Source organism: Falco punctatus (genome assembly GCF_963210335.1).
Source record: "Falco punctatus genome assembly, chromosome: 4".
Lineage (NCBI taxonomy): Eukaryota > Metazoa > Chordata > Aves > Falconiformes > Falconidae > Falco > Falco punctatus.
In genome coordinates this window covers 11,170,671-11,618,833 of record NC_137583.1, presented here as the reverse complement: position 1 = coordinate 11,618,833, position 448,163 = coordinate 11,170,671, and the positions used below count along the sequence as shown (strand labels likewise).

Below are 448,163 nucleotides of genomic sequence, written 5' to 3'. Positions count from 1 at the left end.
ATTTGTTCCATGAATCACAATGCTTTGAATCACCAGGTCAGATTTTCAGTTACTCTTTCGCAGATTTCTGTGGCTCTCCCTACAGCTTTTCAAGTGGACTCTAGCTTCAGCTTCAAAGAAAAGCTATTTCACCCCCAGTTGTGCTCAGCTGGAACTAGTACATTTGCAATTTACTATCATTTGACATGTAGAGGTTGAAAGCAAAGGAAATATTGGAAAATGGCTAAAATACACATCGAATGTATGTGGAAATACACATTCTTTTCTTGGTGAATGTCTCCTCTGTGTTTACTGCCCTGCCTGGGTGTCTGATGGAATGATTTACTAATAACCTATGATTGCAGCTACAGTGAAGGCCACGCTGGGGCTACGTGTTTGGGCTGCCAGAGCAGAGAGAACCAGCATGGTGCAGAGCTGTGGCTCCTGACAGGCTGGCCTGCCTCGCCATAAGAAATTGCCTTCAAACAAAAAGTGTTCCAAACACTTAAGTATTCCAGGATGTATGTTCCAGGATGTATGTGGTTTATATACATATGTATAACATTATTTTAGAGGTTCTTTACTGACAGCAGTAAGATCCCTTTTTTTAACACATACCTGGCAACTCTGTCTTCTGCATAGCTCATCAAAGCACTTCAAAAAAGTGCTGGTCTTTAAATATACAAAACTATTCCAGGCTTCAAGTCAAAAAGAACCTTAAAATCCTTGCTGAGCTAAGGAACAACTGGGAAATCTTTTAGTCCTCGTCTAGGTCTCCTTTCTTCTCAAATTTTTGGCTGGCTGTAGCACTCCCCTCAGAAGCACTCCCCTCTTGAAAGCTTTCTGCAAGTCTCTCTCTCCTACCCTAACCCCATATCTGCCTCAGCCCCCTTGTCTGACCAGCCCTTACGCTCCTCCTTTTCCCCTTCAGTTCCCCAGAAGATGGGAACAGCCACTCAGGGTGTTCAACCAGGCTCCAGACTTCTGAGAAGCCTATCGCTCCAGCAACACATCAGCTTTGAAGGACAGAAGTAAGACCATACCAGCTCCCTGGACTTGAGGACACTCATCTTTGAGTAAGTTCTAGCAGCCTCAACCCAAGTTCTGTGGTTCACTTTCATTGCAAATAAGAGCTGCCTGCTCTGCGATGTCGCCAACAGCCAGGGTTGGAGAGCAGGTGACCTGCATTCTACTTTGTCTCGCTGCTGTCTCACTGTGTAATGCTGACAAGTTTTACATTAAATACCTTGCATACCGTGCGTGCCGTAGCTGTAATGACTGCAGGCACAAGCCATTACCATTATCGCTGATTCCTGAACACCAGTTGCTACAAAAACTGTCTGAAGCACAGAGGGAGGCATCTTCATTACTGTATCATAGCTCACATCTTAAAGCCAGATTTTCTGCTGTGGTTTCAGTCAGGCCAGGTTTCACTAAAGAACCTGGTCTCTAATTTACCAGGGTTTAGTATCGGTATATTTTCTTCACTTTGACCTTCTCTAGTCATTCTTTATAAGAATGCAAGTGACTTCACCAGCTTTTCCATGAAATGCATTATCCAAACCGGCCTCCCGAGGCCGTTGGCTTTTCATTATCAGGGTTGAAGTACAGCCACTAAAGTGCCAGTCAGCTGCACTACTTTATTTTCTCATTCAGCAACTTCATAGTAGAGGAAATGTATTTCATCCATACATACAGTAATGTGTGTATGTGGGAAGTGGTTTCCTCTCACATTCCTGACTCATTCCTTTCAAATGTGGCTAAAACAACTGCTGAATCCTAGCATAAAAAGCGATGATACCCATTCAATAGGCTTTTCCAGGCTTTCCAGTATGAGGAGGAGGACGATCACAGGGAGAAGTCTTGTAACTAGAACACAGATTGGAAATTTGAACCTCTGGGGTTTGTTTCCAGTTCAATTACTCTGTTTACTAGTCTTGGGCATCTGGTCTGTGTGCCTAGTTTCACCCACGTAAAATAGTTATAATAATATACCTTTACTCATTTTGTGGGTCTGCCTTGCTGTGTTTTTCAAAGGGGTGGCTTACAAATATCTGTGATGTTATGTTGAGAGACAGAAATCAGGAAGTCCTATGCAATGGTAGAACAGTACCATTATTGCGCTACTCTCCCTCATTTTTGTAATACGGTTGTCCAAAGCATTCAGAAACTGAGCTTTCCTGGGAAAGGAGAGACTGGGTGTTTGCAGCTAACAAGGGTATTTTATTTACTCCTTCATAGGAAAGCAACAAGTGATATCTAATTGTGTAATACATTAAGTAGAAGAAATGTAAGGCTCACTGCAGATGCCTTCATAGCTAGTCACATTTCTACACAGGCAGAACTAACCTCAGCAAATTGAGAGGTCACTAATTGAGGCTAAATTTGAACAGTAGTAATGAGAAGAACGAGTGAACTGTATTTTTCTCAAAACAGAGTTGATTTAATAAATTATGCTGCTTAGATTGCCACAGTTGCTATGGAGCAAAAAAGAGAAGGCGCTTTACAGAAGTGTAGCAGATTTACTGGGTAACTGAAACCTGAATTTGGATGGTCTACCACAGCTTTGGTAGGAAAGCTTCAACTCTCCAGGGATTTCCATAACAAATCAGTGACACATTTAGCTAGACACTAAAAGGCACTGTTGCATCCAGGTTATCACCTACAGAACATGCGTAAGAGAATTTCAGGATGTTGCTGCAGTTCAGTGGAATCTCCTTCCTGAGTTACTGGATTGGTACCAGGGATTATGTTGCCTTCCTCGCCAGTGTGCATAAGTAAATAATCTTAGTTGAACTGACAAGTAATTTATAATACTTACAGACTGGTAATAATACGTAAGACCCTGAGGTTCCAAAACTCTTTTAGGTTAAGACCAGTTTTGCAGGGTAGAGAACATTTTTTACTAAGCAGACAATGAGATATACTGGAATTTCCCTGCAGTTAAGAAGTCCCAACAAAACAACAAATTAAATAAGTGTGGTTATTTTGCAGGACAGCACTGATCAGAAAGCTGCCTAATTGCTTTGTTTCCTTTGAATATGTTAGACTGGACGCCTGTGTAACAGCTAGTTGGTACCTTTTAAAAAATCAGTTCAGAGAGAGTTACACAATAAAAATAAAAAAATAGGATGGATCCTTCTCCCATACACACTAGTCTAAGTTGGATATAACTATTTTTTTAAGTCAGTGATGAAACAAACATGCAAGAGATGCTCAGACCTAAGACCTACCTAAAAATCCCTCTCTGCTCAGAGGGAGGCTCACAGGGTTAGGATTTCAACCTTCTGGTGAGGATGAAAAGGCAACAAAGTGAAAGCTGAGATGTGAGAGACTGGTAATGGAGCCCTAGACCTTTCTATCTAGCCATAAGGTCAGACATAGCGCCAATCAAGAGCTGCATAAAGTTACTCCCTGTAGATGGCCGTCTACTGACCACTAAGGCTAAAAATATTACTATATGGCAACCCCGTACCTAGTGGACGAGAATCAAACTGTTTCAAAAATCCCCACTAAACACAAAAAAAAACATTATCATGGCTGGCATCCCTGCTGGGGCCCTGAATAGCAAGGCAAAGGTATAAATAACCTGTAATATCCACCTTCCAGTCTCCAGATGATTCCTATTAGCAGTGTTAAAGATACCAGGCAAAAGAATTTTGCATTGGTTTTGTCTATACCCATAAAAAGGAGAGATACCATAAAGATGTAAGGGAAGTCAAACTCCCAAACCAGCCATGTCTTTAAAAACATTTCAGATGTGTCTGTTCCATTGATTCTTCATTCTGGCCCTACTCTCAGTTAATTCCCTGCAGCAATGCCTCATTAAAAACAAAGGAAGCAGTTCTTTATTTAAGGTCAGTGCAAATCCTACAGGAAGAAAGCCCATATTCAATCTAGGTCCCAAATGTCATATCAGACATTTCAGTGTCTATCATTTGTGTTTATTTTTCTACATGCCATCAGAATGATAGGCTAGATGCTCAAAATGTTATCTCTGCAAGCTCTCTCCAAGAAAAAGTGTTTGAATTCTACTCTTTATTACAGTCAAACGATTGTCACCCAGAATAGGACGGCATCTACCTAACCATGTTCCCAAAAAAGATGCCCTTTGCATTTTTTAGAAGGTAAACCAATGGAAGGACTGCTCTTGCTAAGTATTATGTGCAGAGATGGCTATGGCTACTCTAATGCGTACAGAAATAACAATATGTCTAAATCCATAGTCTACTTAAATAGCCAAGATTAAACTTGCAGTAGTGAATGTTGAACTCTGTGACAGTTAGTGGCATGGGCTTTCTTCCTTTTTGCCTTTAAGAAGGATCAAAGCAAAGGGCTTTACACGGATGTTGTCCCACAGAGTTGTACTCAGCCACGTTCTATTGATAGGACAGCTCTTTCCAGATTGCAGTGAAGTCTTAAATTCTCACTTATATTCAGAGGACAGAAAGGCTGAAGGGTTCTTAATGTGCTTCTTCTTACGTGCCACATCCCTCAGTGATGATGCCTTTTAAGGTTGTGTTGTCCACTTGACTACTTAAACAGTCTACAACCCCACAAGGTGCACAGGGAAAGGTAAGAAAATAAAGTAAGAAGAAAAGTGGCCTTTAAAGGTACCTGATAGGTTCCAGTTCCTCTCTTCTGTCAGCTGGGACACATCTGCAGTTAGGTGTATGTTGATAGCAAAGCTATAGCCATATTGCAGTTGGGAGGTGTGATTTTAAGCTGAATAGATGTACCCAAGCCAGATCTAATGATTAGCAATGAAGATTCAATAGCCCAGGTGTCAGCTGCCCTAGTAATTCAGTGTGATCTCTCGCTGGCTTGGACAGCCCATGCTGAAGCCCAAGCTGTTACATGCTCACTGCTCTCATTAATAATTAGTCTCAACTAAAGATAACTAAGGTATTCACTCATGTTGCAGTCGGAATTCCTAAACAATAACGAACAAGGCTAAATCTGTAGTTCAGCTGCAGAACTTGAAAAAGTCTTTTGCAGCCAGATCATTTTGTACTCCGTGTTGCCATGAAGCTCCAGCATTGCCTATAGTGGCACAGCACAGAGAGGCACAGAGACAGAACAAGTGCCCGCTGATGGGTGTGCGGCAGGGCAGCTGCATGCGCCAGCACTGCCACGTGGAAATTCACCCATCAAACTGTGCCTTAACGCACCAGCATCCAACTCAGCTCTGAAGCTAGCCCGCTGTAACGCTTGCTCTTTGGAGTGCTTTAAGGGGACAAATTGTCAAAGACTGTGCAAAGATTGATAATTGCTGCAGAGCCTTGTCATGACTCATGCGTTAATAGCTCACTGCTTGATGGCTTCTCATGCTCTTACACAAAGATGCCAAATAGCATATGAACAACACCATGGGATAGGAAGTTCACCCTCTTTCCAGTATTCATAGCTGATAAAACCTTCCTAAAGGTTTTCATTAAGTACTTTTCAAAATGGATTAAGAATCCACCCCTGCTCAGCACTGCAACATGGAGCAGTCACCTGATGCACAAAATAAGTTATCTTGCCAGGAAATCTGCTGGACTAATGCTGCCGTCCTAAGCAGCTCAATCTTTAATCTGATTTATTTGTTTCTTGTTTCAGGCAAGCCACTGTAACAGAAATGTTCAGTAAAGGCTGCTAAGCCGCTTGGCGTGTCTATAAAACTCAGGCATGTTAACTGTTCTCTTGTTCTTCCCAATTTGCCAGGGTCCTGCTCACCTGCATTTAAGAGGGACTTCAATGTGTTTGTACTATTATGGTATTGCACAGATCAGCTTGTAGCTACTGTTTTATTTTCCTAGTTGAGCTAGGTAAACAAAGACTTTATATGGATTACTTTTATAAGGAAAGTAAATCTTTATAAGCAAAAATTCAAAGAGAAGCTGTAACTCCCTTTCTTCGGAACCACCTGCGCACTGTGTATTTAATCCTATTTCTGTTGTTATTGGATTTGCTGGATATATTTTATAAAGTGCGTTAGGAGATCCATAGGGATGCAATCCACACAGAGAACGTGACCCAGCAGGATTTTTGGCCAACTATTGTAATAGGAGCAGGATCAAACCAAGCCTGTCATCCTGTAGCATTTACAAACACCTTCTCTGAGACCAAGAGGTAATAATAATCAAAAATCGATTAAAAGTAAGTGACATGTTGTGAGGAATTTATACCTAGTTTGGATTTAAACTGCAATTTTTAGAAGGAAAGAAAGTTATTGAGAAAACACTTCGTATGCCCAATCTGAACACAAACTTGAAATTATCCAGCTGCTGAAAGTCATTGCTGTTTCTCTGAAAAATATGGGTGGATCAATTCCAGAGAAGGAAGCAACTACTGAGAATAACAGTATAGAAATAACATAACACCCACGGTTGAACCATCCACAAAGATCATCTACTGTATTTAAATTACAATAGGTTTTTGAGGGGCATTTGTTAAAAAATCTGCACCAAATTTCATGTCAAAAAAACCCAGTTGAAACTGAACTGGAGTCAAAGAACAGTGGAAACATAGCTGCCTGGGGACTGCCCACAGTCAGACTGCAGAAGTGCTGGTCACTGGGTTAATGACACAGTGAAACCCTTTTGTAGTACGGGAAAAGAAAATCCATTAGAAAAACCTACAGAGACATCTAGCTCTATTACCTAACATCTGCAGTTGTCTGCTTTACGGTGCTATATTATGAAGATAAGCAAGCATGATAAAAATGTTATAATAACCTTTAAAAATGGGAGACTGGAAATACAATGCTGTTTTTACTTGCAAAGTGGTTCTCATGCAAGTGTCCCTGGGAGATGTTTTATAATAAAGTTTGAATGAAATACAATAAAAATCAAATCAAAGCTCATTCACTGTATATCAAACAGAACAGCTCAGGTTTCAGTTGGTTTTCAAGCCAGGAAGAGAATTTGCTTGATGAATTTCTACTGCTGCTCAGAATTAAAAAAAAAAAAAATAAAAAGACAATAGCTCAAAAGGTAATTTTCTAACAGTTTGGACTTAAAAGCTGATGTTGTCAAGAGATGAAAAATGAAAGATGCAAAAAATTATTATTCAGCAAGCTGCAGATATCCATAAAATAAGCAGATTTCAGTTCTATTCCAGGATCAAAAGCATAATTTTGCATGTACAGAAGTTTCTTTTCAAGTATGCATATGATACTGCATGCAAAAACATTAATGTATTACATGTTTTATCGTCATGAAAACGCTATGCAATTACAAGCCAAGCTCAGCCCCCACTTAGTGTGCACCACAACAGTACACGTTCGTGAACAAATGAAGAGTGCCACTATGTCATGGTGTGCATGCAGGAGGTTATTCAAACCCAATACCAAACATTGATTCATAAAACAACGGCCCATGCAGATGCAGAAGTCCAATATCCATGCTGTTATTTCTTTGACTGCTATCAGAACATTCCAGCTGGATTAATGGTAGCCAGCATCATTTAAGATTTGATGACTTGAAAACCTGAGAGCCTCCTCTTATTGGTACTTTTCCATTCCCAAACATAGGTCCAATGTGTTTTTAGCATGAAAGGTATATTTGCTAATGCCTCATAAACTTCTAAATGAAATTAATGCTCTGTGCCAAAAGCTGTCTCTGCAAAGGTGTACAGGCTCTCTCAGAAGGTTAATAGCAATGATTTCTAGTCCTGGCCAACTTCCACATGGTCATTGTTACCATCAAGCTGGCAGTGATTTTTATGTAAATAAGTCCATTATCAAAACTATATGTATCTGGTTACTAGACTATAGGCACTTAGGGGAAATTGGCACCAATGTTTCCAAGACAAGAACTTTTTTCCTTAATGTTCCAAACACAGTTGTTAGGGTTATTTTCCTCTAAACAATGGCTCCAGGTCAATAGTTTGATGATTAAAGAACAGATCATATAAGCAAAAACTAGTTCTTAACCCCTAGAAATACGAACATGTTTGGATTTGTAAGTTCTATTATAATTTTTTTACAGAATCCAGTTAGATAAGCCACAGTAAAACAAGTCGGGCACGAAAAAACCATTCTGTGGGGACTTTTTTGCATTAAAAAAAAAGGCAGAAAGAGAACACGTGTGAAGCATTTAGAAGTTAAAGAGAGACTTTAACCTTCTATTAGCTGTGGGCCTTTCAGTCTTGCTGAAACATTCACCTGTTCATTCACCATGAGCTGGTATAATTTGCAGGCTGTCAGCTGAGAAGCAGCCATTATCAATCTAGCCTGGAGTTCTGTGGCCAGCAGTAGCCAACACTGCATCCCTCGGGGAAGGATGCAAAACCTCTTCATTCTTCTTGCATATGTTTCAACCGCTCATATTGCATGTACTGACAGTGGCAAGTATCTGCCTGACCTTGTTGGCTGATCCGCATAAGTTTTACCCTAATTTGTCCCCCCTCACGGCACATTTTAGCAAACAGAAGGGAGCTTTATTACAGAGCTTTTTCTGAATCAATAGCACTGCTATCGTTGCACAACTACATGTTACATTTTGTTTCTGCTTGAAATATTGAGGCTTAACTTGAAGATACAGGATGAAATGCTGGCCCTGTTGAAGTGTTGTTGTTCTTTGACAGGATCAGGCTTTAGCCACTGCCCTTTTACATTACACAAGTATGTGTTATATAGAAGGTGTATCTTATCAGGGCCAGAAATCAGGATCCCAGTTATTGAGAAAGCCCTGCTGTAATACTGCCAGCTAAGAGCATGGCTGATTAAAGTTACAGTATTATAAAGTATTTTAGATACCTTATTAAGTATTGCCATAAATGCACGTAATAAAGTGATGTTCCAGGAGTGCCTGGGTGAACAAATTGGAGAAATAGGGATGTGAGTCATAACAGGAGTTCAGGATTCAAAACATTTCATGCAAAGCAGTACAAAGACATTCAGTTAACCTCTCATGTCCTGATACTGATGTTAGAAATTCTTTTATGCATTGCAATATTGGACTTATGCCTGGTGGAGAAGCTAAGCATACTTCTTTTGATGTAACTAGGGCAACTCTATTTAATCAGTGGTATAGGTATCTCGTTTTAGATATCTAAATTGGAAATTTTTTGCAAATACCCACAGTTATGAAACAGCCCATGACCTTCAGGACAGGATAAAATTTTGCATTTCTTACCCATCTGGACTTAGGAGAGATTAATTTCATGCCTTATATAAATTGCAGGTTTCATCTTTTAGAATGCATCTCTTCAACTGGAAATCAGCTGGGCTATAAAGAATGTACATTATTTTAAAGCCCCTTCTATTAAGGAATCGCAGGGTTTGATTGGCTAGAAAAAAATTAATTCACTCATTTCTTTGTTTCTATTAGACAGAAAGAACTTTTCACGCAGCATCTCCCATTGGCCTGTACCTCTCATTGCCCTGTAACAAAGTTCAAATCTGTGTATGAAAATTTTATCCCATGGTCCTTCAACCAGAAATGTGGCTCTCAACATCTCCCCATTACAGAAGATTCCTGTCTGCCTTTTCACAGAACCGTTTAGATTGGAAAAGACCCTTAAGATCATTGACTCCAACCAATAACCTCGCACTGCCAAGCCCACCACTAACCATGTCCCCAGGTGCCACATCTACACGTCTTTTAAATACCTGCAGGGGTGGTGACTCCACCACCTCCCTGGGCAGCCTGTTCCAGTGCTTGACAACCCTTTTGGTGAAGGAATCTTTCCGAATAGCCGGTCTAAACCTTCCCTGGCACAACTTGAGGCCATTTCCTCTCATCCTATCACTCGTTACCTGGGAGAAGAGATGGACCCCACCCCACCCCAGCCTCCTTTCAGGCAGTTGCAGAGAGCGATAAGGTCCCCCCTGAGCCTCCTTCTTCTCCCAGCTGAACAACCCCAGTTCCCCCAGCAGCTCCTCATACAACTGGTGCTCCAGCCCCTTCCCCAGCTCCGTTGCCCATCTCTGGGCCTCTGGTGCTCCAGCACCTCAGTGTCTGCCTTGTTGTGTGGGGCCCAGAACTGAATGCAGCATTCGAGGTGCAGCCTCCCCAGCGCTGAGTGCAGGGGGACGGTCGCTGCCCTAGTTCTGTTGGCCACACCATTTCTGATACAAGCCAAGACGCTGTTGGCCTTCTTGGCCACCTGGGCACACTGCTGGCTCATATCCAGTCTACCACTGACCAACATCCCCAGGTCCTTTTCTGCCAGACACTCTCTCCCAAGCCTGTAGCACTGTGTGGGGTTGTTGTGCCTCCAGTGCAGGACCTGGCACTCAGCCTTGCTCAACCTCTTACCATTGGCCTCAGCCCATCGGCCCAGCCTGCCCAGACCCCTCTGCAGAGCCTCCTGTCCTCCAGCAGATCAATACTCCCCCCCAGCTTGGTGTTGTCTGCAAACTTACTGAGGGTGCACTCGATCCCCTCGTCCAGGTCATTGACAAAGATATTAAACAGGACTGGCCCCAGCACCGAGCCCTGGTGAACACCACTTGTGACAGGCATGCTGGCACACTGCTTGAGGTTCCTCAGGCAAGCTGGGAGGTTATCTCCCGAGTACAGACTGAAAGGGAAACTTCAGCTCTGTTGAAATCAATGAAGTTTGGTGGTTGGCCTTAGCAGAGCAGTTAAGTCTTTTTTAGGTTAACAGCATAGTAAACAATTTATTTTAGAAATGTTGTCTGCTCAGGGTTCCCTGAAGGTCATCCTTATGTCCATGCTTACCTGCCATTGACCATGAGCATTCTCTTGTGACCTCAAATGTTTCATGCATGCTACCACCTCCAGAGCCCATCTCTCTGGGTAGATACATTGGTAAGGACATCTGACAAACAACTGTCAAACTGCCTGACAGACAGCATGGGGGTGGCAGGCAAAGGGGAGGTAAAGCATGACAGAGTTGTGGTTGTTCCCTGGAACACAGGTACGGATGCTACAGCTGAGCATGACTGCAGGGAGCTCCCCACAGGCTGATCTTTTTGGGGAGCTATGCTGAAGCGAAAGAATACCTAAGAGTATACCTATACTATGCAGAGAAAGAGATTATAGTGATTTCCTGAAGTATCGCAGACCTGAGCACTGTGGGGCACCGCACTGGGATCTATTTGCAGGAAGCTCCTTGCAGGGCTGTGGACTGTATCTATATTATATTTGGCACAAGGACTTCTGGTCCTGAATGGGATCCTTGGGCAGTGATGCACTATAACAATTAAATAATGATAGTAATAAAACTTGCCTACCCAGTAGTGTACATTTCACGCAAGGTGAGATGGCATCATAAGTAAAGCAGTTCTTCCACCTTGTGGTGAGCCAAACTGCTGCTGGAGGAGTTTGTACATCAAAAATCAGACTGCATGCAAACACTATGAAACAGAGCCAGCACACAAAGGGCTATTGTTAGCGCAGGACCTCTCTTGCAGACCGATGCTACAAATATTCACTAGCCCTGTTTTGTAAGGTCTTGTGTCAATGTTTGTGTGCATGTGTACACTTATACACGTGTATATAAACGAATAGTTTTGTAATGCCCTCTAGCGATCCCAGCCCACAGATGCTAGGAGACGTGGTGTAACAACAGCTGGTGTGTCTCTTTTATCTTCCTTGGTTAAAAAAGGCCTTTATTCAATGCAACGTGCAAGCTTTGACACCCTGATAAAATGTACCGGTGTGGGAACAGAGTGTGAGCGCATCACAGACATGGAAAATGTGATCTCTTTAAAAAGTGATTGTAGCCAGTTTCTGCAAGCAATGCCATAGAACTAGAACCATTTGGCGGCAGTGAAAAATTAATCTGTGCTTCTCTCCTCATTTCTACTCTCTGTCTCTATTTTCTGCTTTTTACCTCCGGCTATTGAGGCAATCATATAGTCTTTGTTGTGTGCATCAGGGCACAATTCAACACAACTGGGTCCAGCATCTACAGTCAGTTGCCACAGAGTAAAGCCCGATTTCAAAAGCAGTAATTAAATGTCAACTTTGTATTAATGCAATAGAGGTATATTGAGATATATAATTTTGTAGTACATGTTTTACATTTAGACACCTTTAGTCTTTATGGGTGGAATTCATCTCTTCTAACATCAGATGTGTAAAATACAGGTATCTGGTCTGAAGTGGTCACCTTAGTTCCCTCTATAATCAATACAGATAGGTACTTCTGGAGGATAATTCATGTAATCTGAAAAAAGATGTGTAAAATACAGGTATCTGGTCTGAAGTGGTCACCTTAGTTCCCTCTATAATCAATACAGATAGGTACTTCTGGAGGATAATTCATGTAATCTGAAAACAGATGTGTAAGATAGGTAGAGTGAGTATTTCTCCAGGTGTCTCCTTCTGCCTTCATTGACTAGAGTCTAGACAACTACCTAGACTAAAAGCAGATGAACCATTTAGAGATAGATAAATCCATACTAATCTTTTAACATACCAGTGATCTGGCATAGTGATGTTATCAGCACCTCTCACAATAGTTTGCCTTGTTTTAATAAATCCAGCAGATTCTGGCATTTCATCAGAGGCTTCTGCCACCCCTCCCCTGGATCACTGCTGGCGGTCCCTTGCCCAGACTTCCACAAAACCACGGCGAGGCCTTCACTCTTTTCCACCTGTTGGCACAGGTAAGCCAGGCACAGCACCTACATTAGTTAAGTCCAAAAGATCTTATCAACAAACCTCTGCAAGATAGCTTGGCAGCTGGGAAGCAGTTGCTTTATCTCTAATTAGAAATGGGTGGGTTAAAATCACTTTTGATAAACCAGATGTTTTGAAATAAGCTGCTCTGGACAAGAGCTATGCACAAGAATAACTAAAACATTCTCAGACCCATTGGCAGATGTCTTCAGTAATTCCTAGAGATTTCTCTAATTACATCTTATTGCTATTTATATTATTAGAATATTATTATATTATATAATTATACTATATTATAATAATATATAATAATATTTTAAATTATTTAATTATTTAATTGTTATAAATAATAATTCTCTAATACAGTAATTCCATAAGATCTCTACTAGCTAAAACCCCCTGAAATAACTCCCAACCTCACCGCCGCGGCCCTGCCCCGGGGCCAGGCCTATCCCTCATTAAGATGGCTGCCAGGGCGAGCACGACTACAACTCCCAGAAATCCGTGCGCCACTCCGCCATCTGATTGGTTTCCTAGACCCGCGGGGAGCCAATAAGCGTCGGGTCCCCCCGCCCTCCTTGGGGGTGTGGTCGCTCTGGCAGTAATGCATGACGGGAGTTGTAGGCTCCTTGCCCTGGGGGCAGCGGAGGGCGGCGGTAGCCGGGGCGGCCTACAGCGCCTGCGCGGCGGCGGCGGGGCCCGGCGGGCCCGGCGCGTGGCAGGAAGCGGAAGGGGGCGGCCGGGCTCTATCCCTGACGTGTCTCTCCGAGGCAGCTGCCGCCGCCGCTCGCTCTTGCCTCCCGTCCGGCGGCCGCCATGGGCAGTGAGTACCGGGGCGCCTCGGCCGGGCGGTCGGCGGGCGGGAGGGGACGAGAGCGGGGTCTTCGCGGAGTGCGCGACGGCCAAGGTGCCGCGGCTCGGCCACCGGCTCCCTTTTCGCAGGCGCCTGGGGATGGGCCCTCCTCAGGGGCGGCGCGGCGGCCCGTTCCCCGCGCTCCCCTCCTGGGCGGCGGGGAGCCCCTCTGAGGCGCCGGGGCCCCATGGCCCTGGGGGCTGCCCGCCGGCGGCGGCACTCCCGCCGTGGTCAGTCCTGCGCCCATTTCCCTTCTCTTGTACAGCAGCTCCCTCTGGGTTATCCCACCCCCATCTCGCGGTGAAGGACCCGTGTCCTGGTGATGGCAGATGTCCCTAGGGAAAGGGACCTGGCGCTGCTATGCCCGGCGGCCGGGCCGCTCGCTTGGCGGGCACAGCCAGCCCCAGGCCCGGGTGTGCTTGTGCCGTGAGGAGACAGGGAGCGACGGGCAGTCAGGCTGGCGATTGCTCATAACGCTTCCAATTACCAGAGTAAACTATAAACAGTGATCTGAAGTCTGGAGGTAACCTGGGTGAATGGCAGTCTTCAGTCTGCTACTTCGAGAAAGAGCTGCTTGAAAAATCATCTTAGTCAATTGGAATAGTATTGTAGATGTAGGGGAGAATCACGATTTGCGTGAAGTTTAAAACCACAATCCAGTGTAACTTCAGGCAATTAATCGTTTGACATGAAGTAAATAATTTTTATGGGCTGGTTTTAAAGTGTTACAAAACTGCCGCTGAAGTTGCTGCCTTCTACAGAAAAGTGGAAAGCCACCAGTAGTTTCAGGTCTTCTGCATTATCATACACTTTTTAGTTCAGATCAGCCCAAAATATAGGTGCAGTCTGAGATTCATCTGAAGAAGTTAAGCATTAACTCTGTTCAAAATCAGATCTTTGCTCATAGGAGAACTTGTGACTTTGCAGATACCCTCTTCTTTTGTATGCTTATTCTAAGACTCAGACTTTTCAGATCAAAGGCTATGTCCTTTTGACTAGGAGGAGATCATTGCATGAGGTGTTCTGTAAAGTAACTTGAATTGTTGCTTATGACAGCATGAAGGAATTCTTAAGCTGTATGGCCTAAAAGTATTGTATTTCAGGTGGTGTATTTCTCAAATACCAGGTTAGGGGTGAAGCTATTATTAAATAAAAGTTCAAAGGTATTGGTAAACTCATGCAAAACAATGGCAAGGCATTTTTTGCACTGTCAGTGTACTTAGTAAAATGGGAAAACTCTTGACATTTTTCTTTTTGTTTCCAGTCCATGCTGTACTTATACAGAGATTCAGCTAGTATGGTATATTTAGAACCGATAAGAACTTTTTAAAAAATCAAAACAATGATATACATTTGTCCTTAACTGAGACTTTTAATATGTAAAGTACATGTCCAAATTCAGTTTTACTTGAGCTTTTCCCAGTGTTTGTTGTATTTGTGTGTTCACTTTGTCTTTTAACTAATTTCCATACAGTAAAATTTCTTGAAGTAATCAAGCCCTTCTGTGTTATCTTGCCTGAAATCCAAAAGCCAGAACGGAAGGTAAGTTAATACAATTTTCTTCACAGGTTTGTATTTGTGTAATATAAAATGTTTACAGCTTAGTTTGCATTTGTGGGATTAGGATTTTATTTTTTTTCCTCTTCGGAGAATGGCAGCTTTAGACAAAATTGTTTTTAGTGCAGGGCTTGTCTAGCACACCCTGTATTGTGGGTATTGTGGATACGGTTGTACAAGAATATATTTGCTGGTAAATGCAGTTGTGCAGTTGTGGTTATGCCACAGCAGTGAAATGTTGAAAGCAGTACATACCGGAGTGTAAACTATAATAGTTTAAAATAGCAACTTGAAAATCTTTGCTTCTTCAGTTCTAATCTGAGGTTATTTGCTAAGATAAGCTTCTCTATTTTTTTTTTTCTCACCACAGGCTCTTTCTTAGAAAGATACAAGACTCATTTCTGTGAAAATACTAGAATTACCTTCCATTGACATAAGCTTGTCTATTTGGGTTAAAGTTTCAATAAAGCTTTGACGTTTTCCTTGGCCTTACATAGTATAAAAGGGATGAACAGTGAGTTATTTTCTTTAGGATGTCCTGTACTTTGTCCCTCACGAGAAAATCAAGTGTGCTTTAGCTACTATGAAAGTTTGCCTGATTGACTAGATCTGGTTATCTTGACAGCTTTATCATCTTTGGTTGCTGGTTTTTGGTTTTGTTTTTTTCCTTTAGATTCAGTTTAAGGAAAAGGTACTATGGACAGCTATCACACTCTTCATCTTCTTAGTATGCTGCCAGGTATGTTTCTTTCCCTTTTTTTTAAGGAAGAGCTAAAATGTTTAAAGGATATTATGAAGTCTCTAATTTAATCCATTTTTCCTCTGTTGGTTGGAAATGCAGATTCCCTTGTTCGGTATCATGTCATCAGACTCTGCAGATCCTTTCTACTGGATGAGAGTGATTTTGGCATCAAATAGAGGTATGGCCAGTCTTTCAGGAGGGTGGGGTTTTTATAGCTTGAATCAAAACATCTTTGGACATGTTCTTACGTTGCACTCCAACAACGAAAATATCTGAAGTAGAGGGGCATAAGTCATTTTATGTATTATGTAAAATCATAATCCAGGGTGGCATTGGGAAAGGCATAACTTAGTGGACAAAATGAGTTTATGGTTGGCTGTGTGCAATGTTATATGTACAAAAATCAAGGAGCATTTTGGAGTGAAAAGGATTAGGGAAGAATTACCTGTATTGCTGCTGTTGCTGTCTTTTGTATATATTTCAGGTGGTTTATGTTTCAAACCATATTACATGAGTGTTGTTTTCTGGGTGACATCTTTGAGTCTGTCTCACAGAAGACTAAAATTCATGATAACTATTTTATGAACTTTATAAATAAATTTATGGTTTTATATATATGTAGGGTTTATATAGTATATATAGTTTAGATTATAAAAATAGTTTATAAAAAAAGCCTCTACATTTTCTTGTAGAGGGAATGGTGACAGTTTCTTGAATTCACTTTGTCATTATATATCATTTGAGCTATTTATTAGTTTATATCATAATGAGATGTGCCCATATGCATGCATGCAGCTTGGTGTACTCCTGAAAAAAGTTTGGGTTTTCCTGTTTAAAATTACAGATAATTAAGTGACTCATTGTCAAAGGCAGAAAGCAAATTCCTATCTTGTCCTGGTTTCAGCTGGGATAGAGCTAAGTTTCTTCTTAGTAGCTGATACTAAATCCAAAACACAGCATTGTATTAGAATAATGTTGATAACATACTGATGTTCTAGTTGTTGCTAAGTAGCGCTTATCCTAAATAACAGACTTTTCAAGTTTCCCATGCTCTGCCAATGAGCGGCTGCCTAAAAAACCAAGAGGGAGCATAGCCAGGACAGCTGACCCGAACTAGCCAAAGGGATATTCCAAACCATAGAACGTCATGCTCAGTATATAAACTGGGGGGAGTTGGCTGGGGGCCACCAATGGCTGCTTGGGAACTGGCTGGACATTGGTCAGCAAGTGGTGAGCAATTGTGTTGTGCATCACTTGGTTGGTTTTTTATTCCTTTCTCTCCCTCTCTCTTCTTTTCATTACAGTTATTGTTATTGTTGCTATTGTAATATTGTATTTCAATTATTAATTTGTTCTTACCTCAACACACAAATTTTACTTTTTTCCCCAATTCTCCTCCTCATCCCACTGGGGGTGGGGGGAGTGAGCAAGTGGCTGCGAGGTACTTAGTTGCCAGCTGTGGTTAAACCACAACTGTTCTGGATAACAACAGTCTTTTTCAGTGAAGGTGTTTTTTAAAAGGTACTAAGGAATATCACATTACTCATCAGACTGACTTTTAACTTTCTGCTATTTAAATCTTTTACATTTGTGGAGGTTTGGAGTTTTATATTTTCTCCATCATGGCATAAAGGGTGGAAAAAAGCAGTTTTGAACTTCAGAGGTGCCTGGGTATGGTACACCCCATTATTTTCTTTTGTTGCTCTTCCTGTGTCCGTCAGGTACACTGATGGAGCTGGGGATTTCACCTATTGTCACTTCTGGGCTCATCATGCAGCTCTTGGCAGGTGCTAAGATAATTGAAGTTGGTGACACCCCAAAGGACAGAGCTCTCTTCAATGGAGCACAGAAATGTGAGTAACAGCTGATATTCAAGGCTGATGTTCTAGAGTATCTAAACTTAACAAACAGAAAGTGTAAACTTACTGTGTGATGAATGTTCGAGTCGGGTACATGGGTTTCTCTCATGCTGTGTGTTCATGTTATGCCACAGGTTTCTGTCTTTAATCAGCCTTTTACTGTCTGCTTTCTGGCTTGTTAGCTGTTTAGCTTCAGAAAGGTTTGAAAAGGAAAAATATCTGCGATTGGCACTGCTGCTGTAATCTCACCAGTTAAATTAAGTAATACGTAGACTGTGGGGACTGAACTTTTCAACTGTGTTGGACAGTGTTAACCTAGAAAAGTTACTATTAGGATGTTTGTTCTAGTTTCTACCTTGCAGTATCAAGCATGGCTTGTTCTCAGCAATAAGAGATCTCTGTGCTCAGTTGATAAATGGCTTTTAGAAAAATTTGAGTGTTCTTTAGCTATTTGATGCTGTATCGCACTATTTACTGATCTGTTCACCGGGAAAACAATTCATAAATTGCTACAGTAATATCATAACACCCTCAGTTTTCAATATCTAAAGCAATCTTCAGTGAAGTGTCTGTGTGTATTTGTATTTTTAGTGCCAGATTTCAAACACCTTACCTTTGAATTTAAACATCCTGTGACAATGTATTCCTTCCCAGTTTTCTCTACAAAGGGAAAGTGATTTGTATTTCTCTAATTGCCCACTGACCTAGATGTCCAGAACAAATATGTACTTTTTTCTTCTTATTCCACAGTGTTTGGAATGATCATTACCATTGGACAGTCTATTGTCTATGTAATGACTGGGATGTATGGAGACCCATCTGAGATGGGTGCTGGTATCTGCTTGCTTATCACGATTCAGGTGATTTCTAGTCCTCTCTTGCTTTCCCTCTGAAAGGGTCAAAAAGTCCACCTTACGGACTGCCTGCCCAACATGCAGAGATTGAAGTGTGCCTGCTTCCTCATCCATGTGTATATATATATATATATATACACACCTTCCTTCTCTTTTAATACAAGTTACTTTTTTAACAAAATTTAAGAAAGGATGGGACTAATGCTGTATTTCTTTCTTTACTGTAGCTATTTGTTGCTGGATTGATAGTTCTGCTCTTGGATGAACTCCTGCAGAAAGGATATGGTCTCGGTTCTGGCATCTCTCTCTTCATTGCTACCAATATCTGTGAGACTATTGTGTGGAAAGCATTCAGCCCCACTACAGTGAACACAGGACGAGGTAATATGGCATAGTCTGTTTTCTTTACAAAATTTTTGTACAAAAAAGGCAAAATCTATTTTTTGCAGTATGTCAACTTAAATGGCAAACGCTGCTGCTAGCATCTTGGCTGTGTAATTGCCATGTAGTGAATCTTGTTAAATACAGCAAGTGCTCCTACGCAAGGTGCAACTACAAAGACATTTCTCTTTAATTTTGTAGTGTCTTTCAAGATATTTCCTGAACTTGAATTTCTTACGGTGCCTCCATTAAAACTCACTAGTGGTAGACTGCCATTGTATTATGGTTGCTTCCCAGCTTACTGACAAATATCATCTGTTTCTTTCTGCACCTTGCATTTTTTTCAATCTTTGCCCCAAAGACCTTATTCTCCGAATGTTACAGAAGGTGATTTTGTTTGGTGCTGTATAATAGAAAACATAACTGAGGTTATCGTATTTGCTGTAATGCAAACAATAACTTGTGTGTCACTGTGAATGATACTAGAAAGCATGCTGCCTCTCTCATCCATTTCTTTTGTTTATTTGGTGGGGAGGAGGAAAGGGGTAAAGACCCTAGTGAATGTCAGTATTTCTGGAGACCAATAAAATTATCTCATTTGATCATTGGGTTATGATTTAGTTTCTAGGCCACTACAGGGAGATTTAAAAAACAAATCTTGGACATAACGTAGCTGATACGAAGGATGGCAGTAGGAAAAGTCTGACAGCATGCTCTAGATGCAAGAGACTTGGAGATATATCCCATTCTGAATCCTCTAGTTCAGAAATATACCTAATGGGACAAAGCGCTGAAGTTTGGAGATAATCACAGCACACCTAACTTGGTTTTTCTTTTCCTTTCCAAGGCATGGAATTTGAGGGAGCCATCATTGCTCTGTTCCATCTTCTGGCTACTCGTACAGACAAAGTCAGAGCTCTTCGTGAGGCTTTTTACCGTCAGAATCTCCCCAACCTTATGAACCTGATTGCCACCATCTTTGTCTTCGCTATTGTAATTTATTTCCAGGTCAGTTGGAATAACGAGGCCTGTGAAACTGTTGATATGGAAGTAGATCTGTAATCTGCTTCCTTTTATGAGAAATTGTATTTTCACTTTCTAGTGCCTTCAGAAGACTCATTTTTGTACCTGCAACGTTTGAATGTTCATTTAACGCTAGCTTCTCTTAATCTTACTGTAGCCACATAATAGACTTCAGACCTACTTTGGTCACTGAAAAAAAACCCACATATGAACATGTATGTGCAGTATTGTCTAACCCAAATGCTCTTGCTTTTTACTGGAAAATACTCTGAAGTCTTCAAGCCTGTATGTCTCTTGCTGTTTGTTGCAGCAAACTGCTGAGGAATATAGAAGGTTTTAATGTTTCTTTTCCGGGACACTATGTTCAGTCTTCTTGAAACTTTAGATTTCTTCTGATGTCTGTGTCTTTCCATGCCTTCTTATATGTGTGTGTTTAGACAGCCCTGCAGGCTTCCAGGCCATTTGCAGAAGTGTTCACATGGATAGCCTTATGGGTAGAGTATGTGTAGTTGCACAAAATGATTGCAGGGGTTTTTTTCTGTTGCTGTCAAGGAATTGCAGTTGCATTTATGACCTGTGGTATGGGTTCATGCCCAGTTGTAATGGGGGACTTTCTTTTGAAAACTTTTCAGGGCTTCAGAGTGGATCTTCCTATCAAATCTGCTCGCTACCGTGGCCAGTACAACACCTACCCTATCAAGCTGTTCTATACTTCCAACATTCCCATTATTCTTCAGTCTGCCCTGGTGTCAAACTTGTATGTCATCTCCCAGATGCTTTCTGCTCGCTTCAGTGGCAACTTACTGGTTAGCCTGCTGGGCACTTGGTCTGTGAGTATTCCTTCTAATCTTGCGTAAGCTTTATAAGACCACCATTAAAATGCATGGCTAAAGAGATGGTCTCTAAATATTAAGGCACACTTCTACAGGTGGTCATGTACACTGAAATTAGTCATTTGTTTAATGGTAGAGTATGAGACCAGCTGTCTTGAGTGTAGATGTTAGGTCTCCATTTAACTTTTACCTTGGACTGTTCTTTGCTGTCCTAGGTATTTTTGCTGTTCATTATTGTATTCGATTTCCGCTTTAGAAACTGCTTGTCATAGTAAAGTTGAATCTCTGTGTGCTGCTGTACTGGTAATGATACACAGTGATATGAAGGTGATAGAAATCCAGACATAGCCTAATGGCTAAGAAATAGTGAGGTCACCTAAGTTACTAAAGAAAAGGTGACTTCTTTCTTCTAGGACACGTCATCTGGAGGCCCTGCTCGTGCTTACCCAGTTGGTGGACTTTGTTATTATCTGTCACCTCCAGAGTCCTTTTCTTCAGTGTTAGAAGACCCTGTACATGCAGTTGTTTATATTGTATTTATGCTGGGCTCCTGTGCTTTCTTCTCCAAGACATGGATTGAAGTCTCTGGCTCCTCTGCCAAAGATGTAAGTTTTAAATGACAAATTGTGTAAGCTTACGTGATGAGAACAAATGGGCTGTTGTAGGAATAAGACTGACTGTCTTCTGAAATAGCTATTTTGCTGGTAATCTTGGTAATATTTATTGTTTGTATTGACAGTGACTGTGTCTTTTTTTGTAAGTGGGGAAGATGGGGGCAGAATGGGGGTAACTTTTTCCCTGTTTTCTTTACTGCTTTTTCAAGAACAGCGGCAACAAAATTGCTTTCATTGGCATTAGGAAACTTTCAGCATTCCTGTGTAACATCTCATCAGTGCGAGGGCAGGCAAGGTAACAGGAAAGGTAGAAACTTTCTGTGCCAAATAACAGATGCACTGTGTACAAGGCAGCTGCCACTTAACTTCCAGGTAAAGCTTGAATACCCATGCCTGGCATAGAGAATTCTTAACTTCTTTTGGGGGAAGATTAACTAGAGGTTGTTATTTTTAATTTGAGAGCACTGATAACAGAGAATATAGTGCAGTGCATTAATGTACCTGAGCCTAGCTTCTCAAAATTTCCATTTGCTACAGGATATTTGATATTCAGCAACTGTATCATTCTGAAATTGGAATTGGAAAACAAGATGGAAAATAGTTGTCATCGTGGTATGTTAGTATTGTTTGGTTTTGGGTAGGAAATCAAGCTTGGCAGCCATATGGAATAGCTTAATCCATTCTTTAACAAATATGTAATAGTTGCACAGTTACTGTAACAGCGTGAGCACTCTCTCGTTTTGGACTTGAATTTAGCTGCTTGTCAGGCATGCAGGGAGACACTCACAGCCATGTATAGCCAGATTTTTATTTCAGTATAAACCAATGTACAGCTTTTAACACTTTAATATACTTTCCTCATACTGAATAAAATTATTTTAATTTCGCGTAAACAAGGCCATATAAAAATTGGTGAATCATTACTTAAATGTTCACTATATGGTGGAGGACTGGTAGCTTAATCATCTGAAAGTGTGTTTTCTCAGCACATTAGATTCAGTGACAAGCACTTTTAGAAGGTCCCTTGCTAGAGTTTGTTACCCTTTGTTTTTAGTGAAATGTTTGCAGGGCTATATATTGTAACCCTGTGCAATTGCAGAAACCCAGTTTAAGAGTAATGTCCCAAGAAGGCGTTCTTTTAAATTTACGGTTTTTAATATGGCCCCACAAACTGTTTCCCACATTCATTTGGACTAACTGAAATGGTGTGGATGCTTTATAGGATTGTTTTGCTAACATCTACTAAACACTAATCAGGAGAAGGGTAGGTGGCAGAACAGGAACTGAATGGTGTATATGAAAGCCTACCAATTTCCAGAGTTTCCTTGTCTAGGTAGGACTAGAATTATCCAAAAAGCTTGGTGTAATTGAGAGTGTGGAAAAGTGCCTGTGACTGCAACCTATCTGAAGTTAAAATACTGGATATTTTAAACTCAGATGAATAATATAAAAACCAAAACCATGCCAGAAAACACCTGAACACACCACCATTTACTGAAATGTCTTGCTTCTGTTTTCCTTCCCGTAGTACTGAGTTCCATGGCCTTGGCAAATAATGCTAAACTTACTTGCTCCATTCCTTGATTGAATACAGGTTGCCAAACAATTGAAAGAACAACAAATGGTAATGCGAGGCCACAGAGAAACTTCCATGGTACATGAACTAAACAGGTGAGCTACACATTTCACAGGCTGTTTATGCAAGGTGTTATGGGGGAAAACACATGGCAAACTTTGCTTTGACTTCCATTTTCTAGATTCTAGAACAACATTCTTTCAGCTTCATAACGTGTGTGAGACGCAGAATATTGTCTTGTTAATGGAAGGGTGGTACAGTACAGCATATTCTCGCCTTACAGCTAAGAGAATATGCCTTAAGTTCTGGGGGTTGTATTTTCCTGTTCTTACTTCTTTTATAGGATAGCTAATAATGAGCATTTGAATTTACTTCACTACTTCAACCTGATGCACAAGTTGGGTTTTTTTACTGTAATTTTTAATGTGTTATGTCTTGAGTACTGTTTTCATGCAGACCTTGCTTCTAGAACAAGTAGTTACTTAAATCTACAAGGTGCAGAGGTAGGCAGGGGTCAGCCTCTAGGTTTTCTAACTGCAGAGTAGGACCTATTCATCCTTCATGTTACAGAAAAGTTATCTTAACTTTAGATTTCAGTCGTCTGCAAATGAGTTGAAGAGCTAGTAACCATAAGCTTAATCTGTGTGCTTGATTGCATGGTAGACTGCAATACCTTCTCTTCTTAGCTTAGCATTTTTTTTCCCCTCAAATTGGGTTCAGCTTTTTATTTCCTTACCTGGTATACTGGCACTATTGCACACTTCTTACCTTGTATTGTGGACCCAGGAGAGAAGGGAGTATTCTGCTATTGACTCTTTTCCTTTCATCTAGTTTCATTCTTGGTTTTTTACCTACCTGGTTAGATTATCTCTGTAGTGTTCTTTCTGTTCTCAGTGGGACTGGTTTTCTACAAAAAAATCTGCCTCTAATTTAGACACTTCCCTTAGATCCCATATGCCACTAACCCTAGAATATTTGTTAGTATCCTGAGCAAACCTGGCACCTTTTCTATTCTCATTTTGTGTTTTACAGGTACATCCCGACAGCTGCTGCGTTTGGTGGTCTCTGTATTGGCGCCCTCTCTGTGTTGGCAGACTTCCTTGGGGCAATTGGGTCTGGAACTGGAATTTTGCTTGCTGTCACTATCATTTATCAGTACTTTGAAATTTTTGTAAAGGAACAGAGTGAAGTTGGCAGTATGGGAGCTCTTCTTTTCTAAACCTAGCTTCTCATGGACCCAGGAAAGAGGGGAGGAACATTCTCAAAATATAGCCAGTCAGGTGAAAAGAAGTAAAATAAACTTGATAATGCCATTCTATAGGAACACATATTTTAATAATGTTTCCAAAGCGCATTCCCTTATGTTCAAACTTTTCTAGCATACTGTTTGCATTTTATAAATTGATGAGGAAATATGTACAAAATATTTTTTTTTAAGAAAGTTGTTTGTTAATTATGTATTAGGAGAATCAGCTTTCTGAATTGGATTTAGTTCAATGACTCTTGAAATTTTTTTGGAGCCCCTTTCAAATTTAGTATACCTGAAGCTTTTACAGGTTTTAATAAATGTTTGTTAAATGAATGTTTGGAAGGGATTTTTTTCCATTTAACTTGTTTTTGCAGCTCCTTTGCAATGGTGGTCAGAAAAATCTCTCCCTCTGATGCTCAAGTTCCATAATTACAGTTATAAGCACAAACAGTGTTTAATATGTTCAGGTTTGTGTTTGGGGTTGTTTTTTCAGTATGGCAGATTTGGAAGGCAGTTGTTTCTTTTTACTAAATGATATCTCTAACTCCAAATGTTTTGTCTTGTAATCACTGCGCTAGACCTTGTCAGATGTTGAATATTGGCTTGAGACTGTTGTCAAGTTTTTGTATAAGGTGGGAATGTGTTCTTTCCCACCACCCCTCCTCTATAAGCAGAAAACTCAGGTCAATCTAGATTCTGCCAGAGTCTGTGCCTAAGAGTTGCAACTTCAAAACTTGGTCATACTGGCAGCTTTGTAAAACATTCTAATTAGTTTTCATTGCCATTAGTGGTAGTTCTGATGCTAGCTGAAAGAAATGGATGTTATGGCTGCTTAGATGCAAATCTGCTTGTGCTCTTTGCTAAAGCTAAGTTTCATTGATATAATTAATTCTGGTCTTGTAGCAATCAGGATGTTATCTGACTACTCATACCTAGTGAATTCTGAGTCTCATTGCCACAAAGGAGTGTGAAAAGAATGTGTGCTACTTGTCTATTTCTATAGGCCTAGATATGAGACCCTTGTCAGATAACTCTTGTAAGTTGCTTATGTGGAAGCCTTTTCCATCCTATAATGTCATTGATTCGAATGGTGCATAGAAAAGTACCTTTTCAGAAGGTATTGGGACTCCTGTTTTTGAAGATCATGCCTTCAAATTGGAGAAGTTACATTATTGGCTTTAATGGACCAGAATAATACTTAATTTTCCATTTTAATTTAGATTGTCAGTACTAATCAGGTGCCTAGGACCAAATGCAAATATCTGTGTACGAGTCTTGTAAATACACTTTTCCTCAATCAGTATTGGACGACATGGAAACCAGAATGAGGAGTTATAATATTGGAATGTTTCTCTACACTGCATCAACATGCCTTCTGTGCATTTTGGCATGTTCGGCTAACAGTATATGAATTACTGTTTCTGCTTGGCGTGTCGGGACTCTTACATACCCAAGGAGCACGGATGACATCCAGAAGCCCTTGTTAATGCACTGAGCTCAAATACCAAATGTGTGAGAAGTCTGCAAGTTCTGGATGAGATACACCTATCAATCAAAGTGAAACTCCTGGGGTGAGGATCACGATTGGGAAAGGGACAAAAAGTATTAGGATAAAGTACCCGTGAAATGCTCGCTACCAATCATTCACTATTACTTCACACTATGTTCAATAATTTTCCTGTCTTTTGTAGAAAGTACTAGCATGCCACAGCACCATTTTGATGTGAAATAAGGGACGGTTAATAAGTGACTTTCAAAAGAGAGGGAAGGAGCGTGGTATGGTTCTTCTGCTTTGGGGATTTTGTTGTTGCTGTTTTTTTTTCCAGGAAGCCCAACACAAATTTTGTTTTGAAATAAAAAGGACTCCACTTTTGGGCCCACAGCTCTGGCTGGGCTGGAGCTGTACGTGTATTTTTGGTCATATCTGTTTGGACCGGTTGCAGTTTAGACCATTAGCTCTTCAGTGTCTAAGCAGCACTTGTTCTATGCATCTGTACTTCTGTTGTCTAGTGGTGAAGTCTTTGTTATCAAGCAGCTATGTCCTCAAAGCAGGACCTGCTGGTCATACAGCGGACGTTCACAAAAAAGAAATAATACCTAAACAATCTGCTTTATAAGGAAATAAAGTACATCTTTGGAGCTAATGTTTGGCTTTTGGTGCTTTGAATACTGTTACGATTCTAACACTTGTTAAGTAATGTTGCCTGCCTACAAGACTCTGAGTGATCCCTCTCAGAACAGCTTGTTTAAGAGTGTCAGTGTAAAATAAAGACTAATTGTGTGTACTCCAAGGTCTTCTCTCAACAATAGGTTGCCAAAATAACAGAACCTTACCCATTCCTCTGGGCTTTCCTGTTCCAGAAGAATTGTAATTCAGAAGGCATTTCACAGGCAAATAGTGGGAGAGTGAGGTAATGATGCATCAGTTTTAACAAAAACTGTATTTCCATATGAAATGCGTGCCAGTCTTTTTGTAGCATGACTTTAGTAACAGGAATTAATTGAAACAACACAACTCAAAGCTCATGATACTCCCAGTATTGTTTTGCCCTCTGAGTTTTTAAACTTAACTTGGAGTAAGGAAAAAAAAAATTTCCTCCTGACTAGAAATACTCTAAAAGCAGTAGTACTTAAAAGCAAATTTATGTAAAATACTGGTACTGGGTGCAAGAACTTTGTCCAAGATGCTGGTTGTGTATGAACAGCATTAGTCGTTCTAAACAGCCGCGTGATTTCTCCCTTGCTCTTTTACGTTCCCTCGGGAAACTTGCATTAATAACTGTGGTTGCTGTAGGAATATTATGTTGTTGCACGTATGATCAGAGAAGTAATTGAAGTCACTGTAGATGAGTTATCAGCAAGACAGCTAGGTGAAATACCAACACCGAGGCAAAGTCTGAGATCCTCTTTCTGCTGGTAGTATTTCAGTGCAAAATTATTCACACAGCCTCTTACGCGCTGTCGATTTCATGTGAAAGCTTGTGCCACAGCACTGAAGTGCCGAGTATTTGATTTTGTCCCCATCACCATTATTCATGAGGCCTTAAAAATCATCTGGTTTATTTCTAGTTCACTAATTCCTAGGGCCTATCTCCATATAATTTTGAGATGGTAAACAGAGAGACTTTTTTTTTTTTTCTTAATTCCTTGAACGTTTTGTTTGTTGTTGGATATCTTTTGTTGTTGTTTAAAAACAAATTCCCTTTGGCTGCAACTGTAAAGGTTGTTGCCTTACTCCAAAACATTTCATGGCTCTGCTCTGTCGATTTCTTCTGGGGATAGCCCTGTCCCTGTACCGTAAACATCTGTGATTTGTGAAATAGATTTCTCAGCCAGCTTTCAGTAAAGGAGGAAGCCGAGTGGCCTAGTAACCGCTTTTCCTAATTATTCTCTCTTACAGCGAGCAATAACAAGCTTTAGGCAGCCTTCAATTTGATCACCGCTTTGGGGAGTTGTGTGCAGGCTTTTGTAAGCTGCTGTTTGCTTACCGACGTGGTGTGACACACTGACAGGTCCTCAATCAGCCCTCGCTGCCTGGAATACTGAAGCTGCCTCCTGATGCCCAGCCGGGTGCTGAGCGGCCGTTCGAGTCCTGGTGCGCGGCTTCCCAGCGACAGGACGGTGCGGGGCGTTATCACGAGCAGAGTGCTTTCAGGGAAGGTGTGCAGGAGAGGGACACCGATGACATCTCTGAAACTCTGTTTTGCTCGGTACGCAGCCTCCGGCAGCTCTCCCGCACGGACCCCCAGCCTCCGCCCGGCGAGGTCAGGGTTTGCACTGCGGCCAGGGCCGGCGGCGCTGCTGGCTCCCTCCCAGCGGCACCGGGAGATGTGCAGGTGTTCAAACAATGCCTGCTTGTTGTGGGGGGCCTGGCTCTGGGAAACGCAGCCCCCCCCCCAGCTTCGCCAGCCCTTCCCGAGGATGGCTGCTGGCACACGGAGGGGAGCGCTCGCCCGCCGGGTGGCAATGTTACGCTGCGATTCGAGGCACCGGGTTCAAGGCAACTTGGGTCGGTGAAGTGCTGTTAAACCTGCTCCCGGTGCACGTTCTTCCCTTTGCTGCGGTGCTGGTGGCTGTCATACAACGTCAAAACTCGGGAACAGAGTTAGCCAGTACTTACTGCACGGTATTGTATTGTATTCTTAGAACTGGCACCAGCACTGAGGCTGTTTGAAGCCGAAATGCTGAAAATGATTGCCTTCTGTTGGAGAGTTTATAATAATTAGAGTATTTTCTAGTATTTTTCAAGCACGCTAGGTGTCAAGGGGCAGTTGCTGTTACAGCCACTTAGTCGTCTGCGTATGGCTACAGGATTTAAGCCTAGACTGAGACAGTTTATGGGATTGGAAGGAAGACCCATAAAAGAAGCATTTAAAAACAAAATCAACATCCTAAGCTGGGGACCTAATTAGTCAGCTAGACTTTAAGCTGCCGTTTTATAATATGTGACTGGATGGATCGGCTAAAATGGGAGCTCTTCTGTGGGCCAGGTTCTAGCAATCCTCTGGCTATTGCTAAGGTGATGCTAGCCAAGCTGGCAGCGCTTGGCAGAAAGGAAATACCCTGACAATTGGCACCTCCTTTGGCAGTTGTATCAGAGGGGCCAGAGACTGAATGAGCACAGACATGATACACTTTGTCATCGCAGAGTGGGCTGTCAAGGTCAGAGATGGGATGTCTGCTCTGAGACATTTTTTTTGTTGGAGAACTGGAAGACTGGGCCAGTCAATTTTCCAGCAATACGAATACCTGAGAGCTTGAAACAGAGGGAACAAATAGAACAGTTAGGATATAAATTTTTAAAAAGCTGTTTCAGACATTTTTTCATATTGCTTTGGAGAAAATCCGGATACATGGCACATATAAAATCCCAGATTCCCCTTCTTATATGTTAAGTCTAAAGAGGATGATTCTAAAAATGGTGTGAGCAGTGTTGGGGGAATATTAGCTATCTGAAATCTGAGATGAGTATTATCCACTTTAATCTTCAGCACGTCTTTAGCCATTTGATGTTCTTACAGCTCTGATGTGTCTCTTCCGCCTGCCTGTGGTGTGACGCTTTAAAAAAGAAGGCAGCTGCAGACATAAGGGAGAAGGAAACAGTAAGCAGAATGTTTTGCGTGATTAACTTCACTATGGAAGTGTGAATTTTCTATTTGTTTAAATAGCTTTATCTTTTGGCAATGCAAGAACCAGGAATTGTTGCTGCTGCTGGATTCCCAAGGGCTGCAGAACTATGCCTAATGCATCTAGAGCAAGGGCTTGCCTGCCGTGACCACAACTGTAGTCATTTACACAATGGTGTGGGATTGCAGCGCTCAGCTGCAGCCAGTAACTGGTGGGTGTGTGGTGAGAGGCCAGAGCTCCATGAAGGAATTCTGGGAAGAAGTAACCAAGGCGGTGAGGACATGTATCCTTTTGAAGCCAGGATGTACTCGACGTGAGTGTATCTAAGAATGCTCTTGAGCTCCAGGATTTTGATGACTGCTAACAACAAATTGTGAGTGTGCTGTGCTGATGGGGGTGGTGATTAAATATTGCAAAGGGGTAGCTGCCTACTACATCTCCCCAGTAAAGGGAAAGCCCAGAATACCTGGGTACTATAGAAACTGATGTTTTGTTTAACCTTGGTATCCCAGCCTGACCTGGTGTTCCCTTTTCACTATACAAAGTTTTCTTAATATTGTACAGATGCAGAAGCTTGTAAGATAGGGAAGCGTGTTTGCTAAAAGTGCTTAGAAAAGGAACTAATTGATCTCAGGCGTTTGAGGATGGAGCTTGAACTGGTGGTCTTTGTCATAAGAAGAGCTTTTATTTTAACCTGGCCCATCTTGCTTTGAGTAACTCTTGAAAGCAGGAGAGATTTACAAGTGGGGTGGGGGCTTTAACCTTTTTAGGTAGGTAGAAAAGAACTGCCTCTTATTTCAGCACCTCCTATTTCTTAAGCAGTACAGGCTAGTGGAAGCCAGCCAACATTTGGGATAAGGCTTATCTAATTTAATGATGGGACACAGTAACAGAAGCTGGGGGTCTAACACAACTTTCTGCAACTGAGGAACATTGCTGCCATTTTTATTTAGCTTTCAACACTTGTATCTCCCTTTTTGCAGTGGATAGCTGGAAGCTTCCATGGGGTCTCTCATGTGTGAAAAGAAAAGAGCTCTAGCTCTAGGGCAAATAAACTTGAAGGGTTTCCATTTTTCTGAAGTCTATTCTTTGCTATTACTTGTATTGCCGAAGTTGCTTGTTTTGCATGAGAGTGCCCATTTTGGTGGGTACTGGCTGTAACTATGAGAGAGATATTTGGCTCCAAAGGTTGTACAGTCTGAATAAAAAACATTTAAGAAAAAAAAAAAAAACCACTCAAAACCCAAAGGAAATGCTGTAGAGAAGGACAGGACTTGTCCTTGGTCATACAGCTGATCACTGCAAGAGTCCTGACTTAAATACAATGTCTCTCCCACACCATCTCTGTACATACCTCTTCTGTTGATGTTGCCTGTTCTTGAAGCACCAGAAAGAAACGCTAACTCTGTAGAGTTTGAAATACAGCTTCAAATTGCACTTGTGTATGTATATAAAGTAGGTGTCTTTAGAACATAACCGTGAGCAGCTAATTACTGAAGTGGTACACTTCATTCTGTCCTTAATCACCAAATCAGTGTGTCAGCAGTGAGCTCATGCCTGTAGGAAAAAGAGGATCAGAGAATCAAGTGGTCCATGTGCCAGCATGGTCGTGTTTTTCTTTGTTCTTTCAGAACTGTTGAGACATCACAGCCTTGATGTTATTTCATCCTTGTAGAATATCTCTACTTGTCCAGAGTGTTTCCTTTATGCATAGTCCATTAAGCGATGATCAGAGCTTTGAGCGCCTGCAATTCATCGAGTTTAACGCTTCACGTTTACTATAAGACAAGGCAAAACCATTTCTCTATGTTTTTGGTTGTTAAAAGTAATTGCTATAAAGTCTGGATCATGTACCTAAGCAGTGCAACAGACTGATGCTACCAGGGTTCTAGAAGGCTTTGCTGGAGAAATAATGAAATTGCCTGAAAGCCGTTACATTGCTACGGCCCAGAGAGCTTTGTTATGAGCATAATGAAGTAGAAGCACCCTCTAGATATCAGGAGAAAGGATCATTATTTATCCTGGGCTCAAGCCCACAACTCGGAAGACCTGAATAAAAGCCTCTGTCCTGCTTTCTTGCGTTCCATGGGTGTGTCTGTGGTGGGAGGTTCTTCCATGAAACAGGTATTGCTCGTGTAGGAGCTTCAGTCCTTCTGTGGAAGTGACCCTTCCACCATCCACACCTCACATTTCCCACTGATAATGTGCTGCAGCAGAGGTAAACACGTTGAAGGGCACTCTGTGTCCATGAGAATGGGGCAGTAGAGGAGGAAGGGAGGGACTAAACAGGACAGAATCGAATTTCTTCCTGTGGTTGTAGTTTACCAGGGCATCCCTGATGTGAGCTGAGGTGCTGCTATCATCCTCCAACATTTAAATGGGAGACTGGGGTGGAGGGGAGGTAAGAAGGGAAACCCTGTCATCTGCATGTGGCCCGCTGATGGGTTTATCTCTTGGCTCCTGAGGAGCTCTGCTGTGCTCTGGTTCCTGCTCAGGTCGGGGGAGCAGGGGGCTGATGGACTTTCAGCACCTGGCTGGATATCTAGGAAATTTCCATCTGTGTCCGATGTTCCCTGACAGCTGGAGAGGGAACTTGTTTGCTGTTTCTACAGTAACAGGAAGATTCTGTTATGAGGGGATTTGGCATGAGGAAAGTGTGAACAAGGACAGGTTCTGTCCCTGCTGCAGAGTCACTGTGTTACCTTATGGCTGGGTACCAGTGAACCTTTCTCAGATTGGGATTTGTTAAATGCCTTAAAGTATTTGTATGGGGAAAGCCATTCACGGAAGAGCAGTGCAGTCTGTAACGATTCACTGCTATGTGTTTTGCACCTTTTTCCATTGAGTGTTTCTGTTACTAGTAACAGTCCTTATGTTACTTGCTACCTTGAACGGTGGATAGCGTCCCGCTGGCCCGGTGGGTTTCCTGTGTAAGCTGTCTCACAAACACACCCTGAAGAACCAACCAGATCAAAACCGCCTGTCTAAGCGCAGCCCTGAAGCACGTACAGCAGCCTACTGCCCTGTTTTCAGAAAGTATGTGGGCATTGTACAGCCTGTAAGAGCCAAGCACAAGCATTGTTAGTTAGAGACCTCAAAAAGTCTCCTCTTCTCCCTGCCCACTGGCATTCACACATGAGACTGGTGCTTTCCTGCACGTGCAGGTGCTCCAAGTCAGCATCCCCCAGCCTGGAACCTTCCCAGCAGGTACCTCTGTCATCTGGAAGGTTGCTGCTTTGTTCCATTACCCAGCAGAGCTATTACTGCAGCAACAGAGTGCAGATCTGACCAGGCGGCAGCTTTGCCTTTCTCTTGTAAATCCTCTGGCAGGAGCCTGATGTAATTCTTGCCAAACACCTCTCTAAATGGTAGGAAGACCCAAGAGGTTTCATAAGCAGCATGAATGCCCGGAGATGTGGGCAGCAGAGGTCAGAAATGGCCTTTCTTCACCCTGTGTCAGAGCTTTGTGCTCACACAGATGTCTGCTGGAAGGCACGAGAGGCTGATGCCCATGGCTCCCAAGTCAGGTGGGGCACAGGAGTTTTGCAAGCTTGTCGAACGTGACCTTTTAAAGGGCATGAGATGAGCTTCACGCAATTTGTTTTCATCTTACAACAGCAAGAGCGCTTGATTTTCTGTAACACTGTTTTGCTTTATTTCTATCTAAAAGGCTTAGCGATTCCTGGATGTACATTTTTAATTTTCTCACTTTCCCCTATGTACATGTTCCATGGGTCTTTAATTGCCACTTGATGACTGCTTACCTCCTGTCCCAGCCTGAGTGGGATGGGGTTACCCTGCTCTGATTCTGAATGAGGGAGGGTGGCTGGTGTTTCTGAAGACAAGTGATGACATGTGTGGATCCTCCTGGCAAGATCCTGCTTTCTGGATGGGATAAAGCAAATTCATCCTCTGAAGAAATCTATCTGGAAGGACAGGACCCTTTAGGAATATATAGTTATCAGTCTCTCTAATCTTAGGTGCCCATCACCTGTATCCAAGTTGTACAATATAGATGTCCAGAGGGGCCAGAGCCATTCAATAAAGCTGCTGCTATAGTTCTCTACATTAATACTGAGCTTGAGTGCATCACTCCTGCGGTCAGTGGTCTGGAAAACTACGTGCAGCTCTCAGACCAGAGAGAGCAGTCGGGATAATAAAGGAAGGCACAGGCTGAAGCAGCACTGGGATCCTGACAGTCACAACTTGGAACCCAGGAAAGATGTTTTTCTGGTGCTGGGGGATTGTCTTTGGCCTCTGTGGCAGCACTTGGCTTGCTAGTTCCCAGTATTTCCCTAAATATATTTTGGATTTCTGCAGCTCCTATTGTTTGTGATAAAGGGTTGGACAAAAGGTCCATTGATCAGGCAGTTCTTGTGATCCATCTCTGTCTGCCTCTCAAGGCAGCAAGTTTGTGATTGCAGTGACGCTGCAAAGCCACTGCACTACATCAGGCGGGCATAACTGCTGGGAGGAAAAGAGGTGCAAGAGCAGCGGGTCCAGACCTGGGGGTCCTTTTTCCTTTCTCCCCCCACGAATATGCGAATCGCTGTGTGAATATGGTGCAATGTGCAACAGACTCGGCCAACTCGCTCCACAACGAATTCAAATCCAATGGTAAACTTTGTTCCCTGATAAACTAGAGGATGGAAGCGTCTGCCAGGTTCGAATGTGTGTGGCATTTGAGCCCTGTGTGGAAGGTTATTACTGATAAAGATGCTGAATTTTATAAATTATTTCTTTTTTTATAAAAGAGGGCAACTAAAGAGTGGAGAGGATCTTGTTTCTGGAAGAAAGCCCCTGAGTTTCTTAGGAAAAGTGAAATATCTCCCATAGTTGTTGTTTGAGCTAAACGTCTGCTTTTCTAACAATGAAAAATGATGTTTGGTACAATTAGATAACATATGGAAAACAGTCATATTGATTCAATTCTTCCTGTTTCTTTTTACTGTGTCGTATTCAAAATACAGCCCACGTTGGAAATGAAATCGCATTGCATGCAAAGATTCTTGCAGTGACAGAGTAATTAAGTACTTTTATCCCTAAAATAGTAGGCAATAGGATACTGAAAATAAAAAGCATCAACATTGCTAATGTGCGTACAGAAAAGGAGGTGTTATCTTGTGGCTCTGAAGTAGAACTTAGATTCAGGCATAATAATGCAGATACACAAGAAACTTCTGTTTCAAAGAACTAGGTGGCAAAAAAAAGTGTGAGATTTCAATACAGATTCATTAGAATGTGGTTAAGAGTGCGATATTAAGGACTGACAGTGAAATTGGTCAGAATTAGTTGCCTACTGTTCTAACTTATTTTAAGTTGAGTTATTTTACTTATGTATTTTATAGAAGGCTTTTTTTTTCCAAGTAATGGAACACAGAAGTAACATCATGACTTTAAAACTTAACATGTAAAAGGATGTTGTTGTATTTTCCTAATTATTTTTTTTTTCCATTGGGCCCTGCCTGTTTCTGACACCTCCCGTTCCCAGTCCTGCTGCTGGGGAAGACGGGCATGGAGGTCACTCGGCCAGATCCAGGGACTCAGCCCTGCACTTGCTGGTGCAGAAGCTCCTGTTGTGCTGGGTCCAGGAAGCTTTGGAAACTGGGGTGCGAGGGGTGCGCACGGGCAGGCAGGAGCCGCTGGAGCTGGGGGCGATGCCAGGGAAGAGCTGCTGCGGGGTGCAGCCCCCAGTCTGGTCACAGATGGGACTGGAGTGGGAATGGGAGCCCGTGCCTCCCTGTGATCTCTGTAGGCTTTGGATGTGTCCACTTAAGCTTGTCTCGTCAGCTCATCCGTTAAGTGTGGAAGTCATTAATTTCACCCAGATGGAAAAACTGTCTTATGCTCCTGCTCCAAAGGGAGCCTGCGCTGGCTTCCTCCGCGTGATGAACGCACGCGGTGGTGGCCCTACCTGCTGCCGCTCGCCGACCTTCTGGCTCCTTCATCTCGCCTCTGCGCTGCCCCGCTCCGCTGGACTCTGCTGTCATCTCTCATTTGCAAACCCTCACATCAGCGCAGCGCGGGGCCCGCTGACGGCTCTTGCCGAGGCGCTCTCCTCGTTGATGTGCGCGGCGGGAAGATGAAGGAGCGCTCTGACAATGGGGACATTGTAGCCGGGTTTCTGCACCCTGGCTGGGGAAATGAGCCGGGCTCCCCGGAGCCCCGCATCCCCGCTACCTGGCCGTCTGTCAGCCAGATGACGCGGGTCCGATGCCGCAGGCGTGCGGATGGGGTGTGGGAGAGAGGCTTTGGTGGGAGTGAATTGTGACGGCTTTTGGCTAGGAAGGTAATTGAGGGGAACAAAGCTGTTTGAGCAAACAATGCAATAAAAGGGGGTGCAGGATTTGAGGTCCCCCGTGCACGCTGATTTGGAAAGCGTGCGGCCGTGGAGGTCTCTCTAATACAAATTGAATACATCGTTTAGTTCATAACTTGAAGTAAAACCTCTGCCTGGGGTTTTGGTGGATTTGCTTCTATACTCAAGCTCTTTTTTAATTCTTTCTTTTCTTTTACTGGCATCGGCTTCCTGGGAAGAGTGTTGCCAGGGAGCCCGCTGCGTCCTCTGGGGGTTCGTTCTTTCTTTTGCCTTTCTTCTCTTCCTCTGTCTCTTTCCCTTCTCTGTTCTCTTGTAATGCACAGCCTTTTTCAAACACTCCATCTCTCTTCTGCTTTTCCTCTTGCTTTCTCTGGGGTTGCATCTGCTATACAGAGGGTTTATTCCTCCTCTACAGTTGTACTTTCTCTTGCCTTTAGTTAGCAGATTTCTGCCTTTCCCTTTTTCTTCCCCATTCCCTACATTTTCTTTCTTATTGCTCACGCTTTCTTCTCCTGTTTTGGGGAATTTTATTTTTCATTCTTTCCTTCCTCTTACCTCGCTGGCTTGCCATCCTCCCTTGCAATGTCTGCTCCTTGCTTATCAACCCCTTTCCTTCACTTCTGCCACCTCCTTATCCCCCCTGGTGCTGTACCTCTGAAGTGAGATGGTCCAGCTCGGGGGACAGCAAGCCGCCAACAGATTTGTTGCGTGGCTCCATTGCAGACCTCCTCTGCTTGGGCTCCTCCTCAGCAGCAGCAGAGCACCAGGCTCTGCTCAGTGGCTCAGCGACTCACCAGCACCACAGGTGGGCAGTGGTCCCTCGTGGAGGCGTCACCAGAGGCTGGAGAAGTTGGGTGTTGATTTCTCTGGGGGGCAGATCTCCTAGAAGCCAGTGCAAGAGTGAAGAACAGAGCTGGGGTACATGAGGTATCCCTCCTTCATTCACTTAAATAGCATCATCCTGCTGAGCTCGCCCAGCCGAAGCGTAAGGGTTCGCCTGCTGTTACCCTGTGCGATACTGGGTGGTTGGATTGCAGTATTCGGATGATGCTCAGACAAGTTCATGTGGGTGGCCTCTCGACAGGCAACAGAGGTAAACTGGAGTACGGTGGGCAGGCCAGAGGTGCTGCCCAGCATGATGGGCAAATTGTGTGGGTTTGGCACTGGGCTCTGGGAGCTGGGCTGGCAACTTCATATGCTCTAAACGACCAAATTTGACGTGTTGGTCTTTGCACCACCCCTACAAACGGACAGAAGAGTTACCTGCTTGAGGCCATTGGAAGTTACGGGTACCTTGCCAGTTTTCTCCTCGTGCTGGCAGAGCTGAGATGGTCTCTGCCAATCAGCCTGACGGTCCATTTTGGAAGAAGCAATGCTGAGCCTTGCCCACACTGGCGTGGTGAAAGCAGGGATGTGGATTTATTTTGCTAGGCTGTCTGCACCTTCTCCCATGACCCGGTCAGACCTCATCACCCAAGAAACATTGGGATTAATCAACTCGGATGGGAAACTTGTGGCGGATGCAGAGATGTTGCAGTGAGTGATTTAGCTGAGGGCAGCCTCCATTCCTTCATTCGTGTTGGACGTGGCCAATGCTCTCACACAGCAGTAAGGGTCCTACGCTGCCCCGGGTGCCGTGGGGCAGCCGGGATCCAGCACCACGGTGCTCACAGCCCCACGTGTCCTGCTGTCACTTGTCGTAGGTTTGAGCCTGACGAAACCCCATTCCTGACTGTTCAAGCTCAGTCCCAGTGGTTCGGGAACTTTCTTCCCTACTTTCTATTTTGGGCTGTATATTTTTCCAGACTTTTCCAGGGTGTGTGGCGTTTCTCTACTCCGTTGGCCAGTCGTGTTTCCCCCCCCCGAGATGGCTGCCTCTCAGCAGCAGAAGGAGCAGTTGAAGCACCACTAGGCTGGGCCACTGTAAAAATATTCTTTATCAAAAATGAGCATTGCAAAGAGCACTGTAATTCTTTTGACCCCCACCCCCCCCTTCCCCCTTTTTTTTTTTCCTGTAGGAATATTTCTGCTATTTAATTAATTATTTTTTGTTGTTTTAATATCTCTCTTTCCAGACTTTTTATTCTAGCCCCACTGCCTGCGATCCCTGCAGGGTGGGGGAGGAGGGCTGAGTGACAGGCTAATAACCTGCTCCGGCTCTCGCTCCAAGCCCAGTGGCAGGTGTCCCAGCGCCCCTATTGAATGCCACCATCCAAAAAAAAAGAAAAAAAAAATTATCAACAATCTTCCTTCAACAATGATTTATTATTGCCATAATTTGCCTTGGTACAATGAGCTGCGGAGCGTATTTCTGCACCCAGCTGACAGGTATTTGATGGCTCCAGGTTCCTATTTTATTTAGTCCTGAGCCTAATATGATTTGGTTACCCTCGCCCCCTCCTCCCCATCCCTATCCTCCCTCCCCACCCAACCTTTTCTCATTTTGTTTTGTTTTCTACGAGTGTGTGTTTCGCATAACCCTGGGCCGGCTGACAGCGCTTGTAAAAACCAGAAGTCGATCTTGCGGTGGCTTTTCACCATTAATCAAGCTGCCTGGAATTGGAAAGTAACACTGACAGGCTTTTATCTTGGAGAGAAGGAGGATGGCAGATGTATTTTATGGTGGATGAGCCTTCACGGCTTCTATTAGACTGGGACTTCAGCGGTACAAGGTGGTGGTTTGGGGGAGGAGGGGAGCGAGGGGGAGGAGAAGCTGGGGAGCAGCCTATAGATAAATAGATCCGTCAGTCAGGCGATGTGGAGGTCTCCAGGCGGCCAGCCATTGTAGGTGACAGAAAAGGCAATCAAAGACAAAACAAATCAAAAGGTACATCTTATCAGCAGCAGGCCAGCTGGACTTCCACCGCACTCGGAGGCCCCGCTGAGGGCAGGAGAAATTAATCGTGCTGTCGAGGCCAGAGAAATTGTCGCCGCTGAAGGTCCAAGTTCAGGCGAGCGGAGGTGGCCAACATTAAAGGAGAGGGAGAGCGGGGGGTGGGAGGAGAGGAGCGAGGAAGCGAGTGCTGCCGTCCCGCCACCTCGCTCCCTCCCTCCCCCCGGCCGCCGCGGGCTCCTGACAAGTGCATTCATCGTGCGATGATAGCTCGGCACCTATGATTGGTACCTTTAATAATATAGCCCTCGCTCAGCTGTCACCCTGAAAGAACAATTTTTCCTCCCGCTTGCCTCGATGCAAAGATACATCTGTAATGAGAAGGGTGACAGAAAGTAGGAGTGCGGGGAGCCAAGGAAAGTTTGGAGGAACATTAATCAAAAAGTGAAGCTGGAGGTGATGCCGGCGACTCGACGCGCCCGTGCCTCCGGCAGGGAGCCAGTGTCGGGTTTGAAGCTCCTGTCGTGTTCCCTGGCCTGCGGCACCTCGGAGCACCCCCAGCGGGGGGAGAGGGATCCTTTGCCCACCCTTGGAGAGGAGCAGCTTTGAAAGCCACCGTCCTCCTGCCCACCGGAGCTGGTTGTGATAAGAGGGGCTGGGGAGTAGCCCTGTGCGCAGGGAGTCCTTGGTGTAAACCAACACGACTCTGGTGTGCAATGGATTTACGCTGGACAGGGATCTCTTTTTGCCTCTGCCGCCTGGAGAAAGAAATATGTGATTGCAAGTCCTGTGAGTTTCCCTGCAGCGGGGACCTACTTGAGTCCTGCTCTGGGTAACTGGGACTCCATCCTTTGGATCCCAGCCAGACCCAACCCCATCCTTAGCATGGCTGTGCAGAAGCTGCTGTTTCCCCAAAGGAGTTTTGCCTTCCAGGGCATGATGCCCTTGTCTCCAGGCTGGCCCCTGTCCCACCACACTCTTATGGCTCCTCCTGCATGCAAGATGCTTGTGTGGCCCAAAGCCTCCCCAAAGCCCTGAGCTATGGACCGAGTTGCAGCGCTGTGCTGCCCGGAGCTGCACCGGCACCTTGCCCTGCATCATGGTGATGGATGTCAAGGGGCTCCTGTCACAGTCACCCAGCACTGCACGCACCCGTACACCCCTCGAGCGATGGTGCCTGTGTGGGATCCACTGGGGAAGGCTGTGGGGGGTGAGTTCCACCCCTGGCGTAAAAGAGAGATCAGCAGCCCCGTGCCGGCAGGCTGGGGAGAGCAGCAGGCATGTACATCTGCGGGAGGCATGGAGGGGGCTCGTGTTTGTTGTATTTAGGGAACATGCCTATTTTAATTTAAGGGATAAGAGCGATGTCTTCAGACGCAGTTATCTCCTGTGGGTTTTAGTAGCTTTCCAGGCTGCTGGCTCTACTCTGTGGTTGTCAGTCCCTCCCTGGGACGAAGCCCTTGGGCTTGAATTCTTTAGCATTAGCATTTGGCAGTCAGTTCTTTCATTCTGGGTATTCACTCTCTTGTACCTACAACCGATTTGCTAATCTGCATCTGTTTTTGTTTTTATCCTAATAAAAGTGGGGATTATACGCAGATCTGGATCAAACAGGTTTGTCTGTAAAAGCTGGGGGTTGCTGCCTCTGCGATCCATCCTCTCAAATCGCAGAGGATCAGTATGAAAGCAGGGAGGGTTAGGCAGCATCTCCGAAAGAAGTACTTTGTTCTATATGGTTTCCAAAAATTGGGTGGTGATAACTCTCTGCCTTCTCCATGAACGCAGGTAATGCCTGCAGACAGTAGTTGGTGGGTGCGTGAACCATATGGCTGGCGTAAACGTTGGTAATAGGTGTTGGTGAAAACAGTCCTTGAGGAGCATTTCCCTCATCCATACAGAAAAGTTGAATCCAGAGTGGATAAGCACAGCTCGTGCAGGGAGGCAGAGCTCTGGTCTCCATGCAGACCTCCTTAGCAAGAACACACAGAAGAGGAAACGGGTCCTGGACGCTTGGCTTGGTCTGTCCATCAGGGAGCTTTGGAGAACGCTTAAAGGATCAACTCTTTACCTATCCTCTGTAAAGATGACACAGATTCAGTTTGCTGGTGCTAAAATGAGGAAATAGTGCCTTTGCCTGGTAACGTTTTCTGTAGGCTGGTGTCTGCATGGTCTGGAGCTGTAAGAACAGGGACCTCTAACTCAAATGCCTGAGGTGATTTTGAAAACCGAACAACCAAAGCCTGAGCTTCACTGAGACTTGGGCTCCTTCTAGATACTGAGGTGGTTTGGGAGAACGTGATCCCAACACCTACATTCCTGAATTTCCACTAATGCTATCAACCTTAGCATGAGACCGTCTGTTCATCTGAAGCTTGGGTTTTGCAGAGGTACCGTGCGTTTTTAATTCTCATGTGCCTGTGATCTCCGAAACTTAAGTGCCCAAAGTAATGGATGCTGGAAAAGTGTTACCTAAGAGGATGACTCATAGAAAATTGCAGTGCAAATCAGGGATAGAGTTGGGCCTTGAGATACCAGGACATGACTTCCGAATTCATTTCAGCCGTTACTTCTCTAGTGGAAGGATGTACGGTATGTGCAACACAGACTTGGCTTCACGCTTTCAGAGCTTATCATGACTAGTCAGCTGTATCTCCAGAGTTACTGCATCTACAGGGGCTCGCGAGGTGGGAGATGCAGAACCGGCAGCAAACCTCTGCCAGGTGATTGCATCCAAATCGATGGGAACCTTGGAAGCGGGTTCTTTTCCAGTGCAGACAGTTATCGCGCTGACGTTACTCCCTGGGCTTGGCCGGAACAAAAAGCTTTCGGAGCTAAAACCCCAGGTCTGTTAGGGAATCCTGCATCAGCATCCTAAGTGCTGTTGGGGAAACGGTGCCCCATCCCCTTTATGAATGAGTCTCAAAACTACAGTCCTAGGGTACGTGATGATACCGATATGCAAAACACACAGTGCAACCTGCACGCTGAGAAGCTGTTGTTTAATGTTGTATTGCAATACTTGGGCAGGTACGGAGTGTAGGAGGCAGAGCCACAACCAATGGCCTCAGCTAAAAATGGGCAAAATGACATTACACAAAATCCATCCTCCTAGTCTAGATCCCCAGTAGCCTCACTGCAGTCAGTGCAGGTTTGCAGGAATGTAAGTGGAGCCAGAGCTCCATTCGTAATGGAAACCTGGTGAATTATAAAACAAAGCAGGTTTCAAAGTGCTTTCTTAGCAAGAGATTAACGCATGTCAACTCTAAAGTGTTGCACCAAAGAACTAGACACTGCATGAAATCTAACCAGAGAGGTTGTTACCTTGGGCAAGATGCATTTAAATGAGAGCTGAGGTCATATTTGCATCATATTTATAGTTATGGCAGAGCACAGATATGTTGCAGTATTTTCATTGCTTTTGCAGATGGGATCAAATTGTCCCTGAATCACATTAAAGAAATCAGGTTACGATCTGGCTGCTGTAGCACCATTCCACTAAGATGATTATCAATAACTTGGTCCTGTCTGCAAACACCTTAATGAAATGGGGAAACTACTCAACATAGTTGAATTTGCAGTGTAGAAATGACTCAGTCTTTGGTCTCCTGCTCTTACCACTAGACAATACTCATCTTCTGGCTCATAACTTCTTAAAGCACGCACTGAAGGTCACAGGATAGCAAGCCAACCCCCGCCCTTGCCATGCCATGGTGAGTGTTCTTCCTCTGCTCCTCGGCAGCAAGCAGAGTCCTTGAGCCCTGCCATATCTCCTGGACATTGGTAGGGCTGAGAGACCCTGGAGTGATCGCCTCTGCTCCTCTCTGGCTCTTGACGTGGCAGGAGCTGAACTGTGCACAGCATGTTACTATGACTGCTGCGTTCACAGTTACCCCGTGGGGTGTTCTTGATCCCACCCGTGCTCCCTCTGTGCTGGAGAGGAGCAGTAATTCCCTCTGAGACAATGGGAAATAATTTCACTATGGTTGATTTTTTTTTTTCCTGGCCCAATCTGAAACACGTCAGCTGGCCAGAGCTCTCGCCTACTTTCCCTCCCCAGCAAAGGTCAGCACAGACCCTTCCAAGCTTTCACTGGAAGTAGCTCAGCAGCACCTCCCACACCTCCTTGCAGTCTGCATGCCATGGTCAGTGGAGGTCAGAACCAGGAGCCTATTGCAAAAGTCAGCATGACACCAGATCATGGAAACCACAGGTTTGTTTTAAAAAGGTACTTCAACCTACAAAGTATTGGTTTTTTCCTTCCCCCAAAGAGTGCAGTGTATTTTCTGATCTCAGAAGGAGGTGGGATAGCCAGTCCCCAGGAATGTCCCCCGCTAAGAGCTGCATTTGACACCAATATACTGCCCATCTTCACTGTAAAGATTGGAAGCTTTCCAGGACAGAAATCACCCCTTGCTGTGGGGGCACACAGCATCCCGGGCAACAGAGCCATGGCCCCAGCTGGGACCTCCAGCCATAACCAGGAAACAAACCAAGGAAATAGCATGTGCTTGGCAGACATCCGTTCTGGACCAGGAACAAAGTTCCTAGGCAGTTCTAAAAATCTCTTCTCATATGCATCATCTTTGTTACAATGCTCTGGGACTCAATTCAGTTGCCTGAATGTAGGTCGTGAGGTGAGGCACGTGCCACCCAGCCTCCCCAGCATCTGCAGGGGGTTGGCAGCTACGAGATGTGGAGAGCACCTGCCGTGGCACCGTACGCCAGCCTGGGGGCCCGTAATTACATGTTGTGGTTTCATGTGTGGTTGCTGTCGCCCTTGGGCGATGTCTTCACTTTTGTGAGCAAGTCTGGAGTGCTTTGTGATCTGGTGACGCTGGTCTCGCTGTTCTTGAGGGCAGCGGTGGGTTCAATCGGGCTCCCTGGGAAGCCACAGATTTCCTTGGAAGTAAGATGAGGTTTTGTTATCTGCACCACTGCTGTGCTTGGTACCTGCTAGGTACCACCACTGCCTGTGAGGAGGTACAATAGCTCAGGTCAGAAAGCAGCGAGCCAGGCGCCAAGGGGATGAATAACCGACCCAGAAAAAGACTGTTACAGCCACAGGCGTGCTGAGCGCCCTGTCAAGCAGAGCTTGGTGGGGCTGGAGTCGAGTGTCGTGGGGAACTGGCAGCTGCAAGGACAGTGCCCGGGTCTAGGGAACCAGGGAATGGTGGGGATGCTCCTTTCGTCCTTGCTGAGGGTTGCTTGGCAAAGGTCCTTAACCAGTAAGTGGCCTTTGCTGTGATGGGCACGGGGCTGCCCCCTCCCCCTGCTGGCCCCAGCAGCCGCCCCGGGCTGGCCATGAGCAGCTCTGCCTCGCTCTGCGCCCCCGTTACCCCGTTATCCCGGGGCGAGGGGCGCAGCCTCGCCGGCTCTCTGCGGTGCTGCCCGCGCTTGGCCTGGGAACGGAGGCGCGGACGTGTTACCCCACCTGCCTCCAACGGCCCCTGCAGCTCCCGCTCTCCCACGGGAGACAGGATCCGTGCGGGGCGGTGGGATCGAGGCCGTGGTGAGCGGGCATCAAAATCTCAGGTTGTGCCTTTTCCTGCTTTTCGTTGTAGACTCAGGAATGTGAGTTTTCTTTCTTTGGGAAAGAAAGAAAAAGCATCAGCTGCAGGTGTTGAGGCAGGTGCGAGCTGCTCTTCGCTTCCTTGCCATCCCTGTGCTCCTTCCTCTCCCTGGCTTCTGATCTGAAATGTATTCAAGTCTCTTCTCTTTCTCCTTGTTTGCCTGGTTTTACATCGGAAAACTGTCACGGTGCTGTCAGCCAGTGGAGAGGGGCAGCAGCAGAGCCAGGGGCTGGTGCCTGGTTTGGGATGGGGGCTGGGAATGGGGGCTGGGACCCAACAGCGTCATCCAGGCTGCACGTCTACAAGGTCAAGTGAGCAGTGTTAGGTCCTCTCCTCTTTGGAAATCTTTAATTGGCACCCCCAAAAAAAAAAACAAGTGAAGGTTGTTTAAATTGTTGTTTGTAATAAAAATAAATTGGTTCTTAATTTTTATTGTTTAAAGGAAAATAAGTCTGCTCTTTCCCTGGCCTGCTCACTTTATCACCATCTTGCCATTAAATAAATTCTGCGGTTGCAACCTTGCCCACTTCCAGGGTATCAGTGCTGTCTCTGCCTGCTGTTAATGACTTGCTTGGACGTGCACAATTAAAATATGTACACTGATGCACAGGCTCCAAGGCTATAAATCAGCATAGGAGATACTGATGGTGAACTAGGAGTCCAAAGCATATCTATACCCAGCTCCCACAACTGACACGGAGCTGGGCACTTGCATTTGTTCCTTTTAAAGGTACTGAAATGTTAGGCAGGAAAAGCTCCTGTTTGCTTCTGGGTGCTCTGAGGCTGGACAAGAATAGTGGAGTTTAAAATAAATTCCTGCTGGTAATGACTCTTGATTACCAGGGTATCTGCTGCCAAAACGAGCAAAAGGCATCATCATCTTCACTCCTCTGGAGTGTTTCCCACCCTGAGGAATGCTGAGGGATCTCATGCTCCAAGTGTGTGTGCAGGCATCAGCACAGAGGAAGGGTCTCCTGAACAAGCATTTTGTTGGCTTGGCTACGGCGCTGAGGATGCAGGGTGTAAAACAGCTCACTGGTGTAACACCCACACGTCCTCTGGCTGCCCTGCATCCCTAATCCCAAGGTTCTAAGCTTGCCTCGTGCCTGCTGTCCCCCAGCAAAGCCCTTACCCTGCTGGAAGCTGCTCTTCATTGGTACCTCAGTTTCAAACAGTAAAGGCCAATGCAAGAAGGGAATCACAACTTTTTTCCGTTGAGAGCATCTGGACCAATTTTTGAGATGGAATGTTTTCAGGATGTGAGTAGCCTTGAGTTTTCCTGACATCGGTGGTCAGTTTTCAGAATGTCTCCCGTTTTTCTCATAAAGGTTAATGGCGTTTCAGATGCTTTTGGCCACACGACAACTAAGATGCAGCAATTTCTGCCCTCAGGATGTATAAAGGGGGAGAAGTCACCTCTCAGGTACTACCACACCGCGGCATGGGCTGAGGAGGCACAGACACTGGATTTATCTGTATCCACTGTCTCAGAGCAGGATCCAAGTGTGGCACCGCTCCATGTCGAAAGAAAATCACAGCTTATAATATTCAACTGGTCACTATAACCCCCACCCAACCCAGGTTTAATATTAGAACTATTTTTCACGTTGAAACCGAAATAGTACAAAATATGGGCTTGCTGTAATTGTTGTTAGATTATGTGTCACCCTGATAAGATGTAACAAATATTTTCCTACACAGCAGGGCCCGTTTCCCTGCAAGTAATGGATGGAGAAACTTCTCATAGTGTGTAGGCAATCGGTCGTAAAAACTTCCCTTTATAAGATTAATGCATTAAGTGCAACCTTTGTGGAAAGTAGGAAGAAAAGAATTAAAATAACAGTTTGTTCTTTCACATTTAATATTAATAACCAAGCTTATTTGGTGGGAACGTTCCTTGCTGCATGTGCGTCCCCCTTTCGAGAGGCAGCTTTGTGCCAAATAGGTATTTCTATGTTTTTTTGAAGATCCTTCAGCAGCAGCTGTTGTGTGTGGTGCAGTGATTCTTTCAACAGAACTATTTTTATCGGTAATATGAAAGACTATTTTCATGGGCAAAGCTTTGACACCAATAAGTCTGCTGGACGTCACTTAATAGGCTAGATAAACATTTGCTCACCATTTAGCGTAGAAGGATTTTCCCTTTATATCACAGCTTTACGTCTTTCGTAGACACTTAATGGCCATTAGAGAGATGGCACCCTCGGGAGAGCTCTCTGGAACCAGCGCTCGGTCAGGGATGAGGCCGGGGCTTATTTGCTGCTGTACAAACATTAACGTGCAGGAGGGAAAAGGGAGGCCCTTGCCACAAGCTGGTTTGCACCGACTCAGGTCCTTCAGCAGCAGAATGGTGTTTAGGAGGCACGCGTCAGCAGGCAACAACCCCTCCCCAGCACGCCCTGCACCCAGTTCGGCTGCTGCCCGGAGAAAGAAGCAAGAGCCCTTCCGGGGGATGGTTTGGTACCAGCTGCCGCAGAGCAGCATCCGACTTGGCAGATGTAAGGATGGTCGTACATGATGAAGTAATGATTTATTTTCTTTTTAAATTGCTCAAGGTTTGGGAAGAATGCCGATTTAGATTGATGGCTGCTGCTCCCCCCCCACCCCTTCCCTGTGTATTTTGAGATCTTGTTTTCTTCCTGAAGTACACTTCTGTACCTGCAGTCAGTCTCAAGTGACAGGTCCCATCAGTCATGCAGTCAGCTATGAAACTGGGGTCGGACGGGACCGCTTATTGTCAGTGTGTGGCACGCAGTTCACTTCTTCCTAGGTCTCTGCTCGATAACTGAGGTCTGGTAGGCTATCCAGCTTGTTTTACAGAGGATTGCTAGTTTTACTCCTTGTCAGAACAGGTATTTCTTCCCAGTTTTACAGAGCTTGAGTTTTTATAAAGAACATTTTGTAAGCAAGGAATTGGTTTGCCAAAGGAGAAGCAAGAGTTTTCGCCCTCTCCTGACACAATGGTAGGCAGTGGGAACAGTGGTCTTAAATTTCATTTTTCCAGGACACACCACCCTTCGCTGCCCCAGTAGGTCTTTTGCTGCTGTGTAAACAGAACTGAATTTATCAGTAAAAAGCCGATGCCGTCAAACGTTGATTGGGACTTTGAACAGCTCTAGCATTAAGCATTATTTAGAGCTCATTGAAACTTCTTTATAAATTGATCAGTTAGGTATTTCAGAAAAACTCAAGGAAAAATGGTACTTATATTCTTGAATAACTACATTCATCATTGCCAAGAAGGACTTTCAAACTGCAATAGCAAAAAAAGGTACAATTTTGACCGTTCAGCAGCTTAATTCGCTGGGTCTCTTCCCATCATGCCATAGCACTACCACAGAACACGGCAACCCACCCCAGTAAAAAGATACTTTAGAAGCACTGGGAAAATTAGTCTGATGGTGTAATTGCAATCTGTATTCATTTGGAATCAGTGAGAGAGAGATTTTTAGGTTTGAAAGCAGGATTACTCCTTGGCCAGAAATATTTAGAGATAAACCAAAAATCATTCATTAAATATCTCTGTCGCTACTGTTTAGGTGCAGACACAGAAAAAGGAGTAGATAGATTATTTAAAGTATGAAAGCTAATTAGGGTTGGCTGACAGATTACTGAATTTTACTTTGAAGAATGGGGCAGGTTTTTACATGACTGAGATGGTAGAATGTGATCAAAACATCATTAAATCCGAACTATCCACCTTCTTTCCAGCTCTGCTTTTTTTTCCCCAGCAGTCTCTGCTGTCCAGTCCATGTTTTTTGGAGCCAAAAAATCATTAGCAATTTCCACTACCAGCACTTCAGTACAAGGAAGAGATGCCTCCGGAGCATATGGGAGTGAGGACAGTGGGTTTTAGCAGCTGGACTTCTTCCCCAACAACATGATGACTGAGCTTGCAGGTTAGTTTTAGGAGTCGGAATTCTACAGTTTTAACAAGGAAGCTCTGTTACATTTGATACACAGCAATTAAGCCATGTAAATGTATTTTATATAAACATGCATGCTATGGCTCTGTGATCATTTCAGCTTCTCTAACTACTAGGAACTCTTAAAAGAAAACCTCTTAGGAAAGCAAAATGAGTAAGAGGTGCTTTTTACTTAAAAAAAAAAAAAGCAATTGCCAGTGTCTGCCTAATGTAATAGCACTGAGATTCTCCCAGTGTGAGGAACCAATGACTTGCTATGAAGGATTTGTAGAAGCTTTAGTAGCTTTATGTTTGGTACTCGTCAGAAAGCTTCTCATTTAGGAACATGGATTAAAATTTTTTATGAGCTCAAAGTATTAATTGAAAAGTTAACTTCCCCACTTTGCAGCTGCTAAAAAGGGTACCTAAAACTATGACAAGTTATTATTTCTTCCCTTCCCACCCTACCTTAAGAGCTACATTTATTTAGGTAAGTGTATGTAAAGTGTTTTACATCACTAATGGTTGTAACAAAGAATGTGAGGTTAGACACTTTATAGAGCTTCTACATTTTTTCCCTACTTCATCCATTTACATGGTTACATAGATTTGTACTTCAGTGTCACAAGGATCTTAAATCTTTAAATCATTTATCCTTAGAGTGCTGTGAAGCAATGAAGTACCCATGCTTTACAAACCAAGGAAGCATGCTTTGTGAACAAGAGACCAAGGCCAAGTTCATACAAAGTCTTTGCAGAGCAGGATTTCAGGTTTTGCTTGTGAGTTTCTCCTGATCCTGGGTGATAAAGAAAGTAGGGACAGAACATGGTGAAAAAAAAAAAAATCGCCAACCATGATGGAAAGCAGTTTTTATTTAATCTGCTTAAAGAAAACCCAAAGAAAGGTAAAGTTACTCTGGTCTGGGAGAATGGCTTCAAGTAGGACCAAGGTAATTACTATTACTTATTTCTGCTTTCTCCAAAGAAGTCTTCAGAAAAAGGCCTACAAAAACGTAAACACTTTTAAAAGGTCCCATTACTATTACTTTCCTTTGCTGCAGGTCTATTTTTGGGTTTCAGATCCATTTTGCTGATATTGGGCTTTGTTAATTCCAACTTGTTTTGACTGTTTCTCTACGCAGGTCAACACCCATGGCAAACACATGCAAGCTTCCAATGTTCTAGAAATATTTTATTATAAAGCACTTCAGACAAACTGATTTAAAAAAAAAGTTCTCATCTGTAAAAGGAAACTATCTTTAGAACAACATTCATAAAGAAAATAGACTGTTCTTAAGCATCAACTTCAGTTAGAGCTCTTCTGTAATGAAATCTAAAGACAAAACTGACGGGTCAAGAGCTATTAGTTTTATGCATACTCATAAAAGGGAGCCTAAGATGTTACACAGACATCATGGAGCATCTTACTGTTGATAACGAAATAGGAACATTTGATAGTTAATTCTGGCCTGACAAAGCAGTCCAACATTTAAATATTTTTCAGTCCCAAAAGAGACATACCATTAACAATTCTCATTCAATAATTAAGCCAGCCCTGGGTAAGGGTTCAAGCCACTTCAAAGCATCTAACATGATAAGCTCTTTATTTCATGTACTTCTCCTGTTGATCAGCCAAGATTTTTGCTGAGGATTTGGCATCATAGAAAAGTTCATTTATTTCTTCAATATGCTCTTTCTCGATGCTGTCTTTCCCATTAATCTTGGCAAGCAGGTTAGCTGGGGTCAATAACTGCACAGCATACCTGTGATCAAACAGAGATGGATAAATCATTACAATTCCGTGTGAACTGAATATATGTAGGCGTGGGAGATTTGTTAGGAAACACACAGCTCTACCAGCACGTAAAAAGTCTGCAAGACTCTCCAGCACATACATTCTTTAAAGAATGTAAGAGGAGGATTACCACTCTTTTTAACGTCAGCACCGCTAATAGACTGCGTTATTGCAAGTGAGACAAACCTCTCCCATACAAGTGCGAGTTATCCTACAGAGTTCTTAGACCCAATCACACTTAAGAGAAAACCCAACTCTGCTCAACTTACCTTAAGGTTGTCTTGGTACCAATTTCCCCTAAATGGTTTAGAGCTTCTTCACTAATATTAATTCCTTCTGTCTGAGCACGAAGTTTTATGATCTGTTGGGACGAATGAGTAAGTGAGGTACCAGCCCAAACAATTAGCATGCTAAACTACTTAACTTAGTAGCTGGAAACTGTCAGCTCAGAGATGAGACATACTATAAAACAAGATGGTGTGGAGAGTTGTCCTACTGTAACTTACCACTGAACTAGAATCTGTAGAACATTTAAGTCTTAGAATAAGCAAATACGATGTTGAAAAACAATTATCACAAAAGGCAGGTGAAGTAACATCTGGACTACTAACCCTTCATGATAACTGCATGGTTAGCAAAGTATCTCCTAAAGAGCAGAATAAAAGAACTTATACACCAAAACAGAGAGAAATATGCAGGAAGTAAATGCCAGCTGGAGTCCTGTGGACAGCTACACCAGTTACTAAATTGTGCAGTGAATCACTGCTGCTATACAGCAGAGCCCTCCAAAAAGCCCTACAGAAAGCTACGCCCCTTCCTTAGCAGCTCACAACACACTTTTTATTCAATTGACAAGAAGATGATAGTAAAATAAATCAAAAAGTTACTTTCTATGATTCACCTATTCCTACAAGAAGAAAAAAAATCACTAAGAAGAATCTAATCTTTCAGGAACAGTCTCAGGCTCGTACCAGTTTGAAGATCTTTACAAAGTTGGAGAGCAAGATATCACCAATAAGCCTGAGCATATAAAGCTGTAACAAAAGTGGCACAAGTCTCTCGGTAGTCCGTATTACCAGCTGAGTGATAAGGGGCAGACTGGATAATGATGTTGTGTTGTAGTGCTGAGATAACTCGAACTGCAAGCCTCATATAATACAGGTATTTTTCACTTTGGCAGCTTTGTAAACAAGATATCAAGAAGCACTCGTTTAAATTAAGGCCATAAAAATGCGCTAGGGGAGTCAGGGAACAGAGTGGGGAAAAAAAAAAAAAAGAGGGGCTTGAAACGGCAGGAAGTTACGCTAAGATATTAATACAGAATATTGGCAATACTGCTGCAAATTGCAATTTCAGATTGAAATTCAGATTTTTGTCTATCTTTTAGATCACCTAAACATCACCTTCCTTTCATTCAAATACTGCTACTTAATTCTTCCCCTGCTAAAAACAAGCTATCTTGAATGCCACATCTTTAACAATGCTTTTTTTCAGTAATTTTTTATCGAGCAACTTAGCTACAACTTACTGAAGAATTGGGGCCCAAGCCATTAACCCAGCAAATACATACACAAGCAAGCTGCTATGAAATAGGAAAACAAGTGTTTATCAGGTAAAATACACTAGGAACCAGAAAATCCCAGTTACAGCCTCTAACATCTAACAGCAGACACACATGCAAAAGTTTGATTACAACAATACCTGACTAGCATATGCATAAAAGTGAATTTTCTCCCTATTCTGGTCGCACTAAGGTAACTTGTGGGTCTTGCTCTCACAGCAGCGCTACACAATGGGACTTCTACTTTACCAACACAAAGAAAAATATTTTGAACTCTTTTATGAACAAACTTTCAGTAGATACACAGACAATTATTTTGCTGATAAACAAATCAATTGTGAAAGGCCAAGGCAGTTTCACACAGAAACATGAGCAGTGAAAACTTCTTTCTAGCATGAAAGAAAAAAGGGAGCAAAAATAGAGAAATAAATTTATGAATGTCTTATTTTTACACACATACACACGCACCCCCAAACTATATGTAGTTAGAAACCAAAGTTAAATGTAGTAGTTCCTCCTCTTCTCCCAAGAGAAGTAATCCAAAAGTCTTAATTTAAAGAGAAGGTGAGATTATCTGATTATGGGAACATGATTTATGGGACATAAAGTTTGGACTCTATTTTTAGCTTTAGGAAATGCTACTGTAAACACTTGCTTTCCCTCACCCCTGTGGAGGGTGGAAATCACAGCACTTACCCAGCTCTTCTGAAAACCAACAGTTCAGAAACTAGCTCTTTAACAGTGTATTATCTGTGTGATAATACAGCACACTAAGCAGGTATTATATACAGTGACCTTAACAAAAAGCAACTCAGAGCTCATACCCCTACTACCCTAACTACACAAAATTCACATACAGTACAGGGAAGTGCAGATAGCAGTCTTTTAACATCTCCAGGCTAAGTAAAAGTCACACTTTAAAATTTGTTTTGTACACAGACATAAAATAATTGTATTATTAAATCATTGGGGTGCTTCTACTGTAATCTATGCCATAATGCTTTAAAGTGCCCTCCCAGGCACACAAAAAATCATCCTGAGAATGGCTCACAGCAGCCACATATGAAAAGCTCCTCAAACCAAGTGAAATGAAGCTTTGCCTCTACGTTTATATTCGATAAATGCCTCGGCTTCACCTTGGCACTTATCCAGCAGCAGGAGACTATTATCTTGTGACAACGCTCTCTTCCATTGACACTATCTCTTAAATAATACAAAGAATTGACATGATAAACCGTAATGTCTTTGCATTGTGTCACTTCACAGCATTGAGACGCTAATGAGGGAGGATCTTTGACACAATGCATCATAATGGCACCGAAGCATTATAATCGATACACACAATACATTGTGATGGCCCCACAGGAAAAGTTTCAGGCGTTCAGAAGCCTATCTCTGCAACACTTGCTGTGCTTACATTTCCAAACTTGACTAGGAGCATGAAAAACCTCTCCACTTCAGGCGACAGACCTAGGGGGTTACAGCTACAGTACAGGGCACAGAGGCAAACCCACAGTGGATGAAGCTGCGTTCCTCAGTCCCTCTCTTCCATGAAGGAACAGCCTGACGTCTGGGACCAAAGGTCCCAAGATGTGACACTTCATCTCATAGCAACTGGAAAAGCACTACCTGCTGGAACCTGCAAACTCTACGGGAAGCACATCTGTGCAAGAGATAAGCTCATCTAACAATTCATTGCTATTTCATGCAAGTGAGATGTCACTTTCAGCTCTAGATATGCTTACCAATACAACTCAGAGGGTGGGAATCAGGGAAATTGCATGCACATTTTAACCAGCTTACTGTAAATGGTTACCAAAGCAGCATGCATTTAGGAAGTGGTAAGCTTTCTGGCACAAACCCTGGTTACCACAAACAGCTCTATAGTAACAGAATATGCAGAAACACAGTAGTCAACCCGATAGACTAGAACTCTGGGGACTTTTTACAGGTTCTCTTAAAATGCTGTGCATACCTGCTTCATTTCTTGGGGTGTATACAACATGGTTCGGATAATCATTACTCTGTCCAGCAGGTCCAGCGGTATTCCATGAGGAGACACTACATCCTCTGTGCCTCTAAAGAGAAACCAAACAGAAAAGAGATCCGATACTATTCCGAGTTCTGTACATTAATTTGATTAAAATTAATAGTAAGTGACTACCCATCTACTACTCTACAATTCTTGTGTCTTCCTGCAGAGACACGCTCCCCAAACAGACAGGAAAAATTGTAGTCTGAAGTTCATACTGGACAGCTCAAAGGAAACAAATACTATTTCTGGAGCTTTTAATATGCCACTCAAAAACAGTTAAGAGGCGGTGCCTGTCTGCATTGTATCTTCCAATAGTCTTAACTAATGTTCCAAGGTAATTTCTACCAAGGAACAAATCATTCCTATTATGTCGTTTAGCAGTATCAGTAGATATTATATACACTACCATCCATTTGGAGAACATCCCCTCTTGCTGAGCAAGCCTTTACTCTGTTCAATCCTTCTCCCAGTCCCTCCAGCGAATACTGGAGTGGTTCACATTCCATGCTTGCAACTCAGCAAATTGAGAAGTGGAGGTCTGTGCATGAAGGACAGAGCAGGATCCCCCCAACCATTTTATTTGTTTGACATGTAACACCCAACAGCAAAGGCTGCAGACACATCTACTTTTGGCTTTCCAAGACGACCACGATTTGCTGTGAAATCAAGAGTGAAGATATCCAGATTTCATGAGATCTACAGAGACTGCAGGTAAAAGCAGTAAAGTGGTGGTAGAGCACTACATTTCTGAGTTTAGTGCTAGTATTTAAACACTACAGCTTTGGCCGTGGCTCTCCTTGGCAAAAGAATCAAAATGCCCTGCAATCATCTGCTGTACTCTTGAGCAGATGGCGTTCTCTCCTCTGAAATGATTCCTTCTCTATGGGGTTACAGAATCAACTATACTGTCTATACAATTAGTATTCCTGCCTCCCAACCCCTTTAAGGGCTGTCAGCAGGCAAATCAGAGCATCACTAACTACTTGAGAGAGCAGTATACAGTTAAGAGCTTGCTTTTAAGGACTTAATTTAGCAATATTAGATCCAACTGTTACATGGAAAACTTCCTTTCTTAAATCACAGTTTTCAGATAACAAGATCTGCAGTGAATCCATGCTGAAAGATCTCAGTTTGCTCTACTTTTACAAGAGAAGCCTTTTTATGCCTTTGCAAAGAGAGCACTGCAATATCCACCTTGAACATTTTTGAAAGGCTTATCACCTTCACTTCCAAGCAATGCAAACAGAGAAAGATTAATACCAGATGAGCCACTAAGAGGGAAAGAAATAGCTGGTTACACAGCTGAATTAAATCAATTTGAAGAGTAGCAATCATTGCTAATGACAGCTTGTTTAGACATAATTAGACCTAGACCACAAATTAGCAGTAGAACTTAAGAAAGAATGTGAAAGAGGAGAGCATTTTTACTGAACATGCGAAGAATGCATTGTGTGGGTGCAAAATACTGTAGTGGAGGCACGAACTTGATTGGAGATTAAAAACAAGTTAGTTGGCAAGACTGAAGAGTAACAGAAAGCCAGACCAACACATCAGGAAAGAATGAAGAGCAGGGAGAGGCTGAATTGTAACGTGGTTTAATAGTAAGAACAGTAAATTTAAGTCTGATGCAACAAGGAGAGCAAACAGCAAAATAATCCAGAAGCAGCAGGAAACTATGATTAGAGGTTTGTAGTTCTTGTGTTTTCAATGTCCCTAATGTGCAAGCATCAGATGTGTAGAGGCATCCAATGAAAAAGGTAATTGTTATAGATCACCCAGGAAGTAAGACAATGCAGAAGCTGTTAGGAGAGGGGTGTGTCAGTGGAGGTAAAAGGAGTAATTCCATCCTGCTTTAACTCAGTCAGCTCAGCATTAAGTGCTTGTCCCCTCCGGAAGCTCACATGTAGTTCTTGAGCTCTGATGCAGTTTGCAACCCATGTGTGGGATTATCACAGATGTCAAGAGACAAAAGTCTTCAAAATTGTCATTCTACTGCTTCAGCTAATTCCAAGATTTATGGACCAATGACAACCAGAAAATTCAAGTTTAGACATCATACCTGATAACACAGTTTCCTCGATTGGAAGCAAAGATGACAATGGGTGAAATGGAAGATTCCAGTGCTCGGTGCAGGTATGTGAAACATTCAATATCCAGCATGTGCACCTCATCTACGAAGAGTACACCTGGGACTAGCTCTGCGATGCCTTGATCAATGTATTTATTTACCACTTTATTTATCTCTCCTCGAAGTTTGTCTGAGAACAAAAGGAAACTGTTAGTTGTTGTACTGCTAGTGAACTATAGGTCTGTATGAAAGGCTTAAGGCAAGTAAAACGGTCCTTTCAATTTTTTCATGCTTTGGTACCTTACTGCCACAAGGAAAATCTGTGACACTAAAATTCTCTGGCATTCAGTCCTGTAACAGGGAGACATCTGTGCAACAAAATATTTCTAAACTGAACTTCTCACACTTCACTGGGGTAGTCTGTCCCCTCACATGGCTTATGAAAACCTATTATTTTTGTGGCTTTGGGGAGTTTGGTGGTGATGGCAGTCAGTCAAACTTCAGCTTAAAACATGAAACAAAGTTTCCAAGTATGGCTGAAAAGAACATAACTGAAAAAATAAAATATTGCTACTGTATTTCAGCAAAGATGTTGTTTAACAAAAAAAAAAAAACAGGGCTATATAAATTCCTGTGAACATATGGATCTCAAAGCTATTCAAGATGTTACATCAATAAATCTGACATTAGAATAAGCAACATGACCTCTGGAACAGATGAAATACTTCAAAAGACCGCCATTCAAGTTAGGTATTGAAACAGTCTTTGATCTAAATTTAGATAGTCACTTACTGAAACATTTCTTTCAAAGCAAAAAGGAGAACAGATCTTTCTGTAGATATTTTTTTCTCCAATGATCTGTAGGTAGGAAGAGCAGCACTGCACTTCTGAGCATCAAGTCAATAGACAGCTGCTACAGACGTGTCTAAACCAAACCAAAGTTAAGAGTCTTTGGAAGCCATTTTTCTGCCCCACAGATATTCAATATGTTTGCTTCACATAAGAATGCATGTTAATAACGTTTTTTAGATTTTGTTGTTGCTTTGCAGTTTTGCTCTTTGTCAAAACTGTGAGCCTTGCACTCTCTTGCAGGTATGTTTTGAGAAGGGGGATGGCACTAGCATTCTGACCTCTCCCTCTCCAGGAAGACGGGTATGTATTTTATCACTGTATGTGTGAACCAATACCATTGTATTCTTTCCAGCCGTTGCAATTCTAGCAGCTGTATCACTACTTTTCGAAATCTGAGTATTTATGAATAAATACCACACAGGCATTCACAGAGATGCTGTGTTAGTAACCCCATTTTTAATCATTTTCTAACTGGCAAATATATAGGTTATGTTGATCTAAAAACACTGTGCAGGATTCATACCAGTAATTTCGGTTTTCTTAGGCTTCATCAATTGTCCCATCATAGAAAGGATGTCTTGCCCACCCTAGGAAAATAAAGTTACGGATCAGCTATGAGGTCTCATAGTCAACACATACCTAGAGAATTTTATAGATCAGAAATTGGTTAAAGAAGTTGTTTCTTGCAGTTAACTTGATACTTTATATCAGCAGTGGTTGATAATCTGTCAAAGGTTAGGTCACTTCACCGCAGCAGTATTCTAAACATAACTATTTAGCTACCTCCTCACCCCTTCTTTAGCCTTGTCATTTGGAGAACATAAAAACCCCCAAGGAGATACCCTCTTTTAAAAACACTGGCACGGAGAAGGACTGAAATTGTCCGGGAACAGAGACTTGGATTGCCTGCATGCACGGTAGGTGTTCAACCTGTCAACACAGGAACAATTATTCTGACTTTTGAATAGCATGATTTTTATCAGATAAATGATTTTGTTGGAAAAAAGGATGTTTACTTTGAAATTGAGTAGTTAAGGGATCGTAGTATCATGCTGTAGGGATGCCAGCCTTTAAACAAAGATATTGTTAGTGGCTTTTGTCTATGACATACATGGAATCCCCTCAATACCGAGTTTATGTTAAGATACAGTGAGGAGCAATTTGCCTATTTTCCATTTTTTTGCTGCAGTATGTTCAGAGCTCTATGAAAGTCACAAGGAAGTTTAACAAGAGGTCATGAAACATTTCTGAAGCAAGCAGGGCCATCAACAGAATCCACAGCAGTCAAAACACTTTCACCTCTTATGATAGTGCTTGCAGGTTCCATTTCCTGGCCGCAAAACCATAAACACAGAACAATATATTAATCCGCATTCAGAACTTTCAATAAATAGAATGATGCAGATCTAGCTGCTGCTACTTCACAGCTGTAGACAACTTTCCTTCTGCAGAGAAAGTAATAATCTCTTTTCCTGGTCAAGAGGAGCAGCCCACACTGCTCTTTTTCTGCAAGGGATGGAGCACAGTGGTGGAGGGAAGAAGAGAGCTAGGTCTAGACCATGTATATACTGTGAAGGTAACAGATCCCAAATATCCTTGTGGAAGCTCTGGCTATAAGGCTGTTCTCTGAAGCGTTAGGAAATGTACTCTGCCAAATATTCCATGACCAGATGCACGAATCCTAATCTAGCAACTGCTTCTTTAAACTGTACAGCAGGGCCATGGAGGCAGCCAACTGCAGCATGACCTCCCTGAAGAGAGGAGAGGTAGACCGGCCTTCAAGATGTAACACCTACTCCTTTTCCTATAGTGGAATCTTTGAGGGTGATCTAGGACAGCCCAGCTTGCCACATCTCCTTGATTATTGCAGTAACCACCACATCTATGTCAAACGATTTTTCTGTAAAGACTTCATCTGTGGAGTCAGATACCTGAGGTCGAGCATTGGCCACATCCAAGTCATGCAGGGTGACATCCTGAATAATTTCCTTTTTCTTGTGCACATCACCCTTTGGCAAGGGAACATACTCTTCAGCTTCAAGGTCAAATTCCGTAGCATAGATATCACACCTGCCTTGCCTCTGAGGAAAAGCAGAGAAACCCAGGTATAGAATTAGTTTCAGTGCCAAAACCTTGAGTGACACCAACTTGATAAAGGGCTTAGTTCACAATTCCAGTCCTGACAAGCTTCAGCTGACAACTCAGACATCCCACTCCCTGCTTAGCAACAGGCATACCCTATCCACTGATCAAAGCTCAAAAACTCTGTTGAAAAACACCTGATATTTTCAGTAGTAAGAATATTCCACTCCTCTCTCCCCTTCTTTTAACCGTATGCAATTCTTGCTAAAGGACAAATCCAGCAGATTAACTAAAGATTGCGAGAACTGTTCAAGACTGCTTTGTAGGTGGGTGATTTATTATATGATAGAAAATATTATGCTCATCCATTAAACAGCAAGTATCGCTATACACTACTTTCTAAATCAGATATGAAAAGAATGCTAACTAATGCAGTATTCCCTTCTACATGTATATATCTTGTGGAGAAAATACCAGAGCGATAAAAGAAAGATTAAATACACTGCACGTGTCAGCCTGAAAATGACTAAAGTTGCTTGGTTTTTCCCCCCTTCCCTTAAAGATGTCTTGATCTTACAGAAAAGAAAACTCATCCAGACAGCATCAGTGATAGCTTCCTTGCCAGATGACCTTAATTGTGAGCCAGATCACCATGTTCTTTCAGTGCAAGAGAGAATTTTCTCTCAAGATAAGGAAAACACTGGGCTCTTTTTAAAACTTCCATGTAACCATTTCATGTCAGTTAAGGTTAATAAATCGGAGAGCCTTCTGACAAAGGCAGAGAAAGGTCTGCAAGAATACATGCACCTGCATAAAAGTGCAGAACTTTTACCTTGACGGCTCCACTGTTTGCTTCAATATAAATAACGTCGCCAGTTTCCACTCGCTCCTTCTGCAAGCTTTCAAATATGCTTGGGTCCAGCTGGAGGCAAGCAAACATTATAGTGGTCAAAACAGTTCCATTTTGTTATGGTAATCAAGGAAAAGAAGTTTCATCTAAAGCTCACTCCCACCAGACAAAATTAAACTCCAACTCCCTCCAACAGTACCTCTAGGATTTTATAAAGCTGTAACACCTGGAGTAGTGATAGAGAATAAATTTGGAAGAAGATGCACACAACTTTCTTACCAAAAATATCTGCTGTCTGAAATGACGCTAAGTGCCAGAAACGTTATGATACCAGTTACTAACGCAGGATATGCCTTTGTGTAATGTGACAACATATTTATACCTAGGAAGCAGCAATTCTCTTCCTTTCTAGCAAAAATTCTATAAAAAATCTGGCTATAGCATTGAATTATGCTACTTGATTTCTTGAGTCTTTATCCTCTGTGCAGCTATGTGAGGAAGAGTGGACGTGGAATATGCTAGATGCTTTTGTTTCTCTCAGTACATGTTTATCCACTTTTGCTCTGCGTTTTCTTATTTTCAGGGTGAACAAATGCAAGACGATACTTAACAACAGAGACAGTTTTTCTGCTCTCTCGTACTCTGATAGGGGAATTGAACAACATGGACAGAGACTTGTACAAGAAAACAAAGGGAAGGTGGGTCTGAGCTGGCAAACTACCAGCTCAATTTCCAGTTCTCTATCAAATATTCACTAGAGCATATCTCCCCATGTAGAAAGACAAGATGTGACACAAAGAACCATTTATACTAAGGTAAGCAAGATTCCCCAAAACCATCCTCAAAAATTCAGTTGAGAGTCAGGAAAACAAAAATAAACAAGACCTTTCTCATATGTTTGTTACCATCAACATGAATTTATAGCCAGGGTCAGAGTGAGCGTATCACGGATGACACAGATCATAGTTCAGATTCCCAACTCAGGCCATTTTTCTGTGGTATTAGTAATGCTGCAAAATTGCACCAGGATCTCTTCCTGCCTAAACTCGCCTTTAACTTGTTGAAGATACAAGTGTGTGCTGCCACAAAGAAAAGTAACAGGAGCCCCTGAGCAGCGGGGATATCTCTAATTTCAATTAGTAGGAAACAAGACTAAAAGCTCAATATTCTACATAAAGCAGAGAAACACCAGGAGTAGGATAAAGTTATACAGCAAAAGAAAACAGCCTCCTGGCGTCTCCATCTACAGAGATGGGGATCAAGAGCTTGAAATGGAAATAAGAAGTGCTAAATATAGAAGATGCAGACCCAAAATACTTAAGAAGACTTTTGAGACTACCATACATACCTTCAGCTGTTTGGTTCCCTTTGCAGTTTTGAGTCCTATAATTACATGGCTGATGGTTTTGCCATAGCCCCCCATAGGGTTTTCAGTCTCACATGGAGTTAGTTCTGTAACTTCTCCTTCATAAACCTCCTTGGTCTCTTTAATCCTCAACCCTGCAAGAAATTGTTTAGAATAGCTTCGGTACATGAATCAATGGCTGTATACACTCAGGAGCCTGCTGCATTACTGCCAACAGAATGTAACATAGTATGAGGCTACATTACATTTACTGGTAATTTTTTACCTTTAACAATGGAAAGATTAATTATTGTTCTTCAATATTAAATGAGAATATTCATCCTGTGTCATCAGGATGAAAGTTCAGCCCAAGTTTTGATCTGCAAAGCAGTTTAGTAAACTCTTAAGAAATTATTTTCTTCCAATCATTATTACTAGTTCTTGAAGCAAATATCAGTATCTTCTCTCTTTTCACCCCCCCCAAGAGTGGATTTGTTTGATCTGTTCCCCTACACTGAAGCCAGAGAAACAGATCATCTTCTGAAAGGAGTGGCACTAATATAACAGAGTTTTACATTATTTTTGGACCATCAGAAAAGTCCTGCAAAGCAAAGAAAAAGACAGGAGAAAAAAGTAGCTTCATAAAAAACTTTACGTTTTAGCAGCTGAACTAAAAATAACATAAATTGATTAACAGGTATTGTGTTAGAACCTCGTAAGATTGAGAAAAGGTTAATATATCATTTTAAATATTTTTCACGTTAATAGCAAAAGGAGAGCTAGATAAAATTCAGCAAAAACTGCTATAATGCAAATTTAAAACTATTTCAAAATAGCTGACAATGACATCCTTCATTTTCAGACAGCCGAGCAATCATCATAGTATCTGGGTATCTTCTATTCTAGTCAGAACCATTGTAATTAACTAAGTTACTTTAAATTGATGAATAATACAGGGCTGAAGTTTTACAGTTAAGACTGTTCCAAAGAAAAACCACTATCATCACCACCACCACCACTACAATTATGCATACATTCTAACTACATAAAAGTTCAAAGAACCCACATCTGAAGAGACTCTATAAAGTATTTTATGAGACACACATGCCATACCAAAAATAATGAATGGGCTGTAACAAGATATAAGGAAGTCATCCTGCCCAGTCTGAGGCTATTAGGACTTTATAAAACTTTCCTTGTTCCATAACTTTTCATTTAGCTTTGAAATAGATCAGACACTTCACCAGTAACCTTGAGCTGCTGATAGGGGAATATAGAACTGACACACACGAGTCTGTCTCCCCCTACTGGGCCCAAATTAAGACTAGGATCTGAAATGCGAGAAACAGGTTAACGGCGGATAGCATGGCAACTTCTTGGTAAAAAATGTTTCCTTTCTTTTATTTAGCACCAAATAAAAAGTTCTATGGAAAGTTAATTTCAGTAGTTTTTAAAAAAAATTTCAGGTATGTCAAAACATCAGACAAAAAATTAATGAACCTTTGAGTTACAAAACTGACCTCATCACATAGGCTACATGTGCAAGGAAGGTGAAGCAGTATGGGGATCTGTACAGTAAAACTGCTGGTGCCGAGAACTGGACATTCACAGGTTTCTTTTTCCTTTTTGTTCTGCTTTTAAACTTCCAGCACAATCTCTATTCTGCTCTGAAAAACTGGAAGCCCATGTGTGTTTGGGATATATTTTCTATGCTGCTAAAGCCTGTCTTCCTGTTTCATTTAATCTGAAAAGAATTCATTTCACATGCTCAGTCTGTTCCACAACACAAACCAAAAATGAGTCAGCAAGGACAACCTAGAGATCTGCTTCAAAAGCATCCCTCTAATGTGCTCACATAGATATGTCTATAGAAATATTTACAGGCAAGCATGACCTGAACAAAAGTAATTGATGCTTTGAGATTGCTGCTGATTATCCTTTGTTTTCAAATGAACTTGCATGTATCAACTACAAATTTCATTCTCAAAAGAGTTCTTAAACTGAGGTATCTCCTACTTACAAATCAGATGAGAGTCCAAGAAGGCAATAGTGGGCGATTTCATTTTTTGGTTCAATAGAGTTAAATATGGAGTTAAATAGCACTTGTTTGATTTACCGGCAGATACCATTTGGAGACTCAGGGAACAGATACGCTATTTAAGTGGCGATTCCAGCAGTTATTTTTTACTGCAACTGAGCTCTAACATTAGCTACTGTCATACTTGCCAGCTGCTAATAAGCTCTATACAGGAGTAATTTCTCTCAAGTGAATTTTTTTAACCTGTACAATTCCATTTTCTCATCTCCCACTCCATCCCCTTCTGTTTCTTTTTATAAACTCTCTACTACATCCCAAACAGCACTTGGACATGAGACTATGTCAAGTCTGTTATTAAAAGAATCTCAACAATAATACAAGTTCTGTAAACTCAGAATCACACGTTTCCTTATACAGTGATGGGTCCAAACCAGTCAGATTCTGCTGTTTCCAAGAAAGAAAAAAAAGTTAAACATTCACGTTAATATCTCTGATTATTTTTATAAATTGAGGTGGCTAAACCCCCTGAAAGTAAAATGCAAAATATGAGCAACAGATGATGTACACAGAACCTGCTAACAAGGAATCATATGAAAAACCAAAAAACCTAAATGAATACTTTAGGTATTGATTGAAATGTGAGCTGAAGCTTCTTTTGCACCCAGTCACAGCTGATACTGCGCTGTGCATACAAAATCATTTTTTAAGAAATGCACTCTTGTAAATTATTTGTTTACCAGGTAGGGAAGCTAAAACATACCTGAGATTTAAACACAATTAGAAAGTGTTCCATTAAGAGAAATTGTGGTTACCAGTCCTTTAAAATATTTCAGTTGGGTTTTTTTATGCTGATAAAAATATTCAATAAAGGCTGTGTTATGGAAATGTGACATGGAATTCAACAGAAAGGAATAAAACAAGTTCCATCTTTCATTAACATTAATATTTGTTTAGAAGTGTCTCTGTATTGACATTCAGGGAATGCAGGGAACTAACAATGTAGCTGGCTGTTAAACCTCAGAGAGTTAAAATACTGCTATCTCTAGAAATGACAACACGGATGGCATAAGTTTCATCCGTTGGTTCAGGTTTCCAAATCTCTGACAGGGAACTTCATCACATCAAGGAAATTTTGCAGACTATTGAGTCTCTGGCTTCCCTCCCCCAGGCCCTGCCAGTTTCATGGTAACTAGAAGACCAGGGACTACTTAGAGCTGCCCTATTACAAAAGTCAATGGAATACTTTTGTTTCATTGCAAAACTGAGAGACTTCTTCCTCACTGCCATGAAATACTTAAATGAAGTCCAAAGGAAAACATGGTACAGAAACCAGGAAAATTAACTGTTAATACATCAATACTAAAATCAGCTAGGCTATCTTTAGCCAATCCTCATACAAACAAGGGCCACTTCTAACTGCATTTATCAGTTGTCAGCAGCAATCACGTAAGAGATTTTAGATACTCATTGAGGTAATGCTGCAAACTTAACCAACTTCCATCAAGCTTGCAAAAGCACTCTAAAACTGAGGAAGACATTAAGTTAAGACATCATTTGTTTTGTTAGCAGGGAACTTTCTTTGTGCTCACTGTAATACTACGTCAGGCTAACACTGCACTTGGGAGTCCCTGACTATGATTGTTCACTTAGTAGGGTGAAATCACTAAAATAAAAACAGGCAAGAGCATTTTTCCATCTACAAGTATTTCTGCTAATGTAAGAAACTAAAAATATTTTTTCTCTTAGCTTTATTCAGTCAGAGGCAAAACCAGATGAACCTGGAGGATGAGAGGAGAATCTGGGGAAGTAGAATAAACTGTAATACAGCAATTAAACTGTGGTTTATAAACAGAAAACCTGACTCCACTAACTGTGGAAGAGATTCACTAAATTAACATCAGTACTGAAAGAAAGAACATACCATTATCTGAAAAACCACCATGGCCACTGAAAAGTTTTTCCTTTTTAGATGACTGAGAAAACCCAAAATAAGTATCATGCAAACACTTAATTCTTCTGTTTTTCTAGAGCTTACCAATTGCACGTCGGAAGTTTTCCATTAGAACTTCTGTTTTCTTGATCTCAGTAGAATAGACCTCACTTCCAACCATAGGACAAAAGGGAACTTTACTTCCCAGTTCCTGAGCAATAGCTAAAGCCAAAGCAGTCTTTAAAAAAAAAACAAACACAAAACCAACATGTTAATTTTTGTGAGAATTAACAAAGGATTCTTTCTGCACAGATGTAACTTTCCTCATCATATTACCTTCCACATTATCAACTATCAATTTAAGATTAAAAATATTCTACCTGACATGTATTTCTCCATACAGCCCTCCTCCTCCCAAACAAGTTAGGTGCACATAAAGTGACTTTTTTCAAAGACTAATAAAACATCTCTAAGGAACAATACTGGGATTTTGAATTTGACATCTAATACAAATGCAAAAAACCTTAAATAGCACTGGAAAAAATAAACAAAGCAAAAAATATTTGGGCTTTTAATATAAAATTAACTTCTAAGACTCTTCTTCAGAGACCATATTACATATTTGTTTGGTAACCTACAACAGGTGACTTCACATTAACGGTGCCTGAACACAACACCGGATTTTTGCCATGTTGATGACATGGCAAAAATCAAAATATAAAGCAGGAAGCCATCAATACACTGATTTAAAAAAAAATCCAGTAATTAAAACATTGCATAACTATTACCCTAAACCGTTTTTTATAACAAATTACAATAGATACAGGAATAATTTCTTTCGTATAAAAGAAAAATAATAATACCTTGCCAGTTCCAGGAGGTCCAGCCAACAGCACAGCTCTGCCAGCCATTTTCTTGCTTTTGATTAGTTCCACTATAACCCCACAAGCCTGTAAGTTAAGTAAATCTTTATACCAGTAACACAAGTATTTCTCTAATATCTTCTCTTCCAATATTACTAAAAGTGTTTAGAAATATTAGGTTTTGTGAGTTCGCTAAAAATAAAGAGGATTTCAGTTTCATGCACACAAAAAGGGAGGCAAGTTCAGAAAAACCTACTTCCTACAATCATTTTATCTCACACAGACACTAAAAAAAAGAAAAAAAAAAATCACAGATGACGAAACTCAACCTAAGAGCACAGACTCCTTTCCCCCTCCTGGAGTTGCATGCATATATAATGGTTTCAAAATACGGCAGGAGATGCACCTTTGGCTTTCTGAAGGGCAGAGCAGCTAAAGCACCTGCCCAGGCCAAACGCCGGACTGAAACAGAAGCTTCAACCCCTACTTGCACCAACTCTCTTGACTTTTGGTAGGTTTCATTGCTTTTTATACCTCGATTTCTACGTCTAAAACGCGGGAGGCAGCCACCAGCCCTTGCCGCCAGCTAATGAAGAAAAGTAGTGGCATAAGGAACAGCCTCGATCCCCATCGCTTCTCACGCAGCAGAGGAATACAAGGAGGATCCGAGACGAAGACTTTCACCCACTATCGGGCCTTCTAAGAACACCCAGCACAGACCAGGGCCCCTGAGACTGCCAGCTCGAGCCGGGTGGGGGCTGCTGGGCCCCACGGGGGCCCCGGCCGGGCCCCGCCGCCCCCCTCGCTCACCTCCCGCGCATTCTCCTGCCCCACGAGCCCGGCCCCCGCCGGCTTAGCGGTGCCGCTCTCATCCAGCCCCAGCCCCTTGACATGGCTGTGGGCAGCGATGCGCTGCGTCTTCGAGGTGCTCTTCACCTCCTCGATCTTCATAGCGGAGCAGCACCGTACCCGAACGCCCACACCCGCCACACGCGGCCCGCGCGTTACCAAGGCTCCCGGCGCGCGGCCGCCCCCGCCCGCCCCGCCGCGCCATTGGTCCTTGTGGCGGCGCTCTCGGTACTCATTGGGCGCGGTGCATGCCCGTCACTGGCAGGGGGTGCATTTCTTTAGGGTCCGTCCACCCGTTTCCGTGTGCGGCGTCTTCAGCGGGTCCGGCTGGGTGCGAGCGCTGCGGCGGCATTGGGCCGGGGGGGGGGGGGGAGGAAGAGGCTGCGGCCGTGCCCGGCCTGAGCGGGCTCCCTGTGGGGAAGCAAACGCAGGCCCTCGGTGGGGGCGCGGGGAGCAGCTAGTTTTTGCTCGGCAGTTTCTCGGCCTCACGTCTACGTGAACACCTTCTGCCTTCATTGGACCTGACTGGCGCTGGAGCCAGCGCCTCCCACCGCGGCGGGGCTGGGTGAGCCCCGAGTGTCCCCTGGCTCAGCTCGGTGCTGGGCGCTGCCCACGGACGGTGGGACAGGGCCTTTCTGGAAAACTCTGCTGGGTTTAGCTTACAAAAGTAAGCTGAGGCTTTTCAAGGGCACCTTCTGAATCCTTGTCAAAGACCAAGTAAGGGCAATCTCTTACCTGCTTGGTGTTGATCACTAACTTGCATCTTTCACTGTAACTGTAAAATAATTCTATCCCATGTGCCCAAAACCTTTATGTAAGCACCTGAGGCTTTGACATATGCTGTATGTATGTAGCGTGTATGTTTCTCCTGAGCTTTGACCTATGGAAATGAGGAAAAATCCTCCACCTCTTCAGCAGGTAGTTTCATGGCCTCACAGCCTTTACCCAACACTTCCTCAGGCCTGTGGCACTACAGCTTTCAGGGTGCTACAGCCTCTAACTGTGGGGCAGCTGTAGTTTTGCTGCACCTTCTATGTAGTGCTTAAAATGGAGGTCACTCACACTACAAGCTTAGGTGAGATCTGGGAACCTACAGTTCCACTGGCTTCTTGTTTGTAGATATTGGGATCCGTCCCCCCCTAAAAGAGGGCACTCTCTTCCTATGGATATATAGTGTTTTCTGTGTTTGGTCATGAAACTATAGCTGTGTGCAATGTTCAATGCCAATGGATTAACATGGTATGATGCAGGGATGGTGCCATCTCTGCTTTCCCGTGTGCTGCCAGGGAGAATTGCAACGGCAGTCCTGTGGTGGTGCAGGCGAGGAGAGCGGCTTTTAGGAAGGCTGGGAGTTACGGTTCAATTTTCAGAAGCCCGGTGAACAATATATATGCTATTCATTCCCTTTTTGTCTGAGAGCTTCCATTAGTTTTGTCATAAATGTCATTCAGCAAAGAAAAGGCTTTGCTATTTGTTGCTTCCTTTTTCCGTTCATTATTCTGTCAGTTTACATAATTAGTTTAAAATTGTAATTATAATTGCACACATATGTAGTTCAACACCTTTGTAAGGGTGTGCTATTATACAACTGTTTAAGAATTTTTTAATCTAACAAATATGAGCTCTCCTTTAAATAATTAAAGTGTGTATACTGTTGGACTCTATACATCCTCTCAGGGTCATATTAGTCACAGAATACAAATGTCTAATGCGTACTGAACTGCAGACTTTTTTCTTTGTAAAAGAGCAAATATACAACTCTGATTTCTCTAGTGCATTAAACTGCCGCAAGTGTTGTGGGTAAGTGGTCAGAGTTCAAGTTTCTGCCAGTTCTGGCAGAATAATTAGTAAAGTCTTCTAAGAGCTCTGAAAGCAGTGATATTGTTAACAAGAGGTCCAGGCTAGGTATGGCTCTCCTTTTAAGAAGAGCTGGCAATAGGTGAAATACATGGTAATTTGTTAACTTAGACTGAAATCTGTCCGTGTTATCTTGTTTGATGTCGCAGCTAGGCCTATTTTTGAGTTCATGGCATTTCAAAGACTATTTAATAATGTTTGCTTATTTCTTTTTGGTGAAATTCAATATATAGGAATGTAGATGGCAGGAACTGAGAATTGCTGTTAATCTTCATTATAACTAGGAGGAAGGATAGAAATATTCCATGTATGTGAAAATCAGATATGCTAATAAGTTTCTTTAACTTTAGAAATATTAATTCAATTATATAATTTTCCTGATGAAAGGTAGTAGAAGCGTTGTCTACAACAATACGATGCCTCAAGTATTGGAGCAGAGCCAAAAACTTTAGTCTGCTGGTGACCGTTGCTGTTCAGTAAATAAAATCTACTGCCATGATGAAAGTAAAATTCTAGTATTGACCTGCAGAAAATATTATGAAAATTATTTGGGTTTGTATTTGCAGTGGGAGAGGATATTTCAATATAAAAAAGAACCAGTAAATAATTTTTGCTTGATAGATGTGAAGCTGGCTTCTCCCTCTTATTTGCTCAAGTTAGTATTAATTAACAGGGCTTACAATCATCCATAAGCTATGCATGGTTTGGCATAGCTCATTGTATTGATTGCTTTACTCGTTCCATATGTTCTTTGAGCATCATACTGAAATTGCAGTTAAAGAGTGAGAGAAGAGTACATTTGGGTGAAGGAAAATAAACAATAATCCTTTAGACCACACAGGATTAATTGTTTATTCCCCAGAAAGAGGAGAGTACAAGTGGAACTACTGGAAAGTTTAGAGCTGAACTTAAATAGCTTAAATGCTCTTTTATAATTGATGTCTGATGTATTGTTGTGCATCAGTAGGAGGAAATACTGAACCTCAACTTTAACATGGTTTTTGTGATTTTGAATATTTATCACATTGGAGGGGGAGGGTAAAATAATTTCATTGCAAAGCATGAGTCATCTTTCTTTTTTGTCCATGCCACCAGATAGAAGGCAAGTAGGTTGTTTGACCATTCTGCCCATCTCATGTTATGGATGCTTGGAGTATAATTTAATATTTCACTAGCCAGTTAACCAGAAAAAATAATACCTGTCACTAACAGTCTGAACTGTTATTCCCCAGGTTTAATCAACTCATTTTACCAACATTTCTTTTGCCCCCCTGTTTGAGGTCTCCTATTTGGCACAGACGTCATGCGATACCCGATGTGGGAGCTGGAGACTTGAGAGCTGTTTTCCTAGACTAAATGTTTGAGGTTACAGGACGTGGCCTAGTTTCACATAAGCTTTCAAATTTCAATGGGACATGCTGAATCCTGAAACTGTCAAATAGTGTATTATTTTTGGAGTGAGAGAGAGTGTGTGTGTGTGTGTGTGTGAATGACCTTTACATTTTTACCCTATCCCAAAAGTCTGACTTCCTGCCCTTTCTCCCATGAGTCCATAAACTTTAGCAATTAAAGTGAACACTTTTTAAGGAAAAAAAAATCAGTATAGGAGAGAATGACTGGGAAGGAGAATGGTGTATTGTATTATATTAAGGGGGAAAAAAAGGAAAACTGCTAAATGCTATAAATGACTTGTTTCATGAGAGGTGTAGAAAAATCTGGAGAAGCTGGGATTCTTCCATTTTGCCATGTTCCCTTCTCCATCTTAGTAATATCAAGACCTCTGTGGGTGTGTGTGGGGGTCTTCAGGTATTTTTCCTGCAAAAGAAGCTGAAAGATTTTTCTTACTCTTCATCAAAGCAATAGGAGTGATGAGTCTTAACAAATGACATCTCTCAATTTCCAAATCTGTAATTAATTCTAAAACTTTGTGAGCTAACCGAGTGGACCTCTCTAAACACTGAATCAAAGTGCTTATGTCTATCAAATTTCTGCTTGATATTGATGATGTAAGTGTATTCATTTCACAGGCTTCAAGTGGTATGTTGCAAAATCATACCCACAGACTAAAATCCTGGAGACAGAAATATGTTCTGAGTGGTAACAATAAAACTGTAAACATTTTAGCACTTTTTTTTTTCCTTTTCCCTCTCCTTCCTTCCCGCTGCCTTCCCTGTCTAGAGGGTGGCAAGTCTTTTCTGTAGCTGAAGGAAGAAAACTAAGAACAAGACTACATTTCTACCTGACTCCCTTTCTTCTTGCAAGTCACTCATGAGTATAAGGTTATGAAAGAAGTGCCACCATTTTTATCTGAGCAGTGGAATTAAACCCATTTTCTTACAGATTTTTATCATCCTTCCTTAAATCCCTATAGCAAAAGGAATTATCTTTCTTTTTTTTTTTTTTTTTTTTTTTTTTTTGTCCCATGAGTTCTATCCAGTATCCCTCTCATTGTCTGAGCAAAATACAGCTCTTCATTTCATTAGTAATTTGGCAGCCAAGAAAAATGGGTCACACCTGAGCTCTTGCTGGAGCCTTACACTATGGGCCATTGAAATGGGCACCTCCTTTACCTCACTGCTGGTTTTCACAAGAGTTACAGAAACATTTAAATCTGTACTTTGTCAAAGCTTGTTGAAAGTGGCAGTTATTTTAGATGTTCTGGATAATGCCTCTTCTGGTAAGGAATCAGACCTTTTTCCATCTCTTCCTTCTGAACTCTTCTAATAATTAATGCCCCCCAAAAAAGAATCAAATGGTAGGTAATATGATACTGGGATACCTATGTGGATTGTAACTGTGTCGGGCCTTTTCCTATGGGAATAGATTTGCAACACTTTGTCAGTATGCATTGATGTAACAGATTGAGACGTTCAGGACAATGAAGTGTACGTGAGCCTTATGATTTGACAGGAAACTATTCCAAGTCTGGGAACTTGGTCTGAAAAGTGACATTATGCTTAATTTGGGTCCCATGACAGAGCTGCCATCAAGCTGAACTATTCTGCTCAAGAAGCCGATTAACTGGGCTAGCTCGGTGCATCGGCAGTACTCCTTGTGAGTTCATTTATTTCCTTTAGGGAGATAGTTGTCTCTCAAATAGCACTGAGTGCTAAGAGTGACTGATACTGGGATTTTCCCTGTCATGGAGTCATTGATTCTGTCACCTTGACTTCTGTGTGTTTGGGAAGGAGGGGTAATTTGTACCTAGCTGTAAAGCTCTGCAAACTCTTCTATATTGAAAGTGGTGTTATATGAAGTAACTTTCTTTGTAAGAAAAAGCCTGGAGTGTGGAGTTAAAGCCTACAAACTAAATCCATGATGCTGACAACAACCTTAGGCAAGTCATCTTGCGCTTCTGGCTCATTCATTAGTTACTCAGATGTGAATACTAAATACTGTTAGCGATATATATTACTGCATAGGGAGAGCAAAACAGCTCTTCTCTCAAAGAAAAAAATCTGTAGAATGCAGTGCAAGTCTAGTCTACTCTGACACCTGTGGGGGAGGTCCATCACACAGTATTGTTTTCTTGGCTTGTAAACAGCTATTATCATTTGAAGTGGTACTCAGGACTACTTAGTGGTTGCTATTGAAAATGCAGAGCGTGTGTGTTAAGCTTTATCGTGTAATACATTTGGCCCTGTGTGCCTCCTGGGTTATCAGTAAAGCTAAGTGACTTAAACCAGTGAAATGTGCTCCTGCCCTTACCCTCTCAAAGACTCTCAGGCCTCTCCAGTGGTCATCTACTTGTTTGTTGGTTGTTTTGTTTTTTTTTTTTTTATTGTTGTTTTGCAGGAGAGATGTTCATCCCTGTTGATAATCACGATTATTCTTAATCCCTTAAAGGTATGATTTTTAGGAAGCATCCTACACAGCATAAAAATGCTTTTACAGAAAAATAAATTATAGGAACCCAGAAATTGTCGATTTAAGTGTAAGGAGAACAAATGATTCAAATCTTGACCTGCTTTTTCATGTGAGTTTGCAACACCCAAGCAACTTCGAAGTCAAATCTGAGCACCACGCTTCCAGCAGCGGCAGGGTGGCGTTATCCTTGCAGGTGTGCAGTGACAGTGGGCTGAGTATGATGAGAGCAAAGCGCCGGTGCCCCGGGGCGGCTGCAATAACCCCTTCCCCAGGGGCCCTGCGCAGCCTCTCGGCTCCATCCTCCTGCAATTAGCCCTGGCCTTGATGAGCCCCAGACCCGCACCTGGGGAGGGGGAGCCCGCCAGGTGTGTGGCCGCCGCTGTGTGTTGCTTTAATTGCTTCCCCCTGATGAGGCGGCCTCGGAGCCGAGGCCCGGGAGGGAGCCGGGAGGTCTCGCCCCAGCAGGTGCGGCCGCTGAGCACGCGAGTAGCGGCGGGTTTGGCCAGGCTGTGAAACCGCCGGGTCACCGCTCGGCGTGTGCGTGCCGGCTGGGGCCCGGCCGGGCTCTCCCGCCGCCCGGGGCTGTGGCTGCGGAACGGCGGCGGCGGGCCCGCGTTGCCGCAGGGGCGCTGTTGGGACGGACCGGCCGGGTGCAGCGCCGTCATGGCCGCCGGGCCCGCGGCGCCCCGCGTCCTCAACGTGAACGTGGGCGTGCTGGGCCACATCGACAGCGGGAAGACGGCGCTGGCGCGGGCGCTGAGCACCACCGGCTCCACCGCCGCCTTCGACCGGGCGCCCCAGAGCCGGGCGCGGGGCATCACGCTGGACCTGGGCTTCTCCTGCCTGCGCACCGCCCTGCCGCCGCAGCTGGGCCCGGGGCCCGGCGAGCTCCAGTTCACGCTGGTCGACTGCCCGGGACACGCCTCCCTCATCCGCACCATCATCGGCGGTAAGGGGGGGAGCGGGGGTGGCCGCCCCTGCCCGCCCCGGGGCCCCGGTGGCGGAGAGGCCTCTGGGGGCGCCCCGACCCTCGGCGAGGTCCCCGCTTCCCCCGGTGAGGCGAGCGGGGCCGCCGCTCGCCGGAGCGTCGCGGTGCCGGGGGCTTGGCCTGAGTTAGCCAGGGCCCCGGGGGGGATGCGGCTGTCCGACGGGGGGGGGGGAAGGCCTGTGCGGGCCTCCGGTGGCTCACGGGCCTCATGACTTGGTTACACTTCGTGATTGCCCCACAAATGAAACGCCAGTGCTCTTAGAAAAGCAGCCTAAACGTGAAGCCTTTGAGTGCTCTTTGGACAGTCAGGCCTGCTTGGTTTTCTTATGTATGGGGAAAAAAATAATATTGTGTATGGAGGCCTTCTTTGTGGTATTTAAGGGCAATATTAATTTCTAGGTTCTCACTTGTTAAAGCTGTCAGAGCTTGATATTCCCTGTGGTTGAGAGCTGTAGCGTGCTTGCTGGACATGCTTGTGCCAAACTCGAGAGGGGAGTTCTAACGTGATAATCTTACGCCTAGAAATAATTTTGTGGATTTTAGTAACTTCCTGGTTCGGTTTTTGTAGGTGATATCGGAAGGTCAATCTGGTTTGCATTAGAGCGTGTGTTAAATTAGCTCACCTTGTTCTGTGAGAAATAACACCTCCCCCTTCCACCTCTTGTAAAAAGCCTGAAGAGCTGGTTGGTGCTTGGCTAAGGAGGTGAAGGGGCTGCAGCTGCAGGCTACTGAAAGTGGTCACAGATTGATAAACTGCCAACTACAGGGACCTCTGGAAGCTCAGTTAGTTCCTAGCATGTCCTCTGCTGGTGTCTCTAGTGTCAACTAGTTGGTGGCTTCGCAGGGCAGGCAGTGTATTTCTAGTCAGCTGGACCGAGGTTCAGACCTAGTTACTTTTTATGATGTGTGAATTAACCCTCATTTGAGCAGACGCGTTATTTGTAAATGTTGTTAGCAGTAACTGCATTGCATTTTTTTAATTTATTTTGTATTGGATAACAAAGGTTTACTTGTTTCTCGGTTCCACCAGCAGCGAAGTGCTCTGTACCACTAATGCGTGCTCTGCAGCTGCAGGGGAGGAGTGACTGTGCTGAATCCCAGAAACCTGTGGTCTTCCAGTCTTTTGTACTTTACAATTAGCTATCATTCTTAAGTAATCGGAAGCACCTGATTGTCTTCTGAGGAACAAAGATTACTTTGGCAAACTTGTCTTGGAGGTACTGAATAGTGACTTGTAGTTAGACATTCCTTTTAGCCAGAAACTACTTCTCTCTCATGAAGAGGACATGGGAAAACTTGGAAAAATAGCTTTTTTTATCATTTTAACATTTATCTGGGTTGATTATTTGATACATAGACTTATTGTGGCTTCCTGTTGGTTTTATGAAGAAGCATTTAGTCACAGCTGTTTTCAGTGGTTGAATAAGTTACTCAGATTTCCTTATTGATGGGCCATGCTGGGAGAAGATGACTGTGGACTAGGCTAGAAGGCACGATAAGAGTTTTCTTCCCAGCAAAAAAGATTCTTTACAGGTAGCAATTCAGACACATAAGTATATCAAACTTGCTTAGATCCAGTTATACCAGATTATGTGTCTTGGTGAAAACACTTGGTTAGTGTGACTTTTACTGCAATTGTATGTATTAAGAAAGAATGGTAGAGAAAATGCAGTGTGTTAATACTTAGCTTATACAGTTAGAAATCTCAGTTTTCTGCTTGATGGCATATGTGTATCTTGATAGTGGATGCTTTGTTTTCTTTTTACTATCAGGTTTAAAAGGTGAAACCTTGATGATAAAACCTGATCTGTGCCTGTGGGACTACTTAGGTGCTTATGGTTTTAGTATGGTTTGGTGAAACTCAAACTGAAGTATAGCATATCTTGTGTAACAGGATACATCCTTCAGTGTTTAAGTGTCAGTATTTCAATATTGCCAACTTTTCTTGCTCTTCAGAAATGGAAAGCCAGGCCTTCCAGATAATGATACTTCAAAAACGCAGATTGTTTTCATCTGCTTTCTAATCATGAGTATTCAAGGTTCACAATTTCAAGCATTTTCTTTGTAACCAGATATGCTACTACTTTTTTTCTTTTTGATGGAATCTGAGATTTCACTGTTAGTACACATTTTCTATATATAAGGTTTTAAAATAAAACATTAAGTGCAAAGTACTTTATCTTCCTGTGTTTATTCTGCACCTCGGATTTCTCATGCCTGTACAATACTGCTTTTCTGAAATTAAGTCCTGTGATAGCTATAGATCTGAGTTACCCTACAGAAAAGATAGAGGCAGGAGGGATGAGGGAAGGGGAGCTAGATGTGAGGAACCTAAGGGTGGAATGATAACAGAGGGCTCTGGAGAAGCAGCCTTCTCATATGTGTTAATCATGTGCATGCAGTGGAAGCTGTAGGTGTGAAAATATGTTATTGCATGTTCTTATTGTTTGAAGCTCACTTTTCATTGATAGTGGTGTAAACTAGTTGGCTCACCCCTGAGTTGACCCCCATCTTTCGGAAATGCTGTCTGCTGTTGGCTGGGTAGTGCCAGCATTATTCAGTCAGGTCTCCCATGAGGTGGCGAGCTCAAGGGGTTCCTTCTGAAGGGCTCCTTATTGGCTTCACAGGGGAAGCCAGTAGTGGTGTGTTGTTTTTTTTTAGTGGGTGTTTGTGTGTGTGTTTTATCTCAGTTCTTTTCTTCTAGGGTGCCATTTTCATCAGTGGTGTCCCAGGCTATCTTCCAGTCCAGTGCCTTCCTCTGTCATCTGTGTTCCCAGAGTGCTCTAAGGGTTAATTCCTTTGCTGTGCAAAGCTGATAAATCTGCTTACAGATGAAATTATACCATTTACCATTCTTTAACATATTTCTATATCTAGCTAATTCTTGAAGTGGTTTTTTTCATGGCTGAATCTAGTGTTGCATTTTTGTCATGCTGTGCCAGGTAGTGCTTGACCTTGCAAATACTTCTCACAGTCACAGATGTTTATTTAGAGACAATACCTTAGGATTAAATGAATGCAGAATATTTGAGCAGTAACCAAATGGAATGGAAAATGCAAGTCGTATTTCATTCTGTGTGGCTACATTTTTCTTGCAAAGCTTGTCCTTGAAAACAAAACATATCAAATGTTAAATCAAAAGATACTTTTTAACCTGCATGCAGGGAATTGGAAATGTTGCAGACAGTTCCACTGAAGGCTGTCTTAAAAAGTTTTAGCTGGAAGGTGATAGTGAAGGTTGAAATGGAATAAATGATAGGCACTTGACTTACTACTTCATGGCTTTCACTTGTATTTAAACCACACTGGTTTATTCTTCAACAGCAGACTCTTGTGTGTCGGATGTAGCAGGAAGGTATTAAGTTATTGGGGACAGCAGTGTGACTTGGACTGTGTCATGTATTTTTTTTTTTGAACAGCAAGAACAGAACTCTGTTTTACAGTAATTTGAAGACTTTTCCTGTGCTCTAGCAGGATTTTGTCTATCATGTATCAAGCAATGCAACAAGTACTTTGTTTACAGCTGTTCATAGTTGATTTACTAAACAGAGAGAACAAGCCTGAATAACTGAATTTTAAGAGTCAGGTCTTTAGCTTGTCCCTGTGTTTAGCAGTAAGAAGCACTCGCATCAGCCTTATGTTTGCATTCTGCATGGAGGGAATGACTGCAAAATGCATTACTGTTATTTTTATTGTTACCGCTTGATTCCATTGCTATAGAGATTTCGAATGGTATTTTGTTAAAATTTCACACAGAGGTGGGGCAGTTTCTGTCACAGTCCTATGGGTTTGTTTTTAAGCTTCTGTTCCTTTGTTAAATTTCAGCTCTCTGATCTTCTGCAAAGCTGATGCTAATGTCATCAAAGTAAAAGAAGAGTTGCTTTTACATTTGTTTGTTGCAGACCTGTGCATTCGGTAGGGTCTGGAATGGTTTCTCGAATGAGTTCAGCAGTAAGGGATGCCTGCAGAGAAGTTATATGAGTTAATCTTCCAGAAGAAATTCAATCTCCATATTTCATTTTAAGACCACTTTGCGTAGCAAAGTAGTTTAACCAGTAGCAGATTTTTTACTTGCTGATGGTTAATTTCATGCCCTACAAAGGGTCAGCACACTAATACAGAAGAACATGATTACCTCATCCTCGCTTCCCCCCCCCCCCCCCGCACACGCAGTGAAGGGATACCGCAGTGTTTGTTTTAGGTGAGCTCTTGTCAGATGCCCTTTATCTGTTTGATTTTGAGATGGGTCCTCAAAAGAACTTCTAAAAAAGAAAGTTGTCTTTTTTCGTTTGGTTTTTTTTTTTTCCCTTTGTGAAGTTCAAAGGACAGAGTAGCCTTATAGTGTTTTAATTGGAAAGCTACTGCTTGACCTTGGTTGTCTAAACCTGGAGGGGGGGGTGGGGGCGGGAAATTCTGACAAACTTGTAGTTTTGTAATCCTTATGCCTGCCTGAACCTTTGACCCTTTTACTTTATAACTAGAACTTCATTGTCACCATTTGTCCCTGCAGTTCCTTTCAAAGAAAACGGCCTTCCAAGTGTCTGTTTCCACTTTGCTGCTGTGTTCTGTTAAGGAAGGGTATTAATTCATACCTGATACATTGGAGGGGCCAAGACTTTTGAACTTGCACAAGAGCTTGGGGAGGGGGAAATGAGCATAGCAAAAGCATGTCTTGCTGATGCAAATGAGTACAATGAAAACAGTCTTGGGAGATCAAGGGAAATGTGGTCTTGCTACCAGCATTCAAATTCAGTCAGATGCAGATTATTTGTAAGATTAACATAGCACAAAAAACCTCCTCTTTTATCACAGATTAGTTGTTTTGCCAAGTTTGTTGTAAGCTTTTAAGAGGATTTGTAAACTCAGGGTTACCTTTGCATTACTGTCATGAAAATACACTTCCATTGGTGTGAACTTCTGCTGGTTGACACCTTTGTGAAGATAAGACAATTCTTGTTTTTTCTGTTCCAGGTGAGTGAACAAGTAGAGTTTTATAGTTGTAGAGTGTATATATAGATGATTTAAATTTTGTGGAGGCCTCTTGCTATTGAGTGCACATGTAGAAGGGAAACCTGTTCTCTGGAGCAAATTCCTGTGTTGTTCAATTGATACCATGCTGATCAGAGAGAAGTCGCTGGAGAGTCTTGAGGAGTTTGGCTGCCAACTTGAAGTGAGAATAACGTAATAATGAACCTTGTTCTGGCGGAAAAATATTAAAATACAACTCATGTTACATAATTTATATTCATGAGCCTTGATGTAGTGGTAGATCTTGTGGAAGTACTCATGGGCCAAGAGAGTTCAACTAACACTAATGTGAATGTTTTCCAAAGCCTATTAAACTTGGGTTCATGGTGCTTGTAAATTGCTGACATTGCTTTGTATTAAAAATGCAAATAAATAAACTTTATTTCTGTAAATGAAACCACTTTTCTCTTGAAACTGAAACTGTCTTTAATTCACTTTAAGTAATTTGGCTGGTGCCTGATACTTGTCTGACAAATTAAAGGAGTATTTTTATTGACATTTTAAAATGAAAGCCACTTTTTAAATTAAGGACCTATGCATAAAGATAAGGCAGCTGGTATAAAAATATTGCTGCTCTCTCCCCAACCCCCAAAGTGCAACTTTGTCTACTGGATATTAAGAGTGCACAAGAGGGCAGTGTTTGCCTGCGATGTGGGATCCTCATGATAAGTGCATAGGGTAACAGGTCAGCATGGATGGAGTGACCGTACTGTGAATCGAAAAAGAATTAAGTAGAAGATTTGGAATGCAACTGTGGCTTAATTTTCCCATTCCTAAAGAAAATATCCTCTGTGCTTTAAAGGAAGGTTAGTTGTATTTCATCTGCAGTTCAGATAGTGCTTTTTATTGCTTATGCGATAAAAAAAAAAGTGTAGCGTTGTCTTATGTGTTACATGAGATGCACATAACACAGGTGAGATGAAACAACTGGTTTTCACTGAGGCTGCATGTGAGCAGTATGACTCTTTATCCACATAAAGGGCTGGGGTTTTTTATTTTACAGTTACGGAAAGTTTATCTAGTTTACCCTGTAAAGCAATTAGTGATGTGGGAACTATGGAATTTAGTGTACCCAGTTCCCCTCCCTCCCCCCCATTTCCCTGAGTCATTTAATAACTAAGCAAAAGTAAGGTAGTTGTACTAAATCTGTTTTGAACCACTTCTGTGCAGTGTGGGGTTTGTTGTATGAGGTTGAGTAGAATGAAATTTGTGTGTGTGTACACCAGGGTACTTTCAAATAGTGGTCTTCCTGTGTAATTTCTATCTTATTTGTATCATAACTATAATGATTCTAACTTCCTATTTATTATGCGTCACTTCTCATTTCTGTCTGTGTTAATGTTTTTTTAGTGATGTGACAGTAGGACTAGTGTAATTGGCTGTTATGATTTCTATTCTATGTCCTCTTCTGCTTTTTTGACTTGAAGCTTATTTCTCTATTAAACTTACAAAGGTTCAACCAGCTCCTAAACTAAACATCAACTCTTAAGTAATATTAGAGAGCAAAGCAGGAAGTCCTCTCCTTTTATGGGTTGAAAAGTTTAAAAGGAGCGAGAGAGCCATCGTCTTGCGATCTCAGAAGTTATAGTGAATGATCACGTTCTCTTTTATTTCTTGTTAGAATCCTGTCAGAAGCGTACAGTTTCCTGTGTTCAGTTAAAAAAACCCACAACCTTAATTTTGCATATCTTGTTCTGAAGATGTGATTTGTAATTGAATTCTCAATCTTAAATGTAGACTGTGTGCAGGAGTGGCTTTATTGAACCTTGTTTGAATGATAGGTTGTCTCTTGCTAGTATAGGACAGTTTTTCTATAAAGCTTTTGAGTGGTTGTGTGCATACTTGCTTGTATACAACAAAATTGTGCTAATTGACACTTCATTATTTGACACAAAAAATTTGACAGCTTCTCAGGAAAACATAATAACCGAGCACTGTAATGGTGCTAAGTCTGTTTGATCATTCTTCCTATTGATTTAAAAACAGAATTTCTTTGTTCCATCATTCTGTGTGCAAGCATTCATCAAATAACCACGTGTCCTTTCATTTCAATTTGCTTCATGTTTCTCCTTCTTGAAACTTTGTAAGCTGTTTGGGAGAGTGGTCAAGCTTTATTAATCCATGTTAGATGTTTTTAAATATCAGCTAATGTAGTGAAGTCTTATAAATACCTGCATAAAACTAGAAGAACTCACTGTAAAATATGTAGCAAGTTTATAGTTAAAATTACCCTTGTCAAAATAAATTTAAAGCACATTTTTCTAAGTAGATTTGTAACTGATGATGGATATGTTTGGCTTGTTAAATAGTCCAATTCAGCAATTCAGTGGTCTGCTAATCAACAAACTGGCTTAGTAAGGTTCTACTGTATTTGTTCTACAGCTTGATTTAGCAGTTGTCTTCAATTAGTGGATGCTAGATAGAAGTTAAATGATACATTGCTTATATATAGAACACACTTTTAATAGCTAGCTTAGCTTGATGGAGCCATGAACTTAGCTTCCTTAATGTTCCCTGGTTGTTTGTTTTGTTTTTGGTTGTTTTTTTTTTGTTTGTTTCTACTAGAAGTAATAATATATGTTCTTGGATGACTGTTATAAAGTGCTGTGTATCAAAACTCCTAAAAAACCAAAGCACAGATGGGAAAAATCTAGGTTATAATAGTAAAGCAGACATATGACATCTAGCTAAGCGAACAAACCAACCCCCCACATTGTCATTGTTGAAGCCCGTTAAGTGGAGTAAAATTATTTCTCCATGTGACAGCTAGTTGTTTTCTGTCTGGGAGCCCTAAGGTTGGCCTGGCAAGCTGAAGAGCAAGGACAGATGTTCTGTGGTGGTAGTTTCCAGCTGGATTCTTGAATGCATTGTGTTCTGTGGGTCACAGCTCATAACAAAGTAAAATTGAGTGAGAGCTCCAGCAAAGAAAGACTTGAACAACTTGTTTGATAGCTGTGATTGCAAAGATACTGTGCATACTGTGAGAAAATATTCTCTGTGCTATCTGTAAAATTCAGATTAAATAGCCATTCTGAAGTGCTTCCTTTAAACTGTTTGCTTCCAAAAAGCATTGCAGGCTAAGTAAATACCAATAATTCTTATTTCCCATCTCCTTATCAGTTATTCTACCAAAATGTTCTTGCACAGCCTATCTAATCTCTTCAAGTGAACATGAAATGGTTAGTGTTGGCTTCCAATTTGAATGACGATCTCTGTTTCAAATTTAAGCTGATGAATTCTACATTAGATTGTAATTATCAGCATTACCAGCACTAGGGGTGGTTGTGACCAGACAAACAAATATATTTTTATATATATATATATATGTATCTCTGTGTTGAATGTAGCAGCAGAATGAGTTGGTGAATAGTGGAAGAAAAGGAAATGGAATTGAGAGGATAGCTTAAACAAAAAAAATAAATTGCATTCAGGAGCATTGTGGGGGTAAAAGATGATAAGGGGGACTAAAAATCAAGGTTTAACTTTTGAGATTTATGAAAGTTGACCTGGGTAAGAATTCAGGCCCCTCACCCCAAGTTCCATAGAAGAGATGATTCATTTGGCTTACAGGTTTTCTTTAAAAATGTATTATTTTCTTTTACTTATGCCATGGAAGGATCATGAACATTGTCGTGTCCATGGCAGATCTGCTTTTTCTGCAGTGCCAGGAAAGTGAATTTAATCCAATCCCCTGTAGCACTTTTTTGTCTCCTGTGCCAAAGTTTTGCTTTGTTTCGTGTCTTATTTGGGTTGCAGCGTAAGGGCTTGGGTGCTCTTTTTAATTGTGGAACTTTGCCTTGATTTGTTCGGCAAAGATTCACCTGTCTATTTCCATTAAATTTATTGTAGAGCAGGTAACCATATTTTAGAGACATTTGCTGTATATGTAAAACTTGAAATGGTCTTTAAGAACCTGTTGAGTAAGGAAAAGCTATAGAAGTGTTAGAGAATTGTTGATAGAACTATCCAATTATATTAACCACGATAGGCTATGGGAAATGTCTTTTTGTCATAGATATTTATTCATGCTTAAATTTACTTCTCTTATATTAAAGAATTCCCTTCCAGCAGTATGGCTTTGGAGAGGAAAGTTTCTGAAGCATGCAAAAACTGTGTTTTGGAGAAAGAAACAAAATTATTGTAGTTTTCTTTTTTTAGGATCAAGAAGAGGGGGAGGGAAAATGGTTTCCTTGTATTTGACTGTGCCGTTGGAGGGAAGACAAAGCTCAGTCTCTCTTGCTGACTAATGTCATCATCGAGGCATTTTTTTTCTCCCACAGAGCAATTTTGTCTCCACTGAGACCCCCACAGCCATTGGCAAGACCATGGCCTGAGATTAAATCTCATGCTTGGGTGAAATTCTAATGACTGTAATTGTTTCCTCTTTTTAAGTCTGTGGTCCCTTCATCAAAGAGTGGTGCGGAAATTATGCATTTATGTTGTAAAAGGGAGGTCGTGATTACCTGAACCTGTGGTTGACTTCAGGGGATTCTGTGTTGTGTTCTGGCAGTGGTTATCCACACTGACATTCTAGTATGTGAAATGATTTAAAGTGTGGCTTGGAGTATATATGTAAAGTAATAGTGGCACGCCTCAGTCCTCTCTGGGGTTTGTGCTGCTCTCGTTCGCCGTCACCCACTGTCGGGTGATTGCTGCCTCTCGGTCAGGGGAGTGCTAGCAGCTCGTGTGTTTTGGTTGTCTGTTGGCATAGGAGAGAAGGCAGAGTAGTAGATGTGGATCTAGGTAGGCTTCTGTGAATGATCTGTTCCGAAGGTAAGCGCCTAACCTGGTGCACACATGCAATAGTGCTGGAGTTGTCTCCCCCAAATTGCAAAGGGCTTAGGACCTCTCTGCAAGTGTTAGTGTTAACCCTCACTCTCCAGTGTTTATTGAAGGTGTTTGGCATCTTGAAGGGATCGCACCAGTATGGTAGTGCTGGTGTGGAAGAACCAAGCATGAGTATGTCTGTGAATGTGGATATGAAGAAAACTGCACACAATTTTATAGAGGTAGTTTGCCTGATCCTGCAAAATGGGAATATATGTGTGCATCAGTGTTGCTGTGTGATGGGAAAATTCACAGAAGAATTTTGTGTTATTTGACTTTATTGTGCAGTTCTGTATGTACACAACTTTGGAACTAACTTACTTGGAGGTTTGCTGCTTTGAAACAGCAGGACTGCTTTTGTGGGGTTTAATGTTTTCTTTGTCGTAATTTAAAGCCAAACAAATCAAATGTGAAGATAAATTTGTTTTTTAAACACAAGCCCCACTGTCCATTTCCTAACTTCTTTGGAGGTTTATGAAAAAATGATGTACCGTACACAGTTTTTGGAGTTTCTGCTCTAATTTATGAATTGTCCTTTAAAGATGTCAGAAGAACTGACCAAGAGGTGTTTAATCAGAGAATAAGGAAAATTATTCAAATAGTACTTAATTCTAAGTGCTTAGGCTGCATTTAGAGACTAAAGAAACCCTAAATATTGTCATTCTTAAAAGCACTCAGCATCAGAATCTTTCCCTGCTCTCAGTGAGGCAATGTTGTACTTTTCAATACTCCAAACTGAATACCGAACAAAAAAAAGAAACCCCAAGTGTCAACAGTGCTATTCACTTAAGGATGCAGCCTTGGGCATATAACATGGTTACTTTGGCCACTGTCTGGCAATATTATAACTTAATATGATGATGTGCCTCACCTTAAACATTCCTAAAAGCCTGAAAAGCAAGTTTTTACACCAAAGTTATATGCATGTCTTTCATATAAATAAAATCCATAATAAAAAAAACCTTGAAATAATTGTTGATAATATTTCTCCTTGTGTATGGTGTAATGACAATATTGCTGAACATCCAGAAGTCACAAGTCAGGTATTCCTAAGGAAGTTTAAGGAAATAGTTTTGTTCTTTCAGTTTGCTTGTGATAGATTTTGACTCTGTGGTGGGTACCAACGTGTACTTCTTTCCCTCAGTAGACTTTTCACCTAACAACTGAGATGATCCCATTATTTCAAGTGCTGTGATAAAGTTGTGGTGGCTGGTGATGTTTACCCATGTGTTTGTAATTGAGCTCTCAATTTACTCTCTCTGGTGTGTATTATGATATCCAGTAATGCTAGTTTTTTCTGTCCAAAATTGCTATTTAACTGGAATATCTTGTGGGGACAAGATTCGCTTGTCTGTGGTGCTGTGTAGTGCTTCTAGGGCACTATATATATTTAAAAAAAGTGTATTTAGTTAAATCAAACTGTATCAGCCTTTGCATGGAGAAAATACTCTTTTGAGGGAGGGAGGGAAGGAGTTTTGAACTGAAGTGAAATTCCTTAAAAAAACCACCCAAAACCTCAAAAACCCAGTAGCTGAAAGTCTAGTCCTTACAGAAAGTTCATCTCCATGTGTGTTTTCATTACTGAACTATATTCACTAACAAATTGTATGTGGGTGAGTGTTTGGGTGTTTTTTTCATTATGTGTCCCTAAATGTGTGTTCTTTTTTGTTTTGAAGCTTTATTTATGGTATGAAATAGTTGATTATTCTAGTAATAGCCAGGACTGCTTTTGTGGGGTTTAATGTTTTCTTTGTTGTAATTTAAAGCCAAACAAATCAAATGTGAAGATAAATTTGTTTTTTAAACACAAGCCCCACTGTCCATTTCTTTACCCACCCTGCACCAAGAAACCAGTGAGTCTTTAACTTATTTTGATAGTGTTCCGTTAGTAACATAGTCAAATTGATGTAGTGTTTGAAGGTTATTTTGGTTACTGTACTTGTTTCTTTTCCCTTTGAATTTTAAAGATGTTTATCTTTGTCCCATTAAGAAAATGGTAGACAGTAGCTAGGAAAACTGTAGACCACATATAAAGTGATGCCAGGTTTATGGATTTTTTTGTGTGTTCTTGCATATAATTGAGTCAATCCTAGGTAGAACCAGAATTGACTAATGTGAAATTTAAATTAGTGACAGTATCTTTTCAAAGCTTATGCATACTGTTTTAAACCTTTCTGTACTAACTTAGGGGCTCATATAAGAACAGTCGGAACAAAATAGTTACAAGAATGTTTGAGTTTAAGCTGTCTAATATTTATTTTAGCAGCCTATGATACTTCAGCAGCATTTTCACTTTGTATAAGAGAGCTAACAACTTCATAGCATCTCAAATGCAACGGTATTTACTGTTTTTATTGGACACTGAAAATTTTTAGAATAACAGCATGAAATCGTCAAAATGCATGCATTTTGGGGAGGCTGTTATTCTGTTTGGAAGCTGTTATGCTTTCTGTTTGTCCCAGCCTGTGTAGGTTCCCCTTTATGCAGTTTGTTCCGAAGTGAAATAAATAAGTTCTGTGAATGAGAAATGTGTTTCTGCTAAGGGGATGCTGAAGTGGGGTCTGAGGTTCCCTAATAAAAGACCAAAAAAAAATTAATGTAGGGATTGGAAGCATAGTACAGTATAGGTGCAATAAAGGCAGCCAAGATCAGCTCAGCAGAAACAGTACATTTATGAGAACTTGTCATAAGAAGCAGAGTTCTGTGGTTAACAGTCATGATTGAAATACAGGATGCTCAGGCAGTAGCTTACTGGTGGCAAACATGACTTCCTAGTAGGTCAGCAAAATAGCCCATCAAGCTAGTTTTCCAATATTAAATATATTCTGGGAAATATGGTTTGCTGCTAAGTGGTAGAAATCATTGGAAAATATTTTAAATGCCTGAATTGTAATCTCTCTTTCTACTTCTGTTAGCTCTGGGCAACCAAAAAAATTGAGCTTTAATCACCAAGGCTGTATTCTTTCTTGGCAATTTCAGCATTTCATTAAGCAGTGATTAGTACTCTTCAATTATGCATTCATTTATCTTGGTGATGCATTTACAGTTAGAGATAGTGTTGGTTTATTGAATTTGGCTGATGCCTAGCAATTTCAGCAGATTTTTTTTCTTGCCATTTAAGAGCATGCAAGAAAGCAGCAGAGAGGGGTTTTATAGCCTTGGCATTGTGTTTAATGATAATCTTACATGATTTTTTTATTTTTGTGAAGAAAAGTGGAAAATACAAGGTGGGTTTTTTTTCCCCGCTTAGAACTTGTACAAATTCTGTTCTAAAGTCCATCTCCAGGCTTTGTCTTTGGCTGCTGGACATGGGTGGTTGGTGTTATGCCTCTTTCAGGTGCAAGGGAAGAAGCAGTGTAGCAGGCTGATCTCGAAGCTCGTAGTTGGAATGGATTTTTCTCCATGTTCCTAAGCTGGCAGTTCCACAAATGAATTAAAACATCTTTTTCCCTTTTCTTAAGGGGGGTGGGGGGAGAAGGAAAAGAGGAGGGACAGTGCTGTGGGAAATATGGTTGAAGAGCAGTTTCTTGATACTTAAATGTTGTCCTTTAGGAGTAGGAGGAAGGAGGAGAGAAAAGGATTTCAATACTGTTAAAAGGTGTCCTTGTTTGTTTTCTGTCATAACTGGGTAAGGATTAAATAGCAGTGGACTGTGAGTTGGAACGCTTTGAGGGAGGAGTGGTAGGGTTGCTGATAACCCACTTTTGCTTCACTTCTGTTTGTTTCATGGGTTTTGTTTGTATGTCTTAAAATGATGCATTCCGTTTCCTTCTAGCTTTAACTGTATACAAGCTTGAGTTCTAGTTTATTAACAGAACTGAAATGAAACAGGCTTCTTTGCCTGCCCAGTGCTGCTGCAGAAGGAATAGACTATTGCTGCTATCTCTTGGTACTGAAAACTTCAAAGCTTTCATTTTGCTGGTGAAACCCTGCGTAAAACTTGTGTAATCTGAGATGTTGTGATTTAATTTTCCTTGGACAACAGAATCTAACTCTTTGAGAGAGACAAATCTCACTGTATGCTTAAATCTTATTTTTCTGAGTAAAAGAGAATGCTGTGTATGTTTAAAACATGGTGACTACAAATAAGAATTTTTTTTTTTAAAAAATTGTTTTCCCCTTGTGGTCTCAAGTCTACCCCCCTTTGTGCCTTGCTCAACAGGGCACTCGAGGTAAAAATCATGTAAATGGATGCTAGTATTACTTTATCAAGGGAAGAAAAAAAATTAAATACACATTTATGTGATTTTAATCTTTTTTTTTTACTTCCATGTAGACTAGTAATTAAAGACACTTTTGTATTCTCTACCTACATTACTTACCCTTTTCCTCTTCATACATTTTACTTCAATGTTGTTTTTTTACAAAATGGAAAGATAATTTTTTCCTCAAAAGCAGATTAGCTGTGACATTTCAAATACAATTAATAAAAATAATTTATTGGAAGTACTTTAAGGAAATCTTCTAACAAAATTTGATTTGGGTCTATAGTAAATTGTCAGTAAGAATATACTTAATAAAGTTCCTTTGTATTTCTCTTCCGTTACTATTATATGGTTCTTTCTTTGTATTTCTCTTCCATTTTTATATGGATCTTCAACAGCAATTGTGTCCATCATTATTATATGGATCTTCAACAGCAATTGTGTCCATCATTTGATGTGAAGACTAAAGTGGCTAGGTAACGAAGCATATTTACTTAAGTTTATTTTAAATGAAATTCTCATTCCGAGTTTTCTGTCCCTTGTTCTGTAATTCTAGTTCCTACTGTCAGAAAACTTAATTTAGTATCTTGTTCTCTCTGAGTCTAGAAGATGTGTATCAGAAAGAAGACCTAACAAAATGTGAAAACTAATAGTTAAGAATATAAACCCACTCATACAAGGCAAAAACATCTAAGAATGGGTTTCTGCGAAGAGGGAAGTGTGTAATGTTTAGATATTATTGATGTGCTTTTGATACTGTTTTGTATTCTTGCTTAGGAATTTCTTCTCTTAACTCACCTGAGAAATTGTATCACGGAGTTTAGATTAGCAAGCACAGATGATTTTGCTGGGCTTCTGAGCACTTCATTTCTAGAATCCCATCCAAGCTAGATGGTAATGGCTCAGTGCCTGTAGTTGCTGCTTTTTAAATTTTTGCTGCGACTAGTGGTCTCCAGAAATGTGCTGGTTATGTTGTTCCATTTTTAAACACTGAAATATAAATTTACAGCTATGGCATACTTTGATGTAGAATCATTACTGCTTTGCACTCCATGTTATTTGCTTATTTACCAAGGATTCTTAGTCTGTTTGTGTATTTCCATTGAATAACTTGAGCAGTGCCAGCATTCCGAAGAGCTGGTCACATGAGCTTGGCAGGGCAATGTGTATTCTGCACAGACTTTGTTTTCTGTAGGCTTTCTTCCCACTTCCTGGGGATGTTGTCAGCCTCCGTTTTAGCTTGAAAATTTAGATTTAGATTTGGGAGAGAAGTTGTTCTGAATTATCAAATGAAATATAGGAGGGTGAGTGTGGGATGTGGAGCTGGGAGACCTATTGTACTTTTTTCTTCTGATGACTCTTCTTGGTCACAGAAGCAGAGCTCTGGTCTCGATAAAAGTTTTGATCTTGAGTGTTTTATTTAACCAACAGATGGGACTGCTCACAAACTTACTTTACACAAACTGCCACTACTACTTGTAAAATGCCTGTACCTTTGAGTCTCAGAGCTTGTGTGGCTTTTTTCAGTTGTTTGTTCATCCTAGAGAAAAGGCTGGAGGACTTGTTCTGAATTATTCTGAGAGATCGATGATAATCTAAGCATGTTGTGTTTTATATAGTATTTCAGCTGTACTGTGAAATCACTGTGCAGGGTTGTGCAACACAACTTCACCTTTTGAAATTCTTCAAAATACTTATAGAAAACTTTTTTCTTTAATTATGAGGGGGTTTAGAGGTAAAGGACTGTTGTTATATGTTGATGGCTTCTGTATGTACACCTTGCAAGATCTATGGTTTTCTAAGTATAAAACTTGAAGCAATAAAATAACCTGGCTGTCTCCAAGATGGAAATGTTTTCGTTATTCTAGGGAGCAAGTGGTCTAAATTTAGCCTGGGAGCTTTCTAAAGCTGGCACCTTTGTTTTGCGTTTATCTGTGAAGTGCCATGCACGCTTGCAGCTTTGTAGAGGTAACGGTTCAGAGCCCAGTTGGTTCCATGTAGCTTCATAGGAATGAACTCTGTAAGGAAGCTTGCACGATCAAGGTCCAAACTAGTGCAAACTCAGACCAGGGCTGTATTTTGCTCCTTAGTTGGCTACAAAACCTCATCCACGTGAGTATCTCTTAAGTAATAAAGTAAATAATTTAGAGTGTTTTTAAATTTTTTTTTTTAACTAATTCCAAATTTCACTGGAAGAGTATATCTTTTTGTGACACTACTGTCAAATTTTTTCTTAAAAACCATCTGTTTATAAATCTTGATGCCTTAGCTTTCTCACTTTCCCTCCTATTAGTACTGTTGAAAACATTTATACAAGCATTGCTACTCTCTTATCTGTGCATGATTATAGATCATAAAATTTCAGCTCCTCTTAATACAGTATAAATTATAGTCTTGGCAAGAATTGTGTCTAGTTTTACTTAGTAATTAGACTCTGCACACCTTTCCTAGTTTATAGTGAGCATCACCTTTTATTATATTGAGAATGTATTAATGCGAAACACAAATATCATACAACCTGCAGTATCTGGAGTGCTTTGTGGCGTTGGCAATTTAGATAGTATATCCAGCATGATAGTTTGTTTTGTCCTGAAGTAGTGGGATGTGAGATTTACATGACTATTGACCTCTTGGGACCACTCTGAAATAAGGTGTGTATCTTGTGCAATCCTAGTCAGCAAAAATTTAAATAAAAATAAATACCCTGTCAAAAGCCCTTCTGTTGGGCTGGCAGGAAGGATGAAATAGTACCATATGCTTGATAATGGCTTCCTAGGAAGTGGTCCTCTGGCACAATCTGATGTGACTTCGTGGAATGACAAGCTATGCAGAATGCTTGTTATTGTCACGATTTGATATTGTATTATTAGTCGAGGCCTGATGTCTGCTGTGGACTGAAGGCTAGAGAACAGAGTACAAAATAAATCTTTCTGGAATTTGAGTGGTGAGTCAAATTTATCTTTTAAAACAAACAGAAGTTACAGCCTCTTTGAATGTTGAAGACTCTGTTAAAGCGAACTGAGAATAAACCAACAGACCACTGCTGTGAATTTGGTTTCAAGTGGTAAGGTTGCAGTGGTTTTTCCACATAAAGTCTTTCCTTGGTAGTGCAATATTAACTCTTAACACCTCAGCAAGAACAATTTATTGGCAATGTTAACTCTTCAGCTACTCACCTCTTAATCTGAAACTTGTAAATTAACAAAGCACCTAATATTCCATCATTGCAGCAAGGTAGGTTAAGTGCTGGCTAGACTGTCCAGAAAAATTTGTCTTCCGAAGTATTGCCGTTTACTTTGGCTCTGGTTATCTGTGACAATGCAGAGAATGAAAGTGTCCGATTTCCCAGAGTTGGCATCCTTAATTTAATTGTGTGTGACTGATTTGTTTTAGAGATTTCTTTCTTTCCATGTGCCATACTGCTATAGCTGTGTAGTCATGCAGGTGCTTCAAATAAAACTTGGCACAAAACCCGAGATTGCGTGCAGCATGTCTTGACAAGCTTTTTTTACGTGGATGTATTTTTTCATCCTTGATGCAACACTGCTGTTCTGTAAGGGTTCTAATTCTTGTTGGTATTTGGTAGATGGTAAAGGTTTGAAAGTTAGAGTGTTAGTGTTAGAATTCTTGTAGAACTGCATATCATGAAGTTGAATTAATTTCCCACTTTGCATATGGATGGAGTTGTATGCTGAAGTATATGATACAAGGAGCAATATAATTATTATTCTCTCTTTATTTTACCATTTGGTTACATGCTGCAGCAGGAATACCAGTGCAACAGTTTTCTGCATTACTGTCGCAGAAACCAAGAAACTCACATCAAAGTAGGGGTTCACCATGCTCCAAAGTACAGAAGACTCTGAAGGCTAAGTGCAGTATAGTCCTGGTAATCTGAGGTAGCCACCTTTCTTTTCTAACTTCCCACTAGATATTGGTAGCTCTTTCAGTCGTTCTGGATTGAACTGCTTGACAGAGAAGCAAAGCTGTGGTTGAATGTATGAGATACTAGTGTTGGAGATTTAAACTGAAATAGGCATGTTTATTGCTGTCGGTTCTAGCGGGTGTCTTCTTTGTTCCTTGTTTTCCCTCTTCCTTTGATTCTTAATTGTAGTGAGATTTGCTCTTCCTTGACTGACATTGCTATGGATAAGGTTTGAAAGTTTTCTGTCAATGCAGGTTACTTAGCTCTACAGCCTTGATGTCATTCCATGGCTGGGCACCATGTTCATCTTTTGGGCAAGATGTTATGGCTCCTGGTCAACTCCGGGGTTCCCTTCGAGAAGAACTTCTTGACCCTTTGTACTTTGTACAGTATCTGCCTCGTGGGCGGACTGTGGAGCCATTGTCTGGAATGCGTGTCTAATGTGTTCCACTCGGACCCTCAGTTCATTCCATAATGTTAGCTTTAATTGGCTGTTTTTAAACTTTCATGTACAATTTGGTTGTACATGGTAAATTACCACCCTCTTTGCCTTTTCCTAAGAGCAAGAAGCTAGAATCTAGGCTGTGCTTTCCCTTGTTGCCTTTTACTATTGCCCTTCAGCTCTTTTAGAGGTAGCACTGGTGGGTAGTGTTTCTGTCAGAGGGCAGACCTTTTTTTATTAGTGTTTTTTTTCCTGTAATCTCCCAAAGGCTATACTTTTTAAACATTGCGTTGTATTTTTTGACTGGCTTCTGCATTTGAAGATTTTTAAATAATTAATATTTGTTGTCCAAAGAAGTATCTTTAATAGCTGTTGCCTAGGTCTTAGTGTGCCCCAGTGTGTGTCCCTTTTATCTTTTTTAGATATTCATATATTTTAATTTCCTTGTTTGTTCATATGAGAGCTTCAGGACAGAATCGGTCATATAACCAAGGTTTGTCTTTACTGCATAAGAATGCTTTTGTATGTGCTTCTGAAGTGTCAAAATATATGGCATGAGCAGAATAATAGTCTCTGCTATTACACGGGTTTCATCCAGGCTTAAATACTTGATCGGAGCATCCGCAGAAGCTATTTTTGAGAAAGATGGGTAGTTTGGTTACATGAGGAAAAAAAAGTTGGCAGTACTGCATACAAAACAAATTTTGCAGTTCAAGCTCAAAACAGTGATGAGTCTCTTGTTCGTACTTGGTATGAATAAAGTAAAACAAAGCCTGCCTTTATCCTCCATAACAGGCTTATGAGCTCATGTTTCGGCTTTTCCTTTCCCCTCCCTTTCTGACATGGACCGTCTTTTTTTTTTTTTTTTTTTTTTTTTTTTTTCTTTCCTAAACAGTCAGTAACTCTCTGCAGTATTTTTAATCTCAACAAGACATCCAGTGGCTGATGATGCAAAAGTGTTGCATCAACAAAGAGGGGACGATAGTCAGAGCATTCCAGGTCTGACATTTTTGGCCAAGGAGCTGTGTATTGTGGCCACCGATTCCTCCCAGCACAGCATGCTTGCTTCAGGCAGGAGACTACATTTCATTGACTCCTGTTGTGTGCCTCCCTGCTCCTTATTTTAGGCTTCCCCAAGAAGTTATGACTGGGAGTCTCATAGTTTTAGATGAAAGAGCCTGTTGTCTTGTTGAATTATCTCCTTTCTGTCTATATTTAAAGCAAAGCTGGCAGGTAAAAAAAGATATGGTAAAACAAAAGCTCTGTTATAGTATCATCTTGGGCTGGATTAGAATAAAACTGAGAATGAGCGAATGTGTTTTTATTTTTATGTGTTTGTTTAGACTGCTTGTTTACCTCTAGTCCATTAGCACCTGGGAGTGGTACTGGACTCACTGCATTCAGCTTCAGAGGGGTTCCTGGGTGCTGGTGGGGTCTAACCCACAAAAATCTGTTCACTGAAATAAATAACAATAAGTATTTCCCCTTTTAGATTAAAATTTGTCCTTTCACAAATTGTATATTATGGAATTGCAAAATAATATACGTGTGTAATCATGGATATTGAGTAGTCATAAGCATATTGTACTCTTGGATTTTTTTTGAGATAAAATTGGGTTTAAAACCTAAAACACTTTAAATTTTTAATACTGTAATGCAACATTTTAAGCTAATGACTTTTTTTATGACCGAAGCGAATGCAACTTGTGAACCTTTTTGTTCACTAGAAGTATAGCCGATAGCTTTAAAAATGGGTTTAAGAAGTTCCTCATGACAGCTAAACTTCTTGAATCCATATGAAAAATCTGCCTAGATCACATAATTTAGCCTTGCGGCACTGGTTTTGTTCTGCAAATAAACTATCAGAAATTGATTTATAAGCTAGTTGTTTCATAGATGTGCCTGTTTGTTATGTATGATTGTTACTGTTGTAGTTTGTGTTCCTTCACAGCATAAAGCCTTCAGACATCTTTTCAGTTGTGTCTGTTAAGCTGTTACAATCAGGTACTTCTAGTCATGAATTTTTCCCCAGTTTAATAAAGGCAACGTGGGGTAAAATTTGTTGATTTCTACCTGAATGCATCATTAACCATTACAAGAGGGGAAATTAGGGCATGGGCTTGGTGTCTTTTTTTTTCTTTTGGTAAATCTTATTTTTGATGCAAAGGCAGTTCTGTCGCCAGCCAGTCCAGCATGCGTAGACTCTCCCCCCCATCATAAAACAATGAGCACATTCAGGCACAACTCGTGTTTTCAGTTATTAAAAAACGGAGCCGTCTGTCTCTGCCTGTGACTTTAATCTTTAAGCCTTTATTCCCTGTACCCCACCCCCTCTTTCTTTCCCCAACCTTTTGTTTGTGAAGTGCAGAGCTACAGGATATGTGGGCCTGGAGTTTCTGAATGTATTGTACATTCCCCTGGCAATTACAGATGTTTATAACCCTGACTGATGTTATTTCAGTATTGTGGAGGGTGAAGAGAAAATTAAAGAATGCTTTTTTTCTTTGCCCCTGGCAGTCTTTAATTTTATTTTTTTTTTTGAGGGGAGGGAAGAAGAAGAAAAATGTAAACTCTTAATTTCTTTTAAAAAATCTTGTTCAGCATCCTCAGATGGAACCCATCTGAGAGGTGTGCATGAATCTTCCCATAGCCTACTGTAACTCTTCTGTTGGGACAGTGCATTGCATGCGGTATTGTAAAAAAACTTAATGGTACTGGATTTTAGTACAAAATAAGATCCTTGGTGTGAGGTCCATGACCTTTGGGTACTTTATTTCAAAGACAGAGACAAGGTATCTTAGGACTTGAAATGCTTTAAGAGTAGAATCATGTTAATTTGTTTCCAGCTTTACATGGAAACTGGGTTTTCTTTTTTTGTGGAATAATGATTTAGAATTTGTTGGACTGGAGACTTGTGGACTGGAGACTTGCAGAACTGTTCAAGAAAATTTATATTTGTTAGTCTCATAGAAATATGCTCTTGATCTGTACAAGGTATAAAATCAATTTCTTATTGGTTTCTTGAGCTATCTAAAGCTGCAGGTGTGCTATAAGATTAATGTCCTTGAATTGACAGAGAGGGGAAGAGAAGGTAGTAGCAAATCTTTGTAATCAAAGTGTTAATTTGTGTGTTTCTTGGAGACCCCTGTGCATTTCATGATCTTCAGGCTAGTTGGCCTAAAGCATTGCATTTAAGTAGAGAAAACTTTAATTAGAGTTGTGAATTTCAGGGTGGTTCAGCAGTATCTTTAAGGTAAAACTTTCATACATACACAGTTTTCTGACTGCATGCAAACTGCTGTTTGTAGCTGTGCAAGTTCAGAGTTGCATGTCTAAATGTATATTCAGACCTGTATAGCTACACCTAGTGTGATGATAGTCCTTTTTTGTGACTTTTGCATGAAACTTTTTGTTGGCTGATCTTTCAAAGATATAGCAGAAGAATGAGCAAGAATTCACAGTGAGATATTCTTTGGCTAGGCAGGACTTTAAGAAGTTAACACAAAAGATAGCAAAAACATCTTACTGTCATCTAATATGAAGCTGACTGAAATATGCTTGAAGAAATTCTAACAGACAATCTAAGATGTTTCTAATTCAGTAATTCTCTTAAGCACCCAGAGGGAGGCAACAGATGCTCTGTAGTGACAATTCTCCAGCCCTTTGGGAGGAAAAAAACCTGGCTGGTCATTAAGCATAGCTCATTCTCTTTATCCTGAGATAATCAAGTACTCAGGTTGTGTGTTGCTTGTGTAAGGATTTCTGAAATGTGCTATCTTTTTTTGTGTTACAAGGCCGGGCATGGATGTGATTGAATCCTAGATATGCTAGCATAACGATACCATCTTGTAAGTATTTTAAAAGAACTTGGAAAGATGAAGAGCTGAGTGTGAAATAGCACTGATACAGAATAGAATTTGCAGAAACTCACCGACTGCTGTTCAGGTGTCTGGCCTTTCCCCTCTCCAAGTCCAGTACTGGGCCTGTATGTAATAGTATATTCAAATACATACAGAAATAAGAGCACATTGTTCAGGAAACATTTCGGTCAGCTGTGCTGTTCTTGGAAGATGTGTGGGTTAAATTTTCTGAAAAGTTAATACAGAAGTTCGCTGCCTGAAGCACTAACTGGTTTGAAGGAAAATGTGTGCATGTAGGCACTGTTTGCCTGTTTATGTACTGCTCTCCCTGAAACACTATCAAGTTATTCCAGTCATCTTTAATGTACCACTTTTCTCTTTCCACTACAAACCTGGTTTTGTATGACTGTTGTAACTCGTAACAATAGGCATACAGGAATATCCTACTGTAGGCTGAAGCCTTAGGATCCTGTAGTATCAGGGAGGTAGCAGGAATTTCTGTGGCTGTAGGTACTGCAGAGGCTTTCATTCACTATTTGTCTCCATGTGCCAGTGTTTATCATTAGAGAAATGTCAGGTGTAACTTTCCTGAAGCTGGGAATTGTCTGTTTCTGTCTGGTGTGAACTGAGTTTTTAGAGATGGAGCAAAAGACTTCAGATGTGTGGAAATCTGGCAGAACTGGGAATGGGCTTATGTCCTCATTCATGCAGGTTCAGTGCCTTCGTAATTCTTCCAGATGCTTGATTCTTTTTATACTGTTTAGCCACTGTTTTCTCCTTCTGATCTTGGAAATGGCTTCAAAGATGATGTCTGTACTCTTTGAGAGATGGAGTGGGCAGAATGGTCATACCTTGTAGTCATATTTTTTGCAACATATTTAACATTATCATATGCAAATACGTTTACCTTTTTTGGGGCTTTGAAACCTGGTGGGAGATCTTGTAGAGAGCAAATGTAAATCTGATATGAGTAAAGACTATAAAAAGGGTATATTTTTTTTTTTACATCTAGTTTCCTCTAACCTGTTTGCTTTTCAATGTTTACTGTAAAGACTTTATGGACCTTCAGGAGCCATTTATGGTCACTATGTGAGGCTCAAGTGAGATGTTACATTAATTCTTCAGAGCAGTGCAAAAACATACATGGCCTTGACACCAAAGCGCAATACCTGTGAATAAGAAGTCTGAAACTTGAACTAATCATTCATCAGGACATGGGAAAGTTTACTAGGACCTTGAGCGCACAATATCATCTGGGGAGGTCAAAGCGAGGTTCTACAAATACCCATCTTTTATTTTGCACCTTTATTTTTCCTGAAGCATGAACAACATATAGTGTTGATTTACTGTACAACTTAGTGCCACATTGTTTCAGAAACCGTGTTTTATGAACTCAACAGCTCTAGATGGAAGGAACAGGGCACTTCATTGTGAACCTTGAAGTTTTTGAGTCTGACATGAACTAGTGGAATTATAGGTGCCATTTTCGTATGTCATTTGGGAGCCCAGAAATTTGACATGACTTTTTCTTGCGTAGATGTTCTGTGGTCTGGGTGCCAAATTATGGAACCGAACCTCTTTGTGCTAGGGGTAATACAGGGATGTAGCACAAAAAGAAAGTTACAATGCAGATGGAAACCACTTGGTTTCTTCTGTGCATTGTTTTGCTTTCAAGTGTATGAAATAACAGTTTTTCCTACTGTATGCTGTGGATTGTATTCCAAGGATGATGAGCTTTATAATGATGTTCAGCCTAAAATTTTAGGTAACTTTCACTCTAGTTTTTTGTAGCATCCTAAATATTTAACTTTCCAGCTTTACTGGTATTTGTATTTGCATATACACATACATGAATGACACTTTAAAAAGTTAATGTTTGCTAACTAATTCACAATTTATGCACTTTAGACTTCAAGCCAAGAAAGAGAATAATGCAGCTGAAATACCATGGTGTTGTGTAATTCAGCAAACGCTGACTTTTTTTGTAGCAGTCATCTGTGTCTACTTAGAATGATTGTTGCTTCTTCAAGATATGTAGGTATTTTTTAAACCCTACCACAATTAATGTTTTCAGACTTTAAATATATGGAGGTCTCTTCTGGACTCTGTTCAGTTTGTGCCTTGTCAATAAAGAAATTCATATCTAGTAATAGGTGATATTGCAGAATAGGATTTTGCTACATATGTAAGAAGGATGATATCTTCTCTCATGTGGTGCTTGACTTCCATTTTTATACATGCTACGTATTACGTAGCATTTCTTGTTACAAGACAAGGATTATTTACTATAGATAATGAGGGAAGAGTGATTTATTTTTTTTTGGTGGTGATTTTCTGATTTTCTTCAGAAATATTTTGAAGAACAGGAATTGAAATGCCAGACCCTAGTAGTTACTCAGCTAATTTGGTACGTTTTCTTTGGCAACAGTCAAAGTGAATGTTTCAGAGGGTCAAAGCAAGAAAGTCAATGATGGAATGAAGTGTCCTTTGCTTTAAGCTTCATCCTAATGCCTTTTACACAGGGTGAAACCATAAATGTTTTATAAACAATGAAAATTCATCCAGCTGGATGTAGCTTTAAAAATCTTAATTGTGTAAATATCAAATCTGTATTTTCATTTGTCTGAAGCCAAATGGTGTCTGGCAGCACTGAGTTCAGGTTTGTTGGCATTTACCATTATATAATTGATTGTGCTCTTTTATTAGAGGTGTTCTATTTCTGTTCTCTTACTCAGCTTTGTGTGCTTTTGTCATTGCGTGCTGTTAACATGGATTTTTCTTGGTAAATGAAATTGTATGTGAAGAACTTAACTGCATTTGTCTTGTCTCCTTTTTTTGAAGGTGCTTATTCTTCCAGATTCCTTTTTCAGTTAGTGATTAGATCTAAATGTGGTATTTTATTTCAATATTACATCACATATATAGTCTAATAGTTTTATCTTTTTTGACTGCTGCTAAACATAAAACAACTTTGAATAGCATAGAATGACTGTGTCTTTTTGTAATTTTCTAAACTAATAGTGCTAGTTTTGTGTAAATATGCGTGTACTTAATAAGTTTCTTCCAACACTTCCAAACAATACAGTGACATTTATTCAGCTTTAGGTTTCTCTGAAATCCCTCAGGCTGCTGTTTTGTAAACAACTTGGCCTGCAGCAGCATCCCGTCCCTAGAAATGGGAGGCTGGCTTTGCTCTTTCCTTCTTTCCCCTTGCAGCTCCTGGCCGTTTGGTCCTGCTGCCTCCCTTGTGCCAACTCTGGCTCTGCCTGGAGCCCCCTGCATCAGCTGGGACACCTCCCTGGTCCAGAGGAGAGCTGTCTGGTGGTGCTGTGTCGGACTGACTGCTCTGAGCTTCAGCTTTGCTGTTCGTTGGACCCTCTGTGAGCTGCGGGAGACCTGAATAGGCATGGTGTGGGGGAAGCGTCGCTGGGAGCAGGAGCTTCCCAGCTGGCAGGGCTGCAGCCTCCATCACTGGGGTGTGCCAGAGCGAGTACCTTTTCAGTATGCTCCCCTTCACCGATGACTGCTTCTAGGTGGCTGACTATCTACAAATAGCTATGTAGATCAATGCAATAAAGTGTGGGATTGGCCTGGCTTGGAACTACATGGGTGGAAATGTCTTTTTGACTTGCATGTCTTATCTTTACAACAGAAGTAAAGGAAAAAAATCTATACTGTCATGCCTCTAAAAGTATGCTTACAGTGAAATGAAGCCTTTCCTTGTCTGTAGAAGCATGTATCCTTAGCTGTGGCTGTTACTCATGCTGCCCTTGCTTATGTGCAGGCTGAGGGAAGCTTACTTGGCTTCTGTTTGTGTTGGGGACGGGGGAAGAAAGGTGTAGAAATTATTCTTTTGCCTAAAAAACATTCATAGTAATCTCTTTTTGGTAGTGATTTCTATTCAGGTGTCTTTGGAGGAAGGATTCTGTTTTATTGTGTGTATTTTTTTACAAAACTACATGTAATTAACGTGTGATTTACTAGTGAATTAGTCAGATTGTAATGAGAGCTTCCCATACTTGCCTTGTTTTGGAATGGTCTCTCTTCTATAGTGATGGAAACTGCAGAGGTGTTCAGACATTTCTCAGGTTGGTGCTTTTGGTTTTCTTCATCAAAAGAAGAGTAAAGACCTCAGAACACATCTCTGTAACCTTCGCCGCTGACAGTGCAGCGCAAGCCTGTACTGTTCCCCAAACAAGCAAATCGGGGAGTCACTGGGATATAATATAGAGAGATATCAAGACAACAGGACAATGCTAAATTTCTCTGTCACAGGGTCAAGGGTATCCTTTTTTTCCCCATATTTTCAGAGTGCCCCATCTGAGCTCCCAGGGTGCCTGTGCTTGCCCGCTGTGGGCTGGAGCACCCTGCAGCTCCCCTCGCAGCGCTGCTCCTGGCACAGGGGTCCGACAGAGTTCACTGTGTTTCAGACTGTAACCAGAAGCATGCAGTGAGAAAACTTATTCAGACCGTTATTTGCTTCGTAGTTGGACAGGGGGGAAAAAGCGGACTTTAAAATAATTGGCCTATATGCGTAGCTGTTCTGTCCGAAGCTTGCCTTCCCATAACAATAACTCGGGCCTACAGTCTCCAGGTGTCTCTAGAAAATGTGTACGGGCAAGTCTTGTTCTACACTCTAATGGTTTGTGTTTTTTCTCTGAAATGTTTTCCCTCTATAGCATTGTCTCCTCATAAAATAGTTCAAGTTGGAAACTACCTCTGGAAATCATCTGGTTTTACCCCTTAAAGTGGGCCAGCCATTTCTGAAAGTGAACGCCTTTAAGCTAGATCAAGTGTCCCAAAAATCATTTAGGGCTTCGTGGATGACCCAGTGTACAACACTTCTCCGAAGAAGCTAAAAGCAACATGGGACTCCTTACATTCTGTAAAGTCTTACAAAGGATCTCTTGATGACCTTTTCTCTTAGTGTGTTGCAATGCTTTTTTTGCAAGAGTTTTCACTGTAAGGTTTGTTTGGGTGTTTTTTTCTCGGTAAGAAAAAAAAAAATTATTATAATCTAATTCCTGTGTGCAATATTGTAATAGCTAGATCAGCATGTAATAATAAATTATTGGAAGATATGCCTCAGTCTGTCTTAGCGTGACCTTCGTGGAGGCCTTAGCAGCTTTGTTCATGCTACGTCAGCATGGCCAATCAAGCTTATTTGACATAGTCGAATCATTATAGGCATTTCCTCCCTTTGAAGAGCACAGGCTTGTTTCTGATGCATAGTTAGAACGTATTCAAACAAGTAAGATCTTGGATGACTTGACAAAGGAGAGGGTAGAGGCCTTCATTGCCTTTATCCTCTTCAGGACAGTATTGCACACTTTCATCTGGGAGATGAATTATAAAGTATATGCCAAGTGGGTTCTTTTGTGAGGTCTTTATTCCTTATTAGCAATTATCTCTTTGCATCGCTTACCGTTTGTAGTTGAGTTGAACTCAGGATTACAAATAAATAACTGTAAAAGACAGGTTATTTGACATAAGAAATGGGCTTAGAATTATGCCCTTGTGGTCATCCTGCTTTCTCTTTGTAGCTCGCAGTTTAGGAAGGACCTTAGTGGCTGTTTTTCATTTAAAGGGAATTTGTGCAACCAGCGGTTTCTTTACTGTTCAGAAATCAAATATAATGCATATAATTCTAAGCTTTACTATGCCTTCAGAAAGAACTCTTCTGGGTTGCCAGTGTGACCCTCGCTGTCAGAGGTATTCCAGGTTATCCAGAGTTTGAAGCTGCACAGCTCCCTGTTTGGGCTTACAGCTGCTGAAATCTTTGGGAATTGGCATGCTTGGGAAATGGTGGTGGGATACTTGAACTCCATGAGTTCCTGTTCTTTTCAAAGTGTTTCCTAATGAAAGTTGTGGTATCAGTTTTGATCGATGATTTGCATTGCTTTACAGAGGGTTTCTTCATGTGTAATTCATGTGCTCCGGTTGTGTGTATGTCTCTTTCCCCCTTTGCACCTCCTATATCTGTTTAAATTTTGGAAGATTTCCTATCCTGTAAAACATCTTCTTTATTCATCACAATGCCTCCCCTAAAGTACCTAGCAAAATCCTGTGTGACTTGTAGCATCTCCCAAGGTGTTACTCTATATGAAAGCAGAGAATAATTTAGTTGTTTCTGAATAAAGATTCTTAACAAAACAAAAAAAAAATAGCAGAGGGGGCTGTGAAGGGGGAAGTTTCATACTCACTGCGTGATATAGACAATATTTCCTGAGACAGGAGATACTAACCTCAAAGAATTTAAAATAAAACATTGATTTTATTATTTTTTTTGAAAGGGGAATAGGAGAGGCAAAAATGGTAGAATAGTCAGTCTTTTTATCCTATGTGCAGATGAAATTGATTAAACCTTAAAAACTCGCCTCAGTCCACCCGGTTTATTAATTGAAGAATTTCCTCTTCCCCAGAATGGGAAGTGCACATTAAAACAGAGCTTTGCCCCTGAGTAGCAATGATACTTGAGAACGGTACATTTTCTACAATCCTATTTTCTCTTCTGCACTAGAGGAAATCCTAACATGGTAAAAAGCATATTTAAAAAAAAAAAAAGTATGTTTAAGGAAGTCCTCTTTCATTTCCTTGTAAAGCATGAAATCAAATTATAGCTCATGGCCCACAATTTATTTTACTTTTACATTTCAAATTCCATTTTCTGCTTCCTTTCGGTGCCTGTGAACAGAAGTTGTGCTGTTTGTGCAAAGTCAGCTAAAATGATTACTGCAAACAGGACAGGACACAGTAGGTTAAAGAAAACAGGAGTCAGAATCTGTGCCTGTATTCTGTGCTCGTGTGGCATGGAAAACCTCCCTCTCATTCACACAGGGACTTGACTGCTTCTTGTCTTCCCTCTACTAGTCCACGTTTTACTGTATGGAGCCAAGTCAGCCATATATTGAAGGATTATGGGGAATCTAATGCAATACTAAATTTATGCTTGTCAAAATAGTACCTGTAAATGCTCTAATATTCTTGACCTACATTTGTTGAAAACAATTGAGATTCTGGGCATTTATTGAAAATGCCTTTGGTGTTCTTTCTCCTTTTCAGTAAGGGTGAAATTGCTAGCTGGTTTAGTGCCTGGAGTTTATAACTGAATGGTTCTGAAAGTGGGCACAGTGCACGTAAAATAGTAATAAGCTTTTGGAACTGATAAAGTAATATGAGAGGCTGAAATGTTTTGGAGTTTTTTTCCCTAGACCTAATTATGCTCTCTTTAACTTCGTGTAAATGTGGTGCTTTGCTGTATGGCTCCATTTACACACAGCTCAGTCTGGGAGTTTGGGTGTACGATTTACAAGCATGCAACAGGTTGTACAAACGGAAGGTGTTTTGAGTTCATGTACATGCAGAACTGCAACAACTTCTGTGATTGAGGTTGAAGGAGATTTGTTATTTAAGATGTAATGTTCTGTTCCAAAATAAACATGGCAGTTGTAGTGCTTTACAGATTTTAAATTTAGCCTGTAGATAGGGTACTCACAGGGTGTTTCCTTGTGAATACTGGTATAACAGATCTGGTTTTATCAATTGCATGTTTTTGTGTAAGGATATGAGACAGTGGCTTGTGAACATTGCAGAGTGTTTACTTCAGCTTCGGTGAGCAAAATCAAGTCTGTTTTACGTACATAAACTGTGTGGAAATCAAAGATGGGTATGATGCTACTCAACACATTTACAAGGAATCACTTTAATGCAGGGGGTGAAGGTCTGCAACCTGGTTGTCTAGAACTCTGGATAGGCCTTCCTGTTTTGGTAAAGGTTTGAAGATATAATAAACAACATAAATGCAGAAAATGCAATAAACTTTTTCCTGAAGTTCAAAAGTTTGACAATACATACTTTTTTTTAATGCATACTATTCTTATGGGTAATCTTGTCTTTTTGGGTGTACTCAGCAGCTGGCGAGTTCTTTCAGGGTCAAGAGTGAGATCTAGTTCTGAATGATGTGATGCGGTGGTGTCATTTTGCTCTTGCCTTGGAGAAATGGAGCTGATGGCCAGTTTAGGGAAACTGAGTTGCTGCCTTCAGCGCTTTTGAAACTTGTCTTAATATATGATATCTCTGATTCAACTAGTCCCATGAGCAAAAAGTAAAAATTTCTTTCCTGACATCTGCTCATAATCAGATACTCCCCAAAATTCAGAAGCAAGAATGGGTTGGATGTGATTATTCAAAGCAGGGGCTAGACTTTTTCTTTTATTTTTCTTGATTTCTGTGAGTTCTGTGTTCCCTGTCACCTTTGTGGTACAAATGAGTGCTGCTGGTGCTGCTTGCAGTCTTTTCTCTGTGATGCAGTGCTGTTGGTCTAGTTGCATTTTTCCTGTATCTGGCTGTCATCCAGATTCTCTGCGTTCGTGTGTTATCTTTCTTGTTTGTTTTTCTTCACTCAGACCATATACTTTGTGTTTTAGCTGTGGTTTAGCTGCTTATCTTGCAATATAATTCCCATCTTTCCCCACCCCCTTGTGTTTTCTGATGACAACTAGTTTGTTTCATTTGCTTTTTACAGGGCTATGGCTGAGCTGTATGTCATCACACAAAGGATACTCCAGCAGTTGATCTTTCATTTTGCAGACAAGTGAGAAATCACACATCAGGAGGACTCTTTTATCTTCCTGAATGTTCTTGAACACCTCTTTCATAGATGAAACAGCAAATAAAAGGTTACACTACCTGTTTTTTCTATAGGGAAAACTGTTTGAATACTTTAGTTTAACTTTGTCATTGATTCTATATGACCTGCTTCAATGCAGATGAAGTATTTTTCTTGATTGTTGTGCTTCCTTATATGCAGATGGATCCTTTGCATATGTGCCTGCTTCATTCAGATTAATTTCAAACCGTGTGCCTGCGTTGAGGGATTGAGGAACACTCATCTCTTCCATATCACTCTTCTTAACTGTGTAGGACTGTATCCTGTCCCCTTTTCTGAGCAAAAGTGAACAATGTGTTTCAGTTCTTCTGTGTTCCATTTCGCATGAGAGCCCATGGCAGGTATTCTGTGGTTGGATAGTGCAGGTTTATTGAGTGATATTGTCACCTTGTTTTGTTCTTGTTGTTTTATTGACATCTCAGCTTGGTATGGCTGTAGTATTTTTATCCCTTAATTAAAAGGTCTTTGTAATGAGATTATATATATAAGAATACTCTTACAATCCATCCTCATTTCACCTTTCCTAGTTAAATCTTGCTCTGCTGTAGAAAATTCTTTAGGAATGTTTTTCCTTTTGTTGACTGAAATCCAGCATGGTAGCAAGTTGATTGCTCACAAGTGCCATTAAATAGCGAATATGAAATTAAACACATCGTGAGTCTGCTATTACTGTTTACATGCTATGAGGAAAAAGTGTACTGAATGAGATGTTCCATGTCTGGTGATGGGTAGCATTACCGTTTTGTCACCTCATTACAAGTGAGCTGCCAACTTTCCTGATCAGAAATGTAACATTTGTGAATCTCTGTGCACTTTGTTTTGACTTCACTAGATGATTTCATTTTAGTATTTAATGAACTGTTATGCATAGATGAAGGGTAGCTAAGGAAATGGGTTCTACAGTAAAAATGTAAAGCTGTCTAAGGAGAAGATTGAGGGATTGGGAAGAAGGTGAATTGTTAAAGATGGCTCATTGAACAGCTCAAAGAAGAGAGTTGAGGACCTAAATCTCAGCATTACATTTTTGCCTTGTTACCCAAGGGTCCTGTAAACTTGAGCAGTCATGTCTTGATAGGTGTGAGTGGACATGTATACAACGTCCTTATGCCCTGGGGAGAATGCAGTTAAAATATTTGTCAGTGCTGTCCTGATCTTTTCCTTGGTTGCCCCACAGTTGAAGGGCAGCAGCTTCCCACCATGCTTGGGTGCCAGCTCTCCCCCTGCCGTGCTTTCAGTTCAGTCTTGCAACATCTCTTACACTGTGGCCAGTTAGCATGTTAAGGCTTTAGAGGAGGCGCAGTAGTTGTACTGAGGCACATATTTGCAAACTCGGGTATGCTGCTGTTTCCTTGACTTGTAATATATTTTTGTTTGGAGTGTTGTGATATTTTTTTTTTTGGTGTTTCTGGAGTTTTTCCATGGACTGTTATTTTTCTTCTGTCCATCTTCCCTTTGTTATGAAATGCCCTGAGGTAGACATTTTTGACCTTCTAGCAACTAGGCGGCTGATTTCTATGGCTTTTTTAAAGTCTTGCTATTGGATTCATAAATACAGCAATTAAAAAGAAAATACTTGTAACAAATGTATTCAAAGCAGTTGATTTAGTGTTTCAAGATAAAGTGGCCCTTGTACTGAAACTGCGTATAACTGTTTCAGTGCAGGTTTTGGCTCCTCTTGGAGGGGAGAGATATATAATGCATATTATCCACCACCCTTTTCAAAGCCAGATTTGGATCTGGTTGTTCTGGAGCATAAGGATTGCTGTATTCTAGTAGTCACACCAGTTAGCTAAAAAACTGCAGCATTTTTGTTCTACTAGATGCACTTTTTATAGTATTAGTAATCAATTTGACTTGATGGTTTGGTTCTAGTTATTAATTTCCATTCATTGTAAGGATGTTATCTGTGTAGTAAGAATTACTGTGTGGTATAGTTTAATAAAAAATACGGATGTCGTATTAAGTTTATAAAACTGCTGTATATACTCACAAAAGTGCATGCATTCAGGTTGCTAGATGTTTTGTCCCACTTGAATTACTTTCGCGCTGTTTGTTCCCATTGACTCCTGTCCTTTAGGTCTGCACTTCTGTATGGTGGTGTGAAGTCTGAGCTTTTTTGTACAGCCTTGATGATGCTTGTGTTATAATTCAAGCAACTTCTAAATGAATACAATTCTTGAAACAATGAAAACAAAAAATACTTTTGAAAATGTAAAGTCTTATCTTCAGCTTTTCATGGAGAGATACTTGATTGGTGGAAAATCTGCAGTAGCTTTAGGAAGGTCATAATTATCTAGCTAGCACTCTGAAGGGTTTAGCATTCATTATTACAAGATGAAAGCTTTGTTAGGTTTAAAATAGTCATTTGTAACCATTTTTTTTTTTCCTTGTTGTAGCTTCCACCCACTCATTCACCCATGCACTTCAACCTCAGAATGATTTCCTATCCTGAGTTCATGGGAATTATGAACAAGGGTAGCTGTTGTCATAGCCATTGTAAAAGCTTAAGAAAAAAAAAAAAAGTGGGAGGGAGGGAAGGTTGGAGAGGGCAAAGGAACAAGGAACAGTTGTATTGATTTCTTGTTCTTCTGGTCAAAAGCTTAAGGCAAGTATTAAAAGTACGTAAATTCGGAATGCTGCAATTCTGCATGATCTCTAGCTTCGATCATCTTTCAAAATGGTTTTTGACTTACAACTTTCTGGTGCTTTAGCTTCAAATTTTGTTTGGGTTTTATGTTTAAATTTTGTCAGTGTTAAAGTCTTGCACTTTTTTTTTGTATTTGGAGTATTTCAGTTACTAGGAGTGAGACAGGAAAATTTTGAATGTAATTAGTGGAAGGTTGAACATTCATCAGAAGCTTCCTTGAAAACTAACCTGAATCCATGACATTCAGATTGCTTCAATCAAAGGATTAAGGGTTCATGACAACACCACCTTGAAAAATAAAATAAAAGTAATCTATAAGCCTGATAGGTAACTTCAGCCTAAAATTTAGGAATTTTTTCGTGAAGAGATCTAAGAATCAGATCTGTTTATGGCTGTATGTGAAGTATTATATTCAGGTTACATAGATCTGAATTGGGAGTGAGTCATAATATATTGCAGAGTTTAAATCATCTCTTCCTCATATTGAGGGACTGTAGATATTTATTGAGACTTGGGATAAACCTGCCTCTAGTGGTGGTCATCTTGTTTTCACTTTTATCAAATTTTGAACTGTGAAATAAGAAATGGTGGGAAGCAGGTGGGGACTGAGGAATTGCAGATGTAGTTGTGGCATGTAGTTGGCTCTTACAAGGGTTGCTCAGAGTGTGCAACTGCCTGTGGTGTTGTATGTTTCTTTGGCTGTGCTGTATTCTTGCTTAGCTTCTTAGATTGTCTTTTTGAATTGAGGCAAATATCATGCTTGTGTTGCTGCAAGGGTAATTTTTCTTCTTTTTCTTTTTTTTTTTTATTAAAAATGCAGTGGTAATATCCTTAACTTCAACTATTAATATGGAGGAATATGTAAACTATCACATGCTTCTGTAGTTTTTTTATGATCCCATGGTAGCATGTAATAGCTTAAGTTCCCAACGTCTTATTTTCAAACACAGCTGTGTTTGAAACTGATGTTTATTTTGACTTGTGTTTTGTTCATATTCCTGGGAATTTGTACATATACTGACCATTTTTATGGAAACTGTTTGAGAAAATGATCCTTAATGTTTGTATGCTGCTGCAATATTGACTATGAATTCTTCTCCAGGTGCCCAGATTATTGATTTGATGATGCTTGTAATAGACGTGACAAAAGGGATGCAGACGCAGTCAGCAGAGTGCTTGGTAATTGGGCAAATTGCCTGCCAGAAGATGGTGGTAGTTCTGAACAAAATAGATCTCCTTCCAGAGGGGAAGAGACAAAGTGCCATTGAGAAGATGACTAAGAAAATGCAGAAGACCTTGGAAAATACCAAGTAAGTTAAAAGGAACATTAACAGCTAACTTGTAATAAAATGTTTAACAAAAACACTTCCCATATTTCCCTTCCAACATGCCTCTAAACACATTGAGACACCTAGCAAAGATGATGAGAGCGGAAAGATTATCACAAACTCAAATGCAGTCTTGAATTTGCATCTGCAAATTTCACATGTAGACAAATACTTTCCTGTGATTAAGCTTTTCAGCTTAAATGGGCTGCTTGTGGTTTGGAGGATTGGATAAAACAAAGCCAGAATATCCAGGTGAAGACCTGTTGGGTGTTTGGTTGGGTTTTCAGTCTATGATCTTGCAACTTCTGTTGTGTTCTGCAAGTCTTTTTCTTTCCAGAAGGAAGAGTGTGTTAGGGCTTTTCCTTAACTGAGGGTGAAAAATGTGATTTCCCCAACTAGGGAAAGCAGAAAGGTGGGATTTTATATAAAGTAATGTGACTCTGGCTGGGATGATGTTTGTCAGTCCTCTTTAGGTCAGTTAATTGAGGTACCTAATGAGCGAATGTGACGAGATTCGTGAGTGGAAATGTGGCTATTAGAAGTGGATAGATACAATAATACAATACAGACATGCTGTTTATTTAGTGGTTACACAAACTGAAGCACAGCTTGCTTTGCCCAGAGAGATATGAGGATATAGCTATTAGGTCACATTTTGGTTTGAAGAATCAAAAGAATAGAGTTTAGTGTACAGAAGAGAGAATTTCACTGGGACCAAAAAACCAGAGCTTGGTTGGATATGGCAGTTCCTGCTTACCTTATTTGAGAGGCACTGTCCCTTTTCGACTATGCAACTCTCACAATAGTGACCACGAAGATGTTGGTGTCTTTCCAGCTCCTGTGTTGTTCTTGGGTCCATTCATTGTGCTGGGAATGGTACAGCGATCACCAAGACAAAGTTAAATTCTCTTGTGAACTTAGAATCCTACAACTTTCAGTTCTCTCTGGCAACTGTTGATTTAAGAGCAAGTAAATACAGGGTGGCTTGGTTTTCTCTGTAGGTTGCTTCCCTTTGTTTTAGGGCAGATGGAGAAAGGAGACCCCTGAAGTATATCAAAGCATTTTGGATCAACAGTTTTTTGGTAGCTGTGAGCTTGTTGATCAAATTCATAGGTAATCCCAATGGAGATAGCACTGAGTAAAGTTAGAACTTTAGACATAATTATCCAATGACTTATGATTTTATTTGGTTGGTTGTTTGAAAGGTTAATATGTAGAATGTGAATTGACTATTAATAGTAATACCGCTTATTTTGTATCTTTCTCATCTATACCAAGAATTTAATGATTAAGTGTTTAGCTTAATACTGCTGTTTTATTTTGTCCTCCTTTTTAAATTTGTTTATTCTTCTTGAATGGTAGTAATTGTTGCTGCAGGTGGTACTTCATTCTTGGTTTAGTCCAAGATCATATTGGAATTTTTTTGGGGGGAAAAAAAGACCTTTCTAGTTGCATATTCGTAAAAGGGAGACAGAATTTTGTAAGGAAGATGGTGTTCAGAAATACTTATCTACACTGTTTGAATTAAATCTTCTCTTTATATCCTGGAGTACAGATGGGTATTTACAGCATGTCTTGAAAACTAGTAGACTTTGTCAAAACTGAAGGGGGAGTGAGTTTTTGAAACAGTTGATGTGCTAACTGTGAGGTCCTTGCCCCTGGGCCCCTTTTTAAAAGAGGGATGTGAATCTGCTGATCACGAGAGCTGTGATTCTACCTGGAGAGAAACGGTTTTGTCATAGTGCTTTAATTGCTCATTTGAACTCTGAATCATAGAAATGCTCTTACTGGATTTCTGTGGTGTTCTCATAACAAAAAATGAGGTTTTGCATATGCAGTCTGTGCTTTATGGTGCTTTGAAAGCATTGCTGACCTGGGCTTGATTGTATAGCGCTTGTCCTGCGGTATCTCAGGCATGTGTTGCTTCTTAACAGCCACTTTCCCATTTGACTTTGAATTTCCAAATACATGGATTTTAACTGGTTTTGTATTTCTAAACTACTCTTATTAGCAGGGTGTATGCTGAGACCATTTGACAGCTGCGTCTGATCCCAAACACTCAGCAATGAGGTATTTTCTAGGACCAGTGTACTTCATTATTTTTTCTCTACACACACAGGCATGCATGCACAATTCCATAGCAGTAAGCAAATCTGAAGTCTGTTGCAGCTGTAGAGTAGGTGTTGCCATTGATGCTGGGGAAATTATTGTAGTGTTGTCAGGAGATTTCATGGAAGGTGAAAAAAATAAGCAGAGGAGAGTAACTGTCATATATTTGAATAGTTTGACACTTGTAAATTTAACCTAATCAAAACTTGCTTGTTCCATGGATTGATACCAAAAGTAAAAGCAAACTGTCCCTATGAATAGAATTTCTATTTTTTTCCTATTTTTTTTTGCACATGCCAGCTTTTATCTTTGTCCAGCAGGGTCTAAGCTCTGCTGACAATAAATCATGTGATGGAGAAAGAGTTTTAGTAGGGCTGAATCACGTTTAGACATGCCTCCAAAGGCAGTATATGATTATTCCAGTTTGTTCTGGTATGTGGGAAAAGGAGTAAAGCACCTGGTTCAGCATAAATTTCTATTTAGTCCAATACAGTGCCCTAAAGTACTTGTATGATAGTAAGTTTCCATAATTTTAATGGCTAATAACAGAAATTCAGTGCACATTTTTATTACACCTTGTCCCTAGATGCCTCAGACTTAGGTCATGTAAACAAAGAAAATACCTTATATGCTTGACTAAATGAGCTCCCTCTGTAAAATGCAACTTCTTTTTTTTTTTTTTTTTTTTTTTTTTTTTTTTTTTAAAGTAATATCAAGGCACTGCCTCTATCTTCCAGTTCACTCCCGTATTGAGATAAAGTCTCTAGGGGTTGGGTGTAAAAAGGATGACCATGATAATTACTTTTCATCTGAATCTGTTGCATAAGAGTCGAGTATCTATGAGAACTAATAACGTCATTGTTATTGATACTATTCCATTGCCTTAATATATCTATTTTACATGATTTGTCCTGACTTTTAAAAAAAATGCAGTACTAATTTGACTTTATAGTCTTAACTTCCCTTTCCAAAACATAGGCAAAACAAGCTGTCGGATGATTCAAACACTAGGTTGCATTTTAGGGAGCAAAGGTTGAGTCTGCTGAATGAATTTGTAAAACAAGCTGCTGGATACGAAGGACTTGAGTAAAATTTGTTGTCAGACAACACTAAACTCAGGTTAGCTGTGGAAGTACTTCTCTGAACCTTTGCATGTTTGAGATTTGTGAGTTTCATGAACTTTGATTCAGTAGATTTAGATCTGTCTGCAGATCTTGCTGTCTGCCTGTAGACTCAGGTAGATATCATGTGTCATCTTGCGTTTGGCTCCTGTTTTGAAGGTTATGACTCTACAGCTAGGATTATAATTGCTTTAATGAAAGCTGAAAATGGTGCTAGTCTCCAAATAAAATGACTTGAATGCAAAGCCACTGCAGTAGAACTAGGTAACAGGCCCTTGCTTCTGAAATAAACTGAAGATCTTGCTTTTGTCTGCCACAGACTTGAATCAGAAGTAATATTAAACAGGATTGGAGATTTCGTAGTGAAGTCCTGCAGCACAGATGCTGATAATTCAAGAAAAAATTGTCAGTTTTTCACCATGGGTGAAAGAGCGGATAAATCTGAATTTGAGGGAGGCTTTGTTTTCCTTGCCTTCATTGTCAGATGGGCCTGGAACTACTTTACATTGACGCATGGAGATCTGTGGTCTAATGGTGGGCGTCTTTCTCTCTTTCAGGTTCTGTGGGTGTCCTGTTGTTGCTGTTGCAGCAAAGCCCGGTGGACCAGAAGCCCCAGAGTCTGAGAACCCACTAGGTGTTTCTGAATTAATTGAGGTACCTGCTGAAGAACATAACAATAACATAAAATGTGATGGAACTTTTCTTTAAGTCTTTTGGAGTACACTGTATTAGTATCTAGAGCTGAGGAACTCCTGCATTACGTCAGTTTTCTTTAGGGATTCCCTTCCAGTGAATGGAGGACTTGAGGTTGCATGCCCCAAAAGTGGATCTCCTTTTTCAGCTATTAGGCTTCAATGCCTTTGAACAGCTGTCTTAAGAAACAGCTATCACATGTGGTGAAATTGGTTTTAAATTTGTAAAGAATTACAAAGCATAATGAATTAAATAGCGTTAAAATTCTGCCAAATCCTTGGTAGGTGTTGTTTTATAATTGTACCACAGTTAAGAAAACAGTAAAGGTATGAAGTCAGGCACTGAAAAGTTACATGTTGGGAACTGTCTCCTTCCTTTGTGTGTTTGTTATCCTCCAGTGTTTAAGTGCATGATTCTTTATTCTGAACAACCCTTACGTTATTCCTTGCACAGGATGGACTGGGCTCAAATAGTGAGCAGGTAGTCTGTAGTTTGTTTTAATTCTCGTTCTCTGGGTGGCCTCATGAATCCATTCAAGTGCTGCTGTGCATTCAAAGTAATTAATTTCCTCCTGGACTTTTCTTTGGCACACATCACTGTGGTCTTGAACACTTGGCAAACAGTTAATTTACTTCCAAAAGACCTACAGGAAGTGTAGAGGTGACTTTAATCTATATTCAGATTGGGAAGCTGAGGCACAAAGGGGCTAAGTCCACTGAGTTTACTAATTTTGGTTGCCAAATTTAAGGAAACTAGGAACTCTTTTGGGACATGCTTGTGTTCAGATCATAGTACGTGCTAATTTTGATAGCAATTGTGAGCGCTTGGCACTTCTGTTAAGATTTGGGGTTTCTGTTTGGACAGTCTGAGGCATTTAGCTGATGATTACCTGTGAAAAGTTTCATTTTTAAGAGAATAGTGATACATGGGAGTTCTGGCATAAGCAAGCGTAGAATTCATTCTCTAGAGGAGTACCACCTGCCTTCCTGATGAAACCATCTTTCTCTGTGATACTCTGCCTTGCTTACTGCATGCCTTGCACATCTGCAAAAGAGAAAAGAATGGCCTGGATTTACCCTGTGTCTTGAATGAGGTAGGGCCTGGAAAAACCCTATACATGATTGTATAACTAACATATCAGACCCATATGAACAAGAGAAAACTTTAAGCAAACTGATGCTTCACAGGTATCCTTAGTTCCAGCAGTGTATTTGGGTGTGTGAGTTTGGGGTTTTTTTGGAGGTGGGGATAAATTCTCAGGTTTTCATAAGTTATACAGTAAGTTATATGGCATGAATCTCGTACTGTGAAGGGCCGGACACTTTAAATTGCTCTCAAACAGCTATTTTTAGCTTGTAGTAGACTTGTCACCCTTTCTGTGAATAAGCTTTAGGGAAAAGTAGCATCTTTGCCCTGGAGGAGTTGCCATTGTTATTTGCGGACAGCAGAAAGTAGCCATAAAAGAAAGGCATCATTCTTTGCAGACTTCTCAAGGTCTGATTTGGATGCTTTGGATGCTGCCAGGTTTAAAATATTTGTAGATTGATGAAGTTAGGGTGCAGCACTGGTTGTCAAAAATCTAGGGATGTCTGGCCCAGTGCAGCCTGGCTTGTACAGAGGCAGGATGTTCTACGTAGCTGCTCTGTGCTGAATGTCGCACTGCCTCCCAGGTATGTGTGGCCTGCGATGGACATGCTGGTGTGATGTGGGTATGGCCTTAGAATAGACTTAGCAAGAGTGAGGCTGCCCACAGCAATGTCTAGAGAAGTGGAGGTGGGCAAGTCCTTAGTTCTGTCTTCATCTGGTTCTGGGTAGATGCACAGGGACGTTCCCCTGCGTTAAAAACCTTTGAAGAAAATACCCATGTTGCAGCTGTTTCTGTCAACTAAGACCTAATATTAGAAGAGCTGGCAAATGTTGAGTCCTGCCATTGGGCTTCAAGGTATTATCCTTTCTGTCCTTGATAAGTGACACTCTCTGTTGTTCTGTCATTACAACTTGGGCTTAATCTGCTGTTTCTGACCTTAAAGCAGACATTAAAGGCAGTGCCAAGTTTATATGCTGATGTTATAACAGACGCAGAGATCAAAAGTGATTTGAGATGGGTGAACCGCTTCCTCTGAAATACTGTTGGGTACCTGACTGCATTTTTATAAATAAGGTCTTCTGTCTATGATGATAATACATTTTTAAGAAACATCATATTTGTCAGCAAAACAGAAATCCTAAACTTGGATAATTTCCCTAGAAAATGGTACTCATGTAGCTGTTTTTCTTAGTGGTTTGATCTTCCAAGAAGTGTTAACAGAAATCTGAAGGGGAAGTTGACTTTGAAAACTTAACATAGTATAGTAGTTTTTCAGAAAGGGAGGCAAGGATGGGCTTTATGGGACACTAATATCTGTGTACAAGTTCATTTTCACAAAATCCAAAAAAGCTGAAGTAGCAAAATGCACTGTAAAATTGTGCTTTTGAGAGAGGAAAAAGAAAAGGAAGGGGGGGGCTTGCAGGATATTTTTTTCTCTTTGCTTTGCTGCAGTGTTTATATTGAGTTTGGCAGCAACTTTATCGCCAATGCAGTTTTGCTAACCAAGCTAAATGTGCAGCGCCAAATCTTTCTAAGGCAGAAAATCGAACTGTTCCTGCTAAGTGTGCGTCTCCTATGGTGCACACAGTTAATTTGACATTGGTACGTTCTGAGCTCATTGGGAGATGCCTGAAATCAGTAAAACTGCAAGCTTGTTCAATCAATCATCCGCTTGCCTGCCTTTTGCTGTATGGCTGTCATGACTTTTCACCCAGGCATGATGCAGCTTTTACCTGTAGTTTATTTTTTTTTTTTTCTCTTCCCCCTCCCCAGGTCCTGAAGTCCCAGGCTTACCTGCCATCAAGAGACCCCTCAGGAAACTTCCTTATGGCAGTTGACCACTGTTTCTCTATCAAGGGTCAAGGCACAGTGATGACAGGGACTGTTCTTTCTGGCTCTGTTAGCCTTGGTGACAATGTGGAGATTCCTGCCCTGAAGGTGAGTCTCTCATTTTCACTCCCCCCAGTTTTCCTGATAAAGACACTCAACAAAGAAGGGAGTGTTCTCTTCCAATTGGAAATTATTCAATTATTTTCTTTTTTTGTGTGTTCTACTATAAGCCACCTTATAATAGGAAGAGACAGAGATTTTTAAATAAGGCAGCCAGTAAAGTTACCTGCTCAGTTTTAGTTGAAGAAGAGAGAAGACTGACCTGAATTAGCATGTTAGACTTTCAAATTCAGAAAAGCAAGGTGGGCGTGTATCCAAGATGTGCCCAAGGACTGAACAAGGTTTGAGTGACATGACATTAATTTGGGACATGCTGCAGTGAGAAGGCTTGCAAAAGAATCTGAGGAGGTAGGCTTCCTGAGATGTCTGGAACTGAAGGAAATAACAAGGAGAACACATTGAAATGCTTGATGCACATTCTCTTTGATTGCTAGGGCTTTAATTGATGTCAGCATGTTCTGGGAGAACTGCTGGGATGCAGTAGGTGGCTTGCTGCTGCTGGGCTTTTTGGAGAGCCTGTAGAAAGTCAAGAGGCCTTTCAGTGGCCTATGAACTGCTTAATGGTTGTTGCTATTTTATTTCTTTAAAATATATTCATCCTTTAAAAGAAAACAAGGTGACTTTATGCTTGGAACAGGCAAAGCCTATATCACAAATGCTGATTTGAACTGCTCTGACTCTCCCTCTTTATTAATTGTCCAAAATGAGTCAAGACTTGTGGAACGGTCTGCAGCTGCCACTTAAAGTGGACGCAGCTGGTTACATTCTGAAAGTAGGCAACTTTTGGCTGAAGGAACCTGGATGGGACCCTTTTGGTGCTGTCAGTGTTATCCTCAAATTGTATTACTATAAGGACCTTATTCTTCTGAGTGAACATTCTGCTTTCTCACTTTTGCCTGTACTTTATGGGCAAGTGAAGGATTAAGTGAGGTATTCCGGTTTCACCTGAATTATTTTGCTGATAGCTGTCAACTAACTTTTGGTCAGCCTCTTCTGCGATACCTGTGGCTGTCTAGTTTATATTATACTGTCCTTTGAATAAAAGGGATCTGCACATGTACCGCATCGTGTCTGCTTTCCCAGTGGAGTTCCTCACTGCCTATATTCTCATTTGCAGCATGCAGCGCGTTCTGGGAGTCACACTTGTAGTTCCTGCAGGGAATATGCTTTGCTGGGATTGTAGCTCTGGTTTCAGCCTCTCCTGCTTTCGCCTTGCCAGTGTTCCTTCCCATTTCTGTTAGGTTCTGCTTGCTGTCCTGGGCCTGCCTACACAAGGAGTCCAAGGAGGGGCAAGTAGTTAGGAGTACGAGGCTAGTGAGTGCTGAGTGATGGCTCCTGCCCAGTGGGGGCCTGACATAGCTAGTTAGCTACTTTGTTTGGCATAGCACCGGCTAAACTTCCTGTAGCTTTGTGCACTGAGAGATGGGGGTGAGACAGATCAGTGTAATTATTTCTTTTAAAGAAAGAATGTGTAACTAGATTATATCTGGAAATGACTGTTCAGCTCTTCATGTATAGTCCAAGAACGTTGTGGAGAAATATGTTTAGGAATTAGTCTGCTCTTTGAGAATCTGTATAAAGTATAAAGGGGAAAACGACAAAAGTACAGTGAATAAGTTGCATATTGCAAATGGTTTAAAAGGACAATAGGAAAGGTTGTGAGTGGGATTTTAAAAGATGCTTTATTCCCAAGTGACTGGGGGAGCAGTGAAGTGAAAGGCAAATTAGTAGATAAACAGGTGATTGACAAAGAGAAGCCAGTTTCCTTGGTCTTTATGGCATTAACAGCATCCCTCACAGTTTTAGATATTTTCAATTGCTGTTGATGATTTAATCCTTCTGCTGTCTTGTGTGAAGTAAAAGATGCGTCCATTCTCTGAGTGGTAATAGTGGTGGGCAGAGTTTTGCATTTTGCTTTTTGCCACTGCAGCTTGTGAATATTCATGTTTGTATTGTGCAGCTATGGAAACCAAGGCACAGTAAAAGGAAGCAACTTTTGTAAGTTTGAGTTGTGTGTTGTACTTACCCCTGCTAGCATCATGCAGAGTTGGGTTAGGATACCTATAGAAGGTCAAACCTTTCTCAGGCCTACAAGGTAATGGAGGAAGCACATTTCACAACACGTTGTGGTTTATGACTCTATCTGACCTTTTTTTGCCCTGACCCTGTGGTAACTGAGATTGACAGCTGGTGCCCACTGGGCATTTAGGGACATTACAAACCAGCTGCTTTTTAAATTTGAAGAACCCTCTCACCAAATGAAGTGGCATCACCTTCCAGTTCTACTAATGGACTTCGACATCTTTGACCGCTTGAACCTGCACAAAGGAGGGACACAGCAATTAAAAATAAACAGTGACATTCTCAAACGCCCATGCTTGCTCTGATTGAGGCTGAGAGCACCAGCAGTGCTTGGATTCCTTTATGCAGTTGCCTATGTAAATTGCCATCTGGGGTTGATTATGCATATAGCAAAAAGAAAAATTATACGTGTATGTTTGGCAAAAAGCTTTGACACAGCAAACAGTTCACTATCCAATTGAGTTAGTAATATTTGCTCACTAGCACTTGAAATCCACCTTGAAGAGCATGAACCTAGGATTTCTGCAGCAAAAACATAGTGTTGGCAGAATTCTGAATGTCCTTTAAGATTATTTCAGTGGTCTTTCAATGTCTACAGTCTTCCAGTTTATAAACTGTAACAACTCGTGACATTTTTATTTCTGCTTTGTGGAAGTTCCTGGGGTTTGAATAGTAAGGATTTTTTAAAAATAAAATTAATTTTATTCTACTGATAGGATTGGTGGTAATCACTTCAAAATATTTGTCTAAGTATATTTTGTGTAGTGAATTTAGTTTAAGTGAGCATGAATGTCAAATTCTGTGCTGCTATGTCTTTGTATAGCATACTTTAATTGAAAAAGGAAAGATTTTTTTTCAGTATGGGAAAGTATCTTTGCCTGCCTTATCCAGGTGAAGGAAAAAAAACCTTAGTAGCTTAAGAACAGCGGCTACTTAGAGGGCAAAAAACCCAGGCAAGAACCAGGACTTTTGTTCTTACCATTGGTTGTCTTAAAACAACAACAAAAAAAAATCCTTATGTGAAGAGTAATGTGGATTGTTGTATGGTGTCTTCCTTCTGCCCAGTGTTAGTGATTCTAACTTTGGATTGCACAGCTGCAAGCACATTAGAAATACTGGAAGATTGGGTAAAGCAGATGGTAACGCACCGATATTCCTTTAAAGATACTTTAGGGCACAGAAAATGTTCCAGGTCGGTTAATAAAAATTACTCTTTCTGTCTTAAGAGTTGTGAAAGATCATAGAAGAGGTCAAGTCTGAATTGAGTAAGGAGGCAGAGGTAGATGTGCATGGTTAAAGGATATAAATCTGGTCATCATTAAAGTATTGACTCAGCGTTGCCTTAACTGTGATCAAGTGCTGCAGGTGTACAGCAGCCACAAAGTGTCTATGTGGCAGCCAGGTACAAAGACCACTGCTGGGTGTTTTTTTTTCAGAACTTGTAAAAAGTAGAAACTTTTCTTCTTGCTTTATAGTCAGGTTCCTATTTGTTCTGTTTGGTGTGGTTACTGACAGATGTTAGAGCAAGTTGATGCAAGCTGAATGGCTGGTGGTGGGTAGTAGCTTTACTGGAGCCTGTATAAAAGTACAGTATGCTGCCAGTTTGTACTGCTTTTTGTCAGAAGTTCATGAGCACCTTAAATGCTGAGTAGCTGTGTTATTGTTAAATGGTTATGTTGATATTTTTATGTAGGGATCATGTGGGAATTTTTGCTGTGTGGTGAAGCTGAATAGTGGATCTGGTGTAATATAGTACGAAGTTATTTCTTGTGTAATAAATCGTGTGCACACCTGACCATTGGACTGACCTGGGGAGATGTTTCTTTAGACACTGTCAGATTTCTTTGTCTGCTAGGTGTGGTTGAGCTGTAATCATTAAAGAAGAGGAACAGTCATACCAGCTCCAACCTTCACCATCCCTCAGGTTTGCAGTAGACAATTGCCACTATTAGTGTTGAGCATTTCAATCTCAAGTTGCAGGCGTATTTATGAAACGCTTCTCTTGCAGTGGGAGAGTAGTCATCCAGGTGTTCCAGTACTCTGATATACTTTCAAGAGGACACCAGAGACATCAAATATGAAAAATATAAGAAACTTGCTTCTGTTTATCTATTCAATTCTCCTAGTAAATGAGACTGTCAGTTTAAACCAGCAGTGGTTTCTGGCTTGGCAAGGGCCTATTTGCTGTCAAATTATGTTGACTTCATGAACTTTTAAGAAGTATCATTTTGTAAGTGTGACACCAAGGAGCTTCATGGCTTCATATACTTCCACCTTAGGAAAAGAGATAGATTATTGGTTTTCTTTAAGCTGCTTTGTTGGCTAGATAACCTTGGTCTGTTTTTTGACAAACATTCTGTAGTTTTTATGGCTCATCCAACAAAAAAGGTCTCCAGTGTCTGATAGAATAACCCAAACAGGATTTGCAAGACTTTTTCCTTCAAACCACTGTAACTGTTCAAATCATAACAGATATATCTGCTTTTGCCCACGAGTACTTCAGCCTATCTGATGTCCCAAGACCTCTGAGCAGTGAGCTTTAGTATATAAATGTATTAAGAACTTACTTCAGTGTATTTAAGGACTTCTTGCACAGTTGCACGGCTAAGTCTTGCCAGAGAACATTTAAATCTCGGAAGAAGTTGGATCAAACCCCAGTGAATTGGATCACAAAGACACTTGTATGTGGACTTCCATGGTGAAATCTTTAATTTTCACCACTATCGTTTTGAGTTATTTGGACCTCATAATATACCCCTTCCAAATTTCAGGATATCTTGATTGTTTTTGCACTTCAAATAGATAGAACCCTTGCAAAATTTTGTGAGAGTATGTCTGAATACTGTTTTTTCCAATGCTCCTTGAATTTTTCTTGCCCAATGTAGATATAAACAGCTATATAACAGTATGTGTGTCTTTGTGGCTTATCCAACAATGAGCCATGTAACAGTAGATATAAAATGCTATGGTTCCTCTGCTGGGGATGAAGTCTGGTTGGCCTTGAACATCTTCGTTTCATTGAAATGCTTTGAAGAAGGGCGGTTCAGAAAACTGGGTTAGGGGAAGAATCAATTAGATGTTACTGATTAAAATCGTGAAAAGGCAGTTCATAATGCATATTAAAATATGTGGGTGATAAAGTACAAGAATCTTAAATCCTAAATCAATAAATCAAACATATACACTTAATTTTATACATGCGGTTTAATTCAGTACAAGTATTAAAGTGTTTCTGTAATTGTCTGCCACTTCTAAAGCACAGTTGTGTTTTTTGGAGATTTTCTCCTTTCCTAGAAAACAAGTGTGAATCCTACTGGTTTTGCATCTGCTGTGGCATTTACTTAAAAGCAAAACATGCAGGATTTGGCTTATACTGGAAAGTACTCCGCTTTCAACATTTGGGATATTATCAGTTGTTTTGGAAGAATTAAACTCCTCAGCACAGTTCTTTGTGGTTAAGTAAAGGATTAAAGACCTGATCCAGTGCCTGTGGAATGAAATTTAGATCTGGCAGTAAAAACTTCTCAAGTCTTTTTGGGCTTGATCTCTTGAGAGAATAAGAGTAGCAGATGCTGAGCTCTTTCTAAAGATAATTTCCCTCATTTTCAATGTATGGGTTTGTAACTTTACTGTGTGTTTTTTTGATTTGCTTTTTATTTTTGTTTTAGTACACATTTAAAAAAAAAAAACAAACAACAAACCAACACTGTGTCTTCAAAAAACCACCAGCAAACAAACAAAAAACCCCCCAAAACCCCCATCACAGAACCCAAGACCCCAAAGAACAGAATCTATTTTAATTTTGTATTTAAAAAAAATGTATTTCTAGTTAACTTTAGACTTTTAAAAGGTTCAGGAATAAAAATGGTCAGGAGGAGATTTGTATGTTGCAATTCTTTCACTACCTGTTACTGAAGTACAGTGGTTTAGTTCTTATCACTTGCAATTTTTTTAAGTATCATGTAGATACAGTAATAAGAGGGAGCAAGATAAAGTACTTTGTGTGTTAAGGTTTGTTTTCTTCAGGACCAGGGATAATACATAATAGGAAGGGAGCTGGTTATATATCATAGGGATTTTAAATTTTTTATACTTGGTCAGAGCAGAAGGGAAGGAAGCCAGGGGAGAGCAGCCAACCTGAGCAGTGCTAATCTAAACCATACACTGTATTTTTGGAACTTGTGTGTCTAATGTGATCTCTGTAGGCAGAAAAGTGGCCTAGTCAGTGCTGGCCAGTTAACTCTTCAAATACTAAAATTAATCTGCAGCTTTTTTTGGAGGTCTAGATGTACCCTGTGGTCCCTTCCAGCTAGAAACAGTTGGGGTACAGATTGCCTTCTAATGGATGAGAAAATTTGTCCAAAATATCCAAGTTTCTTCCTTCAGTGGATCTGAAAAGGAAGAGATTTGTGTGTAACTTCTACATGGCCTCCATCCACTTAAACTATCTTTAAATGACTTTGGGCATCCAGGCTCCACATAGAAGTGCAGCACTGCTGGAAACTGTGCTGTTCGCCAAGGTAGACTTTAACTTCTGCAGGGTTTGCGTGGTACTGATTGCTTGTTCAGGGTTATCTGCGGTGTTGACTGGTTGTAGTTAATGCACGAGATAATTCGAAGTGTGTATTTGTGCTATTGACATGCAGGTAATTATGCCTTAATAGTTAACGAGTGCAGAGTTGTTATTGCCTAAGAACTGGTGTGTTGTTCAGTGGGGATACAAGATGAGAAATAAATATAGGATTGTCTTAACTCTGAGTAGATGAATACTGTGTGAGGTAAAAATCACAATTTTGTTTGATACAATGACTGTTTTTTCTTAGATAAATCAAACTATGTTTTTCCTGTCCAGATTTCAGTAAAAAATAATTTGTCTCATGAGAACTGTTAGAAAAGCTGAAGAAAGTTGTTACAGAAATACAAGGTGGGAAGGAAACTGAGGTGAAGAACAGGGAACCAGTGGACTAACAAGAAACTTATACAGGTAGAATTGTTCTGAGGTTGGTTTTGGAGCTGAAGTGTAATAGTTTCATTAGTGACTGTGTGCACTCTTCTACGTATATGTAGGCATAGTCACCATTAGCATGCCACGTTAGTGTGCTCTCGTGAGTAGTGTAGGCTGCTGGACGATGTGACTTCCACGTGTAGTCTATGGTGCTCAGTATTCTGTAGCTCTTTTGGAATTACCAACGTACTGGGTTGCTGCATCTGATGGAAAAGCTTGGTGTCCCAGTACAAAAGTGCTACAGCTGGACACATGGAATGTGTTCTTGTATGTTACATTTATGAGCCATTTGGCTTCAGTAGGGCAGTGTAGTTAAGGATAAATATGTAGGTTTGCAACTCCAAAGGAAAGTTGAAAAGGAAATCAAACATCTAATAAGCTATTAAGATGATACCTGATATTCAGATTTCTCTATTGCTTTAACTTCCCTCATCTGCTTATTCTACTTTTTCCTGCCTATTTCCATCTTTAGCTTCTTTTCTAGTCTCAACATTTGCTCTTCAAAGTGACTCATCTTTTCCACTTATGTCACAGGCTGCAAAAACTTTTCTCCCTCCTTTTTCTCAGCTGTTGCAATCTTGAGTAACAATGTGCTTGTGTGTACTTCCCTTCCCCTCGAGTACATCTTGGCTTGAAACCTCTGCTGCTTGAAACCACCATCAGTCAAGGTCAGATGAGAAACCTTGAGGTGGCATTTTTAAAGTTGTTACCATAGGCTGAAGCTAGAGTGGGTCTGATGGGAGAAAGAGCAAGACCTGATAAACATTGAGTGGTGTTATCCTCTCAGGGGCAGTTTCTGAAGATGAATAAGTCAGTTCCGATACCTCCTCCACAGAATATGCCAGCTATTGTTTTCCTAAGGCTACGTGTCTTGCATTTATAGTTTGAAGAGGAGCACAGGAGCCGTGTAAAGTGGGTGCTCTAAGCAATAGTCCTGTAAGCTGTGTACAAGAGGAGAAAAATCTGAAGACGACTTGAGCCATGACTGGGATGCAACTGAACAAAAACATGGATGTTGTCCTGGGGCTTAGTAGGGTAACATATTTCCTGTCAAGCAGTTGCTGCAGTGATTAAGCGTTGTGTTCTTGGGTTTGTGTACCCTAAGGTTCAAGAGTAGTTTGAAACGTAAGTTAATGGACATTGCTATAGTAATCACAAACTTTCATCCAGATGCCTTTTTGTTTAAATTTTATGGTAACTTTTTAAAGCAAAGGATGGCTGGTTTGTGTTTGCATAACTTGTTTGCTTAAGCATTGCTGCTGCCAGGCCATTAACTTTATTTTTATTTCTTTTAATTTATCAGGTAAAATTGTTCTCAATTCAATTGAAAACAGACCCACATGCACGTACACATACCGTTTGAGCAGGAATCTTAGTGGAATGCTTGAATAGTAATTGGAAAGGTAGCCTCCTATATGGTAAACATAGCTTTTGCATTGCATTCCTGCTGTGAATGTAACTTTAGTACGAGTAGTCTTAGTTAGGATAGTGAGCAACTATCATGTTTTAAATATTGAAGTTCAAGTGCTGGAGGCTTTGGCAAAATTTCAGTAACCGGGGTGAAGGAAGGGAATGTCACATTTTGTTCTTCCTTGGTCATCCATATACAGTAAAATTCCTCTTTTGATCAGGCTTTTAAGAAGCAGAACAATTCAGCAAGTGCTACATTAACTAAGCCATGGCTTGCATATTACAAAGTTCTGCTCAGATCTGGGCGCTGGCAAAAAAAGCATGTGAATATTGAAAATGTTATTTAACCAAGACTGTTTAAGATAAACTTCTAAACTTGACCAAAAGACAGAAGAAAATGGACTAGTACATAATGCCCAGGAATCCGTAATTAGTCTCTTACCACAGTACTTTCTTGAAGTATTACTGAGACGCCATAGCAAGTCCTCTGGATTTCATGTCTTGTAGTGTTTGTTCCTGAGATGGCCCCATTTATAAAACTCTAAATTTTATTTTTTTACCACTATGAAAATTATGAGAATTGACTTTGCTCTTAAAACGTTGAGGTGATGAGCTGCACAAATCTGCTGTTGTATGCCTGTGACAATAATGTGTTGTGGAAACTGTATGTAAGATACATCACTAGAGTATTCCCATAACTTTGTATTATAATAGCTGATGCAGTTTGAAATGAAAGAAAAAGTAATACTAGAGAGAGCCAATATTTACAATATCAGCTGGAATAATGTAATTATGTAAGCTGCCCAGATAGCACTGTGATGAACATGATACGAATGCCTAGGTACAGATTTTCATTTGCAACTGTCTGAAATGAAAACTACAAACTCCCAGGCTCTTCATGGTTCTAAAGATTAGCTTGAAAGCGTATGCTGTAAAATGCAGTTGGCTTCTCTTTCTTTCTCCTCTAATGAATAAATAATTGAGAATAAACGTTTCACACTTCGGAAATCACAAGGAAAGGTGAAGTAGCCTTTTAAACAGTCGCTGTAGCTAATACATCTTTAAGTACTTAAATTGTAGACTTAAATTCAGGCCTTTGTGCAAGTTAGATTTAGTAGTTGACCTGTCTTCTGGCTAGGCAACCTATTTTTAAGATATATTCTGTGTATAGGGTGTGTAATAGATTCTGCAAAAGAATGGTGTAGATGGCCGTACTCCTTGTTCAGTTTAGGTGGCAGAGATCATCCATGAGAACAGATTAACTCATTGGAAGCAATGACCCTGTTAAATGTACAGACTTCTTTTTTTTTTTTTCTCCTTCAACAGAGAAGAGAGGTACTGAAAAAGATTCAGAAGTCTGTCGTTTCAGGTTTTTGTGAGGTTTCAGAACCTCTTGAAGTTTTTCTGCTCTTTCTCAGTATTAGTCTAAACCACTTCAGTTTTAATTTCAGTTACTATGTTGTAGTTGCTTTTTCTTAATATTGTATTCATTATATAATGCATTCCAATAAATTTTTATGCTAACCATCCCTGGAAAAGCTTTTTGTCTGATGTGCCACACCTAGTACATAAGACTGCAACAAGTTCAGTGGTGGCTTAGAGAAAAAAAAGTGTGCTATTATAAATCAGTTCAGTTTTGAAATATGGGTATTATTCATGTGGTATTTTCTTTGCCTAGTTGAAGACACTGATCCTCCTTGTGGAGATTAGTTGACAGTAATTAGAAGTCTTCAGGGAATGAGGAATATGCAGGTATACCACAAACACTCAAAACAAAACCACAGGAGAGAGGATTGTAAGGGGAAACTTGGAAGTATGTATGTTTGGTAAAGGATTGAAATAAATGCCTATTAAGACTGAAATAAATGCCCAGTTTGCCCTTGAGTCAATGCAAAGCAACACCAGTTAGTTTAGTCTGAATGCAAAGAAACATACAAATCTTTGCAAAAATAAAACAAAACACAGGGTCCCCCTCTGGACTATTTTGTGTTGAGTTTTAGGAGGGAATTGAAATTAGGTGGTGATTGGATAAGAATGTTCTGTATGACACGTTTCTATTTCACATGTTCCTTTTCTGCAGTTCATGTGATGCTCTTGTTTCGGGATGTCCTGGTTTTGGCTGGGATAGAGTTAATCTTCCTAGTAGCTGGTACAGTGCTGTGTTTTGGATTTAATATAAGAATAATGTTGATAACATACTGCTGGTTTTAGTTGTTGCTAAGTAGTGCTTACTAAGTCAAGGACTTTTCAGTTTCCCATACTCTCGCCAGCAAAAGAGGTGCATGAGAAGCTGGGAGGGAGTGTAGCCAGGACATAGCCAGGACAGCTGACCTGAACTAGCCAAAGGGATATTTCATACTATAGAACATCATGTTCACTATATAAACTGGGGGGAGTTGGCTGAAGGCCACCAATTGCTGCTCAGGAACTGGCTGGGTCAGCAAGTGGTGAGCAGTTGTGTTGCGCATCACTTGGTTTTCGTGGTTTGTTTCTGCCCCCCCCCCCCCTTTAGGTTTTATTCCTCTCTCTCTTTTCATTATGATTTTCTTTTATTCTGATTATTAAAATGTTCTTCTTTCAACCCACGAGTTTTACCTTCCCCCCGCCAAGTCTCCTCCCCATCCCACGGGGGGTGGTGGGGCGGGAGCAAGCGAGTGCCTGTGTGGTACTTAGTTGCTGGCTGGGGTTAAACCAAGACAGGGGAGAAACAGTTGTTTGTACAAAATGTATTAATGTGGCAAGGACCCTCAAATTAATGCTTCATTCCAGTCATGTCAAAGGCTACTTGATTGCCTGGGCTTTAGAGGAGGTTATTAAGTATCTTTGCCCCAGGGTAGAACTTTAATTTCTTATGGGTGGAGGTGGAGGAAGTTCTACAGTGTGGTGATACAGAGTGGGGTCCTAACTTGTTCTGAGCCCTCCCATGAGCCTGAGATGCTACATAAGATTGAAGTTCAACATAATTTATTCTGATGTGTTAATATTTCTCAGGCATGCGGTCCCCTAACTAGTGGGAAAATGGTGGAAACCTCCAGGCTGTACAAACTGTTGTGTGTCTGCTTTTCCTTCTGGCAGCACATGCTAGCAGATTAGTCACAGGTTCTAAGATATATTTGTAATCACACACTTTTTTTTTTTTGTAGTACAAAAGATTCAGAATTGCTTGGAGTCTTTCCTTTTGCTTGTGTCCTTCCATTGTTTTCGTCTTCACTTTCACTACCCACCTGTTCTATCTGTTCAGGTGGTTGAACTTCCATTTTCAAATCCAGTTTCCAGATGTGTGATATGTGCAGACAGCACATAAGTGGTTGTCTTTCCTGAGATCACAGGCTCTATCAGTGGCTTTTTAGAGGCTTTCCTTTAGAGAAACTCTTAAATATTTTTAAATCGGGGGGGGGGGGGGGGGGGGAATCTTTGCAAACTTTGTTTACTATTAGGAATAGAGCTAATAGAGGTGGTAAGAGTAACAAGAACATGTTTAGGGAAGACAATTGTGGCTTCAGTAGCCTCTGCCTTTTTCAAACATGTCTATGCTGAACTGATTTGGTGGTTTACCAGAAGCATTGAGGATATTTTCTTTCTTTTTTTTTTTTTCTTCTTTTTTGTAAAGGGGTGATTTTGGCAGGAACCCAAGCAGTGTTTTTTTAAAAATTACACTAATTTTCTACTAAATACACGCAAATGAGACCGCAAAGGTAGGCATTCTGTTTGCTTTATAAAAAATTGGGGTGTAGGTGCTTTTTTTGTGTTTTTTTAACATATGCTTCCTGTTCTAATTTTGATTAGAAAAAGCAAATGTGTGGTAAATTTCTGGTTTGCTTTTATTTTATTTTTTTTTTTAGTAAAGGTGATTCTAACCCTTGTCTGTGAAGGTTGCATGAAGTTAATATTGGCAAGATGACTTGAAGATTAATAAACGGGAAGAGAGATGGACAAAAAAATTTTACGTCAACTTTTCTTTTTCCCTCTTCCCATTTAACATCTAGGCATAGTTTTGTGGTTATGGTGTGACTCACAAGAAAGACTTAGGCCATCTGACATGTACATTACAAACAGTTGTAAAAACATGCCATTAGGTATCCACAATGTGTAGTGGGCCGAGTTAGTTATTTTGAATCCATAATGTCAAAGTTTTCTGGCACAGCGAGTGTAATTCCACAAATCAAACAATGTATTATTGCTTTTTGTTATGTTATCCCTGATGGACAAGGTCCCTTCTGATCAGCTCAGAAATGAAGTTTTAAATCCTGCCTTTCATTTGTTCAGTGTCATCTAGCAATGCTGACACCAGCCAGGGCTTTTTAGATGGACTTTGACGGAGAGAATACATAGATATGATAAAAAATTTTGTAGTTATACACAGTGCTTTACAGTATGCATGCTGGTTTTCTTGCTGTTTTTCTGTATATGGAGAATCGTATTTGCAGAAGTTAGATTTGTGTTTAAATGTGATTATATTTTGGAGTTTTCCTTAACGTATCTCTAAATACTAAATTGTGTGGTGATAACTTTCCCCAATGTGAACTTTTACATAAGTATAGTTTGAAACTATTGGACCTATACCTATATTTATCTGAGCGTGACCATGTAGAAATGAGTCTTGTATCTTCCTAATGTTTCATATACTGTTAAAATTTCTTGGGAATCTTTGTTCAGAATTTGTATGCATGTGTTTTGGTTTCGGTTTTTGAAAGTAATGACTGTTGTAATTAATTCCTTAGCTTCAGCCTCAGCTCTGAAGGAGACATTATAAACATCAAATAGCTTTAAAAGAAGCTTTTTGGAAACTGCAGTATCTGTAGTATGTGTGTGTAGTATGTAAGAGGGATTTCGTATTTTCATTCAAAGAAGAGTTGTCGGTTTCTTTTTTTTTTTTTTTTTTCCTACAAAGCTATGAAGATGAGCTTTTTTCACACCATTATGTTAGTGAGTTTTAGGGTCTGGTTCAGATTCTGTTTAATTTTAACTTTAACATAGTAAATACTTCATTGTGTGCTTAAATTTCCTTGCAAAAAGCAATTGATTCCATCTATTGTTTTTTACCTGTGTTTGTAAGTCAAATATTAAGACTTTGGTAGGTAGATATAGGAGCTATGAATGGCATGTTAAAAAAAAGTCTTCCCCATACGTAGCAATTTTAACAAGTGGGATCTGATTCGTGGCACTGACCTTATCTCCTACACTGATAATAAGAGGAAAGTATTTTTCAGAGTGCACAGAGATGTCACAGGAAGTCTTGGAAGTTGAATGTGTTGGGTTTTTTCTGTGTGTGTATGTGGTGTTAAATTTTTCTAATACAGGTACTAAAAGATAGTCATAAAGGCGAACAGATAGATTGTCAGAGATGCTGATTATTCCAGTTACCACTCAAATAACTTGGAGCTGTGAGAGCTCACTGTTCCTGTAAATCAGGCTGCTTTTATATAATGATGGATTTAGTTGTTTAACTGTAAAAAATGGCCATGAAGTACTGTAACTGTTGCGGGTTTTTTTAATTTTTGAGTCCAAGACTTTCCCCTGCTGTATTTAAAGAGCATATTGGATGCATTTTTCTTGTACAAGTTTTTGTGTGGAAATACTGTCTAGTTTGAGTTTGTAGCACTCTGATCAGAATTCTGCAATAATGAAAAATAAATCAGAGCTGGAACCGGTAAATATTGGGGCTTTTGAAACTTCAGAGTAATCTTTTTACTGTGTTTTTGTTCATAAATACAACAAGCTTTAGTTTCTGTGAAGCAGACGTCTCAGTGAAAATGGGAGAAGCTGAAATCTGTGCAGGCAGGTGTTGAGCAAATGTCTCCAACAAGCTTTCACAAGGGTTGTGTTCTAGATCTTCCATTTATTTTATTAGTCTTCTCAGAATCTCACTTCTCAGATTTGAACTTTGCTGGGTGATTCTGTGGCAGAAACATCCAGATGTATACCTGTTGCTTAAATCTGATTCCAGCCAGTCTTCCAAGTAATATTTGTTTATCCCTTGTGCATCCCAGGCTCCCTCAGGTGCCTTCTCCTCAGCACTGGTGTGTTGATGCTTCAAGATAATTTTAACTGACAATGTTACTAGACCACACAATTGGGGTATTTAGCTATACCTTTTGAACCACACTTACGAAAATGTAGAGGACTTAAGTGTTCCAAAAGCGTGAACGTTTTCAGCCTCATCGATTATTTTTAATATTAAAAGTCAGCAGATGGAGCCAAAGGCTTGTAGAAAAATTAGTTGTGCAGAATATGTACTAAACCACAAAGCCCACTAAGTTTAATAATGTTTCTACTGAAATTTGTAACAGCAAAGCTATTTATTTGCTGCTAAACCTCATACTAGCATCCCTTTTTAATTCCCTTGCCTCTGGGCAGAGTAAGAGCTCACCCCTTGATGTACGGGGGAGCCTAACAAGACTAACGAGAGAAGTTTCAGTTGGAACTTGATTTTCTTTGTAGATTTAAATCTGTGGAAGGTTTTTTGCAGCATTGTTCACCATTTTATCAGAAAAAATGGTGTTATATTTTGTCAATATTTTTATTTCTCCTACGAGCACAGTAATTGGAATCCACTATTGAGGGTTAGATTGGAATTCATTACAACCTCATTTTCATTATTGCACAGTTGGTAAGGTACTGGGGTTTCATGTTTTTCTTCTGAAGCAACTGAAATAAGCCTTTGCCTTGGATAACATGTCAGACTTGATAGCCTAATAGGCTAACCCTATGCTTTTGTTTAATATTAACATCCTTTGGGGATTTTAAATAGTATCTTTAGAAAAATAAGGGGGTGGAATGTTTTCTAAACAGTGTGCAATTTATCCCATTTTAATAAACTAGAAAATCCAAAGGCAATAAGTGGTACCTACTTTTTGCAGGAAAAGGGAGGAAAAAAATGTCATAGTTAAAGGATGAGATCCAAATGGGATGCAGGAAGTGATGATGATGACTGAACAGAGACTATTCCAGTGGCACAGTATTGTTTTGCCTTTTAGTAAAGACAGAAAAATGAAAATGTGAGATGACTAATGGCAGCTGTTTTGTCCAAGTATTAAACTTCACTTTAAAAATTCTTTCTCCTCTAAATCTAATCTTTGAAGGATTATGAAATATACATATGTTGAACATAAAGTGGTATATAAATGTATGCTTAAGTATTGCATGTATATTTTTTCCTCATTTTTGTTTTACTGATTCTTGAAGCTATGTCTTTTTAGTTAGGAGCAATTATCTACTTAGATTGACTCTGGAAACTTGGCTTACTGGCCAAGTTAAAAGCTTTTCTTATTTTTCTGTTTATCTTTGGCTTCATCTGTGTTTAAATTATTTTTTCCCCCACTCCTCCTGTTGAAAGACAGTGATAAAACTTCATGCAGTTGTACCAGCTTGCTGACTTAATTTCCTCTAATCAACATTGGCTGTAGTAGCAAGAGTTTCTAACATTGATGTTTTTCTTTTCAATGATATGATCAGTTCTTAGTTTTGGATTCACTCTGGACTTACTGTAGGGTCTTCTAGTTAGACACTTTTCTCCCTAAATAAAGGTACCCAGTCACTTCCAATAAAATATTTTCTTCTCAAGCCTTTTGAACTGTGCCAAAAACTTGTAAAATACAGGACTGGAGGGTGCAACCCGAATTATATCTTAGTCTAGTTTCCTAAAATTGCAAGTAACCAAATCTTGCAGTCTCACTGTGATGAGTAACTTTTATATTTACTGTATAATAATAATGCATCTTGTCCCATGTTACGATTTTATATTCTTTTTTTTTCTAAGAGTGCTTTTTCTTATATTTAAGAGACTTCTGGATATACAGTCCATGTTCAGCATTGATTTGCACTGTATCCTCTGCGCAGCCTTGCCCTTAAAGATGAGAGCAAACGCTGTTTTGGTTTTTGAGGGAAGAATGTTTTGACTAATGAAGAACAGTTGGTAGATGTGGTGGCTGATGCAGTGGGGTCTCCTTAGAAGAGACACTGTACAAAAAGCAGTGGTAACTTCTGGTGTTACAATGGTGCACACTTTCAATTGCAAGTTGCTGCCTTTGTCTCTCCTTAAAATGTTCTTCTGCTACTAGGTTTCTCTCCTAGATTTTGGTAATGAGCAAACCTAACTGACTTTTTAAAATTGGTACATTTTTTTTCAGATGGCTACCTCCATAGTGTGTGTGATGTCCTTGGGCATTTCGTAATCATTTTAAATTGAGAAGGTGCATACAATTACAACACACATAACAGCAAGAGAAAAAGTTGTGACGCAGTTTTGCACTGTTGAGGAAGTACATAATGTCCCAATATTTTGTGGGAATGGGGGCTGAGAGCTAGTGACTATAGTGGGAAATCTCCAAATGAGGAAACCTGGTCTTGAAATGCTTTTAAAAAATCTGATGGAATTTTTAATACTACACTGACAAAAAAAATCTTAAATAGTGTAGTGAATAAGGAAAAAAATTAGCATTGGTGGATAGGCTAGATAAGCTTCCTTTTGGACTAGATTCAGTCATCTCAAAGAATTTTGTGGCCTGCACGCTTTGGATTACATGTAATTTCAACTTTAATAAAATGGAAAAGTTCTAGTTTTTGAGACTGAGGGAGTGACAGTTGCAGTTTTGCAGTCCTGATTGCAGACATAGCAGAGACATATGAAATCTTCCAGTCTTGGTATGTTAACTTTTAGGGCTAATTGTGGTACTTGAAAATGTCACTGGCCATTTCAGTGAAGGTCATCTCAGCAGGTGTGACTGGCCATGCAACAGCGATCAGACCCAAAGGATAGGAAGTGGAAGATTCTGCAAGGAAAGAAACCTAGCAGAAGAAGAGATATACATATATAGAGGAAAAAAAAAAACCAAACCCAAAAAGCTGGTTTTGATGTGCCACAGTACTGTATAAAGTATTAAAAAATTGCTATGTGAAATACCTTTATGTGCCAACATTAACAACTCACTCTTCTTCCATAGGCTTCAGGTTACCCTCCTTACTTTTACCAAGCTTCTGTCATTGGTGATCTGCTGTCATGTATTTTTGCATGATGGCTCTATTGCTGTCTTGTCTGTTACCCATGCATGTTGCAACCTCAGTGAGCTTATTTTTAGGGTACCTTCATGGACCACATTTAGCTTCCTTTTAAAAGACCCATAATTGATTAAAATTGATAAATTGACAGCTCTTTTCCATCTCTTCCTCCTGACTGATGACCATCTCCTTGTCATTGATATATAAACTCCCAGAAGTGGATATTCCTCAATTTTTTAAAAAAAATATTCTGACAGAGTGAATCCTTAAAGAAATTAAGAAATAAAAGCACCAACAAAAGCAAAATGGCATTTTGTTCATTTTTTATCCTGAATATTTTGGTAAACATCATGTTAGCCAAGAGAATCCTGTTGAGCATTCACTGTGCCTCGGTGGTACTTGCACATCTGTGTGTGATGGGCTTGTTCCCTTCCCTGAGTAGCAGTAGGTTTCCCTTGTTTCTGTTACAGGTGTCTGTGATACTAGGTACTGGAAAATGAGGCAGCATGTTTTAAATAAATTAATTTGCGCACATAACTCAGAATTGTTGATAGTTGTAATTTCTTTTGATCTTGATGAAGGTTGAAAAAATCGTGTCACTAGAACTGCCACTAAAAGGTGTGCGTGTGTGTAAAATGTAGAAATGTTTATTCACTTGATGACAGATGATAGGTTTAGGCAAATAGAAAGTGTGTTTAGAAGATAATAGTTTGGAGTTCTGTCGTTTGAATACAGCTCCTGGCTGTCATTGTCAGAATATACTCGGTATGCTTGCAGCGTGTATTGGGAATTATTTCTTTTATAACCAAACCTAGGGTTTTTTTCCAAATTGGACAGCTCTTTCATAGCAAGCTAACAAATCCTTGAGAGGCAAAGAAGTCACAACTCTACATCTATTGTAAATGCTTGTTGTATCAGAGGTGAGGGACCCTTTTCATGAGTTAATCAAAAAGACCTATGCAAACAAGCAAGAGGATTTTTTTTTTCTTCAGTCAGTCACTACAGTTACAGAGCCTGACATTGTTAGGTGAACCTTCATGATCTCATAGGCTACTGCATACTCTTGTGCGCCAGACCCCTCTTAATAAAAATGTGGGGCACTGGATACACAAATTCATAGCAGCTGTCACAGCTGGGCTGTGGTGAAATTTGGTCAAGACCCTTTGAACTTTTTATTTCACACTAATCCCATTTAGTGTGATCAATATATGGACCTCCAGCTCCTAGGTCTGTTAATTAGGTGTCAAGTGTTGGGTTGGCCGGTGTCAGGCTGTAAAATACAAACACAGAAAGGACTATCAGTAGGGAAGTGAAGTGTTTATTGTCTGAATGTATAAGAGCCATCGGTTCTGAAAAGTTACCTTCCTAGTCTGAGATGTCCTCAGGGATCTTGAGAGTCTTCTGTTTCTCTCAGGAAGGTAAATGAATAGTTAAATAAGCATTTTAACAAAAAAAATTGTGTGGCTGGGGGCTGCAGAATAATATAAGAGATCCATTTCTACTAATAATGTGATGTTGGAATAGCTCTTTGCTTACCTTCCCCCACCCACCGCCCCTCTTAATAAAAATGCTTAATGATTGCTTTGGTAACTATTTGCATGGCGTTGTTTAAGACGGGAGCCCTTTCTTTTTTTGCGTATGTACATCTAAAATGAAGCTTCTCGTAAGACTTTACCAATATTTGTTTTAACTTGTGCCTTGTAGCGTTTAGGGAATAGGCAGGATAACTTAGATCTTCATTTCCCCATCTTGGAGAATCTTGGGAGTCTTTTTTTTTTTTTTTTAACTCCCCCATCTTTAGTTCTCTATTATTCAGGGAAGGGTAATGTAGAATGATATTTCAGCTTTCATACATTTTTTGGTTCCTTTATTGCAGCTTTCCAGTGACAGAAAGGACTGGGGAGTCGTGAGGAGTTTGTTTCATCTCCTTTGAAGAAAACCTTAAATTTATAATCCCAGATCAGACCTTTCCTATAACTCATGCAACTCATCCTGTTAACTGTTTTAATATATGGCACCACTATTTCATTAAACAACATCCAGGAATAATTAGTTCAGCAACGATGCCTTGGAACAAAAGCTCTTGATTTCGTTTAACTTTATAAGTTGGTCTCTTTTGATCTGCAAGAACACATCTGGGGCCTTTAAGAAAGCAGAAAGAAAAAATATTAAATGTTTAGTAAGGCTGTTGTTGAAGGTTTTAGAACACAGTAACCCTTTGGTACCAGGGTGTAGCTCAGAGGCAAAAAAGTGTGAATTTCTTACTTCATAAGATATCACATGGCACCTCTATATGGTAAATGCTGTTTTTTGCTAGCTGGTGATCACTACAATTTGGCTTTATTTCCAGTTTTGTAAGATGCAGCCTCTTCATTCTTTCCTCAACTTTTCCCCTCTGTTTTTTTCCCCTTCTGCCCTCTTTCTTCCCCCAGCTGCATATGAATGGATTAATCAGAATCATTATTGGTAAACCTGACTCTTTTTTTTTTTTTTTTACCATGTATCAGTGCATTAGAACTTGGTTTTGCTGTATCAAACTTTGCACCATACTGCTTTGTTCCTTTAATAGCTTAGTATTATTTGCCAAGGCGGTAGGGATAAATCCATTTATTCTTTAGACTTAACTGCTTAGATATTCAAAATATCATACAATGCAGAGGATATAAATTTACTTGTCTGATCTTAATCACTGTACTGACCTGTATTAGAAATTGCTTGCTAGTTGAACTCTTTAAAATTTGCCACTAAAAAGAAAAATCCTACCTCAAGGAAAAGCTATAAAGATTTTGTGTACCAATTGGGTTTTATTATGTAAACTTAAAAAAAAAATGTGAAAAATACTTGTCTGATAGTAATTAATTCCTTTATTCCTTTTTCTTTTCTTCTTCTCATAGCAGAGGTAGCCTTTGTTTTGACTGTACTTATTGCAAGGAATTCACTAGGAGTAGTACCATATCATTTGATTTGTATTGATGTGCATACTTGTGTGTGTGTTGGTTGCATTGCACTGGAGTGCTCTTGTGTTTATATTCTAAGCATTTCCTAGAAAAAGTACAAATCATCACAATTAATGTTAACGTTTGCCACAACTAATGAAGCCTACCAGATCTGTCAGTAATTATTTATCACCTTTGTTTCATTTTGTGTAAATGATGGCTTCTGTTAACGAGCTTATTTTAGAGACAGGACAGGAGAATTTTGTTCATGAGAAAGAAACAAGTGAAAGAACTTAGTCTTAATTTTCCCCTTGACCTGTCAAAATAAAAGTGAAAAGAGCTGAAAATATTATTTTTCATTACAGGTTTTATTTTTAAATGCAGCTTTATGTTCATTCTGTGTTTGTTTTCCTTAGTGAGCCTTTAACTCCAAGGTTGTGACCCAATAATGACCTCCTCTTTCCACTCTCAATTGCTTTTGACCTACTCCATTAAGTAAAAAGAAATAACCCAACAGAAGGGTAACAAGATCGCTGCTACCACACCAAGGAAACAGGCAGGCTTTGGGATGCTCTTCTTTAATCTCTCTATCCACAGAGCCTTCATTTTAATTTGCAAAATTGAACCCAGATCGAGAGCAGTAAAGCCTGAATACGGTAAATATTCATGCCTCAGTGATCTAGAGTAGCTCCATTACATTTCAGAGATTGGGAGAATTACCTTTTGGATTATGTATATTCATGGGCTGATTTTTATTTGAGATATAATATTACTCACATTGGGCTACATGTCGCACATTCTACCAAAACCAGTCTTCTCACAAAGCTCCAAATGTTCCTTACACGTAAAAGTTTTACTTCTTTATCCTATAGTTTCCTCCCTTTTATGCTTTTCAAAGACTGGTAGTAAACAAATTTCCTTTAAAGAAGAAGGAAAAAAATCCCAGTAGAAGTTTTTCTATAAAACCTTCAACCCTGTGTTTACTGTGATACATTCTTTTGCATGTGACTTTGAAGTCTTCAGATAAAAGTATTATTATTGTTCTAAACCTAAATCTATTTGGAAAAAAAGAATTCGGTTCATTCTGTCGGAAGAAGAAAATTCCAGACAGCCTTTCTTTAACCTCTCATTTTGCATTGGTTTTGATTTCTTCCTGGATTTTTTTTGCTTTGAAAAATGTTTTGAGATAATTTTTTATAAGTTGCAGAAATTTTAGCTGTTACGTAAATGTTAAGCTTACTCTGCCATGGTTTTACTGTGGGTCTGACATTCTTTGCCTAGATACTTGCTGGCAAAACTCATTGGTGTTATGTTATGCTTTTAAAAATGCATATTTTGTCATCTGTAGCGATAGGTGTCACAAGCAGTACCACTTAATTTAAGGTTACTCAACAACTTTAAGATTCCTTGTTTGGTTACAAAAAGCCTGAAAGATTTTAGTCAGTTGGAGATGAAGGTATATCTAGTAGGTGTCTAGCTTCTGCTACCTTCCACGCAGCCTGGAGCGCGGGGACCTCTTCCCTACCCACGGCCCCCAGTGTTCAATGTGTACGGCTGTCACGCTCCTTCGGCCAGAGGACTAAAAGGGGATGCGATCCTAAAAGGGGATGATATGGTCCTCAAATCGAAGAGGCAATGCAGAGAGGAAATAAAGGTGCAGTAGGGCTTGGCGCTCTTGGTGTTCCCCCTGGGAATCACAGGTAGAGGAGATGTAAGGGGTGGAACCCAAAGAACATAGTAAGAATATGTAATTACTGGGGAAATACTGTGAGAGCAAATCATGCTTGACCAGCCTGATTGCCTTAAAATACTAAACGTTGGGTTTTTCTTGAGAATTTGGATTGTGACAAATACACGGTTGATGTTCCTATCTGCAATGAGGCATAATGCCATGTTATCACAAGAGTGACAAGATGACTGAAGTTTACTAAATAAATAACTCCAGTAAGGTGGCATACATGCAATACTTTGTGAATTTGATGGTTTACAGTAAATAAGGACTTCAGGGAGGTTCAGGCATGAGAAGAAAATAAATAGAGGATACTTTTCTTATTCAGTGAGCTTTGTCCAGCCTGTGCATGGAATGGATAAGGTTCTGTTGGAAAAAATCTGAGGTTACATACTTAAAGGGTACATGAGAATGTATTGGCACAGAAGGTGCAAAATCTTAATCTTAACACTTGCTAATTTTTGATTTGTGATTGTGTGCATGAACATAGCATACAAGTAGTTAATTATGGCATTAAAGCAGAGCAGTGTGAGAGTAAGATGACTGACCTGGTTGTTTATTTACTGGGTGCATAACCATATTTTCGATGCTGTGAAAGGAAATAAGCTAAAGGGATTTAAGTATCCTCTTTTGTATTGTGTTATTCCAGTGTTGCAGTGCAAGCTTTTCAGGCTGTGGCATTATTTTGGTCAGGAGGAGGAGTATTTTAAATAAAATCTGATAGCATGTGTGTGGCATTACATAAGCACCATAGTGGTCATATGGTGAATACCCTTATAAACTTCACTTTAAAAAAAAAAAAAAGTTAAAAGAATCATTCTGTGTGAAATAGTTTTTCCTCCAGATGCTGTATTCCTTTCCTGTCTGGAGACAAGTGAGGCCATGGACAAATAATAGATTCTAGGAGTATTCAGGATCTTTCAGAAAATTGTTACTAAGCCATATGATCTTGGCGGCACCTGCAAACTTGGAATTCTTTCTGACTGTGAGGTTTCTGCTCAGCTGGTTGTTGCTAGTTGGTCCTAGCTGCCACTGTGGTGTTGCCTCAGAAAGGACGGCTTTCAACAACCTGAGCAGTGGGAAAAGTTTGCATGGTGTGACAGCTGTGCAACCATGTACTACTGACTGCTCCTGGTTTATCTCCATTTTTTGCTGTTCTAAAATCCTGGTGAAAGTTTGGAGCGAATGTTTCTCAGCATTCACTGGGATATGACATGAACTGCAAAAGTACCGCAGAGGATTAAGAAAATACTCCATATCTTAATTTGTAAAATAATTTTTAAAATCAATTATTTCCACAGAGGATGTGGATGGGGGAGGGCAGAGGCCCCGACTCATGATTCCTGAACGCTTGTTATTGCTCTCTTGTTCCTTCGCAGCCTAGGTGTCCTTTTGACACTTTCAAGCAGGGCTAGGTTGCCTTCACTAAATGCATTGCTGCTTACTCATCTATAGGGCTCAGCTTTACCTGTGAATGGTCATCCCTCATAAAGCAAAGAATTATGCATTCTTTGTGTTTAGAAGAGAATTTATGTAAGGATTGTTTACATGTAAGAGCAGTCTTATGTCTGAATTAGAGCTTTGCCTAGTTTCAGTATACATGCTTAGACAAGTGTTGGCTGAAAACTAAAACTTGTGGTACCCTTTCAGACAAGTGGGCTGCGTTTTTTTGACAGTGTAGCTTGATATCATCTGACCACCAAGAAATGATACCGGGAGCAAGAAGATGAGATGTCTTATTTATTTGAATTTGTAATAGAGCAATAGAGAGGAAGGCAGCCCTTACTTTCAAAAGCAGCAGATACGGGACACATTTTGGTTGTGCAGCTTGGCTGTAGTTTGCTGCTCCTCTTCGGCTATAAGGAGGCACTTCTGCTGGATGATATTAAGGTGCTGATTCTTGTATTTGGCACTTTGCTGCAATGTATGGTCAATTTAGGCCTCACAAGGATTATTTTTCTTGTTTGGGTGCTGATTCAGTTGAGCTTGCTCTTGGTGTATTTCTAAACCTCAGGGCTGAAACTGTGCTTTCTTCATTTATCGGTTCCTCTTCCTTCTTGGATATAAGTTTAAAGATGCAGCTGTTAGCAGCTGGGCTTTGAGATGTGATCTCTATTTTGAACTGGTTGGAGTCTGCATTTCAAGTGGGATGTCTTTTTCAAATACGTATGTAATACTCTTTATAAATACGGCATTTATAATCCATATTTTCTCTCATAGATTGTTCAGACTAATAATTTTAACTTTGCAGTTTCTCATCAGTATTACAGGGAAGTATGGTTGCTGTATCTTCTAAATCAGGAAGATGCACTCAGTACTGGGAGGCAGCAGTATGGCTAGGTTCTTATCTGAAGAAGCTATGAGCAATGGCATATGGTTGATAACTTAATGGAAGCTGGATAAATAAAGGAAAAGAAGCTCTGACATATCGGGGGAAAGTCATTAGTGGACTTTTTCTGTATCCTGTTTTCTATTAGTCTGTACTAAACTGCTTTGAAAATCTTAGTGGGCTTTTCCTTTGGTTTTCAAATAATGGGTTCTCATATTGAATACATTTGTTTATCTCAAGGGCTGAATTGTTTGGGCGCTTTTGATTTCTGTTTTGCATTTTTTTAATCTGCATTTGAACACATAAACTTATTCTTTCTCACCCTTTTTATAGACCTTTACATAATGCTTTAGGAACATTAATGTGATTATACAAATAAAATTTAGAGTGAAGCAAATCCCTTTGCAAATGATGTAAGATTTCAACACATGGCTCTTGATTTATATGGTGAGATATAATCAATTCCCTTGTGCCATTATTCGAAAACAAAATGAATGAATTTCTTAGCAAAGTTTGTAGCAAGTTTTATAACAGTATCCAAGTTTTCCTTGTTTACCTACATTGTTTGCATGGAGTAAATTCTGTCTCTTTAAAGTCACACTCAGTATTGTTCATTTCTTTCTGTGTCTGAGTGCCTTATTCACTAAGGAAGAGTAAAATATCTGTTTAGTGGACTGCTAAAATGGGCCTTGCACTATTTTTGTGGACAGGATGAGATAGAAGTTGTTTTACCATCAGCATTTTGAGGACAAAAATTGGATACTTGAAATAAATGGAAAGAAATGTCAAAGGTATTGGTCATAGCTGGTCTCAGTTACAAATTCCTATTGCCCAGGACAGAATGTTCTGAAGTGTTTCACGTCATTCTGTTGGTAGGTGGTGCAGAGTGATCCAGCCCCCACTCCCTACTTGAAACTTCTGTTGCTGTAAAGCTAAAGAAAATATGCACAAGTTTAGAACTGTGCTGTAACTTGTGGGGCTCGGTAAGAGAAACAAAACCAATATTAAGGGCTGGTTGCATCCTTTTCAGTGCTTCCAGGTGTTTGCATTTTAAAGGCCGGGCAAAACAAAGATGAATTTTAGTTATGTACTTCAGCCTTTTGAAGAAAAACCGTACATTCGAAGTATTTTAAAACCACGGATGAATGTCTCTGTCAGTCGGGGTCAAAGTGAAATGGAATGAAATACTGTACTGATGTTCATGGTCTGGTCAGAAAACAGGAAGTTGGTGATTTAAAGCTTCTCTGGCTCTTGTTATTTGATCCAGTGGGTGCAGATCAGCTCACTGATTCACTTCTCTGCTGGTTCCACGGCTGACCTTTTGAAGGAGATGCAATTCCAACTCGGTTCTTGTGTGATCTAATCCACACCCCGCACCTCCAATCACCTAAGCACAGTCTAGCGTTATTCTGGTCAGACGCTAATTCCTACACATGTTACACTTTTGGAACAGAGTTTATGGTCAGTTAAGAATCTGTGCCGCATACTCCCTTTACAGTTGATCTGGTACTGAGAATGTAGGGGGAAAAAAAGAATGGGCTTGAATGTTATTCCCATTTATTTTTCTTCTGTCTTCTGATATGTCTATGGGAAATTTAGGTACAAGAATAGATACCATGAATGTAAGGGCAGAAACTGTTTACATCTAGAATAAATACAGATGGACTGATTAAGTTATTTGCAAGGTACCGTATGGGTCAGCATGAAGTGCTGATTTTTAGTAGGTTGAGAAATCCACTATCTTTCCCTTCACATGCCTGAGGGCAAGCAGACGTGTCTGGAAGCTAGTCCCATCTACAAAGAAATCAGGTGATTCTTAAAGCTCTGGGTGAGCACAGCCAGGGTGGTGGGGGCTTGCCTCCTGTGAGAGAGTTGGGGCAGCACAGATAATCTGCTTTGGTTGAGGGGAAAAAGCTTTACTTTACATGATTCTGCAAATTTTCAGTGGTTTTCCTAGTAAGGATATTGTTGTCTTAAAGGGAATATCGGGATCCAAAACTTTTCTTAACTTGCATTGGAGACTGTGAGGATGGTCAGTAAATATATTGATGGGAGCCATCCTGTTAAAGCCTCCTGCAACACTGGAAAATACTCCTGTATTGATACTCTAGAGTTTCCCCTACACGTAGGAATTACGGCAAGCTTTTTGTCATGGAAAATGACACTTCACAATTGTATTCTCTTTTTTAGTGTAGTTTAACATTGAGAAACTTGAAGAACACAGCTAGTAGTCCCATACAAGCTCTGTATGGCCACGTTTGAGAACTGCAGATCTCATTGAAAAAGTTTAATCATGTGAGTGAATATTTTAAAAGTATTTGTTAATTCTCCTTCTGATAGTTACTTGTGGGATGCATGTCAGATACATCAGGCATAATTTAAGAGGGGAGAGTACCCATAGCACTTTCGAGGAATGCTTCGTAGATGCCTCATTAAAAGCTAAGATGCATTCTGAGTATATGCACTCAAGAACAGGTATTTTCAAACAAAACTTTTGTTCTTTAATGTTATCTGAATTCTGCAAAAAATATTTCAGATTAATATATGTAGACTGGTTTAGGACTGGCAAATGTTTTCTGTAATTTCACTCAACTGTTTATGTGGTAGTTTCTAAAAAGGTAACATTATAAACAGGAATATTAATAACATAAAGAAAAAAATATCTTTGTTTTGTGGCTCTGCTTAAGATAGAAAAACTGCATAGGTCTCTTGTGCATCTTCCAGTTCCATTTTGTATTGAGGAGAGGCGGTGCTGGAAGATTTCTCAGTTCTTGGCAGTTTATTCACCCTGTCCATGGTTGTAGAAGATGAAAGATCTACTGCCATTATGATCACATATGAGATCACAGAGTCTTTCAAAATGGTGTGGGCTAGTGTTTATGGCAATTTTAGTCTTGTAGTGCTTATTTATTTCTTTGAAACACAAATGTTTAGAAAAACTTTTTTTTTTTTTTAAAGTCCTTAGACATGACTTGTATCACCAGTGTTGCAGCTATCGCAGTGATTGAGACTGGACAGGGAGGGGGTCGGTCGTAGTGAGTGAAAGCAGGGTTTGATTCAAGCCCCTGTACTTCTAGGTTTCAAAGTACAGCCTCAGAAGTGAATAGAGAGGTAGAGGTAAATGCTAAATTGTTTATCTCCAGTTCATCTAGGCAGGTAGTGCTGTCTAGGAGGTTTGGCTAAAGGAATAATGAACAAGTATACAAGTGCTTGAAACTGAAATTCTAGTGAATATTTAGAATGGCCTTTGAAGTCTGTTCTGGCATTAGTTAAGATCATACCAAACTATTTTGGTCCAGGCTTTTTAGTGAGGAGGGTTTCTCTTACGTGAACACACCTCTTCGTCTCCATTCTCATAATATTCTGTGGATTCTCCAAGAATCCACAGGTGTTGATGTGGCATTCAGTTTGAACAATGTTGCAATTATAACTTAGAAGAAATGCCCTTTTTCAGATTATACTGGTTTTGGTTAGCAGCCAGAGATCCAGGGAACCTAAACAAATTTGTAGTGGTGAAGCTTATGGCTATTGTTATGATTTCAAGAAGGGATACAGGATTTTTGTTGTTTTCCAGGAGCTGTGCAGCTGCTAGATTTTTTTCCCTTTTCTTTTAGTCAGCTTTCTGTATATTGCCTGTGACCATTTTTTGCTGACTTACTTGGAGAGCTCTTTATATTCCAGTTACTGAAGATTTTAGGTCAGCCACTAGACTTTTCATCTACTCTATTTTGACCAAAGTTTCAGCAATTTGTTCCTCTCTGAATTTTTCTTCCTTTTTTTTTTTCTCTACAGTCTTCTTAGTATGGTTTAGTTTGGTGGTGTTTGGAATAGGCATACAAAGATTTGTCTGAAGCTAAGTACTATTTATGCCTTTCACATAGGGCACCAGGCTTTGTAGAAAAGGTGAAAAACATAGTTTTGTTTCCACTTAAGCATTACATCCAAGATGCAGGACAAAAAGCTAACATTTTCAGTATAATCCTGTGAGTAAATGATTCTGTGATTAAAATTACTAAGTTAAACTTCTCTAGACTGTTTAGAGTAGTCTAACCTAAATGATGTTCTCTAAGACATGTCACGTACTGAGGATGAAGCCCAGATCTGCTGAATCCAATCCTTTGATTTGGGATTCTCTTCATCAGTGCTTGTGTATTTTGGTTTCTTTCAGGAGTTAGAAGATAAATGGGGTTGGCCAGGATTAGAAGATGGGCTACTAAGGGATGTGCAGTGGTTGGATTTGAGAACAGTTCCAACTGCGTAAGACAGATAGTAATGGCTTGAATGCTGAGAATCGTACAGTAGCATTTGACATGAACCTTTATAATAGCTGCAGAACTGGTACTAAGAAAAGGGAGAGAGAAGAAGAAATTATACTGAGAGTCCAGATCTATTCTAGCAATGTTGTTCTGTACGCATTCACAGTATAATCTATTGTATATTGATAAAAACATAAATGATCTCTGGAACAGAGCATTCCTGTGCAGCGTTCACTTCTTGGTTCTGAATTTTGAGGTTTCAGCCCTTCAAAAATGTTATGTTAAGGACTCTTGTCCAAGTACTTAATATTTATTTAGGAGATAAATATTTTTTTATTGCTACAAATATTATTTCAGTATTAAAAGCTATCTAATGTGGGGATTTCAAGCAGGATGGTTACCTATCCAAACATCAGCATTAGTATGAATGCAACAGGTGGCAACATAAACTTATCAGACAAAACACTTGGTTATGTGCAAACTGGGGGTGGATGGGGAATATTTATTAAAGGAGGGTTTGCAGAACTGAAAGAAAAGCTAAAATGAAGCCTCATAAAACTGGTTTAGTCTGATCAAGCTAAACCTAGACTTGATCTTTAAAAGCTAACTTCATTCCTCTCTTCTTGAGAACTCCTTGAAATAAGTAATGGAACAGCAAGCTCATTAAGGTCAAGCTTTTATAGCATCTGGGAAGAGCTAAATAAATCTTAAGTGGTGGCCAGTGTTGCACTTTTCCTCTGATAATCCCAACAGGTGGAACCCCACGTTTCAGTGACTGTAATACCAGACATATCTATGAACATTCAAGTCTTTGCAAGAAAGCTTTGAGGACTTTTTTAATCTATGAACGTCAGACTAGGAGATGGTAGATTTTTGTATTGCTAATGATTTTGCAATGATAGTTTAAAAGATTTTGTTGCGCTTGGTGTTGTACAAATATGTTATAAGGAAAGATTTTTTTTTTGTTCTAAAAATTTTACGGTTGAATTCAGCCAAGTTAAAGTGTATTAGATTATTTTCATAGAAGAGGTGGGAAAACAGTCACACAGGTGCATGGATTGGTATTGTAGTGCTATGCTTTTGGTGGTGCAGGTGCTTAGGGGGAGTACATTAAGTAAGCTATTCCATGGGTGCGGGTATAATGGGGTTGATTTTCAAATGGAATGTAAGTATTGCAGCACAGATGATGCAAATATCAACATAATTGTGACCATGATAATCTTACAGTCTCATAAACAGAAGTAGAGTAAGTGAAGAGGCTCAAACCTGTGGTAATTTTAAATGATGGGGTATGTTGTTAGGCTGTTCATTTTCTTCTTTTGAATTGTGGACTCTGCTAGAAGGTCAGTCATCTTACAAGAAAGCAGGCTGGGATATGTGGCTTTGAGCTTGTGGTGCACTCATGTGCAACTAATTGCTGCTTTTCTTCTTTTTCATCAATAGGTGACAAAGAAAGTCAAGTCCATGCAGATGTTCCATACTCCTGTGACTTACGCTATGCAGGGTGACAGAGTAGGGATCTGTGTAACACAGTTTGATCCCAAACTGCTAGAACGAGGCCTGATTTGCACGCCAGAATCACTTCACACTATCCATGCTGCAATAATTTCCCTGAAGAAAATCCAGTATTTTCGAGGAGCTCTTCAAACCAAGGCCAAGTTCCATATCACAGTTGGTCATGAAACTGTTATGGGAAGAGTGATGTTTTTCAGTCCAGCTCCTGCTGACTTCAACAAAGAAATTCAAGAAAAAGTTTTTGATTTTGAAAAGGATTATCTTTATCAAGAGGAATATTTGTCCAAGGACTCAAATTCTTCAGAGGAAAACAAAGAAAACGATCAGTCAGAAGTTCAGCTCCCAAGACAACAGTGGGCTTTACTGGAGTTTGAAAAACCAGTCACTTGTCCTAAACTGTGCCTTGTGATCGGCTCCAAGCTGGATACAGATATTCATGCAAATACCTGCAGGTTGGCATTCCATGGGGTGCTGCTCCAAGGCATGGAAGACAAGAACTACATGGAGACTTTCCTTCCGAAGCTGAAAGTGTACAAACTGAAGCACAAAGAAGGACAAGTGGAAAGGGTAAGCTGACTCTAATGCTGTACGTGGGAAGGGGAAGTACTTGCCCTTGTGTAAGTACATATATTGGTGGGCTACAGAATGTTCCCTGTTAGGTTCCAGAGTCTTTATGTGCTTTTTTAAATGTTTGTATACCTAGTGTATTACATTTTGCCCGCTTGCAGGCGGTCAGAAATTGCTGCTTAAGTGACTAGTTTGTTCAGTTCAATGAAGTGTTGAGTAATTTGATGCTGCTTTTTCACTGATTCTTTTGCTGCCTGGCCACACTGTTCTTCCTGCAAACTTGCTTTGCTTGTGTACTTTCCTAAGTGGCTCATCACTTTGCTTCACAGTTGACAAAACTTCTAGCTTACCATTGACATATTTTACACAGTTATTCTGCAGTCTATTCAAGATGTATAGACAGTGTAAACCAAATAGAAAGTAGCATTAGATTAAATAATACCAAAATGCCATTAATTCTTGTATGCATTTTCACATTTTGTTAAATAAGAACCTTGGTTAGTAACATTTAATTTAGTAGGCAAAAAGATGCGATAACATGTTGGGGATCCAGCTTGTGACATGGAGGACTTGGAGTGTTGATGAATGCATGCTGTGTGTTGCACAGGTGTTAATCTGCTGTAGTGTATATACTTGACCCACCTCATTGTGGCAGAAAAGCCTTCTTGGAAGAGTTAGCATCTACAGTAAAAATTAATTGGGACTATTTACTGTCCCTTCATTGTGGATAGAAACACTGTCTATAGTGGTTGGTATTATTACATTGCTGTCTTAATTATGATCAAGCTTTTATAGCATCTGGGAAGAGCCAAATAAATTACATAAAATTACATTGCTTACCCCTAAATAAACAGTGTTTATGTAAAACTTTAGCAAATGCTTACTTGATGTATTAGTGTGGTAGGTATTTTATTAACTTTTGGGTAGATGACTATTAATTTTTATTTTCCTAATCCAAAACCTGATTGTTTTAACAAAATATTTAGCATTTGCCGTTCTTTTCAAAATTCTATAAAGCTGTGTTGTTCTGCATAACATCTCTCTGTACTTTACTATAGACAAGTAAACACTTAGCATACCTTATCATGTTTGCAATTTATAATGTAGACTTCTTGAATACTTTTTTGTTTGCTTGCTTTACTAATTTAATAGTAAAAAAATAAACCAAGATCCCTGTCAGGCCATGATTTTCAATTAGTGAGGATCTTTTCTAAGTACCTCGCTACCTTAATTGATCAAGCAGGCAATTGGTATTTCCTTCTTTTCTCTGAAGTTTCTATATTGCTGTTCTAGCTTTGGGGGCGGGGGGGGGAAGTTTCTCTTGAATTTCCCCTGCTGACTTTGGAGGCTATTCTTTTTAAAGGAACTCCAGACCTGTAGTGTTGTATTGGGTTTTTGGATGCTGATTTTGTCACTAGGAAGGTAGGTAGGTAGGAAAAAGGAGGGTATCTGTAGCTTTCCAGGAGCTTTGTTTCCATTAATGTGGGTTATATGGAATACCCAAAATCAGCAGTCACTCTTCAGAATTTTGGTAGCAGGTGTGTGGTTTCCTTTGTTTGAAATGGCTGGCTGCCTTTCTCTTTGGCTGATGGTTATGTTGAACGATGGGTCCAAAGTAATCTGTCGTGTAAGCTGCGAAGAAGCTCTAGACCAAATGTGTGTGTCTGGATAACAATTCTTGTGATGCTCTGGAGCCGTCTGAACTCATGGAACGTTTGCCTTTACTTTTGTTAAAAGTTTACTTGTTTGTGCGTGGCCCATGTTTCTAACGGGCAGTGAGACCTGGCTTACCGACTCCCTTTGTTTCCCTGGGGCTGTAGGAATAGGAATGAGAACAGAAGTCTGTGTGGCCCATGGAGACAGATGCTGCTTGTGTTTTGTTTAACTAAAATAAACCAGTCTCAGATTCTTTCTTTATTTTTGCTTCCAATACATGGCAGTAGTCTATGGGAGTTGAAAACTTGCAGAGTACCTACTGTGTGAGCTGCCTGACTTGGCTAACAGAGCTTGCCATTAGTCTCGGGTTTGCATTTTTAGTTGTTTTTATTTAGTGTTATTTGCAAATCCTTTGCCAGTTTACGTATTCTGCTATTAATTTTACTGCATACATAATGGAATAACATTAATCGAATTACACATATTTTATTTTCTGGTCCAGAAAATAACCCAATGAATGTAGGTTATTTAGTATTTGACCAACAGAGTAATTTATTAGGCTGATATATTAGTGAACTGTTTTGATGGCTTTCTGTGCCTTTTAAAGTATAGAGCTGGTGAGTGTAGGGGGGTGTGGAAGGTATTTTTGATCTGTCTTTGTCTGTCACATAGTGTGCCCTATATATGGGCCTTGATCACTGTTTGTACAAACACTAATTGGCCCTGTAAATGAACCGTTGCCATTGAGTAGTGAGGCTGTGGATTAGGTTTGCTCTCTGATTTTGCTGCCTGTGGTACGGTAGATACTCAGGGTTAGCATTTTCCCTGGTGCGTGCCAAAAGGCTTGTGGAGCAAACGTCCTAAGAAACACTTGTGGTATAAAGTCACAGGGGCGTTCAGGGACTTGGGAGAGTTGGTGGGAAGAGGGTTGTGCCAGTTATAAAGGGCCGGCTGGAGAAGTACTTAGAGCACTCGTTGAGGTAGCTACTGGTAAGTCTGTGCTTTTGCAGAGACGAGAGCAGCGGGAACAATTGGGTGGTACAGTGACTTATTTTAGTACACAAAGTCGCTAGCTAATAGAAAATCCGAATCGGCTGGTCCCACCCTGCTGCTGATAGATGGCTGGAGATTAGGATCGCTGAATTTAGGGTGTCTATTCTTGGCACCGATACAGGAAAATTTCTTTCTCTGTTGAGCAAGGAAGCTCTCCCCTCCTCACCTTCCCTGGGGAGGCGTAAAAAATAATAATTAAAAAATACACGTTACCTTCATGAGAAGTGAACTTTTCCTCCAGAGAATACTGCTGGGGAAAATTAGCTTCATAGCTTCCTGAAAAGCTGGGAGAGAGGGAGGCAGGGGCACATAACATTTGCCTTGCCGGGTTCAGCACAGGGTGGAAACATGCTTCCATAACTGAAGTCGTAGTGGAATTCAGTAGTGCCCGTTTGTAAAACGTTGCTGCTAATCTGATGTGGGCTCTCCCAAGCCCCCCTGCTTGCTGCTAGAATTAAAATAAATTCCCTGCAGTTTAACTACTAGTTTACCCCAGAGAAATCAGGCATTTATGGTTTGGCTTTTTGTTCCTATTCTGATTAATTTCAGAGCTCTGATGGAATAGTAAGAATTGTAAATTCATTAAGTTTCAGCATCACAGTACTTTTCTTTTGTGCCCCTTGTGCATGGCACCCTTCTGGATTTTAAGGTTTATTTTTTTAATAAAAGTAGTACAGTTGTTCTCAAAGAATTTTTTGGCTTTCTAATAGCAAATGTGACATTTTTGCTGTTTCACATAGAAATGAAATTCATGAACTGGGTAAACACTATTTTAAAAAGGTAAACGATTGTATTTAAACTTGAAAACAGTCTTGAATTAGTACATTTTAGTGAAAACGCACACCTAAGCTTCCTGGTTTTTCTTATCTGCTCAAATGATGGTAAATGTTCTATAAAAATTCAAGTACCCTTGCACTTCTTTTTGTACTGCTTGCTGTTTCCTTTTGACATCTTACCTCTTTAATGTTAAAACTGAACGGAGCACTGGGAGAGAAAGACCCAAAGCCTGACTACTGTTCTTCACCGGAATTTTTGAATTTACCTGTCTGCAGCATATCCTTGAGCCCCCCCCTTCCCCCCCAGCTTGCTTATTTATCTGCTGATTTTTCTTTTAATTGCTTTTTTTAGATCTGTCTTACTGCAGTATCTGTAAAATTTGGCCTTAAAACATTTATTATCTGCCTTTTTGGTTAAGTTTGTGTTTTCTGAGAGCTGCATAGTGCAGGAAACATTGCTTCTAACCATGCTGGGATTGCATCTTGCATATAAAAAAGTTGCACGATTCAAACTGCAGTTAACGATTTTTATCTGATGGTTTTTAACTGTTGTAGAGGTGTGGGAATGCTTTTCTTTAGCTTTAGACCAGTTTTTTGGGGGGGTGTGTGTAGAGTAAGTCTTTAGCAGTTAGTTTTAAGGAAAATAACTCTGCTGTTCTCTCGGAACTAAGCGGGCACTGACAAAGGTTTGTATTTGCTTAACTTGATTTTTAAATTACGTGAAATACTAGTCCAGTTTTCTCTTGCAGAGAGGACTTGAGAGAAGGGACAAGTTCAGTGGAAGGAAGTTAGCATCCCTCTGGCATGGTTATGTTGAGGCAGAGACTGTTGCCTTCTGGACACTTCATTTTTGCAAAACCTTGGCTGCCTGACAAATGTACTGTTGATAGGAAAAAGGGCTTAGGCTGGCAACAAGTGGCTTGTACTGATAAAAGGGTAAAAGCATGGCTGAGAGTGCTATTGTGAACACCAGTGTTGCTTTAAGGAGTGCGATGTGGGAATCTCCGTGAAAAAAGGGCAAATGAGATGCTGTGAAGCAAGTTTGTCCCTCTGAGTGGGCATGCGATGGGGTGTGCATGCTGAACTGTAGCTGGTCAGCAGTCCCTGGAGTTAGAGATGAGCAAATTACGAAGATAAACAGCAACTGTTGTCCTTGGTCTTGTGCTTCTGGAGACAGGCTGCTCACCAGTCAGCTCTTCACAGTTCTGTGCGCAAAAAGACTTGATTAATCCAAACACCACCTCTGAAATACCTTCCTCTAAGTTTTACCTCGGCACAGCATTGCACGTTAATTCTAGTCTGACTCATGAAGCAGTTACTCAGTTCCTGGGATAAATCCGTTATATTTGTCACGTTATTTGCTCTTTGGGTTCCATGGACATACAGGTTGAGTGCAGAGTTTCAACTGAAAGGTGAACTGTAGGAGTGCATCATGTTTTCCTGCATGACTCAGATATTCTGCCTGTTTTGAAAGTGTTTGCACAAGCAGGATTTATCTTAGGATGGTTGCCACAGGGTCCTATTGTCAAGGATGCTCGTAAATCAGTAGCTCTATGGCAGAAACAAAAGGAGAAGGAAAACTCTCTGCCTTGCCTGAATAACACAGGCTGCACCTTCTGCACTTTCAAACTTGTGTGGTGAAAAATATATGCATGTTTCAGCTGCAATTGTTTCCCATTTTAAGCATAGCAGGGTGTTTTCCTATGAGAATGGGCTTGTCCTTCCTAAAGATGCTTTTGCTGTGTTCTTCTGACATTAAGAAGAATTAATTCTTTCTGTGTATTTCAGTTTTTTATGTCTTTCTCATTTTTTGCCTTGCTCTTAGGCCCTACTTATTTGATGGTAATCACGTTGCACTTGTTTCTTCAGCAGTTTCCTTTCATGTGTCACAGCCATGGGATGTCCTCGTTTTATTTATAGTCGCTCTGTTTCCAAGTTTTGTGGGTTGCTGGATAGTGAGTTTTCTTATTGAACTTGTTCCCATGGGGACTGAGGCTATCATGTAGCTAGCATGCTTAGTTTCTGGAGGATGGAAGAATCACTTACTGCTTAATAAAACATGTTACTAATTGCTTGAATATTGGTGTGATCTAAGTGTCCCCAAGGAGAAAAGTATTGTTGTAGAAGCAAGATGTGAAAGCAGGAGAAAAAGCTTATCTTTCAGCATCTTTTGAAAGTGTTGGGTTTTTTCTCTCTTACAGTAGGGATAACAAGAGTTGTGTCAGAGCAAGTATGTAATCTGAGTCAAATGGCAGGTCTTTGTCACCACTGCTTTCTGGTCTTTCAGAAGAAGGGTGAGATACAAGATAAGAAGGTGGAGATCAGTACTAGTAAGCAACTGCAGGAAGTTTGAGAAAACTGTATTTAAACTTGTTGATGACCCAGACCATCCTTTAGAGAGCTAGGCATTTTGAAAAGCAGCGGTTGTGAAAATGGCAATTTTTTTTAGCAATTATCAGCCATATTTTGTCTTAATTCCTTATGGCTTTTTATGAGTAAAACCACCAATGTTTTGTTTACAGAGTACATGCCAAGTTTACGGTAGCTCAGCCACACGCTTAACCAAACTGAAGGAGGAGGGTATGAAGAAGGAAAAATGAACTCGACCATGAGTGAATAGGAACATCCATCCATGTGGTTTACTTAGAGGATGAGACCAGACTTCTAGGGAGGTTGTCTTTCCTAGGAGAGGTGGGAAGTTAGTACAGGAGTGCCAGGGTATTCCTGTCTGGAAAGATTCCTGAATAGTGGATCATGTGTGAGCAACACTGGCACATTTTTCCTTTCCAGATATCTTACCAGTAATACCAGAATTTGTTTCAGAGAGTTGTGGCTGTGCACTGTATTTAACATATTTGCTACAGAAGTACCATTCCTTGAATTTTGCTTTGTTGCATGGTTGCAGTACTGCTGGGAATCAAGAGGAGTAAATTTTACCTGCTCAGAGCTAGTTAGATTCTTCCATCTAACTTATTTCTAGATAAAGGATATTTCATTGGCTTACTAGGGCTAACTAACATTTCATCTGCTGTTTTCTTATAGTGGCACTGTAGTGCCAGCAGGGTAGCAAGTAAGACACAGCGTCAGCCAGGCAATGATGCTTTCTGGGTTACTGATGCGGTGTGCAGGCTAATATGGGCACAAAGTGAGTAACAAGGCCAAACTGTGTAGTGCAAACTGATTGAGTGCTGCCTGCAGGCACAGGCAGTGACCTGGGCTGTCTGCAGAACCTTCTGTGACTCTAGCTGGGAGAAGTGGTGGATGTCACTCCATCTACTGTAAACATGCAGACGCCACAATTAATATTTTTCCTGCTTTGAAGTCTGAACATGAGTTTGTTTGGTTCTGCTTGGCTGCTGATGGTATGCTAAATACAGTAATAATACGGAGATGAAGGCAATCAGGTGAATAAAAGTGCACAGCTCATTCACTAGTTAAAATGCACTGTAAAATAGGAATATAAAAGATGCATTTATTTATTGGGTCTTGTTTAGTTTTTTAGTAAAAAGGTTTGAGAAGCTTAGTGGGGGACAGGGAAGGGAGGGCTATATGCTCGTTAGGCATAAATACCATTTCTGTTCAACAGTGCTGAGAGAAGAATGGTGATGTTTACTGACTGACACAACATATGGATTAACACGCTAGAATAAATTTGTCATAAAAGTGTACCAGCTAAGTCACAGAATCTGCTTGCTTACTCATATGAAAAGACTGGTATTTTGCTCACTCACTAACAAAAGAATGGCTTGCTTCATGTGACCGAGTAGTAGAATTTTGCAAGGTTTGTGTAACACCTATGGTTATTATTTACATTATTAAATTTAAAATGCAGACATGCTTTTGGGTCATGCAAGTGTATGGACAGCTGGTCTTGATTTTTCTGAGGTTGTGTAAGAGTCACCTGTGGGGGAATCGGTTTGTCAGCAAGGCAACCAATACACCATTTTATTTATTGGATACAAAAATAAATTAAGAATGTTACTTAGGTTGCAAAATCAAGCACTTGAAAGTTAGGAAATACCAGATTTACAGTTGCCTATGCAACATTAATTCTGTTCCCCTGTGCCTCTACCCTGTGCACTTAATAAGACAGGGCTCCTGTGAAATTTTTTTGGATGTGGTCATGTAAAATCTGTATCATGGGGCATATCAAAGAGGGACAGAAATAATGTTGTATGGACATCTGGCATTTCTTAACCTCTTAAGTGCCCAATTCTGCAACTTGAATAACTTACGTTATATATAAATGTAATTTCCTAGGCATTTTTAAAGCAAAAAGGTAAAGTAAAACTAAACCTGCGTATTATTGAACTATAACTATCCCTCTACTGTACACCTTTGCTAGGGTTTGAGTTACAATATTAAGCAGCGTAGCACGGAGTTGTACTGCTTGCTGCCACAAACCTTGTTAACCAAACGGCTGAAGGAAACTTATCCACGAGAGGTGGTGGGCTCTTGGGCTTTGGGCAGAGGATCCACACACTGGAGTTGGAGATCATTAGGGGATGGACAGACCTGGGGTGTTTGTGTGGCCAAGTGGCGTCTTTAGAAGGCGATGCGAGTCAATGTCCAGAGTTAGCTCTCCACTCCCCTGGCATTAGTAGCTTCAGGTAGCTCTTTGCAGGCCTGTCCTTGTTGCCTGCCTAATTTCCAGTGAGGATTTTGTAAGCCGCTGTTCTGTGTTCCTCTCTGCCCTCCCCAAGCAATTTGTGGGCAGTTTCCTCTAGAAACTAATTAACTTATTGTCACTATACTGCTACCTGCCAGATCTACGCACTGTTTCAAATGAAACTAGCCAGGTCTCGCTGGTGTTTCCTTTTGGATGTTTAAAATCTCACAACCTGAGATAGCCACAGTTAAAATACTTTAAAATAGTTGGAGACAGTGCCTAAGTGCTCTTAAGTGATGGAGATACCACCAGAGTCCTTCTGGCTGCTCAGCACTGCAGCCTGGGAGGAACCTTCTCCAGCTTAGCAACCCTCTCTGCATCCTTCTTGCAATGCCAGGTCATGACTTCTGCACCTACAGATCTTTTACTCTGCAGAACAGCCTCTTTCTTGGTTTGTGCTTGGACAGTAAGCATTACAGGGTTTGTAATCTTTATAGCGTTATCAGCCAGCCCTGGCTGGTCTGGAGATGGAGGTCCTGAGCAGTCTAGTGTGTAGTAACAGTCTGTAGCCTCCTCTTTTCCCACTGTTGCATTTTCTGAATAAAGAGAACACAGCATAGATTAGTGTAAAGATGAATAAAATAATGATATCAACCACTTTCTTCTCACTTGGTGGGACGAATGTGTTATTAACTAGGCTGTGTCAGGAATTCAGTGCCTGTGTGTTTTTTGGGGGGTTCAGCCCTTCCGAACTTTAAATAGAGATGAAAGAAGCTTGCACTATAAAGGTGCATAATGAAGTTAGTGCCCTGTTTGTACTCTGTGTGTGCCTGGAGAATGCTAATTGGTATGTATAGAGCTTTTAAAATCTAAACTGGTCTAGTTATGCAGTTCTTACTGTCTGACTCCTCCTTTTCCACTACTGTTCTGGTTTTAACCAGGCTATAGTGAAGGCAAAATGCTCAACAAAGAGAAGGGAGTTCATGGCTACTTGTTTGATATTCTTAAATCCAGTTGTCCCTTTACTGAGAAAGGAAGGGCAGAGAAAGGAAGAAGTTTCTTGGATACAAGAAACAGGTTGGGGAGAGTTGGGGCAAACATCTGAAAACTAAAGTTAGCGGATACACAGAGATGTCTGGTGGCTTCTTGCTCTATTTAAAACAGCAATAATGAGACATGAAGTACTGAAGGAGGTGGATTTCTCATCTCTGTTCCTTCCTCCTGGATGGATGTTCTGAGGCAGAAGTTTAGTTTGATCACTTGGAGGATGGTGAGAAAGAAGGTCTTTAGAGCCCAGCACACAACCAAAAGCTTCTAGTGCTGGAGGGAATTACAGAAAGAAAAAACTTTAATTCTTTTATGCTGATGTAAGCTATCGAGGAAATGGTGTGGCCGACCAAATCATTCTTCCTTCGTACCAAGTTGTTCACCTTGCCGTCAGTAACAACTATAAGCTAGAACAGTCCGGAGAATCAAAAAAGCTGCAAACCCAATTGTCAGTGAAATCCCCTCGCTTGCTTTCTCCTTCACCCTTTTTGTGCTCTCATGTACCGTCCTTTTCTCAATGCATGAAGCCATTAAAGCTTTAAAAAAGAACAGGAATTTGCAGCCTCCAGAATATTCACATTTCTGACACAGAAATGGAAGGTGCTTGAAACTGTTTTCTAGAAGTAAATGAGCTGTCACTGGTCATGATGAAGATGTCTCCAGTGTACTTTTTCTAAAGTACAAAAAAGTAATGAAAATACTTTGTATTTTCAGTGTTGATTACAGGTTCTTTTTGTTCTTTTTAATCTCCTGTTTTCTGCTCTGGTTTCGGTGGGCCATTTATCAGTTTGCGGAGAGTAATGGTCAGACCTGGTTTTATACTTCAAAAAAAAAGTTTTATTTCTATTTAAAACAGTATAATTTTAGATTAAATCAGGATAAGTTATTCTTTCAGTGTCTCTTTCCAGTGTTTAATAGTCAGAGCTCTTACTTTCTCTGTCTCAAAACTTTTATTTCCCATCTCATTCTGGCACCACTTTGTTTGCTCCTGTATGTTTCTGTTCTGCTAGGCTATCCCCCTCCTTATTTGTTTTCCTACAGATATATTAAAACACAGAGTTACTTGCTCTCGAAATGTGTGTGATTGATTGAGAGGGTGTTCAGATGACAGTAATTTCTGAGTTATCTTAAAAATGAGGGTGGCTTAACAGGCTGGACAGTATAGCTTGGTACCCCTGCTCAATGGGAAATCACAGAGATATTTTTCCTTGGAATTATACTATGGTTTACAGTGAATGCCAACACATGTAACACAAACTGGTTTTGCAAACAATATACAGTAGTGTAAGTACTGCTTAGATAGGGGGTGTGAGGTCGTTAGTTTGTTCTGTGAATTTCTTGGTATTAGCAGAAGTGTTACATGCTGGAGATGCACATACTTCACCTACGGTTATAAAGTGCTGTTTGCTTTTTTCCTGCAAACACAAAAGCCAAGTGGGAAGGGATATTTCATAAACTCAGTGCTATTGTGTCCTCTGGTCTAAGCCATAAAACAAGAGTAACAGAGACATTCCCTTTGAACTTGAAATCCCTTTCTAAGCTGCTGATCTAACCCAAGTGAGAGGGGGAGACTATACCAGCCAGAAAATTTTTCTCTTCTGGGTATTTTTCCCTCCCCGCCCTTTTTCTTTTTTTTTTTTAAAGTCCTTAAGTGAGTTTGATGCTGCACCTCTGCCCATAAATTTAAAAAAATATTATCGTAATGTAGGTCAGTGAACTGAAACGCCACTGTACACCATGGGGGATTAAAGTCAGAGAGGCAGCCCTCTCCCACTCCTACTAGGTCATATGACAATATAAACAAGAAATGCAAGGAGCCTTCAGCTTTTTCTTGCCCTAATCCTTTGTTTATGCAGCACTTAAACTGACTTTTGGGGTCGTCTCTGTCTGGCATTAAAGCCCTAAAGCTTTTTGAAGTTTCCCTGAAGTTAATAAAATTAGTCTGCCCTCATTGCTAGGCCCCTTGCTGCTGCTTCAGAGCAGACTGCGTATCCCTTACTGTCTTTGCGGCATTTGGCTTTTTAAGTTAATAATATTTTATAACAAAAAAAAAAAGCGCTTGAGAGAAAAGCAGAAAGATCTCCCAAAAGACTCTTCAGCTAATAGGCAAAGTGATTGCCATTGTAGATGTTCTGAGAACTCAAAGGGGATTAACTCAAAATCCAGCGATTGGAGGTAAATTGCTGGTAAAGTAATTGGAAGTGTTGAGTTTCAGTTGGAGAGAACAACATGCATTTCTATGCCTTTTTACAAAGCAAGACTAAACCAAAAATTTAATTTTTCTTTTTTATTTTTCTAACATGGTTTTAAAGTTGAGAAAATGAGGTTTCCTTCGTAGCAATTATCTCTCCTTCACCCTTTTATTTTACTGCAAAGACTGATCAGTTCTCTTAGTTCTTGTTACATCAGGCATTCGCTTGTTACTTGGTCGTCTTCAGGGTTGAATTGATGATAGGCTAACTGGGGGGGGGATGGAGGACACAGGATGGGATGTATAGCATTTAGTGTATGATACTGAGACTTTGGGTCATAAAAGTTTTATTCATAACAGCCATTCAGGGAAGTCATTGATCACTTATTATCTCAGCACCGTTAAAGCAGTTGTTTTTCTAATGGCCTATAGAGACGCCCAAGGAATAATGGTGATAGGGACAGAACACACTGATCAACTATAGGAGGGATTCTTATAACAAGTTGTCCTTTAGAGTGAAAGGAAGAGTCCAGCTGGAGCCCTCTGTTACTTTCCGAAGTTGTGTAGAAGAGCAAGACCCTAAAAAGCACATTTACTTAGAAAAGATGAGGGATTTTAAAATCAAAAGGTATTGAGTATGGCATACCTAAATACTAATGTTTTTTGTTGCTCTTACAATCATCCATTTGTAGGTTGTTGTTACCGGTTTACTTAAAGGTACGTGCTTGTAACACTTGTTCATAAAAATCATTCTGTGTTTTTTCTGACAGTCTTCTGGGGAGGCTCTAAACTGAACCCTGCTAGCCTAGTATGATTACTCACCCTGTAATTCCATTTTTAATTAAGTTAAAGATAACTTTGAAGTGCTCTTGGAAAAATAAAATATGTTTGTGTTGTCTTTAAAGTTGTCTTCCTGTGCTATTTTGGGGGGATAACTACAAAAATAACAGATATATGGAAGATCCTCACTGGAGTCTAAGATACTATCTGTATTTCAAACACAGGAGTAAGAAGCATGTAGCCAGCGGTGGAGGAGAGGGGTGTTTCGTTTTGACATTCTTGTTTTAGGCATAAAAGATTTATAGGAAGAAGTAATATTTTCATTTCACCAGCTAATGCAACTGTAAAAATGAAGAAGGTTTTGAGAATGAACAGATTCTTTTTCTGCTGGTCTTCTATTTCAGACCTGAGGAACGGCAAGTGTGCCTGAAAGCTTATCTTCCCCTCTCTACCACCACCCATTATCAGTGGCTCTAGTAAAAGACATTATTCAGTTTGAAATTCAAGTTAGAGGTTACCAAGCAGTGATGCCACCGTTAGTAGTTCACAAGCTATTTTGAAGCAGGGCTTGGTGAGGGGGTGGGAGAGGACAGACACACCAAAAAAAAACCCCAGAACTCTGACCTTTTGGGAAAAGATGCCTGATGCTCAGGCAGCAAATGTTGTTGGGACATCGGAATACTTCTGCCTACAGCCTCGACTCTGCACCCAGCCGGGAGTGGAGCTGCCTGTGCTGTTGTCATCTCCCTGTGAAAGAAGGAAGAAGGGCTGTAGAAGGGCGAGATGCTGCCGGTGCTCTCTAATATCGCACAGCACTTTCAAGGCAGTTTATAGCTGAGCAAGTAAACCTCATTTAAAATAAAACAAAATTTAAATTTGTGGTGCTAGGTTTACTGCCATACTGAGATTGGCATTAAAATAGAGGCATGCGTGTGTAACAACATACCAAACAAAATGCTGGGGATTTGAGTCTATGTATGCAATAGTGTTTATGGAGGAGGCTTCAGGGAAGGAGAATAGCTTAATAGAACAGAAATACTTTGAGTTATCATTTAAACTGAATAAAGGGGCATATTCAAAACTGGTTGTAAGTCTTTACCACTCTAAGTCACTTTGGTCTTTGAAACCCTTAGGTTTACTTAAAAATTGCTTCTAAGATACCAAGAGCAGCCACAACTTTTGCCACACACCCCCCCACCCTTTAAAAAATTTAAGTAATGTCCCTTATTTCTTCTGATAAATAAATAAATGTTCTTGCTGTGGCTGCAAAGTAGAGTAACTCCAGGTGTTAGGTATATGAGGATATTCACACCTACAGGATTAGGCTCGCTTGACTGCACCTTATACTTTGTAATGCCTAAGGGAGGGTTGTTTATCTTGCCTTACCTGCTAACCTTGCTGCCTCTTGTTCCTGATAGCATAATTAAGAATTCAACTTGGAATGGTTCTTCCCACTGGGTTACAAACCTTGAAATTAAAATTGGATACAATGGTCATAAGGCTTTTAGTTTGACAAATCAATGTGTATGTGAAGGTAAGTATTTAAAAGGTTCTATTTAGAAATTCTGAGCAATTCTGTCATTTCTTTGGAAGTGTAGCTGTTGGAGTGCAGGTCTGGGGCTAAGAGACAGAATGTGATAATGTACTTAGCTGTAGGATAAGTAATGGACTAAACTTTGCGAGCATAGGTACTTAAGTGACTTTCATGGAAAGGCTTTAAAGCAGAAACCAGATTTTAATTAACTGATCTTTACAGCATGTTCTAATGCAGGTTATGTTCTTCCTGTCTTATAAGAAAGGAGGTGAAAGCAGAAGTGTGTTAATTCACAAAGTCTTCTATGGCTTTAGACACAAATTGTCTTAAACTCAGCAGTTTAGATGAGTTATGTAGAGTTTTGTTCATTTGGGGGTAAATGCTTTTCCAAGGACAGGGTGATAGGTCACCAAACTTTGTGTATCTCATAGGTACAATTTTTCTTGTCACTTTAGATTGTAGACTTATGAAGCCCTATTTCTTTTGCAGGTGATGGATGATTACAGTGTGATTGGTCGTTCATTGTTTAAAAAGGAAACCAACATCCAGATTTTTGTGGGTCTAAAAGTCAAACTATCTACAGGAGAAGATGGAATAATAGATGGTGGTTTTGGACAAAGTGGCAAATTTAAAATCAGAATTCCAGGTAGGTGCATATCAGCTAACAAGTACGAACCAATGTCAACTGTAGAGAATCCTTCCATACTGCAAGTCTGAATGTTACCAGTAGTCTCCTGAAGTTTTGAAATCTGCTCATAACCAGTTGGACCACTGGTTATTTGGTGGATTGTACCTCTTCTAATTAAATGATGGTGGCTTACATTGTGATACTGAATGACCTGAAACCACATCTCCTGTGTCAATAAACTCAGGTCTCAAAAGGATTTCTTAAGTGTCAGTAATGTATGAATCGTGCTCTGCTCAGAAAGATTTGTGGAAATCTCTCTTTTCTTAATATACATATGATTTGCACCAGAGCCCTTCTGAACAAATAAAGGAAAGAAAATCTGCAATCATTTTTACCTGTAGCTACTTATTAAATTTAGTATAGTGGATGCAAGTTCCTTAAATTGGCTCTGTTCTACATGTTATTACCTAGCTTGCCTTCAAGCAAAAACTGCTTGATAAATGAGTTTTTTTGAGATCTTGAGGGTTTTTTATTGCTTGTGTCTCCTGGTTTTATGATACTATATATTACTGTATATTTCATCCTTAGTGAATTACAGCAAGGATTTATGCCTCCTTAGGTTAGAGCATGGGGAATGATGGGTGCTAGAATTTATAAGTGTCACTGCTGGGTTTTTTTCCTCCTCCTTTTAAGATAGGAAAGTTGTTCTTAGCCCTTTCAAAAGGCAATAATAGATCCTGCATTTAACTCAGATTTTGGGATAAGATTTTAGTGATACTAGGAGTACTTTTGTATTTCTGTAGTGTCTTCAGCCCATTTGTCATGAGTTAATCCTCCGCCCTTTTTAAGGAGATGAGTGAGATTACTTCTGTTGTACAAGTGAAGAAAGCATGATGTTCTATGACAGCAAACAATCACATAGTGACTGATCTACAGAGAAAACTGAAGTTTGAGTTCTTGCTGAGGATGGACTGTTTTCCATTTAACTTAAGGCTTGATGCAACTGCACTAATTTTGACCCTCAGCAAATTTCCTTTCTTCTTCCTGTCACAAGATAAGAATTCCTGACTAGACAAAAAAACCTTCTGTATTCTGTCCTAGCAGTAATTCCAGTTTTGTCACCAAATGCTAGATTTTGCAGATAGGTCTGAGAGCCTAATTAGCAACACAGGGCATACATGGAGAAAGAAGTCGCACCAGATAAATGTATGTTTTGCATTTTCTAGTATAAAAAAGAATTTGTGTTCACTGAGATAGGTACTTTTAGGTAAGTGGTGAAATGATGTGTAAATAACCTTAGTGCTGAGAAGAGTTTAAGTTGAAAATCAAGGTAACTTGCTTAAAAATGTAGTGTTAGTAGCTTTTCTCTCCCAGAGGCAAAAATGTGAAAGAACAACAGAAGGATGGCATCTACATTTCCATTCCTACGATTTGGATAGAGGGAATGATTCTTCATTGGACAAGGAAAAGCCTGATAAGGAGTCTTTTTTTACCATTGTGGATGCAGGCAGGAGCTATAATGGCAAAGCAACAGTCACATTAAGAAAATCATACACAGATTCAGAAAATTGCTTTTTGCTCTGTATATGGAGTTAGTGGGAAGAAATGATACCTTTCACCAAGGTGTTCATTTCTAATCTTGGTTACACTCTTCTGATGTTTAACAGCAGACCATGGAACAGAGGGCCCTTTATAGTTTGTTCTTTCAATGAGAAGAATACGTAGCAGAATACTAGAATGTAATATCTCTAAGGCGGGCAGAATAATACAACTCAGTTTGCTTTGCTTTAGACTGGGTCAAACTCGGGTACCCTTGTTGTCTCGAAAGAGGAGGCAATAAGCTAAACTAGCTCAAGATAAGTGTCAAACTGTGTAGCTAGCAGGGGAATGAACCTCAGAATTTGGAAGGACCTAAAATGCTGCATCTCTGAGAGTTGCAGAGATTTGTGTGTAGGGGGAGGGCTATTGCTGTGATGCTGTTTAAGTCAACTGCAGTTCACATTCCTTTGTTGGATCAGTGTTGCTTTTTTAATGTGTCTGCATCCTGTTTGTGGGGTTTTGCTTTTTTTTTTTAAAAAAAAAGATACAACCAATCATACTATTTTCTCCCTTCCCCCCATTCTTCAGCCTTACCTCCTCTCATATAGTCTGTCTTACAAATTTATTTTGTGAAGAGCTCTTTTTAATTTTTCTGAAGTTATTTCCCTACGATTCCTTCACAAATCTAGCAGGGAGTGGGAGGAAAAGGAAGGAAACATACAAGTTGAAAGCTGCCTTGGACTGCCCCAGCCTGGCAGTCAGTCTGTCCTCTGGTATCTAAAACCAACCTTAACCTCTGGAATTGAACAGCTTGTTTGGATAGCTAACCTGATGGTAGCTGGGGCTGGTTTTTGAAAGAAACCTCTATGCAGCAATAAAAACCAGGTAGATGTATCAGAGGCTTGTATCCTGACCACTTCAAGTGATAGCAGACCATGGCACGGTGCAGAGTGTTACATGGTCCCGCTGGTGCCAGCAGCTTCCAGCACCGTGCAAGCAAGTGTTGGGCTCCCCAAGTGTTGTTCCGTAGTCGCTTGGAAATGGCTTGTGTTTGCCTATAGATCACAGCCAGGGAACATTGTCTTACGTTGTCTGTGGGCTGAAACTTGGCAAACCTCACAACTGGGAATGGTAGAACGTGGATCTGTTTCTTATTCTGGCACTGCTTGTGTGCAGCACTAAGTCAGATACTTCTCTGCTCTTCTGCTCTGTGAAATGAGGATAATTACTATCCATTCTGGAAAAAAAATATCTCTGATTTAGATTTATTCCAGGCTTGGAGCATTAATATTTCTTGAAAAGGCTTAATTATCTTTCCTTATAGTACAAAAAACACATCTAGAGTACAGCATGTGATTGGAAGTTACTCAGTCACTGAAAGATGTCAGCAGTTTGGAAGAAATTCAGGGAAGAGCAGCAAGAATGCTGGAGAGGCTGAAGGGATTGATTTATGAGGGAAAGAAGATGAAAAGAAATGCATGAAACTTGGCTAAATGATGTCTGAGTGGGAGATATGATTATCTGCAAGTATTTGAAGAACATAATGGAGAAGAATCCCTTAGGGTGGTCCAAGGAGGTAGAAATAAAGCTAATAACATGAAATAAAGCAAAGCGTATGTTGGCTATTGAGAGATGTTATTTAGCAGAGGTTTCTTGCGCTGCCAGATCATCTTTGCAGAGGAAGATGATGTAGATCCATTTTGAGAATACTCATGTTTAGTTTGCCTGGATGTTTGCTAGTGCCTGTCAGGGTAAAACAGGCAGGCAGCAGGGTGATGGAAATAGAATGACAATATATTTTTCATCTCATTTCTCATTTTGTGTTCAGGCAGGCTTTTATTGCTTCAATGACAAAGTATCGCCTACTTTCTAGACTGTTTGCAGCAGCATCTACTTTAAAAAAATGTCTTCACTGGCAGATCTGCTATTATGTAGGCCTGGGTTGTGGAGCTATTTGTGTTTTAACTGAGAAAAAAGTTTCAAGGCATGTTAATTGACGGGATGATGTTTCCAGACTGGTCGTATGATCAAATACATAAAAAGGAGGACATAATGTCTAAACTCACAAGAGAGTTTTGCTTAGTTTAACAGGCTGCTTAAAAAACAAACAGGATTTGAAAGGCGATTTAAACTACACTGCTTTGTAAGTTATGCTAGTGTGTGTGTCTGAGGGAGAGAGCTACTGATGAAGTGCTTCTTGCTGAGGTGGGTGATGTGTGGCTGCTGTTTTAGTTGTAAATGGGAACACTGCATTGTATAGTAAAAGGTGAGTGAGTGAAAAGTATTGTTCACCTTTGAAATGATGAACAAGTTTGGGGAGGCAGGAACTCTGTTTAAGTGTCTTATTCTAAAGAAGACAAGAGCTAACAATGATAGTCTTTGGAGTTGCACCTAGGAATGTCATGCCAGTTGATAAGAAATTCAGAGGCAAGTTCAGTGAATAGTTTGAATAACTTAGTGCTAATTGTGGATTTTGTTTAACTGTCTCTCACCCAAGAGTTGACCTTGTAAAACTCTGCCTGGTTTGCAAAATCATGATCTGTTGATGTGTCTCATGACATCTTTTAAAAGATTGACTCTAGATATGCTGATTTCATTGGTTTTGACATGTTGCATTTATCTTGTGCTTGATTATTGTAAAATGTAGTGAGCATATGTGATCTCTCAGGCATAGTTCACTTTCTGTCGCTTTACTGTCTTGTTGCTAGTGAAGTGTTCATCCTTTCTGAGGCACTGTGGTGTGTTTGACTGCAATTCTTTTCTTCTTCTTCTGACTCAGTCCAGCAGAAATTGCTGTGTGTGAATGAAAAGCTACCTTATTTCCTAATGTGAAAGCTGTGCATATCTAAACACTCATAACAGCTGAACTCATTTCTGAATTGAGCAAACTTAAATGTAGTAAAAGGCATGCTTTCCATAAGAAGATATACGAGTTAGAATATTAGAATACAAGCTTCTTTTTACTTTGCTGTTCTTTTTACCTGTGCAGGATAGCGGTGGTTTTAAGCTTCTTGCAACAGGTGAAGGCAAACTTATTTCTGACCTTGTCTTTTGCTGCCAGTAACTCTTTGCCTTGCATTTATAAATGTTTATTGCGTATGAGAGCAAGTCTGTTTTCACTGTTTCCACTGCTTGTCGTGGTAGAGGGGTTGAGTAAAAAAAACTCTGTTCTGAAGAATAGCACAGATAGCGATCCCTAATTCAGGGAATGCCTCTGGGATCCTACAGTGTTGGTGTAAGATGACATAAGGTGGTAAGAATTAACCGATGTGCCTTATTCTTGAGAATCCCTCCTGTTCTTATGTCTGAAATTAAGGGTAGAAATACTGAATATGTTTTTCCCTTAGTGTATTGTGGAGATGGTGTGTCTTTGGTGGTTTTATATTTTGCCATATACTTTTTTCATTGGATGGGATCCCACGCTGGCTTGCACAGTGGTTAATGACATAGTGGGAAAGCTTTGATGTTAAGAGCTGTAGGTGGATAGCACTGCTCTGCATAATTTCAATTCCAGTTAAAAATTACGGGTTTAAAAGTAGGATTCAAATCAGTTTATTTTTTAGCACTCTACTTAAGGATGTTGAGTCAAGGTTAAATAGTATGAGGGAAATCAGTTTTGCAAAGATGGAAAAATGCAACAGCAAAATTATGTGTGTACCACGTTGTTTTCTATAACTTCCCTCTTCAGAAATACCTTAATTGTGTTCTTTTCTAATTTTTTTTATTATTGTTGTTATTCAAAAGGTGTCACTTCTTTCAGGTAGCTCTCAACACACCAGTGTAGCTGGTATTTGTGGAATATTGGTTACAGGGTTTTTTAAACAACTGTAGGAGACAAGCTTTAAATAGTTGATAGTAGATAAATGTCGTACTCCCAGCTTTGTAATTTGGAGGGCGGTCCTTACTGACATCAGGAATGGGGCAGGGTAAACCTTTTCATTGCACTGAGAATAATTAAACGTCCTGTCACTAAGCAGTGTACTTTTTTTTTGTGGGAGATCTTGACATTTGGAATTCTCGCTTGTGTTGTGTTAAAATAGGATAATCTTCTTCTCTTAGGCCAAATGAAATTTAGGCACATTTAATGTCCATGTTTGCCCAGCCTGGCTCCTCTTTTAATAAAAGAGAATAAAAAATTGTTGGCTCCGAGGGTCTGGTGGGTTGCCATCCCTGTCAATATCAGGTGAGGCTGAGCAGGATTTCAGTCAAGAGGAAAAACAAAAGCCCAAGGGCGAAGGAATCTGTGTAGCTGTGTTTTATTTAAAAGCTGGAGATTAGCTCTGCTTGTTCTTTCACAGTCTCTCTTCCCCTACCCTCTAAAACAAACAAAACCTAAAACCCTTAAGGGGCACTTCAAGCATAAATCTCCTTCTCTCCTTTTTGTGAAAGCTGCCAATGTAGTATGGACAGAGGCTGGGAGAGGATTGTTGCCAGGGAAGCATCACTTCCCTGTACGATCCCCTCTTGAGCGGATTAAACTCTAGTGATGTGAAAGTCCTGGTGACCACATAGGAACTAGGAGTTTGTACTGCATTTATACAAAAAGGTTGGCCTGATGGAATCAAGTGGTGACATCCTATAAGCCCATATTGACCTTTGGAGCTGAATATCCAGATTTATTGACCTTAGAGTGTTCTTTTTGTGGAATCAAAGTCAAGATTTGTGTGTGTTACTTCTGAATGAAAACAGAAGTCAAGGAAGTGTTAACTTATTAACTGGCTGTCAGCCTCATTCACGTTAGTATCAGTAGATCCTGGTCTTGCCTGTAATAACAGAATTGCAGGACTAAGTCTCTAAACTCAGAGCTTTGAAGGGTGATGTGTTGGTCGTAGGATTGGTTTCAGAGGCAGATGGTCATTGCATGCTAGAGTAGATGCTGTGCCCAGGAGAGGTTAAGATGACTCTTTGAATTTCAAGTTGCTGTTAGAGTGTTGGTTCAGCAGGTTGCTGTTCTGGGATCAAGCAGACAAGGATTATGGAATTAGCAGGCATCAGGAGATGTAGCAGTGTTTGAGTGCTTCTGTGGAAGAAAAAGGTCCAGGTCCTGTGTAAGCCCTTTTGTTGGGTACACTGTGGGCTACACAGTGGTCTTTCGGGTAATTGAAAAGAATGAGGTAGAGCCTTCCGCCACCCACCCCTTTTTCCCTTTTTATTTCTGTGCAAGAAGAGCTGCAGTAAAGTGTCATTAACTCAATGGAAGGACTATTGGTGATTCTACACCATATGATGTAATCTCAGTTTCTCTTCCCTACTCATCATGTACACTGATGACCATCACACTCCCCTCGAAGCTACGGCTATGGGTGGTCTTCAGGAAGAAGTCCTATTGCTCTCTGATCGACGATTCAATGGTGGTAAAGAGCACTGTGTACTAAACCCTTTTCCCTACCCTGAATAGCAAGGCACTTTATACTTGCACGAGTGTAAGCTTAGCCTCAAAGTAAACCCAGCTTTAACTCTGGGCTTTGCTGGCTTTTGTGTTCCTGCTTAGGTTATTATTTCTGTTACTTCTACTCTTCAGAGCATGTTTTTGTAAGCTTTTTGTTTGTATTTTGAAAGCAGTAAAGATGTAGGTGCTGCCTCAGTCTAAAGACAATTACTTTGAAAAGACGGGAGTCTTAAAGTGACAAAGTTAAGCATTTAAAACTTAAGAATATATAAAAAAAAAATCTTAATTAGCTCTCCATTGTGAGATGTGTTCTGATACAATGGCCATTTGCATGACTGCATTATCCCTGCTGACGCATACAAGGGAAACATTCCAGGGTTTGGGTGATGCTTCATAACTGACCTGTTGTGCCATACTATTTTTTCTTCTCATTGAGTAATCAACTCCTTTATTTTTTACGCTTCATGGGAGTCCTGCTGTCAATATGAAAGCAATTATTTGTGAAATTTAAGGAAAAAAAATCCTATTAAGAGAAATAATTCTAGCAGATGGGATTTGTTTGACCATAGCATGGGAATCTTTACTTCTACAGAACCCCTACTATGTGGGAAAGGGAAAAAAAAAAAAAAAACCAAACCAAAAACCCTCACCTGGCGATTGTATACATTTTCTTCTTTTAATATTGGCTTCCAACCTCTGTTGAGCCCCCTTTCACTTTGACTGGTTTCTGCCTATCTTTCTTAGTCTCTGAAGTCTTCTGCAGTAACATCTTATTCTGCCCTCAGATATTTCTGCCAGCAGTTTCAGGCTGCTGTAGGGGTGTGCATGGTAGAGGGGATTTGTTTCTGAGCTGTGGATGCTCTAGTGTTGTTATATCGTGAGCTCTTGAAAGGAAGGGCTGAAGGGAAAATCCAATCTAACTCTTTGCTTGAGATTGCCCTCTGCACAGCGATGGAGACTGCAAGAATTTAGCTGCCAAAACATGGTCTTTTCCGAATGCATGCTGTTTCCTTTTTTGCTTCAAAGAACAATTGCTGTACTAGTATCCTAAAGTTAAGTTTCAAATCCCTGTTGGAAAATAGAAAGATGCTATAGTTAGAATTTATTTATCTTAATTTGAGGATAAAATGTGGATCTGATAGTGTAGGGAGAGCTTGGGAGATGACTGTGGGTTTTTACAAGTATTTTGAAACTGAACAGTTGTTATTTCAGTTGCCAGTGACATTGGTAGTCAGCTGTCCAAAGTACTCACAATGGTAAGCCCCCAAAAGAATGATTTTTCTTTTATTTAAAAAAGAAAAAATTATCTGTAGAGATTGTTTCTTTTCTTAGATAAACTCAGGTCATGTATGTAAGATTCTCCTAAGCCGCAAGAGCTAGATACATAAATTAAACAAACCGAGATTTGCACTCAGTTGCATGTTTTTAGGATCTGGGATTTCAAAAGAAGTGCACTTATCTTGAGATTTGTGGTAAAACTGAGAGCTGGTAGTGCTGCTGTGTATTATAACCTTACTTGTGTGTAGGGTCTCTTGTGGTCATAAGTCTTTGCAGTTAATCCAGGCTTTGTTATTTTGGGGGAATGTAGTTATTGTGGAAAGTTGCATTCCCTAGGAGAAAAAAACATCTTGTGTATTTAGGGCTGCTACTTTGCTGAATTGTGAATAATTACAGCAGCTACTTGGACCCTATTGTGCAGTCCACATCACTGGCAGGACATGTCTGTAACTGATGTAGCTGAGCAGGCTGCTGTGTTCTGGGATGGTATCTGTGATCGTTGCCACTAACCTATCTGGTGATCTCTTCAGAATTGTCCAGTACCTTTGGGCTTCGTACTGCTGTTGTATAAACCACACCTGTCAGGCTGTCCCGAGCCTTGCCGAATGTGCTTAGGAAATCCTCTGTTAAATGGGGTTACCTTTTTGAAGGGAAAAGGGGGTAAAAAAGAACCATGTGCGGTAGATGGTAAAATTAAATATTGAAGATGAGGAAATGAACAAGTTTTATTTCCCCTATAAAATTAATCCTGTCCTATTTTGCATACGTGGCAGTTGCAAAGTTCCATAAACAACCAACTGCAGAATAGAACAGTAAAATTTTTGCTGCATTGTCATTTCAGGTATTTATCACTCTAAGTGGAGATGCCTTGCTGTAGTCACTACAGCCTGTTCCTTACAGACCAATTTCTGCATTTAATTTTGACTTCACTGGGTCTATGCTGTTAAAATTGTAAACAGTTTGGATTAGAATATGGCATGGAACGACATGATCGCTCTTAGTTTCATCACATACTACAGAATTTTAGCATACTACACATCCTGCACACAAGAGCAGGATGCATGTGCTACCTTCTGTTTGGCTTTTTGTTGTCCTTTTTAGGTGTTTCATTTTGCAAATTCAATACACTCTTGCTGTAATTTCAAGTGTGAAAACATTTTTTTCTTTCTTGAAAAAGAATATAGCTAACAGTGTTTTTTATTATGTGTCTATACAGTTTGGCTGAGCAACCTTAGAGCACTGGAAAAAAGTAAATCCTGTAATACCTTATATCTCCTAGAGCAAACGGGAATACCTTTTTTTTTTTTTTATTATTTCATTCTCATCCAGTTCAGCATAAGAAGCCTGATACTTTCCTCTACAGGCTTAGGATGTAGGATGCTTCAGTGTGTGCCTTGAAAGATGCTGAAAGCCCACGTACAGCCTCTTCTGAAGAGTAACAAAATATATGTATGTCTGGTAAAAAATTATATCCGTTCACTGCTGCTCAGTTAAATGTTGTCCTTCTGTGAAAGAAAGGCCCTTTTTCTTGCTAAGGGCTTACAGCTAAATGTGAGGGATTCAGAGGATCCCTGGGGATTCAGTTATGGGACTGAACTGCCAAGACATGGTACTTTTTAAAGTGATCATTGAGTGCTCCAGAAAATGTGCTGGGGACTTGCACGTTTTAGAATTGCTTCTTTAAATGTTTAAGGTGGAATTTTATTTTGAAGAGTTATGTGTTATGGTGAGACAACCCAAGTACTCTGTGCACAGGTGGAGTGTGGGATTTCAGGGCAAACCTTTCACGAGGAACTGGCTCTGTCCTGCTTCCAGTGGGCAGCTTTCTCCCAAGAGCCTTCCTGCTTCTGTAGAGCGTGGAAGCAGAAGCCATGAAATCTAACTTGTGTTCCCAGGTCTGTAGTTTATACAAGACCGAAGAAGGAATTACTTCCTTCACCTTTATTTCTACCTTTTTGTGTACAAAATTGGATGTTACCATCCTCGGGTGCTACAGTCCTCACTCAAGGCTCTGCAGTGTTTGGGTGAAAAAATACTTAACGTTCCAAGCCTTTACGTAATTTAACTTTGATCTTACTAAGTGTCTCCAGAAGGGTAGCTCATGCATTCACATTGCCCTCTTGCAATGAAATTTCTTTCCCTTTCTGTAAACTGTTTGTACTTATTTACTTGATTTTGATCATTCATCCCATGGGCCTTTCACCTTCCCTTTCCACCAGTGTTTGTTCTGGTATCTTTTTGAAGTCTGAGTAAAAGCATACACCATGGGGGCTTCCTGGAGGCATGGAGCTTTGTGGTTTGCAAATTGTAGGCTATTTGAAGTATTGACTCACAACAGTGGCCAGTGCTTAGTGGCTGGGAACTGTTGTGTGACAAGGACGTTAACCTTGAGCGGCTTATCCATGTTTTGAGTTTGGGGAAAAAAAATAGTTGTTCTTAATAGTGTGCATTGATTTCAAGGAAGTGTGTGTAAACCAGTCTTTGGTTTGTGTTTTCACAAAGGGATCTCAGTGTTAAATGAAGAATAGGAAATAACTGGAGCTTCAAAAGACATGGTTTTTTTTGGTTGGTTGTTGGGTTTTTTTCCGGGGGGGGGGGCGCGGGAATGCTGTAACATGATGTTGTATATTATTAGACATAAACAACAAAGGCATTTCCTGCCTGCAACTACAGTATTATTGCATTAAGAAAAGCTGCAGAAAATACTTTGAAAGCACTTAATACCTGTAATAAAAATTATAGGTAGAGAAAACCATCATCCTGCTTAGAAAAGTCTGGTATCTGAGGTTGTAACTTCAGTCACAAGAATTTCATCTTGTCTACTTTCATGCTGTGGGCTTTGTCATAATAGTTTTTTTTAAACCTCTGGGCGCTTAATTCCCCCCACCCCTTTCCCCCTTATCCCCCCCCGCAACTATTCCAGATTAGGAAATGGAGACAATTTGGTAATTCAGGGAACCTGTTACAGTTACAATTTACCAGTTACAACTGATGAGCTACCTGGTTTCATTTTTCCCATGTCTTCTAATCTCCTTCTACTCTCTCTTCCCTACCCAGTCCTCTCTCTGGCCATTTACCTTTTCTTCCTCTTGCAGCCCCTTCCTCTGCCAAGCAGCCTTGCCCACACGATCTTAAGCAGCCTTAGCTGCTTTTTATTTTTTATAAAGTAAATAAAAAAAGCTACAGAACCCTGAACCAAGAAAATGGACCGGTGCCATCCCTTCAATTACTTCATTGTTTCATCCTAAACTGTCTCTTTGTATATAAATGCAGAATATTGGTTTGTATGGTACAGCCTTTTGCTGTGCACCTGAGGATTTTTAATTCGGTATGTGGTTTTCCTGCCAGGTACATATTTACTTCTGAATGCATTTTTTTACCTTCTCAGTTTTCTGTCTGTGAAAGAACAACGTTTCCTGTTTCTAATTTGAACAGTTAATGTATGGATGCGTTAGGCAAGGGGCAGTTTGCCTGCCTGTTCCTAAAGTATCAGCTCATCAGGATTGGTATTATAATATGAATACAACATGAAGAATATGCATTTGCTTTCTTTATGATTGCAATGAATTATCTTTTCAAGCTAGCACAATGGTAACATGGGCTGTGCCAAGCAGCGTGTGCCAGGTAACACTGCAGGCACGAGAGAAAGAAGATGTTTTCAAGGACTGAAATTGTGGTAAAGAACGCAAGTTTCTGTTGACAGGAGCAGGCTGTATATCATGAACTGAGGATTTTCTTTTCATGGCTCATTACAATCGACTGTTCTCACAAGTACCTCCTCAGAAGATGTATGAAGATTATAGTCCCTCTGGAGTTCATGTGGAAATTGATGCCTGGTTCCCCAATACCTGACTTTTTTCCCTACTTTTTCTTCATATTTTCCTTGTTATGCTCTTCAGTAGTTTTGAGGACATAATGCAATTGGTTTTAGTTAGTGATTTATTTTTCTGTCTTGAAATTGTGCACATTCAGAGCAGGAGTTACTTATTCAGTAAATTATCAGCATTTTAATTTTTACTTTAAGTGAAACTTAAGCTTATGTTTAGTGACCCAGTCTCTGTCTTGAGTTGCTCTTCGATTTAAAAGAAGTTGAATATTTTAAGAACCCTTTTCCATTGACTAAGCTGGGTGAAGGCTAAACAGAAATGAAAGGTTTTGGAGAAAATCCTAAAATATGTATAACTTTTAATATTTGCCAATTTACTCTATGAAAATCAAATTAGTTTCTCACACCTGTGAAAATAGAATAACTTGAGTATTTCTGTCTGGTTGATCACTGCATTTCACTAGTGTTTACTCTTAAATATGTGATTAAGTTTCAGAGTATGCTGGAGCAAAAGGAGGAGTAATTCTCATGTAGAACTTGTTTCTAATAAGCAGAGGGGGGGAAAATCCCAGTTTTATTTGGCATTTGGAAAAAATTATAGGTAGATTAACAACAGATTTTAAACGTCTTTATTAAAGCTCAAACTCTTACAGAAAAATACTGATACTTGTAAGGAGACTGTGCTATAGAGTTTTGCAAATGAGTTTGAATAACCTTACTTTCTCTAATTTTCACAAAGAGAGGCTGGATTTGCAATATACACAAATGGTTGCTTTGGGGATGGTTAAGGAGAGAGAGAAATCCTTTAAACATGGGGGAAGGGTCTCTGTTACTCGAATCTAAAGTTTCCTGGTTTTGCTTGTTGATGGCTGGGAATCTCCCATTAAAGACCTATTGATTCTGTCTGTACTTGAAGCTTTTACTCCTAGATGTGGTTTTGATTTCAGGACACACATACATACGGATTACACACATAATAAGTAGAAGCATGTTATGGATTCCCTGCTCCTTTCATTGAACCAGGTAGTTAGAATTGGTTTGGGATGGAAAAGGAGGAAAAAACCAGCTGTAAGCAAATTGATGGAGGGTATTTCAGTCCACCCCTGCCGATTATTTCTAATTGAAGCTGTCTGAGCCAGTCTTAATACAATTTAGTTATCGCCAGCCAGAAGGATTTTATTTATGGAGTGGGGCCTGTTGGAACTTCCTCCGACCCCAGAGAAGCTGTGAACAGGAGAGAGCTGATCAAGCAGGCATGCCTGGCTAGCGTATGCATTTCTTTAATAAGGCAGGGATTGATGTCTTTTGCAGTTCAGGGGTTAGGTAAACAGCAGTCCCTCGGTTCAAGGCTCTCCATGTTCAGTTGTTTGTTTATATGGATCTCAGAAGGTTAGGTTAGCCTTCTTGACATCCCAGAGGAGCTTTCCTGACCATGGTATAACCTCATGTGCTCCAGAGTTGCTCAGGAGGTGTTGCATCCCTTTTTAGGAAAGGTGCTGGCAGAGTGGAGTATCTGCAGCTCGTACCTAGTCTCGAAGAACGGTGAATGTAATCAGAGTGGTTGGAGCACTGTGTCTGTCTTCAGTTACTCATAATTTGCATGTGTAGTGTATGTAAACTACTGTGCCTCCATTCTGGGCCTTGATATTTGCACACAAAAATGACTAGAACATATAATTTAGGCTCTTACTGAATTGCAGTTTTGAAAAAATCGGTGACGTACATGACTGATTTCACCAGAACTTTGAGGTTAAGACTTACAAATCTGTGCTTCTATTGACTTGGCAGTGGTAGTCCATTAAATTGAACAGGATAAACCCTGAATGAATAAGTAGCCATGTTAATAATTTTTATTTAAAAATTAGTGATGGTTATGTGTTTGAGCAGTACTGTGAGTTACAGAGTGCATTTCATGAGGTTCATTTCCATGGCTATCATATCCCAGTCTTCCTTCTCCACAGAGACTGGTGATGGTTGCATGAGAAGTGACAAAAGAATGGTGCAAATTCATCTGCATCTTGTTGCAGTGTAGTGGTGATGAGTGGAGTTCTGGAATTTGAGGATGACTTTGCTTAGGGTTAGAAGTGTGTTTTATCATGCATGTGTCTGGCTGCTTTTAAAATGTGACATGTTATGAAGTTGGCTTAAATCCCAGATTTTGTTGAATCAGTTTTCGCTGATTTGGTGTCTGACAATTCATATTTCGTTTTTCTGCAGCATCTCCAGTCAGTAGCCGTGCAGACCCAAACAGTTGTTAATAAACTAGCCACACACCTACATCACGGCTTGTGAAAAACCTTGCATACAGAAGGGGGAAACTGAGGCACAAATGTGGGCTGTGAATTACCACTGGACATTTCTAAGGGAAATCTGTACTGACCCTTCCTGTCTTGTAGCCTCCAGCATCATGCTGCTTGACCTGCAGTGTTGTAGTTTTCTTGGGATAGGTTTGTGCCAACCCTAGAGCTTTTCAGGAAACCTGAACTTTCTTTGGTGGTCTTAAATAGGGTGCTATTAAAGTATCCTGTCTTGTAAAAACCCATATGGGTGGTATTCCAGCTGAAAGGTGAGGTGTTCAGAGGGCGAGGGGGAGGCCACTTCCATGCTGGCTGAGGTTTCAGAGTGCCAAAATATGAACATCTTGTCGCTTTTAAATAATGTGTGGGGTCTGACTTAACTGTTGGGTTTCGTATTTAATCAGTATTAGTATGATAACAGGAATGTGACAACTGAAGCGAACACAAAGAGATTATCTTCTTAACCAAATGCATCCATTAGCTAGGAAATATAGATTTCTATTAAATGAAGCAGACAGATGGGCTATTGGAGGTGACTGAGAACAGGAGGGGGAGAGGGCTAAGAGGTGAAAGTTGAGGTTTAGAAAATCTCTATAAAAATAAAAACAAACCATCGATCTTGATGGTTGGCGTTTTACCCTCCCGTTGCACTTTAGGGATGGTGCTCCGATTCCTATCGAGAACATTATGCTGAAACTTAATCTAACAGAGCACTTACTCCTGCCAAACTCTGGCTCAGCAACTGCTCTGCTCCCCGAGAAAGAAGTGGCCAACAAGGCTTCGAATGTAGGACGGTGTTGTGCCATCTTCAGGAAAACTGTTGCTTTGAGATCCCAGGGGAAGGCAGATTGGATCTTGTCTCTCTAGTCTTTTTTTTTCCTTTTTGGTAGAGAAGTGTTGTTGGGGAAACAAAATCACGTTACAGCAGTTCAGAGCAGTTGTAAAGTAAATTATTCATCTCTGTGTGTATGTATATGAATCCCTATCTAAGAACTGTTGTAACCATGTTTATAGCCAATGCTTGAAACCAAGGTTATAATAGTATAAATAATTTTAGATAATGCAGATAAGAAAATAACAATTTAAAAAAATTTTACAAGATGGACAATTCACTAAGATAGATGGAGTAACATAATACATTAAAGAAATATCTGTAACAGTGCAAACATGACACTGGTGACAGGGAACATCTGTCTTGCCAGCCATCCCTGGATTGGCCACAGCCTCATGTTGCTGCCACCAGCCTGGGGAGCCACGTGTGCTCCATTGCACGAGTGAGTGCCGGACCCTCAGCATTAATAGGGGGTGGCTCTGTTCCGCCGCAAGGGCAGGGTAGTTTTATTCGGGGGGTTTGTGTTGATATGAATTCTAAGTACGTTTTCCTTGAAGAAATTAAAGGAGCCACATCGGATGGTGCTGCCTAGAAAGAGTGGAATGACTGAACAAATGTGTGTTCATTTTTCTGAAAGTTGTACCTAATAATGGGACCTGATAATTGTGGAAACAGTTTTGCATGTGAGCAGTAAGAGTCTGGTTGGCTGCAAACAGTTTTTCACTAGTTACTGGCATCGTCCATCCCGTTTTGATTTTGCTGGCTGTGATTATTTCTCCCCCTGGATTTTGAAGAAGGGGCCAAGCTTCCTTTGGCCAAACTTGGTGTGGAGTTTTTCCATTTGGTGATGGTGGATAGATAAGAAAGGGGTGGAAGAAAGGTGTGGCAGGAGGAAGAAGCAGCATCCCTCCTCTGTCTGCTGTTTCCAGGCTTCACATGGAATTTCATAAATTAATGTTATGTTTTTACTTAAATTCACTGTCGTTCACTGTCTTTGCACTACTTCAGCTTGATTTTCCTCTTAAACCTGAAGTATTAACAAAAATGGGACAGCTGGAAGGCCAAAGTGGACTTTTCTTGTCCCTTTACGCTTGGCTCACTGTCCATCTCTGTGAGCCAGTGCCAAACTGACTGGATCATCTGAGGGAGCACAAAGACCTCTAGATCCAAGATGCTTTTAGAAATGCAAACTTTAAAACCAGATTGGTTTTGTATTTCCCGGTGGTGTCCCTTATATACTGATTTTTAGGGTGTTTTTCCCCTTCCCCAACAGGTCATCGCTAACAGGGAGGAGAACAGATCTTGGAGAAAATGGGTGGAGGCAGGTGATGGGTTAGAGACGGCCGAGGGAAGGCTGCAGCAGGGCCCTGCTCCCCAGCAGCGGCAGAGACGGGAGGTGTGTGTGCGCCGATGGCTTCGTGAGGGGGTGCAGGAGGTGTGGAGCCGTTTTTCAGGCTGCCCTGTCATTCCCGCTTGGGAACCTGACACATGGGCCCACTTTCTTGTGTGTGGTGTTTTGTAGGAGGGAGGAAGGTGACTGAGTGGCTAGCCCCTTGACAGGGCAGTTTTAAAACATTCATAAAACTTTTATTGGGCTGCCACCCTTACAGATAAATATTTTCTGAGTTTATGGGCCTGTTTTAAAGATTGAAGCTTAATAGCAGCTTTGTAGCCCTATCCGTCCCCAAAATAGCCTTTTGGCAAACCCTACCTCTGGACGCTGCCATGCTTTTCTAAGTCTTTGGAGTTTCTTCATCACTAAATTATTAGCCTTTTGCCTCCTTCCAGCTTTGTATGACTAAATGGGACCAACTGTTAAACGAGGCTTTCCCCTTCCCCCAGCCTTGCTGAGAGCTGAAAGCTGATCCAGTGTACCGTATTTGGTCATCATGAAAGGAGAAAGATTGCAGTATTTAAATTTATTTCCTTTATTGTGTTTTAGAACAGCTTTATTTGTGTCTCAATTATCAATCTTTTCTTAATGCTGCTTGTGATTTTCAGATGGTACAGGCTGGTGACATTTCAGATGTGTACTGGCATTTTTCAGGCACTTTCTCAACACGCTTCCACAAATATAAAAGCTTTACAGCGCGTCTCTGCATTAAGTGGGGAAACCAGTGGGCTTGCAGCCAAGGCTATACAAAGGAATGCTGTATGTAGTGCTTGGAGGAAGATGGAGCTGCAGTTTGAACATCCATGCCATTTGATTTTGCTGTGGTGTATCCAAAGAGGTTTCATGAATTTCAGCGTGGGCTTTTGCTCAACGCTAACCCAAGACGTGTGCATTTTGGCTGCTCTTGGGAGAGCTGTGTATGATCCCTGTGTAGTTCAGGTCCTGAAAAACGAATGGTTTTGGTACCTGGAATGCTGCTTCATGTTACTGGCTCTTTGTATTACCCAGTACAGTTGTTGGTTGATCTTCCCACTTTTCTTAGCAGGTACAGTTGTAATAGCTAGAAAGGTACTGTTCCTTTTTTTCATTTGCTCAGCTGTGTGTTACGACACTAATTTTAATCACTCATTTCCTGAACAGCAAACTTCTGTCATATGGGATTGTATATGGTGTCCTTTGTCTTATCCCAGGTTTTTCAGGAGGGGTGGGGGGGGCGTGAGGCTTTTTCTGTGCAGTGCACAGAGTGCAGGAACCCCTTTTCCAGTATGGGTGAGTGCTGGTCCCTCAGACATATTCAGAAAAGTACATGGAGTAGGAAGTTACTTGAAGGTTGATTCAGAGGTTCTTGAGAAAGACTAGGCTAGTGATAATGATACAATAGGAGCTTCAGGACAACAGAAGATACTAGAATAAACTTTAATTCCCTTAACAGGGTTGCTTGGTCCTAACAGATTTTAAAAACAACCAACCCCACTTGCTTTATTTTGGGTGAGGCTGACAAATCTTATATAGTTAGGGAACTCCCTTTTCCAGACCAGTATTCAGTAATACATTTGCTGGCTTGGGTTCCCCCTGCTGCCCCCCGCCCCCCCCCCCCCCCCCCCCCCCCCCCCCCCCCCCAAAAAAATAGAAATATCTATTTTGATACAAAACAATACCCTGAGACTTTTGTTTCTGTATTTCCATTACTTCTGTTTTTTATGTCAGCACATCTTGGGACTTGTCCTAAAAATGGAGCTGATGAAATAATCACAGCTTTCTGGACATCTAGAGCCTCACTCCTCAGAACCATCTAATTTATTGCTTAGATGAGGAAAGTATTTACTTCTGCAGGACTGTTTTTCTGCAAATGTGACAGTGATAATTAAAGAAAAAAAACATAGGAGTGGGTGAAAGTAATGTATTCAATGTAAGAATGAATTCAAACAGCTTGGATGCTTAAATAACTCGCCACAATCTGCCTGTCTCGGGACAAGGCGAAGATGTTCAGGCATGGTGTTCTGCAGGAGACTGGTGACCTCCAGCAGTGTATGCGTTACATGCAGAGGTCTTGTCTGGCATGATTCTGGGCAGAGCTGGGCAGCTTGCATTTTTCTACCTTCATATGTGAATTTTATTGCTATATTCATTATGGAAGTATGAGTATAATGGATAGTAACTGTTTCAAGTCCTTTTCCCTGGCACTTTGTAGTAGTAGTACTACTCCTGATAATGCCTGCATGTTTCACAAGCAGATGGAGTTTATTCTTTTACCCTAGTGAAGGAAGGTATTACATATGTTCGAAGGCATGGAGCAGAGATCTAGAGATTAAATAAGTTGCCAGCAGGTTTATGGCAGTGCTGTGACTGTGAAGTTTTAGCTTACCACTAGTGTAAGAGCATCTCCTGGACCTTTTGTAGTACGTTTGAATTTAGGTTAGTTATCAGGTTAGCCAGCAGCCTGTTGTCATTGATTGTTGATGATGATTTTTTTTTTTAATCGCTTGTCATAGTGGTGTGTTTTGATCCATTGTTTTCATTCTCAGCTGGGGATTAATCTTCAGAAGAAAACTGGTGGTTACCTAATTCATGAGACTTGTAAAACAGTCTGGTAAGATAACTAAAAATGTACTTTCAGGAACTATCCCATCTTAGACTGAGATGTTGCCTGGATGGTCTAATGATTTTCCTTAATTTCTAGCATCTTATAGTTGTAAGGACACAAAAAGATGAGTTTTTTAGCAAATACATCTTAAGGTTTTGGTTTTTTACTCTATCTGGTACCTTCTGATCATGTCATGACAGGACTTTTCCCTTTTCAAACCACTTGATGCACGTTGGTGTTCCTGCCACAGCAAGATACTGTACTAAGCAAGATGTTCTGTAGCCTGTGTCTTTTCATTTGTTAATAGGTTGATACATAACGTGTATAACTCATGCTTGTTGTTTGATATCCTGATAGGAAGTTTGCATGCCACCCTGCTCTTGGTACTCTGCCACGTAGTCACAGGTACTTGGTTTCTGAGCTGCCCCCTAACAGGAGTAGGGCTTGCTCCAGCCATAGGAGGGGACGTTGTAAAGGCTCCTGGGTGTGTGTGGGCAAAGTGTAAGGCTTGGGGGGGCTGCCCTCTCGCATCTGGCTTCTTCACTTGATTCTTGTTATGCTACAAGAGGGGGGGGTGGTGGTGGTTGGTTTTGGGTGGGTTTTTTTTGTTAAAGGCCTGGAAGATTGTTTCTAACTTCTAGCGCAATGGAAGTATGCCTTGTCATATGCTATTTTATATTAAACCTTTTTTCAATTATGTTTTAAAGAAAAAGGAAAACCTAGCGGCAGGATTTTGTCTTCCTTTTTGATGGACAATTGTGAGCAATTTTGGAGAAAAAATACTGTAACAGTGAATGTACATATACCAGAGGTTCTTGTAGATTCTTTCCCAAAATAACAGACCAGCAGTAGAAAATTTCTCCCTGTCTACATTATAGAAGAAATGGATACAGATAGCAATTAATTACTTTCTCAATATACTGCAGGCCAAAAAATATCCATAATGAGGGTGTAGGTACAGAAATTGGCAGTAGACATTATTCTTAGTTTTATAGAAAATATAAAAAAATTTAGCTGTGTTTTTCACCAACAACCTTGGAAGGTTGGAACCAGCAAGCCTAGGCAAGCTGAGAGATGCTTCTGGTTCTTACTTGACTTTTGAACTCACTACCTTTTCCTTTTTGTGGTTTAAATTTCACATCCATCAAAAATTAATGCTGCTTAAGGATGTAATTTACTTACATCAGAATTGTGGTTCTGATGGGAATATATGAACTGCAAACAGGGATTCATGCTCTGGAAGCAGAAATAGTGAAACAAGGAACAAATACAGCTTTGGGGGAAAAAATACAGTTCTCAAGTTTTGTTGTAAAATAATTAGCCTTCTGTGGTAGGCACAGAGACCATAGAAAAAGCACAGGAGCTGCTCAGTTGCCTGTGATTTGACTTAAAGTTTATGACCTTGAGTAACGTGCCTGCTCAACCGCACTTAACAAAAGCATATTTGATGAAATGTTAAACTCATGAATTACATCTCCACGAAAAGCCTTTGTTAAAATTTGTAAAATCAGAAATAAATCAAGATCTTCAGACCTCAGTGAAGCTGTTTAAACATGAAATTAAAAGGAACAGGCTGTTTAATCAGCAATGACACTTCGTAAACTTAATAAGATGGAGCTTTTCTTCGTATTAAAAAAGGGCTGTTTATTTCAAGGTATTGTATAAAGAATTGTAGCATTATGAAACCCGTTTTGTAAGTGGGGAAGCTGAGACAGAGATGAAATAATGCTGTGAACTGATAGAAGCCAAACAAGCAAAGCTGCCTAGGCCTGGTTTCTTAATTTCCAATCTAAATGTCTATCCGTTAGGGCTATAATAACTTGAGAGCAAGTTGTATTACAGTTTTGGGGCTTCTGTAAGGCAGTACTTGTTCCTCTGTTTTCCTTCGTATGAGCAGCAGTTATTGGTTCAATTGTATTCTGATTTCAGTCATTGGATGTCTAGAGTTACTCCCAGTTGACACTTACAAAACTGGTAGAATCCAGTTTATTTATGAGATAATAAATGTGTTGTCCCTGCTACATGCAGCGGCAAGCACGTGTATGCCTTGCATAGAGCTGTCAGCCCAGGGGCCTGCATGGCATCTGAGAGCCTATTCTTCTCTCTTTCATTGCCTGGTGAGTTGTTTTTGTCTGCTTTAGTAATACATTGGAATTATTGTTATTATTTTGTTGGTTGGTTGGGGGGGTATGTAGTTGGGTACTACTATGTTGAAACAAAAATAGGAAGCGTTTCCTTTGACTGTTGCACTAGATGTTATGATCAATGTATAACGATGAAAGTGCAATTTTTGTTTTCTTGGAGGGCTTTTACCCTTATTTTTCACTTTTTAGGGGTTCAGTTCTGATGCTAAAGCAGTGCTGTTGAAAACTGGAAATTTCTATGGAAAGTTGGATAGGTTTTTAGGTCACAAGAAAGTTAGAAATGCACAGTGGCTCTGAATGTTAACTTTTCACTTTGTCCCTGGAACTTTTGAAGAGAGACTTGCATTTTTTTGGCATTGGTCTAGTAGTCTGGTCTTCATAGACTTGCCGTCTGTAGTGTCTTTGTGCTAGTGTTCCCCCCAGGGCACCATCTTATGTTTTAATTCGCAGTTTCAGTTGCTGATGTATGGGCTCTTCTGTTAAATAACTTTTATTTTCTATGCCATTATGTCTACACACATTACTTGATTTGTGTTGCATACAAAATGTTTTCCCCGTTGTGTTTGGAACTGGTTTGTAACAGAGTTGCTGTTGCATAATTCTGACTGAAAGTTACAACTTTTATCAACACAAAGTGCTTGTTCCATTTGAAAAATTTGTGTTTTCCACTCATCACAAACTATTTATCCATTATGTGAGCTGGTTTTTATTATTTAAATAAAACTATTTCATACATGCTGCACATTAGCAATTGTTAAAGATTTGCTGGTATGTAGAGCACTTACTGCTATGAACACAAGTTAAGAGCTTCTGTAAACAATTGATTCAAGATTTCAAAATAACACAAGTGCTGAGAAAACTATTGCACTCAACTATACTGTCACATTTCTGTGGATTAATGAGTTGCTTTTCATTATATCAGTGACTGTCTGAATGCTCAAACCCCATCACAAATGTGCTATAAATTCATAACCTTAGATCTCCTTTTAAATCCCAGTGAAGATGTTCTGTCGTGCATATGATGTGCTGAGGAGGACGTTCACAGTTACTGAAGCTTAGCTGATAGGCACTAACCTGCTTCTGTCTCTGAGCTGTAAAATGACAAATAGTTGAAAAATGTATCCTTTGTGCCAAGATGAGCCATTTCTGCCTGCAGTTGTAGAGTGCTTTAGGGCAATTCAAGAAAATATTCAGATGTTGGCTGGAGAATACATTTAATTCTTCTGAGTTGTGAGTATTCATTCTGTCAGTGTGTGCCTATACTTTTCTCACTGGTACTCATAAACTTACTGTGCTGAGAGGTTCCCAGCCTCCTCATGCTTTGTAGTCTTCCCGCCTCTCTTACTTAATCTCTCCTTCACTTATATTTTTAGCTTGCTGTGTCTGTGATGAAAAACACTGTAAATGTGAAGATAATCCAGTGGCTATCGAATCCTTTGCTTAGGATTCCTGCTGTGGCAGGCATGTCAGTGTCATTAATCTGGTCAAGCTTGCAGGTTTGGCTATTGTACTTTGTGAAGCGTGTTGAATCTGTTCTATTTAAATAGGTAGTATTACAATTAAGAATTTCTTTTCTTTAATCTGCCCTTTTGAAATTACATCCAAAAATTCTGGAAGCTTAACTGAATTTTGAAACGCAGGCTGGCCATGTTTGGCTTGGGAAGGCTGAACACTCATGCAGTGCACGTCACTCCAATGTATACTGGATGTTTTGGTGTTTAAAAACATGCAGTGTGTTCTGCCCGCAAAACAATACGCATAAACACTCACATACTTTGTATATTGGGGCTGCACATCTCAGCTTGTGTGGTATGATGTACACACTCATGTGCACGCCCACACACTAAACCTTTGCAGGTCAAAAAGTGAGGATAAACTTTTGAACTCAGCTGGTTCCAAATTAAGTACATGTGCAGGGACCACCAAAGCTGGGGTTACCGTATTCCAGAAAAGTGCCGGACACTGACACCCACATATTGTACTGCAGGAGACTTCTTGTTCTTCCCTTAGAGCCTGAAGGATGATGCCTTGAAAACACACTGTCCTCTTTGCCCTTTCCTTGTCACCAGAAAGGACAGGCAGCAGTTTGGTGACTTCTCCCTTCGTTATGGAAATGGGACTGATACAGTAATCAGGATGCTACATATGGAGCTTTTTAAATTACTGCTCTTCAGTCTTTTGTTAGTCTTCATTATTCCTGAAGACTTTTTTCAAGTCATAAAAATGACATTTTTAATATGCAGAATTAAAAAAAGGCAATATGAAGAATACATTTTTGTCAATAAGCTTTTACCTTTTAAACCAGTTATCTTAGTTTCTGCTCTAGGTATTTTAATTGAAGATTAACTACTGTTAAAGAGTATACAAATTTAGGTAGTATATATTGGGAGTAGTAAAATAGGATGGAACAAAAGGCGGGAATAGAGTGGCCTGTCCATTATAATTTTAGATTGCAGAGCACAAACTAAACTTCATTAGAAGTCAGTACAGCCGACCAAGAGGTTCTTCGAAAGTTAAAACTATTTTTTTTAATTTTTTAAATTTTTTTTGTTCCGATGAAATTCACTAGAAGTATACTTTGGAGTTGCAAGTTGAGCAGGTCTCCTCTGAGTGTTTGTTTTACTTATGCTCTCTTTTTTTAATAAAAAATTGTTAGGTCAAAGGTGGTGCGTGTAATTATGAAACAAAATCCTAAAAGTAATTGCTGTATACTTCTGACTTAACTGCAGAAATTATCTTGGTGAACTTGCTCAGTATCTTTTTGCCCAATACAGGAAATGAGACTGGTTCATTCCTGCCTGCAAAATGATAGAGCAGAATTTGGGTACCACATGGGCTGTCTTAAGTGTGTGCATTTAAGACATGGAGGCTGATCTTGTTTGAGAGGGAGGGAGCTGAAGATGCTGTTTCGTTCTGACCACCCACTCATGTCTCTTGGGCACAAACTACCAGGTTTCCTTCCAAAGAGTTAGGCTCTTACCTTCCCCGTAGTATCCCATATTTCTTCTAAAGGATAAATGGATAGCTGTCCTGAGGAAAATCTTAAGAGTTGTTTAAACCTATTTGGAAGGGAGTGCCTGTGGTAGATTTTTGTAAAGACTAGGTAGATATTTTTTTTTCTCTCCTCGGGAGACTTTTTTTAGAGTTTGAATTTTAGAGCTTGAATTTTAGCAGCGTAAGTATCAACATGAACCTACTCTAGATCCATAGCCTTGATGGACTGCATGTAAAACAAACACTTTCATGAGTTCCCTCATCATCAATATGCAGGATGAGGGAATGCTGCTGCTTCCATTTTGATCCACGAAGGCTGAAGTAGCTTAACGAAGCTGGGGTGGTGGTGTTGGCATATTAACCTCCCAGAGATGTGCTTCCTCGTGCATTACCTGAGATAGCTCTGCTCTGTGCTGTTGTCCGCAGGGCATGTAGATCTTTAAATGGAGAGTGTGACTGAATATTGTGGTGCATTGCAGACTTTCCCCTCCTCTGATATCTGCTGGTAAGGAAGGAAGCTGGATAAGATAGGACCTCAGGCTTGACTTAACATGGTATAATAGTCTCTATGTCGCTAGCTTTGCACAGAGAAAATGGTTATCGGCTAGGGCTGTGCCCTTTGTCCATGATGCTTTCCTAGTCCTGCCCTTTTTTTGGTGGTGTTTTGTTTTTTTTTATATATATATATTGTTCTTGTTTCCCCCCGCTTGTAAGAAGGGAGGGTTTGAACCACAGATTTGCCATGATTCTGCTGCAAAATCAGTAACAGCTGTTGGAATTGTAAATGGCTTCTTGGTTGCCGTCACAGAACCTGCAGTTGATCAGCTCTGCCCTGAGCAATAAGTGGAGACATCAGGACCACTGAGGCTAACCAGAGAGTAAGAGTGGAGGGAATTAAAACCCTGAGGCAGGGGTCTAAACAGAGAACACAGGCACAGATGGGTACTGGAAGGGACACTGTTTCCTTTTATTGGATGTCTTTCTAGGTGCGGTGAAGTGCAAAGTTGACTGCAGCAGTGTCATAATGGATGCTAAGAGGAAGATGTAGAAGATGCTTCAGAGAACATAATTTGAGTGTGAATTTGTCTAATCTTTTATTCTCCCCTCTTTAGAAATCCAGTATTCTAGCAAAACTGTGGGCAAAAGATACTCCATGCTTTCATAGGGTCACTCACAAGTCATTTATGTTGATAGGCTAAACTAAGTTTCTGTGTTGTCTTTGAGTAAGTCAGGATATCATAAACATCGATATGTTAGTACAAGGCAAATGTTTAACAATTATTTGTCAATAAAAATAAATCTTGAGATGTGAGAACTCCTGCTTCTGAAATGGACTGTACTAGAACGCAAACTTAATGAAATCAACTGTTGTCACACAAGATGTTGCCTTTGTGGTTTTGGTAGTGGGGCTAATTAATTTTTAACTTGTTTGTGTGTTTTGGCTGGTCATATTACATCTTCTGTAATCTAATTTTCCTCTTCTTCAGTGCTGCCTTTTACACTCCCTAGAAACACCAAATTTATTTGTGAGGTTTGGAATTTTTGCAATGCAAGTCAAAGTAAATTGGTGCGTTGGAAATGTGCAGTGACTCTTCAACCCAGGTCACCAGTCTGGAGAGCTGGGTTGGCTGCCGTAACACCCTGAAATACTAGTTGCAAACCTTTTCCCTCTCACTGCTGGATTTGGACCCAGACCCTCAAACAGATTGGCATAGGCAGTGGGAATCTTGTAAGTTAGGTTGCTGTAATTCATTCTTTTCCAGCAACCACCTGGCATCAGGACATTTCTTAATTTCTGCATCTGAGCCTTGTGCACTGCCTGCATCTTATTTCTAAACAGTATCAGCACCTGGACATTTCAGAAAGATGCAGAGAATCTGTTTGGGGGACGGCTCAGGAAAGCTAATCTCCTTCTGCCTTAAATATGATCTGCTTAATGTGGACTTGGGCAGAGGCTGTACCTGTGTTTTTTGATATTTTACTTGACTGGGTTTTAGAACAGTCTGTGCCCCAGGAAGAGTGTAATGAGGAAGGAAACCCAGCCCTTGGGTGCTTGCCTAGAAAAATGGAAGTATCGCTGTGGCATGGATAGAGGTATTAAGTTATTAATATACGTTAGGTCTGTGTCACACTGTCTCTGCAACTTGTCTCATTTAAAGTCTGATTTAGTGTGCCTGCCCCTTTATAAACGTATCACTGTGACTGTATTTGTGAATGTTGTTGTTTACATGGAGCCCAAGTACGGTAAATGAATTACTAGAAAACACAAACTTTGGATTCAAAGGTTTATTTCTGGTCTTTGTGATTACTGAGAAAAAACATTAAAAGACTGAAGTGAAAGTCTTGGTATTGCAAAGGGGAATGTAAGTAAGTTATGCCTTTAAAAATAATGCTTATATTAATTTTAAGTGGTTTTATTTGGAGGGTAGGCTGCTGACTTTACCTTTTCAAAATTAATGATATTGAAGTAGCTTACAGGAAGAGTCCCATTCTGCAGATATCCCCCACTTTCCCAATTTCCAAAATCACTGGCTAATTTATTTCTATAAGAACATTTTAAAATAATGGTGGTTAATACAAAGAGAATCAGTTAAGGCTCAGTAATGTTCAACCAGCATGTTCTGAACGAGGAAAAGCATAGTGTCTTAATTAAAAGAAATGCAGGAAACTTAGTTATTGCAAAGTGTTTTTTCACTGCTAGAGGATTTGTGGGTGACTAAGAAATGTATAGACTTGAGGTTTTTATTTTTTAAATAAAAAACAGATACATGTCTTCATCCTTTGCTGGCTTGTTGACTCAATTTACTTGGATGGAATTTTTCAACATTTAAAACAAATTAAAATTCATGAATCATTTCTGCTTAAAGGCACAAGCTTTCCTAGATACAACAGTTAAGATTTCTAACTGGATACATACATAAATACTGTTTTGGATATGTAAATTTTGTACTTGCTCCCTTAAAGGAGATGAAAGTTTTAATAGGTGCAGTACAGTAGGTGTTAGCTGTTAGAAGATAATTATTGTGCTTGAATAACTGTCTAGCGTTGCTTTGTGTCTCTACTGTTTCCTGCAAAAGCAGTGATTAAGTTTTTAGGATAGATGTGAAGAAAACATGATACTGTGGCAGAGGGTGATGACATGGTTTGTAAAGATGGTTTGTGCCGCCTTTGACAAAGTCTGCAATTTCTTGCTATACTTGTTGAGAGAGATTTTTCAGTTGTGCTGTAGTGATCCATATATGCTCTTAAACCCTTAGGTTTTGATGCTTCTGTGCTTGAATGGTGTGACCCTGTTCAGTGGTGGGAGGTGTCATTTCACCCAGGGTGCATGTGCATTAGATTAAGATCAGCATTGTGTTACTCTATGGTAAGTGCAGTGATGTGAATTTAAAAAAAAAAAGTTTTAATTATTGTGACCAGTTGATTGCTGGTAGAGCTAAGCAAACTTTTTCACAAGCATTTTGTAAATGTGGCAGGCTCTATCATGAGGTTTTAATTTGAGCTTTCCTGGAATTTCCTTAAAAATGTGACTCGGGGAAGGTAGGTGAGCAGTCAGTGGATGTTGACAAAAAATAACAGTCATTCCAGATGAAAATGTACATTCTTTTTCAAATACGTTATTTCAAGGATATTTCAACTGATTTCATGTAGTTCAGGATTTGTTTAGGAAGCTCGTTTCTCCACTGCTGTAATACCCGTGCACCCAGTTACTGCAGCGCAGCTCTAGGCACTGTGTTGGTGTTCGCAGACGTGGTGCCAGCAGTGGCTTGCTGCTTTCTTCTCTGGACTTTCTTTGCAGAGGAAAAAGGGGAGCAAGGCGAGGTGTTTGTAGCTATACATGTGCACATGCGTATGTATTGCTGAGGACTGAAGAAGTTGCATTGGAATGTAAAGTTAAGTTAAAAAAAAAAAAACCCAAATGTAAAATAGTAGACAAATTGGGAAGCAAAGCAGTAATAAGCTCTTTTGGATGTTCCTTGCTAAGACTAATTTGTACCATAATGGACTTTCACTGGAAGCTCTGTTCATTTTTTGCAGAAGGGATTTTTAAGAACACCGCAGTCGTTGAGTGAGTTTTGTTACGTGGGCCAGGTATTTAGTGTTTGAAGCTTAACCAGACTGAGCATCCTGTAACTATAGCTGGAAAACATGCGGTGCCTGCAAAAACAAACCCATCCAGTCTCATCCCTCAGGTAGCCTCTTCCATACTTTGTTACATGGCCCTTGCTTTTCTTGCGCAGCCTGCCTCCCGTTCGACTGAGATCCACCTGGGAGTGGCATTTCAGTTTGGCAGCTTTACCCAGGAACATGTGCCCCGTTACGGGCTTCACCCATTTCGGTGTGTGCTGTTGGTCTTGGCAGACTGTGAAAGACATTGGGAGGGAAATACACTGTGGAACTGTGAACCTGAAGAGCCATTTTAGGGAAGAAGTGTATGAATAATAGGGGAGGAAGAACTGACAAACATTTGAATTTGTCTTGCTAAAACAAAATTATACAAATTTCCAGCATCCTTTTTTGGTAGAAAACCATAGAAAAGGAATTTATAGATTCTTAAGACTGAACACTTCATAACAACCCAACACTCGCATACTATTTATTCTCCTCCGCTTCCCACAACATGTTATTTTGCTTGTAATAATTAGTTTGAACTTTCATCTATTTCTGTGGATCAAGTAATTTTCATACAACTTCAGGATTTTTTTATACGCTTTAAATCTTTCTTCTAAATAAAGTTTTTTTCATAACAAAAAAAGCCATGAATACATTATAATTTCAATTTTCATGGTGTGTGAAAGATTTCTGCACTAGGTCTTTATTGTTTTTGAAGAATTCATCACCCTAGTTAAGAAGCTTAATATAAATTAAAGAAGGTATTAAGGAACATTAAGACATCAAAATGTGGAGCGTTCTTTTCCTTTCGATTGCTCCAAATGCAAACAAGTTGAATAAAATGCAATCAAAGGGCCTGTTTGGAGAACATTGAGTGGCTTTACAGCTGTGCTGTAGAGAACCTCTGGTAAGAGCATAATTCAAATAAAAAGGCCTTTCTTTCCTCCTCCTAATTCTCTTTGTTGTGGTGACAACAGAGTACAAGCCTGATAAAAATTTAATCACCTTATCTTTTTAAAGCAAATTGCATATTTGTTTACACACAATATACATAACATAAAAAAGAAAAAGCTGCTATCCAATCCCCCTCCCCTTCTAATCACATTAAAGGCCTTTGCCTAGAAGTTGAAAAAAATTTTTTTTAAAATGTTTTATTCTTTATTCTGAATTCCCATTGTTCAGGATTGCTTTATAAAGGCAGCCCAGGGGAAGATGAATATCGCCAAACTTAAACTCTGGACCAGTGCTGAGCAGCAGATGCCTGGGATACATCAGCAGAGTTGGTCCAGCTTAACTGGCTTCTGTGGTGCCTACTCCACATCAAGAGTCGCAGGCAAGATGGGAGGATTACAGACAGGCCTGCGGATCTAGCGCTTTGATTTGAAGCTGCTTTGTAATGAATTGCCTTTGATTCTGTGTCAGATCTGCTAACCTGAACTTTTTCCGCATTGTATTCATTTCTGAAAGGCTGCTGTAGGAGAGACAGTCTGATGGTACTGTTGTTGTTGTTGCCTTTTCACTAGGCTGATGAAATTTTAGTCCCTTGTGTTGAATTCAAAACATGTTTTCAGTTGTTTCCACTCACCTTAGTGCATAGATCATGAACATTGTTGGTTTTGTTTATTTACTATTTTATAGGTACTGGGGTGCTGAAAAAGCACAATCAAAAGTATCTTCTGGCCCACTGCTGAGTAGCTCCAGGCTGAGACCTCCCTCACTGGATATGAATTTAGTCTTAACTAGATATTCTACGGGTTTTAAAGCTCCTATGCTTAGTGGTTCCTTGATCTATTTTTACATACCTGACTGTACTTTTTGGAACACTTTTATGTTTTTGTTCCTCTTAAGGATTTAACCAGCAAGGACCACCTCAACAATAAAATTTGTGAAAATCTGTCCTGTGCAACAGTTGTCATAGACTCTGCCAAATTTTACTCATTGTGTTGATATCTGCATGTTTGTTTTTTCTCTCCCTTCCTGGGAGAGTGCTTCTTAGAGGTCCAGTGACAATAACTGATTTTAAGGCACTGTTCTGTCTTTGACTGTCTTGAATGGGCTTGGATATTTCACGCTGACCTGCCTGTAACTTTCCTATTGTTGAATTGTAACAAGAGCCTGTCTACACCTCCAGGCTTCCAACTACGTTAAATATATTTGTGTTAATAATTTGATGTCCTTTTGTGTTAATAATTTGATGTCCTTATTAGTTGCATTATTTTTTCACAGTTGCTCCCATTGTGCACTGAGCATTTTCCATGAGCTCAGTTTTTGCCTCATGGAGCTTGAAGAATGTGCAGACTGAAAGCACAGAATCAGTACGAGAGTTGCCTTTCCTGGTAGGTATGCTGGGAGAAAGAGTACAGCGCTTGGGCAGGATCTCGATGGCTGCATGGACCTTGACTGGCCACCAAGTGAAAACAGTTTAGCAATAATTGCAGGTGTGATATATCGGCTGGCATAAATTGCAACCTTGTTAATGTACTGAAAGCACTTGTATAGCCCAATCAGAAATTAATTTGAAAAGTCTTTCTTTTAGGCTAATGGAACAGTGTTGGATTTGAGGCCAAAAAAAATTATCTTAGTGGTTGTCTTGTAGCTTTGCAAGTTGATCCATTGTAATTGTACACACTTAATTTGTGTAGCCTGAACCCTATAGTGATGATGGTGCACTGAAGCCTCCCATGTAACCCGTACTAAAGCTAGTCTCTGGCATACACAGACAAAAAATTGTGTAGAGCATATAAGTCATAGTTATGTTCCAACAAGTGTGAAGTTGTCGTCTTTTTATGAGAGTTGCCATAGGAGGACTTAGCCAACAAACGGTTGTGGCACACAACATAATGGCAAGTAAAATATATGTTGATCTGTAAGACAAAGTCAGGTTTGGTACTCTCAACTGAAGTATGGCCAACTAGCCAAGAAATGAAAGTCTCAAGATGTTACTTCATTTTAGAGCTGAAAGGTATGTTTGGTTGAGGGGGCATTTTGGAAAACCCACTGTGGGAACAGCACATATTCTTCTGAAGTGTTTTGTGGGCTTGTGCAGACTTAAATAATGTGTAGACTTAATTAAATAATGAGATGATTGCAGAGCAGTGGTATGATACAGGGTGGGTATTTGTCAAGTGCAGAAATCTGTCCTGCTGCATGGCTTCAGATGACAATGGTCCATCTGTATCTGGTGTTTGATTATTACATTTTACTTTTGCCACAAAAAAAAAGGTTAATATGTGGTTATGTTATGTAAATTTGGGAAATAGGTTAATATATCCTGATCGTCTTGCTGGAAGTTGAGAAGCATAAAGCTGTGAATGAATGGCTGACTCCCAGTGCAATGTGGTATGCTGGGTGTCCTTGGTGTAGATGACAAGTTTATGACTAAGAAGAGGGAAGGGGCTGCCTGCGAGACACGTATAGGGAGGTATGGCATTGATAACCATTCAGCAGCCATTAGATATGGTGTGGTGCTCGAGTCTGTGCTCCGTTTAGCAATATGAAAAATATCAGACTGAAAATCAAGACGCTGACTTCATGCAGAGGGTATGGCAGACTAATTAAAGAAAAAAAATGTGTACCAATTGAGCCTATAAAACTCTTCCTGACCTTGAGAAAACTCCCAGAGAGCTGTGGGAAACTCCAATCTGTCCCCTCTGAACTTTTTTGTGTTGTTGTTTAAATATAGTAACTGCTTTTTTAATTAAAAAGAAAAATTAGATGGCATTTCAAATTGTGTCCATGGTGCCTTGGGGACCTATTACAGTACAAATTACCCTATACTATTTAGTGAGGTCTTGTTTACTATTGTGTGAAGCAAGGGTTACCAGTGTAAGGACGTAGGACAAGAAGGGCCCTTCTTTGAAAGTCTGGCTCTGCACATGAAAGTGACGCCAGCAATTGGAAGCAATTTGTGGAATTGTTTGATTATATTAATTATGGCACCAGCAAACAGTGCTTGGGAAACAGTTTTGTTTTCTTGCATTCTTTCTTGATTGCTTGCAGCAAAAGCCAAGATACAAAATGTGCCTTTAAGGACTGCCGGAGAGTGCAGTTCAAGCCATTGTGTAGAATTGGCACTGAGCTTGAAAGGGTTGTGTCCAGCTTGATGTGAGAGTTTTCCAAATACAGCTTTGGCCTGAACTTCACCTAGGTCAGCCTCTTGAATTAAAACAGCTTCTGTCTTCCTCATCAAGGAAGATTAGCTCTTTCCCTGCTAAGTAGGAACCCGTAATGAAATCCATGTTGTTTCCAGTAGTACCACCTCTTACAATAACGTCTTTCAGTCCAAAAGCCTGTGTAAACTTAACAAATTGATACACAAGACTCAATTCAGCTCACCACTGAACTGCAGCCTTCTCTGATGTGGTACGGGGCAGCTGTTCCCCAAATTATGGGAAAATGTTGTAGTAGTTAAGGATTTCCTAACAGTCTACCAAGCTGAGACAGCGGGAATAGCTCTGTTGGTGCAGGCTGGCTGTCAGAACGCGGGGCAGCCTACTTCTGCTCAAAGTGGCTGTAAGATGGTTGGTTTTTTCCTGTCTCTGTCATCAGACAATGAATTATGGATTTTTTGCATAGATCCACTGCCACACTGAGGCATTGGTGTAATTCTCTTTTAGAAGGAAGGAAGGAATCTACTTTCTGGCCTCCTTGGAGGTCTGTTGTTCTCCCTGGCCAACTTCACCTTGTAGGCCTATTAATATTCACAGGCCAGGCAAGGTGATAGTAACAGATCTTGTACCAGCCAGAAGAGAAAAATGAATCTAGTCTGGAGCTGGAAACTCTAGCAGAATATTTGAGAGAGCTAACAAGGGATGTGGGGAAAGGTGGTGTGAATTCAAAATGGAATTACTGGAGAATTGTGAAGGGATTTACATAAGTAAAATTCATTGCCTGATCTGTGAAAGTAATTGAAGCTCAAATCCTGAGCTCCTGAGGGTAGCAAGGGAAGGAGTATCCCTTGTTTCTTGAGTGAGTCTCTGATCAACTATTACATTGAAATTGTCCAGGTAATCATATTATGCTTGTTATCATGGTGATGAATAGCTAGGAGCAGAGTAGATAGGCTCCTGTAGGAGCACTGTACTTAAATCTTTTGGCTAGAAAGGTTCATAGGTTGACGTACTGACCCTGATGTCAGGTAGAGAATTCCTGCCTGATCCCAGGCTCTGGGTAGCTTAGGACACTGTTTTCATCCCTGCTCTTTGTGAAACACAGTATATTAATGACAGGCCGATGGATGCCAAGTTAGATAGGGCTAGCAGTCTCAAGATGACCGGTCATCCAGCGTACTAGATGTGGTGTGGCATATCTAATGTTCCTATTACCGTGTTTATGGGCAGAGTAACGTAGTACTCTTGTTCTTGGAAGGCTTACAACAACATTGCTTTTCCTGATCAGCTCAGGGTTGGTTTGTTTTTCTGGGACACTGAAGGAGAAAAATGACCACCTTAGCTTGAATAAAATCAAAAGGTAGAATTCTGGATATCTTTAGCAGAGGAGAGAAACAGAGTTGCTACCTTATAGCTTAACATAAAGCATTCAAGGAACATGATTTTATGTTTTCCATTATTCTTGTCCTTTCTGTCTGACTGTAGAGAAAACTGTAACAGGAGGAGCCGGGCAAAGCGATCCTCTGACTTCGGGGTGCTTCTGCTCCAGAATGTTACTTCAGGGATAATTGCACACACTTTTCATGTTTTTAGAGCCCGGATTACTTATAGCTCTTTTATAGACAGCTGACATGGTTTGGGACTAGGTGGAGAACAAATGTGTGCTTGCCTAGTGTATTGTGGGACTCTGAGAACAAAGACTTGTACCATTGGTATTTCTCTTAATTTTGCTGGAAACTAGTGATAGATTTGTTCTCCTTGTTTTAAAGTTGATTAGAATCTGAAACAGATAAGAGTGCTGTATTTGAACCTCGTACCCCTCTTTAAACATAGATAAATGTGTGGGGGGTTAAGTCTTGGCTGAATATACATAGCTGTTGCAAGAAAAAAAATTAATTAGTTTATAATTATGTTGTGCTGAAGTACTGGATTCCGGCGTCCTGTGGTACTGGCAAAAAGTTTGTATTTCATTTCAATAATCTGTCGTTGCCAAAAGAAGGGGGAGAGACTGGACTTTGTCCACTCTCAGGTGCAGCCCTTCTGCATCAGGCTGTGACGTGGATGTCTCCATCTGGGGCTCTAATTATTTCTGATTTTCAGGTCAACTGGCTTTTGTACGCTGTTAACAGAAGAGTTGATGCAGGCACACACTCCTTAACTGTGTAATTAGGGTTCAGGCTCTGAGGGTTCAGTTTAAGGAAATCCTGAAATTGTGAAAACCAGCTGTTACGAATAATCCATTGTGAGTGAGGATTATCCCCAACCCTTTGCCTCTTTCAAGTTTTGCTTTCCCCCCCCCCCCCCCCCCAGGAAGAAAGAAGAATGTCTGCTTGTCATATTAAAAGGTTACTTTTGACTTGGATAAAAATTATTTCCAACATCCAGTGTGCTATGTTAACTTATTCTTTGATGTTTAGTCAATTTTTAGTATTTCAATGTTGACAGGAAACAAGAAACTGCAGGTAGTTAAGTCTCGTACCTGTAGTGTCTGAAGGAAGTGAATAGGATATTTTGTTTACAGGTGGGAAAAATGAAGTTCCATTTTCCACTGAAACTCTGCTCACAAATTCCTGAATGGAATGGCAGGTTTGGAGATAGTATCAGCAGGTCAAGAATAGTCTAGGATTTCTTAATAGTGAGTGCAAAAGGGAGTATTTTCTATTCCCGTGGTAGCTACTGGTGTAGCCTCAATGTGCTTTTTCCTAAAGTGTTGGTAAGTATCCCAAGGTGGTGCTTTCCCAGCAAACCATGGCAAGTACCATTGCAGGCAGTTGGTGTGATCCGTTTGCTGATTTTTCCATTGGTAGGATGAACTTTTAATTGTGACCTGAAAGCAAAGTTCTTAGAGTCAGGAATCTTGAAATCTTTTCATATATTTTTTCCCCATTACAATTTTTAATGCTGTAAGAAAACTCTAATCATCCATGCAGATACCTTAACGTTTATTGGGGCTAACTGGGATAATTAGCAGTAGGCTCTTTTTACAAGTGTATGTGTGAGAAGAGAGTTGTTGAAGTTGAGCAAAATAAATTATTCTCCTTGGCTGTGCTGGAGAGCATGCCCTGCACCTGTATTATTACACCTGTTTTCAATGATGTGTGTATCAGTTGCTTAAAAATTACTCCTGTTTCTGGCTGGGCTACAAGATACTGTATTATCTTCTCATCTGCAATGTGTCTGGCATTCAGTCTTTAAAATCTTCTGTTCAAACACAAAGTTTAATTAGCTTTGAAAGAGACGGGGCTGTTCCTAAATATTGAGGGGATCTGTGGAAATAGAAGAAATACGGAGGTGGGAAATCTGAAAAATAAAGTTGGAATAGGAAAGAGGTGTATAAAACCCCAGAAAGTCAGAATAGCAAGTGGAATTGGGAGTCAAGGAAGGAGGAGCTGGACTTGAGGAAAAAGAGCAGAAACCTTTGGAGACCTTTTGAAGGAGCAGAAGATTAAGAAGAAAAAAAAAAAGGAAAAAGACAACAAAGATGACAGAAGATGTTGATAAAGAGGAATGGTAATATTAAGTGAAGGAGGAAGCGAAGTGGGGAAGTTATGTAAAAGGTAAAAAAGAAAAGTAGAATCTAAGCTTACAGGTATCAGTTAAAAGAAAAATGTATATGGGGAAAAAAGCACAGTGGTGCTCCTTCACCCTGCGTTGGATTAACCAAAGGAATTAGGAGAGCAGATGCTGTATCAGCTTTCATCCGCCGTCCAGATGAAGTAGTAGTAGTAAAAGCAAAGTGAAAGTAAACCAGGCTGGTTATGGACACGTATATACGCTGTAGGTGTGTGCTGAGGGGCGCTCCCCAGCAGCCTGGTGTGCGGGCTGTTCCCCCAGCGTGGTGCAGGGACTGTGGGGTGGGCATGGGGTGCTGGTCCTGAGGCTTTGCTGGGTCCCTGTTATGCTGAGGCCTGATTAAGCTAAGGAGAAAATGAAGCATTACAGACACCCTAAAACTTGTGTAGCTGTTAGTATTTTCATTGAGGGGAAGGGGAGGGGGAGCAAAATTGATTTCCTGTGTTGATACACAAGAACGGGTCCAGAATTTTGCAATGCAAAATTCCCATATGAAATTACTGAAAGCTGAGTGTTTCTATGCAAATTTCTTGCATGACTAGTTGTAAAACTCAAGGCTGCAATGCATTTAACTATGTAAGATACTGCAGTTCACTAAGCTAGCTTTTATTTATTAAAACTGTATAAAACACGGCATTTGTCCTTTATTTTATGCATGTGAAACTATTCTTAGACTTGGAAAGTATTTTTCCTGATGAAGTATCACTTTTCATTTGAATTTGAAAATTTGCTTTTTTGCATTTATAAATGGCTCAATTTGGACTAAATCCTTGAGGCCATACTGAGACAAAGGATATAGTGTTAAGTGTGTGTATTCTTATTTGTTAATTGTCAACAGTAGTTGAAACCAAAAGAATCAAGTGGATTGAACTCTTTTACAACTAGATTTTCATATCTAACCTGAGTTAGTTGATGCTACGAGTACATTTTATGTAAGACCTGTCTGGGTACTTGTTACAGACGTGGTTATGATGGGTGGGAATGAATTCGCTAGGCTTTTCAAATATCTTATGCGCCTCTGAGGACTGCCCATTAATAATATTAATACATAGGTATTTTCCACTGTTGTATGCAAGGCATTTCTTAGAACTTTGAAGCTAAAGTCTTTTTTTTTTCTTTTTTTAAACACATGGTCCTTTTCAATTTAATCCATTAGCAACTTGGCAAAATAAAGTAATTGTCCAACGGGGGGGGGGGGGGAAATCTATTAACATTTGCTACAAATCCAAGTAGTACAGGCAGCACTTAATTAATGGAACAGATTTTTCACTGTGTTCAAGCTCGCATAGCTATTGTTCAGGAGAGATTAGACCCTTAATGTAGGTAAGTTAAACTAGACCTCCATCTAAAAATATCCGTCATTTCAGCTATTAAAGCTCTGATGTCTTCTTCGGTGACAGATATATTTCCCTTCATTTCCTTGGTTTTGTAAAATGTAAAGTATGCATTGTGTGTAACGCGAGAAATCCACGGAGGTAGATGAAACCCCGATTGCGCCTCCCCTCCTGTCTCTCCCTGCCTGCTCCTTTGTGCTGCTCCCTATCACGGAGCCTCTTCAGCCCTTAGACCTCCTGGCACCAGAGCAGAAAAACAGAAAATGCCATTTGTTAGGATACGATGCCAGCCACCTAATCTGTTTGCAGAATGTGGGCCGTGGGATTTGATTAGGTAATTTAGATACCTTGTGAATTTAATCATACCTGAGCCGCCTTTGGCTGTCAGCCCGTCACTTCACTGGTAGGAACTACCACGTTCTTCCATTTCTTCCATGAACTTCTTATCCACAATACCTTTTTTGAGTCCACGTGGGTGTTAATGGTTGCAGGTGAGGTCTGTCCTCTCCATGTGTGGAAGTTAGTGATAAGGGTGGAGGAGATGAGATTGCTCAGTTCTAAACACGTTTTCCCCAGGACAGTTCCACGTGCAGCATCTCCTTTTTATTTGAAAACGAAATTTTGCAAACATGAGACTCTTGGTTTAAACACCTAAGATGATAGACCAGGTTTCGGATGTGTTGGGCCATCCAGGTGCTCACCGGTGCCTCTGGCAGTTTTTGAAGCTCCGTTTATCCAAAGTGGTTATTCCATCTTCACGGCTGGGAGCTCCCCACTTGCAGGCAGCGTTGCTGGGGGCAGAGGGGCTGACCTCCCCCCCGGGGGCACTCTCCGCCTGGCTGCAGGCAAGGGCTTGCAGTAGCAGCCTTGGTGCCTTGCTGCAGATACCTGCCAGGGAAAATTTTGGCTGCAATTTTAATGCCACATCTCCTCTCTTCCTCTCTCCTTTCCGCCAATTAGCATTTTTTTGGAAATTAGAGTCTTGCGAAGCCTACTAACATAAATTGAAGTGTTTTAGGATTTGTTTGCTTTAATTAATTTAGAGTGTGTCTTTCTGAAAGGATTTAGTTAAACATCTTTCTTTAACAGTAACGTGCCAGTAACAGCAACATTAGTAATAGTGATAAGACCCAGAAAGGGAAACAGACTAGAAAGCAAAATGAAATGTTTCTTTGTCTGAAAAATAAATGGTCTTCCCAGGAAAGTGGAGGAAACCCTGTTCAGGGACACTTACAATTAGGTTGGTCAAAACAGCAGAAAACACATAAAGTGAAATAAATCCTGCAAAGGTGGAGAGCAGGACTGTGAGGTCACTCTTTTTGCTGTTTTTATTTTGGGTTTGGTTTGGTGTTTTTTTTAACTATTGCAATTTTTTTTCCAGCAGAACCCAAGATGTTCTTGGAGCTTTCCAAATAAGAAATAAGTTCCTTTTCATGTAATGATAAATTATTTTTCCTGATGCAGATGAAGTAATTGTAAGGCTAATGATATTAATGGAATTTATATGAAAGCATCCAATTAAAAATTGAAACAGCTGCATCAAACATGACTAGACAATGTAATAAAACCATGTAATAAATATGTGGTCTGGCCGTGCCATATTACCTAGTTTGATTAATTGAACCTTACACATGCAAAGACAGTCATTATCAGACTTCTGAACCATCAAGGAAAAACATTCTCAATTATTTTCACAATTAAATAATCATTGCTTTTTCTGTATTCTGCCATCTGAAAAGAGAAGATGGCTGCTGTCTTGACTGTGAAATAAAAGATCTTGCACAACTGTATGAAGCAGATTCTGCTTAATGCTGGACTTCTGCAGCCTTAGTGTAGGCTCCAACTTATTTAGTTATGTACAACATGAGTTGCTTTTCTCCTCTTTTGTGCTCTTGCATTTTTTCAAAAAAAAGCAAGACCCCTCTGTTTCCCAAGCAGTCCCCAAGGCTGCGCTGCAGGGCATTGGGGCTGTTGTACAGCCTCTGGCTATGAAATGGCAAAATCGACAGTTCCCTGGGTTTGCTTCAACACTTCCCTCATTTCGTCCCCCTCGCCATGCAGGGGGGATGCTGCTTGAAACAATTTGCTACCTGACACAGCAAGATGAGAAGGTGGGCTCTGGTGCTGTGTCCCCCTGCAATCAGCTGTAAGTGCCTCTAGATGCGTCTGTGCTGGAGCAAATCACCTGTGCTTGTAGACCTCCTGTCTCCAGTAAATCATAAGCATCTCAATCTTTTTGTCAGGCTGTGATATGAGAATCCGCATCTGAATTTCAATATGAGGGGAGAGAAGCTGATTAAGTGTTTGAGATAAGGTTATGTGACACCACAGGTTAAAAATACCTGAACTGAATTTGGCCACGTGCCTGAGAACCACATTACAGTGTATTCGGGTGGCACTGAATAAGCTTCCAAGAGGTTTGCTGTCCTTTGCTTTAAGAAGGCAATTCTTCAGGAGTGGTCTTTTAGGAACTGCATCTCTCTTGTTTTACAGTGTTTCTATGGACTTAGCTATCTTGCATTTCTTATCTGAAATGTCACCAATGTGTCAAGTTAAAAGAAAATATTAAAGTGTTATAAGCCCTAGCCATTTAGGAAGAAAAGGACAAATATTTTTGTTCAGCACAAATATCTGGAGAAAGACTTAAGTTCAGTCCCCAGAATCCTGCACAGGTTAATTGTAGTTCTCCTAAAAAATGACAGTTGAAACCCTTAACAAATACTGTGTGTTAGCCAAAAAAAACCCCAACAACCCAAACAAAAAAACCCCAAACCTCACAAAACAGTGTAATTTGTTAAAACCTAAGCAGTGTGCTTCTGGCAGGTCTGGTAAATTAGGATAAAGACATTCAAGAACGTTCTGAATCTTAGGGCTCTATATAATTGTAGTATTTTACTAGTTGTTTTTCATTTGTGAATTATATTTTTATAAATACTCTTAATAATGAGTAGAAACTTTGGGAGATGTATGTAAATAATAGGAGAGGTCTGCTGGTAGAAAGCGGGTAAAAAGGCTTAGACCAGGCAAGTTGGTCTAGCTTGTTTAAATTTTTGCCTGTATTTAAAAGCTGTAGAAGAAAACAGTCAAGATACTGCATTGAATTTGGAGTATCACTGTGTGAACTATATTTGAAGGCTTCTCTTATTTTTCACGTGAGTTACCATATTCCAGAAGTGTGACACAGAAAGGTGACTTTCCTAATGCATCTGATTTACTTTCTTATTTTCTTTGGTTGCTTTGAGAAGTAAGCTTGTCTGTTTTTTCCATTTATACTGGAGTGTGATGTTGAACGTGTTTGTCATGTGTGTTCTTGGGGTTTTTTTACAGATGGACTGAAGCCAGATACCAAGATGCTTCTTACTGTTGCCTCCAAGAAGAAATCCAAGGCGGGGAAGGGGGATACAATCAAAGAGGACGAAAGCAGCAGGAATGATTCAGCCCAACCTGTTACCATCTCTCTTCTCTTTAAAAGATATGTCTTTGACACACAGAAGAAAATGATTCAATCCTGAGAAAGCAAGAGAAGGCTTCTTGATTGCACCTGAAAGAGGGGACTCTGAGATGAGTTCAAGTGAAATGTGTTTCTTGTCTGAATGTATTAGACCTGTTCCTCACAAACAGAGCCTGGAAGCTCCTGGTGACTATATGCTCCCTTCCAAAATCTCTGCCGTCTGGTTTTGTTCTGTTAGAATCTGCTTATGTTGTCATCTTTGTGATGTGAATCTTTATGGTCTCTTGGAGAGTGTCACCTGCCAGACGAGCACATTTGGGGGTGTGTTCTAATTGTGGTGGTTTTTTTGAGAATTGTTTTGAAGTTTCTCTTGATTTAAAAGTTTGCTACCAATATTAATCTAAATCTAGTAAAGATGTGCATTTCACATGACCCACAAAGTGGAGGTGTTTAGTCTAGGTTTACTCCCCCTAGCAAAGTGGGAGACAGAAAGTACACGATACAATAGGTGAAACATAAAATGGATATTTCGCATTCCTTCAGCTGCAACTATGTAAGATGCTATCTGAGAGATGGTATGGATGTTTTTTATAAATACGATTTATATTGAGATGTTTTTCATATTAAACATAATGGTCTGTGTAACTGAGAGTCTTAATTGTTCTGTTTGCTGTTCCAAAGGTTCAGAATTTATCTTCAGTGGCATTTTATATAGCTTTTCTGAATTTCCTGCCCGTGCTGTGGTGAATCCTATCCAGAATTGGGGGGGGGGGGGTTGGTAACAAAAATGTCTTTTGTGTGTGCAAAAGGAAAAAGTTGCCTCTGGAAATAGGCAAGGGCTTTATTTCATTAAAATAATGATAGAAGATTGCAGTGTAAGCCTTGTAAAATGAGTATCTCCAAGATGCTTTAGAAACCATTAGTTGTTTAATAGGGATTTCATGGCTGTTTTAGTTCTTCCTCTCAATTTCATGTCCTAGGCTCATAAAAAGGAGAGCAGTTGGTAATATCCCTTTGTTATTTACAAAGCGTAGGACACCTTAACATGAAAGCTAACAATAATTCTACAGGTGCGAGAGCTGCGGTCTGGAACAGAAATTGGACTCGGGCTTGTCAGCACGGAAAATGTTAGTTCCTGCCTTTTGAACAACAAAAAAGTACTTCTGCTTGTTGGTGTAAGCAGCCTGTGACCCACTCACTGAAGCCAGCCATAGAAGATGACCGTATGTATAATGTAAGTGCATTGGTTGCACATGGAAGCAAATAACTGTAATAGACTGCTACACTCATTAATCATATAACACTCAAAGTGTTATTATTCAAACATTTATTAATGGATGTGAGTGCATCATGCTAACATGATACTGGAGGTTTTTTTCAGTCTTTTTCTTTTCCTTTTAACTTCCAGGTAACCAAAGTGGATACAAATGGCAAAAATATCAGCTATTGAGAGGATATTTACAGCTGGACACTGGTGAGACAGGGCAAATTTGGTTTCTAAACTGGGTTGATGGTACCCCTTTAAATCAGAACAGAATTAGCACTTTGTGGAATAATCCCAAACAGTTTCTGCTGAGTGAGTCCCAGCAAAGCTTTAGCACATCCCTTAAGATTATGGGGTATGCTTTCAGTGTGATCCCAGAGGAATTAGGCAGGCAACTTCAGCTATGGCTTAATGTGACTTGGGCTGCCAGCCTGGCTGGAAAATGTATCCTTCTATAATGAAAAAAATGCATTTTGCACCCCTGTCACCTCTTCTTCCCCATTTCTCTCCTTTTCCCAGACACCCCCAAAGGCAGTCTTTAGAAAGAATATTTATTGTTATCTATCTTTTAAGCCTTTATCAAATCCTGTTTTGTACTCTTCACTGTTACCTCCACTTCAGATACTGCAGTGACAAAAGCTAGAGTAACAGATGACATAGAAGGAATGCCGTTATTACCATCCCAGGTTAGTCTAAGAGTTACTGGTATAAAAAACATTCTCATTAAAAAATCAAAAGTGAATTATTAAGGATCTTACATTTTTATCTGTATAGTTCTAATGTTCTGGCTAAATTTTAAATGGGTCACTAAATTCTGCCAACTCTGCTTGGAGTTTTGGAAGGAAAAGGGCAGTCATCAGGAGAGGTCCTGCTATAGGATATTGTTGGCTGCTCCACAGTTGTTAGCCTTGCACTTACAGGTTTTTGTCTTTCTCATTTCTAAGGCATTTTTGAACAGTTCTGGAAAGGAGGCTGTCAGTGTAAACAGTGGTATGAATTTTCTACGAAGCACTGTCTGATTAATGTTTTCCCCTCTACGCTGTGGATTCGCCCATAGCAGGATCAGTGAGCCAGTTGTTACGGAACTTGATCCATTTGAAAACTCCTTAGTCCTGAATGTTTAGTTTTGCAGCCCTCTCTGTGGTTGAAAGGCCTTCTAGTACTGAGGATCCCATGATTTATTTGCTGTAGGGTACTCCAAGGGGGGCAGCAGCAACATCTTCCAGAGCTGGACCTCCATCCCTTTCTCATCCAGTCTTCTGCAATATACTTATTTTAAAATCTTTCCGCTGTCTTGTCTTGTTTCCAGACTGGTGTACTAACACAGTATCTTTCTTCCGTCCTCTCAGTCCAAGACCTAACCTTCTCAGTGCTCCTGTTTCCTATCTTTGCTCATTGTTTTTCTTTGTTCTGGCTCTGCTCTTGCCTCTGGAGAAGGAGATGTAAATCTGGGTGCTGGCAGGGCTCCTGCAGCAGGGATTGGGAGCCCCACATGCTGGGGAAGCTTCTTGCCCAGTAGCTTACACCAGCTCCCGTGCCTGGTGGGTAACTGGCTGTGTTTAGGTGCTTGGGCTAGGACTTGAGCAAAGTTTTGCAACAGCTGCTACTGACCCAGTGGGAGCAGGCTGTGCAGAGGCATGCATGCCGTGCCTGGCGAGTCCCTTTACCCACAACCATACCCTGTTCTTGTGCTTTGTAATCCTCTGTGAAAAGCCCCTGTCCCAAAGCTCTGTCCTTTCATTTTGCTCCCCTAGCAGAGGTTTGTGTAGGACAAGCAGCTGGAGAGGTATCTGTTGAAGTCTGGGGTTTGGTTTTGTGCTCTTTCCCATTTTTAATTCCAAAAGAAGAACCTAAGCGTGCCCCAGAACTTTGATTATAATGTGCTATTACTGCAGATCTCTGGCTGCTGTCCTGAGGCTGTTGGATACACATTCGAAAAAGGGTGAAATGGTGGAACAAAATGATTATGGGAAAATCAAAGCTTTTAAAGACATTTGTAGGATGAACAGATGTTCAAACATTCTTTTATTTGGTTTCCAGACAGACGTAGAGACTTCCCTTTCATCCTCATAATCAGTGCATTATGCTGTAATTTGTAAAAATGGCATTAAAAAAATATTAACAGGGTCATATTGTGATCTATTGACTCTGTGTCATTAAGCCGTGAAGTTAAGAACGGCAACTGGGAACAGGGGTTAAATGTTGCAGAATGTACTGTACTAGCATATATTTTCAGCCTGTATTATAATGAATCCAAAATGGAATAAAGATGTAAGGAGTGTTTTTTAATACTGCTAAGGTTGTCAGCGTTGCAAAACTAGAAATTATATGGCTGTGCAGATGTGCAGTGAGTAATACATTTTTTGGGTTGTGGGGAGAGTAGCAGTGAGAAAAGCTTTGTTTTTACAAGCCTGTTTTCTGCTTTTCCTTGGAATTTATTTTGGGACTGCAGTCTGGCTTGTGAACCTGCCAGAGGTCTTGAGCTGTGAGGGTCAAAGCATGCAATCGTGGTAGCAAGGATTCAGTAGGTGGCATCCTTTACTTGGAATCAAAACTAAATCTCCCCACCTAAAAATTGGGTGCGTGCTGGCATTGATAATGCAGATTTTGAATCAAGCTTGCAACCCATCTCTCAAAAACAGTTTCTGTTAAAAACTACAGTGCGTTTAATGACTGGGGCGAAGCCATTCATTCCAATCTGTTGACCAAGCCCTGAAGTACCAAGCATCCTTTCTGGGTGTGCTTGTGGCTCGGTTGAAAATAGCTCTTTTCCTCCGATCCTACCAGTTGTATTAATCGGTGGCAAGTACCTGATTATGAAAAAACGAGCCATCCACTCTGGCAGAGTTCTTGGTGTATGTGAGACACCTCTTTCTGGGCAGCAGGCACTTGACTTGCTTGGTTGAGCTCTGCAGTTAAATAGCCACAGGGTGGCAGAGCAAAAGGGAGAGCCCAGCGCCGTGAGGGTCTGTAGTGATGTAGCCATGTTCCACCCCAGGACTGGCCACGACTCACTGCTGGGAGAGCAGCTCCGCGTTCACATCTCTTGAAAGCTCAGGGGTCTTGTGAAATGAGAGGTGAGAGGCAGCAGAGGAATGCTACCTTATTAGCAGTTTCAAAAACTCTCTGTGTTTTCCTTTTAGTTTAATATCCACAGTGAGCTGGAAAGCTCCTTGTTTACGAACACGTGAGTTTATCCTCAGTAAGTTCGTTTAATAAATAGAATAATTCTGAGAGAGCCTAGAACAGGGAGTTAACCTGCCAAGCCTGGGAGAAGGGGAAGAACTATATGACCACACTCTGTGGCGAGGTGGGTCTTGCTAGATGATGGACATCCAGAAGGAATTCAAGGGTTTGGGGAGGTTGTGTTTAAGAAAGATATTGGAGAAAGGTGAGTAGTCATCTGGGATTCCCCCCAAATTCTTCTGCTGTTCTGTGCAAAAATAGGTTAAAACCTTCATTTGATACAGTTGTAGCTCCACCGTAGGCAAGATGTAAAAGGAAGAAGAGTACGGCTGATCTGCTTGCTTTCCTGTTGCCAATGCCAGAATATGGAGTCTTTCCCACATCCGCTGCTGTGCATTTGGCACTGGTTTTAGTTCCAGTTGTTAGTGGACTTACAGAGTAATGGAAAGCCCATTCTATCCTAGTAAGTGTTACAGTTCTTTATTTGTATGTCTGAGTGTTTTTTCAAGATGTAGTCAGTCTGCAAGACTCATGTCTTCTTTTTTCCCTGCAAGGTGACTGTTGCTTGTCAAAGGTGAAAACTGTAAGGGTCTTCTCTGTCTCAGTCACATATTTCTGATATGTATTTGTATGCTTTTCTTCATAAATGACAGGAGAGGGAATCCCATCTAATTCTTTTCTTTTTGGAGCTCACATTCAGGATCAACTGTGAAAGGAACTCACCAGTCAGAAAAACTCTGCAAGATTTTTTTTTTGAATCTCAGCCCTGCACTGCCCTACAAGGTTCATTCTTAAAAACATGACCATCTTTTTGAGTACTGAGCAGTCCTGCCTGCTCTAGTTCACATTTCTTAACCAAAAGGTAATTTGAGGTCTCCATCAAGAGCTGCTAAACTTAACAACCCTGGTGGTGACTGAGATGTCTGCTAGCACCATTGTGTTGGCATTTTGGCTAAACTGATCTGATTACTTATGATCCTTTAGGAATCTAGGCTGTTCATTAGGTCTAGAAGGTTCTGTTTAGATCAATTTCTTCTCCTTTGATTGGAAGTCATACAGTCTTTTTGTGTTTTGGTTGATCATTCTTAGATTTCTCAAGGGTCTCATCCATGTCAATCAGAGACTCCATCCTTCTTGGACCGCAAAATTGCTTTTATTAGGCTATATATGGCCCCCATTCGGAAGTGTAGGAACCAGGTTTTTTATATTGTTTTCTGTGAAAACTGGTAAGTTTAGTGCCTATAACTTCAGTCTGACAGTTAAGAGTAATCCATGCCCTCATGGTGAATTCATTCCCAAAACAGCATTCCCTAAGCAAAAGCTGAAACTTAGACCCCACAGTGGTTTTGCCTAATTTTCTTCCTTTCTGCTGAAGCAAGCAATCCATCATCTAGTTTTCTGTGTTAAGCTTCACTTTAACCGAAGCTGAGTTGAACTCTCCATCCTCTGTGAGAATAATGTTTTATTGCCTGGAAAATTCAAGGTCTTTCAGAAGCTCTTTTAAATGCTGTCCACTTACTGAAAGGTTATCTACATTGGTGCCCACCTGCATTAACGGTTATGTGATTTCTTTTCTGCAAAATGTGAGTCATACCGTCTGTGGGACATTAGAAACGGAAACATGGTATCTAGAGATAATCATTAGAAGAAAGAAAAGCTGCTTGTTGTGCAGAAATTGGAGGAATTGGAAATAACCAAAATTACTCCCCCCCCAAAAAATTAGACATCTAAACTGGTTTTGTTGCCTCACATGCATTCCATAACTTCCTAGCCTTTCATATTACTGCAGAGCATATGAAGTACCATTTTTATATTGTAGCCCAGGAATGATTTCTGTCTTGCCAACGATACCCTTTCTGGTAATTGACTTCTTGGTTGTCAGCACAGACCAAGCTAACGATTGTAGAGAATTGAGTGAATATTCCAAAATCTTTCCTGAGTTGCAGCTGCCAATTCTAAGCTTAATATTGTGTAATTCTTTGCCTATGTGCATCAATTTGTGTTTATGTATTTTGAACCACGTTTTCCTCTGTTAGGTGCTTACTTGGCTTTGTCTGATTCTTTTGGAATTCCTTACCATGTAGAGTGACTTCTTTGGAGTGAAAGAATCTGAGAGTTGGTCCTGTCTGCGCATTTAAGCCCTTGGGCTGAGGTGCTAAGAAAGGAAGGAGAGAGGGTGCTCGAGTGACCTGTAATGTATGCCTGGGTCAGGACACTTGCCTTCAAAAGTGATTTTTGTTTAGGGATTACACATGCATCAAAAGCATAATACAGCTCATACAGGAGGGTAAGCAAGCATGCTTTTATTTTCTTTAACTGATTTTTTTTCATACCTTGAGATTTAGACATAGAGATGATGATATAGTTTAAATTTAAAAGTGAGGCAATAATTGAATTCCATCCAGTGTTGCTCAGTGCATCAAACCCTCTGTTTCTTAAGTCTCATCCTCGGGTGCTTCCTGACAAAGATTACTGTAGAGTATTATACCTGTGAAAAAAATCTCTGAAATGTTGGTACTAATCAGGAAGTCTCACTGGGAAGCTTTTTTCCCTTCTTATTGAAGAAGGATGAGGGGTGTCACTGTGGGCTGATGTCCTGGATGAATGTGCCCTATTGCAGCTGAAGGGGAAGGTGGGGTGGCAGTGTTCTGGCTTAAGGGCAGAAAGATGCGTAGGTTAAGTGGCACAGAGCATGAGATGTGCTTTCTCATGTACATATTTCTTGTTCCTCCTTAGATGAACTAAGGTACGTTTCAGTTGTTAATCAGTGTAGAAGGGGAAGAGGAAGGGATGATGTTGCATCAGCTTGCCTATTTAAAAATGATGTTGGGGAGCTCTGGCAAGAGAAGCATTTTGTTTGGAGAGAAATCCAAAACACTGTATACCCGAGGTGGTTTGTTTTTAACTCAGAAGATTGATCTGTGCTTACAGCCCCACTGAGTAAGTGGACAATCTGGTCTCCATCCAGTTCAGAGTTGTAAATCTCATTTTGCTGTGTGGCAAAGCATGGCATGACTGGGCAGTTCCAGGGAGACATCCAGGTTTAGAACAGTAGAAAAGCAAAGAGGTTTGCCAGTTTGGGATGAAAATAGAGCTGTTGGGAACACACAGCTGGATGAGAGGCATGGGTTTAGGCTGAAATGTATTTATAGAAGCCTAGAACTGCTGCAATAACAATATCCAAGCACGCATTTATTTAGTAATTTAATTCTGTTGTTAGAACAGGTATATATAAATGTTTAAGCATCACAGGTTTTTAAGATAACAATTTCTTTTAAGTTAAAATTATTGCAAGATCAGTATTGAGAAAAGCTCTCTGCATCAGTTCCAAGTACTGACATTATTTGTCAATTTTTCCCCTTGGTGTATATTATGTATTTAAAAAACATAGCGTACAATTCACTCTCACTGATGTGTGTGTTGCAGTAAACCCATGCCCAATTGATGAGTACAGTATTGAATGAGTTCAGTGAGTTGTCTGTCCACTGTCATGTGTGGGATGTTGCAGGGCTGGAGCTGGGTCTTCAGGCTGTAGCTCCTGCTGCTTGTCTTCCCACATTTCACTTGCCTACCACGTGAAGGCTGCTTCTGAGTCTGCTGTTACTAGCCTTGAGGGTAGTTAGTCCAAACTCCTCAGAACATTTCCTTTCTTTCCTGGGACAAAATTAAGAGAAATTCTGAAATAACTTAATCTTTCACTGAGGCAATGCAGACAGAATTTGTCAACTTGTTCCTTGGTCCTTTTTGACTTGGTCTAGCTTCCAAAAGCAGATGGTAAAATGAACTGTCTGTTGTGTCCCATGCACCCTAACAAAGGAGGCTTGCCTAGGAAATGTTACTTGTCTCCCACTACTAAAATGGGCAGAAGTGAACTCATGGTAACTTTGTCTGGAATTATTTGCTTAAAATACTAACATTCATATGATCTATGAAAGAGCAACAAAGACCACCTTCAATTTGTAGGTAAGGCTTGCTAATTTGCAACATTAGTTTTGCTGGTTAGTGCCCCCCCCACACACCTTAATTAGAAATTTTAATTAGAGCATGCTGTGTATTAAGATGTTAAAGCTTTGACTGGCAGTTTGGAATTGCAGAAGGATCAGCTGTCTCTGTAGGGCTGTAGCACACAGGGATTAGCTCGCACCCTTCTGCCTGCAGGTATATTTTGCTGCTTGAGTCAAATCATCAGAAAATTTCTTGAAGATAGCATTCATCTTCCAGACCAGACCTTGTCTGTTCCAAGGGACCTGAGTTTAGAGATCTACAGATTCACTGATCATACATAAGGTGAACAGACAAAATTTCAAAACGGAATGACGAGTAGGTGAAGTGTTGAACGATTTCACCATGGTGTTGGGTCAGCCTTGCCCCTCTGCTTACTCCAGTTGTGATGCTGCCAGTGCAGGGAGGATTCCCTGTCCCTATCTTTGGAGATCAGTTACTATGTTGGCACTGCAGCAGCTCCAGTTTTCAGTCCTGGCAAGTGATGTAGAAGAGAGCTGCCTGAAGAGTTTTCACCATTTTTGATCTGCTGATATCAGCATAGCATGTTGCTGGGTGTGAGGGAGCCTTGTGGGCTGATGTATTTTGAGTTGCTCAAGCTCCCTTCCCTCATCTTTCTTCCCTCCTTCTTTCAAGCAGATTTGTGGGAAGATAGGGATAGATTCTAAAACATTAGCATTTAATGTTTCCAGCATCACACTCTTGGAAAGTATGAAAACTTCTGCCATGGACAATTATGGAATAACCTACTTCCAAGGGAACTGTTTCCCCAGAGTCCTCACACTTGGTGGGTATCTTGTGTCCTTTGAGTCTGAACATTTGTATTTTTGTTCTGTCTAGTTTTAAGTGTGGGTTTTTCTGTTACCCAGACAAATACCTGATCATTTAAAAAATTGCTGAAATGCGTTTTCCAAGATATCTTGTAGCACTCTAACCCACAAGCTAATTATGAAACTGCAGTTTTAATTTGCTCTTTTCAGTTGATTTCGTGTTCTGCTGGAACAGAAGTCATGATTTCCCTTCCTTCTTGCTGTCAGTTTGTTTACCTTTATCAGATACCATCTGTCTTTGGAAGTGCAAGTCTTCACAACCTCTGTTGGTATGGAAAATTATTCACGCTTCTAATAGTTTTAGTAAATCAATACAATCTTCAAAATAAAGATTGATCAGTGGCATTTTAATAATTTCAGCAATATCCATCCCTTTTCTTAAGCGTCTATCCCCCAGAGTCTTGCTATGCAGGGTCTGTGTTCTATTGAGCTGTTCACAGTGATGCCCAAATCTTTTATCTTGGATTCCTTTATTAAGGTATCTGTGTAGTTCAATTTATACGTTCTTTGTGGTTACCTTTCACTTGTCAATACTCAATTTCAGCCTGCCTTTGGTGGTACTTAAGTTCTTCCTCCTCCTCTTCCTGCCAGCTAAATTAACTTCGGGCTATTTGCAGATCTCACCCAGTTATAGTTCTACTTTTTCTGGAAGGTCATTAAAGTTAAGTAACACTGAGGTTATTCTTTCTTTGTCTTTTTTGCAGAAGGTCTTGGGTAAGCCAGTGGCTTATGAATGTGTGTAGATAATTCCAGTATAGTGGACATGACCAGTTGTCCTTTGATTTTTTTGAATGAGTCATGTTTATCAAAACCAGGCTGGTTAATCACCTTGATTGTTGCTTCATGGTTTTACCTGGCATTGAAGTAAGCTAAAACTGGTCTGTAACATCCAGGAGAATTTTTGACTTCTGTTTTAAAGAAAGTGGTAACATCGGTAATTGATGTCAGTTAAGGCATGTTTTTGTGAATATGTGAATCATTTAATAATGTTATCATTAATGCAGCAAAGCATTTTAACAGCTGTTTTGTGCCGATTGTCCACTTACTTAGTGGACAATCAATAAAGTGAGTAAGGTCACCTTGGCTACTTAAAAAAAAAAAAAAATGAAGAAAAAGAATCTTAATGTTGTTCAGAAGCACGTTGCTGTTTTGGGGTCATTTTTCTGGACAGTAGTAGAATAACCTGAATCAACAGTTAATTTCTAATGAATGTTATCGAGCTGCTTCCCTTTTTGCTGAACAGTTCTATTCCAAAATTGGTCACAAAATTGGCTTGGGCATCAACAGTTCTTGTGTTCTTCACCTGATCATGGAAGCAGCTTCTGTTTTAAGTTAATAAAAGTGACTTTTTCGTAATTCATCTGAACTTTAAGGTAGCGCTGTCAGAAAGCACTGGGGCGTGAATTTTTGCTGGACTTCTGCAGATACCATGCATCTTGAGCTGGGCAACCCTTGAGGAGTGGTTGAGCAAACCCAGCATTCCCATTCTGCACTTGGCTACTCCTGGCTTCTGCCTGTTGCAGTAACTACCAAGTGCAGCACTTTAGAACCTTAAAAAAGGAGCATCAGGAGAGGCTTTGCAACAAGCTGGAAATGAGCAGTGATGTAGAAAATATGCCATGATTGAAAAAGGCTGATTTAATTAAATGTTTATGGACGCTCTGGTGTAAACAGCCTGTGGCTCCTGGCTTGCAAATGAGGTGCCTTTCTCTTTGTAGCTAATGTAGCTGTTTGTGCTTGCAGTACCAGGGCTTCCATCCCTCAGCTCAAAGTATGAAATCCAGGGAAGTGGCTGTGCACTACATGAGGTAATAGAATCTCTTTGCTTAACCACAGGTGTGCAGCCTTTCTTGGAGAGAGCAGCAGCGGCCCAGGTTACAGTGCAGCAGTGCTGCATCCATTCCAGCCTGCGGCGTTTCTGTGTTGAGGAGCAGCTCTGTTACATGCCTGATCTGGAGGACAATACGGTAGTGTCTCTTCCTGAGATTGCGCTAGATCAGATGGAAAGTAGGGTCTATTAAGCTTCCAGTCTGACATTTCCATTTTTTCCTTGGAATCCTGTGGCTTGCTTTGTCATGTGAACTTTGCAGTGATGTTCAGAAGAGAAGCAGTTGTTTTCAAAATTTCTCAGTGACTCTTGGAGCAACTGTGTCCAATTTAGGATCAATATAAAGATATTAAGAAAGCAAACCCTCTTTTGTCCTGTCCGTTAGCAAGGTCTCTTCTGAATCTGTTGTTGATAAGCAGCTCTTTGTGCCCCTTCAGTAAGGAGATGTTGTCAGAGGTATATAGAATGGCAGGAGCTATTTATTGCTTCTTGAAGGGAATCCTAAGGTCTCCTTGTCCCTCTCCCTAACCAAAAGAAGGACCAGCTTATATGTATGTTGTTCTTTCCAGGTGTCCAGCTAACTTGTTTTTAGAGATTTTTGTTACTAGCTGTCACAGTAATATAATTAGGGTTGTTTTGGAGGAAGAGGAAACAGGTTCTTTCTTCCTGGTATCTTACTTGAATCTTTCGTGTTGCAGTGTGAGTCTCTTGATATTTTTTTTTTATCCCTATCCACTGAGGTACAGAGAACAGACTATTCCTTTTCTCTATACAGCGCTCTTTTGTGTACTTGAAGACTGATCACAGCCATACTCAGTGGTCTTTTCTCTGGTGTAAATGTTCTTAGTTTGTCCAGTCGCCCCACTGGGCAGCTGTTTCCTAGATCTGGAGTTGTTTCTGTCTTCCTGAGTTTCTCCAAATGGTCAATGTCTTTCCTTAAGTGCATTTCTCAACTAGGCAGTTCTCTAGCTAAGGCGTTGTGACTACTGACTGAATAAAGCAGGATTTTAACTTTGGTTGTGTCTCAGGCCATCTTCCTATTTATGCTTCCCCATCTGCGGGTTTTGCAGAATCAGGAATTTATTGCCTTAAGTTTAATATGTGAGCTCAGTATCATGATGTCTCTCTGTAGCTCTGTTATATGGGCTTTCATTTTCCATTCCGTACTTACACATTTCTATGTCCCTTCTTAAATAGCTTCCTGTTTTTTTCAGACTTCCCCGATTTGCTGGGATCACTTAAATTCCAGTCCTTTCCTCCAGCATACTCATTCCCACCTGATCTATCCAGTCATCAAGATTATTAGTGAAAATATTGAATAGAATTAGCTCAAGGACAGAACTCTGAACGATGCTTAATATTCTCCCAAACAGTGTACCAATGATAACTATTCCCTTAATGTTCTCCAGTGTTGTGCTCAGCCTGTAATGAGTTTCTCCAGGTGGTTTTTCCCTAGCTTATGCAAATGCCTTGTGGAAAACCATCAAAAGTTCTTTTTCCTGACCTGTATTCTAGGTGACTTTTCCAGAGTTTTTCATTCTGCTTTCATTTGGCTTCAGCTGCAAAATGACCCGTTTAGAGCCTGCTGTCCACAAAGCATGTGTTTATTTTTGGTTTTTACTAGAATCCATTCTTCAGAGAGAAGTCAGGGGTTTTTTGCTTTAGGGTTTTTTTTTATGTGTGAGAAGATGCTCAGGAATGTGGACTGCCTTGATGCAAAGTATGCTGTACAGAGGTGATATGCAGGTTTTCCTGGTTCTATAGGTGCGTTTTAATCTTGACCTGCAAGACCCAGTCTTCACAGCCTTGACTTTCTCATTAAAGTATGCAGTAGTCACAGTCCTGAATGGGAGCAGTTGTCAGACACTCAGGTGCCAAGCATCTGAACTCAGACTGGATCCATTTTCAGTGCTGCAGCCTTTCTCTCTCATGACTCACATCTAAATCAAAACATGTATGTCTTTTGGAGCTAAGCAGTAGCAAATTTTGCAGCTGAATTGAACAACAGTCTGGTGACAAGGATGAATCTTAAGAAGAGTCTGAGGAGTCATTCAGGCTCACTGTCATGTATGAGGTAAGTGGAGACTTGAATTGCAGGTGGCTGTTCTGGTCCATTTCAGTAACACAATGCTTTCAGGTGTGATTAAAATGTTTTTATTGATACTTAAAAATCAAATAAAACATTTGCTGATAATTCCTTCTCCTTTCTTGGCCTTTTAATAAGCATATAATAAATTCAACAGCTAATGTCGGAGGAGCTATTGGATTTAAGCCAGTCTGAACATGTAGATATTAGGATGCCTTCTGCACTTTTGTGTGTAACAAATGGGTCTTGGTTATTATAATGTGATGCACAACGTCACCTCTGTGCAGAGTGTTAGGCAAACAATCCCCAGCAGAAAATGTTTGCTATTGCCTAAGCCATAGGAAATGCTCTCTTACTCCATCAGATTTGCTGCACTTGCTCATCTGTCCCCTGTCCGCCCCCCCCCCCCCCCCCCCCCCCCCCCCCCAGCTCAAAAGAAGAGGGAAATATATCTTTGCAACCACACAAGCAGGAATTAGCCCAACTGTATTTTACAGGTAAACTAACAAATAAGAGGAGAATCTGAGCGGCCCCCAAGGACCTGAATTTGTTTGCTACTGGGCCGTTCTATCTGCAGCTGGCATCGGCAGAAACCTGAGTGCTCCATTAAAAGTCGACAACCTCTGTTTGGTGGGGCACGGGGCAAACAGAGCCAGCCTGTTCTGCAGACAGACTGACGGCCTTTATCTCCCTCCACCCAGCTCATGATGGGAAATGATGAGACTCTGAAACAAAAAGCTCGAAAGTAGGACTCAGTACTCTTACCCTGCAGCTGTTGTGCCAAGGAGGAGTAGCAGCACAAGGTTGCCTTTCAGGGGCCATGTGGGAAACACACTGAGTGCAACACATTAAGTGAGAGTTGGGGCTCTTCTGGGGGTGCTGCTAGTACTAGGGGACTAATACATGGTGCTGATATGGATGCCAGATAATAGCCAGGGGTCTATGCATCTGAAAATCTTCCTTCTGAAATCTCCGGGATTGCATGGGTAAGTTACCACTCTCAAAGACTAGGGGGGGGACAATAATCTATTATAATGTCCACCCTTTCAACTATGCCCATGGATTAACACCTTAAGCAACGGCTTAATACCCTTTCGCCCACCCCAAGGAGACTAAAACCTGCGCTGTCCTGTAGCATTATCTTGCAGTGAACATGACTGCTCAATTAATGCCTCGATGCTCCGGCTGCTCACAAAACAGAAGGTAAGGGTATATGTGTCTTTGCACCCGTGATGCAACAGCATTGCACTGCACCTCAGACGTGGGCTTGTGGATGATTCACATGAAAATATATGATTTGGATGGGTTTGTCTTTTCAAAAGACAACACTTTAGCCAAGGGACAGTGTGCCACACAGGAAGTACGCTGGGCTTTGATGGTATCATAGTCTGAAGGGAAATGCGTGATACTACTCTGAATGCAAGGGAAGTGGTCTTTCCACTCTGAGTTTGTGGATATTTTAATGATAAATTCATCAGTTCTCCTATGCTGAAGAATATACCTTTACCCCATCCTTGCTGCTCCTCTGCGCCTTTGTTCCACCTGCAGTTTTCATCGATAGAGCTCTCTGGTACAGCCAGCAAGTTGCTGTTTCTCACAGGCTTAAAGGCCATGTTTTGCTTCTAAATACTGTTGTTTTGTTGCTTGCTGTTTTCTTCTAGAGTCTGGGTATGTGAGCTATTCAATAATAACACTGGAGTTTTGGGGTTGTTGGGGCTTTGTGCACAATCCTGCTGTCCTTTTGCTTGTTGTTGCAATCAGACAGTGCTATAAAGTGTGGAAAGGGAGAGTTCCCCTAACCAGCTGCCTTTTGTTCATCTTAATCTCTAGTCAATGTGGTGACCTTTCGATCACAATCAAGATAGCAGTTTGTGCTCTAAAAGCTTGAACCTAGAAATGAGCACTGCAAATATCCTTTCGCTCTTAGCTTTCCACACTGTGTTGGGTACATAGGTTGAACCGTTATTCTAATTACCTTTTGAAGGTAAAGGTGGTATCTCATTAATGGGATTTTCAGAAGCAGTAGCCCTAAACGTACTCTTACAACAACCAAAGTGAGTGTTATGGCTAACTTCAGTGGGATGGACGTGCCTGCAACATGCAGCTGAGGGCCCAAACCAAGACGCTACACTGCGTGGCTGCATGAGTGGTCTCTGTGATCTCCAGCAGGATTAGGGCATTTTCACCTGAATTACAGGAATGTAACCTCTCATTTGTAGCACGCACTCTGATGCCTGTACAATAGCCTCTAAACCTCTCCTCATACGCAGTAAGATCTGGCATCCCTACAGCAGAGGAAAAAGGAAGGGAAAACATGTGGGAAAGGTAGCACGTGAGCACGGACAGCTGAATGCATTTGGATATTGTATTTTGGTTACAACAGTGTGTGAAACCTAAGGATAACCCACTGTAAAAATGGGGCAAGCGTGACTCCACAAAAAAACACTTCTGGGTTAGAGCTTGTTGCCCATGTTTTATGTCAACTTGACCATGTTGTGCTGTATCAAAGAATAATCCAAAGCAATTGCCTGTTGAATGAAGCAGTACAAGACCTTGCTAGAAGGGATGTGTGGATGTGCTTTGCCAGTATGTATCACTTCTTACAGAAATCTTAAAGATTTCAGAGTCTTCCTTGGGCACTCTGGCTAGCCTGAGATAGCAGTGGATTTGCTTGAGGTCTTGCGTTTTCGTAGGTGTGAAGGTTTGTGATGAAGAGGGTGGTAGGAATGGGGGGCAGCAAATCTATACAGGCACTTTTGGTTGATTTGTGATTAGCTTTTAAGCCCCTCTCCCTGCACCATGTATAGGTCCAAGCCTACTGCTTGGCTTTGTGGCTTCTGAGACTTCAGAGGAGCTGGAGTGTGGAAGATGCCCAATGATTCGAACGTCAGCAAGGATTTAGCCGTCCTGCAGTCCCCTTAACAAGTCTCTGTGGCATGCGTGTTTAATATTGTCTGCCAGGTAAGCGGATCATCAGTCTTTTTGGTCTTAGTTTCAGCTACTTTGTGTCTGTCGTCTTCACACTTCAGAAAAATTGCACTGGGTGGTCTCATGGTCTCCGGAGTGCCTGTCTCTAAGCATTTTGGTAGATACCTTTCATTTGGACTGTTCTCTACCTCCTGGTTTGTGACCAATTCTTTTTCTCCCTTCCCTGTTTTTTCTGATGTTCTTCTCGTCAAGAGGTTTTGTTTCTTACAGCACCAAAAGCAGAGTTACGAGCGGAAGCAATGCAAAACTCTCATATGTCCCCATCTCTCTTCAATCTGTTTATCTTCCACAGAGGCCTGATAGTGAATGACATTCATATAAACAGTGGGTAAAAGACCTGATGTGCACAGTTCAAACATCCTGTCATGATCTGGGCACATGTACTTGATAGAAAAATAAACACCTAACATGCATAAACATCTGATGTGTTTTCCTGGTTAAAACTTTGTGTCCCTGTGCTGTTTTTTTAGGACCTACAGTTCATTCTTCTCTGTTCCCATCATCCATAAGATATAACCTGGTTGTAATTTTGCTTCGAGCTGCTGGCTGTGACTTTATTCCTGCTGTAGACAAGTTTACCTGACTGCAAGTTTACGTGATATAACAAACAGTACTTCAGGAAAATACTTCAATGCTTTTCTCTTTCCAGGAATGACCCTTTAAACCACCTTACACATTTTCATTTAACCTTGTCTAGCCCCTCAATATGCCTGAGGGAAAGGACAGTGTTCAATCTAGAAAGCCGTGTAGGTAGGACCAGACTATTATTTTAAATTTTGGAATCTCTATTCTTGCAAATATTTCAGGACTTAACTGGATAAAGCCCTGAGCAACCTGGTCTGGACCAACTGCTTTCAGCAGAGGTTGGTGCTAGACGGTGTCCCAATATCTTTTCAAATCTGAGTGATCCTATGAATCGGTGTTAGATTGTGTGCAGCCATAGCTGAGATCAGATGCGTCCTTGCTGAAATTCCTGTAGCTTAAAGGAAAAGCAGCAGCAGCTGTCAGCTTGTTCCCTGGAAGCTCTTCCGCTTTGGAGTTGGTCTCATTCTGCCAGAGAGCAGCTGAAGTGTGACGACCTTCACAACACATCACACCTCTTTTTAGGGTGTTTGGAAGCTGATTCCCTGGGATGAGAATCCAACTATGCAACTCTCGGGCTCTGAAAAAGGACGAACAAGAACTTTTCATTGCCAGCTTCTGTGTGGTAGCCTCTTGCTGAAAATCAGAGGTTTTCAGGAACTGAGGGCAGACTAACAGATAAGTTGCTGAAAAAGTTGTATCCAGAAGGTGCTGTGAAACTCTTTCAGAGGCACCATTTGGAGTTATCGTGGTTGGGTTCCAGGTTCTGTCTGTGTTCAGTGCTGGACTGTCCTGAACATCTCTGGTGCTGCCCTGGCTGTGGTGACCAGTGGATTCTCTGTGCTGCGTCTGCGAAGATAAAACTGATCTGGCGTGCGTGGCTGGGAAGTTACTGTCCACATGCAGTGGTTTCACTGTGTTCATCTTATCTTAGTGGAGGGACATGAGAGCGCATTCCAGAGCAGTACTCCATTTTCATGAGAAGAGGGTACACGCTCCCCTGTATTACCCAAGGGACAGACCTTGTGGCAAAGACCTTCAAAGTTTGTGCTTTGTCCTACATCTGGGCAAGCAGATGACAAACCCAGTTCAGGGGCTGCTGATGTTAGAGGGGATCAGGCTTTGAGCCTGAAGGTCCTCAGTGACACCACTGTAGCATGTAGAAAGGCTTCGTAAAATCTCTGGTAGAGACTTACATGTGCAGTTGATGGTTTTGTCTGCAAGGAGAAATTTGTTTTTACTACGAAGCTGCATTGTGCGTGCTGTTCATCCCTAGCTGTCTCTTTGCCCTCCTGCTATCCTCAGCTCTTTTCAGAAACCTTAGATTTATCACTCTTGGATCGTCTGTCTTGTTCTGGCTTTTAAAAATAAAAGCTTTTCAAAGGTCCTTTGGAACAGGCTATGTTATTTTTGGCTCGGGCTTTTAGTAACACTCATTGCAGAATTAAAACTTCTAATTAGAAAGCAAAAGAAATGCAAGGGAAGGAAAACACATTGCTGCAAAACGAAGGTGGAAATTTTAATTGCCCCAGAGGCATGGAGTTCACATCCATTGCAGAGTTTGTTCTGCCCCAGAAGATCACTGTAGACAAGGATCACCGCTTTCCATAAGTAATCTAGAACCTTTACATTTTAAAACCTCAAACAAGCGTCTCTGCCAAGATACTTGGATGCTGCCTCGGTTGATGCAGATGTCCTAGTAAGAATTATTTAAAATTTACACACGTGATGTGGGGAGGTTGAGATACCAGAAGAAAGAGGTAGTTAAGGATGGCAAGGGAAAAGTTGTAATGAACAAATAGATGCAATGGAAATATAAATGCAGATGACCTCTGTGACCTTGGATTTTTCAAGTGGTTCATTTTGTGTATGCAAACTTCTTGAAAATTGCTTTGACATCACCTGCCAGCAGGCCCTGTGCCGTAGGGGAAGGAGGTACGTAATTGCAGAAATTCATATAGGCTCCTTCTTGGTTTGAGTGGGTGCTGCTTGATGCTGCTCTCTTTCCTTTTCTGTGAGCGCGTGCTTGGCCCTGGTCAAACCCTCAGATCTTTCCATAGTACCTTCCACTGGGATGGGGGTGGCATTTTTCTGCTTGTTGGTGTTTGTGTGTGTTTGTGTCCGCCAGAACCCTTGTGAGGTCCCAGTTATGCTCTCTACAAAGCTGTTTTGAGAAAAGGGGGAAAAGAAACAGAGAAAAGGAGATGATTGACAGTAGCCCTTTAGATTTCTGTTGTTAATGCACCAGTAATAAGATAAGGCTTATCTTTAAATGTTCATGGAATCGAGACTTTGATGGAAACAGGCTTTTGGGTTAATATATTTTTGGTAGATAAAACAGAATGAAATGGAAAGACCAGGGGAACATACAGTATATGGAGAAAGACATATTTTTCTTTTAAATCTCTCTCCTCGCATGCTATCTGCGCGAGTGTTTGACGTGCATATATAAATGGTGTGTTTGTAAACACACACTCGGTGCATGTCTTTTGGGGGAGACGTGGGGGCCTGAAAGGGGTGCTGCTTGTGTAAGAGGCAGCTGAGTGAGATGAAATCTGCTGCTGCCTGCCAGTTGAGATGGAAAATCTCACCACCTCTCTCCCTGCTTCTGTTCAAGTGCAGCTATTGTCATGTGGGTAAATGTGAGCAGGTAAGAAGTTGCAACGTAGCACAGATTTTTTGCCACCGCCGCCGCCTCTGTCATGGAAAAGGAGCTGCATGCCAGCCCCTTGGAGGAGTCTGGGCAGCAAAGTTCTGTTGATTGAGCCGCACAGGGGGAGTTTGGGATGTTGCAGTCATTAATGCATTTCAGCTCAAGCCTGTTGTATGATCTGTTTTGCGTATTTGCACATTTGGATGAAATTATCTTGCAACCGTGCGTAGTACAGTGTCTGGTGCAATCTGCTTGCAGTGAAGAGCTGCAGCATCTGTGACTTGGATCACAGACCATTTGGTGGTTGTTTTTCAGTGTGTGCGTCAATCACAATTGTTGATTTTTGTCTACCTGGCTTCCTCCCTCTAGCTCTTCAATAAGGAGTCATTTTTCCTTTCTTTTCTCTCTCTGCCCATGACCTCCTATGCTGTAGCCCCAGCCATCTGAGCTGTGCAGGCAGGTATGACAGGGAGGCAGAGGAAGGAGGATGAAGCCCTGTCGTGCTGCGGCGCTAATCTAGGGAAGAAAGCGGAGGGGAAACCACCTCTAATATGCAGTACAGCTCTGTGGTAACATGCAGAGTTCACCTGAGCTTCCAGGTGGGGAAGCAAGTTTGCCATTGTAGGTTTAGGGGAAGACTGAAGAGAAAGGCAGGTGTGTTTCATGGTGGTGTGTAGAGTAGGGATGAGGGGGGAGGTCTCTAGAAAGGCAAAGAGAATTGAGCTCTGGATGGGTGTGCATGGGTACGTGCTCATCCTGGTGAATAGGATACAGGGAGCTGCACGAAGGGCTACAGTGGCAGAGGCAATAGCTGCTCTTCCTATCTCCCAAACAATGTTCTGAGACACTATAATCGGTAGCTTCTGTCATAAAGAGGAAAAGCAAACGGAAAGCCAGGCATTAATCAGGCCCAAATCCACATAGACTGGAAGGTGGATGGGATCTGGTCCTGTACATACAGAAATGCAACCTCTTTGCAAGTGTCCAGGCTGTTTTGTCTGTAACCTGCCTGGACTCAAAATGATCTCTCCCCAGGATGCCCCCCAGCATCTTACCAGATCTTACAAAACATTACTGTAAATTGCTGCTCAAGCGTTGTGTTTAACTGCTGGTGAATGCTGCCTGGCAGGTGAATGGCACAGCTGGGAGGGGAAGATTCCGGGGTCTTTGAAGGCAGACAAAAGGATTAATGGGCCTAAAAAACCTGTAATTTGGATCAACCTGGGAGAGCAAGAGACACAAATTTTCATGTGACTTCACCAAATTGTTAGTGTGGCTATGCCAAATTAGGGCTTTTCTTTTGTTGTAATAAGGTCTCTGCAGCTTGGTTTAGGGTTTTGCTTGTTTTTCAGAAGTTACAGTGTCAGCTCTGAAAATGAGACTCATGGGGCAAAAGCTTTGGCTCTTTTCAAAATTGGTGGCAGAAATCTGACTTAATGCCATTAGGACTGGCATCAAAGCCACACAGATAATTTTTCATGGAACAGACTACAAATGTAGTAGAGTACAAATTTCTCGTTTATTTATCATTTATGTTTATTCCAGCCTTTTACTGAGTGTTGGCTTCTTGGCTCTGACTTCCTGAGCTCGCTTATCCCTGGTTGTGGTCGCGCTGGTGGTGGTTGTGCTCTTAGCTGGGTGAGTGGATGAGCTCCTGTGAGCACCTCACAGGTGCCAATATTTGTGCCACCCCAAAATTAGCAAGCTCTGCCATTAGGAGCTAAATGCGTTTTAGAAACCTGCATGTACGCCGGTTAGAATGTGTTTGTGTAACTCGTGGACCTCTATATTTAATTAACGTAAAACAACTGTCTTGAATCTAAGAAGCTATCTAGTTGCAATTAGTTCTTGTTTGCTAATTAATTACCAATGGATGATTAAAGACTTGTTTACTGAGGTTTAGCAGCTATCAAGACACACATCTAGTACTCAAGGGAATTTACTATGCAGTCACTGAATTGTTGAATTAAATTCTTATTGGAGACCTTTAAACTGTGACCGAAGAAAGCTGCTCTGCATCCAGAGTTTCTTCTAACAGCTTTCCCATGTCCTCCTGGATCTGCTGCCATGGGTAGAATTGTTCCAAAGGGGGGGGGGGGGGGAGGGGTAGTTACATGGATCCTCCCAGCTCTCTGGGGCAAGTAATTTGTTTCCTTCTCCAGATTAAAGTTAAGGAAAACCAGGATCTTGTGTCTTGGTTGTGTTGGTAGAGTAGTTCTGCTCACGTACACTGCCAAATGCTGTCTGTCTAGCTTGACAGTTGTGTTCCATCTTTGTCTCTTTGCTGATGCACATCACACATCTTACTCCAAACAGACTGCCACGAGTGGAGTCTTTTTCTACTGAGATTTGTTTGCAAACTCTCTTTTGCTTCTGCATGTAGGCTTTTGGTTTTGCCTTTTTCTTTTTTTTTTTGACAGTTTGCTGGGTGGTTTTGTTGAATTGTTTTAAGTCTGTGGGTTTGTTTGCAGATTTGGTCCCTGTGTTTATGGTCTCTTTGGTCATCAAACCCCAAGTTTCTGCTCACCACTTGATGAATGAGAACAAGATTTGTGGTGGTAATTAGTGGCTTTTTCGGGTAATCATCTTGAAGAGCCTTGAGAAACTGGTACTTCTTCTGCCTTCTGAAAACTAAACACTTGAGGTGTCTGGAGATGTGCAGCTAACACTACTCGCTGCTTTTGACAGCTCTGCCCTGCACGTTGTGGGTAAAAAAACAGATGGGAAAGTCAAACAGCAATGTTGACGCACAGAAGCTCTTGAGTTTACCAGTAGAGAGTCGTTTCCTACAGACTGGCATGAGCAAAAAGCCGTTCATGCAGGTGTTGGTGAATAATAAGGGACAGAAGCATCATTTATGACAGCATCAGTTTAGAGGTTGAAGGTATGGTTTAAAAGATGTCTTGCAGGATCTTTCAGCCTCTCTGTCAAGGGCTTCTCTTCATTTGGGTTTTTAGCCTGTAGGTCATGAAGGGAGATGGAGGACCAGTGAGGGTGCTGGGAGTTGCTACATGGAGAGAAGCCTGGTAGGATTTCATGGAACAATTTCACCCATTCTTTGATTATTTTTTTCTTGTGCTTTCCTTATTTATAAGCCTGAGGTTTGGTTTGCTTTTCTACCAGCTCTCTCACTAGGCAGAGCTGGCAGGGGAAAAAAAAAAAAGAAGAATGAGCAACTGTGGCAGAAAAGTGATTAAAAAGAATAATTAGCATTTGCCCCTGATAAATGAGCAAAGCCATTAATTAGACTGATTTACTCCTGGCTTTTTTTTCCTTCTCCCTTTCCTCTCTTCTATTTTTTTTTCCCCTTCTCTTTATCAAATAGCAGCGCCGTGACTGCCCCTTTGGTACGTTTTCATCAGCTTTTCACCAGTTGTCAGAGCTAACACCCTCCTTTCCTGGAGCCCAAGCAGCCTCTTGTAGCTAATGGATATGGAATGCAGCCAGAGCTGATAGCTGCTAGATCTCCACTGGCTTACAGGTGTTTCCATCATTACTGGCATATTATCTGCCACCGGGTCCCCTTCCTCCTCCTCCTCCTCCTCCTCTTCTTCTCTTTTCTCCCTGTTTTTGCCCTTCTTTCCAGTGTTCTAGCAGTAATTACAGTTTGTAAAAAAAAAAAAAAAAAAAAAAAATATGCTGGCAGATTTTTAAGAATTTTATTTAATGCAACACGATGTCCCGGTGATCAAATCAATTTCTTTTTTTGGCACGGTGACAAGCAAAGATGCTGCTGCTGTCGCCTGTTTGAATGTAATTACTAGGATGAAAGGGAGAATTTTAATTAAGACAATTTTCCCCCCCACACCTTCTTCCCTCCCCTTTATTCAAATCGTGAGCTGGGGGCTGTGTTTTTTTAGGGTTTTTTTATATATGCTTTTTTATTAAGAAATATTAGTAATCATCAGGCTCTTGCATATTATATCATGAGTATGTTCTCCCCCCTGCTCCCGCCCCGCTGAGAGCTGGCTGAATGCATAGGTCTGTGCAGAATGGGAAAATGATATGTACGTGGTCTCAAATGAGGGCTTGGTGCTTTACAAGCAAATGCAAGCATAAAAGTCCATGTTTCAAATCTAAATGGTGCAAATGTGATCGCTGGCATATATATGGTGCTTGGAGCCTTTTGTGATAATTATATGCATTCCTGTAATGCCCAGAGGCCAAATTCTTCATGCGATTTAGGGCATTGGAGGCAGAGACAGGCCCAGCTGACTGCCTAGGAGCCAAACACCACAGAAACATTGCAAAATCTGGATTTAACCTTCCCTCTTCAGACCCACCTCTAATTTAAGGAAGCGTTTGAATTGTGTGCTGGGAAACAGGTAAGAGAAGGTGCTTCTGAGGTAGGACAAGGAAGAAAGTTGCTGGCAAAGGGGAAACCTGTGCTGAAATGGGAGAAGATTATGCTGGGGCTCGTTGGAAGGTGCTGGTAGGAAGCTGAGAAGTAAATGGCAGCTGCTATCATGGAGCTTGGAAAAAAAGGGAATGAGGGTTCATCTGGAATGAGCAAATACAAATGGATGTTTCTTATGAACCTCTGGCATGGGAGGTGCATTGGCAATGGGTTTTGAAAGTAAAGATCACGGGTTAGGGCTTTGTGGGGAGGATATGGGATGTTGAGCTAAATATTTTTGGGGTAGTTAACCAAATCCTCTAGTCATCCCGTCCAGGTGAGTCTTCTGATTTTTATCTCAGGGTAGTTGCCTGCTGGGTATTATTTTAACTGGCTGTTGTCTTGGATGGACACATTACCCTGCAGTTCTGTCATCTCTGTGCTCCTGAATCCCACCACCGTTTGCAGCAGTTACACAGAGATCAAGTTGTCTGGGACCGTACCACAATACCAGGGCAGCAGCTAGGGAAGGAGCACGGAGAGGGATTTTTCTCATCCGTTGTAGGGAGGGCAGGGGACACCTTCCCAGTCCTGCTGAGATTTGCCTGTATCTGGTTTTACCCCCCAGTTTGCATCACAAAGCCCGTGCTTCCAGGCATGGGCAGAGCATCCTTTGCAGTCTGGCAGGCAGGTCCCTTAATGATCCAGGTTGCTGGTGCAGGGTAATTCAAACTGCCTCTTCCCCCCGGGGCAGGCAATGCACTGCATCCAAAATATGCTTTTTAACCTGCAGTCCTGGGACCAGGACAGAGCCATTACTTGGGATTGAAATTAGGTCTTCAAAGGGTTGGTGTTGGAGGGGGCTACAGAAGAGGAAATTCGTTTCCCAGCTGTGTTTTTGAAGCATGTCTCATGTCAGCGGAAGGTAATTTAGTCCAATCTGGGTGCTTGGTTTCCCAGAACAACTGCAAGTCTATGTGCAAGTACCTTAGCTGGGAAGTCTGCGGCAGGTTTCCTGAGCAGGACTGGTCCCCAGGCTCCCTGCCCTTCACCCTGCCTTCCTGGGGATCACTTCAGGCATGGCTTAAAGACTGCTGGACAAATAGGAAAACCTGCAGAGCAAGGTAGAAGCCTGCCAAAAAATGAAGGAAGCAAGCTCTGTTTGAGTCTCTTCGCTTGTTAGTGATATTCAGAGGGGTGACACCTCTGCCTCCCGTGCTGGCTGCCACGGAGCAGCGGAGCTCAGGCATTTGGGCAAAGCTCATTGAAACAGCCTAAACAAGGGAACTGGTAGAACTTGAACCTTGGCTGAATAGCTGCCCTGGTCCTCCACAAAACAAACCATTCCTGTTTATAAAAACCATGTCCTTACACCTGTGCTTTCAAGTTCAAAGTGGAAAATTGCCTCCTTTAGTCATTCCCAAGTGAGTCGAGGGAAAGGTGTGCTGTGGTGGGGCGTGAGTACCAAGGTTACCGTGTAAAAAAGGAGGTCAGGGTGGGGTCTGGGTGAGAAACAAAACCAAAGACAAGATGCTGGGACAGAGAGGGGATAATCATTGTGCTTTGAAAGGCCTTGGGCTCTGCTGGATCTGTCCTGAACCTGACGGAGCCATTCACAGGCTGGCATCCACCACCACGATGGCCAATTGTGTTGAAAGACTTTTGGATGCCAGCCCTCCAGGGTTTGGCAGAGCTTGGCTGCCCTGGGTTAATGAGCAAGGATCGGTATGCATGCCCCAACCATGCACAAATAGTTGCAGTAATCTGAATTACTCGTGTGCAATCCAGGTCCCTGGCTTGCTCAATCCCGGAGTGGAAATTGCGCCTGAGGTTAATGCACTGCAAAGAATGTACGGGAAATGTTTTGCATTTTAAACAAATAAAAATCAGTGCATATTTTTTTAACGCTTGCTGACCAGCTCTTCACATCCTGTTAAGCTAAATATTTGCACGGCAGTAGTGCAAAGAGGGCTGAGCAAGGAACCCCTGTGTTTCGTTTGGGTGGCTGTATATTGCGATCAGCTGCTCTTTCCTCTTCTGTCTGTTTTTCTTAGCAAGGTCAGGACGAGTTTCACAGTCCGAATGGTTCACTGCAATTCTCTACAGGATATCCTCATTTTACTTTAATGGGGAGGAAATTAATGAAACATACAGGCCCTGGGGCTTCAAATACTATACATTAATATTATCCCAACGTATTGTGGTATGTATGCTCTCTCAGACTAAACTTTACACTGGACAGAGGAAGTTGTGATCAGATTCAGGTGCCTGTGAAATTTAAGTGCTAGGGGGGGAGAGGGGGGAAAAAAAGTAAAGGAAAAGAGAAGCTTGGAGCAGTTTCCTTCCGTTTCAGCCCCTGATCAGTGTGAGAACAGGGATGTTCAAATGGGATCAGGTCAATACAAACCAAACAAACTATCCCAGCTCTTAGGACAGGACTATTTAGCTTTGCTGTATTTGTGTATCTGGGAGGTTCATTCTTTTGATTTGTTGGTTACCTCCTCTGGAGAGCGAATTCTTCCCATCTGTGGGTAGACCAATAGTAATTTAAGACAGTGGTGGTCTTTGCAGAAGATGGGCTGCAAAACGATTGCAAATCTTCCCACCTCCCTTTCTTCCAAATAAAAAACACCACAACTGCTTTCCAATGCCTGTAAGCAGGGAGACAGTAAAATGGGAGAGTATCAAAGCAATAAAAGAAAATTGAATTCAGCTTCGGTTTTCTTCGGTAGTAGCAGGCAACAGTGAGAAGACAGGGCTGAGCGTTCATCCGTTACCCCTTGTGCAAACCACCTTACAAGACAACGATTTTCACGCAGCAATGCATGCAAGCTCCAGCACGACCCAAGACCTAAGGGCTGAAGGTGCCTTACCCTGGGAGTGGATCTGTAGACTATAAAGCCTTTCAAGAAGACCAAAAAGCTTTGGCCGTGGATTGAAAGCAGTTTAGACCCAGGACGCTCAGCTGCTGTCCCAGTGTTGCTCTTTGCCACTTAAATACAGCCCCTCTCATGGTAGCTGTTCCTGTGGTCGGGAGGGGGTCATGAGCACTGGGCTGTGTCAGGCCCACTACTCGGAAAGCTGCTGACAAAATGAATTCTGGTTTTCCTTCAGGGATTTTTGTTTCGTTTTCTTTCCCTTTGTGGTGCAATTTCCTCATGTTACAGCAACTGGCACTGTCCTTGCATCAAAAGGAGCAGAATCCTTCACAATTTTAGTGGAAGAATGTGGAGGGGGAGACCTTGTTTGGAGAAATTGGCTGCATCGAGGCAAAATAAGTTAAAAGGTCATCACGGTTTTGGGGTCTCAGGGGATAACAAGGCATTTTTTCTTTTTGTTAGAAACGCACTAAAATGCCAGAAATTTCTATGGGCTGAAGAAGGAAGCAACCCCCTCCCATCCCCAAACTCCGCATTCCCAGCTCTGTCCATTTGATTTTAAATGTTGCTGAACTGCTTGCACGGTGGAGGAAACCACAACTTGAATATTACCACATTTTGCAAACTGAAGGCTCTGCCTTGGGATACGGGGACAATTTATTAGTGGAAATATCTTTAATTAATTTGTGCACAAGTTCATGTTTTTCTTTAATTCTTCTCCCCAGGCACTTGACCCATAGTAATGAAATCCGAGAGCCCTTTTCAGAAAATGACTTTCTCAGCATTTTTGTTCCTTTTAAAGTTAAGTGTATCGCATAATGACCATGAAATGTTATCCTCTATTAGGAACACACTTTTCACTGAGAGTCTTCAAATAGACTTTATTACCAAGAACTCTGTGGTAAGCTGCCATCCGCTGCCTTACAGTCAGGCAGGCCTGGCTTTGAACTCTGCATGCCGGTATCTTCGAGGACAAGTGCTCTGCTTTGGCAGCTCGGTCAGGACTGGCCACCACTGGAAGGAGGTGAGTCCTGGGTTTGGTGCCAGGCTCAGGAGAAAACACAGCTTTGATCATGAGCGGCCAAAAGTTGGCTGATGGACACCTGTGCCCACGACTCCAGCAGGGACGTCATGAACCAGCTCTACTGGCGTTGGGGAGTCTCATGCCCTGATCCCTCGGCAGGTCTAGCTGCCTCCAAATGCTGCAGGCAGGAACACAGACCACTAGGTCTGAGTGGGGACCACTGCCAGGCTGGCCCTTGCTGGCCCAATCCATGCCAGTGTCATATTGGGGTGGCAGTGTCTCAAAGGTCGTTTCTTCTCCAGGCTGTCCCTAGGGAAATTGTTCAAGCTTAGAAAATTAGGACGTGCCTCTAGAGTTGCTTTGGTGTCTTAGATGCACTTTGCCTCTCACTGCAAACGGTCCTTAAGGACAGAATGGTTTCCTTTTACACAAAGATGGGTCAACAGTCCCCTGTGGTTTGGCATGTGGGAACGTTAGCACTGACACAACAGACACACTGGTGATTGAGGGCTTGTCTGGAGGTAATGCTGCCAAAGCAGAATGGAATTTTTCAGTTTTTTTGCAACAGAGAAAGATGGATGGGGGGTGCTTAACAACAACAGGCGATGAACAGTTCTGATTTATAACCCATCTGAAATATGTTATCTCCCACCCCCCCACCTCCTGCCCCTTAACTGCCACTCTCAAAACCTGGCACCTTCTGACGCAACGTTCAGGGTGCTGATTCAGAATGGACTCGGAGGACAGGGTGTCGTTGTGGACTAGCTCAGCCTGATGCTTCTTAGAAAACCTCATTCGAGTAACTAAGGGGGCTTTTGCACCCACCCTGAACGTATGCCAGGGAATTCACCACACTGTAACATTACCATATTGCCCTGGAACGGGCAGTCTTGGCCAGAGCTGGAGAGTCCTCTGCACCCCTCCAGCTCCAGGTCAGAATCCTTTGGGGGGGGGCAGTAACACAGGGCACTGGCTGCTCCCTTCTGTCTCTGATGCTCAGTCCAAGTAGCTCCAAACCCCAGGGGTTGGGGTCGGCTCCCTGGAACCAATTCGCATCATGCCTAAGTGATTTGTCTTATCACAAAGATATTATTAGTGTTCAGAAACCCCCCAGCAGCAGCAGGAAGGACTGTTTCACAAAGGGCCTGTCCCTATTGTTTTGAGGTCATCCATCTCCCTGTCCTGGTCCCGTTTTCACTCTAATTTGTTTAGACCACAGAATGGGCGCGTGAACAACTCGTTTTGTTTTTGTTTTTGACGAGTGACCACAAGAACATTGGCTGCATGTGCTTTTCGTTTGGTTGCAGTTTAACAGCTGTTCCCTTTTGAAATAACCCCATTTCTGCTGGCTTTATTTCTTAGTTGCTCTTACCCAACTTTTCTGACCAGTAAAGCTTCTCCCTCCTCCCCACCCACCTGGCCCTGTTCCCTGCCCTCCCCACCACTACCCTAGGAACCCTTTTGGTTATTTCAACCTCCGTGATTAAACTGGCCCCCAATTGTTATCAAGAAGATTCAGGAAGGAGGATGAAAAAAGGAAACATAATCTTATCTGAGAATAGAAAATATGATAAGGACCCCCTATCTGGAGGCTGCAGTGTCCCTCGTGGTGGGGCTGCAGCAGTTCCTTTGAAAATAATCACCGACACCATCTCTGCTAAATCACCTTTCACACAGCTCAGGCCTTTGATACAAAGGCCCCTGGCAAAATTAGAGCAGGATTGTGCAGACCCCAGAGCAAATGCATTAAATGCTCAAGAGATCAGAATTAGGGGGCACCCAGCTGTAATTGCATGGGAGGAACTTCTGTATATTGCGGGGGTGTGTGTATGTATGTATGCACATTTTTGTCTCTCTCTGGTTGCTACCAGATGATGACTGCAAGTTATAAAGCGTGACAATGAGGTGCTACTTAAATGGCCTTTTGTACCTTTTAATTATTTGCATACGAGAGGCATTAATGCTGGACTAAATGCATTGTCTAATGATTCTGAGTATTCAGCTCTTTCCGAAAGCCTCAGATAAAGCATGAACAGGGCAGTCCTGTGCTGGTTACATGTAAACAGCGAGACCAAGCAAGTCTTTCTTGCTTTACTTTCCTTTTATTATTTTTTTCTTTTCCCTGCCTGTTTTGCTGTCAGAAGCCTCAGGGTTAAACTTTTCTTAATTTATTTCAGCTGACGTGAATTTTGTAGTCTTGTATGCTAATAGACCCTGTTGGGCCCATTGCAGAGAAACCCCTTAGTGTGTTGCCTCTGAGAATGTGGAGACTTTTGCATGACTATACCTGACCTGAAACAGCCCTGGTGGAGTGAGAGGAGGCTGCTAGGGCTGGGAAAGTGAAATATCCTGCAGCGACAGGACAGGGCTGCATTGAGTAAATGCGTAGAATCGTAGGAAATAAAAATACATGGGCCATAGGTACTGTTATTTAAGAAGGAAAACAAAATCTCCCCTGCAAGCGTTCTGAGGTTCTAAGCAATGTCTAGAGATTTCACATATTCTGTATTTGGGTCCTCAGCCAGGGGGTGCCTTTCAGAGGGTGGCATAAAATAGCCCTTTCTAGGCAACGAGGTTATCTTAAAAATGTTTTAAATCAGTAACCTAGAAATGGAGGTTCCCTGAATCTTAGCTCACTTCTGAAAATTGTACATTGCTAATTGACTCTATACATTTCTGATGACCATGGCTTATATCTTATAGGAACTGATGCAGATTAAAGTGGAAAAATCTTAGAACACCCCCATCGTGCAGGTGTTATCAGCCAGATTACCCATTTTTGAGATACTTCAAGGCAAAACTTAAAAATATGCTTAGAAAACCCAAAAAAAACCTACACAAACCTCCAACAGCCCAGCGAACCCCACTCTTGTGGAGGTTCGGAAGTTCTGCTCAGGGCATAGGAAGTGCTGAAATTGTCACATCTTGTGTAATAGTTTAACTACAGAATCCAAGCTGAATTTGGCAAAGCTCAAACTAACTTAGTTCCTTTGCAGAATAATCATCTGGAATTAAATTCCTTTTTCTCATAAAAGAAAAATTACTTTTTTTATATATCTTTGTGGTGGTACACTGCAACACAGGGGAAAGGCATTACAGTGTTGCCACATGGTATCTCAAGACAAGGTGTCAACTTTAGTGTTGTATCAATATTCTAAGGTAAAAAGTTTGTAAAGGACCAAAAATTTAAGTGCTGGCCTGGAAGCAAATTACACTGGTGGGAAATGGGCACGAGAAGTGATAGATAAGCTCAGAAATTCTTGTCTTTCTGCTGATCTAGCTTTCAGGGGCTGGCATTTGTGAATGCAGCCCATTGAATAGGAGCGCTTGTAGCGTGTTGGTCTGTAACAGATATGTGGTCCATGTGGGATAAGGCTGTGGCTGACTGGCAGAACCTTCTGTCCAATTTTTTCCAGATACGCAAAATAGCCCTTTAGGTCTTTTCCTCCTATTCTTCCCCCTTGACAGTGAGAATTATGGATGGAGGTGCCAGCCTCAACTTTAAATTTCCTGTTGCATGTTGATTTGCAGGATATTTGTGCAAGTGAAAAACACGTTGATTTGTGGAGCATTCAGAGGGCTGAACAGTGAAGCTGAACATAAATCCATTTTACCTCTCATAGATGGGTAGAATCCTTTCAGTCACTTCTGTAGCTGGCTACGAAATGCATCTAAACGAAATCCTCAGATTTCCTTGATCCTTGTGGGAAGCTTAAACCTGAGATGTCCCACAAGGGGCTAAAGTAAAAACCTAGGTTCGTTAAAATAGCGATGTTTTACAAGGTCTTTATAATTAGACGTGATTGCTGACCCAAAGGCACTACACTCCAGTTCACTTGCAGGAAGATGAAGTGAGGCACGAGCCAGCCGAGGCAAGCTGGGGTTTCATCTGCAAAACTGCTTGTTGGCATGGGTCTGGAGGCATTCCCACCCCCTCGGTGCTGACCAGGCAGTTTTCTAAGGCTGTGCAGTGAAACATCTAGGGGAACTGATCCGGCTGCAGGAGAAAAAGAGAAATCCTGCTTTTGCGTCCCGTGTGTTTCTTGCTATAGTGGATCGGTTCCCCTGTCAGGCTGATGTCACGCACCACTGCAGCAGCACACGGAGGGGACTGCACGCTGCAGGGCAGGGGCAGTGGAAGGGATTCCCTGAAGCTGGTATTGCTGCTGAATTTGTAATGTGAAACTGTAACCCCAGCAAAGGAGGACAGAACAAGAGTGTGAACGGTTTAGAGAAACAAAGGGGGGGGTGGTGGTGTGTGTGTGGAATCCCCACCCCACCACCCCAAAAAAAACCAACAAAACAAACAAAACCCCAACAACCAGGAAAAGCTGCTTTGTAGAAGAGAGTACTTAAAAAAACAAACAAACAAAAAGATGCCTCCCAAACCCTCAGACTCAGTTCTTTTTCATAAGAAACAGCTCAGGAGCAGCATTGTTCTGCCTGACCCCCCAGTGGAGAAGGGGGGCTGTTTCAGGAAGCTTGCAATGCAGAATGGGGAGAGGGGAAAGAAAACAAGCAAAATCAACAAGTGCATAGTCAGTGAGATTTAAAAGTCCTCCCTCGTGTGGGTTTTAGCAGGAGGAGGAGATGCTAGTGCCCAGGAAGGGAGGAAAGCTTTCCCGTAGTGTCTGACCCCGGCATCCCCTTCGTGCCGCCAGAAGGACAGCGTGTAGGACTGGCACGCTGCTCCTGCGCTGGCCCTTTTTATGGCTGCACCTTTTAAAGAGGGGTTCCCAGGCATTGCTCAATCTGTAACCTTTGTGCGCTTCCTGCGAAGCGCTCTCTTAAATTATTTTTTATCAAAAAGGCCCAGAAATTTGATAGGGGAGATGAGAAGATGGGCATGATCAGGGAGGATAATAAAGAAGAACTGTCACTTCCCTGGCTGTAGCTTTGTTGGCCCTCCTGCTTTCTGAGATAAAGACACAGCGGCTGGTCTGGGTTCTATATCAAAAGGCCGATTTGGCTGCTTGATTATATATGAAATATAGATTTAAAGCTTAACTTATGTTCCCAAAAGCGAATCAATCGCAGGGTAAAGCCTGACACATTTGTTATGATCACTAAAGAGCTTTGCTGGTCTTGATGCTCATAGTGGCTCGAGGGGCTTTAAAAAGCTGTTTGGATCCAGTTTACTGAAATCTTACCTGTTCAGAATTTATTTATATATTTATTAAGAACAGCTCAGGGCGGGAATATTTTTCTCTCTGCTGTCATTTTACCCCTGAGTTTCAGGAACCACCACCAGAGGAGTGAAATCTTCTTTTGCCAGGCAGAAAGGAAGAGAGACAGAAAAACTTCCAGAGCCACCATGCAGAAAGGCTGTGATCTAGCCAAGTACTTCTGAAGTACTTCTGAAGATGACTTTACTCACTCCTAGGCTAAATGCTTTGCTGGATATGCTGGTTTAGGCTTTGTTCCTGGAAAACAATATATTAGACCTAGAGAAAAGCTGCCCTAACGTGACTGAATGATATCTAGTACCCGTGCAAGCTCTCATAGAACAACCTGGGGCATCTCCGTGTGTACCGGAGGAAGGAGACACCTTCCAGGGGCTGTGGATCTTTGCCATATTCACCTCCCTCGCAGCACTGACAGTGCACAGCCAGAAGGTCAGTGCAACGCTGTGAGCGTGCCAGGAAGCCGCGGTTCGAGCCATCCTGCCTTGGCTGACGGGCCTCTGGGGCTTGTCTTTTCACAAATGACACACACATGCATGCACAAATAAAACCCTGGCAATCTCTTTCTGCAAGAGCGTCGCTGCTTCCAGGGGGAAGGAGTGCAAAGTAATTTGATGCCTTCATTATCTTCATAACACGAACCAATTTGTCAGCAAACTACTGTGCGGCCTGATTCCTGATTGCAGAGAAAACCAGGCTGGGAGAGAGGACTATTATTTGCAACTAGTTTAAGCATTGTTCTTTTTCAGAGGAATATAAATACACTGTGTAGAGCTGGCTCATTAGACACTTACCCATTTGTATTTATGGTTTAATTAAATAACTGCATGGGAGGACTTTGTTTTCTAATCACAATAACGGTAACGGGTTTGCCCTCTTTATGGCAGTTTCTTTCTGATGAAGGCTTTGTAGGAATGAGCGCATTTAATCTGTCAGCTCCCATCCCTTGATGGAAAGAAGAAAGTGAAATATTTAAACCCCTGTTGTACAGATGGGGGGACTGATGGGTGATGAGTTTCAATAACCAGCCCCAGGTTACCCTGGTTACTGACTTCTTCTGAGAACACTTATTTTTCTGCCTGAAAAGCAGGGCTAGGAAGTTAGGGTGAGTTGCTGATTGCTCTTTGCTTCTAAAGAGCTCCCCATGGAGCTTTGAAAGAGCCACTTTCACCTCGCTTCTTGTTTTGTTACAAATTCCAGGCTTAATCTGACTTTCTAGTCACCCTATATCTGTTTTTCCTTGCAGATATGAGAGAATTTTGCTTGCTCTAGCTCTGGTTTTAGCCTAGAGCAGGTAGGATGTGATACGCTGGGTATGATTGCTCTGAATGAGCCCCTGTGCGGTGTCCTGCGCTGCTTCCCCGTCCCGGGCGCTAACCCCTGAGCGCTGGATTCTAGCTCAGGCTGTGCAGGATGGGGCAAGAACCACTTGCTAGGTTGGGTGTAACGCAGATGCGAGGTGGGCTACAAACCACCAGAAAAGCTGCAGCCAAGTTCGGTAACCTTTTGCCCGTCTTTGAAGATGGCCCCTACTCTGGTATTACTTTCTGTTCTGGTATTGTCTTCAGGTGTACCAAACCCTGTAGGTTTCTTGCCATGCCATGTTTCCCGTAAGAACAATTCTGCAGGAGATTTGCTTTGACTTTTTGATGGGGGAAAGGCTGAGTTATGGCTCTGGAGTAGAGGCCAGGTGAACGTAATACTGGTTTTAGATAATGGTAGGTTTTCTGTGCCTGCCCGCTCCTCCTCTTGCATTAGCTCGCCTCTCTGATCTCAAGCTGGGACCGAGGACAGAAGGGTTATGAGATCTTCTGATCAGGTATACATTTTCAGGCAGTGCTTTGACTTTAAGGCTGAATTTTCTCTCTGAAAAGTCAGGGGAAATCTAAAGGAGCTGCCTGTTGCTTAGAGAATAAAGAGGAAGAGTGCTTTGACGTTATATTTTGTTATTCCTAGTCCCTATGGTAGCTGATGTTTCTATTTATTTATTTTTTTTTACTCTCTTCAGTGTTTAGTGTGGTCCCTTAAATTGCTTAAGCTTCTTTTTATTCTCTTTGACTCAGTTAAATCAGATTCCCTCGTACCCTGAAATATAAAATACATGGAGGTTTTCTCTAAAGCATAGTTTATGCAAATAATTCCCTCTCTGCATTCCTGTGCTGGAGTCAAGCACTGCATATCTGATTGGGCTCTTAATGACTTTTGGGAATCATTTAAATATCTAGCTGACTAGCCCAGTTAATAATCAAAGCTGCAGCTCCTTGAAGCAGGAGTGACTCACGGAAGAAGAAGAATGCTTCTGGTTATTTCTCAGCCTGGCTCCTGCCCCTTCACCGATGTGCAGACTCTGAAGGGCACGGCATTATCAGATGTTCCCAGGCAATGTGCATCCTTTCTGTCTTGCTCCCAGTCACACGTTCAGGTGGTGCAAACTGCCAGCTCGGTTTCTGAACATCTGTTGCCTGTGCATCCCGTTACAGGAAGATTGCTGGAGCTTGCAGATTAAGCAGTTCAGGGGCAAATTTAGCGTTTGAATTGCAGATTTTTTCTGGGGGGGAAACCCTTAGATGTTGCAGTGGGGATAGCGCTTGGGAGACAGCTGTCTTTACTCCTGTGTGCTTAAGTGTGCCTCGATGCTGTTAGTACTGTGAATGAATCAGAAAACAGTGAACATTAGGAATCCTGAAGGCAAATCCCAATCAAATTCAGGGTGTCCTTTCCCAAATCAGTGTTACTCTAGTCTGATATTTGTCCCAATTTTTAAGGTGTTTTTGGACCATCTCGCCTAATGTCTCCTCAAGTTTCATTTAATTTCTAGAAGGATCTCTTTTTAAAAATTTTCTTTTCTGGAGTGTCATGGGTTATTGTCACATGCTGTTACTGCCAATTGCACTGCAGCTGAACAAAAGTCTGCTTTGATAATGGAAATATAATAATTACTGTGTGTTCCTCCCTTCTCTTGCACCCCGGGATTGCTCTCCTGAGCGCTGCCATGATGTCAGGACTACCTTTGGCATCTCCATGTTCTGTTTTGTGTCCTCAATGGCAGTATGCACTGAGACGTGCTGCCTCGCTGATTTATGAATAGAGATGTATTCCACGGGAGAGAATGAATGCCCAGGGGAGGAGAGCAGGGCTTTGATCTCGCTGTGCTTTTGAAATATGACTGTAAAATCAGAATTAGATGGTAATCTCGTTGGGGCAGGGACATCTTTGCCCTGTACAGTGCCTAGCATGCTTTGGCTGCCATGTTATCCACAACAGAGGTTGAGTAACGAGCGACGCTCACCAACTGTGTCTACTGACCCTGCAGAGTTGAGGGGCTGTTCTCTTCTCATCCTATAATTAATAGTATGTTTTGATTCCTTTCCCCTACTGCTCATCTCCATAGTAACTGGACTTTGCTGGGCTCTCCGATTGTACGTGTGGTGGGATGGATCCTGCCTGGCCGTGGTGGTCTGGGGTTTCCCAGCTGGTCGGGTCTGCCCCTTGGCTCTGCACAGCCCCGTGTCCTGCTGCACCAGCAGTGTCGGCTGCCGTGGCTGCTCTGTGGGACTTGCTAGCCGTGGTTGGCCTTGAGCATCCTCTGTGGCCTCAGGAAGCCTTAAAACGGCAAAGATAGCAAGGAAAAGCATGGGCTGTGTTTGCATCGGAGTCCAGCAGGCTGCTGGCCCAGCCGTTTGGTTCCTCTCCTCACGGAGAGCTCCATTCCCAGGCATGCTGCTGCCTCCGGTGTGCTGTAAAGGAACATTATTGCAGAAAGGGATCTAAGCATCTCTCGTTTTAGGTGTATTTTTATAAAGAAGAAAAATCTGAGAGCCACTTTGTCACTCCTTGCAACAAAGCCTCGGTTCTTAAAAGGGGTCTCTGGCTTTGCTTGGCAAATACCTGAGCAATGTGGGGTGGAAGCATCAGTCTTCTCTTCTGGAAAGCTGACCCTGACAAGAATCCCAGGGAGAGCCTTGCAGCAGGATCACCACACAAGGGAGATGCTGGGACCACACAGATTTTTCTCTTTGCCAATGTGAGCGCAGAGGTGCCATTCATCTGGGGCTGGTACACTTTTCTTTCTCTTGGTTTGAAGTTTTGGGGAAGGTGTACAAAGACTGGGGAATTTAGTCACTGGACTGAGTTGTGCTAAGCCTACAAGATGATCCTCTAAAATTTCCTTTCCTTCACTGTCTCCCTCTTTTCTTTTTTTTTTTCTTTTCTCTTTTTCTTCTTCTTCAAACACCACCCCACCACCCTCCTTCAGATGTGAAATGTAGTTAATTTATTTTTTTTTTGCCTGTTCATTGCCTGCCCTAAATCAAAGGTTTTCAGTGGGGGAGGCACAGCTGAAGATGTTCTGTCCGCATCCCTCCAGAACTGCTCTTTTCTTGGCTCTAAAGGCAACACAATGCATAATGATTTCACCAAGCTTTTTCTGTCACTGCAACTAAAAAACCTGGTTTAATTCACAGTCATCGCATCTGAGTGGAAAACTTGCCTTATCATTGTAGGGCAAGAGCAAGGAAAGGACACTTAAGGTGTGATTGCTGTGATTCCTAGATGAGTCGTGGTGCCTCATACTGAAAGTGCTGTCCATGTTCTCCTAAACTGTGTATGTGGCTCTGCTCTTTAAGGTGAAAGACGGAGTTTCTGTCTGTTCCGCACCTGGTGGTTCAGGTTTGAGGATAGTAGCTTGCATAGTCTTGACAGTTGGAGTGGTACAGCTTTGGGATAGAGGGCTGCCCTGCTCTGGGATGCCTTGTTGCAGTGGGGAGGCTGTTTACCCTAACAGTACCCATTTTTTGAAGAGAGGGAACAGGATGGGCTCTCAGAGTATTTGAACTGAGCTGGCTGTGAAATATAGTCCTTGCAGAAACACTTTCAGAGGACTGTTTTCCCATCCGTCATGATAAGATGCAGGGGCACTTTTTAAACAATCATGCATTCTCTAAGAGTAGATCAGGGTTTTGGAGAGAGGCAGAAATGCCTTTTTTTTTTTTTTTTTTTTCTTTTTTCTTTTGAGACCTACCAAACTATGAGTTTAAGCTGAGGTTCGCTTAGATGATGTTTCCAGCTCAGTTCCCTGTAGGTACTTTGCTCTAAAATGGGACGTGTTGAGTCTCATTTCATATGGGCTACTGAGCTGTATCCTAAAATACTCACGTAATTGTCTCGGTTGTCCAGCTACAAAGATTCATTAGCAGAGACAGAAGCTTCTTGTCTCCCCAGCCAGGAAGAAAAAGGCAAAGGACTTGTGAAAGGGAGGGGGGAGAGCTCAAGAGGAGACTTTGCTGGCAGATGACTACGGTGAATCTTACAGCCCCATCTGTCTCTCCAGAGTAGCTGATGGCATATGCGAAATGCAGCAAGTCCTTGGGTTATTGTGTAACTTGGGGGATGCCTGCAGCCGCTGTTCATAATTAATCATTTAAGCAACAGTAAAATCAAGTGACTTTACTGACAGTATCCAAACTGCTGACCTCAATGCATTTTAAAAGTTCGCTGGATACTGAACCTCGAATGACCCATGGATGGATCTGGAATAATAATTTTCATAATCCTCAAGTCATTATCTTAAGAGGGAACGTATTGTTCTTCTAATTAAGTCCGTCCACACGCTGTGCATCTTCCCATGCAAATGCACTGCGCATAAACTAATTAAAAGAAATATACAGCCACAAGGACTTAAACTGTCTTTTATGCAATCTCTTTAAATTACAAGGAGTCTCCCTCCTCCTCCCTCTCTCTCTCTCTCACACACACACACTAACAAGGGATTCGGCACCACATTCAGCAGGGAAAACCACTGAGCAGTTTTGGATCAGAATCTGGAATTCCCTAGAATTTATTAGAAAGCCTTTGGTTTATGACATTTTTCTGAGGGCCCTGGATGTGTAGAAGACCCTAATTAAGTGAGAGTTATGATTGTTTAATAGGAGACAGTCCCTGCCCTGAAGAGCTTACAGTCTAAACAGACAAGACAGCCAAAAGCTGTAAGAGCCTTGTTTTGCAGTTTAACAGCTCAGCCATTGAAGAGTTGAATGTCTTTTTCAAGGTCATACATACAGAGCTGGAAATTGGAGGCAGACCTGCTCCAGCACTGTAAGTACCCGAGTCTTCTCCCTCCAGCAGTAGACCAAAAGACGTAATATGTAGAAACCTATTTGAGGCAACAGCACCAAAGGGCAGTTTCCCAGTGAAATTCACTGGTATTTAGTTAGCTGGAAAATGGCTGAGAGACTGCTTGGCTGTTTTTAGTAGTTGCTTTATGTTCTCAGGTGTGGTGGTAGAGGCTGTGCTGCCGGAAAGCAGTGTGTCAGAGGCTTGTGACCATCTTAAAACATTTCCTGCTGTGTCTCCCTATTTAAGCCTCAGCAACACTGTGCAGATACAGCAGAAGCCCCCCCGTGCCAGCAGTGTGTGTGTGTGTTCATGCTGTCTGCGTGCCTCGTGTTGGATCAGGATTTTGATGAACCCTAGACTGGCCTCCATTTGTGCTTGACTGTGGCAAGAACGTGAGCAAAGGCAAGCTGAAGGGTACTGTCAGGGTCAGCCTTATTGCTGTGATTTCCATCGGGACTGTTGCTGACATTGCCTTTGGTTTCTGCTTTGCAGAAGAGGAGTGGAAGCTCTGGATGTGTCCTGCTTGCTGTTTTCATTCCTCTTGTAGGATGTGTGTCTGGTGCCTGCAAGTCTGCCAGAGCACTGTGGTGTTACTGCTTGCTGTCCTCCAAAAGAAATCAAAAGCAACTGAAGTTGTCTAATACAGCATCGTAGACTCCATGAGTACAGGAAGAGGTGTCCGTACACACTAATGTGCTAGATTTGGGGGTGTCTTAAGTAGGTATGCCAGCAAGGTAACTTGGATTTTTGCCTTCCTCAGAAAGCCCCCAGCAGCCAAGAAAGGTGTTTGCAGGATTATGAGATGCTCCAGATTAAATCTGGGGCATCTGAGTTGGAGCAATAATCCTGAGAGCTGAATCTGAGTTTAATGATGGAACATCTTGGTGTTTTCACTGGCCTGAATGGTCTTCAGTAGGCTTGGTGGCATTTGCAAATCTCACGTGCATAACTGTGGACTTGCTGTGCTTAAGGATTGTGAGTGACAGGTCATAGCAAACAAGACAGTCAGCGAAGGAATAGTTTGTGGGTCGTCTGACCTGAGTGAAGTACCCAGACAAGGAAGTTGGTGTTTACACTGAGGTGAACTGGGACAATGCAGTCATATCCACCTGCGAGAGTGGACACAAAAGCAGGACACCTGAACCAGTTGCTAGGTGAAGATGGGCTGTGTAGCTCACAGCCCTGCCGGGATGGAACAGGAGCCTTTCTGAGTTCTGGCACATACACTGCTTGGTGCCTATACAGCTTCTGAACAAGTGATGTCTGTGATTACTGAGGCAATGGAGGTGCAAATTTCAGGAACAGCCCATCAGTGTGTCTGAATGCCCTCCACAGCAGGACTCGTTCAGGGGCCAAAGGCAACTGAGCCCTCAACAGCCTGGGCATGGTTGGATAGGAATTTGCACATAAATTTTGAGAAAGCACAGGAATTTCCTTGCTCTCTTTTGTAGCAATTGTTTATAAGTGCAAAGTGGAAGATGAAATTTCCTTAGGCTAGTCTTGGTTATTGTCTCATTCTTTGCACGTGACAGGTTTCCTGGGAGCATCCCTGCCAATGCAGCAGTCGTTGAAAAAGGCAGCTGGAAAAGGAGAGTGAAGAAGAGCCTGGCTCTGCGGCTGGGAGGTCCCTGCAGCACAGGATCAGAACCAGAGCGAACAGGCAGTTCTCCTCTTATCTGATGTAGCCTGGAAAGCAGACAGATAGGACTGCAGCAATCAGTATGATGGGAATGTGGTGGGTGGACTCTACCAAGAGAAAAGAAACCCTCCCCTCTATGGATGAACCTTCATCTCTCCGTTTCCCCCCTCTCTAGTCATCATTCTGGTAAGAGGGAGGATCTCTTACCCATCCAACGATGAGATGAAAGAGTGCCCCCCATTTGACACTTCATGAGTTGGCTGAACCCTACAAAATGATCTTCATAAAATCCTGATTCCAAAGCATCAAAGCCTTTTTCTGACTGGTAAAAACCCTAAAAATTCCTGGAAGAACTGCCAAAGGGCAATGGGGCTGATTCTGTCAACTGCCTTTGGTTAGAGCTGGGTTTGGTTATTTATGGGGGCCGGGGGAGGCAAGAACTTTCCAGATGGGCGGCTGAACCAAATACAACAATGATAAAAATCAGTGCAGTTACATGAAGGGAAAAGAACGCCTGCGCTGAAGGGCTGCTTGAGGAACACACTTCCCTGTGCTGAAACGTCCCTCGGCATGGTGCTGCTTGTGGCATCCCACCCCGCAATGTTTCATCCCCATGCACTGCCCAGATACCTCCTCTGTGTCTGCAGAAACGTGCCATTTTCTGGGGGTATCCTGCCTGGATTTAATGGTACCTACCTAATAAGACTCTATGCTGATTGAGGAATAAGTGAGGAGTAAATACCTTATCAGACTAAAAACATGGTCAGGAGAGTAATCGCCCAAACGCAATCAGAAGTCATCCCACCCCAATGACATTATAGCAGGGCTGGTCTCTCAGCCCATGCAAGAAGCCAACAACTGATTAGCAGCGTGACTTTTGTCTGCCCAAAAAAGCTGCGGTGTTCTGATGTCCCAGGTCATGCTGGGGCTCCAAAGCAGCAGATGTGTCTCTCGTGAAATTGTGGCTCGGACACTCAGAATCGGTGTGTGAGGGACTGAAGTTGGGACACAGAGTATCAAACAGGTTGCACAGAAGCCCTTGGATGAAAAGTGAGGTGTAAAGATGAACATCTCCTGTGTGAAATGTCTGAAGAAATTTGCTGTTGCAGTGTGATGGTGTAAAGGAACTGAGTGAGCAGAGGGACAATCTTCAAAATCATCTGGGTTCTTAAGTCATCCTGAAGTATGAATTCTGATCATTGGTGTGCTCTGTTGGTGTGCGTGGCACTGCACAGTTAAAAGTCAGAGTGAAAAACTGTCCCTTTTCCAAAGGCATTGCATGCAGTCTAGGCAGAGAAAGCACGAGAAAGCATAAGAATGGCAGAAGATAAGGGATTGGGACTGATCGTTAGATCTTTGTATGCATCCAAGAACAGAGGAGGACAATTCAGTAATTCCTTTAAGAATGAAGCTTGCTCGACATCTGCTTTGCAAGGAAGCATGCTGAGTATCTGGTGCAAGTGGGAAGGTGTCTAGGAGTCAGGACTAAGTGGGAGAAATGAAATATCTGGTGAGAAAGGAAATTTGCTGGAAAGGCTTGGAGTTGGTGACTGCAAACTGCCTTTGGCTGAGTGCACCCTTGGGTTTCCTGTGCTAGTGAAGGTTTGGATGCCTGCATGGGTTGTTAACAGCAGTACAATTAGCCAGTCCGATATCATCATCTTCCTAGTGTTGATCTTTATTTTTAGAGGCATCTTTTGGTGGAAAACCTCCAGTACTGTCATGGAAAGGACATGCAAGGGGTATGCAAAGAAACCGTCCCTTGGGCAATTCTTTTTTCCCACCCACTGAGTCCTGTGGTACTTCTTTCAGCCTGGTGTTCACACTCCTTGGCCCCACCTGCTGATCAATACGTGTTTACACTGTTGAAAAGGTGGTGACGCTCAACCTACTGAGGCTGCTGTTGGTCACAACGCAGGGAATTCCAGCACGCTAGGTAAGTTAATGAAACTGGGGGAATCAGTCTGCCTGATCCACCAGACAGAGCCTTGTTCAGCTGGGTTTCTTTGTTTAGGGCAGGTGTGTGGTCCCACTGTCACGTTGCCTTTCACCAGCCTCCTGTCTTGTGGGAGCCCAGCCCTGTCACCTGCTAGCGAAGGTGCTTGCTCTTGTCTCTGCTCCTGACCCACGGATGGACCCAGCACTTCAGCAATTTGGCAAGAGAAGGCCAGGATGAGGTGAGTGATTTGTTTGCTAGTGAGATGGCAGGATCCTTGTTTCTTGTCAAAGGCACGCGAGGTAAGAGATGCCATCGACGTTTCAAGGTGATCTTACTGTAGGCCTTCGTCTGAAATGACACTGTTCATCCACACTTTCTCTCCAGCTTCTTGATGAAAACAGAGAATTTTCTCCTGCTGTCTCCAGTCTCTGGAAAGCCCCTAGACAAAAGAATTTTTCAGACACACCATTTCCTTTTGTGAATCAAACTCTAACCCCTTAATGTTCAGCAAATAATTTGTTCCAAAGCGACTGTGTTGTATGTGATCGTAATTACATTTGGTTTTTAATAATCACAAACACTCCTGTTTTCTAAGAACCAGCAAAACTGATTTCCAAATCATTTAGTTTGAATGGCATGTTTTGTGTTTGTGTAGCATCTTCTCCCCCATATGCGCTTCTAAAGAAAAACAAACAATGTGTTAAAAAAAAAAGCAAGTGTGGGGGGGAAAAAAACCTTGGAGAACTTTAAAAGACTCTAAACCTGAAAAGGGAGGGGTGGGATCAGCTAATTTGTCCCTCTTTTGTATGGTTTATTAAGCCTTTTGTTCTGGAACGCATGGGTTCAGTGGGAAAGCGGTTTTTGATATATAATGTATTTACTTTTGCTAATTAATTAAAGCAGTATTCATATGAAAATGCCGACTGATAATGGCTTTCACAGCAACAACTGTGTTTTTTAAAGTAGCAACTTTTAATTACAAATTGACTGGCAGAAATATATAAACCCAAATATTGTTCCGCTGATTTCCTTTTAACTGTGTTACTCTTGCTTGATTTATCGGATTAGGGCTTTTCACACATAGTGCGTACAAGATATTGTTTTTAATGAGAAATTAAAAGATTACCAACAATACCCATAAACCATTAAAAACACAAACTCTAGATGAATGGTAATTAGACAGAATGATTTGAGGCTGATAAATTGGAAGCAATTAATGTATTTGTTTGGGATTCTGAAGATAGCTCTGGGTGTTCCAGAAAGCACTGAAGGGTTCAGATTTGGTGCTGAATTGCATGTGGAGATACCTGCACTGCTTCGAGTGTCAAGGGGCACCAGTAGAGCACCAGTGGAGATGATGCTGACAGGGCTCCCCTGGGCTTTGAGAAGTTACGCGAAGGGGTTCTGTGAGGAGGGTGAAAGGGCAGGGCTTCCTCGGATCAAACCCTTTCTGTGTTTCACTGTTACCGGTGATGTAAGGGAAAACTCGAGGAGGTAAGAGGGGGAAAAAGTGCTGAGGAGAAGTGAAGGTTTCTCATCTGTGCTGTGGTTTATCAAGATTGCATCTTCTGCTCGACCTGAGCAGTCCTGAGTCAGTAGGCCTGTGTGAGACGCTCTCTTTTGGGAGATGAGGAGGTTGCATTCATTAATGGTGACTTGTAACCCCAGCAAGAGCATCCTGTTTCTATTCTTTCTCTTATTCTTGGCAAAGCAAATGTTTTGGGATTCTATTTCAGCAAAAGGAAGTACTCTCGGGTGGTGATGCCTTTTGATATTGTTCCTTGTACTTGGGTCTAGAACAGAGCTCATCATGATTTGCCATCTCAGGAGAATTTCTTAGGACAAGAAAAGTAGCCAAAATCAAGTAATTGCCTAAATCAGGATAGTGATGTCTTTTCTCAAAAATCTTAAAACAAAATAGCCTTCTCCACCCCAAAACATAAAGCCCCAGGCGACATATAATCTGAACAATTGAAGCACCTCACTTTGATTTTTATTATTTTTATTTTCAAGTTTTGTCCAGGTGTAAATTAAACAGAACGTTGAAACAGATAGTCATGGCAAACACACACATGAAACCTTTTCCCCATTTCCCCCCAAGTCAGGAATATCCATTAGAATCCGCCCTTTCTTACACACAATGTTTTCCTTCTGATAACTTGGCATTCCTGATGGGGGATGGGGAATTTTTCATGGAAAAAAAAAAAACCAAAACTTGAAATGGAATTCTGCAAGTGGAACTCCCCTCTCTGCCATTGGCTTATCTCTGTATTCCAATCCCTGTTTTGGATATATTTGTTCCATGAGGCTTTTCAGTTTTTATCCACTGTAGAAAGAAATGCATTATTTAACAAGGCAAGAGCACAGTGTATGCCCTTCACGTCTAACCATCAGCTGCTGGTGCCTTGTGCGGGGAGCCAGGTTTTCAAAGGAGCTCATATTCCTGAAAGCACTTAGCTGAGTGGGTGCTGGTGGGTGCTCAGTTCTTTTGAAAACCTGGTTGTCACGTTCCTAGTGGAAACTGTTGGATGGAACGGGATTTTTTTTGAGGCTTTGCTCTGAAAAAGTATGTTTTCTATGGAAACCCTGTGGCTCATCAAGTATACGGCCCAATTCTTTCACTTGTTGAGCGTCTTCTACCCACACATAAGTCTTGCTGGTACTCTGAAGCTTACGTTTGCAGGAGCAGGAGCCTTGTCTTCTGTCCCTGTGGCTCCATCCCTGTGCAGCACGCTGTGACTCTCATGGGTGATTCATTACGGCTATCCTCTGTCCTACTGGAGTCGTGGTTGGCTTGCTTCCAGGGGTGAACTGGACAAGATACTGCTTCACCCCATGGCCTTACTCTGGGGAACGCTTACTGGGTTGTTGCTGCTGCTGTGAAGTAGCTTCTTGGGCATTTAATGAAGTATTTTTTTGTTCCTTGTACACCAATTCAGCCATCAAATTAATAAATAAGGTGCTTGGAGGAGCCACCTGGGACCTATTGCAAATGCTGAATGCCAGTAAAATCCAGTTGCATGTAGCAAAAGGGAAAAGACCAATAAGGAAACAATAACAGAAAAGCTCTATTAAAAAGGCATATGGATACAATGTTGCTGGCCCAGTTAATGAACCTGTTATATTCAGTAGTGCAATAAAATCCAAAGTAATGGCAAATGAAACTTAATGCCTTGTAAAAGAGTTCAGCTCCTTTCTTCCATAGCGACTCTTTTTGAAATAAAGGCCTGGTCCAGCAGGAGGGGTGTGTGTGCTGCACAGCTCAGATAGTGTCTTAGGAAACATCTGATTAGCTGTGGACAGTGTTCAGGTTGTTTGAAGTGTTCCGGCTTTTTTGGCCAGCCCAGCCTTCTGCAGGAGGCTGTGGAAGAGGGCGGCACATGGAGAAGTTGACCTTGACCCTGTGTGTGTGGGATCCTCTGTGTTCTGCTCTGCCCTGCAGGCTCAGGGATCGCTTCACACTAGTCCAGCCAGGAAGCTGCTGAGGTGATGTTACTTTTTTTTCCTTTATTCTCAAATCCCTGTGTTTTGCCATCGTACTGGCTAGAGCAGCGGGCTCAAAAGCCCTGCAAAAGAGAGGCAGAGGAGTCCTCCTAAGCCTGCCTCTGTGTGCATTCTGTCTGAGGTTTGGTCCAGACTTTTCCCTGACTTTTTACAGCATGTGATTCCTGCCTGCTTAAAGCAAACCCCATTGGTGTGGGGACAATAGACCCATGATTTTGCTCCCTATTATAGATTCTGGGTAGTAACAGTTTCTTTAAGTTGTAGAGCTAAATCCCGATTGTCTTTACTCAGCTCTCAAGTCAAACTTCCTTTATGCGAGCAAAAAAATATGTGGGAGCAGGAGATTTGCAGCACCCAGTGTTTTCTGGTGAAGACAGTGGATATTTTTTGGTGGTTTAGTGCCTGGTCTTTGGGAATTAAATAACTGCTTGAGAATTTTAGCTTCATTTCAAAGGCATGTTTCTAGCCCTTCAGTTTCTGTGACCCCCTCCCCCCCGCACCTTGTAATTTGAAAGTGTGACTTGGATATGCCTGAAAGACTGGGGATCCACAAGGCAGGGAAAAAGAACCCAAAGCTGATTGTTATTAAAAACAAACACCACCACCCCCTCCCCAAACTGATGGTATTTGAATTCCTGGGTTTGCATTGCTGATTTTGGGCCAAGGGAACTGAAGGCAGGTAGAAGCCTGACTTGCATTAGATCAGAAGCAGGAACCTGGCAGTTTGCTTGAAAATGGCCTGAGCCTGTTAAGCCTGGTGAGCCAGCGCCTGCAAAATGGGTGAGCGGGGACACAGTGAGTGCCACAGAGGGAAATACCGGCCCTTAGAGAAAATCCTTCCTGCTCCCACCCATAAAACCTCATTTTTCTGGAGAGAAGAATCAGTCCCGCAAAGGGTGATATCCCCACCTCCTCCTTTACTAATCAGGTTCTCTTAATTTGCAGTGCTTAGTTTCCCCACATGAATTGACTATAGTTGGTAGATAAAGCTGTGAACGGCCCTTTTAAGTTCAAATGATGCTTCTAGCTGCACATTGCTCAGTTAAAAATGTGCAGGGTCCTTCTTTCCTGACATGTGCTAGCAGAAGTCATGGGGTGCACCCTGAGAAGCAGCCCCTGCTTTCTTTATTGTTGTTTTTTCCTTCCTCTGGTGGCACGAGTCAGGGGCACTGCCACTCCGAACCGACGGTGTCTCCACTTTGACAGTCTGTCCATTTCATTGTTTGAGCTGTGGCATGCTATAAGGTTTATCTTGATCTGCTGTAGTTGACAATAAAGGGGCAAATTTCTGAAATTCTAGTGGGATTTCTAAAGATACTTCCTTCCCCCTTTCCCCCTCGAAAGGAAGCAACCTCCTGCAAACTCACCAGCCCGCTGCTTTTCTTACAGGGTCAGGGCTGGCACCCTTCATTAGCTTCCTGCGTAACCATGGGTTTGACTTGGCTTCTCTTAAGGTTCTTGCTGAAATTGGTCCAACGCTTTATCCTCGCATCCGCCCACGCACATGAATTCCTCAGTGTCATAAGTTGGTTCAGATCCATGTAAGTCATGGCATCTCTTCTGTCTTTGTCCCTTCATCCACCCGTGTGAAAAATGTGTGGAGTTGTATATATTTGCATTTGCCTCCATTTACAAGGTGGGGAGCCTTAGTGATGTGGAACTAAGAGATGAGGGCAGCAAAGACATAGTCTGTGGAAGGTTATTAGGGCTTTTGAATAATGAAATGCAAGACTATCCCTTAAAGCTGGATGTGAAGCCTGCTGAGTTCAATGGAGAGCTTTTCGTTGATTTTTGTGAGCTCTGGATCAGTCCCTTCAAAAGCAGCAAGGACTACGGTCCTAGTCAGATGATATCATTGTGGTGATAGGGCTTAGCATCTACGCAGGACCCTAAATAAGACCTCAGGTCTATCAGAAGTGCTCACCATGAAAGGAACAGGTCCTATACTTGGTATTACACCAGAGGCCAGTAGGTGTTGTGTGCTTTGGAAACTCAGCTCCTTTGATTAAATGAGAACACCATGTATTTTCAAATCTGGTTGCTGTTGTAGTTGTTGAATGCTTGAAAGTCTCTCTCTGAACAAATTTTTAGACTGCCTCCCCTTGCGTTTCAAAACTGAATTTTGCAAGGTGTTATGTTCCTTCAGCTCTTAGGGCTACACGCGTACGTACACAAGGACCTTAGGAGGATCCCTGTCGGGAAATTTAAAAACAAAAGAAACCAAAAAAGATTTGGATCTTTTTTTAAAAGAGTTAGATCAAGGACGTGAACATTCGAGATCATTTTCGAAATGGCAGGCCAGCCAGCAATTTCACAACTAGATCTTGATTTGAACTCTGAAACTTCAGCAAAACTGGGGTATGTGATCCCAAGACTGGGGTTGTCTAAACACGGAAATCACTCAGAACTCAAGTCAGCAAAAATGTAGGTAAAGGCACTAAATAAATGCAGCGGTCACGGGTAGCTAATCTTCCCACCCAGGAGCTCTGGTGTTCTCGGTACACAACCATTATCATCTAAAATACTGCCTGTCCCATTGCAGCCTGGATTTGGTCTCCTTGCCTGTGGATTAGACATAAGGAATATAAAACAAAATACATGCACAAAACCCTTGTGTTTCCTTTGCAAAATCAGGCTGTGCACATAACTAATTCTTTTCATGTTAATCTACACTTACAACCCGATAACAAGCTAGAGCTTTCTTCTAACCAGGCTTGATTAAATTTGGAAGATTTCTTCCCAACAGGAGAACCCTTTCTGCTTTCATGCAGTAAACATGATTTTGTGCTTTCTGTATTTCCCTTTTTTATTTTTATTTCAGGAATTCTTTTTTTCCTCCTTCTTCTTATTATTATGAATAAGCTAGTTTTAAATCAATTTCAACAGCTGGAATTAATTTTCCTGTTACTGACTCTTCACTTGGGCCTGTCACAGAGCGGGAGGCTTTCTATTAGCATAAACATAACTGAAAGCTCTGGAATTTGCATTAATGTACTTTTAACAAGTTGACAGTCTTTTGGCACACGCTCCTGAGATCTGAGAAGCAAGGGGAAAAAAAGACTGTATTATACCTTACACTGGCTGGATTGTAAGAAGCTGTCAGGTAAAACCTCAGGTTTCTTTTCCTACTACAAAAATATGGGACAAAATATCCACTCATGAGCAGGTGCATATATCTGACAATTTTGCAAAGTCCTTACTGCTTGCCTCCTAGTCTCTGAAAGAGCATGCTCACAACTTTGGGAGCAAGCTGCTGTATTGTTATTTAATGGTTGTAGAACTTGCACAAGGGCTAGGGGTGCAAAATATTTTACAAAGGTTTTAAGGGGTCTTAGGAAACGTATATTTTAGTGACGGGCCTATGGGTGCTTTGAAAAGTGATCCAGACCCTGCTAAGTAAGTCAGAAGGTGTGTCACGTAAAGAGCTGGCCCTACAAGCTCCTTGCTACCACCAGGTAGGAATTCAACAGGGCTCGGCCTGGCAGTTTTGCCAGCAGATGACAAATCGTAAGCGAAGACCCGAAGTCCGAGACGATGGTTTTATACATCTCCGTTGAAGCCAAATAATTAAAGTAAGGGTCTTTCCATTTGCTTCCAGCTCCAAAGTGGCAAGTGAATTGTGGCTGAACCTGGCCTTCCTTAGCCACAGGATCAGAACCCAATTTGTAGATAAACAGAACCTGATGTTCCCACCAAATGGCATGGCCGTAGCAGCAAGGGAGGATGGCTATTAGGAAAGCTGGTGTCGGTGACATTTGGCTGAAGTCTGCTGGCTTTGCAGTGAGTGTGTAGAGAAGTAGCTGGGCAACTGCTGGATCAGTGTGGGCAACCAACGAGCTGGTCTGTGTGCCGCTGTCTGCGTGAATGGGTTCTGCCATGGCTGGAAGCGAAGAGTTAACTGAGCCCCCACACTGCAGGCATGGGCCTTATGTCCATTAAGGCTATCAAGGCAGGTAGCTCTGGATCCCTCAGCTATGTAGATGTTCCTCCTGCATACCAGTGGGGCTGATATGTCTATTTAAAGAATGCAGTATGTTTTCACTAATTATTTAGGATAAAGGTGTATTTGCAAAAAACGTACAAGCCAACATCAAATTTGTATGTATACTTATATGTGTTTCCAGCTGTACTAGAAAAGTAGGCAGGAGAAAAATACTTGGGCTGCAGATCAGACTCACATCAGTTGCCATGGGAATAAAAGGAATACTGAGAATTGAGGGAATCCTTTAAACTACAAGATTTTTTAAATTGAGTTCTTATTTGACTGTTTATTTAGGCCCTACATTAAGACAAAAATATGTGTTTAGCCAGCTCCTCCTGCTGGATCCAGAGCAACTATTAAAGCTTATTTCCACAGCGAGATTGCTGATCCTGGCCCCAGAACAGAGAAGACGGAGGCCTGGCAGAAGGGCTGTGCTTAGTGGCACTCGGCTCGCCCTGCGGCCAGGGGCTCGCGCAGCCCCCTCGCAGCTTGGCACGGACAGGCGGCCTTTATGCTTACATGGTAAAGCTGCTGCCAGTGGTTTTGGCGAGGATGCGGTATTCGTCTGCTCCAGGCATTGTTCCTGGCTTTGCCTCTTGATTTTTGGAAAGACCAAAATGGTACCCCTTCGGTCTGGAAACTATGACTTGATCTGGCCGGCACGGGAGTGATCTGACGCTGCTTACAGGCAGTCGTATGGGAATAGTCTCACTGCTGGGAAGAGTCACTGAAAGGTCTGCTAGCTAATTAGCAGGGGGATTGTAAACAGCTAAAACCTGACTGAATTCCTCTGTCAACTCAGGACAGGATCCCCCTGCCACTCCTTTTTCTGCCTCTTCACTTTTTGACCACAATCGGTTCTTCTGAAGATAATTTTTCCTCTCATGGCTGTTTGGGTCATTACTATGAAAACTTACCGTGGCTGTTGTTCGTTGCCTATAGGAAAAGGAGCAACTCAGTGCTGTGGAAGGGCAGTATCTCCTCAGTCCCTTTCAAATCCTTTGTAGTTTGTCCCTTTCCCAGGAAAAGTCCCCAGGGATGCTGGCTGAGAGCAGAGGCAGCCTGTCCAGCGCTGTTTGGCTCAGATGCTGCTGTCCTGTCTTGCTTTGACTGATGGAAGGCACTTGAGGTAAATCTGCCTAGCTGTGACTGAATCACGTAATTTTTCCTGAGCTAATCTGCCTGTGTACTTGTGGCTGTGTGGAGCTCACTGCAGGTTCCTTGTCCAACCAACAGCCCATGCCAGACTGGATGGGATAGAGATACTTTGGTGAAGTCTTGAGTAGCAGTCACTAAAGTGGTGGAGTGGAGAACGGGATGCTTCTTCATTCAAACCTCCAGACCCTATGATCATGAAGCCAAGAAGCCTTCTGAAAGATTTATCTCCTTCTTAAGGCACTTCAAAGAGCCCCCAGAAGAAACCAGTTGTGTTGACATAGGCAGTGCATCAGGGCCACAAATGCATGAGCCTGTCACCCATCTGACATCTGTGTGTCGTCTTTTGATAAAAAAGAAACATTTCTCCTCTTTCACAAAAAGACATTTTCCATACCTGCCAACCCAACCCCTTACAATTGCATGAGCCCAGAAATAATCCCAGATGCAGGAGCGGTGAAAGGATAGCATAACATTGGAAGCAGAGGTCAGCATCTGTGCTTGTGGTGAGGGAAGCTATCCAAAGCCAAAGGCCAAATGCCTACACCAGCACTGACTTCACCAGCATCAACGGAGGGCATTGCGTGAGCCAACGCTGACAGCATCAGGCCCTGGTCAGGGTTCGTGTGTGTGAGCAGCGGGCAGAGGAGCTGTGGGCTGGGAGAGCTTTGCAATGATGGGAAGAGTGTGGGAGGGGAAAAGAGAAGGGTAGTTTGGTTTAGAGATACTGTCCGCAGCGCTGATTCACTGGGCTAATCGGATCTCCGTGGCATTTTTCCTCCGGTATCTGCTCTGGGCGTCTGTCACTGTTTTTGAGAATTTATCTTTCTCATCAGAGCTTGGGGCTTTTTGTTGGGTTTTTTCCCTTCTTCATTCAATGCCTGTGAAAGGAAAACATTTGAAAACAAAATGTCCTTTTTTTTTTTTTTTTTTTTTTTTTTTTTCAGAGCTCTGTTCAGTAGGCCTGAGCTGTGATGAAGTTCCTTGTCATGTGAATTGCCAAGGAATGTGGGTGCCCTGTGGGCAGTGGCCAGCCAGGACTACCTACAGCCTCTGCTGCATCCTTCCATTTTTTGGTAGGAGTTCTCAGTTGCCCCCAGTCTCAAAACAGTACTTCAGGGCCACACAGCAAAGGCTGCTGTATAGTCATTTTTGGCCGAAGCATGCCCTGTGGCATGGACCTTGTGGGTGAAGGTCTGGGACCTTTCCTTAAGTCACCGTGTTTCAGGCAAGCATGAGGACTAGCAGACTGCGATTGAAACTGGCAGCTCTGATGGGCGACGATGGAAAAGAGTACAGCCTGGCCTGGAGAGGAGTACAGCCTTGCCTGGTGGGTCCTTGTCCACATCCTCCCATGGAAACAGCCTAATGAAAAATAGCTGACGAGCTTTTATTATAGCTCAGGTTCTGGTGCTGTTAACCGAGGGGTTTGAGAAACTGTTGTGGAGCTCCACCCTGTCCTGTCAGTCTGGCCCGCATGGATTGAGGTGAAGCCATGAGCTAAGTGGAGCTCGTGATCACCGGTGTGCCAAACCTCCAAACTCTGCAGCGTGGAAAAAGGGGTTCAAGTATTAGTTATTATCTGGCAGCTGCAACCTCCCCTCCAACTCCTGTTGTATCAGTTAAGCTGAGCACAGCAAGAGAAGGGGGGCTGTTTGGGGAATATCTGATAAAAGAACTTTAGCTGTGCAAAGCTCAATTGGTGAGACTTCTCCGTAAACATCATCTGTTGTTAATTCAGCCTTGCATGCTTACAGACAGACATTTGTGTTGATTATGTGTGTTTTCTGGAGGAGAGATTTTTTAAATATGGAAATGAATGGAGCTATTTGCACAACTGGTTAGCATCCATTTCATATTATTACTGAATATATGTATTATGGAAGTGCCTAGAGACCTTAGGCTGTAGTAGAGCTTCACTGAACAAGGAGCAGACTATGCCTAGGGGAGATACGCCTTACTACAAGTAGTTGGAGATGGTCCCAGCCGGGGCAGACAGCTGGGCAGAGGGAGGGCAGGCACAAGGGGTGAGGTGACCTGCTCAGGGCCAGGCTGCAGGTCTTCTGGCTCTGCCCAGTCCTGAAACACTCACTGCTGGGCTCCCAAGCTTGTCTTGGGCAAGTGACAAACAAGGATAGCCATGTAAGCAAGCGATGGTATTGCTGTAACTCTCTCTGCACTGGTTTTACTGTCCTTCTCGTGATATGTCTGGCCTTAGACCCCGAGCTTTTGAGGGAAAAAGTGCTGGTTTTCTTGAGAATAAAGCATGATGCTAGTTTTATACTTTTTCTGTATCCAAAGTGCCAAGGACAATAAAAAAAATGTTCTTCTCACTTAAATAACATGAAAATTCAAACAGTGGTCTCAAAAGCATGTATATTAGTTTATAGGTCTGTATAAATCAATATGTTTGCGTGCCTAAACTTGAGGACTTGGAATAAGGCAATGAAAGGGAGATCAAATATAATTGTAAGTGGAGATACAGGCTGTTCTGAGCTGCTTTAGGATACTTTGGTTGAGTATTTAGATGTGAGTGAGAATCTGAATCCTCCTTTGCTGGAGCTGAGGTTTTGTGCATTTGAATTTCTACAGTCTTGAATGTGGAGCGTCAGGAGATCAGCTGAAGGTTATGGCCATTGTAACCGTATCCCAGATGGGGCTGGTGTGGGACAAACCCCAGCTTGTTTCTTGCAGACAGGTTCCAACATAGAGAGTTAAGTCACTAATTCTAGACACCAAAAATGTAGAAATGCCAGTTGACAGGTGTGTCCCACTATCGTGGGGTGATACTTGTGATGCCTCTGCTCTTGCTGGGTAACACCATAACCCCAAAAAGGGCTCACGCTAGTTTCCAGAGGCAGTTCTTGGAGTGAAGTGTAAATTTTCTTTGCATGCTTTGTCCTGTCTAAGCTGTTGCTACCATCCTCCTTACTCACTGGTGCCTTTGGCCTGATCTTTTACGTGCCAGAATCAAGTATCTCTGTATTTCTTCTTTCTGTCCCGTAGTCAAGGATTTCCAACAGCATTCAGGGTCGGCCAGACTCTGCTCCTATTGCAACCAAAAGGTGTTTTTTCCACTGACTTCATTGGGCACTGTTAGGGCAGGGCTTGGCGCTGTTGGAAATCCCATATACCAGCTGACTGAGCAGGCAGGGAAGGGGCTTGAAGGATCTAGCGTGTTTCATGGCAGAAGCAGCTTTTTGGAGAAGCGGTATACATTTCTCACATTTTTTTTGTGATGTAGTAGGTTACCTTGCTTGGGAGTGTTGTGGCAGGCATAGGACACATAGTCCTATGTGCAGCTGTGTAAATCCCTTCCAGTGCAACTGGAAGCAGTTGAGGAGTCAGTGGGAATATATAGAAACATTTGTTCCTGAAAGGAGCTTACAAGTTTCCTTCTGCCTGGTCTATAGTATTCCTCTGACTGACTTTTTTTTTTAAAACTTTCAGACTATTTCAATTCCTCTCTTAACACTGCAATATCCCTTTTCTTGAATACTCATTCCCACAAGTCTCAAAGCTGCACCAGCCCTACAGGGACCAAAACAATTGTCGCCACGCACAGGACATGTACCAAGCCTGTGTTCTTCTGGAACTGGCAGTAGGCCACAGCCAAGAGCCCTCTCCCATCTCAGGGTGAGCACCTGTCACTGATGCAGCTGTCACGCTGGCTGCAGGACCCCAAGCTGAGCTTTGAGCGCTATGGGGAGGCTATACAGAGGGGACACCAGGTTAACATGACCTCAAGGAAACCTGTCCTCAGCCTCCGCTTCATTAACGTCACCCAAACCTTCAGAACCTTCCTGTGATACCAGGATGGCCACTTGTTATGGCTATCACAACGGTAAAATTGTCACAAGTAAAGCCATCCCATTGTCCAGAAGTAGAAGACAATAACGTGGGCACAGAGGGCCCATCCTCCACACCCCCCTTCCCCTCGCGACTCCTCCACGCTCAGGAAGTGGCAAGGCTGTAGTGTGTGGCCAAAAACAAGGCAGAAAAACTCTAGTGCAAAAGGGAGTTAGAGCTGATTGGTAAGCCAGGCATGGGCACTGAACATCTCTCAAGAGATAAGTCTCTGACGCTTGATTCTTTTCAGTCCTTTTGGAGACCGTGATAAGGAGGCGGCAGTTGCTTTGTCAGGGTTGCTCACACTCTTTTGTGCAGCATGTTCAGTCACTGAACTTGCTCAGATAAGACAAACATCTAAACTCCATTTCCGGAGACACGTACCGGTCTTTGCACTCAGGCAATGGTTATACCAGGGGTGGGCTACCAGAGACAGGACTGATGTTGAACGCCTGTAAGAAGGATGCTTCATTGTAGCTGGTGGTTCTGGGTCTCCTTTGCTTCCCCAGAGCTCCAAAACTGGAGTCCAGATTTTCCAAATGGCCCAAAGATCTGGATTATTTGGCAAAGGTGGCCACAAGCATCCCAGCAGCAGAGGGGCAAGTGCTTCTGAAAATCTCACCAGAATTTTGGGTGCTTTGGGCTGAAAAAAGCTAGGCTCTCCCAAAGTCCAGTTGCATCCAGACCGGTGTGTATCCCATTCACAGGGTGACTCCTCAGCCATCAGAAGAAAACTTGTAGTTAGTGACTGCTCCAGTCACTGCTGAAAGGCAGCCACAGGGGAACAGAAACGTGATTGATTAAAGTGAACAATGTCTGGACATGATTGTCTAGGACAGGCGGTGCAGGAAAATAATGTAGGCAACGTGAAATCTGCAAAGAATTTCCTAAGGTGTCAGGACGTGATAAATGCCCGAGGTAGAAATCAGTCTGGGCGCTACTTAGCACCCCTGCTGTAAGAAGTGCTGGAGCAGCTCTTGTAACTGCAGTTGGCTAGAGTTTCTTTCTGAAATCTCATGCAAAGAAAGAGCTCTGCTTTGGGGAGCAGTCCTGCTAGGAGGAAGAAAGAAGCACTCTCCATTCAGGTGCACTCCTTTTTTTCAGCTTCTGTGCTTTCTGTAGAGGGCTCCCAAATAACTGCTTTTACCTGTGAACTCTGAGAAGTCTTTGCCTGAGTTGGCATGGGCAGATATGCATCAAATGGCCAGAGCTGTCCCTGCTTCAGCAGGAGAAGCAGGCTCGGAGCAGTCATGCTGTCTGGGTAGCAAGGGTTACGGGGCGCTGTGTCTGTGGGTGTTATATTTTCTATGTTGAGACTCAATGTGAAAAGGCTGAGATACAGTTTGTGTTAGACCTGTGGGTTTCAGGGGCATTGTAATATATCTGAATACATTTTACTTGTGTTTCTGGCATCTCCCAGTCTGGCAAGAAGCAATCAAGTACCTTCTGGTCACCTAGGGAAGTAAATCCATCTAACAAACCGTCACAACCCAGAGAAGACTCAGTTCCTTGGCAAGGGGATGATTCCTCAAGTTGAACAGTGACAACCTGAAAAATGCCTGTCTTGTTCTCCTGCCCTGGGATGTTTCAGCATGTCCTTGCTGCCTGCTACCCACCATGAGCAACATTCTGAGGTCCCTTAGCCCCATAAAAGCTTCATTTTCTAATTCATGGTGTTAGCCTACAGCCCTGTGCTCAGCCTAATGGGAGGCTGATTCCAGGTAGCCTTGGAGGAGATGAGAAAATATGTCAATATTGGAAGGGAGGGACTGCAGGAAGAAAGTGGCTTTGACTTTTTTGGGTGCAACTTCTAGTGGTTTTGTTTTTCAGAACGAAGATAACGGAGTTAAACTTGGTTACACAGTGGTGTCCATCCCCGCCTCCTAACTCAGGACTAGCCCCTTGCAACCTCCTGAGGCCTTGGCTTGGTAGAACTGACTGTACAGCCTAAGGATCAAAAAGAGCCATGTACTGCTTCTGAGGAGATCCCTCTGAAACTGTCACCTCACACAGGGTCAGTTTATGCATGAGGATAGCAGTAGCAGACTGGTGTTGGCGTGTCCTAAACTGTGTGCCTAATTTTGCTGATGTTCTACACTGAAAATGGATGTACTTTAGATGCCTCCTAGGAGTTCTGGAGGGAGAGGGACTGCTGAAACATTAGGAATTAACTTCATTATTCTGTCTGAACCTCCTCTGAGAGCTCTATGTGAAGGCATTTAACAGAAAAATCTTCTTTTCCCTCCTCAAGCAGATTTCAGCTAAAAGCCACCAAGAGAGCTGGGGACCTTCAGCACTTAAAGGATTTGGTCCCTGTTGAAAGCACTGTCACCACTATGTCCCTGGGGATGTTCTTCCTTGTGACCCTGCACAGTGCTCGGCTTAATCCTCTTGTAAGCAGCAGTTGCATCACTTGGGCATCTCAACCCCTTTTATAAACCGAGATACCAGTTATAAGATGCCATTAAATTTTTAAAACGCTGCAATGGAAAGGCCTTATTATTAGGCTATCTAGGATGCAGCTCTGTCAGTGCAGGGTTCTTCAATTAACTGGGATCCCAGTCATTACTATGGCAGGGTTTTTTTTGTTAATTGCTACTACCAAGGCAATGATTTAAGGCGTTTAGGAATTTCAGTGATGTTTCTGTTCACTGTCAGTTGCCCAGGGTCAAATATTGGGCCTAAGGCACGTTGGTGGTGTCCTCCTGCTGTGAACAGTGACAGAAAATCCTGTCCTGAGAGCTGCTGTTTCTGGGAGGAATGGATGTACACAGACCTCCTCTCTTTTTTTTCATGCTGCACTGGTTTCTCTTTTACAGGTCACTCAGAAGTGCTGTGTAATGGTGTGGATATCCCAGCTTCTCCCAGGCCGTTTTCACCAGGGGCTGGGAGCAGTTTTGGCAAGCAGTGACCTAGTCATGGTGCCAGGGACCAAGTGAATTCATGACCTCGTGCTTCACAGTTTTTCCCCTGTGTTCTGCTGATGTGCTGTAGAAACTGGAATTACATGTTCTGCCTGCAGGCAAAGCAGAGCCCCAGTGCCCTGTGGCAGCATTTCCCAGATGGAAACGCTTCTCCTGCTTTATCTGCATACACCCGTCTGTGTCTGAGGTAGGGTGTACCTGCTGCGCACCTATTCCCCCCAGGTGCCAGTCCATCCTGGTACCCTCTGCTCCCCCCAGGCTTTTATGTCCTTCTTGCTCATCCCCTCCCCAGACCAGCTGCCTGCCCTGATGGAAAGGCAGCCTGTGCCCTTCTTGTGGAAGGCAGCTGCCTGCGTCAGGGAACTCCAGGAGCTGCCCAAGTCCCCAGCAGTGAAACTTTGTTGTTTCAAAGTCACGTTGACCTGAGTGCTGCAGCAAACGTGTGTAGCGTCTGCTGCCGTTGTTTCGCATGAGGGAGCTGCAGTCAAATATTAAAAAGGCAGCAAGAGCATTAAATTATCCGGCAATGGAACATTGTCATTCCTCCATAAAACTATTTTGACCTGCAGTTTTCTATGGAGTCCATTGCTCTTAAATGTGCAGTGAGAAAGGAAATTAAAAATTAATCTTTATTTCCATCTCAGAAGAAAACCTTAATTCTCTGCATTGAAATTATACTCGTAATCCAGGGTAATAAATTATAGTTTTTAATTGCGGCTAGTCACAGCCAATCAAGTGGGAACGTCTCTCTTTCTCTCACTTGCCTTAACTTTACTATACAGAAGAACTCATGGACTGCTGGAAAAAAATTCACATACATTGACTGAGGCTCTTAAAGCTGTGTAGAGTAAGCCCGGGATGTAATTACAGCAGTCAGGCTCTGCTCTTGCCTGGCACCCTTGAGCCAATGACCTGAAAGAACCTTCTGGGCATGAACTGCACCGTAGGCACGGGCACAGGAAAATGGGTAAATTCTGCCATTTCCACATGGAGAAGGTGTGGCGTAGCATCTTGTTCGAAGTTATGTAGTGAGTCAGTGTTGAACGAGGAACAAAATCTTGATCCTGGTTCACCTTTTTGACTATCAGACAACACCCTGCTGAGCAGGGAATAGGAACAAGGCTGCCCTGCTCTGGCCCACTGACCAACTCGGCTGGCCTTCGAGCATCTGGGCTCTGATGTCATACCTCTTCTGACAAAAAGGACAGCTGGTTAAAGCAGATACTTGTTTATGCTTGGTGTCTGATGCAAGTAACCTCTGTGTTCTTTCGCATTACAGCATATTGCAGACAAATGAAATGTTTCTTGGGATTTGACATTGCTGTATTGCGTATGACAAAAGCTACCTTGGAAATGGGCTTACTAAGGCATGGCATGCTTTAGCACCACCAAGGAGGTGTCTGTTCCCAAATAACCGATGCTCTGCATGTGCCAGCTCTTCCCGTTGCTATCCCACAATTTTTATCTGAGTACTTGCACGCTTGCCATACCACTAGACCATCCTGGCTGGCTGTCATCTCACCACTTGCATAGTGGCACTTAGCCAGGGGTTGTTGTCTCCAAGACCAGCCCAAAAGGTATTCAAATACCTGTGCAGTGCAGGTACCTGACCTGCTTATGTAGCACCTTTCTGCAAGCAACATAGCCTTGGCTTTTTTTTTTTACCCATCATATCCCAGGCAATGTGATAGACCTGTGCGAACCAGGAGGGCTTAAAAAGTGTCTTAGCACTTCCAAGCTCAGCTAGGAAACAGGAGAGCCAACAGGAATGCGGTCCTCAGTTGGAGGGAGAAATAGTGGTGGCTGGAGGCCACGATTTTGGGAACAGCTCCTAGCTTTTTTCCTATTTTTTTCTGAATTGTACCAGTATGTGGAAGAGTTGGGCAAGAGAAAAAGGATGGGGAAGTGGCTAAATTATCAGACACATCTATGGGAAAGAGATGAGGTCCACCTGACATAAGCCTTAAGTGGTTTTTATCGATATAATCACAGTGGAGGTGTTTGTTACTAATCAGGATTAGCCTGGCATGTCTGTAGTCATTGACTTGAAAAAGACTGTAAAATCTCTGCGGTCAGGGTCTTCAGTCTGTGAACATTCCTCCTCATAGGCTCAGTACCGTTAGTTGCAGCGAGAACAGTGCGGTGAAATCCTTCCCCTAGGATGCATAAAGAAGTACATATGAAAGAATCTACCAAAGTTTTTTTGCCCAAGACCTCTGGTGTTCTTGATGAGTAGCCCCTAGATTCCAGAGGGGAGGTTTTAAGAGGTCTTACTCTGCATTTGTTAACACTGGCTGTTTCTAGAGAGCCTCAGGTGGACAAAAGGAAGCACTGGCATCAGCAAAACATCCCTTTGCCATTATGACGGTTTCATGCCCTCAGAAATTCTCCTGCCCACCCCACGTCAGTGTCAGTGAGCTGCTGTGCTCATCAGCCAGGGCTGCTGGCTGTGGAGGATCTCTGAACTGGCAGGTCAGGGGGCCCCGAGTGTGCCCTGCAAAGGGCCCCTGTGCAAGCCCTTTACCATCTGTCCTGACTCAGATGATCAGCAGCTCCCCATTAGCAGGACACACGCGTGCTATGGCAGTTGGGTGAAAAGGCTCATTTACCCATGTGAAATTTCACAAGGGAACAGGAGTGGTCTGGGTGGGAATGGCAGTCCTGCGTGCCGTGGGGAGCGCTCCTTCACGGGCTCTGCTCTCTCTGCCCTAGGGCAAGCTTGGAAGTGAATTAGATGGTTACAAGGAGATAAATTTTGACATCTTGGAGTTCTTCTGCCATCTCTGGATGCCTCTGCTCTTTCAAGCGTTTCGTTACACAGAGCGCTCGCAGAAATGTGTGCATCAGCGAGGTCTGCTTCTGTCTGAAGTCCTGGCGATGTCGATGAGCAGCTTGCACTGACCCGTTCTGGCCATGTCTTTGCTGCTACCAGCGTGCAAGTTTTAGCTAAATTAAAGGTAACTGATGTATGCTCGCATATGGTAAGCAAACCTCTGATTTGTTTCATCTGAGCTGCTTTTAAGTGTGAATTCTGTCCCTTTCCTAGGCAGGATTCACCACACCGTAATAAATTGAATGGCTTGGAGGCTTTTCCTGGTGGTATAGTTGAATTTTGCAGTTAACAACCTTTCTTCCTTTCTGATTCTACCAACTGGATTTACCTCTAAGTAATTCTCCTTTCCTGGAGCATTTAAACATGAGTCAAAGCTGCATAGCGTTTCCACTCTTTCGCTGTTTTCCCTCCTAAATCAGTTCCTTACGGTTCTTGGTCATTTTTTATTCTGTCATTATTTCCCACTTTCTCTCTTCGTTTCCTACAAATAATGCAGCGGTAAAACAATAGTTGGGCCTCTTCTCCTAGTTGTTGGAACTGCAGGACAGCATACTCAGATGGCTGCTGAGGTAAGTGACAAATACAGTTTCTTATGGCTCGTGGAAGTGATCCTTACATTTCAAATTAGACAACTGTGTGATGCAGAAGGCAGAGACTGCCAGTTACATGCTCACCCAAAACCTTTGCTTCCCAACAGGGGCAATCTGGGATAACACCCGGTGGACTATAACTTCTATGTGCATAGAGACAAGGCCACTTCTGGAAATTAAATGGTTTATCTAAAGTTATCGTACTGCTGACTGCTCTTTAAAAGAGGTACTTCAGGGCTGGGGAAATAACTGCCATTCTATTTGTCAAATCCAAAGGAAGAATGATCCTGAAATTTATTATCCTGTATGCATAATTTCTGTATTTAGCAACATATTGAAACGAGGATTTATAAACTAAACAAACATGTTTCCGGAAGATGATGGCAGCTGTATGCCTTTAGCGGTAGTGGCAGCATAGTGAATATATCTCATTAGAAAATCTTTTCTTTTATAGGACAATAAAATTAGTGAATGAAAGCAAAAAGAGAGGTATAATGGATCTGGATTTTAACAAGCGTATGAATCAGTATCTCATGAGATCTTGCCTGAAAAAAATGTAATTGTATTTGACTGAGCAAGGACATGCAGAGAATGAGGGAAAGAGAACAGGGGAAAAGAATAGGAGGGATAATCTTGTGACCATGGTTGGAGATTGGACTAAGATGGGGTGGCCTGGTTTTCAGGGCCCCAGCCAGTGGGTTTAATTCCTTGCTCTGCCAAGGACTTCACAAGGGCACATGACTTCTTTTCTGTGGATCTTGGTTTGCCATCGTTACATGAAGACTGGTACTATCGCCCTTCTTGCTTGTGAGAATGATGGCATTTAAAATCAAGAGATTCCACAAACCATGGGAGTGGAGACCATTTAACGATGTTGTATTTTTCCACCCTGCCATATAGGCAATTGTAAGAAATTATCCGTTTCTCATCATTTCATGCTTCATGCACAAAGGGGGCAGACTCTGATTCCTATTAGAACAGTAGCATTGCGTACACGTTTTCCATCGGTGCAGTTATTGAGGCAAGCTGCAGAAACAAGAAAAATAAGGCAAAAGGTCTTTGTGGCTGTGGGACAACCCTTTCCCCACAAGTAACTGTTATACATCTGTTACAGGCAACTGATTTTTTTTTTTTTTTCCTTTGATTTGACTAGGATTGTGTGGGAAGAGGACAAAGATTTATCTGGTGTCTGGAAATTTCCTGTAGTGACAGCAGGAGAGAAAAAAATGTGTTTTGCTTTTCCTCCAGCCTGGAAACATGTAAAAAGAGCTCTTCAATGGGGCTATGCAGTGATCGCTCAGGCTCGCGGCCATGTCATTTACTGTTTGCATGGCTTCCCGCTGATTGGGAAGGAGGGGATTGCCTCCTGTGTCCCCCTGCAGCCTGGGGACACTGCTGTTCCTGAGCCCAGGAGCATTTGCTTTTGCCCACTCCCCCAAACACGTGCCAGCCAGAGAGATTGTCTCTAACGTAGGCTGAGCAGCTCTTCCTCACGCGCTCTTCTGTATCAAACACTTCCCACCTTGAAAACTTCCTTGGTTAACTGCTCATTTCAAAATCATTATTAATGTATTTGCACAGGGATTTTGGAATTTAATTAGCCTCTTTTGAACTGCTCTTAGTGTGTTTGTCTAGAGAAACAGAAAATCCCTCCATGACTTGTTTGCTTTCTTCATTCGTTGGTTTTCACTGGAAGGGAAAGATACCGATGGGTTTTGCAGGGTTGCATCCTCCTGACGCGACTGGTGCTGCATCTGAGGATAAGCCGTGGGGCTCTGCGAAGGAAGATGCTGCTTCTGCGGTGCATCAAGGCCTCTCCTGCCCAGGGGCGGCTGCATGAGCGTTGGCACAGGCTGAACTGCTGAGCACAGTGGGACATGGTCAACTGGTGCTAAGGATCTGTGCAATGCCCAAGCACGTGGCTCACTCTTACTCCTGCCCCAGACACGTTTGCACTGTGGCAGCTGTGCTGGCTGAACTGCACTCCCATTTCCCTCTTCATTAGTTTCCCTTGGGAAATTCAAATCCCTGACTGTGACTTGAATGTATCTCGCTTCCAGCATCTAGAGGCCAACTGGCACAACGGTATTTTCATCTCGCTTCTTGAAAGTGCGTGTTCAGGGCAGCGGTTCCGCTACGCCTCACCCAGAGCGTGTTGCAGGCTGTGCGGGTACATGCATGCAGATCTGCAGGCACTCAGTTTTCATTTAAAGGCTGTTTTAAGTTGGGTTTGGGCTTTTTTTTCTTTTGTTGACCCTGCTTTGAAAAAACAAGGCTGGACAGAGCAGGACAGGGTTTCTGGTGTTCCCTGCTGCTGTTAGGAGCACTCACACATGTGCTCTCTTTCTCTCTCACAAACCACAGTGGTTATGACCACTGCCTCTGGTACTGTTGTATTGGTCCCAAATTGAGGAAGGATGACTAACTTAATCACTTGATAGTTTTGATTTCTAAAATTAAACAGCCTGCCATATGTGCAACACTGTTACTATATTTATGCCAGCAGTTAGCAGACAGCATCAGCCGAGTTAGAGGGGCTTCGCAGCTGCAGCTTGTGCCTGTGCTGCTGTTGTGTGTACACAGATGTTTCTTCGCCTTTTTCCTAAGCGCAGCTCTGTAGACATTTCTCTTGTAAAAACAAAGGCACTTGTGCGCATAGAGCTTTCTGGACAAACTCTCAGCCATTGCTTTGTAAACATGTCCTGATGCTCCTTTGGTGTGTCTCGGCTCCAAAGAACGGGTGGAAGGGTTGAGGGACTGGATCAAATCCAGGAGACGGTGCAGCAAGCCAGAATTGAAGGCTCAAGCCCTAGTGCTAAAGCAGCTGCTCTCTGAAATACCAGGGAGAGCGAGTGAGCTGCAGAACGGGGCATCCCTGGGGAAAGGGTGGGTGCTCCCCACAAGGAGTCACCTCGAGAGCAGAGGGGTGCATGGCCCCGGGGACACGGGCAGCACGCTGTGCTGGGCTGCCTGAGCCCTTCAGGGGATAAAGGACGAGATGCCTTTCTTCCACTGTTCGCATTGTAGGAGCTCAGTTAGCACCATGCACATTTATTTGGATTCTAGGAAAGAGGAAATAAGAATAAGCAGTGGATGAAAGCCAAGGTGAAATGTACTGAAGTGGAAGGAGTGGAGCCTCATTCTTTGGAGGAGGACAGACTGAGGGATGAGATGTTAGTGATTACTTTGGTTCAGCAACATTCCTCTGTGATCTTAGACATGTTACTTAACTTTGTTTTCTAGCAGGAAATCTGGCTTGCCTTGCAGAAGGATTTAAGAGAGGGAATGAATATTTAGCACTAACTAAGAATGTTTGGGTGAAACTGAAATATTTTGACATATTAGGTCTGATTTTACCAACTGACTTGGTGACTTATATGTGCTTTTGTTTGGTGTTGAGCAAGTGTTGCTGCAAAGCATTAGCAGCAGTGTGTTTTGGTAGGGTTGCATGTGCTTAAGTAAGTGGCAGGAGAGGGTTTGTTTTTCATTTGCTTAGGCTTTTTATTTAAAACAATTGGAATCCTTGGGGATTTCTTTCTTGTGGAACAGAGCTAGATGGGTCTGGCAAGTGCCCGTAATGGAAGCAGAGAGTATCTCTGTCCCTTAGGACAATGTCAAATAGAGAAACCCATTATCAATTAGGTCAGAAAAAACCCCAAATTATAGACAAGTTTCTGTGTCTGCTGCATACTGTCCTCTAAGGATGTGTGAATGATTCTGGGGTACAGGGACACCTCAGAGCACCCAGGGGTAAGCCATGCACTTCATAACCCCATGCACTAACCTGTCACTTGTCCCTGCAACTTTTGGAGATCACCTTCCATACCTGAACATCTTTCCAGCGCCTATAAGCTGTCTATAGCTAGTTTTTGTTTGACTCTTAGGTTGCATGATACTTGCATGCATGGACCAGTTTTTATTCTGGAATTTCCCCACAACGTGCGAATTCTCTCATTGACATATAGGGGCAAAATGAAACACTGAGAAGTTGCTTGTTCAAAATCTTCCCTCCACCGTTTTTTGGGGGGATGGTAGTGTTTTTTTCAATTCACTTCCTTCTGCTCCTTGTTTATTGGGAGCTAAGGAGGAGGCCTGTTGCTCTTACTGTTGTTTATTAAGCTTGCTTCCTTTAGGAAGATTTTTCAAGCCCACTGTGGCCAAGGCAGGGAAATGCCTTCCTATGCTCCACCTCTGCTCAGAGGGCAGGAGTCTGGCATACAAAAACACAAACCCTGGAAATACTCCTTTCTTAAAGAGAGACAGAACAGATTCATAGCACTTGAAGTTTTCTTCTGAAACCAGGGATTGGCATTTCCATGCATTCACAGAACTGCTTTTGTACCTTAAAACAGTATCTGCCTTTGCAGGCAAAAGGAGCCTTTATGATTACTGTTCTGCCTGTGGATAGTTCCGGGTAAATTACTGACAGTTCTCAGGTGTCTGGACAGCATGGAGCATTGGGAAAGCAGGAGGGATGCTTCTGTGCCAAAAGGCAGCATGAGCAGCAGGCAGGTGAGCTGGCTTCTCTCTCTGACTTGTCACCTTGGGTAGCTCAGCCTCCCTGCTCAGTTTTGTATTCAAACAGTACTGTTTACCAATTTTAGTAGTAATGATACATAATAAATTATTGATATTTATTTGGAAAATACTTGAATTATTTGCAGAGAGCTGTTCTGGGATGCAAGGGTGACTACAGGGTTGTTTTTGGTTGGTGGTTTTTTTGTTTTGTTTTGTTTTGTTTTTTCCATTTGGTTAACTAACTTTGAGCAAATACTTGGACTCATATTTTAAATGGTAAAACTGCAGCATCAAGGAACGTGCTATTTATACCAGCAGGGCATCTGGCCCTCTCCTTTTTGCTGCACTCTCTTTGCCTCCCATCTGAATGGTGATATGGGATGTGTATTGATCCTAGCTTTTAGGACTTGTTCTGTTTATGAACCCAGGTGGCAGTATAAAGGTATGAACACCATTTGAAAAGGGAAGATCTATTTTAGAATGACAAAGAGAATAAATTAATGCAGCCTCCCCTCTCTAATGGTCTGATGGGCTGCCGCTACTGGAAGGAATGCCCCGGTGCTGTCTACCTGAGTGATGCTTTAAAGTCTCCAGCACCAGGGGATTTTCTTGAGCACAGTATTGATTTTTCTTACTACATTAAGCTCTTAGTTTCGCAAACGGTTTTCTTTGAAATCATTAATATTGCAGCATGCAGTGTGAGGGGTGAGATAGCTCTGCTGCTGTTGTGTGGGTACCGTCTGTGATCACTTCCTTCTTCCCTTCCTCTGTTGAAGCCCCATCCAGCTGATGCACCTGGAGGAGAGCGGGGAGAAAAGGAAGTAAAGTTGCAAGCCAGGATGGCCTCTGACATAGGTGAGGAAGACCAATTTTTCACGAAATTTGGAGGCAGTGATTTAACCTTTCCTTAATGATGTGAGTCTGGGGTGGGAGAGTCAGAGCACAGCCTAGGGCTGTGGTTGGGGTCCTCTGGGTGGGTATGTGGTTGCATAGAATGGGTGAGGGGAGGCTGTAACAGCTCAGTGGGGGCTGAGAGCTGTCACCAGCATGTTTATTCCTGCTTGAACAAGGAATCTTAGATAAACTCAGTTATCAGGTAAACTCAGACATCCCACCTCAAGACTGTAGATAATTAAGAGTAAGTGGTACTAGCATTTGACTGAGGTTTAGACCAGGTGCCAGGTTTGTTACTGTTAGAGAGATTAATACAGCTGAATTGGTAAATCCAGATGGTCATGGTGATTTCAGACCTATCCAGCTCTCTGTTGCAGACACAGCTATGCTGTTTGAAGCAGCTCATTCCCTCCTCCTCATCCCCTGTCTCTTTCCTCTGTCATTCTTCCTTCTCCGTGCCCTGCTTCCTAGCCCGGCTTCCTGCTTCCAGGGCTGTCCCTCTCCCCAGGGGGGTGGGAGGGATACTGCAGCATAAGTGGATACTGCAGAACTGTCATCCTCTGCCAAAGACTGCAGAGACAGCCACCGGGATGCCCAGGCAGGATGGGGATTATCCGCAGTGGGTACGGTCTCCTCTTGCAGGTGTGCTGCGGAGGGAGGGTGTTAGTACCAGCTCTTTTGCTCTGGAGGAAAGAAGGGGGTGGGGGGTGGACTGCCTCTTCGCTGCCTCTGTTGGCTGTTTCTCGACCCCTGTGCAGCATCACTGCTGTCTCTAAACAACTTTATCTCAGGAGCTCAAAGGGGTTTAGAAACTCCTGTGTGCCAGTCTTCCTGCTACTTCCCAGGGGAAGGATATGGGTGTTCTCCATTCTCCATGGACAAACTGAGGTCTCTCATGTGCCAGGGCAACCATCTAGCAGTGCACATCTGACCTTCACATGGTTACACTTAACCCTAGGTGTTATTTAGTGTAATGGGCCATAACCCCCCCCTCCAACAGGACTGCCCCCTTTGCCAAACCATCTAAAAGCCAGTTTACACAGGACTTCAAGTTTCTAGGTGTTTCCCACTGGCTGGGGCAGGACCCAGCCCCATGCTGTTCCTGCTCATCCATGGCTGCAGGAAATCCAGAGGCTGCTGAAGACATTCCCTCTCGGGCTGCGTGCGGCGCCGCTCTCCCCTTTGCTGCACGGCAGTTAATAATGTTGATAAAGTCCCCTGTGCTTTACTACAAGGAATGAAGCAATGATATAGGACAAAAATAATCTTTCCTGTCCAGAAATAAGTCGCTGCTTTCCCAGGCTGTGATTAGTCATTCTTGGATCAGTCTGGCTCCCTGGTCCTCAGGTTCTGCATGCACGAGCCTAACAACCTGGGTCCTCCAGGTCTAATAGTACTGTCTCATTTCAGGACAGGGCAAGGAGCTTTTTGCCTTTAGCAATCCTGACTCCACTGCTGTGGTGAGTTCCTGGGAGATGTGGAGGTCTGTCTCTCCCTTGTTACAGAGAGAGGAGATACGATCTGGTCACAGAAACGATGAGTGCCAAAGGTCTAGTGGCTTCTGTCATCTGGCCCTCGCAGTTCTTTTAATGTCAGTCCTTCATGGGAAGGAGGGCTGGAAAGGACCTGCAGAAATTGTTCCCTTCCACTGCCCCAAGATGGAGTCAACTCAAAGATTTGTTTTGGTGCAGCGCAGCACAGTATGGGCTCTGCTGCTGTGTCCAGGTCTGCTCCCGACCCCGCTGGACCACCGTCTGCAATGGGAAGCTCAGGTAGGAAGCTGCAGTGCCGCCTGCTCTCTGCACTGCACAGTTGTTTTGAAGAATGCTACCAAGCCACTGCCTAGTTTATTTGCAGTGGCAGTTAAAGGCAACCCATCCCTTCGCTCTGGAGACATCATGTTTAGTCTTCTGTGTTGTCATCCTTCACCTAAAACAGTAATTCACGTGCACAAATTGTGTACGTAAAGCTGGAGCATTAGTAACAACTCTGTGCTTTGATTTAGTTTTTAATATTTTATTCTCTGTCGTGTCTCCATCCAGACAGCTCAAATAAGGGGCAGTCGCTCTCATCACTACAAAGTTTCCACGGGTTTGCTGACAGCACACGTGCTTGAGGAAGTGCCGAGCCTCCTACCTTAGCAAACAGCAGAGAAATTTTTTCTTTTCTACGATCTTCCCCCTCCCCCAGTTCACTAGTGTGTCAAAACCTTGAGTTTTGTGTAAAGTTGTTAAATAAGCTTCTAGGCAAAATAAAAGATCAAAAGGGGTCTAATTAGCTGCAGTCTGCTTAGGAATTGTGGATGTTCACCTAGTTTTCTAAATTGACACTTTTAACATTAGAACTCAAAGCAAAAACCGATGTAATTATTCCCTTTTTTTGAAGCTTAGGTTTAATGTCTTTATTGAAAATTGGGTACTTCTATGGCATCTCAAGATGCTTTATTCTATCAAATCTGGAGCAAGTCATTTTTCATTTTGGATTGTAATGTGGTATAAATGATAAGGGCCTGATTCAGAAAGCTTCCCCCCCTGCCACTGGCAGCCTGATGAGAAAGCTTCATAGTCACATCACAATAACCCTGAAGATAATCTACGGTTTGAGTCTTTGTGAAGCTGCTGGCTTTTAATACAGGGGAAAGACTGAGGTTTTGAGCTCTTAGTTAGGATGCCTGAACCTAGCTTGTCATCACAGGATTTTTAGTTCTTTTTATATCTTTTACCAGACATAGGGTGTTGAGGCAAAAGTGTGTTTCTCCTAGAACCTTTCTGTGCTGCAGTCATGTCTCTGGGAGTACTTTGGGTCTAATTGACATCTCAGAGAAGGCAGCATGTAATTGAATGGAGAATGTCTGGTGGTTAAAGCAAAGGAGGAATGAGAGATAGATGAGGTTTGCTGCAAACTTTTCACTTTTTTTCTCATATGACCTGATGGTGTGTCTCACTTTCCACTCTAATCATTTGAACATTGCATGTATGATTCACTTCCACGTGTTAAAACTCACCGAATTTGACTTCAATAACCTAGAGTAGCACAGACAGATGAGGGGAGGGTCATCATGATGTCATGTGTTGGAGCTGGACAGGTTACGAATCTTATTTATACTGTGGCAGGACACACAGGCTCCATTTAGAACCAGAGGCTGATGGTGCTGGCATTTTACTAATGCATACAAGTCCTGGTGCCTGCCCTGAAGACCTTACCACCCATAAAGACAAATAGCAAATATAGGATTTGCGTGAGGGTGATTGCTGAAAAGGGTCAGTCCCTTAGTGAACTTTAAAATTTTTTTGAATGTTTATCTAAAAGTTCGTGCAAACGGAGGTGGGTTTCTTTGATCTGAGATTCTCGTGAGAACTGTCTTTTGTGATTTCAACTGCTCCCTGGCTTGTGTCAGAAATGCTGTGAGTGGCGTCTCCCCGGGGATTTGGCATAGCCCAGGTTTTAGCTGGGCTGGAAGGGAAGCAGGGCAAGATTTATGCATCGGAACAGGGCTTGCGGTAAAGAAATTTTTATTGGCATCTCTTATGTTGTCCTAATTTGAAAGCTTCGATTCCTGATGATCATGCTGGGCATAGGTTCAAGGTTTCATTTGCACTTGGCTCAGCTGAGATGCTGGAGGAAACTTCTGTGATGGGAGGCAGATCCTTTTCCTTCAAAAACATAATTTCTCAGTAGATGGTAGGATCGGATTAGGGCTTCCTTTAAGAATCCAGTAGGGATTTGCTTGTATTTTTTTAACTCTGCTTCTCTGATGCGGTGTGATGATTAAAGGAGAGCTTTTCAGGTGTGAGAGTGATCTGGCTACTTGCTTCTGCGGGTTTTTCAGTAATTAGAGCTCACTGAATGAAAAGCTTGGTGCATCCATACACTACCGATTCCTAAGAGAATGCATGTTCGTTCTTTATTACTCCTAAATTATGTTATTGACTGACTATTAACAGACATTACTTTCCAACCCTGAGACAGCTGCTTTCTGGAAGAGGTTCAGTTGTTCTTTGTTTGTGCCTTTTCCCATTTGCTACTTAGCAAGATGCCCAGTGGCTTCAGTGGGGAGAGACAGAGCCCAAAAGCAGCTCTGAGAGCCGCTGCGGTTTGATGCAATTTAGTGGCTGACGTAACATAAGGCTACTTTTGTTAAGGAGCTAATGAAGGGGAGTGTCAGTCCCTCCGTCCCACCCAGAGCAAAAGGATAAGGATGTTCTCTCTGGCTGTATGTTGGGTCGAGGACTCGACCTCCAGTGAACAGACAAACATTGTGGAGCTGCTCTGTGCTGTCAGACTTGGTGCTGGGAGGGTTTATGTCATACAGAGCATCACTCCTGGGAAGCTGAGCTTGGACAGCACGGAGCAGCTTGCATCTGGATCTCATACTGCCATAACCGTCATTAAATAACACTTTAAAGTTTTAGAGTTCAATGTTCTTGTTTAAGTATTGAATAAAGGTTTTCTTTTAAGGGAATCTAGCTTAATCATCTGGTTGCATGGCTGACTTGAGTAGGAGCACTGAAATTCTGCAAAATTCCAAAATGCACCAGAGAATGAAAATCCTTACGGTTTCATAAACTATAGAAGACAAAGTAATTGGACTGATAGGTTTGTGATCTGTTACTGAGGGACATGAATGTGTGCACGGTAGAGGTAGGAAACCAGCACTTCCACCAGAACACGCAGCTGCTGTCTTAGGTGAAGTGAATACACTCTTTGTTTTTTTGTTTCCCCTTTCCTAGGTTGCTTAACCAACCTGCCTACTCCACGGGCTTCATTTAGAATTATGTGATTTTCCCCTTTTTTCTCACTCCTCGGGAACATGCAAGTCTTGTAAATTCCAGTTTATTTTTTAATCCTTTAGAAAGGCACCTAAGTTGGCCAATACACTGTGCAGCTGCCCCTCGAATCCCCTGTATTGCCTCCAGACAGTGTCTGTGCGTTAGTGCTAATCTGAAAATTCCCGGAGCGTATATCACCAGTGAGGTAATAGAAATTCGTATCTGAAAATGGGGTTATAACTACACATTAAAAAGTTGGATTAGACAGGTTATTATATGTATTATTACTAGGTTTTGACTACCTACAAACTAGGACACTAATCATGTAATTATGTTACTTGTGATTACCTAAAAATGCTTCCTCTTCAAATGGCCATTGCAAATTGGATCTTTCCTCTGCTGAAGTGACCTGTCTGTCAGCTGCTCACTGTGATTCATTAAATATGTTGCAACTGAGTTATAATCATCACTAGTTTTATAGAATGCATCCAAACCCAAGGATGACCTTTTTAATTTTCACTGAAACAGAAAGTCATAGGTGTTGGTATGTCTCCCTCACCTGCAGAAGTCTTGGTCCTAAAGCTCACTTCGGATAGTTTTGGTTCTTGAGAGTTTCTTAGGAGCTTTCAAGGCTAAGAAAGCCTCCTGAGAGCAACATACCAGCATACAAAACCCAAGATATTTGTAAAATAATACTAATTTCTATAATTTCTTGGGGTTTATAAACTCGATTTCAGATCACTTTCTTTTGAACGTTTTGTTTTCAAAAGCATTCATCAGAGCACTGGGTTTTCATTTCCTTTCAACTGACAAATTTTGGAATCAGACAGGATACAACTCTGCTGCCGGACAAGGCTTAGAGGTAGAGAGAATGTCTTTTATTGGACAAACTAGTATGGCTGGAGATCTTAAGCAAACTTTGAGGCATATGAGCCCTTCAAGTCTGAAACAGAAGCTTCCAATGTTAAGCACATGCTGAATAAACAGCTGCTTGGGGTTTAGTTACATACCTGTCAATTAGACCATCTCAGCAGAGGTGAAGATAGTACGAGTATCTCTAGGTCGTAACAGTGACTACAAAATATTACTAGATTATTTGTAAGCACCATCTGGGACCCAGATAAAAGGTGGCAGAATTTTATGAGGAGGAGTCTGTGTCTTAGGTGTGGGAAAGATGTTTCTTTCGAAGGATCTAGCAGCAACATATGAAAGTTCCTATTTTATGCTTAGGAGTGTGTGTCCTCCAGAAATTACTTAAATGTGCTTCAAATTTTCTTCTCATTTAATCTTTGCAGGAAGCTCAGAAAATGGCTTTTACGTTTACAGCCTTTTCTGCTCTGACACAGGCAGAGTAGTCTTCAACATGGAAGCTGAAACCCTGTTCCTGGGGTGGCATGTCCATGCAGAAGGTCACATATGACTGACAATCCTGAGCCAGTGAGATCTGCTGTTCTGGTTTTGTCAATGATTACCCTGGCCTGACAAAGGTTCTGCCATGACTATTGTGGTAACTTCTCAGAGCTGATTGGGAGCTATTAAAGAGTGATAAAAATCAGATATTTCTGACCATGGTGATCAAAGGAGGAATTCAGTGATCCTACAATAGGTGCTTGGAGTTCCCCGGGCATTGCCATCAGTATTGTTTAATGACCCAAGCGCTAAGGCTGTGTTGGGTAAATAGCAGCTTTGGCAGGCATATAGAAAAGAAGGTCTTAGGAGACAGGGGTTTCAGAGCCACAGCATAACTCACTTGCAAACTGCCCGCTTTCCTTGAATGCTGGCCGCTGTCATATTGTGACAGTCAGCCAGGAGGTTGACCCCACTTCCAGAATCCTGATTTATTCAGAAACCTGCGTATTTCCTCTCTCAGGTTTCAAACACATTGCTTGTGGTCTAAAGGCAACAGTTCCACCAGCTGAGCTGTTGAAGGTTTCTTTCTGGCTGAGGTTATGTACATATGTTAAAAGCTGGTGTCAGGTGGACTTTGCCTAGTAAGATTCTGAAATGTTCCTCCTTTAAGAACAAGGGTAATTTAATGCTCCTGCCCTACCTATAGGAATAGTCTGGTTTGGGAGCACAAATCCTCCACTCTGCTGTGCTGAAAGACTTTAGCAACTCGTGCTAAGAAGTTGAGAGACTTGGTGCATGGAAAGTGTTACGCTGAGAGCTCAGTGAGGGTAGCCACCAAGTTCCCCGGCAACCCAGAGTGTTTTTTCCCCGTGGTATCTTTCACACAAAACTTGTGGGCATCCTCACACTGCTCAGTGTGTGGAGCAGCGGCTGGGGGGATGCTGGATTGCTGCATCTCGGGCTTCTCATACCTGAATCCCCCAGACTGCCTGAACCCACCACACATTGGACCTCTGTGAATGTCCTTCTTGTTCCTGCTGACCAACAACCAGCCATTTCTCAGGCATGGAGTACGTGTGTGTGTGTGTGTGTGTAGTAGTAGTGAGTCATTTCTTTGGGGCTATTATTTAAGTCTTCAAACCATGGAAGGAAACCAGGAGCCTGTTTAGATGTCAGTAAAGGTCACTGGCTATTTTTATAGATTACATTAAAGAAAACCAAAACTGCACAAAAAGAATATTCAGATTTTGAAGTCAGATCTTTGCAAAACATTTTTGCTGCCAAACTATTGCAGATTGCTACAGAGCATGTGCAAACTGCTTTTTCAGGGGATCATAGTGTGGCCAAAAGTGTGTTACTCTCCCTGTTAAAAGTTATTCCCTGGCACCATCATGACCTTCCTGCCAAAATTTAATGAGTGCTCCAAAGTATAGCATTGAGATTGTTCAACCAAATGCTTGCAAAGAGATACCAGTTTTAGGCGGGAGGTGGTGGGTGTGCTCTGTGTTTGTTTTTTTTTTTTAACTTAGGTAAACAATTTTTCTGTAGTGGATGAATTGCATCGGCTGAAATTTTCAGCCCAAATTCCAGCTGGGGCAGACAACCAACATGGGAAACTTTAATTCAAAAGATTAAAGTCTGGCAAAATTCTAAGCAATCAGGGTCTTATAATAGTGAGTTTTATACAACGTGGTCAGCCTATCAAAGGGAAATAATTTTTCCTGTCTGTTTTGGTTTTGATGTCATTCCATCAAACATTTAATTGGGAGACACAGCATTAGCTTGAAACTCATTTTGAAGCAATGAACATTAGTCAGACATAAATGGGCTGGGGGCAAACTACACGAGTGCCAAGTGGTAGGAGAGATTTTAACAAGGGGCTTTGCAAACCACTTCCCTGAATGAATAAAATCAAAGTGAAGTGGAAAACAGACCTCAGCCTGGGCTCTGATGGAAGGAAGCGGGGCTTGAACGAGAGATAGGAGGCACCTAAATGTTAGTCTTGAGCAAGATATGCAACTGCTTAGAAAAAGCAGGTTAGGTTGGGAAAGCTCTTAGGCAGCAGGCCTGGCATTGCAGGGATCTGGGCAGAGAAGTGGTGGACTTTGACAATGCGGTGCAGCTGAGTGGTGGCTTGATCCAAAAGCCTGCCTGCCTGTTCTCTTGGGGACAGCCAGGGTAAATACTCTGGTGGTTTAGAGGCAATTTATGAGGTTAAATTGGAGGTTATGTGGTTAAATTGGCCCCCATGCAAATGTGGGTCAAAATGCTAATATGCCTGTATACAAAAACTGTGCAGGCAGCAAGCTGCTTGGAAAAGTCATACGTGCAGTGACCAGACCTCAGACACCGTAACGTAAGGAACAACCTTTGCTAATTATCAGCTGTTGCCACTGCAGAGTATTATAGTTGAGGGACTGCAGGCCAGAAAGGCAGGTGGGACTTACTCAAGGTCTTATCTCAACTCGGAGCACAGCTGAAGGTTCATTTCCAGGTCCATAGTCTCACCGCTGGAGCAGGCTGCCCAGAATTACTGGGAATACGTTTGTTTTTAATCTTTGCAATGTTCTCCTTGCTGTGGTGCCTGGAATTTATCTCCAAAACATTTTGCAGGGGAAATGTGATTATAGAGCTAGAGCTTTGGGCTATGCATGCTTCTTTTCAGGCTCCCAACGTCTTTGGAAGGGGTAAGTGTTACTAACTTGCCTCCTTTGTTTTTTGACAAGGAGAGTAATTTTTTGTAAAAAACCATTTTTATCCCTTACACTGAGTTCACAACAGCTTTAGCTTAACTCAGCCCACATTGCAGGAACTTCGGGAGGTGTTTTACATTTGTTAAAATAGATTTGGGTCTTTTATTGCTTTTATGACTCTATCACTACCTGGGGTCAGAGCCTTGCCGTGACTGGCATGTGCAGTGGGCAGAGAAGTCCTGCCCACAGTGGCATAAATGAGAGAAAGTTGCTCAAGCCTGCGATGAGGTCTGCTGAGCAAACAGCGTGCCCAGCCCTTCTGCAGGGGGGCTGAGTCTTCAGTTCCTGTCCAGCTCCTCACACAAAACCCTGTGCTTCCTCTCCTGTATCTCCGGAGCCTCGTCAGACCCTTCCTCTTCCCAGCGTATTGAATTGCAGCTGTCTCAAACCAAATGGCAGCGAATTGCCGCTCCTGAGCCTGCCCTTGTTTTTTCCCAAGCAGAAGGAAAAGGATGAAAGTTCCCAGTTTTGTGTGGTCACTGGCCAACTGTCCCAGCAAGCTCATATCTGCCCTGTTGAGAGACGTCTGTGCCCGTCTCAGCAGGGGGAGAGCATGAATGCGGCCGAGGAGCGCCGGTGTCAGGCAGGCATCACGCCTGCCTTTACCAGGCTGATGGGAACAGACAGGGACAAAGGTAAAGCTTGTGGCATGAAAAGGCTGCTTGTTGCAGCGTTTCATGGCCAGTGAGCATGACCACCCTTCAGGGCTAATTACCAAAGGAGAGAGAAGTATGTTCTTGTCAGCAGACCTACAGGGTTACTATTTAATGAAGCAGATATGCAGGTAGCTTGTTCAGTGGCATGAGAAGTGACTGACTTGTGTCCACAAGGATGTAGGTGTGCGTGGCGGGGTGCTTCAGGTGCCTTTCGACCCCCGGGCTTCTCTCTTAAGTGTAGTTGGGCACAGCTCTCCTTTTAGCAGTGGTGATCCGCAGCCTGCTTTCCTCTTCTCCGCTTTTTCCTCTCTAGCTTCTTAGCTCTCCTTTTCCCTTTTCTCTCTACCATTTTCCCCCTTTCCTTACCCCAGCAACTCTTGTTTATTCCATCCTGTCCTTTCATAGCGTTCCACCTTATTTTTCCTCCCCTTTTTCAATTACTGATGCTAAATGGCATTGAGCAGCGGTGTCATCACTATTTCATCAGGCCTGCCCCAGTTCCCTGCTAGTGGTTTGTAGAGCGTGTGTGAGCTGGGAACAGCCAGTATCCTCCGTGTGCTTGCATCAGGGTCCCCTGCCGATCACAGTTGCTCCGCACATCTGACAAGTGTTACTTGTCCTTTTCTTGGGACTGCCCACGGAGGTGTGCAGGGGGTTGGTGAACTGTGCCAAACCCTGGTGGTGTGCTGGCAGGGTTACAGCGAGTGCGAAGATGCCTCCATGCTATAGGAATCCCTTTGTATTGCTGTGTAGTCATATGCCCAAAAGTTAGTTGTGTGTTAATCCAGTGCCTGTGGTGGTCTCTGTGGGAGAGATGGGACAAAACACAAGGGAATTAATCAAGTGGTAATTCTTTTTTTCCCAAACCAGTGGGTATGGGCAGACCCGATGGCTCTTTCTGACTCCTAAACTTGTATTCTGATTTCATACAATTTATTCCATCCAGTATCACCTTTCAGACGTGTCCTGAATTCTAGGCTGGAGTATTGCTAAGAAGGAGTAGCATCCTATGGTATGACTCCTCTCAACATTTGTTACGGGAACTACTCATTTACTTCACTGCAACCTATGCTTTGACCTGACAGCAGAGCTATGTTTTACAGGGGGGATCTTTCTAACACAAAAGTTGATTAGTATATGTATATTAGACAGTTATGGATCTCCTCTAACAATGTCCCTTGTGTGTTTACCAGAAATGATAACTTGATTGTAAAAATGTCACCTGTGCTGATGGTCCTCCCATGGTATTGGGAAGAACATGCCAACTGAAAATTTAGCGTGACAGCAGAGATTTTGAAGCACAACAGCCTAGGTGTGTATGGGGAGCACAGACTGAAGAAGAGAGGATGTTTCAGGTCAGAAACGAGACGTGTTGGCAGAAACTTTGGGAGAAGACACATTATGTCTGTGTGACTCAGGCCTGCTATTCCCTACCTGTGGGGTTGACCCTTGGATTCTTTTTGTAGGAGGGGTGCTCCAAGCAAGAGTCAAAGCTGTGTTCCCACACAGATGCTCTGGGTCCCAGCCTCTTGCTCTGTGTCTCTACAGAAAAGACAGGGTGTTGAAAAGCAGCCCTTGCTGGCTCCAGGACCTGTCACCTGTCCACTTGTAGTGACACTAGGAAATGCACTTGTTTATAGTTGTGCTGCTTCACACACTCTATTTCTACCAACAGGATCCAGGCCAGCTCTGTGACTCTGCAGGCCTGTGCTGTCCCCTGGGAAGGGTCCTGCTGCTACACTGGCCACTGGTGACCTCGCAGGGGACATGGAACCGCTGGATGTCACAGCACCACAGGGAGCAGAGAAGGGTGCAACAGTATCACGAGCCAAGGTGGAAGGAGCAGAAAAAGTAGCAGCAACAGAGGAGGTGGCAAGCCCAGAGGGAGCGGATCTGGGTAGAAAGGTGGTCACTCCTGAAGGAGCAGCAGCAATAGTGGTGGAAGCATCAGAAAACCTAGAGGCGGAAAGCGTTACTGAAGCATTCGCCCGAGCAGCAGAGAGGATGGCAATATCAGAAGTAGCAAAGGTGTTGCAGTCAGCAATAACTGAGGTAGATGCCCCAGCAGCCTCGGGTTCCCGCTGGGGTGAAGGGCTGTGGGTGCATGCTCCCCTTGGCTGGGCTCACAGGTACCCGCTGTCACGGGAGGCTGCAGCTCTGGCACCGAAGCTAAACCTGGCCTTTCAGCCTTGCCCTCTGACCGCCTCGGGTGCATGGGACCATATTTCTGCTTAGCATCGAGCTATGGGGAGAGATCCTTATCGTGGAAAAATTGAAAGCCATCAAAAAAAAAAGAACCAAAAAGCCCCAAAAACCCCTCCCTGAAATTCCTGCTGAGAGTTTGTGCTCTTTTCCCATCTGGTTTCCCTCTGTCTTTCAGATGAGCTTTTTTTCATGATAGCGGGCACTTTATCACGCCTGGTATAGTTAAGGTTACAAAGCACTCTCCGTTACAGCCCCGCTAGCCACATGCTCATCCTGTTCCAAAACATTCATATTTGGGGATCAAAAAAGGTCCATGCGTGGTGTTTACTCAGAGAAGAATTTTTATTTGACATTTGAGCAATTATGCCTTGTGTTGTTCGTGAGTTTGCTGAGGGTGATAAACGCACTTTTCCCATTTGAAAAACCTGTCTTTTAACATTGATGATGTGGTGACAGATTTTCGGCAGGGCTGGGAGTTGGGTTTACCAGGGCTCCATGCCCACCCCGAGCACCAGATTTTCAGATGTGTTCAGCACCCAGCAGCTCCCTGTTGGGTGTGAGGCTCTTGGACATGTTTGTTCCCATGTGTGGAGCCCATTTGAAAAGCTGCCTGCCTGCAGCACCACTAAGCATCCACTTTCTGCTCACAGGAAAATCTGGATGTCATCTCCCCAGGCTCAGATTTCATTTTGGTTTGCAGGGTCAGCTTGCTGCTATCACCATTTCCTGGGTCCCAGAGCTGTCCTGAATACACGGAATTTCTGTAGGATATGTTCCTTTAACTTATTTCACAGTTTGAGCAAGTAGTTTCACTCAGGAAGGGCTCTTCAATGCATGTTTGAGTTTTGGTGTGTTCTTATGTCTAGTGGAGATCAGCTGGATTTAGGCACATGCCAAAACAATTCTCCAAATCAGCCTGTGAATAGGGACCTTTACTTTTAAATATCAGCAGCTTACTTCCTAGTGACTTTTCCAGTGCTCATTTATTTATTCTCTTGACTTTTCAGCTCAAAGAGAAGAGAAGCACGTGGCTAAAGCCAAGGAATGCCACTCCACAGGAGGAGGAGTAGGACTGGATGAAAGAGGGGGAGGTGAAATGAAATGAAGGAGAGGTGATGTTCTGGGTCATACCTAACAGGGGGCTGGTACCCTGACACTGTGACCATTCCTGGAATGCAATGGGGCTGCCAATTACATCTCTCTTGTCACTGCCTATACTACTGAAAATAAAGATGTGCCATATTCCACACACAGTAGTGTTCAGGGTCTTCCTTTGTCTCCTGGTTTTGTGAAATAGTGGCTCTGCACCTTTTCCTCAAAGATGAGGAAGAGCCAAATGTGCTGTTCATGTTGGAAAACATGCTGCTGGCATGAAATGATATAAAAAAGAAATAGTGTAAATATGGGGTCAAGTTTTTGTGCCTGTAGGCTAAGAGATGGTCTATGGGAGCACAGGTAACGTGAATTAATTTCACATCCTAACAAAGCAGGTGCATTTACGAATCTATCCAGCTTGCTCCGTCTCTGAAGCATTTCTCGCCTAGATGGGAATAGTAGGTATCATCTGGGGGTTTGGGGTGGATTGGTTGGGTTTTTTTCTTCTTCTAATTCTGCTTATTCATCTGGAGCAGGGAATAGGAAAGGTCTCTCCATCCAGACTGGTAATGGTGAAATGCGGGACAGAAGAAGCCTAGAAGAAATTCAAGAAATGGGAAACAACATCTTCAGAACAGTGGTGGACTTGTCAGCATGAATGACATTCCCCAGGCAATGGAGATTGATCATTAGAACAGTCTTCTGCTTTTTGAGAGGAAAAGAACACCAGGTTTGTTGTAAGAACTTCTCAGCCTGTGAGGTATAGGTAAGTCTGTGTTGTGTGGGAAGAGTTGGGTGATGGGGCAGTCACCCTAAGAGGTAAATGGTGATAAAGTGTTACAGAGAGTATGGGATTAGAACAAAGCCAGTCTTGGTGTGTGTCTCCCAGGTTTTCCCATGAAGGATGATCACAACTTAGAAGCACCTGATGCCTTCAGTAAATGTCTGCTTCATGAAATCCTTATAAATACTTCATGGTTTGCTGCTCCAGGCTTGTGTTTAGCAGTCTGGGGAGATGGGACCAAATCCATTGTTGGATAAAAAATTTCTGAACCAAATGCAGGTGGGAGCCTGAGTGCCTGTGTGTGATTTGTTGCTGCACCCCAGATGGGGTGTCTAGGCAGTGCCACCGAGTACTCTGGGTGAAACAGAAACAGCTCCCTGACCACAGATGGTCATGAGCAAAGCCGTAGCACTTTTGGAAAGAGTAAATATTGCAGCCCTAGATTCTACCTCAAAATCCATAGGCGTATTGACAACCCGTTTCTGAACTCGTGTGTAGTTGCAGCTGGATGTGATATTCTCCATACACCTTACGTCCAGCTTCCAGTGGCGTTTCTGTGGGAAACACGACATTTGTTCTGGTGCACCCCAGAAGTGGCAGCACATCGCTAACAGATAAGGCATCGTATGGAGCTCTTCTCTGCATGAAATGGGGTCTGTTGGGATAGATCCCTGGTATAATGTAAGGGGGTGTGTGTTTGGGGATCTGCCGCTACCCTGCACCAAGCTGTCTGGCAGCGAAGGTCTCTCTCCATCTCCCTCTCAGGAAACGTGTCCTTGTACCACGGCAAAGGCGAGGGGTTTCAGTGCCAGGCTTGGGGCTTTGCACCTCTGCAGCGCACCCGGTGCACCTCCTCTGGCTTCTCTCTCCATGTAGTGACAGGCAGGGGAGGGGAGAGGAGGGGAGAACAGCAGCGTCTGATTAAAACTCAGCCCCCCTGGCCCTAGATCTGAGGAGACAGAGCCCGCCCTCCCTTCCCTTACCATAATTTTATTTTATTACAAAAAGAGCCCATATTAAAAAAGCTCATGATTATGTTTTCTGTTCACCAAGACTTTTCCTGTATTCGACCTTTGGATAACCTCCAAGGCTTGCAAACATTTGAAAGGAGTAAAGGAGCTCGTTTTATTGCAGGGCCTCAGCATACATTCTTTCCAGCCTATCTTTAACATCAGTTGACAAGAATTATATAATTGCAGTCTGTGATCCCTTTAAGGCTAAAATGTATTCATTTTTCCTCAAAGAACACTTCAGGTTTCAGAGTTAAATGTATATGGGGTTTTTTTTTTTCCCATCTGGGTTATTCTGTAAAAAGCCGTTTTCTCTTAAACTGGCAAGTCTCATTCTACCAAGTCGCATGGATTTATTTTTTACTGCGGTTTTAAGCTCACATGTTAACAAGTAGAAGAAATAGCCTCCAAATCCCAACCTGTGTTTCCCATTCCATTGGAAAATTAGTGGGTTACAGAGAACACGCAGGGGGAATTATACTCCTTAGGTGGAATCAAATAAAATTTCAACATACTGATTTAATCAAATTAGTGTCTAATGCTAATTGATAGGCAGTCTGGAGATGGACAGGTAGCTGGATTGGATTTGATCTTGCATTTCAGAGGCATGATGTAATCTGCTGGGTCAGGAAGGAATTTCTGGTTTCCTATCAGAATGGCATCTGCCACCATGTTTTAGGAAGCCATGGATATCGGATACTTGGATAGGAGCTGGGGAACGATGCCAGAAAAGAAGTCTGAAGATACTACCTGGAATTTAAGAAATGAATTAGCTGTTGCCACGATGACATTCTGTTTGCATATGTTCCTTGCCATTCAGATTTTCACTGGTGTTTGTGCTCCTGGAGAGTGAAAAAAGCACATAAACATGTGAGTATTCCTGGAAGCTTTTTGTGACAGCTGTGTCCGTGTGTCGGGGCCAGTGGTGCCCGGATCCTCTGCTTGGAGGGAACAGGAGTGATGCCACCACAGTGCTCGGAGCCCGTCCACAGTGCTCCTCGAGAACGGAGCGAGAAGTTCAAATAAACGGCAAAACCCCTCAACCCTCCGAGTATTTCTGGACAATGAGAAACGGAGGGAGCAGCAACCTGGTCATGGGGTATTTGCATGCAAGAAGAGAAGTGAAATTCATCTAGTAAATTGGCTATTAGGAGTGATTTAGCTGGTTGAAGCTGGAGAGGAGACTGGGCTCAATGGGCCAATTGTCTGCCCTGGTGCAGCAAAGGGGGCTGGTTGGGGTTGAAATCAAGAGGTTTAGAGAGTTGCTGTATTCCAAATAAGTAGTCCATTTTGCCATGGACTTACCCCAGACCTCAGTTTTCTTGCCTGAAAAGAGGACGACAGTGGCAGCCAGCGTGCCTGCCTTCCTGCTCTTTTATCTAGCACTTGAGGAAGTGCAAACTTTTATTCCGAATAAAGTTTGCCAGTAAAAATGGATCCCTTCTTCAAATATTTAGTTAATCTAACACTGATTGCCCCCACTCCCTAAGGGGAGGAGGGGGCAGGGGCAGCATTCCTGGTTTTATAGAGGGGCAGGTTTGAAAGGGCTGTAAATGCATGTCACGGGGGTTGGATACAATAACCTAAGAGAGAGGAGCCAGTAACAGAATCCTTTTAATGAACTACAAACCCGCAGTTTATAAACTTGGACACAGATTATGCTCCTGCCTAGTGTATAAAAATAACCACATTTGGATGCCTTTGTGGCCAGAGGATCTTATAACCTGTTAAGTTTTCGCTGCCTGTTTTTCTAACGCAGGCAGGACCTGTGTAATACCCTGCGTTGCAGTGAAAGGGAAAATCTCCAGTCTGTTAAGCTGTTCCCTGCCTTTGGTAGCCTCTCTGTATCAGGATTCACATTCTTGTTTCCGTTTCAAACAGGAGACTAGTTTACAAGGCAAGTTCCTCCTTGGAGATCACAAGAGGCTTTCTTTCCCCTTTCTTTTTCTGAGAGGAAGGATTAGGTCACCAGTAATACCGTTTGCTTTTTATTTTTTTCCTCTCCTTTGGCTAATCTGCTCTCCAAGATGTCCATGTTACAAGAGAAAGAAAAGGCTTTAAGTGAGCGTGGGATTTTTTTCCCCTCACCTCAGCACTCCAGCCGAGAAGGGTGATTTACAGAAATCGCCGCATGGAAAAGCCTTAAAACAGAATTTGAGATGCTTATAAGACAAAGCAGAAAGATAGCAGAGCGGCAGGTGCCATCTCCTTACCTTGCAGGGTCGTGTTCTGCCTGCTCTTAAGGAGTTTGGTAGGTGGTGATTACAAATATGTCTACACCGTATCTGGGTGCATTGTACACGCAGTTACAGCTTTGTGTAACGAGCTTGTGTAGTCCCTCACCTGCAATCATGAAGCTTATCATTATTCAAAGGCCTTTATTTTCTATCATCTCTCTGCGATTTATGTGGTGCAAGCATTCATGGTACCACATGTTAAGATGTCCTCTGTGGGTCTGGCACCCTTCCTGGTAACAGCATGCAGCGTGCTGTACATCGCTTGGCTTCACCCGAGGGGAAGATGCACTCTCATACTGATTCTTCGATGCGGAAAGTTTTGGGACTCTCTAAACAAAAGGATTTTGGTCAGAGCATACCGAGCACGAACAGATTATTGCTTTAGTGGAAGCTGTATTATTCTTGCTCAAATACCAAGTACTGGTACCGGTTTGTGGTAAGGCATAAAGATTTTGCAGCAGTAAATATGAATCTGCATCGGGTAGTTTGTACCTAGCACGGGTACAGCTTGTTCGTACTGGTCACGTTACATTTACCAAACGATGTTTAAAGGGCCAGGTCTGCCTTGATTTAAATCAGCACGACTCTGCTGAACTGCATGCCAGTCTCTGCCAACCAAAGTTCTGGCTCTCAAATGTTTTCAGCTATTTTTTTTCAGTCCTTTCTTTCCAAGGACTTTGAAAAATGCAATTAAATGGACAATAATACTCCGCAGTTACGCATAAAAAGCTGTTTATCTACGGATATCAAAGTACTTGACAAAGGTGTGTGAATCTCACAGTGCCCTTTTTTTTGCAGGGTGGGATGCTGGCATGCAGAGACAGCGAGCGGTTTATCTGAGTAACAGAGTCGGTAGCAGAGGTAGTAATTAAAACTTCGGTCTCATGACACCCAACTCTGTACTGTAACCACTAGACAAACTGCCTCCCGGAACCGTATCTCATCTCTATCTCCCTACATATGCACAATAAAGCCTTTGTAGTATATGCTGTACACTTGCTATTGATAGTTGTATCAGCTGAAAGATAATGCTTGCTCTTCTAACTGGCTGCGAGTGTGCTCCATACAACCTCAATTATCTGAACATAATGGGGGAGAGGGGAGAATTTTGGATAATCGAGGTTTCAAATAATTGAAGGAGTTTTCAGTGTAATTAATAGACATGGTGGGGACACGGCGTGTTTTGGAGAGCAGGTTTAGATAACTGGTGTCGAACTGTGCAGTCAGTTAATAACCAACGTGCTGCTGTTTGGGATATGTTTTTGGTTTTCTGTTTTCTGAAAGGAGGTGTGTCTCTTCCTCGCTTTGTTTCAGAGGAGAAAAAAAAAAAAAAAAAGGACAAATGCTTTTCAGACGTGTTGCTGGTGTCCCTTTAAGGTTGGTGAAGACCAACAGCTGTCCTGTTGGTTAATGGAAAGCCACTTACAGACATGGGCAGTTTAAAAATACCGATCAATAGGCACTACGCAGCCCAGCCAGCGGTGGGGTGTGGGCTATGTGGGTGGCTCTGAATGTCTGCAGAGAAGTAGGACCAGAGACCATCTGAAAAATAATTTCCCCTGCATATGCCGTAAACTCTAGGATTTCAAGTATGACCCAGCTGTTAATGAGCTCCATACAAGCAAACAAATGTCCGGTTACTGTAGAGACGCATTCATTTATGAAGATAAAACATGATCTGCAGGACCTGCTCACATAGTGTCTTTGCACTGAAAGCTGACCTCCCTGTGACGGAAATCTTTAGTAGTATGACTTCGTAATAAATTTCACCATGCCATCTAGGCAAGCCTCACATCCCTGCTTACTTTCTCTACAAGCAACAGAGTAAAAAGACAGGATAAATTTTGCAAAGCGTAGCACAAAGCGTTACTGACACTGTTCAGCTTTCATCGCACCGTACGCTCTCACCACAACTTGCTTTTTAAGACCAGCTCAGTCCTCTGCCTCACACCAGACACAGAAATTAAGAGCAGCCTTTCCTCTTGAAGCTGTTATGAACTAACAGATGGGTGCAGGTAAGGCTGAAAGATCTTCAGGAGGGGGTTTAATCTTGGTTTTTATGAAATCCAGTGTGATTTCATCCAGAGGTAGAGGAGGGCTATTCGGCATTGACCAGCCTCACAGTTCATCCAGAAGCATTCATCTATTCTGAGACCATGGTAGGTATGTGCCCACTATAGCAGAAACACACACACGCATTCGGATTAGTATAAAAAACACAGTTGGGTTTATTTTTCTCAGCTATTACCTGAGTGACAGGATAGCTTGACATCTGGGTGCTGATGTCTGACTTCTTTTCTGAAAAGATCAGTTCAATCTTAGCTGTTTTAAATTATAACCTTAACTTTTTCCCTGTAAGTTTGTAGTACCCGGTCTCATCAGCTACTTCAATCGCCTGAAAAATAAATGTATTTTCTTGTGCGCTTCAGTGCTTACTGCAATAGGCACTCTTGTGCAGAAAGAACATGCATATTTATTATCTTTAATACAGTCTGGATGTATATACACACACACATATATATAATTCTATTTCTATTTAGGCGTCAATCTGTGTATGTGTGTTTATGAGGGCTTCAGTGGAAACAGGACTGACCCCAACATTTTACGCGTTATTAGGAGGAGCAACAATTCACCCTTTAAAATGACTATATTTGGAGATCTGAGTCTAAACTCACGCTGGTTTAACTTAATTTTGTGGCTTTTCTCCAGATTTTCATAACCAGTGGAAGTGAGGACAGGATCGAAAGGAACATTTGTGCTCCTTGAAGGTGAGCGTTTGTGCAGACACACTTGTGTGCTGGCTGCCCTGAGGGGCCAGGTGAGCACGAAGCATTCAGCCCAGCGTGAGCAACGGCTGCACCAAACCATGGGGCTCTTACAGTCCAATTTTTATGCGTTTTCTCTTGCTGAGCTCTTTTTTTTTTTTTTTTTTTTTTTCCCCCACCATTTTGGTCGTCGCAAGTCCCATCTATTTTATGTTATTTATTTATTTGTTTTTAAAATATCAGCTGCTTTTGTGGGAATCTTGTGCTCCCTCTTCTTTTCCTGGATTGTCTCAAGCCCTTTTCGGGATCGTTCTGTAGCGCATAAAGTAGCAAGAGATAAAGCATAAAGGGCCCGTGATAAAGCCGGGAGTTTTGTTTAACAGTTCAGATAGTGAAAGTTTACAAGAGCAGTGCTGGGAAAGCTATGCTGTGAATAGAGCTATTATTGTCATTATCACATTGTTTAGACTGGTGGGCCAAAACACAGGCATTTCGTGTTTGTTTAACAGTTTCACCGAGCTGTATATTTGTATTGTCCTTTGGGCCGCGTTGTCAGAGGGCTGCGAGTGACATACGAAGAAGTACCGGCGATGCCGGGGGGGATTTGAACAGCGCAAGGAGCCCTTCGCCGCCGCACGGGAGGGACGAGGCGGCAGGGGGGGTTCGGCGCTCCCGAGCCGGCGGGCGGCTGCCGGGGGCCGGTGCCGATAGGGGGCAGCAGCCTCCTGCCGCTGGGGGCGCCGGGGCGCGCAGCGCGGGCAGGGCGGGCAGCGCGCGCAGGGCGGGCAGCGCTCCCTCCGCGGGCGGAGCAGCAGCAGCAGCAGCAGCGGGCGGCCAGCGCTCTGCCGCGGACCCGCTCCCAGGCTTTACTGCTCAAACCCCTTTCCCCTCCTCCGAAAGAATCGAAGCCCCGCTTATCCATTGTCTTTATGCTAAGAGACCGCTGCAGTACGGAGTTTTTTGGGGTGGGTTGTTTTGGGGTTTGGTGTTTTTGGTTGTTTTTTTTTCCTTTGTGTGTGTACAATTGCAGATGTGTAGTGGGGAGGCTTCTGGCATAGTTTCCTAGGTAACTTCCCCTTATTTTCAAAAGAACCACCCATACACCTAGAAACAATATTGTATTGCTTGCACAAAAATACCCTCTGAAGAACATCTGAGTCAATGTGGATATAGAGCATATAAGTTCCTGTAAAAGTAGCTTTTTATTTGTGTATGGGCACATATGAAACCCAAGATGATATATCGTATTATGCTTAGATCTTTGTTTCAAGATATAGCTATGGGTAGATTACACAATGGATTGTCTTGTAGTTGTTATTTCCGCAGTTCTTACTCCCCTATTTTCAGTCTGTGTACATTCAGTACTTAAAGTCCACAATTATCACTTTTCCCAACTGTCTCTTTGCCTGTTAACAAGATCCTTTAAAAAAAAAAAATAAAAGAAGACCAAAACAAAACACCTTTTAGATCCCATGTGAATTTGTTACTCCAGTGTCCGTAGAATCGGTGCCCAGCCCTGAACTTTACAGGCAAGTACAAGGGCAAGCTGCTTGCCCCGGCAAGCTGGCAGTCAAACCCGGGGCTCACCAAGCACACTGAGGCGAGCAGCAGAAAGCACAGAGCAAATGGTTACAAACGAGCGCTGCTCCTCGGTTCCACAATTTTCTGTTCGTCTTAAATACACTTTATTGCACCTTTTCTGCAGTTTGTTCTGAGGACGGCCACACTAATAATCCTTATCCGACACAGAGGAATCTTCCTCCTGGCTCTCAGCTTGAAGCTGCGGCTGGCATTCTGCTGCTCTGATTTGTTGACTTTGATATTTTTTAATTATTATTCCATATTAGCTCTCGCTCAGGTTGCTTGTGCAGCTTACCTCCAACCACAATCTGAGACTGCATAACAGTTGCTGTAATCTAGCTTCAGCGTTTTCCATCGCTGTAGTTTCAGGGCTCGTGATTTCAGCAGAATGTATGGCTTGCCATTGCAGCAGGGGCTCTCAAACTGCGCGACAGCCGTGAATTCAAAGTGAAGAATCCACGAGAGCGGCTGTGTGCATGTGTGGCGCTGGGGCTGTTAGATACAGGCAGATTCTTTAATATGCCAAAAACATTATTTTTTATTGTTGGTGATCTGGAAGTTTTTTGTACTATTTTTCAATGACAGCTTGAGCTATTCCCCAAACTGAAAGTAGTTGCTTTTCCTGTATTTTGATAGCAGCTTCTAATAAATGGAAGCTTTTCCTGGTGTTTAGAAAATCAGCGTAGTCAATACAGGCTGAGTAGCAAGCACAATTATTTTTGAAGTTGTTCCGTGTTGTGAAGTATAAATGTTTTATATGTTAAAAAGAGTACATGCAATTCCTTGCAACTATTACGCTCACTTTAAACAATGAAGTCTTTGCTCAGCAATGGTCCTGTGTTTGTTAAGGAGTAAGCGTAGCGCTGGCCCCAGTCAATAAATGAAGCTTGCTTGTGGCAGGACTGATGAAGCCATTGTATGAGGGGAGTCCGTGTAAGTATTTGATGATTTTTCTTGGGGTTTTATTTGCTTTTTTTTCAGGCAAAATAGTGTTACTTAGAGCAAGTAATTAATCTCTTTTATCCTTCTGGTGGGGGGTGGGGGGGAGTCTAACTGCACAAACACCACTGAAAACTTAACACTGAACCTTGATCTTACAGGATTAGTTCCCATCAAATTCACTGACTCCATTCACAGGAGTTAAGGCCACAGGAGAAATCCCCCACAGGAAAACATATTCTTTGCCCTGGAAACCTTGTTATCTTATATGATCCAGGTATAAACAGTTGGTTCATTCCTGATGCACAAAGGGCAAACTCCTGCCTTCGTTAACTCTGGCAGGGTTTTGCCAGGGCAAACTTATTCCTGGCTTACACTGTCTGTAACCTCACCGGGAGCATAAGTCAGCCCTTCAGCTCTAATGGGAGCCTGTTTGATCTAGTCCTTTATTGCCAACTGGTATCAGGAAGGGAGCTGGGTGCAAGGAACATGACTACCACTGAGCTGCTATTTGTTGCACTGCATTATCTGCAGTATCCTTGCTATTCTAGAAACTTTTTTTCCCCTGCCTGGAACATTTTGCTGCAGCAAATGAAGAAGGAGGGGGGAGGAATTGAAGAGACCTTCATTTGGTGGCATAGAAAATTTGCATAAAATATCGCTCTAAGCATTGAAGGATCTTATTACATAGGGTTTTGATGATAATCTTTGTTGAAATAATATTTAACACATGCTGCACTTTTAATTAAGTATCTGAATAATCTCAAATTAATACCAGAGGTTTAAAAATAAGTTTTCATTTTAGTGAACTGTAACATAATAGCAAGCTGCATGGCAACCCCCTCCTTTACCCTTTGATTTAATTAAATGCCCTTCTGTGTGCTGCTTCTCACTTCAGAAACGCACATAAAGAAATCAGACCCTGACATTTTATTTAGGATTTTGCCACTTTCCTTTTTCCCTACATCTTTACTTATTTATTTGCCCTGCTTCCTCTAGGGCTTTAAGGTGTTTGGGGCTCAGCTCATCTGGGGCTTCGCAAACTGGCCTGCCTGTTACAAAAGGGCAATTACTGCATGTCACGTTTGTGCTGGTGTTTCGGTGCTGTGGTGCTGCCACGCAGGTCCCTGTTTGGAAGCAGCAGGCGGTGGTGGGGAAGCGTTGGGTCGCGTACGGTGCACGCGTGCAGCGGGGAGAATGCAGCCTGCTCAATCCCGGGGCAGCTCGCACAGCGCGGTGAGGCACGCTGGAGTGTGTTATGCTCCTGGAGTTTGATTATAAGGTAAAAAGGGGCTTAACAGCGTAATGGTCTCAGAGAGCAATCAAACCATTGCAAATAAATTCATGGTTATTCTATTTATTTTTTCAAATTAAAAAGGCCTGATCCAGCCAATTTGTTTGCCTTCCAGTTAGGCGTGTTTGACAATCACTGCTTCATTATTCCATCTTAAGAAATTCTGTTAACCAAAGGAGGAGAAAAAAAAAAAAAAAAGACCTCGCTCAGATCCATGTCAGTGAAATTGTTTTGCCGAAGCCACCTCGCTCGGCGAGGCGAGTGTGAGCGTGGGCTGGGGGGAGGCTGTTTACCGCCTTTATGAAAACGTATTCGCTGTTTGGGAGCACAAGGATGTGAAGCAGGCTGGCTTTGAAGGCTTTCTGTTAGATTTCCCCCTTTATCCCTTACCATCTATCATTGTAAAGGAGACATATATAACCGCTGCACTTTGTATATTAAGGGGAGCTGCCTGCTTTTTCCCTTTGCTAAGATAATGACGCTGAGGGTTGTTGACTGCTGTTATCTCTGATGACAGCCTTATCTGCATGGCTCTGATTCCTGCTCCCAGAGTCCGAGATATCCAGTCCTTTGGAAACTGACCACTGCTCCCATTACAGCTGGGCAGGATGGAAAGCAAATATTCAGGGGCAATAGCGTTCTTAATTGGCTACGCAGTTTGCTGTGTTCCCCCCCTCCCACAATACAAAGTATTGAAGGGAAATGCTGGGAGTAAGGAGAAATGAAAGCCTCAAAATAAGGTCAGATAACAGGCAAATGCCCCCAGCCCTCCCCAGACAGCTTCTGGTGGGGACAACAAAAGGCAATAACCAGTCGTTGAATGGCATTGGTGCATGGCTCGGCTTCTCCACGCCACAGGGACCCCTTGCTAATGGATCTAGGAATGATATTTGCACAGTGGAGAGACTGTTACACCCTCCTGGCTGCACTGAGTAAGAATCCAGGAGTTTACTTTAATTCCTCTAAACGTAATAATCTGCAGTTAATTGGCTAACGTTCACCGTGCCTCCAAGGTACGCAGCGCTGCCGTAGTTTGGCATGCCGCATTCCTGTCCCACAGAGATCTCAATGCAAATTTCAAATATTTATGAATTTAGACTCTTAACGCTCTTGAGAAACAGCTTTGTTTTACTGCTGTGGAAAGTAAGATACAGAGATAGTGTGTAACTTGACTGGGATCCCCCCCCCCGAGACCATGCAGTCGGCTGTGGAGCCCAGGTCTCCTGACACCCCACCAGCACCCTGCTCATCAAACGCATCCAGTCCCCCCAAGTTTTATCATAACAACCCTTAAAAATAAACAACCAAACCTATTTTCCACAATGTGGGTTTATGCAAACCCAGCTGTATTAAAAACTCCTCTTGGGGTGGAAAAACTCCTGGGTAATTCCACCTTAAAGCAGCGCTGAGCAGGAGCTGATGGAGCAAACTGCGGCAGAGCTGGGAGCTGCGGGAATCAGACTCACCGCCCCTGCGAGACATCTGCCCTTTGTCAAATATAGGGGGCTATTAGAGGCTTTCTTCCTCCCTGTCGTGTCTTACAACATGTTTCAACCTGAGCACTTAGACCAATTTTATTGATATATACGATCCAGCCTGTCTGTACCGAGTTGCACCTCTTCCGTCAGTTCTCTGAGACCCAGGCTTGCCCAAGCTGCTGTTCGAGGCTGCCGAGGTTAACTACAAAAGAGAGTGTTACTGGAAACACGCACTGCTGAAGTATGCTGACGCTTTTTTTTTTTTTTTTTCCATTTTTAAAATGTGCTGTACTGGAAACTGCAGTGCAGGGTTGGGGGGAGACACAGAGTTTGCCCTAAAAGTTTAAAGGGATGTTTATTTTTCCAGTGCTTCAGAAGAAGGCAAAGCTGGACTTGTTTTAGTACTGAAGAACAATTATTGATTGAAAAACAGAATTGGTACTGGAAAATTGCTGAGGTTGTTTTGGTTTTTTGTTTGTTTTGTTTTTTTTTTTTTTGGTTGAAGAGGCAGCACTATGTAACTGCAAAATTTCTGTTTGAAAAACATTATCTGAAAAGCTATTTTTGTCACGTAAGTTTTTCCCCTGCTCCCCGTAGGATTTTGTGCAGTGTAATGTGTGACCACCAAGGGCTGCTTCTGCACTTTTCTCGTGGCTAACATTGCGGGGCTGTTTTCCTGAGACATATAAAACAGTACCGATCTATGAATGTTCAATTAAGATTGTAGGAAATCTGTTTAGGTTATTATTAAATCAGCAGAAAATTCAGCTGCAGACCACAGCGTGGAATATTCTTACACACACTGTTTGAAGAGGAGCTTGGGTATTAATAACTTGTCTGTTTTTTCCCCTCCAGTGCTTCCAGCTGGTCTTATAAAAGTGAATACCTCACCCTGTGGATCTTGCTTTGCTGTTGTACAGGAGGATGAAATAGGTCAAGTGCATAACGCTTATTTTCCAAAGTTACGAGGTCTGAAAGGGGTTAGGATGGGATCTCACTGTGGCAAAATTGGGATTATAAACTCAGATATAATATTTCCTTTTAGCTGGTTCTGTCTAGGGCTCCGGCTCAAACCCGCTGGCTTGGGGGCTTCACACACAGACTGGCACGAGGAGTTGCCCTGGCCACCGGTGTCCTGGCTGCTGGCTCCTTGCTCACATCACCGAAGCGCATCCTTCCCTATGGAAGCCTCACCAGATGTGCCGGTATCACCAAGAGCAGAGCTGCACGGCGGTGCTTGCCTGAGCTGAGCTGCCCCACAAGTAGCACGACCCCATGCTAAAGCTGGGCACCCCTCTGCTGGGATTTTAACCTGAGCTCTGACACAACAGCAATTTGATCGTTCGAGCGCGCCGTTACGCAGCCCTGGTGTCGATAAGGGTGTTCAATTCCGACATTTGCAGGATGGAAACTTTTTCCCTGATGGTTTCTCTGTTGTAATTCCCCCACCCAGCACTTGCCATCCTCGACCACAAGCGTGGTTGTTTTTCTGTATCTTCTCCAGGCACGTGGCACAGCAGCGGTGCAGCGCCATGGCTCCTTTCCCACGCCGCAGCCCCATGATGGGAGGGACGTTTCCCCGTGCGTTCAGGATGACAGCGGGGGAGAGGGGGTTTTGTGTTGACGAGACTTATCTGCGGCTGTGGGAACATGTTCTGCCAGAAGCCCACATCTCCTGAGCATTAATTACATAGCCCTGCGTGCTCCTCTGTTCCCAGCTGTAAAATGGAGATACCCTTCTTAACCCACACCATCGCTTTAGTTCACTGCAGCTCGCAAAGTGCTTCTGGATCCACAGATGGGAGGCACTGGAGAAATGACAAAGATGATTAATAAGGAGGTTATTAACAAATGCCACAGGTCAAATTCTGCACCGGTTCCCAAGTTTGTGCATGACACGGAGGTCAGTGTCATGAACGACTCTGCATGTGGCTGGGAGCTGGACTTGACACTTGGATGTAAAGCCAAAGACAGGCAAAAATTAGGTTAAATGGATGTGACCTGCACTGATAGGAATGTTTCTGAGGGAATGAGGTGTTTTCCATGGTATTACTGGAGTATAGAACCATCTTCTGTGTGAGTTATGAGTGGACCCACAGACTAGCGTAGTTGTTTTTCAAGCTGGTTTGTCTAAAATTTTGTGATTTGAGGCGCTGTTGACACAAACGAAAACTCTGAATCTCTGATGGTTTTGGGCAGGCAGCAAAGTGTGTACTTGGTGTGGCGGAAAAGCACTGCTCTTCTGAAGCACGGTTTCCATTTAAAGTTTTGGAGGGCTCCTAGCTCTGGTCTGCCTGTGTTTATCTGCACCAAGTGTGAATGGGAATTGGAAAAGGGAAAAGAGAGAATGGCTGCTTTTTAAAAAGCTAATTTAAAAGCAGATGCAGTCTTCTGTAAAGATGATTCTGATTGTCCAGGGCTCTTTTAAAGGGACAAGGTTAAATGCATTTGTATTGAGAATGTGAGATTAGACACACGCACAAAATGAACAACATCATCTTTATTTATTTCATACTTAAATGGCCAAGAGTGTAAGACAGTCAGTTCCTGATGATTCAGGAATGCGAGGGGATTTTCTGCATTGTTTTTTTTATTGTGTAAAGCTCTTTATCTCTGGCTTTGTATATTAGCTATTTCTGCGTTGCCACCAACCTTTTCTGACCACTACCCTTGTGTAACCAAGGGGGGAAAATATGCATCAACTGCAAATGGCACAATCAGTTGGAAGCTACAGGTAAAATACTTGTGAACCTATTCCATCTGCCCCGATTTAACAGTAAACTGCCTTGCATAGGAAAGGCTGATATTCCTGCTGATATTCCTACTGCTATTCCATACAAGATCTGAAATGACCGAGGGTTTAAAACAACTTTATGAAGCAGGGAATTGCAGTTTCATTTACAAAATGCTGATGCTTTGGCAAAAAAAATGAACAGACCCAGTTCAAATTGATTGCAGTCTACGTTCAACGCTGTGTTGGAGCAGGACTGCCTTTTTTTGTATATTTTTACAGTGTGATTTTAATCTTGGCTGCATCTGTTCGTTGCTGTTGTAAAAGGAAGAACTCATAATAATTTGAAGAAAAAGCCTGGGGAAGTGGGAGTTTCTTTTTTTGCCAGCTTTATAGACAGGGAAACTGAGGCATGGAGTGGTCCTGCAGGTTTGCACATGAAGAAAGCTGGCAAAGTGGTGGAGGAGCTGGGAAGAGGGCCCAGGACTCCCACACCGTGATGCTGGCAAGAGATGTTCCCTGTACACAAGTATCTTGGGAGAGAAGCCCAAAGGCTCTTCAGTTGACAGAGTTTGCCCACACACATCAACAACGCTTTTGGGCCAGGGAGCTGAGGGCTGGAAGACGACACTTTGTGAGTTAAGATTTGGTAGCTTGATCTCTGGTAGAGCAGGGTGCTCTGTTCATTTCTCAGAAAAAACTGAGAAGCTGGAAACAACTCAGCTTTTAAGCCCTTTTTGGATAAGTGTAGCCAAAAACTTCAAGGGGTCTCCACATGGGCTCTGCGAAAGGGACCTCTGGTCGCAAACTGTGCACTAGCGTCCAGAAAGATATTCCCCATCAGTGGAGTCCCTTTCTTTAAAAAAGAAAAAAGTATTTAAAACAAAAAATAAATAGATATGTATATTAATTCCAGCGTGTCACAGACGGTCTGCCTTGTCTCAGCTGTCTGGCTTTACCGTCCCACCCTTATTTTGGTAGCGTCATCTCTCTAGATATTATCTTACCTTTCTGGAGCAAGCACAGGCTCTTGCTTATTTAGATGGGGCCAGGATCTCCGCCGCAGAAAAGCGGTGTGTCACTGTGTGAGTTCAAATGAGCTGTGTTGAGTCATGCCAGCTGAGGATCCTGCTGGTTGGATTTATTGCTGAGAAAAGACCAAAAGTGAATACCCAGCACGAGGGAGGTTCTGTCTCATGTGCCCCATAGGCTTAATTAGCATACAGATTTTTGTTCACTGCTATTTCTTAAAACCAAAACCACTAACAAGCAAATGATGTAAATGGGAAGAAGGGCAGAAGTGCTGTGTTCGTGGCTTATTGCTGTTTATATAGCACCAAAGTTGGGTAAGGCGCTCTGAAGGCATTGAACAGGCATGATGGCATGAAATACTGAATGTAACTAAGCCAGATGGAGCTTTGGTGTCGATTTTAGTGGAGTCAGGATTTCCCTTTCCCAAGAAGTTCCCGTTTTAAGGGTAATTCCTGCCTTGAACAGGGGTTCGGCAGGCAACAGGATGGGTTCAGATCTTCTGGGCAAGTTCTGGACCTGGAGGAGCCCCAGACAGTGAGAATGAACCCTAAACACTGCAGAGCTGTACTTGCCTGGGGATGTCCCTCTTTAGAGAGGGCATGTTCCAATGGACCTATGACTAATCAGACTTGCTGGCTAAACACTTGTTATTCATAATTAAAAAATTGCCTCTGATAACCAGGACCTAAATTTTCTGTACATGCCTACTTATTTCTTTGTTCCAGGTTTAATCTTGGCAGTGAATATACCAGGATTCCTGGTCAGATGAGAGTGGGCTATGCTTTCTGCAAATCCTCGGGCTGAGTCGCTAAAAATGTGTTATTTCCTTGCTGTGGTGTTATCCAAGTTTTAGAGGTTGCAGTCCCACACATCGGCCAAAACAATGGCCTTGGCTTGCAAGGGAGAAGTTTTTTGAGAGGCTGGTTGAATCGTTGGGAGGGGTTTGCCCACTTTCTGTGTTTGAAACCATAAGAGCATGTAAAAATTTTCAGGCTTTTCCCAAAGCTATGAAGGCCAATACTTTTTTTTTTTTTTTTTTTTTTTTTTTCCTCCAGCTGAGGAATGTGAGGGGCTTTTGTGCTGCTCACCTTAGGATGAGCATCTTGGGTACCTGAGTGGTGAAACTTCTCTTCCTGATTTGTCTATGCCCTTCTGGAAGGAGCATTTAGAGACCACCATCCCAAAATCAGGCGCTCAGGTCACAGTGTGTGTGAGAACCCCTTGGTCTCGTTTCATCTCATTGCTTGCCTCTGGGAGCTAAAACTGAAGACACAGGAAAAAACTCATCTATTATAAGCTTCATGACAGGACAAGAGCTGGCAGCACTGCAAGCTTGTGCTCTCAAGCAAGCTAGGAAAACCTAGGTGTGGGAGAGAGGACCCAGCAGAGCTGTTTCCTGGAATGTGGAAAATGCTGCGGCAAGTGTTACAGGACTGGAAATTTGATTTTTACACCAGCCCCTTTGGCTGCATTCTTCCCCTTGTCTGGTTCCCATGTTTGTCTGTGCCAACACGTTTCACTGGCATTTACGGTTTGTGCCGGGTAGGTTTGACATGGGTGAATATTCACCCCTTCCCCCAGAACTGAGTGAGAGTTTTGCTTCTCCAGCTAAGAACCCATTTCACGTGCCTGTGTGGCCCCTGATCACAGCTAAGCAGTACAGCAACAGCCACAATACACGTGAGAATAGGAAACAGCCTTAAAAAAATTTTGAAGGAATCACAGATGCTCCATAGCTGTAAAAGTTGGTGCGAGTTTTTGTGTCAATTCCTCCTCCCACCCTATTCAATCTTCTCTTCTACTTCATGACCACGATGAACGCACCCACTGGTTTCTGCAGTTGCAGATCTGTTACCTCAGGGTGCTGCCTTCTGTGCTGGGTGCTACAGATCAAACTAACTCTTGAAGTGCGATCTAGATCCAAATCCAGAGCAGCCCTAGAACACCAGGGCACCATAACAGCATTGCCAAAGGAACCAGCAGGCTGGCAGGGGTATTTCCCTTTTTGCAAAGCAGTTTGTCTAAAGGCTCTGGCTCATACGAAAGGGGGTTGCAGAGAGGTGGTTGTAGGTCTGCTCAGCCAAGTAACAAGTGATAGGATGAGAGGAGATGGCCTCAGGGGAGGTTTATATTGGATATTAGGAAAAATTTCTTCCCTGAAAGGGTTATCAAGCATTGCAACAGGCTGCCCAGGGTAACAGCTGAGTCATCATCCCCAGAGGTATTTAAAAGACGTGTAGATGTGGCACTTGGGGACATGGTTAGTGGTGGGCTTGGCCATGCTGGATTATCAGTTGGACTCAATGATCTTCAAGGTCTTTTCCAACCTAAACAATTCTATGATTCTGTATCTGACACACACCTCACTCAAGCTGTTCTTTTGCATCTGCTGGAGTCCCATCCTATGCTCAGCAAGAGCTGTTGGAGTGCGATCGGGAAGGACCTAACAGCTAAGTTTTACAGTGCCCAAATCTTTCCTTCATTGCTTTAACATCTATGTAACATTTCTTTCTGCTTTTCCTTTCCAGAATTGAAAGGCCATTTCATGGAGCATACTGACCTGCCCTGGGGGACTCTCCCTGGCCTGTGGTTTCGTGTTTTGCAGTCTCATCCAAGACAACTGCATTTGGGATTTCCCTTCCAGCCTGTCTGCCACAGAGCACTTTGGAGCAGGTACGTTTCTGTAGTGCAGGACTGAGCCTGGGGAGCACTGCAGAGCGTGTGTGGGAAAGGTGTCCTGTGCAAAGACTGCCCTTATGCACTGTTCCCCATCCCCACGCTGGCAGTTCATGGTGTGTTGTATTTGCATAATGTACATAAATTGAAATAGGTCTTAAGCAATTACATTGGCATTAGCGTGTCTTTTTCCCCAGCCAAGCAGTAAAGGCACCGTGTCTCCTATTGCAAAGCATGCCAACACTTTAAATATGCTCCTGCCAACATCCCATGTAAATCACCCCTTATCCAGCCCTCCCCTGTCCTTCTGCAGGTTGCAGTCCTGGAATCCCATCTTGTTGTTTGGTTATCCAGGGAGTTCATTACTTTCTCTCAGGTACAGTTGACATACCAAGACAGGACTTGTCTCAGAACATTTCTGCTCTGACGAGTCCTCTTGCTTCATTGCAAATGATACATGATTGATCTGTGCTTCCTTAGAGCATCGCCGAGCAGACAGAGCAATGCATTTGATCTCACGGTGTGTTTTTGCGGCAGGCTGCTCTCTGGGATTGTAGGGTCTCTTTTTTCCACTATGCGTGTGCCTGAGTGTGTGCTGTGATGAATCCTGGCAGACATCGCCCATGCCTTTAGCACCAGCTTGTTCTGGTCAGCCCAGTGTGTGCTCTTTGGGAAGTGACAGTCCAACTTGCTGAACACCACATTTTAGCCTATTAATCACTTGGGCTTGGTAGCTGGGTCTTTGGGGAACCTCTCTTCTGTCTCCAGGACTTCAGTAAAAGAACTTGACCAAATCTCCTTGCCTTTTTTCTAGGCAAGAAGGCTTGTAGTTATTCAACCAAGTTAATGTGGTTGGGATCTTCCGTACACCATTTAACCCTTCCTGCTTTTGGCTTTCTTGAATCAGCAAGGTACCGATGTGCCATAGAGGAGGAGGAAAATTAAGCTTTGGTTAATTTGGTGTGTCTGCATGGGGTTTAGAACATATTTCACAGAGGTGGCTTCCAAAATACTGGAACCAAGTGGAAGGAGACTAGTTTTCAGGTGAACATTTGGAAATTGAGTGAGTGAGAGATGCAGTTGGGATTCATTACGGCTTCAAAGAGTGGAGAGCACTGCCTTGGTTTGGTGGCGCAGGTACAGGCACCATCCCATCCCAGCTGAGCTGAGCCAAGCACACCAGGCAAGCAGAAGTCAGGGAAGCAAGGGCAGTGAGCCTGTGTGCAGGGGGGCATGAAGCCAGCCCTTGTCAAGGGGTTCAAGCCTGGGATTTTGCTCTTGTCACTGTCCTTGTGGCACGGGCACGTCTCTGCTGTCCCCTGCAGCAACGGGTTCAGCATCGGGGTGAACTGCAGCATGTGGAAAAACTTGTAAATTCTGCTTGGTGGCTTGAGGACTGACTGGAGGGCTTTGGGAGAAGACTTTCTCCCTCTCAATGGGCTTTCACTTCTCAGCAGGGAGAGAGCAGAGCAGCGGGGCATTAACTGAGGGGGTTTAGAGGATTGGGAAGGACCTGAAAGGGGAGGATTTGGTGGCGGTTCCTCTGGGCGAGGAACGTGGCGTTCAATGCTCACATGCTTCTCATTGTATTGAGAGGATAAAGCGGGGCGACCGGAGGGACTCAGGGCTGGGGGTCCGGTCAGGGCCAGCACGAGGGAGCCCAGCCCCAGCGGGAGCCCGGCCAGCCTGAATAGCCAGCCTGCCTGCCTCCGAGGCCTCCGAACACACCGCCCTCCTCACTTTGAAGCCCCCGGTGCTGTGCTGCGAGAGGGGTGCTTTCTCTGGCTCTTGTTTGCTGATGATCCCTAAATTAAGAAATGCAAATCTATTCAGGGCAGATTCCTTTTCCAAAGGCAACTTGCCTCAGTTGCTAATTCCCTGCATGGCTTCTATACAGATCCCTCGCAAACACCTGCAGGTCCCCCGTCCCCCCCCCCCCGCCTTCTCCCCCTTTTTCCAGGGAGGGGGGTGGCGATGGGGAGTTTATTGAAAATCTTTGTTTTCTCTGGTACGATGAAACTTGCTTTGCTCTTTTGCCTCCTTTTCTTTCCCTTTTCACAGAATAAATACAGCTGATCCATCTCCAGCCCCTCTGCACGTGCCAGAAGAATAAATCGTCCGCCTCGCCCCCAGCCCCCTCCTTTAATTCTTCCCCCTGCTGCTGTGTTTGCTTATTCTCACTGCAGCTGTAGTGCTGGTCGCAAGCGTGAGTTGACCTATTGCTGGTTTGTTTGGCACTGGCTCTGCAGAGCCACCCCCCCAAAACAAGACTTTGAAATCAACTGTTAGAGCTCTCACTAGGCTGCTTTTTTTTTTTTTTTTTTTTTTTTGGTGTCGTCTCCCCTTCCCCCCCCCCCCCCCCCCCCCCCCCGCTTCTTATTATCATAGCACTTGCCTTTTGTTGCCAGTGCAAATACAAACACACACACACAGAAGCGTGCGAGCCGCAGAGCGGAGGGGAGCACAGCCCCTGAAATATTGCACTGTCCAAAGTCCACGGGTTAAAACAAACATCAACACTGCGTCAAATAGTTTGCCCGTAAGAGTCTTTTGTTATGAAGATAAGCTTGTTATCTCTTTCATTCAGATTTTAATCTGACAGGTCATTTGCATACTGCCAGCCGACTTCAGGGTGTGCATTAGATCCACTTTGCATTTAAATCCTCTGTCACTCAGGCAAATAAAAAAGGGAGGGGAGGTGGAGGGGGCAGCAAAGAACCTCTTTCAGATCCTCCCAGTTATTGCTATTAACTTTTTGTGTTGATTGGTGCAGAAAAGTTGTCCTGGCTCTTGGGGCTCTGCTTGTTTTCGGGGCAGCCGGGATGCTCCCAGGCCATAAGTTGCGTGGCCAGGGTCTTGCCAAAGATCCCACTGTGACCCCGAGTCCCTTCCCCACCCAAATCCCTCTTCAAACCCTGCTTTGCAGACTCTTTCCCCAAAATGACCCCTGTTGCTATCTAAAACCTAGATCTGCTCAGCACTTGGTCCTGCCCTCAATCAAGTTAAGCCCATCCTGGGCTTGCATGCCCTTGGTAATAACAGGACAGGGAACAATGAACGTCCTGGCTACAAAGCAGCTAAGAAGTCACCTGTTTAGCCATCTCCATGTAAATGTGCCTCTTCCCTTAGTTATTCCACTTGCCTTATATGCCTTTTTTTTCCCCCCTCCTTTTCTACCCAAAGCCTGATCCTGCACCCTTACTCCTGGAGTTTCATCACATCCTGCTGCTGTGATCCCAGGGGCAAGGCTGCTCATACAGGTACCGGAGATAGGTTGTGTGACAGTGATGGATGAGCTGTGGGACACAAGCCACCTGTGATGCAAATGTAGGCTGATGGGGTTGTGTTGCACTGTGGGCAGAGAGTTACAGCAGTTTCTGGTGTCTGTAAGGTCACAAAAAGCAAACCAAAAAACAAAACCCCAAAACCCCCCACTTGGTGCAGGTGTTCTCAGAATGCATGTCTACTATGGAGCTGTGGTTCTTGTTACCACCCCACAGCCTTGCACCTGCCCTTTCCAGCCCTATTGTAGGCCAGGAGAAGGAGCAGGGCTTGGCTAGCTGTGGTCCAAGGCCACGGGTGACACGCTCCGGGGTCCTGGCTCCCTGCAGGGACATTGCATTTTTCTGTGAGGGCACAAAATTGGGAATTTCAAATTCTGAATCTGATTCCTCCCATGTCTTCTATGTTTGGGCGTGTTGCCCGTGCTCACTCTTCTCTTCCTGAAACCAGCACAAATAGCACTGAGACTCCTGTGTTTCTTGCAGTGCCCAGCCCAGGCTCCAGCCCGCCCTGGTTTTGGGAGGACTGCTACCCGGCTATCCCCGCCGGCCAGCCGTGGAGCACCAGGTCCTGCCTGCTCCTGCCAGCACCTCCCTTCACTCACAGGGTTTCCTGCACCTCCTCTGAGATGCTGAAACAATGAACCGTGGACAAGATTAAACCTGGCGCAATTCTTCTCCTGTGCACAGAGGTGTAACCACAGCTCCGCTGAAGACCACAGGAATTACCCCAGCATAAGTGAAAGGTGAAACTATGAATCTCCTTCCTGAAATACAATGGAGAGCCCATAAGATAAGGCCACAGTCCCCCTACAGAGAGAGGGGTGGCGTCCCTGGGGATTGTGTCCCGAGCCACAGCAAGCAGAGCCACGGGAGAATGTTTCCTTCAGCCCCAGTGGGGTTAAAGATTGGATCTGGTGCAATTAGTGTATCCAAAAGCAGGGCAGTGAATAGTTGCAGGGCATTTATTCAGCTCTAATGTGACAAGTTCAATTCTTCTGTTCGGAGCCAGTAATTTTCTTACATATATTAATTATTTGAAATAATTCTCTGAATAACATCTAGGAATAATTTGGGCAATATATCTTGATAATGAACCCATTGCTACTGAATGGTTGAAATCTCAGCTGTGCTGGTGACTTTGGCTTGGGTGAGTGTTCACACGGCATTGTTTCTTCTCTTAAATACTAGTACGTGACTTTCAGAACCAGATTCTGGTCTGAATTGCTGTGTTTATGGGCTCTCCATTATTTGCCATTTCGGTAAATGTTCCTGACAGTAAATGCCTTTGTTAGAATATTACTGGTAAAGCAAACACAAAAGCATGTGAATGAAGGCAAACCAAATCCGAGCCATTTATTTGAAACGATGACTGGGGGTGAAAGAAGTTTCTGAGATACATAGCCACCTTCAAGCCTTAAATGAAGCTGCTGGAAGAACGGTCACTATTCCCAGCTGACATCAGATTCGCTCTTTTTCCAATTTCTAGTCAAGATTTCTCAGGGCATTATGAAAAGAAAGTGGTGGGGTTTTGGTTTTGTTTTCTTGCAACTCATAGCAGCAAACCTTAACAAGGAAAATCCTACATAATGCCACAGTATTGTAAAAGTAGCAGTGTTCTTGGTCCTCTCGCACTCTGATAGACTGCTTTTACTCCGTGGTGTTCGCAATGGAGCAGTAGTGTCCCTCAGCACGGTGTGTGGCACAGGGGAGGGGTGTGCTCCTCCCGCTGGAGCTGTCACCTTTTGGAGATAACTGGGACAAGGCGATTGAGATGTCCAGTGCATGCTGGGGCTCTCACGCGAGTGAGCTGTGCTTTCAGTTATTTATTCAGTTACTTATCCAGCGGTGCTGCCAGTATTACCAAGACTAAGGCAGCACAGAGCAGTGCCCAGCGCTGGCTGGCCGAGCAGAGAGCGTGCCTTGCTGATGCTCTTCTGCGATAAGAAGCTGCAGCAGAGCCCGTTGCCAGCCAGCAGCAGTGAGAGCTGGCCGGGCACTGCGGGTACGACCGTGCTGCCAGAGCAGTGCCAGCCACCGCTCTGCTCCCTGCTCCAGCCAGCTGGCCCCGTACGCTCACAAGCATGGGAGCATTGGAGTTTTGGAGAGATTTTCTATCCAAGAGCTGGACTATTTGGCCAGAGAAGGAGTGGAAGGCAAAGGCAGAGATGCCTATATGCAAAGAGGGAAGAGCTCCTTTTGCAATCCAGTTTCTCACTCATGCCCTTAAACTGACAACACTTAAGACCCCTGGACTAAGGGCAATGAATGCAAAATGAGAGTTCTGCAAAATCCCTTGGTTCAAGGCCAGCTCTCCTGCTTTGCTTTGCTGCTCCTTGGCATCAGTCTTTCAGCCAAGTGAGCAAGTCAATGGCTAGCTTTATTGCCAAAAAAATCTTCCTAGCTGTTTTCCATGTAGCTAATGAGAATGCAAATGTGCTGGGTTTCCAGGCTTGCTTACAACCTCTGCTGTTCCCTTTTCATGCAGGGTACCTAAGTGCCCTTCCTCTTGCCATGCGATCTACATACATCGCGCTGGCTGGTGGGGTCATCCTCCCATTGCCGATGAGAAACAGAGTGTTTGGGTGGAACCCCAAAGGAGGAACCGGAGCGTCTCAAACACCTGCTCTGCACTATTCTTCCACGTGCCATCCCTGGAAAGTTAAATTTAGAATTTGTAATTTAGAATTACAAAATCAGGCGAGAAGAAGGTTGGTCTTTGTAACTTAGGTACCATATCAGAGCCAAAGGCACGTATTGTCCCTACTGCACACTGCAGTAAGCCTACCGTTGGGCAGTGTAGGGCTTCTTTGCTGGGCTCTCCTTGGAAGTTTGCCTTTTCCTCACCAGCGCTCATGGCTCTTCTTTTCCATACTTTCAGCAGTAGTGTTGTTTTTCTAATCTCCCATAAAAAGGTTTCTCATTGGACTTGCAACGTGGTGTCAGTTACAGCTTTGCTCCCCGCAGAAACAGAGCGGTAACTGCATCTTTCGCTGTGCTTCTCTATGGAAGAGCAGAGCCTTTCCTGACCAGAACCTCTGCCACAGCTCTGCCTGCGTTCTTCCTCGGGCATAGTGTCTCACACCATTATAAAATCAGCCTTGGGTACTTTCCAGCTAGCCGAGCCTGGACAGAGTCCAGGCAGTGTCCCCAGCCCCGGCTCTCAGGGCATGTTCGTTGCCTGGCTCCCTTTCTGGGGATGTTGGATCAGAGATGAGAGCTCAGTCGCTTATGGGCATTGTCGCGTCCTCTGTCCTGATGGGCACTCCGGACTCTTTGGGGACCGTGGGGACAATTCAATAAAGGGACACAGCATCTGCATAGGAATTTTTTCCACACAGACACACACACTTCATCCCTAGACAATGCAGGAACGCTGCACAGCGAGGCAAAGCTGCTGCCTCCTGAGCGTTGCCCTTTTCTCGGCTCTCCCATCTGGTGTATGTCTCCAGATTTGCCTCCAGTCTTTAAGGGAGCCCAGGTTCCTCCAGCTGAGCCTCCCACCCTGGCCACCAAAGGGCTTCCTCTGCCCTGAGAACAAGTCCCTTTTAAAAGCAGCCTGACATCTTTCCTTTGTTCCTGGCTTTCCACTAGGATTTTCCATGATGCAATCCCGTATGGGGTTACTGGGAAAGAGCTGTTAAAAGTCAGTAGCTGTGCCTGCAGCAAACCCATTGTTCTACCAGTGCAGAGCCCTTCAATGCCGCTGACTCCTGCGTGGCCTTGCTCCTGCTCCCCCGGCACTGCCAGCGAGAGGGACGTCCTAATCCACACGGAGGGATACGGCCGTAAACACGAGGCACAGCACAAAGAGAAATTTGTGATTAGACGCAGACACAGCCCCCGGACCATCACGCCGGCCATGGTTGGGGACCAGGCTGTGACTCACTAGATGCATCTCACTTTTCCTGGAGAAGTTCGCAGGCTGCTGCTCCAGCCGAGAAGGTTGTTTTAGAGTGGAAATTGAGAAGCTGTAGCTTTTATCCTTTTGGAGGAGCAATTTGAAAGGAAAACAATGCAGGATTCTCTGGAATAAGGAGTATTAGCTGCATCATCTTTTAAAAATGATTTAGTCAAGTGAATGTTGGCCAGGGATTAGCACCCTTGCAGGCACTTGGGTTGCAGTGAGGGGATGTTTGCTGAGATTTATTGATGTTGGGGATTGTTAGAAATGCATAGGTGACATCTAATGCCAAAGCAGCTCTCTGCTCACTAATAAGATAAGTCAAAAGCTCTGCGAAGTTTTCAACAGCATAGCCATTAACCCTGAGATCACAATATCCTTTGTGTTTTTCCAGCACGTTCTGCCAAGATTTCGCCTTAAGCAGAGGAAAGATGAAAAATGCAGGGCCAGAGAGTCTCTTACAGCTGAAAACCACCGCCTACTGTGCTGTTCCCTGGGACAGAGAAGAGCCCGTGTATAATCAGCACTGAGCAGGGAAACATCTGTGCTGTCCAGCACAGTCACTTTCTTCATGCTGGACAAGTGGAAAAAGGAAAAAAATCACAGAGAATGGTCTTGTCTGGGGAGATGCAGTGTCATGCCCCACTCCCTCCTCTGCTTCTGATGCTTGGATGTATGGGACCGCTAAACTCAAACTTCAGAAGGGCTTTCTAGGTGGTTATGTTGGACACTTCTCTTTCATCCAAGCAGGTGGTCTTATGGGAATTACTTTTTGTGGTAGCAATGAGGTTTTCATCTCTACTCTTAACTAAAGATCGCACACCTGAAATGAGACAGGCTACAGGTGAATTCCAGCAGTAACTGTCCAGGGCTGGCAATTGCAAACATCCCTCAGCTAAAGTATTTGTAGGAAATAGACAAATGCAGTTTTAGTGACACTGAAATGTTTAGCGCCTTTACCTTGATGTGTCTGAGCTATTGCATTGGAAGGACCTCAGCTTGTATTTTCTGCCCTTCTTTCACAAAACATGGAACATTTTTTCCTCAAAATTTCCTCCAGTTTTATTTAAATCATTAGAAGGAAAAAAAAAATAGTACCTCCCTCAAAAAAAAGAGTCTTGAGTTAAACAAACCCTTTTGTTCTGCTACAATTTTTTTTCAAAATGCCAACTACATCAAAGTGAAAACCAACATGTTTTGGATGTTTGAAGCAAAATTCTTGTTTCACTTTATTCTCCATAGTTCCTTGGTGAAGAATTACTTCCACTTGGGACACTTAGACAATGATTTGCAGATACTGGGGTTTTTTTTCAAAAAAAGGAACAACACAGTGTTATAAGCATTTCAGTATCAGAGGTAGGTGCTCTGGGACTGCTTTCTATACTTCACCTGGAGACTTGAAAGACCCAAGGTATTGACTCAAGCACGAGCTAATTAATTACTTCCAACCTTCAAGGACCAAAATGAAATAGCTGTGATAGCATGACGATATCCACGACGTTATTGCTAGAAGTATACTTCAGTCTCATCTATATGTTGAATAAACAGCTTTGGCCTCTTTGCAATGACACAAACATTTTGTATCACCCATGCTGTCATGAAAAAGACTCTCGTGACCACCTCTAAGTTTTTACCTGGGGAGGTGGTTTCAGTGTGGATCTCAGTACTGTCTCAAAGACTGGTGATGGCTGACTCTGCTGTCTGCCAGAGCCATTATTCATGTCCTTCCTCTGGTGTCTGAGACAGGGCCAGCTCACCTGCCCTTCCATCCCTCTGCAAGAGGAGGCAAAGCCCCCAGCACAACCGTGGTTGTTTCTGCGGTTCCCATATTGTGCCGCTTCAGATGACAGCCAGCTTTTCTTGTGCCCAGCTCCAGCTCTGGGTTTTACAGAATTGCTGTTCTCAAAATACACGTGCTCTGTGGCCAAGGACGAGTCAGAGGGATGCTGTTAGTGGTGTGCTGTGTGGCACAAGTTAGTCCTTGTTCGTGGGAGTCCATGAGCAATTAAAGGAAGAAAATTGTAATTAATGCCAATCAGCATGAGTTCATGGAAAATAGAATGTGATTTCTCTCTTTGGTTTAGTTGATAAAAGTGATAGTAGTGTACAAGACTTCTGTGAGACATTTGACTGGGTACCACACGACATTTTGATTAAGGATCTAGAGCAGTATAAAATCAAGAGGGTGTGCATTAAATGGATTAAAACCTGGCTCCCTGACAGGTCTCCAAATGCAACTGTAAATCATCTGCCAGCTGTGTTTGTAGCAAAGTCCCTCCAGTATTCTTGCATTTAATATCTTTATCAATGACATGGAAGAAAATGTAAAATCACCACTGATGTGGTCTGCTGATGGTGTAACGAGCCAGGAAGCAGTAAATAATGAAGAGGAGAGGTCACTTATAGGGGAGGAATACAGAGTGCTTGGAGAGCTAGGCTCAAGGAAACAACAAATACGGTGGTGCAGGTGAATGAAAGAACAAAGAATAAAAGCTGCATTTATAGGACACTGGACTCCAGGAAGCAGGACACTGAAGTTGTTTTTGGGAAAGCTGCTTCAGTGTGAAAAACTCAGTTGAATGGATGGTCCTGGTGCTGGGCTGTAACTAAGCAGGAGGACACGTGGGGGTAGAAAGAGCAGAAGAGGTCATATATGCTCTGGGTGACAGTGCTGCTGTAGTACCTAAATATAACAATATGTTGGAGAAGGTTCAGGGAAGTTTTGGAAGTGTGGCAAAGCCCTGAGTGACCCCATGTTTTGATCCACCAGAGCAAAGTTGAGGATGGAGTTGGTCCCAGTTTGCAGATGGGGAGACTGAAGTAGATACTAGGATCTTTTTGTCTAGCAGACCACTGTGCAGCAACTGGAAGCTGAGTGTTCCTCAGAATGCGGAGGCATTCAGATGGAGAGAAAGGCTTCACCTTAAGGCTTCAAGGAGTCTGCTTCATCAGGAATTAACCTGTGTCATCTGGGAGCTTTGTCCAGGCTCAGTAACTCATGGCATACCTGCTTATAGAGTATCAGTATTTCAGCAGGATTAAACCAGCATTGCTACTGTGACATAGCCAGATTGGTGACCGACATCTGCACGTAAGTAAAAACTGAAGTTCTGCTCATGTTGAAGTCAGTATCAAAAGTGCCAAATGGTTTGGGGGTGGTAGAACTACCCCTAGAGTTCTTAGACCCTTTTCATCCCAGCCTATACGCAAAGGTGAAAAAAACCTAAAAATTATTTTTAAACCAATGTAGTACAGCTTACTGGATGAACGTCTCAAAGTTAATTTAAAACTGCTGTAGGTGGTGTTGGTTGTAACTCCGAGGCTTTAGATGTTCACAGCCTTCCCAACCAAGGGATTCTTGTCTATCTCAGCTTGAAAAGGTTATAGCCATCAGTGGGGCTGTGGGGTGGCAGACTCTCCAGGGAGGTTGCAATGAGCATCTTGTGGTCCTACCATCAGCTACACCTGGAAGACGTGGTTGTCCACCACAGCATGCATTTATTTATATATATACATACTTATATATATATTGTGAATCAACATTAAGAACTGATTTAAGTGTGGTTACACTGGTGTTGCTATGTGTTTAAGCTGTTTGTTAAACAAGATATAAAGCATTTCAAGTTTTGTTGAGAGGAACAGGCTATTGCCAGGGATGGCTTCACTGCAGCATGAAGGTAGCTCAGGCTAATGCATTTTATTTTGCAGAATCAGGCTAGGAGAATGCATTGACAAGTGGCAGATCAGCGACTGCCAACTGTTTATATCTTTTGAGTAGAGGAATGCCTCGGGCAGATTCATTTGGATGTTTTTATGCCAATACAATGAGGTGTAGAGAAGTCTACAACTGACATAATTTACACACCATAGAGTCAGAAGACATTGAACACTGCATCCAAGAGGGACCTATTTTAACTTACATTTGCTTACAAGGCTTTTGGGAACAAATTTGTGTTTTGGCTAATCCGTGTAGCTGGGCACTGCATCCAAAAGGGGTGGCATTGCTCTTCCCCTTCCTGCCCCACCTTGTCTCTTGTGTTGGATGAAGTGGCCACGCAACCAGTTGAGGAGCTGGATTTACTTGGTGCTTGGGCAGACTCTGTTTTGGTGAGCTGGTTTCTGCTTGGATCACTGAACCAATATAACTTTCAGAGTGGCTGCCCAGTAACTGCAGTCTGAGACGAGGGGCAGGATTTTTGTGTTAGCCATCAGTTAGAAAAGACGGAGCCTTTCATAACATTTGCTTTTCTTACTTGAACCCTTTGGGATGGTCATTGCATTATCTTAAATCCCTCTACGTATCAGCAAAGCAAATTAGTAGCATGTTCTAATGAGCTGAATTATGCAAGAAAGCCGTGTGCAAGCATAGTGGCCAGGTTATGCAGGAGCAGAGTCAGCAGGCTAAGCAAAGAAGGTAAACCTAAGCTGAAATAACATGCAGTGCTGCATAGAGCAGAAGGTCACTGTAAGAGGCACGGCTGCAATTCACCTATCTGTGTGGTCTGCGGTGGCACTGGAAGACCCATCATTTGCCTCTTCCATAATCTGTCACCTATCACTGCTGCCTGGAGCAAGGGAAGTTAAATTTCCTGCAACTTGTGGTGTCATTTAAGGAGTTTAATCCTACATCTGTCCAAGCCTCTATCAACAAAACAGTTGAACAAGTCCATCGTGGTATTCCTGCCTGCTTAGTTGTTGTGGGAAGTTGTCATCTGGCTGGTGGTACCTCCATCAGCTTCAGGGTCACCTGCAGGCTGGGCTGCGGTGGCATCCCAGGTTGGTGGACTGGAGATGTTGGTGGAAGAATTGCTCGAGTTTAAGACGAGCGTCTGATGTCAGGGGACTCCTGCCAGTCATTGTTCTTCTGCCTGTGTGGAAACAGGCTGAACTCTGCGGTTTTGCTATGTAACATTCTTATGTAGCTGGCCGAGTCGCCAACATGATAAATGCAATTATTTTTTCCAATTGTTATTTTTGCCCAAAGCATGCAATTGACACTGAAGTCTGCTGGGCAGAATGGGAATGCAGCGGCTGCTCACATCCCCGCAGCGGCACGGCGATGTGAAGGCATGAATTGCGATGATGGGAAGCAAACGCTGCCCTGTGGCATGTGTTGGGGGCAGGCACCCGCCTGTGTCTCCGTCAGTGCCACCCTCAGGTGTCGGCACTCAGGGGGTAACCTGCCCTCTTGGTGTCATCAGAGAGGGCAGGATGGAGGTTCCCAGGGCAGCTGCAAGGGTGATTTTCCCCGGGAAGGTGGGAGGGAGCGGGGTTTGGTTACGCAATGTAGTCGAGGGAGCTGTATTGCACCACCTGGGAGGGGAGCCGTGGCGCCAGCGCTGCTGCCCTCTCCCCTACACCCGCAGAGGCGGGCAGCCTCCCTGGCTCCCAACAGGAGCGTTTCCAAAGGGGAAAAAAGAGTTTGGGGCCCTAACCCAGCAAAGGCACGTCTTAACTGAACCCTCAGCTTGGGAGGGAGGCACAGCTCTCCTGTAATGATGGGGATGAGATTGCTTTGACAGAGCAAGGGACAGTGATGTGCTGAGCTAATTTGGGCCCCCAGCACTGGGGGTGGCCGGCGCTGCAGGCTCCCTATGCCACAGCGTATTCAGCCGAGTAAAAGGACAGGCCAGCCAAGCTCCCACCGTGGTGGTTAAAGTTTGTTTTAGCCACCTTATCTAATCTCTCTCCTAACTTTTGCTGGGGGAAAGCGTTTATTGCTTATATCGTGTTACTCCATGAGCACTTGCTGGCTGTGGCTGTTTGCGTGTGTATATGTAGATGTGAAGCCAGATAACTTCAGGCCTCGCAGTTTTATGGGTCAGTCAATCCAGACTGCTTCCACTGGCAGATGTGGGGATGTGCTGTGTTCGTTACCTGTGGGCCATGTCCTATCAGGGTGTAAATCAGCAAAACAGGGCTCTGTTTATACACATAAATTGCCCCAATCTGACAGCTTAATACCCTTTTGACTTTTTACCCTCTGCAGGGGAGAGCCTCAAATGTCTTACGGCACTGCTCACCCCAGGGATGACGGCAACACGGGGAAACCAGCCCCGCTATAAAAGGAGGGAGCACGCTTTGCTCCTGCGCATCTTCAGGCTTCGCTGCGTAGCCACCAGCCCCCCGGAGGGGAAAGGCCTTTCCAACAGACCAGTCCAACAGGAAATTATCTGCTCACCTTTTGCTAAATTACTAGCTGGACAACCAGTCACAGGGTCCCAAAAATGCCAGCTCCATCTAGTCCCCTACGGACATGATTCCCAGGCACGCAAGATCCCGACTTGGTCACCGGGAGGGCAAACCCACCCGTCCATCCCTCCCCTGCAGCGCCTTGCGCAAGGCTTGATTTCATCTCTTTCGTGGGACACGAAGGTCACACGGGTGAATTTTCCCCAAGCAGTTGCAGGGTAAAACCTGCCAGGCTTCCTCTCGCTCTGGCTGAGGGGTTTTGCTGCTCCAGGAGATGCTTTATTTTTTTCGGCAGATGAGAGGGTGTTTCCAGTGAGATAGCAGGGGGCTGATGAGAGAGAGGGGAAGTGCCTGGGCATTACAGCGAGATGGATTGTTGTGATATTTTGAGGAGCTTGCCAAACTTAAATGATGTGGGAGCAGAGGTAAGATTGATGAAACTGAGTTTACCCCTGGTTGAAATGTCTTTTTTTCTTCCCCTCTGCCTCTTCACTGGCTTGGAGAACAGGAGCTTGTGGCTGCATCCAAACCTTTGGTAACTCCCTTGGCTTTTGTCCTTCATTTAGTGCATCCTGTATCTGGCTGCTCTAAAATCGTCCTAAACCCAACGTGGAGAAAGAGAGAGTTTCTAAATCGGAACATTTGCTGGTGCTGGCCCTCAGCAGCCCTGGTGGGGCTGTTAATTTACGCCATTGTGCTTTCCAAGCCCTCCTTCCCACAGGTACCCAAGATCTGTAGGAGCATGGCAGCTCCCAGCTCACCTCCACGCTCCCACCCCAACCAGGAGCATCCCTGTGCCCTTGCACGAGAAAGAGGCATCTGCAACAGGCCTTTCCCAACCTGCTTTTAAAGTGCAAGTTGAGGCTGAAAACTGATGCTGCAGGAGACTGACCTTGTGGGACCGTCCTTCCCTCTGGCTGATCCCGGGTCAACTGCTCTCAGTTTACAAGTCACTGACTCCCACGGTAGCTGGGCTGCTCCTGCCTCTGCTCCTCCTCACCCAAGCGGCAGGAAAGACCCCGCAGCTGGGATATCGCACGATCAGAAGGTGACCCCATTCTTGCCCCTGGCCCTGCATCCCCTTAGTGCCCAAGAGGTGTCTTTGGTGCAGGAAGGACTGGGGACCAGCTAGGGTAGCCGGAGAGCTGGTGCTAGTGATGCTCTGTGACTGCAGGCATCCCATTTTACCTGGTTACCTGGCTGGGACCGCTTCCCTTGCCGACGCTGCTCTATCGGCATTTCTCAGAAAGAGGGGCTGCCAGTCACCACGATTTTAAATTCTCAGCGCAGAGGGGCTCGGAAGCTGCTGTTTCTACAGTGCACTTAGTCAGGGTGATTCAGTGAAGCGTGGATTCCTGCAGAGAAACATATGAGGCAGCTCAAGGTTGGATGCTCTGGTGTTTAATATCAAGTGAGCGCATGCTGGAGCCTTTCTGTCGGCGTGGGCTTAGCTTTCTCTCATCTACCCACCCCCAGGAAGACTTGTAAGCAGTTAGTTTCTTTGAGGACTCTGCCCTTCTGGCAAACTTGGTTGAAATTGGCCAGTGAGTTCAGAAGTTTTATTAGGGAGAGAGACAGACACACCCACAGCACAATCACAAAAGAGTTGTTTCTCTAGGAAACTAGGCTGGGAAAAAAAAATAAATGCTTGTTTAAGTAAGCAAATATGTTTCTTGGAGACACTGGAACAGGGGAGGTGGTAGGGATATGTGTGTTTGTATAGCTGTTGACCCAACCTCCTCTTAAGCATTAAGTTCCTTGTTTTAAATCTCTTTATCCCTATTTATGCCTATTTTTATCATGTTGGTTATTAGGTCTAATGACTTGCTCTACCCTGTGCTGCTGCCTCCGTCTCAGCGACCCCGCATTTTGCTGCAGGACTGCACAGACTACTTTGCTGAGGTCAGCCCATCCAAATAACTTTACACATATAAACAATGAACCCAGTGAGGGAGAGGAATCGGCTGGGCACTGTGAAGGCAAGGTGTAGATGTGAGCAAAATTGATCGGTGGCTCAAGCTCTTCTGTAAAACTCCCATTTCAGGATTTGCAAACTGGCTTCCTCTGTCTGCTCCAAAGCATCAGAGCTGCTAATCCCAGGGCAGTAAAGGCCCTTTTGGTCTGAGCTGTCAGCCAAAAATTCAAGTGCCTGTGAGTTGTTCTAGTTTTGCCGAAAATGGGTGCAGCGGTCAGGTGTCCCTTTGATGCGCTCCTGTTTATTTACAATGAGCCTGAAAGGTCCCGTTCCCCCCGAAGGGAGGCAGGAAACAGGCAGGGACAGAATTTGGTACCTTGTTCTTCCTGTCAGGGCTGATCTCACATGTGAGTAAACAGCAGTGCGTGGTGAGCTGCCACGAAGGCTTTGCTGCCTGAAGAGCCACCCGTCCTCCTGTTTTCCACCCCTGGATGCCTCTGTGGGTCTCCCTTTCACTTTCTTCCTGGCTGGCTCAGTGCAGGAAATCAGGCTGATTAAAAACTAAAGGGGGGGGGGGGGGGGGATTTAAAAAAAAAAAAGATTAAAAATGTGTTTTTTTAAAAACAGAAGAAAAAAAATTAACGATCATTTTAATTAGATTTGAAAAATCTGCGGCAGAGTTGACAGGCAGGCTGACAGGACTCCCTTTCACTGGATCACTCAGCTCAGGGCTTTTCATCTTGCGTGCAGAATATTTTGACATTCGTGCTTTCTTGGCTCCGTTTGTAGAGCCCAGTGGAACCTGCAGCCTAATTAAATGTAACAATTCCTGAAAATGAGGGTTGTTATTTTTTTTCCTAAGGATAATAATAGAGGTTTTATTTAAAAAGAGCTAATCTATTTACTCTAGGCTGCCTGCTTCCTGACCTGGCCTCAGCACCTGAGGGGACAGGAACAGAACAAACTAGGCAGGGGCTTAGTCACTGGAAAAGATGAGGGTGTTAATGTGTATGTGTGTGCGCACATGTGTCCCGCATGCTCCACTTGAAGAGTTGAGAGGTAGAAGGTTAGGAGGCTCGGATTTTCCCTGGCAGCTGACTTTTTTCCCTTACTTTTGTGGTTCGGTGCTGTTTGATGGCCAGAGTGAGACCCAGCGGGTGCTGAAGGGGCTGCACCGTCCCGCTGGCTGCTCTCCTCAGTCACCAGCCTGCAGGGGAGGGGGAGCCAGGGCTTTGCAAACCTGGGGCTGGGCAAGCCAGTGGGTAATGACAGAGCCTTTCTATCAAGAGCTGCATTAAACAAGGAGGCAAAGGAGAAGGAAAATGAGAGTCAGTGTTGTCAAGGACTGGATATGCCCAGCTACACACCAGCAATCTGCAGCTCTTGGTGCCTGGAGCTTTCCTTCCAGAGCTTTTACCTGCACTGTTTCATTTTGACCATGGTGTAATTCCTGGTCCCTTGAGCACATCCCTGCATCCTCATGATCGATGAAGAATGGCCAGGCTCCAGGAGAAAGTAGAGTCAGAGCTGTCTGCTTGTGCCTCTCGCTGTGGGTTCCCGCTGTCACGTCTTGGCTCTGGCAGCTGCCATCGCTGTACCTGGGGCTGCGCTGCTCAGGGGTCATTTGTTCTTGGCTTCCCCTGGGCGGCTTGGCACTGAGAGCAGCTCAAGTGCAAGGGGAGTGAGCTCCTCTTTCACCTCAATGTGTGATGTGGTCACCCAGGCTGATGCAGAGGCTGAGGAACGCTCCCTATCCCATGCATGTTGGATGGCTTCCCTGTGCCGCTCGGTTTGGCATCGCTCATCAAAGCACCTCAGAACTTTCCATCAGCTGACGTGCCTATTGCTGCAGCCAAAAGCGACATGGTAGGACACAAGCAAGGTGCAAACCACTCATAGACTTCCCCTCTCCCCACTTTCTCCTGCAGCTCCAGGGAGGTCCCCTCCAGCATCAGAAATCAAAGCTTTGGGACCACTTGTCCCCCGGGCAGCCATGGCAGGACCAGCTAATGGTGCCCGGTGCCTTTCCCAGCCGGCAGCCTGATGGCAGCAATGAATCAGCAGCCAGTGGACTTGTCAAAGGCATTCCTCCACTTTAATCCTATTGACAGGGACTACTGCCTGGAACAGGAACTGCGGGGTGAGCCATGTCAACAGCAGATTCTTATTACAGATAATATTGATGGGGCCTTTACTTGAATAATGAAGGGAAGAGCCCTCTGCTTTGACGTTTGTCTCCAAAACCTAGAATTACTAAGAGTTTAACCATCGGAGGGGAGCTTAAGATAGTTGCATCTTAAAGGATCTGCTTTCTTGTCGCATTCAAGGCTGGGGAAAGGAGTTTAGCCCATATGCTGGTAGCTCCATGCTGACCTTTTTTTCACTGTTCTTAATAAATGTTACAGTTAAATAAAGTCGGATGGATTTTTCTATCTACTGTAGCGTGTTATCCACTTTCTGGGGGGAAAAAAAAAGGTAAAAAAACCCCACCCAAATCCCTGTTTAATATCACTGTTACTCATTATCTTCGCTAGCTGCAGGGCAGAAGGCAAGGAGGAAGGGCAGGGGCAGGACAATTCAGGCTGTATTATCAGGGTAATTCCTACCATCGGAACATGGTTCTCTGTGTGTCTGTATATGGGTAAATCAGGACTGTTTAGATCGGTTGTGGATCTTACATCCGAAGCTCAAACCAGAATCAGCAGCTCTGGAAATGTTTGGGGCAAGTTTTGTTTGTTTGTTTGTCATTTACTTTTGTATCTTCCATTCTTTCAAAAGAGGAGGGGGGAAAAACCCTGTCCGGTCTATATTGCTTGGCTCCCTACAGAAGTGGAGACACCAGAGCTGCAGGGGGGAGGCTGCCTGAGGAGTCAAAAGAGGTCAGAAAGCATCAGCCGTTCCAGGAAATAACCGGTCCTTGCACATTTCCTCATGTTTGAGCTTCAATATGTGATTGCAAGCACTGTGATGAGAGAAGGTAAGGAAGGAAGATGGGGCTAAATGGCAGCATTCCCGTTCTTGGATTTTAAATGTAACCAGGAGCTCAGTGGTGTCCCTCTGAAGCCTTATTCTATAGACCTCTCTAAATGGGGTTTAGACCTCTAGCTCCTGTGGGGACAGATGAGGAAGAGAGCCGGCAAAGCTGGCTTCCAGCCATGTTTCTACCTCCCAGATCCTAGAGCTGGCCCAGGACTGAACTGGCAGGTGGTTTAAGTTAGAGCAGCCCTGTGGCTGCTCTAACTTAAGCCAGCTGGAATCTCTTCTGGGGCTGGTTCTACCAGCCAAGGTTTGCTGGATTACAGCAGGGCCCTGAAAGCCTCCAGCCCACCCCTGCATGGCCTACTCAAGAGGACCAGGGAGCAGATGACATCAAAATGTCAGGGCAGTTCCCAGCTGGTGCTTTAGGACAGCTTTAATTCCTTCACACTGCTGCAGAAAATTAGTATCTGGTCCAAGGGAGCCTGTTCTCGTAGTATTTTTAGTCTAATTTTTGAAGACCCTAGGAGTTTTGGATTGCCTCTAAGTTTCTGAATTTTAGGCTTTCTGACTTGAACTGTTAAATATTTTCCATACATAAATAGCAGCCACAAAATTTCAGGTTGAATGACTTGTGGTTTAGATTTATAAAAAAAAAAAAAAAAAAAAAAAAAAGCCAAAACAAGACAGAAGAAAAGTAAAATCTCCAAGCAGTCCAGTTATTCTCATCTAAGTGTGTCTCCTCCCTCTGAAACAGGTTCCTGAGACAGGGATGAGGTGGCCTCTTGGCACATTTCTTAGAAGTGCAAAGGAAAGACCAGCAAGTGCAGAAAGAAAGGTCTGTCCTTGGGCTTGGTGAGTGATCCCCAGCATGTGATGCAGTGCATGATCTGAGCATTGTTTGGCTCACTGTCCATATCTACACACAGTGTTTTAACCTCCTCAGATCTTCTGTTTTACTCAGAAAAGCCCATAGCTCATGTAAGCACTTGTTTTCTTACAAGGACAGACCCCCCCCAGGGACCATCTCTTAGAGCGACTTTGAAACCCCACTGAGCTGTGAGCAGCCTTCCCTTCCAGCTCAGATTTATGCCCCTTTTGTCTGGCACAGAAACTCAGCCCTGCTCCTGACAACAGGGCACAATCAGCCGGGCTTGACATCGGGCGCTGTGGTTACACACAGAGCCTTTCCCGGGAGGGACAACTCGGGCAAACACCGGCAGTGAGGAGTACCCTGTGCTGGGCAGAATGGAGCAGGCGTGGGGCTGGGGATGCTGCAAACCCTTGGGCCAGGCAGGGAGCGGGCAGCTTTGGAGAAAGCATCCAACCAAGGTGCATAACTGAAAAGGACTGCAAAAACCCACGTGTGAGCTCTTGCTCTGCAAGGTTTTCCGAACTGGTAGAGGCTTGCAGCAAAGGGGGAATGGGAACATTCCCTTGAGGCACAGATGCAGCAGGTAGATCTATCCCAACGCCTCGATTAGAAATGTCAGTCCTCAGCCTTTTTGTCTCAACCTGGTGCCCGTGAGATCCCACACACCAGGATCTGTGGTGGAGGTCCCTGCCCAGCTGCAGCATGGGTCAGCTCCAGCCTGGGACCACCTGCACCAGGCATCTCACAAAGCTAGGGAGAAGCCCTGACCAGGCTGTGTGAGGGTGGTGGGCATGAGCTCAGAAGACGGAGATATTGAGCAGCTTGAAGTTGTCCTTGAGCCTCTCTTAGTGCTGCGGCTGTGGGCACGGCCAGACCATTTGTGATCCCACACTGGGGTTGGGTGAGCAGAGCAGCATGTGGCTCCAAGCCCCCCATGTCCTGAGGGAATGCCACCCTCTCCTCATCTCCATGCCACTACGCTGAGCGCTGAAATCTGGCCAATGCAAGCCATCAGTGGTGGTACCTATGAAATTAGCTGACCTTTTATGTAAACCTCCAAGGGCTCAAAAGTCAATTGGGTCATTCAGATCAGGAGGGGTTTTTTTTCATCACCTCCTTAAAAAAAAATTTATATATATAAATATTGGTTCCCCCATGCTTGCTTTTTTGGTTTGGAGGATGCTTTAGAGTGTGCTGAGCTTGTGTTTCTCAGCTTTTCTCTAGAACCCGGAGACCCATGAACTGCTTGTTCCTTTTTCTTCTCTGTTTTAAAATGAAATCTGAGATTTTTGCATAATACATTGGAGCAAGAAGCTGGGGAGGGGGTGAAGAAAAACATCAAATGCTGTGGGACTAAAATTGCAAGAGTTGGCAACACTGATTTTGTTGTTGTTGATGGTTGTTTTTTGTTTTTCTTTCCTTTTTCCAGAGAAAAAGAAAACACCCCCCATTTTGCTGAGCCCCAGCAGGGCGAACAGAGGGAAAAGGTGCTTCAGGGCAGGAAGAAACTGTGAAGAAATAGGTTTGCAAACTCCATTTATATTGGATTGTTTGAAAATTGTCCTGAGAGCTGCCTTCTGGGGACAGCTGTCCTGCTCTGAGGAGGGGGCACAGAGGGATCTGTGTGAGGAGAAGCTGTGTGGGGCTCCGGGGCTGGGACAGGACTCAGGTCACAGTTGCCTCTGGTTCCACTCAGGTCTCAGCAGTGCCGGTTCCTGAAGGAGGGCAAGGAGATACTGGGGGTGCAGAGGGAAGCCCCATGAAACTCTTCCTCCCCATAGGAGCAACACCTTCTGCAACAGAAGTCCTGGCTGGCCAGAACCAGTGCTGGCAGGTGGAGAGGTGGAAAAAAGGATGGGTAATCAGTGCTGTTACCCCCAGGCCCCCTCCCTGCTGGTCATCTGGAAGTCGTGGCAACGCTGCGATGCCCCTGTGCTCAAGGAAGACACGCAAAAGGACCCGAGTCTGTGCTGCAGATGTGCATGGAAGGTGGTACCCAGCACCCGCTCTGGTGCTTGCGAGACTGCCAAGCCCCTGGCAGCTGCAGGAATTGAAAAATGGGGGGTCAGCAAAGTAGGACATTGCCCTGAACGTATTGTGCATTCCAAGGGATGTTGCCCTTGGGTGTAAGGATGCTGGTGTGGATCTCCACTAATGTGACCACAGCCAGTACCTACTCCAGGCTGTTTAACAGCAGAACCAAATGTGTCTGTCTTGCCTTGGCTGCACGTGGCATGCACAGGGGGACTGTTACTTATTAGCGCTCGCAGTCGTTGGCAAGAGCTGCTGGAACGGAGGTTGAGCTCCAACTGCTATTATTCCTGCCTGTCCTCCTTCACTTGTGCTAGTATCTTTCTCAGACTCATTCCTTTTGGGTTTACATTTTCCATGCTTCATCTTAGCACACTGACACATTTTTGCTGAAGGTATGGGCTGTGCTGGTGGGAGTCCTCTTTGTGGAGCTCCTTGCTAACCTCCACCCTGTGGTGAATGTCCGTCTTCTGTGTTTGAGGAGATGTCAGGCCAAAGAAAATCTTTAGAGGATGGATTCTGATTTATTTACTTGTTTATTTATTTGGAAAAATGGCTTAAAAGTTTACATCTCAGTCAACTGGAACTTAAAAGGAAACCTTTTATTTAAATCTCCCCAGTGGAAAACTGAACAGCTCTGGCAAAATTAAAGTTTTTCCATGGAACATTCGGATTTTATGAAAACTACACTTTCTATTGAAAAAAATATTTCAATTATTAGTTTTTTGATGTGCTCTACTTTTTCAGGATGACTCAAAAACATGAAGGCAAAGATCTCTACTTCCTATGTCTAATATATCAACTTTTTTTTAGCATGACTTCAATTCCATCTCCTTAGCGAGGAGGCTATAAAAATTATTCAGCTTAAGGAAAAGCATTTTATCTGTTATAAAGTTGTGGAAATTTAAAATGGATATCTTAGTGCAAGTATTGGATTTGCAGCTTGCCTTTCTTCCTATCTGGGTCGAGGATGCCGGACTTAGAAACCTGGTGTTAACTTAGTTAAAAGTGTATCTGTAAGGAGGCTTTTGGTTTGTTGGTGGGGATTTTTTTAAGGACAGATGAAATACAGAAAAATCTGTTTAGAACTGAAGGACTAAAAATTACCTCTGGGAACTGGGAGACCTCCATTCATGGTGATTCCATGACAGCAATTCCAGGGTCAGATTTATAATTTACAGGAGTCTTGTGGTTTAATACATGATTTTCCCCTGGATTTTCAAACTTAAAGATTGTTTTCCTTAGACAGCCTTCTTTTTCTTAGAAAGTTAAGGAAACCAAATACAACGCTTAACTAATTAAACCTTTAAAAATAAGCAAGGTCCACTCAAAGGATTAATGGCATTGCAAAGTTAATACAAAGTCATCATGCAAATGTAGAATTTTCCCTATTCCCTTCTCTACCCTGTTGTGATGGAGCAACTTCTTGAGCATTCAGAGACTGTCCCTGCAAGTACATATCCATTTGGTACCCTCAGATGTGCTTATACATGTACAAATTTGGCCAGTCTATGCACTGAACATATGAAGTAGTTCCTTGAATGCACGATGCATTCAAAATGGCTAATTTGCAAAATGCCCAGAATGCGTCATGGTGGATGACTTGATTTGTAGCATTAGAATATGTGATCAGAAATTCATCCTATAGAATCATTGTGATAGATTTCAAATGACTCCCAAATGACACAAGGTAGTGTGTGGGTGTGGAAATCTTTGTAATTAACATGACAGATAAGAGCAACTGTGACACTAAATACGTGCAATGTATCTGGTTTTGAAGCAGAGTTTAGGATTTTGGGGATATGTTCAAGAAAGAAAAAAAAAATGTGCTCAGAGTTGAAAAAGAAGAGATCAAATTTAAAAACTGAGCAGCCTCACAGAACTCCCCTGTTCCTAACGGCCTTCAGCACAGAGCCTCCTAGGAAATGGGAGTGGGGCTAATTAAAGGAGAGCTGACAAAAGGGAGGCCCTACAACGGAAGATATAACTAGGGCTTCTTTTCAATGCCCACAGATAGCCATGCAAGGAGAAAACGTCCAAAGATCTAGCCATGGTGGAAGTAACTCCTGAGTAATGCTACCTCCTTGCGGCTTTTAAAATAAAATGCAGGGCCAATGATGGCCTAGGTGTTAGATATAATGGATGTTGCATTGATCGTTGGCTGGAGACTTGGTAGCCAGTTCAGCGAAGAGTTTTTGCTTGGTTTTTGGATGTGTGATCCTAGGTCCTATGCTGGGCTAAGTTCCTATGGCTCCTCCAAAGATAGGTGGGCAGGAGCTGGAGGTGGACGGTTGTACGACAGAAAGGGGGAATGGGTATTTCCCACCAGCACTTTTATCTGCAGATCCCATCACCAGGATGAATTAAAAAATACTGATTTTCCCAGCACTCTCTTTTCATTTCTTAGCTGTTGCTCAGGCAAAGCTGTTATTAATTCAGGAGGAGTCTGCCTGAGCAAGAGCTCTCCAGAGCCCAAAATATGTTGCAGAGAGTAAATATAAGAATTATTCACCTACCACAGAACAGCATCAGCCTCTGGGTGGAATGCAGGAGCTGTTTAACAGTGCACAGAAACATTTCCCCACAGGTTTGGACAGGAGTTGAAGTTTATGCCCAATTGAAACTGCAACTGCAAGCAATGAGATGGGCCCTCTCCCTTGCCTTGGTGTGGATGGGTTCGGAGGGGTGAGCATCACCTACCCAAGTGCCAACACCACTTCCTCTAGGACACTAGGAGATTTTTCTGGAGCTCACCCATCTGACCCAGTCCTCCACATGAGATCTGGCAAGATAATTGCTCCAAGTGTCTGGGTAAGTACTGTAAAATGCTTCAAATAAATGAATAGAAATCATCTGCTTCATAAATGCCAAGGGCTTTCAACATGTCGTTTCTTGGTAAACAAAGAATTTCAGCACGACAATATCTTAGGATGTTATTGGCCATATTTGTTCCCTCGTGCATATTGAAGCGAATGTGAACAGCCTCGCACAGCTATCCTTTACATCCTCCTTCAGCTCGGAGGTTGCCTCCCCACTGCAGTGGAGATGAGGGGGCTCGCTTTGTCTACCCCTGGACAGATTGATCCACCCTTAGTCCCCAAAACTCCTATTTCTGTGATGGTAAAGGGCAGGTGGAAGTTCTGCTTGTGCTTGGTTTTGCACAAAGTGCCATATACTATGATTAGAAAAACAAAACAAAACGTACTTTTTTTTTCTTTTGCGGACATTAGAATGCAATAAAAATATGTGTGTGCTTCCCCCCTCGCCCCCCGGCTAAATTGATTACATCTGGTGGCATGAAAAAAAATAGCCAAAATGTCAGACTGAGTCACACAGCCCCCTTGGGTGGTTATATTTATTTCAGGGTTGGAGCACTCATCAAAACAATTTATCCTTGGCTCTCCCTCTCAGCCTTCCCATCTCTGTGCTTACAAACTCTTCTCTGTTCCCTAACACTTGTATTTAGCCTGAAACCCCCTCCTTCCCCTGGTCTTCCCTTACTCCATCTTTTCCCCCTCCACGTCCTCTGGCCTGGCTCTGTCCCACTCCTTCCCCTTTGCTACAGCAAACCCTGCAGCTGCAATTCACTGCTGGGGATAGCAGGGGAAGCTGGAGCACAGTCAAGGCTTGATGTTTCTAACGCTGTGTCACCTATTTAGTGTTTTGTTTCACATTGCTTGGGGTGAAGGGACGTGGTAAAACGTGTGAGTGAGCTCCCTACTGTGGTTTCAATTATCGCTGTGACCAGTGGGGCAGCTGGGGTGGGACCATGCCTGCTGGGATGGCCATGGCTCCATCTCCAGCCTTGCCTGCTCTCCCTTGGCTGCCCTGACCAGCTGCAGTGATGGAAGGGGACCTGCTGTCTCTCTTCTAATGGATTATTTTTTGGGCTTGGTTCACCTGTGTCCCGTGTTTTCTTTCTGGCAGGGAGCAGCACCAGAAGCATCTGCAGGATGGGAAGAGCCTATGTTGCATTGAGTGGGGAGGACCTTATCTGCAAGATCACAAAACCTCCTTTCCATCTCTCTTCCCAAACTTCATTCTTCTGCCCAAATCACAAGGAGAATGACCACCTCCTGCCTGCATCCCCTGGGACACCCTGTACACCTCAGTCTATAAAGCCTGTTGCAATCTGCTGCCAGGTTGTGCCTGCTATCATGCCTTATGCCAACCACAGCTGCAGAAGACCACAAGTTTTCTAAGATACTCATAGATGTAAATGGCTGCAGAAATGCATTTCTCTGTTTTTTCGCCATGATGGTGAAAGGTCCTGGTCTGGCAGGAGCAGGGACTGAAGCTCTTGGTTGTTCTTTCTCTTGAGCTGGAGCATTGCCCTGCACAGAAAGACCCCCTTTCTTTCTTCACTACTCCTACAGGATCAATGGTAGGTGAGGAAGGCAGGGTCACCCTCCACTGTCTTGGCTGGGAGAGGACTTGAGAAGCTCTTGGCACCACTGCCTCTGAGCTTAATGCTCACTGTCCCACCAGCTGTGCCTCCTGCTCCCAGCCTGGGCAGTGGGCTCCTGTTGTACAGTGCGCTACGTTTCTCTCCTCTGGTAAATCAGAGTCCCCTGGGATCTGGTATTGTGGGTTGTTTTTTTTTCCCCCAGGTATTTTTGTCTGTGAACCACAGAAAACTGAATAGCAGGAAATGAAGTGCAGATTGAGAACATGGTTGAGTGCACTTGCTAAAATAAAACATTGGGGGGGAGGGAAAGATTCTTTTATAAATAGAAAATGAAGTGTGTTTATTTTTTATTGATGAAGTATTTAATTGTGCTGAGGGTTTGAGAGATGGTCCTAGCGACATCTCAGACTGTGCATTGACTAGAAATGCCAGCTGGTTTTTGAAACAAATACCTTGCTAGGTCAAGCTCACCGGCTTGTGGCTGGGAAGGGCAAGGGGATGTCAGGATTTTTTGATGATCTCTGACATACTACAGCTGTGCCAGAAGGGCCAGAGAACTCTACTGGTATCTTCTCAAACTGGACTAGATGCTAAGATGACCCAAAGGTTTGTTGAATGGATGCATTTAACAGCAGAAGAGAAAGTCTCTGCCCATTGCCTCTGGCCAGAGCGCTTCAACTTTGGTAGGACAGGCATACCCAAGTGGTGATGTTGGTCTTTGTGGTCTGCTCAGCCTTTAGTCTCCAGGCAGAGTCTGCCAGCAGAGCAGGCTGCACCAGAGTGTGTGTGACCATATCTGCTGACGCATGAGCTGGTGTAATGTGTACCAATACCTGACCTAGTGCTGAAATGGCCCTGCTGAGGGAGGTAGGCTAACTTGGATGCTGTCACTGCAATGCCATCGGTATGCCGTTTCTGGGATGCTTCCTCAAGCTAATGTGCTGCACTCTGCACGGCATCACATTGTGTCGTGGAGCTGTGCCACAGAGCCATAGAGGCTGCTTGCTCTCTGTTATGCCTCTGACTTTTAAGCAAGGCAAGTAGCACAAGCAAGTGCAGGGCGTGGAGATAAGACTGTGACCTTTTAGATTATTCTGTTGCTCTACTATAAATGCTGGATGGGTCCAGCCAGGGAGCTGGGTTCTTTTGTGAGGTTAAATTAATCTCATTAATTCAGATGTCTAAAAGTAACAGCCCTTAGTCATCAGTGACCTGGACTGCTTTCTTGTGTGGAGTAGATTTCTAGAGTCTACCTCCCACCTCCAGAGCTGTTCTCCCTGTGTTTCTGAATTGCTGTCTGAAAGATTGTTTTGATCCAGTGAAGGATTATGAGGCTTCAAAGGAGACCAAGGTGCTTGGAGTCTCTGTGACAGGTCTGTGCACCTTACAAGAAAAATGGGTGCAACAAAGAGATGTGCCATAAAGAGTTAAATGGGGCTGCTTCTGTTTGGGCATTTATTTGGTCTTAGCTGTGTAAAGTGTCCAGGGAAGCTGTTAAGCACATGCCAAAGTCAGCAAGAGCTAACCACCTTTATTGAAGCTTGCTTGAATCGGAACCTAAATGTACAGAAGTTGGACACGCTGGTTGCTTTTCAGAGGGACCAATTACTGATGATCCAAATGTCTATGGAGGAAAACTGTCATACAGGAACACCAGGTGAGCGTCCCCATCTCAGCCACACTTCACCCTTTTCCACCTGTGCCTGCACAGGGAAAGCCATCGTTCTGTTTTAGCCGTGAGAGCCAGCAGTGCCACAGGCTGCTGTCTCCGCTGCCAGGCCAGGTGGGAGCTGGGGATCTGTTGGAAATGTTCAAGCTTTTCCACTTTCCCCTAAGGCTGAGGAGTAGAGCATGTAAAGGTGATCCAGTCCTCTTTGTCTCATCGATCTTACCTATTTACACCACGTCACTATTTCCAGAAGTCCTGCCTTGACGGCGCTTAGCAGGGGAACGTGTCCAGTTAAGCAGCCTCCATATGAAACAGCCACCAGCCCAACAGAGGAGACTCCATCTGCAAACGAATTGCAAGTTCATTTGTCTTCCTTGGGGATAAAAGCCTCTCAGCAGCTTGTTGTGAGCTCCCACAAGAAGAGCTGAATCCCGCTGCATGGGAGTGGGTAGTCCCTGTGCTGGCCAGCGTGCTGGCGGGAAGTGGAAGGGGGATTCAGGCAGAGAAGAAATTCTAGAGGGGAGAAATAGATGCAAGAAATTCCTAGGAATGTTACAGAAATCAACATCCCCCCCCTCTGCTCCTTCCAAACCAACCCACCTAAAAAATGCCGTTTTGTGGGCTATTTTGGAAAGGAGTCCATGCCTGGGGAATTTTTGGCTGATGCTTATGGCTTTTAGAAGTTTCTGGGAGATCAGACGAATAGAAACAGGAACCAGATGGGACTTCTAGCTGCTGGAAAGAAAGGAGGAAAAAAAGGGGGGAAAAAATCCATCCCTTGTTTAAAATGTGAAGAGCACTTGTTCACTTCTGGGGAGTTTCCCCTTCACCCTGGATTTCTCATTTTAAAGTAATTTACCCCAGTTCCATTATAATCTCTTAGGACATTTATCTCTTTTGTTGTTGTTGCTAAGAGTTTTTCTTTCTTTTGCAATAAAAAGCAGTTTATTCTTAGGAGAATTTAAGCCTTTGCCTTGCTACATAAAAAGAAAGTCAGTGGTTGGTTTTGTTCTTGCAGCAGCCTCAACATCCCTTGGCCATTTACTCACTGAGCTTATCTCTGTGAGGCTGAAAAACATGTAAAAAGGCAGTGGCAGCGGAGAGTAGAGCAAAGCTGGACACAGCTCTGAGCTAGCAAAACCAAGCACGTGTAGGTCCTATTTGAGGTCAACAGCCATCAAAGGGAGAGTTGCACCATGCTGGAATGTATGGTAGACCCGAATGTGGCCCTCAGATGCATGGTGCCTGCAGTGACCCAACTTGACAAGCACAGTGTTGGATTTGCGGTGTCTTGGCTCATGGGTTTTGGGGTTGTGGATCCAAAAAGCAGGTCTGGTCCAGTCCCAGGCTCCATTTTATCAGACCTTGGCTCCGAAGGTTCATTTCTGGAAAACATCCCGGAGGATGAATAAGGGCCAGTATTTTCCAGCTCCTGGGTCCAAGCTGGACTCTGTGTTGGGAGTCGCAGTCCAGCTGTGATCTGACACTGTGCTGGGTCTGGGCTCAGTTGTCCTTCATACTCACGGCCTTTTCTTTCTAGTCCGGCGGGTGACAGGGGACCAGTGTGGTGAGGTGTGTTACACGGTGCCCCTGCTCTACTCGGCAGAGCCAGGAAGTCTTATTCCCCAGCTGGTAGGAAGGAAGCAGAGTAGATACTACCTTGTAGATTAAGATTATAACTGGATAGTACCATACTTGTGAGCTTTGCCACTAATCTTCTTTTAAGGGTTCCGCATTTAAGGAATTCTTTTAATGGTTAATTAGGGGTTGGATTTTTTCCTTTACAGTTTTCCAGATATTTATGCTTCCTGGAAAAAAAATGTGCTCTTCCCAGGTTCCTATCTTGGTTTATAGTCTTCCTTTTCTTTAATCGTTTTGTATTATTTCTCGCGACCTCTGATCTGCAGCCATTCCCAAGATAGGGTCATCAGCACAAGGCAATGACCCTTGATAAACCTTCATCCGTGGTTTGTAAGTCGGTATGAGAGGAAATCCATCGCTGGGACTTAATGTATGAACTGTATTTTGAGGGAACCGATTGGAAGCTCCACAAACAATTTGAGGACTATACTGTGTGCTACGATACTTATTAGTGATGATGCACAAAGTCAACTGTAGATATTTTAAGACACAATAGTTGATCTTTTGTTTGCATTTTCAAATGTGCGTGTGTTTGAACACATGGCTTTGGTTCCAAGGTTCGTCACAGATGGACCTAACTAAGCCAGCTGCTTGAACCCTGTATTATGGTGACCAATCGATTAGATTAGTTTAAATGAAAAAAACGCCCCAAAATGTAAGGCTTTGGGTTTGAGTGTCCAATTTGAGTTCTGACTTTTGTGGCTTGCTTTCTTCCTTTGGCTCGGGCTGGTCCGGCAGGATGTCCCATATTAGAATGCTGCTCAGTTGTTGTTGTTCTTTGTGGTTCCAGTGAGCTGTTTTTTCAGAAATGTCTGGAAGCAAAGAGACATAGGGGACTTGGTTCACAGGGTTTGCACAAAAGCTTTTATTTTCCCTTTTTTCCCCCCTCCTTCTTTTTGCTTCTCATGGACCTGAAGTACAAGTGTTCTCACGAGTGACATGCTAAGATTTTTTTAAGCAAAATGCTTATCACATGACTCAGGTGACTGCTGTCACAGTCAAAGCAGTATCATCCTAGGAATTTTGTTTGAATTTAGCTTCCAGCTCAAACAAAAGTCATCTGAGTAGGCAAGCTTTTACTGGTTTCACTTTGGCTTCCCATGTCGGTTTAAGTTGGCCCATGTTAGCTCAAAATGTCTCCAGCTGTCTAGAAACTTGTTCCTAGCCTGCTGGAACATTCACAATCCTTTTGGCCAGTGTGACCTTAGTTATGAAGGCTGGCTGTTGTTTATTTCAGATAATTTTTAACAGTTCTATTATATATAAGGCAGCTCACATAATTGAAAGAGACAGATGTGTTGGTTGCTGTCCTTGCATTTGCAGGTTATACATTACTGCTGTCCACAATGCTCAAGCATGAGATCTGCCAGAGAACACCACCTCATTTTGTTCCATGGGAGTTTTTGCTAATATTTTCTTTTATATTATCACTCTTTTTGTCTCTCTGTTGGAAAGTTTCCATGTGTTTCACACTGAGGACCAAAGTGTCAGAAGATTAAAGGACTGTCTTTTTGCCCAACCAATATGAATTGGATGCTGAACTGTGCACTACTCAGAAAATGAAATGCCTTCTAAAGCAATAAGTGACTGGAAGAAGGCAGTGAAAAATCCATCAGATTTGCATGACTAATGAGCTTATCCATTAGTTATTATCCTTGTGTTTACTTGTAATGAGGATCTTCAAAGATTATTCTATATTGGCCACGCAGCTAATTTTTTTGCTTATGTAATTTTTTTCCATACCAAGATACTAGTCTGCTGTACCTTGACATATATAATTCTCTCTTAGCCCAGGTGTCCATCCTCTGGAGGGTGTTGATCCTGCATCCATCAGCAGGGGACAGAGTGAGTGCCCACGCAGCCCAGACTGCACAAGACATTTTCTCTTTCCCCTGAAACTGGTTCTGATTTTCTCAACCTCTCGGCAACCAGACCCCAGCCTTGTTTCACGAGATGCAAATGTTTCTGGATGTCAAGTCCTGGTTTTCAGTTAGCATACCTTGAGTTATTCAGCTCCTCAGTTCTTAAACAAGTGCTTCTTTTGTGGAATTCATTTGGGACTTCTATCACCTACTTCAGCCTGAATGAAAGGTGGGAGCTGCTGTCCTCCCCAGGCACTTGTCCATCATTTCTGTATGTTTGCTATAGAGCTTATAGAAAGTATTATCTCCATGTTGCCTGGAGCACATTCAGAGTGCTTGCTGCCTGGGCACTGAAAGCAATGATGTTATTTCCTTTGAATTGTGCCTAAATTTCTGCAGTGCTCTCCACGCCTCGGTTCTCACAGGTTCCCTGAGCCAGAGTTTCACAAGGAGGATGCTCATGGAGCATCTCAGGACAGCTCCGTGGGGTGTGCTCCCTGCAAGGGAGGCGGAGAGGAGAAGTGCTGGAGATGACAAGGGGTCCAGCTCTGCTCAGGGAAAGCCTGGATGACCCCAGCTCAGCAAAGCCCACCCGTCACTCACCTCCGAGCGGCCGAGCAGCCTTGGGAAGGGACACGTCCCTGCGGCCTGTGGTTAAGTGCTTTGCTGAACAGGGGCCAAGGTCCAGCGTGGAGCCACCCCGCTCCCGCCAGCTCCCTCGCTGGCGCCGCACCGTGGAGCCGGCCCTGGGCTCGGGCTGGAGGACGTTTCGAAATCTTGGCCCTGACAGAGAGCAGATGCATTATTGGGAAGCCCTCGGGTCATGAGAGGGCTAATAGTCACATTCCTGGCTGGGATGGCGAAAGATTTACGCCGGGCGCTCGCTCGCCTCGCCCTGCACCAGGCCGGCTCCCTACTTCACCGGCCCCCTCGGCTTTAATTGTTGTGTTAATGGCCCTTTTATTTGAAGCAGATCCCCTGGCTTACAGAGGAGAATGTCATTATGTCGTATTTTAGATGTATTTACATTCTCCTTGCCACAGGGATAACATTCTAATTATTTTCTATAGCTGACAGCACCAGCGTCTCTGGTATTAGGGACCCCTTAGACCTGATTACATGGTCTGCTTTTCTTCAAATCACCCACAAATGACACGGTGGAGCAGGTTTATTATCAATTGACGTACCTTTGCTTAACGCAACCCGCTCCCAAAACAAATGTCCTGAAACCATCATACATGTTTGGAGCATGTGTCTTTGCTTGCGCGAAGGCAGATGGGCTGGGGAGGCCGAGCCGACGGCTGACCCCTCCTGACTCCTCAGCCTTCGTGCGGTGCTGCGTAGCGTTTCCCCCACCAGCCGTACCCAAAGGCCGTCAAAAACGACTTCCACGAGTTCTGCCGCTGCTGCCTTAAATGGTGGAGAATGACAGCATGGCCAGGGAACGGGAGGGCAGGGGGAAACGAGGGAGACATGGAGGATGTTGGCTTAGTTTTGCAATGAGGCGTAGAGAGGTACCAGGGTCTGGTGTAGATGGCAGGGTGGTGCCTGTGTCAGAAGCTGGTTTTAGGGGAGAAGGGGAGCCAGGGCTCCTCGCTGGGGAGAGCTGTGCAACGTGCAGGTGGACAGGGTGGTGAGAGAAGATGCCTGACAGCAGGGCACGCAGGGCTGGTGGATGGAGGTCGGGGACCGCATGGAGAAAAAAGTTGTGATCAGACGAGACAGGAGAAACTGTGACAGCTTGATGAGAGGAGGTGGGATGGGGACCAACACAGAGGTGGAGATAAGAGCAGAGAGGGTGGCTTCAGAGCAAGAGGCGATGCCCAGGAGTTAGCTGCGGAGGCGCAGGAGCACGCAGAAGTAGGGACAGCAATTGAGATAAGGAGAGTGAGGGAGACAGTTATTAGAACAGAATGATTTGATTTATCCCAAGTCATTTATTCACCAAATTTTCCCCCTGAGATCTTAAACAGACTGAAGTGGTTTCAAATGTTGTCATTATTTAGAACAATTCAACAAAATGTTTGTTGCTTTGAGAAAAAGGGAGGGGTGAGGGATGGAGAAAAGAAAGAAAGGAAAAATAAAAGCCTGGATGGTCTGGTTTGCCACATTTGAATTTTATTGCCGAATTGGGATGGGTCAAGAAAAATCACTCTTTCTGTTCTCTGAGCGGGAGTTTCACTTACAAAGCTGCTTCTGATGTGAATGCTTACCCAAGCTTAGATGCAGTCTCCATGTGTATTCAAACATGAAACAACAAAAAACAAGTATTTGCGCGAGCGAAACCCTGTCGAGGAAATGTTTGTGCACCAGGGCATCTCAACGGAGAGACAATTTTATTACAAAATTCAGGCGCGTCTTCATGGAGACTTTTCTCCTTGCAGCTCTAGAGATTATTTTATACTGGAGCTGCTGGGCACGCAAGGCGTTTTAAAAGCAAATAGAAAAGCAAAGATGCTGCCCCAAGGGACTTACAATTTAACTCAGACCAAAGCAGAGTGAAAACGTTGGCTGCATGATATTATAAACCAGAAGGTGGGCACTTTTATTTGGAAAGCCAAGCATTCCACTAAGTTATTTAGGTTTTCTTGTGTGTGTGTATGGTTTCTAGAGCCTTTTTTAACCTCATCTTAAAAGAAATGTGTCTCATTCCCTCCCTCAGTAACATTGGAGCCTATCTGCAAGGTTCAGTTGAAAGGAAGCAGGAGGGTAGAGGTCTCAAAGGTACTGTGTTCCTGTTTTGTTTTGTGAAAATAAAAAAAAACAGGTGGAGGAGAGGCAACCAAACCATTATTTCAACTGAAAGAAAAGCTTCTGCATGTGCGGAGGCGACATTACTAGTCTCCAAAAAATTTGAGAAAGGGGAAAAGGAGGATGGATGCTTACTTGCAGCCATTGTGGCTGCAGCCACTGGAGAAGTTTCCATCACTGCACAGATGTAGGAGTTGTATGTTTTAAGACTCAGGATAATTCAACCATAGGAGCAGCAAGTCCAGGAAAACAAGATCCTTATCTCCACCTTTCTTGAAGTTACCTGTTTGGCTTTAATTTATTCATATGCATTTGGTGGATGGAAGTTTGGGGATGCTTCTTTCAGCTCAAAGAACCATGAATGAGCACAGCATCTCCTGCCTCTGCTGGAGAGCATTTTGGGGGTGGAGGTGCTGATGGCTCATCATCCAGTTTGCCACAGTGCAAACAGGAGCTAGAGAGAGGATGAGTTACAGTTTCTTACTGTTTTTATGTTGGACTGAGTAATAGAACTGAGCATCTGCTACCCCGTTTGGTCAACTTGATTGATCTGTTGGTCTCAGTATGGGATGAGGAGTGACAAAACGTGGGACTGGTTCTGTACTGATGTCTATTTGTGGAGTTTCACTTGAGAATGTTTAAGTATGTGTGTCCTGTGCAAATTTGCTGCCCTGTGAATGTCTGAACTGTTAATGAGGTGAACGCTACTGGAAAGCAAGGGTTTAATTCTCTCTGCTGCTTCAGTACTTTCCTAAAGTGCATTTCAAATCATACGCTTGGTTGTGAAATCAGTCATCGATGCTGTGTTTGATGGCTACAGAAGTTGTGTGGTTTTCTTTATCTTTTTTCTGAGGAGCCCCTGATCAGATAACTTAATTTTCAGAGCACAGCACAAAAGAATAAATTGCAAGTACTCTGAATTATTAAAGGATAATAATATGAATAACTTAAAAGAGGAAATGCATGCTAGAATTTCGTATCATGTTGTCTAATTGGCCAGTAGCCAAAAGGAAAAGAAAGGCTAAATTGATTAGTTCAGCTTGTTTGTTAAAACTTTTTGGGTGATAACTTCCGGGTAGTTGTGCTTGGCAAACCAAATAATACTGTGAAGACCGTACCAGAGATTTGGGACTTCTGTTTATTTTCTAAAATAAAAACTATTTGATCACAGTGCTAATTGATAGAAAAGCAATGTAATCCACCTCTGTAGGGCTTTGAGTCAAAAAATGTACAGCTACAGTGCTCTTCTGAAGGGGTCAATATGTAGTGCAGCAGAAAGATAAGAGGGACCATAGTTTTGCCAGGAGCACTGGACATGCACGCTAAGACATGTAGAAACAAAACTCTAGAAAAGCTTAGGATCCATAAATCACTTCTGGTGGAGCCCAGGAGCGAAAGCACCAGCAGGAGCCCTGGTGGGTGGACTGACTCCTGGCACTACACCTTCACCACGTAATGAATCCTCTTCTATGCTGTAGGCACCACCACCATTATCTCCACTCCAGCAGGGTCTTGGCTGGTAGAGACCCACAAGTCACACTTCTGCATGGAGCTCACTTTATCTTCATTGAGAGAGGTTGGAGGGCTGAGTCAGCCCTGCTGGGATTTGCACCAGTGGTTCCAGGAAGTCTGGGTATTTCAAACCTTAGGCTTAGACCTCTAATCATCCCCTTATCTAAACTGCCTAACATCTGAGTCTGCAAAATTGGGTTGGAAATCTCACACAAACATGCTTTCCCCAGCGGCATTTCTGCGTTTGTTTGCCAGTGTAGCCTGGGACTACAGAAGGGCACAGAAGATTCAGCTTTGAAACCAAAGGTTTAATCAAAGTGTTGCATGAAGGCCTGGTCCTTTCTTGATTGATGGCTTGCTTGCTGCTGGCTGACAGCTGGAGAGGTTCCCCCTTTGGGGCAGAAACCCAGAATCAACGCTCAGAAAGTGTTGACCCTCTAGGGCCGTAAGTCTATAGGAACCCAGTTCTTTTAAATTAATTTCTACATCTGCTGGGAATGGAAGGAAGGGGTTGATTGCTTTCTTTTAACTTAGAAATATGAAATAGTCTCATCCTAAAAGCCCTACTGCTCCATACATGCAGAAGTTGTTTAAATTATCCAAGGTGTTTTTTTCAGCCCAGGAATTCAAAGACAAACACTGTGAAGTTCTATGTCAGGCCAGCATTGCTGAATCCCTCTCCAGGTAACTTTTTCAACCTCACTTGGCCACAAAGCCTAAAGAGCTCAGAGATACGAAATTCTTACAGGTTTTGTGAGAATAGCGGGTTGAATGGGGATGACAGACTAAATTAGCACCCCTATTAGGAAAAGGTTGCGGTGTTAATTCATTCCTTATCATACAGCAGAGGGTGAGTCAAGGGGGAGCAAAGGGCTTTCTGATGTCCCCCAGCTGTGGAAATGCTCCAGTCAAAATTCTCACTTTATCAACCATCTCATTGCGCAGTGGCACCTTAAAGAACAAACAAACCAGCTTTATTTGTTCCCCATCTCTCAGAGCTGCTTGCTTATATGGCATTTTCACTGATAACTTACGTCCGTGTGGAAGTTCTTCTTTATCTTCACTTTTGTCCTGTCACTGAAGGAAAGGAGTATCCCACGGCTCGATGCTACATTGAATGGGGTGATACAACAGAAAGGAAACTTTTCAGTTTTGTTCTCTAGTCAAGAAAGAGGGACTGGTGTAAATAATTCCTCACAAATCAGTGCTTTGGTATGTTTGGTTTCTTTCAGAGCATCTGTGAGCAGATGCATGATAAATTTCTCATTTTAACCGATGTTAGCAAATCTCTGGAGAAACAGACTGCTATTTGCTGCCCATCTATAGTAGTTAAGCCAGATTCCTCTGTTCTGATTTATCAGATAGGATGACTGATGATGTTTGTAAATGTAAATTTTAAGTTTCCTCAAATTCTAGTGTGTAAAGCTTCAAAATAGTCATTTTCTATAAACAGTGTTGCTTGAAAAAGTCCTGCCCGTTGAATATCTGGTGAAGATGAATGCACATTGCATGCAGAGTTGGCAAAGAGGCACCCATCTGTAAACATACGGTTACTATTCATGGAGATTTCTTTTATCGTCTTTCCAGTTGTACAAACACACCACCACCACCACCCCCGGCAATATTGCATTGTAAATTACCTTCCTTTTAAAAGCCCTCTCCCCTTAGTGCTTTTCATTCAGGAGATGGGAGACAGCCCTGGGCTTAGTTGTCTTCAGATCAAATGCAAGCTGCAGACTCTGGGTATTCACCTGAATTATATGAACCTCTGTGCTGTAGCTATTTACTTGTTGTGATACATTTCCTTTTCTTGATTAACTAAGCTCTGAAAAGACACATCTGTTTCAGCATTGCCCCCTCAAGGCAGTCCATCAGCGCTCTGTCTTGTAGCATCTCACCTTTTCCTTGACTTACCCTCTATGGCCCGCTGCATTTTTTGTCTTGTGGTCATGATTTGTGTTAGACTCCTGGGGCAGGGACTGTGTCGTGGTGGTTGCCTGTGAAAAGCCATCTATCGTGCAATGGATAGGAGAACTATTTAGGGACATGCAAGTGCTGCAGCCCCTTTTGTGGCTTAAGCCCCAAACATTGAGCTGGTGCCTGTTTCTAATTAGTTACTCAGTTGCCTATCTATAGCCTCCTACAATGCTCCAAGGTCTGGGTACCCTCAGTTTCTTATTAGCTTTACTGGTGTTCAGCATCCTCAGCACCAGGCAGGTCTGGTCCCCAATAACGTACTAACGTACCAGCACCCTTTAGCATTTTAAATATATGCACTGAGCACTACTTTTAATAGAAACTGAACAGGACCGTGATTTGCAGTTAAAATAAATACATGCTAATTTATTAGAATACACTATTGGAGTCATAGCCTCCACAGGGTATTTCTCTCCATTATACTATCCAAGTACTGGAGGAGTTTATTGCATGGTTTGCTATGTGGCATCCAAAACTCCTCTATAAATAGCTGTTGCTTTGCACCTAGGAATCATTTTAGGGAGAAAGGAGAGGAGGAGCCCTATGCCGATTCTTTGATCATGGGGGCCCTTAGGAACACCAGTGTTTGCCCAGCACCCTGGGCACGGCCCATGCCCTGAGGTCCTCTGCAGCAAAAGCAGCGAGGAGGTTTGCCCGGCCGTGGTGGCGTCTGTCGCTGTATTCTGCTCTCAGGCCTCCCTCGCCCTTTGAAGATTCCCCATTGTTTGGGCTATTAACATACTTCTGGGCTGGATGTTTATCTTTTTTGAAACTTTTACAGCAGGCCCAAACCCTGAGAAGCTCTTTGCAAGAAAGCACCACCGGAGCCCTTTGGTGAGCGTAACGCAACTCTGAGCAGCTCTTCCCTTTATTTGATCAGCTCCTAATACCTAACAGTTCTGTGAGTAAACATTTATAGATCAAATCAAAAGCTCGCAAAAGGAAGCACTCTCGATAGATTAGAAGCTAAACTGATCTAAATTAGAACAGATGCAGAGATAACCTTGCCTGGCTAAAAAGCATATACTATCGGTTGCACGCAGATAATTAAATGAATGAGCCCTTTTCTATTGAACAACTGATGTGCAATTGATAAACTTAATTAATAATTAACTTTTTAATTAAATATCAATTTAAAACAAGTGTGGTAATATGCCACTCGCATTTAATTTTGCTGCCTTTTCTTCATTAAAGTACCGTCATTAGGGTTACAGGTATCTGCTTAAGATGCCTCTGTGCGCTGCACAGGGAATAAATGTGTCCACTGGGCACTTGCCAGTGAAGAGGTGGTGATAAACAGCAGCAACTGGAGACAAAGCCAGTGTGCAACTACAGAGAGTAGGAAGGAACTGCAGATAAGTGCCACGTCCCTGGACGTGCGTGGCTTTCTTAGCAGCAGAAGGCCTATCTGGATTTATGGCCTTGTTTGCTATTAAAAGAGGTGGCAGTGGATATAGAAGAGCTGAGCTCTCCTCATAAAAACTGTTTGGGAGGAAGGTCCTTCCCAGTGTTATGAATGAAGTGGCTGGATGAAGGCAAGACTGAGCATCTAAACCCTGGCCTGTGTTGGGGAGAGAGAGATCCATCACTTACTGCCTTGTTTCGGCAAAACAATCCTGAATAAGAAAGGGAAAGCTGCAATCTTTTTGCATGTGTTCTTCTCACATGATGCCTTAGTGCAGTTCCTATTAGTGCTAATGGGGTAATTGGCTCCCTCAATGTGAACTCCCTATAATGCATCTATGTAACTTGATTTGAGAGTGTAAATCCCATTAGCCTGAACGGCGATCTTTTCTGTGTCTAATTTACCCATTTGATCCTGCAAGCACTAACAGCCGATCTTTGAAAGCAATAAATAGGCATCTGACTTCCGCTAAATGGTGTTTGCAAACTTGCATGACGGTATCACACCTCCGGGTTGGTGCCCCTCTCTGTGCCCCTCCCCCCACACAAATCTGCCCTTGCAAACATCTGTGCAAAAGGGATATTGCTGCAGGGCTGCCAGCGAGCGCCTGCTTTTCATCTGGCTCCCCAGGGCAGCCCCAGCTCTTGGCCACATGTGGCAGCTGCACGGCTGCATCCACACAGCGTGGGGTGGCAGTGGGTGGGTAGGGCTCCCAGGTGATTGGGATGCTTTCTGGGGGTGCCTGCAATCAGATGCTGTGGTGCTGGGGTCATAGCAGCTGCTTGGTCCACTGGATGCCACTCTGGTTGGATACTGGACATTTGGAGATTATGAGTAAGCACACTGCATCGAATGAGAATAATAAGGAAGCAGATGGCTTCTTTGCTGCAGACTTTCCCATCCACCATCCATTGAGTTCTTGCCTCATCCTAACGCTGTTTGAAAAAAAATTACCTAGAGAGCACAACTATTTATTTTATGTACCTAAATACAACAAAAGAGACTTGAAGCAAATGGCTCCTGCCCAGCCTTGGCATTTGGGATGGTTCCTTCCACCTACCTAGTAAGCGCTTACAAGGAGTAAGGTGGTATGCAGGAGGCAGGAAACTGGGTTTGCAAACTGGGAAAAAAAGGTGAAAGGCTGCAAGAAACATTTCCACCAACGCTGCGCCTGTTAGCAACAAAAAGAAATATTTGAGCACCTCACTGAGGATATAAGAAAGTCTTTCCGCTGCAGTGAAGATTAAGGGTTGCTTTTTTTTTTTTTTTTTTAACATCTTGATTTGTGTCCAACTGAAAAAAGTAGGGTAGAGGATAAGCCAACGAGGTCTTGACTGTCCTTCTGCAATGTGGGGCTTGAAGCCAATTGGAAATGACTCCTCAGAAGGTACCATCATGGACACGGCACCAGACACCTATCCGGTCGGAATACACCGCCAATGAAAGGATGATTTCTTTTCCTGCTTTGCCTCATAAGAGGATATTCTTGCTTCTCCACATGTGAAGGGAAGATGGGTCCCTCCCGTGGGGAATGTTACTGCTGGCCACCACTTCCTTTCTGAAAGCCCCATTTGAAAAGGAGGAAATAGTTGGTGGAGGAAGTTCCTGAAAAGGAATCTTTCAAATCCTTATTTTTGTCAGTTTTTTTTCAGGGGACACCCAATATGATGGAAATAATTGGTGTGGCTGCCTCAAGTGATGGAAAAATTGCAGAAAACTGCAAAGGGTGTGACAGCAAGAAAACCGGCTTATTCTCCATTTATTGTACAATATTTATCATCAACCCGTTTTGTATATTTTGCTTTCTTTTGTGTAATCTTATCATCACTGGGGTTGAAAACGATGTAATTTTTTGCTCCTTTGAGTAGTTGCCAAAAAAGCACTTACGTTGGAGTATTAGTGTATCATTTGGCTAGCACATCACATAATGGTTTTTTTACAGCAAGTATTTAACCGTGTTTTCATCCTGTGGGAAAGAATGATGGGTCTGTTTTGTAAAAATAAGACCTTGTGGCAATGTGGACATGCAAGAGATAGAAACATAATGCAACAAATTAGTTTCAACACACAGAAATGAAGTAGTCCAGGCTCCATATACATTCAGCAGTGCTGGTTTCTCTCTCTCTCTTTTGTCTCTCCTTGTTTCTCTCTTATTCTGAAATGTATTGTTGGATTTTATAGGAAAACTTTGCAAGCAGAAACTACTAGAATTCAATGAGCAGCCTGCTTGGGTTTGGGCATGCAAGATGTTATACTTGTATACATACGCATATTTGTGTATATGTATGCACACCTATAGGTAAAAATAGTATTTATGAGTGCATGTGCAAGAAAGAGAGAGTAGTTGCGGATGCTAAGCAGATACGATCAAATTCATCCATTTTGTGTGACTCAATGCAAGTTCATGGTGTTATAGCAAGAACCAAATTAGCTTTATTATAGGCTGAAAAGATACTTTGGGTTTTTTTAGCAACAGAAACAGTATTGTAAAGCAGGAGAAATGTGATCATTCTAATGAAGACCCGGAACAAAAAATATTTTGTCTTTAGGTGCTTCAGAAATAATCAAGCAGTTAGTTGTTACAATTTGAGGCGATCCCATCAAATCCCTCCCAAATAGTGGTTAAGTGAATCTCTATTATAACCTGAAACCCACCATTAATGGGAAAACTCTTCATGCTGTGATCCATATCTTTCCAATCTATGTGTTTTTCAACCTATCCCCAATAATGGTCACTCTTATCTCTGCCAGGAAAAAAAAAAAAAAAAGAGTTGCTGTTTTAAAGTTCTCCCATTTCTGAACTTTATTCTTTTTGTTAAAATGTCTCAGTGAGTTGTGACATATTTCTTTTTCTTTGTATGTAAAAATTCACCAGGATATCTCTCAGCTTTTGCCAAGTAACAGTATAATCTGTTTGATGTCCACCTTCCCTTTTCCCAGCAGCCGCTTACCCGTTTGTGCAGTCACGTGCACATTTGTATTTTGTCATGTCTGAATTCCGACCCAGAGTCTGGAGATGCCAAGTACGTGCCTAACTTCACTTATGCGAGGAGTGGAGTTGAGCATATGGCTACATGGTTCCTATGTAAAATAAAAAAATGCCATTCAGCAAATTTATTAGGGCTTTATAGTGAGTTATTATTGGTAGCTGCACTAAAATACAGCTCAGAAAAGACCCCATGGCAGAGACTTCCTGATGGAATAGGCTTTTTGCATGTCTTCTCTTTGCTTGCTAATTTACAGCATTCCATAACTTCCAAGGACCATCTACGAATCGTTCTCTGAAAGCCTTTCATCCTGAAAGGTGCTGGGAAACCACGCTGCTGGCTGGAGCTGGCATGAGTCAGGGTGCTCAAAACCTGCCCTTTGGGTGCCCAGGTCTTTCCTTTGAATCAAGGGGTTTTATCATAACAAAAACATGCTTCGGGAGGGTTTTCCCAGACTGCATTAGTACTTTGGGACTATTCTGCTTTGAATAACTGGAAAGCCCCTGTTGCAATACCAGAAACAAGACAGAAAACTGAGATGGAAGGGGGGGAAGCTGACTATCCTGTGTCTGCAGGCCCACTGAGGAGGACACATGAGCTACGGCTTGCTGGAGGAAGATGCACCCAGTGCTTTCCTAACCGGCTTGCTTGCCTTAACTGATCTTGCTCTAGGTGTGAGCAGAGCTTCACCTTTCCTGTCCTGTAAGAGGAGTGATTAAAAGCAAATGAGAGAAGGTGAGTCAACAGTGACTAAAGACCATGCATAAATTCCTAAGGAATGGCTGGCAGGGGAGATAAATAGCAGAAACACGAAGCAGCCTCATTTTACTTTGAGCAACACTTTATCTTCACTAAGATGTCACCACTGTGTTATATCATTTCCTCTCTAGATATGGCCATGGAGGAGCAAGACCTTCCCATAATGGGACAGCACAAGCAATTGGGATATTTTTCGGGGGTGCCATCAGCCATAACAGAGTAAAGACTCAGGGCAGGGGGTATAACCAGGGAGAAGAGCTAATAAATGACCTTAGCAATAGCGCGATCCTGTCAAGCCCACCAAAAAATGACAGGTGAGGTAAGAGTTTGTTCAGGAGCTGTGTCCTGCCTGAAGGGTATGACCGGGCAGTCAGGGAGATAGGAGCAAACTTGCAACACTGGATTTTTTTAGAGGGCTTGTGTTATCCTTGATAAAAATCTCATTGGTATTTGGGGCAGTATTGTTCTGCTGGACACTTAGCCTGGCTCTACCTATGGTTTTCCATTAATGCTCTGCTAAAATCCCAGCATTTAGTTATTCTTGCTCCAAATAAAATACTTTGACCTGGATACATCTCTCAAACTTTTATGTGTTTTTTTGCAATACCAATGCAGAAATACCTGCTCTTAGCAGTGCTGACCTCCTTCAGGGTCCCCCATCTCATGCTGTGCCAGCCCTGCCTAACCCTATTCCCTCCCAAGCCCCTGCGGTGTGGGTCCCCTTCTCTGCTGCTGAGCTTGACCCCAGAAGACCCCTACAAACCCCAAATGTGTGCTGCCCAAACGCAGCGGTGACCGTCACCACAGGACTGCACGCACCTCTAGCCTTCCTTGTAAAAGTCTCTGGAATAGTTGTCTTGTGCAGAAAGAGGATTAAATAAAACTTAAGCTTGTGGAATAAGCCCTATTTATTTAATTTTTTGCTGGAGAAATGCTACCTTACCTCCATTGAATTCATACTGATTTTTAGAAAATGTGCTTTTTTGCAGGGTCTTGCAAGATGGCAGGAGCCGGAGGACTGTGCAGAGCCTTGTGTTGCAGTCAAAGTTCAAAAAGGTGAGTTCCCCCGAGAGGGAAAGATTGGTTTTCTTGTTTAATGCCTACTCTTGTTTAAACTTAGAGATTTGAATGGCCCATTTCTCTTTTCTTTTTTCTTTAAATATGTTTATCTTTGTGTCTGAAATATTTTGTGAACTTTGCTTTTTCTGTCCCTGTAAAGGGTAACTTTCAGATAAGTTCTTGTTTCTTGCATTTTCCATCTATAAATGCAGAGATTTAAGAGAAAGAACGTGCATTTTCATAAAGCAGTCATCTGACGTGAAGTTATGGTAAATGTATTTGCTCTGCCTGTTCCCTCTCTATATTGACTTTCCATTAGTATCCTGGCATACACATACGTATATTTACGTATATGAATATGACTGGCAACAGATAAAATAGGCTCATGGTAGGGAATGTTGAGGGATGTGGGCCACTTTTAAACTCTTTTAAATGTGTTTTTCTAAACTTTTTGACCACCTAAGTGGGTATAAACAAGCATGTGACAGGTATGTTCACTCAGAGCCAGATGAAGGATTTAAATTCCAGTTTTCAGATGACAAATGCTGCAATGAGTGATGCAAGCAATGAAAATTAGTTGCAGAAAATAAAAAAAATGTATCCAAAGCCATTGCAGACTCTTTACTTGCTGTTTGCAGGGAGAAAGCAAAATTCATCAAATGAAAAATTTGATCCAAATGATTTGTCCAGTTGCTGAAGGAGCTAACAGGGTGTCTGGACTTGTGTACTAGTTTGTTTGTACGTGGTACTACCAGCTGTAGTGACAAAGAGCACAATGCAGAAAAGCTGGGGTGGGGGGTTGTTGGGTTTGGGTTTTTTTTAGAAGGAAGCACAAGCAATTCCTGAGATGCTGTATTCTTTTCTTGAAATTTCTGAGCCCATGTTGCCAAACATCGGGGCCAATGCACTCAGCTGCACGCTGCATGCACCCCGTGCAAGGGCGTCCGGAGAGCTTCTTGTGGTCCCTTCTGCTGCAATGCAGCAAACTGCTGTCATCCTTCTCTGCTGTGAGAGGGGAAGGGATGGCAGAAAGTGCTTGGAGCGTTGTTGGTGCTGCCCCTTCGGGGATGGCTGTGGGGCTGCTGGCGCCACTGGTGCTCTGCGTGCTCCAGCCTCACCACCTGTGTCGATAAGAAAAGGCTTTTCCAGTCTAAAAATAAGCAGCTGGTGTCTGAAGTCTGTTCATGGGAGCATGTGTCTGATATGTAATTTGAACTTGATTGCAAGGGCCTCGTAACCTCTCCTGGAGCCCGTGCTGCCATCCCGGAGCCAGCTTCCCCTCTCCCCCAGGTAACCAGGCTGTTTGTAAAGCTGGGCTCTGGCATCTGCTGCACTTGGTCCAGGTATGCTCCAACCTCCCACCCCACACCCGGGGAGTTATCAAGCAGAGATGACTCATGGCGCATTATCCTGCTTTAACTGCTCTCCTACTGCTTCACATGGAGCTACTGAAACCCGTTTGTTTGGCAACTGCCGAAACTTGACACTGATGAGGATGAGCAAGGGAAGGGGGAGACCTGTTGTTTCCAAGGGTGAATCTTAGCTGCAAAAGCTTGACGTTTGCTGCAGAGCCCTTTGGGAAAGCTGTTGGTGATGCTGCTGTTATGAATGGGGCCAACTTGGAAATTCAATTCTGGATCTTATCTTCTTTGCTTGGAAACATTTGGATCTGCAGTGCTTGACCAGAAAATCACAAGGAGAAATTTTTCCTTGCATAGTGCTTATTGTGCTGAATGGGACCTTTCCTGGTCCAGGCTTTTAATGCAGTCATCGAGTTAGTGTGGTGCTAATGGGGAGATGGGCCAATGAGTTTTGGAGTGGGTCCCATCACCAAAATGCTGATGCGCAAGCCGGACTGTAACCTCACTTGTGTGACTGGCTGAGGAGGGTTTCCATGCAGCTCAGATAAGCTATGTCCATCTTGGTCCCATTTTATAGCGTGGAAATCATAGTGGTTTTTGGAATATGTAGCTGGAAAACCAGGTGCAGCATTGATCCAATTTCCATTTTATCCAAATAACCAGATCTTAGAGAGAGGGGGTCTAATGGAAATGGGTTTGGCAGGCAACAAGAAGAAGCCCAGTCAAACTTCTCCAGTACCAACAAACTCCCCTGGCCTTCCACGCAGTTCAGAACCATCTCTCCAACTCAGGGACCCCCTTGGCTGTGGGTTTTCTGTGTCACAAAGGCTGGCTCTGACAAACATTTTTAGAATCACCATCTGTCAGCTTTTCCTTCAGGGATCCCCATTTACAATAGCTTGTATCCAGGCCATGTGCAAATCCCACTGGGCTGAAACTTGGCCCTGCGCAAGGTTGGCCTGGATGCAATTAACAAACACAAAATTTATTCAATTTAGTTTGGCCAAAAATATAAGATTCTTTTGTTTGCAGATGCTGAAGTTTAGATGCCTTTCCAAACTTATCAAGGACAAGGGAACCACTTTGGAGAAAAAAACAGCCAACCCCAAAGTCATCCTAGAATTCAAATTGAAGTGGAAACCTACACACCAAGTAGTTTGTGAAGCTTAGAAATGGAGTCCATTTTTTCTGATTACTTTAATTTTTGCTGCTCTCTCTGAACGTCATTGTTCTGACTGGACTCTAGGCAGAAACACTGAAACATCTGAAGAAAAAAACTGGCAGAGGGCAGCCCAGCAGGAAGTATTGGAAATCTCCCGGGAATTTTTCAGTTCCAGGAAATTTGGAGAAATGTCTGACCCAAATCCCAGAGTGTGGAGGTTAGGATTGTCATGGGAGCATGTATAAATTGCTTTGGTCTGGAGATCTGGCTGGAAATCTTGTAAGATCAGGATCTGTCTCTCTTGATTGTCCATCCAGGCTCTCCATTTTTTAGGTCTTATCTGCCAGACTTAAGCATGATAAACTTCACGGTGCCTGATTTATCTGTCTCAGAAAGATGAAGGACTGAGTCAGTCCTGCACTGACATCTTTGTTTCCCACTTCCCACAAAAGCACCAGACCGCTTAATTTATTCTCATCCTCCATGCAGGTACTCTGTAATTATAAACCAGAATTCATATCTAGGACACATGCTTTCTTCAAGCACATTTAACCACTATCTACTCCACGGTCCTCTGGTCCAGGCAGGTTGCAATACTTCTACCCAAGCTGTGAGGTGGTATGAAGAGCTGAAGGAGAGGTCCTCTGCACACATAGGAGCAAGAAGACCTGGGATAAACAGCTCATGCAGTGCAAGAAGGATCAGCATGGCAATAATACTTGCATATAAGCATCCCCCAGACTGCATTTCTCTCCAAGAGGTAACACTGGAGCGTCTTGTAAAGACGGTTTTTATTAGTTAGAGGGAAGCTACCCCAGCTATGTCTGATGAAGCAAAGACCCAGAGGTGCAGGGGATGTTTGGCCACCTCTTCTCTGTACTGCCCAAAGCTCCCTGCTCTTAGAGGAGGGGGAGCAGATCAGGTGCAATAAACCCACCCAGCACCCTCCGCAGCAGCCAGGCACGTTGCTGTCAGAATAGTTAGTATGCTGGGGCTGTGCGGTTCCTCTGCCATCTTCATTCACCTTAGAAATGTGGAGTTTGAATGGTTTATCTCTATTAATCACCAGCTCAAAAAGCTTTGTGCACCAAGGGCCGCAGATAATTAACTTCACTATACTGCTTGTCTTATCAGTATCAACCTCTTGTCCTCCTGTGAAATAGTTAAAACCATCAGCCCCTTTTTACTTTTCCATTTAACTCTAATGCTTTAACACTGATGTTCTAAATGGCCCTGCGATTCATACTTATTAGACAAACCTTTCTTTCTGCATCTCTTATATTTTTTGATAATTGGCCATGTATGTTTCTAAGGGGCTCAACAGCTTTTCATGCCACTATACTAATAATTAAAGGTTTCTCACAGCCTTTCAGCTTTCTCTTTACCTTCTTTTCTTTGATAAATATAATTTGCTGTTTAATTGGGGAGGGGGGGAGAAAAGTGGTAGCAGCGATAGGCCGACTGCATAGGAAAAGGTTTTGTTTAACAGAATTCTCTAATTTTAAACAAATCTTCGATGTTTCCCTGGTTTTGTCCCTTCTCTTGCTGGAGCTCCCCTCCTTCCCGCACTGTAAAACGCTGTAACAGTCCAGTGAGAGGGAAGGGTAGGCAGGACGGGGAAGTGAGAAGTGTGGTGGAGGCAGGATGGTGATGGGGGCTCTGCTCTTCACGATGCTGCTTGGTTTAGCCCTTTGCTTTGCTAATGTCCCCGTCCCCACTGCTCATTTTCCACTGGTAGCTGATCTGGGACTAAGCCCCTGCTCTGTTGGGGACGGTGGCCCAACATTGCCCTGCCTGGCTATGCCAAGGTGGGGACAGCAGATGTGAAGAAGGCTGCTTGTGCACCCAGCCTGCCCAGCAGCACCCTCAACTCACCATGAGCAGCCCCTGGGCACTGGGGCTGAGCTTTGCAGACTGGCCAGGGGATGTCCTGTGAGTGTCAGCCCTTCGTGCCGTGTGTGCTAGAAACCCCTCCTTGGTGCAGCTCCCCACAGAAGCCCTCCCCAATGGGCTCCGACACCAGCAGTCAGTGCTGTTGCGCCAGCTCCCTTTGGGTTCCTCTCAGCTCTCCTGGTGGGTCCTGTGACCATGTGGCGCTGCCAACAGGGCGTTCTCACATGGTGCTGTTGGAGTTTCAGCCTTTCATATCCACACGCCAGGTTGTTTTTAAGGGGCCTTTCCTCCTGGAGGCTTTCTTATTCCCATCCCTCTGCCAACTAACCAGATGTCCTGCCTTCCGTGCTAGTGGGATGTAAATGTGCGTGTTCGTGCACCTGACACTCATGCTATCCAGAAGCATTTCTCCATTTTGTGTGGTTTTGTCTTTATTTTTCCCACAAGCCCTCCCTGCAGTCCCTGTTCCAGAGAGCTTTCGCTCCCTCTCCCACTTGCGTTACTTGAGTTTTCTTTTTTGTCTCTTTTTCCCCACGTTCTCCACTTCCCACATCAATGGCTTTTCTCTCCCATCTTTAAGTCCGTTCACTCTCATCTCATTTCTTCCATCCGCCTGTGCAGGGACACTGTCAGGGAGCTGACACAGCTAGGGGGTGTCCTTGGCCCAAGTGCTAGAGCCATCCCATATGGAGAACAGCCCAAAGGACTCCCTGGGGGCACCACCCTTCAGCTGCAGAGAATAAAGAAGCTTTTAGACAACCTGCTGGCTCTTCTCTCTGTTCCAGCCATGAGTGAGTTCCACTGTGCCAACAGAGGGAGGATGCCGGGTCTGAAGGAGCCCCATTACTGCCATGGCTGTCTCTTGCTTCCCTACGTTGCCTGGCGCAGAAGAGATGTTTTGGGGGTCTTGGAGGTAGTGGTATGGGGGAAGGATGGGATCTGGCAGCGCACCTGGCTCCATTCACTCAGGTGAGGCCATCTGAGCTCAGAGGACTCAATGCCTTTGGGCTTCACTAAAGCGAATCTGAAAAATATTACTCAGTAGCTCACATCCTAATTTTTAAACTAATTTGCTCCAACTGTCTCTTTCCACGTACATAGATTCAACAGGCATTAATGCTTTTGTGGGACATATGCTAGTGTACACTTCTACACCCCAGCTCCTGGAGTCATGTGATGGGAGGCTCTTGAACTTTCCTTCAAAACAGAACATTTACGAAGTTGAGCAGAGAAGGATGGACATGTGACCCCAGTGCTCTGAAATGGTAATACGGAGAAAAACATCCAACACCACTTTAAGACTTGTGATTTTACAGCACCTCTTGATGCGGGGAGAAGGTGGGAGCTAAGTGGAGAGAGAAGAGCTGATCCAAAATGTTGGGCTGTTGGATATGGGTAACATGTTGTGCTCCTCTGGTCAATGCACAGTGACCATTTCTTATCAGTGCTAGTATTGAATTGCAAAACAAGTTCATGCAGAAGCCCTTCAGTTATTTTTTCAGTGAAGAATTCACACAACCTGTGATCTATTCTAGGGTTATTCTTCAACAGGGGAGGAGGAAGAAAAAGGCTGGTGGTGCCTCTGTTGTGAATAATTCGTCCCATCCTACTAGTGTGGGTGCTAGGTGACCCCTTTGTTTAGCTCCCACTAGGGCTGGGGAGGAGTATGGGATGCCTCCCGTTATCTCTGTTAGCTGCTGGGGGTTCATAGGGGCACTCAACACACAAGCACACTCTAAGTAGGGTCAGGGGGCAGCCAGCACATTGTGACCTAAAATTTGACAGCTTTTACTCATTTCATGTTAGGTGACCCCATTTCTCTTTGGCCAACTGCCTTGCCCAGTGCCTCTGCATGGTGCTGCGGGATCCTGGCCAGTCCCCTCAGAGCACTGGGGACACCAATGACCCCCTGCACAGATGCACTCTTTGCCCTTATATTCCATATCCCAATTTGCTACCCAGTATCACAAGGGGAAATAAAAAGGGACAGCAGCTGTTGAACGACTGTCCCCTGCCCCTCTGCCACCTCAAACAGGACAGCTTGAAGACGCTGTGTTCCAGACGATTTGTATTTTACCCCGCCAGGTCTTGGTGCCATGTTGCAGCTTGACAAACGTTTCCAGCTCACCATGGGGCCCTGGCAGCATCCAGAGTGCTGGAGCACCATCCCCACGTGTCATTGCCCATCCCATCTAGGGGTTTATTTTGGTAACTGTGATGTGAATAGTAGTTAGATCTCTTCTTGAGCTGCAACCACCATCCCTGAGAGTTCTTACTGATGCATCAGTTTTCTCCCATTCCCCTGAGACAAGGCTTTGAGGGCAATTCTCTTATCTCTGCTTGTTTTGTTTTGGTATCTTATGCAGCAGAGTGTCTGGAGGTGTCTCTCCTCTTTCCTCCTTTCCAGTTGTCTGTCTCCCTCTGTAACGTTGTCACATTCAGCTGCTTGTTAGTGCCTCTGATTTCTTCCTCCTTCTCCCTAGTTGGTCCATCCATCATTTTTCCTCAGTAGTCCATGCTCCTTTCTCTCCTACTTCTTCTCTGTCTCTTGTTTCTCCCTCATTTCTCTCTTTCGTTTTTCCCCCCTAGTGTCGGAACTTCTTTCTTTGATTCCCCCCCCCCCTCCACCTCCCACCCTTTATAGTGCTGTTATCTGTGATTTTGGCAAAGAGCACATTTATTGGGGAGGAATATCCCCATGGCAACGCAGCAGATGGTGACTTTTGATTAACTTGGCTTTTTTTTTTTCCCCCCGACTGCCAAATCACAATCCGTCTTTGAAATTAAATCAGGCTGTGATAGCATCAGTTGTTCTGGAGAGGGGACGAGAGAGAAACAAGACTGAAGTATTACAGCGGGAGCCAGGATGTAATGCAAATTCGTGTTTTTTAACCCCAGCAATAAAACCCCCTGTTCGTTCCGGGAGCAGGAGGAACCACAAGACAGCGAATAATAAAATAAAAAAATAAGATTAAAAAAATGTTATCACCCCACATGGACTCCTCACTCTGACCATGCTGCAGAGTGTCTCTGTAACACCAGCGTCACTGCTTGCCAAGTCACTTGGTGCTGCCGGGCCTCATTCTGCAGCTGCTTAAACACCGTTGAGGGTTTTCCTCATGTCATGGGTGGTGGGAAGAGGCCAGGCTTTCAGCCGAGCAATTTGAGCAACTATTTATTTACAGAGATGCAGTGTCCAAAGTGGGAAGGAAAGCCTTAGCAAGCAGCAGAAGGAAGGAAAGCAAGCAGCTCCTGGAAGGCATTGGAGGTAGGTGAGAGGAATTCAGGATGAAGTGAGGAAGCAGAGGAGCTGGAAAGGGTGGATAGCATCATTGAGCCAAGATGCTGAGCGATGAAGGGCATGGGAAAGTGAGGAGCTGTCTGTAATGGCACCAGGGAGGTCTGAGCCTGGGGAAGGAAGGGTGCAAAGTTCTGCCAGCCATGAAGAGAGAGTTACAGGGCATAGCCCCATGGAAGATGTGAAAGCAGATACTGAAGTCAAACAGTAAAGAACTTTCTTGAATGCTTCAGAAGTGGGTGGTATTCAAGTCCCACGAGCTCCTTTGCCTGGTGCTTTTTGGAGGGTGACCAAAGGTGAATGCAACTGAGTGCTAATCATAGCCAAAGATAAAGGAGGGCTTAAAAAATGAAAGCTGCAGAGAGGAGATGACTAATGACCCAACAATTTCATGGGAACTGACGCGTTGTCTCAGGCTGCAATTCTGCCGGACTAATATCTCCAGTTACTAATGTTCCCCATACAGGAGTTTAGAAAGCAGTTGTCTGGTCTCTGCACTGGCTCCTTTGGATGCAGTGAGTTTAGCAGTTGTGGCTAAACATAAATAAAGGGTCACATTCCATCTTGGTGAGGCTCAGTGGAGATGGTGGAGTTTCATCAGAAACAAAGTGCCTCAAGGGTTAATACCCTTTCCTTACTGAGGCTGTACCATGCATATTTTCTGGTACTGCGGAGAGCAAACACATGTGGGCACTTGGTATGCTTCATATGAGGTTTGAGATACTTAAATTCTGTCACTAGGCTCTCTTTTACCTTTGCAAAGAGGCTCTAAATTTCTGTAACGTAGCCTGCTGAAAGATGCTTCTCCTGGAGGAGCTCTGATCCTAATGCAGGACTCAAACCTGCACCGTTCTGCAAATCTTTAAATATGTGGAATTGCCCTGTCGCTTATGTTAAGAGAAATAACAGAGAAGCTTCCACTACACTTTCTGAAAAATAGTCCATGCTCTCTTGCTTGTTAGGAGCTATGGGCCACTGCCACATCTCTCCCACTGCTTTTTTAGTCAAACTAGTGCTTTTTCCTGCTCTGCTCCGGGGGACTCTGTGGGCTGTCTTAAGTTCTTCCAGGATAAGCTCTCTGTCCAATAGATAAAATTTTGCTGCAGATGTTGTTGCTTCTGTTGGAGATCTCAGTTCAGGAGTGTTTTGTGTATGCCATGTGCTAGATCTAATGTTCTTTGAGGAGAAGATAAGATGTGGGTGCAGGAGATAAATGAGGTAGGGACGCCACTGGAGCTTAATTGCCGAGCGATATCTCAGGGTCTGATGCTTCCACGTGAGGCATGATGGAGAGCTCCAGCCTGCAGGGGTTCACATGTTGGTGGAAAGCATCAGAGAAGTGTTTAATGAGTACAGTGGGATCTAAACCCCTGTTTGAATCTCAGATGGCTAGTCAGGGGGGTCTAACCCATGGTTCATTCTCTTCAGATGTAATCCTAGTTTAGACAAGAATTTGTATCTGCTGGGTGCTGCTTCTCCCTGGTTTTGTCAGGTTGCCACTTGGTTTCTTACCCCAGGCACCTTGCCAGTGCCTGTCTGTCCCCAGATATCTCTCTCCCTTGCTTGCACCTCCCCTTGCCCTGCACAAGCGCCTTGCAGCCACGCTCTTCTCCCTCCTCACTTGCAGCCCCTGAGGGCTGGTTGGGACCCACCACCGCACCTTTCTGTAGGAACCACATGTCCAACGCCTGTGCGTTTGCTCTGCCCTCTGGTACCGTGGTGCCCCAGCTGGTAACCTCTAACAGGGTGTGGGAGCCGCCGATGGATGAGAGCCAGACCTGCCCTGTGGCCTGCCCCTGCAGCTTATCCCAGCAGCGCAGCAGACGTGTTCTGCGCGGTCCCAGCACGGCGAGCGTGGCATCCGCAGGGCTACGATCCAGTCCGTAGAGCTGCACAAAACAAACCGGCTGTGACACCACGGCAGAGCGCTTGAGCCTCTCCGGCTTGACACCACATCGTTATATATTGATGCCATGACACCAGCACTCAAAATAGAATCAGGACAATTTGATTTCCTGCAGATCTCAGGATGGGGTCATAAAAACGGAGACTGTTCTGGAGAAATGGGATAGGGTGGAAATGTTTGTAGTGACATCACAGCCACTTCCATGCCAATGGCCTCCTACTGCTACAAACATGTGATTGTGATTTTGCTGCACGCTCCATCAGAAAAGAGCCAGACTGGCCGGGGAGGGAGAGGGAGGGAGGAGAAGGGACGGAAATATTCTGTTCTTGTATCTCAATTCAAATATCTGACAATAGCCTTGCAGCCCAGGGTTCTGAGCGATCAGGAGTGGGACCATGGAGCTAGGACTTCTGCCAGATCAGTGTTGCTCAGGGGCCTGTGGCAACCTAACTGGGGGCTGAACAGGGACCTTTGATTTTATGGTGGAGGATCTTGGTCTGCATTGGGGTGCTCTCTTAGAGAGTTGGGTGGTCTCATGCTCACTCTTCCTCACTGGTCCCATTTAATTCTAACGTCACTTTTCTTGGCAAGGAAAGCCTACAGGCCTGAAATATGGCTGCAAAAGCCACCGCGTAGCTGTTGTCTTTTAGGGGTTCCTGTTAAATAGGAACAGATCTGTGTTGGAGTTTCACCGAAAAAGGAGGGAGCATCGAGGAGGGATTTAAGTAGCTGAGGCTAGAGGAGGAAAGAACGGAGCAAAGGGAAGAAAGAAAAAGAGGTCAACTCAAAAAACAAAGCTAGTTTGCATCTGAGGGTATTGCAGGAGGAAATGTCATGTCGGTTGCCCCACAAAAGGCACTGATGGCTGCAAAACCCATCTTGGTAGCAAAGCCCTTCCCAAGAAGCAGCCTGCAGAGATCAGCCCTGGCTGTGTCCAGCACCTGGGGGGCTGCGGATGGGACCAGTGTCTGCAGGGATGGTGAGGGAGCGAAGGGATCCATCTAATGCACCCGTCTATCAGATTAGGCTGTCAAGAAACCAAACCGTTTCCATCACTGTCTGGGGAGAGACTTTTACTCCTTGCTTAATGGGATGGCAGTCCTGTTGTTGCCACTCCAGGGAGAGGGGCCGCTGCCACCACAGTGTGCAGCAGGCTGCGAGTTTAAAATCCTATTAGGCAGAGACCAACATTTGCAAAAAGAAAGCAGGTATCCCCTAGTGGGGATTTAAAGATGTTTAGACGTAATTTGATTTTCCAAGCAGATGTCATTATTGTTAAACAGTTGCCCACTTGATATGTTCAAGTTGTTGGCTGTAATTGCTAAAATTAGCAGGTCTGCATAGAGCAAAGGTCAGTCAGTTAATATTGTGATTTAGTATTTTATGAAGTAATTCCAAATGCTTTTATGTATGTTTTTGTTTTTGCAGCCTAAGTCCACATTAAAGTAGTTGTGGGGCCTGCTAATAAAATAATGACTCAACCTCTCCACGCAGGCTGCCGGCTGGGCTCAGTGGCGATGCTCAAGCCGCCTTCGCTCCCTGTTTTTCCCGGTGCCACAGGCCAGCCAGAGCCACGTGCTTGGGTCTGGTGCTGCAGTCAAACAGGAGGCCTCGAGCTACCCCACAAGGTGATGTGTTCAAGCAGAGCTGGTGCTTGAAATAAGCCCATCAAGTCCAGCGGTGGCTGGAAGGATGAGGGGCTGGTTCCCATCAGCAGCTGAGCAGAAGGCTCTGCCGTGGGTACCTGTGGTCCTCACAGGTGAATCGACGTGCAAGTGCATGCAAGCACCTTCAGCCATGGACACACCTGAAAGGCATACTACTGACCAGGAAAGGTCCCAAAACAGAGCTTTTTAGAGGGAAGATGCATTTCTGGAAGAGGAACAGAGAGCTGGAACTGGGCGAGGCAAAGACTCCTGGGTTGTGCTGTGGCTGGACATCTGGCACTGCCTCCTCTGGCACTGCAGTTGCAAAATGGCATAAGAAAAAGCTTTAAAAAAACTCCTTGAAGGTGTTCATGTTTTGCTGGCAGGCTCAGTGGTAGCCTGACCCCCTGTCCTGGGACAGGCAAGGGTTCTTTTCCAAGGCAAGGTTTGCTGGGGTTAATTTATCTTTCTCTGTAATGGACACAGCCCATTTCCATGGGTGGTTTGGGCAGAGCTGGCGGATTTCTTGCTATTGCAGGAATGCCGGACTTTGCTAACACAGTCTGACCTGCTGTCTTACCACCAGCCCTTTATGGTTGTCTTTTTTTTCTTTTCTTTTTTTTTTAAATCTCAGATCTTTTGTTCACAGAAAGTGCATGGGGGAGACCTGCAGTGCACGGGCAGAAGTGGAAGAAGATCTGCAGGTCCTCCTGGACATGACACTTACTGGGTGAGCTGGGTCCCTTCCTAATCCATGTTCCCATATTCCTAACAGCAGGTTTTGGTATGCACAGCTGACAGAGCTGCCCCAGGAGCTCTCTGCTGCTGCAAGCGGCAATGGAAACGCTCTGACCCAGGGATGGGAAAAGGAAGCACTTGCACTTAGATGCTGCCTTAGATACTAATACAAGAGAGGGAATTGCTGACCCACAGCAGGACAGGTCTAAAAGGTGTGTAGATCTGCATATCTTGATCTCAGATCAAGAAATACCGATGTGCATACATAAAAATATCCCATTAGAGATGATACTGAAGCAAAGTTTTAGCTCTAGCAAGATGAAAATGTTGAGAAGCTGGGAATTCAACTCTGGTCCAGATTTCAAAACATGTTATTTTGATCAAAGACCATGTCAGTTTCCGATCCAAAATGTGCAGTTTGGTTTGTTGTTGTTGTTGTTTTTTACCTTGGACTTCCTCTGAAGTAGCATAAGGTAAATTCAAGAAGCCATCTCAGTTGAACATGGTGTCCACAGAGAGAGTATCAGTAGCAATATTTACTTGTGTTTGCTCTCACCAAAATAACCCTTCTGTACCAAGTCCCTTAAACCTTCGCAATCCTTGGAGTCCCAATGCTTGCAGGACTGCTGATGGTCCCAAACTGGAGGAGCAGCAGACACAGTCTGTCCCCACACTGAGGTTTTCCCTGTTCCCATCACCACTGGCCTCCCTCCATGAACTCAGCATGCACTTGAGATTTCTACTTGCCCCCCAGTACTGTGCCTTTTTCTTACTGGGAGAGGGACTTACAGGGACTTAACAGTCCTTAACGTAGTAAATACAGTTTTGGTCTGTTTTTCCAAGCTGGACATGGTTATCAGTTTCTAAGGAAAGTGATTTAAGCTGCATTTTTCTTTTCAAAAGTAAAAGGTTTCAATTAATGCATGCAGTATTCTGGCTAATTCAACTTACTGCTTAGTATTTGGAGTCCTTTACTAGTACCGTTTCCTCGCAGTCTCCTTCAAAGCATGGGAGTCTGTTATTCCCATTTTACAGCAGAGGAAACAGATGCAAAGACCTGCCCAAACGCAGGCAGCAATTGCAATCTGGATTAGAGTGAAAACGTCCCTGAAAGCTAGTTCCAGTCTCCAGGGAGACATCAGTGAGCAGGGCAAGCTGGGAAACTCAAGGGGATGTAGCGTGGGACCGAAAATAGGAGACGTGTAAGATTTTAAATGCCTAAGGTGATCTGGCCAAGCAAGAAACAAGGCTCAGCAGTTCATGTTAGCACAGGGGAGGGCGGAAATGTGGGGAGCGTGTTCCTTAGCTCACTGGAGGACGAAAGCAGCATGCTGGCTGGCTGTGCAAGAAATGCATTGTGAACCAGCTCTTACAGCTGTGAGCAAGACAATAAGGATGGTAAAGCACCATCTAAGTCCCCACATCCAGCTTTGCACAAAGAGGGAGTTAAACTCAGCCCCCTGGAATCTGTTTGCTCATGGTTTGAATTTAGCTCTTTTTGTTTAAATGACTCCAAGCAGAAAGGGAGCATAGGTTGTCCCAGACCAAGAGCCATATTCACCTTCTCCCAGCTCACTTTCAGCCCCCAAGCTACGCAGTGCTTCCATCAGGGTCTCTGGTCATAATTTTGCCAGCATTCTCAAGAAAGCCCCCATTTTCTTCTACAGCTTGGGGAATGACACTTTCTTCTTTCCTTTGTTTTTTCCTGTGCCAGTCCCTCTCCTCTAGGCTCTGCATGACCCACTGAACCTCCCCCACCTTCTTGACTGTGTACAAAACCCCTTTTCAATGAATATGCATCTTCTGATGCACCAAAGGTAGGTTATTCTTCACTCAGCCTCAGGGATGTGTATGAGGGTCATGCAAGTCTTTATTCTTCCAGCTAGTAGACTTCAAGACTGGCATTTCAAGGAGTGGAAAGAGGACCTATAGCTTGTCACAGAGCTCTCTTACCTGCCCATCAACCAGCCTGTCTCCTCTTGCTATATTAATCAACTTGACCTCTTTGGCAAACTGGCAAGGTTGCTTTCACATATATCTACTATACCTATTTAGTGAACAAGCACTATATCACTTGCACAGGGTTACTAGGGTCCCACTCCTCAGTTTAATGCAACTCCATATCTTTAGCTGCAAAGTATTTGTTCCCAACCACTGAGAAGTCTGCATTGGCTGCGTCATGGACTTAGCATTTATTGATACTGCTTTTAGTAGATCCCGTCCATTGAGCTATGAGAGGATGTCCCACAGCTTGCACTTCATGCTTGTTCTGGGGTACATTATAGCTTCAGGTGGTCTCTCCCATTTATTGTCACAGACCTCATCTGGCCATCTTCTTCCATACCTATTCTCTCCTGCCTGTTCTCAATGATTTTCCCGATGGTGATCCTCTTGCCATTGATCGCTTCAGCAATAGTTAACACTGATCTGACACCGTGCAGCCCAGCTGTGCCCTCAGCAAAGGAGGAGGTGGGCTGCTTGCTGGGGCTGAACAAATTCCGTGGCATAAATGACTCCATAAAGTCAGAAAACAGGCTGGAGCTTCTTCCTCTTCCAATTGTCCTGTGCCAGTTCTCGCCATTGTTTCTGATGTTGCCGAAGGGGTCCCAGAAAACATGTACAAAGGGATCCATCCCTCTAAAGATCTCCTTGAAGTCATGAAATACATAGGGGGAATCAAAGGAACTTTCATGACCCGCTGTGGCACTTCTTTCTCTGTGGGATCTGCTCTTTTTAACAGACCTGTCATAGAGCAATCATTTCTGTGGGTCAGGCAAAACCTTGTATGCCTCACCAACTGCTTTGAATTTCTTTTCAGCTTCTTCCCTGTTGCTGGGATTCTTATCAGGATGCCATTTCAGTGCCAGTTTGTGGTAGGATTTCTTAACATCATCCTGTGAGGCACTTTTTTGCAGTCCAAGGACTTTGTAATAATCCACCATCGCAAAGGAAAGGTGGTGCTGTTTGGAAGGTGCCTGGTACCTCTCTCCCACCAAGGATGTGAAGCCCAGGGATGACCAGTATGCAGGGACTCCTGGACACCTGCTGTGGCTGTGCTCCTGAGGCATGAGTAGATGTTCACTTCATCCCTTGATCTGCTCCATCCTTTTGCATCGTGAGGCCCCAGAGTGCTGCTTGGCCACTGTTTGCTCACAAACGGTGGGTGAGATTGTGAGCTGGTGTAGTGCTAATGTTACATATGACTTTGTCAGATTACTTTTTTGCCTGTACCTGCCCAAAAATGGGATTCTCAGATGCTCTCTGTTGTTTCATGTGCAGTCCACGGAAGTGTGGTGTAGGGAGGTCATATTTCTCTGTTGGGGCATAATACCCTATAGGAACAGCTATAGGAAAGCTGTTTGCAGCTTGGCTATCCACAGTTTGGGGAGAGCATTGACAAATTGGAAAAGGCTCAGGGAAGAGTCATAAAATGCGGTTAAAGTTTGGAAAATATGTTCTGGAATGAGGTAGTCGGGGAAGGTGTCTTGGTATTAAGAGGAAGTTCAATGCCAACTTCATCATAGTCTGTAAGAACCTGCATGGGAACAGCAATTCAGTGGCACAGGGATCTCCAGGCTCCCAGACAAAGCAGTCGGAAGGTGGCATTGGCCAAATTTAAACTCAAAATACATTGCACGTCCTTCATTATGAAGGTAATGAATCATTAGAACCTCCTCATGTGGCCATTTTCAAACCCAGGGTGGGCCTTTTTCCTAAAATCGTGATCAGATGACCATCATGATCTCTTTTGAATTTATAGCCAAACCTAACACTTCCAGAAGAGCTTAGCTCTCATGTTGGTACCAAATTAAATGCCCAGAATGAAGCTCATTAGCTGCCTTACCTCTTTTCCACATGCTTGTTTTGATAATCTGTCCCAAGGTGTATGCATGTGCAATAGGGATGCCCCATGAACTACATACAGACAAGTTCAGCTTTAGGAGTTGAACTTAGACGATAGTTTGGGGCTACCCTGCATCTGTTTCTGTTCCCTGGATCTGCAATTCCTTTTTGGAAATGCAATATCCTTACAGAGAACCATTGCATGAAGGAGGTCTCCAAGGAAGTGCCGGCAAGGAGAACTCATCTGTGTGTTACACAGCGTCGTAAACACCTACTAATAGCAGCGTGTGTTGCAGATCACTGCCCTCATCTCCATTATCCCACATTATGGGAAGCATATGAGCTGACTGCTGTCCTAACCTACATCGTACGTGTGGGGCCCAGAAGCCAAGGGGCTGCCATGTCAGCCCGTAGAAAGCGATGTGACAGAGGAAGGACGAAAGGCAATTGAGCTGACGTGTTGGGGAAGGGCTTTGTTTTGCTGGTTTTCTCACTGGTCAGCGATGGGTCAGTAGTATGGAGGTACTTGGCATGCTCCTGCAGTAAAAGTTACTGTAAGGCACCATGGCACTGGTCTGGAGGCTGGAGATGAAGGGGGTGCAAAGGACCTCTTGGTCCCGTGGGTTCACCTTTCTGGGGAGATCTTTGCTTTTCTTCTTTTTGCACCGAGGAGGTCTTCTTAACTACAGGGTGGTTGTGCCACGTGAATTATTTTTCTGCTGGGTGTTGTTTGTACTGTAGCAATGGCAAAAGTTCATCTGGACCCAACAGCAAGCTTCTGCTGCCCGTTTGAACTCAGAGGGCTCGTCACCCTCCCAGTGCATCCCAAAGTGCTCTTCGGCACTGAGGGGAGAGCTACGGCTTCATGGCTCACTCACACTGTAGTGCCTTGCTTGAAATCTTCACCAAGGGGGCTCATTTACTTGGGCTAGTGTTTTTTAGGATTGTGCATTGGACTTGAGGATATCCAAGCTTACCACCCGCAAGCCCGTGAAAGGTGCCATCAGCTCCTAGCCACTGTCAGCACCGTCCATTTTCAGATGCTTAGCAAAAATTTCAAGACCAATTGCTCTTCCTACTCTCTGTCACCCAGAAGGGAAAACAGGACATCAGAAAAGCCTGTTGGAGGGTGCCAGGCCAGTTACCTACAGCAGGGAGTAGGGCTGTGCATGGAAGGAAGGAGGTGGCTCTGCCCTGTGCTGTCGCTGTGCAAAGCATCTCCTCCCGTACTTGCTTTTGATGATGAAAGCCCATCTCAGGCTGGCTGGCCCACTGGATTATCTGTCTTGGATTTAGTGTGTCCTACCCATCTGAAAAGTAGGGAGTGTTTTTCTCCTGTCATCCCCAAATGGAGGACGCTCACTGCCTGTCTGTCTGCTGCCTGCAGCAGGCGTCAGAGATTAGCAGCCATTCAAGAGAGGCCACTGCTGTGAGCCAAAAGGGTTTCAAGAAAAAAAGAAAGGGTCGAGGAGAGGCAGGGAGAAAGGGAAGTGAGAGAGACATGCACACATCAAGTAACTAGACCCAAACTAGCCTGGCAGTCCCATCCCTAGAAACCAAGGCTTTGAAATGAGAAATGTTTTTCGTATCTTAAATCTCAAGTACAAACAATAAAAACCAGCCCAGACTGTGTTCTTTGAAGAGAAAGTACGAGTGACCTGAACACTGGTTATCAGCAGCGTCATTAAGATAAACCCTTAACATGATTTAAAGCATCCGAAACTGAAGGCAGCACTTTCAGATACTAACAAAATGGTCTGACATTGGGGATGAAAATCAATAGTAATCTGATGTCACTAAAAATACTCAAAAGTGTCCCATGGCTGATGGAGGTGAGATTAGTGTAAATATTTGTATTCTAATCAGTGGCACGCGAGGGCTGGAGGCGGCCTTTCTGTCTATTTAATTAATGGAGTAGCTTTTTAAAAGGATCCTAATCATATGTGATTGTATCTGCTTATCAACATTTTTGCTAATTAGATGATATGGAGGCAGTCACTCTGCTAATTCCCTCATCCAAACAGCATATCCTGCACAGATAAAGTACAGTCTCTTTTTAATAAGAAACAATCATGAGACAGACTAACCTTAATGGTGCTTATTATCCGAGGATCTTTGGGATTTTCTCTTCTACCCACCCCCTCCTTCCTTTTCCTTCATTCACTGCTTCAGTATGCCAGATGGATGCGGATGCGGCAGTCCCTGTTTCCCCCAGTCCCCCACTTCAGGCACCACCACGTCCAGCCTGCTCTTCCCTTCCAGCCAGGCATCAGGTCTGCAAGGGCAGGGGTTGTCAGCCAGGTCAGGATGGGAAGCAAAACATGGAACACGAAGTAGCAAAATGCCCCGAGCTTTTGGTCACCCAGACCACAGGTGACCCCAAGCTTGCAGCCCCAATCCCTGACCTTGCTTTTGGCTCCCCAATGCACCCTGGTCCAGAAAGGAGTGAGCATCTCCAAGTTGTGACAACTTTATATTATTATTATTATTGTTGTTGTTGTTGTTGTTGTTATTTTTATATTGGATATTAGGAAAACTTTCTTCACTGAAAGAGTTATCAAGCATTGGAACAGGTTGCCCAGGGAAGTGGTTGAGTTACCATTCCTGGAGGTATTTAAAAGAGGTGTAGATGTGGCACTTAGGGATACAGTTAGTGGTGGGCTTGGCAGTGTTAGGTTTACGGTTGGACGCGATGATCTTCAAGGCCTTTTCCAACCTAAATAATTATTATTATTGTTGTTGGGGATTTTTTTTCTTTCTTCTGTTTTAAAAAGGTCTGAGGGCAGAGGGAGTCTACACGAGTGGTTTCTCACCAGCCCTGTAGATCCTGTGACAAGGCCAGGGTCCTTTTATCTAAACCAATATAAGCTGGAGACATTTGTTCCAAGTCCTTTGGCTATCTAAACAAACATGGGTCGCGCTTCACTCCACCAGTCAAACTGTCATCGGCTTCCTCCCCCTGAGGCAGCCCCGTCGGAGGGGACACTGCACTGGCTCCCAGGGGATGGGCGCTTTGGGCTGACCTCCTGCTGGGGGAGCATCTGCCTGACTTCATAAGAAGGTTGAAAACTAAACAGAAAATTTGCCCCAAAGAATGCCTCCTTACCTCCCAAAATATAAATGCATCATGATAAGGAGAAGCTGTCCCAAATGGGTATGGGTGCCACCCCAAGAACCTCTGGGTGGACCAGAGGCAGCTGCCGGGGTGGGGGGGTGGAGGGGGTGTGATAGGTGCCTGGTGTTTAGTTTTGGGATGTCAGGAGTTTGCCTGCTGTTGTTGCAGCTGTGAATGTTGAGCAGAGAAGGCTTAACTGACATGGATCCCTGCCTCCACGGGCAGGAGGGAGGGTCAGTGTGTCCCATGCATTGATCCCGTATGTTGGGCTCAGCATGGAGGTTAGCTGGGACTTGGGAGATGGGGTGGCTCTGGGGAGGGCTGGCTGGGAGGGACCCCCAGAGGCTGGGAGACATTGCTGAAGGAGGACCCAGATTCCTAAGCCTGCATCCAGCTTTTCTGAGCCTCAGGCTGGGGTTTGAGTCTAAACCGAGGTTCAGACAAGAAGACAACCAGCTTCTAGGTGGTGGTGAGGGGCAAGAACGCCATGAAACCGCTCTTTTTTGAGGTAAGAAGCCAAAGAGGAGGCCTGATCCTACTTAGTGGAGTCAAGGGTGGGCCTAATATTTTTTTTTTTATGTTAGATCATGCCCTATGCCCAGTCTTGGAAAGCCCAAATGGTGCTGTAACTTGCGTCCATGGACTCTGACTCCAGCAGAATTCAGGGCACTTTGATTTCATTGCCTGGGTCATCTCCACCTGCGCTGTCCTCCTCCAGGCATGGCTATGCTGAGGTTGTAGTCAGCAACACAGTTGGCCGGTCCTTCTACTATTCCTCCTCTTTCGCACAGTCCCTGACCATCCTTCCTCTCCGTGCTATGTGCAGGAATTAATTCAATATTGACCACTTTCCCAGAGTGGTTTCCCGTTGCCAGTTCCATGACTGAGGGCTACAACTTGAAAAGAGGAGGGACTTCTGGGCCAAGGATTGCATTGCAAGCCGTTGAGTCCTGGGGCTTAATGAGGCACTGCTTATCAGCGAGCGTGCTTATCTGGAGCCTGCCGACAGTGTACCTGCTCCAGCCCCATCGTGAGCGAACATGTTTTACCACCCAGTTGCAGGGAGCCGGCAGCACGCATGCGGTCAGATGGCACGGTTCAGCTGATGCGTGGTAACTCATGAAGCTGCAGCAACTTTATCACTTCACAACATCCATACATAGCCACAGCCTTGAATCTTCTCAGGGGAAGAAAGGATGATGAGTTACTGTCCTGGGATTTTCTCTCTGTCTCCAGTCAGTGGGAAGTGGTATGTGGAACATTCATTTAATAAACCAGAGGGGAAAAGCTGTAGATCAGCTTCTCATTATTCCAGTGCTGGCTCACGCCATCGCTTGGGTTTGTGCCTGACAGTTCAGTGTGTTATTTGAGGCCACTCAAGCATTCTGCAGAAATGATGCCACCCTCTTCTGAAAGCATGGGGTTCATCCAAACAGGGAGGGCCTGCCTCTATTAGTAGGTTTATCAGTGCTAACTTCATCTCAGTTTTAGGGCTCAGTTTGCAAAGGAGGCGCCCACTTTGGAGACCGGTTCCTGTTGAGAGCCACTGCCCCAGCAGGAAAACCTGGAGATGGTTCTTCTGATGTGGACCTCTGAAGTAAAGCAACTCTAGATGGGTAAAAAAGCACTGGTGGGGCTGGTTTGCTGAGGAAGGGGGGAGTCTAAGTGGTACAAAACTTAGGTGAGGGTCCTGGTGATGTGCATGTAGACCGAACCCCTCTGAGTAAAAGAAGCAGCATCTTTCTCTAGAAGGTAGGAGGGATTGTAGGGGACCACTGTAAGTGATTGTCCCTAGTATTTGCTAGTGTGTTATACCTACATCCAAGCAGGGGGGTGGCTGGGCAATCAAGGTAGCAGGTGGGGGACTGATGAATTACAAATTACTTTTCTGGGAGTGAGGAACTGAGGAAGACCCCACATTGAAGCCACCAGGACGAATGTCCTGGTCCTGCCTATGGGCACCTTGTATGTGGGGCTGCCAGGAAGAGTGAAGTTTCCACACTGCCTTGGCAAAGGTTTGGTCTGAGTTTATTGCTGAGGTTAAAAGACTGGACAATATAAATTGTAAATGTTATGACTTGAGAGCTCATAAATTCAGTATACAGCCCCATTTCAGAAAGCGTGTGCGCAGTGCAGCCGTGCTGCCTTGGATTCACGAGTTGCCCATGCCCCTGTTGCTCAAACCCAACTCTCCAAAGAGCCCTTCTGCCCTGCCCTGGCTCCTGAGAAGATGCATGTGTGTGTGTGTGCACAGACGGTCAGAAACACAAAACCATACTGCCCAGGGATGCCATCCTTTCTGTGCACGCTGGTTTTGCTGTTTATGTACAGACATGGATTCCTTGCCACTGCTTCAGCCCAGAAACCAGTGGTAGTGCTGGAGTAGTATTTGCCCATATCTATCTGCAGCGACAGAGCAAGTAGAGGTCTTGAAGATGATGTTGCATTCTCCAGGAGGAGGGACATTCCCCCCTAGCTGGAGAGCTATCTTTGTTTACCTGGGCTCCAAGTGTCGTCGCTTGGGGCTTGCAAAGGAGCTTTATGGTCTTACACATGTTCCTGTGTGCAGGCAGCTTGAACTGCCTGGGTGAACTGGTCACGCACAGTCAGTGGAAGCAGCATTGTCTCTGAGCTGTGGTGGAGACTGCCAGAGTGGGAATGATGGAGCTTTTGACTAATGTACAAGTCCCTCCCCAGGTTTTGCAGTTACCCTGCTTGCGTCCCCCACCCCAGAGCTGGATGGCCCCTGGGAGCAGAAGGCTGATGAAAGCTTTTCAGAGGCGTGGTTAACATGCTGGGCAGTTTCTGGGGTGAGTTATGACGAGGTTTCTACATTTGGGTCATGGCTGTCACTATCCAGTAAAAAGTTCCTTAAGTAAATGGGTTAGATGTAAGCATCTTTGACATCATGTGCTTTTTCCTCTTTTCCTGAAAGATGGAGAGGTGAAACTAGCCTACTCTTAGGATTGGTCCATCCCATGCCAAGGATGTAGGTTTTGGTCTGGGAACCCTAACTGAAGCCAACAGGGGAATGCAGCACCCAGTGCCAACCTACCGTCCTGCTAGGAGCAGAGCTTATGACACTGTCTGAGTAGGGGCAGCTGGGGACAAATCCTGGGGGGACACCAGAAGATGCCATGGAATGCCCTTCTCCTCAGTCAAGTGGAGCAGCATGCAATAAGCATGGAATGGATGGGCTTGGCAGGTGGTTGCCATAGACCTCGTAGCTCCCTGTCCTTGCGCAAGCACGCAGGGGTCAGGGCTTGGGGCAGGCTGTGCTCTGGCTGGTGCCGGGTAAGCCCCAACCTGCTTTTCAGAAGACAGAGCCCTGCAGCCCCCTGTGCACAGGCCCCAGCTGTGAAGGCATGCGTGAGTCAGCGCCGAGCGCTCCCTTGGGTGCCAGGGTTTGTTTTTGGGGTCCAGCACAGGGGTCGATGGCAGCACTTGAAAAAATCCACACCAGCCTCTCCCAACAAAACCAAGTCCCCGAGCTCCTGCCAAATTTCTCTGAACAAAGTGGCTCAGGCCTCCTAGATGGCACGCTCGAGGTTTCCCCTCTCCCAAGGTCCAAGCCTGGACAAGGCAGTTTCAGCAGTGTTTTGGCTCAGAGGTGGCTGTGCAGCACTAGTCCTTTGGAGCAGTATAGGTGCTGAGGGTCGCATTGGATGTACAGCTGGCATTTGCTCATTTTGGAGACCTTTTACCAAATGAGCAACAAGAAAGGAGGAGGTTATATTTTTGAAATAATTTTTAATTACTGTAAAACCCACGTTCTTGCTGGTTTGTTTTTCGATCAGACTTGCAGCAAATGTGTCATTAACGCCACAAGAGCACGTGTGAATATAGGGCTGCGCGTGCAGGTTCACGCGTGCACGGCTGGGCAGGCAAGGCTTGAGGTCCCTGCCTAGAGGCACAGTCCTGCCTGAGCAGACTCAGGAACACACTGCATACGCTGGCCAAACCATGCTGCGTTTTCCTATCCTGGCTGAAGTCTATTTGGCAGCGTTCTGGTCTGACGGAACCATCTTCCTTTGCTTCCCTCCACCCAAACCCTGGAAAACTTTGCAAATTCACCTGAAATGTTTGCCATTCCTCAGCACCATGTTTGTGTGACCCACCATAACTGCCCTTTCCCGGGAGTTGGTTCTGAATGTGGAGTAGAGATAACGTTTAACAGGCAAGACCAGATTAAAAGGAGATAAAGGGAATAAGGGGAGGGGGGGCGGGAAGGGAAAGGAGGGGAGGGAGGAGGAATGCAGAGGTATGTGGCTGCATGTTGTACTCTGTTTATGCATAAACAGGCACGCTTATCGATATCCAGATGTAAGCATGTGTGCGGGGTAATATCTCCTGAAACAATAGGCGCTACTCGACGTGGGGAGTGCTGCTGGAGCCTCCCCATCAGATGCTGCCGTGTTATCAGGTTGCAGCAGGCGTTCCCATCTAATGGGGGATCTGAGCCCCGCCAGCTGCACCCGGGGCTTTCAAAGCCTCTCCTCCAGCCTTCAGCCTGCTTTGACTCTCCGAGGAGGGAGGGCAAGAGGGGACAAAAGGGGCCAAGCACCTCCAGAAGCAATACTTGGTGCGCCTGGCTGCCCAGCTTCACACCTCGGCAGGGATGCAGGAGCTGGTGTGGCCACCATGCGTCCGTGGGGCTGGCAGCAGGGTGACACCGAGGACCCAGCCAGCCCTTGCCAGGAGGGGAGAGCCCAGCCCGCAGCAAAGCACCCGCTTTGTTCAGTGCGGGACAGATAATGTCAGAGGGGCCAGAGCAGCCATTTCACCCCCATCCCCTGCGCTGTGGCAGGACCAGGAGCCAGCCCTGGGGGCAGCGCTGGCAGCCAGGGGCCTTTTCTCTTATTTTCTTCTGTGCTTTTAAGGAAGACTCCAAGAGTAAAAAAAGGCTTACAAAACCTTCTTTCCCCCTGCCTCTCCCTAGCACCAAAAATGCAATGACCACTAATTTTACATGGCTTATAACTGCAAATAGCTCTGGAACTAATTAATTTGACAGTGCGGCGGCTGCCTGTCTTTTTCACCAAAATCAATTAAGGAAACGCACATTTCCCCTTCTCCTCCCTCCCCTCCCCGCACCGCTTTGCAGCGAGGAAGAGGGGAGAAGGGGCAGTGAGGACCAGGCACTGCTTTCCCAGGGCTCCCGGGGGGGTCGGGGTGGGGAGCCGAGCGCAGGAGCACAGCGAAAGGGGATTAACAAGGTGGAGGGAGAGACGCTGCTGCTTCTGCACAAGAGGAGCGGGGATGCTCCCCAGGGACGGGTGGCGGTGGGAAAGCTTGATTGCCACACGCAGCCACGCTGTGCTGCGTTCCTCCCTCCCTCTGTCCCAGCTCCCTGAAGACCCCCATGAATTGTCATTCCTTGCTGGTGCAGGGGGGGAATTGGCTGCCGGGCTCTCGAAGCATTTTTTATTTGCATGGCTAATGAGCCCCTCCAGAAGGGGCTGCAAGGGAGGCAGGTGGGAATTTCGGCACTGTTTGCTTGCCAAGCGAGGGCAGAGGTGTGTGTTAAGAAAGAATCAGCGAGGAATTTAGGGAAGCAAATTTTGCATTTGCGAGAGGCAGTGGGAGAAATTGGAGAGGAGTCTCATGCCATTTTTAAGGCTCCTGGCCTTGGACGTTTAAAACCACAGCCAGGGAGTGATGGCGAGGAGTGTGCTGGAGGGGTCTGCGGCTCCCTTCTGCTCTAGGCTGGATGCAGGGCAGGAGGGTCTGAGCTGGGGGGTGTTGTATCAGCATCACGCTGCTTCCCAAAATATCCAGCAAGAACAGGACCCCGCTCTGCGCTTGTTCTTCAGGTTCTACTTCCAGGTGGAAATGAGAGCCAGGTCTGGGGGAAATGGGTTGACTGATGCCAGAGCTGTGTGATCATCCAGGTCCCCAAAAACACCCTTTTCAGGGAATGGGAGACAACCGTCCTCAGGACACTGTGTCGAGACACCTGGCCAAGCTGGGTAAAACCTCCTGAGCGTTATTTCTGTAAATGCCTCCATTTGGTCCATATCGCCTTCTCCAATCTCTATTGAAATGCCCTTCTATTAATAAATAACTCCATTCTCCATTACCCCATCTCCACAGCTCACGTTGAAGTAACTGGGAATTTGGGTTTGGTTTTTATAGCCATTAGAAATAGATTTTATCTTTATTAAGGGCTTTCTCTCCACCTCCCCAACCTTTGCTCCATTGCACCAAGCACGGCAGCGGCTGGAGCGGAGGAAGCAGGTTCCCGGGCTGAGCTCAGCACAAGGAGAGGAAGGAGAACATCTCCCTTGTTTCAGCCAGGGCAGAAGGGGTTTTGAAGGGCCAGGTTCTTCCCTGTGCGTTGGTGGCCTGTGAGTACATCTCCATAGCATGGCGTAAAGAAAGAGAAAACAAGGGAGAAATTTTGAATGAAGAATATTTAAGAAATCATGTATCTGGAAGACTTAGTTTTCAGGCGTTTGTTTATTTTTTTCTTTGTGAGGGTTGGGAAATACCTATAAGGAAACCTGCCTGAATGCAGTCATGATGCTGAGCGACCACATGAATTTGGGGAAGATTTTCTTTTTTTAACTGTGGCTTGTAAACATTCCCTGGAAAATATTTGAGTTTTGAAGTGCATTGGTTGGTCGTGATTGGGCAGGGAAGTCACAGGGCGGCATTTTTATCCCTGGGTTGGATGGCAGCAGTTTCTGGCAGGGAAATCAGTGCATGTAAATTAGAATTGTGGTTTCCATGAATGCTATCATATATGGGTTGGAAGCTGATTTTCCAAGAGCAATCGTGCCAGGAAAACTTGTGCTCTCACATAGCCCCAGGCAGCAAACACAAGTGACACAAACATGGTGAGGGTGAGTTCATTTACAACTGTGACTGTTCAAAAAGTATTTCTAAAATTTGCCTTCCCTGCTGTTCCTCCCCTGTCCCCCCTTCCTCCTCCCCTTCCAGCTATGCCGGAGTGAGCTAGGAGGTTTGGTATCCAGCCTTACGCAGCGGCTGGTGCTCGGCTGGCGGGATGGGCGCTGAGGCCGGCGTGCACCTGGGCGCAGGTAAGGCTCTGGCAGGGTGGGGACTGGATTCCTTCCCGGCCCCTCTCGGCAAACAGCTCCTGCCCTGGAGCCCTGCGTTCCTCTGCCCTTATCTCCCTGTGCAAGGCAAAGCTATAAATGTTATTGGCCATGAAGTTATTCATCCCCTTCAAAGTTACACATATGCAAAATAGGCTCCCCTGCTAGAAATGGGAGCCTTCTTAGCAAGAGTGTTTAAAGATAGGGGGTTTTATATAAAATTCTCTGAGAAAGAAGTGCATTAACACATAGCAACGTTAATAGCACTAGATCTGTAGAGACCTATTTATGTATATTACCACAGGTAAATGCCCACAGCATTTCTTACAAGGTAAATATACTCTTGCTCCAGGTGTGGCTAAATCGAGGTGCAGAGCAATGGCCTGGCTGGTCCACACAGCGGGCAGGGGAGAGAATAAGTGGGAAGGGACAGAAAGGAGCTTGAGTTGTGACACAGGTCCTGCCTTCATCTCAGGCACAACTCAGCCCCCCTTGGCCCCTCACCATACCCATCCCAGGGATGTGGCACCAGGCCCTGCACCCACAGTGTTTGGCACGGCACACAGCAGCCTCTGGCCCGGCTCGATGCAGTGATGCTCTTACCAGAGCAAAGACCAGACTTTCAAAGCTCAGAAGACCCACTGCCGCCTTCTGGGAGTTTATAAAATTCATTCTAGTTCATACCTGTTGTTGTTTTAAAACCATTCCTTTCTGAGGAATGACTCAGCTCAAGAAAGAAAAAGTTATTTTATTTTTTGGCTAACTAGGAGAATCCAGTGATATATAAGGGGATGGGAGATCTCCTTGACCTCCAGAGCTGGAAGAAGCCATTTCCACATTTATGGCATATCTATTTTTATTAGGCTCGGGCACAGGCTATGCTTGCCTATATCAGCCATCTCCCGGTTTTCCCCCCATGTTGTCTGTTGATGGCTCAGACCAAGACCTTTACAACGCTTCAAAGCCAGCTGAGCCTGGAAACGTCTGGACAAGCCAAGCAGCAGTTTCCAGTCGCTCTGCCCCATCCCCTTCCCTTCTCTCCCTGTGGGGCTGCTCTCTGCTAAGCAACGCGGGACGGGGCTTTTTGGGGAAGCGAATGCAAGACCCTGGCTAACTTCTGTCCCATATTTCAACTTCCAAGGCCCAACATCAAACATGTCACTGCAGCCTGAGCCCCCATGAGCCTGACGGAGGAGCAAAAAGAGAGGGCTGGAGGCAGCAGATCCTAATCTTTATTAAATAAGAACAAAGCTTATGCCGGCTAATGAGAGAAACAAACCGATGAAAGATCCGGCGAGCTCCTCAGAAGGACACAAAGAAATTCTCTCTGAACAAGAGCAGGCTAAAAATATTCCCGAATATTTATTTTGCTGGCAATGGCTTCACAGGCTCCAGATTCAATGCCGCCTCTTTGGGGATTGGTATGGCCGTCGAAGTGATTTCAGAGGGTGCTCCGAACTCTGCATGACGCCCAGAGCCGCAGCAGAAACAGCCTTGCAAGCCAAGATGCAAGAGCATGATCTGCCTCAGTGCTGTGAGAAGACAGCCAGTCCCTGTACACCTCTGGTTCTCTAAGAACAACAGGGTGGTTTACCATCAGTTTAGGCCCATCATCCTGTTTGGAGCTAATATGTAAGAGCCAGAGATGCTGCAGGTGTTTTTCTCCAGTGTCAGTCCCTTTCTCGACATGGGTCCCTGTGCATGGGCTGCTGAGGCTGCCAGCGCCAAGACCTGCACTGATGCTGTGCACCCTCTGCATCACGACATCAGACACATCAGGGACAACCCACAGGAAACTGGGAACACTGGTGGTCTTTTCCAGCTCGAGCCCACAATGTTCCCCCAGTGAATCTCCATAACCAGCTGGCCCTCACCAGCTCCAAGTCTCCTCTCTGCAGCAAGCCACAGCCCACGCAGCCATCATCAGTAAAGGTATGGACATCATTTTCAATCAAACCCAAAACCACGTGAAATTGCCCAGATTGCGCACGTAGCGTAATGAACTCCAAAGCACGGACTGTGCCTGGGGAAACCAGTCAGGGTGGGGAGCATTTTGGGGGGCTGTGCTCAGCCTGGTGTGGGCTGTGGATGCCAGCAGGCAAGGAGCTTGCACCCACACAAGTGTTTGCAGAGATTCAGCCAACCCAGCTCTTTCGCTCCTCCTGCCCTTGCCACCTCACATAGGCCCCCACAACCTCTGTCCAGCCCATCATCTCCAGCGACAATGGGAGTGATGGCAACCACCATACTGGATCAGACCGCCTGGCTGGGGCAGGTGGGCAGCTTCCCAGGCTGCTCAGAAATTCAGCTTCGCAACTGCCCCCCGCTTTCCCATATGGGCTGAGCCCCAAACCTCAGCCTTGACTGCCACTGAACTTGGCTGAAAACGTCGCTTCCAAAGGCAAAAGCAATGCAGCAACGAGGTCTGCAGTTCCTCCTCCACCTCTGCCTTCGCTGACCATGAAACCTCAGCCTCTGCTCTTTTAATGTACTGTGGCTGAACTTGCTGCCAGCAGGTCAAAGGGAACATAATTTACTCGGGCTTTGATGCATTTGATACAGTTTGGGGTGAAAAGGGAGAGGGGGAGGACAGGAGACGGAGGGGATAAGCGGTGGCAAGGAAGGAAGAAGGTTGCCTGGTTGTATGGGAACTGGATTAGTATGAGGATGACAGAGCCATTTTCTAGCCAAGAGGGACTTAGCAATAACCAAGAGGGTTTTGACTGGAGCAGGGGCTCCACGTGCTCAGATCAGCGCAGTGGGTAGGAGGCAGCCTGAGCATTTGTCTGCAGGCCCCTTTTTATCTCTTTCTCCAGTTAGGAGATTGGGACGGGGAGGGGGAGGGGAGCGTTTGTATTCTGTATCGCCTGGAGAGTCCTTTTACTGCTCAGGCAGGACCACGGGACAGTTGTATTTCCCCTCCTCGCAGCCAGTTCTCATCGTGTTTGCGTGTCCTTACACACCCTCCTTGTCTTAGAGCCCTTCGCCAGCTGCTTCGTGAAGCCCCCCTGCCCATTTTCCTGCTGGAAGGATGTTGCAAGGCAGAGGGCAGGTAAATAAACCCAGGTGGTACCATAGGTGGCTTTTTTGGAGAGAGAAACTGCAGGTACCAATTGCCCAGTCTACACTCAGAGCATGGAGAGCTCGGACACCGAGGCCAGGCTGCAGCCAGGGGAGCGCAGCCCTTACATTGCTTCTGGCTGGGCTTTTTTGCAGCAAGATGGTCCAGATCATCTTGCCAGCTCTGTCCGCACTGGTGTTGTCCAAACCCCAAAATACTGTGCAAACATCCACCCTCTACCCTTCTCATTCCTCTAGCAACCACCATCAGCCTTGGAGAAGTCAGGGGCCATCACGTGCCTCTTGCTGTAAGTTTTTCTACAGGTACCAAAGCTGTACCTTGGCTATAGGCTTCAGGGCAGGACTGAATTAACAGCAGGAGCCAGCAGCTTTTGCAAAGGGCCCCTCCTGATGGCAACACTTTCGGGTCACACCACACACCTCACTGGGCTGTGAGCACTTGGGTCACAGTGATGCTTTCAAACACAGGTCGCTTCCCCCTTTTTTTGTAGGGGGTTTGAAACAGGAAAACGGCAACATCTCTTGTGAGAACCTAAATACTTTACCCTCCAGCTTTTGTCTTGGCTGGCTGGTGTTTACACAGGGGCAGAGAGGCCAGGAGGAAGCGAAGCGATGTGGCTGCTGTGGTTTCAGTTCTCACTCCACCTCACTACTGAGAAACTGGACCCATGGTTTGGTTTGTGGCTGGGAGGGAAGAGGAAAGGTCCTTGGATCTGATCCCTGCTGGGGAGGCTCTCCCAGCCCCGCAGAGGCACCAGCAACGCTGATGGGGGGCCTTGAAAAAGAGGAGAGAAAACCAGACCCTCAACAAACCCCGCTCCAGCAGCCCACGGTGCATTAATATTCATTGCAGACCGAGGGGTGTAAATTCACTGCTATCTCCTCAGAGTTTGCCGTTTATGCCGTTCATTTCAAATAGATGTCACTACTGCCTTATGAGCACTCCTCCGAGCCAGCCGGTTAAATGGACCTAGTGCATTATAGTAATGGAGTAACTGTATAAAAACAATGAAATCCAATCTCTTTAAACTGATTTGATGTCTGCCTGAACCACAACATTTCCTGCTAATGGCTTCCTTCATTTTGTAACCGTGATCTCCACCTGATCAGATTACAGCTGTTTTTAATTACAAAGCTAATAGAGTTTGTAGGCAGTGTCAGGCAGACGGCGCATGCCTGGGGTGGGCACAGGGTGGAGGGGAGCCGGCGGGGGCTCTGCGTGACTCTGCTAACACACTCAGCCCGTCAAGCTGACTGTCAAAACACTGGGAGTGGGGGACAGCTAGGAGGAACAGTGATATTTTTTGGCGTGGAGCCAGCACACCGATCTCCAGGCCAGTTTGTGCGACAGCAGACAGCCCTGGGTTGTGCTCCTGCTACATGCTCAGGATGCCTTGTCACCAGGCCAGGCAGCTGGTGATGCCCAGCAGATTTGTGGCATGTTTGGTTTGGTCCTCCTGTGAGACAGGTGCTAGGGTCACAGGAAGGCATGGGAAGGGCAGAAACAGCTTTTCTTGATGATGGAGTGTAAAAAGACCAAGAGAAAGGAAAAAGAAAGGAAAAAAGACCAGAATAGGGATGTGTGGTGCCATTTGACTCTGCAACTGATGGGGCAGGAAAGAGCATTGTGGATAACTGACAGTGGAAAAAGCCCTTGAGATTGATGTCTTTCTTACGGAATAGTGCAGTCAGCTGCAGGGTCTGCATCTTCTGCCTTGCCTCGGCCCAGACAGCAAACCCCTGGGGACCACCTCCACAGCTCAGCCCCATTCCCAGTGGCCTCGTTTCTTCCAGTGGTTCATTTGTGTACTGATTGCTCCATCTCTCCAGGTTAGGGGCACAGATCAGCATAGCTGCAGGGGGAGAAGCAGTTCGAAAAAGCTGTTCCAAGCAGCACTGGCCAGGAATGCCTGTATTCAGCAGAGCATGTGCATGGCAAGCCCCAGTTTGACTCTCTGATGGTGGGGAAAAACCTATGGGTGTGTTACAGATTGGTGCTGGGTAGTCCATGCTGATGTTTAGGATTCAGCTGAGACTGGGCTCCGTTGAAGTTGGCTGAAACATCTCAGCAAAGAAACAGCAGCATCTCCCTCTCATACCTCCCTGTCCTGCCATGTGAACTTTTGTGGGCTGGTGGAGCTACTCTTGTCTACCAAAGCATAGCGCCAGGCAAGTGGGATGGCTTGGTGGCAAGCAACCCACTTACAGCAGCTGAGGAAGGGTGGGAGCAGGCAAGAGGAGGACCCTGACTCAGCCAAGCCTCCATGGGGGTGTCCCTGGGCAGTGTGAGCCACGTCAGAGGCGCCCCACTCGATTCACCCTGCTGCAGGAGATGCTCGTCCCTCACTGTTGTAATGCCAGAGCTGCCCACGTCGGGTTACGCACCAGCCTTGTAAATGATTTAGGGTCCACATCAAGAGCGCATCAATTATGTACCCTGGGACTTAATTATTTAGCTTGACAGGAGTCTCTTCCCTTAATTTCATTGTCTTCTCAGTCTCCCCTTTCACAACAGAGCCATGGATGCTCTGCTGGGAAGGGTACGTTGTCGTATGTCTCTGCTCCTTCCCAGTATTGCCCAAACTCATCTATTTCCCCCTTCCTTTAGTGAATGAGGAAAACAAGCCCCACACGTGACACTGGGTCAAAGTGAGGGTCTGGGCCTGTGCACCACAGCTGCTGTGCTCTGCCCTTGAGGTGTGTTAGGGACTGGACTCTGCCACTGGTCCTAATTGAGCAAATTTTGAAGAATCTGGTGATGCTGTAGGGGCTTTGGGTGTTGGGATGAATTTCTGTGATTTCCAAAGTCCTTTCCGATGCCTGGTCACCCATCAGCAGCCAGAGAAGAGGGTTCCTATAGCCCTTCCAGGTGCTCCCTGGCAGCACTGGGGGTGCTGCCCGCCTGCCACACCAAGAGCCATCAGCACATACTACCATTACAGTCAGCACTTCCCTCCTCTCCTCCCCTCCCTCTTTTCTTCTCCTTCCACCTCTCCCTTTAACCGAACTTTTAAACCCCATGTCTGGTGCAGATTTTTACAGTAACTGAAGCCTTTGAGAATTGTTACTGCTGTGCTGTTTTCACAGTGACATTACTATGCGCTGCAAAAATGACGAGCATCAAAAGTCGGTCATTGCTGCTGGGAGGCCACGGGTCACAGCAGCCACAGGAGAGCAGGAGATGAAGACATGGCCATGCTCAAGGGGCACAGCTCAGGCAGGCGAGGCCCCAGATTTGACAGGATTTCCTCTCCGCATCATCTCTTCGTCGTGTCTTGGTATGTCTTTAAACATGTTTATTTTTCAACCCTTAAAAACTACCTTTTCCTAAAATAAATAAATGAAGCTAAGACCAGGAGCCTAGGATTTTAAAGCAACCCTACAATAACAAAGCAGTGTGTGCAGATCAGTTGTCATCAGCAACCCTACAATAACAAAATAATACACGCAACCCCATGCAAGGCTGAAACAACCACTATGGGCATGTGAGGAAGGAAATATATTTTCCAGCGTTGAGCTTAACAAGACTTTGTTCTGCAGTAAACTCGGGGGTCAGAATGGGGATGTAAGGACCAAAACACCTTGAGCAGCGTAACTTTAATGTCACGCAGCAGGCAGGGTCATCGGACATGCAGCAAACACCGCTTCATTAGCGTGGGGTTTAATAGTCTGGAAAAGGAAAAGAAAGCAAGGTTTTGCGATGAAACAGGAAGTTCCCTCGAATCCTGGAGCCTTTGAAGAATTGTCAAAGGAATGAGAAGTCTGTATGTTTGAAAAGGCTCTGGGTAGTGGAGCCAGAGGGGGCAGGGGGACACAGGGAGGGAGGCACCAAGCACAGGCCTTCTCCAGTCCCACACTCCACTCTTTGTTCCCCTTTTCTTTTTTTCTTAAATTATTTGATGCTTTTTCATTGCTTTATTTTTATTTTTTCTGACACACACACACACGCACCCTCTGAGGTTAGCAGGAGTTTTCTCAGAGTTAGAGCAAAGCCACGATCCTACATCGGGCTGCTGCTGGCACGGCTTTGCCTGCACCTTGCTGCAGAGCGGTGAGTGGAAGTAGCTCTGTGATCCAGGCTCTGCTCATGCCTGACACACAAAACCATTTTTTTGAGGAAGTGTTTCTGGAGTTCGAAAAGGTCTTGGTTAGCTGTCTTTTTTTTTTTTTTTTTCCCTTTTTAAAATTTATTTCTGCCCCTTCTATTTTTCGGGCATGGCACTTCTCTGTGGCTGTGGGAGCAGATGGGCAATGCCTCCCCTTCCCAGAGTGCCTGGGGTTGACCAAGAGACACCGAAGAAAATCCCTGTATGATTTCTGACACATTTTCTCAGTGTTTGAAATACAAATATGTGGAAAAATTGTAGTGTCGTGGCTTAGCTGTTAGTAGAGGGAATCTAGTTTCTGCAAAACTGATGCTGCTGCTGATGTTTCTGAGGGCTGAGTTTAAAGGCCTGTTGCATGCCCATAAAGAGGACTGGACACTAGACCTAAGAGAGGTTTTCAGCCAGCTGAAGGCATCAGGAGGGTGCCCAGCACTGGAGGGATGCCTGCAGTCACTTCTTCACAGGGAATGGGTTTAATTTCCTTGCAAACCCAGGGTGAGGAGGACCAGCTTTTTCTTCCTACCCACCAAGGGAAACAGAACCTGCCTCTTCCCAGGCAAAAACTGCTGGTGATGAGTTACCTTCTGCACTTGCAGCATGTCCTTCCTGGCACCCAGAAAGAGCAAGACATGAGCAACAAGGTGAACAAGAGGGAGCACCCAGCTGCTCGGCAGAGAGGGCGAGCCTGGTGAAGGGAGCCTGGAGGGAAAGCCAAGAGACTGTCATGACACTGCACTTTCCTCTGTGCTAATTGTACACTTGGGACCAAATTTAGACTGGTGTAACTCTGCTGAAGTCACTAGGGATTAATTTGGCTTCTGGTGGCTCCATTGTTTTAGCTAAATGAGTCAGAAGAAGCAGCCTATTCTTATCTGCGCACAGTGGGGCGGTGACAGTAATGGCTTGGTGAGGCAGACCCCAAAAGCAGCATGACTAGGACCCAGGATCAGGGCTACCACGAGCCGAACGGGGCTGCAAGAGGAAATGTTTTGACATTTGGGTTATAGATGGAGGCAGGCTCGGCGTGGGCGCGCTAGCGGTGCTCACCGCTGCTGCAGGCGGAGGGGAAGGGGGCTGTCAGGTTCCCTGAATATTCGGTGGTGCCGTTTGGAGTTCCTCAATTCTTCAGCCACCGGAGAGGGAAGCTGTGGGTCTGGAAGGGGCACGTGGTGTCTAAGGGGACTTCACACTGCTTCCCGGCCCAGTGAGAAAAGGAGCCAAGGCTGGAAACATCCAAAAAGCACCGGCTGCATCCCTGGGCTGCTCGTGCATCTGTCAGCAGCCGGGTGCGGGGAAGGAGGGATGGGACAGAGGATGGGCTTGCACAAGGTTGGAAGAGATGCCTGGGGCATAAGTTTTGCCTGCTGACACAAAGCAGCATGCCAGTTTTAAGTGTGTTGTGCATTCCTTCAAACTTCTGGAAAAGTCAGGATGGTTGGGAAGTTTTGATTTTTCCAGCCCAGGTTAGGTGCAAGTTGCTTCCCAGCAGAAAGGTGGTTTTTGTGGGAGCTCTGTGCCTCAAGCAGCCAGCACCCAGCCTTGTGGCAGGCAGTTTTGGAGGGGAAACGGTGTGGGCAATGGAGACAAAACCATTGTCCTTCTTCCCATGCCTGCTGCTGCACCCAGTCTCCTCTTTTCATGCTGTACCCACTGGGCAGATAAGCACAAGACTTCAGACTCTGAGGCTTTCAAGTCTGCACCTTTCACCATGGGTAAACACGCTTTAAAGCAAGTACAAAGGCAGATCTTCTGAGGATGGAGATAACAATAGGTAGGAAGGGAGGGGAGAGCAGACCTGGAGCCTCCCTGCTCCCAGCGCTCCTGCACCTCCGTGGCTCAAATAGGCACATTCCCAGCATCCAGGGCCAGATAATAAGCAGAGCCACAGCAGCTATTCAGGAGGCTCTGACCCTGGCTAGGTAACTACATAATGAGCCTGTTTGAATTGCTCCCGTCCCTGCCAAAGGGGTGGGATCGGGGGATGCTTTTGTTTGCAATAATGAACCTGTAATTATGCTACATTTCTTGGTTTTAGCCACATTTTTTGTGTGCGTGTTGTTCTCTTTGTATTGACAGATTTATGGCCAGGATACTCCGCTGCACCACCAGCCGTACGGCACTGTGTGGAGACTGTCTGACTGTTGTCTCGGAAAGGTGTGGGAGGAGGGGGGCGGGGGGGGGGGTGCTCTTTACACTACCCCAGCCCCTGAAGGGTTAAATAAATGCATTAAAATTAATACAAATGGCAGAGGTGCTGCCTTTCCAAAAGTCACTGGTTTCAGCAAGGCAAAACCAAATCTTTTGAGCTTCAGGTGAATAATAAGAATATTAAAAAAAAAAGTAGGAAACGATTAAACTGCATAAATAAATAAATAACACACCAGATTTCAGCTCCAAGGCGCTCAATGAAATTACACTTTGAAATGCAAGGATTAAGCAGGGTAGGTGACAAGGTAACTTTGTTAACAGGCTAATCTCTCGCCTTAACAGAGACAGGGGATTTACATGTGACTGCACAAAACTGCTTTATGGTCTTTTTTTCCAGCTGGAGATGGTAGGAAGGGGGCAGGATGAAATGGGACAGGGTTGGATGGTTTAGAGCCATTTGTAAGATGGGTTTAAACTGATTTTTTTATTATTATTATTATTTTAGGTTTGTTTGTGGTTTTCTTTAAGCAAGTCTGCATGGAAATGTGTTACCAATAATCAGCTGTTTCCAAACAGTTCAGGTAGGGGTTGATGAAGATGTCACAGGATGATGAATAATTGGGTAAAAGCATTTGTGGTGCTCTTTCTCCCTGAATGGTTTTATTTGTTTTCTTGTAAAAAGCCAACCAGCAGCATGGGCCATTCAAAATGTTATGTCAGGACTTCTTTGCCCTGAGTCTATCCCTGAATTTCAGCACTTCTTAATCAAAGGCTGTGTGAAATCTAAATCCATGTTACTATGGCTTTTTTTTTTTGGGGGGGGGGGGAGAGAAAAAAAATAAAAATTAAAAAAAACTTTATGTCTTTACATTTCTATCTGTTACTAAAAGTGACCGTGATGGGCAGAGGAATCTGAAATGAGACCTGAATCTTTCCTGTGAGGTTCTGTACCATAGGGTGCCCACTTCACTGCACCCAGGGTTGAGCCACCCCTCCCTCCTCCAGCAGGCAGAGAGCTCCTGGCTTTGCAGTTTAACCTCTTGCCTGTCAGTGTGGATCTCCACCATGAACCAGAGGAGATGTGGGGGAGCAACCAGAAGTTCAAATTTTCTCCAGACTTCATTTCTGGATAAAAATGACAATGAGAAAACCATCTCCTCCATAATGTTCATTTGAAATTCAACAGAAAACAGCAGGCAGAATATGTTCTCTGGTTTTAAATAGATCTGGTGAAAGTATTTATCATGTCATATTCATTGCAGCATTTCTAGGGTATTTGTGCTGGCTGCAGGCGGAGGGACTGATCCTGGAAGGAAACTCAGTGTCAAGTCCCTAGCCCATTTCTAGATTCATGTGGTGGACCATTTCTAGATGAGATTTCAGCTTTTTCAGGTGGGTGAGGATGATCTCCTCTATGAGGGCATGGGAATGGATGTCCTAGTGAGGGAGGCTCTGCCACTGGGTCAGGGAAAAGTTGCTTTTCGCTTTGCTTTGATGCCTGGGTAGCAGGAGAGACAATGGTTTCACACAGGAGGGTTGTGAACCTCAGTTGAGTACAACTGTTTAAAAATTTTCAAACCATCAGCCCTAAGAGTCTTCCCTACTAATGTTGGAAAAACAGAAAAACGATGTGGTCAAGCATTGCCCCTCAGCCTCCAGACCTCAGGGTTATGTCCATTCCTGCATTTCAAGCTGCCTTTGCAGGAAGGCACATGTGAAGTGCTCACAAAAGGCACATGAAGGTTCAGCAGTGCATCTGCCCAAAACCACCGTGGCCAGCTTGGCCAGTGACATACCAGCAGGTCACGGAGCCAACGGCAGTACAGGCAGAGGTCAGAGCCGCAGTGGTGCGGCAGGAGGGGAGGTGGGGGTACGGGACAGGGCTGTCACAAGCACAGCAGGTGGCTGTTTCCCCTGGGGAGCCATCTGACTCTTCAAAGAAAATGCTCAACTTTGGGTTGAGTTGACTGAACCTGATAGAAGTGCTGGTCCAAGCTCCAGCCGTGACGTGGCCGCTGGGGACCTGGACCCTTCTGCGCCTCAGCAGTGATAACCAGAGCACACCCTCCACACAGCGTATGGGTGACAATAAAACTTGTCGGCTTGCCGCTGCCCAAGGGCTCGAGCTTGTGCACAGGTCATGCAGGCTGCCATGTGCCAGGTCCTAGCAGGGCTCGTCGGAGGTGGACTGCTGTCTGTGAGCACATCAAGCACTTTCCCATGCATGGATGGAACACAAAGCATGAATTACCCACTTTAAAAATCAGACATAAGCCCAACTCTGAAGTTTATCCACCATTTGGGCGCTAAAACATATTCAAACTGAGCATCAGACATTTACTCTGCACAGGAATCTGACCAATTGTTTCCCTTCTCTCTCTCCTCCTTATACCTTAAATCATTTTGACCTTTAATTGGCCCTAATTTGCCCACAGACGGCCCTGGGACCCTTCAACACATTTGCTTGTAATTGGGTCCCTTTGTTATTTTTCCAGAGAGCCACTGCTGGTTGTTTCTTTTTGAAAACATTGTGGCATGTCATTGAGAGCGGAGCCGCTTTTAAATTAGCCCTGCTGGGGGCCAGGAGAGCCCTGTGAAAAGCCCAGCAGAGAGAGACAGGGCTATCTAAATGCAATTATCATATCACTGCGAAAATGTGAAACCAGCCTGAGCTTAAGCAAACATCACACGCCCCTCGGCTGGAGGGTGGTAAATACTTTGCTGGGAGGCACGAGGTCGAACGCCAGCAGAAGAGGTTATCCTGCCATCACACATTCTGCCAGGCGAAGTGGCGAATGTCTCTCTGCCTCTTGCTCCCTACAGCTGGGAATGTAACTTGGAGATGTGTTTTCCTCAGAGGTTTTATTCAAATTCACCTTATTTCAGCATGGTGGTTTGCAAGCAATCGCTCTGGTACAGCTATAGGGCACTGCGCCGCGGAGCAGGAATAGGAAAGTCCAGGCGAGGAGCAGCCATAGCAGTGAGCAACTGTATTAGCAGACAGCCGGCCCTGTGTGCGCTCTTAATCTGGCTGTGGCCACAGTTTGCCCCTAGCCCCACTCATAATGTCATCAAGATCTTAACAGTCCAAAGCTAAGTTAGAACAGCAAGGGATAATACCGCAGCTAGATAGCATCTGCGCTGCCTCCTGCGCTAATGGACAGTTGTTCTGTAACCGAGTCTCCCAGCTCAGTTAGCCCTGCAGCATGGAGACCTTGCTTTAATATTCGCTCTGTGCAGACCTTAAAATCAAGTTAAGTTACAGTGCTGTCAAGCATCTGACCACGGGTTGTTATGCTGATGGTCCTCTTGTCACCAGCTGAGATTGAAGCTGGTGCCCAAGCAGCTGGGAGCTGCAGCGTGTCCCGTAAGGTCATTTTAGTACCAGATCCCAAATAAGTTTACTTTCCATGGCTTAAAGCATTCATGCAGGCAGCACCCACAGAGTTCCGCTGCCTTGGAATAGGTTAGTGAACTACATGTCACATTGTACAGAAAATCAAGTCAGCCGTGGCTGGCAAAAGCCAAGGCTGGATTTCTGCCCTGCAGAGGGGAGTTTTGTATCAGCTCAGTCTGTCTGTGTGTGGCTCCAGCAAGGAAAAGACACTGCTGACACTAGTGGAGGTCAATGGCAACTGAGAAGGACTTGCTGCTCTGCAAAGGTAGTATGTATGATGACACCTCCTCTCCCTCGAGGCTGTGCGCTGAGACAGGCATGGCAAGACAGGGATTGCAATGTGAAAGACACATTTGGAAGGAGGGCAGAGTCCTGCCCTACCAGCATGGCTGTTAAATCCTAGCTGAAGCCAGTAGATGGGCCCTTAGAAACAGACAAACCTCGCAAGTCCTCTGTTGCCCATGGATATTTCTTCATCTGAGGGACTGGAAGCTGTAGTTCCTAATGGTCAAGGCATCTAGTTAGAGTGGCAGCTGGAACTGGCTGAGTAAAGTGGGTCTTACTAGTTGGCAGCAAGACTCCTAGTTGTGTAAAGTTGCTACCATAATCTGGCAACATGGAACTGGCTCTGAGGTGCTGGGGGAAGAAGTCCATCAAAGTGTCCCCCTTGCCCTCACCACGTCAGACCCTGCTCTCCCAGAGCCATGTGAAAGGGGCAGCACTCCTCTGCCCAAACCTCCACCAGCTGGGGCCGCTCACCCAGAACACAGAGCCCTGAAGGCTGCTGGCACAGAGCAGCTCCTGGGTGTGACCGGAGCGCAGATTTTGGCCAGGACATCACTTGCAGACCTGCAACTGCAGCCAAGTCCTTTTCTAAGGTTAACATGGAGCCAGCAGACCTGGGGGTGAGGTTTGGGGTCCACATGATGCACCAGGCATGGCTGGGTTCTCCTTTGGAGGACGGCCTGCACGTGGGAAGCACAGCCCCACCAAAGCAGGGCTGAACACTCTGGAGTCTGCAAAACAAGGTGGGAAGCATTTTTGTAGTCGTCTTCAGAATCTGCCTCTCTCTTCTGACTTAACTGTACATTTTTCCCAGGGTTTTCTGATGTTTCTATGCAGCTTGTTTAGGATCCAAGGCATTTTACCTCTGTGGGTCAGAGCCCACATCTGACCAGAACCTCATTACCAGTCTTAGGTTAAGACTGAAGACCCTCAGAGTTCAGCAGTGGATCCCTGCAGTACGGCTGTAAGGGAGGACAGCATGCACCCTGAAGAGTTTACAGTGTCAGGCTCAGTCCTGGCAGATGCTGGTCCATGTAAGTATGTTTAGACACACGATCCTTCCCCTTGAGCTCAGAGTGCCCAGGATTCTTGCATATGTAAATGTTCGCAAAGGCAGGGCTCTGTTTGTATTGCCTGCTTACTAATTTAAGTTTATATTTAAGCTTCTGATTTTTTTAAAAATCCATCCATAATTTTAAGGAAAGGCTTTTTGCTGTGCTTTTTAAGCAGATGTCTGAAATATTCCTTGTGAGTTCAGTGTGTTGCTGCAGTAGATACAAAGTCTGCATCCAGTAGTTTGCGACAGGGTCTCTCATTTTGCACAATGATGAAGGAGCATGAGAACTGTGCTGTACAAAGCCTTGTCAACCTATTGCCATTCCTGACAGTTTTTTGTCCCGGTTGCTGCTAGGATGTGCTTTCTCATGGTCAGACCATTATATAGGTCTGTGCTTGGCGCCGAGTCAGAAAGCTGGTCATCTGTCCTGCCTTTGAGCAAGACAAGTGCAACAGGGCATGCCTGCCTGCGCCAGCTCCTCTTACAAGCCCAGAGCCTCTCTGGGAGCTTGGAGAAAGCCAAAGCATCACCCTGGCATAGGGAGGAGATGTCCATATCATGGAAGCCCTTTGACAGCACCAGCTTGGTCAGACCCAGAGAAAAAATGCCTTGCTGGTAGGGGACAGTGGCATGGCAGTTTGCTCCTGCCATGCTCCAATTACAGTGTGTGGAGCAGCAGAGGGTACTGGTCTTCAGGACTGTCACTCCAGCACTAGCAAATTCCCCTTTCAATAATTCTTTTTTTATTATTATTAAAACAAAAAAGCCTGAATGGTCAAGCAGGAAGAAGTCATTTTTCCAAAGTACTTAGTGATGAATTTGGGAAAATTGGAGGGAGGCCAAGGAGCTACAACAGAGAGTACAAGCTGGGTGACTTTCCTGGGAGTGACCAGAGAAGCTTTCAAAGCCACCAACCCCCCCTTCCCCACCACTGCCACAGGAAAGCAAAAACCTTGGCGGGCAGAGGAGCTGCTGCCACCACCACTGCCTCCTTTTCTTGCTGCCAGATAAAGAGGACAGACTCTCCTTTTTCAGCCCATTCTGCTCACACAATGGGAGAGGGGGATCAGCGCCAAAATTACAAGTGTGAGCCCTTAATGCATCAGGTTGAACAATGGGCTTCGGAGGCGTCTGCCTTGTCGTGAGGAGCAGTACAGCTAGTTCTGACTACCCAGTGCCATGGAAAAAAACCTCATTGTCCTGGTGAAATACTCCCCAGAATGAAAACACCCTCCTCCTCCTTTCTTCAGCTTCCTAATGGGAAGCAAAATAACAAACCAGGCCCACAATTAAACAAACATGCCACTAACTGAGCAGAGCTCAAGTGTAACAGATGTTGTTGCAGTTGGACCAGGCTGGAGGCTGGGAGCAAACTGCGCTGGCTGGCTGCAATTCCTGGGACACTGTTGCTGCCACGGTTTCTTTGCCACACCAGGGCCTTCTCCCTCCACCAATCTTTCTTCCATTTTCTCCAGTGTTCCTTTTCCTTGCTCTTCTCCTCTTGGAACATCCCTTCTGCTCATCCTGCCCAGCCACCCCATTTCGTCCCAGTATCTCATTCATCACTTCATCATTTTCATTTTTTAACACTCAAACCCACAGGTTTTATTTCAGAAAAGCTCAAGAGAAAGGTCAAAGCCACTTCAATGAAATTTTTAGACCATTTTAATATAGGAGAACATAACAATTATTTTTCTCCTTTTATTTTTTCTTGCTTACATCCAGCTCTGTCCCCTCACTGGCACACAGTCTCCACGAGGGTGCTCAGTGCCACCTCCCAGTTCCTGCAGCCCCCCTGAGTTTGATGGTTGTGATGCTGGTAGCTGTGGGGCTGCAGCTGGCCACACGTGAGATTCCCATCTGAAAAGTGCTGTCCCCCCATTGCTGTTCCTGAAAACCGCTGGTGCCTCTGCCACACAAGAAATTTGGTGTTGGAGAGGGAACGGAGATGGCTAAAGAAGGGCAAGCAAAAGGGAAGCTGTGTCCTTTCCACATTCAGCTGGAACACATCTTCTCTGGGGCTTCACAACCCTGGTGCAGTCCATAATGGGGGTCTTTTTACCTCTGAGGTTTAAAGTCCCTAGGTCCCCATATGGCACCAACTGATGCTTCTGACAGCCCATGCATCCCTGAGCTTTACTGGAACCTGTTTCTTCCAACTCCGTGTCAAAGGCACCAAAATAATTGGGCACATCCCAGAGCCAGAGGCTGGTTGGCCTTGCTCACTCCCCTGCAGAGCTGTGTCAGGGTCTTATGCTGCTGGAGGAACAAGAGGGACTCAAGAGTTCAAGCAACCCCCAGGGTTGGGCACAGTCTTCTCAGGCCTTTGAGTGAGTCCCTAGAGCAAAATCTCCCTGTCTCTTCCGGGAGCCATGGTCACCAACACCTCACTGAGGTGTTTTGAAGAGGAATACAGGGCTGTAGCATGGGCCATCTGTGCCCACACAGGTTTTTGACTTGTCTTTTGTTCTACTTGCTCTTGTAAGTACAAAGTCCTGTGCCTTACCCCAGGCTGCCGTAGCGACTTCTGCAACTATTAATAGAATCTTGAAGATGTAAGAAAAGTTACTTCTCTTTCTCCTTCAAGCAGGGGAGCTGGAAGAAGTGGGAAGATCCCCAAAATCTTCCCTGAGCTGTCTCAGAAACAGGGGCTGGACCAGCCCAAAGGCCCCCAGAGCCACAGCTCACTGGCACAGTTTGGGACTGGAGCATCCCCCACGCGCCGTGCCCAACAATGCTGTGGGGTGGAGCAGGTAAGCAGCTCAGAGTGAAGCCTTGCTTGGTTTACCCTGTTTGCTTGTTAGGTGAGATGGGCTGGATACCCCGAGGTACTGGCAGTATTAAGCCCACATCACCTCTCAATGCTTTGCTTTGGTAAGGAGCCAGCCAAATGCACAGTCACTGTGGACCAGGTCTGCTAGTTCACCATGGCAGGGGTCAGAGCAAGAGCAGCACAGCCACGGATAGCTCTGGCCAGAACTGTGCTCCCAGATGCACTCCTGTGCTCCCAGATGGCTAGCACAGCACCGAGCGATACTTCCACTCATATGACAAAGTTGTGAACAAGCAACAGGGAGCCCTTAGCAAAAAGCTCCCCTGCTGTCAAAACCCCCTTCCAGTTCAAAATGAAAACCAAGTCCAGGTGAATGTCCAGGTATTCCAGACCAGGGTAGTGCTGAAGGTAAATCACAGCAAGCCAACCAACCACATACTGGTTTACTAATCGCCTGAGTTTTGGGGTTTTATACTTTTGAACTACTTACACTGAGGCAAAGCACCTCAGATGGAAAATTTGATCACAGTATTGGGTTTTACTTCCTTTTTCACAGTTGATACACACAGTGTGTGCACATATGTGACTGCACATTTGATAAATACAGCAGATTTACGAGGTCGGCTCCATTAGAATAGAACAGTTGATGACATGAGCTAAAATGACTAAGAATTACCATCCAGAAGTGGATGTAAAATTCTTAGACTTCAAGAAACTCAGGGGAAGTCCTGTCCTATAAAACACTGGTGCTTTGTTCAGAAAATGCATCTCTCTTTTCGCTGCCCTTCATTCTTCACCCCACCCCCTTCTTTCTCTCATTTTAAACTCAAATTTACCTCTCTTCAGTTCCCACTTTGTTGCCCACAGCATCTTTTATTTTCACAGCAGCTTGGCAATGCAGATTTTGAGACTAAGACCTAGGGGGACACACGTTATTATAGTGATGTATCTGGGCTGTGGCTGCAGAGCACCCACCACCACCACCACCCTCTCACTAGCTCTGGGGCTTACTGGATCCTGCTCTGAGCCTGATGAGGATGCTGAGCAGCAAAAGGAAAGTCATTTTTGGTTGGGTTAGTTTTATGCCAGCTCAACACATGGAGGCAATTCTTTACCAGGTCAAGTGAGAAAAGGAATGGAAAAGAGAGAGACCATGTAGGACAGCAGTGCTCAGCAGACAGGTTGGCTAGGGATGCTGCAGAGCTGCTGGCTCCAGCCCTTTTTTATTTTTTACTACTGGTATATTCTGTGTCTTGTACGGATGTTTGTCCCGGTTCTTGCTCAAGTCACTGACCTGAACATACTCTTTACCAGCAGCTCTCTACTTAGTCCCATCCCAGTGAAGAACTATGTGGCTTCTATATTTCAAAGCCTTTTTAATTTAGGTCTTCTGTATGCAGGACTATTTTGATAAAGCTGGGGAAGTGATGACACAAACAGTTGACAACACAAATAGTTTTGCTGGCAGGTCAGAAGAGGTGGCAACCTCTGGATGAGAGCCATGAAAAGCAGCTGTGAACAGACACCTCTGCACAGAGCTCAGCTGCAGCTGAAACAGGATGCACAACCTGGGGCTTCAGTCAATGTTTCATCAGGTCAAAGGAAGGGACAGGGTGAATCAGTCCAGAGCAAATGAAAACTATTCTGAATGCCTGCTCATAAAACCAAAGGGAACGTCTTTTTCTGAGATCTGAAAAGATTTGTCTAATTCTCCACCATTCTGTTATTTCTGTTGTCGATCTAGTGCCTGGTTTCATTCCCATCCCAGACAAAAGCAGAAATGCTGGGATACCACAAGTAGTTGTTGGTCTCTGTAACTCTTCAGGCCAGGTAGAAGCAGAAGTAGTGGAAATTTCACATAAATTATCCACACGGTATTTAAAGGTGCGTCTGTACTCTCTTGAGTGTCTCAGCCTCTTCCAAAGCAGATAGTGTAAGGCACCAGCAACAGCAGCATTTCTGACTATGATTCACTCTGATTTGGCTGCAACATCTCAGATGCCTCAGATCCCAGGAGCTCTTGAGAAGTATAACCTCTATGCATCGTTTCAGGTCCAACCAAACATTTATTGGAAAGAGCAGGTAAAGTGAAGGGGAAACACCCTATGTGACACAGAGCAAGGAGTGAAGGCAGGACTGAGCAAGACTAAAAGATGCTGCATGACAGCAATTCCCACCCATTGTAACAGCCCTCAGCAGAGCTGCTACAAACTGGAATAGTTTGTAACAGCCCTGAGGGACCAGGGCCAGAGCAAGGGAGATAGCAGCCAGCTTTGTACCCCCTCACAGGACTGAAGCTCAGCATGATTTGGAAAGAAAAGGATCTTTTTTTTTCACTCTGGGAAACCGGAATCTAAGGATGCCAGCTGATGAGGGCTATTCTGACAGAAAATGCCAAATAGGAGTACCACATAACCCTGTGACTGCTCACACTTAATCCTGTGATCGCTTTCTTTTTTAGATCCCTCTGTCCCCTCTGGATGGGAACCCTCACTTTTGCAGAGCACTGACGATATGATACAATGCTCATGCAGGCCTGGAGGAGCCTTGCTCATCCCAGTGCCACCATCAGGAGAAAAGCATGCCCTTTTGCTGTAGCCACACCAACCTGCAGAAGCCTTTAACCCTCAGGCCACTGGTGACAGGATGCCTGGCATCTGCCTATGCCTGCAAGCATGCAGCAAGAGCTCTCTGATGCAAAGCCCCTTTGGCCTTGTGTTGCTATGTGAGTCAGCTTCCTTGCTCTTCGCATTACAATTGCATGCATCCACATCCAACCATTTGGGAATCTCATTGTAACTTGCATAAAGTCCCCGCCGCTCCATAATTACAGGGACCAAACTAAGACAGTCCTTAGATTGTTTGTGAGTCAGGTGATCAGGATGTGGCCTAAGGTATCAAAACTTCCAGCAATAAAGGGGACATCATCCTAGCTAAATCCCCTCAGGGGCTGGTATGTGGCAAGCACTGGAATGCACCACTTTTCTTCATCTTGCTGGATATAATTACTTTCAGTGTTATTTAAAGCTCTGACTAATCACATGGCAATGGCCAGGTTTATAATGCAACAGTGTGTAGCCTGGAGCAAATTCTGACATAATTATACTTTATAAATTCCCCCATTAGAAATGACACTGCACTGGCATTGTGTACAAAGCAGCCATGGTCCAGTCAACTGGCTCTGTGAAAATCTGTCTGACAATTGTTTACCCTGTTGGTATCTTATTGACACTTCCTACAATGATGAAACTGTTACATGACAGCGAGTGGGAGCCAGAGGCTGCACAAGTCTCTCCTTTCCTCTCACTCATTTCAAGTGCAGTCCTTTTCTTGCCTGGTTTTCTCTGGATGAGGGCTTGCTCAGTTCTTATTGCTCTGAAATAGAAAGAGAAGCGCATGGTTATGGTACAAATCACAAAAGCCCATAGAAATCCTGGTTGGGGTTGCATCATTTGCCACAAGAAGCAATTACTCCCCTAGGCCCCGTCCCTTTGCTGCAGTGTGATTATGGACCATTTTAGGATTCGTTCTGACCTGGCATTGTCTTGCGCCATGGCAGGGTAGCAAGAGCCAAGCTGCTCTCCCGCTGTTTTTGGCACATGCCAACAGAGCAGCAGGGCATTGTGATGGGCTAATTTGTCAGACCCTGGCATGTACCGCTGCAAAATGATTGCATGACATATTTGTTTCCCACCACAGTGTCAGGGCTGTGGCACGTTTGAATGGCCTGATGAGGCTGCCCTCTTGGTTGGGAGGAGGCCTGAACTCTCAGGGCTGTGACCAGTGCTATTTGGGCAAAGGCAGCCAAACTTCTCCAGTTTCGGAACACTGATTCAGTGTAGGACAAGGAAGGATTTTGTCCTTTTTGGTCACTATCTTGTGTAAGGGTAGGAAAAAAGATATTGGGAAATACTCGGTAATCTGGAGAAATTCGATGAATGCAATGAATATTGGTTATGAAAATTAAAACTTGTAGAGTGCTTCAAAGGCAGTTTTATCACCTCCCTGAGGAAGGTTCAGGAAGAACTCACTGAAACCATATCTTAAACAACAGGCTTGCTAGCAACAGAATAGCAACAAATGGTGATATCATTCAGAGGACAGGATAGAGGAGTGATTCCAGTCTCCCTCTAACTGGTAATTCAAAGTATGTGGAATGGGATCTGGGCCCTTTCCAGATCTTCAATTTCAAGCTGTCTCAGGAGACCAAGAAGCCTCCAACACAGGCAAACTTAAGAGAGAAATAGAGGAGGGTTTTTGAGTTAAAGCTGAAAAAGAGGGAGAAGTTAAACACCTGCATCCCCACCTGTAAAGGATTGTTCCTTGCAATATGTTGTCTATACCAGTTAATTTACAAAATCCCAAAAGACTGAGTTTCTTAATTTCCCTGTGGAACAGATTATTCTTTAAAGGTGGTATTGTCACATCCATTTGGAAAACTTTGGGGGCTTTGTGCAGTACAAGTAACATTGGTAGCCTGTGTCCATTTTCACCAGGTAAGAGCTGAACCTATTAATGCACCTAAACCTGGAGCAATAACCCAGGACTTTTGTTTGTTTGTTTTCAGCATCATCAAGAGAGCTGTGACCTGGATGCACCACACAGTCTCCTTCCTAAACAGTAAGTAATGCCCCTAAGACACAGAATTTTCCTGATGGTATTCAGAGGCTGGACGAAGTACTGAGATGTTATTGCATGTATGGGAGCAGTGGTGTGGTGCCCGGCTTATGTTCTCAAATCCCAGTGTCCCCACATTGAGCTGGGTCCCTATGGGAATACAGTGGTTTTCCCCAGTCCTGCTAGTGGTACTGCGGGACCTGAGCAGCCCCCTCCTCTCTGGGGTGCATGTCCCTGCCTTGGCAAGGAGCAGCGTGGAAGAAGTCAGCACTGCTGTTCCCTATGGCAAACCAAGCTGTGGCTAAAGGAGTATTTAGATACCCTGGGCTGCCAATTCAGAACTTTTCTAAAACCAGCAGTAAAATTTGCTTCCAATTCCTTTTTAGGAAAAGAAGGCTGTAGTATAAAGTCCCATTTTCTAGGCATTAAAAGTTTACAACCCACACCATTAAAAGCAGCATTCTGTGTCTAACTTAATGTTTGGTCTTCAGGAACAGCTAGGAGGAAAAGAGAAGGTTCCCTGTTTGTTCTACAAAACAGGAAAGTGGTTGCTTTCTATACTGTAAATATGCATTAGAAAGCTCTTATAGGCTCGTGCTGGGGATTTGATGTTTTTAACTGACTACATTCCTTACATTTTTGTATAACTGCCAAGAAAGCTAAATAAAATGGCTTTTTTAGTGTTTTCTCTAAGAATAGCCCTGCTTCTTTGTAAATATAGCAAAGGAATTGTTGATAATAATTCTTTGGGAGAATAACTGGTGTTATTGATGTTAAAAGTAGAAAGATTGCTGTTTCTCTGTCTCAGAAATACAGCTAACCAAGTGGGCTGGGACTTCAGAAAGCGTGAGCATTCCATAGCCAGTTACTGAGATTAGATTACTGGTTTCATTCCTGTGCCAGAGAAGGTGTAGAATCAGAGAAGACTGGTACTGAAGCTCAAGTGTAAAAAAAAACAAAAAAACCCCACCCACCCACCCCCCAAAAAAAAGAAAAATAAAAAGAAAGATTTGTATTTTCTTTCAGAATGCAAAACTGAACTTTTTCCCTCCTTTTATGCATTTCTCAGTTTGTAGATGGTTCTGCCTTCTGCCAACTTACCCTGAAAAGCTGGGGGTTAATCTACTCAGTCTGAGTCAAATATGCGCAATTAACACTTGGGCACCCCTAAACCTCTGCAGTGTTAGGTGGAACCCCGTCCTCCTGAGATACCAGCAGGCAAAGACTGTCGTTCTTAGCTAGAAGTTGACAAGTTGAGCCAAATTTTAGACTGTTGCAGGCCCCTGGCTGTTTACTGGTTTGATGCCCATCATATGCCAAGACCTTAGATGTGTTTTGTAATGCCATATGATAAACTAGTGGTGAAATCAGGATTGCAGCATGAGAATTTGAACCACCCTGTGCCATGCTTTCGCTGCTAAACATTGCTGCCATCTAGGATTACCAGAAGGTGGAAGGCTCCTAACCCACTCACATGTCACCTTCAGGAAACAAAAAGGCTAACATTATTTTTTTAAGGTTGACTGAAAGCATCTGCCTTCCTTGCAGTTGAGGCAACCTCTCACAAATTCTGTGTCTAACTTAATGTTTGGTCTTCAGGAACCCTGTCATTAACTAGAACTGCACTTCAGTTAAGCATGCAAAGATTTGGTGCTTGTTCAACCGGGCTTCATCAGGGCTGGTAGCCCTCGTTAGGATTATTTTTCAAAACAGAGACTTGATGGGGCCAGGCTGTGGCATACATTGCCCAGATGCTGCCTTCTGTTTGTTCTGTCTCCTCCTAGCCTCCCTAGTTGCTCCATACCACTGCCAGAAAAGGTGGTAAATGGTTGCTCCTGATTCACCTTTGCCAGTGCCACTCAGCAGATTATACACCTCTACTATATTCTCTTTTACTTGTTTACTTGCCAGACTGCAACACTTCAGTCTAGTTATTCCTCGTAGAGATACAGTAGGTAAAAACAGGATAATTTTGGGAAAAGAGGTAATCAGTCAGTCCTGCCATTACTTTTTTTTTCCTGTATCATCAGTTTGGTTACATGGTATCATTGTTAATGAGGCATACACTATGTCAGCTGGCATCTGAGGCCAAGCATCTTGGCATCTTTTGAGCCAAAAGAATGGTTCTGTGCTTCACCATCAAGCCTGTGCTTGTGCCACAGATTTGATGATATTCTCTACCCAAAGCTACAATATCTAGAACGACACCAAAATTCATGGAGCCTGTAAGGGTTTCATCATCTCTACAATTGATTTGTGAATAAGAAGGGTGGAAGGCAGAGTTCCCACCCTGTAAGGACTTTTAAGATTTAAAAAATTAAAACAGCCCCCAGTAGTCCCTATACCTATCAATTAAAAAAAAAAAAAAAAAACAAAAAAAAAACAAACAAACAAACATAAAAAAATAAACAATATCCCCCCAAACCAGTGTGCTTTTATCAAGACTGGAAGATGTTACACAGGCTGACTACAGCATCAATGAGCTTGTTTGTGTTTTAGGAAATTCAGATTCTGATCCCTCACCTATCATTTCCAGCATGCATCTGGGCTGTTGGCTGCTCTGCTTATGGCCCTAGACCTCGTTGTCACTGCTTGTTCCAAATTTGGGTTGAATCTCAAGCAGGTAGGACCAGACCTTGTTCGGATCCAAATAGCAGCCAACTTACAAGGCTCACAGAACTTCAGTCCTCAAAGAGGACAGAATTATGAAAATTGCTTGTCCTATGAGAATGCTGCCTTTCAAAGCCAAATCCACACGCTAAATTTGATTCGTCTATTCCTTTTAGTGCTCTTTGGAATAGTCTGAGCACTGTGATAAGGACTGTGTGGAGTACAATGACAGAAGAATAGGTTAAGTGTTGCAGATGTGCTCAAATTTGGGTTAGAGAGAGAACCCAATGGGACTAGTAGTCTGGGATTGAAACCACTTTGACTTCTGCATAACTGGAGAATTGAGCTGTAATGGGATGCAGAGTGTCTGCATGTTTGTGTGTTCATGAGAGGCACAGCTTCTTTCAAGTTGCCTGGACCACAGGCCCCTAATGATCTTTTACTAACTATAGGATAAAACAACTGTTGCCTCCCTGAATCCATCCATGCGCCGAAGAGGGATGTGAGTGAGGGCTGAGTTCCCAGAGCGGGTGCTGGGAGCACAGTGTGAGAGCGTGCGATGCTGTGCAGAAACACGGCTTAAGGTCAGACTCAGCTCTAAAGCTTCCCCAGAATCCCAAATCCTCTTTTTATATGAGTTTCACTCAAACACAAACAATTAAAGAATTTCATCTTCTCCAACTATGGTGGGAAAGCCTGGATGCTTCTCTGGTCTCTGAACTTTATTAAATAGCTCCAGAGTGTTCCCTAGATGAGGGTCCTACTTGGCTTCAGTCAATCCATATCTTTGTGCTTGATGTGAATAAATTGGTCACTGACGCCAGTTAGCAGTGGGGAAGAGAAATAACACAGCCTGTTGCAAAGAAGTGGGGGGAAAAAAAAAAAAAAAGAACAAAAAAAAGGGCAGCTATGAGCCTCATGTCTGCTGGTATGATTGGAGTCACTTGACAAGGACTCCCATCAATGGCAGCTTTTCAAAGACCTCAGCCTGAGCTATTGCACATCTCCGCTATCTGCCTCCTTTTATGTTTCGCCTCCTAAGGGCAACACACATGCCACCTTTTGAGCTTAAGTAGGTTCTGATGTCTGGGTGGAGCACTGGGAGACGCTTTTTGTAGGTTTAATTTTTTAATTTGCCCCATTAATAGCAACGGTCTGGTGAAACGGGGAGAAACTTTCCCCTGGGCTGGATTGCAGTGGACGCCAGCAGCTCTCTCATCACCAGGGGTTTGTTAAAGCGTGCAGTATGCTAACATCCTGCCAGCTCACCTTTCGCAAGCTGAGTCAAAAGCATTAGTCCCACCAGTGCAAATAAGGTGTCTGCCACATGTCTGCTGGTTTTTCCCTGGTGCACTGAGGCAAAGCAGCCCTTCCTTGTCAGTCATTGACCAAAACTGTTGATTCTGGAACAACGGACTATGCTGGTTGTAAAGGATGCCAAAACCTCTTGAAAGCTGGGAGGCATAGGTGTTTTCTTTTTAAATGAATTAAGCCGTAGAAGGAATTTCCCTGAGAGCTTGTTTGATATCTGGAGTAGAAATGGTTTTCCTTCTCCACCTCTACCTCCTCAACACTCAGAGTCACATCCAGAGAGCCTTTAGACACATTTCACCTCCTCTCTCCAGACTCCCTGCATTAGAGTTCCTCTGCCTTTATATCTAGACAGCTGACAAATGTTCCAGTTAAGTCCAACTTGAATTTTCTTGCTGGGTTAGTGTAATAATGGACTTAATTCAGCCTAAGGAGCATATAGCAATTGTAGAGCACATTTTCTGTTATATCAGACATTTCTGACAGGGTTGAGCTGGAGGAAGTTTGATACAGTTTGGTTAAACTGTCTGTTAAAATCACAACCAGTTTCTGAACCGCTTGTTAAAGCTCAGGTCTGGTACATCCCACCTGATGGAAGTGCTCTCCATTTTCCCAGGAGCCACCCCTGCTCAGTTTAGCAGGCAGTTCCCCCGCTTCCCCTCCCCAACAGCAGGCTGAGAGGGGATTTCTGGCCAGCTCCAGGCCCCAGGGTCACCCAGACACCTCCTGACCCCCCCTGCCTCCCTTGAGCAACATAGCTGTGCAAAAGGAAAGCTCATCCTGAGATCTATGTATGCCCAAAGCAGCACAGACCCCATCATATTGCTAAATGCTGCCACATCTTGTGTGAAAGGTCTTTTCCAACCCAAATGATGCTATGATTCTGTGACTGAAGCAGGACCTTGCAATGCAAAAGGCATTTTGCAGACACATAGGAGAGCAACCCCAAGACAGGAGTGGCTTTTAAAAAACAGGCCTTATTAAAAGGAGCAGTAAACCCAGCTCTCACCATACCAAAAGACACAGATAACACCTGGTGGCACAGCACTGGAGCTGTGAGCCTAATGCCCCTTGGCTCCTGCAGGAAATAGGACCTCTACCAGCATCCGTAAATAAATATCCCCCTGTGTCTTTACACACTTAAATACCTTTGCAAACCTGACTCCTTGCCTGTTTCCCCTGCTCGGCTGCTGGCTTCTTCACTTTTGCACAGCAGCAGGAGCAAGGAGCTCAGCTGTAATTTGGGGTTGTGTTGTGCTAAGTGCTGTACAGGCACACAACAAAAGACCTCTGACCCCTTCCCAGCATCTAGTTCTTGTTGTTTTAAAAACAACCCTCCCTGGTTCTCTTTTTTTTTGCTTCTTTTATTCATTGTTTTCATGCTTCCTCTATATTCCTGGTGCCTCCAAGCTAGAACACCTTTGCTGAGCTCCTGAGTGAACCAGGCCAAGCTGGCCACATAGTAAGGACTTTTTACCTGTGTCCCACTTATCTGCAAGTGGTAAGTGTGGCTGGAGTGAAGCTGCGAGGGTTGAAATGAAGGGTGTTAGGGGTAATGCTGCACAACAAACTTAGTGCTTCAAGGTTCCCACTGAGATTAAGCATTGCTGGGAAAAAAAAAGCAAAAGTTTATACCACGGAGAACTGAGCAGATGCAAACATGTGACACCAAAACTGAAAAGCTGTGCTCCGAGAGAGGCAAATGTACTCCAGCTGCGCCTGGAGTGGGTGGGTTGTGCTTTTCCTGTGCCCAGGCTGTTTATTCGACAGCAACTACCAAGAAGGGATTTCCTACAGTTTTACATCAGGGAGCTTCATTTCTTGCATCTTGACCCTTAACTAGGTAAAAGTTACTGTATTAACAATCAACCAACCTTGGGTTCCAGGTCTGAGTGACAATTTGCACCCATCCCTGAGTTACATAAATCTAAGCCACCATACTTCAAAGAAAAAGTTCTTCAGCTAGTGTTTCTTCTGAAATCCCAACGGGAGAAGTGTGTTCTCTGGGTGCTTTGATACATTTCAGGTTCCTTTTGGGGCTCTGCAATTCATGGCAGATGGTTCTCTGATTATTTTATATTAAGGACCAACTTCCAGTAACATCAGTGGGAGCAGGATTTTAGCTCTAAAGCTATTATTAACTAATGCAGCACAACAATGCCTGGCTTTCGTTCTGTTTTGTTTTCTCCCAGGGTCGGAACGTGTGTGTATCCCATTAACTCTGTCCTCGCTGCTCTCAAGATGTTCCGCACAAATGATTTTATTTTTTTTGTAAGAAAATATATTTTACTAGGCAGTTTTATGAGAGCTGACAAAATGCCTCGTAAATAACCCAGCAGGAAATATGGGGTAAATAAAATTTTTACAACTTTATCATAAACCTGAGAAGTCTTTGGTTCCTTTTCAAATGGAATGAACAAGGTATTTCATTAAAGGAAAAGACATGCTCTCTAAAGCCCAACAATTATAGACACAATGCCTTTTTAACCTGCAATTCAGTCAAACAGGTTTGGTGGCAGTGGAAAATGTTACAGGCCCTGTTTTGACACTTTAGGTCATGCTCCCTACAGATCAATTTGTGCTGTAGGTTCCCTACACAGCAGAGCTGGAGAACTGATGTGTGCCTGACCTGCCCCCAAAGTATCCAGGACCTCTAAGGAAATGCGTATCTGGGGGAACATGCTGAGGTTTTCTGTTGCCTTTGTACACCTCCTAGTACAGGGAGCTGTGGTTGGGCCCCTGAGTGCAAAGGGAGTACAAACAAATATGGTCCTCAGGTCTCCAACACAAGCCTGAAATGTGATGGTTTGGTCAAAGACCAAGAGTCTGAAATAGAAACGCTTGGAACAAGCCTCAGTCCTTGAACTTTGCATGAAGGGGGAATTCAGCTCTCAGCAGGAGGATCTTTGACGTGTGATATTTTGGTACTGTGGCAAGATGGGAGGGGGTGTCACTTTTAAGTCCTTTGCACTTGTAAAAATTCATATTGATATCCATGACTATTTTCTGCTTACAGTGAAAGAGAAATATGGCAAAATACAACCTGTTCCTGGGTGCATAAAAGGTATGGAAACTACCTCCCAAAGGAAGTGATAAAATGCCATTGTACATGTACCTGGTCTGATGAAATACCAGAGGAAATGATCCGGAGGGAAGGTCTTTGCCATTTCTCACGCCTCTGGTTCTCTGATCCACCCTGTTTGTGCCTCTGGGTTGGATAAAAACTGCGAGAGAACAGTACTGGAAAGGCTGAGCCTCACAGAAGAACTGGAGATGTTCAGATCTGCACATTCTCTTCCCTGTGTTGAGAGCAGGAATCTCAGGCTTACCAAAAGAAGACCAGAGCAGACTCCACCAGCCAGGCCTCACCTTGCTGGCACCACAGGTTGTACCGCACAGCTATGGCCCCCACCCCTCCTCCAGGGCATCACTGCATAAAGCCCACCACCCAGGGTGGTATGGGCCCCACCCTCCCTTAGAGGCACTGTTGCATTCCCTTGCCTTCCCTCCCAGTCCCTCCCAGTTAGATAGCCCTTCCCCACCCACCCACCAGATCACCTAGGTCCTCAGGACATCTACCGGATGGTCGGTCGCATCGGGGAAAGCATTTAAAGCCTTTGTAGCTCTAATGCCATGTAAACAAGGAGGTAAGCCCACACCATACCACGACTCCAAAGCTCTTTTGATGTTGATTTCTTTTATGACCACCAGCCACACTTTGGGAATGGGGCACCTACAGGAGAGCCGGTCCCTGCACCAACAGTTTGCAGCCTGACCCTGCGTAATGCTGAGTACTCGGAGCCCTAGCTGACTTCCAGGCCAAGTCAGGGTGTCCCTGGGAGTTTTGCCTGTACAAGGGCTCCAACGTCTGGCATGTTGTCTGGAAAGCGCTGTGTAAATAGGAGAGACAATTATCACAGCCCTTTCCCGAAAGGAAATTCCATATTGGCACCGGACAGCGGGGTAGCATGGCAGAGCGCAGCCCTGACAGAGCAGGCTGGGCTGCGTGCAGGGCCCTGCCCGCCCCCGGCAGCGCCTGGCAGCGTGGAGAGAGAAACGGGCTTTTCGGTGGGACGTGCTGCTTTAGTGAAGGCCCATATGCTACTGAGTTATCTGCTCTGAATCCCCCGTATTATCCCCACGTCTCTGTCACTGCCCCCTGCCTCTACCCTCCCCTCAGGCCCCCACCGATGCAGAGGCTAAATAAAATACCATTTCCTACTGATTTAGCCTTTGTCTTTGGCAATCAAAATGCCCTTCAGGCTCCTGTGGATTCAACCTTCCCGGTCAGGGTAGGACATGGGAAACCCCTTCCCAGGCATTTCACTGTAGATAATGTCGTGGCTGATTCATGAGGTCATTCAAAGCGCTGCCTTCCACTGTGGCTGCTGCTTTCGGTGCTGACGCTTTTTGGCTTGGGCTCTACCTCCTTTTCCCTCCCCACCACATCACCTCTCCTTCTGGCTGGATTTTACAAACCATCTCCTGGGCAGCTGGGAGACACGGGAGGGGTGCTCAGAAGAAGAATAAAGGGCAGGTTAGGTCTACTGCAGCCAGCCTCTGTGCAAGGGAGGAACAGGCTGGGTGAGTTGGGAGAGCCAGCAAACTCTGTCCCTGCTCCAGGAGAGGCAGGAGAAGCCAGGGAAGCAGCAATGCTCTCGCAGTCCTGCTGCTCCTGTTTGGGCCCCTGAATGGCCCAATTCAGGATGGAAGTGGATGGAAGCATAAGGGCTCCTGTTGTGGTACTGCTGGGCAGACGCAGCAAGAGATGGGGGAACATACTTATACCTGCCCATAGATGCATCATCTGTGTGTCATTCCTCGGCTTCAGGTGCAATATAGGACAACAGTGTATATTTTTTTTTATTACAGCTCCTCTAATCTCCTGCTCGGTGTTGTTCTGGAGACTCCCTCTAACATAATGTCCAACAGAGATCACACTGGTAAAAGAACATGGTGTAACAGGAAAGACCTATAAAGGACAGTATATTACCTGTCTTTTATTATGTTATTTTAACCTCTCCTTCCTTGTGCAGTTTTACATACTTGGGTTGAAAGTGCAAAGAGAAAGCAGGGAAGCTGAGAGCACTGACTTCACTCTGTAATGTGTAACATAGGTAAAAAGGGAGGAAGGTTGACTATTTTTTGTTGTTTGCGTGGTCTCCAAGGCAAGTAGGATGAGCATGGAGGGAAAGTCTCCAGTGTTGGCGTCCCATGCATTTTGCTGGCTAGGTTTGACCATTTCTGATGTGGTTAAGTGTGCAAAATGTGTGGCCGGCGGGGAGCATGCTGCTGTCATGGATGTGCAGCAGGCATATACACTGATGTACTCTGGGTGAAAGCCTTTGTGAGTACAGGGCTTCCTGTTGATCAAAACTTTTCTGGTTCAGCCCCATGCAGGGATACATATTGTTAGAAAATCATGCTGGTGAAAACTGTCCATGAGTCAACAGCTGTCATCCCCAAATCAGTATTTATTGGCATGGCTCAGTTACTGATACATAACTGCCAGGTGTGTCCTAGGACTCGGCCCCAAGCACCTTCTCACTCTCTGCTCTCTGTAGGAGACCAGGTAGGGATGCAGTAAAAGGTGAGCACTGAGTAAAGGACAAGGTATGGGTTGTGTGTGCGCAGCCACGTTACCATGGGTAGGGTCAACGCGCCCTGTATCTTTGGTGGGTAGAGCTGTAGGGAATTAGCTCACAGGAGTTTGGGCTATGAGGCCGTTCCCTGGCTTTTCTTGCAGAAATAGAGCCTATTTATCTTCTTATTTATTTATTTTTAGGCAGCAGCTTCCTAAATAACTACCTAAAGCATTTCAAAAAGCCAAGCTGGCAAGACATGAAAATCAGAAGGAGACAGCAGGGAGGGGAAAGCGCCTGAGAGCCGGGAAGAGAGGACAAATGGCCCCTGCCCCAGCAATGGTCCCAGCCCCCCATTCTCACCCTGCTAACATCCCTCTCTTTGGTAAACGGAGACAGGCAGGTTGGCACCTTTTCTCTTCAGACAAAGGAGCTGGCCCTTTGTTTCGCTGTGTGACTCCCTAGCAGATGGGGGCTGGAGGGTGCCTGAGGGGTCTTGTTCAAGGAAAACCTCCAGTATGCAAAACGTGCCCACAGGCAGACAGGAGAGCGATGGGTTTCCTCCTGTGAAAGAGGTGGGTGAAACATTTTCTATCTCCTGCCTGTTCTTTTTTGACTTTGAGAAAACATAAATAGTCTGTAGTTTTCCTAACTGAGCCTCTTGTTTTTATAGGAACTGAGAGGGAAACCTGGGATTTGGAGCCAAGCCTTTTTTCTGGAGAGCAAGAAAGCCAAAATCCTGACGACAGGAATGTGTGCATATCTTAAATATTTACAATTCTTGCAGAAAATTTCTTAGGAGGTGAGAATCTGCCCCACTGATCAGTGAGACGCAAGTTTTACAAAGTCCTTATACTTGCCAATCCCTGCTTTCAGCCCCAAGGGATTTATTGGGTTTTATTTTTGTTGGTTTCAGTGGGGCGAGCAAGGCAGACAGAGAGGAAATAGCCAAGCCAAGGCACAAAGGTTGATGAGAAGCCCAATGTTAGTTGGTCATTTAGTCTATTGCTCACTGGTGATAGATCATCTTCCAAGGCCATTGCACCACATATGTGGCCTAACCTTGTTGTATGTGCTTCCTCTAGCCTCCTACACCACAAATAGCCAGGCTGGGGCAATTAAGTAACTGAAAATATTTGATCTCTTCAGGGAAGGTGTCAGGCATGGCATGGAGAGACTCATGGCACATTTCCATACCTAGCTCTGCTGTGATGGCAGCTGAGATCTGTCCTTGTGAATGGGGAACCTCTGTGTTGAAACCAATCTCAGTCAATGGACCTGTCGTGCTGACTTGTAGGTCTCAGACCAGCTGGTAACAGGAAGATGCCCACACTGTTGCTGGCATGGTTTGTCCCCTTGTTTCATTATTTTCCTTCCCTACTCTGACCTATTATTAACAGACCCACCTTCTACCTAGTGCTTCTGTTTCCCCTGATATATTTGTAAAAGGCCTCTTATTCTCCTTAATCCCTTTGGCTATAATTAACTCATTTTGCATTTTTGCTGCCCTTATCTTTTCCCTGCAAGCCTTAACTGACTGAATATTCTTGTTTGGTTGCCTCCCTGTTTTCCATTTCTACTAAAGGTTTTCTTTTTAATCCTTAGATCTATGAGCATGCTTTACGCACACTTATTTCTTGCATTCTTCTTCTTTATTTACTCTTCTTTTTCTCTCCCACCTTACTTATTGTGTGTGTAAGGACCCCTATCTGCTTCACACATGGGTAGATTTCACGACTGCCTCACATGGCACCTTACTTGCTTAGTTTCTTAATTCCCTCCAACCCATTTGCCTTTTTTCTTTGGCACTATGAGATTTTTTTTGACAATGTTGAGTTTTTCCTTCCCACTTGTGAGATTCCCACCTTCTCAGGCAGTTCCTTTCTTTCACCCAATACCTTTCGTTCTACAGAATACATGCAAAGTACAAAATATGTATTTTTAAAAAATTTTTGTTTGTGCAGGGTCTACTATTGACCCAGAAAACTAGAAGGGCTGAACACGGGCTCAGTGCTATTCAGGAAAGTGGATTTTGACTCCCAGTGCCAAAACTGTCTTTAGAGTTTGGGTCTTTATAACATCCCGGTGTCTCTTCCCAACGGGACTCTCTGGACAGCCCTTTTCTTTACTCCTCTCAGTCTCCAGCTTTTCCACCCTTCCTCTCAGCTGGGTTTGCCTTTGCTGTGATGGTTTTGAGCAGGTTTTATTTTCTTTCAATGCATTTTACCTCTCGTGCCAACAGCAATATCACGGGGGGGTGGGGGGGGGTGGGGGGGGTGGGCTGCCCCCCTGCTACTGGGGCTTGGCTGGGAAATGAGGAGCTCCTGACGCTCAGAGGAACGAGTTTGTGGCACATGATGGGGATCCATTGTGTTTACCTGAGGGGAAGGTGCCAGGGACTAGGCTGACACTGTGTGTTTGTGGACCAGGGTGGTAAAAGCCCACAGGACATTGTGGAGACCTGTCCACCGTCGCAGCACTGAGGCGGACTGTCCCACCCGCCATTTCAGGCTGCAGAAGGAGGGCACTTGGGCCACCTTCTTGCTTCTTGGCCTGCTGCTAACACCCACCTCAGGAGTGAGCATGGTGAGGAAACTTTTACTGCTAACAGAGAGGTGTAAACTGAAGTGGGGTCTCCAGCCATGCTTTTCCTCTCCTCCTGGGCACCCCCAAGGAGAGGCCACCAGGCTATGCAGGTACACCATAATTCAGTGGGTGGGGGCAGGGGTAAAAAAACCCGTTCTTTTGTTCCCGTTATTATGGAAACAGAAGCAAACAGAAGCTAAAAGAGACCCCTTGGAGGAGAGTCACAGGTGAACTTGTCCTACGTGGTGTCAGCAGCCAGGAGGCTTCCAGGGTGTGTGGTGAGGGCCTGGCCCAGATACCCGGGGCTGCCTGAGCCCTGCAGCCACTGCCGCTCACCTGGGAGGAGGCGACCAGCTCATCATGGTTTAAAAGACAACTAAATTGACTGTTCTTGCTCCAGCGCCACCTCCCTTTGCCCTTCCCACAATGTCCCCCCAGATCTGAGCCTCCACGGAGGCCAGGGCTGTGCTGCGTGGACAGCAGGATGGCGGCAAGGAAGAGAGAGGTTTGGAGGGGCAGCACGTGGGCTGCCTTCCCTCCGCAGGGTCTCCCTCCCTTACACCAGGCACATCCCACCGGAGCTGCCAGCTGGCTGCCCCCTCTGCTCCCTGCTCCAGTCCAACTTAGGGCAGAAGCAGCTGCAGATGGCCATGCCAGTTTTGCCAGCCTTGGTCCCAGCATCGCTCTGCAGTGGACATCATGGGCATTCTTTTGCCCTTTGCTCTCCTCTAGTTTCAGGCTCTGCCACTCCGGTGCTGCGGTTCAGTGGGGCAGAGCAGGGGAGGGAAGGAAGAAGAAGTTGGGGGGCTGCTTTACAGAAAAAAAAAAAAAAAAAAAGAAGAAAAAAGAAAAGAAAAGGCAGTCATCTGAGGCCTGGGCATGCTGGTGGTTTTGCTGCTTCCGTTGCATGATCCACCTTTATAGACACGCATGAGAAGACTTCTGAGGAACAGCCCTGGGCACTTCAGCATAACCGTGCACACGTGTGTGCAAACGCACAGCCCTGCATGCAGGCTTGCACACTGGGAAGGAGCCTGCGAGGCCAGGCTGCTCCCCAGCACACACTCACGCATGCATGCCTACCATCCTCCTTCCACAAAAGAGGTTTCTTTCATTTCCTGCAAGAGGAGGAGGTGGGAGAGAGGGAACTTGAAGGCTGCAAATTCCTCAGCCACATATCTTGCCTCCCTCTCCTTTCCTATGCTGCCTGCCAGCTCCATGTTCGGGAGCTGCGGCTCCTGCTTCCCATACAAATAGGCAAGGCTGAACAACTGTGCTTTTAAACCTTGTGAGACATTTCTGTAACTTTGTCGGTTGGTTGTTTTGGTTTTTTTTTCACAGCATTTGTGTGCTTTGCCTGCCAGAGACACCTCAAGGCTGCTCTAACTCTGTAGGGCCAAGTTGCTGTTTAGCTGGTTAGGAGCACAGGCATGCCTTGTGCTGTGGTTGAAGCCTTTTTTCCACCCGAGCTGTCCCCTTCTTTTCTCCAGCCAACCCCAGGAAGCTTGTCTTCATGCATATTGACAATTACTTTGTGCGGGAGTAACACTTTTCCAAACCCTGAGCGCTATATGAGCAGTATACCTGGCATTTCAAAGGGATATTGCTGTCAAGCACCCAGCTTGTCACAAAACTGTGAGCTGGAGCCACTAAAGCAGCAGGTGGTACCCAGGTGTGTTAGGCTAATCCTCAGCTCTCCTAAGCCAGAGTTACTTTCCCTCATGAGTAACTAGGACAAGCACAGAAGAGGCAGAGAGTGTTTCACAGTTATTTGGCACTTGCAGGCTCTCCCTTATTTTCTACAAGGTAGGTAGTATCACTTCTCCTGTGTCATGGACAGAGACATTAAGGATAGTGAGTAAGATCTTGTTCTCTCCAGAGCTGTGGCAAAGCAGCTTACCCAGCCACTCCAGGGCTGCCGTGGCTGGGAGGTGTTTCTTAGACCATTTGAAGCATCCGAATGCAGTGTTGTGGCTCAGCTCAGTTAGAGCTGGTGCTGATGTAGGACTGAGTCCAGCTGTCTCTCCTGTTTTTTTGCCTGATACTGCAGGCATAAATGAGTAGTATCAATTAGAAACCATGCCTGAAAGGCAAATAGATTTTGTGTTCTTTAAACAGGGGAAATCCTGTGCACAGAGATTTCAGGACCTGGTGGCTGGAGTGCAGAATGCATGGAGAGAAAGTCCGCTTTTGCAGAACGTTTCCCAAGGCATCCAAGGACTCTCTCAAACCCACAAAGCCTGCCCTAAAACCACAGCTGCAACAAAAGAGGAAGAGTCCACAGCAGAACTCGGAGCATATTAAACCTTGCAAAATAGGTCTCTTTCTGCGGTGGTGGGTATGTGTATAAATACATATATATACGTGTACATGAAGAGAGAGCTGGGTTTGTTCGGCATCGAGGCTAAAAGTGAAAGCAGCCTGCAGGAATGCTGAGCAGGGGCGGTGATTTCAGGCAGGGCTAGCAGTGGCAGGGCTGGATCCTGTGGAGGAGCGGCCCGCAGTGGTGGCTTCGCAAGGAGAATGACCAGTCTTCCCAGGCCATAGCGCAGCAGAAGTAAAGGACTCCGGCTGGTTTGTGAGCCACAGACGTAAATTCAGTAAGGATGTAAGTGGGAGAGTGAAATATCAGAAAGAGAGCACAAAGAAAAAGAGGGTGCAGATGAAAAGATGTCCAACTCGTGCAGGGTGCTAGGCCTAAAGGAATGTAATTTGCATGTGGCATTAAGGAATAACATAGGAAAAGAAAGTAAAAAGAGCGTGTTAAAATATAACCTGCTAAATGCTGGTACTATCTCTGTTCTTGTCAGTCCTGACACAACCCAGTGCAGCCACTGTTGAGTTCGGAGTTGTGCAGGCTCCCATGAAGTCGGTGTTCAAGGCTGGCCCCAGTGAGACTCTACCTGAGGTGGCTGCATTCCTGTGCATTGAGTCAGGAGCTCAGGGTTAACTCTTTCGAGGATGCAGGGCCTTTGCTGAGCAGGTGTGGGTCCCTCACGGACAGGTTTGCTGCAGCTGGAATGACACTGGCCAAAGGGATCTCGCCAAAGAAAGGAAATTCAAGGAGCCTGTGCCTGGACACCGTGTCTGTAAGAGCGGTTGCTTGATTTCAACTAACCTTTGGCCCACAGTGCCGGTGCATCCTTTGTGAATGTGCCTATGGTATGGTTTGCAGTCAGACCCACATGTTTTGGTTGCTGCGTGTATCCAGCTTAAAGTTTCCATTGGGATGTGACCATGTCCAAGGCCTGCACTAACACAGACTAATAGATTGCCACAACCCTATGGGTAGATAAATCCTGCCTTAACTGAGTGGGCAGAGGCATTAAACCTCTCAGTTAAGGTGGTGTAGAGCCTATTCTAGATCACAGGAGCCTGCAGCTCCTGGGAACAGTGGACTCACCTCCTGCATCACTTTAGAAAGCACAGAAGAAGGAAATGCACTGGAGATCTCTGCTACTATCTCAGTTCTTCTGAGCACAAGGTCAGCAGAAGAAAAACTACTCCATGCTATGTCTGGACTGCAGGCAGACAGGCTCCACTGGGCAAGCCACAACCCTTGTTCCCCAGTCACCTCATCCACACCAGGGATGTGGCTGGAGCTCCCTGACCTCCTTTAGCCCACGCACCCAGTCTTTTTTCCCAGGAAGTCAGAACAGAGCCACTGTAACCCTCAAGATGGAAGGACCAAGGCGTTCCTGAGACTAGGGGTTACAGTAGCATTTCCACCTCTGATTATCTGCGTCTCACCTTCTACTGGAGCAAAATACACTTCCATATCCCTCAAAGTCAGCCTGCTGTGGAAGTGATGGAGAAAGGAGGGTAAAGCGAGCAGATAATGCAGCAGTGAAGCATTTCTTTGCATCTTTCCTGGATAGAAGTATTGTCTCCGTTCCCATCACTTGCAGGACCAGCTGTGGTTTCTGGCAATGCCAGACACAGCTATCACTCTCTGGGTTCCTTTCCCTTTCATTGTCCCTCTGGAGAACAGAACTCCTGTTAAAAACCCTGCAAGTATCGCTGAGAGCCAGCTCTATTATTCACCAGCCAGTGAAGCAAGACAGGCATACTCTCCCACAACCTAGGGATGCCCCTCTGATCTGTTACCAATGGGGCTATCTTTAATGGGATCAGAGCCTGCCCTTTACCACATCCCAGTGGGACAACACCTGCCCACTAGAGAACAAAGAGGAAACCTGTTGTGATGGGAAAAAAGACAGAGTTCTCCCCAGAGGCGCAGTGAGGCCGTTTGATTAAGAGCATCTTTCTTCCAGCCAGCTGGTTTGTTAGCAAAACAACCAACTAAACGTCATCTTTATGCAAAAGAGAAAATCTCTGTGAAGCAAATGCCCCAAGTTCAGTTCTATTCACCTATATAAACCATGAGAAATCTGGGGAAATAATTGCAGAAGAAGACTGTAGGAGCAAGAGGGAAAATATTTCTGCCTAAAACCAGTATTTAATGTATTTTTTAAAAGGTAAATTCAGAACAATACTTGAAATGCCGCAGCAAAGAGATTTAACTAGAAGCTTCATTTCTAACATGTCCTCTTCAAAAGACCCAACAGTTACCAATCACTGTACATTTCTCTCAAGCTCCAGTCTTTGCAGAGGTTCAACATCCCAGTCAGGCAGGTCTAATTCCAGTTGTGCCTTCTGCATGAATGTCCTCTGGAGACTGACTGTCCTATGTGCACACATCTGCCCAGGAGTGCCCTTCATCTGTAGCACTCCCAGCCCTGGGGCACGGAACCAGAACGGGACCAACCAGCCCATTTCTCCTTGACAGTGGTGCCAAAGTCCAGATCAGGCTGTGCTTTCTTTTTCTCTGTCTAGTTCAAATTCCAAATCAGAGACCATAGTCTTGGTTGCTGGGGCTTCTCCCATGAGCTGACCAGAGCAAAACTGGCATATGAGCATAGGTGCAGGCTCCGAGGGGGGTCAGAAGAAAGTTATCTATGACCCAGGCACCACTTTGTGATACATGGTTCATTAGCCCCGTCCAGAGTTGGAGTGGAAGGACTCGGGCATGCTTGGATGTGTTTCTGCATCCTTGTTTCTTTGGCAGTTTTGTGATTCTGGCAGAAGTGTAATTGTGAACAAAGCTTTATTCCAGTGGATGCAGCACGTAACAAGAAGTTCACCTTCAGTTAGAGAGGATCTTAATATGACCTTCCATAAAAAAGGGGCATTGTTTTGAGTTGTTAAACAGCTGCTGTGTTCCACCCCAGTAATGGTTGCAATTCAGTAGTGAATAATATAAGCCCTAGATAAACAGCCGGTAAAATAATTTGGGATCTTTCCTGGCAGGGGGAAGCAGGCAAGTTACTCTACAAAAATAAATTATTATTCTCTCTGCCTAGGAAATGAAGTGTTCTCCTTTTCATCACCAAGTGGGCTGTCACAAAAAAAAAAAATCTCTTCCCACCCTTGTGTGCTGGAAGCAGCCCAATGCCATTTGCAGTATTCTCTTGCCATCTTCACTTTCATAGGAAGCAAGATGCGGTTTTAGTTTGGATTCATGCATCTTCTCCGTTTTCTCCTCTGACCCTTGCCTGCTTCTCCATCCGATTCCCTATCTTCTTAAAAATAAGCCTTCCAAACTGCCCACCCATTGTTCTGCACAGGCACAAACACCATCTCCTTTCTTGAAGCAGCCACGACGTGACTGCGAGAGAAGCAAAAGTTTCCCTAAACCACTCCCTCCTGCGAAACGCCGAGTGTCCGCTCGGTACGCGCCGTGTCTGTCTGTGCTGGGGCAGGACTGGAAAGCGCCGGGCCTTGGGTCTTGGCCTCCATCGGATGAACAATTTCCCGTTGAAGGTTACTCACTTCCTGTTTTCCGTATTTAGACAATCTGGGCCTATAGGGAGGCTTTGATTTGTTGTAAACTTCAGCTGGTTTAAACGTTAAGTTGCGGGAGACCGAGGTGAAGGGGAGGAAGGGAAAGGCCTGGAGACAAATTAAGGCTATTTAATGCCGCGACTGTGTTCTCTCGCAGTTTTCTAGTGACCATTAGAGCATGTGAAAGGAAGGTCAGGGGCTGACAGCATGGGAGATGGGGAAAGGGCTGCTTCACAGTGGGCTGGGGCTGGCGGCAGTGTGTGTGTGCATGTGCGTGGGGCTCCCTGTGTGCACGCCTGTACAGCAGTTGGGAGCAGCCGGGTGATACACTCCAATGACTAATTCCTCCAATGTGTCATTTTTGCCACAGACAGCTGTACGGAGAGACTAACGGCAGTGCAACAGTTCCATAGCGAAGGCAGGGAGGAGCCTCTAACCTAGAGAGGAGAGTGCTGTGCCCTTTCCCGGTGCCTATCAGTACACACCACACACTGACATTTGTTAGAACTTGCCCAGAAGTTTGCTAGAGTGGAGCGAGTCAATACTTGTACAAAGCTGATATGGTCATGTCTTTTTTATGCCTGTTTTTCAAGGGGAAACTGAGGCATGAAGTGCTGTAACTGTGCTTGTTATCAGAAAGGGACTGAGTGAGGGTTTGAGGTGAGTACTGGCACCAGTCAGGCAGTGGTCTGTCTCCAGAGATGTGCTTCTTCATGAAGAACATCTTCCTTGTGCTGGTGGGAGTTATGCTTGGATAGAGAAAAATAGTGTGCAGCCCAGAGTGCCTGTGGGCATAAAGGTCACATGAATGGTTTTGGTTTGTTCCTTTTTGTTCATGTTCATCTAGTTCTCATCTAACAGATTAACTCTCAAAACAGGGTGCTTTTGCTTCCAAATTTTACAAGAATCTACAAAAATTAAAATAAAACAAACAAACAAAAAAAAGCAGATGGGCTGAAATGCAGCAGGAGGGGGTAAATTAATCTGAATTTTACAGCAAAGTCCAGTAGGGATTTCCAGGGACACCCTGAAATCACTCTAGCAATATAACCTGCTAGCAGAATGCCAATGTGGGCAGGTGAGAGTGAATGAAAGAACCAGAGATAAAAAAATCACAAAACAACCAACATAAAGCTCTTGCGTCCCAGGTAAAGAAATCTGCCATGTCCTCTCTCCCTGACGGAGACTGAATCAAGCTCCAGAGGACAATAAAAGCACTGGGGAAGACTGCTGAAGCACTGAAGTGTTTAGGAGAAACAAGGGTCGTCTTCTCACGCTGTGGCATTGATAGGCCCAACTCCAGATGATTTACATACGCTCTTGACCCTCCTGAGCCAGAGTCAACTTTCCTCCAAATAACTCCCTGCAGCCCAGAGCACAGAATCACAGAGAGGCACAGGAGCAGGACACAGGCAGGTAGCTGTTTTCTCCCTGACATTGCTGCATAGGCTGGGTTAACGTTATACTTCCCTGATTCCATTTTTATAGACCAAACAGTAGCAGTTCCCTCCTTCAGTGGTATGTTGAAGCCTTTCCCTGAAGGAGGGGTTAGTTCTCTATTGTGTTACTACCTGCTGGATGTTTTTCTGCTGTATCTCCTACCCTGTGATTGCATTTGACTCAGCCGAGCTTTTGGTGCTCAGAAATGCAACTTAGTTGTTATTGCAAATGCAGTATAGTTCTCACTGTCTATAGAAACTTTAGTTTCTCCCGTAAGTTTCCTCTGTAGGGGCCCTCGACCACCCAGCAGCACCTTGATGCAATCTAAACCCTGAATTTAGGACAAGCTCTGGATCTGACAGGGACACATCAGACTGAATCAGGATTGACCGCAAAGTCGGCACCACGGAGAATTGCACCCAAAGATGTTCAAGCAAATGGTGTCCCTGAATCAGCACCAGCCGGCTGCCCTGATGCCGAGGTTTGATCTGTTAGATCCAGAGCAGCCTGGTTTGCACTCATATCACCATGCTTAAAGAACAGTCACTTAATCTCACTTAGAAATGTTTACTTGCAAGGACCAGATGGCCCAGGGAGTTGGACTAAACAAAGCATTTTACTTCTAGGTCATGCATTCTAATCCAGTCCAGGTTGATGATAAATGAACATATTCACCTGATAGCCACTTTTGACTTATTTTTTGGTGTTTTTCAGGCTGGTTTCCAAGGGGAGATGTCACACCACAAAATCTCCCTCTGTGCCCTGCCACAGTTGGTACTGATTTGACTGTGTCTGTGGAGAAGCCAAGGATCAAATGCTCCATGGCGCCAGACTGTTTTCTTTTGCAGCCTGCAGGTAAGGGGAAGTTGTCCGATGTCTGGCTGTGTCATGCCTGCTCTGTGGATGGGCAGGATTTCAGTTTGCAAAGCTGCTGGTCCAACCCCCTCCACCAATGTGAAATTCATTTTAAAAAATAGGGAAATATTTAATTGCAGTTGACATATAGGCACTCTCTGCTATGAACTTTACATGCAATCACAGATAACAGCATCAAAATTAATGCCTGCTTCCCACTTGTCCTGCTATAAGCAATAAACGTTTGGCAAGTCAGTAAATAACAAAATTCTCATGTGGCCATCTACAGGTCACCAGGATACTTAAGAAGTTTGCGTTAATTATACCATGTTTGCCATCAAAGAGGGGATATTAACCCTTTCGAGCTATTGCAGGAAAGCAGTGGAGTCACTTAGAAGTAAATGAAATCTTGTCACTAAAAGTGCAACCTTTGCAACATTAAAAAGAAAAAGGGGAGATGTTTGAGGCAAAACCCTCACTAGACATCATGGAAAATACGGTACCTTTTCAGCTTTCCTTTTATTTATTTTGTATTTTGACATCAAACACTCCCTGTAACTTAATCTTCTTGGCTTTTGATGTGGCCGTGGAGACATGACAATTAAGCATGGCTTAAAACAATAATCCCAACAACAGGAACCAAAGGCAAGTAATGTCAGGGCTACCTCCTCACAAAAAGCCTGTCCCCAAGTGTTTCGTGGTAGTGAAAGGATCGTAAATCCCAATTTGTTGCCTTGATATAGGCTCTGTGCTTACACTTTACGTTGAACTTTACACACTTGCTCCATTTCCATTCCCTGCTGTTTGTTTTTCTTCCGCTATGCAAAATGTCTGGAGACAAACACAATACGTCGCAGAGAGATGGTTTGATCTTTCACAGATTAGTGCCACCTGACAAATACAGGATTATTTATTATCTGTGTTGCAGGAACCGCTGAAGACCCCACTCAGAAGAGGCACGCTCCGGGTGCTGTGGGGCTGCAGCACCTCTTCTGACAAGCTGGTGGGTTTTGGCCCTGATTCCGCGAGCAGATTGGACCGACCCGGCAAAGTGCCTGCAGAGAGGCAACACCAAGGTAAGCCATCATCAAAGCCTGAATGGGCGTGTGATGTGCCACCAAAGCAAATAGCTTGATAAGCCTAAATTATTTTTAAGAGATCTTGTTAGTTCTGTTCTCTCCTTGTCTCGGTCTCAGCTATTCAAATATGGAGGGAGGGTTGCTGAGTTTTGTTACAACCGTGTTTTAAACCTGTCTGAAAACGAACATGTTTCTTTTTAAATGAAGCTTGCACGGTATGCTATAAACTGCTTTTTTCTTTTTTTTTTTTTTTTTTCCTTTTTTTAATGGGTGTTTGCACTAAGCCTCGCTAAACAAGTTAGAGAGAGATGATTAACTCCTCTGAAATGATGCAGGAAGGCCTCGTCCCAGTTGTGTGTGCTTTCTTGTCATTCGTGAGCAGGGCTTGCAAACAGGGCTGGGGAGGAGGCTGCAGGGTTAAAAAGCAGCAGTGATAGAAAGGGCTGGAATTTACATACACACGCTGAAAAAGGAACTCAGGTTATTTTTTTTCTTCATGAGTAAGGAGTTATGCCCAGGTTCATTTCCACAGAAGTGAGATGCAACTCCTGGGGGGGTCAAAGGAGCAAACCCAAAGTTCATTAGGCGTTTTCTTGAAAATATTGTTTTAGTAGACCAGTACTCACCCCTACACATGGTGGGGGGACTTTGCAAAACTTTGCTTCACTCCGTCAGGCCCCAAGGAGTTCCTTGTGTGGGTCAGACTCAATCATGTGATGAAAGCAGCTGCAAAGTTTTGGCTGTGGGCTGCCTGGTAAGCACTTTTCTCCATCCTCATGTACCAGCCCATGTGTGCACGCCCTGCACCTCTGTTCACCAGACAGCACTGAGCAGCTCTGGGCTGGCCACCCCACATTGCTCCCCTTCACACCACTGATGATGCCAAACAGTAAGAAAGAGGCTTCCAGACTGATGGTGTTGCCTGTTACAGCAGTGCAAGAACCTATGGAGAACTTTACCCAGTCTGATGCAGTTGAAACCCACTAAGGCAGATGGCTGCTTCTCTGCATTTACGATGCCTTTAAAACTTGTTTTTATTTGAAAAGTATTTTCTCCAAGCACTTTAAAAACAACAGAATTAACCCCCGAGAAACAACAGTCCATCATCTGCACTGTGGTGGTGCCTTAGATTTTAAACTGGTTCAGAAACTTTAGTGCACTTAACTACGTGACCTCGTCACCCCAAAACACCACCAGAGAATGAGCTTTTGTACCTGCGCTTTTTATACTAAATCATTCACCAGCTACTTTTTTTGTCTTAGCCTAATAGGTTTTTGAAATACCAATAGACCACTCTGCATAAAGTTTAAGCTAATTATTCTACTGGCAACAATGACGACGATAATTTTTCCTTTCTCCCTATTAAAAGCAGCCTTTATGACATGAAGCTGGGCACAAGTACTTTCACAAAAAAGGTATTTTATTATTCTTAGCAGTATTCACCTTGAAGGAATATGAGGAAAGCATACACTTTTTACAGACAATATATAAACATGTTGTACATAATTAACAATAACTTAGTTCACTAATCCAAAAATAAGCAAAATAAAAATTAAAATAAAAACAGAAAATACTGAAGAATTTTTTTATGCTGATACAAGTACAAAATAATTTAAATCTCGACTGCCGTTGTCTATGCTGCAGTGACTGACAATATATTGCACTTTGTCAACTGTATCAGTAATCCCTGTCTTCCACCCACATCCCTTCCCCACCCCCTGCCCAAATCCGAAAGAAATTTGAGTTGGGTACAAATAATATACAACTGTACCATTGCAAAAGATAAAAAGTAAAAAGGACCCAATTTTTTACTTCAGTAGATTAAAAATTCTTAGATTGCTCCCAACCAATTTAGTTTCTCATTTATTTCCACTTCTTTACAAAGTGCACCTATATGCCTACGCAGACCAGAAAAAGGAGGAAAGCAGGATTTTCATGGCTGCTTGGTTCTTAATTCATTATCAAATATTTGAATTACATGTTTAGAAAAAAATTAACATACATCAATTTTTATTTGTTTTGTTGTGGTTTTTTTCTTTAAAGCAGGACTTTTGCAGTAAAGATACAATTGGCTTGATCAAAAAAAAAAGAAAAAAAGAAAAAAACCCCAACAACAAAAGTTAAAAATTAAAAAAAAAAATAAAAAGCTTGTCACAGAGTTAAGCTTACGTGGTTTACATTATCAAACCCCTCTGTTCATTGGGGCATTTTCATCAGAAGTATAGCTAAATATGTACATTGTATGTTATACTGGAGCTTGTGTTCACGAGAGGCATCAGATCATAACAATCAATAGAATACACTTCACATTGGCAATAGCTTTGTTTTCGGTCATTTACGTACAATATGCTTTAATAATGGGAGATTTAATTTTTTCTTTTTTTTCTTTTTGTTTTTTTTATCATATAAAATATGCTACGGAAAAACGACGTTCCCCTTAGAACGATGCTTTCCCTCGTCTCATCAGCTGTCGCTGTGTCTGGGATTTGACGGATGTGTGAAGCTCCAACTGATTGTCTCTCCCTTTCCCCTCTCCAGTGATCTCAACCTCATTTCTGCCCTTCCTCCCTGTGAAGTCCACCGGGGCCTGGATGCCTGAGACAGCACACGGGCTGGCTGGCTTGTGTGGATGTGGTGGCCACACTGCCGTAAGTTTACCCAAGCAGCTAATTTGCATTTTTAAGCGACAGCTGCCAACACAACAGAACAAAATGCTTCAACCTCTAAAGTCTGTGAGTTGGATGTTTTCATGCCCTGTGATGGTTTTTGCTGTGCTAGAAGTTAGCTGCGACAGTTTGGTAAACGCCTGTATCTCACCCCTTGCTAGTGCAGGATTGCCTTCCCGAGAGTTTTTTCCCCCAACAGTTTGTCTGATCTAGCTGTCTGGTTTGAGGAATAATAGGGTAGCTGGGAGGGGGGCTGTTTTGTTTTTTCTTTAAATAAATTTTTCATGTTAGGGAAAAGAATGAAAAAATTGTGTCAAAATAATCACCATCTTGGGCACATTTTACTGCTACATTTTGGCTTTGTTCTCCCCCTCCCCCCCCAGTTTTTTCCCCCCTTCCAGGTTAAGTATTTTGGTACGGAAGATAGACAGAGCTAATCCAAGGGGGCTGCTGAGTATGTTCCACTCTCTCCCCCTTGTTTTGAAGGCAGGTTTTCTTACAGGATAGCCATTGCAAACAACAGCACAAAAACATGCAATCAGAGGGGTTGAGGCTTTTTGTGGAAAACAAAGAGCAAAATAAATATGACTTTGTGTCTGATTTCATTTTAAAAATTAAGTTTTTATAAAGATGTCCTTTTCTTTTTTTCTTTTTCTTTTTTCTTCTTTTTTCCCCATCCCTAACAAAGTCTGCGATAGAAATCCAGCATGTCTGGCTTCCAGTGAGCCGGTTCCAACCCGGGAGGCTGCTTATATCTCTTTACAATATTCACAGTAATAACAAAGAGAGAAAGGAAAGCCAGTTCCAAGCCTTTTCCTTCAGCTTCTGCCACCTTTTGCTTCCCGCTGGACCATTAAGTATCGAACAGGTGAGTTCTTTTTCCTTATACCTGAGGGGGCAAAGTGCATTACAGGCACCACTACACGTTTCTGCAGAAGACCCATCATTTGCAAGTTTTTAGTCCAGCATTAAGAGTTAAACCACATGGGAGCAAAGATCCCCTCTTGCCATCCCTACATTCTCCTCTTGGCAGAACGTTTTCTTACTTGATGTCATCTTAGGCAAAGCCCCATGTTCTTGATCTCTGGGTGGGTCTCTTGGTCATCAGGTTTTATCCCATGGCTGTAACCATGCTGGATGGGTGTGGATGTCCAAATGAGATGCTGGAAGATGGGTGGATGGGGGTAGGTGTTGGTAGGATGTGTCCAGAGTGGCTGAAAGGTGGCAAATGCCCCATGGGCGCCATATGACTAGCGAGGGCAGCAGCGCTGAAAGGAGATGATTTCTCCTGCATGCACTTGGACAGTTCCTCAAAACACTCGGAGCCTTTCTTGCTTTTCTTTGATTTGTTGGACATTTTCCTATTCCTGGTCTGAATTCCTTCCTTTTTCATGGTCAGAGGCCTGTTCACCTGCAAGAAATGAGAAAATCAGGCTCATGCAGACAAAATGACCTTATTGTGCAAAAATGAAAATATTTGGATAGACCCCATGTGTTTTTCCTGGATGGAGACCTTTTTCTGGCCCAAAAATATTGTGTTTCTCTCTGCAGAACTTGTTTATATTGATTTGTTTAATAAAACCACACACAGAAAAAACCTCTAGACATGAAAAACAAATTGGACTGAATTTGGCAGCTGATAACTCTCTTTCCTGTAGGCTTACCCTCAGTCCTCATTCATTTCCTAATAGAAGAGATCAAACTAGGAGGCACACATTGACCCAAATTCAGTCCTAAGACAAGAACAATCTTGTACTGGTAACCTCTGTTACTTACAGTTTAAATAACGTTCCAACTTGTCAAGCGATCCCTGCTTAGGATTAATTTCTTTTTAAAAAATATACAATAAAACAAAGCCTTAGATATAATTATTTTTTAAAAAAGTCAAAATGAAGATGCGCCAGCAGGATTAATGTTTGCACAGAACCCATTCCAAATGGTCTCTGTGTTTCTGGAAGGAAACAGCACACAAAACGCACTTAGTTAAAACAAAGTGTGGTAGCTCTGTTTTGCCCAATTTGCCAAAGCGTTAGAAGCCAAGCTAATACATTGTAATGTCACTAAACTTAGCATCACTATGCTGACAAAGAACGGCTGTCACTTCCCAGGGGAACCTTAGAGACAGGGGAAGGAATAAAACAACAACCAAAACCCTGAAACCAATAAAAGCCCAGTATACACCATGCAGTTAAGACATCAACCCCAGCTAGGCAAGCAGCAACACATGAGATGAGTAAATACTCACATTGTGCAATTTATAGTAGAGTCCGCAGGCATTACAAACTGGGTCCCCGTTTGCATTACGTCGCCATAAGGTCGTGGTGGTTGTCTGACAGTTGGCACAACAAGTCCCTGCTCTCCTAGCCGCTGACTAACAAAAAGAAATAGAAAATTAAAAATGTATTGGCAGGATGAAAGGTCATGAGAAAGGTCAAGTTGGACTCAGTATTTAGGTTGGGTAGAACTAGTTACTAGGATTTTTACAGAGCATCAGGGCTGAAGGAAAGCTCCCGTCTGTTTGAGTTTTGTGGCCATTAGGTTTTTGTTTAAATTCAAGTATTCTCTGCAAACTGCAGCTTCAAGCCCTGTGGCAGTGTGTGTGCACAGGGGAAGTAATGAGGGAAACAACACATCTCTAACTCTACAAACAAAAGTTTTAGAGGGGGGCAATATCATCCGATTTGTTTAGGTTTTCCCTTTGCAGGATTCTAGAATGCTCCTGAAAATATACTTGCCTTTTTTTTTAAAAAATGACCAATTTAGTTTGTGCCAATGTTGCAACTGGGTTTGAAAATAAGGAATGATCTTAAAAAATGTGATTTTTACCCCTACTCTGCCCCTTTAAAGATGGACACAAAAGAAAAGCCACTGCATTACTTAACTGGTTAACTGGGTGCATTACTTAACTGAGTATTTATCAGAGCCATCACTGAAAATTCAGTTTCCATTTACAAGTGAAAGGGAGAAAACAAAACCGGCTCCAACTTTCTTTTAAATATTTAGCAAACCAAATTTCATGCCTTGAAGCAATGATTCCACTGACCCTGTCTGCCGCCTGTCCCAACTCAGTTCCTTGGCTGACAAGCCCTCAAACAACTGTCTTAAAAGAAAAAAAAAATTAAAAAAAAAACACCAAAAAATTCACCACCCTTTCCTAAAACTATTGTTCTGCCAAAACCAAGGTGGGGGAAAAGAAAAATGCCCAAACATTCACCCACCTCCCAAAACAAGAACAGGAAAAGTAGAACAGCAGGCAGCCAGTAATTCCTGGATGGGCCCTTGTCTAGCAGACCCCACAATAATACGTTCTTTGTGCAAGCATGGTGTCATATAAAGTGTTACGGATGGACTAATTGCACCCCATATTTCGGGAAGTTATTTTGTATTAGAAAACTTCAGCCCTGCCTCTGGAAGTGGTCAAAATATAGCCCATTTTGTGCAATTGGATTATTGCTGAGGACTCATTATTTTCTTCTCTTAAATTAGCAGTTTACTTTCTAATGTATATCTATTGTGGTAACTTCCCCGGGGCCTTGCTCCCTGGATATTTTTGCAATTAGCCACTGAGAGCCATAAGGTGAAGCAGCAGTAGCTCACATTAATGTGCTCGGCATCTCCGCGCGCAGAGCACAAAGTCCCGGAGCGGTGGGTTTCTCAGACCAGAACTTTGTGCGCTTCCCTGCCTGCCGGCTCCGCTGGGGAGCTGGCACCGCTCAGGCACAGACAGACCCAGCTCTCACAAGAGGAGCACCAGGTTCTGTTCTCACTTGTTCCTGATTTATGCCATGGCCCTCTGCAACTTTCCCAAAGCTGAGAGACGGCTCAGCAGTCTAAGGCAAGAATCAGGCCCTCGGAGACTCATATATTTCAGCCCCTTACTCGCCTGTAAGAACAAGCCAAAGGCAGAAAGAGGGGGTACCCCCTACTGCAAGTACACTCATGCAACCCAAACACAATTAATGCCAGACATCCAAACACTAGTGTTATTAATATGATCACTTTGCTATTGCATGTCATAATGAACAAATTCCCAAAGATGGCCATCTCCTCTCCCCCGCAAACAAGCAAACTACAGTGGAAAAAGGGGCAATAAACAAAGCTGTAAATCAATTAAAACAAAACATTAAAACAACTACACTAAAAGAAAACCGCTCTAGTGCTCCCCAAACCCCGTGCCAAGAGCTGTGAGCTAAGTGTAACACTCTCCCAGCACACTGGAAGGTGGAGACCCATGTTTGCATATTTGAGATGGCTTACTGATACTCAACTATGCTGCTTAACTCTATGGCCTGTCCCATTCAGGCTGGAAAGCACTTGAGCCTGAGAGACGATAATGTTACACTGTTGTCTTAACATTTTTCTATATGTCAGTCACTTTAGAAGGCAAGTCATTAAGAGGCTTGCATAGTTGAAATTCTGGCTCATGACAGAAATCTTCTGTATCCCATCCCAGTGTTAAGAGCAGTAATGCCAATTTTCTGCTCTCCAAACCTCATTGAAACGTGCCCATGAATAGCTAAGAGACTTAGGCACCATAAATCACAAAGCTCCAAAAAATATATTTATTATTCTTAGCATTTTACGCATTATTTGTGGAGTAGAGTGTATTAGAAATTTCAAAACAGCAAGCATGACTGGCAAGGCTTGCCTATAGAAACTCTCTAAAGCTTTTAGAGTCAGGAAACAGATACACAAAGTTTCCTTATCTTTAACGTACAGATATCCGGATAGGAAACTACTACCAGGAGCTTAGAAAGGACTTTTTTTTTTAAATCACTCAAATGAAAATACAAAGTATAGGTGACTCCATGGAAAAATAATAGGAATTTTTTTTTAAACAGTAGGGGATTGTCTGGGGAGGGAACCAATATTAATATTGCCAGAGAATATAAGAGTGAAAATTACTTCATGGCTTTTATACAAATAATTATTAGGTAGGGAGCAGTAGCTTTGACTCATCTGATTTGTTTTGCTTTTTGGAGCTGGAACTTTTTTTTGTACACGGTGGAGGACATTCACGTTCATAACCCTTTCGCTCCCAGTACGCCCCCAAAAACATCCCAAGAGGCCAAATAAACGAGGAATTAAATTAAAAGCTGTCATCCGAGGATAAACGGGGAGACGGATACACGATATCCCGCATGTATTGTGAGCGGCAGGGAGGCTTGGGACAGAGGCGCGCTCGGCGGGCTGCAGCGGCGCGGTTGGTCTGTGCCGGGGCTGCCGGGGCTGCGGGTTGAGGGGGGGAGATCTGCCCCGAGGCGCAGCAGTGACCTCGACGTGACTGACCCCCGTGTACAGTACAGCTCAGCTCCGCGCAGGGGCTGAGCAGAGATGAGACACGTTTGGCTTGTGCCTGCGTGTGGTCCCTTTGCCTAATTTATCCCCAAACCCAGAAGAAAGAGAGACACCTACCAGCCTTCGCTTAGGTTTAATGAGAGGTCGGTTTTGACCATTCATTTTGTGGTAGAGCCCGCAGGCGTTACACAGGTAATGCCCGGTGCCGTCTCTTCTCCAGAGAGGGGTAGCAGTTGCTCCACAGTTCACACACTCTCTGCCTTCTAAATGGAAACACGAAGAAACCGGATTTCTTTCTTTAAAAACAAATTCACAAAAGCTTTTTGCATTGTCCTTTAGGCATTTTCCAGAAGTCAAAACAGTGTGTTAATTCAAGCACAATCAGACAGCAGTGACATCTACAGCACATGCAGCAAGGAGCTCAGTGTTTCGAGAACGGCCAGACTCCAGCAAGTATTTTATGTCTGCTCAAAAACAGGCAGATCTCTCTGCAAGGTGAGAAAGAGTGACACTCTCATTGTGTCAGATGGAAGTTATCATTTCAGTAATGAGAACTCCCTTAATCTGCACTGGGCACCGCTCCCCTCCCATATCTATTGCACTCCAATGGTTAGATCCCATGTTCTCCTGCTACAAATACACATGTACACAAACACACCTGCAAACACACAACATGCTAGAGAGTCAAAGGAAGAGTTTTTCTAGGATTAAATCTAAGCAAAAAGACCTCCCGTCCTGTGCTTTCTCTTTTGTTGCAAATGCTACAAGATGAGAAAGCAAAGCCGAGCAGACTGGGAATGGATACAGAATGCCAAAGTCTGTTATGATTTCTGTTCTTAAGGCAGAAAAAAGTTAATTCTGATCTTTGAGAAAGTTCAGTTTCAGCGAACACTCTGGGAAATACTGTAAAACAACAGGCTTTCAGTTCTTTCCTGCTTCGGTGATTTTTCAGCAATACAGTTTGGATTTGGTAGGGAGCAGTTTACCTTATTATTGCTTCATTATTAGTTTTAGCAGCACAACGTGGGAAACGCAGCATTGTAGAATGGCTGTATTAAAACCCAGCGTGTAACTCCTAGATATCCATTTCTGCCCAGAAAAGCTCTCTGCTAAAAGTTCATTTGCCTCTGATGGTTTGAGGGCAGGTCTGCTTAATATAGAAATCTCTCAATATAGTTTATGCAAATCCTACAGTATTTAACTAGAGAGGAAATTCTTTTTGCTAATAACTGAAGCAGGCCATGTTGAGTTCAGCAGGGCTTGCGTCTCCTTTAATCTAGGGAGTGGGTGGCTTTTAAACAACACAGTCTAGAGTGAAAAATGAGGGGAGCTCTGCGGCGCTGCATTTGTAGCTTTTGTCCCTCCTAGGGCAGGAAGCTGCAGGAGTCGTTGTGTCGTGAGTCTTAGTTTTCCTACAAAAACACTGAGTGGTCACGAACTTTCCCCAGTTCCTTGCACAGGGGGGCTCCCTTACAGAAAAAAAAATAAAAATACCAACACGTAAAACAAAACAAGAAAAGCTCCTTACTTCCCCCATCTAATAAAATCATCGGCAACTACAGGACAAAAATAAAAATGCTACTCGAGATCCCTTTTATTATCTTCAGAGACCGAGGTCTTGAATTGGTTTCCAAACTCGGGAGGCTCATGCTGCTGATTGCCTTTACTTTCTACTCTCTGCGCTACTGAAAAATACATATAGATAGCAGCAATTGCATTTAAATGGTGGAAGAGAGGGTGCATTTTTCCCCTCAGAGGATCGGTTTGAAAGCAGAGCTGATGAGCTTGTGAAATAGCTTATATTTTTGTTGCAAAACTCCTAAGAGTTCACATCTAAATTATTGTCTACTTTAAAAACAAATACATGTAGCGTATTCATAAGCATATATGTGCAATGGTATATAAGAATACACACACAAAAGTATAGATAGCCATTTATTTTTAAAGGGCTATCTAAATTCAGTCCCAATGTACAGTAGTTTCATCTCCTTCCATTGCTGAGGATGTTAAACCAGGAAGGCAAGAAGGTTAGTGGAATTACACAAACTGTCGCAATTCGTCTGCCTAGTTCTACAACTAGTGCGATTTCAGAGTGGGATCAAAACTTCATCCATCACCTAATTTGCTGATTCAGGACTGCACTTTTAGGAAGAAATACAAAGAGGGGTTGTGAACACGGGAAAGGTCTGCAGTCAGTTGTTTGGAAGCAGGGATGTGTCTGGTTCAGAGGAGGGGAAAAAAAAAAGGGGGGGGGGATAGTATTTTCCAGTTAAAGTTAGGCTGGAGTACGTTAGCGATGACTGGACACCTTAGTCTTTTGCACTGGTATGTAAACTATATTTGAACTTTTGCTCCTGTGAAATGTGAAGGAAATAAGGCCCTCTGCGAGCTGAAGCGGACCGGCCGGGTAAGTTTCGCTTTCATCCTCTGCCGGGGCCTGGGTTAGTACTAATGAAGAGATGTGGAAATGACCGGAGGAGAAATACCTATCGCTGGAAGGTCCCCACGTGTAATCCGTGGGGGTTTGCCTGCCTGGGGGGAGCAGGGTCGGGCCCCTGAGCCCCTTGGGTGGCTGAGGCCAGCTTTTCTCCGAGGGAAACGTTTTTTCCTCCTATAAATCCCTCTTCGTATAACTCGACCTGCCGGCTCAAGCCACACCAGTCCCCGTGTCTCTCGGCCTCATCTGAGTGCCCTGGGGCCGGTGGCTCAGCAGCCGCTGCGGATGCGCTGGCACCCGTGGGAGCCCGGTACGAGCTCCGTCTCCCTGCTGAAACACCAAGCAGCCACCTGACGCCCTGTCCCGACGGGAGCCGACACAAGCACCCAGCCTCGCAGCAGCCTGCACCCTCGCCCCCAACAGCCAGCGAAGCCCACCCCGGCAGCACGGCCCTCCCACCCCGGGGGTGCAGCCGGTGCGTGGCGGGGCCGGGGGGTGCAGCACTTACCCGAGCAGGATCTGGCCTTGCTTCGCGGCTTGGGGGTGAAGCTGGACGCGGGGCCCCCCAGGAAGCTGCCTGGGTGGAAGAGGCTGCTGCTGTAGTCGTGGGCAGCCGGCACGTAGGAGGGGTAGGTGGGGATGGGGTGGTGGGTGGAGGGCTGGGCCCCCATGCTGGTGAGGCTGCTTCTCAGCGGGCTGGCGCTTTCCATCTTCATCCCTTCCGACAGCGACACTTGGTACTTGATGCTGTCTTTGTCCTCTTGCCGGGCCCCGGCGGAGGACGAAGGGGAGGCGGCGCTGGTGGAGTTGGGGTCCGGGGACACTTCCTTGGGAGGGGTCGGGGGGAAGCCGAAGAGGTGGGAGCCGGAGTGCGAGGCCGGGGTGAGCGAAGATACGGAGGCGGTGCTGGATGTGCTGCTGCCGGGGTACACCGAAATGGCCCCGGGTGCTCCAGCCGCCGAGGGGTGCAGGGGTGTCTTGGTGAAGGGGTTGACGGTCCAGGGGTTGTGGTGATGGGCAGACAGTGCCGCCTTGCTACTGTCCAGCCAAGGGATCCCGGGGCTGTGGATAAGATGAGGCCGGCACATCTGACTCCCGGTCAGGCGGGCTGTAGAAACACAAGAGCGTTTGGGATCAGCGTGGGGGCAGCTCAGCGCGGGGGAGCCCCCCAGACCCCGGCCCGGGCAGCCCCTCAGCCTGTGGGCAGCCGGCAGGGAGCCGGCCACGGGGAATCTCATAACCCGCAGAAGAGCCGCCAGCCTGGCGCGACGGCCCCTTCACCCCGTCCCCTCCGAGGGAGATGCCCGCCAGCCCAGCGAGAAAGAGCGATGGGCAGCAGGAAGGGGACCCAGGCACCCGGGGCAGGACCCAGGCACCCCCTCCTTTCCTCCCACCCCACCCCTGGGAGCAAGCAGCAAACCCCTTTCTGCTCTGTCTTCTGAGCTGCTGCAACGCGCTCTCTTCGGCTCCTAAAACCACCCCAAATAAAATCCGTCGCCGATTTGAACCGGTTTGCGTTTTGCATCCGGGAAGTAGCCGTGTCTTGAGAAGTTTTAGCCCGTGCGCACACTATTTCCCCTTCCTCTCTCACCTCCCCCCCTTTCTTTCCCTACCCTCCGCCAGTCCTGGGTTATCCCGAGGGTTAAAACCCACCCGTACCCCCCCTTTCTATCCCGTCTCCTTAGATCTCCTTTCTCCCCGGCGCCGACACACCGAGGCGGCCCCGAGCGAAACTCCCGGGCTGCGCGTCGGACACCGGCCGGGCCGCACGGCGGGGCCGGGGCAGCGCAGGCGGCGGGCGGGGCCGGGCCGGGCCGGGCCGGGGGGCCAAGGAGGGCAGCGGGTGCTCATTTACCGTGTGCCTGGCTGTAGGAGACCCTGGCCCGGGCATGGGCGGAATTGGCATAGTAGGGGTTGCCCTGGGAATCCAGGTGATTGAAGAAGACGTCGACTTCATCCGGAGGTAGGAGCTGCGCTGGTTCCATGTAGTTGTGAGCCAGTCCGGGATGGTGGCTCTCGGGGTGCTGCCCGTTGAGCACGGCGTGGTGGGCCATCCAGCGAGGCTGGTCCGTGGCCACCTCCATGGCCTCGGGCCTCCCCTCCCACCCACCCCCGGATCAAGAGCAGCGGCGCTCAGCGGGGGGTGGGGTGGTGCTGCCCGGGGGGTGGCTCTTGGCGCTGCCGGTGGGTTTTAGGAGATGGGGTGGCTTTTCTTAAAAAGAAAACCGTCGAATTAGTAGATTGCGCCCTCGGAAGGGTGGGGGAGGACCCCCGGAGTCAGCGTGTCCCTCTGTCAACACGCGGGTGGCGGAGGCAGGTCCAGGGAAGCGCCGGGGGAGCACCTGTAGGGAGAGACGGGCGGGTTAGCGGCTCGGCGAGCCCCGGGGTGCGCTCCCGGCGCGCCGGCTCCCGGCCGGCTCGTTTTCCCAGCGATAAATGGATGGGGAGGGGGAAGCAGAGCCCCTCCCCCTTCCAAAAATATCCTCTCCCCCAAAGTCCTCGTCTTGCGCCCTCCCTGCTCATTGCCCCACAAAATAAACAGAGATCCCATTTCAAACTCTTTACCAAAAAAAAAAAAAAAAAAGGCAAAAAGCTTCCTTCTTTTTTCCCCCCGCTCTCGCTACAAACGTCAACAGGAGTTCTTCCAGCTGGCTTCAAAAGCGGGGTAAAAAAGAAAGAACGGCAGATCTAATACAGCGTAGTTCTAGCAAGAACTCCGACTGACACAAAAGGAAAAGGAAGGGGAGAAAGAAGGAGGGGGGGGGGAGAGAAGGAGAAGAGCGAGAAGGGTGTTTAGCGAAAGCAGCGAGTGCGCCCTGGCAGCGGCGCGGCGCCCCCCCCGCGCCCCACACTTACCCGGCGCGGGAGGCTGGGTGCCTCCGCGGGGTGGGTGACGATGGATGCCGACTTGGAGGATGCGAGTGCCGCGAAGAGGGGGAGAAAGGAGGGGGGGGGGAGGAAAAAAAAGCAAAAAAAAAAGGGAGGGGGGGAAAGGCAGAGCGAGCGCGGGAGGAGGAGAGGAGGCTGGATGGAGGGTGCTACTCAGATGGCAAAGCCGCTGCTCTGGCCGGCTCGGTCCCATCCCCGCGCATCCTATATGAGCGCTGGCGCCAGCTGGCCGCGGCGCCGCAGACGGGCCGGGGCGCGCAGGGCCGGCGGCCGGGCCAGCCAATCCCGCCGCCCCACACCGCCCCCAACCGCACCCCCGGCCCCAAACGGAGCCGGCCCGGGGGGGGAGCGCGGCGCAGACCCCCTCCTCCGCCCCCCTTCTCCCGCCCGCAGCATCCTCGCCCGGCAGCGCCGTGGGGGCTTTCCCCGCCTGGGCGCTGCACGCCCCTGCGGGGCGGGGACGGCAAAATAGGGGGGTCCCGCCGGCGTATGCGGGAATGCGGGGGGGGGGGGGGTGAGGGGGCCGGGGCGGGCGGGCGAGCGAGGACGGAGTGCGGGAAGGGCTCTGCGACTGGGGCCGGCTCCGTTGGGTGCTGCCCGGCCGCGGAGCCGTAGCTCCCAGCGTCGCCGGCGGGATGCCTGGGGCTCGGGGGGATGGAAATCGGCACCGGGGAGGTAAATACGCGACAACCCCCTAAATGGGGCACAGCAGCCGAGAGCGGGACAAACCCCAGCGTGGTCGTTCCCATCACGTTAGTTTAAAATAACTGTCTGAATCGGGGGAGAAAAAAAAGAAGGGGGGGTGGGGAAGAAAAGAAAACAAATAAACGCGAGGCTCCGCGCCGGCCCCGGGGACCGGTAGGGCGAGGAGGGCCCGGGCAGCGGGGCTGCTCCCCTCTGCCGCGCCGGGCAGGCTGCGGGGCACGGGGACCCTGCCCGGCCCCCTGGTCTGCGGCGCCCGGGCCGGGGTCTGCTGGCGGCTGCGCCCGGGCAGGCCCGGGGAGCCCAGCCGGGGCAGGAAGGCGCCTGGGGACTCGCCTCAGCCTCCCCGATGGGGCCGCGGCGCCGGAACCCCGTTTTTTCCCCTTCGCCCCCTCTTTAAAAAACAAAAACAATTCGGGTTTAATGTTTGCAGTTACTGCTGTGCTTTGGGCCGGGGAGGAGAGGTGCAGCCCGAATCAACAGGCGTTTTATGCGGAGTTTGCGGCGCTGCTCGGCAGCAGCCCGGGCGCGGGTCGGGCCCTGCCACCCCCAAAGGTGCAGGGAAACCCACCCGCTTCTGGGGCGGAAAATAATAATAATAATAATAATAATAATGAGAAAGTCACTACCGACCCCCCCTGACCGCGGCCGGGCGCTGCTGCAGGTCCCATTTCCCAGGCGCTCCCCTCCCATCACTCAACCGCGGCTTTCGGGGGATGAAGGGAAGCGACCGTCGCGACCCCTTAAACCTCGAGCTGGAGGCAGGGCAGGGAAACCGCTCCTCTCCCGGGGAGTGGGGCAGGGGGCGGCGGAGAGCGGCCTCTCCGCTCGCCGGGCTCCGGCCGCGGCTCGCCCCCGACGGCGCGGCTGGGGCAGGGGCCGCGGGAGCCGGGCGGTGCCGGGCCCCACCGGGGAGATGCCGGCGGGGGGGTGTCCGGCGGCCCTGAGGATGCGGCTGCTGCCCCGGGGGCCGCCCCCCTGGCGGACAGCGCTGGGGGCTGAGAGCCGGAGTCGGCCTCCCCCGGCCCGGCCGCCCCAGTCACTACGACGCCGGGGCTCTGACGTCACCCGTCACTGCCAAATTCGCCAGGAAATGAACTTTTTTTTTTTTTAATAATAACAATAATAATAATAATGATGACGGTAATAATAATAAAACTCCCTTTCCTCGCTGCGGAGCCCGTCTGGCCGCTGCGGAGCCCTAACTATTCCCCCACCACCTCCCTCTAGTCACCCCAAAACTCCCCCCAGGGGGACCCCCAGCGCAGCCCCTCGGGGGGACCCACAGCGCAGCCCGGCGGGGCGAGGAGGCGAGGGCCGGGCTGGGGGCGCCGGCACTGCTCCCCCCGCCTCCCCGCATCCTTTCCTCTGCCGACCTCCTGCACCCAAAGCCCGGGTCGCCCCGCTCGCTCCCCCCGGCCCCTGCCCTCGGGGCTGCGTGGCGGCGCCAGGACCGCGGCGCCCCTCGCCCCCCTCTGCCGCCGGGGGGTCGCAAGCGGCGGGTCGGGCGGCAGCTCCTCCGTCAGCTGCCGGGCGCGGAAGGGGCGGCGGAGCCGGCTTCTCCCGGGACGGGCTGGTTGGCCTGGGCAGGCCGGGGACAGGCGCTGGGCCAGGCTTGGTGGGAGAGGGGCCGGGGCTGAGGAGGACAAGTGCCCCCCGCGCTGCCGAGCTGCCTGCCCTCGGCGGAGCGTGCTTGGGCGCCTTAGGCCGGAGGTGCCAGGGAGGAAAGGGAAACAAAGCAAACAACAAAAAAAAAAAGTTAAAAGGCAGAGAGAAAACCAAGCGAGCTTTCTAAAAATCCGGCTTCTCCCCTCCGAAGAGATTTTCTTTCTACACGCACCACCCCCACCCCCGTCAAAATCACCCAAATATCCCCCCAAAACGGATTTTTTTTTTAATTTTTTTTTTTTAAAAGAAGGATGAGTATTAAATGAGCCCGGGCGTTTGCAGGTAGGTCCCCTCGGCGCCCTGTTCGACCCACAGCCCGGAGGCTGCCGGAGCCGGAGCGCGCCGTGCCCAGGGGGTCCCTCCCGCTGCAGCAGGGCGGCAGGCGGCCGCGATCACCTCGGCTCCCGGACGGCGGCAAGACCCAGCGCCTAGGTACGCCCGTATTAATTAATACAGATGTTTTAATTATTGTCCGCCTGCCATCAGCACGGGGCCGCGATTTTTTTTTGTGTGTGTGGGGGTGAGTGGGGTGGGCTGTTTGTTTTAGGCAGGTGATAAAATCACAGTTAACGAGCTGATAATTCGCTCGTGTTTGTTTTAAAAGACAAATTGTAAAGATTAATCAGGCGGCTTGATTTATGGCGAGGCAGACCCCGGCGCTGCCCGGCCAGGGCTCCCTGAAGCCCCCGTCTCGGGTTACCCGGGGGCCGGCAAGCGAAACAAAACAAAAGGGGCGAGCGGGCAGCGGCGGCGGCTCCGGCCGAGCTGCCTCGGGCCGGGCCCCCTCCCCGGCGCCGCCCGCCTCGGGCCGGGGGGTCCGGCCGCCCCCTTCCCGCCGCCGGGGTGCTGGCACCGCGGACGGCGCCTCTCCGCGCACCCGCCTCTCGCCTTTGGCACCCCATCCCCCACCCCCCCATTAAAATCCTTTGTAAAATAAATGACCCCTGCAGCAGGGATGAACGATTTCTGCTGAGGGAGCGGTTTAATTCCGTGGCTGAGCTGGGAGATTTCCTAGCCAGCCGGCTCGCAGGATTTTACCTTTTTTTTTTTTTAATTATGTTATGTTATTTTATTTTATATTTTATTTTATTCCCGCCATGTCCCATTCCCCGCTGCCTGCGTTTGACGAACCGGCTCCGGTCTCGGCTGCTAAATGCCGCGGCGGCACGGCTGGGGTTTTTAATTGAATTAACGCACCCAGCGGGAACATCAGCAACCCGCGCTGGCTGCTGCCGGCGAGCGGCTTAGCTCCGCTCCGCAGCCCGCTGACACGGCTGGTTAGGCAGCTCTCCCCGCAATCTGCTGCCGAACCCCCGGGGAGAGGGTCCGGCCGGGCCGGGGGCGCGCCCTACTCCTGCACCCCGCTCCTCGCCAGCCCCTTTCCGCCTCCTCTCTCCCTGCCTTTCCCCCTTTTTTTTTTTCCCTTTCAAAAAACCGGCTCCGGTTTATTAACTTTATTTTGTTATTACCGTTGCAATTTTTTTCTTTTTTTTTTTTTTTTAATAAGGGAGCTTTCCCAAATCTGGAAGCACAACTGGTTATTTTGATTTGATTGACAAGTGATGTCATATCGTTAAGGGAGGTGGGAGACGACAACATGTTTTAGCAACAGTTAGTAGCGCCATGTGATGGAGTTGACACCTATGACTGGGCAGAGGCGAAGGCAGAAAACAAATACCCCCGGCCGTGCGCGCCATCTATTTACGCGCCCGGAGTGGGGTGTCTTCCCCCCCCTCCTTTTTTTTTTTTATCCCCTGATCCTGGGTGCTTGGACCTGGGAAAAAGTGTACCTGAGGAATCGGGGCTGGGCTGCTGGGGACCCCCAGTCCCCGGGGCACTTTCCTCCGAGATCCCCCTTCCCCGGGTGCGCCCAGCATCCCCCTCCTCCCGGGCCCATGCTCCCTCCCGCCTCTCGGTGAACGGAGACCCCGGGGGTCGAGACCTCCCGGGGCGCCCGTGCAGCATCTCCCCCCAGGCCCCCCTCCGCGCTCTGCCTCGAAGTGTGCAACCCGTGGCGGCCGCAAGCAGGGAGGGCAGGAAAAACTGCGGGAAAAGAAAAAGAGGGAGAGGAGCGCTCAGCCCCGCGCCGGGCCGCGGTACTCACGGCCGCCGGGTGATGTGCGAGCCCCGGGGCGGGCCGGGGAAGGGGGCTGCCCGCCGGCGAGGAGGGGGCTGGGAGGGCCGCCGGCGGGCTGTGGGCGTACCGCTCCCACCTCCCCGCCCCGCCGGGGCCGCGGCAGGTAACGAGCAGCCCCTGGTGCAGCGGCTCCCGTCCGCCCGCCGCCCGCAGGTAGGAGCCCCGCGCCCCCCCGGGCGGCCAGCCCCGGCCGCGGCGAGCAGCCCCCCCGCCCCCCAGCCTCGGGTTTATTTCCTTGGATGTGATTTTTTGGGGGAAGTGAAGTTCTTGCTTTCTGCCTCCTTTTCGGTGTTTTCCTCCCTTTGGTCTTGTCTCCGCTTTGCTTTTCTTCTCCCCCGACCCCCCCCCGTTCCGCGTTACTAGCACATATTAATGGCTGCTAATAGGGTTATAAAATGACTCGGTTACCTCTTAACCACAGCACCCTATTTAAGCTGCATTAAAAAAAAAAAAAAAAAAAAAAAAAAAAGAGCGAGAGAGCAAGAAAGAAAAGAGAGACAGCTCCTCGGGGAATAAATCACGGAATACTTAATTTTTGGGGTTTGTTTTGTTTTTTAAAAAAATACTATAGGAGCCTCCTTGCTATTCTCCGACCTCGCAGATGATTTCTGCGGGGTCTGCCCTCCACCGTGGGAACCCTCCATCCCAGCCTCCCTCCCTCCTTGCCCGCTCCCGCACACGCCTTCACCTGTGCTTTGTCCTCAGTTTGCCCGGTGACCGCCACCCCCCGCACACCCCGGCTCGCTCGGCTCCAACTAAAAGGGAGGAAAAGCCTCAAGTCGATGCCAGGCTGCCCACAAAAACGTCTTTTGTGCAAGTTCCCAAAGAAAAACGCGTGCGGGGTGCGAGGGGGGGAGTTGCACACGCACAGCTTTGTCCAGAAAAAGGTATAAGCATTATTTTCAGGCGCTGCCAGAACAGATTTCGTTCGCAGGAGCTCGCTTTAATATTTTTTTTTTCCTCGCAAGGTTATTTCGGGCGCAGCTGTTGCAGGAGGGAGGAAAGAGGCCGATCCCGCAGGTTTGGTTTGTTTCTCCGCAGGCAAAACTTGGCTGGGGAGGGCTCGAGCCCGGACCGGGGAGCGGGGCTCGTCTCACACCCGGCACCGGCACCGCCCCCGGCTGCCCCCACCGCCCCCGGCCCAGTCGCCACTGCCCTTCCCCTGCGCGCCGCGGGGCTGCAACCAGGCCGGGGTTTAGACTTCCGAGAAAAAAAAAAAATACGTTTAATAAAGATGCTCCGTGCTCTGGGGGAGAACAATCCCCGCGACTGAAACCTGCACCCCCTTAGTGAAATCGCTTTTCTTATTGAAATCGCCTCAAATCCAGGCAGGATCCGCTCCTGGTTGCTTTTATTATATTTTTTTTTCTTGCCTTCCAGCCACAGCACCCCAAAGCAAAAGGAGGATAAAGAGAGGAACTTTGCACATACAACAACAACAAAACAAAACAAAACAAAAAAATGAAAGGAAAGAGAGAGGGTGTGAAAGAGCCCGCGGAGAGGAGCGGCCCGTTCCCGATGTGGCTGGGTAATTTTAAATCATGCAAAGCCCCGTAAAGCTGCCGCACGGGACTGGGACCGGGAGGACTCCCCAGCAGGCAGGTGCAGGGGAGCGGGGCCGGGCCCTGCCGGCTTTCCGGAGCAGAATAAACCCTCGCATCTTTCTTTTCTTTTTTTTTTTTTTTTTTTTTTTTTTAATGCCCAAATCTGCCAACAATGGGAGCGAGGAAGATAGGATGTGGCTGCGGGGAGGGGGCGCGGGGCTCTGCACACCCTGTCTCCGGGAAGTGTCTGCCTGGCCGCCCTGGGTGAAATGCAACTTTCCAAGATGGAGATTTAAATAATTACCCCGGTGACAAGGGGGAGGGGGGAACAAAACCAAACACCAAAACCAACAAACAGACAAACCTCAAACCCAAACGCGGCCCGGCAGCCCCGCTCCCCGCAGGGTGCCGGTGCGGGGAGCGCAGCGGGTGCGCCCCAGCCGCCGGGCAGAGCCGGCCGAGCCCCGCGCTGCACCGGGCTCAGCCCGGCCCCGGCCCCGGCCGGGCGGCAGGAGGCGGCCCGGGGATGTCCGGCCATGCCGGGGGCATTTTTTCGTTCTTTACAAAACCCTGCCTGGTTTGTCCCCAGGGGAAACTGCCCCGAGCGATGCGCTCCGGCGGCGGAACCCGCATCCCGCTGCGCTGCGGCGGCGGAGCCGCGGTGCCGGTACGGCAGCCCCCGAGCCGCGCAGCCGCATCTCCTTACCTTGCCTTTCGCCCGTCCTCGTTTTTCTTTCAGTTTTCTGCCCGTTGCCTGGAAAAGGCCGGTTCTCCTCCTCCGCGGGGCCGCTCCGCGGGCTGGAGAGGGGGCGCCGGCCGTGGGGAGCCTCCCCCGCCTGCCTGCGCCAGGAGCGGCGGCTCTGCCGCGGGCGGTGGGTGCGCGCAGCCCGGCGGAGGGGCTGCCCGAGGTGCGCGCCGCTTAAAACTGGCAGCAGTTTTCGAGCTGAGCCTTTTTTTTTTTCCTCTCTCTCTCTTCCCTCCTTCCCCCTTCCCTTCCTCCCTCCCTCCCTCCCTCCCTCTCTTTTCCTCTCTCCCTTCTTTCCCTCCCCTTCTCTCTCTCACTCTCCTGCATTCAAGGATGGCACAGCGAGCCACTGTGTATTTATGTACATAATAAGACAGCTCGTCCCCTCCACTTCATTTGCATCATTACAATATCTGTACAAGCACATCACATTGTCTGTTGCTTGCACCTTTTGTTACGGTTGCTGTCACAGTCTACGCGACTTGACTTTCATATTTTAAATGAATTGATATTATACCAACAGCACACACATCCCAGGCGCTGGGAAGCGGGGCTCTGGCGCACCGGGCGCCGCAGCCCCAGCCCCAGCCTCTCCCGAGCCGCTCACTTCTTCCACCGGATCCCGCGGAAGGTGGGGTGGGGGGAGCCGCTTAGTAGGATCATTTATTCGTATAAATTATTCCTGTTCGTATTAGTTTTGTTTCCACTCCCCAGTGAAGCAGATGTTTTGGGGGTTTGGATTTTGGAGATTTTTTTTTTTCGTTTTTTCACTGGCCAGCCTGGCTTCTGTATAACGTCGTGCTGCTTCTCCCCCCTTTTCCTTCCCAAACTCAGCCTTTCGGGCTATGCACCTGCACGTAAGAGAGGCAGCAGAGAAGCTGGAAGAGGCGCAAGCAGATATTTTGTGACGCGTCGTTGTTATAGCTAGGAAAGAAACGGTAGATACATATTTCGTAGACCACTAGGAAATTCAGCAGAACGAATGTTTTTGGAAACCTTTGCGCTCCCCAGCCCCGTCTTGGCAGTCCTCACCTGCTGGGTATTTTGCTCCCGGTGCGTGTGTGAGCGAGACTGGGGGAGATGCCCGCGCCAAGCGTCCGGTGCCGGGATGGGGTGGCGGGCGCCGGGGCCGGCCGCGGGGAGCCGCGCCGCGGGGGGCCGTAGGGGCCGCGCCGAGGCGCCGCGGGGCGCGGCGCGATTCTCCCGAGGGGGCAGACGAGACCCCCGCCCGGGGCTGCGGGAGAACCATAGTAATGGAGAGAGACAAAGGCCGGACCGTCCGGCGGGGGCCCTGCGGGAGCGGGGGAACGAAATACGGTTCAGGAAGGGAAGGAGAAAAGTTTCGCGGGAGAAGAATTATCATCATAATGGAGGTAAAAATGTGAGCAGGGGAAAGGAGGGGGGGAGGGAATCCTATTCTGCTGGCATTTTCTGTCTTTGTGATATGGTTCGGGGGAAAAAAGGTCCTTGATATGCGGCAGATAATTCTTATCAGCACCACGCAGCCCATTTCCAAAGTAAGTGTTTTAATTACTCCTCCTGTATTACCCTTCATCCTCTGAGAGGAGATACATCACCAGATTTATGCAGGGGAAAAAATACAAAAGAATGCGGTATTAAAATATATACATATATATATATCCCACTCTTTTTTTCCCTTGTGCCCAGGAAGAGGAGACGCTGTCGCCAGCCGCGCCCTGGGATCGCCCCTGCACGGAACGACTCTCCAACGAGGGACCATCGCTCAGGCGGAAAAACCGACGGGCCGAGCGGGGTTCGGAGCCTGCGGGTGTCACCCCGAGCGGGGGCACAGGGGAGGCCCGGCCCGGGGGTGCGGCCGGCGGGGGCGCGGGGCTGCCCGCCCGAGCTCGCCGCGCTGCTGCCTGCCCATCGGCCGGGCTGTCCCGGGGCCAGGGTCACCCCTCCAAGTGCCACCAGAGGCATTTGAGGGCGGGGGGCTGCGATTTTCCCCTCACGCCCGCTGGAAGAGAAGAATGTTTTCCTCTGCTGTTTAGCTTTCCTGCTAGATATCATCTCAAAGTCTGGGAGGAAGGGGGGACCGTGCTCTGCTCTCTTCCACGGTAACAACCATATTCTGCATATTGAAAAATATGATAGACAGTGAGGAAGGAGCTTTTTTTTTTCCCCCTTAAAAAAAAAAAACACCAACCTTTTCAATATTGATTCAACAAAAAAGAGAGGGAGAGAATTTAAAAAGAGAAGAAGCAGCACCAGCAGCAAGGAGAATATAGGCTCAGCAGCTCTCCAGGTTCGCTTCCTTATTATTACTATCCAGGGGTAATTTTTCATCTCTGCTAGCTAATCTTTGTTCCTTGTGAAGATAATGAATAGCCCAATCCTTATCTCCTGGGCTCCTGGAGGCTGCTGGAGAATGGGGTTGAACAGGGTTGAAAATTGGTTCCAAAGTGCTGCTGAATAAATGGTGTTCCTTATCTCTCGCTTCCAGATTATCGGAACCCTTTCAAAACTCACACAACAAATACAGCCACCGCATCTAATGCATCATTTACCAGAGCAGATCTCCGCGTTTGATCGGCAGATAGGCAAAATCTATGTATTACTTGCTTTACTTAGTATGCATGGACGCTGGGCTGCTGTGCATGCGGGGTGCCCCCGGCCGGGCCTGGGACACCCCCGAGACTCTGAGCACACGCAGGTCTTTGCAGTGGACTCTGTGGAGTGACGAGAGTGTCCCCTGCCTGTCCCTGACCCAGAGGAGCAGGGTGGGACAGCAACTCACCTTGCAAGGTTGCTGCATGCTTGGAAATTTGGGGTTGCTCTGCTGGGGAGCTGGTGCATTTGCAGGGAGAGGGGAATAGGTGCGAGCATCATCCTGGGCACCCCAGGCACCCCCTTGCACTTACATTCACTCCTGCACCCACAGGCGCATTAGCCTGCGCTCATGAGTTGTTGCTGCTCCAGAGGTGCTGAGCTCTGGCTGCATGGCAGCATCCCTGCCCCACCCCCATTCCCCACCCCCCCGAAAACTGTTTTTAGGCTTAGCTGTGCCCTAGTCCTGCCCCAGCCTTCAGCAGTCTCAGGGTCCATCTTGAACAGTCTGGTAAAACCTCCTAGTGCTGCCCCAGGCTTGTCCCCCCAAATCCTGGCAGCCCAGCCATGGAGCCCAGATGTCCCTTGGGTCCTCCAGGGGCTGAGGCCAGCCCCCAGCCCTTCCCATCGGGTGCTGGGTGGTCCCCTCCACATCCCACTGACGGGCAGAACAGGGCACCTGGGGCAGCTTAAATCTGGGGAGCAACTAGTGACCCTGGGGGAGAAAAATAAAGAAATAAACCCCACAGAAAAGGAGTCCTTCTTTGCTTCTGGAGTTTGTGTGAAGCCTGTCCCTTCCAGCTCAGGGCAATATCAGGTTTTCCTTTTTCATTTTCTTTCTTTCCTTTCCTTTTCTTTTTCTTTTTCCTTTCCTTTTTCTTTTTCTTTTTTCTTTTTCTTTTTCTTTTTTTCTTTTTCTTTCTTTCCTTCTTTCCTTCTTTCCTTCTTTTCCCACTAGGTTTTCTGGTTTCTTATTCTCTTTTTTTTTTTTCCCCAGAAAAATACATCTGCGTAACGCAAATGCTTCCCAGCCCGGCTGTGCAGCCACCAGCTCCAGAGCAGGAGATCCCCCAACCCAGAGCTGGGGACAGATGTCCCTTTCCCCAGCAGTGCCTGAGCTTGTCCCCAGGTCCCAAACAAGATGGTATTTTATTTTGCTCCACCACAGTATACCCCTACATCCCCAGGACTGCCCTGGACCCCCAGCCCAGGGACAGCAATGAGATTCTGGATTGGTGACAGGACATCCACAGTGTCCCAGTCCCCTCTGCCTGTCCAGCAAAGCTCATCCCTCCCCTGCCTGGAAAGGGAGAGAAACTTCCATGGGAAGTTGCAGGCAAGCAGCAGCCCCAGCCAGCCCCTGCCCGTCTCAAGAGTTTTGCAAATGTTCAACTTGTACTAATTTTTTTATGGCTGTATTCATAGTTGTTCCCTGTAAAAAATGGACCTGTGTTAGTTTATTAATAACCTAAACATTACGTATTAAAGACCTATGAGTGACACAAGATGACAAAAAGCTGTATTTTTCCAATATACACAAGCACACATTTAATAACCTTCTATTGCATCTCAGCTAGGCCTTCTCTCTGATGGTTCCCATGGCAACTGAGATAAAAAAGCAGCCATTTTCCATATCTCTATGAAAGTCTATTATATTGCAGGATTAGTTCATCTTCTGCTAAGGTCAAACACAAAGTCATACAACCTGAAATATTTAGAATCCATGTACATTCATTTTTTTATATGCCCTTTCATTTTCCACAAAAGACTGGGCTCCTCTGAGGTTTTATTCCCCAGAAAATGCTAAGCAAAGCAATAAAAAAATCATGATTAGCAGCTGATGAAAAGTTCAATTGTTTTTTTTTTTCCTCCCCCCCAGGTTTCTTTTTCCCCTTTAAAAAAAAAAAAAAAAAAAAGAAGAAGAAGAAAACCACCACACTATTGTTGGGCAGATAGTGCGTTCCCCATTTATCTCTATCAGCAGCCGTGATTGCAGCCGATACCGGCCGCCTAATTGGGCTGGGAGCAATTTGCAGGCGGACGGCGTCACCTTCTGGCTAAGGCGGGTGAGACAGCGGCGGTGCAGGGTCAGGCCCGGGGAGGGGTGCGGAGCCCCCCCCCTCCGTTTTAGCATCCCCCAGCCTGCGCACCGGGCTGGCACTGCGGGATGTGACCCGGGCGCCCCCCAGGGCAGGGACCCCAGGGGCGCGCAGCTCCGGGGCAGCAGCGCTCAGCTCTGCGCCGCTTCGGGAGAATTAATATCATCTCGCTCTACACGCTTGCAAACGTTTCAGGAGTCCGTATCTGCTTATTCCTGCCATGATTAAACATTTTTATTTATTAGTGTGTCATGAGGAGGTGCTCAAAGTCTTTCACCTGAAAATTGCAGCTATTGCATGCTTGCAAAAAAAAAATATGCATTGAACACATCCGAGTCGCTCCTGCCAGCCCCCATCTCCAGCACAGCGTGGAGAGGGAAAGCAAAGTCACTTTTCTTTTTTTTTTTATGAAGGAGTTGGCAACGTATTTCAGCTGGGTTTTGGTGACACCTCGAAATGCAATAAAATAAAACCTGGGCAGCCTTCGGACAGTTTGAATGGTGATAATGTATTGTCGCCTATGACATGAAGAACTATGGCTCACTCTTTTTCCAAGGTCACTCCTGAAAACCTGGAAAATCAGGGCAGAGAATCTGTGCATGTGGCTGGCCACACTTGTGGCTTTGTTCATGGGTACCTGCTGCAATGTGACATTTACTCCAGCCTTTTTTTATGTGGAAAAATAGAGGCTTTGGAAATACAGGGGAGAAGTTCATCAGTGGCAGGAGGATTGAAGAATTATTTTTGTCCTTCTTTTCCCTGTCCCTCCATCCCCTGGGGGCTCCACAGGGACATCCCAGTGGCTCTGGCCACGCTGTTGGAGCAGACTGGGGTGGGCCGGGCATAGGGTTAGCAGGGATGGTGTACACCAGGCTACCCCTGGAGAAGACCTGCACCTGCTGCAGAGAGGTGGAGTGGGAGTAGGGAATAAAAGCCAGCGCAGGCAAAGCCAAATCCCAGTCCTTGCCCCCCGTCTCCCACTACCTCATCTTCCCCCAGCTTGGGTGAGGTGGGTGACACAGGGCACACACCTGCACGGTGTTGCCAGAGGTCAGCATGTACCCAAAGGTGTTTTTAATAAGCTGTTTGCAGGTAGGTGTTGTACAGTAGTGCCGTGCCCCCCTCCCAAAAACGGGCAGCAGCCTCTGGTCTCGGGAGCACTCCTGGGAGGGGGATGCCAGGGTGGCTTCCCCACCTGGGGGCACCCACTCACCTGGGGCACCTGTGCACCCATAAAAGCCCCCACCTGCACCCTGCACCTCCTTTTGGTCTCTGCCTCCTTTTCCTTCTTTTGGTGAAAGGCAGATAGCTGCATTTTTAGGGCTAATGCAAAGCTATTTCAAAACCTTGGATCCTGGGTTCTGGAGGTTTGTTGTTGGTTTTCTTTTTTTTTTTAAAGGTGGCTTTATATGTATTCTGGGATTTGGAGGTTTGCTGTTGGTGTTTGGTTTTTTGTTTGTGGTTGTTTTTTTTTTTTTTTTTAAAGGTGGCTATGTATTGCTAGTCTTGGGATTTGTACTAAGGAGAAGAAGGCTGAAAGTGTGCCCTGAGCTGAAAGCTTGAAGGAGGAGTTCAGAGCATCACCAAACCATGTAGGTGGGTTTCTTTTTTAAGTCTTATGGTATCTTTCCTTCCCTACTTCATCCTTGCTATACCAGGCAGCAGCTGACATGGTGTTTGCATGTCTGAGGTCTGCAGCTCTGAGGAAGCCTCGAGAAATCTAGGAGTAGCTATGCCCTCCAACCAAAATAGGGTGCTCCCCTGCCTAGGGTGCTAGCACCGTCTTGTTGGGGTGGTGGCATTGGTCTTCTCTCCTTCATAGCTCTGGCGTTCTTTGAAATCTGCTGCTGGGTGTAGGTAGAGGCTGAGCTGTGGTGGTGCTGATAGTGTGGGTGCTATGGGAAGCTGTGATGGAGCTCGTTGAGAGGATCCCGGTCCTCCAGCAAGTGGGGATGTTTGTGTGCCAGTGCCCACTGGGGCTGCCGGGAACTCCAAGGAGCCATGCTGGGTGTATTGAGTACTGTTCAAACCCAGCACGGAGCAAGAAACCACGTCCCCCTTGGGCTGCAAATACTGAGATTGTTTTGTTTCCACTGGCTGGTTACTGCTAGGGGAAGCCTGGAGTCATGTGGGGCTGCTGTCATGTGGCTTTTTGCAGGAGCAGGGTGGCTGCTTGTGCCTGGGAGGAAGGGGCTCCTTCCAACCCTGGGGGCTCGGGGCCGGTGGTGCCACTGAGGGGATGCTCTCTGCTCCCTCTCCCCAGAGAGCCCGGCGCCGTGTGGTTTGGGATTCAGGGCAGTGGCGAAATGCCCCAGTTTGGCCCCCAGTTGTTTTTCTGTGTCTCAGTGACATCTGGTGTGTTGCTGCGAGTTCCCAGAAAGAGGCCCTGATGGAGGATGTCAGGGTAGAAAGAAAGGAGCTGACCTTGCTATTAAAAGGCAACAGAAATGGAAATGTTTCAGGCTGTTTCTAGTAGACGTCTCTGGGAAGAAAATCTCCTTGCTCTGTTCCATCAGACCCTTGTGGGCAGCTTTTCTCTGCTAATTGTTCGCTTGATACTGCACTGGAGATGCTTAATTCATCCTCACCCCCACTGCTGCATGTGAAAAGATCTTGGGGAGTTTGAGAAGGATTTAAGTCCTACTGATTCCTTGCGACTTTGTGCGTTCCTGGTCTTACAGTGACACCAACAGCCCCAATGCTCTTGGATCAAAGATGATTGTCTCGAGTGGGAAGAGTCTGGGGCCAGATCCTGCTCTGAGTCTGGAGTAATCCCATTGAATCCAGCCCCGCATTCCCAGCAGTACCTCTTTAAAGAGAATTTCTTGCAAATCTCTGATCCTTGCTCCAAGCAGGGTCCTATGGAGGAAGGAAACCTTGTCATCACATGGATGCTCCCGTGATGGGGGAGAACTGGAGTAATTATTGAGATTAGTGAGAATAAGCTTTGCTTACAGCCTGAGATGAATGAATGTTTTAAACCCTCCTGGCTTTTTGGCTGAGATCAAATGTGGCATCAGTTTAACATCTGTATCCTTTATCTGGGCACTGGGAAGACTAACCGCTAACCTTTCTTGATGCAGGGTGTGAACTTGATTTAAAAGGGCTTCCTTGCAACTTCCCGCCCCCCCCAGCTGTGCGATCCTGCTAGGTGATACTGTGGAGAGCAGGGGCTGCTCTGTCTGCCTGGAAGGGAAGTGGAGGAGGAAGAGGAGGAGAATATGGTAGGCTGTGCTGGATATTTGGAGAATGATGAGAGCGGTGTGTGTGAAATGTGGCTGGGAGTGGGCCTGTGTGCTTGAGGCCAGTGTGGGCACAGTGACAGCAGGCAGCTATTGGGATTGAGATGTACGGATAATCCCTGCTGACCACAGAGCCATCGGCTGCCCCAGTTTGGTCTCCTCTGAGCTGTTGCCTGCTGAGCCACGGCTGACAGCATATCTCAGAAAACCCAAACGGTATATCTGCTGCAAAGGCATAAATCATCCCAGGTGCCATCTACCTGTGTCACAAACTGCTGGTCCTGCTTTGTCCTGGGAAGTGCGAAGCTGGGAGCGAGCTGACAGCCACGTTCACCCACTGCGGGTGGTGGAGGGGGCTTGGTAGCAGCCATGAGAGCTAATGCTTTAAACGATTAGCACAAGGAGCACGGGCAGCTGCTATTGACTTCAGCCAAGGTGCTCCCATTGTTCAGGCCAGTGTTTTCCACCCACTGTCTGTGGAGGCATCAGTGGGGCTGTGGTGGTGGTATGCATCGATGAAGCACTTCCCAGAAGCTGTGGGCACAGAGCAGGGACAGCTGAAGGCTTTCTGAACTCTGCCTTCAAATGTTTTTTGGTGATGAAAGTGGCTGTTTCCTCGGGGCGAAGGCACCTGACCTGGCTTGTTGAACATCATCTCCTCTTGCCCACCCTGGCTCTGGGGTGCCATGTATGGGTGGACTGTGCCTGGGCTAGTGGCCCCTGATGCCATGGCAGCAGCCAAAGCTCAGCAGTGAGGCTGGTGTGGCCCAAATGGGGAAAACTGGGTGGCTGTGTCCAGTGCAGGAGCTTGGAGCTGCTCTCCTTGGGGTTTTCTGCATCCTCGGTGCATTTAGTCTGTACTGGGATGAAGGCAGCAGCTTCACCTTCCCCATTGCTTTCTCTTGGCATGTTGTTCCGTTCCTTCAGTCCTTAATGGTGACAAGCCCCTGAGCAAAAGAGCACCTAATAGCTTTTTCTACCCAACAGAGAGGGGAGATGGTACCTAATAGAGCCCAGGAGCCTTTTTCCCCCTCGGGGGCCAGGCCTGGGGCTTGTTTGAGCAAACCAGCCCGGGCTGGTTCTGCCCGTCCTTGCAAAGTGAACCCCGTGGGTGTCAGAAGGAGGTTTTGTTTGCTGGGCTAGAGAAAGTGAACCACAACCTGAGAGCAGGGCTGGAGCCCAGCGTACCCACCACCCTCTGGCAAGTGGCACGCAAAGGGCAGAGCCACATCCTGCACCCCTGGTCCTCTAAGCCCCCGTACATCTGGGCAGCCCCTCAAAGCGCATTGCTCCAGCCCCACACGGGCAGCTCTCAGGTCAGTGGGGGTATGCGATGCCCATACCCGGAGGGTCTCCAGGAAGGTCCTCTCTCCTTTCAGAGACTAAGCTGGTGCTGGCAGGCAGTGGATAGTCTTTGACTACTATGGGCTCTTAAGACCTGCTGGAGCATCTGGTCGAGCCACTGTTGGGGACAGGATATTGCAGTGGGGGATATTGGAGCTGGTCCACCAGCCGGTTCCTGTGTTGTGTGGATGTGTAATGCACACCGGCACAGTATATGCTGTGCAGAGTGTGTGACTGTGGGTGCAGTATTTATTTAGGTGTTGAAGGTGAAATGAATCTCTGCCACTTCCCTCTGGGCTGAATCTTTACCTGCTTCCCCAGCTGAAAGCCAACACTGCTTCTCTGGAGCATGGGAACCTCCTCCCAGTATGGTGAGTGGATGCATGTTTCCCAGACTTTAGCAGAAAACCCTTTTTCCCCTCCATCCCCTAATGAAACATGCAGTCCCCACTACCCATCTTCCCACTCTTGCCTTCATTTCCAAAAGCTGGTGGGGCTGCCACTACTCTGCCCCTTTCCCTTGTTTTTCCCATCTGTTTTGGAGCCCAGTGGGTGGCTCTGGACAGAAACCTGCCCAGCCCACAGAAGCCATAGAAATGCTTCCTATGGGGCTGATAAGAGCAGGGTGGGGCTTTTTGAGGGTTTTTTTTGCCAGAACCCAAAATAGCCATTTACAGTGCAACAGGCACGTCACCACCAAGTCAGCTTGACACAGTAACTGCAAATCCTTCTGGGTGGAGATGCCCTGGAGGAGGCAGCCAGGCTGCTGCTCTTCACCAGTGTGCACAGGTGAACTGGGAACAACCGAGCTGGGATCGATGGGGCCATAGGGAGCACCTCTCAAAGCAGTGCTTTCCTTAACCCATTGATCTCAACCCTTGCCTGCTGGGCTGTTCTGAAGGCTCCAAAACAAAGCCCATCCTTCATTTGGGAACGTGGCTGTATTTTTTTGGACAAATGAAGGGATTTCTTCATAAATCACTTTTTCAACAAATTAAGAGGGAAGAGAAGGGGAGGAAAGGAAACCCCCCAGCCCTTGTCTTGGTGGCTTGTCATGCCTGCATTTAATTGACAGACCTTGTTATTAATGTTTTCCAGCCGCCTCTCATCCAGGGCTCAAGCCTCCCTTTTAAAGCCCTGTCATGTTAAAAATTGACATGTGTTGACTTTGGCCTGGGAGAAGCTGGGCCCTGGCTGTAGGTAGGAACTGCATGTGTTTAGTCTGGCTTACGTTTTATTTTCCCCTTTCATCAAATTAGTTCAGCTGTATTTTTTTTCTGAAGGAAAGAAAAGAAAAGAAAAACTGTTTGACAATCTGAGGCTCTGGGTTAGAATTGCAGCATTGCGTTAAAACAACAAAAAATAGCTTACAAATGTGGGCTGCGGTGGGCCGGGTGGAGATGGGGCCACCAGAGCAGGGATGGGAAAAGCCACTGCAAGGAAACACCATCTCCAAGGAGGCACACAGAGATTCCTCCTGCAACCCTTCAGACCCGGATATTTGTTTATTTGATTTATTCCGGTTAGGGTAGTTGCATTCAGCCTTGCTAAAATTAGTGCTGTCCTGACTACATCAGGTTTTTTTCCACCTCCTCCTAGCGCAGCCTGTGCAGCAGCCTTGCTGCGGGTACCCAAGTAGTCCACCCTAAAGCTCAGCCAGGGATGTGCTTCAAGCCCATAGGGTGAGTGCCAGGTTGAACTGGGGCTGGAAAGCCAAGGAAATCCTGCTTCTTGCCCACTAAGTGCCTGAGATTAGGAACTACATGGCACATTTCATTGGGATCACAGTTAAGATCCAAACCGCATCCATCAGGGATGCTCCTGCCCACAAATGTGGAGTGGAGGAGCTCCCACACACCAGGGAGAGCATGTCCTGCTCCTGCTACCCTAGGGTTTTACCCACACACCTTAGTGCCTTGCTGTGGGAATCATCTGCCCCTGGCTCCTGGTGTGTTCTCCCCAGGTGCTTCAGGGTTAAATGCACCTGAAATGTCAGCAGGGCTCATCGAACATATAGGAGGCTTCCCGAGCCCCAAGTCACCGCGGACCAGGGAAGCACCAGCTGTTGTTTTGGTGCCAAATGGAAAGAAATAGTTGAAACCTCAGGAAGTTACTAATGTGCTCGTGTCGCCATCCTGCCTGTACTGAACCCAACCCTGCTCTGCCCAGGGCGGATGACAGACACCAGCCTGGGGCTGGAAACAGTGAGGGGGAAAAACCCAGACGGGGCTCCCAGGAGGCTGCATGGGGGTAAGGGAGGACTCTACTCCCACCCACTCAGGAGCATGGCAGTGGCATGTCCCCATGCTGCCATTGGGGTTTCTCCTGCAGTGCCTGTGGACATGGGAGCAATGGGGCTCAGCATCTGCTGCTTGGTTGATGCCATATTCACACACAGCTAGTGTCAATCCTGCAAGAGGTGACCGCCTCGTCGTACCCAAACAGCGCAAGTGAAGTGGAAACGGGCAGAGAAGGATCTTCATTTAACCTGGGGCACGTTTGGGACAACCTGTCAACCTGTCTTTGCCTCCTGAAAGGTCTCACGGTGGGTGCTGACTTAACATCTCCCTTTGTAGCAATTCCCATGCACCCTTTTTTCTGTATCTTGTGACGATGTTTCTGTGGGATGGCCACCACACAGCCTTGTATCCTCAGTGCCCACCAGGTGCAGTGCCAGACCCCAACATCCTGGCAGCCCTGGGACCCTCAGTCTGGATTAGCCCCCTGTTTTTTGGTTGTATGGACAGACAAGAACAGGTCCCATCCCCACCTGCGCCACAGGTGTCACTGTAAAAAGAAGCAGGGGGGGTGGGGGGGGTGGAGGGTTCCTGCCTCCCTGATGGACCCACAATGAAATAGTTGCACCCAGGGAAGCATAGAGAGATTTGGCACCAAGACATCCTCTCCCCGCAGCTTCAGTCCCTTTCCGAAGGGCCTGGCTGGGCAGCATGCCTATACATAGAATCATACATGCAAGGACCCGGCCCCTCATGGGGAGGCTGAAATATTTTCTAACAGCTACTTTTGTAATATTAGCAAAATCAAAGCAAAACGTGTCAAAATTCCCATTAAGACACATTTAACTTCCCTTGTTTCAAGACAAAGTGCCTTTGCCTGGAGGCAGGTTTCGGGTTTGCTGTGTGGCCGTGGGAGACTATTGGATTACAGGCAGCACAGAGCCAGATTTTGCTCTCTTCAGGGTAAAGGCTTTTTCTAATCGGGATCAGTTTAATTCTGTTATCTGAATTATTAGCTTGGCTCTGTTTCTGGCCTGTGCAGGAAAGAGATGAGGGAAAGGAGCCTGTTGCTGGAGGAGGGGAGTTGAGCAGGGAGAGGGTCCGAAGCCCAAAGGGCAGAGCCTCTCCCTGCCTGGGACCTGCTCTTTGCAACTGCAAAACCCCTGTGTTTGTTTGCTAGGTGATGATGGATGGTGGAAGATGTGAAGGCCTCAGAGGGCTTTACAGCTACAGATTAAGCCTCAACACATGGCTCTGCCATCGATGAGCATCAACCTGATTTACTGATGGGGAAACTGAGGCATGAGGCAGAGACCAGGGATGCGGAGCTGTGGTGCTGGCAGCGCTGGGCTGCCCTTGCCAGCAGAGAGGTAAGATGGATTCCTTATTAAACAGTAGGAAACAGAAAAATCCCTCCTTTCCTCCTGGAAAAAACAGCATCTCTGCATCCTGGCTCATGTGTCAGGGGAGGCTGTTTGGCCTTACCACATCCTTGCTTTGAAAAGTATACTTTTTTCCCCCTTCCCTTTCTTCCACCCCCCTCACCAAGAGTGAGGGTGTGTATGGAAATTTGAAGGTAGCATTTCCCGTGTTTCTCTCCTCCAACATCCTCACTCTCCATGTCATGAGTCCTGTCTGTGGTTCTCAATGCTTGTGCTCCAGACACACACAGTGCTGTTGCTTTCAGCCCCGGCTCCCCAGGGAGCATTTTGGCTGTTTAACCTGCTCGGAGGGCACCAGGCAGCAGCAGTTACCCACCAAGTTAGTTATTACTTGTATTGCTGGTGGCATCATAAGGAGAGTGTGATGGGGTGTGTGAGCGTGGTGGTGGTGAGAAGGGCTTGGTGAAGGGGCTGGGCAATGCATCCTGCATCCTGGGTGGTGACCAAGGTCTGGGATACCTGCACCTCTGAACGGGATGCAATCAGGCTGGACTGAGCATCAAAGGAAAGCTGGTGCTTGTTCTCAGAGGGAGTAGCCGGCTCTGCTTGCATGTTCCCAGGTGGTCCCTCAAAATGAGGGGGAAGTTGCTATAGCACGAGGATGATCCCAGTTTTGTTTCACCCATGCAGATCAGGGGTGAGGGAGCCTCACTTCAGCCCATGAGCTGGATACCTGCTTGTCCAAAGGTGGCACCAAGACACCTAAAATGAGAGGGTGCAGGCACAGATGGTGTGGTCAGGATTAGCCAGGCCACTGAGGCACAGTTGGGGTGGCTGAGGCTTACAGGAGCATGCAAGGACTCCAGTGCATCTGATTTAAGTGGGTGAGCAAGTCCGCAGGCAAAAGCACCAGGCATGGAGTGATGCTGGGTCTGAGCTGCATGGGTGAGTGCAGGCAGTGCAACAAGGATGGTCCAGTGTCTCCTGCTATTGTGCAAGGAAGAGGCAGAAATAAGGTGCGTGGTGAAGCCACTGCTTGGAGTGAGCATCTGGGAGTCCAGACCCCATCTGAAAAAGGGAAAAGAGAATTGCTTCCAGCTGCCAGTAAGGAGAGGCAAGTATGTGAGGAGAGGGGCTGGTCAGGCGATTGCTGGGTTAGCTGGTGGGAGTGCAAGCAGTCCTGCAGCTGGGCTGGCTGGTGGACTCACCCACAATGGGCACCCTTGGGAGACCCCAGGCTTTCTCCTGTGTTCCTAACATCTGCCCTGCAGCTGGAGTACTGACTAGTGCTGAAGAGCACTTCCAGAGCAAGAGACTGAAAAAAGCAGCATAACGTCCTTTCCATCATGTTAATGGGATCGTGGTTTCTCGGGTGCGTTTACCCTGGGGTAAGAGGTAACCCAATGAGGCAATCACCATCCAGTGGCAGTAAGACACCTCTGCTTAATAAATTCTCTGCTTTTTGATTATGCTCAGGCTGTGGTCATTCAGAGGTTTGAGCCCAGGTAGGACTGAGATGTGTTGGCAGAACTGGAGAAAATAGATGAGTTGCAAAATACCTGGGGAGACCTTAGCAGATCTACCACTGAGTTGTCTTACTGAGTTTTTATAAGATTTCTTCAACACCTGTGAAAAACAAGAGAGACCTTGCTGGTATGTGAAGGGTCTTCAAACCATTAGATTTGGGGACAAAAAAGCTGCTTGTTCCCTGGCTGGTCCAGTCCTGGGGTGGGAGCAGGGAGATCCAGCACAGGGCAGGGGGATGACATGAACAGCACTGGGTCTGGCTCATTGGTGGTGGGGAATCTGTGACTGAACCCATGTGGGTCAGCACGTAGGGGTCCCACATGTGGCAGAGCTCAGTTCCAAGGGCATGGAGACTGATGTGATGGTTTTGGCTTTGTTCCTTGCTGGCACAATCAATCTTCTTCAGGAGATGCTCTCTGCTCAGTATTTCTGACATTATCTCATCCCCACTGTAAAGTGCAAGCTGAAGAAGTGTCCCAGTACTTCAGTTTTCAGCCATATAAGCCCTGAGCATCTTTGAAGCCTTGGCTCCATGTTTCCCTTTGCATCCATGTTTCCTCCCTGATGAGCAGCTGTTGCACAGAGAAGCCAGCCTGTGTCTTCGCTGTCCTGCCCCTGCAAGGTGCTCCCTTCCCCATGATGACCTGTTTTGGTCTGTGGAGACCTTTAGGTTCCCTGTGTCGGAGATTATCCCTTTCCTCCTAAATCAGGAGCTGATGGTTGCATGTCTGAGTCCAGGAACACAGCAGTCCTGGAGTCCTCTTTCCTCGGCCTCCTTAATTTGATGGAGTCAACATGCTGGCTCTTTTGCTGGGCCCAAAATTTTTCTGAAGAAGGTAATTTTGAGGGAATACTGCTCTGGGGTGTGCTAGTTGGCCTTTGGGGTTGTGCTGTGTTTTTTAAGGTTGTTGAGGGTTGTGAGATGTGATGCCAATATGTGGTTTGATGTTGAGTCAATGTTTCTTTGGGTCACTGCTGTGGGCTTCTGCTATGGAGCTGCTGGAGCTAGTGTCCAGAATGCGTGGTGCCAGTTGGGCTGGTGCCTCTTTGAACAACTTCTGCAACATTTTCCAGCTCAGTCCATGTATCCTGAGGTCCCTTTCCCTCTTCTAGAAAGAAGCCAAGGAGATGGGAGGTGGTGTGAGCTCAGGTCATGGGAGCTTTCACCCTCTGGCATGAGCCACTGAACCTGGGTGACAGGGATGGCTCTTCCCAGGGCTATCAGCTGGGACAGCCCACAGCCACCCTCAGCAGCTGGCCAATGTCTCCATTGTGCTGCCATGTCTGCAGCTCCCATCCAGGCGTTTCATGATGTGCTACCACCCACCCATGTGAGAGAGACCTTCTCCCAGCTGCTTATGCCGGCTCTCTTCAGCCCAGGGTGCCTCACCAAAATAGCTGCTATGGAAAGAGGTTTGTTGTCTTTTTCTTTTCCTTTATTCTTTTTTTCTTCCTGTGCTCAAACTTCCCCAGACCTCCTCAGAAGGCTCTGGCATATCATCCTACAGATGTGGCATAGAAGCCCTGGTTGCAAAATATATCCGGCATGGCAGTTGGTAGTGTTGTGCAATCTCCATCAACTTACGGAAACCACTGTGAGATACTATTAAAGAGAGACCCCGGCCCCATCCATCACTCCAGCCGCAGTCACGTGTCCCGCTGTCAGGCAGAAGGGCACAGGCAGGCAGTGCAGGGGCTGTAGGCACCAGGCGAGCTTTCCCTTGCACTGGGTGCTCTTGTGCAGGAGCAGATGGGATATGACCTGTCTTCCGGCACCCTTTGCTGTTCAGACTGGATCTGTGGCATTGCCACTTATGCCCTACCATTGAATATTCCTTTTCAGTGTTTGTCAGTGCTGCTGGTTTCATGCCAGTGGTCAAAATCTGGGTGACTGAATGGCCATGCAAAGCTCAGTGGGGAAACATGGCAGAGATGATGGTTATAGTAGCTCTGAGAGGCCGGACGTGGGATGGGAGCATGAAAGCCGCTGTTCAGATCATCACACTGTTTCTTAACCCAGCAGAGCTCTGTGGCCCAGGCTGTCCCCTGTGGCAGTCAGTGCAGTGTGCTCAGTCGGACTGTCCTAGCATGGGACAGCCTGTGCCGCCATACCTGACAACAGCAAGCATGTGTAAGAAGGAGCTGTTGCAGTTGGAGACCTTAGGTATGTCCCTTGCCAGAGAGGGATGATGCAGGTCAAAGGATGCTGTAAGGACTCAAAGCAAGAGGAGGGCAGGGGATTACAGGTGTTTTCAGGAACAAAAGCATCCATGCTGTTCCCACACAGCTGGTTGGCTTTTCCCACTAAAAAGGAACCTGCTGGATGAGCAACACCAAATGTGGAGCAGGACTCTACCTACCCAGGTGCAGAGAGGCTCCTAGAGGCAATGGCTGGGCTGGTGTTGGGGCAGCCCCCTCCCATCCTTCATTGCTGTTCTCCAGGGTTCTTGCTAGTTGCCTTCCCCTCCCCCCAAAAAAAAGGATCCTGGCTGCAAGGGGGCACTTGTGCAACAGCCTGGGTCTCCTGGATTGGTGAGAACATCAAGGATTGCAAGGACAGACTGGCAACTTCCAACCATGGGCAGACTTGGGTGAAGGGCCACAGGACACTGGTCTCACCAACTCTATTCATCCCTGTCCTTGGGGCACTTCCCCACCAACCCCAGCGGCTGTGGCAGGGCACTGGGAAGGGACACAGTGAGCAGCCACCCCTGATGAACCCTGCTCAGTGTGGCAGGCTCTTTATCACCGCAGCTTTATTGCACAGCACCTCCTGGCCCAGCTTGCCGTCTCCTCCCGAGCCGCCTCTCGCCCTTCTCTCTCCCTGCAGGCATATTAAATCCCTGAGGTCTGCCCAGGAG

At 44.1% G+C, this 448,163-nt stretch overlaps 5 protein-coding genes and 3 long non-coding RNA genes across 30 annotated transcripts; 4 read left to right on the top strand and 4 right to left on the bottom strand.

The window, feature by feature from the left end:
• Nucleotides 1–13,238: 13,238 nt before the first annotated feature.
• SEC61A1 (SEC61 translocon subunit alpha 1) lies at nucleotides 13,239–26,245 on the top strand. The gene is made up of 12 exons (XM_080385420.1): nucleotides 13,239–13,383; nucleotides 14,888–14,955; nucleotides 15,644–15,709; nucleotides 15,812–15,890; nucleotides 17,434–17,565; nucleotides 18,322–18,431; nucleotides 18,653–18,806; nucleotides 19,654–19,814; nucleotides 20,462–20,659; nucleotides 21,076–21,267; nucleotides 22,871–22,947; nucleotides 23,885–26,245. Exons 1-12 carry the CDS (start codon nucleotides 13,377–13,379, stop codon nucleotides 24,069–24,071), a joined length of 1,431 nt encoding a protein of 476 aa, XP_080241546.1. The 5' UTR covers nucleotides 13,239–13,376; the 3' UTR covers nucleotides 24,072–26,245.
• On the bottom strand, nucleotides 25,227–45,092 carry LOC308063023. Its single transcript, XR_013927823.1, has 2 exons — nucleotides 27,740–45,092; nucleotides 25,227–27,704 (listed from the first exon to the last, which is right to left on the bottom strand). It is a non-coding gene; the product is annotated as an uncharacterized lncRNA (long non-coding RNA).
• A 3,933-nt stretch (nucleotides 45,093–49,025) lies between these two features.
• RUVBL1 (RuvB like AAA ATPase 1) lies at nucleotides 49,026–66,318 on the bottom strand. Its single transcript, XM_080385421.1, has 11 exons — nucleotides 66,084–66,318; nucleotides 65,274–65,360; nucleotides 64,516–64,648; nucleotides 60,446–60,597; nucleotides 59,080–59,169; nucleotides 58,097–58,246; nucleotides 56,689–56,752; nucleotides 55,305–55,503; nucleotides 53,186–53,288; nucleotides 49,919–50,010; nucleotides 49,026–49,617 (listed from the first exon to the last, which is right to left on the bottom strand). Exons 1-11 carry the CDS (start codon nucleotides 66,222–66,224, stop codon nucleotides 49,458–49,460), a joined length of 1,371 nt encoding a protein of 456 aa, XP_080241547.1. The 5' UTR covers nucleotides 66,225–66,318; the 3' UTR covers nucleotides 49,026–49,457.
• Nucleotides 66,319–72,134: 5,816 nt separating this feature from the next.
• EEFSEC (eukaryotic elongation factor, selenocysteine-tRNA specific) lies at nucleotides 72,135–317,788 on the top strand. Of its 2 annotated transcripts, XM_080385408.1 has the most exons (12): nucleotides 72,455–72,795; nucleotides 107,539–107,746; nucleotides 111,552–111,648; nucleotides 114,548–114,712; nucleotides 144,912–145,550; nucleotides 159,686–159,842; nucleotides 200,557–216,837; nucleotides 228,161–267,423; nucleotides 278,184–279,042; nucleotides 280,203–289,883; nucleotides 293,234–298,814; nucleotides 302,585–317,788. In XM_080385408.1, the coding sequence occupies exons 1-7, from the start codon at nucleotides 72,510–72,512 to the stop codon at nucleotides 200,739–200,741; spliced, it is 1,737 nt and encodes a 578-aa protein (XP_080241534.1). In that variant the 5' UTR covers nucleotides 72,455–72,509; the 3' UTR covers nucleotides 200,742–216,837; nucleotides 228,161–267,423; nucleotides 278,184–279,042; nucleotides 280,203–289,883; nucleotides 293,234–298,814; nucleotides 302,585–317,788. The 2 variants fall into 2 exon arrangements, with proteins under 2 accessions (XP_080241535.1, XP_080241534.1); XM_080385409.1 differs by lacking the exons at nucleotides 159,686–159,842; nucleotides 228,161–267,423; nucleotides 278,184–279,042; ... (1 more) ...; nucleotides 293,234–298,814; nucleotides 302,585–317,788 and having other exon boundaries at nucleotides 72,135–72,900; nucleotides 200,557–200,700.
• Nucleotides 317,789–346,071: 28,283 nt separating this feature from the next.
• On the bottom strand, nucleotides 346,072–358,196 carry DNAJB8 (DnaJ heat shock protein family (Hsp40) member B8). Its single transcript, XM_080385422.1, is given in 2 exon segments — nucleotides 346,072–356,780; nucleotides 356,784–358,196. Coding segments are annotated over 2 exon segments (786 nt in total). The 5' UTR covers nucleotides 357,093–358,196; the 3' UTR covers nucleotides 346,072–356,303.
• A 3-nt stretch (nucleotides 358,197–358,199) lies between these two features.
• LOC308063020 lies at nucleotides 358,200–412,960 on the top strand. Of its 15 annotated transcripts, none has more exons than XR_013927804.1 (3): nucleotides 358,200–362,231; nucleotides 362,474–400,356; nucleotides 403,715–412,960. It is a non-coding gene; the product is annotated as an uncharacterized lncRNA (long non-coding RNA). The 15 variants fall into 15 exon arrangements; XR_013927805.1 differs by having other exon boundaries at nucleotides 362,468–400,356; XR_013927806.1 differs by having other exon boundaries at nucleotides 358,200–362,598; nucleotides 363,680–400,356.
• On the bottom strand, nucleotides 412,214–424,171 carry GATA2 (GATA binding protein 2). 5 transcript variants are annotated; one of them, XM_080385415.1, is made up of 6 exons: nucleotides 424,072–424,171; nucleotides 423,071–423,557; nucleotides 421,724–422,323; nucleotides 418,896–419,074; nucleotides 415,726–415,851; nucleotides 412,214–414,891 (listed from the first exon to the last, which is right to left on the bottom strand). In XM_080385415.1, exons 2-6 carry the CDS (start codon nucleotides 423,297–423,299, stop codon nucleotides 414,592–414,594), a joined length of 1,434 nt encoding a protein of 477 aa, XP_080241541.1. In that variant the 5' UTR covers nucleotides 423,300–423,557; nucleotides 424,072–424,171; the 3' UTR covers nucleotides 412,214–414,591. The 5 variants fall into 5 exon arrangements, with proteins under 5 accessions (XP_080241541.1, XP_080241542.1, XP_080241545.1 ...); XM_080385416.1 differs by having other exon boundaries at nucleotides 418,896–419,041; XM_080385419.1 differs by lacking the exons at nucleotides 423,071–423,557; nucleotides 424,072–424,171 and adding an exon at nucleotides 422,869–422,985.
• LOC308063022 lies at nucleotides 423,052–447,734 on the top strand. Of its 4 annotated transcripts, XR_013927819.1 has the most exons (6): nucleotides 423,052–423,178; nucleotides 426,757–426,906; nucleotides 429,317–429,498; nucleotides 429,580–429,631; nucleotides 429,992–430,139; nucleotides 432,569–447,734. It is a non-coding gene; the product is annotated as an uncharacterized lncRNA (long non-coding RNA). The 4 variants fall into 4 exon arrangements; XR_013927820.1 differs by having other exon boundaries at nucleotides 429,580–430,139; XR_013927821.1 differs by having other exon boundaries at nucleotides 429,317–430,139.
• Nucleotides 447,735–448,163: the final 429 nt, after the last annotated feature.

Excerpts from the sequence above, each read along its gene's own strand:
- GATA2 (XM_080385415.1), bottom strand. The coding sequence starts at position 423,299 with ATGGAGGTGGCCACGGACCAGCCTCGCTGGATGGCCCACCACGCCGTG. Across the intron at positions 422,324-423,070 it reads CTCCTACAGCCAGGCACACG|CCCGCCTGACCGGGAGTCAG; the intron begins GTAAATGAGCAC and ends GTGTTTCTACAG. Across the intron at positions 414,892-415,725 it reads TCTACTATAAATTGCACAAT|GTGAACAGGCCTCTGACCAT; the intron begins GTGAGTATTTAC and ends CATTTCTTGCAG.
- RUVBL1 (XM_080385421.1), bottom strand. The coding sequence starts at position 66,224 with ATGAAGATCGAGGAGGTGAAGAGCACCTCGAAGACGCAGCGCATCGCT. Across the intron at positions 65,361-66,083 it reads GGCAGGAGAATGCGCGGGAG|GCTTGTGGGGTTATAGTGGA; the intron begins GTGAGCGAGGGG and ends CTTAACTTACAG. Across the intron at positions 53,289-55,304 it reads CGAGGAAACTGTGTTATCAG|AGGCACAGAGGATGTAGTGT; the intron begins GTATGATGTCTA and ends GTTTCTCTTTAG.
- EEFSEC (XM_080385408.1), top strand. The coding sequence starts at position 72,510 with ATGGCCGCCGGGCCCGCGGCGCCCCGCGTCCTCAACGTGAACGTGGGC. Across the intron at positions 107,747-111,551 it reads AAGACCTTGGAAAATACCAA|GTTCTGTGGGTGTCCTGTTG; the intron begins GTAAGTTAAAAG and ends TCTCTCTTTCAG. Across the intron at positions 159,843-200,556 it reads ATTTAAAATCAGAATTCCAG|ATGGACTGAAGCCAGATACC; the intron begins GTAGGTGCATAT and ends GTTTTTTTACAG.
- SEC61A1 (XM_080385420.1), top strand. Across the intron at positions 15,710-15,811 it reads TCTTCTTAGTATGCTGCCAG|ATTCCCTTGTTCGGTATCAT; the intron begins GTATGTTTCTTT and ends TTGGAAATGCAG. Across the intron at positions 20,660-21,075 it reads GCCTGCTGGGCACTTGGTCT|GACACGTCATCTGGAGGCCC; the intron begins GTGAGTATTCCT and ends TCTTTCTTCTAG.